Source organism: Heterodontus francisci, chromosome 38 (genome assembly GCF_036365525.1).
Source record: "Heterodontus francisci isolate sHetFra1 chromosome 38, sHetFra1.hap1, whole genome shotgun sequence".
NCBI lineage: Eukaryota > Metazoa > Chordata > Chondrichthyes > Heterodontiformes > Heterodontidae > Heterodontus > Heterodontus francisci.
In genome coordinates, this window is record NC_090408.1 from 27039006 (window position 1) to 27470280 (window position 431275).

At 41.5% G+C, this 431275-nt stretch overlaps 5 protein-coding genes across 17 annotated transcripts; 3 read left to right on the forward strand and 2 right to left on the reverse strand.

The window, feature by feature from the left end:
* Window positions 1–12124: 12124 nt before the first annotated feature.
* cops2 (COP9 signalosome subunit 2) lies at window positions 12125–47801 on the reverse strand. Of its 3 annotated transcripts, none has more exons than XM_068017938.1 (14): window positions 47591–47801; window positions 45604–45717; window positions 42767–42844; window positions 42318–42443; window positions 38185–38274; window positions 36081–36170; window positions 35122–35199; window positions 29237–29411; window positions 26620–26798; window positions 26484–26536; window positions 24499–24596; window positions 15969–16051; window positions 14480–14538; window positions 12125–14151 (listed from the first exon to the last, which is right to left on the reverse strand). In XM_068017938.1, the coding sequence occupies exons 1-14, from the start codon at window positions 47642–47644 to the stop codon at window positions 14007–14009; spliced, it is 1422 nt and encodes a 473-aa protein (XP_067874039.1). In that variant the 5' UTR covers window positions 47645–47801; the 3' UTR covers window positions 12125–14006. The 3 variants fall into 3 exon arrangements, with proteins under 3 accessions (XP_067874039.1, XP_067874040.1, XP_067874041.1); XM_068017939.1 differs by having other exon boundaries at window positions 38185–38271; window positions 47591–47800; XM_068017940.1 differs by lacking the exon at window positions 38185–38274.
* On the forward strand, window positions 47740–196905 carry galk2 (galactokinase 2). 5 transcript variants are annotated; one of them, XM_068017943.1, is made up of 11 exons: window positions 47740–48008; window positions 50007–50137; window positions 51922–52010; window positions 59160–59283; window positions 68808–68898; window positions 85559–85705; window positions 126622–126720; window positions 130139–130291; window positions 146331–146541; window positions 179556–179757; window positions 195181–196905. In XM_068017943.1, coding segments are annotated over exons 2-11 (1326 nt in total). In that variant the 5' UTR covers window positions 47740–48008; window positions 50007–50135; the 3' UTR covers window positions 195389–196905. The 5 variants fall into 5 exon arrangements, with proteins under 5 accessions (XP_067874044.1, XP_067874046.1, XP_067874045.1 ...); XM_068017945.1 differs by lacking the exon at window positions 50007–50137; XM_068017944.1 differs by lacking the exons at window positions 47740–48008; window positions 50007–50137 and adding an exon at window positions 48018–48227.
* LOC137352461 (protein FAM227B-like) lies at window positions 195089–416383 on the reverse strand. Of its 4 annotated transcripts, none has more exons than XM_068017936.1 (16): window positions 416334–416383; window positions 414929–415001; window positions 408607–408859; window positions 397858–397913; window positions 391013–391057; window positions 390290–390394; window positions 388937–389035; window positions 387852–387953; window positions 378455–378581; window positions 365417–365536; window positions 212838–212950; window positions 207807–207967; window positions 200758–200835; window positions 200145–200219; window positions 197063–197123; window positions 195089–195868 (listed from the first exon to the last, which is right to left on the reverse strand). In XM_068017936.1, exons 2-16 carry the CDS (start codon window positions 414977–414979, stop codon window positions 195701–195703), a joined length of 1614 nt encoding a protein of 537 aa, XP_067874037.1. In that variant the 5' UTR covers window positions 414980–415001; window positions 416334–416383; the 3' UTR covers window positions 195089–195700. The 4 variants fall into 4 exon arrangements, with proteins under 4 accessions (XP_067874037.1, XP_067874035.1, XP_067874036.1 ...); XM_068017934.1 differs by having other exon boundaries at window positions 416201–416370; XM_068017935.1 differs by having other exon boundaries at window positions 414929–415046; window positions 416201–416370.
* fgf7 (fibroblast growth factor 7) lies at window positions 249879–311413 on the forward strand. The gene is made up of 3 exons (XM_068017947.1): window positions 249879–250167; window positions 307713–307816; window positions 311219–311413. Exons 1-3 carry the CDS (start codon window positions 249879–249881, stop codon window positions 311411–311413), a joined length of 588 nt encoding a protein of 195 aa, XP_067874048.1.
* A 56-nt stretch (window positions 416384–416439) lies between the features above and the next one.
* On the forward strand, window positions 416440–428742 carry dtwd1 (DTW domain containing 1). 4 transcript variants are annotated; one of them, XM_068017620.1, is made up of 5 exons: window positions 416440–416559; window positions 420406–420707; window positions 425409–425552; window positions 425913–426237; window positions 428102–428742. In XM_068017620.1, the coding sequence occupies exons 2-5, from the start codon at window positions 420420–420422 to the stop codon at window positions 428332–428334; spliced, it is 990 nt and encodes a 329-aa protein (XP_067873721.1). In that variant the 5' UTR covers window positions 416440–416559; window positions 420406–420419; the 3' UTR covers window positions 428335–428742. The 4 variants fall into 4 exon arrangements, with proteins under 4 accessions (XP_067873721.1, XP_067873724.1, XP_067873723.1 ...); XM_068017623.1 differs by having other exon boundaries at window positions 416470–416532; XM_068017622.1 differs by lacking the exon at window positions 416440–416559 and adding an exon at window positions 416571–416797.
* Window positions 428743–431275: the final 2533 nt, after the last annotated feature.

Below are 431275 nucleotides of genomic sequence, written 5' to 3' on the forward strand. Positions count from 1 at the left end.
CTTGATTTCGGTCCCCGCTCCAAAGTCTGTTCCCTAGCTACTGAATACTAAATGCCTGCTACCCGAACCGAACCCGACGGGACCCAACGACCCGTCGGGTTCGGGTCGGGTTGGGCCCTTCTTCCAGGTCCGGCTTTCAGGCTGGGGTCTGGTCGGGCTGGGGCCAGGTCGGGCCGGGTTCGGTTCGGGCCGGACACATACGGTAAGTGCTCTGCCAGTAAGTGTTGAAATTAAAAAGCTTCCCTGAGCTGGGAGTCCGGGACAAAACTGAGTCTGCGCAGTAAGCGAGTGACGTCACTATGACGTCATCACGCATGCGCTGCAGCTTCGTGGAGCTTCCCAGTCAGAAGTTATGAAAAGGGATGGTCAGGTCGGGCTCGGGTCAGGTTGAGTCGGGGTCAGGCTCGGGTCGGGTCGGGTCGGGCTTGGGGCGAAATTGGAGGGACTCGGGCCGGGTCGGGCTCAGGCCCGCTGTGGATCAGTTGGGTTTGGATCGGGTTCTTTTTCCTGACCTGAGCAGGTCTTCTGGGCAACAGTCTGACATTAAACCAGCCTATTCACAACTATGGTGTCACATTTGACCTTGAGATAAGCTCATATTTGTGCCATCAGTAAGATCACCTATTTCCACCTCCATAACATTGCTCCACTTTGCCCCTTTCTCATCTCATCTGCTGCTCAAGCCCTCCTCATTCATGCCTTCGTTACCTCTAGACTTGACAATTCCAATGCACTTCTGACTGGTCTCCCACATTCTACACTCCATAAACTTGAGGTCATCCAAACTCTGCTGCCCATGGCTCAACTTGCACCAAGTCCTGTTCCCCTTTCACCCCTGTGCTCGCTGACCTACATTGACACCTAGTCAAGAAATGTCTTGATTTTAAAATTCTTATCCTTGTTTTCAAATCCCTCCATGGCCTCACCCCTCCCTATCTCTGTAATCTCCTCCAGACCCACAACCCTCCAAGATATCAGTGCTCCTCTAATTATGGCCTCTTGTGCATCTCTGATTTTAATCACTCCACTATTGGTGGCCACACCTTCGGTTACCTAGGCCCCAAGCTCTTGAATAACCTCCCTACACCTCTCCACCTCTCTTTCTTCCTTTAAGACACTCCTTAAAACCTACCTCTTTGACCAAGTTTTTTATCATCTGAACTACTGTCTTCTTTTGTAGCTTGGTGTCATACTTTGTTTTATAATGCTCCTGTGAAGTGCCTTGGGATGCTTTATTACAGTAGAGGAGCTATATGAATACAAGTTGAGGCTGTTGTTTTTGTTGTTGTAGCTATGCCAAATAGAACAGAAGATCCCAGGTTCAGTTTTTGTTCTGTGTTGTGTTAACTGATCTCAGCTGGAATGGCAGTCAGGGTGCTACACCTTAGTGAAAATGATCTCTCCTAATCACTATGGATACCAGCTGAGGACACAATCATGTTTGGCTGTGGAGCCTCCCTTGTCCATACTCAAACGTCTTGCCAGCTCTCACCATCAAGACTCACATATGAAGAAAATCCACTTGCGTAAAGGCATCAGATGCCTTTAAAACTGCACTTCAGCAGGAAAGTAGGGGACAAAGGAGAACTTTGGCAAAAAAATGTATGTCCCCTTTAACTTTCGTCTTCTAAAAGCATGCTTCTAAAAATGCTTCTAAAGCATCTAAACTAAAATACAATGGGCATTTTTATCCTAACAATTCTAATTAAACTTTATCGGAGCCAATGCTAATGTTTTATGCTAGTGAACACAACAAGCTTTGTTGCAAATGAGGGTATATGCCCAATTGTTCACAATGAATTTAAATAAGAACACACACATAATTGTTCATTATGGATGCACTTCCAAAATAGCTTCAGTGTTTTTTTGCATACCCAGTGGGGAATATTCAACAGTAAATATCTGAGTAGCACTCCTGATCTCCTTTTATCTCTAATAGTGTAAGAACTAAAAGCAAACTGTATTTCTTGCTGTGCAAATTTTATGATGCATCAAAATGTTAACATTATACTCTTTTATCAGCTGCTGACAGATAAGCTGTACAATTACTACTTTACCTATTGTTATTTCAGATTTCCAACATTTGTAGCTTTTGTCATTTTATCTTTGCTATTTGATTCATAACCTCTTCTCTTCCAGGAATGTTACCCCTGAAAAAATTTCTATTTCTGTCTCATTGTCATTATTTCTGTCTATTTCTTTGTCCCAATCACTGGCGTTGTCGTCACTTTCTATTGTGTTTGTCACAATGTATTTGCCAATGCACATTGCCAGCCATATTTCTTTTCCCAGCACCTGGCGACAGTTTTGACCCAGTGCCCATGAGTTCCAGCTGAAAATTCACCCTATGTTCTTTGGGTCTCCTCATAATTGGATAATGTATTTTGCTATCAGTGAGATCCAACCAGAAACCAGTATTTTCACTGTCTCTAACACTTTTTATGGAATACTGTGGTACACAGATGGCCAATTGTACTTAATGCAGTAAGAATATAAATTTGCAAGTTTTGTTAGAAGATGTTGTATCTGCCAGATGACTTAGGTATTGATAATCACTGATAGCTCTGTAACATTCAACACCTCTTTGATCAATGCTGTCACCAATTTATGTAACTAAGTCCCTCTAAGTTTAGTTGCACTCTTTATTTCAAATTCTTTCTGCAGCATCTTCACTTGAATCTGTTTTCCAGCTGCTAGCTCCTGTCTCCCAGCTCCTAGTTTCCCTTTTCACCATCCTTCATCTCGACTGTCACTTCAACAAACAACTTCTTATCTTCAATTAACTGAAGCAGCTGCTGGATGCCAGTCAATCCCCAGATCCACCTTATTTTTCTCCTGACTCCCAGTAAGTGTTTTCTGGGCCTTCACTATCATCTCTAACTCCCCCTTTCTGATTCTGAATGATCTATCTTCAGCAAGAGTACTATCTTCATTCCCCTACAACCTCACCTGAATGATTTCCAAGCTCAACATGGCACTGAGTTCTTCTGCTGCCTTCTCTTCCATGTTTTGTTTTTTTGGGGGAATCTCCTTTTGTGATTCTGAGCAGTTTTGGCTCCAGCCTTTCTGATCCTTCCTCTGGCCCCTTATTTTTTCATTAAATTGATAAGTTCAGCTGCAGCTGAATTTACTCACTCTAATATGTGTCCCCATAAATTTCCAACCATGGCATTGCCATCAAACCTACAATAGCAGCACTGTTGCGTGGTTCAAAAATCTTGACTTGACAACCAAAAATAGCAGTTACCTGAGATCAGCCAATTTTGTATGTCAGGACTTGGTCTAAATTGACTTCAAATAATTTGCACAATCATCTTTTAAATTCACAATCACAATTGCCTTGCCGTTTTGTGTCTGACACAAGTGGCAACATGGCACTGGAGGACGTTGGCGTGTCTGTACTGTCTCAAGTTGCCCAGCTGTGGATTGACACCATCACCTCCCCCCACCAAACAATCCTTTGGCCTTAGCTCTGTCTCTGCCAGATTATGTGACGTTTTAGCAGAACACCTCCAATCTGTGATAATGATGACTTTAATTCATCCTTCCATTCTCACACTGAAATTTCTGTTGCTGGTCTCCTGCATTGTATCAATCAAGTTAACTCAATCCTCAGGAATGGAAGGGCATTCCCAGAACTTTTAGGGACTGTTAGTTAAGAAATTGAGGACTGGCAGGTTATGATTTTCTGGCATTTCTACTGGAAGATCAGGAATTCCTCAGTCTGCAGCACAGAGCAGAACAAAGCAACTGTGTCATCTATGAACTGCAGGCGTACCAGCCGTGAGATTATCATCAAGGAACAGCAATGATTTCTTGGCCATATCCTTTGGGGCAGGAGATCAGCTGTCGCATTGGAGGCTCATCAAGTTGCAGTCCAGGGGTAAAAGTGATCATACGCCTGGCTACATTCATGCTGGTACAAAATAATTGAGCTCTGTATAAAACCAAAAAGTTACTTGATAAAGCTCATATCTCAGTAAAAGAATTATACCTTAAAATATGTGCATTTAAAGTAACTTCAGTTTTCAAAGTGTCTTTTTATCTTGTTTTTCAAAACTACAAATTTTCACACACATTTTTCATGCATTCATAAATTATTCTTTTGAGGATGTTTCGAGAGTTTATTTTACATTCATTTTTGTTTGGAGGATGGGACAGTCCACAAAACATCTAAAGGCACCCTTGCTTTTGTTCCTTACTCAACCCACTAGGAATTTGTCGGCACCGCTGGACATCCTGGTTTTCATTGATTGTCAAAACAAAATAATATCTCAAACTTGCAAAGATCTTTATTTGTTGTGAGCTGAATTGTTTAGTGGTGCCCTCCTTATAAAAGAGGCACTTGTCAGTAATTGAGGGTGTTTTGTGCAAAAGCCCCTTATTGATTGAAACAAAATAGGAAGCTATACAGATGAGAAGATCTCAGGTTTGATTTACAGTTCTGCTGAGTTAATTCAATGGCAACAGTTAAGAGTGCTGCTATTTGCTTCAGTGCCCTAGGGTAGGGAGGGAAAAAGCAACCCATATTCCCAGTCTTGATTGCTATCTTGGTTACCCCTGGTGAACTGTGCATTCATAGATATTGAGTGAGAACATGATTGACTGCTGCTGTAAGGCCCTCAGTAATTGAATACCCTGCCTATATTAATTACCTGACCTCACACATGAAGATGTTTAATCAGGTGGGTGAGGGGAATTGGTCATGGCGGAACAAGTCACAGTCAGCAGCTTCAGAAGAGGGAAATAAAAGCTGAAAGGAAAATGGCAGTCTAAATGGAATTAAGGGACAGAATATTACCCAGAATCTTTCAATAGTTGTAAACAAATTCTATTACAAATGTTGCACTGTCAATGAGAATGATTGAAATTTCTATACACATTAAATGTATTTGAAACCAATCTAACAATCTTCTCAGTTAGAAATCTAATTGATTAGAATTCAACCAATTGGAGATAATTTCCCAACATTTAGGTTGCAATCTAAGTGATATACTAAGAAAGGTTAAATTCTCAAAATAATAAATTTTCTTTGTTGATTGCAAGAATCCTAAATAGTATGTCACAATATCAATCCACAGCTACATTGCGACCTCCTTCAAGTGTCAATGCTTTATATTTGAGCTGCTCCTCTGAGTAATGTACTACTGCAATAGTTTGAAATATGTTTATATTATGTAATATATATTGCATGCTTGTAAGACACATTAATTAATGATGAGTTCTGAATTTGCATCAAGTAATGTGGAATAACTGGTAATTCCAGACTTCTAATAAGGGATACATACCACTGCCAGAGGTCATAGCTGAATGAAGAGTCCATTATGTCTTGCATAATGGGAGACTAATTATACCAAATGTTTCAACCCACTCACTGACATTGTATTGCATTGACTTCACACTGGATGGTAAATTTTCAATTTTAATGTACTGTAATGGTGTGAATCACCTTTTATGCCTGAAACCAGGTCCAGTGATGACTGCAGACATTACTGTTAATGTATTTGTGTGCATATGTATATGCATATGTGTGCATATGTACATGTAGATAGCTTGCTGAAAGCACAAAAAATGGGAAAATATGTGCAATCTATCCTTGGCACCCTTTTATTTCTCATCTACATGCTGTCCCTAGGCAACACCATCCGAAAACAAAGATTCAGTTTCCACCTGTACACTAACAACACCAAGCTCTACCTCACCACCATCTCTCTCGACTCCTCCATTGCCTCTAAATTGTCATACTGATTGTCCAGCATTCAGTACTGAATGAGCAGGAATTTCCTCCAATATATGTTGTGAAGATTGGAGCCATTGTCTTCGGTCATCACCACAAACTGCATCCTCGAGCCATCTCTCCATCCCTTTCCCTTGCAACTGTCTGAGGCTGAACCACACTGTTCACAACCTTGGTGTCATATCTGACCTTAAAATGAGCTTCCGACCACATATCCGTCCCAGCACTAAGAACCGCCTATTTTCGCCTCTGTAACATTGCCCAACTCAACCCCTACCTCAGCTCCTCTGCTGCTGAAACCCTCATCCATGCCTATGTTACTTCGAAACTTGACTATTCCAATGCACTTCTGGCTGGCCTCCCACATTTTACCTTCCATAGACACGTGATCATCCAAAACTCTGCTGCCTGTGTCCTAACTTGCACCACATCCTGTTCACCCAACACCCCTGTGCTTGCTGACCTACATTGGCTCCCAGTTAAGCAATGCCTCAATTTTAAAATTCTCATCCATTTTCAAATCCCTCCATAGCTTCACCCCTGCTTATTTCTGTAATTTCCTCCAGCAGCCTGAACCCCCGAGATATCTGCGCTTATGTAATTCTGGTCCCTTGAGCATCCCCAATTTTAATCACTCCACCATCAGTGGCTGTGCCTTCAGCTGCCAAGAGCCTAAGCTCTTTAATTCTCTGCCTAAGCCTCTCAAACTCTCTATATCACTTTTCTCCTTTAAGATACTCTTTAAAACCTACCTCCTTGACCAAGCTTTTGGTTATCTGCCCTCATTATGTCGCTTGGTGTCAAAACTTTGTATTACAACGTTCCTGTGAAGCGCCTTGGGACATCTTATTAAATTAAAGGCGCGATATAAATTCAATGTTGTTGAAGAGTGGTTTGAAAATATGACCCTCAGAACTTTCTTAATGTCAATGTCCCATAGGAATAAAGTAAGAACATTATAAAAGGGAAAACACATGTCACGGACCTGTAATTATTTTTTCTCCTCGGATTAAAAACAGTGTATGTGCCTTTAAGACTCTGTTAAAAACAGTGCACCTTTAAGGGAAAGTTCTGGAGAGACAGTGTGCCACAGATGCATTTTTCTTACCCTGGGCAACAGCAGGAGAGAGGTCACATGGTAATGTTTCCACTTGGCTGTGTGTGGAACTGGCAGAAACCAGCTGAAGCCAGTTAGTTTTGAGAGACTTTCCAGCATAATGTACTGAAGAGAAGAAAGCTATTTCCTCTCAGCAGAAATTCTACAAGGAGCTAAAAGCCAGGTTAATTCCCTGAATAAAGGAGAAAAGCCTTCTTTTTCAAGAAACGGTTTGTATTGCTGCGCTCATCGTTCAAAGAACTGTTTAATGCCTACTGCAGCCGAAGAGTTGAATGCCTATCTACTGAAGGACTATTTTCATCAAATTCACCTGAGGACTTCGAGTGGCCTTTGACTATTTCCACTTTAGAATACCTCATCCACCAGGAATGTAATCTAATAAAACTTACCTATTTTCTTTATTCTTAAGAGACAGCTAATTTTTAAAAAACTCCTCTTTTAAAACTGGTTAACTATCTTATTTTTGAGTGTGTGTGAGAATGGGGGAGTTAGATTAAAATAAGAAGTTATAAGGTCTTTAGACTTAGGTTTATCTTAATAGTGTTTAAGATTTTGTTTTTTAAAATCAATAGTTAATTTGTTGTCTAAAGATACCTGGTTTGGTCTGTTTCATTCTGGGGTTACTAGAGTGTTTAATTTGGCTGTTTTCCGATTGGGTGTGAAAGCTTAATAATATGCTGCGACCTGTGGAGTGACGGGCCTGAATTGACAGTGCGTTGCTCCCGCTGTGGTTGTAACACACAGCAAAAGGCAAAAGTTTTTTGTATTATAACAAAACTTTGGAAGAAGTAAGATTTGATACCCTTTTGAGCAAATTTCCTTCTAAATAAGTGATACTAAATGGTAAAACACAACATTCATTCCTGTTACACCATTTATACAAAGGCATCTTATATTGCTGTTGATTAAAATTGTGTGAATAAGTTAAGGTAATATTGCAAATATAAAGGAAAATATGACAAATATGTTTATTATGACAATACTTCCAGAAGAATAATAAAGATTGGCCGATCATTTGTACAAATGCATTGGTTGTTTGGTAGAGGGTGCAAGCCACAGCTGGGTAATTCAGAGAGGTTTTACCACAATCCTTTTACTCCTGGGACCGTGAGGTCAAGTCCAATTTTAATTTGGAGTGCATAAAATGTTGAATTTTGCTAAATTATATATATGCATCCTTGAAAGATGGAAAAAGCACAGGAACATTTGACCATGGAGAGTGTACTTTCTATCACTCATGTTAGTAATCCTTTAAATAACTTTTATTCAATTCCTGGTTCTCAAAACATTCTGGGTGTTAAGCCAGATAGCCCCTGACAACAGGCACAGAGATCATGATGTGCAATTAACCTGCACTGATTAGTGGAATCCAGGCAGCATGCCAACACTGTGCTGCCTGCTCTGTATAATGATTTCTGCATGCAACCAGCACTCCCCCTTGCTGTTCACTGGCTGCATGCATCAGCAGGGGACCCAACATAATTACTGCCTAGCACGATTTAGTTAGTCTGCATTACTTAAAGCTAATTTCATCTCGTGTTTTTGAACGACTCTAAATCATCACTTTGGCACAATTTCCTCAAATTTCCAGGCCTTCTGGGCTACTTGACTGACACATTTACAAGTGTAACATTTTCTTCATGCCCAAAAAATAGGCTTTCCCAAACATTGTTGTTATAGAGTCACGCCATGCAAGACAAAATCTTGGTCAACAAGCAGGTTTGAAGGACCATCTTAAAGGAGGAGAGATAGAGAGATGGATAGGTTAGGGTGGGAATTCCAGAGTTTAAGGCCAAAACAGCTGAAGGCACAACGGCTGATGGTGGAGCGATAAAAATCAGGTATGAGCAAGGGGCCAGAATTGGAGGAGTGTAGAGATCTCCAAGGGTTGTCGGGCTGCAGGAAGTTTCCCAGAGAATGGAGGGACAAGGCCAGGAAGCAAGTTGAAAACAAGGATGAGAATTTTAAAATTGAGGCATTGCTGAACCAGAAGCCAACGTAGGCCAGCAAACACAGCTTGAAAGCAGTTTGAATTTAGAGACCAAGGTTCCACAAATTGTGCGATAACAAAAAGGCTCATCCTAGTCACTGAGGAAAGGGTGGGTCATCAAGTGTTCTTTTAGGTTTTATGTTTATTCAGCTGCATTGTACTAGCATTGTGCTACTAATGTTGCTTTATGCCTTAAGGAATATACAAGTAGCCAAGAAAATGAAATCCTATTTTTTACAAAAAAATAGGGGGCGGGGGTGAAATTAATCTTTACCGATAGTGAAATGGGTTCATTGCAAATTGACAGCCCATTTTACACCCTGTCCATTGACTTCAATAGAAAATGGTGTAAAATAGGCGATTAATTCACAATTGCCCATTTTTTGTTACTGCAGAATGTTAATTTCACCCCCATGGCTTCTGAAAAGTTGGTTGGGGGATGGAAAGGAGGTAATATGAGGCATGAAACTTCAAAGTGGGGCTCAGCAAAAATAGTTTAGGAACCTCTGCCACAAGTAATAACTAATACTATTTGTGGCTTAAATTATTTCCCATCATTGGTTCATCAGCTCTTTCATCTTGATGCCTTCATAAAATGAATAACAGCTTTAACATTTTTTTTTCAATCCTGCAGTCTGTATCACACACTTTTGAAAAACACAATTGCTGTATTTTCTGCAGTCAGGATTGATTTGACTGCTTCAATCAAATCCTTTACCACATGCAACATTATTTTACTTCTAATATTTTTGAGTATTAGGACCAGGTCTAGAACATTCTCATTTCAGGCTCCCACTGTCTGCAAATACTTCAGATTAGTCATACAATAGGATTGGTTCAGGATAAGGCTGTACTTTGCCACCATATAACCTTCAACACAACTTCAAATGTGCAGCACCAAATTATTCGAAACTTCTGAATGAGTGTTTAAGGACAGTTTTGTGAACTGAACTGAAACTGGCCAAACTCATTTCATACAGAACCTTTACAGCGAGCAGAAAGGATTCCTGAATCTACATGTTCTCAGTTCTCTTATTCATTGTAGGCAAATAAATCCATCTTCATTGCTTTTAAGGGTTAGCTTTTCCCAATTCTTCCATGTCTTTTTACATGGCTGACCATGGGCTCACAAAGTACTTGGTTATCGATCTTGCATCTGAATGACAGATTACAAAAATATTGGTTTTCTTAGGCATGCTTGATTTCAATGGTCAGTGTTGTGTTCTTTCACATTTCATTTACTATTTATAGAAAAGAAAATAAGCTCTAAAATGATGAGTGATAATTGTGTAGATATAAATTTAATTAAAATTATCAATGAAACATGCATAAAAACATTTGCGAATTGGAGTAATTGAGTGTAAAACACTGAAGTTGATCTAAAATCTGATGAAATATTAGAGGCACTTCACATAAAATACGAAGAAGCAGTGCATCTCCATTTAAATTAAAGCTTGGCACTTGAAAGGAAGAGACTGCTGAAAGCTGATAAATCCTTTTTTTAAACCAATGCAGGCAATGTAAGGAAAGACTTAATTAGACTATGTATTCTAATACAATACTGCTATTTCATTCTTTATATTAGCTTTTAGTCTTTAAGTAGGTAAATATGATTCTTAAATTGTACTATCTTAAACTAATTACAAATGTACAGCAATTCTAAGATAGCAACTTTTCTCATTAAGCAAGTGGTTAACAGGACACATGGGCAAGAAAGAGTTTCTAACTACAGCAGCACAGTCAGGATAGGCAGAAAATATCTCCTTACCAAAAGAGAGAGAGATTTTATTTATTAGAAACGAGGCCTTGAAACTTTGCTTTAAAAAAGCACATGCCCTAGAAAGACCACAGCCTGGAACTGGAAAAGTGTGTGTGCTTTGTGTAGTCAAGAGAGGAGTTAGAAAGGTGTTTTGAAGGTGGAGTTATTTTTACTCATGTCACATTGCAGTAGATTTGTGGCTGCGTGGGCAGAACATAATCAAAATCAGTGAAAGAAAAATTTGCATTTATATAGCACCTTTCATGACCACAGAATATGCCAAAGCACTTTACAGCCAATGAAGTACTTTTGAAGTGTAGGCACTGTTGTAAACACAGCAGCCAATTTGCATACGGCAAGCTCCCACAAATAGCAATGTGATAATGACCAGATGATCTATTTTTGTGATGTTGATGGAGGGATAAATATTGGCCAGGGCACCAAGTTTAACACCCCAGTTTTGAATGATGCATATCAAAAACATCTTCTGATGTAACTATGCAATGGAGAAACGTAAAAATTGTTTGTAGCCAGGGCGAGAGTAATGTATAAAAAGTGGTAGTTCGCAATGAACATTTGGATATATCAAGCCCGAAATACTGAGCTCTGTTTTTTTTTTGTCATGTGTAATACACTTCAAAGATGGTTCTGACAAATCCATGATATTGCATGTACTGTATTCTTAATAAATCTATGAATGCTTGATCTCAAAGTTTCAAGAAACTTACTGATTGAGGAATAGAAAATATTTATTTATCATGTCTAACTGTAACAAGTTTATGCACATAAAACTGACAAAAGTATTATAAACTAAAGTTCCCTCTTTTCCTTCATTCTTGCTTGTATGGGTGAGAAATACAATTTACTTAAGAACAAAAAAATGACAAATCCTTGTTTCAAGTGCCATGCATTAAAACAGAAGCCCTGTGTAGTATTACATTACAATCAGATGCTTTCTGCCATTTTTCTTAGTAAGATTTTCCTAAAAAAATTTTCACTTTCCTTTCCCGGACAAAGCTGAAAGAACTACTTACTGTTGAATCAGCCATAAATTTACCCTGCAAGCTACCCAAAACCTATATTTTTTTGGTCATTTTTCAAAGCAGAAAATGGTGCACTATCAAAAAATGAGGCATTAGCAAAACAAATGTTACGCTTCTACACTAAAAAGGCTGGATTTATGGATTGTTCTAGACTAATCATATATGCTGCTCTGCCAAGATGTGGAACAAGGTGTAGGTCTTGAGGCTTTTCACTCAAAACTTGCCCATGAAATCATAGATAAGCACTCTGTTCAGAGAGAGTTGGGAGCAGAACTGAAGGCAGGATGAAACATTTCAGTCTTTCTTCTGGAGTAACTGATAGGTTGGCTGATCGTTTCCAGATTTGTAAGTTCTTGACTGCATGCCCATCTATTTCAAAGATGCCAGTTGCTGTAACTTTTTGCTTTGATTTTGCAAATTCTGGTTCTCACCTAAAAATAAGCAAAGCTTGCAAAAGGCAAAAAGGTAACAAAACCCATTCTTGTGACTTTGATTTAATGAAAATCAAGGTTTTAAAATAAAATTGTGGGAGATTAAATTCAGTTTCTTGTGGTCGAGTCCACAGCATACCACTACCCTGATACTTCGTGTAAAAAAAACTGTTATTTAGCTGGAATATTAATACAAAGCTAAACATTCAATATAAAATTATAAATTTTAATGTTGCTGAAAAGATTAGAAAAACTTTCAGCTTGGGCATATTCCTTTTTGTTGCAAACTATAAATTAAAACTTTTAAATACAAAATATAAACGTAGTGACCTACATCTGGAATGCTTAGATAGTTCCAGATCAGTACTCTGCTGTCTTTATAGAAAGTTCACTTTCAAGCATCTTCCGAAATACATTAAGTATAATAAATTCATTTGCAACTTTACCACATCATATATAAACTCTGAATTTATAATCATTTACATTTATCTTCTGTCAAATCATTAGAACAGGAATGCTAATTGCATAAACAAAATTAACAGCAGCATACATCATGCTTAGCACTGTTCAACATAAGAGTTAAACCTTGCTTTTGAAAAGGACCCCAAATTTTAAATTGGTCAAAGCATGCAATGGAAATAGAGAAATGTTCAGGAAAGGAATTAAAAATGAAAACTTCAAATGTGAATATAAAAAATTAAGCTCGTTTTTCATGCAAGACACACAACCAAGGAACAAATGGGCACGTTAAGATCAGTAAGAATTATTTTTTAACCTGACACCACAGGCAAGAATGTTAACTAGGAAACAGAAGAATTTAAGATCCGACCATGAAATTCGGGGGAAAATGTTGAGTACTGGAAGTTTGTGATAACTAGTTTATTTTTATGATTTATCAGTAATAAGACAAATTAAAAAAAGCCATACTCAAATTCCAAAATCAAAGTGCTGTATTTTGACTATTCACACAGGTAGCAACCTCAAGAATAATTGCAGTTAAATAGCTTCAGCCAATTAAAGCTTAGCAAAGGTTGAGCGTGTACTATGGCACACAACACCCATACGTTTGGCATTGTAAGAGTATAAACTATCAAATGATGTGCTTTCAGTTCTGTGCACTAGGCTAGTTAACATATTACATTGAAAGTAGTCAAAAATTGTAAACTTAAAAGCTTTTTTTCTGTTGAGAAACCAATTGAATTGCTGACTTGTCTGAATAAACACTATTTTTCAAAGTATGTGCAGCAGATCTACTGGGGCCAAAGAGGTGGAACATGTGCATGTTTTCATTTGAATTGTTGAGAAAGAACAAAAAACAAATGGAAGCACTCCAAAATTACAGCATTTCCAATTTTTGAGCTGTATTTTATTTTGCTGCTTCAAACCTAATGTGACAGTGTGCCACAGATGAAGGTTCCTGTCTAAAGTTTTACTACACTGCAGGTACAGAGAACTCATGGGCCACATAATTTGGAAGTTGACAAAACATTTTGCAGAATGACGCAACCATGCCAAATCGTACATGAAAGAATGAATCTTCAAAAACTGGTACACGTTTCAAATTATTGCAGATTTTGTTTAACATTTCAGTGAGAGGTTTTCTACTGCTAAAATATTTAGATGTCACCAAAGTGAAGAGTCTGTTTTTAAATTTTGACACAAACAGCTCTCTGACTGTCATTTCCCATATGATGGAGGGCACATTGTCAATATACCACAAATCCTGTAGCAGTTTGGTTTTCTTCAGATTAAAGCTGTGTCTTGGGACAAATGCAGCAACAGAACACAAACCAGTTGATCAAAAAGCACTTCTGCCATATCTCTGGTAGTTTTCAGGGCCAACCAACAGCAGTTCAGCCATTCTCAGTTTTTAAGGTTTACATCACTGCATATTTTCCTTATTGTATTATTGTAGAAGCCTAAATTGTATCAAGCCAATTTGCTGACAACTGCTTGGTTGAGTGTATTAAGCTGATTGGTCCATTTATCTAATGCAGAGTACCGAGCCCCGCCTCTTTTCTGATGATCCAATTCAAGCAGTTGGTTGACTTGATCGATCCGGCCATGAATAGTACTAGAAATAAAGTTTTACACTTTTTCAGTAGATTGAATTGAACATTTTCAAGATTACAGATAACTTATTTATTGATCGTTGTATGTAGAATGTTAAAATTGCAAGTTAATAAATAAATTAATTTGAACAATTATGCATCATTTAATGAACATGTTAATTTCCAGGCAATCAATGCTTAACATAGGTGTAAATAAAATGTTACCAATTTGAAAACAGAGAAAACATTATCACGTTCTTGCTGTAACTGATAGACTGCCATAGCAGTCTTTCACAACTTGCTCAAGAAAATTCAAATAAAATAGACATTATCTCCAAAAATAGTACTTACTTGTCCAATATGCACTGCACCAACAAGCTCTCTACATCAGCTACATCTATGTTCAACTCCTGGGGCAAAAACAGGATTGATAAAAGGGAATACGGGATTATAGAAAATGTTAAAACTTGCCAATGAAAATAAATTGGACATCACTAAAGATGCAATTCTCTGATCAATCAAGTGTAATTCATACATGAGCAAATGTAAAGCACACAAGGACTGTAGAATTCACTGAAAGCAGCAACGCTGGAAGTGAATAAAATAAGTGAAAAGTGTGAAGAGTCAAACAGGGCAATAAAGGTTGAGTGAATATGAGCAGATACTCATTCAACTCATTTTTTTATCCTGTTAATAGCCATGAGGACTCCAATTCAGAGAGCATGTAAACATTTTAACACCCTCTCCCAAAGCTGCTCTATGACCAGAGAATAAGGGATGATCCAAATACTTTCCAGTGCTGCCATTAATGCTGCTTCAAGATCAGCCGGCACATTCTAAATAGAAAGGGTGATCTTTGTAGTCTCGTCATCACTCAATTGTCCAGTTGGCCAATTACAAAATTAGACATCAAACTTCCAGTCTCCATATAGATGCTTTAACTTTGTTTAGCACCCATTTATTTTAAATTGACTAGCAAAAAATTTATACTGGTCTAATAAAAGGCCATAGTTCAACTACTTCTTACCAGGGATGATTAGCTCAAAGATTGAAATATGAATGATGGAATGCCAAATCTGAAAATATTCAACTCTGGAGGCCGAATTTTACCAGCCCCTTAACGCCGTGGGTCGTGGTGGGGAGGCCCATAAAATGCTAGCGGGAGCAGCCCGTCGCAACCCATGACGCCGAGATGGCCCCACCGGATATTAGTGGCAGGGGGGGGGGGGGGGCCTTCATTAAAATATTGAAATCAGATACATTAACATGCAAATGAACTTACTTTCTGCTGGCAGCCATCCCATGCCAATTTTACGCTCAACTGGCTGCAACTCGTGCGCCTTCGGAACTCTGTTGGAATTCCGAGGCGAGACACTGGTGGGGAGTGGGGGGAGGAATAAAATTATCAGGGTCAGGGGGGAGAAAAGAGTGGGAAAAACTATTCCTATTGGTTGTGGGCATGGTGGAAAGGGGTTGACAGTCAAAGATACTGAAGTTTGGGGTGGGTGGGGGCGGGAAGTTTGGAATCTTGAAGTGTTTTTCTTGAGGGCGGGGGGGGGGGGGTGGAATAGGCCAATTTATGTATTGAGGACTCAGTGGGGGGGTGGGAGAGGGGATTCAAAGTTAAATTAAACTTTAATTGACTTTATGACACTGCCACCTTTAAATATTTAAATTTCTCCTGAAGGGCTTGAAGCTTGTGCGACGACGCTGGACGCCATTGCTGGGGATGAGGCGGCCGCCCCACTACGTCATCGGGGGAAGCCGTTCCGCGCCCTCCATTTAAATGAGCCCCAGGTGAATTAAAGTGAACAATATTAACAGTAAAATGTGATCTCACCTTTGAAATAAATGGTATATGTATCCTAGTGTAAGGCTTTATTAATTTTATCAGGACTTGAGTTCTGATGTTCCTCAATAGCTCTGTGGAAAAAAAATCCATTATCACAGAACAGTCCCAAGTGTTAAAAGGAAGAAAACACATTAGCAATTGCACTTATTTGGGAAGTACAGTCTCACTATTAACAGCCAACAGGCTATTGGACATTGGCCTCTGAGCTCCATGTTACACTGTATAATGTTATAATTTATTATAGTTAACAAAATGGCTGCATTTTATCATATGCCTTTGTTCTGGATAATACATATTCTAGACTATATTTTCACACATTTAAGAGTAAGTTCTCTGCATGTATATGATTTTAATACAAAAATAAAATTTGGGTTTTACAAGACTGCTGGGCAAATAGATGGCAGATATAGTGGGCAAGTGCTGCAAAACAAGGAACCAAAAATAAAGTGTATACGTTAAATCCAGTAGTCATATGGTGCACTGATCAGAAAAGAAAAATTCCCCTTGCTAGCTCTGGGATGTTGAATAAAACAAGAAACTGCAAATGCTGGAAATCAGAAATAAAAACAGAAAATACTGGATGCACTCAGCAGGTCAGGCAACATTTGTGGAGAGAGGAAGGTAGGGTTAACAATTCAGATTTGATAACCCGTCGTTACTGCTGTATTTCCAGCATTTTTGGTTATTATTCCTGTGATATTGAGACTAATTTTAACACCCGCATTGCTGATCTGACTGAGCAAAAACTAGGACCAAACATTGGATCATCTTAGCCTATGAGGCTCAGTTCCATATAGAAGTGCATTAACTAATTTAGCTATAGGAGAATTAGAAAAGCTTAAATTTAAAACACAATGAAACATAAATTGTTCATGATGTGTGAACTTCTGTTTATTTCTCAAGTGCCTGGGCACTTAATTCCTGGTGTAATCAGCAAGAATTGTGATCATAAGTTCCATTTTTAAAAATTCTTTCATGGGATAGGAACATCGCTGGCAAGGCCAGGATTTGTTGGCCATCCCTAATTGCCCTTGAGAAGGTGGTGGTGAGCTACCTTCACGAACCGCTGCAGTCCATCCAGTGCGGGTACACACACAGCACTTTTTTTGGGGGGGGGGGCGGGTGTTTGAGAGCTCCAGGATTTTGACCCAGTGACAGTGAAGGAATGGCGATACATTTCTAAGTCAGGCTGGTGTGAGATTTGGAGAGGAGTTTGCAGATGGTGGCGTTCCCACGCATCTGCTATATGTGCTCTTCTAGGTGGAAGAGGTCATGGGTTTGGAAGGTGCTGTTGAAAGAGGCATAGTGAGTTCCTGCAGTGCATCTTGTAGATGGTACACACTGCTGCCACTGTGCATCGGTGGTAGAGGGAGTGAACGTTGAAGGTGGTGGATGGGGTGACGATCAAGCGGGCTGCTTTGTCCTGCATGGTGTTGAGCTTTTTGATTGTTGTTGGAGCCGCACTCATCCAGGCAAGTGGAGAGTATTCTATCACACTCCTGACCTGTGCCTTGTAAATGGTGGACAGACTTTGGGGAGTCAGGAGGTGAGTTATTTGCCGTAGAATTTCCAGCCTTTGATCTGTTCTTGTCATCACAGTATTTATGTGGCTGCTCCAGTTCAGTTTCTGGTCAATGGTAACCCCCAGGATGTTGATAGTGTGGAATTCAGCAATGGTAATGCCATTGAATGTCAAGGGAAGACGGTTAAATTCTCTCTTATTGGAGATCGTCATTGCCTGACACTTGTGTGGCGTGAATGTTACTTGTCAGTTATCAGCCCAAGCCTGAATATTGTCCAGGTCTTGCTGATCAGGGACTGCTTCAGTATGAGGAATTGTGAATGGTACTGACAATCATGAAGCAGCTGAAGATGGTTGGGCCTAGGACACAACCCCAAGGAACTCCTGCAGCAATGTCCTGAGACTAAGATGATTGGCTTCCAACAACCACAACCATCTTCCTTTGTGCTAGGTGTGACTCCAACCAGTGGAGAGTTTTTCCCTTGATTCCAACTAACTTCAGTTTGGCTAGGGCCACACTCAGTCAAATGCTGACTTGATATCCAGGCAATCACGTTCATTTCACCTCAAGTTCAGCTCGTGTCCATGTTTGGACCTGGGCTGTAATGAGGACAGGAACGGAGTGGCCCTGGTGGACCCAAACTGAGCATCGGTAAGCAAGTTGCGCTTGAAAGCACTGTTGATGACACCTTCCATCACTTTGCTGATAGCGGAGAGTAGACGGATGGGCAATAATTGGCTGGGTTGGATTTATCCTGCTTTTTGTGGCTGGGACATATCTGGGCAATTTTCCACATTGTTGGGTAAATGCCAGTGTTACAGCTGTACTACAACAGCTTGGCTCGGGGGTGCGGATAGCTCTGCTGCCCAAGTTTTCAGTACTATAGCCGGGATGTTGTCAGGATCCATAGCCTTTTCTGTATCCAGTGCCTTCAGCTGTTTCTTGATATCACGTGGAGTGAATCGGATTGGCTGAAGACTGGCATCTGTGATGCTGGGAACCTCAGGACGAGGCCGAGATGGATCATCCACTTGGTGCTGCTGGCTGAAGATGGGTGCAAATACTTCAGCCTTTTCTTTTGCACTGATGTGCTGGGCTCTCCCATCATTGAGGATTTGTGGAGCCTCCTCCTCCAGTTAGTTGTTTAATTGTCCACCACCATTCACGACTGGATGTGGCAGGACTGTAGAGCTTTGATCTGATCCGTTGGTTGTGGAATTGCTTAGCTCTGTCTATTGCATGCTATTTCCATTGTTTGGCATACAGTCGTCCCGCGTTGTAGCTTCACCGGGTTGGCACCTCATTTTTAGGTATGGCTGGTGCTGCTCCTGGCATGCTCTCCTGCACTCTTCACTGAACCTCATTCACTTGGGCATGAAGTGGAGACTGGCCCAGCTGCCATGGAACAATCTTCAATTTTGCAGTGCAATCATCAACTGCTTCTTTATAAGACTTGTACAGGAAACATAGTATTTTTCTTTGAAGGTAGGAAAGGGGCATCATCATTATGAAAGGATGTGCACCTCCCTTCCAAAAGTGTAGCAGCAAATGTGACCAAACAACGATGGAAAACGCCTTTACAGATGTGTGCCGATAACAGCCCTGAAGTAGGGTTTCAACCACTTAAAATGGCATGAAGCTTCAGAAAATCCATATTAGCCCCATCAAGTCCAAGGGACAGAGACTTGAGTAAAGCTGGCACACAATTATTTTACTCATATATCGCCAGATCTGTCTGGATCACATCAACTAATATTGGACCTTGTTTTCCTCTGCCAAAACCTCTTGTTTCTCATCTTATAAGGCAAAGATAATGCTTGGCTTATTTTCTGCAGTACCAACCATCTCCTTAGATCCTTCTCTGTTGCCCCCTCCAACAGTAAGTACAGGAGCTTATGGACCTCCTTGCCACCAAGATCGAGACCACCTGTTCAGCTGCCCCGCTGCATCGCCCCTTCCCCTTGCCCACGAATCCAAACCCCTGCGTGGTTAACCTCGACCTAACCCTGAACTAGTGCCTTTCTCTAGTATATCTCCCATTATCCCTGGTGTTATGGAATTTACCTTGTCCGAGAGACACGCTTTCTGCTCCTGACCCCATTCTCACTAAAAAGCTGACCACCTAACTTCCCTTTTTTGGCTCCCATGCAGGCTAACATTGCAAATGGCTCCCTCGTCCTTCCTTTCAAAACTGTGATCAAGGCCCCTCTCGACCCCTTTGTCCTTGAAAACCACCTTCCCATCTCCAATCTTCCTTTCCTTTCTAAAATTCTTGAATATGTTAATGCTTCCCAAATCCCCATCTTACTTGCAACTCCACGTTTCAATCTCTCCAATCACGTTTCTACCCCACCAGAACACTGTAATGGCCATGTTCAAAATCACCAAATTAAATCTTCTGTAACTGTGGTGTATCCTTTGTCCTTGCCCTTGACCTCTCTGCAGCCTCTGACATGGTCAATCACATTATCCTCCTCCAAAACCTTTCCTCCATTGTCCAGCTCAGTGAAACTGCTTGCGGTTAGTCCCACTCAAACCTGTCCAAGCCAATGCCAGAGCATCTTATGGTCCTGCAGACCTGGAGACACCCAAGGATCTATCCGTGGCCCCACCTATTCCTCTTCATGTACATGCACGCCCTTGGTGACATCATCAAGCTTCCACATGTACACTGATGGCACCTAGCTCTACTTTCCACCACCTTTCTCAACTCCTCCACTGCCTCCCTGTTTTCAGGTTGCTTGTTGACATCCAATGCTTGATGAATCTCAATTTTCTCCAGTTAGGATTGAAGACCTTGTCTTCTTCACCACTCACGCGCCCCCGAGCTCTGTTCCCTCCTATCAGTTCCAATCCTCTCCTCGGCCACGATCTCAGGTTACATAGAAACGTATGAACTAGGAGCAGGAGTAGGCCATTCGGCTCCTCATGCCTGCTCCGCCATTCCATACGATCATGGCAGTACTGTTGTGGATTCAATTCCACTTTCCTACCTATCCCCAACACCCTTTGCAAGAATCTGTCTACCTCTGCCTTAAAAACATTCAATGAACCTGCCTCCACTGCTCTCCAGGGAAGACAGTTCCACAGACTCATGACCCTCTGAGAGGAAAAATTCTCCTCATCTCTTTCCTAAATGGGAGACCCTTTATTTTTAAACTGTGTCCCCTAGTTTTAGTCTCTCACACAAGGGGAAACATCTTTTCCACATCCACCCTGTCAAGTCCCCTCAGGATCTTATATGTTTCAATCAGATCACCTCTCATCCTTCTAAACTTCAATGAATACAGACCGAACCTGTCTAACCTTTCCTAAGATAACCCTCTCATCTCAGGAATCAGTCGAGTGAACCTTCTCCGAACTGCTTCCATGCAATTATATCCTTTCTTAAGTCTTCTTTCTTCTTCTTTGGCCTCCTTGTCTTGAGAGACAATGGGTAAGCGCCTGGAGGTGGTCAGTGGTTTGTGAAGCAGCGCCTGGAGTGGCTATAAAGGCCAATTCTAGAGTGGCAGACTCTTCCACAGGTGCTGCAGATAAAATTGGTTGACAGGGCTGTTACGCAGTTGGCTCTCTCCTTGCGCTTGTCTTTTTTCCTGCCAACTGCTAAGTCTCTTCGACTCGCCACACTTCAGCCCCACCTTTATGGATGCCCGCCAGCTCTGGCAATCGCTGGCAACTGATTCCCACGACTTGTGATCAATGTTACAGGACTTCATGTCGCATTTGCAGACATCTTTAAAGTGGAGACAAGGACAGCCGGTGGGTCTGATACCAGTGACGAGCTCGCTGTACAATGTGTCCTTGGGGATCCTGCCCTCTTCCATGCGACTCACACGGCCAAGCCATCTCAAGCGCCGCTGGCTTAGTAGGGTGTATATGCTGGGGATGTTGGCCGCCTCGAGGACTTCAGTGTTGGAGATTCAGTCCTGCCACCTGATGCCAAGGATTCTCCGGAGGCAGCGAAGATGGAATGAATTGCGACGTCGCTCTTGGCTGACGCACGTTGTCCAGGCCTCGCTGCCGTAGAGCAAGGTACTGAGGACACAGGCTTGATACACTTGGACTTTTGTGTTCTGTGTCAGTGCGCCATTTTCCCACACTCTCTTGGCCGTCTGGACATAGCAGTGGAAGCCTTTCCCATGCGCTTGTTGATTTCTGCATCGAGACAGGTTATTGGTGATAGTTGAGCCTAGGTAGGTGAACTCTTGAACCACTTCCAGAGTGTGGTCGCCGATATTTATGGATGGGGCATTTCTGACGTCCTGTCCCATGATGTTCGTTTTCTTGAGGCTGATGGTTAGGCCAAATTCAGTGTAGGCAGCCGCAAACCTGTCGATGAGTCTCTGCAGACACTCTTCAGTGTGAGATGTTAATGCAGCATCGTCAGCAAAGAGGAGTTCCCTTTCTTAAGTAAGGAGAGCAAAACTGTACACAATACTCTAGATGGTCTCACCGATGTCATGTACAACCGTCGCAAAACATCTCTACTTTTATATTCCATTCCCCTTGCAATAAATGACAACATTGCACTTTTTGTGTTTCGTAAACTAGGACACCTCTGCATCTCAAAGTACTACAACCTCTCTCCATTTAAATAATATATTGCTTTTACATTCTTCTGGCCAAAGTGGACAAGTTCACACTTTCCCACATTATACTCCATCTGCCTAATCTTTGCCTACTCACTTAACCTATCTATATCCCTTGGTAGACTCCTTATGTCTTCTTCATAACTTACTCTCCTGCCTATCTTTCTGTCATCAGCAAATTTAGCAACCATACATTCTGTCCCTTCATCCGAGTCATTAATATAGATTGTAAATAGTTGAGGCCTCAGCACTGATCCCTTTGGCATTCTACTAGTTACAACTTGCCAACCTGAAAATGACCCATTTATGCCTACTCTCTGTTTCCTGTTAGCTGACCAATCCTTTATCTATGCAAATATGTTACCCCCTATGCCATGGCCTCTTATTTTGTTTAGTAACATTTGATGCGGAACCTTGTCAAATGCCTTCTGGAAATCCAAGTACACCACATCCACATGTTCCCCTTTATCCATGTTGCTTGTTACTTCCTCAAAGAACTCTAATAAATTAGTCAAACATGATTTATCTTTCACAAAACTATGTTGACTCTGCTTGATTGCACTGAGATTTTTAAAATGACCTGCCATAACCTCCTTAATAATAGATTGAACCAGACTTTTCACAACCTCTGTCCTTCTTGACTCTGATCTATGCTTTCAAGCCAATATTCTCTCATCACAAAGACTGCTTACTCCACCTTTATTTCATTGCTTGCCTCTGTGCATCTGCTGCTGAAACCTTCATCCATGCCTTTTTGTGCCAGCTGTGACTCATTTGGTAGCACTCTCACCTCTGAGTCAGAAGGTTCTGGGTTCAAGTCCCACTCCAGAACTTGAGCACAAAATTCAAGGCTGATCCTTGGTACTGCGTTCCAGTGCAGTACTGAGGGAGTGCCGCACTGTTGGAGGTGCCGTCTTTCAGCCAAGAGGTTAAACCAGAGTTCCGAAGAAGGGTCACTGACCCAAACCGTTAACTCTGCTTCTCTTTCCACCTGCTGAGTGGTTCCAGCATTTCTTGTTTTTATTTCAGATTTCCAGCATCCACAGTATTTTGCTTTTATTTAGGTTAAACCAAAAAGCCCTGCCTACTCTCTCAGATGGATATAAAAGATTCCATGGCACTATTTTGAAGAACAGGGAAATTATCCCCAATGTCCCAGTCAATATTTATCCCTCAATCAGCATCACAAAAACAGATTATCAGTGGATATTACATTGCTGTTTGTTGGAGCTTGTTGTGCGCAAATTGGCCTCCGGGTTCACAACACTTCAAAAATACTTCATTGGCTGCAAAGTGCTTTGAGACATCTGGTGGTTGTGAGAGACACTTTAGAAATGCAAGCCTTTCTTTTTTTTGATCTCCAGACTTGACTATTCCAATGCTTTCCTGTCCACCCCACGCAATAGCTCCTTCTTTGGCATAGTGTGGCTCTTAGTCTGATTCTGCTTCTGTGAAATGTCTTGGGATGTTTTCCGTGTTAAAAGGTGCTACATATATGCAAGTTGTTGTTAGTTTTGGTGCATAAAAACCCTATTAACTTATTTGAATGTCCTTAAGTTTAAGCAGATTCAAATCAGCCCACCCTGAAAAGGGAGGTGATTTGATTAAAATAAAATTTAATTAAAATACATTTGAAAAAGCTTAAATGCACTAGATGTGAATTTAAAAAAGGCCAAAAACTAGGATTACACGTCCTTAAAAACACAAAGTTACAGGGCCCCAACTGTAAAAGTCAAAGAATTCTGACACTAATAACAGAGAACTTTCCAAAAGTTTGGGAATGGTGGGAAGGGGGTAGTGGCAGGATGGAAATATGAAATGTGCAATTGCAAAGCTTTCTAAGCATTATACAAGGAGGGTGTAGTAAGTCATATGTGTCACCTCCCACCATGATGTCATGATTCACATTTTTCAAAGAATGTTTATCATACGGTTTTTCCAGAAGTAATCCAGTTTGGTCAAGGTGTGAAGGATAGCAGAAAGAACAATATACATTTTATACTGTATAAGAAGTCAAAAATCTATTAATACTGAAAGTGTTATTCCTAATCTTTACAGCTCTATTTGATCAGCATAAGATTTAAACAGTTACATTACTTATATTTGTATGTGTGCAAAACATATTAATTTGCAGGAATTTGCAGGAAAGAATGCCAATGAAATACTGGGAGAGAGATTTTTTTCTAAGTGTAGACTGCAGGACACTAAAGGGAGTCCTGTTTCCAGAAATGTCCTTAATATGTTAAATTCTTTGTAATAATGTGAAACAGTGCCATGACAGTCATTGTAGCATAAACATTTTGAAAAAGTAATGTTGGAAGCCAAACAGATCACTGCATAGATTTTTGAAATGCATGCACACAAAAACACTTTGCTTAATAAGTTAAATAGAGATTTGAGCCATACCTTCTATGTGTTCCCTTATGAAGGGATCATCCATGATGTTACTGTGATTGGTTTTCAGAATCTTCTCAAATTCAGTGATGTCATTATTTTGATAGGCACTAAGAAAACAGCATGCTTTAATTTCAGTTTCCCCTCTTCAGAACTTTGTTTTTCTACTAGAAGCAGATCCTTTACCCTGCCAGTCTGCAGTACAGCTATTAATACAGTGTATCCCATTTACCATGTTTGCAGCTTGCCTAGATAATTAACTGAACAAGACCATTTTCCCAAATCAAATGCATTAAGAGTAATCCATATTTTGTTTGTTATATAAATTAATTATGGCTGCAGTAAATATAAATTAGTCAGACTTTAAGGGTATCGTGCATCACTGCTCTATTTTCCTGATAAGAGATGTTGTAAATACTAGAATTTTAGCTCTTAAACAGTGCCTGAACCCAGTATTCATTCACATAAATCATTGATTAAAGAACTGATGAGTAGCTATGTTAATACAATTTTAAGGATTCAGAATAGCAGTCATTAGGCAGTGGTTATAATGGACTTTAATTAAGACAAGTCAAATCAGGTCACAAGGATCAGGCCACTACAAGTGGTTCACATTGCAAATCAACACACGCCATCGAAAACAGCAAATTTATCTTCAACTTCTAAATGACTATAATTAAACTGTTCTCCAGTGTTCATTAACAGGACTACTTAAATAACTTCATCAAACTGAAGGCAAGTACTCTCAAATTTATTTTTTGATAAATATCCAGATCTCAATCATGACTTTAAGCTCATTTAATCATATCTGCTTTTAGTTTTATTTAAAAGTCAGCCATAGTTCACTAAACTGAAACAGATGTAACTATATACTATTCAAAATGCCAGATTTTCTGAATTATAGTTTTAAGTAAAATTATAAAGTTTGCATTTTCTACTAAATATTCTGGCTTTTTTTTTTGCCAGAATCAATTTTTATACTGGAATCTTTATCGTCAAGTGCAAGTTAAATTTAAATTCCTATTTGAGGCCAAGCAGGTTACAACACATTTTCTTCACCTAGAACTCTAACTGCAGGCATGCAATTACACATTCTGGTATGCAAGATTTACTATCCTGTTTTTCATTTAATCAATAAATGATCATTTTCACAAAGCTTATGCAACATTCTATAGAAGATCCAGTTGATTAGAATTGTATCATTTTTAACTTGTTAGAGATTGGGCAGACTAAATGTTTTATCAGCTGCCAGTTACTAAGGAATGTCAAATGCTTTCTGAACAGCCTTCAGAACGTAATCGTCAAACCTCAACGCTATTCAAAAAGATTGCACGACAGAGCGATTCAGTAAAACACTGTCAGATATTCAAGTATTAGTGTATTATATCAATACAGGCCAATATATTAAACCTATGTCTCTTTGGCCTCAAACCACTAAAAGTCAATTTAGGAATGCTGTCAGGAAGTTTATCTTCGGGCAGAGAGTGGGCTTTTGGGTATGATAGGAGGCAAAAGCCCTGTAACCAATTAAGAAACAAATGGATGCAATGATTCGGAGAAAGGAACTAGGTCTTTCTAAATAGATGAGCCAAGATCAGCCAAATAGCCTTCCTTAATTATATCTACCTTGTGATTAGATGCTTCTTCAAGACATTTTCTCAGGCACTAGTTTATTCTTAATGTATTATTCAAGCTGGATAGGTTTTGCTTAATTGCAGCAATTTCATTTTCCTCCAACTCTTCCAAATGAAGTCTTCAACTGCAGACTTGGACAGCAACAATTTCCTCCAACTTAGTGCTTCCAACACAACAACAATGAAAGCACTAACTTACTAATCATTAGCTTTCTCTCAAATTAGGAGAAAAAGGAGCACATTCTAAACTATAAATCAGGCCTCGTATCTAAAATTATTCAATCTTGTTGTGGTTTGTAATTTACACACAGCACACAGGAAATAGAATATTATTTTCACACACTTCTCAACAGAGTGACTTACCTTACTAAATTTGTCATTGCAAGAATTTCTGGATCATTCTTGTAAGGTTTGGCCTAAACAGAATAGAATTAGTAAGGATTGTAATAAAATGCTGCAACAAAATTGAAGATAATTAAAATTTAATTTGTAACTTTACCTCCTGAGAGTCAAAAGGATTAATTCCTGACTTCATCAACATGTTAGCCAATACCAAATACTTCAGGCAAGTGGTACGTCTCGGGCTTCCTGATTCATCATAATTCTTGAATGCCTCAAAGAAATCAGTATGTGCCTTTTCAAACTCTCCTTCTCTTAAATGCATCTTACCTCCACATTCTGCAAAATATTAGAGACAGTTTTAATGCCAACAGATGAAAATGGGTTGCATTAATTCAGGTCCTACAGGTAAAAATCAATATGTAACTGAATGGTCTCTCACAGCAATTGCTCTGAAAATATGTGTGCTCTTGACATATTGCTCACTTTATTTGGATTTATGTAGGCTACATAAGTTCAAAGTTTTCAAGTAAAACACATCTTTTTTTTTTAAAAAGAGACTGATTCCCGGTTGGAATTTTGTTTTTAGGATCTGAAGATTAGATTTTCACAGCTCATCAGCATCTACCCAGTCAATGCCTCAGTTGTCACCTACTGCATGTTGTGCTTTGTTACAGTGACACTGAAATTCACACATGTTGTGATAACAAATCCCAACAATTCACATCAAATAAAATAAGCGCTGACACACAATCAGACACTGGAAAATCTCCAATTTGCCAATGAAGTTAAAAACTGAAATTAATAGGCCAATAGTGCAGCAAAATGAGATTCCAGTAAGAAGGAATATAATTAACTCTTGCACAACCAATGTCACTAGTTTTAGAGTGCATTGGTAGAAACCTTCGGAGCAGACTGCATGCACTCTTGGGTGGGGAATGGCAGTCTATTTATAAGAAGGCTGCATTTGCTGACAATACAACTACTAGGTGGCACACTACTTGCATGTGCACAAATGCAGCCTCATGCACTGAAATGTCACTGACTGCGTCGTTTTAGGCAGCTGCCAGGATTAAAGATGGCACTGCTCAATTTATCACAAAAAAGTAAATTCAATCGCTGCGACCTCCCCTCCACCCCCAACAATATCCCGCATCTCTTCCCCGACGCAGCCTCCCGCGCCCGTCTGCTCACTTGTGGCTGTGCTGCTGCCTTCCCTTAGCCGCACGCTCCCTGCTTCAACCCTCCCACCCCACCTGTCGACAATTTCAACCCCATCAGCGGCTCACTCCTCTCACTGCTTCAAACCCCAACCACGTCGTCCACACGCTCCGCTCACTGCTTCAAACCCCGACTCTGTCGTCCACTTGCTCCCTCTCACCGCTTCAAATCCCCCACCAACTCCCTCGTAGGCCACTCACTCCAGGCCTCGCCGCTTAATCCCTCCCCCCACCCCCACCCCATAAAGGGGGGGGGGGGGGGAAAAAAAGAGAGAGAGACAGAGAGGCAATATAGGGATAGGCAGGGGAGGGGGAAGGAGACTGCGAGCGAGAGACTGGGGGAGAGAGGAGGAAGTGGGAGAGAAGTGGGAGGGAGCGGGGGTGGGGGGGAATGAAGCAGCAAGGCCTGGAGCGAGTGGTTGATGATGGGGGGGGAGTGGGTGGTTTGAAGCGGTGAGAGGCTGATGGGGATAAAACGGCGAGCGGTAACAAGTGGATGGCGGAGTTGGGGTTTGAAGCGGTGAGCGAAGTGAGAAGCTAATGGGGATGAAGCAGCGAAGGGCAATGATGATGTTTTGACGTTTTCGTGTGCAGGTGCAAATTAGTCCTGGCAAGAACATAGGCTGTGCATGTGCAGCACCTTACTGACAGCAAGAAACTATTCTGTGCACGTGCGCAGCTGAGAGTGCTCTGACGACGTTGGGCGTGGGATGCGTTGTCAGGAGTCACTTTGTTATAACAAAATTAAAGACTAGTTATACTCCAGTCACCAGTCCAGAATGTTTTTTTCTGACCTAAAGTTAAAAATTTCAACATGCCTGGCAATGTGCAAATTACCTTTATCAAACAATGAATCCACTCTGATTGACCTCAGAACCTATGGAGGCCACTTGCCCACAGTCAATATGTGAGCACTGGCCTTAAAAGGGACCAGCCTGCCTAAGAGTTAAGCATCACAACCATGTTTTAGACTGCGTGTGATTATCATGCAAGATCATTAAAAAAAATATAGAAAACTTTTGAAAGTACCCATCTCATTGCGGAGAAAGCACAAAAAGATTACAACCGAACAATCTCTTTAAAAAAAAAGTACATATTCATTCATGCTCAGTATTTGGAAATCTGAAAATTTGCCTCAGCATTTCAATTTTAAGTGACCTCAGGCTTCTGCTTACCTACAGAAATTAGGCTCGCTGCCTTTAAAAAATAATAAGCAAATTTAGCAGCAGCACAGTACAAGCCACCTCATAATGTACAACTGTCCGTCATTATAAAACAACATATTATCTGGCTTAGCCTGAACAACACGACAGGAGATTTGCTGGTATATTAAATCTGGTTAAAAACTGAAATATATCCCAAAGATCTAGTAGTGTTATTAGTTTAAATGCTTTACTTATATTTCTCATATGTACATCTTGTACAGCATTTCACAAAACAGCAAAAGAAAACAAAGCCCATGTGTATATGTCCTGGAAATCACAGTTTAACATGTACTCAACATCCAAACAAAACAACAATGGTTAATTCCAATAACTTTGTTATTTCGATTCTCACCTCTGATGACTCCCATGATAAGTGGATGAGGGATGGCAGATTTGATGTGTAAAGACTGCTCATATAATGCTTTTAATTTCTTGTTGTTCTTTTGTGCAGTATACATCTGGATCTCTAGAGCATAAATTTCTAATAATTGTGTTCCTTTCTTCAAATCGTCCTCACCATCATCAGTCTATAAAATAACAAAAACAATCTTGGAAAATGTACAGTAAATTTACTGCGTAGAATTAATCAAATACAAAAGATTTAACCAATTATACAAAATAGGGCAACAATCCCACAATAGAACGAGCGTTTGCTAATAATGTGCATCATGCTCATTTTTATTTGTTAATTATTAGAAGATCTCCCTGGCATTACTCTCTGATATGCTGCTTATAGGAGAGGTCTATTGTATTGATAAGTGGAAGGTAAATATAAGATTAATTACAGCTTTGAAGGGTAAAATATGCAATTATGACAAAAAAGGGAATGTAGAAGAGAACCACAGAGTAATAGTATTTTGGTTCATTTGGGGGTAAAATGAAAATTTATTAAAAGATAATAAGTCAATGAATGCAGCGAGGTACATAGATGCTTTGGTAGCAAGTGTGCAGAAGTATACGGGTGAAGGGAGAGGAGTGTCTTGGTGTTAATGGTGTTTGGAAGGTAGACTAGAGATGTGGGAGGAATGGAGAAGTGTTGGGATGTGGAGGTATGGGGCCCAGGGTCCTTGGACATGCAGTGTTGGGAACTTATTTCCAGAAAATTTGAGTACAGATTCATAAAGCCATTGAAAAAAAGGATAAAAACATAGAGTTTTATAAATTGGGACAATAACAATTACAGAAAAGTAATCATGAATTTTTACCAATAACATACTGTAGTGCTGTGTGTAGTTTTGGGCATCCCATTATAGAATGGCAATTAAATCCATAAAGACTGTACAACATAGGTTCAATAGAATGATATCAGAGTGGAAATCTATAATTATCAGAAGAAACCTGGGACTATTTTGACTGGACCAGAGGAAGGTAACATTTAATTGAAGGTGTCGTGAAATTAGGGTTTTGATAAGTTAGATATAGAAATACTATTTCTGCTGAGTGGGGAGTGAGTGCCGAAGAGGTCATCAATTTAAAACTGTCATGCAGAATGGCTGGGAGATTTTTGTTTTTAAACATGGCAAGCTATTGCAGCATTGACTGCATTGTTACAGAGACTGATTCAGACATAAACCAATGTTTTAAAATAAAATTGGATAAATAATTGAAGCAGAGGAAGATACAGGGCCATTGGGGAGAGAGTAATGGAGTGGGATTAATTTTGGATTGTTGTTGCAAAGGGTGGCATAAACACAAGATGGTGATGAGGCTTCTGTTCTGCGAACTTTTACACTAAAAAGGAAACAGTGGACAAGAATAAATCAGTTTGATGTTATGGCAGTCTAAATACAACAGTGCTTTGCCTATTGCTAAAATGCTGCAAATTTACTGATGAAATATATTACAACTAACACAAAATTGAAAATGTTATACACCTTACAGACAGTGCAAGATGCAAGAAATCACAAATACATTTCTAATACTATTTGCATGCCATGTTACAAAATCTGGTTCAAGGTACAATTATGTTTTCAAAGTGATGAGTTGTCTACTTTGATTCTCAAACCCCAAAAGATCAGACTCTGAGGCAAGCCCCACTCCAAAGACCTGAGTACATTTTAATCCAGGCTGGCATTACTGTGCCATCCTTCAGATAAGACATTAAAATGAGGCTCTGGCTGTCCTCTCAGGCGAATGTAAAAGATCCGAAAGAACTATTCAAAGAACAGAAGTGGAGTTTTCCCAGTGTTCCTGCTAGCATTTACCCCTCAACCAAATCCTAAAACCAATGATCTGACTATCTATTTCACTTATGTTTGTGGGAGCTTGCTGTGTGTAAATTGGCTGATGTGTATATATGAACATAAGAAATTAGGAGCAGGAGAAGGCCACTTGGCCCGAGTCTGCTCCGCCATTCAATAAGATCATTTACCCATTTACATCCTTCCTTAAATAAGGAGACACAGTACCCCAGATGTGGGGCTGATTTTTATGAGCGGGCTGCATTTTGCAGCGGCGCACTACTCGCGCGTATGTGCCGTTGCTGAACCCCCGCGATATTTCGCGCGGGGGCTCATTTAAATAGAGGGGGCAGAGCAGCCGCCACCGATGATGTAGAGGGGGCGGCCGCTCCATCCCTGGCAACGGTGTCCGGCACCACCGTGCAGGCGCCGGCCCCATTTTTAAAGGGCTTCAAGCCCTTCATGTAAATTTAAATGTTTAAAAGGTCCCACCGCACAAATCTTTAAAATAAAATTTTATTCAAACTTTGCTCCCCTCTCCCACCCCCTCAATGAGTCCTCAATAAATAACATTACCTCTACCCCCGGAAAACCAATTTTTCAAATAATGAACTTTCCCTCAACCCCTTCCCACACACCCTTCCAGTTGTTGAAGAAAGAACTTGTTTGAAAAAACAATTGGAGTCTTTGACTAGAAAGAGACATTAGCATATCAACAGACAGTACTTCAAAGGACAAGGGGCTATTCCTTGCTCCAATTTAATCCACAATGGACTTTTGATTACCAGATGATGAAGGTGGAAAGGCGAGCATTCCAGGTTAACTGCTAAGATGGCCGAATATACAAACAGATGTGGTCAGACAAGTTTAGTCACATAACTAACTGACTTGGAGTTTTTTGAATTTGAACTTCCAACAGGGAATTTGAACTCAGAAAGCTGTTTGCTCCTGGACTGGAAAGAATTTCTCTCCTGTCTGCTCTCATCTCGCTCTCAACAGCTTCGGAAACAACTGAAGACATATGAACCCCAAGAGAGAAAAGTCTCTTACAGTGAAGAAGATTTAAGATCAATACTGGGCCCCAACGAAAAGCAAGACTACCTACAATCAAGGACCCTAGTGAGCTCGAAGCATAGTAAAAAATAAAACCTCTTCAGAGATTGCCTCAAACCTCTCCATTTTATTTTTCTTCTGCTCTTTTCTGTCCCTATTTGCATGCGTGTATCGCGTGTGCGTGCTAGCATGGGTGTGTCGTATATCTGTAGGCGTTGACTGAATTAGACTTGAAGTTTTAATAAATTTCACTTTTCTTCTTTAAACCTAAGAAAACCTGGTGTGCTCATTATAATTGGAAAGCTGTGAACAAGGATTCACCAAAGGGGGAGCTCAAAACACAGTGTGTTTAAAAATAAAACCCTGTTACAATAAGATCAAGTGAAGACAGTACAAGACCCCTAGACACCTTTCTCACCTGGTCGAAACAGAACATTAGTCATTTACTTCCCCCCCACCCAAGAGCTCTACTTTTTTTAAAAAATGGATTTGTGTGTCATTAGAAAGAATTTGAATTTAAATTATCTTGCATCATAGCTCTCAGGGTATCCCAAATACTTCACATATATTTAATTGATTTGAAGTGCAGTTACTACTGCTACACAGAAAAAAAAAACTTTTATTTCAAGCTGTTAACACTCTCTGGAAGAAGAAATATGGTACCTGAAAACTGTTAAGAAATGTGGGCAATTTGATTGGCTGGTTTTGTGTTAGTTGTTAGTCTGACGGTGATTTTAAAAAAAATTGGGAACCGGATTTCTCATTGGTACTTTTTCATTTTTTCACATTTAGTCAATTGGATATTTGATCGATAATTTAACTCGGTGTCAGTCTTGGCTCAGGGTAACAACTCTTTCCTCCATCAGGTCATGGATTCAGCTCCATTCCAAATACTTCAGCACACAGTATTTCACTGAGGTGTCAAGTCTAGATCAATGGAATGTTGCATTTTTGGAGCTGCTCTCTTTTGGATGAAATTTCAACTATACCCTGGTGAATAACAGCTAATGGCAATATTGGAAGAAAAAAAGGAGAGTTCTCCCATTGTCTAAACTAACATGCAAAATCTTCAACCAACAGCAGCAAAACAGATTATCTCATTACTGTTTTTGGGACTTTTCTGTGTGTAAACTGGCCTCCATGTTATATTGCAACAGTGACTACACTTTAAAGGTACTTAATTGGCTGTGAAGCGCTTCGGGGCATCCAGAGGTTGTAAAAAGCAATATATAAATACAAGTTATTTTTTGTTTTAATAGCTCAGTGCTTATTCAGACTACCTCTAAATTTTATGATACTTCTGAGGTGCAACATCTTTGAAACTCATAAAGCAACAGATAACATTAAAAGCAAAACTATTAATTAGGCAGATTGGTACATTTTGCATATTAAATTTGGCTACTGGGATGATATAGTTTGTTAGGTATGCGAATGATTCTTACCTGCTAATTTTTTTAAAACAGGAATTCCATGTGTCAAAGGAGTGGAAAACATTTAAGTTTAAAACCAGAAGCAGCATTCAGTTCAGAGGTGGTAAATTATATGTGACAAGCAGAAAGATAATACTAACAACTCCTTTCCTCACTTCTAGTGAAACAAGGGAATTAAAATAAATAAAAATGTTCTTATAGTGCATGAAGCGATAAATAACACATATTTTTGCCTGCATAACATCTACAACCATGTGCAGGTTCAAACCCAAGATTCTCAATTTGGCTTGTTCACAATATTGGATGTACTATGTCAAGAAAAACGATATGCCAAATAAGGAATTCATCGGTTGGAAACTTACATCAAACTTTTAATGGAAAAAATCCTGCAGTTAACTTGTAAAAAACTGGCAGCTAAGATGGCCACCGCAATTTGCATCTGAAATACCTTTTCACATTCCAAGGCCTAACCAGAGACAGGTGTCTGAGGAGCATGGACCCAGAACAATGGTTTGCTCTAAGTGAGTGAATTGCCTGAGACTGCTTCATTAGCACAGCCTTCAAGGCAATCCCAATACCTTGACTTTGAAAGAACAAACCCCTCTAAGTTTAAATATTGGCATCCTGGGGAACCAATTCTGAACTTTGAATCTCATTAGAAGGTTCCAGAGAATACACTGAGGCAGTCATGTGACCACCTGTCCATCTCTGTGAAAGCTGGGAGTTTCCTTGAACAAATGGCATCAAGCCTCACACTTTGCAGCACTCTTGTGTGCCTCCCTCTCTCTCTTCCCCCAGATAATGCCATAAGTTTGAAAACCGTCTGCGACTGTGGACCAGTCAAGCCTACAAATTGCTACAGACAGAGACCAGGGGAAAAAAAGAGAGCGACCTACAAGTCTGCCTCCAAGAAAGTGCTGAGCCAAGTGGGCCAGCCACAAAGTGCACTTTGACCAGCCTAAGACTTCAAGAATACAACTTCAGCCAGAAGATCACCAAATCATCCAACCTCACAGACTGTGTATTTAATTTCCATTTATTCTGGACTCTAATCCAACCACAGAATCTACTTTTCACTCTGTAATCTACTTGTGTGTGAGATTCTCATGTAAATGTGTGCGTGAATGTGCAGCGTATTTTAATTTTTTTTTAGACCTGGTTTAGATTGCAAAGTATAATAAACTCACTTCTTTCTTGTTTAAACTCAAGAAAACCTGTAGGATTGATTCTTTCACAACCACATTAAAGGTAAAGGTAAAACACTCACCGAGGTGGTAAGCATAATCACTGTTAAAAAGGATGCGGCCAAATAAGAGGAAGGGCAAGAGGGGAGCCTGTGACCACCTCCTCACCTGGCCGTAACAACTACCAAAAGAAGCCTAAGAGGGCAAGTCACCTGAAGTCAATATTGCATATCTTAGTGACCAGTCACTAGTTAACATTTCTGCACATGTACCAGGTCAAAAAGTCAGTGCTATCAAAACTCTGATAATTAATCCACATCTTTATTGTTCTCGAGATACTATTTTATTCTGGACATAAACACAATATTTTACCAAGTGAAATCAGACTACCTGACATGACTGGTGGAGTTGGCGTAATATTTTCTGTAGTTTCCCAAACTCTTCTCTTTCCAAATAGAGTTTGCCAAGCTGGAAACAAACACATTATATTCAAATCGGATATCACAAACAGTCGCTAGGCCCAGGGTATTAAACCGATTGGGGTTCAGAATGACACACAGGCTTGAATTTTACTAGTGTGTTGCAAATCATGGCAGTGCGCTTTGATCTCAGTGGTCCGCCCGCGCAGAGCGGTCGTCGTTGAGCCCCTGCAATATTTCTCGCAAGAGCTCATTTAAGTGGAGGGGGTGGAGCAGCTACCGCCGATGACATAGATTGCCACCACGCAGACACTGACGCCAGTTTTAAAGAAAGGGTTTCAAGCCCTTAGAAGACATTTGAATTTTTAAAAGCACAGTGTTTAACATTGTCATTAAAATATTAAATAAAAGCTGAAGGCCCTTTCCCACCCCCCTCCCCCAATGTTTGTTTTAGGGCCCATCACTCCAAAATTAACTTTATTCCCAACCTGCACTTCGCCCCCTGCAACGCGTTACTTTTGCCCTTCAACCCCTTGCCACCACCCCCACAGCCAATACAAAGTGTTTTCCCCGCTCCCCCCCCAATCCCACCTTGATAATTTCACTCCTCCCCCCCTCCCCACCAGTGTCTCACTTCCGAACGCCGAACAGAGTTCCAAAGCCACTGGAGACCCCGCTGGCGGCCGGAATATCGGCATGGGACGGCCGCCGGGACAAGGCAAGTTGATCTGCATTAATTTCAATTCATTTTAATATTAAAATGAAGGCCCCGCTGCTGCTGGTAAAATGTGGCAGGCCTTCATGGCGCAGGGGCTGTGGCAAGCCTCCCCTGGAAGAATTTTCCAGGCACCCCCCCCCAACCCCCGACTTCAGAGGGCTAGTAAAATTCAGCCCATAGAATTTTGACTATAACAGGAAGAGTGTAATTACCTTTGTGTTTGTCTTAAACCATAACCGATCATTCTTTGCATCTTTTAAAGCTTCAAGGGTAGTTTCGTAAAATTCTTGCAACAAATCCATCTGAAAAAGAAATGTTAAAAGAATTGCATTCCCCCCAACAATTGCACTGCATATTGTTTTTTAAGCATGGACCATGATCCAAATTAAAAGTGGGAGAGTTCAGATTTGGATCATGAGCTGAAATGCCAATGTTTGTAGCTGTAAGCACGGACCAATTGTTCACATTGGGTCTGTAAAAAGTGAGAAAAGGCCATTTCTTCATCAAACCCATTCAATCTTGTCCACTGGTGCTGCAGCTAGCTCTCACTTGTTGCTATGCTCAGATTCCCTCAGTCTTAAAACCACATCATCTATCACCATGTTGCCCAAGATTTAACCTTACACCCATTAATAGCCTTCAGTGAAGAATCTATTGTCATTCTTAAATTTAAAAAAAAATCCTACACTTAATGACAGCTTATTGTGCACTAGAAAAAGTTCCTCTCATCTGGAAAGAGCGCTAAAATCAATTGTTAAATTTTTAAAACCAATTTTTTATTAACTTCTGATTTTAAAAATTATAGACAGCGTCTACAGCAGTACAAAAATGTTTGTGGCCATTTTCAGACTGACTCAGTGACAAAATATTCAATTCCTAAGGCATTTTGTAAGGATCTACTGTTTACTCGAACATATATTGCATCATGAGAATATGATGTGCAATGCTAGAGGCAGAAAACACGTATTGTTGCATTTCAATTTACATAATCTGTTCCCATCAATAAGCACTACACACTATCCCCATGGAACTTACTGTCGAGTTTAATTTATGTGTTGACCATTCAGACAATTATCTTGCCTTTCTGATGGCAGGAAAAGTATGAAACTTCCTTTCCCCCACCATTTCTACACACAGAACACAAAGGGACTAGGTATAAAAACAAGAAATGCTGGAACCACTCAGCAGGTCTGGCAGCATCTGTGGAAAGAGAAGCAGAGTTAACATTTCGGGTCAGTGACCCTTCTTCGGAACTGACAAATATTAGAAAAGTCACAGGTTATAAGCAAGTGAGGTGGGGGTGGGGCAAGAGATAACAAAGGAGAAGGTGTAGATTGGACAAGGCCACATAGCTGACCGAAAGGTCATGGAGCAAAGGCAAACAATGTGTTAATGGTGTGTTGAAAGACAAAGCATTAGTACAGAAAAGGTGTTAACGGACTGAATATTGAACAGAAGCAAGTGCAAACATGAAAAAAAAGTGGGTAAGCAAACTGAACAAACTAAGATGAAATGAAATAAATGCAAAAAAAGGTTGTAAAAAATGTAAAAAAGAAAAAATAACTAAAAATGAAAGTAAAATGGGGGGCTGTCATGCTCTGAAATTATTGAACTCAATGTTCAGTCCGGCAGGCTGTAGTGTGCCTAATCGGTAGATGAGATGCTGTTCCTTGAGCTTGCATTGATGTTCACTGGAACACTGCAGCAATCCCAGGACAGAGATGTGAGCATGACAGCAGAGGGGAGTGTTGAAATGGCAAGCAACCGGAAGCTCAGGGTCCTGCTTGCGGACTGAGCTACACCTCCTTTGTTATCTCTTGCCCCACCCCCACCTCACTTGCTTATAACCTGTGACATTTTTAATATTTGTCAGTTCCGAAGAAGGGTCACTGACCCGAAACGTTAACTCTGCTTCTCTTTCCACAGATGCTGCCAGACCTGCTGAGTGGTTCCAGCATTTCTTGTTTTTATTTCAGATTTCCAGCATCTGCAGTATTTTGCTTTTATACAAAGGGACTAGGTGTCTGAATCATTAAGTGGTTTACATGGCTACACAAATCTTGGGAATTATGAAGGATTTACATAATCTTGAAACTGAAAAGTTCAATTGTGCTTACTCACTTGCTATTTCCACAAGTCCCAGATGTCTGCACCTATACACACAATGAGGCCAACTAAATGATTGATTGAAGATTAAAGTAGCTCTGATTTTACTTCACCCCTCCACCATCAGTAAGAAAAAGCAAACAGCAAGCACTGAAGTTAGATTCTGGTCCATATCTTTGTCTCCTAACATTATGCAAATCTTTTTCTGACCTTTGATTCAGCTTCCCCGCCAAAGCAAGCTTTCAGGTCCGTTTCTGCGATTCCCCCGCTGCTACCCTGCCTCTTCATCGACTTCTGCTGCTTGACCAAGGTAGATGTAACAGGTTCCGGAGAGGGCAGGTGAGGGAGAAAAAAAAAGGGAAGGGGTAGGAGGAGATAGAAATAAAAATGTGAAAAGGACAGAAAGATGTTAAAATGGGAAGAAAAAGTAATGTGACAAAAAGAGAAAAAGTTAAAGAAAGTAGGTTCAGAAAAGGGGAACATCACAAAAAACACAAGTTCAGAAATAAAAATGAAAAGTAAATAAAGCATAAAAAGTAGGCAAAACAAAACTGAAAGAAATAATAAGATTGGAAAAGTATTTTAAAGTCTCCTAAAATACTTCCCTTCACTATACTCTCCCTCCTATTCTTGTTTAGGAGAGAGAATGTATGAATGCTTCTGACATGTGATGAGAAATTATCAGTACTCTTGTCACAGCAAATTATGGCACTTGTAGCTTTTAGTGGGCAAGAATGCGGAAGCAAATGGAATAGTAGTGAACATGTATGCTTTCAAGGCCAGCAATGTCAAATAATCTCACAATCAATAGAATATAAATGTAGGTTAAAAGCTCTCTATTCTGACTCGACAATGAATGCCAAATGAAACCAGAGTAGCATTTCCTTGTCCTACATCATTGTAACCTGCTGTTAAACGTGAGTGGTGTACCAAGGAAAAGAACAGAATGTAGTGGGGGATATTCTGCAGTGAATAGAAGATGTGACTAAGGACATACTGAGGAACGTTGTGGATAAGCAATTATTTTGTTTTCCCACTGGCTATATAAAAAGCTCTGTTTTCAATTCCTTTTGAGTCACCATGAAGAGTAAATTTTCAAAAGACAGGCACCCAGCCCCTCACAGGTGTTCTGATATCTGGGGCCTCAAATACTGCCCATTAATATCGATGGTTAAAATAACTCAACTTACATTAATTTATTTTCAGAAAGAGGGAAGGGGTACTGAACTAGCAGAGTATTAACATTTTTAATTTTACTGTTACAGATCATTTGTACTGGGCTGTGTTATATTCATAATTTTGCCATGTAACTTAACTGATCTACTGTTTATGAAATATTAATAAATTTGATTTATTTACTAATCCAGCATCTATCACGGTTTCCATACTTTTTGTCTGTTTAGTTTCACAATGTATAGAAGAACACCAAGAAACCTTTTGCAAAATGACTGATCATGAGCTGGTGCGCTGTTTTGGAGATCTGAATTCTACTCATCTAGATTCAGTGGTAGGAAATGCAGCTTGAAGTAAGGAGGTGCGTCGGTTTAAGTCCCGCTCTAGGATTTGAGCAGATATTCCAGGTTGAAATTTCAGTGCAGTTTTGTGGGAGGTGGTGTTTTCTGATGAGACATTTAAAAGAGGCCCCATCTGTCCTTCCAGATCCCAGAGCACTATTCGAAGAACCGCAGAGGAGTTCTCCTGGTGTTCTGGCCAATATTTATCCCTCTATTAGCATCACTGTATTTCATTTCTGTTTGTGGGACCTTGCTGTAAGAAATTGGCTACTGCATTACACTACATTACTACAGTGACTACACTTCAAAATTTCTTAATTGACTGCAAAGCACTGTGAAAGACACTATATAAATGCAAGTTCTTTCTTTTCCTTATATAAAATTTGCCTGTTACATAGTGCATTACTTCTGTGGCATAATGGATTGCAAAAATGGAAATGCACCTCAAACTCATTACTGTCAGGATCCTTGAAATTACCATCTTCCAAGAAGTTAGTTTTGCTCTTTTGACCTTTAAGTGATAAGTATCATAGAAAAAGGACAAGTTTCAAAAAGCACTAGAACATTTATCATAGTGAAGAATTAAGTTTTAAAAGAGGCAGAAGATCACAGAAAAGTTGGCATTCCACTGACAAGCTGAAGTGCTTGATTATCCTAGATCCTCACATTTACCTTTACCACCGACAGAGTGCAGAAGAATAAAATAAACATAATTGGACACATATGAAGTTCACAAAAAGGAAAGCATACTAAAAGTAGGGACATATATGAACACTACATAAGTACATCTGATACATTTATGGTATTTTTATAATTTAAATTATCATTCGATTTTTAAAATGTGTGAAAATTGAATTTATATTCCTTGTCCTGTGACGATGGTAACTCATGCTCGCATACAGTTCCCCAGGCGGCAACAGTCATCCAGAACTTCACCCAAATAGCTTCTCTTTATGAGAACTGAGAAGGTAAACATTGGCAGGCTGTCAACAGTGAAAAACATCACAGCTGACCCTGACTAGACACGCACATCTTACAGCAGGCATCACTGGATGGCAATCAGGACCTGAAATCCAGAAATAAAATTCCTGACTCCATTCTTCTTGTTATGAAAATAAACTCAATCCCTTTAGTTATCTACTTATACTCAAGCATTCCTAAATTAAATCCAAAAATTTAATTCTTAAATTAGGATTAAACAGAGAAAAATCGAGAGGAAAACATAGTCACTTTCCATATTTGCAGAGAAGACACTTCATCTTCACTCTATCTTGATGGTTGATGGCGAACAAAGTTCCACGGGGGAGAAAATAAGTCAACTAATTTAGACATATACTTTTGAGTCAGGTGCAAGTGTTATTTTCTGATTAAAACCAAAGTTTTCTGATTACAAAATTTATTTTTGACTTGGAAAAATTATGTATTTGCTCGTATCTGATTTCACTATTTTTCCTAAATTTAGGAAAAATTACACAATGTAACAAAATAAAAGTTTTTGTAATGCATGTTATTGTTAGGTGGTGCAGAGGTCAAAATTTTATGTGAAGTATAATAATATTAGGGGGATGAAACAAGTCCATTCTACATCTTTGCATTTGCAAGTGCACAATACCATTCTCAAATAAACTGTTCTGTTGGGTTGCTTGTCTGACATCCAGCCTTGGTTGAGGCTCAAATGCCTTCAACTAAACACCGCTAAGACAGGAACTATCGTCTTTAGCAACTGCTTCAAACTCAATAAGCTTGCCACCAATTCCATCCACCTTCCCCCAGCCACCATCTCAGGCTAAATAACACTGTTCACAATCCTGGACCCGAATTTTCCATTCATTAGAAACAGCACTTACGCCCACCTCTGCATCAGCCCATCTGTTGCTGAAACTCTCATCCATACTTTTCTTAGCTCTGGTCTTGACTATTTTGATGCTCTCCTGGCTAGCCTCTCATCCTTCATCACATCAGCACATCCAAAACTTTACTCTGTGTACCCTATTCCGGACCAAGTCCCACTCAATTACTCTTGTACTTGCTGATCTCCATTGTCTCCCAGCTCTGAAAGCCTCCAATTTAAAATTCTCACCTTTGTGTTTAAATCCCTCACGGCCTGTCCCTTCCAATGTCTGTAATCTTCTCCAGTCCGACATTGAGAATCCTGCACTTCCTCCAAATCTAGCCTCTTGTGCATTACTGACTCCTTTCAAACAAACACTGGTTACCATACCTTCAACCATCTGTGCACTAAACTCTCCTCTCCATTTCCCTCTCCTTCTTTAAGACACACCTATTTGTAAAACTTTTACTAACTCTTCCTAATATAGCTTTCTTTGGCTTGGTGATTTCTTTTTGTTTGATTTTGCTTTTGTGAAGTGCCTTGGGATATTTTTTCTAGATCAAAGGTGCGTTTAGCTGCAAGCTGTTGAATTCTGGGTTTAATTCCTTTATTTGGTAGTTTAGATTGTGTTAATGATATATGGTGAATCCTGCAAGTTTGTTCGCCTTATCTCAAATAACTTCACATTATGGCCATTCTCAGTTTCTCATTGTCTAGTTATACTGAGTGATCCACAATTGACTTCCAGTCTTACAGACCCAATGTAAAAAGACGGTGAGTGCATTTGTGAATGTTTAAATTTTCATTCATTGCTTGAAAAGAGAATGGATTTAATTTTTAAGCAGCATCATATTTCAATTGTCGATTTTTCACAATTTCTCCCCCCTCCACAATTGTGGCAGAGCATGACTTCAATGAACTGTTATGAAATAGTAAATTAAATGTCACTACCCAATAGCAAATAGCAAAATTCCAGCAGATTAATTTTAAATGCATACCTGTTTAGAAGTGGATATATAATCAAGGATGGAGTTGATGGATTTTTCTGAATAATTCCTTGTGACTGCACTTCGGATGTATGTTAGCAGCTGCTTATATCTGTTCATCATTTCTGGATAGTTACCCTGTGGGACAAGCCTCAATTATCTTCCATTTGTGGCTTTTGTTGAATATTACTTTATACATCGAAATTATATGTAGTTTTTCAGTGTTCAGCAGTCAAACACATACAAGAAAATAAGTCATCTAAAGAACAATATTAACCTCAAAGGCTTGAGATTTTTTTTAAAAAAAACAAATGATAATTTAGTGATTGCATTGATTATTATTTTACCACCTTGATATTCAAAAAGAAATTATTCTGTTTGTAAATATATATACAATCACTATGATTACAATGAGTTTCTATTAAAGTTCTTTTAACATTACAAACTATGGGTGTTCTTACCAACTTAAAGTTGATTTTAATCATCTGTTTGAGTGCTTTAAATCCCCATTCTCCCTTTTCACCTTCCAGTTCCAATACCTGTGGGGAAAAAAGTTTTAAGTATTGCTATTTCAAACATTTGTCAAAGATAGCCATTTATTCCTTAAATTGTTATTCCTCGAGTCTTACAGTTCAAAATTACTTGAACCAGAAAAAATATCAGGTGTTTAAACGTATTTTTTTATGAAGCGATTTGTATCAGAGCTGTTTTCATCTCAAAAAAATGCAGAGCTCAAGGTTCAAAATGTTTAGTAGTAGCCTGCACACTGAAGTACAGGATTTGTAGCATGCAGTCATGGTGAACTAAGTGTTTACTTGTACAAAATGTTGAACATGCTATTTTATCTGTAACCTCTTTTCAGTGGGACTATGGGTTACATTATAGGTTTAGCTTTCTGTACTGATGCTGAACTGTTGTAATGTAAATCAAGCTTCATGGCCTGAACTGAAGTTGAAGTAAAGCAGTGAGACACACCCTCCACTTTTCTCCAGTTTTAGGTCAAACCCCAAGTCCAGATTCCAGCTGATTTTACACTATAACTGCTTAGCACCAACACAACACTTTTTCGTGTAAATGTATCTTATCATACCATGTCTCAACCTTGTCAATGATACATCCTAGACAACACTGCTGTTAACAGTGATTATTTTCCAATGAAAGATGAACATTTGGATATACCTCCTAAGCTAGGCAGATCTGGATAATGATTTGTGGGAATTTTGGCAAGCACTTGACTTTTACACTCCCATTTGTAATAAAGTGCAGTTTTAATAATTTGAAACAAACTACGTTTTAAGATGAAAAAGGTATTAAATCGAAGAAGGCAGCATTTCCTGTGCATGCAGACAAACATCAGCATAATCGGGAGGTTTATTTGAATTATCTATTCATTCACAGTAATATGATACCACAAAAGAACAAAGACATTTAAGAAAAAACGAAGTTATGAAATAACTTTTCTACACTTTTAATTGTACAAATTATACCACCCCAACCAGCCACAACACATTTACCACTGCTGGGGAGTCAAGCAAGCAGCTTGTCAGTTGAAATGCATCAAAGGGTTTGAAAACTTGAACACGAAGTAAGAGCTCCATCCAGAGCCATTTAAATCCAATTAGCTATTGTTTGACTTAACAATCTATAACAATGCATTTGAAAAAATTGCTGATGACAAGTAAAAATTCTCAATAAGATGAGTCTCATGAATGTTATGGAAGAGGGCAGGATTTAAGAAATCGTCAACAGAAGAAACTGCGATTCCATATCTTCATAAAAAAAACTTTCACTTGGTGATTTGTGAATAAAACTCTTTGATCCAAAGAGGATTAGAAACTAGTCTGAAAGACTAGCACCAGGCTAATATTCTGCACAAGAACAAGTTTCCTTGAATTAGACCACAACCAAATCTAGAACAAAGTTCAAACCAAATTTGAAGCTGGGTGATCATAAATTAAAAACCACAAATCTAGCCAAATTAACAAAAACAACAGCGAGGAAACAAGCAAACAAGGATAAGATGATAATCCTACTTAAATTACTAGATAATGGCTTGGATTTTGTGGTCAGCAGTGAATTCCCCTACTCCAACATGACTTTGAATCTGGTGCCACTTATAGGGGATCTGTGGCATCCAACAACAGTGAAGTCATCAAGCAGGGTGATCAGCCAATCAGACTGAAGAATTCTCACAGACACCAAAACAGAAAGTAAAAATCATGGATTATACTTTACTTTTTAATCATTTTACAGTAAGCAAAATAAAGATTGGGATAGTCACATGGGATTAAGGTAGAAGCTGAAATATCAAACATAAAAAACAAAAATTAAAGAATTAATTTTAATTGTTATTGTAAGGGAATGGAAAATTCATTTTTCAGGGCCAGAGAGGTTGTTCAGCAGTAATTATGATTTAGCATGCTGTTAAAAGCTGTCACACCTCATTCAATATTATTCATTCATGGGATGCGAGCATTGCTGGCAAGGCCAGCGTTTATTGCCCATCCCTAATTACCCTTGAGAAGGTCAAAGTGGGTAAAAGGTTGAAGTTCACATTGCTGGGTTGATTGCATCTGCAAAGACTGTGGAGGACCAGGGTATCAGTAAAAGCAATTTCTTGATTTCTGCATTTAACTGTGCCATGCGCGGATGCCAGAGGTTGCTGTCAGTTTTACCCAGCACTAACGGCAAGCGCTAACAGTTTGACTATTACAACCACAAATTCCGGACCAATATTTTGGACTGTGTTGTTGCCACCCGTTTTTTGTTAATTGGCATGAACCTGTTAAAATGTGTAAATTAAGAGTAGCAAAATATACATTTAGACTGATCCATTTCTCACTCCCTGCTCATATTTTGTTTCATAATGCTCCTATAAAGCACCTTGGGACTTTTTTTTTTACATTAAAAGTGTTATATAAATATAAGTTCTTGTTGCTGCTGTATTACTGCTCTCCAAAATGAGGCCAAAGTAGAAACTAACTCCAATTTCCACATATTTGACTGTATGATTCTTGGAGGAAAGCATCTAGTGAGGGAATCTCAAAGATATACTAAACACCACCAAATCGGGGAAGGAGATATGACTATCACGACAAGGATTGTGAAAGATTACAGGAGGACATGGATAGATAAGCAGAATGGCAGATTGGTGATTGATGCAGTTTCCCTCAGATTCCCTCAATAGGTACATAAAATAGCCACCCTCAGGTCAGATTTAAAAAAAAACTATTTATGAAAGATGCTCTTCTTTTCATATCATAACATGTATTCCAATAGATGAAATGTAATATAGAACCTTCTGGAAGCTGCTCAGTGCTGCTTTAGGATCATCTTCCTTCAACGCTTTGGAATTGTAGTACTGATTTTCCAAATCCACATTCGGCTCAGAGTTACTGTCTTCAGAATATTCCTGTTGGTTAAAACAAAAAACATTAATCCATAAAATTTAATCGAGTCACAGCCGTTGTGAAATAATCACTCACTCACTAATGGTCCTATATGTTTAGTGCTATACTCAAAAGTGCCCTACTGCAAAATGCAAAGTTATCATATATTTTTTCTGAGTATATGTACAAATTGCCGGTGCAAGTTGACTTCAAGGGTTCTAACGAGAAACAGGCATTGAATTGATGACACTAGCAGCTGAGAAAACAAGACGACAGAATCGCCCTGGATTAATGATTATATCTTTACTGATAATTCAGCTTCCTCACATTACCCACCCATTAAATTCCTTCTAGGTGATTGACAGCTGTGATCCCCACTGTTTATGTCATCAAATGAAAAATCAATCCAGATCAAAAAGCCCATTTAAAAACAGCAGTTAGTAGTGGGGGAGTTGGTCTAATTGGATTTTTCCTTAAAATGTGCAATGCAGACTTGATGGGCCAAATGGTCTCTTTCTACTATTCTATGATTCTACCAAAACAGAACTGCCTGGTTAACAGGTTTGCCTTTTAAAATGATCCCAGGTGATACATTTTCCTAAATATTGTAAACAAATGCTTCAGTAATTGTTCCTCACACCATTCAGAACACATAAATTAGTTTTGAACATAAAGACATGCCACACAACTAGAAATAGTTACCAACATTGTCACAGATTTTAGTAGAACTTAATAGTGGATGTATGAATTTTTTGTTCCATAGCTACCTGAATTGTGAAAATCATCCAATTACAGATTGTGTCCTTCTAAACTTGCTCTGTGTTTGGAGAGCATTTTGAGCTATGTAACACTCGGATGGAATATTAATGGTTATATGCCTGTCATTGTGGCTGTAGTGATGGAAGCAATTCAAGAAGGTTAACTAACAATTTTGCACAATCCTTAGTTCAACACATTTTTCCTAAAGCCTAATTACAATACTGGCTGGAGTTCAACTATATTCAGACCCACATTATTTTTATCTAGGACAAATAAAAAGAGATGGACTGAATCCTGACAACCAATATAATTCCTAAAACTGTTTCAAAGATCAATACTATGACTTCATTTAAACCAAAATTATGTCCATTCATTGTTAGGGGTAAGTGCTTTTTAACAGTGTGCAGTTAATTTTATTTGCAAAAGAATACCACACACTTACATACTTAAATATACAATTTACACATATACACAAACAAAAATTTACATAAATATAACCAAACATTTAACACTATATAAAGGGCAGAAATCTAGTTTCATTCCAACATTATCAATAGTAATTCGTAATTGTGACATTCATCAAGTGAATAATTGTATCAGTGTTCAGAGATTATTGCATTGCTTTAACAAACTATATTAAGTCAAATTATGAAGCTCTAAAACATCTCAATCTCGATTTTCGTACTAGGAACTACATAACTGGAAAAAAATATTACTTTCGGTAAATCTTTAATAGAGCTTGTGTAACAGATACAAAAGGATGACCTGTAAATGTTGGGTCTCGAGAGAGAATAGGCCCGATTTGTTTCGGCTTGACCCAGTGAACTAGGCCCACATCGCCAGATTACCATATATCTTGGATTTATCATCTAAAATACAAGCCGGAATGTAACTTTAAAATAAAAACGATTAATAAAACAAGTGGGGCTTCAGCCTGTACTAAAATCCAGACTACTAAGGCTGGGGAGCTAGAGATCGGTCATTCAGAGCAGCCAATGCCTCTGCTCCAAGAGGGAGACTCCGGCCTAAACCAAACAGAAAGCCAATAGACACAGCCACTAGAGCCTAGTGGAGAAAAGCAATTGTAAAACAAAAAGGCCAATTCCCTCTGAGAAATCGCGACATTAAAACCCATACCAAGTCATAGTCTTCCTCATCATCGCACATAAAGTCATCCTCCATGTCAGACATCTTGGAAGTAGTTTTTTTTGTTGTGTGTAGTACGAGTCCCACAATTCCGCGCAGTTTCCAATTTAAGCGGGGCGGGGAAACGATTGCGTGTGACACACTCCCCGGCAACGGAGCGGGGAAACGACTGCGTGTGACACACTCCCCGGCAACGGAGCGGGGAAACGACTGCGTGTGACACACTCCCCGGCAACGGAGCGGGGAAACGACTGCGTGTGACACACTCCCCGGCAACGGAGCGGGGAAACGACTGCGTGTGACACACTCCCCGGCAACGGAGCGGCCGGGGAAGTTATTGGGTGTGACAGGCTCCCCGGCAACGGAGCGGGCGGGGAAGTTATTGGGTGTGATAGTTAAGGGTGCAAAGGTATCGATTGGGAAGCAAATGCTGCGAATGGGACATAATCTGCTCGCTGAACTTATCACTTTGTGCAGTGGATGCGTTTGTTTCAAATGCACCCTCCCCTCTTATTTTTCCTATAGAGAGTTAGCCGGCAATATCCCCACCCCCACGCGAATGGGCGCGGGTCATTCCGGAGATGTTGGCAGGATATCCGCGATGAGCGGAACTGGGAGTCTGGAGCAGGTACAGCCGCCGAATACTCGGTGTCTGGTTTGTTTCCAGTGCAAAGAGGCAGCTGACGATCTAGGGAAAGGGCATTTGCTGTTGAGGGAGAATGGCTGATAGCGAGTTCCCGCCTCAAGAGCTCGTCCAGGTGGCAGAAAGTGAAAGGTAGCAGGCATTGACTGCACTCTTTAACCCTAGTTTTACAGAGAGATGGTCGGTGTTCAGTAACAAATCCGGAGGTTACGCGATGGATTGATAACTTAAGTTCTTTTTAAACGGAGTCACGAGGTGGAGCTGTTTTTCACTTCCTTTTGCTAATCTGAAACTGGAGCCCAGAATAAAAGTATCAAACTGACCTCCATTGTTGAGCCTTTCATAAGATGCTGCCTACAATCTGAGACACCATTCCTTTATAGGACATGATCTGTTGCCGCTTTTAAATCGACAGTAACAAGTTGTTAAAGTTGTACAGAAAAATATTTTAAGCGGTCATGATCGGGTTAGTTTTGATAGGTTTGACTTCAAATAAAATAATCACTTGGGATTTATTTGATGTCCACAGACACCAACTGCTCTTAACCAGTCACTTAAATGCACCATAGTTTTCAATCGTTCATGGAGTTTTTCTTATGCGAAAATTGAAGTATTTCAAGTGAACGCGCATGACTTGTCACGGGACAAGCCAAATACATTCATACTGTTTACAGTTCTGTCACGGTTCTTCCTCATAGAAAACGTCATAATAAAAACAAGAAATGCTGGAACCACTCGGGTCTGGCAGCATCTGTGAAAAGAGAAGCAGAGTTAACGTTTCGGGTCAGTGACCCTTCATCGGAACTGACCCGAAACGTTAACTCTGCTTCTCTTTCCACAGATGCTGCCAGACCTGCTGAGTGGTTACAGCATTTCTTGTTTTTATTTCAGATTTCCAGCATCCGCAGTATTTTGCTTTTATATTAACAGAAAACGTCTGCAGGGCGGATGGGTACTCAAGTAATGCAGAGTAGTTAGTACAGTCTTCACGCTATTTGTTGTTTTGTCGTGTTGCATTGTTTGCTGTACGCAAAGATAACCAGATGATTGGTACGAACGAAAGATAGATTGGTTTTATTTGAGAACTCGGAGTGCTGCAGATATATTACAATTATGTTGGAGAGCCCAGGAGGCACATCTAGCTTTGGGGTTCAACACCTCACAATTGTCATGGTCACATGCTACGTGAGATCATTTCCCTTTGTGATAATCATGCCCACTCTCTGTACATGTTCTTAAAGCAACATAACAGCCAGTAAGCGGCTTGTCAGTAAATATACACGAATTTGGCTTGATCAAGAAGTATGTCCTCTTGGAAGTATATGGTCAGCCTTAATTCAAAATAATGCCTTGTTGAGAATGGATTTTCTTTAGAATAGCTGCTTCTCTTGCCTATTCAATGCACCTAGTTATTGTGCAAAAAAGGGAAGAATACAATCCATGAATGATACTACATTCACCTCCCATTTTGTATTGCACTTGTTTTAATGTGCTAATCCCTATCATGTTGGGGGAGAAAGTGAACTGAGCCAGCGAGTAGTATGTCAAACTTTAAAGAAGTTGTATAACAATTTGGTCAGTGTCGTGGATGACAATACTTCAAGTTCAAAGTTATCTAAATACAAGAAAATATAAATATTTAGTCCAAAAAACAATCAAATATAAATATTTACAATAACAAACTACACTTTTATTACTACGTCATTAAAGACATACAGTGGAAGTGAGCAACAGTGGTTTAGTTGACTGTCTTTTCACCTCTAGAACTCAACCCAGATTAAATATGTTCCTAAGCGAGGGGCCATGTTTGGGCCTGAATTTACTGAACTGCATCCAGGGCTGTTGCCATTATTATACTGCAGAAATTCTAGAAGATGATGCCATCATGCTATTATGTAAGCCACACCATATTTTGATGGAAGTTTTGTGTTGCTCCATAGATAGACCCTTGGTGAAAAAGTTGAACATCTTTGCCCCTGTTAAAAGCAATGGTGAGATAGCAATTAAATAAAAACACTCCGGTACGGATGTTGCTGGCAAAGCCAGTATTCGTTGCCCATCCATAGATGCCCTTGAGACGGCGGTAGTGAGTTGCCTTCTTGAACCGCAGCAGTCCATATGGTGCTTTTTGGTAGGGAGTTCCTTGATTTCGACCCAGCAAGGAAGGAACAGCAAAATATGTCCAAATTGGGATGGAATGTAGACTTGTCGGGTCATTTCGAGGTGATGGTGTCCCATGCGCTTTCTGCCCTTGTTTTTCTGGATGATGGACGTGCTGTTGCAGAAGCCTTGGCAAATTGCAGGAAGTGCATCCTGTAGAAAGTACACAATGCAGCCATGGTGTGGTGGTGGAGGAGAGTGTGGATGTTTTGAGGTCAGCGTGAGTGCTATTGCTTTGTTGCTGACTGCAAAATCGAGTCCATTTGATAAAGAATGAAGGACAGTTTTAAAAATATTTCTTGAACCTCATTATAAAAGTTGCATCGTTAAGAGGTAAGATTTTGCTGTTTGATATGCAGGTTAAAGATCAGCTCCCTCTGCCATATGCAACTGTAGTATGTGAGGAGAACCTATTTGTTTACCTGTAACAGGCAAGGTTTATTCTCCAGGAACCAATCAAAAACATCTCACTGCCTTTTAGCATATCTCTCTAAAATGTCTTTCCAAATCCTTTCACACCTCCCATGTCCTGCAGCCCCTTGAAAAGCAATGTCACAAGGTCCGCTAGTATGTTATAAACATTTGAGATGTATACCTTGCATTTCAAGTGTGGCACTTTTAATTAAAAAGTCTAAAGAAAGAGAAAGCTTGCAATTCACTGCTGTTTTTTTTTAAGACTTAAAAGAAGCTGCCAAACTATGAAGAAACATCCCCTGCAATTAACCTCTGGTTTGAGAATCTGCCTATTTATAGCAATTTGAAGTTGTCTTGTAACAGTAAATATGTAAATAATTAAAATTACAGCACAGGAACAGGCCATTCAGCCCAACCAGTCTATGCCAGTGTTTGTGCTCCATTAGCCTCCTCCCACCCTACTTCATCTTACCCTGCAAAATCTAGCTATGTTATTTGCCTCAACTACACCATGTGGTAGCAAGTTTCACATTCCTGTCACTTTCTGGGTAAATAAGTTTCTCCTGATTCCTTATTGGATTTATAATAAATCTTACCACTTGCCACAATTAAATAGGGTTCCTATTTGAGTGAGAAATTACCTTGGTATTTTTCATCTGATTTTCACATCCCCAGAACAACACAGTGTGAAAGTTTGCTGCTTCAAGGATTCTCTCAATAATTTAGCGTCTTCATCTTCTTGGAGGATGCAACAAAACTTGCAGCTACCCCATTCAGTTGTTCTAGTAAATGCAGAAACCAAAACTAATAACCTTTATAAGAGAAAAACATTGCAAAGTTCTTCATGGGTATAGGTTTACAAATGCTGGATGCTGGGCTAAAGGAGGAGAGGTGACCAGAATTAGTTCGTGGAGCATTCCTTTGATTACAAGCTTTGTGTTTGGCACCATCTATTTACTGTGGTTTTGGTTTTTACTATTTGCTTATTTCATATTGATTCTTTTTTAAAGTTTGAAAATCCTCTTAAAATTCAGGTAGTTGATTTACTATGTCCTGTGTAATTGCAGGAACCATTTACACTTTACATTTGGTTTTGTTTCTTCAGGCTTATGAAACTAAAAGAGGCATTTATAACTAAATATGGTGCGCCACCTGCATTTTATGCACGAGCTCCTGGACGAGTCAATTTAATTGGTATGTTATTGAATTTAGAATGTACTGCAGACTCTTTCCTAAAAAGTCATTTCTTTAATATTTATTTGCAGTAGGATTACCTTTAGCCAATTTTGCCACTTGTTTTAAATTAAAACTGTAAATTTCAACTTCTGTGTTACATAACAATACACCAGTTACTCCCCTCTTTACAGACTGTCAATTAAATTTGAGGGACAGTTTTGCTACAGCTAAGCTATCATTAACACCAGTATATAGTGTTGTAACTACTATAAAGGACTTGAGTAATGGTGAACAAGCAGTTGAAACAGTGGGTAGAACTAAAGAGCACTAAAGGATGCAAGTCTCTGGAGGGAGTTTTCTTCCTTCTGACGATAGTGATGTAATGGGCTCCAGACCTCATTGCAACCTTGGTCCAAATATGAACACAGACTGATTTCTAGGTGAGGTGAGTGACTGCCCTTGACATCAAGGTAACATTTGATTGAGTGTGGTAAAACTGAAATAAACGGGGATGACACAAAACATTCTTCAGTGGTTGGAGTCATCTAGCACAAAGGAAGATGCCTGTGGTTGTTGGAGGCAAGTCATCTCAGCCCCATGACATTTCTGCGGTAGTTCCTCAGGGTAGTGTCCTTGGCCCAACTATCTTCGGTTGCTTCAACGATCTATCCCTCCATTGTAATGTCAGAAGTGGAGCTGTTTGCTGATAGTTGCACAGTATTCAGTTCCATTCCGATTTCCTCAGATATTGAAGCAGCCCATGCCTGCAGCAAGATCTCGATAACATCCAATTTCGGCTGATAAGCGGCAAGTAACATTTGTGCCACACAAGTGTCAGGTAGTGACTATCTTCAAAAAGAGAGAACCTAATTACCTCCCTTGACATTCAATGGCATTACCAATGCCAGTATCTACCACCATCAACATCCTGGCAATCACCATTGGCCAGAAACTCAACTGGACCAGATACATAAATGCTGTGCATATGAGAGCACGTCAGAGGCTGGATAGTCTATGGTGACTGGATCACTTCCTGACTCCTCAAAGGCTGCATACTACCTACAGGGCACAGATCAGGAGTCTGATGGAGGTACTCTCCACTTGCTTTTACAGGTGCTGCTGCAAAAACACTTGGAAAGCTTGACGCCACTTCCTGCACTACTGGCTTATCATGGCTGCAGTACAGCTTGCAGCAACTTGCCCAGGTTTCTTCCCAAACCCATGACCCCCACCAACTAGAAGGAGTAGGGGAGCAGGTGTGTGGGAACAGCATCACCTCCAGGTTCCCCTCTGAGTCTCTCACAATCCTGACTTGGGTCATATATCATCATTCCTTCATCATCACTGTCAAGACAGCATTGTGGGAGCACCTTGAGCAGCGATTCATCACCACCTCAGGCAACTAGGGATTAAATGCCACCCTTGCCAGCAATGCCCACTTCCTAAGAATTAATTTAATAAAAGACCACAGGAAGGATCCTTGATCTGTGATAAGTTAATTAATTGTGATGGAGAATGTTATAATGATCTGCAGATCCTTGTGCAAGGAAGGTGGGAGCGAATTAGCTTGGGTTCCTGATCCATAACCGCTTCCAGAAGTCACATACTTTCTGGAAGTGAGTATGTGTGGAGGCTGAGTGATGACAGAATTGAGCTGCATTGTGTTTGTCCCCATCATTGAAGAATGATGCGAGTCATTGGGCTCATCCTTGAGTGAGATACTGGTGGACCTTAGTCCCAGTTGCTGTTTTCTGAGAGGAGGGATAAGGGGAAAAGATTAGCGAGCAAGAAAACAAGCGTGAAGAGACTGTACTATGATATTTTTAACCATGGAAAAAAAATAAGGACTTCAAAACGAGATTTTATTGGATGTTGGATCCCAGCATTCTGTAATGTTATTAGAAACATAAATTTTTTTCAAATAAAAGCATTCCCCTTTGCCTTTTTGGCAAAGATTAATTGTTTTTTCCGGTTTTAAACTGAGTGCTGTAGATTACTGACTTGACAGCGGCACAGTGGTTAGCACCGCAGCCTCACAGCTCCACCCGGGTTCGGTTCTGGGTACTGCCTGTGCGGAGTTTGCAAGTTCTCCCTGTGACCGCGTGGGTTTTCGCCGGGTGCTCCGGTTTCCTCCCACAGCCAAAGACTTGCAGGTTGATAGGTAAATTGGCCATTGTAAATTGCCCCTAGTGTAGGTAGGTGGTAGGAGAGTTGAGGGATGGTGGGGATGTGGTAGGGGACATAGGATTAATGTAGGATTCGTATAAATGGGTAGTTGATGGTCAGCACAGACTTGGTGGGCCGAAGGGCCTGTTTCAGTGCTGTATCTCTCTATGACAGTTAAGCAAAGTGGCTTAACGATCAGAAGAGAGGATCATTAGTCTGACATTGCTTCAATTTCAAAAAACATGTGTGAACAGACAAGTTACTTTTTCAGTTGTGACTCGGCATTTAAGGAATAAATAGCTTTTAAATAATAACTCAAAGGGAAATGGGGAGAATGAGGAAAAGGAAAAACAAACACATGCTGGAGGAAATATGGGAAGAATGACCTGTGGTATGCTTAAAATAAAAGGAGATGGTTTCATTAAAAACGTGAAGCCTGCCCTTTCATCTGGGCTCAAGCAGCACCTTATTATGTCACCTCTTAATCTGCAGAAATCTCATGACCAAATGGAGGTAAGCAGACATCTTGTGCATACAGCATACAGTGAATATTAACATGAGGCAGTAGGACCCTTCTCTCTGGGACTGTTCAACCCTCTAGCTTTAACGTTGATTTAAATTTTCCCAGACCTCAACTATGACTTGCACTTTTTTTTCATGGCGCGCAGATGTTGTAGAAGAGGTGTGTTGGTTGGGGAGATGAGTTAGCACAGGAGGTGCGCATTCTCTGTCTGGACACTGTATTGGCAGAGGAATCCACAGCTTTGGTGTTGGCTTGCTTCTCTTTAGAGCACTGGATCCTGCTCCATTTTTCTTGCTTATCCTGTTTTCAGACCTGATATGCTCATGCTGCTTCAGGTATTTCTGCATAACATGTCTCCCTTTGTCTCTGATCTTATGTTTTTTCCTATTGCCTCATTTTAATATTAGCTATTTAATAATCTCCTGATTCTCTTCAGCACTTCACAGATCAATCTAACCATACTGCTTCTTTCATGTGCATTTTTGATTCATTTTCCCCCCTTGTTTAGTTTCTATTTAAAAGCTGTTCATTCTTTGAGTATTGATGAAAGATCACATACAAAACATTATCTTTTTTTTATATTCGTTTCATGTGATGTGAGTGTCGTTGTCCAGGCCAGCATTTAATGCCCATCCCTAATTGCCCATGAGAAGGTGGCGGTGAGCTGCCTTCTTGACCCGCTGCAGTCCACGTGGGGTAGGTACACCCACAGTGCTGTTGGGAAGAGAGTTCCAGGATTTTGACCCAGTGACAGTGAAGGAACGGTGATATAGTTCCAAGTCAGGATGGTGTGTGGCTTGGACGGGAACTTGCAGGTGGTGGTGTTCCCATGCATCTGCTGCCCTTGTCCTTCTAGGTGGTAGTGGTCGCGGGTTTAGAAGGTGCTGCCTGAGTAGCCTTGGAGCATTACTGCAGTGCATCTTGTAGATGGTACACACTGCTGCCACTGTGCTTGGTGGTGGAGGGAGTGAATGTTTGTGGACAGTCAAGCGGGTTACGTTGTCCTGGATGGTGTCAAGCTTCTTGAGTGTTGTTGAAGCTGCACCCATCCAGGCAAGTGGAGAGTATTCCATCACACTCCTGACTTCTGCCTTGTAGATGGTGGACAGGATTTGGGGAGTCAGGAGGTGAGTTACTCGCCTCAGGATTCCTAGCCTCTGACCTGCTCTTGTAGCCATGGTATTTATATGGCTACTCCAGTTCAGTTTCTGGTCAATGGTAACTCCCAGGATGTTGATAGTGGGGGATTCAGCAATTGTAATTCTGTTGTATGTCAAGGGGAGATGGTTAGATTCTCTCTTGTTTGAGATGGTCATTGCCTGGCACTTGTGTGGCGCGAATGTTACTTGCCACTTATCAGTCCAAGCCGTGGATATTCTCCAGGTCTTGCTGCATTTCTACATGGACTGCTTCAGTATCTGAGGAGTCGCGATTGGTGTTGAACATTGTGCAATCACCAGCAAACATCCCAACTTCTGACCTTATGATTGAAGGAAGGTCATTGATGAAGCAACTGAAAGAACTGTTCCTTCCACAGTTGCTGATGAGCCTCCTGAGTGCATGCCATTTTTTCTGTTCTTCAGAATTTTCAGTTCCAATTGTGTGTACTAATTTAGTTTCCTTAAACAGTCATCTAACTGCATCTTATGATGGAGTAACAGCAACAGAGCAGCCATGCGCATAGGGATGTCTTCACACTCAGCTGTATGCACAAGATGTCAGCTTACCTCCATTGTTCATGAGATTTCTGCAGGTTAAGAGATGACAAAACAAGGTGCTACTTGAGTCCAGATGAAAGGGCAGGCTTCAAGTTTTTAATTAAAACAAATTATTTAGAATTTTTAATAAGTGCAAGAAAAATAAGGCAACAAATTTGAAAGGGGAAATGACCTTGGAACCATACCTATTAGGTGGGAGTATATAGAAACAGCTCTAAATATTTCAAAACTTTGCTTTTGCCATCAATGCGAAGTTAAATGATGCAAGACCACCTACTGGAGTCTTGCTTAACCTGACATTAGCTTGAATTGGCAGGACTATACTTTACTGTTCGTGCCAGTGCGATCAGGCTTAGTTACTCCTCCAAGCCAATTCCCAGCATGTGCTGTTTAAAAGGAAATATTTTGAAAGATCCAGAGAGCCAAAGTAAACAAAAAGTTAATGAGAATTGTTGTAAATTGTTGATGTCAGTAGCTTTACTGACCAGTATATGTTTTCAGTAAATATATAACTTGTATGTGATATATCTAATTAAATGTAGTGAACACATGAATGGGGCGAGTGAAATACTGATAAAGAATCCACATCTGTATTGTTCCTTTCAGAACCTAAGGCTGTTCCAAAGAATTTTGCAGCCAATTAAATACTTTAAGTGTGCTCATTGTTTTAATGTAGGGGAAGCATGACAGTCAGTTTGCACACAGCACTGTCCTCCTACAAACAGCGAGAGAAATGATCAGATAAATGATTTTAGTGGTGCTGGTTGAGGGATAAACATTGCCCAGGATATCAGGAGAACTTCCATGCTTATCTTTGAAAAATGCCATGGGATCTTTTACGTCAACCTGAGCAGGTAGCTGCGACCTCAGTTTAAGGTGTCATCAGAATGACAGCACCTCCCAACAATGCAGCACTTCCCCATAACTGCACGGAAGTGTCAGCCTGGATTATGTGGTCAGGTCCTGGAATCAAGTTTGAACTCTGCAACTTTGAGGCAAGAATGCTACCATTGAGCCAAACCTGATAATGTTGCAAGCTGAATTGAACAAATTTGTTCAACACATTTAACATTAACTTTATAAGTAGGTATACTGTTGATTCTTTAAGGGATAAACTTTGAATTGTTTATGATTGTTATGAAGGCTGTAGTATAATACAAATTCTAAACAGCAAAATAAAGTCTGCGTCCCATTCCATTTATTGAAAAAGATGAGAATCAGATGGTCTCAAATAACTTTGAACAGCAACGGCAATTGAGATAGAATGATTTAAATACCATTATCTGAAGCATGTGGGACAATGCATATAAAGCCAATAGGGCCAATACTTAGAACTAGAAAAATAGGTATTCAATGTTGGAATGCTTTGATTATGATTCAAATGCTGTTGGTCAAAGTTGTAGAAGTAGAATTTCCTTTACTACTCCCACAATGATTAAGTGAATGGCCAATTGCACCCACTGCTGATTTATACACACACCAGAGATTGCAAATTTGACCCCTTGTTTGTGGTGTATTAAATGATCTCAGTCTAAATGGCATTGTGAGTCTGCAATTGGCATTAGCATTCCTATGCCAGGAAGATTTGGTTTGGGAGTTACATACCCAAAGAAGTGGGAGGAGTGGGGGGGGGGGGGTGGGTGGTCAAAGTCATAGATGGTTTTTAAAGTAGTTTTAAGAAGCAGCAGTGTAAATATGATACATAAGCTAAGTAGACAGAAAAGACATACGACCCGTAGCAGGTTGAACAGATTACTAATCCCAGATTATATGGTGGGGCAGATCGGTATTGGCAGACTCCCTGATGGATGAGGCAGGCGCGGTGTTGGTGGTTTCTTCTGTCTGTGGGGTCCTCAGTCTTCTTGAGTTAACCAAAGTGTTTGTCTGAACCAGAGATTCAGGATCTCTCCTGTCCACAGAAGACTGAATGCTTCCCTCCCACGAACCTGTTTATAAGCTTTATTTCTAGGGGCTGATATTTACCCTATCAATCACAAATTCAATTCCAAATGCCCAGTCACCAAGGGACAGGTACTCAACGTCGACCCCTGCCCTGCCCATCACTCTGGCTCCCCAAAGTCACCTTAAGCCCTATTTCGTGCTTGGTATCATTTGTAAACTTCTATCAGATGCTTGTCCAGAGATGGTAAGAGGCTCCATCTTAATAGCTTTAGGAATGTCTTGTTTCAGAGCCTGTGCTAGAGTCATGTCCTTGGCAGAGATAACAGGCCTATGCTGTCCTGGTTGTCTGTTATAGAATCTTTCTTAATAAGAGTGAAAGAGAACGATTTCTATAAGATGCAATTAGTTTCTTAAGATTTTATAAGGTTATTAGACAGTTATTTCTTACAGAAAGTACAAATCAGCATCCAATGACCGCTGTTGGAAAAGGTGTGTGTGTGTATGTAAAGACAGAATTAGGCTTTGCTTTAATAGCCTAATAACACTCACTGGATAGTACACTTAAAGAATGACTAGTTAGTCGGTGCCAGCAGGATGCTGATAGATATGTGGAACCTTTATACCCCATTGTGGATCAGTATTGTCAGGAAATGGAGAAAATTGAGGGAAGAAAATATTGCCTTTCAATATTATTCATTAACTAATGGAGTCCCATCAGTCTAAATGTCATATTCCAAGTTTTTTTTTGAATATGCGTGTGAAAGTATTTACTTTAGTAAGTATATAAAATTTGAAATGTACTTCACTAAATAGGCGTGCATGTATGAAATTAACTTTAATCGTTTATATCTTTTGCAGGTGAACACATTGATTACTGTGGCTATGCTGTGCTTCCAATGGCTTTAGAACAAGATATCTTGGCAGCTGTCACACCAATGCAAACAAAAATCATCCAGCTGGCAAACACTAACCCTGTATACCTGTAAGCAATTTAATTTGAAGTGGGAGTTAAAGAGAACTGTAGCAGCTTACATTCCACTTTCTTAATGGGCCGTTATGTTTACTGAGAAGTCTTGATGGTGCTAAATTCTAATTTCTGTGAAGTTATGTTTGAAGTTAACTTTCAGGATTTTTTTAGTTGTTTTAATTCTTTTAAAGTGCAGTCAGCCAGTGGGTGCACCACGAGTTGTAAGATCTTGGTTTGAATCTGTATTTTTCCCCACAAAGTGTATTGCTGATCAAAGCTATGTTATTGGAAAAAATTCTAAAAGGAGGCCAGGGACTTACTCATGGTGGGAGGAAGAACAATTGGAGACAGGCTAGCTTGGATTGCTGTTTTGGATCTCCAAGCAGCCAGTCAAGAGAGCAATTAATGGATGCCTAGGAATAGTTCACATGGCACCTATTAACTTGGAAATGGTATGTGGTATGGGAAAAACAAAGTTAAGAAATTCGATAATGTGATACTTTCAAAAAGCAGTCTTTGGGATGATCTGAAAAGGGTAGTTTATATAGTTTCTTGGTTAAGGAAAAAGTCAAACAGTGTTTTACATTAAATGTTTTGGTAAAATCTGAATGATATTTTAGCTAAGATATCACTAGATATATATTTACTTTTGTACCTTCTAATGCAACTTAACTGCCTTCTTTTGTTTAGAACAATTATGTATTTTAAAGCTTTTGTTTTTAAATGCAGTTTACTGTGCTTAGCCTGAGTTCCCACCTCCTGCTTTTGCTGTTTCCAGTAATAGCTGCTCATTTTGACAGTTATCTCACCTGATGTAGCACCTGGCCAGGTGTTAAGTGGCATAACTAACAAAATGGAGTATATCATTTCTGAATCAAATTAGTGTCCACGGACACCAATTTTCCTATAAATATGCAGTTTGATGAATTCCATCTACACCAGTAATTTACACATTGCACACTTACCTGCTGAACTGGATTTAGAGTTTCTGCAAAACAACTTAATTAAGAGTTGAGATCAATGAATTTACCTAATCCCCATGTGTTTAAGATTTGGCACACTTGAGGTGTAGGTTAAGAGTGCAAGATGTGAAATTCATAGAGATTAACATATACTGATTGGATTTTGAATGGGGACACCAGTCTGGATCAGAACACCAGGTATTGGTACACAAGGCATTAGGGAAAAACAGGGCAAGAAAATAAATTGGCAGGAGAGAATTCCACTTTGGGCATTGAATGGCTGCAACATGACTGAGTAAGGAGCACAAGTATATTGACACTCTTGAATGGAAGCCTACCATCTATAGGGCCGATTTGCGTCTTGCCTGGTTCAATACCAAAGCCAAAAATGGAACCATTTGAAAGCATATTGTGCACTAAGTTTGAATATGTTTGGTCACATTCAGGTTTTTAAAAAAAGGATAAAAATTGGCCCTTCTCAGATTAAGTATCTAACATTTCAGTTCAGGGAAGCAACTTTTCCTTTTGAAGCAGTGAAGTGTGCAGGAATGAAGAAAAAGAAAGACTAGCATTTATATTTATTTATATATATATATTGTGCCTTTCACAACCTCAGGATGTCCCAATGTGCTTTACAGTCAATGAGGTACTTTTTAAAGTGTAGTCACTATTGTAATGTAAGAAACACGGTAACCAGTTTTGCGCATAGCAACTCCCACAAACAGCAATTGATAACCAAATAAACTGTTATTAATGATTTTGATTGAGTGATAAATATTGACCAGAGCACCGCGGATAACTTCCCTGTTCTTAAGTGGTGTCATGGAATCTTTTACGTCCACCAGAGAGGGCAGACAGGGACTCAGTTTAATGGCTCATCTGAAAGATGGTGCCGATGACAGTTCAGCATCCCTCAGTAATGCACTGGAGTGTCAGCCTAGATTTTTGTGCGCAAGTCTCTGGAATGGGACTTCTGAAAATGGTGGGCAGGCGCGATTTGCTGTATTTACCAATTTAACTCCTGGGTTTTCGCAATTGCTGACTCAAGCAAGAGTGCTACCAACTGAGCCATGGCTGACACCTAGAGCAGTCTCTGGGTCATTGATAGTGGTGGTGGAGAATGATTTTCTGCACTTTCTGCATATTTTGAAGTTTGGCTTCTGCCTAAGTTCAAAGTTAAATAAAATAAAATGCCTGAGCCCAAGAGATTAAGAATATACACTGTCGCCTCAATTTTAACCCTGCCCACCCAGTGAGAATGATGTGGGTTAAAATGGTGGGCAGATGCGACTTGTTGTATAAATGTTGGGTTTTCACAATTACTGAGGTAGCCTGCGGGGGCTTCAAATATTTATATATCAGGGTCCGATGTTTAATTCCAATTGGATCTCAAAGCTATTTTAACTGTAAAATGCGCAAATATGCTTCGTCCTACAGCTTCCAACGAAAGCTTGCGGCAAGCAGGATCAGGGCTAGAAGAGGCCCAGGTAAATTTTTTTTTTAAGGTTACCTTGTGGGTCTGGAAGTGCAGAATACTCCTACAAGAAAACCTTGAGGGGAACCCTTTGCCTCAGGTTCTGTTACCACCCCTCCCCTCCATCCTTTCCCAATTGCAATGGTCAGAAATCCCCACACTTAACTTGCTGAGGGCCTTTTCCTTGGGTCCCTGATACTAGCCTCTAGCCATACGATTTCCCACTCTTGTCCACCGATTTCCATGTCAACTTCAAGCAGGAATTAGCAGCTGGACATTTTGCCTAACATCTGTCATAGGACAAATGCTAGAATCCATTATTAAGGAGGTTATAGCGGGACATTTAGAAAATCATAATGTGATCAGACAGAGTCAACATGGTTTTGTGAAAGAGATGTAGTGTTTGACCAATTTATTAGAGTTCTTTGAGGAAATAGCACACAATGTGGATAAGGGGAACCTGTAGATGTGTATTTGGATTTCCAAAAATTCAGTAAGGTGCCATATCAAAGGTTTCTACACAAAATAAGAGTTCATGGCGTAGGGAGTAACATATTAGCGTAGATAGAGGATTGATTAGCTAACAGTAAGTAGAGAGTAGGGATAAATGGGTCATTTTCGGGTTGGCAGGATGTGACTAGTGGAGTGCCACAGACAGCAGTCCTGGAGCCTCAACTATTTACAATCTACACTGTTGCAACCAAGGTGGGAGGAGTGCACTATCTTTCCTAGTTCCACGTCTCCACCGGTCACGACATATATGTTTACCCGGTTGCCGATACAGCCAATCTCTGCTCTTTATCCCAGAATAACTACTTCAACCAGGTTTCTTTAATAAACAAAAAAATTATCAGTTTATTATAAAACAAGACTTAACCAAGTAACGAAGCAAAGCATTAACACGCAGATTGAAATATGAAAGTTCCCTTTTTAAATTCCCCACACAAACACTGAAAAAATACAGAAATTCTCTCTGCAGAGGTCTGTTACAAAAAAAAAGAATACTTGGGCCAACTACTTGCTATTTCTTGAAGAGACAATATGGAAAGATGTTAGCTGTCCCATTTTGGTCTGGCATCCCAAATACGTGGCTGTCACTGGAATCTTTCTAGAACAGTTCTTTTCAGGCGACGTTGAGGATCAGTTTGGCAGGCTTTCCAGCAGAAATACCGCATCAGAAGTTTCTGGTAGGCTTTTCAGGAAGAATACAGCATCAGTTTCTCTATTTCTTACGCTTGATTCTCAGGAAGTTCTCAAAGAGATGGAAGAGAGTGATCTGATGATACTGCTCTCTTGGCTGGTTTTCTTCAACTGTCTTCAGAACAGTTCACACCCCAACACACTATCCAAAGCGAAACCAAAAACAATATCTTGAGTCAAGCCTCCTGACCCCTAGAAATCTTGACCTGTCACTTCTCTGTAAACGTCTTCCGCAGGTCACCAAGGTTTCTATTGTTTATTGCTTAAAGCACATGATTTCCAGCAAAGCTGTTTCTAAACAACATCAACATGGCCTTTCAATGAACTGTTAACAACAAAGCAAAGTCCAGCTTCTAGGAAATCTCCAGCCTTCCAATGACTCCATCTTCACAATTTAAATATAAGTCCTCAAAAACATATACTTAACAAAAAAATATGGAAGCACATTTGTAATAATATCAATGACTTGGGTGAGGGGACCGAATGTATGGTAGCTAAATTTGTAGATGACACAAAGATAGGTAGGAAGGTAAATTGTCAAGAGGACATAAAGAGTCTGCAGAGGGATATAGATGGGTTGTGAGTGGGCAAAAATTTGGCAGATGGAGTATAATGTGCATTTCTCCATTTTGGCAGGAAGAATGGAAAAGCAGAATATTATTTAAATGGAGAGAGACTCCAGTACTCTGTGCTACTGAGGGATCTGGGTGTCCTGGTACATGAATCACAAAAAGTTAGTATGCACGTACAGCAAGTGATTAGGAAGGCAAATGGAATGTTGTATATTGCAAGTGGAATAGAATATAAAAGTAGGAAAGTTTTGCTACAGTTGTGCAGGGCCTTAGTGAGACCACACTTGGAGTGCAGTGTACAATTTTGATCTCCTTACTTATGAAAGGATAAAATTGCATTAGAAGCAGTTCAGAGAAGATTCACTTTATGATTCCTGGGATGAAGGAGTTATCATCTTTTCTTTTAGGGCTATAGCAGATGATATTAGTTTAGAGATACAGCACTGAAACAGGCCCTTCGGCCCACCGAGTCTGTGCCGACCATCAACCACCCATTTATACTAATCATACACTAATTCCATATTCCTACCACATCCCCACCTGTCCCTATATTTCCCTACCACCTACCTATACTAGGGGCAATTTATAATGGCCAATTAACCTATCAACCTGCAAGTCTTTGGCATGTGGGAGGAAACCGGAGCACCCGGAGGAAACCCACGCAGACACAGGGAGAACTTGCAAACTCCACACAGGCAGTACCCAGAATTGAACCCGGGTCGCTGGAGCTGTGAGGCTGCAGTGCTAACCACTGCGCCACTGTGCCGCCTTCTTGTGAGGAAAGGTTGAATAGGTTGGGCTTATACCCATTGGAGTTTAGAAGAATGAGAGGGGATCTTATTGAAACATATAGGATCTTTAGGGATAAATAAGAAATGCTGGAAATACTCAGCAGGTCTGGCAGCATCTGTGGAGAGAGAAGCAGAGTTAACGTTTCAGGTCAGTGACCCTTCATCAGAACTGGCAAATGTTAGAAATGTTTTAAGCAAATAAAGCAGGGGTGGGGCAAGAGATAACAAAAGGCAAGATGTTGATAGGACAGAGGGTCACAGAGAATAGCTGACCAGAAGGTCATGGAGCAAAGGCAAATGGTGTGCTGAAAGACAAAGCGTTCGTGCAGAGAGGGTGTTAATTGACAGAAAAATGAACAGCCCTGGCCCAAAGCACAAACATGAAAAAAAACCTGAGAGTTTTAAGATCCTAAGATCTTGAGGGGACTTGACAGGGTGGTTGCCGGAAGGATGTTTCCACTAATGGGTGAGGTTAGAACTAGGCGACACAGTTTAAAAATAAGGGTTCTCCCAGTTAAGATGGAGGGATTTTAGTCTGTGGAATTCACTTCCTCAGAGAGCTGTAAGGGCTGGGTCATTGAATGTATTCAAGGCTGAGTTAGAGAGATTGTTGATCGACAAGGGAGCCAAGTGTTCTGTGGAGTTGAGATCACATTCAGATCAGCCATAATCTTATCAAATGGAGGAGCAGGCTCGAGGGGCCGAATGACCTACTAATTTGTATGTTCGCATTGTAACGGAAATCCCACATGCCATGTAGAAATATTAATTTCGTCATATGGAACTTTGCCTGAGACTTTTACTGGACATTATTACTAATAACTTTTAAAAAGCAGAACACAGCAGCCAAAGATGGCCATGCATGAATTTGCACATGAAAAGCCAAAGGCTGACTGGAGACAGAGGTGATTACCCAGTCTAGCCAGAACAATGGGGTGCTCTCTGATTAAATTACCTAGAATGGTTTTGTCAATGTTGATCGTCAAAAGCCATCGACACCCATTAACTTTGAAAGAGACAAACCGCCCCCCGACCACCAAGTATGTTTGAACAGCCTTGAATTTCAAATATCATTCCAGAAGGTGCTGTTTCAAACAAAGAGGTGGTTACATGACATGACTGCCTGTGTAACTCTGAGAGTTTGTGAATTGTGCCTCAGACAGTAACTGAACTCCAGGGAAGGAACAGCTCCTCTCTCTCCAGCAAAGTCCCAGGGAAGCCTTGTTGGCAGCTACTAAGCCTCAAGACTACAGATCCTTACAATCAACAGCCAGGGGATATGGATAAAGCCCCTCCTGCCTTGCGGAACCAGAGAAGCAAGCCTGAATTGTGCACATGGCCTAAACGAGGACTTCAAGACTTTAACTTTAACTAAAGACACTGAGACTCAGTATTTAAATTCCATTTACTTCAACCTCCCAACTCTCTGTTTTTCCTCTGTAATCTACTTCTGTGTGTGTGTGTGCCTCTCGTATGAATGTGAGTGTGGATGCGTCGCATATTTTAGTAACTTTAACCAGTTTAGAGTGATGAGATTAATAAACTTACATCTTACTTGTTTAAACTCAAGAAAACCTGTCTGATTGGTTCATTTGCAATTATATTGGAGGAACAGGAGCAAATGTTCTCTGAGGTGGTAAGTTAAATCACTGTGTTTAAAAGATAAACCCTGTTGCGGTCAAACCAGAGAAGGGGCAAAAAGGGAGACTGAGACCCCTTCCTCACCTGGTCGTAAGTATGTTTGTAGGTAAATGAGGCAGGGAGTAAAAATTGCTTGGTTTTCATGCTGGCACCTTCATGGCAGTTTATGTACTGCTCCAGTCCCTACAGGCTGCAATCCCACCCCCGCTTAAAATTGGGGTTTATGGTGCTTATTAAGAAAAGAACTTGCGTGTGATAGAGCGTCAGCTAACAATGTTTGATGTTGCTAACAGAATGTTTGATGTAAATAGTGGCAGAAAAGAGGTGCCGCTCAACCAGGGAAGTGTATAATCTGTGTAGGAAGAAAAGGTCAGATGATTTAAAATTAAGTCTTTTAAAGGGCAGGCTTCCCAGCTGGTGGTTTTCCTAGTTGGTGTCCTGTTAATGACGTGGAGTGTATTAATAAACAAAGGTTTCGTTTTTTGTATAGTGCTACCTGCTCCTTTAAAGTTTTGTATAACACTTGTTCTTAAACATTCTTGTAGATTGTTGGTTTTTATTTTTACAAAGGTGAGCATGAATAAATATTTTAAAGACAAAAATTTCTTCTTGTGTTTTTGTTTATAATAGATAAAATGGCATTGCTTATGGGTCTAAGACCTTGGAATGGTGTTTCCGATATTTATCTTGATTTTGCTGTAACCTAAATTGTGTACCATATACAAGATACACTGCAGCAACTTGCCAAGCCTCCTTCAACAGCACCTTCCAAACCTGTGACCTCTACCGCTGAGAAGGACAAGGACAGCAGATGCATGGGAACACCACCACCTGCAAGTTCCCCTCCAAGTCACACATCATTCTGACTTAGATCTGTATCGCTGTTCCTTCACTGTCGCTGAGCCAAAAATCTCGAACTCCCTTCCTAACAGCACTGTGGGTGTACCTAAACCAGATGGACTGCAGCGGTCAAGAAGGCTGCTCACCACCACTTCTCAAGGGCAATTAGAGATGGGCAACAAATGCTGCCCTTGCCAGCAACACCTACATCCCATGAAAGAATTTTAAAAAAACTTCAGTTTGCCCATTGATGTAATGTTTCAGGAAATTTGCAAAAACATCACATGATTTACACAAGTTAGACATATTAGAAAGATATATTTGTAATACTATTTACTTACCATTTTAAAATTTTGCTTCAAATGCAGATAGCTTTTTGTTCTCCCCTTCCCAAAGCCTTGGAATTCTAGTTATTTACATTATAAAATAAATGTTAGGGTGAATTTCCATTATTTGCTTAAGATTCAAATACTTTCTTTGCATCTCCTTACCAAGATTAGTCTTTTTCTCAGTTATTTGCAAAAAAGTAATTGAAATTATGTAAAATAGTTATTCTTTCATTATTCCCCTTGATAGAGGTGTAATTTTTTACTGAGGCTAGTATAGGTACATCATTGCCCAGGGACTCTTTCCTCACTCCTGAGTCTACAGTGACCAACACCTGAGCTGTTGGCCATCTTCTTTGGTATGGGTCTGATTGACTGACTCCAGCTGCAGTGTCTATAAGGTCAGTTTGCAATTATCTCAAATACCCTTCTCTGACCCTGGCAGAAACATCGGACACATTCTGCAAGATAATAAAACTATGTCAAGCAATGCCATTTGTTCAAGATTTTTACTCATCAGTTTAAATTGTATAAAATACTGGGGAAAAAAGTGTAATCTCTTTTGCCTACTTCTCATGCCTCAGTTATTTGTAAATCTGGCGCCTGCTTGTTACTCGGGGTACTCTAATTCCTTCAGAGCAAAGTGAAAACTACAGTGATCATGATGCTTCTCTATCATACAGACAGTTTAGGAGACATTTTTGATTGAAGACCCAGAATGCCATGGAAACTTCTTTTAGATATTCCTAATATGAAACAACCAATATCATGGCAAGTTTTCTTTTCTAGAATTGTGTATTTTTTTCATATTCTAAATGTTTAAAGCACTTAAGAAATATGTTGTGAAATGTGATCAGTAAGTTTTATAATACTTGCTCATTAGACATTGGTAGTTTTGGAAAAAAATTTAAGAAACCTCTGCTTATTTAAAAAAAAATGTTTTTCTGGTGAACATTGCTAGTCTATTATTTCTATCAAGTGGGGCCTTGATGTATCAGCTTGGTTCAACTGATAACACTTTCATCACTGACTCAGAAGAGTTGACTCTTATGAACGCGCACCCAATGAAGACTTAATTATATAGATAGTGTTCAAGCAATAAGTGGTGTAGCTTATTGGAGCGAAATGTACTGTGCCTTGCAGATTCTTCACATACTGGGTTCTGATCTTAGTCATGCTGTTGTAGAAGATTGTATCTCAATGTGGCACTTGGAGGTCTTCTGATTCCAGGTTATGGATATGGAGCTTTCATATTATATAGGAAGATTGGCCTGGGTGTGTATCTCCAGCCCACACTGGTAATTAGGAAGGTTTGTAATGTAAGGGGCCTTTAGGCAATAGGGAAGAGAGGGAACATAAAAATGGGTGGTACCTAGATGTCTGAGAAAGGAATCTAGTTTTCTAAACACTTAAAAAAAAACTATCCCTTGCAGAATTAAAATGGAATGTTTGCTTTATTTCTGCATTTTTTCAAAATCCATTGGGATATCAAAAGCTAAATAACCAGCTGTAAAATGTTTATATCCTGTCACAATCACCGGGGATCTATTTTAAAACATGTCATTGCTTTTAAATTAAGTTTAGAGCTCACTAAATGCCTTGGTGGATTTTCTTTTGGAGCTGGTATTATGGCAAGTTCATTGACAGCCTTTGCTGCAATGCAGTAGGTGGCAGCAGTCAGCTATTCTTTAGCACCTAGTTACTCCAACACTGGTCTTTATTTATTTCTGCAGGGACTATGCTGTTCACATAAACAACATCCACATTGACACAGCTAAACCTTTATGGCACTACTACTTTCTTTGTGGATTTAAAGGAATTCAGGTAAGGTAAAACAATTATTTTTCTGCATAAATATGAACCAGTACTGATGGAGTGCTGCACTGGCAAAAGTGCCATCTTTTGGATGAGGATTTAAACCAAGGTCACATCTGTACTCTCAGGTGGATGTAAATGGCACTATTTTGTTTAAGAGCAGGAGAGGTCTCCTGGTGCTCTGGCCAATATTTATCCCTCAACTGGCATCACTGAAACAGATTGGTCATTATCACAATTTTGGATGAGTTGAAGAGTGTGGGAAATGGGAGGCTGGCCAGAAGAGCACTGGAACAGTTGAATCTGGAGGTGACAAAAGGTTTGATGGTTTCAGCAGCAGATGTGGGGGTTCGTGGGGAAGGGAATGTGAACGTATATGGGATGTGAATCATTTGAAGAGTGGGCAGGCTCAGCAAAAAAAGAGTTTGTGTACCTCTGTTACATATTTCCATATGTATGCCGATAATACCCAGCTCTACCTCACCTCCACTTCTCTTGACCTTTCTACTGGTCTCTAAACTGTCAGACTACCTGTCCAACATCCAGTACTGGATGAGCAGAAGTTTCTTCCAACTAAATAATGTCAAGACAGAAGCCATTGACTCCAGTCCCCGTCACAAACTCTGCTCCCTTGCCACCAATTCCATCTCTCTCCCTGGCAAGAAACTGTTTGAAACCTTGGTGTTGTGTTTAATCTGGTATGAGTTTCCTACCACCTATCTGCACCATCAATAAGACTGCCTTTTTCACCTCTATAGCATCTCCTAACTCTGTCCTTGCTTCAGCTTATTTGCTGCGGATGTCCTCGTCCAAGCCTTTATTACCTCTAGACTTTTACTGTTTCAACACACTCCTGGCTGGCCTCCCTAGTTGTACTCTCTGCTAACTTTAGATAGTTCAAAACTCTGCTGCTTGTGTCCTAACTCCAATCTCACCCACCTCCCCTATGCTCGCTAACCTACATTGGCTCCCAATTAAGCAACATCTTGATTTTAAAATTCTCGTCCTTGTTTCAAGGCCTTGCCCCAACCTATCTGTGTTCTCCTTCAGCCTTACAGCCCTTGAGACCTCTACTTTTCCAATTTTAACTGCTCCACCGTTAATGGCTGTGCTTTCAGCTGTCAAGGATCTATGCTCTGGAATTCCTTTGCTAAATCTCTCTGCCTCTCTACCTTTCTTTTCTCCTTTAAGACACTTCTTAAAACCTACCTTTTTAACCAAGCTTTTGGTCACCTGGTCTAATATCGCCTTATATGGCTTGGTGTCAAATTTTGTTTGCTAACTCTTGTAAAACACCCCGGAAATTTTTGTTAAGTTAGAAGTGCTACATAAGTGCAAGTTGTTATTGTTATAAAGCATTTGATAAGATCTACTTAAGATTATTGCTGAAAAAAGAAACATGCTGTTGAAGCTTTTTGTCATGCATCAGGACTGACACAAGAATGCAAATTTCAAAGGGAGTAACAATTTATACAGCGTGAGAAAAAGGTGCTCATTGATTGGCAAGTCGACTCTTGTCGAGATGTTGCCATGGAGAATGCACAGGGAAGTATTGTTTCCCCACGCTTTGTTTAATTCAAAGAAGGTGCAACGTCTGGCCATGTTCCTTTTGCCTGCAGAAGACAGGTCCCTGCATATGCATATATGTAGCTTCTAGCAAGTGTAAGTGAGCCACATTACAAGCCTGACTGATAATCTTAAATTGCTTGTTAGTGTAATGCTTAGCACACACTAAAGGCCTGCTCCCCGACCCGAACCCGATGGGACCCGACGACATGTGTCGGGTTCAGGTCGGGTCACAGTTCGGGGTCCGGCACTCGGGGTTGGGTCGGGCCGGATTGGACACGCTCTTTCACCACCTCAGGTAAGTGATTTTAATGTTAATTTACTTTTTCGACTTTAAAGGTGGTTTTGCCATAGTTATTTTAAGCTTGTGCAGGTAAGGAACAAAGTGAAAAACGGAAGGTAGGTTAACTGATAGTTAGGTCGGGTCAGGTCGGACGTGGGAAAAAATGGAAGGACTCGGGCCGGGTCGGGGTCGGCTGGCGTTCTGTCGGACTTGGGTTGGGTCTCATTTGTAGACCCGAGCAGGCCTTTAGCACACACGGGATTGTTCAGTAAGTGATGTCCAATCACAGAATCACAGCTAACATTAGACTTTGTGTTCTGAGTTTTGCAAGTATGGGCTGGTTGAGTACGGTCAATACTCTGCCTATTGCAAACAACTGATAGGACGTGCTGTTTGATATGATTCACCAATATTTGGGAGATACGGCCTAAGTGACTGGCATCATAGCAGCACTGGAATTCATATGCCAGATTACTCTTTTGTCTGGTTAAGATGTTCTGCCCACCAATCAGAGTCGACTTGCCAGCCAATCAGCACCCTTTTCTCATGCATAAATTGTCGCTCCCTTTGAAATTTGGCATTCTTGCATCTGTCCTGATGAGTGAAAGCTGAAAAGCTTAGACAATATGTCTCTTTTTCTCAGCAAGACCCAAGTTCTGTACTACCAAGCGACTATCTACGTAAGAGTTGTCGGCTCGTGGAATTAGAGACAATGTGACCATGTAATTAGTTGGTAGAAGGCAAAGGATAGCAGCAAAAAGGAAAGATGTTCCAGAAGAGTCTGTGTCGGGGCTGCTCTTATTTGGCATTTGTACATAAATGCTCTGGACTTGGCATTGAGGGAACAATATTGAAATTTGCTGCTAACACCAAATTGGAAGATGTGGCAAATCATCACCTCTAGGAAGACATAGAAAGGTCAAGAGGATGGGGTGAAAGGTGGAAGACTCTGGTTAATATAGAGAAAATGTTAACTAATACATAATGGAAGTAGAAATATCAGAAGGAAGCATACCTCAAAGCATATGATTTTAAATGGAGCAGAGGGGCAGAGTGATACACAGGTCGTTAAAGGTGGCAGTGGAAATAGGTAAGGTCATTAAAAAGGCAAGCTAAATTTGGTTTTGTTTTGGCATGTAAGGAGGTAATGTTGAATTTGCACTATTTTAATTAGACTGCATTTGGAATACTGTGCATAGTTATGGGAACTTTTGAAAAGCAACAGGATAGGTGCAACATAGACTCATTATAAGTTCCTCAATATTAAGAAGTTACAATAGGGTAAATAGTGAGATTTTTTCCATTGTTCAGTGAGATTGTATAAAAAGAGCACCAATGTAAGATAATATTTAAAAGAAAGGTAGAGATTATTTGTTACAAATAATTGTTGAAGCAGAGTCTGAGTATTGTGTAAAGGGAATTACATAGTTGCTTGAAAGAGTTAGTTAACACAAAAGTGGGATTGAACTGGGTGATTTGTGGGGAGAAAATCACCTGATGGGCCAAATGGCCTGTTTCTGTTTGCTGTGATTCTATGGAAATAAGCTCATTAGCACCATTATGCCTTGAGCAATCACACTGTCTATACTTCATTGTCTGATTAAATTTAATAGTTATTTCCATAAACTAATCAGTTCAGAATCCATGACCACTATACTCGTGATTCATGAATTGCCTCATCATGGGGGTTTGATGGAAACATTTGTTTCACGACTAAACAAGAGCACGTTTGTTGTGAAGAAGTACAGGATGACTTCAATGTGCAGTGAAATGAGAAATCACGGCAATGAAAAATAAACTTTAAATATGTATGTTGAATGACTACTTGACAGTTGTCAGTACTGCAGAATTCTCTAACATATATTAAAGGCCACTGAAAATCCCAGGATTATGTTTTCCTTTGTTTATTTTAAATTGTTGTGATAATTTTTTAGGGTACCATTGTGCTGTTTCACACAATGTTCAAATGTTTGATTCCCTAATTTACTGAGATCTTGGCCTTGTATTTGTTTTGAGGGAGGAAAGATTTGCAAAAGTTATCCTCAAGATGGTCTGGTGAACAAATGATAGAGAAACGGTACAATGATTTTTAAAACATGCTGTCTTATCAGGAGTGAGTCTCCAAGCAAAAGAGTTGCCTAGGACATACATTGTCAAGAGGAGTGAGACCTGGGTTCCAGCCAAAGCTTACTTTGCACAGTTCAGCCAATTTGTGTTATAAAATCTGTAGGTAGTACTGTCAAGTGATGACAAACGTGTCATTAGACATTGTGATCAGTCTCTTCTGTGCATTGTGAACTTGCTGTCTATAGATGGCAAATGAATTAATACAAAGTGGTTCTTGATCTGATTTAAAACAAAATTTCAAGCATACATACTATAATATTTATTTCCATTTAAAAATGTGCACAGCAATAAACATTTGTCTTTTAAGTAGAATCACATTTGTATGCAGCATCATGTACATTTTTAGGAAAAAACCTCTGGATAGGAATATTCCTTTAAATAGAGTAGATTTTAAATTCTACAAACCTTTATACTCTCATTCAAGCCATTTAATTTCTAATTATAATTAGAAAGGTGGACTGATACACCGCACCAAACAACATGAAAAAAGGAAAGAAGGTACCAGCCCTTCGCTTTGCAAGCTGGAACGTCAGAACTATGTGTCCTGGCCTGTCGGAAGACCTTACACAAATCAACGATTCTCGGAAGACCGCCATCATTAACAACGAGCTCAGTAGACTCAATGTGGACATTGCAGCACTTCAGGAGACTCGCCTCCCCGCGAGTGGCTCTCTAGCAGAGCAAGACTACACCTTCTTCTGGCAGGGCAGGGATCCTGAAGAACCAAGACAGCATGGAGTGGGCTTCGCCATCAGAAACTCCTTGCTCAGCATGATAGAGCCTCCCTCAAATGGCTCGGAACGCATACTGTCCATCCGACTGCTCACCACCTCTGGTCCAGTACACCTACTCAGCATCTATGCTCCAACACTCTGTTCCGCACCTGAAGCTAAAGACCAGTTCTATGAACAACTCCATAACATCATTAGCAGCATCCCCAACACCGAACACCTATTCCTGCTGGGGGACTTTAATGCCAGGGTTGGGGCCGACCATGACTCATGGCCCTCCTGCCTTGGGCGCTATGGCGTTGGAAGGATGAATGAGAACGGGCAGAGACTGCTTGAGTTGTGTACCTATCATAACCTCTGCATCACCAACTCGTTCTTTCACACTAAACCCTGTCACCAGGTTTCATGGAGGCACCCAAGATCACGTCGTTGGCACCAGCTAGACCTCATTGTCACAAGGCGAGCCGCCTTAAACAGTGTTCAAATCACACGCAGCTTCCACAGTGCGGACTGCGACACCGACCACTCCCTGGTGTGCAGCAAGGTTAGACTCAGACCAAAGAAGTTGCATCATTCCAAGCAGAAGGGCCACCCGCGCATCAACACGAGCAGAATTTCTCACCCACAGCTGTTACAAAAATTTCTAAATTCACTTGTAACAGCCCTTCAAAACACTCCCACAGGGGATGCTGAGACCAAGTGGGCCCACATCAGAGACGCCATCTATGAGTCAGCTTTGACCACCTACGGCAAAAGTGCGAAGAGAAATGCAGACTGGTTTCAATCTCATAATGAAGAGCTGGAACCTGTCATAGCCGCTAAGCGCATTGCACTTTTGAACTACAAGAAAGCCCCCAGCGATTTAACATCCGCAGCACTTAAAGCAGCCAGAAGTACTGCAAAAAGAACGGCTAGGCGTTGCGCAAACGACTACTGGCAACACCTATGCAGTCATATTCAGCTGGCCTCAGACACCGGAAACATCAGAGGAATGTATGATGGCATGAAGAGAGCTCTTGGGCCAACCATCAAGAAGATCACCCCCCTCAAATCTAAATCGGGGGACATAATCACTGACCAACGCAAACAGATGGACCGCTGGGTTGAGCACTACCTAGAACTGTACTCCAGGGAGAATGCTGTCACTGAGACTGCCCTCAATGCAGCCCAGCCTCTACCAGTCATGGATGAGCTGGACATACAGCCAACCAAATCGGAACTCAGTGATGCCATTGATTCCCTAGCCAGCGGAAAAGCCCCTGGGAAGGACAGCATTACCCCTGAAATAATCAAGAGTGCCAAGCCTGCTATACTCTCAGCACTACATGAACTGCTATGCCTGTGCTGGGACGAGGGAGCAGTACCCCAGGACATGCGCGATGCCAACATCATCACCCTCTATAAAAACAAAGGTGACCGCGGTGACTGCAACAACTACCGTGGAATCTCCCTGCTCAGCATAGTGGGGAAAGTCTTTGCTCGAGTCGCTCTGAACAGGCTCCAGAAGCTGGCCGAGCGCGTCTACCCTGAGGCACAGTGTGGCTTTCGTGCAGAGAGATCGACTATTGACATGCTGTTCTCCCTTCGTCAGATACAGGAGAAATGCCGTGAACAGCAGATGCCCCTCTACATTGCTTTCATTGATCTCACCAAAGCCTTTGACCTCGTCAGCAGACGTGGTCTCTTCAGACTACTAGAAAAGATCGGATGTCCACCAAAGCTACTAAGTATCATCACCTCATTCCATGACAATATGAAAGGCACAATTCAACATGGTGGCTCCTCATCAGAGCCCTTTCCTATCCTGAGTGGTGTGAAACAGGGCTGTGTTCTCGCACCCACACTTTTTGGGATTTTCTTCTCCCTGCTGCTTTCACATGCGTTCAAATCCTCTGAAGAAGGAATTTTCCTCCACACAAGATCAGGGGGCAGGTTGTTCAACCTTGCCCGTCTAAGAGCGAAGTCCAAAGTACGGAAAGTCCTCATCAGAGAACTCCTCTTTGCTGACGATGCTGCTTTAACATCTCACACTGAAGAATGCCTGCAGAGTCTCATCGACAGGTTTGCGTCTGCCTGCAATGAATTTGGCCTAACCATCAGCCTCAAGAAAACGAACATCATGGGGCAGGATGTCAGAAATGCTCCATCCATCAATATTGGCGACCACGCTCTGGAAGTGGTTCAAGAGTTCACCTACCTAGGCTCAACTATCACCAGTAACCTGTCTCTAGATGCAGAAATCAACAAGCGCATGGGTAAGGCTTCCACTGCTATGTCCAGACTGGCCAAGAGAGTGTGGGAAAATGGCGCACTGACACGGAACACAAAAGTCCGAGTGTATCAGGCCTGTGTCCTCAGTACCTTGCTCTACGGCAGCGAGGCCTGGACAACGTATGCCAGCCAAGAGCGACGTCTCAATTCATTCCATCTTCGCTGCCTTCGGAGAATACTTGGCATCAGGTGGCAGGACTATATCTCCAACACAGAAGTCCTTGAAGCGGCCAACACCCCCAGCTTATACACACTACTGAGTCAGCGGCGCTTGAGATGGCTTGGCCATGTGAGCCGCATGGAAGATGGCAGGATCCCCAAAGACACATTGTACAGCGAGCTCGCCACTGGTATCAGACCCACCGGCCGTCCATGTCTCCGTTATAAAGACGTCTGCAAACGCGACATGAAATCGTGTGACATTGATCACAAGTCGTGGGAGTCAGTTGCCAGCATTCGCCAGAGCTGGCGGGCAGCCATAAAGACAGGGCTAAATTGTGGCGAGTCGAAGAGACTTAGTAGTTGGCAGGAAAAAAGACAGAGGCGCAAGGGGAGAGCCAACTGTGCAACAGCCCCAACAAACAAATTTCTCTGCAGCACCTGTGGAAGAGCCTGTCACTCCAGAATTGGCCTTTATAGCCACTCCAGGCGCTGCTTCACAAACCACTGACCACCTCCAGGCGCGTATCCATTGTCTCTCGAGATAAGGAGGCCCAAAAGAAAGAAAGAATAATTGCTTCAACTCCTGTTTACTTAAAGAATTACATGTGCTGCTAAAAATAAGATTTTTAAAATTCTTTATATTTCAAGTTTGTTAAAATGACTGTAATAAACGCAAGAATCCAGTGAAACTCAAAAGACAAAATGCAACCCATATCATTTAAGAGCCAATTCTGTACAATGATGACTTAATTCTATAGCATAGTTGTAGGGATAGGCAATTAAATTACATTCTACAGACAAACTAAATGCATCAAGTTATTTCTCTCCTTCATTTAGGAGATGACTATTCGAGTACTTGTGGTAAACAGTATCTGTTAGCACAATTGAAAGCATTACCAAAACTGTGGCTACATACAAGATGTTTAAATCTGCCTTCTTGGATCAATAGGTTGATTAGTTGTTTGGCATCCTTCCATCTATGAAAGATGATGGACATGCAGCTGCCAATCCATTTAGATGGCGTGTCTTCTCTTGGTGCACCTTTTTTGATGTCTGAAGGCCAATTCTTGAGAAGCAGGTTTTGCCACAAGTGCCGCATGTGAAGCTGCCAATTGATGCTGTGAGTTGTTTTCACTGTTGGCGCCAGTTGCCAAGCTGCTGCAGTCACTGGTTGTCGTCGTAGTGCACGACAGTCCACAGGATGTGTCACCATTTCCCTCCCTCGTCAGCTCGTGACTCCCAGGTGCAATAGTCAACGTTTAGGGCCTTCATGTTACGCTTGCAAGCATCTTTGAAGCGGAGCTTTGGACACCCCACTGGCCATCGAGCCCCAGCTACCTCACCATACAGAAGACCCTTGGGTATGCGACCGTTTTCTATCCTGCAGATGTGTCCGGTGGATCAGTAAGGATACTGGAAAAGGGGTGCTGATGATCAGAATGGGTCAACAAGGGTCATTCTCAGGGAAAGGTGAAGTCACATAACCCTGAATCCAACATCAAACCTGGTACTGCCAACTGAACACAAAGCAAACATACTCTGATTATTGTGGTGATATTCATTGAAGTAGCTTTGTGGATCACCTTGTGCAACTAGACAGGAATGGTGTGTCAAAGGCCAATTAAGTGACTCGTGCTTCAATCAAGTGGGATTTTAACAGACAATGAAGAGCGTATAATGTGACCACAATCTGTAATAGATTTCCATGGGCATTTCCACTAAGTATGGAAGAAACTATTGAATTCTCTGTAGTCTTTCCAACATCAGTTTGGAATTAAGCAATTCCACTCAAAAGTTAAACTTGTAAAAATATTTGTTCTTGGCACGTGGGCGACAAACTGCTCTGTCATGGATATTGTTGAGCATCATTAGTGTTGTGTGGCCACACCCATCCAGGCCAGTGGTGAGTATTCCATCGCATTCCTGACTCAAGCCCTGTAGATGGTGGAGAGGGAGTCGTACTGGTCCAGTTAAGTTTCTGATATGTGATGCCTCCCAGGGTGTTGATGGTGGGCTTCTCGGCAATAGTGGTGTTGAAGATGTTTAAGGGGAGATAACTGGGTGTTTTCATGACCCAGCATGTGATGTGAATAAGAGCTGCTACTAGTCTTCCTAAGCTTGGATTTTATCCAGGGCCTTCTGTATGTTGGCATCAGTTGCTTTATTATTGGAGGAGTTGTGAATGGAGCGAGACACTGTGGAATCATCAGACAGCCCCACTCTGAGAATGTCATTGAACAAGCAGCTGAAGCTCCCAGAGTGATGTCTGGTCTCTAACAATGACAGCCATTTTGCTTTGTATAGTGTATGACTCCAGCCACCGGCGGGTTTTCCTTTAATCTTCAATGACTTCAATTTTGCTAGGGTTCCTTTGTACAATAATTGGTTAAATGCTGCCTTAATGTTGAGGGCAGCTACACCAATCTCATTTCTGGCACGTGGCTCTTGTATCCATAGCTGGATAAAGGCTGTGATGAGGTCTGGTGCAGAGTGGTTCTGGTGTAACCTAAACATTGGTGAACAAGTTATTGATGAGTAGGTGTCACTTGATGGGACTATTGATAACTCCTATTACTGACCTAATGATTGAGAGATTGATAGTGGTTCTTAGTTGGGTTAGATTTGTTCTGTTTTTGTGCATAAGGCATACTTGGGTAGATGCCAGAGTACTGCAAGTTTAATTTTTGTTTTTACTATTCCCCAAACAGTTACAAGTGACCAATTTATATGTAGTGAGGCAAATGGTTCACACATTTCAGCAGGTAGATCCATGATTTTAATCTGTCAGATGCTCACTGAATTCATGGAAATAAAAGTGAAATAGTGTAACAAAATCATTGGTTAAAACGTGGCGCTGGAAAAATCTTTTGAGGAGATATTGTCATTGTAATGCAGGATAGGTTTGGAATTCTTTCAGTCCAGTAGCTGGGATTGCAATCACCTTATTCTGCTCAGAGGTCTGTCTCCCACTTTTGGTGGAATATCTAGAGTTGTGAATTCTTTCCAAATCCACATATTGATCTATCTCTAATGGGCAGAATGTTTTAATTTTAAAAAATGTGGGAACACTGGGATAGTGAACTTGTTCCAGCACAATCCCAGATTGTCCTAAAAAGAAATCCACTTCATTATAAGGCAGAGCCATGCAGTTCAGTGATAAAATAAGCAGTTCAATAACTGAGTACTTTGTTTATCCTGGGGAAGCTGAAGATATTGCAAGACTTCAGCCTTTCTAATCAAAGTGGATGAACTATCAGCCCAACTCCTCAGAAGTGGTCATAAGAATATGAATATGTATATGTATCTGGAAAAGAGACAATAGCAAGCACACTGAGTCTGCCCAGTATAACTGAGGTGTTCACACACACTTTCTGAGTCAACTAAGGGCGCTTTCTGATCTCACTTAACCCTAATAGTGTGGAAGTTAAGAAAAAGGATTGTATGCTAAAACAAAGGAGTGCCAACATTCTATTCCATCCTCAAAAACCCACTTGTCTTCCTATTTCCCCTCTCTGTAGAATCAAACCCAATGTCAACATGGTTGAACAAATTTCAGAGGAGAGCTCCAGGCTAAACACTAAACATATTTAGTCTTTCCCCATTTTTCAGAGCATTTTATTGAATTGTGAAAGCTAATCAGCTTCTGTATATTTTCCTTGGATCTGCTCGGAGTGTGTAGATGTCAGGTGCTGGACAATTATATTTGCGTGTCAAATTAACAGCTTTTGGGCATTGGAAGGGTGGTACATTGAGAGCTTGGTCGCTGCAAACTAGCAAATTGGTAGATAAAAGGTTCCTTTAAATTTGCCTTGACATCTTAATTTTACTACGTTGGGAGGATATAGTTACAATACATTTGATTCCTGCGGTGGTGTGGGGAACCCAAAAGATGGTAATGAATATATGTGTGGGGAAGCAGAGGCTCAAAGAAACATTGTTGATATCACCAAAAACTAGATAAAGGTCAACATGTACAATGACAAAAATGAATAGTTGAGACCTTACACTTTCATATGCTGCAGCAATCATACAGTGGCACTTTTAATGTTTAACATAACCTGGTCCTTGGAGCCTCTCGCTGTCATTCTTGACCCAGCTGCCTGAATTGTTTTAAGACCTGTATGGGCCTGTCAGTTTTTCAGAGCTTCTCCCACCCTTGGGGTAAGCATTTTTCTTCTTCTCGGCAACTGCTTAGCTGAGATTAGGATTTCATAATGGGGGAAATTGCAGGGTAAACCTCAAACTCCTCCCTAAGCTCTCATAGTGCAGAATATCAATACTTTTGTGCTGGGGGCCACACAGTGCAGGATTTTACAATGCAATGGCAGGTCCCAGAAGTAATTTTGAAATGTTACAGACTAAAATAAGCAATTTAAACAAAGAGTGTTAAAAGGTTCCAAGGGTATAGTCTGTTTATATTAATTTGAATTTCTAACTCCACTGGGATAAGAGTAAAGCAATACTTGGCAGACTTTATTTTCTTCTGAAACCAAAGCGCTTTGTTGCGTGATAGCTTCATGCAAGAGACGAATCCTGTGGATCAGCCCTACTTAGACATATAACTCAATCTTTTATTTTTCATATGGCTTTGGCTGCAGTTTGAGGACAAAACAACTGGCATCTATGTTTTAGCTCATAATTTGCTTGTAGTGATAGGGGAATTGCAGACATAACACTACTAATTTTTATTACAAAAAAGGTTGCTTTCATTCAGTTTAACATTTTACTTAAGTAATTAAAAACTTTATACTCCTTTCACTATGGTAAAGTTCTATAAAATACCCTCGTTCACTTACTGCTTAAAATTTCAAGCATTTCTTTTCTCCTCAACTTATTTTTGCCAAAAAGAAATAGTTCTAAGGGAATTTGTGTGCGTATGTATGTTGGCAAAGGGCAATATTTTTGGTCACTGGAGGCATTTTCGTGTTATTATTTGTGCAACTGTCCTGACCCAAGCAACGGATTTTAAGACTTAAATACCCAGTTTACTCTGGAGTAAAATATATTACTCATAATTATATTTTCCTCCCCAAGTATTGCAAGCTCCAGCCAGTTTAAGGAGGTTAGCTGAGTTATGGGAAAATAGCTCTGTCACGGAATCTTTGCTGTGAACGTGAAAAGTATAAAGTGCAGTATTTTGGATAGCCTGATTACATTGTAGAAAAATAGAAGCTATTGTAAGGATAGCTATATTTATTTTATGCATATCAACTAGAACAAATTGAAAGTATTTAATAGTACCTAATTGCAGAAGTATTATATTGAAGGGGAAAACCAAAAGAGGCCATTGCCTCACCTGCATCAATTAATTCAGGCAAGTGCATATCTAGATTTTTAGTTTGAGAAGAACTGTCTTGGAGAACATACACATAATGCATCCAATTTCTGAGACTACACATCACTCAATACAAGTATAGCTGTATGATTTGCGACAATAGGGTTGACCTATCTGTCAAAACATTTTGTCTCTTCAGATCTTATTAAAACCTTTAACTTCTTGGCATTCTTGACACCCTGCACTTGGAGCAAAATTGAGATGATAAGTGATTAATACGGGGAGAGGTTCATAAAATGCATTCAGGATTGTACTTTAGGGTATACACAGTACTGAAGCTTGTATGGGAATGAACTGAGGCAAATAAGTGACCTGAAGGTAGGAGGAAACTAAGAGACAGTGATCATAATTAAGTTTATAGTTACAGAAGAAAGATAAAAACAAAAGGAATAAAGCAAATCTCAGAGGTGACCATTGAGATACAAAGTAAACAATCTTAGAAAATAATAGTGGTACTCAACCTATTCCTGTTGTATTTACATGAAAGATGAAAGAACTAGAGACCAGTAGAGGATGTAGAGCAATTAACAAATATCAATATTAAAAATAAAACAATTAAAAAAGGTTAATTAAACTTAAATGTTGCTAAGTTACTAGGTTTGGATGTTCTATAAACTGAAATACTGAGGGATGTTAGTGATGAAATAGAGGTGCTACCTATAATTTTCTTAAATTCTTTCAAAATAGGGATTGTACCACAGACAGGAGAGTGGAGCATGTTACACCTTTGTTCATTAGAGGACATGAGTGAGCCAAATAACTGTTGACCAGTTAGCCTCATTAGTGGTAACATTAGTGAACACTTGAGAAAGGTATTGGCCAATTGGGTACTGTGAACACTGATTTGTTTGGGGCAAATTACGCTTGAGAATTTAATCAAATTTGAGAATATTGTTAAGCATGTAGCCTAAAGGAATGCAGTAGATGTGGTATATTTAAATTTCCATGAATTTTTCATAACATGCAAAGATTAATATCCTCAGTATTAAAGATAAAGTGGCAGCATGAATAAAGGGATTGTTTGACAGAGGGCAGAGTTGGAACAACTAAATGTTTCTTGGATTGGCAAGATGTAACTAGTGGCATGACTCAAAGATTTGTTGGAAACTTTTATTTCCACATACATAAATGATTGAGAAAGATGAACAGATAATTTCATCAAAATTTGTCAATACCAAGTGAAGGAACATGGAAACTGAGGGGAAGAATGCAAGAGATTGGCAGAGAAAACTCATGAATTCAGGAAGTGAGCAGGTATTTGGCAGTTGTGTTAAGTGGTGTGAATGTATATTTTGGAGGGTGGAGGACAAAAAGGATAGAAATACATTCTAAATGGTAAATTCCTCAAAAGAGCAGAGGAATTGAAAATTTTAGGCATGCAGACAAACAGATCTTTCAAAGTAGGATTGCGGGTTGATATAGTTTAAAAAAATGCAGACGGGATTCTTGGTTTTACGAGTGGGAACATTTAATGCAAAATGCAAGACGTGATGATCAACCTGTAAAACACATTGCTTAGGTCTCAATTTTGTGTGTTGTCTTGCCATTCTGTTTTACAAAAAGTATCAAAGCCATAAAAGGTGCAACATCAATTCACTTGGATGCTGTCAGGAATTGGGCGCACAGTTGTGATGAGAAACGCAAGCAATAAAACCAGCGCACCAACACTAGTATTCGTACTAAGTCAAAGATCATCAACAGCAGTTCCAACATTACTGTGAAGCCATTTATACATTTCAGTGATGCAAAATTTGTGATATATATTTGGAATTAGAACCCGACTTCGAAGAGAAGTGGTGTGAGACTGCATGGAGCAACTGTGTTTGATGCCTTCAGAGTATTACTCTAGAGTGATAACAATTCAAGGTTAAAAAGTGCTCAGGGGACAGACTGCATATGCATAATTTTACACAACACAGAGACTTCTTTTGGCTGTAATATTGTAGTTCCAGTTAGACAGTATAAAAGAGTCTGAGATCAGGAGATGCAGTATAAATAATGCAGCGTCATAGAAGTGTTTAAAATATGAAAGTACTACAAGCATAAAAACCAAGATTAGAATGATTTTGTTTGCAAAATAGTGTTAGAATATGAAATAACTTCTTTTGATCTCCTAGCCCCTTTGAACTACCTGTTCAAATCTCCCCTTGCTGCCTCTCTTTTCTCCCCTCCACCCCCATGTGCAATACTATGGCAGGTTGAGTAGTATTTTTATAGAAATGCATAATTCTTGACAGTTTTTTTGTAAAAAAGAAGTCAAATATCTCTATCTCCAAGTGATTCAGTAATTATAGGGACAGGGAGAAACCTTGGATTTGCCGACGGTGCCACCTGACCCTGAGAAATGCACGACCCGCTACACGCGGCAGTCCAAGAATCTTTGATAACCTGTTGACTTCATAAAATATCCTGCTCTGCACTTGCCTTCATCCTCTGTGGTTAGTTGGTTTAGTTTCAAAGAAAATATTTTTGGATTTGATGACTTGTTCCTTCAAAATAAACACTTTGGGCTTCTGTAAAATGTAGATTTGGACTTCTTGGTCTCTGTTTTGCGACCTTTACTGTCACCAGCATGCTATTTCACATTTGAGTATATAGATTATAATGTACTGAGGTGGAAGATTTAAATAACACCAACAAACTTTTGCTGGAGCAGAAGTGTTAAAATTAACATGTTCATCAGGTTTCAGAGATTACCCACTTGAAAAGCAAGTGCGTATTGCTGAAAACAGAGACATTGGCTGGGAATTCATGTTGGGTGGATGGGAACCGGCCACCGACTGAAAAGTCGGTGGCGAACCCGCTTCCGCCTTGCCTGGGAATCCAACCCGCATTTTATGGGTCCCTAGGCTTTAATTATTCCGAGGCGGGACTTCCACCTGCTTGAGGGAGGAAGTCCTGTCAGCCAATCAGCGGGCTGGCAGCTCTTAGTCCCAGCAACGCCACTGGGAGCAGTGGCCATTGCTGGGACTGCAGCCCAGCTGACCGCAGAGGAAGACAAGGAGCCAGGAGTCCAGGTAAGTTTTGGTTGCCCCGCTGGGGGTAATCGGTCGGGCCCCGGCGAAGCAAGGGTGGTCATTTGGGGGAAAGGGGGGGGGAGTGTTGGGTCTTGGGGAGGGTTGGGATAGCGGGGGCAGCCCTCTATCAGGCACCCTGTGCCTGATAAGCAGGCGCACCCCCCACCCCATCCCCGAGATGATCGGAAGCCGCCTGCTTTTCTCAGGCTCCAGGATGCCCGCTTGCCAAGTGTAAAATACACGTGGAGGCGGGCGAAGGCCCTTAAGTGACCATTAATTGGTCACTTAAGGGCCTTAATTGGCCTGGGGTGGGCAGGCCATTTTTTGCCCCCCCCTCCCCGCCCTACGTAAAGGGGGGCAGAGGTGGGAGCGGGTCAGGAAAGCCTCCTGGAACCTCCCGCTCCATTTTACGCCACACCCCCCACCACCATCCAGCTCGTTGGGGTGGCGTAAAATTCTGTCCATTTTGTCGAAGCTTTTCGTCTTGTGCTCATCAAAACAATTCGCAAGAATACCAATGTAAAGGAAAGTAACAAATTTATACTGTATGAAAAGAGGGTGCTGATTGGTTGGCAAGCGGACTCTGATTGGTAGAGGCATTGCCATGGAGAATGCACCAGTTTATGGTGACTGAAAGGTAACTGCCAAGCTTTGTTTGAAATTTAAACCAGGCAGCTTGACTGATTGGTCAAGACATTGCTCTGAGGAATGAACAATACTCAAGTTCTGTACGACCAAACGACTAGTTGAAAGTGACTTATAGTGGCTTGTATTTTGATATATTACTGGTGTATTATTCCACTGTAAGTTTGTTGGTCAGAGGATTTTTTTGCATTTAAAAGACTTTTGGCTAGAATTTTAAGTGTTGTCAACATTATCTGTAAAGAAATTTGATGAACTAGACCAAAACATACTTTAGTAACAACCATCTATAAATCCCATTTATTCTCTTCTCTTCTCTCTCCCTCACTTTTTGCTTGTTCTTCATGTCTCTCTCCTTTCTCAGTCTCCCTTTCTCTTTGCGATGCATAATTCTTTAATGCTATTTTCTTTGCAGTTGTAGATTGCTGGACTATTTTCTAAGAAGTACATATTTTAAACTCAATATGTGAAAGAGGTATTACTAATTTAACTACACAGATACATAAATTTATTTCACGAAATATTATTTTCTCAGGAACATTTCAATCTCCCTGTTTCCAGTGGAATAAACTGTATGGTTGATGGCACAATCCCAGCCAGCTCAGGACTCTCTAGCTCCAGTGCACTGGTTTGTTGTGCAGGTCTCATCACTACGATTGCCAATCAGAAGGTCCTATCAAAGGTACAATCATCTATATTGTTTTAAATAGCAGAAATGAGTGTCACTGCAAATGTAGCTTTTCAGTGAGCTGATTGGTCAGCAGCTACTGACATTTATATATTGTCTTTAACATAGTAAATATCTGAAGGCACTTCACAGAAAGCCGCAAGCAATAACAGAAGAGTTAATGGAGATGACTGTAAATTTACTCAAAAGGGACTTTTGAAATTGGGGAGAGAAATGTGGAGGGATATAGCCAAAGAGAACTGGAGAGAGTATGGCTTGGATGAAGTTTCTGTCTTTGGCAGAAAGAAGGATGATTGGAGACCAGCATTGGAATATTGAACGATATGGAACGATCGGTTGGGATGAGTTTGTCGAGGGTCTTGGTCCATGGGATTAGAGATAAATGGATTTAAACCATAGGTGCTGGTACCATTTCAGACTGTCTAACCTGATCTACCGTATGAGTATGCACAACATTTTAGACTGAGCCTCTCAGGACATTTCTTTCCCACAGAAGATAAACTATTTTTTGTTTCAAATGGATACCTCTTCCCCTATGGCTCAGTATATACTAAACTCTTCTGCATAACTGGTAGGAGAAATTAGATCGGCTAAGTAATACTGTGTATATCTTCCCCCCCCCAAAAAAAAGTTACAGTAGTAATTGCAATTGACCGCAGTGTGGTTATTTAAAAGGGGACGTCTGCTTGTTTTTCCAAAAGAACGGGAGAAAGAAATAATGTGAAACTAAGAAGAAAAAATAGGTATGGGGTAGATTTTCTTGGTTTTGTGCCTGGATGTACTGGATTACTTGGGTGCTGCAAATAAGGAAAATTTAGTGATGGAGGAGTGGGCATTGGTAATGAAGTTCATACAGTACGCAGGACCAAGAAAGTTCATTCCATGTGGACAAAAAAGAAATAAAATACATATATTTCATATCTTGTCCTCTTTTCGGGGAAATTAGTTAGATTTAGATTTAGAGATACAGCACTGAAACAGGCCCTTCGGCCCACCGAGTCTGTGCCGACCATTAACCACCCATTTATACTAATCCTACACTAATCCCATATTCCTACCATATCCTCACCTGTTCCTATATTCCCCTACCACCTACCTATACTAGGGGCAATTTATAATGGCCAATTTACCTATCAACCTGCAAGTCTTTGGCTTGTGGGAGGAAACCGGAGCACCCGGAGGAAACCCACGCAGACACAGGGAGAACTTGCAAACTCCACACAGGCAGTACCCAGACTTGAACCCGGGTCGCTGGAGCTGTGAGGCTGCGATGCTAACCACTGCGCCACTGTGCTGCCCCAATAATAATAATAATAGTTGTTAATTATTCACCAGTAAAGACCTTATTCTGTTGTATGAAGATGTTCATCTCTATATTGCAGTATCTCTTTGCACAATAGGTATCTGGATTTGCTATAAACTTCAGCCCATTGAAGGAGTTTAAACCAGAAAGCACCTGATCACTGAGTAAACCGCTCCAAACAGTGGAATGTTGTTGCTTTTGAGAAATGTATTAAATACAATGGCTGAATGTTTTTGGCCTGTACTGTCTGTGATTTTCTTTCTTTGTCTAGTGTTTGTTTCTCTCCTTCCTCATTGCTTATACCAATCACTTTACACTACAAAATGTGAGCTTGCTTATTGGATAGCATTCAGGAGGTTGTGGATTCAAACGCCACTCCAGGACTTCAGCTCAAACTCCCAGCTGAATCTTCAGTGCAGTACTGAGGGAATGCTGCATTGTCTTTGAATACAATGTTAAACTGATTTCCTACCTACCTGTTCAGACATCTTCCAATACCCCAGGCAGCATTCTTCGCACAGCTAACACTGCCAAAAATAGATAAACTGGTCATTTATCTCATTGCTGTTTGTGGGATCTTGCTGACTGCAATATGATTGCTACATTGACCTGTGTAAGTGACTGCATTTGGACGGTATGCATTTTCTGCACAAATTACTCCAACTTAATCTCAATAAAAAGACTGTAAAAATCCAACAACAGGATAATGAGTAATGAATAATATTGACAAGTTGACAGTTCATGGTTATTTTGTGGGTTGTGCCGTGCCTTTCGGAAATATTTCGATGGGATTTTCAAATCAATCTGCTGGAATCATGACAGTAATTAAATTAATTCCATGTTTTATTATCCATTTTTATCAATTTCTGCTTAAATGTATCCATCTGATTTTATATATAATATGGTTGTTTTCAATATCAAGAGTGAAAATTGGGAACCAAACACCAGAAGATCAGAATCTGGCTAAGATCAAACATTGGTTTCAAAAAATTTTTCTTACAGTTTGGCTTGAAATGTGAATACAAGAAGAACATTTTGCTATAGCAAATACATTTGAGAGTGAAGTTATTTAATTTTAATTTGCTGATGGTCTTACTCAGAATTTATTTCACTACTTGAAAATTATAGGTTAAGTTTTTCTTGATTATCCAGTTAAAGTATTTTACCTCCCTTTCCATAATAATTGAAGAGCATCTAGAGATAGTCAATTCATGTGCTAAATCTTGTTAAAGCTGTCAAATTTTATAAATGAAATAGTTACTGGGATAAAAGGCACTTTAGTAAAATGCAACAAACAGAAGGGAACATTTTATAAAATAAAACGATCAATATGAAGAGGAGAGCTCAGATTAATATAACTGAGGGATACAGTTGCGATTGTAAATGGTGGGAGCAAAAGCTGATTCCTGTTGCTTATATTGCAAATATTTTAAATGAAAAAAGTAAGTAGTTTAGAAGTTAACTGACTTTGCAGAGGATTTTGTATTTTTTCCTAAAGTTTAAAGCCCTCCCACAAATCTTTCGTGCTCAAAAATTCAATTTTAAAGTATTATATCTATAATCTGTATGTGTACTTCGAGAAAAACTATGTGGAAAAATATGGTAAGAATTATTGAGGCACAACTGTTAAGAGATTCTGGTATGTAGAAAAAAATCTGCAAATATAACAATATAGTTACTGCAGCTTCTGAATGTGTTGAAATCATGTTTGCTTACATCTCCATACCACAAAAATTTGCAACAAGGGATTGATTTTAAAATAATTTTTAATGCCCAATGTCTGCAATTCTGGGGAAAATTGGAAGCTCAAGCGAACATTAGAACATAAGAAATAGGAGCAGGAGTAGGCCATTCGGCCCCTCAAGCCTGCCCCGCCATTCAGTAAGATCATGGCTGATCTGCCCCAAATCTCAACTCCACTTTTGTGTCAGCTCCTCATAGCCCTCAACTCACCGATATTTCAAAATTATGTCTACCTCCTCTTTAAATACTTTAAGTGATCCAGCCTCCACAACTCTCTGCGGTAGAGAATTCCAGACATTCACTACCCTCTGAGAGAAGAAATTCCTTTGCATCTCGGTTTTAAATGAGTGTCCCCTTATTCTGTAACTATGTTCCCTAGTTCGAGATTCCTCACTAGTGGAAACATCTTCTCAACATCCTGTCAAGCCCCCTCAGAATCTTTACATTTTAATAATCAAGAGTCCATTATCAAAGATTTTATAGCGGAGCACTTAGAGAACAGTGGTAGAATCGGGCAGAGTCAGCATGGATTTACGAAAGGGAAATCATGCTTGACAAATCAACTAGAATTCTTCGAGGATGGAACTAGTAGAGCTGATGAGGGGGAGCCAGTGGATGTGGTTTATTTGGACTTCCAGAACGCTTTCAACAAAGTCCCACATAAGAGATTAGCATGTAAAATTAAAGAGCATGGGATTGGGCGTAGTGTATTGCGATGGATAGAAAATTGGTTGGGCGACAGGAAACAAAGAGTAGGGATAAATAGGTCTTTTTCGGAATGGCAGGCAGTGACTAGTGGGGTATCGGAGGGATCGGTGCTAGGACCCCAGCTATTCACAATATACATTAATGATTTAGATGAGGGAATTAAATGTAATATCTCCAAATTTGCAGATGACACAAAACTGGTTGGGAGGGTGAGTTGTGAGGAGGATGCAGAGAGGCTTCAGGGTGATTTGGACAAGTTGAGTGAGTGGGCTAATGCTGGCAGATGCAGTATAATGTGGATACATGTGAGATAGCAAAAACAGGAAGGCAGATTATTATCTGAACTGCTAGAAGCTGAGAGAGGGGAATATGCAGCGAGACCTGGGTGTTCTCATACACCAGTTGCTGAAGGTAAGCATGCAGGTGCAACAGGCGGTAAAAAAGGCAAATGATACGTTGGCCTTCATAGCGAGAGGATTAGAGTACAGAAGCAGGGATGTCTTGCTGCATTTATACAGGGCCTTGGTGAGGCCACACCTGGAATATTGTGTGCAGTTTTGGTCTCCTTATCTGAGGAAGGATGTTCTTGCTATAGAGGGAGTGAAGCGAAGGTTTACCAGACTGATCCCTGGGATGGTGGGACTGACGTATGAGGAGAGATTGATTCGGTTAGGATTATATTCGCTGGAGTTCAGAAGAGTGAGGGGGGATCTCATAGAAACCTATAAAATTCTAACAGGGTAGATGCAGGATGGATGTTCCCGATGGTGGGGGAATCGAGAACCAGGGGTCATAGTCTAAGGATATCGGGTAAACCTTTCAGGACTGAGATGAGGGGAAATTTCTTCACCCAGAGAGTGGTGAGCCTGTGGAATTAGCCACCACAGAAAGCAGTTGAGGCCAAAACATTGTATGTTTTCAAAAAGGAGTTAGATATAGCTCTTGGGTCTAAAGGGATCAAAGGGTATGGGGAGAATGCCGGAACAGGCTGCTGAGTTGGATGATCAGCCATGATCATAATGAATGGCGGAGCAGGCTCGAAGGGACCAAAACTGTACACAGTACTCCAGGTGCGTCCTCACCAACAACCTGTACAGTTGTAACAAGACTTTCCTATTTTTAAAGTCCAACTCCCTCGCAATAAAGGCCAAAATTCCATTTGCCTTCTGAATTACTTGCTGCACCTGCCTGCTAACTTTGTGTTTCATGCACAAGAACACCCAGATCCCTCTGTGCTGCACTTTTTTGGAGTCTCTCTCCATTTAAATGGTCTGTCTTTTGATTCTTCCTACCAAAGTGCATGGCCTCACACTTTCCTACATTAAACTCCATCTGCCAAGTTTTTGCTCACTCACTCAACTTGTCTATATCCCTTTGCATATTCCTTATGTCTTCATCACAACATGTCCTCCCACCTTTTTTTGTATCGTCAGCAAATTTGGATATATTACACTCTGCCCCCTCCTCCAGGTCATGAATATAGCTAGTAAATGCACAGTGGCGCAGTGGTTAGCACCGCAGCCTCACAGCTCCAGCGATCCGGGTTCAATTCTGGGTACTGCCTGTGTGGAGTTTGCAAGTTCTCCCTTTGTCTGCGTGGGTTTTCTCCGGGTGCTCCGGTTTCCTCCCACAGCCAAAAGACTTGTAGGTGATAGGTAAATTGGCCGTTGTAAATTGCCCCTAGTGTAGGGAGGTGATGGGGAATATGGGATTACTGCAGGGTTAGTATAAAATGGGTGGTTGTTGGTCGGCACAGACTCGGTGGGCCGAAGGGCCTGTTTCAGTGCTGTATCTCTAAACTAAAACTAAACTAAACTAAATAATTGAGACCCTAGGACTGATCCTTGTTGCACTCCACTGGTTATGTTATTTCCAACCTGAAAAAGACCGATTAATCCCGACTCGCTATCTTCAGTGAGTTTACCAATCCTCAATCCATGCTAATACATTACCCTCAATACCGTGAGCTCCAATCTTGTGCAATAATCTTTTATGTGGCACCGTATCGAATGCCTTCTGGAAATCCAAATACACTGCATCTACCGGTTCCCCTTTATCAACTCTGTTTGTTATATCCTCAAAGAACTGTAGCAAATTTATCAAACATGATTTCCCTTTCACAAAACCATGTTGTCTATGTTTGATTGCGTTAAGCTTTTCTAAATGATCTGCTATTTCTTCCTTAATAATGGACTCTAGCATTTTCCCAACAACTGATTTTAGGCTGACTGGCCTATAGTTTCCTGCTTATTGTCTCACTCCCTCCTTGAACAGGGGATCACAAAGGTGGTTTTCCAATCTGCTGGGACCCTCCTGTAATCTAGTGAGTTCTGGAATATTTCGACCAATGCCTCTACTATCTCTGCAGCCACTTCCTTTAAAACCCTTGGATGCAGGCCATCAGGTCCTGGCGACTTGTCTGCCTTTCGTCCCATTAGTTTGTCAAATACTTTGTACCTCGCGATAGAGACGGTTGCAAGACCTTTCCTCCCCTTAGCTCCTTGCTTATCTGATATCTGTGAAAACCGATGCAAAATATTGGTTTAAATTATCTGCCATTTCTCTGTTCCCCGTTATCAATTCTCCAGTCGCATCACCCAGGGTCCCATGCTCATTTTAACTACTCTCTTTTTATCTCCCCGTAGAAGCTCTTGCTGTTTGTTTTTATATTTCTTGCCAATTTACTTTCAAAATCAATTTTCTCCCTCTTTATTAGCTTTTTAGTCATCCGCTGGTGGTTCCTAAAAAAAATTCCCAATCCTCTGGTTTACCACTAGTTTTTGCCGCTTTGTATGCCTTAGTTTTTGATTGGCTACTCTCCATGACCACCTTTGTTAACCACGGATGGTTCATCCTTCTCATCAAGTCCTTCTTTTTGACCGGGATAAATTTTTGCTGAGTGTTTGAAATATCTGCTCATCCACTGACCTTCCCCTTAGTCTGTTTCCCAGCCTGCTTTAGACAACTCTTTCTTCATACCTCCATCATTGCCCTTGTTTAAGTTGAGGACACTGGTTTGAAACCCGAGTTGCTCGCCCTCAAACTGAATTTGAAATTCAACCATGTTGTGATCGCTACCCCCTAGAGGATCCTTAACTATGATATCTCTTATTAATCCTACCTCATTACACATTACTAGATCTAAAATAGCCTGTACCCGGGTAGGTTCTGCAACATATTGTTCTAAGTAACAATCTCTGATGCGCTCTACAAATTCGTCTTCCATGTTACCTCTGCCAATCTGACTTGTCCAGTCATTATGCAGATTAAGATCACCCATGACAATTGTAGCGCCCTTCTTACAAGCCTCCATTATTTCCCGTTTTATACTTTGTCCTACAGTGAGGCAACTCTTCGGGGGTCTATAGACGACTCCCACCCTTGACCTCTTCCCCTTGCTCATCGTTATTTCCACCCAAACTGATACCACATCACCATCTATTGCAACTATATCACAACTCACTACTGCACTGATAACATCCTTTATTAACAAAGCTACCCCATCTCCTTTTCGCCTATTTTTCCAGAACGTCGAATACCCTCGAATATTGAGTTCCCAGTCTTGGTCACCCTGCAGCCACGTTTCTGTAATAGCTATCAAGTCATATTCATTTATTTCTATTTGTGCCGTCAACTCACCTGTGTTGTTATAAATGCTGCGTGCATTCAGTTAAAGAGCCTTAAGCTTTGACTTTTTACCATTATTACTCATTCTGGTTCTAATTTTTGCTGCACTCTCCTGCTCATATTTTCTGCCCCTTCCTGTCACATTTTGATTACCATTCGCCTCTTCACTGCGCTGCACCTCTGCTCTCTCGTTTCTTTTTGCTTTTTTAAAGTTCCCTTCAATTGAACCCTCCCCCCAACTAGTTAGCTTAAAGTCCTATCTACAACCCTAGTTATACAATTCGCCAGGACACAGATCCCAGCATGGTTCAAATGAAGCCCGTCCCAACGGAACAGCTCTCTCCTTCCCCAGTACTCGTGCCAGTGCCCCATGAATCAGAACCCATTTCTCCCACACCAATCTTTGAGCCATGCGTTTACCTCTCTGATCTTATTTAGCCTACACCAATTTGCACGTGGCTCAGGTAGTAATCCGGAGATTATTACCTTTGAGGTTTTGCTTTTTAATTTAGCTCCGAGCTGCTCATAGTTCCTCAGCAGAACCTCTTTCCTCGTCCTACCTTTGCCGTTGGTAGCTGCGTGGACTACGACAACTGGATCCTTCCCCTCCCACTCCAAGTTCCTCTCCAGCCCAGAAGAAATGTCCTTAGCCTTGGCAACAGGTAGACAGCACAGCCTTCGGGACTCCCTGTCTTTTCTGCAGAGTACAGTATCTATTCTCCTAACTATGCTATCCCCTTTTTTTTTTTAGAGATACAGCACCCTTCGGCCCACCGAGTCTGTGCCGACCAACAACCACCCATTTTATACTAACCCTGCAGTAATCCCATATTCCCTATCACCTCCCTACACTAGGGGCAATTTACAACGGCCAATTTACCTATCACCTGCAAGTCTTTTGGATGTGGGAGGAAACCGGAGCACCCGGAGAAAACCCATGCAGACACAGGGAAAACTTGCAAACTCCGCACAGGCAGTACCCAGAATCGAACCCGGGTCCCTGGAGCTGTGAGGCTGCGGTGCTAACCACTGCGCCACTGTGCCGCCCTACTACATTTCTCTTTTCTTCCCTCACTTGAATGGCACTCTGAACCACAGTGCTGTGGTCAGTTCGCACATACTCCCTGCAGTCTGTGCCCTTGTCCACACAGGGAGCAAGAACCTCGTCCCTATTTGATAAGGGCACTGGCTGAGGCTCCTCCAAAGCTAAATTCTGGAACCCCATACCTACCTCACTCACAGCCACACCCTCCTGATCATGGTCCAAATTTGACGTAATTAATCTACGGAGCCTGACTGTCTCCTGAAACGCAGTGTCCTGGTAACTCTCCCCCTCTCTGATGTGTCGCAGTGTCCGCAGCTTGGACTCCACCTTATCAACTCTGAGCCGAAGGTTGTCGAGCAGCCAACACTTGCTATGGATGTGGCCACCGTGGATTGCACTGGCGGCCACCAGCTCCCACATACTAGATGTACAGTTTTCATTTTATCTTGTATATAAAGTGCTTTTAGACTAATATTAGGTAGGAAATTCAGATGGAGCTGCATTTAGTTTATACACTAATTTCAAAAGTACTATCGCTGACTTTTCATTTCATTTGATGAATTGACACTAAAATTGGCCTCAGCATTTCTGTGCTCAGGGGTGGATAACTCAGTCAGTGTTCCCAGTCCGCTCAGATATAGAGAAATTGACTGAGAGTCAGACTTGGAAAGAAATAATAAATGCAAAATACTGCAGATGCTGGAAATCTGAAATAAAAACAGAAAATGCTAGAATTACTCAGCATCTGTGGAGAGAGAAGCAGTTAACTTTTCAGGTCTGTGACCTTCAGAACTGGCAAAGGTTAGAAAAGAATTAGGTTTTAAGCAGGTGAAGGGGATGGGGGGCAGGTGGGTGGTGGTGGGGAAGAGAACAAAAGGGAAGGTGTGTGATAGGGCAGAGGGCAGCAGAGATTAAATAACAAAGCTGACCTGGGACAAAGACAAAGAGTATGTTAATGCTTGTGGTGAAAGACAAAGCATTAGTCCAGAGAGAGTGTTAATAGCAGAATAATGAGCAGCTCTGTCGACATGAAAAATAGGCACATGGTTAAAAATAAAATAAAATTAAAAATATAAAAAAAAGGCCAGTCATGCCAGTTATTGAACTCAATGTTCAGTCCACAAGGCTGTAGAATGCCGAATTGAAAGATCAGGTGCTGCTCCTCGAGCTTGTGTTGATGTTCACTGGAGCAGGCCAAAGATAGAAATGTTGGCATGAGAGCGGGGGTGGGGGGGGGGGGCGGGGCGGGTATTGAAATGGCAAACAACCAGAAGCTTGGGGGTCATGCTTTTGGACTGACTGGAGGTGCTCCGCAAAGCAGTCACCCAATCTGTGTTTGGTCTCTCCAATATAGAGACAACCACATTGTGAGCAGCAAATACAATATACTAAATTGAAGGAAATACAAGTAAATCGCTGCTTCACTGGAAGGAGTGTTTGGTGCCTTAGATGGTAAGGAGAGAGGAGGTAAAAGGGCAGGTATTACATATCCTGTGATTAAATAGGAAGGTGCCGTGGGAAGGGGACGAGATGTCAGGGGTGATGGAGGAGTGGACCAGGGTGTCGCGGGGGGAAATATCCCATCGGAATGCTGACGGGAGGGGAAGGTGTGTTTAGTGGTGGCATTAGGCTGGAGGTGGTGCAAATGGTGGAGGATGGTCCTTTGGATGTGGAGGCTAGTGGGGTGGAAAGTGAGGACAAGGGAAACCCTGTCGTGGTTCTGGGTGGGGGAGAAGGGGTGAGGGCAGAAGTGCGGGGAATGGGTCAGACACAGTTGAGGTCCCTCTCAACAACAGTGAGGGGGGATCCTCGGTTGAGGAAAAAGGAAGACATGTCAGAAGCGCTGTTGTGGAAGGTTGCATCATCAGTACAGATACGTCGGAAATGGAGAAACTGGGAGAATGGGATGGAGTCCTTACAGGAAACGGGGTGTGAAGAAGTGTAGTCAAGGTAGCCGCGGGAGTCGGTGAGCTTATCATCAATATTAGTAGACAGCCTATCCCCAGAGATGGAGATAGAAAGTTGAGGAAGGGAAGGGAAGTGTTGTAAATAGACCATGTCAAGGTGAGAGAAGGGTGGAAATTGGAAGCAAAGTTGATGAAGTTTTCCAGTTCAGGATCCATGTCTGTTTTGGGGATGTTTGTGGTGGGTCCTTATCGTAAGTAATGCATTGAAAGTTAATGATTTAAAAATAGTCGTAAGGCTTTTTTAAAATTTGTTTTGTGAGCGTCGCTGGCTAGGCCAGCATTTATTGCCCTTGAACTGAGTGGCTTACTCGGCATTTCAGAGTCAACCACAAATGGGGGTCCTGGAGACATATGTAAGTAAGGATGAGCAGATTTCCTTCCTTAAACCAGATGAGTTTTTACAACAATCGACAATGGTTTTATGGTTACGATTAGACTAGTTTTTAAATTCCAGATTTATTAGTTGAATTCAAATTTCACCATCTGCCGTGGTGGGATTCGAGCCCATGTCCCCAGAGCATTGGCTTGGGCTCCAGATTGCTAGTCCATGACATTGCCAGTATGCTACTGCCTCCCCTTTAGTTGACAAAAGCAGGATACCAAGTCAGTGTGTTTTCCCAATTGTTAAATATTTACTGTAAAGCAAACTTTCTCAGCACTTCAGCACTCAACTGAGGCTAATAGGCCGTGGAGATAATCTATAGAATGGAGGGAAATTGTTCAACCTACACCGCCTTCAATCCAAAACCAAAGTCACGCCAGCTTCAGTCATCGAGCTTCAGTATGCAGATGCGCTTGTGTGTGTGCTCTTGATCATTGTCAACTCCTTCTCCAAAGCATATGAGAAAGTGGGTCTTTCACTAAACACTCGGACAACTAAGTTCCTCTTCTCACCACAGCACAGCACCTCTCTCCATCTCCAAAGCATATGAGCAAATCGGTCTTTCACTAAACACTCGGAAAACGAAGGCCCTCTTCCAACAAGCTCCCACAGCACAACAGCTCTCCTCTTAATCAAGATCAGTGGCAAGATCCTGGAAATGTGGGCCATTTTCCATACCTTGGGATGAGGTTAATCATCGCCTCCAATGTACCAACTCAGCCTTTGGCTGACTGAGGAAGGAAGTATTTGAGGATCAGGATCTCAAACCCAAGACTAAAATCATGGTTTACGGGACAGCAGTGATCCCTGTGCTCCTGTATGCTTCGGAGACTTGGACAACCTACAGCAAGCACCTCAAAGCATTGGAAAAGTACCTATACAGAACTTCTTTCCTAGTTCTATCTATGTCGTTGGTACCCATGTGGACTATAACAACTGGATCCTCCCACTCCCTTTGCAGGTTCCTCTCCAGCCCTGAGCAGATGTTCCGAACCCTGGTACTGGGCAGACAACACAACCTTCTGGATTCTCGCTCTTGGCTGCAGAGAACTGTGTCTATCCACCTGACTGTACTGTCCCCTACTACCACTACATTCCTATTTACTCCCCCCCCACATGCTCATCCACCCTACAAGCCCTCGCTCTCACCCATACAAGTTGAAAGAACCTCAAACCTGTTGGGCATTTGCAAGGGCTGAGGCTCCTCCAATTCTGCCTTATCGATCCCCTTACCTGCTTGACACGCAGTCACACCCTCCTGTCCTTGACCACTGACCAAATCAGAAGACCCTATCCTAAGGGGTGTGACTGCCTTCTGGAAGGAAGTGTCCAGGTAACTTTCCCCCTCCCTGATGCATCGCATTGTCTGTAGCTCAGCCTCCAGCTCATTGACTCTGAGCTGAAGCCCCTCGAGCTGCAGATACTTACTGCAGTGTTTGCCACGGATCATACTTGCGTCCACCAGCTCCCACATACTGCAGCCGCAACACGTCACCTGCTCTGCCATCTTTATTATGTGTTAATTTATTTTTCTTAATTTATAATTAATAAACCCCACTACTACTTAGCTCCACTACTAATAAGTTTTACTTCTGCTGGTAAACCTTACTACTACTAATACTGCCTGGACTACAGGGGTTACGTTACAAGGAGAGATTATACAAATTAGGCCTGTTTTTGCTAGAATTTAGAAGGTTAAGGGGTGATCTGATCGAAGTCTTCAAAATATTAACAGGAAAAGACAGGCTAGATAAAGATAAACTATTTCCACCGGTTGGAGATTCTAAAACTAGAGGGCATAGTCTAAAAATTAGGACCAGACCGTTCAGGAGAGATGTTAGGAAGCACTTCTTCACGCAAAGGGTGGTAGAGTTTGGAACTCTCTCCCACAAGCAGCAGTTGAAGCTAAAACGGTTGTTAATTTTAAATCTGAGATAGATAGATAGATTTTTGTTAAGCAAAGATATTAAGCGATATGGGCCAAAGGCAGGTATATGAAGTTAGGCCGCGGATCAGCCATGATCTCATTGAATAACGGGATAGGCTCGAGGGGCCGAATGGCCTACTCGTGTTCGTCTCTTCCTATGTTCCTAATAAAACCTTACTAATAGATTATCTGAGTCTCAGAGATTCTTATTATTTCAATTAATGTTATTACTAATCCCAATTAAAATTCCTTAGCTTTGATAAGAGAAAAAGAGAAAATGTTCATGAAGCAATCATTTACCTGCTTTGAAGTAATGTCACACGTCAATTCCTCTTTACCCCCCCTCTGCACCGAATTCCCACGTGAACCAAATTCCCACCTTCACACTCTGACTATGTCACACTCCGGCGAAGTCTCCTCTCCACGCGCCCCTTACTCCCATATTTTATCAATAACGTATGAAGATACCAAGAAGAACTATTTACTGAAAACATGAGATCCTTTTGCCCATCACCATGACTGCCAGTGAGGAGTCCTGTTTGAGAATATGTTTGATTAGTTGCTGTCACAGATAAAGGAGGACTAATATTAATGTCCTGTAATTGATGAATTGGCTGATACAAATTATGTCTCAAAATTTGCATGATTCTCTCATGGTGAGCAATTCATTGGTCCGGATTTTGCGATGGTCATGATACCGAAACTGTCAACATTCACCATTATTACCTCACTGAAACTGACAGAAACTTCCGGAGTCCGCACCTGCACAGAATAATGCGGACATCTGGAAGTTGCTATCAGTGATTATACGCTTCTCTAGCAGATACGTTGTTGAGGTGTTCCCCTCCACTCTGCACCTGCAATCAATGGAAATAAATTGAACTGGCAAGAACTTCCACTCTTATGTTGTTAATCTTGCTGTAAAAACCCTTGATGAAGTTGTACCTTGTTGAATGAGAGTTTTCAACACTACTAACTTCATAATTACTGCTAAACACTTTCAATGGTCTTGAAAAGCTAATTTTATATTTCTGGAATGTCATTTCTCCATGATAAATTCCATTTAAAAACAATATTTTTTTAAGTTTATCTTTATCTTAGCTTCTGTCTTAATCCAATCATCATTTTTCTATCTAAAAATGTGAATTAAAAGCGAAGAATATTAAGTGCTTTTAACTTCCTGGTTTGCTGTGTGTGAATACTTCAATGTGATTGGCTGCCTACTTGCTTGCTGTTATCATTGCTGCTGCACGGCAAGACATCCCCTTGACTAAGAATGGTAACAGCACAGAAGGTGGCCATTCGGCCTATCATGTCCGTGCTGGCTCTCAGCAAGAGCAACTCACCTGATCCCACTCTTCTGCCTTTCCCCTGTAGCCTTGCAAATTTTTTTCTCTTCTGATGGTTATTCAGTTAGCGCTAGATTTAAACTGCAATTAGGAAAGGGGAAAACCACGTCAATGAGATCACTGGATCTTTGCAGGCACCTTTCTTTGAGATCAGGGGCAAAGGCCTTTGTTTCAGCGCTGAAAGCAAAATCCAGGCCATTGATTTTTGCTAGGCCTAATTCCAGTGCATAGCTGAACAAGAAGAAAGGACATTTTCAATGTTTGTTCCAGATCGGTGAGATACAACATTGCCATACTTGCTCTGTGCAAACTTTTATCTGCAGGTCCTTGTCTTCCTTCGCAAATGCATAGATGTAGAAAATGTTGATTTCTTGACATCATTTAAACTTCTGTTTTGAAATTCAATCGTTTCCCAAGGTGAATGTGAATAGGGTTCACTCGTCAAATTGGGAGATCAATCCCAAACTTATTTTCTGTCACGTATTTATATGAGCCATCCAGCACAGTGAGCTATGATGACCTGGAATGCACTGCCTGAATGGGTGGTGGAAGCAGATTCAAGAGTAACTTTCAAAAGGAAATTGGACAATTACTTGAAGGAAAATTTGAAGGGCTGTAGGGAAAAAGAGAAGGGAACTGTGACTAATTTTTTCAAAGTACAAGTAGGATTGAATGGCCTCCTTCTGTGCTATGCCATTCGATGATTCACATTTGTCACTCGAGGTTTGCTGCTAATGCAATCTCAAATGTCAAGTTTCTGTCTCCAGCATGGAAAAATGTACTCATTCTCCCTTGAATTTAGCTGATTTCCTCATGTATAACAACAGCTGTGCCCTCAATTGCTTGTGGGTTATATAATAAGGATTGGCACATTACTTGAAAGGATAAAGGGATAATAGGCATATGACTTATCTTTAGTGATGCAGGCATGCAGATGTGCGCAATGGCTTTTCTCTCTTCACCTGATCATTCAGATTGTCTCTGTGAGGTACTCCAAGGAAGTGACTTTAGTAGCACTGCTCTAAATCCATCACCTTGACATCGGAAGAGAAAATGGTGGTAATCAAAAGAGGTGTTATAGGATCATATGCTCATTTTGTGAGTTTCTTGGAAACAGCAAAAAAATCTGAAATATGCAGCTGCTGGAATGGAGAAACTTGCTGATGGTGTAATATGGTTTACAGACCTCAGAAAGGGAACAAGTTTCTATATTACAACAAAAACAAGAAATGCTGGATTCACTCAGCAGGTCTGGCAGCATCTGTGGAAAGAGAAGCAGAGTTAACGTTTCGGGTCAGTGACCCTTCTTCGGAACACTTCTATATTAGTTGGAGATTACATTTATTATGAAATTGTATGGACCATGGCTAAGATAAATTGCTGGCTATATCAAGATACTGTTTGGAAAGATATGAAGCAATAGTGTAAAAAAGAAGGTAAACTTAACTTACAATTACATATAGGACCTTTAATTTGGAAAAATAAAAAAAGGCCCAAGGGGCCCCTCAAAGTATAATCAGAAAAATGGACATTAAGCTAAAGAAGCAGATATTGGGTGGAGAGATAGAAGACATGGTCAAAAGGTAGGCTTTGAGGAGGGTCTTGAAGGAGGAGAGGGAGATGGACAAACATATGGGCCGGAATTTTACGCCACCCCAACGAGCTGGAAGGTGGTGGGGGGTGGGGGGAGGTGACTTAAAATGGAGTGAGAGGCTCCAGGAGGCCTTCCCGACCCGCTCCCGCCTCCCTTTACCTAGAGCTGGGGGGGGGGGGGTTTGGGGGGCATAAACGGGCCGCCCGCCCCTGGCCAATCAAGGCCCTTAAGTTGCCAATTAACGGCTATAAGGGCCTTCGCCTACCTCCACGTGGATTTTACGCATGGCAAATGGGCGTCCTGGAGCCGGGAAAGGCTGCCTGGTAAAAGCTGGTGGCCTCTCAGCATTTCGGGGCTGGGCCCTGATAATCGGGCACAGGGTGCCCAATTGAGGGCCGCCCCCGCTTCCCCAACCACCCCCAGGACCCAAGACGCCTCCCCCTTCCCACCCCAAATGACCACCCTTGCTTCACCAGGGCCAGTTCAATTACCCTGGCGAGGCAACCAAAACTCACCTTGGTTCTCGGCTCCCAGGCACCCTCTTTGGTCGGCTGGGCTGCAGTACCAGCAGTGGACACCTCTCCCAGTGGCGCTGCTGGGACTGAGCTGCCCGCCCGCTGATTGATTGGCAGCTCAATAGGGTGGGACTTCCTCCCTCAAGTGTGTGGAAGTCCCGCCTCGGAACAATTAAAGCCTGGGAACCCGTAAAATGCGGGACGGATCTCCAGGTGAGGTGGAAGCGGGTTTGCCACTGACTTTTACGTCGGTGGCCAGCTCTCATCCGCCCAATGTAAAATCCAGCCCATGAGCTTAGAAAGGAATTTTCGGAGATTGGAGCAAGGCAGTTGAAGGCATGGTTGACAAAGGAAGGGGAGTTGCACAACCTGTCAGGGTCAGAGGAACAGAGTTTGGGAACAGGTGGTAGGGTGGAGGGATTGTTGGGCTGGAGAAGGTTACAGAGATAGGGAGACACAAGGGCCACATAGGGATTTAAATATGAGGATGGAAATTTTAAACTTACAGTAAACTAACTCATTACAAGATGAAACCTGCTGGAAGCAATGCTTGTGTTATTTATAATTCCATGATTTCTCACTTATTTTGCTCCAACATATCTTTACCAGTATGAATTTCATTAAGAATTTCTTGAAGCAGTTTCAGAGGAACACTTGCAGCAGTGCTGCGATTGGATTTAATCTTAACCTCAAAATTTCATTATATATTGGTTAATTTCTTTCAGAATGATTTATTGTCAAAGATATGGAGTGAGTAATTTACAAATAAATGTACAATAATATTGCCACTGAGTTCCCCATATAAATAATATCTTCCTACATTCCCATTCAAGGGTATAGTTGCTGTTTTTTTGGGTTCTTCCAAGGAAGTGTGTTAAGTGAAAGGAGAAATTTGTTATACACCTCAGTTTAAAGAGGAGGGACTGAGTGACCAGGGGATATCATTTTATTCAAATGGTTTCTGATCCCATCTTCATTTAGAAAAAATTCCTAAAAAGGGAATGTTGTAGAAAGGTGATTACTTTGCCAATTATCTTGCAGGCATTATACCCTAGAGATTGACAAGTAGCCATAAATTTCAAAGAAGCACATTTCCACATTTTTCAATGAAAGCTGGAGTAATTTTCATTAGTTTCAAATAGTGGAGAAGTGTTGCCAGTCGAAATGATTACCTTCTGGCCAAACTTACATAGCACTTATTTAAATAAAAGTTAATTGGCTCTTGTACATTGATATAAGGTAAATGCACAAGTCACTTTGAGTGATCAGTCATAGGAAATGCAGGATTTATGATCAGATTTGTGTACTTATTTTGCTGTATTTCCCCAAAATTTTGACATCAGTTAAACAAAGTCAATTGACTTAATGACGTTAACTCAACACGGTATTTGAATATGATTGTTTTGACAATATGCACCATCCTTAATCATGGGTTGCAGAGTCATCTGTAGGACTGGTGGGCCATCAACAGTACAGTAGCACTGACTCTGCAACAATGCATTTCAATTGTGCTTATGTAATTCTAGTTATGTAGTATTTTGGGATGTCTTCCGGAGCTATAAAAAATATTTTTTTAAATGCATAACACCATGACAGTCCATTATGGAAAGATGCTGAAGGATGTTTGAGGGTTAGCAGTTTGATTTGGAGGTGGAATATTGGTGCTAGATGAACAGGGAAATGTTCCCAATATGGGCAATGTAATGGTGGATGCGCTTAGCAGGAAAGTATCCAGCTCTTTAATTGGACTCTCCACAGGGTAGAGATGTCCATTTGATAAATGTGGAATAATCAAGCCATCCAGTTCATCTCGAAAAAGCATACAATAATAAAGTTTAACGATAAAGTGTCAGTGAAACTAGCAAAGTTAAGACCGTATTTGTGGGAACAGAAGGAAGCAGCCTGGCGCAGCAGCTGAAGTAGGAGTCACCGGCGCAAGGCAGGGAGTCAGTGGCGGTGTAAGTAGGGAAAGTATCCAGTGTGGCACAATTCAGGTGCTAGATGCGGTACATAACTATAGGAAAAGAGCAGTGGGAGCAGTTCCCATAAGTAAGAAGTTAAGAGGGGCAGGTTGAAATGGCAGCAGCGTGGGAGAAGATAGGATGTTGGGTCTGTGGCATGCAGGTGGAGAGCTTTGCAGCTTGGAATTATGGGGTGGGGAGAGGTACCAGTGGAATGAAACAGCTTTAAGTAAAATAACCAGGCAGTTGCCAGAGTCTCAGCAGTTTGGAGGTGCAAGTTAGCAAAGGTTTTGGTGGCAGCAGCTTTGACAGTAGCGGAGGTGCGGGAGCGAACTTGCAGCTGGGAGGTCAATTTCAGTGTAAGTTAAAAGTTAATTCCCTTTTGTTTTCGGAGGACCAGGGGACTGCTGGGTAAGTAAAAACTATATATTTGGGTGGTGCCTGTACCTGAGACACTACACGTGTAGTGTCTCCCACCCACCCTCCTCCTCTAACCTAAAAAAAGGACTCTGGTGTGTTGATAAGGTAAGCTTTTTATTTAAAAAGTTCTGTCCGTTGGATTGCTAACCTAACAAGTTTTGACTTTTTTTTTTTGGTTTTTCAGTAGATTTGTTGGGAATTTAGAATAGTGGGAATGGAGGTTAAGGCAGTTGTATGTTCCCCCTGCAGAATGTGGGGGGTAAGGGTCGCCAAGAGTGTCCCTGCTGACTGCATCTGCGGGAAGTGCACCCAACTCCGGCTCCTCGAGAACCGCGTTAGGGAACTGGAGCTGGATGAACTTCGGATCATTCGGGAGGCGGAGGGGGTTATTGAGAGGAGTTATGGGGAGGTAGTCACACCTCGGGTAAAAGAAGTAGGTAGATGGGTTACCGTCAGGGGAAGGAGAGGGAACCAGCAGGCAGTGCAGGGATCCCCTGTGGCCGTTTCCCTCAACAACAGGTATACCGTTTTGGATACTGTTGCGGGGGACGACTTACCAGGGGTAAGCAATGGGGTACAGGTATCTGGCACAGAGTCTGTCACTGTTGCTCAGAAGGGAAGGGGGAAGAGGAGCAGAGCATTAGTCACTGGGGACTCCATAGTTAGGGGAACAGATAGGAGGTTCTGTGGGAACGAGAGAGACTCACGGTTGGTGTGTTGCCTCCCAGGTGCCAGGGTTTGTGATGTCTCGGATCGTGTTTTGGGGATCCTTAAGGGGGAGGGGGAGCAGCCCCAAGTCGTGGTCCAACGACATAGGTAGGAAGAGAGATGGGGATTTAAGACAGAAATTCAGGGAGCTAGGGTGGAAGCTTAGAGCGAGAACAAACAGTTGTTATCTCTGGGTTGTTGCCCGTGCCACGTGATAGCGAAGCGAAGAATAGGGAGAGAGAGGAGTTGAACACGTGGCTGCAGGGATGGTGCAGGAGGGAGGGTTTTGGTTTCCTGGATAATTGGGGCTCTTTCTGGGGTAGGTGGGACCTCTACAAACAGGATGGTCTTCACCTGAACCAGAGGGGTACCAATATCCTGGGGGGGAGAATTGCTAGTGCTCTTCGGGGGGGGGGTTTAAACTAATTCAGCAGGGGAATGGGAACCGAAATTGTAGTTCCAGTGTACAGGATGTTGAGAGTAGTGAGGTCAGGGATAAGGTTACAAGGATGCAAGAGGGCACTGGCAAGCAAGAACTTGGTTTAAAGTGTGTCTACTTCAACGCCAGGAGCATCCGGAATAAGGTGGGTGAGCTTGCAGCATGGGTTGGTACCTGGGATCTCGATGTAGTGGCCATTTCGGAGACATGGGTAGAGCAGGGGCAGGAATGGATGTTGCAGGTTCCAGGATTTAGATGTTTCAGTAAGAACAGAGAAGATGGTAAAAGAGGGGGGGTGTGGCATTATTAATCAAGGAGGGTATTACAGCGACAGAAAGGACGTTTGAGGACTCGTCTACTGAGGTAGTATGGGCCGAGGTTAGAAACAGGAGAGGAGAGGTCCCCCTGTTGGGAGTCTTCTATAGACCTCCGAATAGTTCCAGAGATGTAGAGGAAAGGATAGCGAAGATGATTCTCGACAGGGGCGAGAGTAACAGGGTAGTTGTTATGGGGGACTTTAACTTTCCAAATATTGACTGGAAATACTATAGTTCGAGTACTTTAGATGGGTCAGTTTTTGTCCAGTGTGTGCAGGAGGGTTTTCTGACACAGTATGTAGACAGGCCAACCAGGGGTGATGCCACACTGGATTTGGTACTGAGTAATGAACCCAGCCAGGTGTTAGATTTAGATGTAGGTGAGCACTTTGGTGATAGTGATCACAATTCGGTTAGGTTTACCTTAGCGATGGGCAGGGACAGGTATATACCCAAGGGCAAGAATTATAGCTGGGGGAAAGGAAATTATGATGCGATTAGGCAAGATTTAGGATGCATAGGATGGGGAAGGAAACTGCAGGGGATGGGAACAATCGAAATGTGGAGCTTATTCAAGGAGCAGCTACTGCGTGTCCTTGATAAGTATGTACCTGTGAGGCAGGGAGGAAGTTGTCGAGCGAGGGAGCCGTGGTTTACTAAAGAAGTTGAAGCGCTTGTCAAGAGGAAGAAGAAGGCTTATGTTAGGATGAGACGTGAAGGCTCAGTTAGGGCGCTTGAGAGTTACAAGCTAGCCAGGAAGGATCTAAAGGGAGAGCTAAGAAGAGCAAGGAGAGGACACGAGAAGTCATTGGCGGATAGGATCAGGGAAAACCCTAAGGCTTTCTATAGGTATATCAGGAATAAAAGAATGACTAGAGTTAGATTAGGGCCAATCAAGGATAGTAGTGGGAAGTTGTGTGTGGAATCAGAGGAGATAGGGGAAGCGTTAAATGAATATTTTTCGTCAGTATTTACAGTAGAGAAAGAAAATGTTGTCGAGAATACTGAGATTCAGACTACTAGGCTAGATGGGATTGAGGTTCACAAGGAGGAGGTGTTAGCAATTTTGGAAAGTGTGAAAATAGATAAGTCCCCTGGGCCAGATGGGATTTATCCTAGGATTCTCTGGGAAGCTAGGGAGGAGATTGCAGAGCCTTTGTCCTTGATCTTTATGTCGTCATTGTCGACAGGAATAGTGCCGGAAGACTGGAGGATAGCAAATGTTGTCCCCTTGTTCAAGAAGGGGAGTAGAGACAGCCCTGGTAATTATAGACCTGTGAGCCTTACTTCGGTTGTGGGTAAAATGTTGGAAAAGGTTATAAGAGACAGAATTTATAATCATCTTGAAAAGAATAAGTTCATTAGCGATAGTCAGCACGGTTTTGTGAAGGGTAGGTCGTGCCTCACAAACCTTATTGAGTTTTTCGAGAAGGTGACCAAACAGGTGGATGAGGGTAAAGCAGTGGATGTGGTGTATATGGATTTCAGTAAGGCGTTTGATAAGGTTCCCCACGGTAGGCTATTGCAGAAAATACGCAAGTATGGGGTTGAAGGTGATTTAGAGCTTTGGATCAGAAATTGGCTAGCTGAAAGAAGACAGAGGGTGGTGGTTGATGGCAAATGTTCATCCTGGAGTTTAGTTTCTATTGGTGTACCACAAGGATCTGTTTTGGGGCCACTGCTGTTTGTCATTTTTATAAATGACCTGGAAGAGGGTGTAGAAGGGTGGGTTAGTAAATTTGCGGATGACACTAAGGTCGGTGGAGTTGTGGATAGTGCCGAAGGATGTTGTAGGGTACAGAGGGACATAGATAGGCTGCAGAGCTGGGCTGAGAGATGGCAAATGGAGTTTAATGCGGAAAAGTGTGAGGTGATTCACTTTGGAAGGAGTAACAGGAATGCAGAGTACTGGGCTAATGGGAAGATTCTGGGTAGTGTAGATGAACAGAGAGATCTTGGTGTCCAGGTACATAAATCCCTGAAAGTTGCTACCCAGGTTAATAGGGCTGTTAAGAAGGCATATGGTGTGTTACCTTTTATTAGTAGGGGGATCGAGTTTCGGAGCCACGAGGTCATGCTGCAGCTGTACAAAACTCTGGTGAGACCGCACCTGGAGTATTGCGTGCAGTTCTGGTCACCGCATTATAGGAAGGATGTGGAAGCTTTGGAAAGGGTGCAAAGGAGATTTACTAGGATGTTGCCTGGTATGGAGGGAAGGTCTTACGAGGAAAGGCTGAGGGACTTGAGGTTGTTTTCGCTGGAGAGAAGGAGGAGGAGAGGTGACTTAATAGAGACATATAAGATAATCAATGGGTTAGATAGGGTGGATAGTGAGAGTCTTTTTCCTCGGATGGTGATGGCAAACACGAGGGGACATAGCTTTAAGTTGAGGGGTGATAGATATAGGACAGATGTTAGAGGTAGTTTCTTTACTCAGAGAGTAGTAGGGGCGTGGAACGCCCTGCCTGCAACAGTAGTAGACTCGCCAACTTTAAGGGCATTTAAGTGGTCATTGGATAGACATATGGATGAAAATGGAATAGTGTAGGTCAGATGGTTTCACAGGTTGGCGCAACATCGAGGGCCGAAGGGCCTGTACTGCGCTGTAATGTTCTAATTCTAGTAATGTTCTAATTCTAAAAAAAAAAGGTGGTGTTGGGGGACTCAAATGCTTGATATAATGGTGAAGGAGATGGTATAGCATTACCTATTCAAAGCAACCTAAGTAGGAATTGCTAAGTATCACGGGAGAGGAAGTAGGTTTAACAGCAAGAAGTGCTGCAGTCAGAAGGATTTTAATGGCGATATATGATCTATTATTACCTGCCAGGAGTGGCTTCTGTATTGCGCTCACCTTGCATTAATAGCTTGCGCACTCTGAAATGAATTTAAATTTGAATTCATGTAACTTCCTAATTTCAGCTATCCTTTTGTAGGAAGGTATTGAGCAAAGCCATGTGTTTCCAGACAACGAGGAAGAGAAAACCAGGAAGAATGATTAAGGTCATTCTCAGATATGTCCTTGATACTCATTTCAGAGCAGCATTGGAAGCCTATTGTCTTACCTCAGCATTCTGTATAGCATGGAGAGATTAGGAAACATCACATAGTATCCTTATTTATTGAAGTAACATAAAAAAAAGATTGTCTTACAGTACAACAGGTGAATAGCAAATAGGAAGGCTTGGGGAAAATCACCAGGTAATAAGCATAGCCAGTCAGCACTTTAAAGAAAAAATTATTCTCACCCTCCTTGCAGTTTGGCAGGAAAACATTCAGGAAGTTTAGCAAAGCAAGATTTAATTTGATTTTAAGCAGAGCAGATTGTGGCATTTAGCTCCATCTTGCATATATTTGCACTTTTTTGGTGAAGGGAATGTGATTCCTGTTGTAAACCTAAGGCAGTTTCTGCTGTGAATTCCAAACCCACAGCCTCAAATTGTTGGAGACACAAAGAAGACATTCACCTGAGGCAAGGAGATAGATGAAGGGATTTTGTAGCCTGGTAGATGAAAAATATTTGACATAAGAAGTTAAACTTATTGATTTGCATCTGTTATATAAGAGCTATATATATGCTTTCACTATGTCAGTGAAGGTCAGGAGAAAAAGTGTATACAGGAAAATATTACAGATTTGGTTCAAAACACATCTAATGTATGACATAGATGTGAGTTAAAGATGATGGAAGATTTTGTCAGCTGTTGCAGTAATAGGAATAATAGGCACCAATCCTGAGCAGGAATAAATGGATGTTCTTGGTATCTTAATTATTTTTGTTTAAGTAACAGATCTTATTGTTCCTTCATTGATTTGTAGATTTGATCTTATTTGCAGATTTAATACACCAACAGCAAAAGCTGTTCTAACTGGTACACACAATTTTTCATTTAAATTATCAGTATTGTGCAGTGGGCCATTCAGAGTAGGAGTTCCAGGCCCCATACTTGATTGATGTTTGTGCGTTGAGGGAGGCAGGATCTGGAAAAGAAGAGGGCAATTTAAAATCTTCTACCTACATCTCCGCACTGTGCTGCTCATTATCTAGATCAGATTTCTTCCTTTCTACCCCATGTCAGTGAAAAAGATAGCAATATCATTTTAAATTATGCATTGTGTAAACTTAATTTATGTCAGCACAGAAAAAGTATGAAATTGGGGCCCTTAGACTGAAAGCAACAAAAAAAGATTTTCATTCTTGGTACTGTTGAAAACATTTGACTAATTTTACTATGAATCATGTTATAAAGTGCAGATAAATCAATGAATAGATTGAACATTATGTTTTTTTAATTTGTTGAAGTTGTAAGGACTCAGAAATTGTCTTCTGAAATACTCTGGCAAACTTCCCCGCTCTTTTGGAATTCTGTTATTCACAAAGCAGTTTGTGTATGTCAGACTTGTTTATTCCAAAACACAAATGGGAAGTGGAGCACGTTGAAACCACACTTGTGGCAAATCTGCGTCAAACACTGAGCCATGCACAGTACAGACATGAGAGCAAAAAGTTAATAGAGTAGATAACATCGCTGCTTAATTCTGGTGGCTATGATGACAACCAGATAATGTCTGACAAACGTCCCAGCTCCTGATGAAAATAAGTGCCATTACCATACAAAACATATGTGAAATAGCAGCAAATTGGAACTTAGCATGCAAAGTTGAAGCAGATGTAACTTTAATTAGTCTCACATATAATAAGGACTTACTCTTTTTAGCATTACCCAGAAGAAGTTTTTTTGATTTATACTTGAATGGCACGCTATTTTGTTCCTTGTATAAGACCTATAGCAGGGCTTATACTAGACTCTGTTACAATTTTGAGTTTTCATTAAAGTTCCTTCTTTAATAATAAATAATTTGCAACAGCAGCTTTAATGTAACTTTTTTTAAGACTGGCAGATCTCATAGGTAGTTTGGGACATTTGTTTATACTGAACTGATGTCATTGCTTTGCTCCTCATTGAAGTCTTACAGTGGCCTTTTGAGAGCTTTGTTTATCCATTTGGGTGGGAGCTCTTGGGTCCTGCCATTGACCCAGTGAGGCTGAGGTCAGGCTGATTCCAATGGAGCTCTTTGTGCTCTCTGGATGGCAATAATTTCCTTGTTACTTGGAGAAACCAGAATTCAGTGCAATTTAAAAAGGGTTGGGGACTTCCTGTAGGAGGTGCTTTGTTCCCCTTCTCTGCCTTATTTCCTTTTTCCTGTGACTCTTCACTGCTCTTAATCTTTCCCTCTCTGTTTCTACCTGTCTTTCTTTGTATCTGTTCTTCCTATTTTCTTCGTGCCTTTTTAAAACTTTTTGCTACCTGTCTCCTGGGTCAAATCTGCAAGGGAGTAAATAAGGTGCATTTTGAGCTGGTTCTACATGACAATAGTGACTGCACTTCAAAAGTATGACTTTGTTGGCTGTAAAGCGTTCTGAGGTGTCTTGAGGTCGTAAAGGGGCTACATAAATGTAAGTTCTTTCTTTTTCAATTGGAGAGTTACAGGAATAGGAAAACACAATTAACTAGCTGACACAGAATGATGTGGAAGATTGGATGCATCAGCATTTCATCTCCTGCACTTGCATTCGTCTTTAGGACACTGGACCTGAGTTTACTGGGCCTTGAAGTGAAGTGGTGTGGTGCTATCAATTGTCATCAAGGGTATATCTGGCATTGAGGAAGTTGACTTTATGTTGTGGAAGAGACAGTCTCGTGATTGAGTGTGGGAATCGATAAGTTGGTGAATTACTAATTTTTTTGTATATTACTTTTGTGATTTACTTTCAGGAGTATTTAGCATGCTGAACATAAGGAATGGTCATGGCAGCTATATCTGAGATTTTTTTCTTTGCTGCAATGTGATTTGGATAGAAATCCTCAAGTGTTTTGTGGAAAATGATGTGGATTAGTGAACAAGGAAAATATGACGTAACCAGTTAAAAAGAAAAATGAGGAAGAAGAAAATTGACTTTTCAAAACATGCACAATATGGATGTTTCAGAACAGACACTGCAGTCACAACATTTACTATTGACACAAGGATTTTTACCATGTACATAGATTTATTTTCATGAAGTTTCATGAAGTTGTGCTGGTAATTTTCTCTCAGTAAATAATTAAAACTACCTGGTGTTATGGACAGGTAGGAAGTGGCGTGGCTGGTTTCTGCTGGTTGCCTCCCAAATGACCACAGATAGTGTTTTTGTTTAAACTAGGGTCTCGGCCCCTGTGTTTTGTTGGAAAAATAACAAACAATGACAGGTTTTCTTGTGAGTTTAAAACAGAAGAGTAAATATTTATTGAACAATAATCACCTGAAATGTTCGCAACACCACCCACACGCGCATTCACACTCTCATACGCACTAAAGCGAATATAGATAGAAAGTAAAGAGTAAGAGGCTTTAAGAGTTCAAGGTGTAAAAGTCTGCTGTTTTCAGGAAAAACCTATGGGATCCTCTTGGAAGGTAATTTTTTAAAGTTGCAGGCCTGTTTGCTGGTTGTTTTGCCCTTGCTGGGCTGAAGTGTTCTCGCAGTCAACACTTCAGTTTGAAGATGGTGTGGTATTTTCTATTTCAATTTCCACAGGTGGAGGAGTTGTTCAAAAGGCACTCTCTTATTCTCTGCTGCAGTTGGTTGCCAACTCGTCTCAACGGGGATCAACTTTCTTAGCTGGAATTGATCTCTCTCCCTCAGCCTTGTGCTGGAATTAAAAATTGCTTTCAATGTTCTCTCTGTGGCTGGAGATCTCAGATTGATCTTCTGATGACTTCCTTTGTTCTCCAAAAAGATTACCTTTAATGGTGAATTCATGAAGTGTTAGTTTTGCCCATGTGACTTTAGGTTTTCGGTTCCTGAGGGGCGATACGATAGCTTCTGATTTCAGCCATGAGGGATGTTCACACTTTATTGTGGTGATTATAGCTGGAGACATGGCAACTGTGAGTCCCTTTGTTTTAGCTCACGTGTATGTGTGGTGGGCTGTTTAATTTCAGTGCTGACGGGGTTAATGAGTTCAGTTCCAGCAGACATGAATGTGTATTTCAGTGCAGGAGAAGGTATGTGTCATGTGACTGTCCTACATCTTGTTGAAGGCAATTGTACCAGTCTTTTTAAATTGTTCTTTTTAAAAAATAATTTAATGGGTTGTTTTGTATTTCCATTGCTGCACTTCCTGTGAGCGTGACACTGGATTCATTGCAACTTGATTCATATTAACATTTGGAAGAAGTACACATTTATAAGCTGTCAGCATCTACAGCAGTGTTGAACTTTGTTCAATGAAACATTCTTAGTGTCTGCCAGCTCAAATTGTTAGAACAAAAATCTTCATTCCAATATATAAATAAAAATCTGCTTGCCCTGCTTCCCACTTCCAGCCCATACTCATTCCTTAGGCTTTTTAAAAAAAGTTACTGTATTTTTTTCGAACACTTGGAGAGGCAGGGATTAGTCAGGGATAGTCAGCATGGCTTTGTCAGGGGGAGATCGTGTCTAACTTAATTGAATTTTTTGAGGCGGTGAGTAGATGTGTAGATGAGGATAAAGCAGTTGATGTAGTCTACATGGACTTCATTAGGGCTTTTAATAAGGTCCCGCATGGGAGATTGGTTTAGAAGGTAAGAGCCCATGGGATCCAGGGCAATTTGGCAAATTGGATCCAAAATTGGCTTAGTGGCAGAGGGTGATGTCGAGGGTTGGTATTGCGAGTGGAAGCCTGTGACCAGTGGTGTACCGCAGTTTGTAGTGTACATTCATGATTTAGATGTGAATGTAGGAGGTATGATAAGTAAGTTTGCAGTTGACACGAAAATTGGTGGAGTCGTAAATAGTGAGGAGGAAAGCCTTAAATTACAGGATGATATAGATGGGCTGGTAAGATGGGCAGAGCAGTGGCAAATGGAATTTAATCCTGAGAAGTGTGAAGTGATGAAGGACCCTAGGAAGTACAGAAGGTCAGAGGGATCTTGGTCTACTTGTCCATAGATCACTGAAGGCAGCAGCACAGGTAGATAAGGTGGTTAGGAAGGCATATGGGATACCTGCCTTTATCAGCCGAGGCATAGAAAATAAGAGCAGGGAAGTTATGATGGAGCTGTATAAAACGCTAGTTAGGCCACAGCTGGAGTACTGTGTACAGTTCTGGGCACCACACTGTAGGAAGGATGTGATTGCACTGGAGAGGGTGCAGAGGAAATTCACCAGGATGTTGCCTGGGCTGGAGCATTTCAGCTATGAAGAGACTGAAAAGGCTAGGGTTGTTTTCCTTAGAACAGAGAAGGCTGAGAGGGGACATGATTGAGATATACAAAATTATGAGAGGCATTGATAGGTTAGATAGGAAGAAACTTTTTCCCTTAGCGGAGTGGTCAATAACCAGGGGGCATAAATTTAAGGTAAGGGGCAGGAGGTTTAGAGGGGATTTGAGGGAACATTTTTTCACCCAGAGGGTGGTTGGAATCTGGAACGCACTGCCTGAAGGGGTGGTGGAGGGAGGAACCCTCGCAACATTTAAGAAGCATTTAGATGAGCACTTGAAATGCCATAGCATACAAGACTACAGGCCAAGTGCTGGAAAATGGGATTAGAATAGTTTGGTGCTTGACGGCCGGCACGGCCACATTGGGCCGAAGGGCCTGTTTCTGTGTTGTTTAACTCTATGACTCTAATACTAGTAACTCTCAGTTTTCTATAATTTTTAAAAAAAGTTTCAAACACTTCTCTTACCTTATTTTCTCCTGGGTCCTACCAATCATTTTCTTTTGAAGGTAGGAGTAATTTTGGGTAAATTGGCCTCTGGTTGAAAAGCAGCTCGACGAGTTGTTTCATCAACCAGTCAAGGCCCTATAACTCTGAAGATTAGTATCATCATGTAACCGATATAATCAAGTCAGGGGAGACAGTGGCGTAGTGGTAATGTCACTGAATTAGTAATTCAGAGGCCCAGGCTTATGCCCTGGGAATATGGGTTCAAATCCCACCACAGCAGCTGGAGGAATTTAAATTTAATTCATAAAAATCTGGAATTGAATGCTAATCTTAGTAATGGTGTCATGAAACTATCATTGATTGTCATAAAAACCCATCTGGTTCACTAATGTTCTTTAGGGAAGGAAATCTGCTGTCCTTACCTGGTCTGGCCTCTGTGTGACTCCAGACCCACAGCAATGTGATTGACACTTAACTGCCCTCTGAAATGATCCAGCAAGACACTCGGTTGTCAAGGGCAATTAGGGATGGGCAACAAATGCTGGCCTTGGCAGTGACACCCATATCCCATGATAGAATATTAAAAAAAGTAAAACTTTGGTGCATTTTAAAGCAGAGAAACCTGTTCAAGTAGGGCGAATGATCTCATTGGCAGTGCAGTCAAGCCACAATAAGATGACTAGTCACTGATACAAGAAGGGTTAATTTTCTCCTTGTTTTGCTAATGTTGAACCTCCTCACATGATATTGTGTATTTCATTCCACAGCTTTTCACCAATAGAGCAAATATAAAACATTTCAGGCAAGCATTTATGCAAAATAAGCTACTGCTCTCCTGCCATTCATGTGCTTGTGCTTGTGCCATCATAATTAACTTAATCAGAGATACTTTGTGTTTTATTTGCAAAAATCACCTCTTGCTAACATAAATCCTCCTTGTTCTTCACATTAGATAAATGATTATTCCACAGATTGGTGTGTGAGGCCGTAATTCTCAGGATCTTTCAACCCTATTGCTCAGTACATAGGCAGATGTAGAATTTTGCTTGGCAATTTTTTTTTGATACCTCTACAATAGAAAATGGTAATATTTAGAGCAGCAAATGGTAATGGAGCCACAGTATTTTGTTACCTGGCTTTCCATATTACTCTTAATGATTACAGTACTGGAGCAACACATAGCTAACCCTGTTTTGATTTTGATGTTTTCTGCTGTTTTTATCATGAATGTTTAGTCTTAATGCCAGCAGGTTTTTATTCTGTTAATTTACTACAAACATGTAAGATAAGAATTTTCTGCACTCATGAGAATACTGTAATTTCCCCTAAGATTACCTCAGATCATTTTAACTATCTTTGGCAAGAGTTTTGTACATCAGCTATTGAGATAATTTAGTCAATTTCAAGCTAAATTGCTCTAGTTGATTATAGCTGCCTGTCTGACAGTAAAAAATCTCCAGTTTAATATGCCTGGGAAACCAGACTGTTTAAGCAGGGTCAAAACCTGATTTTTTAAAAAAACTGGCTTTCTTCTAGGGTAAAGCCTGAAATTATTTATCTGAAGTCATAAAGGGTGTTAGAGAATTCATAAAACTGGTTGTCAGAAGGCTTCTATTGTATTTTACCATCTAAGATCAAAATTAAACAATTGAATTGACATCCATGATCCATTTAGCAAAACTGCTTAATGTAGTATTGTACAGATATAAATATCCAGCTGCTTGTTGCAGGTGTAACCGGAAGGTGAATGTCTTTTGAGTTTCATATTTCTATGTTTATTTATGATCAGTTTGATCATACCAAATGATAAAACATTATCCACATTATGTGTGGCAACATATATTCAGACAATTTCTGTCCCAAAGAAGAATTAGTAATTTAGATTGCACTGGTTTAACAGATTAACCTGTAGTTAATCATGCAGGTGGTCACTGTATCGACTAATTTCACTATAGCCTCAATTCCCTCTTTAACTGGTTATGTGCTTCAGAGCCACGAACAAAATTAACCCCCCTTTTCATGGCAGCTGCAGCCCCTTTAAGAAATGCAGCTGTTCTGGATTTCTTCTCCCGCCACCCTCCTCAGCAAGTTCCTAATAGAGGCCCAGTCCAGGTTGGAGTTTGCACTGAACATTAAATGATCTTATCCAAAATATTTGATAGGGTTGGCCATTCCTAATTTGAATGAACGTAGAGCTGACTGACAGTGCACTTGTCACCTCAGTAATGGGATCAAATTGTACCCTATTATACCCTTTTCTCTTTATGAAACACTCTACTTCTGTGAGGTGACAAACACCTGAGTCTGGAAAGAACGTTTAGGATTTGTGGTAACTCTGGTTGGTGGATTTAAGAGGTCTGTAGCTTGAATCTTTAATTACAGGGTTGTGACGTCAATATTCTTAACTCTTACATTATTGCCAGACCTAGGAAAATTACTGTATCGACAGCCTAGACAATTTTGTAAGCTTTTAGTTCATGCAGTTAAGTACTAATATTGCAGTAATAAAGCTGATCCAATGTCAGAGCTAGCTTTGTTATAGCAGTATTAACTCAAACTAAAAAAAACCACCCAAATCACAATTTCATTTTAAAATCTATTTAATTACCCTCTCCTGACGGTATTAAAAGTTTCTGGACCATGATTCGGTTACATGCTGAATTTCACCTACAAAGCTATCTGGGAACCCCAGAAGTATAAGTTGAGCAAAAAATGTAAACATTTAAATTCTGACCACCCTTTTTCCCTTGGTCATTCTTTCTTAATCACATTTTTTGTTTGTATCTAACTTAACCGATATTTGGTGATCTTTTTTCCCCCATGAACATAACATAAGAAATAGGCCCCTCGAACCTGCTCCACCATTCAATAAGATCAAGACTGATCTGATTGTGGCCTAAGCTCCACTTTCCTACCTGTCCCCCGTAATCCTTGACTCCCCTGTCGATCAAAAATCAGTCTAGCTCAGCCTGCATTCCCAGCCTCTGACCTGCTCTTGTAGCCACAGTATTTATGTGGCTGCTCCAGTTCAGTTTCTGGTCAATGGTAAGCTTCAGGATGTTGATGATGGGAGATTCAGCGATGGTAATGCCGTTGAATGTCAAAGGGAGATGTTTAGATTCTCTCTTGGAGATCATTATTGCCTGGCACTTCTGTAGTGCAAATATTACTTACCATTTCAGCCCAAGCCTGAATGTTGTCCAGGTTTTGCTGCATATGGACATGGACTGCTTCAGTATCTGATTAGTTACAAATGGTACTGAACATCGTAAAACCATCAGCAAACATCCCCATTACTGACCTTATGATGGAGGGAAGGTCATTGATGAAGCTGAAAATCGTTGGGCCTAGAACACTACCCTGAGGAACTCCTGCAGTCCTGGGACTGAGATGATTGGCCTTCAGCAACCACAATCATCTTTCTTTGTGCTAGGTATGACTCCAACCAGTGGACAGTTTTCCCCCTGATTCCCATTGACCTCCATTTGGATAGGCCTTCTTGATGCCACATTTGGTCAAATACTGCCTTGATATAAAGGCACTGTCACCTCAACTTGCTCAACTTTTCCTCATAAGACAACCCCTTCATCTCAGGAAGCAACCTAGTGAACGTTCTCTGAACTGCCTCCACTGTAAGTACGTCCCTCCTTAAATAAGGAGACCAAAACTGTACAAAGTAGAGGCCTGCTTTAGGTCGGGAAAAAGAACCCGACTGAACCACAGCGGGCCCGAGTCCCTCCGATTTTGCCCTGAACCCGCCACACCATCCCTTTAGTTACCTTCCTGACACTGAACCTGCAAGAAGCTGCAGCGCATGCGTGATGACATCATAGTGACGTCACTCACTCACTGCGCAGACTCAGTTTCATCCCAGCCTCCCAGCTCAGGTAAGTTTTTTTTTTTTATTTTTAATACTTGCCAGCAGAGCACTGACTGTGTGTGTCTGGCTTGACCCGACCCGACTTGATCTGGACTCTGCCCGACCCAACCTGAGCCCGAAAGCCGGTCCCGGAAGATGGGCCCAACCCGAACCCGACACACGTCGTCAAGTCCTGTCGGGTTCGGGTCGGGTAGCAGGCCTCTAGTACACAGTACTCTGGGTGTGGTCTCAACAATGCTCTGTAGGAAAAAACTTTAAGAAAAATTTTTTGCCTAGTTTTATCCCACATTATGCTGTCAGACATGTTGGAAGTAGAAACAACATTTTTATTGGCTGGATATCAGTGTTAAAGGTATTCTTTCAGCCATTTGAGAGCTCACATATTGAAGATTAACATGGTCACATCTCTGATACAATCAAGTCAAAACAGGATGAGAATATGCTAATGAGTAAGCTCATCAGTGGGCTACAGTGCCTGATAACACAAGGGCAGTTATTCTCGTCTGTGAAACTAGAATGATTAAATGACTGTTTGTTAAACGGTTTTTGTTATTTGTCCTTCCTGTCTCGCTCTGTTTTTTCTATATATAGGTTTTTAAAAATTATTTGATCATGGGATCTGGTCATCGCTGGCATGACCAGCATTTATTACTCATTCCAAATTGCTCTTGAGCCACCACCTTGAACTACTGCAGTCTATATGATGTAGGTACAGCAACAGTGTTGTTAGGTAGGGACATCAATTCAAAAATGATGAAGGAACGGTGATGTATTTCCAAGTCAGGATGGTGTGTAACTTTGAGTGGAATTTGTGGGTGGTAATGTCCCATGTATCTGCTGCCCTTATCCTGCTAGGTGGTAGAGGATGCGGGTTTGGGAGATGCTGTTGAAGAAGCACATTGCTGCAGTGCATCTTGTAGATGATACACATTGCAGCCATGATGCACTTAAACTAAAAAGCGTTGGACCCTTGGGGCCTGCTCCATGAATGCAGTGTCGACATAGTGGAAGTTTTTTTTTCGTTTAGCCAGTGATACTTGATGAGAAACTCAATCCAGAGAAAGCCTGAGGTACAAATATCAGCAGGCTGTGGCTTTTATGTAGCCATCAGGTAGTGTGACTGAGTACATTAAAATTGTCCTATTGTTCCAACAACATGTTTGGCGCCTTAAAAATCATTGCTGATATCTTATCTTGAATCTCAAGATTGCATATGCATTAGATTTTCAAATTTTTTTGTAATTAATGTGAATCTGCCAAAATCTTGGAGAGAAAAAAATAAAACATGTTGAGAAATTAGATATAAAGCTAGATATAAAAAAGCCACACATTATTTCACAGTTCATAAGACTTGTATTTCACTTGAAAGAGTACGAGTAATTAAATTTTTTTTGTAGCTAAGTTAATTACATAATGGCTTCTAAAATGTTGCAGCTAAGTGGTACAGTAAAGTGAACCTTTCAAATTAAATGTATTATAGTTGTTTTCTATGTGTATACAAACTCTGATTTATATGTAGGTACTGATTTCTTAATCCTTAGTGTTCTTAAATACAAAATTGTATCACTTTTATTTTTTGTTTTAATTATTGTTCTACGTGTAGAGCTTTATAAAAACTATACATGCAAAACATTTACCCCAGCTTCAAAATATAAAACTGTGCTAATTATCCCCTTTAACTATACCTATTATAACTCATCAGCATTAGATTTATTTAGATCATGTGTATGGGAGCAGAATCATGTGGATAAATGTAGGATCTTGCAATGGTAGCAGTCAATTATAGTGCAACTAAATCCAAACAGTGGGTGGCCTTATTTTTTGGAAATTATCTAAGGAATCTACTGCAGTAGGAGAGCAGTTCATCTCCATGTAGTCAGTGGTTATTTTCACTGGGGAAACAGTCTTGACTGGGGCACAATAAAAACCACCACAGCGTACAAGGCTGCGGGCCAAGTGCTGGAAAATGGGTTTAGAGTAGTTAGGTGCTTGATGGCCGGCACAGACATGATGGGCCGAAGGGCCTGTTTCTGTGCTGTATAACTCTTTAGTAGATCAGCGTGATTGAAAACAACATAGAAATTCATTTCAAGGTACTTAGTTAGAATAGTCACAGTATTTCACATGAATCAAACAGACCCTTTGCAAATAATGGCCTGGACTTTGCGGTCAGTGGCAAAGCGATGACGCTCTCTGCTGACCTCAAAGAAAGCTTCCCACAAAGATCTAGTGATCTCTATGGTGTAGATTTCCCCATTTCTAATGTCAGTTTGAATCTGGTGCCAAGTCAAGGCAATAAGCAACAGTGATGCCATCAAACCAATCTTTTTCTTTGGCCTCCTTGTCTCGAGAGACAATGGATAAGCGCCTAGAGGTGGTCAGTGGTTTGTGGAGCAGCGCCTGGAGTGGCTATAAAGGCCAATTCTAGAGTGACAGACTCTTCCACAGGTGCTGCAGATAAAATTGGTTGTTGGGGCTGTTACACAGTTGGCTCTCTCCTTACACTTCTGTCTCTTTTCCTGCCAACTGCTAAGTCTCTTCGACGCACCTCTCTTTAGCTCCGCCTTTATAGCTGTCCGCCAGCTCTGGCGATCGCTTGCAACTGACTCCCACGACTTGTGGTCAATGTCGCAGGACTTCATGTCGTGTTTGTGACGTCTTTAAAGCAGAGACATGGACGGCCGGTGGGTCTAATACCAGTGACGAGCTTGCTGTACAATGCGTCCTTGGGGATCCTGCCATCTTCCATGCGGCTCACATGGCTAAGCTATCTCAAGCGCCACTGGCTCAATAGGGCATATATGCTGGGGATGTTGGCCACCTCGAGGACTTCTGCAATGGAGGTATGGTCCTGCCACCTGATGCCAAGGATTCTCTGGAGACAGCGAAGATGGAATGCGTTGAGACGTCGCTCTTGGCTGACATATGTTGTCCAGGCCTTGCTGCCGTAGAGCAAGATACTGAGGACGCAGGCTTGAAACACTCGGACTTTTGTGATCCGTGTCAGTGCGCCATTTTCCCACATCCTCTTGGCCAGTCTGGACATAGCAGCAGACACCTTTCCCTTGCACTTGTTGATTTCTGCATCGAGAGACAGAACTACTGGTGATAGTTGAGTTTAGGTAGGTGAACTCTTGAACCACTTCCAGAGCATGGTGGCCGATATTGATGAATGGAGCATTTCTGACATCCTGTCCCATGATTTTCGTTTTCTTGAGGCTGATGGTTAGGCCAAATTCGTTGCAGGCACACTGAAGTATTCTCATAGACAGCAAACCAGGAAGTAAGTGCACTGATTATCTTTCACTTTCAATTAAATTTTTAGAGACTGTAGACCCAATAAAAACACATAAGAACTTAATTAAAACAAAGGGGCTAGTAACACAACAATGAACAGTGTGTTGAAGCATAGGGAGGATGAGTAGAAAGGGGCACAGCACACAGATAGCCAAGGAATTGTAGAGAGTATAGAAAAGGCATTGAGGAGGATCCCAGAAACTGTCCTTGAATGAAGCAGATATGGTGAGTCGTCATGGACACCAGAGATGATTAAAATCGTAATCTACAATGGGAAACTGTGAAGTTTTAAACAGGTTCTCACTGAGCCAAATAAAGGAATTATCATTGTCATTATACCAGACCACTAATAGTAAGTAAGAGGGGCGGGTCTTAGAAACAAGACTTAACCCCTGACTGAAACTGAGCAAGGTACGAGAACCCCGGGGAAGAACACTCGAGAAGATACCCTGAGCCAGGGGCTCAGAGAACAGAAGAGCAGCCGCAAGTCCGAGACTGATCACCTCGTGTCTTGACGGGTAGTATACTGTGCAAGTAGTGAGAGCTTGTACTTTTGATGAGTTTTGATACTGTAGAAGTAGTGAGAGCTTGTATTTGATGATTTGGTGTGTGATTAAAATATTGATATACCTTTCACCAATCGGATTCCGCGGATTTTTTAAGAGTAGAGTGCGTGTTAGGCACAACAAGAGAACAAAGTAAATGATTGGAACATACACATGGAATTATGGTAGAAGCTGAATATCATAAACGTTCAAAAAATTGGAAAAATATATTAATTTTATCATAATGGCGAAATTTGCCATGCCCCAAATTTAGAATTAGTTTGCCAGGGTCAGAAAGGGTTTTCGAGAGTAATTGTAAACTTAGTATGCTGTTCATAACCCAGTTGCACCTCATTTGACAAGATGCAACTTTTTAAAGTGTTTTTACAGTGAGACTAACAGCATAAAAGGGCATGCTGTCATTAATATTGCAATTTTGTTATGACCGAGGCAGGAGGAGTGCACTGTTTATTATAGATCATAGAGTCATACAGCATTGAAACAGGCCCTTTGGCCCACCGAGTCTGTGCCGACCAACAACCACCCATTTATACTAACCCTACATTAATTCCATATTCCCTACCGCATTCCCACCACCTACCTACGCTAGGAACAATTTACAATGGCCAATTTACCTATCAATCTGCAAGTCTTTGGCTATGGAAGGAAACTGGAGCACCCGGCGCGAACCCACAAGGTCACAGGGAGAATTTGCAAACTCCACACAGGCAGTACCCAGAACCGAACCCGGGTTGCTGGAGCTGTGAAGCTGCAGTGATAACCACTGCGCCACTGTGCCACCCCTATTCTGGTCCCACTTCTCCACAGGGTCACGACATATATTTAAGTTTTCCCACTTACCGATACAGTCAATCATGTACTCTATTTTTCCCAGAATAAAAACAGAACGTGCTGGAAATACTCAGCAGGTCTGGCAACATTTGTGGAGAGAGAAGCAGAGTTAACATTTCAGGTCTGTGACCTTTCTTTAGAAGTGGCAAAGGTTAGAAATGTAATAGGTTTTAAGCAAGTAATGTGGGGGTAGGGGGGAAGAGAACATCAGGGAAGAAGTGTGATAGAACAGAGGGCTGGAGTGATTAGCTGACAAGGTGGTCATGGGGCAAAGGCAAATAAAATGTGCTAATGGTGTGCTGAAAGACAAAGCATTAGTGCAGAGAGAGTGTTAATAACAGAATAATGAACAGCTCGAGCCAAAAGCACAAACATGAAAAACCCAGTGTAAGGCAGGCACGTGGTTAAAAAAAAATGATAAAACAAAATACAATAAAATGATTTTTAAAAAAAGGCCAGTCATGCTCTGAAATTATTGAACTCTATGTTCAGTCTGGAAGGCAGTAGAGTGCCTAATTGGAAAATGATGTGCTGTTCCTTGAGCTTGCGTTGATGTTTACTGGAACACTGCAGCAGGCCAAAGACAGAAATGTGGGCATGAGAGCAGGGGTGCGTGTTGAAAAATTCTAACCAGGTTTCTTTAGCAAACAACAAAATTATCAGTTTATTAAAACAAGTCTTAACCAGTAATGAAGTAAAGCACAAACACACAGATTGAAATTTTAAAGTCCCCTTTTTACCTTAACCCTCATACTCACACAAACAGACACACACACATACACTGGTTAACTAGAAAAATAAAAGGGATTTTGGTTCAGAGCTCTGTTGCAGACAAAATAAAACACTTGGGCTGATTCCTTGCTCATTCCTGAAGAAAACAGCAGATGATATATATTGTGTTCCAAAAATGGCATGCAGTCTAACTTCCGAGTGCACGTAGACGGGTCACTGAGATCTTTTAGAACAGTTTTTTCAGGTGGCGTTGAGAACCAGTCTAGCAAGTTTTTCCTCAAAGACAGGAGACGCGATAAGTTGACACAGTGGACTTCTCAGGGTTTTTTTTTGAGTGGTGCTGGAATGCGAGCTGGGTTGTGATCTTCTCTCCTTCCTTAACATTTCTTCAGCAGCAGGCTAACTTTATCTCATTCCAGAAGGTAAAACACACTGACACTAAAACCAAACGTTTGTGAGTTTTCTGCCCTCTCAGGTGCGCGCTGCTGCTTCCGAGCTTGTCCTATCAAGAGGCACGTGACTGACTTCTCTGCCCACATCTTCCCGTTACCAGGGTTTCTGTTCTATTTTTAACTTGAGTCATCTGACAACCAGTAAACATTGTTGCCAAGCTAGTTCTTTCAGTCACCTCGTGAAAAAAAACTAGTCCAACATTTGTTCAGTTTGACGATGAATTGCTCAAAAAATATTTTCACAAAAAAAGCAGAATCATTAACATAACAATTTATATTTGATGGCAGTCTGCAGGGACTTCAAAGTGCACCCTATGAAGAAGCATGGAATCACTGACTGCAACCTCTGGATTTCTACTTTTAACTGCACTCATGCGATCTCAGAACTTGCTATCAGTTTCAGAGGAATAATGATGGGGAATGCTTGACAGTTTCACTGTCATTACTACTGCAAAATCTGGGCCAATAGGAATTTCTCACTCCTCGAAGTAAATAAGTGACTCCCTTCACCAGCTTTTCATCTGTGTTGTTAAGGTACCAGGTTCTGGCCGTTGCGTGTGAAATTTTTAATTATTATTTCATGGACTGGTTAAAATCATAATTGAACTCTATCTTTTACCTGTGTACATTCTTTTTGGAATGCATTACATGTTGATGAATTGATCAAAGAACACTTTGTTATGAGGATCACATTATGGTAATAAATGCTAACTAGTGCCAGAAAATGGCTGTGACTGCAGATTTAGATATATGTATATAATAAGAACCACCGACACAGTTCCTCAAGTTTAGCAGCCATGAAAGTTACCACAGAATTGAGGGTTTTCTGCAGAATTAGCCACCTGTGGAATTAAGGAAAGGAACATGGCTAATAGTTTCTGGTATAAACTATTTGTTAGATGAAGCAGAAAATCTCATGCTTTAAAGTCTAAGTGCCTTCCACAGAACTTTCATATCGTTCTAAATGGAGATAATTGATAGTGGGGAGAATTTCTTACTTGATGTAATTGTGAAAGAGCTTTGATAACAGAATGGAGCTTTTTACAGAAAATGGCTACCTCTAACCAGTTCTAAAGAATATAATGTGGCAACAAGCGCTCACTGCATTATAGCACCAGTGTACCTTGTGACATTTAGGGTACATGCAATGAAGTAGTTATTTCTGTTTGTCCATTTACCTTCTCTCTTCTGAGCTTCATCCCATATCCCCTTGTTGTTCTCAGGGCCATGGCTCAACTTGTCAATACTGTTAGGATTTTGAATACCTCAAGAAGTTCCTCTCCAAGTCTTCTTTTCTATCGTGTAAACTAACTCAGGTTTTGTAGTTCAGGTGTCTTGTGCACCTTTTCCTGTGCTATAATATCCTTGCTGTAATATGGTGGCTAGAATTGTATACAATGCCCCCAATGTGGATGAGTCAATGCACGGTGTCGGCTCAGTATCAGACCCTGTGATTTATGCTCTATTTCATGTGTTATACAACCCATGATCCTATTTGCTTTATTTACCACTACTTCTCATTGTACAGATGGTTTTGATGATCTATCCATCAATATCCTCAATTCCTTTTCCTGTGTTGTACCCTGTAGACTAAAACCATTTTGTTTATACTTCCAATGTTTGCTCTCCTTCTCTAGTCTTGGCACTTTGCACTTGTCAACATTGAATTTAATTTGTTATTTCTTAGCCCAAATTCCAAATCTCTCTTTGTTCCTTTACACCTGATTAACCTGCTTTTGATTATTTGTAGCTCCCTTCACCACTCCCCATCTTGATGTAATTGGCAGATTTTCACAGTACTGTCTCTATTCCCATTTCTAAATCATTGATTTCCAAGATATGCAAGTTTCCATTTGTTACAGGCTCTGGAGATTTCTAGTCTTTGAAGTAAGTATGTTTGTAACTCAGTTGTAAAACATTTTTTTTTAAAGTTTTGATGAAAGTGGACTGTGTCAATAATGAAGATGGACTTTTCCACCTTGGGCATCCATTTTCAGGGTCAAATGCTTCCGCACCAGTTACAGCACTGCAGGCTACAGATAACAGTCCCACTATTTGTGACACTGACATTTTTTGCAGTCCTTTTTGAGATTATCAGCAATTCAGAGCTGTGGGTCCAAACCTATTAGGAAGTGGATTGAAACCAAACACATTTCATAGAAGTTTGTGCATGTTGCAGTTTTCCACTTTGGTTAATTCATAATAAAAAACATTGTGGTGTTCTCTTACATTTAAAAAAAATAAACTATGGAAATTAGTCAACTTGTGGAAAAACCAGATACAGGACTTTAGTGGTTTACTGAAAAATAAGTAATCACTGAGCTGGGTCTGAATTGCATGCCTGACAATCTGTAGTTTATTATTTTATTAAACCAGTTATTATGCATCAATCCAGTTAGATGATTTATATGCCAAGTTTGTTTTATAATTCTTCACAATTTATTTACAGGTGGAGCTTGCAGAAATCTGTGCAAAGTGTGAGCGCTACATTGGCACTGAGGGTGGGGGTATGGACCAGTCCATTTCATTCTTAGCAGAAAAAGGAACGGTGCGTGATTTTTAAATGCATGTTTTGAACATTATCACTTGCTTGAAGTGGCTACAACTCTGTGTCTAATAATTATTTTCTTCCACATATTTGTTTCATCACGCATTCAGAAGAGGAAACTAAACATAATTTTTAAAAGCAGGAACTCAGTAGTACCAAGGTTTCCCCAAGTACTTTAAACTATCTCACACAATGGTTAAACAGGAATCATCAAAGAGGCATATTCACCTTTAAAAAGATAGCTTTCTAAATTTGAACCACAGATAATGAAATATCATAAATTGATGAAAAGAGCTATTGTATTTTCAAGGATTGGAATAGATCAAACTTGCAGGGCAATGTCTCATGCCTGAAATATGTCTGTTGTCATATTGACCACAGATGATATTCAGGAGTCCTGATCAGCCACCTTAAACAGGCATTGGGCATCTTGCACATGTTAATGAGGGGCCTAAGATCTGTTTAAGGACCCCTTCAAGAAATTGTGCAATGCTGAATGGAGCAGCCACTGTTGAGGTTTTACAGTATTTGCTGTGGCCTATCCAACAGCTGCCAATAAACAAGTCTGTATGTTGAATAAGAATTGTATCTTCGGTCCGCAACACATCTGAGGGCTGCTGTAGCCCCTGCTAGGCCACCCCCACTCTCCAAACAACCTACCAGCCAGCCAAAGTTGATATCCAAGTTGGAAAGTTGTCTCTGGAGATGCAACAGGTGCTGGCTGATCAGTAATGCTGAAATGAGGCCCAAGAACAAATTCAGGAGATCTTCAGGCCAGCCTCTTAGATGTGCATTGCTGTTGAGCTAATAATTTCCCTCTGTGCATCCTAAAATCCTCAAGGAAATTATGTAAGAATTGTACCTTGGGACTGGACTATGAAAAATGTTTTCACTACATTGAGAAGAGGATTGCGATATGAATCTGGCAAGTTAACAACTAATTACTCCAAGAATTATGGCAGGGAAATGACTGGGAGCATTATATGGCCTGCTAGATGTGCCCATCTAAAGAAAATAAAGCTCCATTTTCTGCTGGATTTCTTTGAGAAAGTAGCAGAACTAGTGAATTAGATCTACATAGTGGAAGCCATTTACTTGGATTTTCAGAAGGTATTTGATAAAGTTCTATATGTGAGACTTTCAAAGAAGGTTAATGCTCATGACGGTAATAATTGTTTAGCCAGTTGGGTTGAAACATGGCTTGACAGTATGAAGCAAAAGTGGTAATAAATGCTTTGGCTGGGGCAATGGTGACTAGATTTATGCAGGAGTCCATTTTAGGCCTAATACTGCTCACAGTATTTGTAACTGACTTGTAAATGAGCATTTGTAATATTAGAATATTTGTTGATGATTCTATAATGTGTCTCCAAATGACAAGCACAAGGGAGTTAAACACTCTATTGCCTTTTTTATGTTAAGGATGCACATCATAGACCAAAATGACCAAATACTCCATGATAAACATGCACTCTTCTAGTCTGTCAAGGAATTACATTTATTGAGGCTCCCCTGTCAGTGTTGAACAGTGGCGATGCTAGGATAGATAGTCTAGAGTTTTGCTTCATTACCTTTGAAGAGCAGGGAATATTTATGCAGAACTTGCCTGTGGAAGATTGAATACATGGATAAAGACCCATGATAGGGCAGGTTGCACATAGTCTTTGAACTATGTACATGAATTTCACACCACTTGACAATCTCTTCCTCTTGTTGAGCAAAATTGAATTTTACCACTACAAACTGTTTAAGAACTACATAAAAGTCCCCATTAGTTTGTATTAAATTGCAGTTTAACCACTTTTAGTTTTTAATTTGTCTTTTGTAGCTGGCAGAGATAAGTGGAGTACCATTATTGTATGAACAATCTTTATGCTGGAATGAGTAGTGTTATTCTGGTATAAACTGCAAAATTTACAGCAGTTTTTTAAAATTACAATTCTAGTATTAATAGTGATTGAGTGATATATCATGTTACCCTTAGTAGATGTACAATAGGGATATTCTCAGTAGGAATGCTACTGCTGTCACGCACAAGGCTTGGCAAGTTGTACAGCTCTTGGCAACAATACTAGCTGAAATATCCCAGTTCTGCAACCCTAGCAATCATGATTGTGTATTTCTTTCGCGTTTTTAATTGAGATTCAAGCAGTGCGTGATCTTCGAACGTACAATTTAAATCACATGGAGTGGAACATTGGGTCAATTGAAAATTCTACACTGTTTGTAGCAGTGCCTGGTTAATCATAATACATCTGTGCTTTGTTGGTGTTTTTACTCAGATGCAGAAGAACAGGGACATAGGGAAAAGATAAACTTATCTTTCCCAGTTCTGCCCAACATTTGACACACAAACATCCTTTTTATCCAGTGTTCTCCCTCTACTGAAAATGCTGACTCATGCTGTGGTCCCGATTCCTTCCAGTGCCTAACTCAAGTGTTTATTCTTTATGTGTGAGCCTAGGCAATTTGATTGTAGAGGGCATTACAGCTGAGTCCAATCCTACTCTCACTTCATATCCATGCATGTATAATTTCCAGGAGTGAGTGGGAATACTGCTGTAGCTCATGGATGCTGATGCCAGTTGTATTACCTGGAAGTATGTAGAAATTGTAATACACAAACAGGTTGTCTACCCAACTAATCCTCCAAACGAGCAATAATCCTAATCTCATGTCTATATCCCTTAATTCTCTTTTCCTTCAGCCACCTATCTAACATAGGAACATAGGAAATAGGAGCAGGAGTAGGCCATTCGAGCCATTCAGACAGATCCTGGCTGATCATCCACCTCAATGCCATTTTTCCCCACTATCCCCATATTCCTTAATGTCATTAGTATCCAGAAATCTATTGATATACTTAAATGATAACTTGGTCTCTGTTTCAATCACTGACATTTCACAACCTCACAATCCTCTGTGTAAAAAAGGTTTCTCCTGCTTTGTGTCTTAAATCACTTAATCTTGTATCTATGTCCTATCGTTATGGACCGACCCCTGAATAAATGAAAGCGGTTTGGTTTGATCTTCTCTGTCATATCCCTTCATCATTTTAAACACCTCTGTGAAATCACCCTATCATTTCTGATGTTTATAGAATGAAAACAACCTCGCTACCTTTTGCTACCACCCAGTTTGAGATCAGCTATCTGAGAGCTACCTAGTGGAAATTAATTTACTTACTTTGCACTCAAATTGCCAACTGAGTAAATAGGGGTTAAAACATCTTTAATTGAAAGAGATTATTACCATTACCAAGACAGCAATGAGTTGCAAGTATTTACATGAAGGTGTATGTAACCATGTCTTTACGTAATTAGGAACTCCATAACTTCAGATTTTTATGCTGGTTGCCCTAAATCTGTTTGTCAGACACTAGTTTCACCGGTATGATTTGCCATTTTATCTTTCATAGGCCAAGTTAATTGAATTCAACCCACTCCGAGCCACCAACGTAAAGCTTCCAAGGGGAGCTGTTTTTGTGATTGCAAACAGCTGCAGGGAAATGAATAAAGCTGCAACAGCTCATTTCAATATCAGAGTTGTGGAGTGTCGACTTGCAGCAAAGGTAAGCTCATTTTTTTCCTGACCGCGGGTACAAAATATACACCAGAGCATAATGCATGGTTACTGTAGTCGTATGGTGGATAACAATTATTCCTCAAATCTTTGTAAATTAAGAACATTGTACATGTAGTACCAACTTTATATGAATCTATTTGTTACATTTTTGTTTATAAAATAGGATTAAAATAATGAACATAAAGTTACATAATCACATTTCGTAAGACCAGATCATAATATCAGAAATCCTTAAGATCATCCACCTTCCTTCCTTCCTTCAGTAGTACACTAAAGGAATGTGTTGGTAATGGAGTTATCATTTGAGTGCAACATTAAAATGAGATATTTTTCCAGTGGATGATAAGGACACCATGACACTCAGTGGGGAAACAGGAAATTGTCCCAATGTCTTGATCAACATTCTTCCCTCAATCAATGCCACCAAAAAAACATAGATTAGCTGATCATTTATCTTATTACTGTGGTGAGGTGTTTTCCTACATCACAATGATTACATGTGTAATTCAGATGAGATAAGTTATGATATAAATGCAAATTCTTTTTTTAAACGTATCAGCAAATTGTATACCCATTAACTGTCACTAAAACAGTTTTCTGCCTCAGTTGCAAACATTTACATTACAGGTCTATGTGACCTTGTTTTTTGCATTCAGCTTATCCATAGGCTGGCTGATATTAATGTATGAATTCTCAGTGAAGGTGGATGGAAGTGTTTTTGACAAATTATGGAAACCATTTTGAAGGAGGAGAGATTCATCATCAGATGTGAAGAGGAGAGTGGGCAGGAGTGGTGGCTGGAGCAGGAGGTGGCAGTAGAAAGAGGAACCAGGTGAGAGGTGGAAAGGAATAGGTGGTTAGAGTAGCTGGGATGGTACATAATGGGAGGAAAAGGTAAGGGGTGGGGAGAGACTCTTGAGGATGGGAGAGACTCTAAGGATGGGAAGTGGTGGACTTTGGTGTTGGGGGATTGTAAAAAGGAACAGGACTGAGTCTCAAGCAGATCTGTCAATGAAGGCTGAGGGTGAGACTGAGTTAGAAGGATGAGATTGGGGCTGAAGTTGAGGCTTAGAATCCCATTCCACCCACAGCAAATTTTTAAAGTGGTTACAGCACAATAAACAAATGCTAGTGCTGTGGAAGTTTTGAAATGATTGCCAGTTGCAGTCTAGTGCTAAGAAGCATTGAAGTGAAGGGGAACCATATCTAGGTGAGGAACTGGGTAGGATGCTGGGCTAGAAGGGGTTGGAGGTTGGACTCTGACTGAAGATTGCAATTTGCACAACATTGAGCATGGACCAGCAGATGAATGGTGACATGAGGAAAACATTGGGCAGGGATACCTGCTGGGCATCAAGGCAGCACAGAACAAGATTAGTAATGAGGCTAGAAGGAGAGAAGCAGGAGCTACATCAGATGAGGACTATAGGAGGGATGATAAAGTACAAAAGTTGCAGAGCATGTATGGTGAGTGACAAGCTCATGGAGAACAGCCTGAGTTGTAAGGTTATGGAGAGAAAAGCAGAAGTGATGTTGGGCAGGGACCGTGGAGCAAAGGAGATATTTGGTGTGAGTGGGCAAAGGGATGTTGAGTACCAAGAGTGATAGACTCAAGAGCAGCAGCAGATGGGAGAGTAGTGAGGCAAGGCTGGAAGGAGACAAGAACAGCGGGGTAAGGATAGGAAGTACTGGGAGAGGGAGGGTGGCTGCAAGTTCTCTTCATCAGTGCCACCTTGTGGCCAAGACCTGTGACTACAGAATAGCAGGCACCAGCCCACTTACCAAAATTGCAGAATAAGTGTTGCCATACGATTATTACATTTTAAATGTTGGCATAAAAGCATGATCAAAAATAGCAAGTAAGGTTTGTGGACAGGAAATGTGTGCCATATGCATCTCTTCTTCTTAGGCAGTCCCTCGGGAACGAGGATGACTTTCTTCCACTCCAAAGATGTGGTCCTTAGGTGACTGAATCATACAATTCTGGATCCATGCACTCTGCCACATGTAGGGCAGGTGAGGCAACTGAATGGGATGTTCGAATTTCCGAACACACTTTCCGCTGTTTGCACTTGGTCACTGCTTGGGCATGTCGACGTTGTTCGAACTGACACCTTCACGATTGCTTCTTCTCCATTTTGGGCGGTCTTGGGCAAGAGATGCCCGCAAATCAGTGGCGATACCACATTTTTTCAGGGAGGCTTTGAGGACATCCTTGTCGCGTTTCCTCTGCCCTCCTGGTAGCCTCTTGCTATGACGGAGCTCGGAGTAGAAAGCTGGTTTTGGGAGTCTTGTGTCAGGCATGCGGACGATGTGGCCCACCCAACATAACAGACTAACCATGACCAGTGTCTTGATACTGTTGGGGATGTTGGCCTGAGAGAGGACAGTGATATTGGAGTGCCTGTCCCGCCGCTGATGTCCTGCATCACTGGTGATATCTCTCCAGGGATTTGAGATGTCTGCTGTACAGTGTCCATGTTTCCGACGCATACAGGAGGGCAGGTAACACTGCGGCCCTGTAAACCATGAGCTTGATGCCAGGTTTGAGGTCTCTGTCATCAAACACTCTTTTCTTCAGCCGACTGAAGGCTGTGCTGACACACTGGAGGCAATGCTGAGTTTCAACGACGATGTCTGCCTTTGCTGAGAGGAGGCTTCCAAGGTATGAGAAGTAATCCACATTGTCCAGTGATTCGTGGTGGATGTTGAGAGTCAGGGCAGTGTTTTCATGCTGGAGCAGGCTGGTAGAGGACCTTTCCGATCCTCCTCGGAGACTTCAATGCCAGAGTTGGGAGGGACACAAATCTTTGGAAAGGTGTGATTAGCAAGGAAGGTGTTGGAAGGGCTAGCACCAATGGAGTCCTTCTACTGACGAAATGCCTTGAAAATGGCCTGATCATAATGAAAACCCTATTTCGTCAGACAGATAAATACAAGACCTCATGGCAGCACCCTTGCTCCAGGCATTGGCATTTGCTTGACTATATCATCAGCTGAGTGAAAAACCACAAGGATGCTCGCATCACCCGTGCCATGATAGGAGCTGATGACTGCTGGACCGACCATCGCCTAATCGGAGCTACTATCTACATAAGCCCAGTCCAACAATGGAAGTGGCAGCAGAAGCACTGCCGTAGGAAAATCAATGAAAATCAGGGACTCTGTAAAGAAATACCTACTTAGGCAATGTCTTACAAGCAACTTAGCGACGCTCAACGAACAGGAACCACAGAATGTCCACAATGCCTGGTTTGCCCTCAAAGCTACCATAATCAGCACTTGCGACGATACTCTTGGTTTCTCGACCAGGAAACATCAGGACTGCTTTGAAGAGAACAACCAGGAGATCCAGGAGCTACTAAATCACAAGCGCCAGGCATTCCTGGACTGGCAGCATCACCAAAATTCAAGGGAAAAAAAACAGGTATACAGACAATTGAAGGTTGAAGTTCAACAAAAAACCCGTGACCTAAAGAACAGCTGGTGGGATGAAAGAGTGCAGGAAGGACAGCAATTCGCTCACAGCCACGACACGCGCAGGTTCTTCAGCGCAGTCAAGACCATTTACGACCCAAGTACCCAAGGACTTACCCCACTGAGAGCAAAGAATGGAGTGGCACTGATCAAGGACAGCGAGGCAGTCAGTGCTCGTTGGAAGGAACACTTTGAAGATCTCCTCAATCGCGACTCAGTCCTGGATAAGAGTGCCCTCGATCACATTCCACAGTATGCTACCTGCCACGACCTCAGCACAACCCCAGCCCAACATGAGATCAAAAAGGCCATCTGACAGCTAAAAAATAATAAGGCTGCCGGTGTAGACCGAATTCCCACCAAAATTCTAAAATATGGCGGAGAGGCACTCTTGACACAAATACATGGTCTCATCTCCCTCATCTGGAAGGAGGGGACCATGCCAGGGGATCTCCACGACGCCATAATTGTGACCATCTTCAAAAAAAGACAACAAGACCAACTGCGGTAACTACAGAGGGGTATCCCTGCTGTCTGCCTCAGAGAAGGTCATCACAAGAGTTCTTCTCAACCGCCTCCTTCCCGTGGCTGAAGAGCTCCGACCGGAATCGCAATGTGGATTCTGTCCATCAAGAGGCACAGTGGGCATGATCTTCACAGCAAGACATCTTCAAGAAAAATGTAGTGTGCAGCAACAACCTTTATACATGGCCTTCTTTGACCTCACAAAGGCCTTTGACTCTATCAACCGGGAGGAATTATGGAAGATCCTCCTCAAATTTGGCTGCCTGGGGAAATTCGTCACCATCCTCCACCTGCTGCACGATGACATGCAAGCTGTAATCCTTGCCAATGGATCTGTCACTGACCCAATCTGAGTGCAAACTGGCGTCAAGCAAGGCTGTGTCATCGCACCAACGCTCTTTTCCATCTTCCTCGCCGCAACATCATCTCCATGAAGCTCCTTGCCAGAATAGATCTACTCTACAGGATGAGTGGGAAACTATTTAACCTACGTCGCCTCCAGTCCAGAACCACGGTCACCCCAACCTCTGTCATCGAGCTGCAGTATGCTGATGATGCTTGCTTATGCGCACACTCAGAGGCCGAGCTTCAAACTCTCATCAGTGCATTCATGGAGGCTTATGAAAGAATGGGCCTTAAGCCATACACTTAGATACACACTAGCAGATGTACCATAGTGTTGCTCATTTAAGGCGTCGAGCACTATGTCATGCCAAGCATAATTTATTATTCTGCTGTTAAGCTGAAGCTATGTTCTTTTAAGGCTACAAGTCGAATTGCTAGCATTTAAACACTGGGTGAGATCAATGTTTCATTGTTCTTCAGGTTGCAATTGAGAAGCCTGGCTTTCTTTTTTTAAAGTATCATTGGCAAGGTCAGTCAAATAATAAACGTTCTGGCTCCTTTGTGTCAAATGAGTCTACCATTTTGCAAATTACTACCTTTATTTCTTTATACCTTTTTCCCCAAATGCACCACAGAAATTTCTTTCTGTTTGACATTTGTATGATGGTCAGAAAATCTACACCAATGTGAAGTTTTTATAACATTGTAGATGCCGACTATGAACACTGAATAGCTTTCTACTGCCAAGAAGAGGCTTATAATACTGTTTTGCTGTCATGTTATTTTAAAGATCACAATCAGTATTCTAACCCTTTAGTCTGTTTACCTTGATTGTACTGAGCCCTTAAGAGATGACAAAAGAAATGTTTATATTTGTAAAATAAATGATTCAATATATTGCACTGTACTTAAATAACTGCCAGTGAATTTAATGCTGTTAGTCAATCTCGGGGATCTCCTGACATTCATAAGCATATTATAATGCCAGAGAGCTCATTTGAATTAGTGCCCTGTGACAGCTTATTGGTAGCACGGCATTTGGTAGGATGTGGTGACCGGTGATTCCCAGTAAAAGGAGTTTTTAATCTTCGCAGTGCTGACAGAAAGTGACTAAATTAAATAGTTCCTCATGTGAAGGGAAGGAAAGTTAAAGAGCAAGTCATTCCAGGGCACTCATGAACCCCAACAGAAAAAACACTAGAGCCTATGAGCAGGTTAGGGGGTTGTGAGTATTGCAAGATTACCTAAAAGAAAGGAATTAAAAAAAATACATTTAAAAAACTATATATACATGCATAGCGAAGTTGCAAGAAAGCAAAGAACAGTGAAACTTTGAGAAACAATGCCAATATAGAAATAATATTTTACAGTCAGCACAAAACAAGAGCACTTGCAGCAGATCTCAAAGAAAGCTGCACTGAGTGATCTCACACTCTCTGTGATGCGAGCTTTGACACTCTCAAAGTGTTATTGATTGTAACGTAGTTTAATGGGGATTCATAGTGTCGAGCTGCAGTGCTGTCATCGAGGCAGCCAATCACATTAAAGAATTCACACAGACAGCAATCCAAAAAATGTAAAGCACTAATAATCAAATCTCTTTTTAAAGAATTTTCAAACAGTGGTATAAAGATTGGGGCATACACATGGGGTGAAGGTAGAAGCTGAAATATCATGAAAAAATTTATTTTTTAATTACTTAAATATCTGGTTTTAAAAATCTAGTGATTAATCAAAATTGAGGCATTTTGCAACATTCTACAAATATAAAATTGTTTTTTCAGGGCCAAACTGGTTGTTCAGCAGTATTTCTCACTCCGATCACTATTTAAACCCAGTTATACCTCATTGAACAAGGCTTAACTTTTTATGCAGTTTCTAACAGCAACATGAGAGTGGAAAAAGATAAGTTCTTGCCAGATGAATTGATTTTGCTTATTGTTGGCTTGTTTGGGGTAGGGGGCAGTCCACAGCGCAACCTCTGCTGAAGCAGTGAATCAAAAACCGCAACTTCAGGATTGTTGCGTTAATCTGCACTTGCACTAAATCCCAAAGTTGCGGTCAGATTCAGATGGGTAATGACGGTGAATGCTGACAATTCACTGTCAAAAACCTCTGCAAATTCTGGGCCATTGTTCCTGAGGGAATTTAGCTTCAGAGTTAATCTCACTGCATTATGTATTGTGAAACATAACAGTATATTCATTAATACCAATTGTAGACATGCAGGCCAGTTACTGGAATTGCAGTAAGTTTGTTGAGCTCTATTCTAAGCCACAGTAACTATTTAAAAAAGATTGGAGCAACTGGAAACAATCAGGGATGGAAAAAGACAAATTGAATAAAGTGTTTTGCTGAAAGTGGTAAACTATATTTTAAAATTATATAGGTGATGCAGGTGCAAAATATTTTTAAAATCGCTTTTATCATTTTTTTGTTTTCTTGTAAGATGAGGCTAAATTTTCTACTTGTGCTGGTTGCACGTGTACACTCTGAGCATGAGGTGGAGTTGATGACCGAGAAATTCATTTGGAGGTTTTGCATCTATTCTGTGCAGGATTGTGCTGCTCGTTTTCTTCTATCTGGGCTGCGATGTGTCAAAGGAGAGTTGCACTGCTGGTGTATGAACCTCATTAAGGATTTAAAAATCATGTTCATTAAGGCAGTTTTCCTATCATTTATTTTGCGTGGTCTATCCCGGAAAGGCATTAGGTCTGTTCAAAGAACAGTTTCAAGCTCACTTCCTAGCCCTGGAGAGTGAGTTTCTCAAAAGATTAGTTTAACTGGTTTCTGAGTGAGTTTGGGCCATACTTATTCTTGCTTTTTGGGGTGTTTTTGTTGCATTTAGATTGGTGTGTTGTTTTTACATTTATTATTTAAATGTTGAATTTTGTTTCCTTTTCCTTATTTCACCCCCTACCATTGAAAGAAGGGCTGAGTGAATGATCCTTCTCAGCCTCCTTCTGAGGCCCCCACCAGTCTTCAGGCAATTTGATGCCACATGACATCAAGCTGAGTGCACTGGACACAGCATAGGCTACGGGTTCTGACAATATCCCCACTTAGTGGTGAAGTCCTGTGCTCCGGAACTAGCCATAACCTTAGCTACAGTGCAACTGTAACACTGATGGCTACTCTACAATATCTTGTTTACTAAAAGCAAGACAAATCCAACCCTGCTAATTGCTGCTGTATCAGCCTACTCCTAATCATCAGCAATGGAAGGATTCACCCAACAGCATATCTAACATATAAACTTTGTCTAGGAAAGAGTTGGTTTTGCCTGTGTTAATGGAAGTTACTACAGATTTGAAAGTCTGTGCAACTGATTCCTTTAAAGCTGCTTCTGGTGATATCTCTCAGACGAGCAGTGCATTGCTCCATGCATCAGGTCACTAGTGCGTTGTTTGCCAGAGTTGATGACTTCTTGGATTTTTTGAAGAAATGGAAGCATTAATAGGAGACAGCTGTGCACCTTTTCTGCTGGCTGCATTCCCAAGAGTGCAAAGCCTTGGTAATGGGATCATGCAAGTTCCTTTCAACTATGTTATGACATTCTACTGAGTTTCATGACCATCAGGTAGATGGTTACAAGACATCCTAAAAACTGGCACATTGTATTTATCCTCTGGCAGTTGACAGTTCCATTATTACTCAATGGAATATCAAGGCTAGATAGATGGACCTCTACCTCAGAGGGCTGTGGAAGCAGTCATTGAGTATGTTTAAAGCAGAGATTGACAGATACCTAAATTCCAATGACATAAAGGGATATGGGGATAGTGTGGGAAAAAGGCATTGATGTGGATGATCAGGGGAGCATGGATGCCCTCTTGAGCTATGGCTCATGACTCAAGTTTGACATCCATGAGACAATATGAAGAAAATATAATGAGGCACTTGCCTCCACAGGAATAAAAATAGACAATAGGATAGGTTATCTAAGGCGAACCTTTTGTTACTGGTACAGGTTTTGGGATGTTTTATTGCACAGCCCTGAAAAAGTATCCAAAATGATAGTGGTGTACTGTATGCTACACAACAATTCTCTTTGTAATATAGCTTGCTGCCTAACCTAGTGATCTTTCTAAGTATTACCCTAGTGAGAAAGGGAAGTAGGATAGCTGGCTGCTAGATGTCAGTTACCCTCAGATGGTGGTGGTTCTTTCCTGCTTCTGCTGGGTCATAAGCTGATCCTGCAACACTGAAGCCATGACTAAAAGTATTGTGTGTGTCTTACGCTTCCTCCTTTCAGGGTCTACATTGGTCATCTAAGTGGGACAGATGGTTGTATGTATGTTGATTCACCCTGAAAATCGTCATCTTCAGCTGTCCAACACCTTCCTTTCTCCTGCTGCTGGACACCTCCTCAGAATGTATGGGAGAAAATCACAGGGCTGCAATGAAGTTGTTGAAGCCCTGTCAATGTACTGACCAGTCCATTTCCCAGCCTGGTGAATCAAAATCAGATACTCATCACCATTGGAATTTAATGTTTCTATAGCATTAATTTAGTACATTCCTGAGGGGTGGCCACATGGCAATTAGGACTACTGCAAATTGTGCTGGAGGTAGGAACATAGGAATAGGAGTAGACCATTCAGCCCATTGAGCCTGCTCCGCCATTCATTACGATCAAGGCTGATCATCTAAATATCGACTTTCCAAATATCGACTGGAAATACTATAGTTCGAGTACTTTAGATGGGTCAGTTTTTGTCCAGTGTGTGCAGGAGGGTTTTCTGACACAGTATGTAGACAGGCCAACCAGGGGCGATGCCACATTGGATTTGGTACTGGGAAATGAACCCGGCCAGGTGTTAGATTTAGATGTAGGTGAGCACTTTGGTGACAGTGATCACAATTCGGTTAGGTTTACCTTAGCGATGGGCAGGGACAGGTATATACCGCAGGGCAAGAATTATAACTGGGGGAAAGGAAATTATGATGCGATTAGGCAAGATTTAGGATGCGTAGGATGGGGAAGGAAACTGCAGGGGATGGGAACAATCGAAATGTGGAGCTTATTCAAGGAGCAGCTACTGCGTGTCCTTGATAAGTATGTACCTGTGAGGCAGGGAGGAAGTTGTCGTGCGAGGGAGCCGTGGTTTACTAAAGAAGTTGAAGCACTTGTCAAGAGGAAGAAGAAGGCTTATGTTAGGATGAGACGTGAAGGCTCAGTTAGGGCGCTTGAGAGCTACAAGCTAGCCAGGAAGGATCTAAAGGGAGAGCTAAGAAGAGCAAGGAGAGGACACGAGAAGTTATTGGTGGATCGGATCAGGGAAAACCCTAAGGCTTTCTATAGGTATATCAGGAATAAAAGAATGACTAGAGTTAGATTAGGGCCAATCAAGGATAGTAGTGGGAAGTTGTGTGTGGAATCAGAGGAGATAGGGGAAGTGTTAAATGAATATTTTGCGTCAGTATTTACAGTAGAGAAAGAAAATGTTGTCGAGAATACTGAGATTCAGACTACTAGGCTAGATGGGATTGAGGTTCACAAGGAGGAGGTGTTAGCAATTTTGGAAAGTGTGAAAATAGATAAGTCCCCTGGGCCAGATGGGATTTATCCTAGGATTCTCTGGGAAGCTAGGGAGGAGATTGCGGAGCCTTTGTCCTTGATCTTTATGTCGTCATTGTCGACAGGAATAGTGCCGGAAGACTGGAGGATTGCAAATGTTGTCCCCTTGTTCAAGAAGGGGAGTAGAGACAGCCCTGGTAATTATAGACCTGTGAGCCTTACTTCGGTTGTGGGTAAAATGTTGGAAAAGGTTATAAGAGACAGGATTTATAATCATCTTGAAAAGAATAAGTACATTAGAGATAGTCAGCACGGTTTTGTGACGGGTAGGTTGTGCCTCACAAACCTTATTGAGTTTTTCGAGAAGGTGACCAAACAGGTGGATGAGGGTAAAGCAGTGGATGTGGTGTATATGGATTTCAGTAAGGCGTTTGATAAGGTTCCCCACGGTAGGCTATTGCAGAAAATACGCAAGTATGGGGTTGAAGGTGATTTAGAGCTTTGGATCAGAAATTGGCTAGCTGAAAGAAGACAGAGGGTGGTGGTTGATGGCAAATGTTCATCCTGGAGTTTAGTTACTAGTGGTGTACCGCAAGGATCTGTTTTGGGGCCACTGCTGTTTGTCATTTTTATAAATGACCTGGAAGAGGGTGTAGAAGAGTGGGTTAGTAAATTTGCAGATGACACTAAGGTCGGTGGAGTTGTGGATAGTGCCGAAGGATGTTGTAGGGTACAGAGACACATAGATAGGCTGCAGAGCTGGGCTGAGAGATGGCAAATGGAGTTTAATGCGGAAAAGTGTGAGGTGATTCACTTTGGAAGGAGTAACAGGAATGCAGAGTACTGGGCTAATGGGAGGATTCTTGGTACTGTAGATGAACAGAGAGATCTTGGTGTCCAGGTGCATAAATCCCTGAAGGTTGCTAACCAGGTTAATAGGGCTGTTAAGAAGGCATATGGTGTGTTAGCTTTTATTAGTAGGGGGGTCGAGTTTCGGAGCCACGAGGTCATGCTGCAGCTGTACAAAACTCTGGTGAGACCGCACCTGGAGTATTGCGTGCAGTTCTGGTCACCGCATTATAGGAAGGATGTGGAAGCTATGGAAAGGGTGCAGAGGAGATTTACTAGGATGTTGCCTGGTATGGAGGGAAGGTCTTACGAGGAAAGGCTGAGGGACTTGAGGTTGTTTTCGTTGGAGAGAAGGAGGAGGAGAGGTGACTTAATAGAGACATATAAGATAATCAGAGGGTTAGATAGGGTGGATAGTGAGCGTCTTTTTCCTCGGATGGTGATGGCAAACACGAGGGGACATAGCTTCAAGTTGAGGGGTGATAGATATCGGACAGATGTGAGAGGTAGTTTCTTTACTCAGAGAGTAGTAGGGGCGTGGAACGCCCTGCCTGCAGCAGTCGTAGACTCGCCAACTTTAAGGGCATTTAAGTGGACATTGGATAGACATATGGATGAAAATGGAATAGTGCAGGTCAGATGGTTTCACAGGTCGGCGCAACATCGAGGGCCGAAGGGCCTGTACTGCGCTGTAATGTTCTAAATTCTAAATCTACTTCAGTGCCTTTTTCCCACACTATCCCCATATCCAGACTAAACAGAACATAGATGGCATGTTTGAAGGGGTGCTTTCAAAAGTCAAAGGTTACAGCAGGGTTGTCAGTATGAAATGTAAAAGCTTCATCAGTAGTATCTGGCACAACATTCTGGTCTTCCTCTACCTCTTCTGAGAAGTATTTTTGTATCAGGTTCAGGGAAGCTTTGTCCACCGGTTCATTTTCATGGGATTGGAGAACTTCAATTTTGTCCAGCCCTCCACGTTCTTCTATCATTATACAAAGCTTATCTGTTTCATTAACTTTTTCTGCAGTCAGGAATACATTTGTAATAGCATCTAAAATGACTTGGATTGTCTTGCAGTATGTCATTGGTATTTAGAAATCTGTTGATCTCTGCTTTAAACATACTCAATGACTGAGCTTCCACAGCCCTCCGTGGTAGAGAATTCCAAAGATTCACAACCCTCTAAGTAGAGAAATTTCTCCTCACCTCTGCCCTTATTTTGAAATTGTGTCCCCTGGTTCTAGATTCCCCAACCAGGGGAAGCATCTTACCTGCATCTTCCTTGTCTATTCCTTTAAGTATTTTGTAGGTTTCAATGAGATCACCTCTCATTCTTTGAAACTCTAGAGAATACAGGCCCAGTTTCCCCAATTTCTCTTCATAGGACAGTCCCGCTTTCCCAAAAAGAAGTCTGGTGAACCTTTGATGCACTTCCTCTATGGCAATAATATCCTTCCTAAGGTAAGAGGACCAAAACTGCACACAGTACTCCAGGTGTGGTCTTACCAAGGTTCTATACAATTGATGCAAGATTTCACTACTCCTGCACTCAAATCCTCTTGCGATGAAGGTTAACATACCAGCCTTCCTAATTGGTTGCTGCACCTGCATGTTAGCTTTCAGTGACTTATTGACAAGGACACCCAGGTCCCTTTGTACATCTACACTTCTAATCTCTTGACATTTAAGAAATACTCTGCACATCTGTTCCCCCTACCGAAGTGGATAACCTCAATTTTTTCCACATTATATCCCATCTGCCACATTTTTGCCCACTCACTAAGTCTGTCCAAATCCTTTGCATCTTCCTCACAACACACATTCCCACCTAGTTATGTGTCGTCTGCAAACTTGGAAATATTACATTTGGTACCCACATCCAAATCATTGATATATATATATTGTGAACAGCTAGGGCCCAAGTACTGATCCTTGTGGTACCCCAATAGTCACATCTGCCAATGTGAGAATAACCCATTTATTCCTACTCTCGGTTTTCTGCCTGTTTACCAATCCTTAATCCATGCCAATATATTACCTCTTATCCCATGTGCTTTAATTTTTCTAACCAACTTCCTGTTGGGACTTTATCAAAAGCCTTCTGAAAATCTAAGTATACTACGTCCAACGACTCCCCTTTATCAATTCTGTTAGTAACGTCCTCAAAAAACTCCAACAGGTTCGTCAAACATGATTTCCCATTCATAAATCCATGTTGACTATGCTCAATCAGACCATTATTATCCAAGTGTCCACTTATCCCACCCTTTAGAATAAATTCTAGCATTTTCCCTACTACTGATGTAAGGCTAATAGGTCCTTAGTTCCCTGTTTTCTCTCTCCCTACCTTCTTAAATAGTGGGGTGACACTTGCTGCCGTCCAATCTGCAGGATCAGTTCCAGAATCTATAGAATTTTGGAAGATGATCACCAATGCATCCACTATCTCCATAGCTGCTTCTTTCAACACACTGGGATGTAGCATATCAGGTCCTGAGGACTTATCAAACTTCAGCCCCATCAATTTCTCCAAGGCAACCTTCTTACTAATACTAATTTCCTTCAATTCCTCATTCTCCCTCGTCCCTTGGATCTCTAATTCTGGGAGATTTCTTGTATTTTCCTCAGTGAAGACAGATACAAAGTAATCATTTAGCTTCTCTGTCGTTTCTCTATTTCCCATTATAAATTCTCCTGACTCTGCCTGTAATGGGCCCACATTTGTCTTAACCAAACGTTTCCTTTTTACGTACCTATAGAAGCTTTTACAGTCCATTTTTATGTTTTTTGCTAGTTTACATTTATATTCTATTCTCCCTTTATCAGTTTCTTGGTCCTCCTTTGTTGTATTCTAAAATCCTCCCCATCCTCAAGTTTGCTGGCAACTTAAGGGGCCATTTCTTTTAATTTTATACAGTCCTTAACTTTCTTTGTTAGCCACAGCTGACTGCCTTTTCTTTTGGGGTTTTTGTGTCTTGAAGGAATGTACAGTTGCTGTAAACTACGTAATATTTCTTTAAAGACTCTCCATTGCCTCTGTACTCTTATACCTTTTAATGTATTTTTCCAATCTACCTCAGCCAATTTGCTCCTCATACCATACATTCAAGAGTGAATCAATTCCCTGAAGCATCAAATACCTCTGTACAGATGCAGCTAGTGGACTCCTCCATACTAGTAGAAACACTTTTGCAAGGTCCTTCATATTCTTTTTAAATGGCCTATGAATTGATGGTGCTCACAAACCATAAATGCTCAGTACGTAGACCCTGGATAGCAGTAATTCTGGAACTCTGCAATTGAGGGTAGCCTTGAGCTGGCCCTCCAGCCAACTCCTTGCTCCTCTGCTGCTTCTTGTATTTTGTCCTCCTCACTTGTATGGTGTTTCACCCAATGCTGCTTCGTCTATCTAACTTTTTTAAAAAGGGGGGCATGGAGTAAAAATTCTGTTTTAAATAACAATTCTAATTCTAAACCTCTACAAATCATTAGTTAAACCGTAGTTAGAAAGTTGTGCCCAGTTTTGAGTGCTTTACTGTAGAAAAGATATCAAAGCCATGGAGAGATGGTGCAGAAGTTGTTCACTAAGAGGATACAAGGAATAGAGGCCTAATTATATGGAAAAACTCTTGACTCTTAAGTAGTTTAGTTTAGTTTAAGTTTAGAGATACAGCACTGAAACAGGCCCTTCGGCCCACCGAGTCTGTGCCAACCATCAGCCACCCATTTATACTAATGCTACACTAATCCCATATTCCTACCACATTCCCACCTGTCCCTATATTTCCCTACCACCTACCTACACTAGGGGCAATTGCTAATGGCCAATTTACCTATCAACCTGCAAGTCTTTGGCATGTTGGAGGAAACCGCAGCACCCGGAGGAAACCCACGCAAACACAGGGAGAAGTTGCAAACTCCACACAGGCAGTACCGAGAATTGAACCCGGGTCACTGGAGCTGTGAAGCTGCGGTGCTAACCACTGCGCCACTGTAAGTAGAACAGAGCAAATTAAGAGGAGATCACATGGAGGTATTCAAAGTTATGAAGGCTTTTGGAAAAGTAAATAGGGAAATAGTGCATCCATTGGCCAATGAATCAGTAACTAGAGGACATAACTTTAGAATCAGCACCAAAAGAACAAAGGGAGAGACTTGAAGCAATAACTTATACAGAACGTTATTAGAACATGGAATGCCTTACCAGAAATAGTAATGGACATAGAATCCGTAATATATTTTAATTGGGAAATGGATAAATATTTGAAAAAGAAAACTTTTAATCTGTTTGGGCAACGTGAAAGGGAATGGACTTAAGTGGAAACTTTTTCATAGAGATGACATAGGTGTGATAGGCTGAATAACTTCCTTTTATGTTGTAAAGTTCTATGATTTCATAAATGAACTCAAGCATGGCTGTTTTTATATAACATTTAGATCTTTATATTTATTATGGAAATGTGGTCAAGTTAACAGCAGACCAACATGGCAGCTAAAAAGAATGAGGAGAATGAGGTGGTGAGATAGAATGGGGTAAGACTGGTGCTCAGGTGAGATACAGGCAAGTAGATCTTGTAGCCTGTGAAGTGGTGGAAGCATGTAAACATGCAACTTGTAATAGCGCAAGGCTTTCACTGACCCTGACAGGAAATGACCTATTGTGAATAAATGGCCAAGTATTTGACCACATAAGTGATTAAATTAGACATTCTTATGGAATTAAAAATTTAGTTCAGCTTGTCAAACCTTCAGAACAATTCCCAGTGTTTCACACAACACATCTTAATGGCATTAGTTTCTGTGGTAGTTCATGTAAAAACATCATTAGTTTTCATATTGGGCTGGAAACATAACCCTTAAAGCCATTCTGTGCTGAAAATTCTTTAAAGTTAAAAACTCAAAACAATGTTGTCTGGAGAGGGTATAGATGGATCAGTACATTTCTCAAGAAATATTTTGATTAAGAGTTCTTTTCTCTTGAATGTGATATCTGCATAACTCATGATTTTCTTATCCTGACATGCGGCACAAAAGTGGGCTGCAAGCTGAAGAAAAATGAAAACTTTGAAAGTTTTCAGGTATGCTGACTTCTGATGAATTATCAGCAAATCAGAAACTGTTCTGAATTTATTGGGTTTTTTTTTAGATCCCTCCGTGACTGAGATCACAGGGTTACTATAGCATCAAAGGTACTGCATAGTATTGTACTAGAAAATGGCCCAACTGAACTAATTGTCTTGTGAAGTTCTTTGTGATGTGGTGGGAGACCTGTAATGCTAAACATATGACTCCTTTTGGTATTTAGATACTAGCAAAAGCAAAGGGTTATGAGTGGCAGAAACTGTCAAAATTGGGAGACTTACAAACTGAGCTGGGAGTCAGTCTGGAGACAATGCTTTCAACTGTGGAGCAAATGCTGCATCCAGAACTTTACAGCAGGGAGGAAGTTTGTCAACATCTTGGGATCAGCCAAGAGGAGCTATGCAGTAGCATTCTCAGCCAGAACACACAGGATGGTGAGTCCCTAGTCGAAACTCTGACTAGTACAATTATAATTGCTTTATGCCTTCTTGAACTTTGTTCCTAGGCCCACAATTCTAGAGGCCATGGTAAGGTTTGGCTTAATAAATAGTGCTTTTGAGAAACAATGTGCAAAATTTACATTCTAGTTTTTTTGGGCAGTAGAGTCATGAGAAAAGATGTCACACCAATGCTGTTGTATTCCAGTTATTTCATAAGCATGAAAAATATACAACTCAATTTCTTTCAGCAAAAAAAAAGTGGTAAACCTGTCATGCCAAAAATAAAGTTTTTAACACAGCCTTTTCAAATGTAAACCTTTGGCTCTATTTGGTTTGATATTTTTTCGGTGTGCTTTATGCTGTGAGGACCATGCACTCATAGGCTGATAGCTCGGATATGTATAATTTTATTGTCACTTCTATGAATTGCTACTGTGGATTAGCATGGAACATAATTGTTTGGTTTAGTCTGGCTCGCAGAGATTTCTGAGTCTTTGGTAAGGTTGAACCGTAACTGTTTATTACATTTAAGGAACTATATACACTTCACTTAAACATGTCTAATTTTTCTCATGGTCATGATGCTGTGCTTCTTCTCCTCCTCAAGTCTTTTTCACATGTGGTCTCTTACATCATTACAGTGAGAAGTGTTACACTGTCCCCGTCATTAACCCTTTCAAAACCTTATACCACATCGCCCCCCCCACATACACATTCATTTTTATATTTACATAATACCCCATCTCCCCCAAGTCTCTGACATCACAGATTCAATCTGTCATGAGGCTTCATAACTTTCCCGATCGTGTTGGTGTCAGACACGGATGATCAGTAGTCTTTTTCTGAACTCTTGTTTCTTGACTTGGACGGCCTTCATTGAGGTTTGTAGCATCTGGTGCTTTCTGAATTTCAGGATCAACATCTGGTTTATCCAAATGTATGACTGATTGACATCGTTGATGAATAGAACTAAGATTTCTCCTGTTTCGTCTTATACTACCTTCTGAAGTATGTACTAAATAAGATCTCTGTTGATTTTCATCCCTCTGGACGATTACTCCTTCTCTGTCTTGGTCTCGTACCTTTTCTCCTCCCATCAATGGGTAGGTTCCTGGAACGATATCTCCTATTATAGTAATTAGTTTGTTGCTTTCAACAAGACTTTTCTCTGTCTTGAACTCTCTGATAATCCTGGACTTCTAGCCCTGGAAGTAATTTATTTGGGTAAGATAGGAAGTTGTGTTTTGATCTTTCTCCCCATCAACAGTTCTGACAGTGCTAATCCACATAGCAATGGAGTAAATGTGTAGTTTAGGAGTGCTGTTTGAAAATCTTCATTCTGCTGTAACAGCGCTTTGATAGTTTTGTCTCCTCTTTCAGCTTCACTATTAGATTGAGGATATCTAGGGGAACTTGTAAGACGTACAAATCCACAGTTCTTCGTAAAATGCGTAAAGTAGTTGTTTGCAAATTGAGGATCATTATCTGACACAATCTTGTCAGGAATGTCACGTGTTGCAAAGATTGTCTGTAAAGCTCAAATGACTGCATCAGTTGTCATTGTGTACTAATGTTTGTTATTGATTATTTTTCAAGGTGGATAGAAGACAATCGGGTAGGATTTCCCGTTAAATAAGAATAGATCCATCCCCAGATGTTCCCACAGACAGGTTGGAAATTGGGTTGAGATAAGGGGTTCCCTCTGGTCTGGTCCGTGCACTGTGCATACCTGGCAATTAGAAATCATTTCTTCTATATCTCTCAATATTCCCAGCCACCACACAGACGATTGAACCTGTGCTCTGCATTTCGTGCTACCCATGTGGCCCTGGTGTATTTTCTGAAGATATCTGCCTGGACTGAGACTAGAATCACCATATTTCGTCATATACCAGCAAATCATCCACAATAGTAACATGCTTTCTGTATTCAAAAAAAAATTTCATCACCAAAGCACTGGGACGCTGCTGTGGCCAACCTTGCCTGCAATATTGGCGGATACAGATGCATTTCTCATCTTGCATCTGAGCATGACAAATTTCTTAGAGTTTTTTGAGCTGGCCGGCCATTGTGATGTAGTAAACTGAGAATATGACTCACTCTAATTAATAAAGTTAACATCCTGTTGTGTAGGATGGTTAACAGTAGCTCTGGACAATGCATCTGCTGATGTTTGCAGCTTGCCCTGTACATATACCATTTCATACATGAATCTCATCAGCCTCAACTGGAATCTTTGGATTGTTGGAGGCATTCTAGCCAGTTCTTTTTCATCAAGTAAGGAAACTAGGGGTTTGTGGTCTGTTTCTTTGGCAACCTTTAAGCTGATATAATCTGAAGGCTTTTTGCAAGCCCACGTGACTCCGAGAGCTTCTTTCTCTATGACAGCATACCTCGTCCGTCTCTCTCAGACAATGATTGAGACATCCATCTGGCTGTTCTTGAAAAAGGACTGCCCCCAACCCTGTAGATGAGGCGTCTGCTGCAATTGTGGTCGGTAGTGAGGGATTATAATGCCCTTGCTACTAACGACGTGCCCGAGGAAACGAATAGACATTTTTGAAAATTCACACTTCTCATTATGTGTCAGGCTGCCTCCTTGTAGACGACTCAAAACTGTTCTAACCCTCAGGTCATGTTCTTCGACAGATTCACCATGGACTAAGAAGTCGTCCATATGGCATTCTTTAAGGCCCCGTAGAATGTTCGACATTGTTCTTTGGAATATTTCAGGAGCTGATGTTATACCGAATGGTAAACGATTAAAACAAAATCTTCCAAAGGGAGTGATAAATGTTGTCCATAATTTTGACTTCTCATCCAAAGGGACTTGCCAAAGCCACAAGTCACGTCAAGCTTTGTGAACATAATGCTTTTAGATAACTTTGCCAAGCTTTCATCTACTGAGGACAATGGATGAATTTCTCGTGCGTCAGCCTTGTTAAGTTGTGTTAAGTCTACACAAATGCGAAGAGTACTGTTAGGTTTGGGAACAGGAACCCATTACAGAGCACCACTCTGTTGGCTTTGTGACAGGAGAAATGACTCCCATCCTGGTCATCCCTTCTAGCTGAAGTTGGACTTGCTTTTTTAGTGGGTGTGGTATCTTCCTAGGCGTGAAAAGACATACAGGTTTAGCATCTTTCGTAACGTAATGCCATATTCGGTCTTAAGTCTTCCTAGATCAGTAAATAATTTTGGAAAGTTTATTTGAAAGTGACTCCTGGATTTTTGCTGCTTAATTTCTTCCACTTTCCTTATAAGCTGAAGGTCTATTCAAGCTCTTCTACTTAAAAGAGAAAATTCTTGATTCTGTAGAACATATAGTATTTCCAATATCTGCTTTTGCTTGTACTGGAGTGTTGCCTGTAGCTTTCCCTTTACTTTCCTCCTGGACTGTGTTGTAACTGAGTGTCTGTTGGTTGCAGGCAATGTGTTGAAAGCCACGGTTCATTGTCTGATTAAACTGTTACACTTGTTCCAGTGTCTAGTTTAAAGTTGGTGACGTCCATTGACACATATATTTGCAGTCAAGAATGCATGATTAGGGTCATTGATCTCACCAAGGAAGTTTTCTGATTTCTCTTCTGATGGAGATTGTTCACCTTCATTAATAGCTCTTTGCTTGAAGACTTTTTCTTTAGATCCTTTGAAAATAGAGGTTTTACTTTGGCACATCATCAAAAAATGGCCAACTTCCTTGCAGTGAAAGCATTCTGCTTTGTTTTCAGGATACTGTTTGCACCTTTTGGGTCTTTTTGGCACCACAGCGCTCGCAGGGTTTCCTGGCATCTTGTACCTTCCCCCAAAGTGTACTTTCTTTTCTGGTGCTTCTTTTATAGTCCTTTTTTAAGGAACTGTATGGTCATTGGAGATTTCCTGAACCAAGTTTTTCTTCACCTCTCAGGATTGCTCTGTTCAGCTTACAGGCTTCTGCTTGTCCTACCAGCTGCGTATTGCTTTTTCTGGGTGAGGTCTTCCTTAGACTGCAATAAATCTGATAGGGATTCATCAGCAATACCTACTACAATGCAGTCTTGAATTAATTCTGTTTTTAGGTCTCCATATTCGCATCTTTCAATTAGAGTCATACAGCACTGAAACAGGCCCTTCGGCCCACCAAGTCTGTGCCAACCATCAACCACCCATTTATACTAATCCTACATTAATCCCATATTCCCTACCACATCCCCTCCTGCATTAATCCCATATTCCCTACCATTCTCCTACCACCTACCTACACTAGGGACAATTTACAATGGCCAATTTACCTATCAACCTGCAAGTCTTTGGCAGTGGGAGGAAACCGGAGCACCCGGCAGAAACCCACGCGGTCACAGGGAGAACTTGCAAACTCCGCACAGGCAGTACCCAGAACTGAACCCGAGTCGCTGGAGCTGTGAGGCTGTGGTGCTAGCCACTGTGCCGCCCAGCATGTAAATTAGCATGTAAAGATCATTAATAAAAACATCTACTGGTTCACCTGGTTTCTGGACCCTTCTATTGAATTTAATCCTTTCTGGAATCTTTTTGTTCCTCAGGTTGAAGTACTTATCAAAGGCTTTTAAGACGTCATCAAATTTATCTGATGTCTCATTTATGCCTTGTCTTGCAATAACATCATTTGCTGTTGCAGTTCTGGAGTCGGTAAAGTGTTGACTTGTTCTTATTCAGACATGCTGCCTAATTGAGAAGCAATTCTGTACCTCAAAAATCTTTTTCTCCACTGACCAGTTTTGAGTTTGATTTGGTCCTTCCATGTGTTCAAACCTCTCTAGTAGCATAAATTTAAGAGCCGTGGCTTTTCTAAACTTTCTAAGTTTTCTCTTCATTTTAAATTTTCTTTCCCGTACTGGAAGTTTTCCCATGCATTTTGGAAATTTTCCCGCCCTTTTTAGCCTTGCGGTCGCTTCGTGTAATGACGCCGACCTCGGATCTGCCATTGCTAAGGATTTTCATTTTCCCGGTGCTGTCTGCCTAGTGCTGCGCTGTTAGAAGCAATTTTGTACCCTTGTTTAAGGGTTGTTCACCAGATCCTCGACCATTGCTTGGTACTCCGACTCGAAGCCTGAGATTGCTGGACTGGGATTTTCTTTTCCTCAGACCCACCATCGCTCTGTGGTGCAGCCTCAATGCCTCTGCAAGCTGACTTCCCGACTCTCTGCTTCGTCCACGGAGCAGCTCTAGAGCTCTTCATAGCCTCTTCTTGAGTTCTGCAATCTTGGCTCTTTTTTTTTCCAGATCTGTAGTTTTTCAAATTTTTCTGGGTGTTGTATGGCAAGAACCACCGCTGTTCACCATTGCCACCATATTGTATATTTGGTTTAGTCTGGCTCACAGAGATTTCTGAATCTTTGGTAAGGTTGAACCATAACTGTTTATTACATTTAAGAAACTATATATACTTAAACAAGTCTAACTCCTCTGATGGTCATGATGCTGCTGCTTCTTCTCCTTCCCAAGCCTCTTTCACATGTGATCTCTTGCATCATCACAGTGGGAAGTGTTACACTGTCCCAGACATTAACCTTTTCAAATCTTTATACTACAGTAACATAAGAGCAGGAGGAGGCCATTCAGCCTCTCAAGCCATTCAGTTAGATCATGGCTTATCTGTATCTTAACTCCATCTACCTGCCTTGTTTCCATAACTCTTAATACCATTGACACGCCAAATTCTATCAACCTCAGTTTTGAAATTTTCAATTAACCTAGCTTCAGCTGCTTCTGGCAGAAGCAAGGCCCAGATTTTCGCTACCCTTTGTGTGAAGAAATGCTTTCTGACATCATCCCTGAATGGCCTAGCTCTAATTTTAAAGTTATACCCCTGTGTTCTCGACTTCCCATCAGAAGTTTTTTCTCTTTATCTACCCTATCAAATCCCTTGTTTTGGGTTATTAAGTGTCATGATAGTCTAGATATATTTCTTGGCAAGTGACAGTGGATTATCATCGGTGATAATGTCACCCAAGTGTTGATTCATGCAACTAATTAATAAAAATCTGGAATTGAAAGCTAGTCTCAGTAATGGTGCCATGAAACTATCATCGATTGTTGTAAAAACCCATCTGGTTCATTAATGTCCTTTAGGGAAGGAAATCTGCTGCCTTTACCAGGTCTGGCCTACATGTGACTCCAGCCCACAGTAATGTGGTTAATTTTAACTGCCCTGTGAAATGGCCTGGCAAGCCAGTCAATTGTCAAGGGCAATTAGGGATGGGCAACAAATGTTCGCCTTGCCAGCGGCTCCTACATCCCATCAAAGGATAAAAAAAAATTTGCAGCACGAGTAAAAGTGGAAAATTTAAATGACCAATAGGCATTTTTTTTAGAGCTTAGCTGATGAGGAGATTGGGTAATTTGGCTGAGTGGTTTAATTTGAGGCCAAATGTGAGCATTCTGCCTCAAATGTCATTTGAAAATATAACTGAAGGACAGCATCTGTCTGAGAGCTTCTCGGCCATTAAAAAAGAACTCTGCGGTGCAGAAATAAAGCCAATTTATCTGTATCGCTACTTGAAAATTGGAGGGACGCTGATGAATTCTACCCACCAGTCTCGGGTTCCATTATCTTATCCCTTAAATGGTAAGCGGTTACTATCAAAATCAGTGTAGAAACATCATTCAAAGATCAAATGGTAGACGTATCACACGCAGCAGTTTCCAGGCCGTAGTTTTCGAGGCAATTTCTCTCCATGTTAACATGAATTACAGTTTCTAACATTGCAGATAAAGTAATAACAGTATAATTATTGGAGGCCATTCATCTCAGGCCCAGGATATCGCTGCAGCAGTTCCTCCGGATAGTTTTCTAGGCCCAACCATCTTCAGCTGCTTCATCAGTGACCTTACCTGCAAAATAAGGTCAGAAATGGGGATGTTCGCTGAAGATTGCACAGTGTTCAGTACCATTTGCAACTCCTGAGATATTGAAGCAGTCCATGCCCATGAGCAGCAAGACCTGGATAACATTCAGGCTTGGGCTGATAAGTGACATTCATGCCATACAAGTGCCAGGCAATAACCATCTCTAACAAGAGTGAATCTAACAAGCTTCCCTTGACATTCAATGGCGTTACCATCACTGAATCCCCCACCATCAATATCCGTTGACCAGAATCTTAACTAGTCCAGTTATTGAAATACTGTGGCTATAAGAACAGGTCAGAGGCTGGGAATTCTGTGGCGATTCACTCACCTCCCAAAGCCTGTCCACCATCTACAAGGCACACGTCAGGAGTGTGATGGAATATTCTCCACTTGCTTGGATGAGTGCAGCTCCAACAACATTCGGGAAACTTGACACCATCCAAGACAAAGCAGCCCGCTTGATCAGCATCCCCATCCACCATTTTAAACATTCACTCCCTCCACTACCAGTGCACAGTGGCAGCAATGTGTACCATCTACAAGATGCACTGCAGTAACTTACCAAGGCTCCTTCGACAGCACCTTCCAAACCCGTGACCTCTACTACCTAGAAGGACAAAGGCAGCAGCTGCATGGGAACACCAGCACCTGCAAGTTCCCCTCCAAGTCACTCACCATCTTGACTTGGAACTATATTGCTGCTCCTTCATTATTGCTGGGTCAAAATCCTGGAAATCCCTCTCTAATAGCACTGATGGTGTACCTACCTACCTGGACTGCAGGGGCCCACCACCACCTCTTTAAGGGCAGTTAGGGATGGGCAATAAATGCTGGTCCTGCAAGCCATGCTCCCATCCCGCGAACAAACAAAAATTGCTGTTGCTCAAATATTCTGCTGTTTGAGGGATAAATGAATGAAAGGATCATCTCTTGTATGCTAAATGTACATTCTGGGCAATAGAACAAAGCTGCAGGATTGGTTGAGCAATAATAGTGTCATTTTTCTTTTTGAATAAACAACTACGCAAAAAGGAAGTAAAATTTGATTGAAGGTTTTCATGGCGAGAGCGATAACGTTGAGTAAGACAATTTTACAGTTTTACATCATATGAATTTGCTCTTAAAGAGCAAAATTGAGTTCTTAGAATTGGCAGGCCTCAAAGTTTTGGGGTAAAATGTTGTATATTTGAAAACTCACATTCTCCTTTGAGTTTTAAGAGTCCTTCTCAGCTTTCAAAATTTGAATTATTTTTGTCATATGCTAGCTGCCAAATGAGGTAATTGCATTTCTCAAAGATACTGTAAAAATCTGAGGCATCAGTCCAATCGTAAACCTGTATTTGTACTCTCCTGAAGCCACTGGAAACCAAATTTTAGAATTGTTTAGTGAAAGTCTTGACGCATTCCTCCAGTCATTATTATTGGAGATATATATTTAGCATTTAATGATTCAATCCGTTCTTTTACAATCTTTAGTGTTAGAGGTTTGAGTTATGAAGAGAGATTTAGGCCTTGAAAGGAGCCACCTGAGAGGTGGTCAAGTGGAAGAATATGATTGTAAGCAGTATGGAAAAGCTAAATCCAGAAAACTACTTTAAATTTCCACAGGTTCAAACTAGTTAAAAGCCAATTGAGGACTGATATCAGGAAGTTCTTCACTTGTGATCAGTACATTGAAAGGACTCCCAATGATGGAGGCAAAAACCCTGGAATCATTTAAGACCAGTGGTTGCTGCAATGGGGGAACTTTAAGGCCCTTCTGGCTAGATGGCCTTCCTTGCCTGTAATTATCTCTGTACTGCTAATCTGAAATTTTATTCAAGCTGAAATCCTTACTACCTTTAACTGTAATGCATTTAAAAGTCCACCAGATGGCATTCATTTGGAACCTTCTTACAGATCTGTTGCATCTGTTTAAATAGCACCTTATCATGGCATTGAACACATCTCAAAGCTTCCCACAATAAATTACTTTCTGAAATGCAATGACTGCCAGCAGTGCCCAACCAACGGTAATTAGATAAATGACCAGTTCATTTCTTTTGTAGCCATCAATTAAGGATGAATGTTGGCCAGTATGCTTGGAGAACACTTTTTCTTTGAATAATATCATGTTGCATTTGCTTGCTGATGAGATGTAAGTAGTCATTTACTGTGCAACCATTTTTTTCATGGTTCCTTTTTATTTGACGTTCAAAATGTTTCTTAATGAAAAAAACATAGTTAGCACATTTTAAAAACCTCAAATAAATTAAGTACTAAGTGCTCTAAAATTTCTTGAAACAAAGAAAATTACTTGAATCGGTACAGCAATGACAATACATCAGATAATTCTTAGGGCCACAAGGAATTTCTAATTAAGGATAACAAATTGTTGCTTCTTAAAAACATACACACTTGGCATTAAAAGTTTTTAAATAACTGTTTTTCCTCAGTTTGTCAAACACTAGCAGCTCTCATTGCTAACGGGGACTCTATTCTGGAGCGTAGCAGGCACATTTTGCTGATATTTTGGAGTTGTGTTTAAACTTGCCTATTTAAATCCTCCCTATTGCAAAGTGATCCAAAATTAAATCATTTTAACTGTTTGTAAATTCCTGAGGTCACTTAAAGGTTAATTGTATCTCCTAAATTTCTGACTCTTGGTCAGAAGAGCCCACTAGTAGCTTTCTGGCAAAATGCCTTACTTGCTTTTTTTGTCCTAAAACAATGATTTGCATCTAGAGCCTGGACATTGACCAAGTGCAATACACAGGAATATATTGGACGCTATAATAATCTATACATGAGGTAGTCATTGCTAAGGGTAAGTGATATAATAAATTGATCATAGCAACTCTCTTGTGCATAATAAAATGGTGTCACATGGTTAGTCATTGGCTAAGAGAGAGTATTTTCCTGTTGTCTTTATAATGATGCATCAGACCAAACAATTCAAGCAGCTTTTTGAGTACCTCAGAATCGGAGGAGCCTCTTTCTTTAGAAAAATACAACTGGTTGAATTTTTGCTCTGGAGAAGTTTTGGATCGTCTCAATATCAAGTGCTCTCAGTTCCATTACAGCATAGGATGAAAGCCAATTAAAACTCACTCCACTCTGCTGAGCAAGTGCAACTTTAGAAAAGCACTCATTACTGTATTAATGTCACATTTTCATTTAACCGTTCTGTTGTCTCTCTCAGTAACTTTGACAGTTTAATGCTGAATTATAGGCACCTCGATGCTGGAACTGAAGAAATGTTCTTCTATCAAGTCCCTTTCAATTTCAATGACCCAGATCTTGCTCTCAGTATTGAAGGAATAGCTTTCGCCATTCATTCACTGACGACTACCCATAGAGCAGACATGTCAATGGAGATTTCCATTAATCCGGCAACTCTTCTGGTGTAGTGCCTATGAAAAGAGCAAGCAGCAGTGAGGCTCTTTAACCAATCAGATTGAAGCATCCTCACTGAGACACACAGAATAAAAACCAGGAAGTATAAAGCAGGAAATATAAATTACATTTAAATGATGTAGAGAAAACAAAATAAAAAAAGGAAATACAGATGGCCTTAAGGCAGAGAGATAAAAGAGACAAAGTAAAAAAAGGTTTTAAAAAAAATCTGCGACAATAGTTTCCTTCTGGGGGAATGAGGCTCCACACTTGTAAAATTAATTTTTCAGGGCCAGAGAGGTTGTTCATCAGTAATTATCACTTATTATGCCATTAAAAACTTATTTCTAAATCCAGCAGCTGTAACCTTTTCAGCTGTTTCTTAATGTGGGACTAGTGGGAAAGTACTCCAAGTTCATTACATTGCAGTCATTTTTTGGGGAGGAATGCAACAACACATCCTGTGGAGGAGCAGGCATCTCTGACAGCAACTTCTGGATTTCCGCATTTGACTGGCTAATAACGTTGCTGTTATTGCAGCAAAATACAGACCATTGTCACAAATGTTCCTTCTAACTTAGGTCCTTAGGGATATATTTGTGAGTTTTAGCAAAAGGGACTTGTTGCATTCCTATAGTATGTAATACAGACTCTTGACAGCTGCAACCTATTCCTCACAACAGAACTTATTTTTTTACTGTTGCTGCTTAGTCAACATCAGTCTTGTTATACATTTGCTGCATTTTCTCAAAAGAAATCAAGATTCAATCATGAGAAAGAAATACTTGGCCCATAAAATTTTTTTTCACAATGTGACCTAAATGAGTTAGATTCTTCTAAACAATAGTGAGAGCAGAAAAATAAAAATATTGGGAAAAAATTGTGAAGATTAAGAAAGGAAACATTTTATTAAACCTAATGCTTAAAAAGACAAATGGTGGAAAAAAGTAAGGCGAGAAAAGAACATTGTTAGTTCATCATCTCAGCCAGGCAGAGAAAAGGCAAAACAGCTTTTCCAAGGGAGGGAAGGAAAACCTCGGAACAAATAATCAGTTCAAAGTAGACAGATCAGGAACGGCAGTGACGAGAGCTGTGGTTGCATCAGATCTTGATGTCATTAGTTGTCAGGTCACAGGTTTGAATCCCCAATCCTTCACTTATCTGAGTTTCTGATTTTCCAGCCATGTTGCAACATGGAAGCGCTGAGCATAACCATGGCCACTGCTTGGAAGGCGGGTGGTATAATCAATTAACCTTCCTGTTGTTAACTCCCCAGTACAGTATAGCATGTTATTGCTTAAATAATTAATGACATTCCTTCAACAGAATCTCAGTCATTGTCTATAGGCGTCATTGTGCTTCACTCCAAACACATGATTTTGTTGTGACCCTACAATGTAACCAGCATTCTTTATTTAAATTGGCAAGTTTTACTCAGTAGTTCTACCTTTTAGTCCTGTGAAAAGCAGATTAAAAGGAGACAACCTCCATGTCTTAAAATGCTGTGATAATGGATAATGCAGGCTGTTAAATATGGACCATGAGTGTAGGATTAAAAGATGCAAACAGAAAATTAGTAACCCTCAAGTACGGGTAGGGATTAAAATTTTCTTTCTCCTCCCCCTTGGTATTTATAATCGACACCCACATAAAGTATTTGATGGGGAGTTGTTTTTTTAAAAAAGTGCTGATCAAAATCCTGTCAAAATAAGTGATTTTAATTTTGTATAGATCATTGGTATGGCCATATTTTGAATATTATATAGATATATATATAATATGGACTTGCATTTATATAGCGCCTTTCATGACCACAGGACGTCTGAGTTGATTTACATCCAATGAAGTACATTTGACGTGTAGTCACTGTTGTAACAGCAAGTTCCTACAAGCAGCAAAGTGATAATGACCAGATAATCTGCTTTTGTGATGTTGATTGAGGGATAAATATTGGGCCAGAGCATCGGGGATAACTCCCCTGCTCTTCTTCTTAATAGTGACGTGGGATCTTTTATGGCCACCTCAGAGGGCAGACAGGGCCTTGGTTTAATGTCTCATTTGATAGATGGCAGTCTCTCTGTACTGCACTGAAGTCTCAGCTTTCATTTCTGCGCTCAAGTCCTGGAGTTGGACTTGAATCCCCAACCTTCTGACTCAGAGGCAAGAGTGCTGCCAACTGAGCCACAGCTGACATGCATTCTCTGCTGTTTTCGGCATACTACCTACAAACTAACCTGCATGCATTGAAGAGGGTTCAGAGAAGAGCAACAAGGATGATAATGGAGCTGAGGACCACATGTTACAAGGAGAGACTTCTAAGGCTAAACTTGTTTTTATGGGAGAAAGGAAGATTGAGGGTAGACATGATTTGAGTCTTTATATTGCTGGGAGGCATATGTTTCCAATTTTCTCTCTTTCTGTCATGGCATTGGTAACATGCTACCCTGCACTTCTACTGGTGTCAGCACAGATTGTCTGTAGGCTATTTGAGTTATCTCAGCGAAATTATACTGGTGTAATTTGAAGTCCTCATGTCCACATCTTCCAGCAGGAGACACATCTTCCAGGCGGCACAGTGGCGCAGTGGTTAGCACCGCAGCCTCACAGCACCAGTGACCCGGGTTCAGTTCTGGGTACTGCCTGTGCGGAGTTTGCAAGTTCTCCCTGTGTCTGCGTGGGTTTCCGCCGGGTGCTCCGGTTTCCTCCCACAGCCAAAGACTTGCAGGTTGATAGGTAAACTGGCTATTGTAAATTTCCCCTAGTGTAGGTAGATGGTAGGAGAATTGAGGGAAGGTGGGGATGTGGTAGAGAATATGGGGTTAATGCAGGATTAGTATAAATGGGTGGTTGTTGGTCGGCACAGACTCGGTGGGCCGAAGGGCCTGTTTCGGTGCTGTATCTCTAAATAAATAAATAGAGACACTGGATTATGGTCAGAAATGGCTGATTCCATCCTCCACCCCAGGCTAGGAAATATGTAGTTTTTTGTAGTAACCTGTCAGAGATCCGCTAACTCACAACTGACTAATAGAATGAGTGACCTTTTTTTCTGTGTATAACAAATTGCACCAGGGAGTGCGCTTGTCCACTGAGTCTTGGAGCCATTGCCCTAGATTTACCTCATCGTGGGGTTTAAATCAGCTTTACTGCAGAAAATTCCTGTTTTTTTCTCTGATTTAGTATTGATGGCAACTCCCAGCACTATTCAAACTCTTTTTTTGGATACTTGCCTCTGGGATGGGACAGTGTGAGGGAGGGTGCGGGGTTGGTGTTTGGGGTGGAAAATACCTGTTGCTCCTGCTACAGCATAGCAGGGTTGGAACTTCTAGCAGAAGAATGTTTTTAAAAAGTTAATTTCTATATCCCCCATGTTGTTTACTGCAGTTGACAGCCTTGTAATAAATTGCATTGGGCCAGTTAACCCTTTCACTTTGCGACCCAACCGCCACCTCAGTAATAGTGGAGACCAGGAATGTAGTACAGTTTCTGATGTCCAACATTGCTAGGATGTTAAGGATAGTGCATTTGGAGACATTTTCCTATCGTTTCCCCATAATTTGCATATACTTGTCCAATTTACGCAGACACATTCAATATCTGCCATCACTTCTATCAGACAAATTCCAGAGTGGCAGTAGACTTTGTGGAGCCAGTGGAATAGTTCCCGGCACAACTCTCACTCCTATCTATGGTAATTTCAGAAGAAACTTTGGGCCATTATGCCATAATTTATATTTAAAGGAGAATCTAATTTCGATTGTATAATTAACAGATTATATAATGGCACCTGAATATTGAATTCAGAGACATAAATAGAATACCAAATACAAAATGCTGTCAAGTGTCACTTAGATTCAACAACCACCTGCTTTAAACAACTGGTTAGATTCAGGTTTGGATGAAAATTGTTTAAAAACTGAAGGTAACCATATGATTTAATGCTCTTGGAGGAGCTGAAACCCATGAGATTAATACTTTTAACATATTGCAGCTTGAAGGAAAATGTGCATACCGTTGAAAATAAAGTTACTTTATAATTTCATAAATCTATCTTTCAGCTAAGCTGTTTTATATGGATATGTCAGTGTTAGCTATAGTAAAATTGTATGGAATGTGGTGCCAAAAGACCCTCTAAAGACACGCACACAATATTAGGCATGCTTATTAGTGCACTGCTTGTAGAAATAATGTATTATCGAATTATGCACAAAAATGTATAAAGGGCACGTAGCCTTTGAATTCTCATCTGGAAAATTTGGACCAATTTGACAACTGTTCATAAATCAGTCATAAGACACATTTTGTATTATTTGCCTTTATACACACTGAGGAATAATGTGTCTTGAACTAAAATCTTGTTGAGGAAACTTTTTGTATGTTTTTGCATATAGCAAGTTTTTAAAAATTGCAGTCTTTTATAATCTTTGCAATATTAATCAGACTCAGCTTTTAGTGTTTAAGAAGCTTGAGTCTCATTCACTGATCTGATGCAATATTTAGGAAAGGTAGCAAATGTTTATACAGAGAGCTACATAAGCTAACTCACTCAGATGCTTATTTGTAGAAACAGCAAAAAGATCATATATCTAAACAAAGTAAATTAGATAATGTGGATCAGAACATTTCCTCTGTGTGCTGTGTAGTTAACTTCTTCGTAAAGAACGGTTTTTCTACATAGAGTATATCTTCCTCCATGCCTTTACTTCGATGTGAAGTGTTAAATGTGTCTGCGTCACTCTCATGTAGAGTGAAAATACCATCAGTTGATATTGCTAAGAGAGTAATATGTAATTGATCTAATGACACATTGTTTAGAATGGGAGAAAAATCTTGGATTTCTATTTACATTAAAGTCTACCTATAACAACTGATAAATATATTTCATAAGAGTTCCTTTTGTCTCATCTTTACCTTTGATTTACTCTCCACACCAAACATTTATAAACATTTCAGTGTGGCAGTCCCTTGATTTATATCAAAGACATATGCTTTTACAATTACTTTAATTACAGTTCACTATACCTAGTATGACTTGCAATACCTTATTTTGCACAGACAGAATAATGAAATCTATGGAAATAATGTAAATTCAAATAAGTAAAAAAGTTCAATGTGCATGAATTAATTTCAGTGCCATATTTTATTGACTAAGACTAATTCAGAGACTGCAAAGTCAAGTTTGTTTCTGCAGCAAGCTCTTAATCAAATGCCTGCCAAAGAGTGTGCAATTTCTGTTGATAGGGGCTTGTTCCTTCAGCAAAATTCACTTTCACTTTCCACCAGATGGTAGTACTCAGTTAGCAACTAGGTAGAGTGGAGACCAGTTACATTAATTCCCTTGTCAGGGAGAGATACTTTTGTAGAAACCTTTGGCAGTGGGGGTGAATTTGAATCAGGAACCCCGTGGTTGAGAAGCATATGTTTAACCATAGAACTGTACAGGCCTTCTAGTAGGGATCAACATTATTCATCCCAAAGTCCGTGCTTATTTTATTTTGTACATTAGTCTTCTAGGGCACATTTCTTTTTAATTACTGCCATTTGTTAGCTTTAATTATATCCCCTTCCCCAAATTCAATGCAAGTTTTCCTCTTGCCACACATCATGCTCTTTCCGGAAGTTTGACAGACAGGCTGCCCTCTGGGCTTTGCATGTGTTGCTACATTAGTCATCTTTAGGATCTAGTGTGACCCAGGTTGACATGCCTGCCATTCTTTTTTCTTTGCTTTGGAGAAGTGCTCTGTTTCCATGTGGCACCTCCCCAAGACAACCTGGCCAAGAATTGGGACTTGCTGTGTGGGGAGCCAGATATATGAACCTATATTCTGTGATTTTTATGACTAAGACACCTAACTTTGATGTCTCTTTGTTCCAAAGCACCCCATTTGGCTTTATGTGAGCTAACCTCCTCTGTGGTTATTCTGAATCCCTTGCATGGTCTTAAATCTATTCTGAAAAGTACAAAGAATATTATTTACTCAATGCCTGGGCTTGAGAAAAATGGTGAACTCTGGACTTGAGTAAGAAATCTTCTATTCCACCTTTTCAGAAAAATTCAAGAAAAAAAGAGTTACAAATAATATTCACGTTTTAACTTAAATGCTGCTTAAGAGAAGGATCCGGATGAAACTGACAAGCACAGCTGCCGATACTTCAATCTCCGATCCTGCTGTCTTCACAGTCCAGAGTGTCTGCAGCCACGGCATGCGGTAAGTCCATTGAGGTGAAGAAGGAGCTGCGGGACCCGAGAGAAGTCCTGTGAAAAGGTGCCCCGAACACCCAAAACATCCACGAACGGCCCCCCCGGCCGCAACTTCAAAGCGCCCGCGGGAGATGGCTCGGAGAGCATCTGCAGCGCACTGTCGGCAATGCTGCATGCTTTTATTTAAACCACTGCAAAAAAAAACCCTTAGCAAATGTAATCACCTCTAAGTCTGCCAAATGATGCTTCACCTCCCGAAGGACGTGGATGAGCTTTCCGGACGTCGATGGTGGGCACTGAGGAAATGGCTTATTACCTGCACCAGATTCCACCCCCCCCTCCCCCCCCTTTTACCCCCCTTCCACCCCCCCCCCCACCCCCGTCCCCTTCCCTGCTCCACCCTCTCAGCTCACCCCCTCACAACCCCGTCCCAGCCCGCCCCCCCCTCGCACCATCTTCACTCCGCACCCCCTTCCCCTGCACCCCCCCCACCCCCTCCCTCTACCCCTCCCCCTTGCATCCCCTCCTCCCACCGGCACCATCCTACACCTGTGTAGGGGCCCCAACAACCCCACTGCCTTGTGGGCGTCTCGGGAGAGACCAAGGCTAAGGGAGTAAACCCTAACAGAAAATCCGGAGCGGAACCCCGTAGGCGGTCATGTGTCACCTTTGGCATGTTTCCGGCAGTTCCTGCAGCCATACTGGTGCCAAACGTCGTGTCCTGCACTCCTTTGGACCCCACCAGAAAGGCCGAGAGGGGGGTTTTGACGACTGGGCAATTCTCAACCTCCATAAATTTGCCCAGGCATGCGCCATGGAGAGGTCACTCCATAGTTGCCTCACAGCGACTAAAACAACACGGAAGGCAGCAGTTACGGGTTATAAGTCCAGATAAATTGGCGTAGAAACTGGGCGCCACGGGTTGCCTTTGTCGGTGGGAGAGGTCATTGCACCTCACTGGACAGCTACCGCCCGCCTCAAACCGGGCAGCCCCCGGTCAATAAGGTTCTGTCCCGCCACAGTCTGCCTGCTTCAATGGGTGCTTGGAGCTCAGGGTCATTGCCCGAAAGGTGGACTGATACACCGCACCAAACAACATGAAAAAAGGAAAGAAGGTACCAGCCCTTCGCTTTGCAAGCTGGAACGTCAGAACTATGTGTCCTGGCCTGTCGGAAGACCTTACACAAATCAACGATTCTCGGAAGACCGCCATCATTAACAACAAGCTCAGTAGATTCAATGTGGACATTGCAGCACTTCAGGAGACTCGCCTCCCCGCGAGTGGCTCTCTAGCAGAGCAAGACTACACCTTCTTCTGGCAGGGCAGGGATCCTGAAGAACCAAGACAGCATGGAGTGGGCTTCGCCATCAGAAACTCCTTGCTCAGCATGATAGAGCCTCCCTCAAATGGCTCGGAACGCATACTGTCCATCCGACTGCTCACCACCTCTGGTCCAGTACACCTACTCAGCATCTATGCTCCAACACTCTGCTCCGCACCTGAAGCTAAAGACCAGTTCTATGAACAACTCCATAACATCATTAGCAGCATCCCCAACACCGAACACCTATTCCTGCTGGGGGACTTTAATGCCAGGGTTGGGGCCGACCATGACTCATGGCCCTCCTGCCTTGGGCGCTATGGCGTTGGAAGGATGAATGAGAACGGGCAGAGACTGCTTGAGTTGTGTACCTATCATAACCTCTGCATCACCAACTCGTTCTTTCACACTAAACCCTGTCACCAGGTTTCATGGAGGCACCCAAGATCACGTCGTTGGCACCAGCTAGACCTCATTGTCACAAGGCGAGCCGCCTTAAACAGTGTTCAAATCACACGCAGCTTCCACAGTGCGGACTGCGACACCGACCACTCCCTGGTGTGCAGCAAGGTTAGACTCAGACCAAAGAAGTTGCATCATTCCAAGCAGAAGGGCCATCCGCGCATCAACACGAGCAGAATTTCTCACCCACAGCTGTTACAAAAATTTCTAAATTCACTTGTAACAGCCCTTCAAAACACTCCCACAGGGGATGCTGAGACCAAGTGGGCCCACATCAGAGACGCCATCTATGAGTCAGCTTTGACCACCTACGGCAAAAGTGCGAAGAGAAATGCAGACTGGTTTCAATCTCATAATGAAGAGCTGGAACCTGTCATAGCCGCTAAGCGCATTGCACTTTTGAACTACAAGAAAGCCCCCAGCGATTTAACATCCGCAGCACTTAAAGCAGCCAGAAGTACTGCACAAAGAACAGCTAGGCGTTGCGCAAACGACTACTGGCAACACCTATGCAGTCATATTCAGCTGGCCTCAGACACCGGAAACATCAGAGGAATGTATGATGGCATGAAGAGAGCTCTTGGGCCAACCATCAAGAAGATCACCCCCCTCAAATCTAAATCGGGGGACATAATCACTGACCAACGCAAACAGATGGACCGCTGGGTTGAGCACTACCTAGAACTGTACTCCAGGGAGAATGCTGTCACTGATACTGCCCTCAATGCAGCCCAGCCTCTACCAGTCATGGATGAGCTGGACATACAGCCAACCAAATCGGAACTCAGTGATGCCATTGATTCCCTAGCCAGCGGAAAAGCCCCTGGGAAGGACAGCATTACCCCTGAAATAATCAAGAGTGCCAAGCCTGCTATACTCTCAGCACTACATGAACTGCTATGCCTGTGCTGGGACGAGGGAGCAGTACCCCAGGACATGCGCGATGCCAACATCATCACCCTCTATAAAAACAAAGGTGACCGCGGTGACTGCAACAACTACCGTGGAATCTCCCTGCTCAGCATAGTGGGGAAAGTCTTTGCTCGAGTCGCTCTGAACAGGCTCCAGAAGCTGGCCGAGCGCGTCTACCCTGAGGCACAGTGTGGCTTTCGTGCAGAGAGATCGACTATTGACATGCTGTTCTCCCTTCGTCAGATACAGGAGAAATGCCGTGAACAACAGATGCCCCTCTACATTGCTTTCATTGATCTCACCAAAGCCTTTGACCTCGTCAGCAGACGTAGTCTCTTCAGACTACTAGAAAAGATCGGATGTCCACCAAAGCTACTAAGTATCATCACCTCATTCCATGACAATATGAAAGGCACAATTCAACATGGTGGCTCCTCATCAGAGCCCTTTCCTATCCTGAGTGGTGTGAAACAGGGCTGTGTTCTCGCACCCACACTTTTTGGGATTTTCTTCTCCCTGCTGCTTTCACATGCGTTCAAATCCTCTGAAGAAGGAATTTTCCTCCACACAAGATCAGGGGGCAGGTTGTTCAACCTTGCCCGTCTAAGAGCGAAGTCCAAAGTACGGAAAGTCCTCATCAGAGAACTCCTCTTTGCTGACGATGCTGCTTTAACATCTCACACTGAAGAATGCCTGCAGAGTCTCATCGACAGGTTTGCGTCTGCCTGCAATGAATTTGGCCTAACCATCAGCCTCAAGAAAACGAACATCATGGGGCAGGATGTCAGAAATGCTCCATCCATCAATATTGGCGACCACGCTCTGGAAGTGGTTCAAGAGTTCACCTACCTAGGCTCAACTATCACCAGTAACCTGTCTCTAGATGCAGAAATCAACAAGCGCATGGGTAAGGCTTCCACTGCTATGTCCAGACTGGCCAAGAGAGTGTGGGAAAATGGCGCACTGACACGGAACACAAAAGTCCGAGTGTATCAGGCCTGTGTCCTCAGTACCTTGCTCTACGGCAGCGAGGCCTGGACAACGTATGCCAGCCAAGAGCGACGTCTCAATTCATTCCATCTTCGCTGCCTTCGGAGAATACTTGGCATCAGGTGGCAGGACTATATCTCCAACACAGAAGTCCTTGAAGCGGCCAACACCCCCAGCTTATACACACTACTGAGTCAGCGGCGCTTGAGATGGCTTGGCCATGTGAGCCGCATGGAAGATGGCAGGATCCCCAAAGACACATTGTACAGCGAGCTCGCCACTGGTATCAGACCCACCGGCCGTCCATGTCTCCGTTATAAAGACGTCTGCAAACGCGACATGAAATCGTGTGACATTGATCACAAGTCGTGGGAGTCAGTTGCCAGCATTCGCCAGAGCTGGCGGGCAGCCATAAAGACAGGGCTAAATTGTGGCGAGTCGAAGAGACTTAGTAGTTGGCAGGAAAAAAGACAGAGGCGCAAGGGGAGAGCCAACTGTGCAACAGCCCCACAAACAAATTTCTCTGCAGCACCTGTGGAAGAGCCTGTCACTCCAGAATTGGCCTTTATAGCCACTCCAGGCGCTGCTTCACAAACCACTGACCACCTCCAGGCGCGTATCCATTGTCTCTCGAGATAAGGAGGCCCAAAAGAAAGAAAGATTATTTATAGTGGATATGCTTTGTTTCTTCCAAATTTCAAAGCTTCTAATCATGTTAAACAGCCTGCTTGAACTTCTGAGTAATTTTTGACATGCAGCCAGTAATAGGAACACCATTCTGGGTAGTAATGCATAATGTGACGACAGCGCCAGAATCATAAAGTATTTTAAGGTGATCTGGCTATTACAGCCTTACTTTACCAAAGGGCAGTCTCTGAATCAGTCTCAGTCATTGGCAAGGATGCTGCATTAAAATTAAAACCAGCCATAGTTTACTTCATTCTTTGGTTTACTACTGTTCATTTGTGATTTACAAGTGTGTGAGATATGGAAATTTCTCACGCAACTCAGTTATGCCTTGAATGAGTGCGCTGTGTGAAATAAGCTTACCTCATAATAATAGCCTTGCGATTGAGAAATACACTTAAAGACAAACCATGAATATGTATTGCAGGATTCGTGCTAGTCCCTGGTCATTAAGTTTCCTTGTCTACTAACTAATTTGTAGTTATTTACAGAAAACTTGAAGATGGTTTGTTTTTGTAATTGCAATTTAAGTACTGCGATCATCATTGGTAAACTTTTTAATAATTTTAGAGAAATCATTCTTAAATTGCTAATTAAACACAAAAAAGTTTTAACTTATTGACTTTTTGGGTGTGTGTGTATATATAATATATATTCCTAGAAGAGAAAGTAGTTAAGTAGTAAATTGTAACAGCTGTAACTTTTTCTTCTAAATGCTGATGGTTTTACTCATTTATGTCAGCATGTAGTTCAGTGTCGTAAAGAGGAGTTTGGGACAAATTTGATAACCAAAGTGGTTTCCTTTTCTTTCTAATGACCCTTCAACAACATTATTTGTGTGTAATACCTCCATATCATAAACCTTGACCTCATAGCTGTCCTTTTGGTCTGCCAAAGTCACCATCACAGAACCTGTTGTGCAGAGTACATATCGTAGCTACATGAGTTGTCCTGACAGGGGAAAATCTTCTTTACATTTATGACATTAACTGTTCTGGTAAAAATACAAATATGTGTGCTACAATACAAAAGCTCAATTTTTTTTAATATCTATGTTCTTTTGTGCCTTGTTAAAGACTGATAAAGTTTTGGAAAACTTATTGATATATAAACTATTGTAAAGGTAGCTTAGTAATTTGTGTGCTTTGGGTCACAATGTTAACAGAATTAAAAAGCGCCTTATCCACCATAGGGGGTTAAATTGGATAGCACCCGGAAACAGGAGCAGACTCGCGATGCATGGTTATCCATTCAGTGTGATGCAGGTAGCATGCCAACTTTGTGCTCCCTGCTCATAATCATCATCGCAGCCTGCAGCCAGTATTAACCATACTGTTGAGTGGCTGCATATCTTAGCAGGTGGCTCAAAATCATGACAGGCTTAGCACAAGTACTATGAATGCTGGACTTGGTAACATGATTATGTTTCGAAAACTGATTTTTTAAAAAGAGAAGTTTAAGATGGAGTCAGAGAAGTGAGGTGAACGCACATCAACTCTGGTTAAAGACAAGACAGAAATCTTGGTTACCAGGGCAACAGAGTACAGATCATAAACGTTTTGAAAACATAGGACTGCAGGGGTATAGCACCTGAAGAACAATGGCTTTCACCCTTCCAAATTTTTGGATCGTAAACATTGATTCTGAGGATGCAAATGTACATAGCAGCTGCTAACACTTGGAAACAGTGAAAAGCCTGGGTGATTCTGCTAAAGCCAGACTTCTGGTCTTTGCATACTGAAAAAGGGCAATGAGCTATTGACTTTCGATTCCAGATAAATTTAACAGATTTTCTGAAAGCAGACAGGCTGTAAGGAAGGAAAACAGCGTTTGCAGCCTCAGAGTGGGCTCTAAGAGAGGAAGACAACCAGCAGTGGCAGCCTCAAGGGGGGGAGAGAGAGAGGGAACACCTGCTTTCAGGAAAAACTGATACAGCAAAAGGCTGCAAGGACTTGAACCTGTTTTGAAAGTTGAGATTTGCGGAGGAGTAAAAGACCAACAAAAATCACCAATTCACAGACGTCTGAAATCGAAAGTGTTTGGAGAAGTGAGAAAAGAGGACATTGACTTTGAGAAAGGTCTGGGAGATCCAACCCATTGCAGCCGGGAGGAGTTTGGGACTTTTAACCCCAAAGATTCCGCCATCAGAGAGGACTGTGTAACATATAAGTGTGGTGTGCGGTTTTCATGTATTTTAATAAGTGAAGAAAATAACTTTTCTTTGTAATTTGAGATATCAGCTACTTAGAAAGTACTATTTAGTTAATGGTATTATTTTTAGTTTAGTTGTTACAATGAAAGTGTAATTCTTTAAATTGATCTGGAGGTTCATATATTGTATTTTCATGTTAATGGTCTCACTGAGGTCGTAACACAACTTATAGCTAACTGGCGCTAGTTAAAGCTAGCTGCACTATGGGGTAGCATTATGTTAGGAGCATTAGGACAGGCAAAGGCACACTGAAGATAGGCACTAAGGAAATGCACAAGGGTTGATTAGTTTACATTTGTATGCAATGTGGCATGCTTTGATTTATTAATTTGGTTTGGAATGTTTGTTTTGTATTGACTTTCATTTGTGCATGGTGGCCAAGTGGACATTGTAATGATTGGTGACAGAGGGAAGGTAAGGGGTGGGATTTGATAAATGAGGAATTGGGGTTGCTTTTACTGATATCGCAGTTGGATGAGTTGTTCGTAGGCAGTCTGGTCAGAAAGGGGATGTCTAGGTTGCCTCTTCCTCCTCTTCATCTTCCTTCTGTTCCTCAGCTGCTCATCGTATAGCTGACTGTAAGGGCCACATGATGGAGAGGTTGTGCAACATGCAGCAGACCACCACAAAACTTGACATCTAATCTATCGAGTACTGCTAGGCTCCTATAGAGCAGTCCAGGCAGCAGAAGCATTGTTTCAGAATGCCAGTGGTCTGCTCTATCACATTTTGTGTGACAGCATGGCTTTCATTATATGCATGCTGCCCACGTGTATGGCTTGTGCACTGGAGTCATCAGCCATGTCAGCAGATAGCCTTTGCAGCCTAGTAACCACCCTTTGGTTTTCTGTGCTGGCTCAAACACAGATGGCACAGCGGGCTGCCATAGAATGGAGGTATCATGACTGCTGCTAGGTTACCAGGCATTGACCTGCATGATTCCCTGCCTATAGTCACACACCAGCTGGACTTTGAGGGAGTGGATCTCTCTGGGTTGCGGTACATCTTAGAGATGACAGGTAGCACCACAAAACTGTGTGTGGCAGTCAATGGCATCCTGCACCATAGGGAAGCCAGCAATCCCCGCAAAGCCGTGTACTCACTCCTCCTGCTTCTCTTTGGCAAAAGAGAATAAAATGTGGTCAGCTGTCTATGAATGGAGAGCCTCAATGACCTCCCTTATGTAACAGCAGACTGCAAACTGCGAGCTGTTGCAAATATCTCTCGCTCCAGCCTGAAGGAGCCTGGCGTATAAAAGTTCATGGCCACAGTCACCTTCACAGCCACTGACAATCTGGTCCTCAGTGTGCTATGAGGTTGCAGCTGTGGCTGTAGCAAATGCTGATTTCAATGAGGACAGCTTTACTGAAGTGGAGAGGCCTGGCACACGGTTCCTCACTGAGTTTCAGGTAGAGGAATTGCTCCCTGGGCAGATATGGCCTCCTGCTCACTTCTCTTCTCTCTTCCAGCAGCTTGCCCTGTTCTTTGTGCTCTCTGATCATTCTGTATGGCATGCTGTATTCCAAGAGGAATCCCTACTAGTGCATCCATGTCTGTGAACAACTAGTTTGTGCAGAAGCCTTGAAATCAGGACATTGTTCTTCAGCACCTGTCATGGCACTTCCTGAAGACTTAGCAACTTCTAAAGAACTCTAGAAAGCACCAAATGCTTTTATAATCATAGCAACAGCCCCGAGAAATCAATCAGCAACTAATCTATAAATAGTTGATCATGTCTTTAAATAGTGCTACTATGGGGGTGTGGGGGGGGGGGGGGGGGGGAGTGTGGTGTGGTGGTGGGGGGGGGGCGTGGTTCCTTCCTGCTGCTGAGCGATTGTTCAGCCATGCATGATTGAGAGAGGGTGTTGCTGGAGCTCCAAAATGGCTGCACTGGTGTCAAATTACTATTACATGCTGATTGACATCATGATCTGCCTACCCTGCATACTTTGGCAGATGCTCACTGCATGCATGCTAACATCCTCACCAATATTGTGTCTGGTACGTCTTGCACCCACGTGCACTCATAATGCCCAAAAGATGGGTGTTACAGATCTGAATTTTGCACCCATAGATCTTTGCAGCACAGATAAAGGCCATTTGGCCGATTATGCCTCTTTGAAAGAGCTGTTGGATTTAGCCCCACACCCCAGTTTCTTCCCATAATTGTTTAATTTGTCCTCTTCAAGGCTTTTAGGTTGCCTTTAACAAATCTGAGCTGGCTGTCCTTTATTAACCCATGCTTCTCCAAGTGAGAATTAATTTTGTCCTTGACGATGGTTTCCAGTAGTTTTTCATCACTGGCATTGGACTGACTGGCTTATAGTTACCAGGTTTATCTATTTTCTCTTTTCAGTTCTCCAGTCCCTAGGCACCACTCCCATATTCAAGGAGGATTGAAAGATTGTGGTCAGAGCTTCTGCTACCTCCACCCATACTTCTCTCAACAGTCTAGGATGTGTTCCATGTGAACCAGATGACTTGTTAACTTTGGGTGACGCCAACCTATTTAGCACCTCCTTTCTATTTTTATCCTATCCAATACCCCTGCTCTCTACTTTGCTTCCAGTCCACCTATTCCAGATCCCTTCTCAAATCACTGAAAGTGGCTTTTGCCCAGTTGCATATTTTCACCTTTGATTTCTCTTTCTGCCTTTCCGTAGCTACTTTAAACCTAATTATAATCGGCAATCCCTCATATCGAGGCTGATTATTCTTTGCGGATGCCTGGGTTGAAGTGAGATATCAATGTTGACTGTGGGTTCGCAGATGGCTCATGAGCCCTCTCTTAGCCTTGCTGCCTTTCCCACAGTGAGGACATCGGTTGTCAGCCAGTAGAGGTGTGGCGAATGGTTGGTTTGAGAAGCGGCCCTCTCTGTCTCTTTAACCGTTCTCTCTCAGTGGCTGCTCTTGTTGATTGGAAGGTTTTGATACCATTTTCAATGATGCATCGCCATTTTGGTCACGATTGGGCAGACCTTCGTGGATGCTTTAAGATTGCCTTTGAAGTGTTCCCTTTGTGAATAATAGATTTCAGTGATTGTCAGTCATCTTGGACATTGTTTGATGCTGTGACCATCCATTCCTGTAGTTTCTGATTGATTTGTTCTTGAAATTCCCAGAGCTTAGTGTCGTTTGACCAGCCAGAAACTTCGAACTTTCTTCATACTTGTCATGGCTGTTGGTTCATTTTGAGGCCACCTCAAGCGCCAATATCGACCGAATGAGCCGGTGGTCTGTCCAACATTCATCGGTCGTAACCATAGCACGTGTAATATGCATGTCTTTTCAGTCCCTGATCCTGACTATCACATAGTCTGTTATGTGCCAGTGCTTCAATTTCGGATGTTGCCAGGATGTCTTGGAGCACTTTTTGGCAGAAAAGGGTGTGTCACATACACCAGAAGTGCAATGATACAACAATCATGGACTAACTGAAGAGTTATGAAAAACGGACTTTATCTTTAAAAACTGAACCTTTATTTTAAAAGGTGAACAATGGTCCAAAATGGCTGCTGAAGAAAAAGGAATTGGCCCTTTTGTGTATTCAAACTGTCTGACAAAAACAAAGGACAAATTTCAACACTAAGCGGTGTCAATTGAACCCATCCTACACCTATCCTGAAACATTCCAGAATTGAATGTCTTCTTCTGAAACAAAGGGCATGTGAAGTAGCCATGTCCTGGGCCATTGTGCCATCACCATGGGGATGACTCCAGGGCATCTCCTAACAGGAGGTGAGAGAAGACAGCCAGAGAGGGGGAGAGAGAAAAGAAGCAACATCCTAACAGCTTGTGTTCTGGCCAAGCCAGAAAGCATGCCAACCCTGCTGCAGAATCCGGCATTTACATTATTCATCAGTGAGAGCTAGAAGTAACCCACCATCTTCAATCGAACCTTCAATCAAGAGAGAAATCTAGAGTCATCTCAGGGCTGCAACCATCAAGAACTTGATTTCCAAGAGAATTCAACAGGTTTATCATAACCTTCCTCCCCCCCCCCCCCCCCCACCAAAACTAAAATCACCTTCCTTTTTCCCTTCTCTATCTGTCTCTTTTGTGTGTGTGTGCGTGCACGCATGTGCAAATGCGTGAATAGATGCGGTTGCGACTATTTCAGGATAAGGCGCATTGATCAATAAACAATTGATTTTCTATTTTTAAAATCTACAAGAAAACCTGCTGCTGTCTGTTTATTTGAAAAATAAAACACCAAGGGGCTAAACTCTAATACCAATAGATTTGCTGCGGTCAGGTGAGGAGTTGAACAGTGGGCACCACCCACGCCAACCATGTGGTCATAACAGGTGTTAGTGACCATGATCATGCTCAGCGCACAGGGTAAGGAGATCAACACTATTGGAAATGGACTTCCAACTCCATGATTTCCAATGGTGTTCAGCCAAAGGCATGGTTGTCCTGCACCCTGGTCTTGAAATAACTGAGAAGTAAGATCTTTGACTGTGATGGTACAGCTACCAGAGTTCTGTCTAGGTTGGAGTAGGCTTCGTCCTCGGATTCCAATGTAGATGTCTAAGCACTGATGAGGCTGGCAGATTGATTGCCTTTGAACTTGAACTTGAGGTTGATTGTCATAAGACGCTCATTGCTCCCAACAGGGTTTTTGTGGAATCTCTTCATGAGTTTGTTTTTGATGGCAAAGCCAACTCCCTGAATTCTGCGTTTGTCCTGTGATTTCTCTTTCTCGAAGAACATAGAGCCACCTCCATGTTCTTTGATTTGTCCCTTATCCGCTCTACAGGTCTTGCTGAGGGCTATTCTGTCAAATGTCTAGATGTCGGAGCTCGTGGGCTACTATCGCAGTTCACCTCTCAGGTCGTTTTGAGTTGTTTTATTGAACTGATATTCCAAGATCCTGGCTGGAATTTTTCGCATGGTGGACAGGAGCCGTCCACCGACCAAAAAGTTGGTGGCGATCCCGCCTCCGCTGGGCCTGTGGATCCAGTCCGGATTTTACGGTCCCCAGGCCTTTAATTGATCTTAAGTGTAACTTCCGCCTCATTGAGGCAGGAAGTCCCACCTAATGGAGCTGCCAGCCAATCAGCAAGCCAGCAGCTCTTAGTCCCAGCAGCGCCACAGGGAACGGTGGCCATTGCTGGGACTGCAACCCAGCTTCCACATGAAGAGGAAGGACAGCCCCGGAAAAAGGTAGGCTTTTGGGTCCTTGCCGGGGGTGATCAGTCAGGCCCCGGTGAGCAAGTGGGGTCGATTTGGGGGGCAGGGGGCATGTTGGGCATTGGGGGTGGCCCTCTGTCAGGCACAGGGTGCCAGATCAGGAAGGACCCCTCCCCCCCCGACCCCTGCAGGCTGTCAGAAAGCCACCTACTTTTGCCACCTACTATTTATGTAATCATCATACTAGAACTTTGGCCTGTACGTTGCTTTCTGGAAAATTAGTAGGTTGGGACAGTATTGTGATCTCTGGTTACCAGGAACCCTTATTTTAAAGTTTTACTTAAACTTCTTGTTTCTCAGTCATTATACCTTAATATTAAAATAAATCAGTAATCATCCCAAATCTCAAATACAGTTTCTATAATTGAAAGATTTTGTGTCATTACCCTCTTATTTAAGCTCATAGCAAATCATGTATGAACAAAACACCTCCCAGCATGATTAACTGACTTTGGGGTTTGGCAGGGGGCACGGGATGGTGGTGTCGGTCTGTTAGCTTTTTCAGTCATTTCACCGTATTAGGCACTGAAAGTGATGAGTCTACTATTACACCCAAGTGCAATTACAAAGCATCTTACACAACCTCAGGACTTCCCTAACTGTTTTATAGCCAGTGAAATACCTAGGAGGGTAGTCACGTATAATGTAGCAGTACATTTGCCCACAGCAATGAGCTAATGTGATATTAGTTGAAGGATAAATATTGGCCACGACACCAGGGAGAACTTCCCAACTCCTCTTCACAATAGTGCCCTGGACCTTTTATGTCCAGATGAGAGGGCAGACAGCCCTCATCTGAAAGACGGCACCTCCAACAGCACAGCAATCCCTCAGACCTGCTCTGGAGTGTCAGGTATATTTTGTGCTGAGGTCCCTAGAGGGACTTGAACCCCAACCTTCTGACTCAGGTGAGAGTGCTATCACTGAACCAAGGTTGACACCTGATTTTATAATATGCTTAGTGGAGCGTTGAGACTGCTGGCCCTGTGTAGCAATCTTATGTAGCTGGCGACAGCCCAGATAAAACTGCTGCATTCATGAAGGCAAGCCACCTGTCTGCCAGTCCCACTGTTGCTTTGAGCTCTGTTTTTAATTGACTTTTTTTTACTGTGAAGGTATCCATTTTGATCTTCCAGTTCACCCTTCAAAAGCATGCGGGAGCAAGAATGGAGGTCCAGTATATGTCTTTCGGATGAGCTATTAAACTGAGGCCCAGTCTGTGCTTTCAAAGTTGGTGCAGAAGATCCCATGGCACTTTTTTGACGAAGAGGAGGGGAGTTATCCCTGGTGTCCTAGCCAATATTTATTGCTCAACCAACACCACTAAAAACAAATTATCTGGCCATTATCTCATTGCTGTTTGTGGGAGCTTCTCTTGTGCAAATTGGCTGCTGTGTTTCCTACGTTACATCAATGACTGTGCTTCAAAAGTACTTCATTGGCTGTTGGGGGCCTTGGGACATCCTAGGGTTGTGATAGGTGCCACATAAATGCAAGTTTTTCTTTTTTTATCTCGTGGATATTTGCTTCGCCAGACAGTTGATGAGTTTATACTCATATCTGATTTTATATGCGAGCTTTTCCTCATAAATCTGTGGTCCAAGCCACATGATTTAGTGAGTTTTTGAGATATTTTGTAATTTAAATGAACCATGATGATTTATCTTTCTACTGTTATTTTAAAAGGAATTTCAATCAGTTTTTCCTCAGAGTGGTGTTTAATGTGGAAGAGTACTGATTCATTAGCTGAGGGAGAGCAGTTGGTAATCAACAGGAGGTTTCTTTATCTATTTTTGATCTGAAGCTGTCTGGAATTAATGTTGAGGACTCCCTGGCCACTCCCCTCCCGTAATATCACTCCACCATTGCTGGCATACCTTCAGTTGCACGGCCCTAATTTTTGGACTTCTGTCTGTAAACCTTTCTGCTTCTCCTTCCTCCTTTAAGGTGCTAGTTGAAACCTAACTCTTTGACTAACCTTTTGGTCATCTGCTTTAATATTTCCTTATGTGGTTCATTGTCAAATTTTGTTTGATAATGTTCCTGTAAAGTGCATTGCGACGTTTACACTGTTAAAGGCACTATATAAGTACAATATGTTGTTCTTGTTGTACTCCACTGAGCCCCCACTTCCGGTCATAGCAGTGAAACAGGACACACCCAGGGATGGTGATGGAAGAGTCTGGGGCATTTGCTGTTTGCTATGATTCTGTGAGTATGACTCTGTCAGGTTAACGGTTGATTACTCAGTGGGACAGCTCTCTCAACTTTGGCACCAGTTCCCACATGTTAGTGAGGAGAACTTTGCAATGATGACTGGGCCTGGGTGTGTCTTCATATTACGATTGTTACATAGTTTTTAAACTTAATCATACTTGTGATCACTTGATCCTAGAGGTTCCATTGCTTCTGTATTATTCATGCTCTCCTTACCATTTGTAGAAACCAAGCCGAGATGTCCTTTATTGGGCCTTTGCACATTGGGTCAAAAACAATCTTGGACCATATTCACTAGTTTCAATTCACTTATCTCATTTCTATTTCGGAAACCCTAGTTAATACTAGGACATTAAAGTGACCTGTAATTATATTATCCACACATGCCGTTCTTATGTCATCGTATATGTTGACATCATCAGGGGGTCTGTAAAAGATCTTTACTGTAAATCCTAACTTTTGCCTGTTAATTCAAGACAGAATATTTCATTTCAATTCTTCCCCAGGGATATCAATTTTCTTTCCTGAACATATAAGACTATCCCACCTCTCCTGTTTTTTCTATCCTTCCCGAAAAGTCTGCCCCTCGTTATTGAATTCATACTGATCTTCTGGGTCAGCTATGTTTCTATTGCACCTATAGTATTATAATCTCTTGGTGCTACATTTCCCTGTAGCTCAGCCATGTTATTTTGAGTGCTTTTGGTATTTAATTGGGGTCCACATTTTTCTTACATTTTTTAGTCTCCTTAGCCTGGAAATGACTGTTGACAGTATCAGCACATGAATGATTAATGAACTTGTAGAACATTCCTCTGTCCCTTATTTTAGTGAGATGTGTATCTCACTTAAAATAAACTGGGTAACACCTGTATTAAAATAGCAGAGGAATGTCATACGAATATGTTAAATGCCCGTTCATTAATATCAACAACAGAATTTCTAGACATTTACATTTAGTTTATTTGCCAGGATTTACTTCCTCAAATCTGTTCTCAGGATACGGATGACACTTCCAAGGTAACATTTGTTGTCCATTCCAAGTTGTCGTGAAAGCATTTAGAGTCACCAAATATTGTAGGACGGCAATAAAAACAGACAATGCTGGAAATACTCAGCAGGTGTGGTAGCATCTGTACAGAGAGAAATGTTTCAGGTTGATGACCCTTCATCAGAATTGTGGGACTGGAGTCATGTGTTCAGGCTAAGCATGAGTGGCAGATTCCCTTCCCTGAAGACGTTATGGACCCGGTTTTTAATAAAAATCCAGTAGCTTTCATGGCATTTCTGATGCGAGCCCACTAATTACCAAATTACCAGGGAAAGGAAGAGCAGCATTATTAGAGGTGCTTTGGCTATAATCAGATAAGAAAGAATGGAAAGGTGAGAGCAGTCCCATCGAGGTATATATTCTTCTTTTGCATACTCAACGTCATAGTTATTTTCCTCAATTGTTTTGGGAGGGTCCACTATTCTCTGGAGTGGCTCGCCTCCACAGCAATTACTGGTATTCTCAGTCACGTATGCATCCGTGACATGTGACATTATACATTAATGACATGTAAATCTTCTGAAAATATTTGAGTAATGTGACCTCTCCCTGGCTGTGCATATTGATAGGATCATGAGCGGAGGTTGCCAATGGATGCATCCCGGAATGTTGGTCCCACAGAATTTCAGCTCCATGCTGTTTTTGCATGAGCCTCTCCTACTGAACCCAATATCAACCACATATCATCTTTGAAGCTTTGAAAGCCACCAATCCCTGTAAGCATATCACTTTCCTCTCCCCAGTTCCTTGATTAGCAAATGGTATTCATAATAGCCCTGTCTACATTCCAGAATTTGGATTAATACAAACATACACAAAAATCATTGCTTTTATTTCACATCTCACCTCCCTTTTAGAAGCTCTGAAAGTAGTTCACTGATTGATGGAAGTGTTACATAGAAACAAAACTGTTCTTTCCCTTAAGAGTTAAGTATTTCACAAATATTAAGTTGCAGTCTAACCAGAAAGCGTTCTTGACCCATTGTGGTACAATGGTTAGATACGACTGAATAGGTTTGTTATCAATGTGTTATCCAATCATTTTGCTCATGTCTCAGTGTAATATTGCATTGAGACTTGTATGAATGTCCTTTGGTTAGCTTCAGCCTCACAAGTGTTCCCCCATCATGGGCTTTTCTGAGATATTGAGGAATTCAGTTTAAGGCAGTAGATTCATATTCACCACAAACTGAGGTTTGACTCACGGAATGTATTATGAGAATCATATGGAAGGAGAATGATAATAAAGAGGCAACACATGTTAATGAATCATTTTTTTTTCATAATAGTAATGCAGAGCTGGAAGAGAACCCTGGTCAGTCTGAGTCACAATCAAGTTATAAAGGATTGCTTTGCTTTACTTTTATGGTCACCATATTTAACTTCAATTATCATTTGAACAACCAGTGATGTTTTCAATTGTTTGAAATCAAAGGGTATTTTTTGGGCATGTTCCTACTTACATGAATTTTTCCATGTTGTTTGTTAACAATATATTTCTATTCTACCCAGTGACATCATTTAAACTTTACCAGCGTGCTAAGCATGTTTACACTGAAGCCAGCCGAGTTCTACAATTCAAGAGAGTTTGTGACGAGGCACCTGCCAATGCATTACGACTGTTGGGAGAATTAATGAATCAAAGCCATGTCAGCTGTAGGGATATGTACGAGTGTAGCTGTCCGGAACTTGATCAGCTGGTGGACATCTGTATGTAAGTTTTCCAAGAAAAAAGATATTGATGGTTTAGTTGTATGTTAATTATACATTGGAATGATTTGTTTCACATTTTCCATATAATATAGATGACAAAATCAGAATTTTGTTTATATCCAACAATTAGCGAAACCACAAATAAAGGCTCATGCTATCTCAGTTTGTTGAAGAAGTAATTTAGGCACAAGATTCAGAGCATGATCTTAGAATATGTCTGTTTAATGTCAATGTGACCACAATACTTCAATTATGAAACCAGCATTAAAACCACTCTTGGAATAAAAAGACTGGTCAGAAAAAGAGTGCAGAGACATGTCGGCTCAGCTTGAAAGTAATAAGTTTATGTATTAGGGTTGTGTATCAATTTGCCTAGATTAGGTAAAAATTCACCAATTATTCTAAATATTATGAATATATCAGGGAGAACTTTTACTTTAGTATTGCTAATCTACGTGGGATATATTTGTACTAAAATACTTAAAGGGAAAGGAAAATATAGGGGAGTAGGTTTTGTTCCAAGTACTCCATCTCTACACACAAAAGTATAAGCCATTTTTTCAATGTTTTTAAAAACTTCCAGTTTAATCACTGCCATGAAGACCCTCAGAACTTCTTTACTTGCTAGGCCTACTGGGTGACATAAGTTACAGGGAAGCACTACATACAAACCAGAGTGGTTCTGTTGCAGATAGAGACGATCACTTAAGGCCAACCATTTTTGAGCCACCTGTTCCTGAGAAGCTACGCTACAGGCTGGAAATGCAGATGATAGCGAAATGTGCTTCCTATGATCTCTGTTCTTGCAGAACAGTAGTGGCGCAGTGGTTAGCACCGCAGCCTCACAGCTCCAGCGACCCGGGTTCAATTCTGGGTACTGCCTGTGTGGAGTTTGCAAGTTCTCCCTGTGTCTGCGTGGGTTTCCTCCGGGTGCTCCGGTTTCCTCCCACATGCCAAAGACTTGCATGTTGATAGGTAAATTGGTCATTGTAAATTGCCCCTAGTATAGGTAGGTGAAAGGGACAGGTGGGGATGTGGTAGGAAAAATGGAATTAGTGTAAGATTAGGATAAATGGGTGGTTGATGGTCGGCACAGACTCGGTGGGCCGAAGGGCCTGTTTCAGTGCTGTATCTCTAAACTAAAAAGTGACGCAGCTCAGGATTAATAATTAACTGTAAAGTGTCATAAATTGTGCACTGAACTTCCAGGGTACCCAATCTCATTCATATGGTGGAAGTATCTGTGAACTAGAGTTGTAATAATTACTATATCTATTTATAAATACGAAATTTAAGGAAAAGAAGTAAGTCTATGCAAGTAATTTCTAAGAACAAGGATCATTATAAATATTTTTCTGTTAACATTTCAGAGTTAGTTTACCCTCTCCAAAGGTTTACTCCTGCTGCTGTTGCCGAACTTGGCAGAGTCTTTTGTCAATTTAAAATACAAACAGTCCAACAAATGCTCCTTCAAGAATATATCTTGGGTTTCTGAGGATTCCTTTTATAGAGTACGTAATGCCAGTTTATGTGAAGGAATTCTAAGGCTTGACTCTGAATTCACAATGACATGAGGATCTGCAGCCCACAGTTCAGTTTTTCTTTCAAGTAGATTTTCAAACAAATCTTATCGACACTGCCCACAAGTAGCCATTTGGTAACATTCAATTCTAATTCATTCATTTGTTTCTCAGATGGAGCTCACATCATGCCATTCAGTGAATTATTAAATACAATTTGCCATATCTGACAGTTAGGATACCTCAAACAGAATCATATGAAATCCAAAATTATATGAATATCTTAATTCTTTTCTTTTCTTTTGGGCCTCCTTATCTCGAGAGACAATGGATACGCGCCTGGAGGTGGTTAGTGGTCTGTGAAGCAGCGCCTGGAGTGGCTATAAAGGCCAATTCTGGAGTGACAGGCTCTTCCACAGGTGCTGCAGAGAAATTTGTTTGTCGGGGCTGTTGCACAGTTGGCTCTCCCCTTGCGCCTCTGTCTTTTTTCCTGCCAACTACTAAGTCTCTTCGACTCGCCACAATTTAGCCCTGTCTTTATGGCTGCCCGCCAGCTCTGGCGAATGCTGGCAACTGACTCCCACGACTTGTGATCAATGTCACACGATTTCATGTCGCGTTTGCAGACGTCTTTATAGCGGAGACATGGACGGCCGGTGGGTCTGATGCCAGTGGCGAGCTCGCTGTACAATGTGTCTTTGGGGATCCTGCCATCTTCCATGCGGCTCACATGGCCAAGCCATCTCAAGCGCCGCTGACTCAGTAGTGTGTATAAGCTGGGGATGTTGGCCGCTTCAAGGACTTCTGTGTTGGAGATATAGTCCTGCCACCTGATGCCAAGTATTCTCCGAAGGCAGCGAAGATGGAATGAATTGAGACGTCGCTCTTGGCTGGCTTACGTTGTCCAGGCCTCGCTGCCGTAGAGCAAGGTACTGAGGACACAGGCCTGATACACTCGGACTTTTGTGTTCCGTGTCAGTGCGCCATTTTCCCACACACACTTGGCCAGTCTGGACATAGCAGTGGAACCCTTTCCCATGCGCTTGTTGATTTCTTCATCTAGAGACAGGTTACTGGTGATAGTTGAGCCTAGCTATGTGAACTCTTGAACCACTTCCAGAGCGTGGTCGCCAATATTGATGGAAGGAGCATTTCTGACGTCCTGCCCCATGATGTTCGTTTTCTTGAGGCTGGTGGTTAGGCCAAATTCATTGCAGGCAGCCGCAAACCTGTCGATGAGACTCTGCAGGCACTCTTCAGTGTGAGATGTTAAAGCAGCATCGTCAGCAAAGAGGAGTTCTCTGATGAGGACTTTCCGTACTTTGGACTTCGCTCTTAGACGGGCAAGGTTGAACAACCTGCCCCCTGATCTTGTGTGGAGGAAAATTCCTTCTTCAGAGGATTTGAACGCATGTGAAAGCAGCAGGGAGAAGAAAATCCCAAAAAGTGTGGGTGCGAGAACACAGCCCTGTTTCACACCACTCAGGATAGGAAAGGGCTCTGATGAGGAGCCACCATGTTGAATTGTGCCTTTCATATTGTCATGGAATGAGGTGATGATACTTAGTAGCTTTGGTGGACATCCGATCTTTTCTAGTAGTCTGAAGAGACCACGTCTGCTGACGAGGTCAAAGGCTTTGGTGAGATCAATGAAAGCAATGTAGAGGGGCATCTGTTGTTCACGGCATTTCTCCTGTATCTGACGAAGGGAGAACAGCATGTCAATGGTCGATCTCTCTGCACGAAAGCCACACTGTGCCTCAGGGTAGACGCGCTCGGCCAGCTTCTGGAGCCTGTTCAGAGCGACTCGAGCAAAGACTTTCCCCACTATGCTGAGCAGGGAGATTCCACGGTAGTTGTTGCAGTCACCGCGGTCACCTTTGTTTTTATAGAGGGTGATGATATTGGCATCGCGCATGTCCTGAGGTACTGCTCCCTCGCCCCAGCACAGGCATAGCAGTTCATGTAGTGCTGAGAGTATAGCAGGCTTGGCACTCTTGATTATTTCAGGGGTAATGCACTGTTGAACTACAAGAAAGCCCCCAGCGATTTAACATCCGCAGCACTTAAAGCAGCCAGAAGTACTGCACAAAGAACAGCTAGGCGTTGCGCAAACGACTACTGGCAACACCTATGCAGTCATATTCAGCTGGCCTCAGACACCGGAAACATCAGAGGAATGTATGATGGCATGAAGAGAGCTCTTGGGCCAACCATCAAGAAGATCGCCCCCCTCAAATCTAAATCAGGGGACATAATCACTGACCAACGCAAACAGATGGACCGCTGGGTTGAGCACTACCTAGAACTGTACTCCAGGGAGAATGCTGTCACTGAGACTGCCCTCAATGCAGCCCAGCCTCTACCAGTCATGGATGAGCTGGACATACAGCCAACCAAATCGGAACTCAGTGATGCCATTGATTCTCTAGCCAGCGGAAAAGCCCCTGGGAAGGACAGCATTACCCCTGAAATAATCAAGAATATCTTAAAATACAACTATATACTACCTAAACATCAGTTACACAACATAGACAGTCCACACTTTTACAAAATCTTTCTTTCTCTTGTAAGGTGTTGACTAGATATGAAACAACCAACAAAAACAAGAAATGCTGGATTCACTCAGCAGGTCTGGCAGCATCTGTAGAAAGAGAAGCAGAGTTAACGTTTCGGGTCAGTGACCCTTCTTCGGAACAACCAAACCTGATTTTCACAACTGATCAAAGACAACTGGCTAACAGTCAGACTGTCTGGTATTTTTTTAAAAAGTGCATAACATAAATTTGTCTATGTTAGATTATTAAACAATGTCTACAAAACCCAAATTGGACATATTTATAATTTGGTATTTTTATATGTTTTAAGGTCTGACAATTCAGGAGTATGTGTGGGGCTAGAACCATAGAAACGTTACAGCACAGAAGGAGGCTATTCAGCCCATCGTGTCTGTGCAGACTGAAAAAACTAGCTGTCTATTCTAATCCCACCTTCCAGCACCTGGTCCGTAGCCTTGCAGGTTACAGCACTTCAGATGCAGGTCCAGGTACCTTTTAAATGAGTTGAGGGTTTCTGCCTCCAGCACTGATCTGGGCAGTGAATTCCAGACACCCACCACCCTCTAGGTGAAAAAGTTTTTCCCTCATGTCCCCTCTAATCTTGCTACCAATCACCTTAAATCAGTGCCCCTTGGTAATTGACCTATCCACTAGGGGAAACAGGTCCTTTCTGTCTACTCTATCTGGGCAGCTCATAATGTTGTACATCTCAATTAAGTCACCCCTCAGCCTCCACTGTTCTAATGAAAACAACCCTAGCCGATCCAATCTTTCCTCATAGCTGCAATTTACAAGCCCTTGCAACATTTTTGTAAATCTCCTCTGTACTCTCTCCAGAGCAATTATGTCCTTCCTGTAATCTGACCAGAACTGTACGCAACACTCCAGCTGTAGCCTAACCAGCAAGACATCCCTGCTTTTGTATTCTATACCTCGGCCAATAAAGGAAAGCATTCTGTGTGACTTTTTCACCACTCTATCGACCTGTCCTGCCACTTTCAAGGATCTGTAGACATGCACTCCAAGGTCGCTCACTTCCTCTACCCCTCTCAATATCCTCCCGTTTATTGTGTATTCCCTTGCTTTGTTTGCCCTCCCCAAATGCATTACCTCACACTTCTCCAGATTGAATTCCATTTCACTTTTCCACCCAATCAACCAAACCATTGATATTATTCTGGAGTCTACAGCTATCCTCTTCACCGTCAACTACACGGCCAATTTTTGTATCATCAAATCTCCCAAACATGCCTCCCACATTTAAGTCCTCTTTTGCCATTCAGTGCTAATCTGACTGAATTCTAATATCAAACACCATAAATATCAGTAAATATCAATTTAACTTCAGAGGAAGGTTAACTTCTAATGAGCATAGTACCAGCAATTGCATCATTCAATCAGCCACAATGAAAAATGTTATTAACAGTTCTGCAAACATTATAGCACTGCAGAGACTGACATCTCTATGTAGAAGTTGAACTTTGTTTTTTTCCCAGCTTTTAGTTCAGTGTAGGAATACAGAAATGCTGAAGAAAATGGCATGGATATGAACACTAGACTTCCAGCATTTCCAGAGAAAAGACTCTCCTTGGACCAGTAGTTTTGTAAATTTTCAATTCTCATACCACAATCACATACACACCCATATTACAATAACATAACTACTCAGATGACTGGCATAGCTTTAGTACTGCAATATTAACTCTAAGGTAGAAAAATGAATACTTAAAATATTTTGATACTACAATAATTCTGCTCCCCTTGTGGACTTTTATTCTTTCATTCTTTTTTACCCATTCTCTCTGTTTTATGGTTAACTTTTTTAATTTAATTATCTCTTCATAATCTATCTTTACTATACTCTATTAAAATAAAATTCTTTACGTGTCTCCTTTTTTCTTTGCCCTTGCTCCTGTTCAACAACATGGAGTAACTCTTTTGAGAGGCTTTAATGAGCTAAAACAGGCTCCAAATGCTGATTTATAGACAGTCAAAAGTCAGAAGGATTAAGACTGACATGGTTACATTATAATTGTGATCAGTTCTGTCTTTCTGAAGCACGTCTTATGTATCATACTAAATAAGTACTTGACCTCAGTTTTCATAGAAGTGTGTGCTAATGGGAATGAACAAGAAGTGTACCAGAAGAAGAGGTGGAGCAATTGGAGAGGCCAATTGTTGATAACAAGTAATACTGAAAAAAAAAATGATGGAACTCAAATTGGAAAAGGCCCTGATGGCATACATTCTAGAGTACTCAGAAGAGTCAATGAGGAAATAGCAGAGACTCTGAATACAATCTTTCAAGCATCCTTCGATATGGAACGTGCCAGAGGACTGAAGGATTGCCAACATAACACCTCTGTTCAAGAGAGGAGAAAGGGTAAACCACACAACTACATACCCGTCACCCTAACATTGGTGGTCCCTAAGCTTCCAGAGGCCATAATTTGAGATAAAGCTAGTACTAGCTGAGAAGAACATAGGTTAATTAAGCATGGATGTATAAAAGCCAAGTTATGCCTTACAAATTTCATGAAGTTCTTTAAGGGAATAATTTTTTAAATTCATTCTTGGGATGTGAGCATCGCTGGCAAGGCCAGCATTTATTGCCCTTCCCTAATTGCCCTTGAGAAGGTGGTGTTGAGCTGCTTTCTTGAACCATTGGCGTCCATATGGTGTAGGTACACCCACAGTACTGTTAGGGAGAGAGTTCCGGGATTTTGACCCAGCAACAGTGAAGGAACAGCGCTATAGTTCCAAGTAAGGATGGGTGTGATGTGGAGAGGAACCTGCAGGTGATAGTGTTCCCATGTGTCTGCTGCCCTTGTCCTTCTAGGTGGTAGAAGTAGCTGGTCTGAAAGGTGTTGTCAAAGGAGACTTGGCAAGTTGCTGCAGTGCATCTTTTAGATGGTACACACTGCTGCCACTGTGTGCCGGAGGTGGACAGAGTGAATGTTTAAGATGGTGGATGAGGCGCCGATCAAGCAAGCTGCTTTGTGTTGGATGGTATCAGGCTTCTTGAGTATTGTTGGAGCTGCACTCATCCAGGCAAGTGGAGAGTATTCCATCACACTCCTGACTTGTGCCTTGTAGATGGGACACAGGCATTGGGAAGTCAGGAGATGAGTTAGTCGCCACATAATTCCCAGCCTTTGAGCTGCTCTTATAGTCACAGTATTTATATGGCTGGTCCAGTTAAGTTTCTGGTCAATGGTGAATCCCAGAATGTTGATGATGGGGGATTCAGCAATGGTATTGCTGTTGAACATTAAGGGGAGATGAAAACAGAAAGTGCTGGAAATACTCAGCAGGTCTGGCAGCATCTGTAGAGAGCAAAACAGAGTTAACGTTGATAGATCATCTCTCCACAGATGCTGCCAGGCCTGCTAAGTATTTCCAATATTTGTTTTTATTTCAGATTTCCAACATCTGCAGTATTTTGCTTTGGGTTAAGGGAAGATGGTTGGATTCTCTTGTTGGAGATGGTCATTGTCTGGCACTTGCATGTTATGAATGTTACCTGCCACTTATCAGCCCAAGCCTGAATGTTGCTGCATGCGGGCACAGACTGCTTCATTATCTAAGGAATTGAGAATGGTACTTCAAACATCATCAGTGAGTATCCCCACTTCTGACGTTATGCTGGAAGGGAGGTCATTGATGAAGCAGCTGAAAATGGTTGGGCCTAGGACACTATCCTGAGGAACTCCTGCAGCAATCCTCTGGGTGGGGCTAAGATGTTTGGCCTCCAACAACCACAACCATCTTTCTTTGTGCTAGGTATGACTCCAACCAGTGGATAGTTTTCCCCTGTACCCAACTTTTCAATTTTGCCAGGCTCCTTGGTGCCACTCGGTCAAATGCTGCTTTGATGTCAAGTGCAGTCACTCTCAACTCACCTCTAGAATTCATCTCTTTTGCCCATGTTAGGACCAAGGCTGTGAACCCAAACTGAGCATTGGTGAGCAGGTCATTGCTCAGTGAGTGGCGCTTGACAACATTGTCAAGAACGCCGTCCATCACTTTGATGATCAGGAGTAGCCTAATGAGATGGTAATTGGCCAGATTGGATTTGTCCTGCTTTTTGTGGGCAGAACATACCTATGCAGGGATACGGTGGCATAGTGGTAATGTCACTGGTCAAGTAATCCAGAGGCCCAGGCTAATGTCCTGGGGCCATGGGTTCAAATCCTACCATGGCAGCTGATGGAAGTTACGAATTAGGAGCAGAGGTAGGCCATTCGGCCCCTCAAACCTGCGAATAAATTCAATTAATTAATAAAAATCTGAAATTGAAAGCTAGTCTCAGTAATGGTGCAATGAAACTATCATTGATTGTCATAAAAACCCATCTGGTTCACTAATGTCCTTTAGGGAAGGAAATCTGCTGTCCTTACCTGGTCTGGCCTACATTGACTCCAGACCCACAGCAATATGGTTGACTCTTAAATGTCGTCTGAAATGGCCTAGCAAGCCACTCAGTTGTCAAGGGCAATTAAGGATGGGCAACAAATGCTGGCCTTGCCAGCGACACCACATGCCATGAAAGAACATTTTAAAAAAATCCATATTGTCAGGTAGATGCCTTTTTTGTAGTTGTACTGGAACTGCTTGGCTAAGGACATAAGTCTTCAGTACTATGGCCAGGATGTTGTCAGTGCCCATATCTTTTACTGTATCTAGTGCCTTCAGTCATTTCTTGATGTCATGTGGATTGAAGCGAATTGTCTGAAGACCAGCATCTATGATGGTGGGTCCCTCAGGAGGAGGCTGAGATGGATCATTCACTCAGTCCTTCTGGCTGAAGATGGTTGCAAATGCTTCAGCCTTATCTTTTGCATTGACATGTTGGGCTCCCCCATCATTGGGGATGTTTTTGGAGCCGCCGCCTCCGGTTATTTAATTGTCCACCATCATTCATGACTGCATATGGCAGGACTGCAGAGCTTTGAACTGATCCGTTGGTTGTGGGATTGCTTAGCCCTGTCTATAACATGCTGCTTCCACGTGCTGTAGCTTTGCCAGGTTGGCACCTCATTTTTAGATATATCTGGTGCTGCTCTTGACATGCTTTCCTACACTCCTCATTGAACAAGGGTTGGTCCCTTGGCTTGATGGTAATGGTAGAGTGAGGGATATCCTGGGCCATGAGGTTACAGATTGTGGTTGAATACAAATCTGAATGCCCACAGAGCCACATGGATGCCCAGTTTTGAGCTGCTAGATCTGTTGTGAGTCTATCCCACTTAGCATGGTGATCGTGCCACACAACATGACGGAGGGTGTCTTTAGTGTTAAGACGGGACTTTGTCTCCATAAGGATTGTGCGGTGGTCACTCCTACCAATACTGTCATGGACAGATGCACAGGTCTGTGACAGGTAGATTGGTGAGGATGAGGTCAAATAGGTTTTTCCCTCTTATTGGTTCTCTCACCACCTGTTGCAGGCCTGGTGTGGCAGGTATGTGGCAGGTATGCACTGATAAAGAAAATGGTGTGGCTGTTACGTTTATGGATTTTCAAAAGATTTTGTATAGGAGGCTTGTTGATAAAATGAAGACACGAGCTATTAAAGGGGCTGTGCAGCATGGTTAGGAAATTGGTTAAAGAACAGAAAGCTGGACAAAGTGGTTAATGCATGTTTTTTTAGATGTCAGGGATGTAAACAGTGGCGTTCCCCATGGGATCTGTCTTGGGACTATCAGTCTTAATATATAGAAATGATCTGGACTTGTGAATAGGCGGCACCTATTGCAGCTTGAACAATTACCACACGGAGATATGAGAAGCTATAAGTTTGAGGGTTTGGCATGAGTGAGCAGTAAATGTAGGAATACATTGACGGGCAACACTTTGTGCATGCAGTCTTAGACTGTTTATCTAATACATGGCACTGTCAGTACTCTTACCATTCTAGATTCCTTAAAGTGTGCTGTCTTCTGCTTCTGTCCCCAGATTCTACTTGTAGTGTGCACAGTATTGATCCTGGTCACCACCTGCTGCCAGAAATGTTACATTGTTGTCCTGCCAAACAAGGCAACCGTCCTTGCACATAATTTTTGCCCGATATCATAAAGGTTTGATGTTATATCACTCCGTCACTTGCTCACAGAATTCACTTCATGCCTCGCAATGTTTTTCACCTCATTTTTGACTCACACTTTTCGCCTATTCCCTCTTAACCTTGGCTGGTAGATATTTAAATTTATTTTGCAACTTTTTAAAGGCTGAAGTGATGTTTGTTCTCAAAAGTAGCCCTTAGGTGTACACATCCCTTTAAATTTGATTGATAGCCTGATTTTGTGCATCTTCCAGCAGGCTAGCTTCCTGTACAAAGCCAGGGATATACTGGCATCTACAAATAATGGGCTAAATCTTACAGCCCCCCCACACCCCCACCCCCGACATCGGGGTTCGTGGGTGGGGCCAGAAAATGCTTCCGGGAGAGGGCCGCCATGCACTCTGGCGCAGGGAGGGCCTGGCCCGATATTGCCTCATGACGGCCCCCCTGCCGCTCAGCGATGGGACCCCCAGTAATCTGTTTAAATAAATTAAAATCAATGAATTATACATAAGCCGCCACTGGCCAGCACTCCCGCGCCTTCGGATCCCCGCCTGGGGAAATGAAGCTGAACACTTGTAGGGAGGGGGGAGGAGGTACGTTTATCAGTGCGGGAGGGAGGGGAACGGCGTAGGGGATGGTGGGAAGGGTTTGAGGTGAAAGTTTATGCACTTGGGTTGGGGGGTGGGGGGAGAAGGTCAGGTGGACACGGTGTTTTGGGCGGGGAGAGGGCAAGTAATTAATTTTATGGTTATTGGGGGTAGGAGAGGGGCAAAATAAATGTATTTTTTTATTCACTGCATCTTTAAATATTTAAATTTAATGGTAGGGCTCAAAGCCCTTTAAGAATCGCGTCGGCGCCTGTGCATAGGCAGCTGACGCCATTGCCAGGGACAGACAGCCTGCCCCCTCCACATGATCGGGGGGCAAGGTGGGCGGCCCACCCCGGCTATTTAAATGAGCCGCCATGCTTAGGATTGTGGCGGCTCTGCAACGTACAGCCCTGTTTTCACGGCGGTGTACTTGTAAAATTCAGCCCAATGTTTCAAATGAACTGATCATTCAATATAACAGGCAGTTAGCTCACTGCTCTCTTGTCTAACTTTGCACCAGCCACATGCAGTTTGACAGGGCCACTGTGATTTGTACTTGGACACTTTCTATCATCCTCCTAAATTCTAGTATTGTTTCCAGGATTGTTTTTGGAATGCGCCAGCCAGTTCTAGCAAAGTTATAAAACTGTTTACAATTTTGCTATAAATAATAATCAGATGAAATTATCTCACTATGTTTACAATCTCAGTAGCACATCATAACCTGAGGAATTCTCAATTTTTGAATCAGTTACTCGTCCATATATTGAGTTTCTCATCTTCCTTCCTTGATATGAAAGGAATTGCAGTGTTCAAAATGTTTTTTCTTCAGATAAAAGTATTGTTTAGGAAAGAAGCACAAAATCAGCTCTGCCACTTTTTTTTAGAAAAAGTATCTTTGTCACATTCTCGCACACAGACATATGCACGTTCACACTCACACATAGAGACACAGGCAAAAATGTCGAGAAAAAAATGCAGTAAATAACAGCCATGGACAGGAAGAAGTATTGTTCCTCTTGTCTCATTTCTGAGCAATACTAATTTGGTATCACTACGTTAGAAAAACTGAGAAAATATAGGCTGCCAAAAGGAAAACGTTAAATTATGGGATGATGCAATTTACTCTTGGAGGGTCAGGTATCTGAAAACCTCTCCCATGGGCTTGAATGCCTGAAGATTATTACTTGACCCAAAGAATGAGGAACACTACACTTTTGAAAAGTAATCTACTTTTTTGAAGCTTTTGTTTCAAGGGACTCCAAAATCTAAAAAGTGGCATACCAGACATACATGTCATTCTATATTAAAAGCTTCCTCAGCTATCTGCCAGAGTCATTTGCTACATGATCTTGGTAAAAGACAGTTCTGTCCTTAGAAGACAGGTGAGATGGATTACTAATGGGACAAATGTATCTAAATTATTGGGTAGCTTTGTAAGTTACTAGTGTTAGATCTAAGCATAAGTATTTGTATGTGTATTTTTTGAAACAAAGAGTATCACCTAGATTATTGGAAAACATTGAAAACACTTTGAAGGGATTAAAGTAATGTTCCCACTGTTGGTGTAATCTCACTAGAATCTTGATCAAGATTTTTCATTCCATCATTGCTGCACTCCTAACCTTGACCAATTTCATAGGGTTAAACTAATCTAAACATTGCCAGCAGGATTCCTGCCTCTGTCCCGCAAGTCACCTTGGGTGGGAAGGGAGGAAAATCACTGACAGACCTTGGGCGCCTGCTGCGCGAAGCGCGCCTGGGGGCCTCCATACTTATCCCAAAATGGTTTTACTTTCTAAAATAAATCCCCCTCAATCCTGCCTTAGACTGTGCAGGCGACCCTTCTGGAATTAATCGTGTAGCTACGGTGAAAATTATAGCAAGTATGTCGGATGATGAATTCCTCTAATTTAAATGTGTCCACATAAATTGGAATGAAGAAAATAGGGTTGTGGGCACATTTGGCTCCCCGTTTGATTTCCCAGCAGTGCTGTGGTAACAGTCACTTCTATTGGAAGAGCCAACCCTGTTCCAGATGTTTTTTGCCAGTTATCCTGCAGCAGACAGTAGAATTCTGTCTTAGCCTATCTTGTGAAGTGGAAAATGTCCAGGCTCACCACCATGTGTGGTGCAACTTAAGTGTCACCACCAACAACCAAGAATAATGAAGAAAAATACTATTGGGGAACAGGAAAAAGCAAAAATGTCAGACTACCCAGTGGCAGGTAAAGGAACGAATATATGAAACAAAATTTAATTGAAAATGTGACACTAATGTCCCTTAGCTGGTCTGGCCTACATGTGACTCCAGACCCACAGCAATGTGGCTGTCTCTTAAATATCCTCTGAAATGGCCCAACAAGCCGTTCAGTTCAAGCGCAATTAAGAATGGGCAGTAAATGCTGGCCTAGCCAGCGACGCCCACATCCCACAAACAAATACAAAAAACATACAAATAACTGAAATGACATCTCTCTCTTTGTAAAGCCTACTTTAGCAGACCTGGTTCAAGGAAAACCCACGTTCCCATTTTATGTGGATGAGATAGATGGTGTGAGAAGCACTTCAATTGAACTAGGAAGATTCAGCATAGGACTGGTTTTATCAAATTATTCTATTTAAGGCCCACGTATGACTTTAGTGCAGCCTCGTATTCTCTGTCAAATTGCAGTGGAAAGTTGAGCATGGCGCAATCCAGGTACACAAGGACGCAGATCTTGTTTTATGACCTGAGCCTGCTACTAGAAAGGCTTCATGCCACCAGTGGAGCCATGGGAAACAGACTAATGTACCTTAATCTAAACTCAAAAAAGTACTCCTTACTGAACCAATGAAATAAATCATAATTTTCCACACTGGCTGTATTTTGTGAATGAGACTTCCATTTAATGGCTGTTGGAGCTCAATAGTTACTAGATTTAAACATCATGTTGGGCCCTTACAGACATCAGAGAAGAAACTTTCTTCCCATCAGTTTGGGCTGGAACTGAACCTGTGTCCTCAAGGTGAAGGAACATCAGACTAATCCCATTGTGTTATTCAATCCTTTTGGAATATAGGGATAGGGCAGGAAAGTGGAGTTGATGTATTAGCTCAGCCATGATCTTATTGAATGGCAGAGCAGACACAATGGGCTGTATGGCCTACTCTTGCTCCTATTTCTTGTTTTCTTAACTCTCTTGAACATGAAGCTGATGTTGAGCTCACTAAAGTTACAGTAAGCATATTCTGACATAGAGGAAACATTCTTTCTGGCATCTTCCTATACTTCCTCTGCCCTCAGTTCAGGATTTTGCTCCTCACTTTGCCATATTTAGATTTCTGTTGTCTAGTATGGTTTCATGTCTAGTGGACAAATGGTGGGATCCCCGTATGGTATCATTTGAGGCATGATAGAAATAGATTGCAAATGATCCATGGAATCTTTAATATCCTTATTTGGGATTCCAAAGCTACAGTTTGTAAAATTCCTAAAGTCTAAATTGTAATCAGTGATGCTTGCTTAAGATGAACTCCTTCAGTACAGCTACTGGATTTCCAGCAATGTCTGAATGAATGGAAAAATTGTCGGCAATACCATTCAGGTGCACATGGTTGTAAGCCCAATTTTCTGCCACCTCAGAATCCCCTGGATGTAATTTATTCCCCATCTTTCCTTGATGAAAGTTGGATGTCTGGACCATTTTTGAAATTAGTATTTGATTTTATATTGCAAAGGTGATCAAGAAAATGGCACTACACAAAGCTAGCACAGCCACAATCTGGTTCTTAAAGCACCTGTAATACTTAACTCAAAATATGTATTTTAATCGGTGAATTGGGTATAATAGGGGTTATACCAGCGTCTGACCTTGGGGAGCTGGAAGTAGAACTGCCTGCTCTCCTATCCTGGGGTAGCCTTTTATTACATGAAGAAGAGTTGAAGTCTTTTAATTTCGTGCCCCTTTTATCAATCTTTAATTGGTCTATTATTGTATATAAAGATCAGATGCAATGCTTTTAAACAGTTTTGGAACAAAATATGGAAGGTCTAGTAGCATGTATTTTGCTCTATAGATTATTTTGGCTTGCTCTAAGTTAGATGTATGGGCAACTCAGTAAAATAAACATTCAGCTCTGAGTCCATGATATGATCAGATGCTGCTGGTGGTTTTTAACACTAATCCTATTAATCTCATAAATGCTAGGTACTGGGTGGCACAATGGGTAAAATATAGCCCCTTTACCTTTGTGACCTGGATTCAAATTCATCCCAGATTGAAGGTATAAAAATCTCCTTTGAACTGCTGGTTGTAAGGGTCATATGTGAAATGAGTTTGGGCAGTCTTAATCCAATTCCAGTAGGCATGGGCAGTGCAGTACACTGTGTGCTACTGAGGTTGGGGTTGAGACAGAGTAAAGGAAGCTTTGTATTTGGTTGTGCTATAGCTGTTCTGGGAAAAGTTCCATTTCCTCACACTAGTATCCCTCATTTTGCTGAGCATAAAACTTTAAAGAAGGGGAAAAGATGTGCATCATGTGAAACCAGCATTTTAATGGTGTATAGTAAAGTGATTGCAATTAGACATGAAATTCTTACACATTTAGAATCCAGAGCATAGTTAGTGTTTATAGATAATTGTAACATGAAAAGTGAATGTTCATTTTCTGTCTAACAGCATTTACATTAATTATTCTCTTTTTCAGGCAGTCTGGTGCTGTTGGCTCACGTCTAACTGGCGCTGGATGGGGAGGCTGCACAGTGTCAATGGTGCCCACCGAAAAGTTGGATAGCTTCCTGACAAAGGTGCAAGAAGTCTATTACGAAGCTAATGTTCAAAGAGCAGCTTTGCAGACACAAAGGCTGTTTGCCACCCAGCCTGGAGGAGGAGCTGCAGTTTATCATGAGTCCTAAATAAAGTGCCAAGATTTGTAGGAATTAGGTGGTCTTTTCCCCAAAATAAACCAGTAAGCTGATCCACTTACTGCTTGTTGCTCTGAATAGTTAAGATACATTTTTCAAAGTTGTTCAAAAGAAACATTTATATTCTTGCAAGAAAGTAGAGCTGATCACAAAGCATTGTTTCCTCATATTCACCTTGTTTAATTTGTCCCAAGACAATTATTTGAGAATGCTCTTTTTTGTGACAAAAGACTGTATTTGTAACTTTTAATGTTTTACTAAAGGCTTTAACTAATTATACTCGGTAGCAATTGATGTGAAGATTCAAATCTGCGTAGATTTTGCTGGCATCCAAATATCTTCAGTTGTGTGTGTCTCTGTGTGTATCTCTGTCTCTGTGTGTGCCTCTGTCTCTGTGTGTGCCTCTGTCTCTGTGTGTGTCTCTGTTGATCTTGATTTTTGAAGCTCCTCATTGGATTCAGTTGTATTGTCCTAATGGAGATGAAAAGAATAGTGAAAGAACAAACTGTTAAACATATGTATACTATGCTAGATATTTTCCATGTTGTACCGTAAAACTAGAATATCTTGTTAGATAATATTTTTTCTACCCTGCATTAGGCAACAGGTGTGATCAGTACGGGATGGTTGATCTATTAATTAAATATACTATCCAGTAAGAATCTCCTGTTCAGACTGATTCAGTTATCACTGAAATCCAGGTGGCTAATTGGTGCACATCATAATGATCGTGATGAGCTTTGGGAGGTGGGTAGATTGGGATTGGTAGATTAATGCAGAGCCAAAAGAAAAAAGACTTGCATTTATAAAATGCCTTATAACCTCTTAGAAACATTTCTTTGAAGTAACAGTTGTTATTTAAGCAAAAGCACACAAGATCCTACAAACAGCAATGAGATGAATAACCAGTTTATTTGTTTTCAGTGATATTGACTGAGATAGGAATATTGTCAGCACACTGGGACAAATCATGTTCTTTAATACCTACCTGCCGAGGAAGCTAGGGACCTAAGTCTCATCGAAAGGATAGCATCTCCAACAATACAGCACTTCCTCATTACAGTCTAGTTTATAAATGCAAATCATGGAGTGGGTCTTGAATTACTGACCTGACTCTGAGGCGAGTTCATATTTATGAGTGTTGATTGGCTCTGATGCTTATGTGGATGTAAGAACACAGTAAGATGAATGTTTAAAGGATGTACAAGAATTTGTATTGTTAGTGCCTTGTGCTTAAGTGATCTCGTTCCTGGGTTCCAAAACTTGTTTACCTTACACACCTCGTTCAGTAATAAATAAAAGCATCAATAAATTATCAATGCATATATTGAATGAACTCAAAACTGCTTGGGAAGACAAATTTTTAAACATTCCATAACAGTAACTCATTTTGTAATAAAATTTTGAAAGTTATGCAATGTATTGAGTTTACCATCTATATTGCTGATTGAGAATTTTGTAACTTGAATTTCCTAGTCCTATAGAGATTAAACAAAAGTAAACCCTAATGCATCAAACACATGATTTTTTTTAAAGTTAAGAAACATAATTACAGAATGGTGCTAAATATATCAGTTTCATAGAATGAATAGTAATCATAAATAGCATCCATCAATGGAGGAGTTCAATTCATTCAATTCAAACTATCATATGATACAAACTTACCAACTCGCTGGGGATTAACTCAGTGTCATATGCTGTGCCACTGGAGAGCTTGTTTTTCAGCCTTATGTGATGTAGACAAAAAAAGGTTAGTTTCTTCCGTTGAGGGGAAAAGAACTTGAATTGAATAATGAATTGACACTTCTAACTTTAAGACTGTAACGCATTTTTTATACAACTATTTTAAAGGTAGAAATTTCTCAGATTTCATTTTCTCGACGCTGCTCTTAAAGGTGCTGATTTATGCTGCAGTATGGTTCCATAGGTACTGACAAACTAAGTGGTACCAATAAGACAATTTTCATATTCGAGTCTAGAGGGTGAGAGGATATTCAACTATGGATGGCATCACAGCAAGCCATAATCTATCCTCACCCAACATTCACTCAACCTGCACCTTTCAATGGAAGTTACTGAATAGTGTTCACCTACTTTTTTTGCTATAACAATTTTTCTGTTTCCTAACCTAGGGATGCTAATTGCATTCTCTCCAGAATTCTAACCTTTATGCAGTTTTTAAATTACATGTTTGATGCAAGGCCAGTGCTTGCAGAACACCAACATCAGAGTTTTTAGTCATACTCTTGTTGTGCTGGCAGCATTTTGCAAGCCAGTACTGTAAAGAACACCTATTGAGCATTAATGCATGGACGTTGTGAAGAGGCAAATATGGCTGCTGTAACCTTTCCCGTCTAAGAGCGAAGTCCAAAGTACGGAAAGTCCTCATCAGAGAACTCCTCTTTGCTGACGATGCTGCTTTAACATCTCACACTGAAGAGTGCCTGCAGAGTCTCATCGACAGGTTTGCGGCTGCCTGCAATGAATTTGGCCTAACCATCAGCCTCAAGAAAACGAACATCGTGGGGCAGGACGTCAGAAATGCTCCATCCATCAATATTGGCGACCACGCTCTGGAAGTGGTTCAAGAGTTCACCTACCTAGGCTCAACTATCACCAGTAACCTGTCTCTAGATGCAGAAATCAACAAGCGCATGGGTAAGGCTTCCACTGCTATGTCCAGACTGGCCAAGAGAGTGTGGGAAAATGGCGCACTGACACGGAACACAAAAGTCCGAGTGTATCAGGCCTGTGTCCTCAGTACCTTGCTCTACGGCAGCGAGGCCTGGACACCGTATGCCAGCCAAGAGCGACGTCTCAATTCATTCCATCTTCACTGCCTTCGGAGAATACTTGGCATCATGTGGCAGGACTATATCTCCAACACAGAAGTCCTTGAAGCGGCCAACACCCCCAGCTTATACACACTACTGAGTCAGCGGCGCTTGAGATGGCTTGGCCATGTGAGCCGCATGGAAGCTGGCAGGATCCCCAAAGACACATTGTACAGCGAGCTCGCCACTGGTATCAGACCCACCGGCCGTCCATGTCTCCGCTATAAAGACGTCTGCAAACGCGACATGAAATCGTGTGACATTGATCACAAGTCGTGGGAGTCAGTTGCCAGCATTCGCCAGAGCTGGCGGGCAGCCATAAAGACAGGGCTAAATAGTGGCGAGTCGAAGAGACTTAGTAGTTGGCAGGAAAAAAGACAGAGGCGCAAGGGGAGAGCCAACTGTGCAACAGCCCCGACAAACAAATTTCTCTGCAGCACCTGTGGAAGAGCCTGTCACTCCAGAATTGGCCTTTATAGCCACTCCAGGCGCTGCTTCACAGACCACTGACCACCTCCAGGTGCGTATCCATTGTCTCTCGAGATAAGGAGGCCCAAAAGAAAAGAAGAAAGAAAGTAAATATACCAAGGTCCTTCACTCTGTCTAAGTAGCTGAGGTTCTCAGAGCCAGGAATCATTCTTCTAGCTCTCCTCTAGACCTTTTCCAACGCTATGCTATCACCCACCATATGAGTGAGCAAAACTGGGCACAGTACTTCCGATAGAGTCTGACCAGCAATCTGTATAGTCACAAATGGTACTCGTTGATTTATACTGAATAGTTCTGTTAATACAACCTAAAATCTGTTAGCCTTAGCTACAGCTTCTTACAATGATCTTTGTACCATAACAACAAGATCTTTTTCTCTCTCAACCTTTTTCAGCATTGTTGCCTGCAAATGATAAGTTTATTCTGTGTTCGCCTACCAACAAGCATGGCAGTACATTTATCCAAATTAAATGTCATTTGCCATTGTGAGATCCACTCCCCAAGAACATTTAAATCTTTTTGCATTTGATTGTGCTCATCTACTATATTAGTCCTTGCACAGATTTTGATATCATCTCCAACCTTACTGACCATATCCTCAGCACCACTGACCAGGTCACAATAAAGACAGTGAACAGTAGCAGTCCTATGACCGATCCCTGGGGGGGTGTGGGGGGGGGGGGGGGTACGCTATTAGTAACGTGCCTCCTGGCTGGGCTGAACCATATCCATTAATTACAACTTTTTGGTCATGAGATTGGAGCCAATTCCTATTCCAATATATCAGATTCTTACAGAGACCACAATATTCTATCTAGTGAAGTAATCTAGTGTGAGCTACCTTATCAAAGGCTTTGTAAAGTCTGGACAGGCAATATCAACCAAACTTTCCTCATCCCTGCCTCAGCTTTGAAAGGAGGTATTTGAGATGTGATTTTAGAGATATATAGGATAGTAATCAGTATAAAAAAACATTAAAAGGGACACAGATTTAAACTCAAAAAAGGCAAATTTAAGATGGATATCCGCAAGTACATAATTATCTTATGATCTAGTGAACATACACAGAATCTACTTGTTTCTTTAAAAATTCCAGGGCTTTTGCCCCTATATGCTATCAACCATAAATTTCTGTACTGTATTTCACTTACTGTTATTGTGCCTTTGCAGTCATCATATTTAAAAAGGAACAGCACTGGTCACAGTATAACATGACATAGTTTTTAATGTGAATACGGTATTCCAAATGTTGTACTGACAAAACCTGGAGGCTACATCAGTAGCATTTCTCTTATCTCACTGTTAATATGTTCACAAAATCAGTGTCATAGTTTTGGTAACAGTCAGTAATTGCCATATCATTACTTCAGGCAATATAAAAATCTCATGCTCACAATAGCATTTTGTACAAAAGTATTACAAACCTGTCAATTTTTTTGTTAAACTGGATCTGGTCCCACCTTATTTTTGCAATTGCCCTTTGGGTTTGCTTATGTAAACTAAAGGGCACGGGAAAAGAAAAAAGAAAAAAGTGAGAATTATTTAGCAATCACTTCTATATGCACAACTGCATTGATTGCATATTATTTATTTCGAGATACAGCACTGAAACAGGCCCTTCGGCCCACCGAGTCTGTGCCAACCAACAACCACCAATTTATACTAACCCCATATTTACTACCACCTGCCTACAGTAGGGGCAATTTACAATGGCCAATTTACCTATCACCTGCAAGTCTTTGGCTGTGGGGGGAAACCGGAGCACCCGGCAGAAACCCACGCGGTCACAGGGAGAACTTGCAAACTCCACACAGGCAGTACCCAGAATTGAACCCAGGTCCCTGGAGCTGTGAGGCTGCGGTGCTAACCACTGTGCCGCCTTGTTATTGTTATGTGTGCATTGTTAGCACAACAGTATAATATAGATGTAAATTTGACTCTGAAATTAAAAACTTTGCTTAAGTATGTTTTAAAATAAGTATCAGTACAAGTGACAGTGTGACCTAATACCAAAGCAAGTGGAGACTTTTAACTTACTCGATATTTTTCTGGTGGCGCTCTTCGCTGAACTTCTGAGTTTCTTTGATAACATCTTGGTAGGTTGGAGCGAGTGGCGTGCATTGGTTTCAGTTAAAGTTAAAACGATAACTACTTTAGGACTATTTAGTGTCCTAAGATGGTAATTGCCTCATTATTGTTTTCTCATTAATCTTGCAATTACATGCTTAAAGATAGAGGACAAGTTAAGAAAACTGAGCCAAAAACAACATTAGAATTTTTTTTTAAATGGGGACCAAATCAGTTTTGTGCAACTCAAGATAATTTTGAAGCTCCTGGGACAGAGTGAACACAACAGTAGGCTTTGTTAAAGGTCAAGGCTTAGCATTGAAAGTTTAATCACCAGCAAATTAATTCAAAACTTAAAATCCAGACCCAAATTAGACTCTTGTGCTGCAGGCTTGCATTTGGCTACATACTGCTTTCTAGCAGGTTGATACCACCATGTTAGCCCACCCAGCAAATTGTGAATTAATGGTTCAGGTTGATGGAAAGGTAAAGCAAAATGGATATTCTTTAACTTTAGGACAAATTAATATGGCAACAAGATTACTGCTGAATATTTACTTACAATAATGAAGTTTTTTTTAACATTCTAATTTGGTTACTGAACTTCTGAACTGTGAACTGCCTTAGAATCATCATAGAAAGTTTAAGGCACAGAAAGAGGCCACTTGGCCCATCATGTCTGTGCCAGCTGAAAAATGATCCACTTATTCTAATCCCGCCTTCCAGCATTTGGTCCGTAGCCCTGCAGATTACAGCACTTGTGGTGCCTATCCAGACTCCTTTTGAATGAGTTGAGGGATTCTGCCTCAACTACCCTTTCAGGCAGTGAGTTTCAGACCATCACCACCCTCTCGGTGAAAAAGTTTTTCCTCATCTCCCCTCTAATTTTTCTACCCAATCACTTTAAATCTATGCCCCCTTGTCACTGAGCTCTCTGCTAAGGTGAATAGACCCTTCACCTCCACTCTATCCAGGCCCCTCAAAATTTTGCACATTTCAATCAGATCTCCCCTCAGCCTTCTCTGTTCCAAGGAGAACAACCCCAGCCTATCCAATCTTTCCTCATAGCTGCATTTTTCCAGTCCTGGCAACATCCTCATAAATCTCCTCTGTACCCTCTCTAGTGCAATTACATCCTTTCTGTAATGAGGTGACCAGAACTGCACACAGTACTCATGTTGTGGCCTAACTAATGAGTTATACAGTTCCAGCATAACCTCCCTGCTCTTATATTCTATACCTCGGCTAATAAAAGAAAGGATTCTATATACCCTCTTAACCACCTTATCAACCTGTCCTGCTACCTTCAGGGATCTGTGTACACTCACTCCAAGGTCCCTTACTCCCTCTACACTTCAGTATTTTTTCATTAATTGTGTATTCCTTTGCCTTGTTTGACCTCCCCAAATGTATCACCTCACACTTCTCCAAGTTGAATTCCATTTGCCACTTCTCTGCCCATCTGACCAGACCATCAATATCTTCCTGCAGCCTACAGCTGTCCTCCTTGCTTTCTACCACATGGCCAATTTTTGTGTCGTCCGCAAACTTCTTGATCATGTCCCCTACATTTACGTCCAAATCGTTAATGTACACCACAAAAAGCAGGGGACCCAGTACTGAGCCCTGCGGAACGCCACTGGAAACAGCCATCCAGTTGCTAAAACAGCCATCAACAATTACCCTTTGTTTCCCGCCACTGAGCCAATTTTGTATCTACGTTGCTGCATTTCCCTGGATCCCATGGAATTTTTTTTTAACCAGTCTGCCATGTGGGACCTTGTCAAAAGCCTTGCTAAAATCCATGTAGACCACATCAACTTATCTATCTTCCTTGTTACTTCAAAAAATTCGATCAAGTTGGTCAAACAAGATCTTCCCTTCACAAATCCTTGCTGACTATCCTTGATTAGCCAGTTTATCCTGTCTCTCAGAATAGATTCCAATAATTTGCCCACTACTGAGGTTAGTCTGTAATTATTCGGTCTATCCTTCACTTCCTTTTTAAACAGAGGTACAACGTTAGCAATTCTCCAATCCTCCGGCACCACACCTGTATTGTGAGGACTGGAAAATGATGGTCAGACCCTCTGCTATTTCCTCTCTTGCTTCTTTTAACAGCATAGGATACATTTAATTTGGCCCTGGTGATTTATCAACTTTCAAGGATGCTAATCCCATTAATACTTCCTTTCTCCCTATGTTTATCACATCCAATACTTCACATTCTTCCTCCTTAACTACAATAGCTGCATCGTCCCCCTCTTTTATGAAAATAGACGCAAAGCATTCATTAAGAACTATACCAATATCTTCCGCTCCTACACATAGGTTATCTTTTTGGTCTTTTTTGGGCCCTACTCTCTCCTTAGTTATCCTCTTACTCTTAATGTATATCTTTGGGTTCATCTTGATTTTGCTTTCCAATATTCTTTCATATACTCTCTTTGCTTTCCTAATTTCCTTTTTGATTTCACCCCTCCACTTTCCACTTTCTATACTCCTCTCGGCTTTCTGCAGCATTGAGTTCTCGGTGTCGGACGTAAGCTTTCCTTTTCTGCCTTATCTTACCCTGTAGGCTCCTTGACATCCATGGAGCTCTAGATTTGGCCGCCTCACCCTTTTTCTTTGTGGGAACATGTTTACCCTGAACCACTTGAATCTCCCCTTTGAATGTCTACCACTTTCCTGACCCTGATTTACCTTCAAGTAGCTGTTTCCAGTCCACTTCCGCTAAATCACTCCTCAGTTTAATAAAATTGGCCTTGCCCCAATTGAGAACTCCAACTCCTGTTCTATCTCTGTCCTTTTCCATAATTATGTTAAAACTGACTGAATTATGTACTACCTTAGTACAAATCTCCATTATCACACTGAGCCACTTTCACTTCTACCAATAGTTTTTGGAATGGAAGATTCATTTTTCATAGAAATACTCTGTTCGTAGTATTCTTCTAGAAATAGATTTTTTAATGTAAAGACTTTTTTAAACATGTTTTGTTAGTATTTCTCAACATTGTTGCATTATCCATGTAAAATACATGGATTTTACATTCTTTTTGTTTTTAATAAAGTAATCTAGATTCCATGTAGCTTATTTTAGTTTAATTCAGTGTCTTATTGAAGGTAGTAGGCTCTAAAATGGTTTTTGCTCATACCATACCAGTGTTAGGTAAAAGGATTAAAATTGGTTCCTGACAAGTCAGGAGTGTGATGGAATACTCTCGACTTGCCCGGATGGGTGCAGCTACAACAACAATCAAGAAGCTCCGCACCATTAGGACAAAGCAGCCCATTTGATTGGCACCCCATCCACAAACATTCACTCCCTTCACCACTGACACACAGTGGCAGCAGTGGGTACCATCTACAGGATGCACTGTAGCAACGCACCAAGACTCCTTCGACAGCACCTACCAGCTAGGAGGACAAGGACAGCAGTTACATGGGAATACCGCCACCTGCAAGTTCCCCTCCAAGCCACAAACCATCCTGACTTGGAACTATATCGCTGTTCCTTTACTGTCGCTGGGTCAAAATCCTGAAACTCCCTTCCTAATAGCACTGTGGGTGTACCTACCTCACATGGACTGCAGCAGTTCAAGAAGGCAGCTCACCACCACCTTCTCCAGTGCAATTAATAGTGGGCAATAAATGCTGGCTTAATCAGCGATGCCCATATCCCATGAACAAATAAAAAAAAAAGTTTCAATAGCTAGTAATCTTCTATCGCCACTATTTCATTATACAGTATCACAGTCCAGTATTATAAGGTGTTACCTCCCCACTTTGGGTTTTTTCCCCAGGATGCTCATTGAATTTTTATGTCAAAATTGAATATAGAAATGGGTTTTTATGAATCACAGAATTATTACAGCACAGAAAGAGGCCATTTGGTCCATTGTGTCAGCACTGGCTCTCTGAGTGAGCAATTCACTTAGTGTCATTCTCCTGCCTTCTCCCCGTAACCCTGCACATTCTTCCTTTTCAGATAATTATCTAATTCCCTTTTGAATGTCTCGATTGAACCTGCTTCCATCACACTCTCTGGCAGTACATTCCAGATCCTAACCACTCACTGTGAAAAGGTTTTTTTCTCATGTCGCCATTGCTTCTTTTGCCAATTAACCTTAAATCTGTGCCCTCTCGTTCTTGATCCTTTCACGAGTGGGAATAGTTTTTATCTATCTGCTCTGTCTAGCCCTCTCATGGTTTTGAATACCTCTATCAAATCTCCTCTCAACCTTCTCCAAGGAAAACAGTCCCAACCTATCTTCGTAAATGAAGTTCCTTGTCCCTGGAACCATTATCGTGAATTTTCTTTGCACTCTCTACAACGCCTTCACATCGTTCCTTAAATGCAGCACCCAGAACTAGATGCAATATTCCAGTTAAGGCTGATGCAGTGTTTTATACAAGTTTAGCATAACCTCCTTGCTCTTGTGCCCCTATTAGTAAAGCCTAGGATACTATATGCTTTATGAACTATTCTTTCAACCAGTCCTGCCACTTTTTAATGGCTTATGCACATATATACCTAGGTCCCTCTGCTGCTGCACCCCTCTTTAGAATTGTACCCTTTATTTTGTATTGTCCCTCCATGTTGCGCTGTTCTATAAATCTATAAAATGAACTACTTCACACATCTCCACATTGAACTTCATCTGCTTCTTGTCCGCCCATTCCATCAACTTGTCAATGGCCTTTTGAAGTTCCTGTTTCTGTAGTATTTCTGGTATGGCAAAGGAACAAAAAAAAATCAATGGCCACCAGAGTCTGAGAAAATGGCCTCAAGTTTCCTCCCTGGTTGCAACTTGGAAATTAGCCCTGAAAATGTGTCTGATGTTGAGGCCATTTTGCCTATTTCAAGTTACACCCACCTATCCAATTTCATTAGATAGAATACACCCAAACTGTGGCTAAAATGATGCACTTTTACATAAAATTTAGTTATACTCCAGCATCATATCATGCTAGGCATCAATTCAGGAGGTCAAGAGACCAAAACCAGTCTCTTGCTATGCGGGTTAGCATGCATGGACCAAGTTGGAGGTATTGAGTGGTGTTTTTTGCAGTTAGCATAGCTCTCACAGTTGGCAGCAAGACATGTTCTGGTGATATGACAAAGCACATACACTGTTTAGCCAATCAGAATGGGTGATGGACATTCTCTATTTGGAGCTAGCAAACAATCTATTCAGGAGACCAACTCAGTCTGATCACCTAAGGATACCAATGTGCCCCACATGAAAGGGAGGGGGTGCTGACCTACATAACCTAAACAATGGAAGGCAGCAACATACTGCTTCAACAATATGAAGTTACTCAACCAAGGATGCCCTGCTTGCCTATCCTCCCCACAGAGTCACAGCCAACAAGCTACTTCATACTTCATGTTTCTGCACATCTAAAAGATATTGCTGGAGGGAGCACCACAGACAAACCAATTTACAAACTTAAAATATATAAATTATAAAAAGATGGCAATCTGGACCAGTGACGTGATTCATTTTTTGAAATTAATTTCTAGACTACTTTCAAACAATCCCCTTAAAAGTCACATTTAATCTGCATAGCTGTCCTTACTGTATGGGACATGAAACTAAACTCCAAGATTAGCTATTGCATTTAAAGATGTTTAAAGATGAGTAAATTTTATTTGTAAAAGAAAAGTGCCAGAAGAAGTTTACAACTTAAATGAAACAGGATAGTAAAAGCCAAACACAGGATGTAGAACTACAATTTTTATTAAAAGAGAAAGTTTTGATAACTTTGACCTAGTAACTCACTTATGGAAGTACTCAGCGGTTTATTTTTCACTAAACCACTCTCTCCTCAAGGGTAGTCTTGAGGTCTCTTACAGGGGAATAAAACACTCTAGTGCATAGAATTTAGGACTGTAAAATTTAGATTATGGCTATGCTAGGGTTAAAGTTCATGTAACAAGCTAATAAGAGAAGCAGATATCCATGTTGTAAACTATCTGCTGGGAGTATTCTGCCATACAAAAGGAACGCGATGGCTATAAGGATAACAACAAAGATGATCTGAATGAAGACACTGCCTTGGGGAAACAAAGCTAAATCTTAAATTGATATGACTATCTGCCAAACCTGCCTGCTGGAAGCAATTATACATTTAGGAAGGATAGACCCAATTAAGATGATATTTAGTTCCGAATGTCATTAGCTCAATATGTAAATAATGATGCCCACATTGTACCAGGGGACAACAGATGTAATTTGGTGTAAGACAACATGACTACATTGTACTTTTGACATTTCCTCTAATGAGATATTACATAATGGTGTTACTAAAACTTATATGAAAATCTCTGAATGTGATAAAAGATTTAGTTGAAAATTATATAAAGTTACTCTGGAAAAACTTAAATTACTGAAAGAGAGTGTTATTTCTAAATACATTTATGAGAAATAACCTCAATCTGATGATTTTTTTTGTGTGCCTTGTGAGTGATTCTGCTTTTACAGTTTCAAGTCAGAGTCTCAAATGAAGTTATGTTGTTAAATTAGTCACACCACAAGACAGGAATTTACCAACTTCTAAGACCTTTATTATCTTCCCTGTCCCTTGTTAACCTCAGTGCCTGATGGAAATAGTTATGGACCCACTGTTATTACACAATTTATGAAAACTGTAAAAATATGCAGTCACTATATTATGTCCTTCAAGTATCTCAATATATATTTAAGTACTAAATTGCCATAGATATTTTAGTTTCTCACCTTTTAAATGTCCTTGCTTTAACAGACCCAAGTGACATAAGATAATTTTTCATGCGTTGAAAATGGTTATAATTTCATTAAGATTAGTTTTCCAGTGAGACTGTCAGGCTTAGTTCAAATGCACTACATTTACAGCTGTATAGTATGGAACACAAATATTTTTGTTAATATGCAAAGTTTATCATTCCGCCATGAATAGAGTACAAAATAATATTTTGTTAGAAAAATTTACTGACGTGTCACTGCACAAAAAAAATGACCATTAAAGGATATGGATCTTTGGAAATTTCAGTGCGCTTCAGTTTTGGTCCCATAGTGCCCAAACTTCTACCCACTATCTTTTTCATATTGAGAAAGTGAGCTACCAAAGGGCTTCGACCAGAAAGTCTGAAAAGTATATGCTGAAATTCAGGGCCTGGACCAGCATAACATGACTGTGAAAAGATAAAGTTCACTTTACAAATTGATTAAAAATGTAACATAGTATACCAATCAGAACTTTTTGTTTCTCTTCAACGAATTGGGTATTCCATGATTTTTTTCAGTTCAAATAGTTAATCAAAATATATGTGTGACCATACAAGTGAATTATGTACATATTCTTATCTAGTTTCCCTTTTAAAAAAATGTTGCCAAGATCCCCATTTAGGTCCTTGTGCATCAGGCTGAAGTACTGTAAATTCTGGTTCCCATGGCATAAGGGCACTATCCAAGACCAAATATCATCAGCATGAAAGGCTATTGAGAATGACTTGATAAGCTGGGGCCCTTCACCTCAGAAAGAGATGTGTCAAGAGGGGATCTTAAAAGGGATAAAGTAATAACACATTCAGGGCAGCATGACAAAAGTGCACATGTTCAAGATGATAAAGGGAAAACTTAGCACAGACATCAAAACAATTTTTTTAATTCTAGAAAATGATTAATAACTGGAAGAGTTTAGCAGGAGGCCAGAACACTGGACTCAATTAAGGAAAAGCTAGATGGTATAATGGAAAAGTGCTACTTTGGAATTCAGTATTCGGAAAAGCTGAGACAAAAATGACTCTCTCATCTGAACCTAACTTGTGATCTTGTAATTCACCATTTTCCAACTGAGAATGAGGGCATGGCTAAGGTCCTATATTCTCTTCTTACAATGTACTTGTACACTGATACAGTGTACCATCAGACTGCCCTTATAAAATAGCAATGTATACTGTGTCAATCATCTTTCATTAAAAAAGTATATTAAAATTCAAAAGTCCTGCTAATGGTGGCATAATGACTACACTTCAAAAGTACTTCATTGTAAACTGCTTTGGGACATACTGAAGTCATGAAAGGTGCTATATAATTGTAAGTCCTTCAAACAAAGTAGTAGGACAAGCATTTGCATTGACAATTTTCTAAGTTGAGTTCACAATCATACTTGCTGTGATGTCAGTGGAGCTCCAGAGCAGAAGGGAAAGTCACACCTGACACTCTGGTGTACCATTAGCAGTGGTTTGGAATTAATTTCCTGCTAGACCCCTTGACTGAGGAATGGTCTGTTATACAAGGAAAGAGTGAAAATGCAAAGAAAGTAAAAAGGAATACCTCCTCCCCCACTAAAAAAAAGCTGATGCCACACCACAGTAAATAAACAGTTATGAATTCACCTGGTAAATGTTCACTAAACAAAGGTAAGGTTGAGGTCTCTGTGCAGCCAGAAAGAATTGTGCATCAATCACTAATTCAGAACAAGCCGTTCAACTAAATCTGTAATTAGGCCCCTGCCTGAACAATCCTATATTACTAAGTATGAACATCATACTCTCCTGTACATTCAATTGTCTTTCAACTACCATTCCTCCCTTTCAACATATTGCCCACTACCTTACTATGCTTCTCAAAATAAAATTCAGGACTACTTTGAAATGAAGTGAAAACAATTAATTTTAACTGCTTATCCCTGTGGGAACACTCTCATTTGAGTCAAGATTGTGGATACAAGCCACACTCCAGGACTCAGCACATAATTTAGACTGATACATCAATGCAGTATTGAAAGAGTGCAACATTGTTCTGTCTTTCAGGCAAGATATTAAACCAATGCCTGTTCAGGTAGATTCAGAAGATCCCACAGCCATCTAGACGCATAAAAGCAGCTCTGGGGCTTATATGAATAGGAAAGACTTCCAGTCAGGACATCTCAAAAGTCAAATCATGCACAATACCCTGGTTGCAGCCACAATATCTTTATTATGTGCTAGTGGCATTATTTAAAACGACAGACTGGATAGATAACTACTAGTGTCCTTCCCTATCTCTGTAATCTCTAGTCGTACAACCCTCCGAGATCTGTGCATTCTTCAAACTCTGGCCTCTTGTGCATCTTTATTTCCTTTGCCACCCCCATCCCCACCCATTGGTGGCTGTGCCTATAGCTGTCTAGGCTCTGGAATTCCCTTCCCAAATTTCTTCATCTCTCTTTCCTCCTTAAAGACACTGCTTGAAATCTATCTCTGAACCAAGAAATTGTCCACCTCTCCTAATGTCCCCTGCTTTGGCTCAGTGTCAACTTTTGTCTGATTGCAACTCCTTGGGAGTGTATGTTAAGGAAGCTATATAATTGCAAGTTATTGTTGTAAATAGTAGGAGTCCCAGCACTGATCACTGAGGTACTCCATTCTACTTCTCACCACTCTAGTACCATTCCTCCAAAATGCACCCATTTCTCCTTTTCAGCCAGTTTCTTAACATTTCTGGGTTTTACCTATATAACAGCTGTCACTGCATAGAGTCATAATGGCACAGTAGGAGACCATTTGGCCCATCGAATCCATGGAGCAATATAGTAAGTCCTACTCCTCTGCTCTATCCCCACAGCCCTGCAAGTTTATTTCCCTCAAACGCCCATCAATTTCCTTTTGAAATCATTTATCATCTTCACTTCCACCACCCTCGTAGGCAGCGAGTTCCAGGTCATTACCGCTCGCTGCACAAAAAAGTTCTCACATTCCACATGTATATCTTGCCCAAAACAATTATGTGTCCCCTAGTCCTTGTATTGAGTTGTTGAGAACAGCTTTTCTTTGTCTACCTTGTCTAAACCTGTCATAATTTTGTACACCTCTATGAAATCTCCCCTCAACCTCCTTTGCTCCAGGGAAGACAATCCCTGCTTCTCCAACCTAACCTTGTAGCTAAAATCCACCATCTCTGAACCATTCTGGTAAATCTCCTCTGCATCCTCTCAAGGACCCTCCCATTGTTCATAAAGTGTGGTGACCAGAACTGGACGCAGTACCCTAGTTGTGCCCCAACCAGAGCTTTATAAAGGTTCAGCATAACTTCTCTGCTTTTGTACTCAATATCTCTATTTATGAAACCCAAGATTGCATTGCTTTGCTAACTACTTTCTCACTATGTTCTGCCACCTTTAAAGATCTATGTACATGAACCCCCAGGTCCCTCTGTCCCTGCACATACTTTAGAACTGTGCCATTAAGTCTATATCACCTCTCCCTATCCCTTCTGCCAAAATGCATCACTTCACACTTTTTTACATTAAATTCTATCTGCCACTTCTGCCCATTCTGCTGGTCTGTCTATGTTCTGTTGCAGTCGATTGGTATAATCCTCACTGTCTACCACACCTCCAAATTTGGTATCATCAGCATATTTTGAAATTTAACTCTGTTTCAATATCCAAGTCTTTTATACATATCAAAAAAAGCAGTGGTCCTAGCACTGACCTTTTGGGGAACACCGCTGTTTACCATTCTCCAGTCTGAAAAATCACCATTTACCACAACGCACTGTTTTCTGGCTTTAAGCTATTTTTTTATCCAAGCTAACACTGACCCTCATATTCCATGAGCCTCAATTTTGTTAACCAGCCTTTTATGTGATACTTTGTCAAACACTTTCTTGTCCATATAAGCAACATCCATTGCATTCCATTCATAAATCTTTTCTATTACTTCAACAAAAAAAATTAAATTAGATTAGTCAAACATGATCTATTTTTTCAAGAATTATTCATTGTATGCAAAGTGCTTTCAGATATTTTGATGATCTGACAGGCGCTATACAGAATCAAATCTTCCTTGATTACGCACAGTTTTGAATGTATGCAGCAACTTTACCAGGTCTAGATACACTAAATTGTAGGATTACCACAGTTCACTTGATGTGCCAACTTCTCAAAAAAGTCACTGGTTGATTATCCAGGACTCGGAAGCTATGTTGACTATTATTTACTATACTATTAACATTAACTATTAACATATACGTCCATGTCTCCGCTTTAAAGACGTCTGCAAACGCGACATGAAGTCCTGTGACATTGATCACAAGTCGTGGGAGTCAGTTGCCAGCGTTCGCCAGAGCTGGCGGGCAGCCATAAAGGCGGGGCTAAAGTGTGGCGAGTTGAAGAGACTTAGCAGTTGGCAGGAAAAAAGACAGAAGCGCAAGGAGAGAGCCAACTGTGTAACAGCCCAGACAAACAAATTTTTCTGCAGCACCTGTGGAAGAGCCTGTCACTCTAGAATTGGCCTTTATAGCCACTCCAGGCGCTGCTCCACACACCACTGATCACCTCCAGGCGCTTACCCATTGTCTCTCGAGATAAGGAGGCCAAACAAGACTATTAACATGCAGATGGTCCCCAAGATTGATCCTAACAATCAGTTGCTTTATTTTACCTGTTATTGATATATGAAAAACTTCTTGATCCTTTGCAATACTGAGTCCCAGATGAAACTTAACTATTCTACAGCTGATATCAGGAGAGACACACGCTGATAAGGTGATTAAGAGTGCAAAGTACTGTGATTCATTTCTACAGCAATAGAATACAAAGTCAGGAAGGTAATGGCAAATGTATATGTGATCTATCGAGAATTGTCAATGTAAATGTTTGTCCTAATACACTGTTATTGCATTATGCCACTGTTAGCAGGACTTTTGAATTTAAATATACCGTTTTCTATGAAAGTTGATTGGCACAATATGACTGTGATGTTGCTGTTTTTTTAAAATGCAGACTAATTTAGCAGTGGGATTGCCTGCACCCAATCTGCACAGGCATTGGTGCCACTGCTAAATTTGCAGGGTCAGTTTTTTTAGGTGCCTTTAAACAAGCTTAAGGCCACTTGAATATGTAAATGAGGGGCCTAAAGCTCATTCAGCATTTGGTCAGTCACATTATTTTTGATTTTCACTTGGACATTGGTGAGTGCAGCTACTCCACTGCCACTGCATTGCTGAACATCCCTCGCTGGCCCCAAAACTTTCAGTGCCCTCATGTTTTTAAAGAAAAATCTCTGATAAATGTACCTCTGTCTTAGCATAAACTGCAGCTGTGGTTTTTGGAGTTGATGCATCTTTCATATTTGGATTTCTTGCATCTTTTATTAGCTCAGCAAGGTCAAAGGCCAAATTCAACCCAGCTAGAAAACAGAAAAAGTTGATCAGTGCCTATAGTGATTCCTTAATTTGAAAGATTAGTTATTTCCTCTGTAAAACTACAAAATCAGAAATCACAAACTGTTTACAACATCTTTTTGCTGTTCTGTCTCTCTTGCTTTAATTCTGTTTACTCCAAAGAGAATTACTAAACAGATTTTAGATCTTCTACCACCCACACAGGTTTGGCACTTGGCATCTCTCCACCAGACTCTCAATTAATTTTACAGAATAAGTACTGCAATATAAATTTGTATGGTGGCCACAAGTGAAAATCATTCAATGAGTACATATCTGGGAAGAGAACCTATTAAGAAATATTTTTCCTAATCTTAACAGCTGCTCTTAATAGTAGAAGGTGGACAGTCATGATCATCAACAGCAAGAACAGGAAACAAACAATTTCCTATACAGAGATTTGATTTAATGATGACCAGGATGCATGGGAAGAGAGGTGAAGGGTAATAAAAATACAGAGATCTGTGTGTGCAGTTGAGTGGCTGACTTAAATGAGAGACAGAAAGGTTGATTAGGAGAGGTAGCAGGCATCAAGGAGACTGAAAGAAATGGCAAACTACTTTCCTCAATGCATCACTGAGAAATATAGCATCCAGTTTTTTTTTTGCACTGTCTCGATGGGCCGAATAAGCTCCTCTGTGCTATAACCATTCTCTGATTCTAGGTTAATCCCTGAGAAGAGTTGTTTTGTTTGTAATCTTGTGACATCAGATTTAGATTTGATTGTAATATTCTGAGTATATCTATGAATATACTACAATTGCATCTTAAAGCTGGGGCAAATTTTATGATTTGGGGATTCAGAATATTCTAATTAACTCTGTTATAAGACTTGTTACATGTGTTCATTTGCAGATCACCAGACATTAAATCCTGAATGCTATTTTAATTCTGAAATTGACACAATAAGCCTAGTATTCCAATAATGTCTATAGTGCACTAATGTCAGAATGATACAACATAGAAACAGACCATTTGGCATAGGAATCGTCTGTGCCGATGTTTTTTCCATTTGAGCCACCTATTCTAATCCCACTGGCTCACTCCCCATTCCCTTTAATATTTGAAAACCAGATTGAAGGGATTCAAACACAGAGTATAGATAGAGGCAGGCACAGAGTAAAGGCATAACAGCAAATTGGAAGATATTAGAAAGAAAAGGGAGGCTGGAGGGGTAGAGGTAATGCTTTTTGAAGAGAGGAATAATGACAGCACTCTGTGAGGAAGTGGAGTCTGAGAAAAGAAAGCTATGCACTATGCCAGGGAACATTGGGCCAGAGAGATAATTTTGTAGTAAAGAAGTGGGTTAGGAGGGAATCAAGTGTTCAAGAGAGAGGTCTCACAAAGGAAATGAGCTGCATGAGGCTGGAGGTTGGGGCAATTAAGGAATAGATACAAAATAAGATCAGAACACAGATATGGAGAAAGGGCGGCACAGTGGCGCAGTGGTTAGCACCGCAACCTCACAGCTCCAGGGACCCCGGGTTCAATTCTGGGTACTGTCTGTGTGGAGTTTGCAAGTTCTCCCTGTGTCTGCGTGGGTTTCCTCCGGGTGCTCCGGTTTCCTCCCACCGCCAAAGACTTGCAGGCAATAGGTTAATTGGCTGTTATCAATTGCCCCTAGTGTAGGTAGGTGGTAGGGCATATGGGATTACTGTAGGGTTAGTATAAATGGGTGGTTGTTGGTCGGCACAGACTCGGTGGGCCGAAGGGCCTGTTTCAGTGCTGTATCTCTAAAAAAAAACACAAAATAAAAAGATTGGGGCAGGAAAAAGGGGGCTAAAGACAAGATGACTCAGATGACTAAGTGGATTGTCTTCAAGACAAAATAATCTATAAAGAACTTGCACTTGACGTTGGAGGAAGATTATGCAGATAAAACAAAAATGTAATTTTACAAAAGCAAGTAGATTCTGCTATTATGTAGTAGGAATAGAAACAGATTCCACTGTATTAGATGTTATGTTTAGATTCACTGGATGCAGACATCCTTCCAGTGCATATGGGTGCTGGAAAGCCAAATTTAGCTAAAGGTTTAGAAGGGGTGATGGCCTCCTGAATGGCCTACTCCTGCTCCTAATTCGTATGTAAGTGTATTCTCCCAAGTTCATAAGATTCCACAACCTTTGTATATCGAACATATATTTGCCTTGAACACTTTGTAAAATAGGATAATTCCAAAGGCCCTTAGATTCAATAAATATTATCATTTATAATCTTAAGTGGCCTGTTAATGTCTGGCAGTGATCAACAGAATGCTGTTGGGAAGTTATTTCCTAAATCTTCTTCAGAGTACCCGGAGGCTGTTGGAATACACATCATCAACAAAAAATATTTCCACATAATTAAGAAATTACTCCACTAATGATCTTTGTCATTTTCTATTTATTCAATTCACACAGTTTCAGCTATGCAGCCTGGTAGATAGAAATGTAAAATATCATTTAGATAGTGTTAACTTGCTTTTTCCTAAATTCTTGAATTCCTAAACTTACATTGTTACATCGTTAGTTGACATAGTACACTTCAATCATAAATACTACAGAAATGTACTTACACATATATCTGGTGTGATTATTTTTATTTTAATATGACAAACAAATCTCAATGGCATATATAATATTTCCATTTTAAGTTAAAATATTATAATTATAACCAAGGCCATTTGGTGACCAACCTGTCAAGGGGTAGAAAGAAAAGTTGGCAAGATGAGAGGTTTCTTCCCATACTACTCAGGTATGTCTGGAGGTAGGCTAACCAAGCAGTTGGATTGCTGGTGTCACTAGAGATGCTTTTCAATTGATACTATCTTCTTTGACAGGAACAATGTGCAAGGAAGATAGTAGAAAAACGTATTAATAAAACAAAACCAAGAAAATGATTTATCAGAAGGTGGTAATTTAGAAAGTTTTGGCCAGAAAGGAAAAAGAGGATAGAGGAAATTTAAGAACATTTTAACTTTTTAAGGGAACTACAATCTTTTCTGCCATTACAAAAATGTTTGGAATGGATTTTGTAGCTCCAGCTGCCATTTCTTGATCTTTTAAGATTTTTGCCCTTGACAACCTATTGTTAATGGATTTCCAGTCTAAAACAGTAAAAAGCAAATACAAATATATAGAATTTAGGAACCAAGCAACAATTTCTAAACTTGCCATGATACACATGGGAAAAAATTCCCACACCCGATACTCAGAGGAAAATGTCCTATGAGGTTAATCACAAGGAACACAGTTGCAATGCAACTAGGAGTAACTAAGATGGCACTTTTAAAAGCAGCTCATTCTTGAAACAAAGATGATTCAAAATTAGATTGTAGTTACAGTTATGTTCAGCTACCAAACTCCAATTAGAGCAGCACACATCCTGAACAACTTTGTGGCTGTCTGAAGAATATCTTTACTATTTAACGATTTCCATTAGCACAATGACGGGGCAATAACAAACCTGGCGTGTGCTACAGATGCATATTAAATCATACAGGGAGACAACAGCTAAGTTCAAAAGAACTGTGAAATTTAATATCAGAAAATGTACTTCACGTGTACATTCTTGCTGAATTAAGGATATACTGGAAGACTGATAGAATCAACCCTTGGTCTTGTCCTTCAGTCATGCAGCCTGTCCTCAATTTGATCAGACAGTTTATACATACATCATTATTACTTAATTATGGGCGTGCAGACTGACTCAGATTGAGGTCAACAGAAATCATGGAAAAACCCACCAAATCTAATTTCAAAAGCAAGTCAGAAAACAACAGAAGAAGTGGCACCATATGTAAGATGAACATACATGGCATATTACATCACTTCTATGAAAAAAGTGTGATTTGCACAAAATTTCTGGATTACAAGGGGTTGTCACATCTGTTTTCTGCCATTCCTATTAAATCTGAGCTAGATCTAAGCTTTTGGATTTAAAGGCTTGGTTCTGATTAAATATGTCTGATCAAGGCTAAATTCTGATAGGCATGGTTCCTAGTTTTGGTCTTTTACATGATTATAAAGCCATAAAAAAGCTTCAGAACATTTTGCAAGTTGACCCCTTTTCTAAAAAACCACAGACTTAAAAAAAAAACATGTGCAAAAGATTTCTAATTAGATGCCAGCTCACTCTTGGCTTCACACGGAATCCATTTGAAAATTAATTTGGAGTCCACTCAATGTTATTGCATTGTCTTAGTCAATACTAGTTGATATTACACAGTAAAATATGACAAGTATTAAAAAATGATCTGGAAAGTAATGGGTCCCGCTTCATTGAACTTGTCATATTACTAGCTGCTTTAGCATGTTCTCGTGTCTAACTTCTACTTCTCAAATGTGAGTCTAGCACTAATATGAATAGAGAATTGACTGACACCCAAGAGCAGATGGTCTGGTCATTATCACACTGCTGTTTGTGGCAGCTTGCTGTGCACAAATTGCACGCAATTGTTTCTTACAATTGTGACTATACTTCAAAAGTGCTCCATCAACTGCAAAGCACTTTGAATGGTGCTATATAAATGCAATATTCCTTTCTTTCTTATAGGCTACAGTTAACTCCAATTTATTTATTGTAATTTATCCTCTGCAGGTAAGACAGTGGGCAGGTAGCCACCTTGGCTGACCAAAAGGAGGCAGCAGGAAATGACCATCTGATTTTCACTCTCCTCTTTCAGGAGACATTACAACCTCCAACCAGCTCAGCCCAGTTCTGATTGAAGTTCCAACCACATACTTCCTTGTGCAAAGAGACAGTGCTCCAGCAGTCAACAATACAAGCTCGCTCCAGATATTATTATGAGGTTGGACTGAATTAACAGTCCCAAAAAGTATGTGCCATTTATCTTGCATACAGTTACATGTGTAGCCGTTTGCTGTTCAAAAGTATTCAAGTGAACTTGAAATGTTAGATGTCAGGAGATGGTTCTTTTCCCAGCTAATACTGGACCTCTGGGACAGGTTACTGGCCCATGTGGTGGATGGAGATTCACTGAATTCCTTCAAGCTAGAGCTGGACCTGTTTCTGGTTGGGGCAGAGATCACCTTTTACAAAAGGATGCAGGGAATTCAAGGCCAGTATGATCTCCTGGACTAGGGTGGTCTAAGAGGAATATCCCAGATTCTTCCCCCCAAATCGGCCTGGGTTATCTTCTGTTTTGTTTTACTCCTCTCAGGAGATCACATGGTTTTTGGATGGGGGTGGGGTATATATTGTGATGCACAAGGTTTCAACAATTGTATGGGTCAGGCTGGATGGACCAGAGGATCTTTTCCTGTTGTGTCATTGTTAGTATGTTTGTAAATATACATCAATTAAATTCAGGCTCAAATTAAAATCAAGGAACTGCTTACTAGCCAATGATGTGCAACAAAGACAAACCTTTCATTATTGCAATGTATTAGTGAATTGGTATATTAGCATGAATATTGCTGCTTCATCATAAGGTATCCTTCATCTCACTCAAAAGCTTACATATGATTCATGAGGACCCACCCCAATGGGGCACTCAGTATAATGGGGCGGCATTAATGGAGAACTATACCTTTAGAAGGCAGTGGGACTAAGCTGTTACTTGAAACACAAAGAGAAGGCACTTTCCTGCTTCTGAAAAGAACTACTTTGGGTGTACAAAAGGTCTTGTGCTGTGGCACTTGTGCAACACTTTTGTGTAAACTCTGGGATAGTTATTTCTCTTTTTGGTTCTGTTTATACTGTTATGCCAATGTGTTTTGTTGAATGATAATTTTCTTTAATCTACTGACTGGAGATCTGAATTTATATTTTTTTTAAAGACATTTTTAAAAAGACAAGCTTCCAGCAAAGTCATCCTTTTGGCTTAAGATGATCACCTAGTTTGCCACACTGTATCTTGCATTGCAAAGGACTGTGAGGAGAGAGACAAAATGTCTGCTCAGTCTCCATCAAGAACCAAGATCCACAAAGTTTAAAGGGGCGGCACAGTGGCGCAGTGGTTAGCACCGCAGCCTCACAGCTCCAGCGACCCGGGTTCAATTCTGGGTACTGCCTGTGTGGAGTTTGCAAGTTCTCCCTGTGTCTGCGTGGGTTTTCCCCGGGTGCTCCGGTTTCCTCCCACAAGCCAAAAGACTTGCAGGTTGGTAGGTAAATTGGCCATTATAAATTGCCCCTAGTATAGGTAGGTGGTAGGGAAATATAGGGACAGGTGGGGATGTGATAGGAATATGGGATTAGTGTAGGATTAGTATAAATGGGTGGTTGATGGTCGGCACAGACTCGGTGGGCCGAAGGGCCTGTTTCAGTGCTGTATCTCTAAACTAAACTAAACTACCTTTTCTCTCAGCAAGCAGAGAAATACTACCAACTGTTATGTTTGAATCACTGAGTGACTGTCGTGAGACAAGCCCCTCCCCATGGTTTTAAGCTGGTGTTTCTCTGCAGCAGGAGAAGCAACTGGTCTCTGACATGAGCAGACCCCAAGTAGGGGTCCCTCTCTCTCTGCATTCCAGCTTGAAAGCTTTCAAATCCTGCTTGTTGACTCACCACCTTTGCATACTCTGGCTACAATCAGAAACCCCATTGAAGGAAATCATCCACATCATTATCTCCAAGAGACTCACTGAACCAGTCATCTACCTCTTCAAACTAAAAGCCTCAGGACCACCAAATTCAGCTAGAAGCCAGCAGAATCATCAACCGCCACAGACTGTATACTCCTTTTCTTATGGACTCTAACTCAACCAATCTACCTTTCCCCACTCTGTAACCTATTTGTGTGTGTGTAAGAGTGAAAGTTGGCGCGTGTTTATTATTTTATTAGTTTGGTTTAGGTACAATAAAGTTAAACTCTTTCTTTGTTAACTCAAGAAATCCTGTCCAATTGGTTCTTGTTATGATCGTAGCAAGTAAGTAATCAAACACCTACTGAATTGGCCAGTACATCCAGTTTAAGAATGAATTAAACCTGTTGTGGTCTAACAAGGAGAGGGAAAAGAGGGAAGCCCTTCAAACCCTCCTCATCTTGACCATAACAATACCAAGTAAGAGCTTGTAACTGGACTCAAGGATCTTCACTTCATCAAAGGATACTTCTGAGACCAAATTATGGATAGCCTGGTCCCACTGCCCATTCAGGCCCTCAAAAAGTGTAATTCTCCATCAAGACTATCTCAGATCCCCTCAGGATAGTATGGCCACAGAGAAAAATTGCACTCTAGGGAGAAATCTTATGTCCCTCACAGAGAAGTACATGTAGCATACAGCTACAGCCTCCTAGGCCCTTATCATTTGGAATATAATTTGCTGTTTGACAGAGTCCAGCAGTTAAGTCAACTACAGTTCTAAGATATGGTTGAGAAGTGACTGAAATGCAATTATAAAATCTTTACTAGTTTGCAGAAGAATTTTGATACCCTTAGTCTGTACATTACTGATCCAGCCTCTCTTGTGAAGTTACATACCAGTCATCCAAACAGAACATGTTCTTGTATATTATTAAATGACCTGTTAGAATTAATTTTTAAAAAATCCTTTCCTCTCACAAATAAAATCAGTGAGGGTAAATTATGTCAATAATGCAAGGAAAAGAACTCAACATGACCAGAAAAATGGGCCATTCTTCCTACAGTTTTGAATGAGAAAGTCAACAACTTACATTTTTAGAGGAGGATAGCTGTAGACTGCAGGAAGCTATCAATGGACTTGTCATATGGGCAGAAAAGTAGCAAATGGAATTTAACCTAGAGAAGTGTGAGGTGATGCTTTTGGGGAGGTCGAACAAGGCAAAGGAATACACAATGAATGGGAGGATACTGACAGGTATGCATACAAGGCTATGGGCCAAGTCCTGGAAAATGGGATTATAATAGATAGGTGCTTGATGGCCGGCATGGTCACGATGTGCCGAAGGGCCTGTTCTGTGCTGTACAACTCTATGACTCTATGTGTAGAGGAATTGAGGGACCTTGGAGTGAATGTCCACAGATCCCTGAAGGTAGCAGGACAGGTCGATAAGGTGGTTAAGAAGGCATATGGAATCCTTTCCTTTATTAGCCAAGGCATAGAATATAAGAGTAGGGAGGTTATACTGGAACTATATAAAACATTGGTTAGGCCACAACTTAAGTACTGTGTGCAGTTCTAGTCACCTCATTACAGAAAGGATGTAATTGCACTAGAGAGGGTACAGAGGAGATTTACGAGGATGTTGCCAGAACTGTAAAAAGGATGTTGCCAGAACTGGAAAATTGCGGCGATGAGGAAAGATTGGATAGGCTGGGGTTGTTCTCCTTGGAACAGAGGAGGCTGAGGGGAGATTTGATTGAAATATACAAAATTGTGAGGAACCTGGATAGAGTGGATGGAAAGGGCCCATTTACCTTAGCAAAGAGGTCTGTGACTAGGAGGCATAGATTTAAAGTGGTAGAACGATTAGAGGAGAGATGAGGAAGGTTTCTTTCACCCAGAGGATGGTGGGAATCTGGAACTCACTGCCTGAAAGGGTGGTAGAGGCAGAAAACCTCATTTCATTTAAAAGGTGCCTGGATGTGCACCTGAAGTGCCATAATCTGCAGGGCTACAGACCAAATGCTGGAAAGTGGGATTAGGCTAGGTGGCTTTTTTCAGAAAGCGCAGACACGGTGGGCCAAGTGGCCTCATTCAATGTCATAAACTTACTATGATTCAACGGGCTATTCTCATGTCGGTTACTATTTTCCTACACTTAAGATTCAGAGGAAATCTTTCCCCATAGCTTGTGTAATATTTATAAATCAAGTGTCTTTAAACTAATACTTAATCATATTTTTTTGTAGGCCTGACAATAAAAAAAGATAATCATAACTTCATCAACAATGGGATTATGACAATAACATAGTGGCCTTTTTTGTGAGACCTGTTCTCCAAGATATTTGAAGAACTACAGTGTAACAATATTCTAGTTTGTAATGGCAGACAAAAAGTAAATGAGTCAGTAACAATAATACAAGACTAACTTATAATTTAGAATATACAAAACAGTTTAATCTAAAAGTTGGAAGCCTTTAAAACATTTCTTTTTTTTTGAAGAAGTAAAATGTTAGCAAGATTTTAAAATCCAAAATAAACATAACATATAATTTTCTATAGGTTCTAGTTCTAAAGAGAAACCCCCATCCCTTTCCAGACCCCCAAGAAAAGAAGCTGATTAGAAACCTGTACTACCTGCACATATTGCTCTTCAAAGCATCATCTGAGATTTGCTTTAATCTAAACCTTTAGACATATAATTCACCTGAAGCAAAACAAAGTCATTTTTTTTGTCAGCGTCGTTGGCTAGGGCAGCATTTATTGTCCATTCCTAATTGCCCTTGAAAAGGTAGCAATGAGCCGCCTTCTTGAACCGCTGCAGTCCATGTGGTGTAGGCACTCTACAGTGCTGTTAGGAAGGGCATTCCAGGATTTTGACCCAGCTATAGTGAAGGAATGGCGATAAGGTTCCAGGTCAAGATGGTGTGTGGCTTGGAGGGGAACTTACAGGTGGTGGTGTTCCCATGCGTCTGCTGCCCTTGTCCTTCTAGGTGGTAGAGGTCGCGGGTTTGGCAGGTGCTGTCGAAGGAGCCTTGGTGAGTTGCTGCAGTGCATCTTGTAGAGGGAGTGAACGTTGAAGGTGGTGAACAGGGTGTCAATCAAATGGGCTACTTTGTCCGGGATGGTGTTGAGCTTCTTGAGTGTTGTTGGAGCTGCACTCATCCAGGCAAGTGGAAAGTATTCCATCACACTCCTGACTTGTGTCTTGCAAATGGAGGACAGGCTTTGGGGAGTCAGGAGATGAGTTACTCGCCGCAGAATTCCCAGCTCTTGTAACCACAGTACTTATATGGCTGGTCTGGTTCAGTTTCTGGTCAATGGTAACCCCAGGATGTTGATAGTGGGCAATTCAGTGATGGTAATGCCATTGAATGTCAATGGGAGATGGTTAGATTCTCTCTTGTTGGAGATGGTCATTGCCTGGCACTTGTGTGGCCGAATGTAACTTGCCACTTATCAGCCCAAGGCTGAATGCTGTCCAAGTCTTGCTGCATATGCTTCAAAATCTGAGGAGTCGCGAATGGTGCTGAACATTGCACAATCAGCTAACATCCCCACCTCTAACCTTATGATGGAGGGAAACAGCTGAAATGGTTGGGCCTGGGACACTACCCTGAGGAACTCCTCAAGTGATGTCCTAGGACTGAGATGATTGACTTCCAACAACCACAACCATCTTTGTGCTAGGTATGACTCCATCCAATGGAGAGTTTTCCCCCTGATTCCCATTGACTCCAGTTTTGCTAGGGCTCCTTGGGTAAATGCTGCCTTGATATCGAGGACAGTCACTCTCACATCACCTCACCTCACCTCTTGAGTTCAGCTCTTTTGTCCATGTTTGGACCAAGGCTGTAATGACGTCAGGAGCTGAGTGGCCCTGGCGAAACACAAACTGTGTGTCAGTGAGCAATTATTTTTTTTATTCTCTCATGGGATGTGGGCATCATTGGTAAGGCCAGCAATTGTTGCCCATCCCTAATTGCTCTTGACAACTGAGTCTCTTGCTAGGCCATTTCCAAGGGCAGTTAAGAGTCAACCATAGAGCTGTGGGTCTGGAGTCACATGTAGGCCAGACCAGGTAAGGATGGCAGATTTCCTTCCCAAAAAGGACATGAGTGAACCGGATGAGTTTTTAAGATAATCGATGATAGTTTCATGGCACCATTACTGAGACTAGCTTTCAATTCCAGATTTTTATTAATTAATTGAATTTAAATTCCACCAGCTGATGTGGTGGGATTTGAACCAGTGTCCCCAGGGTTATTAGCCTGGGCTTCCAGACTACCAGTCCAGTGACATTACCATTACGCCACCATCGCTGAGTAAATGCGGCTTGACAGTACTGTCGACGACCCCTTCCATCACTTTGCTGATGATTGGGAGTAGACTGATGGGCGGTAATTGGCCGGGTTGGATTTGTCCTGCTTTTTGTGTGCAGGACATATCTGGACAATTTTCCACATTGTCAGGTAGATGCCAGTGTTGTAGTTGTACTGGAATATCTTGACTAGGGGTCTGGCCAGTTTTGGACTGCAGGTATTCGGTACTATTGCCGGAATGTTGTCAGGGCCAGGTTTATAGACTTTGCAATATCCAGTGCCTTCAGCCATTTCTTGATATCAAGTGGAGTGAATCGAATTGGCTCTATAACTTTGATGGATCACATACATATAACAGTTGTACTTCTCTGCCACTTCTGCCACCATTATCATGTTGTTATAACCAGGGATAAAAGATGAAACGAACATCTGCAAGCATTTACAGTTTTAAAATATCTTCCTTTTACAAGGTAAGAAAGATTAAGAAGAACACAACCCTAAAAGATCCAGGGGAAGATTATTGCTGTTTGTTACTTCAAGCAATATTGTAATATATGTTCTTTGTACATACATTAACAATTTTTCTACAGATAGTTATGAGCAGAATACTCCCCTCCCTAGAGACAACAAATTATATTGATGGATTGATGTATTATTCATTCATGTTGTACATCTGGATTTACCCAATGGGTTATGTGCATCTGTGTGTAGAATTGAGAGGGGAGTTTGGTGTGGTGTCACTACTATCTTTGTATTTGAACACTGACAATTAGTTTTACATATTTGTTTATACATTGTTTGCTTTCTGGTCAATTATCTGAACCTGCATTTTAAAGGTCTGGCATGGCAGGTGCATTGAAATTCACTTCTCCAGTTGGGTCAGTTGCCTGTGAAGGGGTGACAGGCACCAGCAGTTTGTCACAAATATTTAGATGAGGCTCGAAGACCAATTTCTCGCCTAATGGGGCATGCTTGTGTAGTGGTTATGGAACCTGGACTAGCAATCCAGAGGCGTTAATGTCAAATTCCAAATCAATTTCAATAAATCTGGCTAGTTGTCATCTAGTACAAGAAATAATGACTTTGAAAGCTTTTAGTTTATTCAAAACAACACCAATACATTCATTAAAGCCCTTCAGGGAAGCTAATGTACCAAGCCTAACTGTTTTGGCTACATATGACTCCTGTCCACACTATGTGGTTGTCCTGTAATGTCCTCAGAAGCGAATTAGCAAGACACTTTGTTGTATAAACAGTCAATAAGAAGCCCCATGAGCAACTTCTCAGGGCAATGTAATGGACATTAAATATGCCTTGCCAGGGTCACCCCCATTGCAAATAAAAATATTCCATCACTCCATTCTAGTTACAAGTGAATAATGTAAACCCACATTCACAACTGGACAATTAGAGTAGATTATAATTGATTTCTTCTGTGTAAATATAAATGGGAGCTAAATTGGATAGCCCCAAAAATGGGTGCAGCCCATTCTTTGCAATGCAGACAGCAGGCCAACTTTGTGTTGCCTGCTTATTTGAATGACTCAGTGTCCAGCCAATGCTAACCACACTGTTAACTGGCTGGGTGCATTAGGTGGGGCCAATATTGTGAGTTGTTGGCTTAAAGCTAGGCTGCACCTCAAAGGGAGGTGCAATATAGCAGGAGCAGATGCTGGCAATCATGCAGGAAGTGAATCTGACCTGGGAAACATTGAATATTGGCAGAACATGGGAGGGAGCGGGCACCCAATGTTTTCAGACGCTGCATTGGAGGCCTTGATGGAGGAAGTGGAGAGGAGGAGGGATGCCATGTATCTGCAAGGAGCCAGCAGGCCCTCCAGACACATGTTCAGAAAGCAGTGGGAGCTCAATGCCAGGGGTTAAGCCCTGAAGACCCAGATGCTGTGCTGCAAGAAGTTCAATGATCTCCCCCAAGTGGTCAAGGTCAGAGAATGCATCTTTAAATGCCATATCCTACCAACTGCATGACTAGCCTCAGTCACAGCTCAATTCACCACACCCCAATCATTCAGCTACCAACAATCTCTACCAATAGGATTCACAGCTAAAACGCAAAGGCTCCCCACACCCTCATACACTTAGAATTGCTGCAAGCTTCACACCCACATCTTGCACACACTTCCAGCTATTCAACCATAACAGCCACATCATCCAAACAGATTGCATAATACTCACTAACACACTTTACTCTCCCTTGCAGGGCAAGGTGGCACATAACCAGAGACATCAGGAGCTAAGTGGAGAGTGACAGTTGCACCTATGAGTTCTAACTCTCATGGAGCAGGTGGTGCTGACTATTACTGGGACTTCCATTGCTGAGATGGCGGTCAGTGGTGGGGCTGAAACTATCAAAGATGATGCTATCCTCACACCTAATCCTGTTTCTCAAATCTGACCTCCCCCTCATCCCACACACTTCTGATTTACAAGCTGCATATGATGAAAGAGCATTCCACTCCTCCCCACACCACAACCTTCCTCTTTCCGATACCCAAGAAGTATAACTTGACCAGACAGTGGAGAAACAGCAAGAACACAACGATGATGAAGATACACAGTTTCACACTTGCAGCCACCAGCTGAGATACTGAGATGTGCATAATTTAGAAGATAGCAAAGTGGCAGGGATTGGCACATGAAGAGATACAGGGCACATGTGGCCTGCAGCCAGGGCAGGGGGCAAGGATAGCACAGGTGACAGCTTTTCAGCAGGTAAGATCGCACACTAGTTCTACTGTGGAGGACTCAGATGAGCACTTCACTGGGCAGCATGAAGAAGAAGGCTGGTGGATGCGCACAATGAAATACTTGGTGCATTGGGAATCCTGTCAGAAAGCTTGCATTGAAAAGGAGCAGGGAGGAGTCTAGCACCAAATTGGTACAGGATTATGCGCAAAGCTTGGAACCCATCCTTTCCAGCATGGAAGTGGTGGTCAACTCCATTTGCACAACTGTGGTCCCAACCATGATGCAGGGTCTGACGAAGCAGCACAAACAAAAGCCACCAACGTCTGAGTGCTGTAGTGGAAGCTCAAATTGCTCTCGTGTAATGTCAGCCTGCTGCCATGCCAATGCAGACTGCTGCTATCATGGCTGTGGGTTTCAGTGTTCAAAGAACTTGCAGGGTGTCATAGCAATCCAGCAAATTGTCCTCCAATAGATTACTAGGATTGCTGGGGTGCTGCCCCGGAGGAAGTCGCAGTAACTCCATAGAACAAGAACCTACTGTCCTCTGTCAGGAAGACCAGCATTCGTCCTTCCACTCCTGGCACTCCAACAGTGGCCCTGCTATTGCCTGTCAGCCAGCCAGCCCAAACTGCTGCTGCCCACATCAAGATAATACAATCCATAATGGGGCCTTCTAGGCCCAGAGCTGTTCAAGGTCATCCTGCAAGGCCATCTGCAGACTCCCCAACTGAAAGTCAGCAGCTTTCCACCAGCCAAGTTGCAGCCACTGGGAAAGCACTGTGTAAGAGCATTAGGACAGGCAAAGGTACGAAGGAAATGCACAAGGGTGATTAGTTGACTTTTGTATGAAATATGGAATGGTTTGATTTATCAATTTGGTTTTGAATGTTTATTTAGTGATGGCTTTTGTTTTTGCATTGTGGCCAGCGGATGCAGTGTTGGTTAGTGACAGAGGGAAGGGAAGGTAAGGTGTGGGACTGTTGGTGAATGGGGATTGGGGTTGTAGTTACTAGTATCACACTCGGATGGGATCTTCGCGGACATCCAGGGCAGAAAGGGGTTGTCTAGGTTGCCTCTTCCCTGCCTCTTCCTCTTCTCCCTTCTCTTCCTTTTCCTTTTCCTTTACCTCCTCCTCCTCCTCATGCCCCAGCTCCATCCCTTCAGTTGCGAACTGTATAACTGATGGCAAGGACTGTCCCTTCATGAGTGCGAGGTTGTGCAGCATGCAGCAGACCACCACGAATCTGACACCCACTCTGCCGAGTACTGCAGAGTGATCCAGGCAGTGGAACCAGGATTTCAACAGGCCAGTAGTCTGCTCTATCGCATTTTGTGTGGCAGCTTGGTTTTCAATACATGCACGTTGCATACGTTTGTAAGTTATACAACGGGGTCACCAGCCGTGTTGTCAGTGGATAGCCCTCATCATCCAGTAGCCAATCTTTGGTTTACGTGGTGGCTCAAGTGCTGCTAATGCAGCAGACTGCTGTAGAATGAAGGCATCATGACTGCTGCCAGGATACTGGGAATTGACCTGCATGATTCGCTGCCTATGGTTACACACCAGCTGGATGCTAATGGAGTGGAATCCTTTTCACTTCTGGTACATGGCAGAGTTGACATACAGTGTCCACAAAGTGATGAGCATGCAATCAATAACACCCTGTACCATGGGGAAGCCTGGAATCTTAGCAAAACCACATGCTTGCTCTGCCTTTCATCGAATAGAAAGCATCAGTGGCCTCCCTTATACAACAGTGGACGGCAAACTGCGTGAGGTTACATATAACTCCAGCTCCAGACTGGATGGAGCCAGATGCATTAAAGTTCATCACCACGGTCCTTGCCATGCTCTGAAGTTGCAGTTGTGTCTGCAGCAAGTGGCAGATATCAGTGAGGATATCCCTACTGAAGATATTTCACACATTGTTCCTCACTGAATTCCAGGTAGGTGACTTGTTTCTTGCACACCCTGGGTGGATATGGCTGCTGAGATGCCTCTCTCCCTCCTTTTCCATCTTCCTCTTCCAGCAGTTTGCTCTGCTCTGTATGGCCTCTATACATTCTCTAATTCATGCTATATCCCAAGGGGAACGCCTACTAGTGCACCCATATCTGGGAACAACTGGTTTGTGCAGAAGCCTTGAAATCAGCAAAAGATTGTTCAGCACCTGCCACACCACTCCCTGTAGACTTTTGCAACTTGAGACAACTATAGAAGGCACCAGAGACTTGTAGAATTCAAACAACTGCCAGAAGAAATCAACTAGCAACTAACCTGCAAGTAGTTGATGATCCCTTTAAATAGCGCTGCTGGTGTATCAGTATTCCCCCATGTTGAACAGCACTTGGAGGAAGCACTGAGGGTGGCACGGGTGCAGAATGTGGGTGGGGGACTTCAATGTCTATCACCAAGAGTGGCTCAATAGCACCACTACTGACCGAGTCCTAAAGGACATAGCTGCTAGACTGGGTATGCGGCAGGTGGTGAGGGAACCAACAGAGGAAAAAATATACTTTACCTCGTCCTCACCAATCTGCCTGCCACAGATGCATCTGTCCATGACAGTATTGGTAGGAGTGACCACTGCACAGTCCTTGTACAGACAAAATCTCGTCTTCACATTGAGGATACCCTCCATTGTGTTGTGTGCCACTACCGCCATGCTAAATGGGATAGATTTCAACAGATCTAGCAATGCAAAACTGGGCATCCATGAGGCGCTGTGGGCCATCAGCAGCAGCAGAATTGTACTCAACCACAATCTGTAACCTCATACCCCGGCAAATCCCCCACTCTACCATTACCATCAAGCCGGGGTACCCAACCCTGGTTCAATGAAGAGTGCAGGAGGGCGTGCCAGGAGCAGCACCTCAAAATGAGGTGTCAACCTGGTGAAGCTACAACCCAGGACTATCTGCGTGCCAAACAGTGTAAGCAGCGTACAATAGACAGAGCTAAGCGATCCCATAATCAACGAATCAGTTCTAAGCTCTGCAGTCCTGCCACATCCAGCCGTGAATGGTGGTGGACAATTAAATAACTAACTGGAGGAGGTGGCTCCACAAATATCCCCATCCTCAATGATGGGGGGAGCCCAGGACATCAGTGCAAAAGATAAGGCTGAAGCATTTGCAACAACCTTCAGCCATAAATGCCGAGTTGATGATCCATCTTGGCCTCCTCCTGAAGTCTCCAGCATCACAGATGCCAGTCTTCAGCCAATTAGATTCACTCTGCGTGATATCAAGAAATGTCTGAAGGCACTGGATACTGCAGAGGCTTTGGGCCCTGACATCATTCCGGCAATAGTACTGAAGATCTGTGCTCCCGAACTTGCCACGCCATTAGCCAAGCTGTTCCAGTACAGCTACAATACCAGCATCTACCCGGCAATGTGGAAAATTTCCCAGGTATGCCCTGTACACAAAAAGCAGGACAATTCCAACCCAGCCAATTAGCGTCCCATCAGTCGACTCTCAATCATCAGTAAAGTGATGGAAGGTGTCGTCGACAGTGCTATCAAACGGCACTTGCTTTGCAATAACCTGCTCACCCATGCTCAGTTTGGGTTCTGCCAGGGCCACTCAGCTCCAGAACTCATTACAGCCTTGGTTCAAACATGGTTAAAAGAGCTGAACTCAAGAGGTGAGGTGAGAGTGACTGCCCGAGAGTGACTGCCCCTGACATCAAGGCAGCATTTGACCAGGAATGGCATCAAGGAGCCCTAGTAAAACTGGGGTCAATGGGAATTGGGGGAAAACTCTCTGCTGGTTGGAGTCTTACCTAGAGCAAAGGAAGATGGTTGTGGTTGTTGGAGGTCAATCATCTCAGCTCCAAGACATCACTGCAGGAGATCATCAGAGTAGTGTCCTAGGCCCAACCATCTTCAGCTGCTTCATCAATGACCTTCCTTCAATCATAAGGTCAGAAGTGGGGATATTCGCTGATGATTGCACAATGTTCAGGATCATTCACGACCCCTCAGATACTGAAGCAGTCTGCGTAGAAATGCAGCATGACCCAGACAATATCCAGCCTTGGGCTGATAAGTGGCAAGTTACATTCGCGCCACACAAATGCCAGGCAATGACCATATCCAACAAGAGAGAATCTAACCATCTCCCCTTGACATTCAATGGCATTACGAGTACTGAATTCCCCCACTATCAACATCCTGGGGGTTACCATTGACCAGAAACTGAACTGTAGTAGTCACATAAATACTGTGGCTACAAGAGCAGGTCAGAGGTTGGAATCCTGCGGTGAGTAATTCACCTCCTGACTTCCCAAAGCCTGTCCACCATCTACAAGGCACAAGTCAGGAGTGTGATGGAATACTCTCCACTTGCCTGGATGGGTGCAGCTCCAACAACACTCAAGAAGCCTGACACCATCCAGGACAAAGCAGCCCACTTGATTGGCACTCCATCCACAAACATTCATTCCCTCCACCACCGACGCACAGTGGCAGCAGTGTGTACCATCTACAAGATGCACTGCAGCAATGCACCAAGGCTCCTGAGACAGCACCTTCCAAACCCGCAACCTCTACCAACTAGAAGGACAAGGGCAGCAGATGCATGGGAACACCACCATCTGCAAGTTCCCTTGGAACTATATCGCCACTCCTTCACTGTTGCTGGGTCAAAATCCTGGAACTCCCTTCCTAACAGCACTGTGGATGTATCTACCCCACATGGTCTGCAGTGAACAAAGAACAAAGAACAAAGATAATTACAGCACAGGAACAGGCCCTTCGGCCCTCCAAGCCTGCGCCGATCCAGATCCTCTCTCTAAACATGTCGCCTATTTTCTAAGGTTCTGTATCTCTTTTCTTCCTGCCCATTCATGTATCTATCTAGATACATCTTAAAAGACTCCATCGTGCCCGCATCTACCACCTCCGCTGGCAATGCGTTCCAGGTGCCCACCACCCTCTGCGTAAAGAACTTTCCACGCATATCCCCCCTAAACTTTTCCCCTTTCACTTTGAACTCGTGTCCTCTAGTAATTGAAACCCCCACTCTGGGAAAAAGCCTCTTGCTATCCACCCTGTCTATACCTCTCATGATTTTGTACACCTCAATCAGGTCCCCCCTCAACCTCCGTCTTTCTAATGAAAATAATCCTAATCTGCTCAACCTCTCTTCATAGCTAGCGCCCTCCATACCAGGCAACATCCTGGTGAACCTCCTCTGCACCCTCTCCAAAGCATCCACATCCTTTTGATAATGTGGCGACCAGAACTGTACGCAGTATTCCAAATGTGGCCGAACCAAAGTCCTATACAACTGTAACATGACCTGCCAACTCTTGTACTCAATGCCCCGTCCGATGAAGGAAAGCATGCCGTATGCCTTCTTGACCACTCTATTTACCTGCGTTGCCACCTTCAGGGAACAGTGGACCTGAACACCCAAATCTCTCTGGACATCAATTTTCCCCAGGACTTTTCCATTTACTGTATAGTTCACTCTTGAATTGGATCTTCCAAAATGCATCACCTCGCATTTGCCCTGATTGAACTCCATCTGCCATTTCTCTGCCCAACTCTCCAATCTATCTATATTCTGCTGTATTCTCTGACAGTCCCCTTCACTATCTGCTACTCCACCAATCTTAGTGTCGTCTGCAAATTTGCTAATCAGTCCACCTATACTTTCCTCCAAATCATTAATGTATATCACAAACAACAGTGGTCCCAGCACGGATCCCTGTGGAACACCACTGGTCACACGTCTCCATTTTGAGAAACTCCCTTCTACTGCTACTCTCTGTCTCCTGTTGCCCAGCCAGTTCTTTATCCATCTAGCTAGTACACCTTGGACCCCAAGCGCCTTCACTTTCTCCATCAGCCTGCCATGGGGAACCTTATCAAACGCCTTACTGAAGTGGTTCAAGAAGGCGGCTCACCATCACCTTCTCAAGGGCAATTAGGGTTCAGCAATAACTGCTGGCCTAGCCAGCGACACCCACAACCCAGGAACGGATAAAATAAAACTCCAGGCCACGGTCGGTTTACAGAATCTCAAAAAGTTTGCATTGTATCATTAGGTCATAGATCTTCAAACTATGAAGTCTGTCTTGAGCCCAGCATATTGCACAGGCAATATTGCATTTCTACGCGGACATTTCAGTATCTGAGGAGTCGTGAATGATGCTGAACATTGTGCAATCATTAGCACAGGCTGCTCCTACCATTGAAAACAAGAGCAGCAATGTTGTGGGGCTTCATCATCTTCAAATTCCTCTTCAAGTCAAATACTATCCTGACTTAAACATGCATTGTCCATCCTGCAAAATCACGCGGTCAGAATCCTGGAATTCCCAATTTATCACCATTGTACGCACATCATCATCACAAGGACTAAGGAGTTTCAAGGAGAAGGTGCACACTCTACTTTCTCAGGGCAACCAGAGATTGGTTGGTAATAAATACAGCCTTGTTCACATCCCAAGACCAAATTAAAAAAAAACTATTTCAAATAAATGGGTTAATTTCGTGCTTTAAAATAGTGGACAGAGAAAAGTTAACTGCTATTATCACCCGAATCATTTCTGACCTATATTGCTCTTTTGATTCAAGCTCTAGTACCAGAAATAAGAACCAAAGCACATTAAAAAGAATTAAAATGTACAAAAACGTGGTTTGCTGGAATGGAGGTTCTCTTATGTGGACCTGACAAAGTACCTGCAGACTGGGGTTTACAATCTTTTCTCATCTCGTCACTCCTCACATTTCCCCATTGACATTGACCATCCTAATATAGATGCTGTGGGCTCTCTTCCTGGTTAATGTATGGTAACAAAGTGACCTCTTCCATGAGCAGGCAAGCAAACTGAAAACTGCTTTCCAAATTACAGAACACAAACGGACACTAGAACTCATCAAACTCAGGCCAGTGGTCAGCATCATACATCATAGAAGCACTCTGTAATAAATCTTAAATAAAAAACATTGTGTACACTACTTCCCTAAGCTAAAACCAAAACCAGCAGTTTGAAATTTTAGGTCAGGTGAATGCAGTGACTGCAGCATTGGAACATAAGCATGTGAATAGCTAAACTCAGATCTCAAGAGATGACTGCTGGTTTATCCTTTATAAAACAGGAAATTAATGAATTTTTTGTTAAGATGTTCCCCTAAGCTATCTGACAAAGGAAGGTAGAAGATTGCCAAGATGCTTTGTGAACCACATTTTTTCTCATTTGAAAATATAAGAAAAAATGTGTTGCTCTGTCCTTGCGCTCACACATAAACATATGGAACTTATCTTAAACTGGGATTTTGGAGTTGTAGGTAGTCCAAAATTGACAAGGTCTCATAGGAAATAGGATCTTGTAATTGACCCTGAAAGCATGGACAGCTTTCTTCCATTAAGCATTGTAAGCTTTATTGGTAGAAAGGTTTCTAGAGGTCCTATGAATAACAGCTTCAACTACTGAAGGTGCAAAGTCTTGTACTAACAGTCTTGCCTATTCATATGTCAAGCTTTCAGATAGACGCTGTTCAAAGAAGGAATTAAAATCTGCCTCTCCAATTGGGAGAAAATCGCCCTCTAGTGAAAAAGTATTAACTCTATGGAATATTTCTCCCTATATATACAAAAATACGAAAACGTCAGACAAGCAAAGCCCTGCTGGTCAATCCAGCTTGCCCCATGTAGTCGTGATGCCTTATGCATGAGGATTAAGACATCCACCTTACATGAGATTTGTGAGTCAATTTTTTTGGACAGCATGTTCTACAGATTGAGTATATTAATCTTTGCAGATTATTTTGTTGAAGTTTTGACAACTATCATCTATGATATCTAGCTGCTGATGTGTTATTGAGTCTACAATCACCAATAAATGTTTCAGGCAGGCATCTTGAGCATTGGGAAGTTGCCGGCTCTCAATTTGGCTGAAGGGTCAATAACTAGAGGACACAGATTTAAGGTAATTGGCAAAAGAACCAGAGACAAAATGAGGGAAAACAATTTTGCAATGAGTGATTAGGATTTGGAATGATCTGCCTCATAAGGTGACAGATTCAATGGCAGCTTTCAAAAGGGAATTGGATAAGTACTTGAAGGAGAAAAAATTGCAGGGATATGGAGAAACAGCAGAGGAGTGGGACTAACTGGAATGCTCTTCAAGACAGCAATACAGACTTGATGGGCCAAATGGCCTCCTTCTGTGCTGTATTATTCTATGATTCTATAATTTAACATTGCTGGTTGGTCGTGGTCAGACATCGTGGGGCATATGCTAGGCAATGTCCAACAAGAGAGGGTCTAATCACCTCCCCTTGACATTCAATAGCAATACCATTGTCAAATCTTCCACCATCAACATCCTGGGGTTACCACTGAGGAGCCACATAAATACTGTGACAGGTCAGAGGCTGGATATTCTGCAGCGAGCGACTCACCTCCTGACTGTCCAAATCCTTTCCATCATCTACAAGCACAAGTCAGGAAGATCATGGAGTACTCTCCACTTGCCTAAATTAGTGTAGTTCCCAACAACACTCAAGAAGCTCAACCTCAAAATACTTTAATATATATATGTATTGTCCTGCAATAGCTAATCTAAAATGGCAAAAGACTTTAAAAGAAATTACAGGGTATTTTTCTGGAAATCTGGCATTGACAGTATTTATAATTCCTGAAATTATGAATAGAGTCAGTTTAATTTATTTTTCCCAGAGTCCCAATGGTCTGTTTGGCAATCCTGCTTTTGGCATGAGAATTACAATAGTCATGATTTTTTTCCAAAGACGCTAGCAATATTCATGATTATAAATTAGCTGTGTCAATTTCTTACACATATTCTTTAAAAACCTGTGTAGAGGTTGGGGTAATAGTCACACACGGTTTAAAATAGAAAACTTGCATGCTCTTCAAACATATAACATATAAACATCTAATTGCATTTTCATCATTTAATTTGGTAGCCCTCTTCATTTCTGTTGAACTGCTTTCGTGGTCCAATTAGTACAAACATTCTCACAGTCCACTATCTGCCAGGGGAGAACTTATAGCTGGCAAACCAGATATTGCCTCTTTCAGTTTAAGTGAGGACTTCCATGGTATTTAAGGTCAGTCTCAGATTCCTCTAAACCATATTACAGAACAAGACAAAGAATTTCTGTGTTATCAAGAATAAGATTGCATCTGATGAACACAGTTAAGACAATGGAATTTGGGCAGAGTAGCACTTCCAAAACTGAGTTGATGATTTCCAATTTATGACTTCAGTTCCAGTGAGTTAACTTCCAAAAAGTCTTAAAATTATCTGCAGTAAGTCCATTTTTAAACTTTATCTGAACTCTTTAAATTGAGAAAATTTCCCTTTTCCTGACTTAATAACCAGAAAATGAGATGAGACACCAACAAGTCAAATTCGTATTTATAAAATGTATACATCTTTCAACAAAAGCAGCACCAATTTTTGCATGCCTTATCCTACTTTTGAGCTTTTGGAAATCAGGAACAGAAATCTAAGCTAAATTGATTGCTGAGCCAAACTGGATTACCGGTTTGAACATATTGCAAAATTGTGCAATTTAAGGTGAAATTGAGTTATTTTCGTACCTTGCCATCTTCTCGATGAAGAAGTAGAGCTTTAGCAATTAATTTAGGGTTGATTGGCTTCTGCTAATTTAGATCAAACTGATCAGAGACAGCTTATTATATTTTATTTCATGTAAATCACCAAACCCTAAATTCTCAATGCAGTAAAAGACTGTAGCTAATGTTAAATGCATAACAGCTGTTCATCAGGGCTTTACAAGGTATTGTATTTCAATAACACTGCAGATCCCTCATCATGTTAATTAGATAATTTATATTTATTCATAATTGAAAATGATGTCCTTGACCTATTACTGGGTTTTATCAAATGCCTGACAGTTTGGTAACGCAAACAAAAAGATATTTAAAACCTTAATATGACACTGGAAAGGACATACTGTGCGAATGTTATCTTTAAAATGTGACCTACATTGGATAACGAAAATAAATGTCTTAGTTTTAAATATTGTAAAGCACATATAATGGATTATTTTGTAATTCTTAGCAATTATCAGAGAATAAAAATACATAAGTAAAATTTCATTAAAAGTATTTTTCACTTTTATGTCTTGATACATTAACATTATACAGTGTACCAAGTAATGTGGCATAGGTCTCTGAATACCAATAATTGCAAGCTTCTTTAAAGCATAAGGTCTGATACCTTGACCTTGGAATTTATCCAGTTTTAAATCAAAGGGCTATACAAACCGTTTACATTGGTAAGAATACATTATTAAATGCCAAATTCTACACTTGGCTTAGTTTTTTAATTAGGAATATAAAGAGATATTGATAATTTACAGACATTTTATAATATTCCTGTTTGAATCAACCTTTGTTCAGTCACTTAGGGTTTAAGAACTGAGTTCATCATTGAAATATATCATCAAAGCACCAGTCTGAGGTTCTGTGCCAAAATGGTCCCACAAATATCTATCTCCCTGGTGAGTTTAGACAGGTTACAATTAAAAGAATCTAAATTGTTTACTTAGATGAAAAGCCTAGCAAATAGACAAGCTAATGACAGACATTTTAGCTGTCTAGGACACAGTGCTTTATTCTTGCCCAAAAAGTTATAGTGCTCTTGCAGAGAGATATTTTTCAACTAACAAAGAGCCTGCCACAGATGTCATGCTTGACTTCGTTTTTGATAAGTAAATAGCACGAATAGTGAAAACTACAGTTGATTTTTAATAGTACTCCAGGCAGGTAAAAAATATTATACAAGATAGTTAGGATTTTTTAATGAAACACACTATCTAGGAGGAGATATAATCCACCTGTTGCAGGATTTACCAAAAAGTAAATCTTCAAGAGCGACGTCTCAATTCATTCCATCTTCGCTGCCTCCGGAGAATCCTTGGCATCAGGTGGCAGGACCGTATCTCCAACACAGAAGTCCTCAAGGCAGCCAACATCCCCAGCATATACACCCTACTAAGCCAGCGGCGCCTGAGATAGCTTGGCCATGTGAGCCGCATGGAAGATGGCAGGATCCCCAAGGACACATTGTACAGCGATCTCGTCACTGGTACCAGACCCACCGGCCGTCCATGTCTCCGCTTTAAAGACATCTGCAAACGCGACATGAAGTCCTGTGACATTGATCACAAGTCGTTGGAGTCAGTTGCCAGCGATCGCCAGAGCTGGCGGGCAACTATAAAGGCGGGGCTAAAGCATGGCGGGTCGAAGAGACTTAGCAGTTGGCAGGAAAAAAGACAGAAGCGCAAGGAGAGAGCCAACTGTGTAACAGCCCCGACAACCAATCTTATCTGCAGCACCTGTGAAAGGGTCTGTCACTCTAGAATTGGCCTTTATAGCCACTCCAGGCGCTGCTTCACAAACCACTGACCACCTCCAGGCGCTTACCCATTGTCTCTCGAGACAATGAGGCCAAAGAAGAAAAAATCTTCAAAGCAAATTATAATTGAACTGAGTGGCTATGCCATTTATTGCATCGGTGAAATTAAGTCACTAAACCTATCAGTTAGATATTTTTCAGACTGGGATACTTTTCAGATGGAGGGATGATATATTTAAACAAACTAACATGACAGATTACAGTTATTTTAATTAAAATGCAGATAAATAAGAGAGATTTTAGCCAATTACAGTTTGTGTGTATAAATCTTCAAAATAGCTCAATAAGGTTCTGAAAAGCAAATGCAAAGAACTGCTTAAAATTCCTTTTAAATGTTCAAATTACAGCTTTCATTTTTTGCCTAATTATGTATCATGGTCTTAAATGTTTAAGCTGTCACTTCAAGATTCAACATTATTTCAAAGATAGAGGAAGATACATGCTTAATGCTCCAATGGCAAGGAAAATGCACTTGTTGTGTATACTTGGAAACTACAATGGAATCTTGCATTGGAATTATTACATCAAGAGTTTAGATTCAACCACAAAAGCATGTATTTTAGTTACTTTAGTGGTTGTAAGGTAGCGTGCTACTTTGTAATGAGCTAAACAGATTTATTCAGAGCTTAGGTATTTTAGAACAACAAGCAGTGCACTTACAGAACAATAATTTTATTGATTGAAGCATTTTAAAATGTGCAAATAATTTCTGCTGTTTCTGTGCTCGTCAATAACTAATTTACCGTACAAACAGGAGGTTGTGGAAAATTAATAGGGTTTGCTCACACAAGGGGGTCATTGTGCCTTCAGGCTCTAAAATTCCTCTGCTACTGTAAACTTTAATCACTTAGAATTTAGCTATTTCTCCCTATGAAGTCTTTGATATGCCAACACATGACATACTTAAAAACTAATATTTAAAGTAATATATATGACACTGACCAGAAGATCTAAAAGAAAGAAAAGACAATTTAAAAATCCAGCTAAGAATCCAATTGTTCAGATTATTGATAAAAAATTTAAAATTCAATAAGCTATATTATCACTCTTTCTTAATCTAATCTTTCTTTCCCTTTCTTTATTTCATTTCTGTACAAGCTTTGGCATTGAATTAACTATTCTAACTTACACTTTCAGGTTCAGACTCTCACGCCTCCGTAAGGATTTTTCAAACTGATTGGTTAAGGAGATACAATTGCTTGCCCTTTTCACACAGGTTCCAGATCCCATGTAGAGGGCGTTGTGCTGAAGAGGCCTTCTAATCACAGCAAGCTCCAGTGCAAAAGCCTGTAGGGAAGTGTAAGTGCAATGAACAATTGGCGCCGTTCTTTCACCACTGAATTGCAAAATCTGGGCCCTTATTTACCGTTAGATACAAAAATGCACAGCACTTTGGAAAGAGAGTAGAGCTGATTGGAGCCTAGGAGTTTATATGCAGTACAGGCTGAGATGTTGGGAGACACAAAACTGAGAAGCTATACTGCTACCATTGGTAGGAGGGTGTAATTATACATGCTAAGTTTACATAGGCAATTTGCTTTATATATGAGGGCAAAGAATTTAATAATAGGAAAAGGTGACAGCCAAAAATAAAGCTTTGTAAAGAAGAAATTAGCACAAACATCAGATTTATAACATATTATACAGGTATAAAATAATACTTTTGTATTTGACAACGTTTGTGTTTTGTATTATCTTTTAATTACAAATCAAAATATCAGCTCTGTTAGCCTGTAAACCTTCGCTTTGTGCATTAATAGCTGGCACTTCAAAAAGAATTTGCTGGCTTAGTAGAAAGATCGATTAAAACTAGTAAATAGATCACTACTATGGAGTATTTGTTAGACAAGCAGCTTTGCCTCTCTCCAAGAGGAGTACAGAAAAGGTACAGATTCCAAATCTTTAGAGCCACGAAGGTCCATTCTTGGGAACTGCTTTTAGGCCACTGCAACAGTACATTTCTCAAAAGGCAAATATATTATCTTAAAGCTGCCAAGTCCCACATATAGCAAAAGAGCAAAATACTGTAGATGCTGGAACTCTGAAATGAGATCAGAAAGTGCCAGAAATACTCGGCAGGTCTGGCAGCATCTGTTCGGCAATTTCTGTTCCCACATATAGCATAGTGGTTATGTTACTGGACTAGTAATGCAGAAACATTAGTTAAATTCCACCACCACAGCTGGGGAATTTAAATTCAGTTAATTAAATAAATCTGGAATAAAAAGCTGGTATCAGTAATGGTGATGATGCAATACTGGATTGTCATACTAAACCCATCTCGTTCACTAATGTTCTTTAGAGAAGGAAATCTGCCATCCATGCCATAGCAATGTGATTGACTGTTAACTGTCCCCTGAATTGGCCTAGCAAGCCATTCAGTTGTCAAGAAGGTGACTCACCACCACTTACATGGAGAAATTAGGGATGGACAGTAAATTGCTGACCTTGCCAGCAATGCCCACATCCCATGAATGAAAAAAACACCATTAATATTCTCTTAAACTTTATTGAAATTTAATGAAAATTTTAAAAATAATTTTAAAAATAAGATATGCATTTCCCCCCAAAAAAACAGTGAATTCTTACCCTCCTGCATTAGAAATGCTTTGAGTGGAGCATAGAGGTTGAATCTCAAAATTGCATTCCTAGTCCCAAATATTCTTCATGACATACTGGATCATAGGTGAATTTTAACACTGCTGTAAAAATGAAGATTAAAAGCTTCTTCCTTGCACTTTTGTGACATGCATACATCTCTGAAATATCTGCTCATCTAACCGTCTCATCTAAGTTAGTCGTATGGAACTTGGAGCTACCATTGAACATGATAATTGTAGTTGTGAACCAGTAGAAAAGGTCTTATTCACCACTTAAACAAACTTAACAAATTTAAACATCCAGAAAATTAACTCAATGAGGAAGAAGAAGATACTAAACCAAATGAGGAAGAAAAGGTCATTAAATCAATGAGAAGGAAGAAAACTGATAACATTTAGAGATCAATGTTGACAAACACTGATGACAGACTCTACAGACAGGGACTGGAGGTATACTCCATCAGATGCTGAACCCAAACAGCTTGAGAAAAATTCCTGAAGGAGTTGTCAAACCTTTTTTCTTTAGTGTATTCTGGAATCAGTTGGAGATTTGACTCTAAAGTTATGCTGGCATGCGTGTTGATCTGCAATTGACACTACTTGACACTGAAAGGAAAGTCATAGGCATAAATTGATGGGAAGTCACATCATTAGAATGTTGCATTAACAGTGCTCACCTTCATTAATTTGTAAAAAAATACAGGTATTTACAGAGTAGAAGAGATATACCATGGGTACTGATTCTCCACAAATTTGCATCACTAAAGCTAATAAAAGTCCATTCTCGTTATGAATCTTCTCATTAAACTTAATGGCAATAGTGAAATTGGTCTCGATTTTTACATTATGATGAATTATTCCCATTGTAACCATTTAGGGTTGGTAATTAATGTCATAGCGGACCCTTTTATGACAGAATTTATCGTGCTGACATGACACTTAAGCTAAGGAGGCCCAGAAAGGAAACAATGAAGCTGCAGATTTTCACTTCAGCTGGTAGTGAATTGTTCCTAGAAGTTTTTTAAACATTTAAACACTGTCGCTGGGTCAGAATCCTGGAACTCCCTTCCTAATAGCACTGTGGGTGTACCTACCCCACATGGACTGCAGCAGTTCAAGAAGGCAGTTCACCACCTCCTTCTCATGGACAATTAGGAATGGGCAATAAATGCTGGCCTGGCCAGCAACGCCCACATCCCATGAAACGAATTAAAAAAAAAATTATCTGTCTTGGCAGTAATTTTGTGCCAGTCTTGCCATCCACACTCCTGTTAGCAACACAAGACAATAAGTTTAAGGATACAAATCTATTTCGACACTCAGAAGGAGAGTCACTCATTTAAAAGTAATTACATAAATTTTTTTCCAGAAAATAACATTTTGAAATATAGCATTTTAAGCAATTTGAGACATTACATATGGTAGCATGCTTGAGAAGAAAAAGGTGACTTTGGAACTATGCTTCCCCAAAGCTCTTGAACACTGGAGTGTTCCTCATGCCTGGATCTGTTGTAGACTAATTGAGAGAGATTGATTGCTATGATTAGTCAATAACTCCATCCATCTAACGGAATGGTATAAGGCAAACAAGATGGACCTTGGTCTTTTATCATCGAGAAATTCTATATTCCTATGAAAGCAGTGCAATGGCATAATCATTGGGTATTCCACTGTTTCTGGTAAAGATGGTGGCTGGTTCTTTAGTTCATTGGTCAAGAACGTTTGTACATTTCACCCTGCCATTTGCTCATTAATTTCTCAAGGACCAATACAATACCAATTCGCAAACACATCTGGGTTACAATGTCCTCTTCTTCTTATTCTTTTAATTTTTTTCTCATTTTTCTTTTGTCCATTTTTTCCTCTCACTTATTCCACTCTTTATTCCTCTTTCTGTTTCTATATATTTTGTTCGACTGTAATTCACCTTATTTCCTTCTCCATCATTCACTCTGGTTTCTTCTCTATCCTTTTCTTTCATTGGTTAAGGAGATAAGCAATTGAGCATGGCATTCATAAGGTCGCAGACTTGAAATTAGCTTTGCTGTGCCATTATCCCATCGATGTCCAGCATTTTGCAGTGTAAATATAGTGTAATGTCATGGTGAGCAGAAAAGATGAGTTAATCTTATCTACCATGAAACCTGCCATTGCAACAATTTCTGGCCCAATGTTAAGTATAGCCTTACATTTGTCTCCACAGACTAGTACTTTTGACCCTTACTTAATACTTTTCCCTCTTTTGTTTCCTACTCTGCTGACTTTTGGCTTTGTATTTCCAATACTGTATTGCTTAGTGTTCTTTTTTGCCATTACTTTCACCTTTATTTTTTGAACTTTGTTATTAGAATTTCAACTTTTATTAACTCCTCTACCTTTTTATCCCTTTGTTCTTCAGCTCAGTTCTATTGTTCTTGTAACTTAGTTGCACTTCTCTTCTGTATGTTCAAGCATATGACTGGAAGCACTGGTCATGTTATTAAGAGACAAACACCAACCTGAAAAGCAGTGAATGTTTTGAAAAATTGAGCATGCATGCATCACAGAAGGATTATATATGTTCAGTGACACCCAAAAAACAGCATAAAAAAGCTTAAATCAATAACAGAATTTGCGGGATGGATGCAAAACAGAAGGCTGACACTATAAGACAAGGAAGGCATTTGATGGAAATAAAGAACAGGAGAACAAAAGGGCAGCTAGGAGAATCAAATTTTACAGGAGCATGTAAAATGGTAAAGGGAAGAATTGAAATGAGCAATCAATTAAAAATTGTCCTGATGGTAATGTTAAATTATATAGATATATTGGTATGAATGTCAATTAGCTTACATTGATAGAAAGGTCTATCCAAACAGGTTCTGGATGTTAGTCATGTTTGCCTAAATATTTTCATACATAGTAGGGCCCTACAAAATTCACGGTCAAATTTTACAAATTTCATGGTCACAACATCTTAAGAATCATGAATTTCACGATTTCACGTATTTAAATCGTAAATTTATCGGTGTCGCAACAAACCATTAAAATGATCTAATTAGAACCAAAAAAAAGACAAGGGCGGGGGTTTCTGGTTTCAAATGGCATTTATTGTATACTCAAAAACTATTGTAAAAAGCTGACTATAAACAGGTTCATTCTTTACTCACTGAAGTCAGTGGTTGAATGTGAGCATGGAGCAACCTGCAACTGTCTCTTTCTTCATTCCCTGTCTCTGTTTGTTGGAATTGTCAGACAGTGCCACGCCAACCTTGCAAGGTGGGAGATTCTGCATTTCACAGAGTTCCAAAACTGCAGCATAGGCAAAGTACAATCTGCTTCTTTTGCAATGCTTTTATAAGCAGGAATTTCCAGTTCTTGTCAAAGCCAGGAATCGCATCAAATGAATTTAAATTCACCATCAACAGTTGCATTTGTGTAGGGTCAATGATATGCACAGCTTTCAGGAACACTGCAGATGGTTGTTGAAACCTCTGAGCTGCTTTTTCTTCACCACTTGACTCTTCCCCGTAGCAGTAATATTGTTTGAGTTTCTTTGCCATGCAAGAGCATAGGCATTTAATTCAGTGTAGAGTGTTGTTCATTTGACCATGCTTCAGCCCAGAACAGTACATGCATTACTTTATTGTAAGCTTTGTAGATTATGACATGTCGAGATTCAAACCAAGTGATTAAATCCATCAGTTGTGTAGCATTCTTGGCAACAAACTGAACCTTCTCATTAAGCTGAGCATCATTTAGAAGCTTTACAATGTCTGCTAAAACTTGTATTTTTTGTGTCAGTGTGAGCTCTTCTGAGATGAAGTCTGAGTAGTATTTCAGGTGAGCTGCATGATTCTGTACTCCCCAAAACCAATAATTTTAATGTGTAATTACTGGCTCTGGAGGAAGGGCAATGTTTTGTTCCCCAATTTCAACAATTTCAGCTGCATTTGCAATGCGTTGCCTGTATCAAAATTTGCGGCTAGGGCAATGTTTGAAGATCTTTTTAATGTAGCTGACCAGTTTGTCAACTTTACCAAACTCATGTTTCCACATCTCACTGACAAGAGAAATTATATGTGCCTCACATGTAATATGGATAGCATTAGGCATTACATCATGGAGCACAGATTTGAAAGATTTTGTCATGTAAGTTGCATTTTCACAAATGAAAGCAGACACTTTGTTTAAATCTGCACCATATTTTGAAACGGTTTTGATTATCGCTTAGGAAACTGTGGTGTAGTTAACAGCTTCTAAGTGGATTGTTGTCCACAACAAGCACAGTTGTTAGTTTTCCTGACAGTACATCTTTGGCCTTACCAGACATAAAATCAAACAAAACATGCAGAACATAGTTGACTTGCTTATCAGTGGACTCATCACAAATAATTGCAAACATGCGTTATAATCTGAGACTTCATCTCCTCACAATGTTTAGCAAAAACCTTCAGTAGGTAGTCCTGTCATAGCTTATTTGCACTTGGCAAGCAACAACCATTTTGCACATTACATTGAATGAATACCTGCAGCTTTGGGTGATCAAGTTTTTCCAATGGTATGTTGTGCTTGCAAAAGCATCCACAAGTTCCATTGTAACCAACTGACGATTTTCGGAGCTCTCTGTTGACTTCCGAAAAAGAGACAAAATCATTGCTTGTTTTTTGTGTGTTTCTTTTCCAGCAGTGCAGTGTCGGATGCTCTCTTTCTGCTGTAATGGCTTTTGGACTCTAAGTGGTGCTGAACCGTTGCCTGCCATGTGTGATCCAATGAAACATTGAGGCTTGTACAAAGCAATATTCCACCATCAGCAAGCAGAATTTGGCTTCTAAATTCTTTCACTAGATGTGTTTCAGTAATGGTTGTGACCGTTTTTGATTTGCTCATTCTGGTATTCTTACTTATTGCTAATACTTGAGACTGCTTTTCTCAAAATGAATAAAACGTGCGACGTTTGCAAAATGGCTGCTTTCATGCAAGGCCCGAGATCTCACGGTCCGTGATGCATTTTTCATGGCCGTGAATTTGGTAGGGTCCTATACATAAGTATTGTTAAATTGAATTTAGTCGATACCTTACCGTAAATGGCACAGAAAGAGCTATGTAGGATATTTCTGAATCATTACAATAAACTAAAAAAGGCATATCTGGTTAGTAGCAACTGAACAAATTTGTTAATGAATTATCCTTAAACACATATAGGAATGATGTTACAAAAACAATAAATCTGCTTTCTATCTTCAGTTATCAAGGTTCTTCCTATTTAATTCCTCTAGATCAGCCATTGGTGACCTTGATATTTGCCGGTGTATAGGAGAAATTTAGGGCAATTTCACAGGAAAAGAGACTTCTCAAATATATTCAAAATTGCATATTTGCTGATGCAAGTGATCTTTGTTGCATATGGATGGTGCCATTTAGAGTACAAAAGTGAAAGGCTAAGTGATGCCTCTAGGATATTAGACATTGCTTCATCTCCTTTTCAGAAATATTTAAGTATTGTGATTTTAAACATTGCATACTTCAGCATTAAACTTAAACAGAGCCGATTTGTACTGTGTCCAGCATTCAGAACCATCTCGATGTCTGGTACTGATGCTTCCCTCTCTAACTAGAGCAGTGATCCCTTTCTCTTTCTTTAATCCTCTTGAGTAATGATCAGTTGGAAAACTGCCTAGTTGGCTGCTTCGAACACTGGTGCAGGGCTTCTCATCTTAGTTTAGGATAATAGATTCCTTCATCCTATTGTTTAATATACATCTACTTTCCCAATACAATCTTTGATTGTGACTGTAACAACAGTGTCGATGAAAGATTTAAGTCCCTAAGAACAATTTAGGCCAATACGTAAAATCCAATTACACTCCTTTGTGATGATTTGAGCCGCATTAATTCATGACTTTCTGTGTTTCTTGGACTTGGTCACAAGGAGGTTGCTGCCTCACTCATTGTGAGCTTTATCATTACTTCAATCCACCCAAACCTCTAAAATTCCCTAAATTTATGGCGCATTAGGATAATATGTGGTTTTAATCCACAGGAAGATATGGGTTCTAACCTGTCAGCAACAGGAAAATAATGTCCATAATTCCTGATGATTTTGAAGCCAGGGCTTGACATATTCTCAAGAGAAACATACTTCTGAATAATAAGGCAGAACTCAATCTTGTTGTGCACTATTGTGGTACAGCATAATAGAATTTAAATGCTATGCACTATGAAGTGGTTAAGGATCTGGCATCATGCCTATATTTTCCTATATGGTCACATTGACTGTAGCTAAGTATGAACGTCAGTCATGGCTGGAATTAAAGCTTGAGCCCCTAAGCAGTAGTCCAATATTCAACTATTTATACTACTAAACTAATAATGGGTTAAAGGGCACTTACAATCTTTCAAGAGGTTTTGGGAATCCAAAGCCAGCTCATAATAAAGGTTATGTTACAGATTGCTAACTGTCCTTCTACTTAATCCTCCTGTTAATTACAATTAGATTTCAATATTATAAAACGTTAAATCTTTTGAGTCATTACAACAATAGTTATATGGTATTTACAACCTGAGGTTTGGAGGTGCCACGTTCACATAAAAGAAAAATAATGGGTGGAGTGTGAAGCTGTCAAAGGAAATAAAACTACGTGCTATATTAGAAATTAAACAAAGAGTCTCTGAAACTATAACACCAGAGTGTTAGAAGGTCGATCAGGAGCCATGAATTTTATTCCCAGTCCTAACTAAAAACAAATGACACTCAGATTTCCCCTAGAGGGCATATTTGCTGAGTTGGGTTGTCCAAAGAAAGGAGGTAAAATGTGATGGAAAGGGGTTGCTTACCACATTGCTCAGTACTACTTTCTAGTAGGTCATGATGGTATCCCTGGAGATGTTTATGGGCTGGTGCATGTCAACATCTCAGTTCAAAGCTCGTCCCCAGGGGGAGAAATAGGAAAATAAATTAATAGGGAAAGTTTTGCATGCGTCATGTAATGAAATATAATGGAGATAAAAACATTGCACTACTCTGTTGGAAACTCTCTCCTATATTTTTTCATAACTACATAAAACAGGTACTTTCATTATTAGGCACAATATGTGTGCCACTCTTTTTCCAATTATTCATAATTTAGTCTGTTTTAAAAAACAATGTATTAATGAGATTAAATGTACAAAATGAAGAGAAGACTTCATTCTATAAGTACGATTGGTGATTTTATACATTTCACATTTATAAAATAACACTTATTAGGAGTAACTTGCCATGTTTTAGAAGTAATCTATAGATACTTTTGATCTTACCAGGAGCCATATATCCATCAAATGAACAGAATATTTCAATGCAATGAATAGTTCCAGGCATTCCTCCTTTGTATGAAAGCCTATAACTTATTTATGCCTGCAGCATTTGAGTTATGGGTCTTCACATTCATAAAAGAATGCCTTAACTTACTGTTAGCATGGAGGTAGTCTCTGTTATCAAAATTTCAGATTCTTGGTGGTCACTCAAAATAATTATAGAACTTTCTCCCAATTTACAGGATCAATCCGAGCGGTCTGGTTTAAATGTTGCAATAAAGGTTTTGAACTCAGAAAAAGTAAGCAAAACATTTTCCACAATTCATCAGCTTGCAAATTTGAAAAACTTCTCCACTGAAATTTGTCATTATATATTATACAAACTAGTTTCGTAGTGCTGGTTACAAGAAATAGCCAGGTGGTATAATTTTCTCAGCCTCTGTTTCACATGACAGAGCAAGACATTTCAAAATTAATGTGGCAAGGCAAACATTAATTGGTCAATTGAAGATTTTTAATTGTTTTAACAGAAGTTAAATTTTATGCTTTTCAACATATTGTAATCCTTAGTGTTGAGAAAATATATATTTCCCAAAAGCACTCTGTGTATGAAGGAAGACTTGTATTTCTATATAGATTCATTATTGAATCTTGTTAGTTCCCCAGATGGGAATATATCTGGAGGAACAGATACACTTTTTTACCATGATTGGAGCAGATCTGAATTACTGAGCAGAGAATAAAGAATCGTGATATCATGTGGAAATAAGAAAGCCCTCTGAGTTCATAGCTCCCTCTGATGACATTGTGGACATCTGACAAAGGGAACCTCACTTTTTCTTTGTTCGTGTATCCAACTGACAGCTGACTGGCTAAGATCTAATTACTTCCAAGTGAGGTCAGAGAAAGGCATTTATCGAACAGAACTGCACAACAACAGGCTCACGATGCCCAGAAAATCCCTCTCGTGTTAACACTTGATTTATGGAAACAATTATGATTCTGTTGAAATCTTCCTGGACTGGGAAATAGTCCACAACGTCGCACAAGCTGATGATGTGAGTGGAAAAAGCAATGGATTTCTTTTATGCACAGTTTGTCTTCAACAAAAACAGAAGTAAGTTTTATATACAAAATTGTCTGTTATTATGTTATTTATACAAAAGTATTTTGCCATAAGAATTTTTTGAATTATGTTGGCTCGGATTAAACATGTGTAGTTGACATTGAGCTAGATCTGAATGTTTCCAGCCGGTCTAGACATCGCTACAAGAATTCTGTGTGGGAAACATGGGAAGTTCCATGGAAAACATTTGGTTCACCACATAAAATGTGCTGTGATTACTAATGAATGAATGCATATAAGATGACAAGTGTACAGAAGCTTAGGGAATTGGTTATGCAATAGAGTTTAGCAGAGTAGTTAAATCAGCAGTAGAGTACTAGCATGGAACACACACCATGCTACAAACATCACACTTTTTAATCACACAGTTAAACACTGAAACTGCAACATACAGCAGTCATTGGTAAAGCAAACTACCTACTGTACTTTTTAGCTTTACATTTTTAAACTAGAAACTGGCAACCTACTCGAACTTTTTTTTTTAAACTTTGGAATACACCTCCAAGCTTGTTGCTATGGTTGTAATTTATTTGTAACAGCTGACTGTAATGGCTTGTTAAAGTTAAGTGATACTTTGCTTGCAGCTTTATTATCGTCAAAACTCTCTGTACAAAAGGAAGATTCCAATAGCGAGGAAGATCAAGACATTCAAGACCACTGCAAACTGATTTGTTTATAGTGGAAATTGACAGTGCATCAGTTCTCTGAAGAAACCCTGGCTCAACACCATAAACTTTCTCAGGACAGCTTACACAGATTCTAAACTGCTAGTGCCACAAATAAAAAGAGACCCAAGGTCACAGAGACCAGGCAGAAGCTGAGACCCCAAACTAGCAGCATCCGTCTGATTCGTACTTTAAATTGCAGTATGTTGTTCATGAGAACCCAGAGCAGTGCACTATAATGCGCAAATGGATGCAAACATGGATCCTGCCAACTCTGCTGTACAGACTATACTTTCATTGTATCCTTCTAGCAGGGAGTGTGTCTTTTGCTTGCAATGACATGACTCCAGACCAACTAGCTGCAAGTGTGAACTGTTCCTCCAGTCCTGAGCGGCACACCAGAAGTTATGACTACATGGAAGGTGGAGATGTAAGAATAAGGAAACTTTTCTGTCGAACACAGTTTTATCTGAGGATTGATAAAAAGGGCAAAATCAAAGGCACAGCTAATCCCAACTGCAATTACTGTAAGTAACACTTTAATTAGCTTGGAATGTTACATATTAATGGCTTTAGCAAACAAAATGAGTGCATAATTTCAAGTTTACTCGGTCTTATACAGCAAACTGAGAATCTATCTAAAATCATTTATGTATGCTTGAGACATCTGGAGCTCGTTTTTTAAATGTGTAGCTCTTAGTGATATGTAACCAGCATATTTTAGTTCTGCTAATGTATTAGTTGACAGCTGGTAAACGTTTGCAAAAATTATCCCTTTTATTCAAACTGACAAGGAACAGAGATATCAGATAACACTTTAGACCAAAGTAAAAATCATTAGTCTTATCTGTTTTTCATGTAAGTTGACATTTGAAAAGTAGATTACTGGGAAAGTGGGACTCTGTGACATTTCCTTTTACTTCAGCCTATACAGCTTTGAATGCTAGATCTCCTTAGCGGGAAACTTAAAACGATTTGTACACCAATGCATTGTACCTATGTAACTTCAAAAGAGTATGTCATAAACTTATTTGACACCCTGAATACATTCCATTTAAAATAATTTTATTTTACTCAAGTTAAATCAGAGTTCAGAGGTGGCTGTACCAACTGGGAATAAGCCTTAAAGAACTTCATATTTATTTCTAAACATTATTCTGACATTATTTATGGATGGTTAGCAATGTCTGATTTCTGAGGTGGTCACAAAGGTTCCAGGTCTCAACCGCATCAAAAATACTTTAATTAAAAAAATGAGTGATTGTAGGGATTTCTTTTCCATTTAATTTTACAGTGTTTTAAAACTATGTCATGCAAGACTAACAACCATTGCTACTACAATATATGCAGTACTACCCATTCAGCAGCAAGGAGGAGATGTGGTTATATGAAAACGTAGTTATGTCTCTAAGGGCTGTAGATTTTACAAGGGCTAACAAGCATAATGTAGCAGCTCAAGAGTTCCCATACAGTAACTCATGGCACAGGAGCATGTTGTAATTGCCAAAACAGCACTGCATCTAATACATCTAATACATACTTAAAGAGAAACAAAATGATAAACAATGTGATGTTAAATGAAATGTTGCATGTTTTTTCTATTAACCCTTGAATTTGTGTTAAGAAACTACACTAATAGTAATATGCAATGCTAACAGAAAAGAAACAAGATGGGATAGTGAAAAAATAAAGCAAAACTGGCCCACAAACTGACAATGCTGATCTAAGAAGATGAAATATAAAAGGAAATAAAATAACAACTCAAGTTCCCCATGTCCATATCAAAATATAAAAAAATATAAAATAAGAACTAATGGTTGATAAAATAACTGACTTTTTTTTTAAAAAAAGGGAATTTGAACCTAAGCTGTGACAGACTTTTATCAATTGGTGACTCCTGCACTTCTGTCCCATGAAATTACAGATTATACCAGTTTTTATATTTTTATAACCCTTTTCCTTACTACTCTCGTATCCCCCAGCCAACTTCTTGCATCTGGCCACTCTTGCCAGTCAGGCGGTTGGTTAAATCCATGAACACTCCATAGACATCATCAATTCCTATCCAATTCACTAGGAGACATGCTCGAGTACAGCAGGTTAGTGAACCTTTCTTCCTCAGCACATTGTTTCCTCTGCACATAGGACTAAAACACAAAAAGTCAAACCTGAAAAGAATTGAACATTTTCAATTTGTATCTCTTACTTGAAAGTCCAACAAACGTCAGCCGAGAATAGTTTGCTCTGTCCAAGTTATGTTTAGTGGCATAATTAATTTTTTATTTTGTTCTGTGCCAATGACAAAAGTAACGGAGTTAAATTTGCTAAAATTGATGGTTTAGCACCAGTATTGAAACCAGCTGAAATAAAATAGTGCAGCGTTATAAACACTGTGCACAGGTTGCAATATAACTGTAACTGCTATCTCATCAACAATTCTGTGGTTACAAATATCATCAGCAGTTAGAAACTGGTGAACAATCCATGTATGTGGTTTAATTATGCATTTGCTCTGATTTTCCAGCATTCAAAATTGATGAAATGAGGCATTGTACCCCTTTCACACAAACTGCAAGTATCCTCTCCCTCTTGGCCTATTAGATGAAGCCATCATTTAGTGTGGCAATATGCTATGAGACCAGGAGGTCCTAGGCTAGATCAATGGTCTGTGTTAAGTGAACTGATCTCAGCCATATCAATGATAGGGAATTAGTTTCAGTGCTTATGCTAAGCAGGAAGAAAATCAGCCAGAGTTTCTCCTTCTGATTGCTATCCTATGACTTCTTCTGGAAAGGAGATATTTCTGGCATTATATGAGGACAGATTGTCTTTGATGGTGGTTACATTAGGGCCCAATTTTAATTCTATGTAAGTGATACTCTCTGAACATGCATGAAAGATGGTCACCGCGGCAAGGAATTGAAGGGCTTATTGTGTCCATATAACTATACCCTGGAAGGAGTCTGTGCCATTAAGTGGGGGGAGCAGTCGGGGTGGGGAAGACATAGAAAATTGGCAAAAACCTTTTTTCAAATTTGCACTGCTTAGTGCAGTATAACTGGCAGCTAAAAGGTTAATAGTACTGTCGTTACTAGGCCCCCTGAAATTAGTTCTATTTTCAGTGCAGTGAGATATCCATCAAGCAACAGACATGTCAGCAATGTGTGCAAGATATAATCATATCAAATGATCAAACTTACAAATCTAAATTCACCAGTGCAGGTGTCTTTAATTTAGAAAACTAAATATTATTTGTCTGTGTTTCTGTATTTAAAGAGGTACATTTGCTAAATATGTTCAACACTGCAGCATACTTTAAAAGGAGCATGTATGTAGTGAACATCACAACCGTGGTCCCTATTCAGGTTTGCAGGCCTTCATATAAATGATGCTCTGCACATTAGGTGAATAACATCAGGACATGGCAGCAATAAGTAAGAATTGTACTGGCTTACCAATACATGAGTCATAGGTTTCCCATAGGCTAATTTGCTCTCCAGTAACCTTGTGTAGCAAGGAATCGTTAACACTGTATTTGAACTTCTGCATATAGTAGAGTTCCAGGTGTTTCAGTGAGAAACCCAGGAACAGGAGAGGCAGTTTATGATATTTCCTGGTGGCATTTAGTGTTAGATTGATACAGAAGGCTAAAGTGCTGCGGTAGCTTCTCGTGTTCCTGGCATAAGCATAAAGATCTGGCTTAAGTGCCAGAAATTTCTGTGCTGCTGCTCCAGTCATAACCTAACCAATGACGAACAACCTGATTAAATCGCTCCAATATGAAGTAGGTCATCCTCATCAAGTCAACTGCTCAGTTTAGTCCTGGATTATACTGATTTCAGAAACAAGAGAGGTGACTTTTCTCAGCCTGCCAAATGGAGTTTCATAGAATGATACAGCACAGAAGGAGACCATTTGGCCCATCATGCCTGTGCTGGAACTTTGGTAGAGCTATCCAATTAATCCCACTCCCCTGCTCTTTCCCCATAGCCCTGCAATTTTTACCCCTTCAAGTATTTATCCAATTCTCTTTTGCATGTTACTATTGAATCTGCTTCCACCACCTTTTCAGGCAGTACATTCCAGATCATAATAAATTTTCTGTGTAAAAAAAATGCTTCCTCATGTCGTCTCTGGTTCTTTTGCCAACCACCTTAAATCTGTGCCCTCTGGTTACCAACCCTTTTACCACTGGAAAAAGTTTTTTTTAATTTACTCTATCAACAACTCGATCAAATCTCCTCTGCTTTAAGTACAGCAATCCCAGCGACTCTAGTCTCACCACATAACTGAAGTCCCTAATCCCTGGTACCATTCTAGTAAATCTCTTCTGCATCCTCTCTAAGGCCTTGACATCCTTTCTAAAGTGTGGTGCCCAGAACTGAATACAATATTCCAGCTGAGGCCTAACCAGTGTTTTATGAAGGTTTAGCATAACTTCCTCGCTTTTATACTTTTTTCCCTCTGTTAATGAAGCCAACGATCCCATAGCTTTTTAATAGGTTTCGGTACACTATGCAGATTAGGCTTGGAGAATATTGAAAATACCAACAGTGATGAGTAAGCCTTTTTTGGCAGAGTCATATCCTTTAAACAGCTCAAGTAGTCATAAATTATTCTTCTTTGCCCCAAAATGGGTAAGATGTGCTTATCAAATCAAGATGCTAATTATTTTTCTACTTGAAGGAAACTTGTAGTACTTATAAAGTGGAGGTAGGCAGGCAACAGCATAGACCATTAGAATGGTTACAGCACAGAAGAAGGCCATTCGGCCCATCGTTTCCATGCCAACTCTTTGCAAGAACGAGTCACCTAATTCCACTCCCTTGCCTTTTCCCCGTAGTCCTGCAAATTCTTTCTCTTCAGATTATTATCCAATTCTCTTGTGACAACCTCGATTGAATCGGCCTCCACTACAGTTTCGGGCAGAGCATTCAAATTCTAACCACTCGCTGTGTAAAAAAGCTTTTCCTCGTGTCGCTGTTGCTCTTTTGCCAATCACTTTAAATTGGTGCCCTCTGGTTCTCAACCCTTCTGCCAACGGATTCAGTTTCACCCTATCTACTCTGTCCAGACTCCTCATGATTTTGGACACCTCTATCAAATCTCTTACGCTTCTCTTCTCCAAGGAGAACAGACCCAATGTCTCCAATTTATTCCCACTACTGAACCACAGAAAAGTTACAGCACAAAAGGAGGCCTATCGTGTCTGCACCAGCTGAAAATCTAGCCGCCCAATCTAATCCCACCTTCCAGCACCTGGTCTGTCGCCTTGCAGGTTACAGCACTTTAGGTGTAAGTCCAGGTACCTTTTAAATGAGTTGAGGGTTTCTGGCTCCACCACTGATCTGGGCAGTAAATTTCAGACACCCACCAACCTCTGGGCGGAAAAGTTTTTCCCTCATGTCCCCTCTAATCCTTCTACCAATCACCTTAAATCTGTGCCCCCTGGTAATTGACCTCTCTGCTAGGGGAAACAAGTCCTTCCTGTCTACTCTATCTAGGCCCCTCATAATTTTGTACACCTCAATTAAGTCACCCCTCAGCCTCCTTTGTGCTAAGGAAAACAATCCTAGCCGATCCATTCTTTCCTCATGAAGTTCCTCATCCCTGGAACCATTTTCGTGAATCTTTTCTGCACCTCTCTAGTGCCTCTAATGTGATGCAATATAGGTTAAATAAGTTAGAGAGAGAGAGAAACCCATGCTGATTCCACTCATATAGCTCTTGATTATTGCCCAGTTACTGATTCAAGGGTGGTACTGGTTGCCTCTCAGTGGGGAATGGTCGCTAACATAGAGGGAATCTACAGAGATGTGTACATTCAGGACCATTACATAAGTACTAATTTACCTATGATGTCTTGATTTTACTAAATGATTTACTGCGGCAGGAACACTGAAATTTACAACAATGAGCCCAGGCTAAATTAACATGCTTACCAAAATAGCTATAATGAACATTCCAAGAAGTTTTGAAGTGGAAATGGGGGAAAAGAGCTGATTAAAGTACATGCACAAAATATTCTCAGTATTCAATGTAAAATATAAGAAAGGAAAACAGACTTGCATTTATATAGCGTATTTCACAACCTCAGGACATCCCAATGTGTTTACAACCAATTAAGTACTTTTGAAATGTAGTCAATGTTAAAATGTAGGGAATATAGCAGCCAACTTGCACACAGCAAAGTTTCACAAACAGCAATATGATGGAGAACAGATAATCTGTTTTAGTGATGTGGTTTAAGGATAACGATTATCCAGGACACCAGGGAGAACGCCCATGCTTTTCTTCAAAATAGTGCCATGGGACTCTTTTACATTCATGAGGGAGGGCAGGAGAGGCCTTGGTTTAATGTCTCATCCAAAAGATGGCACCCTTGACAATGCTACACTCCTTCAGTACTGCATTAGTTTCAAGCTAGATTCTGTCTTGAGTGGGACTTAAGCCTGCAACCATCTGACTCAGAGGTGAGAGTGCAACCACTAAGCTATGGCTGACATAAACAAAGGCAAGCCTTTGGTGGCAGCTCAGGTATTCACCCAATTTTGTATTTAATTTGGCACATTCATTTTAAGATTACAGACTTTTATCCTGGATTAATGCTGCCTTTGATGGCTAGTGTGATAGATAATTGTAAATAATGTTCCAGTTTGCAAAGTTTTCTGAGTTGAATAAATATTACGTTCTATCCAAACAAAATTACATTTTGCAATTGAATACTGATTTCTGGCACTTTTTAAAAAACTTGAAAGGATACTAACAACCTCCAGTTTCCATTAACAGTAAAAACCTATACTTCCCTAATTGCCTTTATCATATTATTTACTCTGATGTTTATATTCATGCAAATGAAAATTTTAATGTCAGTAAAAGAATGAGTAACTACCTGGTAACTTTCTCAAATCAAAATGGAAATGTAAAAGATTCCTTTTATCTGCCTCATTTGATGTGATTGATCAGATTTCCAGGCTGCTGTTGGTTGCATCTGCGGCTGCTCTTATACAACTGTTATTGGGTACCTCTTCCCTTGTGGTATTCTATGTATATTTTTTTCTGCAAAATGGTTTTCATTCAAACAATTTAAAATGATCAGAATGATCATTAAAAAAACAAAAATGAGTAGTTTTCAAGCGTGAAGGTTTTGGAAATCTCATAGGTTGAACTTGCTCTGTTTAATATTGGAGTATGACCACTTAAGAACAAAGAACAAAGAACAAAGAGAACAAAGAAAATTACAGCACAGGAACAGGCCCTTCGGCCCTCCAAGCCTGCGCCGATCCAGATCCTCTAGCTAAACATGTCGCCTATTTTCTAAGGGTCTGTATCTCTTTGCTTCCTGCCCATTCATGTATCTGTCTAGATACATCTTAAAAGACGCTATCGTGCCCGCGTCTACCACCTCTGCTGGCAACGCATTCCAGGCACCCACCACCCTCTGCGTAATATTTAAAATAACATTTAAAATAAAAGGATTAACAGGTAGAGTAAAATAATGGATAATTGAATTTCCTACAACTGCATTAATATAACACCACACAGTCTCTCTGCATTCCTGTTCTAGAGAAGGCTTTCATGTATAAAGGTATCTCAGGACATGATTATATAAAGCACAAATGATGATGCCCAGTACATTGAGCTCCTGACCTTTCAGTACTGTTATGTGGACACAATGAGCAGAGTCTGACACCTCCTCACAGCTTCATACCTTCATAGAGAAACTAAAGTTTGACAGACAGGATGAGCAGCAATAATAAACTGGCCACATTCAAGACTGCTTCAGACATTATTATTGTCCACATTGAACTCCTCCAACTAAACAAGGCTTAGAGATAAAACTTAGTAAAAGTTGCTATAGATATGCAAGTCCAACACACTGGAAACAGACAGCCTGAAATGAATGCATTCACCCATACTGTTCTTTTGTAGAAACTGCGTTAGCTTTTACTTTACTAGCTATGCATTAATCAGTGGTTTGAAATGCACTGCCGGAAAGGGCGGTGGAAGCAGATCCAATGGTAACTTTCAAAGGGAATTTAGATATATACTTGAAAAAGAAAAGGCAGTGGGAAAAGAGTAGGGAGAGTGCTCCTTCAAAGAGCCAGCATGGGCATGATGGGCCAAATGTCCTCCTTCAGTGCAGTGTGAGCCTATGGAATGGATTTTCGATGCAATCTGGTGATGAGTACGGGTGCAGGTGCGGATTGAATATCATGTTCCCGGAAAATGTCTCGGGATCCTGAAAGGGATGCTGGGAGGTGGGGAATGGAAAAGACGCATGCCTCCAATTGGCTGTTGAGCTCAAAGGGGAGCTCATTAAAAGGCTTGTCAGGAGAAGTTTGTAATTTTCAATAGGAGGGCACGGGGAAACTGCAATTTGTTGGACACGGCAGGGTGCAGCTGTCGTGAACATGTTGGGGAACCATGAAGGCTATTGGAAGGGCTGTTGAACATATTTCAGAAGCGCAGAATAAAGCTCAGATGCTCAAATAGTGACCCAGACTAGCCATCACTGAAGCTGGAAGACTTGCATTTGTCGGTGGTGAGTGGTAGGAATCTGGAGAGGGACGTGAGGCCGCTGGCATCTCCTGGGCAGCTGGGGAACCCCTGATGAACGAACAAGCACCAACTGATGGAATTGAGATGGGAAGAGACTCCTCTGACATTGGACAGAGCAACCAGGATGAGCTTTAGTAGATGCATCCCCCTGGAGAGGTGGAGGCCGGAGGAACACAGCAGGGGACTGCAAAGGGAAGAAGACACTACCCAAGATATTGGGTGTACCACCCAAGAGTCAGCTACCTGCAAATGACAGAGTGCCAGTGCCTTAGGAGGCTGTGCCTTTCTAGGTAGTTGGTCTTGGACATTTGTGCTCTGATCCACAATGACCTCAGACCTCAAGGCCCCCATGGCAGTCAAGGTCACTGTGGCACTGAATTTCTAGGCATCTGGGTTGTTTCAGGGATTAGCTGTGGACCTGGGTGGCATCTTGCAGTCAGCAGCTCATCACGCCATCAGGCAGGTCATGGATGTCCTATTCAGGAGGGCTGGAGACTACATCAATTTTGACGCAGGTGGGCCTGTGCAGGCACAGAGGGCACTGGGCTTTGCTGCTATTAATGGATTCCCTCAGGTCCAGGGGGACCTGCATTGCATCTATGTAGCCATCAAAGCACTTACAGACCAGTCAGCCAGATTTCTGAACAGAAAGGGCCACCACTCATTGAATGTCCAGCTGGTCTGTGACAACATGAAGCAAATCCTGCAGGTCTGCGCTCAGTTCCTGGGTAGCTGCCATGATTCCTTTATCTTTCGAGAGTCCCAGTTGCCGTACCTCTTCAGGCCCACATCCGGACTCTGTGGGTGGCTGCTGGAAAATAAGGGTTATCCCTTAAAGAGATGGATCCTGGCATTACCCAGACATGAATGGAGAGAGGTGTTACAACCAGAGCCATCTACTAACACATACCTGCATCAAACAGGCCATTGGCATCTTGAAGATACCCTTCCATTGCCTTAACTGGTCAGGTGGTGCCCTCCGTATGAGTCAGCCAGAGTATTTTGTATCGTGATGGAGTGCTGTGCCCTGAGCGACATGACAAAAAGAGACCTGGAGCTGAATGAAGAGGGGGACCTGGCACGTCTCTCCACTCAAAGGAGGACTGGGAGGAGGAAGAAGAGGAGAAAGAGGATGACGAAGGGATCGCTCCAGAGGTGGCTGGTGCCCAGGCATTGGAGGAAGCCTGCCAATGCCATCCCAAACCTCATGGCAAACAGCAGGTTGGTATGGCCGCAAGGGCGATGCTGATTCAGCAGTGTTTCACCTGATCGCCTCCAAACCCTTATGACAGATGACTCCATAACTCACCTTCCAGCATACAGAGCAATCATGCCGCAGTGACCCATATCTGAGGAGTCCCATTGCCGCCCTTGACCATGGAGAATGAGGTTTCCATCGCCAACATTCTCCACCATCACAAAGTATGGAAATACAGCAATCCCAGGACCCCCTGAGATTCCATCCCCTTTTGACATGAAGAATCAATAGCACACATATCAGATTGATAACGTAAACAATTAATATTAAAATGTAAACAAAACAGCAGACAAATGTAGAATACAACACCTAGGTGACTCATTAAGTGAAATTAACAGCGTGGACTCTTTCTTTCGCTACCACTTCTACAGGGTGCTTCTGCTGTGGCAGAGGATGAGATGGAGGCAGCATGCCCCCTTTATCTCTGCCTCCTGCTGAGATGCCAGGGGATTCCGTTCTCGTCTTGGGCTATCTTCCACAGGCTGCCAGGCCTGTGTCATTGCAGGACAGCCTCTGTCACAGGGCCTTGCTGCACAGGTGGTTCCAGAGTCAGAGGGAGTGTGGGGTCGAAGGTTGCTGTCGGTTCCCTCTGAGGGGTGGCCCCCTCATCTGCCCCTTCGACTGCCTCAGCACTTTCCTGGTACTCTTGAAGGCTGATTGAGGCCATTGACTGGGACACAGCTGGCATCCACTCTGAGCATCTCAGCACCATCAATGACACGGAACTATCAGTACTACAGAGAGTCTCTCTTTTTCTGTGCAAATCATTATGCTGCTCATACATCCACTCAGAGTGATGCTGCATACGGCTCTCCAAGAGGTTGCCAATCTCTTAATGAAGGAGCTCATGCACTCGAAACCCAGAGTCACGATGGAGTTCATGTACTCCATTACCTGCCCATGGCTTCTCAAGGCCTCCGGTATCTCCAACAAATGGGAACTTATCTGCTTCTGATTGCCAAGACCCTCCTTTTTTTGACACCCGAGAGCCAGCATCTTCGCCCAGCAGAGCATTGCTATGTCTGATCTCTGTCCTCTCAGGGGACTGCCGACAGCTGACTCTGCCTCACATTCCTCCTCCTGCTCACGCGTGATGAGAGATTCACCCAGTGCCCCCTATTCTAAGCTAGTTTGTGGCCCATCTGAAGGGAGTGTGTGTCTGCACTGGTCGATGTTGCTGAGGAATGATGTGATGGTGCTGGATCCCGCAGCTCTCCCCCTCTGAGGAGGACAACAACGTTTGTGCTTCATTACTGCGTTCCCCCTCAGATACTGGCCTGCAGGAGATACAAGAAGTTGGTTATGAGAACTCAGCCTACTGTTACAAAGGTTTTATTTTTTGTACTCAGAACTTACAATTCTATGTGTTTTTAAAAATTGAGAAAAGGATTTTTTTTTTGCTCAGTGAAAGACACCTGTAAATAATTGGAATTCCTGTAATGTTTTGAAAAGAAGTTCAGAACAAGAGTTGAACTTTATGGGTGTTTTGAAAGGAAGTTGAACTGGAAAAGGACAGGAAAGCCAGCAATTTCAAGGAAACCAGGGATTTGATCTTTCTTCAGAGCAGCTTTTGAACCGAGGGAGACACTGTCTCTGGACATGTGACCATGTTCAGGCAGTTTCTTTTTTCACCCTGGACCCTTTAAAAAGCTTGTGAATTGGACAAAGGGTAGGCATTTGAAATATTACTTTGAATTGCCTGGAGCAAGGGAGAAAAGACACAGAAAAGTGTGACCTCTCTCTGTAAAGGAGACTTGCATCTCTTGAAAAGGAATCCTGCATTTGAAAGATGGCAGATTTCAGTTACCGCCAGTCTCTAAAGACTTCCTGCTGCCTCCTGTGTTCTAAGAAATCCTGAAAACTGAAGAATTCTTCTACTGCTAGACTGCTGCTTCAAAACGCAAGCAGACCTGTTGCTACAACCCTGATGGAAGACCTGTGTGATGCCTGCTTCAGTTAAATTTCCGTGAATGCCGACCCACCACAGAGTGTTCATCAACCTCGCCTGGATAGACTTCCAGTGGCATCTGATTATTCGACTCTGGGACACTTCACCGTACCGAAAACATCCTGCCAGAACGTGAACCTCAATTAGTTTTTTATTATTCTTTCTATTCCTAAGAAACAGCTGGAAAAAAAGTTCCTTTTTCCCCAGTTAACTGGTTTCTTTTTGAATGTATGTGTGTGTGCATGAGGGTTAAGAAATTAAGGAGTCTTTTCATATATATAGATTTATCTTATTTAGAAGTTAATACCTATTATTTCTTTTCTAATACATAGTTAATGCTGTTGTTGTTTAAAGAAACATTTTTTGGTGTGCTTTATTCTGGGGGAAAAATACAGTGTTTAATTTGGCTATTCTTTGGTAGGTGGGAAACATTATTTGATATGCTATGACTTGTGGAGTAGTGGGACTGAATTAACAGTGCATTATTCCTGCCTTGGTCGTAACACTAGTCATCATGTGCCCCCACCACAACCAGGATGAGGAGAGAATGATTCATGAGTAGGATGCCCTCCTTCACCTATTCACATCAACTGGTGCGCTCCTCCTCCTTCTGAATATCGCCCCATATGTGAGGGTGGCTGCTGTCTCAGTGATACAACTGACCACTTGATCTAACAATGTCAGGGAGACCTATGGACATTCTGTGAGTTCAGTTCATCTGCATGTTACTGTATACACAACTGGTCACTAGTCAGCCGGGTGCCACATGCTACTCACCTTTCCAGTACTTATGAGGACGTTGAATCTCTTCCTGGATTGGACCCACGTTCTTCGGGTCACTCCTCTGCCGCTGACCTCACTTGCCACCTCCATCTATGCCTTTCTGTTTCCTTCAGTGGGTTCCTTGTCCCAGATGGTGGGTACAAGATGTCTCTCCTCTCACTGACAGCCTCCGTTAATGCCTGGAGGGAGGTGTATGAGAATCGTGGGGCCATCTGTGGATGCCTGCCTATTCCATTGCTTCTCTTAGAAGACCCTGCTGTTCCATTTCTTCAGCGAATGGCAAGCTCAGCCATGGCTGCTGCTCGCCTTTTCAAAGGGCACGTGTTGACTGAGTGCTGCCTCTATGCCAGTCCCGATGCTGCTATTGGGCGCCACACTCACCCTTGGCCAATTACTTCTTTTGCATTTGAAAACAGCATTGCTTCAGCAGCACTGACGTGGAGTAGAGTCAGGACACGGAAATGATCTGAGCATTGAGTTCCTGACCCCAGAACAAAAATCCAGCCGTATATGCTGAAATATACTACTCTTTCTAGGGCTGGGCTTTTATTTCCAAAAGTGATTCAACATTTAGGAAAACACTGCATTTCTATACAGCAATGCCTTTCACATTCTCAGGACATTCCAAAAAGCTTCACTGTCATTGAAGTACTTTGTAAGTGTAGTCACTGCATTGTAGACAAATGTAACAGCCAACTTGCACTCAGCAAGGTGCCCAAATAGCAATAATAAAGACAAATGACCACATAGTCGGTTTTGATGCTATTAGTACCTCAAAAGTTGTATCAAAAGCGCAGCTCACAACTGTTTTGAAGCTTGCAAGTATATGTCCATGTGAATTTATTGTAAAATTCACCTGGAGGATACTAATTTGCACATTTGTTAGAAACTTTATATGATGGATACTAATAATACATCTATTTGAATATCAACAATTGCATTTTTAATACTTTTTATTAGCTGGTGAAACACAATTCAAGGCCTTCGGATGGAAAAATTGTACTTTTAGACCTAGAAAAAATAAATTCAAGATCGTTATTTACCAGATAGACACCAGAACATTCAGGGAGGCCTTCATAGGGTTCAAAGTGTTAAATCTGTAATTTATATTGCAGGACAAAATATTCTTGCAACAAGACAGTAATCACAAATATGATGCAAAGGTACTGAAGACACTGAAACATGAGCCATCCTTCTCCTCTTCTTCAGAGCCAATCTGGATTCCCTGATAAATTACATGTTCTAATTCCCAATTGTAGCGTCATTAGTTTACTCAAAATTGTGATTTTCCCTCTTTAATTCATGCTATCGACAATAACACAAATATAAACCGTGCTTCTGCTGCAAGTTCATTGTTTTCTGAATCGGGAGGTTGGGGGGTCAAGCCTCATTTCCAGATGTGAGCATATTTAGGCTAACATTCCAGTAAAGAAAGTGTTGATATTGGTGGTATCATCCTTTGAATGGTCCTTAAACCAAGGCCATGCTTGTCTGTGCAGGTGGACGTTTAAGAATCCATGGCACTATTCAAATAAGGGTATGCAGCTCTTCCAGTGTCCTGGAAAAATTCTTTCCTCAACCAACACCATCAAAAACAAATTAACTGCTCATTCACCTTACTGCAATTTGTGGGATCTTGCTAAGTGCAAAGTGGCTGCCGGGTTGTCCATGTCGCATTCACTACATTTCAAAATAATTAATTGTAGGTGAAAACATGATAAAGTGCTATGAATGCAAGTCTTTTTTCTCTCAAAGTCTAGGCTATTCAATTTTCTGAACACTTAATGGAATATTCACATTTTTGAGAAGAAAGGCCCATACAAAGAAGCAGAAAGTAATACATAAAAGAAAAGACCTTAACACAAACTTTGAGGTTCCATAGATATAAATTTGCCTTAAACAGTATGTTGCTTTACTCATGCTTAGTTGTTATACAAATACTGCAGGGCATTATAGATGTCACATTGTAATCTTCATGTATTTGTTATATTTTTCCACACTTTCCCTTTCATGCTGAATCCCAATGCAATCTTACTTTCTTCATCTTAGATTACCATTCTCAGTGCAATCTGCTAACAGAAGCTGTGGTTTCTTAAGCAAAGATTTATCCTGACAGTTTTGCCTCCACTAGAGATAATGACATTCTATCTGAGTGAAATGTCCCCATGAAGGCAAGCAGGTTCAAATGTCTAGCAAAATGAGCCAAGCTTTTGATCCTGTGGTTGGGAGTCATTAGAATTACATTACTAATCTTTCAAATAATTGGAAGGGTAAATTGAGCAATCCTGCTCTTCCAGTCGGTCTCAAAGGGAGTATAGATTGGAGAAAGGGTTGCAAAACTATATTAGTGATTCTCCCATCTACTATCACCCTAAAAGCCTGGCTCCCAGCTGGGAGTGTGGGAGCTTTCAATTCACCCTGTGATTGTTTTATATTACCTCAATTCAATCGCTTCTTAGAGTAAAGTGACCATATTGTATTTGAAGTGAGCTCTGAAAGAAGGCAAAGAGGTTATCTTTCTGTTGACAATGAGTAATAGCAGGACTTCCACAAATGTGAATGCCCATAACTAACAAGTACCTTAGGTTACATGCCATTCATAAAGCAGGACAGAACAAAATACCTTCTATACCATAGGCAATTACTCAACAGTTTTATCAAAGAGAAGTGTGTTGCTAAATGTTCTTAATCCATTTATGCTAAGGATTTGTGGAAAATACATTAATTTTTCAACTTGTCAACAAAAATGACACTGTTCCCATAAGAAGCTCATTCATTATTCACTGTTTCTTGTAACATTACATATTACAACCTGGATAATTCTGCATAGCTGCAATAATAGTGCCATCGATTAGCTTCTCAGAATGACACACTGTCCTTACCAATGAATTGGCTAAATAAATGTCAATATCCTGAAGGGCAGTTAATGATAGACTGCCTTTCTAAACTGCAGCATCTAACATAATTTAGACTGAATAAAATCACAATGATAGCTCCCCATTGTACCAGCTGAATAAGGCAGTGAACAGCTCAGCTGAATAGACCAGGAAGGTCCCCAAGTATGCTTCAATATCACTGATTAGGAAGGGGAAATAAGCAAGGCCTCCTGTTCTTGATCATTATTCAGGAGCCCCTACTGGAAATGCATTAGTGTGGATATCAAGTGAGCACAAGTTAAGGCTGAGTTGTGTTTCTCCTACAGTCAACTAGCCTGCTGATACATGCTATTTAACCTCACACAAAAAAAAAGGTCATTTAATCAAGGTTAATGTGTTTCAGAAAGGAGCAATTGAGGGAAGAAACATTGACTGAAAAAGGATTTTAATTAATTGATGTAGGATACTATATTCTGATATTTCTAAGCCTTATCCCAGCCAGGCTAAAAGTCACATCTAATCTAGGTTCTGAGAAAGTTCTAGGATTAATATCTTTGATATAAGAATAGACATAAATAGCATTGCACATTTTATGGTTCAATGAACCTGCTCAAAAAATAAGCAGCAGGGCACATGTCATTGAGGAGATGGAATTTTTTGAAACTGCTAACATGAAATTCAATTTGGTGCTGTAGGAAGTGGAAAGAGCCAACTCATAAAATGTAAGATTGTGACCTTGCCTGTCTCCACCCCTACCTCAGCCCATCTGCTGCTGAAACCCTCATTCATGCATATCCAGACTTGATTATTCCATTGCTCGAATGGCTGACCAACCTCAGTAAACTTCAGCTCATCCTTAGGTATGCCGCCCATATTCTATTCCGCACCAAGTCCTGCTCAGCCATCACCTCTGTGCTCACTGACCCACATTGGTTCCTGGTCCCCCAAATGATTCAAATTTAAAAATCTTATTCTTGTGTTTTAAATCCCTTCATGGCCTCAACTCTCTCTAACGCTGCAGCCTGCTTCAGCCCTACCACTCCCCCCACCCCCCAAACTCTCCATTCCTCTGGCTCTAGCCTCATGTGCATTCTTGCTTCTCTTTGCAACACCATTAATGTCTGTGCCTCCAGTCTTTAGCTTTGTACCTATTTTATCCTTACATATCTATGAAATGCCGAAGCAATTTTCTACACTAAGGGCAATATGTAAATGAAAGTTGTTGCTTGAGATGAACACAAGGAGAATAAGTTAAATTATTAATGAGTTGTGAAGGATAGGGTGTCGATTCCTTTGAATAGAGATGTAAAGCGGCAAGGAATATAAAAAATATTGTGTAGAAAGATTGCTTCTTTACAATATACCTTAACATGGACTCTACCCAAAGTCAAACAAAATAACAGAATATTCATCCATTCTCACATGTCCAGTATTATACATTAATCTATTGCCCTCTACGGACTACACATCTTCCCCCACTACTAGACCCTCAACTATTTAGCAACACTCAATTCATATCTCTTTAACCACCAATCCTATTCTTTATATATATATATCCCAGTTCCTCTCTTAATCACTTAGGTGACAACTGCTTTTACTGATTCACAGATCCACTCATACTCCAGATTTGTCAGTATTAATGGTCTCTTCCCATAGTTTTATCCCCCTGTTTTATAAATGCGAATAAAGAAAATTTTTGAAAATATCTACTGATGAAATCAAATTACCAGTGGGAAGAAGCCTAGACTGTCAAGACTGAAAATGCCAACTGACAAATTCATCAGCTTTGCATTATGCTCCAAATACTTACTTCGTACTTTTATCAACTTTTCATTTGTGCTTAATGTGTTTTTTACAATGCACAAAATAATTAACAGGATTTTTCCTTCTGTTTGTCAAGTGGTACTTGAAGACAACTGATCTGGTGTATGAATGCAGCAAACTCTAACACTGTGGGTACTTCCTTTAAAATACATTTCTAGAATTCTGATAACATAAAGTGATTAAAACAAGATAGAATAAGTACAGCACGTAATTAGGAAAGCTAATAAAATGTTATCGTTTATCGCGAGGGGAATTGAATACAAAAGTAGGGAGGTTATGCTTCAGCTATACAGGGCATTGGTGAGACCACATCTGGAGTATTGTGTACAGTACTGGTCTCATTATTTAAGGAAGGATGTAGATGTGTTGTAGGCAGTACAGAGAAGGTTTACTAGACTAATAACTGGAATGGGTGGGCTGTCTTACGAGGAAAGATTGGACAGGCTAGGCTTGTATCCGGTGGAATTTAGAAGAGTAAGAGGTGACTTGATTGAAATATATAAGATCCTGAGGGGTCTTGACAGGATGTGGAAAGAATGTTTCCCCTTGTGGGAGAATCTAGAACTAGGGGTCACTGTTTACAAATAAGGGGTCACCCATTTAAAACAGAGATGAGGAGAAATTTTTTCTCTCAGAGGGTAATGAGTCTTTGGAATTCTCTTCCTCAAAAGGCAGTGGAAGCAGAGTCTTTGAATATTTTTAAGGCAGAGGTAGATAGATTCTTGATAAGCAAGGGGTTGGAAGGTTATCAGGAGTAGGTGGAAATGTGAAGTAATCAGTTCAGCCATGAGTTTATTGAATGGCTCGAGGGGTCGAGTGGCCGACTCCTGCTCCTAATTCGTATGTTCGTATGAATATAAAAATTGTTAATCTCTTACACTTACACCAATTGTCATCAAATGAACATGTTAATGACCTCTATCAGGGGTACATTAGATGCATAGTGCATTAGTTTAACCTTTATTTTGTCATAAATAAAGACAGTGGGCTTTTTCGAGTGCTCATTTCCTGAGTTCACACTGCTGGAGAAGAGTCTCGGCCCACAGCCCCAGATAATCACAGGCAGTGCAAACTCAGAAATTCCACTTTCACTATATTATTCACGTTATGTTATGCAGTATATTTGTCACATAAACTCCTTCCTAAATATAATTAAAGGGCAATTTACAGTTATTGCTAAATATCAGGCTATGAAATTAATAGCATTCTACTGGTGATCATGCTAGAAAGCCACTTTTCATTTACAGGTATCAACTGAGGATAGAGGCATCTGAAAATCTGCATTAAAATTGGGCAGACAGAAATTTGTGTGAATACATTAATTTTGTGCTTAAAATAGGAACACAGGCTTACAAACATTTTCTTTGTTATATTAAAGTTAATTATCCCAAATAACGTGAGAAATTAAATGCAATTTCAAACAAGACGTGGGTTCACGCTCCTAGCTTCACATGGGAAGTATCAGAAAATTAACTTCCTTTTGTCACTTATGAAGTTCAAGTTCTGCTCATTCAGTTTCCTCCCTGATTTTACTAATTCAAAATCTAATTTTAAGGGAAACACTGGGCTGGATTTTACCAGCCCTTTGGGGACAGGCTGGAGGTGGGAAAGGTTGGCAAGATAACATGGGAAGGTGGCAGGTGGTATGCCCCTTGTCTTCCGGCTGCCATGCCATCTTGCCAGGAGTGGGAAAGGTGGTGGATGGCCCTCCCACCCAGAGGCTAATTGAGCCATTTAAGTGGTCAATTAAGGGCCTCTTCCTGCCTCCACTGGCATTTAACCATCTAACACGTGGGGAGACCACCAAGTAAATCCTGGCAGCACCCGGCAGGCTTGGGGGGGGGGTGGGTGGGGTGGGGGGAGGTGGCTCTGCTTGGCACACGGAGGGTGCCCCCCGGCAGCTATTGTTGTTTCTGTGGCAACAGTGCCACCTGCCTTCACCAACACATCCCCAACATCCACCCCTCCCCACCCTTGCCAGGGCCTGCCTGACTGACTGGCACCCCCAGACCCTACTCACCTGGTGGTGAGGGCATACGGCCAATGATGTGCCCTTCTCCTCCAGATGCAGGCCCACCAGTGGCCATTGCTCCCTGTGGCATTACTGATCCTGCTGAGCTGCTGGTCCTCTGATTGGCTGGCAGCTCTTGGGGGCAGGTGGCCACCTTAATAGGGACGGCTGCCCTGGCGACAAGGTTGCCGCTGACAAGATATGGCCCCAGATCCTGCTGGCCACCGAAGCAGGTTCACCGCCCCCACTTTTGGACCTGGCAGTGGGACCCTTCTGCCAGTATTAAATTCAGCCCATTGGCTTCAACACTTCTACCAGCAGTGTGAACACAAGAAATGGATTCTCCAGTTTGTATTCTGTTCTGGGGGAAGCACACACATTTTTGTAGCTGAATTTTGCAATCAGCATAGTACTCCAATTTGTTAATTTTGACAGCCGTCAGCCTAGGTGCTCCTCACCCATTTACAGGCCTATCTGAATGAGGCATCAGGCAAGTCTTGGGTGTCATTGGGGTGGTGAGGTGCCCTCCTGATTTTCAACTGCTGGCTGTTTTTCAGGCACAAAACAGAAAAATGTGAGTTGAATTTCTCCCTAAGATTCCCAATCATTATGCTGGAGAGTTCATGCTCAGCTGTGATTTCTTCTCCCTCTTCCCGATGTTGAGTACCATGCCAAAGCATTATGTTTATGCTCATGTAGAATGGCCTGGATGGGTGCAGCTCCAACAACACTCAAGAAGCTCGACACCATCCAGGACAAAGCAGCCCACTTGATTGGCACCCCATCTACAAACATTCACTCCGTCCACCACCGATGCACAGTGGCAGCAGTGTGTGCCATCTACAAGATGCACTGCAGCAACGCACCAAGGCTCCTTAGACAGCACCTTCCAAACCAGCGACCTCTACCAACTAGAAGGACAAGGGCATCAAATGCATGGGAACACCACCACCTGCAAGTTCCCCTCCAAGTCACACACCATTCTGACTTGGAACTATATCGCTGTTCCTTCACTGTCGTTGGGTCAAAATCCTGGCACTCCTTTCCTAACAGCACTGTGGGTATACCTACTCCACATGGACTGCAGCAGTTCAAGAAGGCAGCTCACCACCACCTTCTCAAGGGCAATTAGGGACGGGCAATAAATGCTGGCCTGGTCAGCGCCGCCCACATCCCATGAATGAATAAAAAAAAATGTAGAATGACCACCTGGGTAAAGTATTGGAGCCCTGACTACTATGAGTAAATTTGAGTAAAAGTTGAAGGATTCTTGTCCAATCTTATTTTACTCGGTCTTTTAATTATTAAATCAATTTTTCGGAAGTCCTCTGCTTGTATGTCACAGTTCACATCAAAAAACTGAATAATCTAGATTTAACTGTTAACTGGAAAAAGTTAACACAAGGTGACTGGAAGCAACAGATTTTGATTTAGAAACTATTGATGTTATTTCTTCAGGATTTCCACTGATCTTCATCTGAAATCCGGTGGATGATTCGGAAATTCCGTTTCGGAAATTCCGTTTCGGAAATTCTACCCTCACTGCTTAGCATTTTCCTTCACCCTCCTTCACAGAGGATATGGCCCAGTCCACACAAAACTAAATTCCAGCTGCAAATTTTATTTTCAGTAAGCTCACAAATGATTCACACTGTAATGATTAGGAACATAGCATGCCAGTTGCACATTAATTCTCTCACATTCCTCAGGTCATGATTAGGAGACTCCCTAGTTACAGAGTTATTTGTAAATTCAGTTAATGCTTTTTATTGTTGTTTAGAGCATATGTGTATGGTAAAACAAAATCACGTGTTTCTTATATTTACCCCAATTTTCTTTTCTTGCTGGGCCAGACATCTCCCATGGCCAAGGAGCTTGGCAGATATCCCATATCAAGCCTCTTCCAATGCCCCTTCTTGAGCCAGCCACCAGAAAGCATGTGAACACAGTGCAGTGGGAAGGTACGGGGCCTCCACTGGGAGCTTACCACAGTGCTCCACCACACGACATCATAATGCCTGCTTTTAATAACTTACTCTGACATAAATCACAATCATAATCACATTTTCAAGGCTACTGATGAATATTTCATGTTGCTGTTTGCAAGTTTCTACTCAAATAAACATATCTATAATCTAAATAGTATTAGCAATTAACTCCTGTCGCTTTTTTAATTATGTACTTTTTTGGGATAATAGGTGACTAACAGCAAGATACAATATAGTAAAAGAAACCCACAACCTTCTGAGACAGAGGCAAGTGTGTTACCACGGAGCCAAGATGGATGGTGTAGTACTGAGAGACTACTGCATTGTCACAACTGCCACTTTTTCAGACGGGATGCTAAACCAAAGACCTGCTTAGCAGGAATTAAAAGATCCCAATGGCACTATACAAAGAAAAGCAAAGAGTTCTCCTGTGTCTTGGCCACCATACCTTCTTTATTCAATACAATGATATGGGTAGTTATACATTTGATCTAAGTGGGAGCTTGCTATGCACAAATTCTGTATAATGTTTGAATACTTATCAACTGCAGTTCAAAATGAATCCATTTAGTATTATGAAAGGTACTACACAAATACGGGTTATTGCTTTCAGATGTTTTTTCAGAACCATAAGATTCACTTTTCGCCATATTGTCCTTTCAGATGTTTTTTTGTTCTTTATAACACACTCCAGGGAATGTTTACATGTTCTTGGCAGTATTTTTTTCTTTGCCATCACAGAGTGACATTTTTAAAACATATTGCAGATCGCACCATAATAATTCTAGAACCTTTATGGTAGACATTTTTCTAAAAGAAAATTTTATTATGCCATTGTTTTCTACCTGAATATAATGGGAAATAATTGAACTTAGGAGCCTACATTTGATCTTTTTTGTGCATTTCTCATTGCATTTCTTTCAACCATCTGCCTAACTTTTCTAAAGAGGTGATGTGGGATTGAATTTCTTCAGAACTGGTCCCGCTCAGTCATCATTATTTCATTGGAAATGCAGCTGAAAACTTGATCATGTGATTAAATGGAGTTTCCGCACACTTCTGTTGAAGTTACTCTGGTGGCGCAGAGCTGGCGGCCAGCCATAAAGGCGGGGCTAAAGTGTGGTGAGTCGAAGAGACTTAGCAGTTGGCAGGAAAAAAGACAAAAGCGCAAGAGAGAGCCAACTGTGTAAAAGCCCCGACCACCTCCAGGCGCTTACCCATTGTCCCCCGAGACAAGGAGGCCAAAGAAGAAAAGAAGGTGGCACAGGAGCAACCTTGAAAGAAAAACAAAACACTTGCCATTTAATCTACTTCAATCACAAGCTGCAGCATCGCATTCCACAGGTACCCACATCCAACCACCCAGAAACTGCCCTTTACTCTCGGTTTCCTCTTTCCTAACCGAGATTTTAATCCAATTTTCTATTCTAATTCCGTAGCCCTTAATCTTCTCCAATAGATTTCTTGTCAAGGGCTTTCTGAAAGTCCACGCACATCATTTTCAACTGCATTTCCCACATCCCCCATATCTATCACCTCCTCCAAGAGCTCTTTCCACTTAAAACTAATTTAGTAGGTTAACATCAGTCCCATCATTCCTCAACTAACTCTGAAAACCTTATGGTCTCCTCTACATTGGGGAGACCAAGCGCAGACTGGGTGACCGCTTTGCGGAACATCTCCGCTCAGTCCGCAAGCAGGACCCTGAGCTTCCGGTTGCTTGCCATTTCAACACTCCCCCCTGCTCTCATGCTCACATCTCTGTCCTGGGATTGCTGCAGTGTTCCAGTGAACATCAACACAAGCTCGAGGAACAGCATCTCATCTACCGATTAGGCACACCACAGCCTGCCGGACTGAACATTGAGTTCAATAATTTCAGAGCATGACAGCCCCCCATTTTACTTTCATTTTTAGTTATTTTTTCTTCCTTTTTTTTACATTCTTTTTTACATTTTTTACAATCTTTTTTTGCATTTATTTCATTTCATCTTAGTTTGTTCAGTTTGCTTACCCATTGTTTTTTTCAGGTTTTTTTTCAGGTTTGCACTCGCTGTTGTTCAATATTCAGTGTATTCACACCTAATCTGTACTAATGCTTTGTCTTTCAACACACCATTAACATATTGTTTGCCTTTGCTCCGTGACCTTTTGGTCAACTATGTGGCCTGGTCCAATCTGCACCTTCTCCTTTGTTATCTCTTGCCCCACCCCCACCTCACTTGCTTATAATCTGTGACTTTTCTAATATTTGTCAGTTCCGAAGAAGGGTCACTGACCCGAAACGTTAACTCTGCTTCTCTTTCCACAGATGCTGCCAGACCTGCTGAGTGATTCCAGCATTTCTTGTTTTTGTTTCAGATTTCCAGCATCCGCAGTATTTTGCTTTTATTATGACAAAAGGATCTGCTTTCTTTTTTTTTAAACATACCTACATTTTTTCAGTTTGACTGTGAAAACCTTGACCTTATCACATTTCTCCAGGAGTTCAGACTTAACTTCTCATATACCAGAAGGAAGATTCTCCAAATTGGGCTCAGAAGTTTCCAATTTGCTATTAAAATAGGTGATGCTGTCAGACACGGATTTTAACTCTTTCACTGTTGTTTCTTGGAACTTGGTCTTTAGTATGCAGAAGTTTAATCACTTTCTGAACCAGGGTGAATGAAGCATCTAACAAGGATATGAGAAATCTAATGCCCACTGATGCCCCTGTACAATTTCCCAAGTTTCCTTGTGCTGGCAACAATCAATAGGTCAACTTCCTGATACCTATGTCCTTGTTAAGGTTATTTCCACCTGCATCAATAACAAATCTTCAGACTCATCTTGTTTTTTTTATACAATCAAGGTTTATTCTGCATTCCAGCCTACAGCTGTTTTATTTAAAGCTGATATTTTAGGTACAAGCTATGGCAGGGCAAACTGGTTTATACACGGGTTAAAATAAATGGAGAAGACTAAAGAAGCAAACTTGCAGGTGTCTTTAGGAGCTCAGCAATCTTGCTATATCCTGTTAAGCAATAGTGTGACACTATCAGAGGAGGTGACTGTGCTGCACTCACAAATATAATTTGTCTATGTTTATGCCAATGCTAATACTTAGTACAAGGCAAAATTAGAGATTTACACATTTATCTCGTGATAATTGAGTGATGATTCAGTAGGCAAACCTGAGTTTTGAAGCTAAGGGAAAATAAGGTTTTATGACTTTTATATGAATACTGTACATAAAAATAAAGAAAGGAAATCAAAGCAAAACACTAAGGGAACATTTTAGTTCTTATCAATATTAATAGAAGTGCAGAACAGTCACAAATTAGATTCTTTTGCCAGAGGCTGTCCTAAATAGCTAGATAAATTTGTTCAAGCTGAAGGAAAACCTCATAAAAGTGCTCTAAACAGCAAAAGTTCTAAAAAGAAACATTTGCACTCCATATGTAAGTTCTGGGATCTCCTGACAATCTGTAAACATCTGGCGTCGCAGTTACGTAAAATATTAATAAAGTACACGTTCGGCAGCGCCTGTGGAAATAATCCATCCTTTGCTTGAAAGTTTTAGTTACCAGCAAGTTTCCAAGGGTCTAACAGTCTGTGCTAATAAGGAGCAGCAAATATGATTGCAAAATATTGTTTGCGCGACAGCTAAGTTAGCTATTTCTGACCATCTCTACAGATCGCTACAAACGTAGCCAGAAGACACAGAAATAGTTTGTTAGTTACAAATAATCATAAAAAAGGAAACAATTAAAGGACAAATTTGGAAAACAAGTTTAGTGAAGATCTAAACCACTAAGTCAGTTCATCACTATTTGTGAGATAAAGACCATATGTAGACAAAATGTGGAGGCAGGAATTTGCCAGAAACAATTACTAGATGGATGATTTCAGTTATGTATCTTATTGAATTAACATTAACTCTTTAAAGGAGAATGCTAACCTCAATGCTGTAATAAATCTCTTAATGGAAAAAGTTTTCTACAGTCTAACTGTTCTGGTGTATTTGATCTAGAAGCCTTTGGCCCATTGAAGTGCTTTGCTTAGGTGTTGAGAATCTAGACCAATAATATTAAATTATCTACTGTAGGTATTAGAAATTCTTTCAAAGTTCAATCTCTACATGAAACAGAAATTGTCCTCATACCAGGAAGGAAAAACATCATGCCCTGACCAAGCATCTAGTATTGTGCTACTCTTCTATATATAAGGACTTATTCTGGGGCACATCTTTAGATCTCTACCTAGAAGAAGCAGCATTGTAACAGCTGATTGCAAAAGTACTGAAGCATAACTGTGAAGAGGAATCTCCAAGCATTGCCAAATCAGAAAGAGGAAGGAAGGGAGACCAATACAGAGCCTAAATTTCTTTCAAAAGAACAAGTTTATACCTACTTTTCTCATTCATTCACTTCCACATGTATTTATCATTCCTGAACTATTAACTCAAATCAGTAATGTTCAGTTAAATCATGTAGGCTGCACCAGGATGCTGCCTTGCCTCTACAGGAACCAGGGACAATCTAATTTGGTATTTCTGTTTTATGATAAATTTATCTAAACTCTTGTCCTAAAAAGAAACAGATAATTGTGTGAACTGATGGGACTCATGTGTCCTGCTTATATAAACATATAAAAGGCTAGGGTGAAATGCACATCAACTAGGTGATGCCTGTTTCTGTTTGCAGCTCATCAGCTCAATGGTAATGAGGTCCGAGTTCCAATATCGGGTGTACCTTGGGCCTCACCTTTCAGGCTCAGGGATTGATCTCTGCACATGCCTAATAATGGGTGGGTCTGAATGTCTAGGTCACTCTTTGCACATGAGAGCTTGGGTTTGATTTTAAAGTTGCTATGCAATTGAATTGCTTAATTATCAGGTATTTGGTTAAGTCGTGCCAACTGTAACAAAAAAAAATCTTAAGCAACTATAATGCTTGTGTAAGAAGCTGAGAAGTATAATAACAAAAATGAGTAAAAATAAGTGATTACTGGCAAAAATGGCTCTAAATTATTTAATAGGAAGGTAGAGAAGAAAAGGACCGGATTAATATCTTCCAGAAATATAAATCTCATAACTTCAATCCTGCAAAATGGGTTGTGTAAAACTGAAGTTACATTGCAATTGCTTGTTAATGTTGTAATTATTTTCCCACAAATGATCTGCCATCATGAAGGATTACTGCTAACCTATCTGTCTGGTAGATTAGACCCAACAAAGACAGTTTACAGTGGAATCGGGGTGTCTTCAGACAATCTTTGAAGTTTATACTCCCTACTCAGACGTTTCCTGCCAGTACTGCATTTTCCCAACTCAGATGCCTCTTTCAGGACTGGAAATATTATGAAACAACACTTTTACCAAGAGTGTAGAAAATATTTTAAAATTCTGTCTAATTTCCACTCCCCCAAGGAGACTCTCAACTCTGACCTCCAGTTCAGGAGACATCAGCTATTAGGCTCTGTAGAAATATTACTCATCGGTATACTTTCTTTGGGTGTCAGCTGTGAGTCAATCGATAGCACTCATGACTCCTCCAAGGTCTCAAGCACAAAATGCAGGCTGACACTTAAGTGCAGTACTGAGCCAGTGCTGCACTGCAAGTGATGCTGTCTTTTAGATGAGACATTTCCCAAGACCCAGTCTTCCCTCACAGGTGGACGTAAAAGATCCTATGGCACTATTCAAAAAAGAGCAAGGGAGTTTTTCCCCAGTGCCCCGCCACTTGTGGTGTTTCTCAGGACTGGAGTGAGGTTTAGTCAAGTTTAGTAAGACATATGAGGCAAAGACGGAGACAGGAGCAGCAAGCTGTTGAACATAATGGAGTCTTCTTTATTCACAGCCTCTACTGTACACAATGGATAATGCAATTGCAATTTCAAAACAATCTCAAAACACTCCACCACTATTTATCCCTCAGCAGATTAACTGGTCATTATCACATTGCTGTTTGTAGAACCATGCTGTGTGCAAATTAGCTACTGTGTTTTTACATAACAACAGGGACAACACTTCAAGAGTACTTCATTGGATTTAAAGAGCTTTGGGACTTTCTGAGGTCATGAAAGGTGCTATATAAATGCAAGTCTTTCTCTCGAGTACTTAATTTATATAGAAGACTATCACTACTATTATCTTTATTTTTATTAAGGTAAACCACCAGCAAGAATCCATTTAAAAAAACCATGAAGATTTTAAACTCTAAAGGATATTGAAAATGTAAAATATTTTGGATTGGTATATATGAGTTTTCAGATGATTTAAAATGTCATTTGGAGCACAGAGCAGGTTAGAAACACCTTGGGGGTGAAAATTGCTTTAGGCTTGTTTTTCGGAGTGCTCCCCCCAACAAGCTGTGAGGATAGGCTGTAAAGCGTGAGAGAAACAGCTGTGAAGAGAGGCTGAAAAGCCCAGGAGAAGCGGCTGTGAGGAGAGGCTGTAAACCATGGGAGAAGCAGCTGTGAAGCAGTAACAGGTGGGAAGATAAATATACAACATCGATTTTAAAAGCCCTCTGGAAGGATGACGATGCAATTCCTAATTTTAAACATATATAAAGCATGGTGCCCTTTCAGAAAGAATTCTAAAGTGAAGCAGACAGACACTGGTCTTGGTCTGAGTACTGTATCGAAGAGCTCTATTGGAGAGCTCTATGGAGCAAAAACTATGGAGTTCATAAAAATGTCACTCAAATTTGCTTTGCTCAGACTGTGAAAATTAATCCCGACTTAAGTTTCTCTGATCCAGGGATGTATCAAGAAAGAGCAATAATTTTATTGTGGTCAGCGCCGGGCCTTCCTGAGATTAAGGACCCCAATGACGGAAGTCCCGCTTGCTGAGAGTTGCCGGCCAATCAGAGGTCGGCAGCCCTTTTACTGAGCAGCGCCACCCCAAAGGCAGTGGCTGCTGCTGGTACAGCACCCACCAGAGGCGAGGGACCCAGGCCACAGGTGAGTCAGGGCGGGAGGGGTTTCGCAAGATGGGGGTTGCAGGAAAGGTGGGTATGGGGGGGTCAGCAGCATGGGCAGGGGTGACTCTCAGCAGACCCCCCCCTTCCTGATGCCTCAATCGGGCACTAAGTGCCTTTTAACGAAGGTACCTCCCCCACCCCCCCCCCCCCCCCCCGCCCCAGAGCAGGCAAGTAAACCACATGGGTTTGCTTGGCATGCTCCCCGAGTGGCAATAGGCCCACCCGCCACTGGGCTAATACCGGCGGTGGACCATGGGTCTTCCCACCGTGGACCTAATTGGGGTGGAGGCAGGAAGGTGGCAAGGCAACCCCCTGCCACCATCTGGCCTGATTACATGCTCTCCCCACCTCCAAACTCACTGCGGGGGACAGCATAAAATTTCACCAACTCTAACTATGTTACCAGGTTCAAGGAGAGTGAAGTAACCAATTCTACATCACCTATGTAAAAGTAAGGCTATCCAAATGGTAAAGACACATAATATGGAATGTTATCGGTTTCAAATATCTTTTCAAAAAGATGACTTCTTGAAGCACCACTTCTTTGATTTCTGAACAAAAAGAAGTTTTCCAACAGACAACTTAGCCACCATCAAGTTGCACATTTATTTGTGAATATTTTAAAGAACATCATTTCCCATATGGGAAGCTCAGTATATAAAATATCCAAAGTAATATGTATTTGTTAAATCGCCTCAAGAATAACCATTCTCTGTAATATGAAAGAGCTGGTTCTTGTTACATGGGATAACTATCAAATTACATTTTACCAGAAGGAGGAAAGTAAAATGCAGTCTCAGTAAAGGCGGATAAAGGATCTTGCCACTTTTCCTGCATGTATTTTTAGGGACAATTGAACAAAAAAAGAGAAATAGGCATGGAAGGAAATGAATGAAATGAAAATATTGCCTTTGTGTTTTGGAAGTCAATCTCAACACATTGGTTGAAATGAGAAAAAATAAATTGAGTGTTGCAGGGATATTGTAGATGAATCATAAAGCTTGTCTGGACAACCATTATATTACATATTACAAGTGATCAGATTTTGTAGAGCAGGGTAAGAGTCTTGCATGAAAACATTTACTCTCACATCATTGCTGGAGTAAACGCTCACAATGGGATAGTGGTGTGTGACAGGAACAGAAAGCAGAGCAACATCACAGTTGTCATGTTACACTAACAATTGGTAATGGCCTCATTTAGATGGCTTATTCTCTGAGTAATACCTACTTATATTTTGTATTCACTGATGTCCTGATCATTTGAAAGCACTCAAAAACAAACCAGTTGGCACGTCTGACCACTATTTGATCTGTATCCAAAAAACTGTCATCAATATCTGAAAGGACTACCACATGAAAGCCACTGGAACAGTTTCAACCAGCTCAATCTGTAGACTAGCATTTCATTGATCAGTCAAAAGATTCTGATGAAGCAGATTATATTCAGTGCTGCTGAGTGTCATATTCAACCAAGCACTTAAACACTGGCATCGGTTCACAGGCTTGATTTAATGAAGATGTGTCACAGAATTAGCCATTATTTTTTAAATGCTTCACTAATCGGGCAATGGGTACAAAGAGAGAGAGGGCAGCCTATTTTCACATTATGTCCCAAGATGAAAAGACCATCATCAGCTCACCCAGTATACAAATCCAAGATCATGATAGTCAGGCTGGATATAAGGACTAGTGGAAATTGTTGAAATCTGTTTCTCGTTTTCGAAATCTTCCAGAGGATGGGTTGCAGCTCACAAGCTGGATAATATGGTGTTGTCAAAAACTATCAACTGTTGAAATGTCATCAATGGAAAAATATCAAATGTTCTATTCATCATTTATGATATATTTAGTGAGATGCTATATTTCTCAACTTTCTCAGCAGGATTACTAAATTTCAGGATTCTTCATTTTAGTATAGAAAAGGTCTTGGTATATTAAAAGTTAAATCCAGTTCAAGGGATTAAAATTAGTACAGCCAGAAGATGGGTGTTGGGTGGGGGTGTGGTTGAGTGAGGATATATGCATTAACGCTAGATGCACCAGTTTGTGGAATGTTGCTACTCACCCATTACTTCAAACCAAGACAATATGAGTCCACTTTTCAAAATATTGTAGAAGTGTAAGTGAGGACATGTGTGAAAGAGATGATGTCCAGTTCAAATCACAATCGCGTACTCTTGTTATGACCCTCCCCTGGGCTACATTATTTTATATATTATATAATATATACGTTATCAGTTATAAAGCTGTATCAGTTAATTCTAGAACACCAGAGGTCACTTACAGGACTCATCAGTGTCACTGAATAGAGAAAATTTCTATGGCAGACCTGAAATTTGTAGTGTCTTGCACAGAAGGAGCCATGATGAAATAACCAATAAAATAGAAGAATTATGAATTAAAAAGTCATCTGTTAAACAAAATCACAAGAACATGGACACTTGTACCACAGTCAAAATCAAGTCGTGGTCACGTGACCCCTCCTGTACCGGAAATCAACAAACCTGTCTGCTAAGATAAAACTCATTAACCTCATCTGAAATAGCTCTGCGGGGAACCCCTTTGAAACTGAAAGGAGTACTATTGCATATTGATGATCCCTATCGATATAAATGACCCAACAAAGGGTTCTAGAGACAGACTGAATTACAGCCCAAAACCAAAATGAATAGAAGTAGCACCATGTTAACAGAATGGTCCCCATTCAGACATCAATCGATAGCCATGGATGTCATATCTGGCCCAGTGTGTGGTCACACCAGGGGACAGGGCCATGTATCTCCTAACATAAACTCTAATGTGATGGATATTTACCTTAAAAAGGTAGCACTCTGGAGAGAGAGGGCAATCAAGCCAAAACCTCAGAAAGCCAGTCCAGCCAGAGGCTTTGCAAGCAATCCAGCTAAGCAAGAAGAACCCTGCTGAACAACAGCTGGAACAGAGACATCTCAAAGTGACTTTGAGACTCTCCCTCTGTGATGGTAACAAAATTCACACCACCAGCTTTGTGCTGAGTTGTAACCACTAGAACTCTAAAACACCTCAACAAGTTCAAGACTATAAACACCCAGCCCTGCACTTTTAAAAAAGACTGCAAACCACGCACCTCACTTTAGGCTTAAAACTACATCCTACCCTTTTCTCTCCATCTATCTATTCTTGTGTATGTGTGTGTGGTGGATGTGTATGTGGGTGAGGTTGCAACCATTTTGGGAATTGTGTAAAAATAAAGTGTTATCTTTTTTTAAACCACGAGAAAACCTGTAATTTGTCTGTTTATTTGACCCCAAAAGAAACATTCAGGGACTAATGTACCATTTTTAACAGTGGGAACCACCCACAACCCTGTCCACCTGTCCGTAATTGTAACATGAATGTTATGAAAAATAGCATTGATGTCTTTGTTGATGACACAATCCTCTACTTGGTGGTAACTTGTTCCATCTGAAAGAGAAATTAATCACTACACGTGGATATAGACTGAATTGTACAAGGATCGGTCAAACAGTGCTTTATATTTAGTGCTGCGAAGATGGATGGCAATATTTCCCACTACAAAAGATATGAGTACTAAGTTGCTCAATGAAAAGGTGGCTCATGTGTGTTTGCCACTGGATAAGGAGATTTTAATTATTAGGCAGCCAGTTGGTGGAGTGTGTCATCAGGCTTATTCATAATGTTCCCTCAACTGTCTCCACAGGTGACTGGAAACTATGAATGAGTGATGCCTGGAAGAGCAATTACCACATCTACACTTTCCACTGTCATCCAGCACCAATACAAATAGCAGTAATGCACAGAAGGATTCACCAAATATGTAGTGACATTGCAAGATTATGTCAGGTTAGGAAAAGGTAGACAAAGAAAAACTGTTCCAATTAAACTGTTGGTATAAGGACTGGGCAACACAGATTTAAGGTTTTGGGCAAGACATGCAGAGGGGATGTGAGGAAGAACATTTTTATGCAACAAGAGGTAATGACCTTGAATTCGCTGTCTACAAGGGTGGTGGAGGCAGAGACAATCAGTGATTTCAAAGGAAATTGTATGGACACTTGAAGGAAATTAACTTGCAGAGCTACGGGGATAGAGCAAGGAAATGGGACTAATTGGATAGCTCTATGGTAAGCTGACATGGACTCGATGGGCCAAATGGCCTCTTCTGTGCCGTAAATGACTCTTTGACTCTGTATACCCAGTGTAGATCCTACCACTTTCGGGAAAGGGGAATGACAAGAGGCATGCTTTAGAGAGCCACATCCCCTATCTGTGTGCAGCCTCACTTCTATGCCAAGGAAAGCAGATCTTGGTGAAGCAGCTTTTAAAGAGGTGATAGGACAATATCTGGCAGGTGCTAAAGTGATATTTGTTGCCTTTGAAGATTGATCTGTTGTTGTCCTGATCACAGAGTGCTCAAAAATCCAAGAGGTTGGCTTTGACGCTTGTGGAAAACCTGCAGGGAACAATGAGAGAGGAATTTACAGAAATTGTTGCTGTCAAAGAGGCTTTGCTCACTGAGATAATTTGTGATGTGAGGAGAGACCCACTAGCATTGCTGTGTAGTGAGGAATGTGCCAGTTGATACTCAGGTTAAATCTATGCACGTGGCTGCATAGCAGGAAATCATAGTGCTTGGGCCAACATCTTAGGAGTTTTCTGGTGTTGGTGCTAGCCCTTTGAGGTACTTAGTTGCAAAAGGCAGAGATCTTTTTACATCTCATAATATTACTGAGGGCTGTTTATGCTCACCACTTCTCCTTCTTTCCTGTAGGAAAGCATATTAAGGGAGGTAGTGTCAGGAAAAGTGAATGATCATAGAAGCATGGTAATGCAGGTTTAATCAATAAAAACAGTGCACTGATATGCTTCAAAGATCTGTTCACTTTGTGGCACCTTAGCACTTTTTGTGTTTCTTATAAATTCAGACATCCAAGCAATTACTGGCACACATTTCATTTGTGGGTATGCAGACCGAAAGGCACATAGCTTAGTAGTACTGGAGATGCTGTTAAGGATATTTGGACAGCTATGGAGCCAGAAACAGTTACAGCTTTTTTCAATAAGTATCCTTGTTTGCCCATATATATCGTATTATTTGTACAATGGGATCATGAGTCATGTTAGAATTACTGAAGTCATATCATCAAATAGCCAACCATCCTTCCTTTTCCTTCAAACAGTTCTATAGTTTTGGGCTGCCTTAGAATGTAAGAATTATGGGGGTGTTTTCCCTGGCTACTTTAGGCACTAAAGAACCTCCGAGGTGGCCAAGATGGGGGTTTTAAGATGAAACGCTGGTATAGCCTGTATTTTGTGCAAGACACCATCTTGGTAAAGATGTTGAAGCTTACACTTGGAACGGCCGCCCTGAGGATTGTTAAGCAGTTGATTGCCACTTAAATTGCTTGCGAGTGTTCTTTAAGGAAGCTGAATGGCATTTTGGTGGCTAACACTTGACATAACGTCCTCTCCTAACAGCAACCAGCTGATTCAGGGTAAACCAGTTGTTGCAGAGGATTTTGAATGCAGCCTAAAGGTATATCACCGTTTACTGTTCACTTGATGGAGGTTTGAAGAGGACTTTTGAAATACAATGAGAGACTTTCTGGGATACTTTGTCAAGACTTCATCCACACTCAAAATCAACATTTATTCTGGAAATTCTCTGAGGACTTCACCCAAAAAGAGTAACTGCTGTTTACTCTACCTTATTAGACATCTTACAGGAGTCACCAGAAGTGGGGGGGGGGGGGGGGGGGGGGGGAGGTGGAGTGCTTGGTCATTGGCATCTTTCTAGGGGTCTCTCTTGGTTTTCAGGAGGAATGGAATGAGGATATGAGGGCAGGCAGAACAGCACCAGCTTAGAGAGGGACAGGAGAGATATGAAGGCAAGGTGGACTCCTTCCTGCTGCGAGTAGAGCACATTTCTCTTCCTCTGGATCTCCTGCACCAGGACCTCCAGTGCTGCATCTAAAAACCTGTGTGTCCGCTACGTGGTTCATGAGCTATCTTGAAACATGCTGCTGTGTGTCAGCCAACACGCTCCCTACCTTCAATGGAAGTGAGTGATTGCAGCCCACATAAACTGCTGTGCGAAATATATGTCTAATCAGTGGTGGATTGATGAAACCTGCAGGGTGTCTGCTTTAGCATCTCCAGGCATGTTCAAATTATGGTAATCAACAATTAGGACCAAAATTGTACACTAAAACCAGACTTTCAAACAGGTGTGTCTTATTAGCACAGCACCCATTTAGTGCCTGTATTCATGCTTACACCAAAATAACCCCTATATGTTCTCTAGAGAACCATGTGTTGGTGTACATGGCATCTTCTTGATGGTCACATATCATTTTTATGAATAATATACCTTCCCATTTGGGAATACAATATCAGTTGGTCAAAGCTAAGGTAGCTTTCTTAATGCAGTCAGTCATGCATTGTCCATTATGAAAACTGGCAATTCTAAAAATACTCAGCTGCCTGTCAACTGAATGCTGCTGGTCTGCTAAACTCATTGATCTTGTGTGTATGATTAAAGAAGCCATCAATGATATTACTAATAAAACAATGAACTTATCTCCTGAGCACCTGCTAGAAATTATCTGTGGTATAGATGTTGAGGGACGTTTTGATCATAGGATGTGCTGTGAAAATGACTGACTGGTTTTACAAATCTTGATTCACCAGATAACTCAATCATAACCAGCCCTGTGTTCTGCTGTTCCATGAAGTTAAGGTAGATGTTGTTGTCATGCCAGAGATTCATCATGGGGTAATTTATGTTCTGTCTGGTTAGTTTTCTCTGAAATCTGCGCACATGGGTTGCTATTCATTGTTGCTGTTAACACAATACAAGATAGCCTGGAAAGAACAGTTGATTTTTTTTTTTACAGACCAATAGAGCTGCTGAGGAAAGACATTCACTCGAGAGACATTATAAAGTCTAAAGAAATCTAGCCAGGTTATGAGTCCTCGACAAGTTTATGGTTGGAGGAGAGCCATACAAGTGTCCAGTGTTTATGCCAAACAATTATGCAAGGAAGGAAACAACTGTTGCAGGAAGATGACATTCTGTCATCACTTAAAAGCTTGTCCGTTGCATGCAGGAGTTCAAAAAGAAAGTTAACATTCCCTGTTGAACCCAGGTTATTGAATCCTGCATCAGGCTAGGGGAAATCAGTTGGCCATTGGTACCCCAATATTATTTCTTTCAAACTCTTGGTAACCACTAGCATTAAACTGTTGAGACATCTGTCATCCAGCTGTTTGTCACCTGATACACAAAACAAAAATACTGCCATCTGTTATTCAGTTTGTAATATACAGACGATAAGCAATTTCCTCGGAACAGAATGGAACAAATCGTTACTTCATCCTCTTTTCTGATCACGATACTGTCCCATTGTAAGTGCATTGTAAGTCTTGGCCAGCCTCCCATGTTCTACCCTCCATAAACTTGACATAATCCAAAACTCTGCTGCCTGTGTCCTAACTTGCACCGTCCCGTTCACCCATCACTCCTATGCTTGCGGACCTACATTGGTTCCCGGTTTGCAACACATTGATTTTAAAAGTCTCATCCTCATTTCCAAACTATGGTCTCACCCCTCCCCATTTCTGTAATCTCCTCCAGCCTCACAACCCTCCAAGATATCTATGCTCCTCTAACTCTGGCTTTTGAGCATCGCCAATTTTCATAATTTTTTTACTTCATTCATGGGTTGTGGGTATTTCTGGATAGGCCAGCATTTTTTGCCCATCCCTAATTGCCCTTGAGAATGTGGCGGTGAGCTGCCTTTTTGAACCGCTGCAGTTCTTGGGGTGTAGGTACACCAACAATGCTGTTAGGAAGGAAGTTCCAGGATTTTGACCCAGCGACAGTGAAGGAACAGCGATATAGTTCCAAGTCAGGATGGTGTGTGGCTTGGAGGGGAACTTGCAGGTGATGGTGTTCCCATGCATCTGCTGCCCTTGTCCTTCTAGGTGGTAGAGATTGTGGGTTTGGAAGATGTTGCCAAAGGAGCCTTGGTGAGTTGCAGCAGTGCATCTTGTAGATGGTACATCCTGCTGCTACTGTGCACCGGTGGTGAAGGGACTGAATGTTGAAGGTGGTGGATGGGGTGACAATAAAGTGGGCTGCTTTGTCCTGGATGGTGTCAAACTTCCTGAGTGTTGTTGGAGCTGCACCCATCCAGGCAAGTGAAGAGTATTCCATCACACCCCTGACGTGCATTGTAGATGGTGGATAGGCATTGGGGAGACAGGAGGTGAGCGACTAGCCACAGAATTCCCAGCTGCTGACCTGCTCTTGTAGCCACAGCATTTGTGGTTGGATCAGTTCAGTTTCTGGTCAACGGTAACCCTCAGGATGTTGATAGTGGGGGATTCAGTGATGTTAATGCCATTGAACATCAAGGGGCGATGGTTAGATTCTCTCTTGTTTGAGATGGTCATTGCCTGGCACTTGTGTGGTGCAAGTGTTATTGCCACTTATCAGCTCAAGCCTGGATGTTGTCCAGGTCTTGCTGCATCTGGACACCGGCTGCTTCAGTATCTGAAGAGTCGCGAATGGTGCTGAACATTGTGCAAATACACCAATCACTAAAAGGTGCACCACAGGTTAGAAAGACATAAAGAAAGCAAACCAAGCTTTATTTCTAGAAGAATAGAATTGAAAAGTAGGGAAGTTACACTAAACCTATATCTGACTTTATGATGGAGGGAAGGTTATTGATGAAGCAGCTAAAGATGGTTGGGCATAGTACACTACCCTGAGGACTCCTGCAGCGGTGTCCTGGGACTGAGATGATTGAACTCCAACAACCACAACCATCTTCCTTTGTGCTAGGTATGACTCCAAACAGCAAAGAGATCCCCCCCCGCCCCCGCCCCCCATATCCTATTGACTCCAGTTTTGCTAGAGCTGCTCGATGTCAAGGGCAGTCAGTCTCACCTCACCTCTGGAGTTCAGCTCTTTTGTTCACGTTTGGACCAAGGATTTGTCCTGCTTTTTGTGGACAGGACATCCCTGAGCAATTTTCCACATTGCTGGGTAGATGCCAGTGTTGTAGCTGTACTGGAACATTTTGGCTAAGGGCACAGCCAGTTCTGGAGCACAAGTCTTCAGTACTATTGCCAGAGCCTTTGCAGTATCCAGTGCCATCAACCTTTTCTTGATATCACGTGGAGTGAATTAGATTGTCTGAAGATTAGCATCTCTGATGCTGGGGACCTCAGGAGGAGGCCGAGACAGCTCATCCACTCAGCACATCTGGCTGAAGATGGATGCAAATGCTTCAGCCTTGTCTTTTGCACTGATATGCTGGGATCCCCCCATAATTGAGGATGGGAATATTTGTCAAGCCTCCTCCTCCTGTCAGTTGTTTGATTGCCCACCATCATTCATGACTGGATGTGGCAGGACTGCAGAGCTTAGATCCGGTCCGCTTTTTGTGGCATCACTGAGCCTTGTCTATCGCCTGCTGCTTCTGCTATTTGGCATGCAAGTAGTACTACTGGTGGCTGCCAAGGCCCTGAGCTCTGGAATTCCCTCCCTAAACCCTCTACTTCTCTTTCTTCCTTTGAGACACTCCTTAAGACCTATCTCTTGGACTAAGCTTTTGGTCATCTGCTCTAATATCTCCTAATTTGGCACAGTGTCAAATTTTGCTTTATAATGCTCCTGTGAAGCACCTTGGGACACTATATAAATACAAGTTGTTGTTATTGTTATAGCATAAAAACTTTTCAATTATCATTTATGTCACTGAGCTTTGGGTTAACAGGCATTAAGGTAAATTTAAATCAAAAATGTCAAATAACACAATAAAAAAAGAGTTTCTTTTTAATTAGAAGTCTCCCAAGTAACTCTCAGCATTACCATAATCACTTTGGGGGCTCCTAAAACTTCAGAAAGTTTCAGGAATATAGGAATTTCTAGATGAATATAGACAAAGGTCCATTCTTTTACCATCCTGGTAATCATGTGATACAATAATAGTGGAGTTATTGATTTATCATCGCAATCAATCTCTTATCAATTAGTCTATAACAGATATGATGGGCTGAATTTTATAAGCCCATTTCAGCGGCGGGCAAAAAAATGGCGGCCCAACGCCAAAGAGCCACAACTATTCCAAACCCGGAGGCTCATTTAAATAGCTGGGGTGGGCTGCCCCTCCCATCATGTGAAGGGGGCGGGCTGTCCGTCCCCGCAATGGCATCAGCTGCCTGTGCGCAGGTGTTAATGCCATTTTTAAAGGGCTGTCAGTCTTACCGTGAAATTTAAATATTTAAAATTAAATGGAATTTTAAAAATAAGTACATCTCGTTTGCCCATCTCCCACCCCCCCCCAAATAAAAATGTAATTAATTATTTTCCCTTTCCCCCCAACACTTCCCTTTATCATCTGACCTTCCCCCTTAAACTGCACAAACTTTCACCTACAATCCTTCCCACCATCCTCTACACCCGTGACACTAATTTGACTCCATTCCCTCCCTCCTGCACTGATAAACTTACCTCCCCCACCACCCCCACCACACAAGTGTTCCACCTCGTTTCCCTGAACGGGGATCCGAAGGTGCGGTAGTGCCAGCTGCTGGGGTAAAGATTGTGGCGGGACATCAGGAGGCGACATGAAATGAATTAATTCAGATATTTTAATTTATTTAAATGTTTACTTTGAGGTCCATCGCCGTGCGGTGGTGGGGGCCACCACGAGGCCTTAACACTGCCGGTAATATCGGGCCAGGCCCTCCGGCGTCGAGGTCCGTGGCGGGCCTTATCCGAGGCCATCTTCAGGCCCCCCCCACCACGGATCCAGACGTTGAGGGCTTCTTAAAATCTAGCCCTATGTGAGAAAAGCCCCAGTGGTAGAGAACTCTGGGAACCAGAGGTTCAACGTCATCTGTTCCTCCCAGGCATGCTACACTTACCACTGGTCATGTGTGAAATTACTCATATGGTAGTGTTATTACCAGGTGAGAAGGGGTCTAGGGGTTCCCTCTCAGCCTTTGCCTGGTTTAACCGTAACTGGGTTTAATTTCAAAACACCATGATTTTAGCTCCCCCTCAGTGAATCCTTGTTCACTGCTCCAATTGTAAGGCAAAGAAATCAGACAGGTTTCCTTGGATTTAAACAACAAATGTAGAAGTTTATTAATCTTAAACTCTAATCCGGTTAACGACTATGAATATGCGACGCGACCAAGCTAGCATGCATACGCGATAAACACACACGCAGATAGAGACAGAAAAAGTAGAAAGAATAAAGGGGAACCGTTTGAGGCAATATTTGTCAGTTATTTACTGTCCTTTGAGTTCAATGTGGAGTCTTTGGTTGCCGGTAAATCCTGCTGTTCGTTGGGGCCCAGTTCACGCTTCAACTTGTTTCGATGTAGGAGTCTTTTCTCTCTTGAGGTTTATATAGAAACAGAAAATAGGAGCAGGAGTAGGCCATTCAGCCCTTCGGGCCTGCTCCACCATTCAAAAAAGATCATGGCTGATCGTCTAAGTCAGTACCCTGTTCCCGCTTTCTTCCCATATCCCTTGATCCCTTTGGCATTAATATATCTATCTCCTTCTTTAATATATTTAATGACTTGGCCTCCACTGCCTTCTGCGATAGAGAATTCCACAGGTTCACCATCCTCTGAGTGAAGAAATTTCTCCTCATCTCGGTTTTAAATGGCATACCCCGTGTCCTGAGATTGGGACCCCTGGTTCTGGACTTCCCAGCCATCGTGTCGTCCGTGGGTCCGGTGGCTTGGGAGAAAGCGAGAGAGAGACCGCCAGGTGAGAGGCTTGCTTGTTCCAGGTTCAGTTGCAAAACTGCCTTCTGAATTCAAACTGTCCTGTGGTTAGTTCAAAAAAATCTGGACCAGCCAGTTGGTCATGTGACCAGCTGGTTTAACCATTCCTGGCTTTGTGGATTGTTTCATCTCAGCAGGCCCTGGAATGCACTTCCTTACATCTTCAATGTCTGGTGATCAAAATCCATTTGGGTTAATTGGAGTAGGGAATAGTCCTTTGTCTCCACAAGCAGTGTCTCTTAGTATGCAAATATCCTTCCAGCCCAATGTCTGGTGATCTTCAAACAGGTCATTTCTTCACTCCAGCAACAGTTTAAAATTATGTTCTTATGACAAAATTAATATGCCTCATTATTGGCAGGTGGGGGTCTGCATGACAGTAGTTGTATATTTTACAATTGCACAGTGCATCTCATTAAAAGTGGATTACATTCAAAATGTAACCAGAATATCTTTTCACTATTTCTTCATAAAAAGTACTACTTTATTGTGATAAATGCCTAAACTTTATAACTGTACATTATTCTAATAAAAAACACAGGATTTAATTACATAATATATATTAAGTTATTAATTTTTCAGTTATTTTGTTGTCTACCAATAATTTTGCATATGACTGACAAAGGAGAAAATATTTTTAAAAGTGTGCTGTTTTTATAAAAGAACATTATCCTAAATTCAAGAAAATTGCATTCTGATATATAAGTCGGCAATTTTCTAACTTGTAGGTATGCATGTTGGAAGTTTGTTTTAATTAACATTTTAGTTTTAAAAGGTTCTTGCTAGCTTGCCCTGTAGCACTTTATTAAATTGATTTTTACTGGCATGGTGTCCAGAACTGCTCACTCTCAGTAGAAATATGCCCTGGAATTTGCTGGAACTTTTTGGCATAAAGAAAGAAAGAAAGACTTGCATTTATATAGTGCCCTTCATGATTTCAGGACATCTCAAAGTGCCTTACAGGCAATTAAATACCTTTGAAGTGTAATCGCTATTGTAATGTAGTAATCGCAGCAGCCAATTTGTGCAAGAAAGCTCTCACAAACAGCTATGTGATAATGATTAAATAACCAGGTAATAGCAGAGTTGCATTGTTTTATTTCCAAGGAAATTTGCGCATAGCTGATTTATGCTGGGTTTTTTTTTCAGAAATATCACAATGTGCAAAGTTCCTCAATAGTTTGCATCACTTCCAAAATTCCCTGCCACTCATTTGCATAAACATGCAAAAGAACAGCTCCCAAGTGTTTCCTACAATAACACCAGTAATGTGCCAGTGTAGTTACGTCCAAAAATTTCAGCACAGCAGGACTCAAAATCACTTCATATCGGCATACATGGAGAAATAATTTCATTTCTCAGGTCTGAAGCTTTAATTTCTTTAGGAAAGATGCACTTTTATAACAGCTGATGCTTTCTTCTTAAAAAAAATACCATTTTTATTTCCTTCATATAAATGACTTTAACTGTTAAGTAGAAACTGCAGCATCTGCCTTAGAGATTCAAATACCTTTTCAAGTTCCCCTTCAGTGCATGTTATGACTTATGTTATGACTACGGCGGGAGCAATGCACTGTCAATTCAGTCCTGTCACTCCACAGGTCACAGCATATTATTAAAGTTTTCCCATCCAACCGGAAAACAGCCAAATTAAATACTCTAGTAATCGCCAGAATAAAACAGACCAAACCAGGTATCTTTAGATAACAACAAATTAACTATTTATTAAAAAACTAAATCTTAAACACTATTAAGATAAACCTATGTCTAAAGACCTTATAACTTCTGATTATAACCTAATTTCCCCATTCACACACATATACTGAAAAATCCTGGTTAACTGGTTTCAAAAGTTGCATTTTTAAAAATTAGCTGTTTCTTAAGAATAAATAAATAAGTAAATCTTTGTGGGTTATGTTCCTGATGGAAGAGGTATTCTAATGTGAAAATAATCAAAGGCTACTCGAAGTCGCCACGTGGATTTGTTGAAATTGTCTGTTCTTAATAGGCATTCAAAACACTTCGGCTGCAGCAGACATCAACCACTAGCAAATTCCAGAAAATACAATCAGTCAAGAGAGATTCAATCTTGAAGCAAATACTTCTTGGCTTGGAAGTAAAGAAAAAGAGTTTTATTACCTTCAGCAATACAAATGGTCTCTTGAAAAAATAAGGCTTTTCTTTTTCCTTAGGCAATCAACTTGGCCCTTAACTCCCGGTAGAATCTTTGCTGAGAGAAAATAGACAGCTCTTCAGTAGCACACCTCGCTGGAGAGTCTCTCAAAACAAACTGCTTTAGACAGGTTTTTGCCAGTTTTACACACAGTCGAATCAAAACATTATACCATGTGACCTCTCTCTCCTGCTGTAGCTGAGGGTAACAAGTGCAGTGTGTTTCAGAAATCCAAAACTTCTCCTTGTCTTAAAGGTGCACTGTTTTTAAGTGTCTTAAAGGCACAATGTTTTAATCCGTGGAGAAAAATAACACAAGTTTAGTTTAGTTTAGTTTAGAGATACAGCACTGAAACAGGCCCTTCGGCCCACCGAGTCTGTGCCGACCAACAACCACCCATTTATACTAATCCTACACTAATTCCATATTCCTACCACATCCCCACCTACCTACACTAGGGGCAATTTATAATGGCCAATTAACCTATCAACCTGCAAGTCTTTGGCATGTGGGAGGAAACCAGAGCACCCGGAGGAAACCCACGCAGACACAGGGAGAACTTGCAAACTCCACACAGGCAGTACCCAGAATTGAACCCGGGTCGCTGGAGCTGTGAGGCTGCGGTGCTAACCACTGCGCCACTGTGCCGCCCTCTGACACTTATTGTGACACTTATTAAATGAATATTTAACATGAATACATAAGTTGTAAGATCCAGAGTGTTCTTCATAAAACTATGCTCGTGCACATGTGTAATTTCTAAAGAACATTGCTCATAAAGTTTAATTCTACCATTTATGTTTTGTATGTACTAAAGCACAACTGCAGAATTCTTAGAATCACTTATTTCTTTGTTGGGTGCATCTCTTTCCTCATGGGTGCAGCACAGCTGTTGGGCAGCCAGCTGGTGTTCAATGAGAATATCTTCCCTAGAATCCACTGCATGGTTCTCAAATCATAGGGTTGAATCTTATGGTCCCACTGCCGGGAGCAGCAACCGCCAGAAAAAATGGCGGCTAGCACGTATGTGCCACATGCCGCAACAACCTCAGGCCTGGCAGCCCATTATCATATGCAGGGCGGCCCTCCCCCACCATCCCCTGACTAATCATGTGGCAGGGGTGGCCTCAGCGGCACTGTGAACAGCGTCAACTGTTTCGGCGCAGGCACTGGTGCCATTTTTAAAGGGCTACCAGCCCTGCAGAGTTGTCCTCCTCTCAACTACACTACCAATACAGAGTTGAGGTGGGTGTGACAAAGAGTACATTGGCAATGGCTTCAAATGCATTATAAAACTGTAAGCAATTGGATTACATAGGATATATGGCACAGAAACAGGCCATTTGGCACAACCAGTTAATTTATGCTCCATTCGAAACTCCTCCCATCTTGCCTCGTCTAAATCTATCATCGTAACCCTTTATGCCCTTCTCCCTCAATATGCTCGAGAGCTTCCCCTTAAATGCATCTATACTATTTGCTTTAACCACTCCCTGTGGTAGTGACTTCCACATTCTTACCATTCTTTGGGTAAAGACATTTCTTGTGAATTCCCTATTGGATTTCTTGGTGATTGATGGCCTTTAGTTATGCTCTTCCCCACAAGTGGAAACATTCTGTATCCACTCTATCAATATAATTTTAAAGACATCTATGAGGCCACCGCTCAGCCTTTTTTCAAGAGAAGATACCCAGCATGTTCATCCCTTCCTGAAACGTACACTCACGCATTTTTGGTATCAGACTTGCAAATCTTCTGTCTGCCCTCTCCAGTGCCTCTATATCCTTTTTATAATATGCGAACAAAACTGCACACAGTGATCTAACCAAGCTGCAATACAGGTTCAGCATAACTTCCCTACTTTTCAATGTTATTCTTCTAGAAATAAAGCCTTGGTTTGCTTTCTTTATATCGTGCTAACCTGTGGTGCCCCTTTTAGTGATTGATGTATTTGTACTCTGAGATCCCTTTGTTCCTCTACCCCGTCTAAACTCGCACCTTCCAAGTAATGTGACCTTCCTATTCTTCCAATCAAAATATACTACCTCACATTTACATATGTTGAACTTCATTCAACCAATTAGTTTACCCATTCTGCAAGTTTATTAATGTCCTCCTGTAAATTGTTGCAGCACTCCTCATTATTATTCCCCTCCCCGCACGCACCCCCCCCCCCCCCACCACCACCTCGCAATTTGGTGTCATCCGCAAATTTAGAAATTGTGTTTTAGATTCCAAATTCCATATGATTAATTGCCACCAGCTGGATCTCCAAGCTGCCATGAGAAGTGAAGCTTCCTCACATCTGTTGATTGGTTAACCTGCCTAAAGGACAGGAAAATTAACCAAACCAGACAATAAAAAATCCAGAGTTGCACAAGCAATGATTCAATTAGTATGTCAGGTGAAGAGGCAAAGTTGTTTGGAGCAATCAGTTAGTGTATGATATATTAGCCATTAATGTATCAACTTTGTATCCAAGAATAGGATTGTGTTAATTCACTGCATAAGGATGACCGTGTTAGGATTCAATCCCTGGATCTCTGACCAGAGTCTGGCAACTAAGGTACATGGTAGAGGGTCCTGTCAATCATGGTGGAGGGGAATCCTCGGTTGAGGAAAAAGGAAAACATTTGGAAACACTGGCATGGAAGGTAGCATCGTTAGAAAAGAGCAACTGGGTGAATGGAATACAGTACTTACAGGAAGCAGGGTGGGAAATCGTGGGCATATAGTAGATATTGGTCAACATCCCCAGAAATGGAGATAAAGAAGTCGAGGAATTGAAGGGAAGAGTTGGAGATGGACCATGTGAAGGTAAGGGAAGGGTGAAAATTGGAAGCAAAATTGATGAAATGTTTAATTTCAGGCGACAGCAAGAAACAGCGCCAATATACTGGTAAAAGAGGTGAGGGAGGGAACCTGAGTTGGACTGGAACAAAGAATGTTCCATATAATTCATGAAAATGCAGGCATAGCTAGGACCCATACAGGTCCCCAGAGCAACACCTTTCATTTGGAGGAAGTGAGTGGAGTCAAAGAAGAAGTTGTTCAATGTAAGAACGTTCAGCTAGGAGAATGACAGTGGTGGTGGATGGGCACTGGTAGAGCCTCTATTCAAAGAAGAATCAGAAAGCCTTCAGGCTGTCCTGGATGCAGGATGGTGAGGGATTGGAGGTATACATAGTGAAAAGGAGTTGTTTGAGGGCAGGAAACAGGAGACTGTTAAAGTGCGGAGAGCATTGGAAGAGTTGCAGATATAGATGGGAAGAGACTGGACAAGGGGAGGAAAAAGAGTTGAGATAGAACAAAATCAGTTCTGTACGGCAAGAACAGGCTAAAATGATGGGTCTACCAGGGCAGCCCTGTTTGTGGATCTTGGGGGACTATGAGGTTGGAGGCCGTGGACGGAAGATTTTCAGAGGAGATGATGTCAGTGACAGCCTGGAAAATGATGGCTTGATGTTTCATGGTGGGATAATGGTCCAGAGGGAGGTAGAAAAAGGTGTCAGAGAGTTGAAGTTCAGCATCTGCAAGATAGAGTTCAGTTCACCAAACAACAATAGTGGCATTCTTGTCAGCAGATTTAATGACTTGACCGATATTTTTAAAACATGTTCTTCTAATTAATTTTCCTTTAAATCACTGTAGACCAACTTCAAGTGTAAAGAAAAATGTTAAAAACAATTTACTTGGATCCCTGTGAAAATTCAGTCTTTTTACAATAATTAGTTTGCAACAATCTGGTGACAGTGAGCCTAGTAAGATTTCAATACGTGATCAACAATATCATTCTATACCTAGTATTGTTAAAAAAGCAAGTCTATTATATGTCCTGTTAGATGACAATTTTGGTCACATTGAAGTCCTAGTTCAAACATATATTTTATCCAGTTCTCCAATGTTTTCTCCCACCTGTTTCATTCATAATCTTCAAAATATTGTGGCCCATGTCCTCACTCACACTAAGGCCTGCATCCTCATCAGTCTTGTCCTCCCAAGCTCTGTAATGGCTTTCTGTGCCCCATGGCACAATCTTACAATTCTTGTCCTCACTTTCAAATTTTTCCAAGGTGCCATCCCTCCGTCCTTCCAACACCAGCCTACTTCTCATTTTCTTCCCTCTCCACTCTGTCATCAGCAGTCTTGGACTCTTTCCATCAGCATCACCACCTTGCTACCACCCCTGCTGTCATCAAGGCCATTGTCTTTGACTGTTTTTCCTCCTCCGGATTATCTTCCACTTCCTTTCCCCTTACTCAGTGTCCACCAATTATCCACTGTCCTGTAAAGTGCTCCAGGTCATCTCTGAAAGTAATCAGCACTATAGAATTATAAGTTGTTATTTACAGATCTGAAGTGCCAAGGGCAGTGTTCTTTTTGTGTTGCAAAGTACACAGTGAGGAATAATGGAATTTGCAATTTCACCACTCAAAAGTTCAAGCATATATTTTGTATACCGCCTCCTCTACAGAACATATTCATTCCTTCAAGCTAACAAAGGGATATACCAACTGCCACGAGCATTTAAGTAATTCCCAATAAACTAAAAGATAACCCTAAACACCTGTATAAGGAAAGCTGTGTAATTTGTTTTTTTCAAATTTGAATCCTAATCAGTTGATTTTTAGGATGTATTTTTGACCTTCATTTTTTCTGGGAGTATTAATAGTTTGAGAATCACTTACTTGTATAATGTCACATTTTTCAATCTTCACACTTCAGAGAATGCACCGAATGTGGGCATTTGAAGTAATTGACCAAACATCACAGGGAGGATTTTTACTCCCCATCAGGGTTGGGAACGGAGGTGGGTGGGCACTAAGAATAGCTCCATCTTGCCCTAGGGTCATTTTCCTGGAGGTGGGATGGGGGTGGGGGGGAGGAGGGGGTGGTGGTGTCAGGGCCAATTGAGTTCGTTAGCAGCCACTTAAGACCTATTAAAGGAGACCAACTGGGATTTTCCATTTGGCCTCCAGGTCACCACAGGGAGCGCGGGACAATTTAGCTGCCTGAAGCCAGGCTCCGAGTGGCAGACCGGGGTTGGGCAGGGAGCAGCACTCGAGGCAGGCTTAGAGGCCCTCCCTGCCTGCATGGTGCAGCAGCAGTGGCAGGCCACCGTGTGGAGGGACTCCCCACACCCCCACCCACCACCAAATGGTGGCCCGGCTACAAAGACCATTTTTTATTTTAAAATATGAAAATGTTGGAGAGAGGCCTACTCCATTGTGGGGCATCCACTCCCTCACTTAACTACTATGGCATCCTGCTGCTGCTTTCAAGCTGGAAGGTCTGTGATTGGCCCTCAAGCTTTGAGACCCCGCCTGTCATCTTTAAATGTCACCCTCTGAACACTAATTGTCCAACTCAGGGAAAATCACAAGTGAGTGACTGTTTCTTACATAGTGCGGACTTCTGATCCCCACGTGAGCCTGACAGTGGGGGTTCAGAAGCCTGCAGTAAAAATCCTGCCCCATATATTTGTTCAGTAAAATTATGAGTCCTGGTTTATTTGTGTATTCTGAAGGATCCAGAATACACTTCCAGTTTATTGGCAAGTACTTAAAAATTATGTTGTATTGTCATGCTAGGCCCCCATCTGCCAAGAATGAGGCACATTAATTTTGTCATGAACATTGATTTTAAACTGTTACTGGAGTGAAGAAAGGACTTGTTAAACAGATCAGCCATGGCTGGAAAAGACATTTGCATCTTAACAAACAGAGTTTGGAAGGACAAAGCAGCCATTCCCTGACACATTCAACCCACAATGGACTTTTGATCACCAGACGTTGAAGGTGAGGGAGATCGCATTCCAGGTTGACTGCTAAGATGGCTGAATACACAAACGGACATGGTCAAACCAGCCAGTCATATGACTAACCTGTTGGGCAGGTGTTTTTTGAATTTGTACAAACAGTTTGGGCAGAAAGCAGAATGCTCCTGGACTGAGAAGATCTTTCTTGGCTGGCTTGCCACAGCTTCTCCTGTCTGCCTGCTCCCATCTCTTTCTCACAAGCCTCTGAATCCACTGAAAACACATGAACCCCAAGAGAGAAAAGTCTCTTACAGTGGACAAGGTTTAAGAAGAGTACTGGGCCCCAACGCAAAGCAAGATCTACCTATCAAGGACTCTACAGTGATCTCGAAGAACTGTAACAAAAACTCTTCAGATATTGCCTCAAACTTTTCCACTTTATTTTTCTTCTGCTCTTTTCTGTCTCTATTTGCATGTGTGTATCATGTAGGCATGCTAGCGTAGGCACGTCGTGTATCCATAGGTGTTAACTGAATTAGAGTTTAAATTTAATAAATTTTAACTTTTCTTCTTTAAACCTAAGAAAGCCTGTTTGTGCTGGTTTGCCTTTGCCTTATAATTGGAAAGCAGTGAACAAGGATTCACCAAGGGGGAGCTAAAAACATGGTGTGTTTAAAATTAAACCCTGTTACGGTAAGACCAGGTGAAGGCTGAAAGTGACCCCTAGACACCTTTCTCACCTGGTCGTAACATGTATTAATACATAATACAAATTATATATTTCTTACATAATTAAAAGAATTGAACTAGAAGAACAAATGATCCTTGCTTTACAATTAACCTTCACTACCATTTTAATTGGTTTAGTATTTTTCTGATCATTGAAACATGAAACTTAGGTTTTGTCTTTAAATGTATTATTCTAATAGTAGTAAAACATTTCTGGTATTTCATAGCAGATATCCCACGCTCTTAAAAGTCCTGACTACAAATGCATATTATTACTATATTAACTTTTCCTTGGATTTTACAGCTGCTAGTTGACTGGAAACAGTCCATAACATCTGAAACTGAAGTTTAACAAGCCAGTAAATAAGGAAATGATTTGCTTTATTCAAGCATATGGAGACCAAAATTGGTATAAACCTTTTGCGTAGTAAGCTGCCTTATCATGTACTGCATTACATTTCTAAATTCTGATGCCTATTGCAATTGTCATGGAGAACTGCAGGCAATGAGTTTTTGAGCCAATGTTGCAGGCAAATAAGAAGGGTCATTAATAATTTTAGTACAGTGAGCTTCCATAAGGGCATTTTATGCTGATACAGTATTCCAAATTTAGTACAAGATCAGGCAAAAACTTAAAATAGTCTATTTTTGATCACAGTTTAATAGTCACACATTGGTCATCAACCACATTTTGTTAGGCATCTTTCTTAAACTTCTGGTAACATTGTTTTCTGTACATGATCATTAAGACTATATTGGAATATTCTAATTATGACATAATATAATGACCTAGTTGAATTTGTGGAGGTTCAATAGAAATTAAAGACTATGGTGTGAGTTTCTTTAAACTCTAGAGCCAGCTGGATACACCACAATGATCTCTTCTACATTTATTGTTTAGAGGATGGAAGAGAGAATTATCTTGTGCTGTTGTCTGGCAAAATGAAAGAGATGGTTACAGATGGTGAGAAAACACACAGAGACCAGAGCAAAAGTATGGTAGCAGTCAGAAGGGAGATCGAGGATTCTATTAATAATCTTCTACAGGGGGTGTATGGACAACAGTCCAGTCACACTGTCTTAAGGCTATGAAACTTGAAGCACAGAGATTCAGTTAACTAAACTTGAAAGCTAATTTAGAAAGTGAAATCTTAATGAGGCCTTCATTAAAGACTTAGCAATCTACCCAGCGTGTTGCTGACAGGGATATAGTGATTATCCTATCAATAACACAATACAAAAGAAGTTCATTATTATTTCTGTAATGAAGGAAGCATTCTACAATTATTTTGGAACTAGATAGTTAATCTTTGTAAACATATGATGGTAGTGATATTCCCACAATAAATAAATAATTTCTCACAATTTGCTCATTTTGAATAACTGAGTCTTACAAAAATGAATTAAAACTCTAAACATTGTGTACTTAGATTTCCAAATGGCATTTGATAAAGTTCTACACAAAAGGCTACTAGTTATATTCAAAACTGTGAGGATTTGGGCAAAATTTAGAAATGGATGAGAGATTGGTTGAAGGGTTGAAAACAATAGTACCATTAAAGAATTCATGCAAGGATAAGGGTTACTTGATAGGATGCCCCAGCGCTCTGTGCTGGGACAACTACTGTTTCTAATTTACATCAATGATTTGGATTTAGAAACTCAATGTAAATTGGTCAAATTTGCAGACAATATCAAAGTGAATGGTGCAATAGAATTGGAGGAGGCAACTCAGAAATTACAAAATCAGTTGGTTAAAATATGTGGGTGAAACAATGGTAGATAACATTTGATACAAACAAATGTAAAATGCTGTACAAAGAAAGGAAAAAAATTGAAAGAGACCTACAAATCTTGGAAGCCTCAACCTGTGCAAAGCAACAAAATTGACAAAATGTTAAACTGATGAAGATGAAATCATAATCAAACTGTACAGAGGTCTGGTTAGACCCCATCTGTGGCAAGTTCTGGTTGCTGAGAGATACAGGAGATATGCAGGTCCTGGAGGCAGAGAAGAACCACAAGGCTGACACTAAGGCCGCAATTTTACGCCCCCCCCCCCCCCCCCGCAAAGAGCAGACTGGTGGCTGGGAGGGTGTTGGGGGGTGGGGAGGGGAGCATAAAATGGAGTGGGAGGCTGAGGGGCTCTCCCCGACCCACTCCCGCCTCCATTTTAAACAGGGCAGCGAGAAACAGCACGCCCACCCAGGCCAATCAAGGCCACTTGAGGGCCTCTGCCCCCCACCACAGTGATTTTACCGTTGGCAGGCGGGCGGCCCAGGATTTAGAAAAGCCGCCTGGTAGAAGTAGCGGCCTTCTGATGGCCTGGGGGGGGGGCCCCCGACGGAAGGTCGCTCCCGATGCCCCAACTACCGCCAATGCCCAACACCACCCCCACCCCCCCCCCAATTGACCCCACTTGCCTCACCTGGGCCTGACCAATCAAGCCTGGCGAAGCCCCTCTTTTCCAGAGCCATCCTTCCTCTTCATCTTGGAGCTGGGTTGCAGTGACCACTGCTCCTGGTAGTGCTGCTGGGACTAAGAGCTGCTGGCCTACTGATTGTCTGGCAGCTCCATTAGGTGGGACTTCCTACCTCAATGAGGTGGAAGTCCCGCCTAAGACCAATTAAGGGCCTGGGGAGTGTAAAATCTGGTGTGGATGCCCAGGCCCGGTGGAGGCGGGATCATCATTGATTTTTCAGTCAGTGGACGGCTCCCGTCTGGCAAGTGTTAAATTCCAGCCTAAATTGCAGGGGTCTGAGTTTATAAGGAAAGATATGAAAGACTTCACATTTTAAACCTAGAAAAGAAGCAACTGAAAGCCGATCATATAGAGGATAGTAAGTGGTATGAGAAAGGTTAATCTGGAATATCACTTCAAATTAAACTATGATCAGCTATCGCCCCTGTGCTAGCTGACCTAATTTGGTTCCCAGTCAAGCAATGTCTTGATTTTAAAATTCTCATCCTTGTTTTCAAATTCCTCCATGGCCTCGCCCCTCCCTATCTCTGTAGTCTCCTCCAGCCCCATAAGCCTGCAAGATATCTGCGGTCCTCTAATTCTGGCCTCTTGTGCATCCCTGATTTTAATCACTTCATCAATCATGGCGGCACCTCCAGTTGCCTAGGCCCCAAGCTCTGGAATACCCTCCCTACACCTCTCCACCTCGTTTTCCTTCTTTAAGACACTACTAAAAAATAAATCAAGCTTTTGGACATCTGACTTCATATCTCCATTTGTAGCTCGGTGTCATACCAGGGATTGGCAGCGTGTTCGTACATGGACACCAGTGTACGTAGTAAAAAATTTTGAGGTCTGTGACTGGTAATTTCAGGGATGAGAAATTTCCCATTGGCTTCTTCTTTCCGAGCAGACAGATCTTGAAAAAAAATTGCAACTGTCAGTTTCACAGCTGACAGGTGCTGAGAGCAGGTCGAACAGTAGCTTCCAAACTGTGGACAGATTCATGGTTTTCCGGCAGGTTCTGTTTCTTTTAAAGCCCGCTGGAAAACCACGAATCTGTCCAATGTTCGGAAGCTGTTATTCGACCTGCTCTCAGCACCTGTCAGCTGTGAAACTGACAGTTGCAATTTTTTTTTCAAGTTGGCTAACCAGGACACTGCTCTGCTGACAGTTCCCACCCTCTGCAACAGTCGGGGGTGCGGGAACAGAGGGACAGAGAGAAAGAGGGAGGGACACAGAGAGGGACAAGAGAGAGGGGGGAGATGGATAGAGAGAGAGAGATACACACAGTGGGCAGAAAGAGAGAGAGGGGGGAGAAAGAGACAGACAGAGGGGGAAGAATAAGAGAGGGAAGAAAGAGAGGGGAGAAAGAGAGAGCGGGGGAGAGTGGAGAGAGAGAGAGAGAGAGACAGAGGGGGAACAAAGAGAGGGGGATAGAGAGACAGAGGGGGATAGTGGGGGGACAGAGAGTGGGGGGACAGAGAAGGAGGGAGGATGGGTGGGACAGAGAGAGGGGGGGATGACACAGAGATGGGGGGAACGATGCAGAAAGGGGGAACACAGAGAGGGGGGACACAGAGCGGGAGGGGGAGAGAGAGAGACAGAGGGAAAGAAACACAAACACACACACACATAGAGGAGGGAGAGAGATCAAGATCACTCCTGACAGATGGACATCTATCCGAAATACTCCGCATCACTACAAGAAGTGTGTGGGCAGACATTGACTACTTGTGCAAGCAAAAAATGCTAGGTATCTCACTAAATCAATGTCCAACACAGTGATGAGAAAGATAGTCAATAAATTAGTCTTCTCATTTAAAGCTTCTGCACAAAAATGCAAATTTGTTGTTGTTTTGATTAATACTAAGATAAATGATTAATGCCTTTGTCTTTCCAAAATTGTCTCACTGGCCCCCTATGTAAGACAAAAATTGTAATGTGCCCCCCCCCACTCACCACCATGAGAAAAGGTTGGACACCCCTGCTCCAAACCTTTAACCTAGCAGCTAGGTTATTTTAAAACATGAGTTTAAGGCTTGGGATTATGTTAGCTCATTTTAAAACAGCAAGGGTCGCTTAGGGAATGTCTTGATTTCTATGCTCTGACACACATTACTTTCACTTAGGCCACAAGCTCAGCGACATGTTGAAAGTTGCCATACTTTTACTTTTATGTAAATGTCGCAATTCCGCTGCTATCCATTTGGAATCACATTGTGCCAGAACTTGTATTGATGGGGAAACAGGCAAGAAAATCCAAGGAAGTCAGCACTGTAAGTTCCTCATGAATACACGAGTACATTGTAATGGGGGTCTGTGATAGTGGCAAAAATAGGATGCTGCTGACCCACATACAATAGTTACTAAATATAATGTAATGGATAGCTTTAATAAACTTTAAACTATGACCTGTCTATGATTCTCAACAAAATCCATGCTGAATTTACAGTTTTATAAATTGTTGGAGAAGACATAGTAAAAATGTATTATGTTTCAATTACATGTTAGAAACAGTCATTAACTAATTTTTCTTTGCTGCGAATTGGATTAAAGGACAAGTTTTACTAGTATGTCAAAGATCAGTAACTGCAATGTGCATAATTTACTATCCAGTTTGAGGGCAGATAACCTGAGTGGCCAATGTCATTTGAAAGTTGTCTGTATCATAGAATCATAGAAGGTGTATGGCACAGAAAGAGGTTACTTGGCTCATCATGCCTAAGCTGGCCGAGAAACAATCCACCCATTCTAATCCCACTTTCCAGCATTTGGTCCGTAGCTCTGCAGATTACGGCACTTAAGGTGCAAATCCAGACTTTTTTTGAATGAGTTGAGGGTTTCTGCCTCAACAACCCTTTCAGACAGTGAATTTCAGACCCCCACCACCCTCTGGGTGAAAAAACATTTCCTCATCTCCCCTGTAATCGTTCTACCAAGCACTTTAAATCTATGTCCCTTAGTCACTGACCTCTCTGCTAAGGTAAACAGGCCCTTCACCTCCACTGTATCCAGGCTCCTCAAAATTTTGTATATTTCAATCAGATCTCCCCTCAGCCTTCTCTATTCCAAGGAGAACAACCCCAGCCTATCCAATCTTTCCTCGTAGCTGCATTTTTCCAGTCCCGGCAACATCCTCGTAAATCTCCTCTGTACCCTCTCTAGTGCAATTACATCATTTCTGTAATGAGTTGACCAGAACTGCACACAGTACTCAAGTTGTGGCTTAACCAATGATTTATACAGTTCCAGCATGATCTCCCTGCTCTTGTATTCTGTACCTCAGCTAATAAAGAAAAGGATTCCATATGCCTTCTTAACCCCCTTATCGACCTGTCCTGCTACCTTCAGGGATCTGTGGACATTTACTCCAAGGTCCCTCACTTCCTCTACACCTCTCAGTATTTTCCCATTAATCGTGTATTCATAGAAACATATAATTACATTACTTAAAAATGCACCTTTGCTAACAGGTAAGAGATTTGGCTTGGACATAAATTGTTTAGTTTGGAGTGCAATCTTACAGATACTTTTTTAAAATTTTATTTTAGAGATACAGCACTGAAACAGGCCCTTCGGCCCACCGAGTATCAACCACCCATTTATACTAATCCTACATTAATCCCATATTCCTACCACATTCCCATCTTCCCTCAATTCCCCTACCACCTACCTATACTAGGGGCAATTTACAATGGCCAATTTACCTATCAACCTGCAAGTCTTTGGCTGTGGGAGAAAACCGGAGCACCCGGCCGAAACCCACGCAGTCACAGGGAGAACTTGCAAACTCCACACAGGCAGTACCCAGAGTCGAACCCGGGTCGCTGGAGCTGTGAGGCTGCGGTGCTAACCACTGCGCCACTGTGCCTAAACATTTTGAAAATGAATAATACACGCAGTAGCAACCGCTTAACTTATTGCAGAAAAGTTTTTTGTTAATACTTGTTATAGCTGAATCAGAATCGACAGTGATAGACTGAGATATAGACAGAAGTGAACTTAAGAGAATCGCTTTCTTGGTGGAACTGAAGGGTGCTCTTTATTTGTAATTGTATCTATCTAATTTTGTCACTAACTTTGCTGAGCAAATGACATTTTGTCCATGGTTTTTTCTGTTGTTTCTGTACTTTAGAATCCAGGACCTAGTTTAACAGCCTGTCAAGATGAATAAACTAGTCTTGGCTATCTCCTGTTAATCTCTCTGTTCCTTCCTGTCCCACTCTGCTTTTTTGTTTACATGACTCTTCTAAAGTACCATCTACTCCATCCTATAAAATTGTCCTGATTTGGAGATCACTGCCCTTTTGTTAGCTGCCCTGTCTTCAGACACATATTACAAGCAGGTGGAGAAGTTGCACAAACATTGACCATCTCGGGTTAAATTGTCTTGTGAGGACAGTAGTGTGAGAAATGGTCCATCTTCTTATTTCTCATTTTTTCTACTGCCTCACCTCAATAACCATAATAACAATCCTCTCCTTGAGTTTCATGGTTTATTGGATGACTTTGCATTCCTGACACAGTGTGAATCCACAGAGGTCATCCGATAAGGTCCATCTACCGCCCCGTGACATGGTGTAGCTAGCTCTATTCTGTCAACAAAAGTAATTTGCATTGGCATTACATACTATTTTGCTTGCTAGCTAGCTAATAGAGTTGTGATGCTCTCCATTGAGGTTTGCATGCTTAGCTACTTTATAGGGAGAAATGCATTTTACATCGGACTGTGCTTTGATGGCATTAGATTGGATAAATACACTTTATATGCAGAATTAATTGGCCTATGTCCCAGGCTGAGTTAATAATTTTGTTAAATCTCCATGGTGCAACATGTCAGTGCCTATCCCTGTGTCATATTTTGTATAATAATGCTCCGATGAAGCACTGGGACATTTTATTACGTTAAAGACATATACATATAAGTTATTGTTGTATGATAACAGAACAAGGGGATTCAGGCTTAAACATGAAAAAGCAAATTCTTGACTCTACATGAAGGTAAGTTTAAAAACTAAAAATTTGGTTCATGGCTTCCATTGGTCCCTTTAAGGTTAGGCCACAGAAGCACTGACCAATAAACTGAACGGAGAATGCCCGGCACATGCTCCATTCGGTTTCTGACCAGTTTTGGAGTGTGGTCGTCAACAGGAATTAGGCCCCTCGTTAGCATATGCAAGGGGCCTAACAACAAGAGGCTGTATAAGATCGCTGCCAGGATCTCTGAATATCATCCAGACCAATATAGCATTGGACGTATTTCAGATACCCTTGGAGTGCTGGATATAGCCCCAAACTATTAAACCCTTTTGTCCCTATTTTTTATTCCAAGAAACAGGTGAAACAGAGAAAGACTCTGAAAAGAAAGACTGAAAAAAATCAATCAGTCATTTTATGCAGGACATGGATTGGCAATGCATTGTATTAGACATGGATTTGAATCAAATGCAGATTAGTAGGTTGAATTTTCTCTCTCTTTCAAGCATGTTTAAAACAGACAGCTGTCCATAATTTGGCAATCTCATTACAAAAGGTGACAAAGGTGAATGGTCATGTAAATGGAACATTTGCACAGGTGCACAAAAGGTCCTTTTCTGAAGTTGGGTTAAGGTATGTGGAAGAGTAGAAGGGATGTGAGCTCTTCCATTAGCCCATACCATATCTAGTCTGGGAGAATTTGATTCTAACACTAGCTGCCATAGTTGAAAAAATCTTCCCGTTTCCAACACCATTGACATGAAGTTGATAATCGTGTTAAGAATAGCATGCTAAAATTTTACCAAAAGAATTTGACAGTTACGATCTCAGTAATAATAAAAAATAGAAAAGCACTGAACAAAATCAAACTTAATCACTTATGATTATAGTAGTTGATACGGAATAATATTAACTCAAGGGTTACTAAAATTTAACACCTTACCCATTGATCCTTTAACAGTAATGATATTACATATTTTAAGTATGACAAGCTGCAGTATATATAAAATGCAGCCCACATAGCCAGAGTGCTGTTTTTAATTCATATTCATATCCTGATTTATAAAAAAAATCTGCATTGATTCTACAGTAGAATTTACACTCATACTGGACTCAAATGAATTATGAGAAATGTCAAATTAATATTCTAATGTCATTTTAAATAATGAAACTTTTGAAGTAATCTTGTTTTCAGTTAATTAAGAGTGTATCATTAAAAAAATTTAAAACCCACATTTCAGCCCATAGGCTGACCTATAGATCATTTATTTCATAGTTTGCAAAGTGTATTCTTTAAATGAATGCACTGGATTACATTTTAATAGCAATCACAACACATCCTTCACAATCACAACTCAAATTATTCCACTAATTTATTTCTGTAATTCACAATATGTATTTTCTGAGTAAGATGAATCACAATATTTACAACATGGGTGTGTTTCATCTAGGGTACCAACATTTTAGTTTTTTTAAAAAGTGCGGTTGCCTGCACCATGTCCATAACACATCATTATTTCTGGTTATACTAGGTGAAGCTGCTACATTTCCATGGAACTTTATGTGACACGGTCAGGTCAGAGGTGTCTACAGATCATAAGATATGCTTATTAGCGTTCTTCGAGAACAAAATGTAGAAGGCTTATGGTTCAAACTATATTTTATCGACCATACTACAAATATATAGTCCAGAAACAAATGTGGATATATAGGCCATAATTATGTTTTGCTCTGGAAATAAAAAATCTGCCACACATATGTGGAATTGTGTCTGTTGATGGTTTTTTAAGATATCTTAGCCACGTAATAACTTTCAACCAAAACCTACAAGCTGACACTGATTAACAGTAACTAGAATTGTCTTTTTTCAATAATTAATAATTTAAAGTGATATGTGTGAATTGGTTAAAGATGGCATTGTAATCTGTTACAGGTGTTCTGGAAATCAGAACTGTGGCCGTTGGAGTGGTTGCGATCAGAGGTGTAGAAAGCGACTATTTCTTAGCAATGAGCAAATCTGGAAAATTATATAGCAAGGTAAGCCCTTACACAGAACATCGTGCTTATTTAGTTTCAGATATACAACATGTTAATGATTCTTCGGCATTAAATTTCTTGGAATTCCTAAAGATAGTATTATTAGGGACAAACTGGAAAGCATCCAAGTTTACTGATAATACAAAGTTAGGTGGGAAAGTAAGCTGTGTGGATAATGCAAAGAGGCTGCAAAGAGATATAGAAAGGTTAAGTTAGTGGGCAAGAACATGGGCAGATGGAATATAATGTGTGCAAGTGTTAATTATACACTTTGAAAGGAAAAATTCAGAAAAGCGGAATTTTTTTAAATGGTGAGAGACTGGGAAATGTTGGTTTAGTTTAGTTTAGTTTAGAGATACAGCACTGAAACAGGCCCTTCGGCCCACCGAATCTGTGCCGACCATCAACCACCCATTTATACTAATCCTACATTAATTCCAAAATCCTACCACATCCCAATGTCCCTATATTTCCCTACCACCTACCTATACTAGGGGCAATTTATAATGGCCAATTTACCTATCAACCTGCAAGTCTTTGGCATGTGGGAGGAAACCGGAGCACCCAGAGAAAACCCACGCAGACACAGGGAGAACTTGCAAACTCCACACAGGCAGTACCCAGAATTGAACCCGGGTCGCTGGAGCTGTGAGGCTGCGGTGCTAACCACTGCGCCACTGTGCCGTATTCAGATGGAACACACTCCTTGTACACGAATCACAAAAGGTTAACATGCAGGTACTGCAAACAATTAGGAGAGCAAATTGTATGTTAGCCTTTATTACAAAGGGATTGGCAAATAAGTGTAAAGAATTCTTGTTACAATTATATAGGGCCTTGGTGAGATCATGGGCTGAACTTTTGGGCCCCGCCAACAGTGGGAACTGAGGTGGATGGGGCCCGAAAATTACGAGGCCAACGCGGGTTTGGGGCCTGGCAAGGCCACCCCTCTCCCTGCCCCCATTAGGAAGGCAGGCAATTAGACCAGTTTTCTGACGCGACAGGGACAGATCAACTGCCTGGAGGCAGCGCCCAGCAGCAGGCTGGCTTGCCTGTGCTCCAGGTAGGCCTACAGGCACTCCCTGCCTGCCTGGGTGGGGATACAGCTACAAACTGTCCTGTAGAGGGGCTCCCTCCCACCCGGGGCTCCCTCCCACCCCCTCCCACCAAAATGTGGTGGACTGACTGCTTTTTGTATTTTTTTTATTAAAGTTTTTAAAAATTGACTGAAAGGGTGCCTTCTTGCTGAAGCACTCTCCCAGTTACTTGCTTTGTACTGCAGCTGGGGTGCTTCTCTAAAGCTGGATGGCCTCTTCAGCTGTTTTACCAGTAAAACTGGTCAGAGTACACAGAGTACACTCCGACCAGTTCTGTCTTAAAATGGCAATTGGAGTTCTATGCATATCATAGGTCCCCAATTTGGATATTTAAAGAGGCCTATTGGCAGAAACAGGTGGCTGTTTTGGCCACACATTGGTAGGCCCTTGTAATAATGAGGGCAGCAAGAGCTTTGGTGTTAACTGGTGGTAAGTTAATTGACTTCCTTTTGAGGCTGTTATCCTCAAAAGGGGCAATTTTCATAAATTTAAATCAGTGACTGTTAGCCTTAGAATTCCTTACGCTTTGAATGACACTTCACACCATGCACCAAGGAGAAAGATAAAACCTGCCTATTAATTGAAGAACCATTTAGGATGTCTGTCTCTTTTAATTTTTTCCAACCAGAATCACATTACCTTTTTCCAGATTTCCATTCCATATATGAGGCATTTCTTTTGCGTTCCAGCATGAACATCTTTAATTAATTTTGACCGGAGGAGACAAGACACAATGCAGCTAATTGAGAATGGTACAGGAATCCAAATGTTTTTGTACACATAAACAACTTAACAGATGCTGACTAGGTTATTGATAATAATCTTTACATAATTCAGTAAAGAGGTAAGTATGCCAACATAGGTTTTAGACAACAAATTCAAAATGAGGAATCCAGTCACTAAGGAAGAAGATGGGAAATTTAGTTTGTGGTTAACTAATTAGAGGGAGAAATTCATTCGCATAGTGCCGCTACCAGTGGTACTATGAAGATCTACATTGATTCCCCAGGGGCAAGCAGTGCTGCGGCCACTACATGTTCTTCATTGATATCACTGAAGAACACCACAAGGGCTGTGCATGTAGCGACCTGCAGCACTGCTTGCCCCAGGGAATTGACACAAGTCTGCGCAGCTAAGTGAACAAATTTCTCCCCCTTAATCTTTTGATCAAAGAATACTAAAATCTAATAAATCTATTATTTTTCTCATTTATTGCCCTGTTACTTATATCAAGAGTAATATTCAGAAAATTGTGTGTGATTTAAGAGGAAACAGATCATGTGTTCTGAAGATCTAGTGCAAAGGCAAGTATAGTCCTGAAACACTTCAATCTCTCTTAGCAACCAAACTAAACAATGTTTGGTGAAAGTATGAGGATTACACTGTGTATCTGGTCCACAGATGTCTTTCTGGTATAACATGCTTCAAACTGTTGTTTAGTGCTGTTGCGCAGTGACCCTGATCTTGGCTCGGGGAGCTGTTCAATGTTTGAAAAAAAAGTCATCAAACACAGGTTGCTTCTGTGTATACAAACCATCTAGTAAGTTCTTTTACTTTTTTACATCATGGCAACCATTTGATTAATTTCATTCTGGACTTATACACAGCAGGGAAGAAAGACAGTATTACAATTGCTTTTGCTAGTTGGAAAAATAGAGATTACAATTGCAACGATTGTGTACGTTGTCTAAACAATGCACTAACCTCATGGTGGGGGTGACCAAAGCATGTAAACTCCTCCTTTCATTCATATCTAATCATCATGAGAGGCCTATGGTTTCCTTGTGGTGCGTGGAGGAATATTACTGCTCCTCCTGGACCCACAAAGGAAAGGAAAACCCTTAACTTTTTCCAGCATCTTAAGGTGCTGAACCTCTTCTATCCCAGGTTGGCCTGTGGGAAAGTTGTACAGGCTTCCCCACATGGAACCGAGTTAAAATTTCAGTTGGATCCCAATTACATCATTGGGACCTGCCATGCATATGTAAAGAAAGATCCCACTAGCTTTGGGTGGGTGTCCTTGCGGGTTGCTCAGGAGAGCAGGTTGAAACAGCGGGATCCTGCCAGCTTCAAGGCAGGTGAGTAAATCAGGGGATTTTAACTGCCTACCTGCCAGATTTCCAATACACAGGTAGGGTCAAAATCACCCCCAGAATTTAGCTGGAGATACTTGTATTATCAAAGTAATGGAAAAAATACATGATTGAAGGATAACTTGTGAATATTTATCATCAATTGTAAATAATGCCAGCTAATTTTTCTGCAATAATAAGTTACACTTTTTTTTTTTACAATGTTTTCACAGAAAACCTGCAATGAAGACTGCAATTTTAGAGAGCTTATAGAGGAAAATAATTACAATACGTACGCTTCAGCAAAGTGGACACATAATGGGCAGCAAATGTTTGTTGCCTTGAACCAGAAAGGAGTAACCATTAGAGGCAAAAGGACAAAGAAAGAAAGTAAATCATCTCATTTCCTTCCTATGGCGGTATCGTAATGAAGCAGACACTATAAAGAACATTAGTTCCACTAATAAAAGATGTTCCATCTCTGCACATGTATCACTGAAACCCTAACCACACAAGCTAAAATACTACTGACATCTGGAACAAGCTGGGCTTGCGCTTTGCTATAAAAACATACCTATAATTTTGCACGACTGTATTCTATGCAACCCAATGTCACAACAGATGTAAAAGGTGAAGTGTGTAAATTTATTCCTAAACTTCTATCTAAGAAACATTTTAATGAAAGTAGTATGACTGATCATCTAATCAAATGTGTAAAGAGATGCAAGTAGCTTGTAAATAGAATCTTTTCTTCATATTTTGGAGTATAATGGTACTTCATGCTTAAATAGTACTATACATGTTTTCTAGATAATCGTTGTTACATTACGACACCTTGCATTCAAACTGATACATTCATTCCTTGAGAAAGCACTGTGGACTATTGTTGAATTAAATATCATATAATATATGAATCTAGTGATGAATGTGTAGCTTTCCATACAGCATTTCATTTTTGTAATTCAGTATTTTTAAAGAGAAAAACTGTAGTTACATGTAGTATTTTTGATTTTCACAAAAATGGAGTGTTTAAATATCTCGTGAGCAATCACTGATTTTGCCATGTTGTAAATGACTTGTGAAAATAATGATTCTACAGTATCAGCAGTGCTGTTCAGCTCAATAAAAGTTAATGCTTTGTACAAGGATTTTACAAGATCATTTTATTTTAAACTTGTGAAATATATGGATCAGAACACTAGTATTAGATTCTCTACATAAAGGAACTACAGAGCCATTTGACATTTGGAAAACAAAATACAACATGTTTTAAATTAAAACAACTGGCTTGGATTTAAAATAAAATGCAATTGTTCTTTGTGGTATATGAATGAGCATTCAAACCATTGTTCAACCTAGTTTGATCTCACAGACTATTTTCTTTTTTCATTTTTGTTAAGGTCTTACAGCATTTCTTTAGGTAAGAGCAGAAGGAATCAATTCCCACTAGGCAATGATCTGCTCATAAGACCGGGAATCTGATCCTGGTGAACCATGATAAACTGCTGCCTATCTATGGGTTTATCAAGTTTCCAACAAAAATAATACTTGTTCAAAAGGTTTAAACACACTAATTCCTTCTGAAAGATGTGAGCTACATAGCACCTTCAACACACACTGCTGAATGGCAAGTCTAATCCTACAAGTAATGAAAGTATCTGTTCACATACACTCATGATTGAGATGGTGATCAGAGAGAGCAATGCGCTCTTTAAGGGGGTGCATTGCATTCCATCCCGTCTGACACATGCTGAATACTGAGTTGCATTGGAAAGCTGCCATACTGCAGAGGCATCTGCTTGCCTAGGCTAGCTCTCAGGATCTCTTGTGTCTCCCACAGGTGAAGACTTTGACCCAAGGAAACCTTCTCCCTCCCCACCACCGGCCCAAGAGGACCATCAAACCTCTGACGAAGCACTATCACTCCTTACAAGTGCACCATCCACCACCACAGATACACTCACTTTGATGGGTCCTCCCACAAGTTTAGATAAGGGTGGCACTGGGTGAGCAACACGACACACAAGAGGAGATGCCAGAGGCAGAGACAGCTGTGAGCAGTTCCCTTCAGAGGAGAGAGGAAAAACAAAGCCCTGCTCAGTTGAGCGCAGATGCAAGGCCTCAGGTGTCACTAGAAAAGGAGGCGCTACCTAGACCAGCAGCAGCAGATGTGCTCCCACGTCAAAGTTCCCTGAGACAGTGTGGGGTCATTGGCTGAAAATGGAGGAGTCCATTCAGCTCATGTGTGCCACAATGACTCAGGGCTCTGAGCGCATGAGCTCCACCATTGACAGAATGGCCAACCTCATGGATAGCCATATGCAGCAGCACTTGGAGTGCATACAAGAACTGTGCACTGACGTCCACAGGATACATACCACACTATGTAGCCTGGAGTGGTCAGCGGTGATGGCGGCACATAGATGTTTGGAGGGATGCTAGTTGCGTCCCAGTTGGTGCTCCGCTCCAGCTAGAGGGCCAGCCAAGGGCTGAGGATGTCACTGAGGAGGCTGAGGTGCCACCGCTCATGGAGCATCATTATCATCTACGGCCTCCTTCACCACTCTGACAGAGGGAGTATCTGTGCAGCAGGGCCAAGTGACGGAGAGTGCCTCTGCAATGATGCAGGGGCAGCAGCTTCTGAAGAGGCCCCCATGGGCACCTCCAAGCCGAGGACAACTGCCACGTGTATCTGAACCGTAAGCCGAGACAAGTGAGTAGGCTCCTCCGAGGTCACAAGGGGAGCACGCATAGAAGTGGCCGAGAGTGGAGGTCACCATGTCGCGAGGAGCAGCACTCAGTGGGTCACTGGGTTGTCTTCTTCCTGTAACGGTGCATTCTTTTCCTTTCTGAGCAGCATGTAAATAATGAAACTTGAAGCCACCCTTGTGAGACTCCTTTTGCTGATGGTGAGAAAAGAGGTATGAGGTGGTGAAGGAGATCAAGGGTTCCTCAACAGTGACAGCAAAATGTTTGGGCAGATGTTCATCTTTCATTGGTGGTAAGAGTTTACATGTTCCAGGCTGCATCCTCAGTGGAAGTGGAAGCACAGGCAGCTTGCAGTGAGTTCCATACCAGGCCGCACATCCTAGGTCAGAGGGGCTCAGTTGAAATGTTCCTGAATAAGAAGATCACTGACATTCATGGCATCCTGATGAGACCTTTGAGACCCGTGCTGTGCCCAGCCACTTCCCTGTACAGCCAGAACACACCAGTGTTCTGCATGCTCCCCCTCTGCCTTCTCTTCCTCCTCCTCTGATGAGCTGTATCCTTCCAGGTCTTCACCGTCCTCCAGGTCACACCTCTCTGGAAGGCCATTTTATGGAGAGCACAGCAGACCATCACAATGAGTCTGACCCTTGCAGCAGTGGAGCAGGGCCCCACCCGATCAATCCAGGCACCAGAACAGCATCTTCAGAAGCTTAATGTGGTGGTCTGGTGAGCAGATGGCTTTGGTTGTATTATCTCCGTGCCCCTGTCTGGAGCTGTCTTAGAGGGGTGGGTAGCCATCTCCTCAAGGGATATCTGATGTCCCCTAGAATCCATCCACAGAATTTGGGGGTTGGAGTGAAGATCTGCAACAGCCTGGACTGGTAGAGGATGAAGGAGTCGTGGCAGCTGCCAGGAAAGCAAGTACGCACACTAAGGAAGCTGTTGTTGTGGTTGCAGACCAGCTGAATGTTGAAGGAGTGAAAGCCCTCCCTGTTGATGAATCTGATTGGGCGATCGCTGGGTGCCTTAATGGCGACAGGGTGCAATTGATGATGCCCTGCACCTGGGGAAGTCCAGTGATGGTGGCGAAATCCAATGCCCTCTGTGCCTGGGAGGCCCCATTTGTCTGGAATGGAAGGATCTATCCAGCTCCGACAAATAGGACATCAGTGACCTGCGACATGCATTGGTGTGCTGTCACAAAGGTCCACACCTGATCCTTGGAAGGAGCCAGAAGTGAAGATGTTCAAGGCCACAGTGACTTGAATGGTTACTGGCAGGGAATGGCGAGCTGGTTACTGGCAGGGAATGGCGAGCACTGCTATGAGGTATGAAGTCTTCAGTGACGAGGGCACAGTTGTCTGTGACCATCTGCCTGGAGAGTAGCACACTCCTGAGGCACTGGTTCTCGGTCATCTCCAGGTAGCTCCGTCTATGCCAGTAGATCCTATGCTGAGGGTACGGCTTCCGTGTCCTTCCTGCCACTTGTCCCTCTCTCCCCTGCCCTCCTGATGCCTGGCACACTGCACTTCCTATGGAGAATGTTGCTCCTCATTGCCACTGGGTCTAAAATCTGTGCCCCCATTTCCAGCTGTTGTCTTCCTTGTGCTCAGGTGGCCTCCTAATTGTTCTTGGCAGCCTTTCCCTCTGCTCTTATGCCCCCATAATGCAGGAGGGTGATGACTCCCTGCAGTGCCCAATCACTGTCCCTTCAACCTGTGCTGACCCGATGTCACCTGCCTCCCAATGGCTGAGTCACCCTCTGTGCTATTCACCCTTTCATGGGCCCAGCTAATTCCCTGGGTTGGCCATGACTGCCTTCCCACTCTGTGCCCATCTCCATTCAGCTGCTCTGCCCCAGAAAACACTTGCAGCCCGTGTGTCCCTGTGAAAATCATAATATCCCCCTTTATGAGCTCTTACTGAGTCTTCAACCTACTTAATTGGCCTTAATCATGGATCGGACAGACTCAAGGGCCTGCCCTCCACCCGCCCTGGTGAAAATGGCTGGCGCCAGGAACAGCGGCTGGAAATCAGTAGGCTGGCCGGCGCCGGTATTTTCGACCGCCACCCGCCTCCATTCTGCCCTGGCGGGACCTGAACATTCAGCCCCTTGATTCTGACCCAACCTGGCTATATAACTACCTTTCTTTGTCCCAGTATCTCTCAGTCATTAATAGCTCCTTTGCACAGTAGCATCCCATCACCCTTTCAATAGTGCAAATATCAGTTGCCTCCAAAAGTCAGTCCTTGACCTCTTGGTTCTCCAGTCACATTATGACAGGGGATGGGAGCTGGCCCCCTCATTTGATTAGGAGTTAGATGCCTAATACACTGTACAATCTACTTTTTTGCTGGCTCCCAAAGCCTTTGAACTGTCTCACTTGAATTGGCATGGTTGTTGGATTCAAGCCTCTGCAAGCAAAGACACAGGAGCAGATTCAGTCCATTCATTGCCTGCTAGCTCACTGAATGCTTTCATGTCTAGTTAGCACCATATAGTATGTTTTGTATAATTATCCCTGATCTTACTATTTTTAGTTGGGGCAATGATACCCTGTAGTGGTGTCTTCTGTTTAAGCAATGACAGCTGATAATTTAACAGATGCGTGATTAACCTCATTAACTAATGATAATTGCCAAAAGAGACCTTGGACACTTAATAAACTGAGCAATCAACGAAAATGAACAAAGCCAGCTCAGTGTTTCTAGTATTTTCTGTTTTTGTTTCAGATTTCCAGCATCTGCAGTATTGATATTGTGCTCTTTGTTCAAGAAAATAGAACAGTTGAATGCAAGTAAAAGGACATTGTGCCTAAGCTGTATGGTGTTCTGGTCAGATAGCACTGCATTCAATTCTGGGTTGTCAGGACACCAGGAAGACATTCAAGTGTTGGAGACAGTGCAGAGAAGAGCCACAGGGTGACCCCAGATATCAAGAATTTGTGTTATGAGGGACGTGTTGGAGAAACTTGACCTTTCTAACCTGGAAAGGAGGAATCTGAGAAGTGATGTTGTAGATGTACATAAGATGTAATGGAATGGTAAACCCAGATTATTACTTTAAGTCAAATAGCAAGAGTGTGACCAGACTGGTATCTGGAACTTTATACAAAGAATAATCACAAATATGGATACATTTTCAGGAAGAATAGCAGTGACAAAACCTCTCAAATCTTTTAAGAAACAACTGGATGCTGAAATGGGGGGTGGGGTTTGGTGGGGGGGGGGACTTTAAGATCTGTCGGAATGGATGAATTAAGATGGGCCCAATTTCCTTCTTCACCAGTACCAGTCTTGTGATCTTTACAAACTTGTGCGCATACTGGCTGTTGCATTTCCTGCATTACAACAATAACTACACTTCAAAATAAATGTATCTCATTGGCTGCAAAGCACTTTGAGACATCTGTGGTTGTGAAAGTTGCTATATAAATGCAAGTCTTTCTTTTTTCACAGACAGAGTGACACCTAGGGTGGAAAAGCTCTGCAGATTGTAATACGTGGTATAACTCTGCAAAGGTTTCCAATAAAAAGTACAGCCTTTGGTCCTGGGATAATTGGAGGTAGACTGCTTAGGTCTGTCGTCTGTACATTCCGGTGAGTGGGTGCGATATGCTTATGGTTACACCTGAGAAGCCTAACTCTTCTCTGATACCCCTTTTTCCTTCCTGTAAAATATAAGGGGGGGATGGGGATGTCAGCTCCACAGCCACATGCACTAAGGTAAGTGAACAAGTAGTAGAAACACGACAAAAAAGGCATGAAAACAATATAGACCCTTTTCTGTTTCTTCACATCACATCTCCTTTGCCTGACCCCATCAGCCCTTTTATTATCTGATCACTCCTATCACAGACCTTTCCTTTTGTTCTTTCCTCCCTTCCACCCAAATTTCCACATCTCTGTATGTGCCTGAAGCCTGTTTCATCTCTAACCTGTGCCAGTTCTAATTAAAGGTCCATGACATGGAACGTTAACTTTGTTTCTCTATCTACCTGACCTGGTGAGTATTTCCAGTATTTTCTGTTTTTATTTAATAAAGTAAAATGATTTATTTAAGAAATAAGGTTTCTCTAAAGTCTTCCACTATAACTTCTAAGCTCTTTAAATCCATTTCTACCTTTTAGATCGTAATATTGGATGTCTGTCTTGTACAGTTTTGATTAAGTCTCGGTGAAATTGAGACAGCAATGAAAGAAAATGGGGCGTATGACATTACTATGCTATTTCCACATCATTTAAATCCTTGCCAATTTAAATTGAGCATGTCTCCAGCAGAAGTGATGACGATGAATCAGGCAGGCAAAAAATAGGTGGGAATTCTTGCTGAATAGATATCTGTCCCATTTCCGATACTTCATGCCTAAAATCGGGCAATATAACTCAAAAACTCCAACCTCAAATGCTTTAGTCGCTTGTAAAATTTCACAGCATCATTGTTACCAACCTCAGAAACAGCATGAGAAACAAGTTCCACTTCTGTCCAATTAAGTTCACAAAAGAAAAGGTCAATGATTAATAACTGGGACTGCCAAAGTCAGGAACTCTAGTTTCCATACGAAGCTCTAGAAACTCCTCCTACCACCTGAAACTGCTGCCAAAACTACAGTTCATGAACTTTTACAAATGTGGCTGATTCTCGATTAGAATGCCTCCAGCTTAGAACTATGCTGCTCCACTGAAAGGGATGCCTGTTACTGCACAAATTAGCCCAAATAACCAAAATGCTATTTCCTTAAGCTCTCTCTGACCATCTGTTACACACAGCATCGACATAGTGAGTCAAAGTCCCATTGCTTCCTTCTCTGATTCAAAAATATCTTCAGGATTCCCCAAAATAACACCATGCTACTGCACTGACAATGATCATTGCTACGACAAAGGAATCCCCAACTGCTCCAGATGCCAGTCTGCATGTAATCCTTCCCAATCTTGCCCCCAATTGTTAATATATTCCAGCAGGGTTAAACATGCACATGAACATCTGTTCTCTGGAACCATTTCAGAATTCATCAGGAAAATTATTATAAGGAACTCTACCTCAACTACAGTCTAGTTACTAGTAATATGCAGTCAGCAAATTAAGAACATAATATAATAGGAACATGAGTAGGCCATTCGGCCCTTCGAGCCTACTGTGTTATTCAATACGATCATGGCTGATCTTCTCCCAACTCCACCTTCCTGCACTATCCCCATATTCCTTAATTCAATTAGTATCCAAATATCTATTCATCTCAGTCTTGAATATATTTGACAACTGAGCATCCACAGCCCTCTGGGGATAGAGAATTCCAAAGATCCACAACCCTTTAAGAAAAGAAATTTCTCCTTATCCCAGTTCTAAAAGGCCAATCCCTTATTCTGAGACTGTGATCCCTAGTTCTAGACTCCGCAGCCAGGGGAAACATCCTAGCATCAACTCTATCAAGCACTTTAAGAACTTTATATAAGCCCGTCGCCAAAGAAAAGCAGGCCGCACGCCAAAGAGCTGCCACGATTCCAAGCACGACGGCTCATTTAAATAGCCGGGCTTGGCTGCAAGCACCACCTCCCCCCCCACCCCGATCACGTGGAGGGGGCGAGCTATCCGTTCCCGGTTATGGCATAAGCTGCCTGTGCTCAAGCGCTGACGCCATTTTTAAAGGGCTGTTAGCCCTACCAGCAAATTTAAATATTTAAAGAGAGATTTAATGAAATTAAATAGATACATCTCTTTTGCCCCTCTCCCATCCCCCCAATAACAATTAAATTAATTATTTGCCCTTCCCCCAAAATACTTAACTTTACCATTTGACCTCCCTCCCCCACCCAAACTGCATAAACTTTAAACTACAACCTTTCCCACCATCCCCTACACCCATGACGTTAACCTGACCCCATTTCCCAACCACTGAGAAACTTGCCTCCTCCCCCCTCCCCACTAGTGTTGCGCCTCGTTTCCCCGGACGGCGATCCGAAGGCACAGGAGTGCTGGCCACCAGGCCGAAGATCACAGTGGGACATCAGGGTGCGATATATATTGATTTAAATTAATTGTTTTAATTGATTTAAATATTCAAATTATAGTCCCATCACCCAGTGGTGGGAAGGCCACCCACAGTACCTTGCCACTGCTGGGAAGATCGGCCAGACCCTGCTGGCCTTGAGGTCTGTGGCAGGACTTATCTGGGGCCATCTTCAGGCCCCTCCGCCACTTCAAGGGCTCCTTAAAATCCAGCCCTATGTTTCAATGAGATCACCTCTCATTCTTCTAAATTCTAGGAAATATCGAACTTAGTCTATGTAATCTCTCCCCTCAGGAAAATTCCCTCGTCCCAGAAATCAGTCCAGTTCACTTTTGTCGCACTCCCTCCAGGGCAAGTATAACCTTCCTTAGGTAAGGAGACCAAAATGGTCTCACCAAGGCCCTATACATTGTGGCAAGTGTGAGGAAGGGGTGTTAGGCTCCTCTCTCAGCCCTTTCCTGGTTTGGCCATAACAGGGTTTAACTTTTAAAACACAGTGCTTTTTTAGCTACCCCTCAGTGAGTCCTTGCTCACTGCTCTCGAATTGTAATTGTAAATGAATCAACCAGACAGGTTTTCTTAGGTTTAAACAAGAAAGGTGTAGGTTTATTAACCTTAAACTCTAACTCAGTTAAAACTACTAAAAATACGTGACGCAACCATGCTAGCATGCATACATGATAAACACACACACAAATAGACAGAGGAGGAGAAAGAATTAAAGGAGGAAGATTTGAACGAGTAGATGGAATTCGGTTACTGGTTTTGGGTTGGATAAAGACGATTGAAGTTAAGTCTTGCAGTTCTCATTGGGGCCCAGAGCACACTTTAACTTAAATAAAAGCAAAATACTGCGGATGCTGGAAATCTGAAATAAAAACAAGAAATGCTGGAACCACTCAGCAGGTCTGGCAGCATCTGTGAAAAGAGAAGCAGAGTTAACGTTTCGGGTCAGTGACCCTTCTTCGGAACTGACAAATATTACAAAGTCACAGGTTATAAGCAAGTGAGGTGGGGGTGGGGCAAGAGATAACAAAGGAGGTCTAGATTGGACAAGGCCACATAGCTGACCAAAAGGTCACGGAGCAAAGGCAAACAATATGTTAATGGTGTGTTGAAAGACAAAGCATTAGTACAGATTAGGTATTAATACACTGAATATTGAACAGCAGCAAGTGCAAACCTGAAAAAAAACAGTGGGTAAGCAAACTGAACAAACTAAGATGAAATGAAATAAATGCAAAAAAAAAAAAGATGGCACACTTTAACTTGTTTCACTGGTACCAGAAGGCTGCAGGGGTCTTCTGTCTTGAGGCTTAAGTTACTTCCGTGGATCCCTGTAACTTTGCATGAGAGAGAGAGACAGAGAGAGAGAGATACCTTGCTTCTCTTTGGTCTTCAAAAGCAGTCTGACTCAAAACTTTACTGTGAGCACAATTCAGTTATTTCCCAGGTTGGCCAGCAGGTTAGTGACTAGCTCTTTGTTTGAAATGGCAATGCCTGTGAAGTTTGTTGATTCTTCAAAGCTTACCAGACACACTCAGTTGCAGGGGGGGGGGGGGGGGGGAGCAGTGGAATGCTGGCTCTTACACAGATAATGACTCTCAATGTCTTTTGATCATCCCTATTGACAAAACCCATCTGGCTAATTGAATCAGGGAGCACTCCCATTGTCTCTCTAGGAAACTGTCTCTCAGAATGCAAATGTGCAACCATGTTTTCAGCCACTGCTCTATGGTCTCTTTTAAACAAGTTATGTTCAAGGTTCAGTAACAGTTCAAATAGTGTTCCATATGACGAAATTAATGTTTACATTTGGCAGCCGTGGCTTCCGTCACACAAAACATCTTCAATCTTATACTCCACTCCCTTTGTAATAAACTCTAACATAACATTTTCTTTCCTAATGCTTGTTGTGCCTGCATGTTAACTTTCTGTGATTCATGTAGGAGGTCACACAGGTTCCTCTGAATATCAACATTTCCCAGTCTCTCATCATTTAAAAACTATTCTGCTTTTCTATTTTGCCTTCCAAAGTGGATAAATTCACAGTGCCCCACATTATATTCCATCTGTCACATGTTCTTGCCCACTCACTTACCTTTCTATATTCCTTTGCAGCTTGTTTGTATCCCTCTCGCAGCTTACCTTCCCACCTAGCTTTGCATTGTCAGCAAACCTGGGTACATTACACTTGGTCCCCTCATTTAAGCCATTGATATAAATTGTAAATAGCTGAGAACCAAACACGGATCCTTGAGCTACCCCACTAGTTTCAGCCTGCCAACCCGAAAATGATCAGTTTATTCCGACTCTCTGTCTTCCATCCATTAACCGTCCATGCTAATATATTACCCCCAATCCCATGAGCCCTAATTTTGTGTAATGACCTCTGTTTTGCTTATGTGCAAGATATTATATCCATCTGAAAATACAACTGCATTCCAATAAATTTAATTCAGGCAAGAGGGTGGCATTAAGCAGGCCACTATGTATTTAAAATGGAAGCAATATTTAAAGTGGAAACAATATATATGTCTGAGACAGTGCAGTGAGCGGTTCATCCTCTGTTTCTATGGCAGCAGCAAAGGTTATAGCTGTGGCCTCCTGTTAATTCCTGTATGGCCAGATTTATCACCAATATCTGGAACGCTTGGAAAAATATGTATAAAAAGAATAAAACAAACACAACATAACATTGGCATGAGAACTGATTTGCTGATTGGTCCAGGAGGTTAACACAAGGACTGGGCTTTACTGACTGGAGCATGACTTGAACAGAGCGTGAAGGGGTCTTACAATGGGAATTTATTCTTCCTGCCAAAGTGAACAACTTGACATTTTCCCACATTATACTCCATCTGCCAGATTTTTACCCACTCACTCAACCTATCTATATCGATCTGCAACCTCCTTATGTCCTCTTCACAACATACTTTCCTACCTATCTTTGTGTCATCTGCAAATTTAGCTACCAAGCCATTGCTCCCCTCATCTAAGTCATTGATATAAATTATAAAAAGAACTGAAGTGGCAAGGAGGAACATATGTTCTGACAACACTGGGGTTTTGGTGTTGGGCAGCATGGGGTGTGAGGTGCAACAGGATAATGAGATCAGACAACCCCAGTGAACCAGTTCAGGGATGGATGGTTTAAAATTGGAGCAATGGAAGAGCTGCTGAGGCACCATTAGAAGTAGCTGTAGCTATAGTCGTGAAAGGTACTGCAATGGTGCCATTAGTTTTTTAAAAAATTGATTCATGGAATGTTGGCGTCGCTGGTTTGTTAGCAAATATTGCACATCCCTGCTTGTCCTTAAAATGATGGTGAGCTGCCTTCTTGAACTACTGCAGTCCATGGTATGCTCAGGACAAAGCCCCCAATCAAAATGGATGATTCGGATTGTGGTGGGAGCAACGCACTGTCAATTCAGTCCTGCTGCTCCACAGGTCGCATAACATTTTTTCTTTAAGATTTCCAAATCAAAGAAAGCAGCAGCCAAATTGAGTAATCTAGTAACACCTGAATGAGGTGAAGTAAACCAGATATATTTAAAGAGCAACAAATTAACTGTTTATTAAAAAGAACTAAAATTTTAAACCTTACTAAGATAAACCAATATCTAAAGACCTCATAACTTATTTAAAGAATCTAACTCCTGCATTCACATACATATACCCAAAATGACGGTAGTTTGGTGTTTAATTAGCTGCCCAAAAATTAGAAATAACAATAAAGTCTTTGCAGATTTACATTCCTGATGAAGTGGAATCTTCCAATGTGGAACTGTCCAAGGTTGCTTGAAGTCCTCGCGGCCGTCCGATGGGAAAAAAAAAACAAGTTCCTCAACCATAGGAAACCCAGCAGTTGGGGCGGCACAGTGGCGCTGGGGTTAGCACCGCAGCCTCACAGCTCCAGGGACCCGGGTTCAATTCTGGGTACTGCCTGTGTGGAGTTTGCAAGTTCTCCCTGTGACTGCGTGGGTTTTCGCCGGGTGCTCCAGTTTCCTCCCACCACCAAAGACTTGCAGTTGATAGGTAAATTAGCCATTGTAAATTGCCCCTAGTGTAGGTAGGGAATATGGGATTATTGCAGGGTTAGTATAAATGGGTGGTTCTTGGTCGGCACAGACTCGGTGGGCCGAAGGGCCTGTTTCAGTGCTGTTTCTCTATATAAGACTGAGGGAATTTGGACTGGAAGGAGTTAGGGGCAGCTTCCTTCATATTTTTATATTTATATTCACCTTATTTCAACACCATCTCTTTAGAAGTTATTGTGCTTTGCAGTGCTTGTGGATTTTTGCTTTACCCTCCTTTTCTGGTTCTTATTTGACAAGAACACTACTAGCTTCACAATTGTTACCCTAGGAACTTGAAGGTAGAACAACTCTAGTGTAACGTATGCTGCATGCACACTTTTAAGGTACTTTTGTACAGGGAGAGAACTGAACTGAGGTATATTGGGCCAAATTTTAAATTTGTGCAAGTGGATGGGTTTTGAATGAGTTAAAATCTCACCCATTGACTCCTTCACAATTGTAAAATATCTAGAGGTTGTGTATATTAAGCAAGAAATTTCCAGTCTGAAGAAGCAGGTGACAGATCTATCATATTTCAGAGAATGCAATGACTACCTTAACCAGAATAAAAATTGCCCCTAGTGTAGGTAGGTGGTAGGAGAATTGAGAGAAGGTGGGGATGTGAGAGGGAAAATGGGATTAAATGTAGGATTAGTATAAATGGGTGGTTGATGGTCAGCGCGGACTCGGTGCGCCGAAGGGTCTGTTTCAGTGCTGTATCTCTCTATGACTATGACAGATAGGCCTGAGGCACAAATTAAGTGACTGGCTTTTGTTTAACCCATCTACTCAGCCAACAGGTTTGCAGCATGACAGATCTGATACCAATAACTGCATGCCAGAAGAAGCTAGACCCAGAACCCCAACCAAATTACCCCAAAAAAGATACCAACTCAAAAAAACGGTAGCACAAGTGGGAAGAAGGCTAATGCTAAGACTGACAGACAGGTACAAGCATGCTCTTGTCATCAGAGAATCCAATGTTTGACACATGGACAGCATGTTATGTAAAGGTAATACACTATCCAATGCAGTTCAAAGTGCAAAGGTAAAAGATCTCAAGGACAGAGTGGACAACCTTACAAAAAGTGAGAAAACTGGAAATTGTTGCACTTCACATAGGTGCAAATGATATCATGAATAGGAAGTTGTACGCTTTACATGAGAAGTACAAAGACCTGGTCAATGCAATTAATAAAGGAGGAAGGGTGTGAATCTCAAGGCTACTGCTAGCAATGAGAAGTTTTTTTAAAGAGTACTCGTACATTTTATAGCCAAGGGGCAAGGATGCAAGGAAAAAGTAAGATCAACTAAACTGACAGACAGATCTCTAAAATAGTAGAATTTCAGTCCTATGCTCCATTAGAGACCTTGACATTGGGCTAAATTTCATGCAGAAGGCGGGACCCAATGCAGGGCCTGAAAGGCAAGGGGAACATCGCCTCGGTGGTTTTAGGGACCCCGGCTGCATTTCACAGCGCTTAGCTACCCAGCACTGGGGTCCCCATTCCTTTAAGGATGGGGGTCCCATCTTCAAGAGCTGCCAGCCAATCAGAGGGCTGGGAGCCCTCCATGGGCTACAGATTGCCCAAGCACAAGGGCCCCCTGAGCCCTCAGGGAGGCTGCCTGGTTCTTATGGACGGCCTCCCCATGTGGCGGGGCTCCCACCAGCCGCTGGTAAAATACTGGTGGTGGCGGAAAGAGGCCCTTAAGTGACCATTAATTGGCCACTAAGGGGTCACTGTTGGCTTCTGGGTGGAAAGGCCATCCTCGATCTTCCCTGCCACTGACAAAATTGAATTCCACCATCCCCCCGGGCTGATGAATCAGTATTTCTCCATGTTGAACATCAATTGGAAGAAGCATTGAGGGTAGCAAGGGCACAGGATGTACTCTAGGTGGGGGACTTCAATGTCTATCACTAAAAGTGTCTTGGCGAGCTTGCTGAGTCTTAAAGGACATAGCTGCTAGACTGGGTCTGCAGCAGGTGGTGAGGGAACCAACAAGTGGGAAAAACATACTTGACCTCGTCCTCACCAATCTATATTTCGCAGATGCATCTGTCCATGACAGTACTGGTCGGAGTGACAACCGCACAGTTCTTGTGGAGACTAAGTCCTGTCTTCACATTGAGGTACCCACCATCATGTTTAGTGGCACTACCACCGTGCTAAAGGGGATAGATTTTGAACAGATCTAACAACTCAAAACTGGGCATCCATGAGGTGCTGTGGGCCATCAGCAGCAGCAGAATTGTATTCAACCACAATCTATAACCTCATGGCCCAACATATTCCCCACTTCCCAACTCTACCATTACCATCAAACGGGGCACCAACCCTGGTTCAATGAAGTGTAGAAGGGATTCCAGGAGCAGCACCACACATACCTAAAAATGAGGTTTCAGCCTGGTGAGGCTACAACACAGGACAACTTGCACGCTAAACAGCGGAAACAGCATGCAATAGACAGGGGTAAGGGATCCCACAACCAACAGATCAGATCAAAGATCTGCAGTCCTGCCACATCCAGTCGTGAATGGTGGTGGACAATTAAACACTGATAGGTGGAGGAAGGGGAGCCCAGCACATCAGTACAAAAGATAAGGCTGAAGCATTTGCATCCATCTTCAGCCAGAAGTGCCGAGTGGATGATTCATCTCGGCCTCCTCCTCCTGAGGTCTCTAGCATCACAGATGTCAGTCTTCAGCCAATCTGATTCACTCCACGTGATATCAAGAAAAGACTGAAGGCACTGGATACTGCAAAGGCTGTGGGTCCTGACAACATTCCGGCAATAGTACTGAAGACTTGTGCTCCAGAACTAACCGCGCCCCGAGCCAAGCTGTTCAAGTACTGCTACAACACTGGCATCTACCCGGCAATGCGGAAAATTGCCCAGGTATGTCCTGTGCAGAAAAAGCAGGACAAATCCAACCCGGCCAATTACCACCCTATCAGTCTACTCCTGATCATAGGAAAGTGATGGAAGGGGCTGTCGACAGTGCTATCAAGTGGCACTTGCTCAGCAATAATCTGCTCACTGACGCTCAGTTTGAGTTCCACCAAGGCTACTTAGCTCCTGACCTCATTACAGCCTTGGTCCAAACAGGGCGGCACAGTGGCGCAGTGGTTAGCACCGCAGCCTCACAGCTCCAGCGACCCGGGTTCAATTCTGGGTACTGCCTGTGCGGAGTTTGCGAGTTCTCCCTGTGACCGTGTGGGTTTCCACCGGGTGCTCCAGTTTCCTCCCACAGCCAAAGACTTGCAGGTTGATAGGTAAATTGGCCATTATAAATTGCCCCTCGTGTCGGTAGGTGGTAAGAGAATGGTGGGGATGTGGTAGGGAATATGGGGTTAATGTAGGATTAGTATAAATGGATGGTTGTTGGTCGGCACAGACTCGGTGAGCCGAAGGGCCTGTTTCAGTGCTGTATCTCTAAATAAAATAAATGAACAAAACAGCTGAACTCCAGAGGTGAGGTGAGAGTGACTGCCCTTGACATTAAGGCAACATTTGATCGAGTATGGCATCAAGTAAAACTGGAGGCAACGGGTATCGGGGGAAAACTCTCCGCTGGTTGGAATCATACCTAGCACAAAGGAAGATGGTGTGGTTGTTGGAGGTCAATCATTTCAGTCCCAGAACATCACTGCAGGAGTTCCTCAGGGCAGTGTCCTAGGCTCAACCATCATCAGCTGCTTTATCAATGGCCTTCCCTCCATCATAAGGTCAGAAGTGAGGATGCTCGCTGATCATTGCGCCATTCTCGACTCCTCAGATACTGAAGCAGCCCATATACAAATGCAGCAAGACCTGGACAACATCCAGGCTTGGGCTGATAAGTGGCAACTAACATTCGCGCCACACAAGTGCCAGGCAATGACCATCTCAAACAACAGAGAATCTAACCATCTCCCATTGACATTCAATAGCATTACCAACGCTGAACCCCCCCACTAACAACAACCTGGGGGCACCATTGACCAGAAACTGAACTGAACCAGTCACATAAATGTTATGACTACAAGAGCAGGTCAAAGGCTGGGAATTCAGTGGCAATTAATTCACCTCCTGTCTCCCCAATGCCTGTCCACCATCTACAAGGCACAAGTCAGGTGTGTGATGGAATAATCTCCACTTGCCTGGATGGTTGCAGCTACAACAGTCAAGAAGGTCTACACCATCCAGGACAAAGCAATCCGCTTCATTGGCACCCCATCCACCACCTTAAACATTCACTCCCTCCACCATGGACGCACAGTGGCAGCAGTACCATCTACAGGATGCACTGCTGCAACTCACCAAGGCTCCTTTGACAGCACCTTCTAAACCCACAACCTCTACCACCCAGAAGGACAAGGGCAGCAGATGCATGGGAATACCACCACCTGCAAGTTCCCCTCCAAGCCACACACCATCCTGACTTGGAACTATATCGCCATTCCTTCATGGTCAATGGGACAAAATCCTGGAACTCCCTTCCTCACAGCACTGTTGGTTCTGCAGTGGTTCAAGAAGGCAGCTCACCATCACCTTCTCAAGGGCAATTAGGGATTGGCAATAAATGCTGGTTTAGCCAGCGACGCCCACATCCCAGATACGAATAGAAAAGGCAACGGGCACGCCACACCCCGCATTCCCTCGCTATTTTATAGCCCCTCCCCCACCCTGCCCATCATAGAGATATACAGCACGGAAACAAACCCTTCGGCCCAACCTGTCCATGCCGGCCATCAAGCATCTATCTATTCTAATTCTATTTTCCAGCATTTCAAGTGCTCATCTAAATGCTTCTTAAATGTTGTGAGGGTTCCTGCCTCTACTACCCCTTCAGGCAGTGTGTTCCAGATTCCAACCACCCTCTGGGTGAAAAAACCTTTCCTCAAATCCCCTCTCAACCTCCTGCCCTTTACCTTAAATCTATGCCCCCAGGTTATTGACACCTCCACTAAGGGAAAAAGTTTCTTCCTATCTACCCTATCTATGCCCCTCATAATTTTGTATACCTCAATCAGGTCCACCCTCAGCCTTCTCCCAAGGGGGCTGATATAATTCAGCCCATCATACGTATTTCAGAAATGTGGCTTGATGTAGATGACTGAGCAAAATGCCACCTCAAAAGTTATAAGTGACAGAAGGGAGGAAGTGTAGCCCTATTTCTTGAAGATAACCTAATTGTTCTGCTAAGAGGTGATATTGTCACCTCAACGACAAGAAATTCTATCTGGGTATAATTAATTCAAGTTGGCAGCTCTAATTTATTTTTTGTACTGCTTATACACTTCCCGGACAACAACCTTTTGGAAACAAGGATCTTTGGTCAGAAATTGTTATAGCATCTAGATCAGACCATGTTTGTGTTATAGGGGACTTCAACTTACCTTGTATAAAATGGACTGATAGTTTAGTTTAGTTTAGTTCAGAGATACAGCACTGAAACAGGCCCTTCGGCCCACCGAGTCTGTGCCGACCATCAACCACCCATTTATACTAATCCTACACTAATTCCATATTCCTACCACATCCCCACCTGTCCCTATATTTCCCTACCACCTACCTATACTAGGGGCAATTTATAATGGCCAATTAACCTATCAACCTGCAAGTCTTTGGCATGTGGGAGGAAACCGGAGCACCCGGAGGAAACCCACGCAGATACAGGGAGAACTTGCAAACTCCACACAGGCAGTACCCAGAATTGAACCCGGGTCGCTGGAGCTGTGAGGCTGCGGTGCTAACCACTGCGCCACTGTGCGAATCCACAAGTGTTGTAGGTAAATCAGCTGAAACATTTATGGATACATAATGATTGATTTTTAACACTACATTTTAGTGAAATGACTAGGGATTCTCAAATTCTTGACCTAGTTTTTAGTATTGACCCGACAGCTGTATCACAACTCCAGGAAGGGAAACACCTGGGTAGCAATGATCATAGCATCATTAGATTTAATCTTATAAGCCAATCAAAGGCTACTAAAATAGGCTACTGTCTTCAGGAGGTCTACTTTTAATGAACTGGCTTAAGACTTGGAAGAAGTTAATTGGACAACCTTATTGAGTAGGGAAATAGATGTATTTTAAAACTTTTTTAACATTCTCAAGCAAAAAGAAGCCCTGTATGTCCCAAAGGTTATTAAAAGGGGACATGACAAAACAAAACTAAAATGGTTAACCAGAAAAGCATAAATGAGGCTGCAACAAAAATACTTCAACAGACTAAAAGAAAACAACTCACAAGAAAATAGAAATGTATATAACACACTGTAGATAGAAAAATTGGGAATATTATGGTAAAAGAGGAAGACATCTTTGATAGAATGAAGAATCTAAATTGGATCGGGCTGTGGGTCTGGATGACATTCACCAGAGTGTGATTAAGGAACTGGAACTTGTGATTTGTAAAGTCTTTGTCCTTAACTTCACAGCTTGCTGGAGTCTGGAATCATTCCCTTGGATTGGAAAGATGCTTATGTGGTGCAGATTTTCTAAAAATGATTAGAAGTCCGATCCATAAGCCTGACATCAATCGTAGGTAAGATGCTTGAAGGGATTGAATGAGATGCTTTCTATGACCACCTGGATAGGGACAGTGTCATCAGAGACACTCAACACAGCTTCTGGAAAGGGAGGTTGTTTCGAAATAATCTAATAGAATTTTTCCTCTCCCAGATTACATGACTGATGGTGGGCAGCTGGGTAATTGTGCTTGTAGGTTTGGGTGCCTATTTGTCACGATTCTACGGGGACGGTTTGATGGGCCAGCTGTTCTTTTCCTGTTGATCTATTTTGCATGTTCATATAAGATAGGGCTTCATGTATTGAACAGAATAGTTCACCAATATTATAACTTAAAAAGAATAAAAATAGTAGTTTTCTGGGCAAATGTAGATTCAATGAAGAATGCTACTTGATGTAAATCTTATCAGACAGAAATGGATGTTGAGGAATAGTTCCTCGGACTGTACTTTTAGTAGAACTTGGCACCTGGCCAATATAAAACTACACCCTTGGTTCATGTGCTAATATCTCATAGCATACTTTCATAGCCGATGTATTGAAATACTGCAGCGCAGGTTTATTAGAAGCCCGTATGATACAAATGCTTTTACCACCTGTGAAACAGCTTCCAAGATTATTTCTGCTAAGCAGTCCTAATGTAGCAACTGTCTATGTAAGTATAAGCAGTCCTTGTCTATCTCTGGAAGTCATTTTGTTAATTTGCATACAGACACTAGGCTGAAAGGTTATATCTTGTACTGCAAGTATTTGTCTGCTACTTTAGTAACTAAAGTAAAGAGAAAGGTAAGGTCTACAATTTTTTTATCGCGTAAGTAGTGTTTTTTAGGGAATCAAGGTCCCTAGTGTAAATAATCTCTAATTTTTGAGTAATTTAAGGGGGTAAATTAAGGATAAGTCATGACAGGGCAACTTGGCCCAGCTCAGCTGGGGACACTGTGGAGCATCTGCAAGGCTGAGATCATCGTGGATAGCATGGACAGGGAGGTGATCACACTGCAGGTAAAGACTGCTCAGGCAGAAAGGGAATGGGTGACCACCAGGCAGAGTAGAAGAACTAGGGAGGTAGTGCAGGAGTCGCCTGGGTCCATCTCCCTCTCTAACAGATTTTCCCCTTTGAATACTGTTGGGGGAGATAGCTTCTCAGGGGAATGCAGCAAGAGTCAAGTCTGTGGCATCACAGGTAGCTCAGCATCACAGGAGGGGAGGAAAAAGAGCGGGAGAGCTATAGTGACAGGGGATTCTACTGGAAGGGGTACAGATAGACATTACTGTGGCCACAAACGTGACTCCAGGATGGTATGTTGCCTCCCTGGTGCTAGGGTCAAGGATGTCACGGAGCGGCTACAGGACATTCTGACAGGGGAGGGTGAACAGTCAGAGGTCGTGGTTCACATTGGTACCAACGACATGGGTAGAAAGAGGGATGAGGTCCTGCAACAAGAATTTAGGAAGCTGGGTAGCAGATTAAAAAGCAGGACCTCAAAGGTTGTAATCTCTGGATTACAACCGGTGCCACGTGCTTGTGAGTATAGGAATAGGAGGATAGAGCAGATGAATGCTTGGCTGAAGAGAAGGTGCCGGAGTGTGGGCTTTAGTTTCCTGGATCACTGGGTCTGTTTCTGGCGAAGGTGGGACCTATACAAGTGAGACAGGTTGCACCTGAACCGATCGGGACCAGCTTCCTTGCAGGGAGGTTTGCTAGTGCTGTTGCGGGGCGTTTAAACTAATTTGGCAGGGAGTGGAGGTACAGTGAAGGTACAGTAGGGGGTGATGCACAGCCAAACATAGAAGAGAAACTAAGTCAGTTTGGAAGACAGAGCAAATTTAGACCCTATTCAGGCAAAAGCGAATAATGCAAGGCTGGATTGCATCTATTTTAACACAAGGAATCTTACAAGTAAAGCAGATCAATTGAGGGCTTTGAGTAACACATGGGAATATGATAATATTGCGATTACAGAGACACAGTTGAGGGAAGGGCAGGACTGGCAGCTTAATATTCCAGGGCATAGAATCTTCAGGCGTGACGGGGGGTGGGAGGTGTAAAAGAGGAGGTGGCATTTCACTATTGATCAAGGTGTCAATTACTGCAGTACAGAGGGATGATATCATAGAAGGTTCCTCAAATGAGGCCATATGGGTAGAACTTTAAAAAAAGGGGGCAATCACTTGGCTGGGAGTGTGTTACAGCCTCCAAACAGTCAGGGAGATAGAGGAGCAGACATGTAGGCAAATCTCAGAAAGGTGTAAAAATAATAGGGTAATAATAGTAAGGGATTTCAACTTCCCCAATATTAACTGGGATAGTCTTAGTGCAAAAGGCTTAAAGGGGGCAGAATTCTTAAAGTGCATCCAGGAGAGCTTTTTGAGCCAGCACGTAGAAACTCCTACAAGAAAAGGGGTGGTACTGGACCTAATCTTAGGGAGTGAAGTCGGACAAATGGTAGAAGTGTCAGTGGGGGAGCATTTCGGGGATAGTGACCATAACTCTGTAAGATTTAAGATAGTTATGGAAAAGGACAAAGATGGACTGGAAATAAAGGTACTGAATTGGGGGGGAAGGCCAATTTCAATATGATAAAACAGGATCTGGCTAAAGTGGACTGGGAGCAGCTACTTGTAGGAAAGTCTACATCAGACCAGTGGGAGTCATTCAAAAAGGAAATAGTGAGAGTTCAGGGCCAACATGTTCCCATAATGGTGAAGGTAAGACTAATAAGTCCAAGGAACTCTGGATGTCAAGGGATATAGAGGATTGGATAAGGGAAAAAATGGAGGCTTATGGCAGATTCAGAGGGCTGAAAACAGCGGAGGCCCTAGAGGAGTACAGAAAGTATAGGGGGGTACTTAAAAAAGTAATTAAGAGAGCAAAGAGGGGGCATGAAAAAACACTGGAGGGCAAGATAAAGGAAAATCCCAAAGCGTTTTATAAGTATATTAAGGGCAAGAGAATAATCAGGGAAAGAGTAGGGCCCATTAGGATCAAAGTGGCAATCTGTGCATGGAGCCGGAGGATGTAGGTAAGATTTTAAATGATTATTTTTCATCTGTGTTCACTGTGGAGAAGGACGATGTAGGTGTAGAGATCAGGGAGAGGGATTGTGATATACTCGAACAAATTAGCATTGAACGGGAGGAGATATCAGCAGTTTTAGCAGGCTTAAAAGTGGATAAATCCCCAGGCCCAGATGAGATGCATCCTAGGCTGCTATGTGAGGCAAGGGAGGAGATTGCAGGGGCTCTGACACAAATTTTCAAATCCTGTCTGGCCACAGGAGAAGTGACAGAGGACTGGAGGACAGCGAATATGGTACCATTATTCAAGAAGGGTAGTTGGGATAAACCAGATAATTATAGGCCAGTGAGACTAACATCAATGGTAGGGAAACTATTGGAAAAAATTCTGAGGGACAGGATTAATCACCATTTGGAGAAGCAGGGATTAATCAAGGATAGTCAGCAAGGATAGTCAGAGGGCGATCATGTCTAACGTTTGATTGAATTTTTTCAAGGAGATGACTAGGTGTGTAGATGAGGGTAAAGCAGTTGATGTAGTCTACATGGATATCAGTAAGGCTTTTGATAAGGTCCCGCATGGGAGATTGGTCAAGAAGGTAAGAGCTCGTGGGATCCAGGGCAATTTGGCAAATTGGATCCAAAATTGGCTTAGTAACAGGAGGCAGAGGATGATGGTCGAGGATTGTTTTTGTGATTGGAAGCCTGTGAACAGTGGTGTACTGCATAGATCGGTGCTGGGACCCTTGCTGTAGTGTACATTAATGATTTAGACGTGAATATAAGAGGTATGATTGGTAAGTTAGCAGAAAATTGGTGGCGTTGTAAATAGTGAGGAGGATAGCCTTAGAATACAGGACGATATAGATGGGCTGGTAAGATAGGCAGAGCAGTGGCAAATGGAATTTAATCCTGAGAAGTATGATGTGAAGCATTTTGGGAGGACTAACAAGGCAAGGGAATATACAATGAATGGTAGGACCCTAGGAAGTACAGAGGGTCAGAGGGACCTTGGTGTACTTGTCCATAGATCACTGAAGGCAGCAGCACAGGTAGATAAGGTGGTTAGGAAGGCATATGGGATACTCGCCTTTATTAGCCGAGGCATTAGAGCAGGGAGGTTATGATGGAGCTGTATAAAATGCTAGTTAGGCCACAGCTGGAGTACTGTGTACAGTTCTGGTTGCCACACTATAGGAAGGATGTGATTGCACTGGAGAGGGTGCAGAGGAGATTCCCCAGGATGTTGCCTGGGCTGGAGCATTTCAGCTATGAAGCCACACTGGATATGCTAGGGTTGTTTTCCTTAGAGCAGAGAAGGCTGAGGGGGAACTTGGTTGAGGTATACAAAATTAAGAGGGGCATAGATAGGGTAGATAGGAAGAAACTTTTTCCCTTAGTGGAGGTGTCAATAACCAGGGGGCATAGATTTAAGGCTAGGGGCAGGAGGTTTAGAGGGGATTTGAGGAAAAATGTTTTCACCCAGAGGGTGGTTGGAATCTGGAACACACTGTCTGAAGGGGTGGTAGAGGCCGGAACCCTCACAACATTTAAGAAGTATTTAAATGAGCACTTGAAACGCCATTGCAAACAAGGCTACGGGCGAAGTGCTGGAAGATGGGATTAGAATAGATGAACTTGATGGCCGGTGCAAACTTGGTGGTCCGAAGGGCCTGTTTCTATGCTGTATAACTCTATGACTATGATTTTAAAACATAAAAAACCTTCCATGGCTCCCTTTGATGAATATATGGAAATTAGCATCCCTGAAGTTTGTTGTTGTCCGTTCAATTTCTAGGGCATACCACTTGGAGAATCTGCATTGCAAAACGTTCCCTTACTGTGGATATTAGAATAACATATCTTTCGCTGTGCTACAAATAGTCTCGGAAGCCAGCATAGAAGATTGTATTTAATCTAGCCCTTTCTTACATAAGTGCCAAAGAAGGTGGTGCTTACCTCAAAGTAGTGTGCTTTAGAGGAAAACCTATCAGAACTAATAGTTCCTGCATCAGCAACTGGTATATTTTGAACAGTTGCAACACAAATCAGCTTTTAAACCTTTGCTTACTTTTTGCACATTATGCAACTGATTGTATTGCGATGAGATCAGTGGTGGGTGAAAAAAAAATCAATTTCCTATGACAGCATCATGTCTAATCCAGTTGCTGCTAGTAGTTATTGTTGCCCATTGGTATTGATTCTACCAGTAACATGAACTTTCCCACCAAAATTAGTTCTAAATTAATTGCTTTGCACAATATTATTTGTGACATTCAGATTTGGCATGAACATTTTTTTTTACAAAACCAATATGCAATGTTCTGGAGGAAAGAGGTCCTTGTACAATTATCCAGCTGATCCCTTGTGGATACTCATTCCAGTCATTAAAATCTTCCAATAAAACAGTACAGAAAATTTGTAAATGCTACATTTATTTTGTAGCATACATAATTTAATTAATTGAGCTTTTGGGAATTCATCAAGTATATTTTCAAATAGCATATCAATAAAATTCTTGGTTTTATATTTTCTGAGTCTGCTAGTACTTATGCAGACAACAGAGTTCATGAGGACTTACTGAGAGTCATTTTAAAGGTTATAATGCCACTTGTTGCATTCATGTCTGGTGGAGCCTCAATTGTATACTACATCTGATTTTTGTAAATTCCTCGTCAGGAACTATTTGAAATAGCTGTGCTTGCTTACTCCGCATTGCATGCTGTAATGAGTGATGAAACATGATCATTTTTTGTAAAGAATAACTGTACACAAAGGATTAATCCCTCCCCTTTCTCCCAAGTATGGTCATTTTGAATCCCGCCGCACCCTCCCCCCCACCCCCCCAACTGGTTGATATATTACCTTGATAGGCTGAATATGCATTTTTTTAATCTATAAAAGTCTGCACAGTAAATCTCCTTTAAATAGAAGTCCATGCTAAAGGCTTTCAGTGTAATGCTACACCTATCAAATGCAAACATGTAGCAGAACTGTTGGCAGAGGGCCTAGCAGATGGAATTATTGGTGAAATTAGACCTTGTATTAGATGATGCAGCTCACATCTGGATCAAAATAAAGCACCAGAGATAAAGCCAAACACAGGAGCATAAACTTTCAAAGTTACCTGATATAAACACTGTCCAAATGAACGTGTTGCCACAGCGCCAAGTCACGCTAAGCATTTCTTAGCACGAAACCTTAAGATTCAGTCTTGCTGCAGCTGGCAATATGCTACTTTTATTATCAAACAAAATGAAAAACCTGTGCACTGAAAATGCTAAGTACACATTTGTAGGGTTTTACAGCTTTTCAGGAAAAAATATTAATGAATTACAAAGCTACCACTGAAGTGGCGTGCAACAACATGAGGCATATGGTAGTAATATTTCTACGTGTTTTATTTTAGAGTGCTGGGGGAATACCACATTTATAGTATAATGAAATAGGAGATGCCCTTGCGAGTATCAACACTGACATTTTTCCAATCAAATGAACATGGGGTCAGGTCCATAATTACACTATACAGAGATAAATTTCATTGGTACTCACCCAGCTGATAAACAAAGTATCTAACTATGTGTTTGTTCAGGAGGTGTAATTACATGGTTTCCCAGACCTTAACTTCCCCAGATTGGCCTAGGCTTTTTTTGTCTCTCCCAGGAGATTATATAGTTTTGGGTGGGGTGGAGAGTGGCAGCACAATTGTGTGGCACAGGCTGAATGGACCAGAGGGTCTTTACCCATCCATCATTGTTTGTTTGCTGATGGAGTCATATTTCTTTTTATTCATTCTGGGGATATGGATGTCATTAGCAAGGCTGACGTTTATTGCCCATCCCCAGTTGCCCTTGAGAAGTGGGTGATGAACCTTCTTCTTAAACCACTGCAGTCTATGTGGTGAAGGTACTCCCACAGTGTTGTTAGGTAAAGAGTTCCAGGATTTTGACCCAGCGACAATGAAAGAACAGCGAGATATACCCAAGCCAGAACGATGGATGACTTAGAGAGGAACTTGGAAGTGGCAGTGTTCCCATGCACCAACTGTTCTTGCATTCTAGGTGCCAGAGGTTGTGGGTTTGGGAGGTGCTGTTTAAGGACCCTTGGTGATTTGCTGTAGTGCATCTTGTCACTGCAAGTTCAACATGGGTAATGTTGCAAAAAGTTAAGCTTGGGTAATTGCACAAAACAGTGAAAGAATGTGGACTGACTCGCCAATGAGAAATCTCAGAACCTTCTGGATATAAGAGACATAGGGCTGGATGTTAAGTTACTGACGTGCTGGGAGTGGCGGGGGGATCCGATAACATGCTGGAGACCCGGAAGTAAGTACAGTGTGCTTGTCAGTAATTTTTTTTAAACCCAGCCACTGCATTAACTTATTATTTCTGGATTTCCTGACTAATAAGGTTGAACAGCAGTGATGACGATCCACAGGAATCCATTTCAACTCCAGTACTTAAAGGAATATTGCACACCTGAAATTTGATGGAATATGGAGTTGGGAGCAGAAAATAAGTGACAGAATGGAGCGAATGTGCTCAAAGGCTGCACCTCGCTTTTGTGACACCTCCCTGGATGTGATGCCTGGGGCCGTAAGGGCCCTCAGGAACATAATGTTTCCTACTGACGGGAGAAAGAGGTCTCCCAGTGAAATCAGGAAAGCATGACAGGAGGTAGCGGAGGAGGTCAGCAGCAGAAGTGTGATGCCACACTCCCACATTCAATGCTGAAAGCAGTTTAATGACCTTGGCAGGGCAGGAAAGGTGAATACAGTGCCACATTCAAATACATCCTGATTTATGTGTCATACTAACCCGCTCACTCTGCTTTCTCGAGCCTACTCCAGCACATCACTCCTGCCAACAACTTACCTTGCTGGGACGCCCTCCTTCTCTGTCAACGCACTTGCTTGCATCCCCATCTGTACATCCACCACTGACACCCTCATCTTTAGGCAATGTCATGCCTCTCCCTCATAGTCGCCCTCAACAAATGCTCTCCATCCATTTGTTCAACACATGCTATTACTCTTATTCATAGGCCTCTTCTTTCCCCAATGCAGAAGAGAGCACAGTACAAGAGAGGCACAAAACTGGAGGTGGCCCTCCAGCCATCCCATAACTGACAACTGCAGAGGAAGAAGGGCTGGACAGCAGCAGAGTCTTTGCATGCTTGGTCGTTGGAGATGGGGGCGCCCCAGCTATCCGGTGATGGAATTAAATAGCATACAGCCACATTGAAAAAACATGCACACATGTTGACTCAATGGCAGCAGTGGGTGAAATATGATCATGTGCGTAATGATCACTTAAAACCTTTTTACCATGACAGTTCTAATCCATGGCTTTAATCTCCCACAGGACCTTCAAGCGTCACACCGGAGGGTGTGTAGGAGGATGACGACGAGTCCTAAGAGGTAGTCACTCACTCTGAGGGTGAACCATCACAGGACTTATGCAGACCATGAACCAGCTCGGATACTCACACTTCAGTGGAACCAGCAAGGAAGATAGTTAAGTTTTCAACTGGTGGTTCACACATCACAAGTAAGCAAGAGTAGATGGTGCACACAGAGAAAAGCACTGGCAAGTCTGTGTCGGAGACTGTGAAAAAGAAAGAAAAAGAAAGACTTGCATTTATATAGTGCCTTTCAAAACTTTCGAAAAGCACTTTGGAACAATGAAATACTTTGCAAATGTAGTCACTGTTGTAACGTAGGAAACACAGCAGCCAAGTGCACACAGCAAACTCCCACAATCTCTTGGCATTTCTTCGCGGGTGAAGATTTTAGGAAGGTTGTAGTCATCGGTTGCAGGCCCACTGGTGGCTAGTCAGGCCCATCCATGACCAGCAGATTCTCCCACATCGGGTACAAGTGAAGGTGTAGTTGCTGCTGGGGGCAAATGGATCTATCCTTCTCCTCCTTTTCACTTTCATGCTGGGTCTTCTCTCAGTCTCAATGATGTCTGTAGCCCTCCTGATGTAGCACTTCCAGGCATCACGATCTATGGCCTGCGCTTCCCAGTGGCAATGGTCGATGTAGCACACAGAGGGACTTCTTCAGGGAATCCTTAAAACGTTTGCATTGGGCCCCTCTGTTCCTTTTACCCATGGTCAGCTCGCCATACAACACGATCTTGGGCAGGCGTCCATCCGGGCAACGTGACTCGCCCAATGCAGTTGGCTTTGCAGGAGGATGGCCTCGATGCTGGTGATGTTGTCTGTTTCCAGGGTTTTAATGTTTGTGATGCAGTCCTGCCAATGGATCTTGAGAATGCTGCGGAGACAGCGCTGATGGAAGCGTTCTAGAGGTGAAAAATGACAGCAGTATAGGGCCCATGGCTCGGCGCCATGCAGAAGAGTGGTGAGGACTATGGTTTTGTACACTTTGAGTTTGGTCTGTGCTCTGAGGCTGTGGTTGCTCCACACACGTTTGTAGAGGCTGCTTTAAAGTACTGTTTGCTTTTGAGAGCCTATTGACCATTTCCTTGTCTATGGTGGTATCAGACGAGATGACACGCCCCAAATAAGTAAATTGCTTGATGGCGTCATGCTAGACCCCCACCTGCCAAGAATGAGGCACATTAATTTTGTCATGACCGTTGATTTTTAACTGTTGCTGGAGCGAGGAAATGACTTGTTAAAGAGACCAGTCAATGCTGGAACACTGGAACTGGAACAGACCAGTGCTAGAAAACACATTTGCATATTAACAGACAGGATCTGGAAGGACAAAGGACCATTCCCTGACACATTCAACCCACAATGATCACCAGACAGTGAGGGGGTGGGGAAGCGCATTCTAGGGCCTGCTGGGGTGATGCAATCCACAGGGGCCAGGACTGGTTAGAGCAGCTGGTCACATGACTAACTGGCTGTTGCAGGGCTTTCTTTTGAACTGGTCACAAAGAGTTGGAATTCAAAAAGACTGTTTGCTCCTGGACTGAGAAGATCTCTCCTGTCTGCTCCCAACTCTTTCTCACAAGCCTCTAAATCCACTGAAGACACATGAACCCCAAGAGAAAAAAGTCTCCTACAGTGAACAAGGTTTAAGAAGAATACTGGGACCCAATGAAAAGCAAGATCCACCTACAATCGAGGACTGTACAGTAAGCTCGAAGAACCGTCACAAAAACTCTTCAGATATTGCCTCAAATTTTTCCATGTTATTTTTCTTCTGCTCTTTTCTGTCAATATCTGCATGTGTGTATCGCGTATGCATGCTAGCATGGGTGCGGCGTGTATTCTTAGGCATTAACTAAATTAGAGTTTAAGCTTAGGTTTAATAAATTTCAACTTTTCTTCTTTAAACCTGAGAAGACCTGTTGTTGCTGGTTTCTTTGCCTTATAATTGGAAAGCGGTGAACAAGGATTCACCAAGGGGGAACTAAAAACACGGGGAATTTAAAATTAAACCCTGTTACGGTAAGACCAGGGGAAGGCAGAGAGGAAGCCGAGACACCTGTCTCACCAAGTAGTAACAACAGCATTCAGCTCGGTTCCCTCAATGTTTGGTGGTCATACAGTCATACAGCACAGAAACAGGCCCATCGTGTCTGTGCCGGCCATCAAGCACTTACTATTCTAATCCCATTTTCCAGCACTTGGCCCGTAACCTTGTATGTTATGGCATTTCATGTGCTCATCTAAATACTTCTTAAATGTTATGATGGTTCCTGCCTCTACTACCTCTTCAGGCAGTGTGTTCCAGATTCCAACCACCCTCTGGGTGAAAAAATGTTTCCTCAAATCTCAGCTAAACCTCCTGCCCCTAGCCTTAAATCTATGTCCCCTGGCTATTGACCCTTCCGCTAAGGGAAAAGGTTTCTTTCTATCTACCCTATCAATGCCTCTCATAATTTTGTACACCTCAATCATGTCCCCCCTCAGCCTTCTCTGCTCAAAGGAAAACAAAGTCTCTCTTCATAGCTGAAACACTTCAGCCCAGGCAACATCCTGGTGAATCTCCTCTGCACCCACTCCAGTGCAATCACATCCTTCCTATAGTGTGGTTCCCAGAACTGTACACAGTACTTCAGCTGTGGCCTAACTAGCATTTTATACAGCTCCCATCATAACCTCCCTGCTCTTATATTCTATGCCTCGGCTAATAAAAGCAAGTATCCCATATGCCTTCCTAACCACCTTATCTACTTGTGCTGCTGCCTTCAGTGATCTATGGATAAGTACACCAAGGTCCCTCTGACCCTCTGTACTTCCTAGGATCCTACCATCCATCGTATATTCCCTTGCCTTGTTAGTGCTCCCAAAATGCATCACCTCACACTTCTCAGGATTAAATTCCATTTGCCACTGCTCCGCCCATCTTACCTGCCCATCTATATCGTCCTGTATTCTAAGGCTTTCCTCCTCACTACTTATGACACCACCAATATTCGTGTCATCCGCGAACTTATTGATCATACCTCCTATATTCACGTCTAAATCATTAATGTACACTACAAACTGCAAGAGTCCCAGCACCGATCCCTGCGGTACACCACTGGTCACAGGCTTCCACTTGCAGAAACAACCCTTGACCATCACCCTCTGCCTCCTGCCACTAAGCCAATTTTGGATCCAATTTGCCAAATTGCCCTGGATCCCACGGGCTCTTACCTTCTCAACCAATCTCCCATGCGGGACGTTATCAAAAGCCTTACTGAAGTCCATGTAGACTACATCAGCTGCTTTATCCTCATCTATACATTTAGTCACCTTCTCGAAAAATTCAATCAAGTTAATTAGACACGAACTCCCCCTGACAAAGCCATGCTGACTATCCCTGATTAATCCCTGCCTCTCCAAGTGGAGATTAATCCTGTCCCTCAGAATTTTTTCCAACAGTTTCCCAACCACTGATGTTAGACTCACCGGCCTGTAATTACCTGGTTTATCCTTGCTACCCTTCTTGAATAATGCTGTCCTGCAGTCCTCTGGTACCTCTCCTGTGGCCAGAGAGGTCTATATTCTTCTTGGGTGCAGGCTGATGCAGGACTTCAGTTTTTTTTTTACTGATTTTTAGTCCAAAGACTTGTGCCGCCTAGGAAAAATGTGTTGTTATACATTGCAGGTCTGTCTGACTTACTGTGGGCCAGGAGAGCACAGTCTTCGGCGAAAAGAAGTTCATGGATGAGTTTTTCTTGTGTCTTTGTGCGAGCCTGAAGACACCCGAGGTTGAAAATGCCTCCCTCAGTCCGGAAGCATACGTAAATTCCCTCCTTAAGGTCTTCCGTTGCCTGCTGCAGCGTCATGCTGAAAAAGATGGTGAATAGGGTCGGGGCCAGCACATATCCCTGCTTCATGCCATTGGAGATACGGAAGGGACTTGCAAGGTTGCTGGTTTGCTTGACTTGTCCATATTGATTTTCATGAAACTGCATCACCATGTCCAAGAAGCTGGTTGGGCATCCAAGTTTTTCAATGATTTTCCAATGTGACAATGACTGGATAGTCTATTTTTGTGATGTTGCTTGAGGGATAAATATTGACTAGAAGACCAGGGATAACTTCCGTGCTCTATTTCAAATTAGTACCATGGATTCTTTTACGTCCATGAGGGGGCAGACAGGTCCTTGGTTTAATGTCTCATCCGAAAGACAACACCTCCAATGGTGTAGCCTCCAGTTTAAACTTCACAGAAGGTTCACGCAACCGATTCCTGGGATGAAAGGTTATCCTATGAGGAAAGGTTGAGCAGGTTGGGCCTAAACGCATTGGACTATAGAAGAATGAGAGATGATCTTACTGAAACATATAAGATCTTGAGGGGACTTGAAAGAGTGATGCTGAGAGGCTGTTTCCCCTTGTGGGGAGTCTAGAACTAGGGGACACAGTTTAAAAATTAGGGGTCTCCCATTTAAGACTGAGATGAGGAGAATTTCTTTTCCTCTCAAAGGGTCGTTAGTCTGTGGAATTCTCTTCCCCAGAGAGCAGTAGAGGATGGGTCATTGAATATATTCAAGGTTGAGCTAGAAAGATTATTGATTGACAAGGGCGTCAATGGTTCTGGGGGGCAGACAGGAAAGTGGAGTTGAGGCCACAATCAGATCAGCCATGATCTTATCGAATGGCGGAGCAGGCTCGAGGAGCCGAATAGCCTACTCTTGTTCCTAGTTTTTGTGTGTGTCAGCCTTGATTTTTGTGCTCAAGCCCAGGAGTGGGACTTGAACCCACAACCTTCTGACTCAGAGATAAGTCTGCTACCAACTGAACCACAGCTGACCCCTTGGGGTTCTTGGTTGCTTGTAGCACTGCTCTGTGTAAGGGGTAAGATAGGGAGTGGGGAGGTGGTGGGTAGCCTTTGCATGTACCTGTTACATGGGTGGACTGGTGGAACCTAAGTGAACCTACCAATAATGAGGGCAACCCAGGCAAAAATGTGTGCTGCTGCCAGTGCATTGGCCACAAAATATTCTGCCACCTCCTCCTTGGAATTGTCTAAAGAGGCTCTGTACTCTACACCTAGTTCCTCCCGCAGGTCGAAACCTCACTGCTGTGCATTGTTGCCAAAGCCACAACCATTCTGGAGACCCTGGCTGCTGCATATTGAAGGGTGTCTCCAGATCTGTCCAGGAACCTGAAGCGTACCTTCAGCGTGTCAATGGCTTGCTCAATGAAATATCTGGTTGTCATATTGCTTTCACTGTATTGCTTCTTGGCCTAATTGATTGGGTTTCTCATGGGTGAGATCAGCCACGTTTTAAATGGGCATCCCTTGTCTCCAAGCAGCCAGCCAATAAGACAGCATCAAAGTGTGAAAAAAATCAGGGAGGGTGAACTGCCACAAGACAAAAGCATCATGGCAGCTGTCTGGGAATCTTGCACACATCTGCATCAACATCTTTCTGTAGTTGCACACCAGCTGCATATCAATGGAGTAGAAACCTTTGCAGTTAATGAATTCTCCTGAGTGATCTGGGATGCCTGAATTACCATATACGTGCATTTGATGACATCCTGCACCTATGGGAAGATAGCTAGAGCCATGAATGCAAGCGCTCGCTCAGTTTGACATCATCGGTGGCAAAGTTGACATAATTGCCTGCCCTGGAAAACAAACTTGTCGTATGCATTTGTGGGCTGCTGACTGTGAGATCCTGCAGATTGCTGGAAGGAGCCAAAGGCAAAGACATCGAGGGCCATGGATGACTTTGACAGACATTGGAAAACTGTGGCCACCAGGTCCACTTGGCACTGGTCTTGTTTTAGCAAGCTGCAAATATCTATCATCACCTGATGTGAAACCCTGAGCCTTCTGGGACACTGGTGTTCTGACATGTCGAGGAAGTTTAGCTGCTGCCTCTACATCCTGTGTTGCGGATATGGCCTCCTGTGAGCTACACCTCTGTCCATCCCCTCACTCCTGTGGAGGGCAGGTCTGTGAGGAACAGGCTGTTGCTGCACCTGCTGGTGCTCTTCATGCTACTGGTGCTGTTGATGCTGCTGCTCATCTTGGGTCTCATTTGATGTCCAAAGTAAATCAGTGTAAGCAGCACCCAGAGGTTGGGAGTTCTGCAGCAAATAACTCACTTCCTGCCTCCCCAGAGCCTGTCCACCATCTACAAGGCACAAGTCAGAAGTGTGATGCAATACTCCCCACTTGCCTGGATGAGTGTCGCTCCAACCACACTCAAGAAGCTCGACACCATCCAGGACAAAGCAGCCTGCTTGATCAGCACCCCATCCACCACTATAAACATTCACTCCCTCCACCAGTGGCATACAATGGTAGCAGCGTGTACCATATACAAGATATACTGCAGCAACTTGCCAAGACTCCTTCAATAGCACTTTCCTGACCTGCGACCTCTACCACTTAGAAGAACAAGGACAGCAGACACATGGAAACACCACTACCTGCAAGTTCCCCTCCAAGTCACACACCATCTTGACTTGGAAATATATTGCAGTTCCTTCATCATTGCTGGGTCAAAATCCTGGAACTCCCTCCCTGACAATACGTACCTACACCACATGAATTTTAAGAAGCAGCAGTTCAAGAAGGCAGCTCACCACCACCTTCTCAAGGGCAGTTAGGATGGGCAACAATACTGGCCTTCCCATCAACCCTCACATCCCATGAATGAATGAAAAAAAATCATGCTGTGATAGATCACAGCTCTAAAGTGGAGATCAGTTGTGCAAATTTGTCGAAGTCACTTCTAAAATTGTGAAAGTTACCTCTCAGCACAGGTACTGTGAACAAACCCTCTCACATAATTAGGAAAGAAAGCAGTTGTGAAGATTCATAATTTATTGGCATATTTCCCTCTCTTTTTTTTCAGCTCCCTCAATTGCTGCTGCGTTCTCGTTTTGCTATCACTGGTGAGTTCCAGGAAGCCCAGGAAACCAGTGCACCCATGATTAGATTCCTAAAGCGATATTAATATCGCTGTATATGAGCAATTAATCTCCTGAGGGGCTGATTCCTATGCAGCCTAAGTTGGTGCAGTTAAATGCGGATGACAGCAGATCGGAGCTGGCTTCCTAACCGGCTGTCAATTTCAGTGCTTTAACCCCCGCCTGCTCCCAAACCCCTGCAAGTTAAAATTCATCTCATGGTCCCAGTTAATCAAGGTTTAGGAAAGTGTGCATCAGAAAGGGACAATGTGTAGCAGCCTCATTTATATTCTGCAAATTTTTAGGACTGATAAACAAAATATACATTAAGCATGACAATGAATCTGACAGGCAAAACTGATCAAGAAATGAGAAACAAGCAAGAAATATAAAGGCAATCTCCAAGAAGTAGTAGGTTTAAAAAGAAAAAAAGTATTTGATAGCAAAAGCAATAGGAAGAATGTTAAAAATGCAAATTAGTGCATAACTGAATGACAGCTGGACTGCAAAAATAGGGTAGAGGAACATATTCCACTTTCACAATGTATGTAGCAAAGACCTGACATTCCAATGAAACTTCAGCATAATCAATTCGAAATTCAGATAGCAGCACCCACCGTTTGGGTGCCGGTTGAGGTCCAGAATGGAGTCCAAGATGTGCACAGACTTCTCGGTTGAGTTGCGCTGGATGCCATTTGGTGTGGGTGTTAACATGTAAGTAGTGAACATTGGCTGGAAGTATGCCATTTTGGAGCTCAATGCTCCAGCTAATGCCCTCTCTTAAATGTGCACAACAAAACACAAATTGTGCAGCAGGAAGGACCCCCCACCAGTGCTATTTAAAGGGATCATCAACTACTTAGAGGTTAGTCACTGGTTAATTTCTTCTGGCTGTTAGTTCAATTCTACAAGTGTTTGGTGCCTTCTATATTTGTTTAAAGTTGCACAAATTTACAGGGAGTGGTGTGGCAGGTGCTGAGGGACTTATTGTTGACTTTAAGGTTTCTGCACAAACTAGTTGCTCTCAGACATGACTGCACTCATAGGCATTCCCCTTAGAATACAGCATGACTTGGAAACTTAGCAGAGGGCACACATAGCAGGATAAGTTGCTGGAAGAGGGAGAAGGGGGAGAAGGCTTTCAACAAGAGGTCATATCGGCACAGGGTATTCAGGGAACAATTCTCCTACCTGAACCTCAGGAAGCTGGAAGTCTGCTGACTTTCAATGGAGGACACTGCAGATTGCCTCGGAGGTCAACCTCGAAAATCTCTGGGACTAGAAGACCTGGCTTCAGACTGTACCATCTCGGCATGGGTGGCAGCAGTCTGGGCTCCTGACAGGCAATGGCAAGAGCACTAGCGGGGTGGAAGCATCAATGCTGCCATCCTGAGAGGGCAACAGGATGGTGCCTCATGGAACCACTGCCACTCCACTGGGCCGGCACCTCAGCAATCCTAGTAATGTATTAGACTGCTATGACACTTGTTATGAACATTGGACTTTGTAACATGATTGTGTTTTATCAATCATGATTTTGAAAAGTTTACAATGGAGTCTGGAAGGTCCGGTGACCTTACATCCACTCTGCTAAAGGACAAGACAGAAACCTTGGTTACCAGGAAAACAGAGAACATAGATCAAAGACTCTTTGGGTCCATAAACAAAGAGTCAGTGATTCTGAAGATGCAAATGTACCAGGCAGCTGTTAACACCTAGGAACAATGGAAGACCCATGTGACTCTGTGAAATCAGACTTCGAGACTTTGCAAATTGGAAAAGGGACAATAAGCTGTTGACTTTTGAGTCCAGATAAATTTAACAGATTTGCTGAAGGCAGACAGGCTGCAAGAAGGAAACCCAGTGGTTGCAGCCTCAGAGCAGGCTGTAAAGAAGACAACCAGCGGTAGCGGCCTCGAGAGAAAGAGAGAGACAGGGAACACCTGCTCTCGGAAGTCTGATACAGTGAAAAGCTACGAAGACTGTTTTGAAAACTGAAGCTTGTGGAGAAGTTGACGGCCAGCAGGATCACAGCAATCGCCTTATTCATGGTTGTCCAGATCGAAAGTGCTCGGAGAAGTGAGCAAAGAGGACATTAGTTGTTGGAAAAGTCTGGGAGATCCAACCCATTGTAACTGGGAGGAGTTTGAGATTTTTCACCGCAAAGATTTTGCCATCAAAGAGGACTGTGTAATGTATCTGTGGTGTGAAGTTTTCAAGTATTTTTATAAGTAAAGAAAACACCTTTCTTTGTAATTTGGGGTATCAGCTACCTACAAAGTGCTGTTTAGTTAATGGGGATTTCTTTTAGTTGTTATAATAAAAGTCTTAAAATGTGATATCTTGTCAAATAATTCTTTAAATTGGTCTGGGGATTCATATCTCGTATTTTTCACATTAGCGATCTCACTGAGGTCGTAACACACTATGGAAGTTCATTTGAACACTGATATCCAGAAATATGCTGGCAAGAATCTGAGTTTCCACTGCAGCACTCAGACATTTGGTGGCTGCTGCTGTGCTTCAATGGAATCTGAGACATCATCATCAGTCACTGCATCATGATTGGTACCACAAGTTGATGGAGTTGACCACCATTTCCATGCAGGAAAAGACAGGCTCCAAGCTCTGCGCAAAACCCTATGCCAAGCTGGTATCAAGTTCCTCATGCTCCTTGACATTGAACACAGACTTTCTGGCAGGCTTCCCAATGCACCAAGCATATTGGTGTGTACACCTGTCAACTTTTTTCTGTGGCCATCAAAGTCCTCAGCTGAGTCTTCTGCAGCAGAACTCATGTGCGACCTCAAATTATGGCAACCTGGCACCTGCACTATCCTTGGCCCCCATCCTGCCTGCAGCACACTTGTGCCCAATGTCTGTCACATGCAGATCCTGCCTCTCTGCTATCCTCCAAGATACACACAGTATCAATATCTGAGTGTGTAATGAAGTGATGGTGTGTCTTCATCATCACTGTCTTCCTGCTCTTTCACCACAGCCTAAGCAGGCTGCAGCTCTTGGCATCTGAATTGAAAAAGGGACAAGGATTGGGGTTGTGATGAGGGGAGAGGAGAAAGTAAGCAGCGGATGTCAGGAGAGAGTTAGGGATGAGGGAAAGTGGGATGTGAGAAGGAGAACTAGGATGAGGATTCCATCATCTTCAATGGATTCAGCTCCACAGGTGGCCACAGTCTCAGCAACAGCCCTTCCCATAATGGCCAGGATCATTTCTCATGGGGGTTAGACCCCTCTGGTTTGTTCCTGTTGCTGCTGGCTATGTGCCACCTTCTGAAAAAAAGAGGGAAGTGAATCAGTGATTGTCATGCAATCTATTTGGCTGATGTGGTTGAATAGCTGGCAGTATGTGCAAGCTATGAGATGTGAGTGTGAGGCATGCAATAGTGATGTGTGTGAAGGTGAGGTGAAGCATATGAATGTTGTCTATGAGTCCTGATTGATAGAGATTGTTGATAGGTGAGTGATGGGATTATGGTAAATCGAGCAGTGACTGGTGCTAGTGGAGCAGTTGGTAGGATACGGCATTTGAGGATGCACTCACTGACCTTGATCACTTGTGTAAGGTCATTAAACTTCTTGCGTCACTGAATCCAGCACCTTGGGACTAAACCCCTGGCACTGACCTCCATGGCTATCGTTCCCACTCCCTTCTCATTATGTGTTTGTAGGGCCTCCTACACCCACAAGATACAGGGCATCTCTCCCTGATTTTTACCTCCTCTGCCAAGTCCTCCAGTGCAGCATCTGAAAACCTGAGTGCCCACTGTCTCCCATGGCCAGCCATTCTTCATTCTTTCCCAGGTCAGATTCTCAGAACAACTCCTAATACCTGTTCCAGCCACAATGCACCTCCTCTTTCAGAGGTGCAGGCTAACTTTAGATAGTGCAAGTTACTATATGTATTGGTCCTCCTGCCAATGCATGCAGCCAATGAACAGCCCAGTTAGTGCTCCAAGCACACATAAATCATTATAACGAGCAAGCAGTATTAAGTCGGTGTACTGCCAGCATTACAGTGAAAGAGCGCAGGTTAATTGTGCACTGTGATCCTCACGCCATTTTCTGAGGCTATCCAATTTAACCTCTGGACAGCCATAGTAGGGAGTCAGGCACAAGCACTATTCACATTTCTTCACCCCCCCCCCCTCCCCCCACACCTCCCAACCCACCCATGGAGCTTGATTCTCCTCTTTGGAGTGAAGTAGCAGTGGACAGGATTTCCACTCAATCCTCTGACTCCAATCTGATCCCAACATATTTCACTGGGTCAAGAGTCACTGCTCAAGCAGGGAAATTTTGCACTTGAGAATCAACTGGCTATGCTCGGCATCATATATGGGGAGGAACATTTTCTGGAAGAGGTGGTCACCCCACAAAGAGAGAAATAGTAAAGCAGAGAAGGTAAATGAGAGACTTCCGGCAATGAAAGGAGGAGGAAACCAGTACAGTAAAACTCTAAAGGTTTGAACTTGTTCAATAGCCATACAATTTACAGGCATCTATGGTGAGGGCAAAAACAGAGGAACCGGGAAGGTTCAATATCATGGCTCTATGCAGCGAGGAATTAACTATTTGGAAAAAACTATTTGGAAAAGGGAGATACTAGCTCTGAGAACAGTTATGTGGTAGCTATGGGAGGGATCTATAATTAACAGTTAGATAACCTGTTTTAAAGCGTGACTGGGTATCCTAAATGACATGCTGCCTTCAGACACCTGAGATAGGACATTACAGAATGGGTGGACAAATTCCTGAAAAGGGAGGGAAACCAGACAGCTGTGTTTAACATCAGAAACCTTAGACTGAATGTTCCCCCATGGTGACACAGTTGGAGGTAGAGGGTCTGGGAAAATAGGGAGGAGCCGCATTGGAATGGCTCCCCAATGCATTCCCACATCCTGGATCTAATTAGTCCAAATAAGGCCACCTTATTCTTAGGGGCCATTTTGCGTCAGCAGCAGTATTTTACCAATGTTAGAGCTGCCCACTCACCGTGTGCAGAGGCTGCCTGCTCAATCGAGCGAGAGGCTCCATGCCCCAATGAAGGGGGGCCACAGGGATGAAAGACTGCAGCCCCATCCGTGAATAGGCCTGCCGAGGGGTTTCCCTGACCCGATGGCCACATTGGCTTGGAGCCTTTTAATTTATAACTTCTGTAGCACTGACAGGCAGAGAGAGAGTGAGAGAAATGGTTGACAGTGAGACAGACAGGTGGGTTAGAATACATAATACTGATAATGAGAAAAAATTACCAAGAAATAAGACAGAAGTTATTCAATTTGGTCGAAAATCAAGATTTTAGGGGAAAAAAGTCTAACACTAACTTGCCTAGTAACAATTAGTGACAAGTGGGCAAAATATTTATAGAAAGGAATAATGGTATGATTAGGTAAATTAAGGCAACATGAAAATGGGTGAGAGAAAAAGTGTAATAGAAAAAGTTGGCTTGTGAGCGTATTTTAAATTACTGGACACTGTAAAGTGGAGCAGATAGCGTGCATAAATGCTCTGAAATTGTTCCAGTAGTGTTGCCGTAGACCTGCAAACGATCTGGTGGAAATGGCATATATTTGGCATAATTAATAGCTAAAACACATCTGCATGACAGTGAGATAGTAAAGGCAGTGGAAAAACCCTAACATTTCAAAGAACATTTTAGCTAGTGGCAAACATGATTACATTTTCTGCAAAGTAAAGCTTTTTAAAAGATAACTTCCATAATCTATTTTTGCAAAGTAACAAAATGTAACATGATTCTAAATTCTATGTTTATAGTATTTATTTAAAGGGATTTTACATAGAAATGACATGATGTATCATCTAAAACGGTACTTTGTGCAATATAATTAATTGTTACAAGAACATTACTTGAATAATAATTCAGGAGAAATGAAGAGACCACAGGTATGTGATCAAGTTATGTTGCAATCTTTTCCTTTCTAAATTTGCAATTTTATCTTTATAGGGCACACCATCGCAGACTACCAAAGGCAGCAAAAACAAAAAAGACAGCTTCCTTTATACCATCAAAACCTTGACATGAGAAATCCACAGTTAAAAGAGCTGAAAGTCATACGCTCAATTTGATTGTTAGACTTGGCTGCATCATCAATCAAATCCAGATGTGGCTGTCTGATTTCAGGTTTCATGACTAAGTTCACAATTGTAATCCAACAAGCACTGCTGGAACACACTGTAAAATCTGCCACAAGCAAAGGATCCGTGACACGAAGGAGCAATTTTAAACAGGGAAAACACATATACCATAAATCAAAATCGATCACAGCTCCACTTCACATCCTGTCGTGCAAAGTTGATTCAACAAACTGTTTGCATCACTGCATCTAGTAGTAGTCTATTAAACTAACTTTTTTCCCCAACTGGATCAAGCTAGCTTGTTTGTATAGCAGCCAAGTTTAGTTAGTGGACCACACTGCCTAAAACCCAATATAAATGAATAACAGATAAAAATGTACCTAGAGCAAAATAATATAATACAGAATAATTTAAAAAGGGCATAAGTAACTCTCCAAAGAGCCATAGAGGAGAATGCATAAGTTATTGACCACATAAGACATGTGTGATGACAAGTACAGCCAAGCTCCTTCAGCACCAGAAAGAGGCCATGAACGACACAATGGTCAAAATGCAAAAGCAAGCCAGGGAAGTTATTCATTATAATTTTCATGAATATATTTATTTTATTTTCACTTTTGTTCCAGACTGAATTACCTTAGTTCTCATATCAGAAATTGAAAACAAATAGAAAAACTCCACACCTCACAAAATAAGCCTTAGATTTCCAAAAACAACAAAGTCCAAACACAAAACACAAGGAATTCATTACAAAAAAGAGATCAATGATAACTAAGGTATATAGAAATAATCCAAGTCATTATTTACCTTGTGAAGTACTGATAACATGGGAATCAAAGAGAGGGGAGGGAGTGACAAGGTTAGGACAAGTCTGATGGAATAGGGAAAATAATTAGAACCTTGAAAGAGAAAAAAATCAAATCATTGTAATTATAAATATGAGATCTTGAAGTATATTTTCTGTTGATCGTAACGGATGTATTAAACATTCTTTGTGTTTTTAACATAACTGACGCTGCATAGGAAATTATCCATATTGTTTTATTGGGAGCATCCTTTGAACCTGTTTGTAATATTGTTAGCACCTGAAACCTGCCCAATCCACAGACAGCAATGGTAATGGCGGTTTCACCAGGGGACTAATCAGGAAAAATACAGCAAAGCTGTTGAACGGGAAACAAAAATGAAATGCTATGCTTGATTGGATTGGAAACATGGGTGCACTCTGGCCCCTGGTGTATCTTGCACTGTTTTCACCCCACCATTGGCAACTGAGCCTTGCACCATCTAGGTCCGCTGCTCTGGAATTCTCTCCCTAAACCTCTTTTTCTTGCTGGCTCACTCCATTCCATTAAGATCTTCCTTGAAACCTACCTCTTTGGCCAAGCTTTTACTCACTCCTCCTGATATCTCCCTTTTTGGTCCAAAGTACATTTTTGTCTGATTACAGTTGTGACGATCTTGGCACTTTTTTCTATGTTAAAGACTGTATAAATTCAAATCATTGTTATCATTGAACTGCCATTTGCATTTCCTGTGGTCTCTATTATTTAAAAGGTAGATGTGTTTTCTGGGCTGAGGGGCAACCCACAAAAATTGCCAGTAGTGGTAGATTTTGGGAAGATGTGGGGAATTTGAAAAGAATCATGCATTGTATGTAATTAATTCTAAAGCCCACTTGTCTGCCTTCAGCATAATAAGAAGTAACATTTGCAAAGTACTACACCAACCACACATACTGACAATAAGCTCTTTTGCCAAATACTGGGTATTTAACAATTTCTAAAATATGCCATTAGAAAGCCAATAAAAGGCTTTAATTGTTATACTGTGAAGATGAATCTCACATAGCCTAAGAGTAATGCATGCCTGAGCTGTGGTCTTTTCCTTCATTCAATTCACTGGAGATGTTTGGTTCTGAATGGCAAAAGTTGAAACTTACAATTTAACAGCATACATGTCTGTACTCTCCAGATTAGGAATAACTGATCAAGAGAAATTATTGTCAATTCATCATAACTTTGAAAACTGACATTTATAATGTCAAACAAACTGTACATAAATATGGAGAGAATGCACCTTTGGGTGAATTTTTAAATTTGGATATTTAAGTGGTGAGATCACAAAGTAGTAGGTTTAATGCTTGCAGTATTGTGCTGGACTTCTTGTCTTGAGAGACAATGGTGAAGCGCCTGGAGGTGGTCAGTGGTTTGTGGAGCACTAGGCTCACAGGTTTTTGTGACATTAGCTTTATTAACTATTTATAAGTACAGATTGCGTCTACTTGCAGGAGTCCACTGTTAGGGAAGGACAGGAAGTAGCACATAGTTGCAACTGCTATTTAAAGCGGCTACTTCATTGCTACTGTGCAAAGAAGGAATCATGGTTAGGTAAAAGGTTAGAACATCTCTATTTTTAATTGGGCCTTAGGAAATGCTGATGAAACCTATACAGTAAAGGAGGGCTGTCTTCCTTGGGATCCAAGTGCATCTTCCTCACATAAGAAATGTATAGGAATAAACGATCGAGAGGAATTATTGTCAATTCACGACAATTTTGAAAACTGACATTTATAACTTCAAGCCACTATGTGTAAATATGAAGAGAATGCATATTTGGATGAATTTTCAAATTTGAATGCTTAAGTGGTGAGATCACAAAGTAGTAAGCTTAACACTTGCATTACTATGCTGGACTAAGATCACAGTGAATGAAGGGAGCATAGCTTGAGGGTTAGGGCTAATTCTATGACCCAACTCCTTTCAAGTGAGTGGGAAAAGTGTGAAAACCATTAATAGCTGTTTTTTACCCTGTTATACCTTGACTCAAGCTGCATGCTAAGCCATCATAAAACAGCTCTTTCCAAGCTTTACAAACAAGCTCATGCCACTGCTGGTACTGTTGTCACGTGGCCATTTGGAAAGGTGTCATTACAAATCAAGCTGAATCGACATCATGCCTGATCACACTCGAGCTGGTAGACAAGATGGCCACTAGACTGCCACTAACCTAGGTGCTCTTCAAACTTCCATTACTTCAGCAATATTTGGAAGAAAAAGTGGTGTCTAACAGAAGGGAGTAATTAAAACTAAAAGTGGTCCTCTTCATTTTAGACCCTTCAGTTAATATAGACTGCATATGCTGGGGTCTAAAAACATAGAGGGAGTGAACCATGCTGTAGCTGGAACAGTCTCCAAATCCCAAGGCAAGAACCATCCTTCTCTTATTACTCTTCTTCTCACTCGCATGCACACATTGCAGAAAACTAGCATGGCACATTTTAGCGATGTTTCAAAGGGTGTATTCTAATATATTTTCTTGTTCTGTTTTTATTGACATGTCGAAAGCAAAAGCTGCAGGCACTAGTGCTACTTACAAACCCAGTGCCTCAAAATTATTCAGCATCACTAAATCCATCTGTAGCAAGCACCAGCAGAGGTACAGCCAGCCAGAGGAATTAGGCAGTCAGTTTGAGGTAGATATACCAAGTGAATAACAAAGCATGTGTAAACAGGAGCAGGTGATGGAAATGGAGGAGAGGAAGGTACATATGTTAGTAAGAGTGTCAGCTTCAGTGACCTGGCACCACAGGGCCTGCATTTAAATAAAGGATATGGATGTCATCTGAGTACCAATGCTGAATTACCATGGCTAATCCAGCCATTACAGGCTGGCCTGGACCAAATGATTGAGCCAAGAGTTTCTCAGTTTCCTCATGTTTGCCTTATCCAGTTCTGACTCTACCAAGTCCAGGGATAGGGCTCCTTTGATGGCAAAGGTGGTCAGCATGCAGAAGACCACGATGACCTTGACGATCCCAATGGAGCTATATTGTAAAACATTCCCAATTTACCCAAGCATCTAAAGTGCTGTTTCATTAAGTCAATAGAGAGTTTAATATTGTTCCTGGGACTAACTGTATATGTGCTTTGGTGCTATTCATGAACTAACAACAACATAAGAAAAACTCTCTCCTCCTCACCCGCCTCTCTCTTGCTTCAGTCTCTCTTAGCATAATATGCATTCTAAAGTTTATAGAATAAAAAGTACTATTGGTGTGTAATCAGTCATATCAGAACACTGTCATTTTTCAGAGAGATACAAAAACACAGAGGAAAACAGAATATAAATTTTACCTCAATAAATATATTGAAGTTTACTATCTTTTTCAAATTAATTTGAAGAAAGGTTACTAAGCAAGAACTACTAGAAGCTAAAAAAGAAATTCCATCAGTATAGCTGATTGAATAGCATCAGTGCATCTAGGGGAATTACAAGCAATGAAGTATTTTTGAAGTGTAATAGTGCAGGAAATGCTGCAGCCAATTTGTGCACAGCAAGGTCCCAAAAAAAAAATGCAATATTTTACATCCATCCAAGAGGGTGAGTAGTTCCAAAAGACACCACCTCCAACAGTTCAGCCTTCCCTTATTACTGGATTGTCAGCCTTTGTGGTCAAGTCTCTGGAGTAGGATATGAACCCACAACCTTCTGACTCAGAGGTGAGAGTGTTACCAGTGAGCCAAGACCATCAGCAAGATGAACAGAACATAATTAAAAGCAGTCAACCTGGATTTTAAAACAATAATTCTACCTTACAAACATTATAAAATTCATTGAGAAGGTTAAATGCCATTTTGTTGCATAAAAACTTGGGGAAACTGGATAAACAAGGAATTTCTGAGCATTTTGTGTGGTATTTTTGTTTTTCTTGCTCAAGGTTGACTAAGTCAGCAAAATCAAATATAGGGCACTAAGTACACTAAAACAGGAACTTAAAGGCAGGAACTGACTTTAATGGGCAAAACTGTTGTGGGTGTCTGACACTAAAAAGGGCCAAAAAAGGAGTGAACTTGGTAGCACAGATTGCCTGATAGTCCAAACGAGACAGATCCTGCTCCCAATATTGCCAGATTCTGGCAACCTCCCAATGCTCACAGGATCTAGATCTCCCTAATTTTCCCAGACCACCTTCCCCAGGATGTCCTATGCCCCCCTCTTCTGCTATGAGATCCTGAAACCCCCTCCTTGACCTCTCTCCCAATGCACATTGACCCCAAGACCATCCCCAGTGTAAACCAAGTCCTCTCTTCCAGTCCTTCCTGATCCTAGGACCATTTCTCCATAATGCTGGCCAATCCTAGGAGTCTTCTCCCAGTAAATCAGAGGGATCTTTGGCTAATCTTGAAAAAGCAAGAAACCTCCTCTAGATTTTCTTCAAACTTGTGGCCCTTCCCTTCCTGATCCCAGACATCAGGACTCCTCACATACTGTGCCACATTGCGTAATGTAAGTCAACTCCAGAACATAAGGGACATAGGACCTGCTTACAGGATCACTTGATACCACAGAACCCAAGGAGGTATCGATACAGACCCCAAATTTGTAACATATTGCAAGGTCCCATCCTGAACTGTGCAAGTCCAGTTGCCTTTTGCTGTACTTGCACATCCCAGAGCAAGGACCAGTGCTGATAATACTGTTTGGCATATTCCTACTCTTAAAAAACCTATGGCTTACTTTTAGCAATGTCATGGAACATCTGCTAATATATTAATTGTGCATGAACATTTCTACAATATGATTTGATTATCATATTGAAACTATGGGCTAGATATTATGCTGGGGTGGGGCACCTGATGCTGGGCCGAAAAGGCGGGGGGAACCTTAAGGGCCACTTAAGGGGCTCAAGTGGCCTCTGAGCAGGAAGGCTGTTGTCGGCTTATCCTGCCCCCAGGAAAATTGCTGGGCGATGGTCCCTCCATCCTGCCACCTCCCATCACCACCCTTCACGATTCTCCGTGCCCCTGCACCCCACCCCACCTCAGGGGGGCCAGTAAATTTCCCGGCCTATATCTGGGATCAATTAATCAAGTTTAGATATTTTGCTTCAATATGAATGCTAGCAACAAAACATCACTTTTCCAGGAAATTCACTGGTGATTTTTTTTTTGCAGAATGACTGAAGCAGGATATCTTATAACAGAAAGAAAGACTTGCATTTATACAGTGCTTTTCACGACCATCGGACATATCAAAGCGCTTTACAGACAATGAAGTACTTTTATAGGGACAACAAAAGTATTTGAATACTTTATTTAATCTTTATCCAACATATCAATAAAATAAATACTTCAATGAGGCATAATAGATTAACTTTGGTTCACAACCAAAGATGCTTTTCAATGTAATTTCTTTACACTTACAGCAGATATGAAGCAGTGCCATCACCTGTTAATATTAATGTTTACAGTGATAGTTTTGGGGAAGGAAATGAAGAATAGCAAAAATGTTCTGAAAGTATGGCACCTATCACAAGCTATTAGAGAATAAATAGGACAGTTTTAGTAGCTTTGTGAATATACAAAATTGGCAGGCAGCAAAAGACCATTTGGCCTATTAAGCCTGTTCTACAGAACCACGACATTTAGAGCATGACAATTAGGCACCTATGCCCACCAGCATACTGATCCACCTGCCCACCATCAGTCATGTAACCTCCTGGGGGAAGCAAAAAACAAGGCCAATTGGGGAGAAAAAATTCTGGGAAATTCCTTTCCCTTCGGTGTCCTTACTGTGCTTCATTTAAGTGCTTTAGTGACATCTACTGGTACAGAAAACTTCCCCTTTTGTCATTATTGATAATTTAATTTAGTTTAGTTTTAGTTTAGAGATACAGCACTGAAACAGGCCCTTCGGCCCACCGAGTCTGCGCCGACCATCGATCGCCCATTTATACTAATCCTACACTAATTCCATATTCCTACCACATCCCCACCTGTCCCTATATTTCCCTACCACCTACCTATACTAGGGGCAATTGCTAATGGCCAATTTACCTATCAACCTGCAAGTCTTTGGCATGTGGGAGGAAACCGGAGCACCGGAGGAAACCCACGCAGACACAGGGAGAACTTGCAAACTCCACACAGGCAGTACCCAGAATTGAACCCGGGTCGCTGGAGCTGTGAGGCTGCGGTGCTAACCACTGCGCCACTGTGCTGCCCAAATTATGCTACAATATTTATCATTTAGTTTGGCTGTTTGATAATTCCACAATACACCATTTCATGCCACAAAACATTTAACTGACTTGTTTATACTTCTGGTGCTGATACCCATACCTGTTTTAGAATGGCACAAGCTGGCAGCTCTGCTTATGCTAAAGTTCTTTATCACTCTATACCTGGGCAAAGTAAAGCTGTGGTTTAATATAGGCAAAGCTTCTCTCAAAACACTATCAAATTTTTAAAATTAGCCAAAGATCCGTCTGAAACATTGGCCTTTCTTTTAGATGACTCTATTTTGAGGGTAGCAACATTTATTACAATTTATTTGTTTATTTGTTTGTTTAAACATCTTGACAGTTTGCAGAAAATGCTACCTGCTGAATAGGTAGTCATAGCTGTTCAGATTAAAGACTTATTTACAGAGATATAATTTTAATTAGATGTATATAGGATCAATCTAATTTTATCAACGTATTTACCTATCTATTATTTATGACACTGTCATTTCAAAAACAGAGAATTAACAATTTCAGAATTTTAAAAATATTTTATCTGAATCATATTGTGTTTGCAGTTTAGAGCATAATTTTAAAAAGCAGAGAGGAATGCTTGGAATCAATTTGAACACAACATTACTAAACAGCTGAATAAATGCCTAAAAAGGAACTTTACTGAGATTTATCAAAACAGAACCTTACATTAAACAGATTACATCTCTGTTTGTAGCATTCTTATTATATTTTGCTGCCCTTTTCGAGTGACTTTAAAATCACCATTGTGACCACAAAAAAGTCTTAGAAATCCAGGAATGAAACAAATGTAAGTTGACTGTAATTATCTCTAGATATCTAAAAGCAGTTTCTTTGGTACTGCCCAGATTTTATATATCTTCCAGTTTCAATACTATGGTGCTAACTTCAATGATACTGAAAATCTGATCACCACATTAAAAAATGAAGTCATCAATCTATCCTACACATACCCACAAAAATGTTGGACAAAAGACTTCATTTTATTTTTTTCAATAATTATTATGCCAACAGAAGTATTATTTTACCTGAAGTATGTTGTTACAATTGCAAATTATTATTGTAATTTCCTGAAAGAAATGTATTACTAGCAACAACACTGCCATGGAAAAATAGGCTAACATTAGATTGGAATTCAATCTGCTGGTTTATCAAAGTGAGTACCCAATGTAGTCTGAATGTCTGCCACTATGATGAACACATTGGAGCTGGCACATTTTTGGTTTATGAAAGCTTATGTCCATCCTGTGGATATGTTTTTCATCATTTTGTGGTGGCATTAGAAGTAAATCATGAGCAAAACAATCTAGGATTTCATTCCTTTTGTAAGGATGGAGCAATAGACTTGTTTTTAAGAGCATGATTTGTACAATTTTTATTCATATTATGTTATTTTGAGTAGAAACTGCATTATTTTATTCTACAGTTGAATGAAAAAAGAAACAAATACTGTTGCGGTAAATCGAACACTTAAACTTTAAAGGAAAGTGAACATTTAGATATTCTTGCCAATCTTAGACAAAGTTGTTGAACTGCTTTCATCTTATAATAATGTAAAGAGAGAAATACCTTCTTTGTCATTTCTTTTTGTAAGCTCCAAATTTCCTCACAAACAACAACACTGTAAACCATTAAGTTGCTTTACAGCATGGGACAATTGACAGGCTACCCTTGCTACAAGAACGGAGCTGCTTTTTCAAATGCTATGAGGATTTTATGAGAGTCTTCTTCACCCACATCCTAAAGATTTAAAGATGTTAACATTTCCCCATTAACACCAGCCAAAGTAAATTAATTTATTTTCTTTACCAAAAAATTGAACCATTTTGGCCTTTAAGCTGTTGAGACAACTGCAGGTTAAAATGCCATACTGGCCAAAGGAATAAAGGCAATGAACTGTGGACTGTACGGACACAGAGAAATAGATTCCAATGATTTGTGGCCCAGAATATTGAATCATATAATGTTACAGCACAGAAACGGGCTATTTGGTTGATCAATTCTCCGCCAGTATTTACAGTTATCTTCAATTTCTGCCCTTTCATTACTTCTTATCAATCAATGGAAATAATCTATCACCATTTACCCAATAAAAAAACCCTTCATGTTCCTGAAGACGTCTATTAGGACATCCCTTATATTTTAGTGAAAAGTCCAAACTTCTTAATGCTTGCTTCATAACCATAACCACAAATCCCGAATAAGATTCTAGTAAATCTACACTGCACCTTTCCTTTGTTCTATCCTTAACCTGTATTTTATGTCAGCAGATATCTTGCCTGATTGGTGACAATGCAACACACAATTTATTTAAAGATACTATAATCAGATATACCACTGATAATAATGAATGTGATTTTCTGAGAAAAATAATTAAAATAAAAAATAGCATTTCCATACATGAAAGCATTAACTGTAAAACACACAGCATGTCTCAGTGAAAATTGATATTCATGTTAATGCTATGCCCATGAATATTTACACATAAAAATATTCTCTGGTACATAGAGCTACATAAAACGAAGGTTTATGCGTAATGCCGGCTGTCACCCCAAAAGTAGTACTGAAGTAGTGCTGCATTGCCAGAGACGATTGAGGTAGAAATTGGACCTTACTGTATCGGTTTGTGGGGTTAAAACAGATGTAACAAGGGACAGTTTTGAGGACAAACATCCCCCGCCCAAAGCATATCTGAAAGACATCTGACCCGATATGAGGGCTGACCATTTTCAGGCAGGCCATTTTCAGATGTACCTGTCAGCTCTCAAACAGACATTAGGCTACTTACAACAATAACTTGAAGGGTCTTGTTCTGAAGAAGGGTCACTGACCTGAAACGTTAACTCTGCTTCTCTCTCCACAGATGCTGCCAGACCTGCTGAGTATTTCCAGCATTTCTTGCTTTTATTTCAGATTTCCAGCATCCACAGTATTTTGCTTTTATTAAAACAATAACTTGCAGTGATATAGCACCTTTAATGTAGTAAAACATCCGAGGAGTATTATCAAACAAAATTTGACACTGAGCAACATAAGGAGATATTAGAACAGGTGAAGGTCACAGACGTAGATCTTGAACTTAGCAAAGGGCAAAGAGAGGCAGAGAGATTTAGGGAGAGAATTCCAGAGCTTACGGCAAAGGCACCTGAAGGCAAGGCCACCAATGGTAGAGCGATTAAAATTGTGGATATGAAAGAGGCTAGAATTGGAGAAGTGTAGAGCTCTCAAGGGTTACAGGGCTGGAAGAGGTAACAGAAATAGGGAGAGGTGAGAAAAGAAAACTTGCATTTATCTGGAGCTTTTCATGACCACAGCCAAAGTACGTTTGAAGAATAGTCACTCTTGTAATGTAGGAAATGCGACAGCCAATTTGCAGACAGCAAGCTCCCAGAAACAGCAATGTGATCATGACCAGATAACCTGTTTTTGTGATGCTGACTGAGGGATAAGTATTGGCCAGGATACCAGGGAAAACTCTCCTGATCGTCTTTGAAATAGTGCCATGGGATCTTTTATGCCTACCTAACAGGGCAGACGGGGCCCTTAGTTTAATGTCTCATCTGAAAGATGGCACCTCCAATAGTGCAGCATTCCCTCAGTACTGCACTTGAGTGTCAGCCTTGATTTTTATGCTCAAGTCCTGTAGTGGGACTTGAACCTGGAACCTTGTGACTCAGAGGCGTGAATGCTACCAACAAAATTTACAAATAACAATATTCTCTGGTACAGAAAACTAGACAAATGCTAACTGAGATTTGTGTGTGATACCTTGGGATAAAGGAGCCAATGTTTTCAAAAAACTTGCCAAGGATGAAAATTTTAAAATTGAGACTGGATCAGGAACTAATGCAGATCAGTGAGCACAGGGATGATGGGTGTATAGAATTTGTATAATCATATGACAGATGAGAAGCGATTTTATTGACCTTCAGGGATAGTGGAGAGAACTTGTGCCTGGAGTCGGAGGAGGTAGGGGAGGTCCTAAATGAATACTTTGCTTCAGTATTCACTAGTGAGAGGGACCTGGTCGTTGGTGAGGACAGCATGGAACAGGCTGATATGCTCGAACAGGTTGAGGTTAAGAGGGAGGATGTGCTGGAAATTTTGAATGATATGAGGACAGATAAGCCCCCAGGGCCAGACGGGATATACCCAAGGATATTACGGGAAGCGAGGGAAGAGATTGCCGCGCCTTTGGCGATGATCTTTGTGTCCTCACTGTCCACTGGAGTAGTACCAGATGATTGGAGGGTGGCAAATGTTGTTCCCTTGTTCAAGAAAGGGAATAGGGATAACCCTGGGAATTATAGACCAGTCAGTCTTACGTCGGTAGTGGGCAAATTATTGGAGAGGATTCTGAGAGACAGGATTTATGATTATTTGGAAAAGCATGGTTTGATTAGAGACAGTCAGCATGGCTTTGTAAGGGGCAGGTCATGCCTCACAAGCCTTATTGAATTCTTTGAAGATGTGACAAAACACATTGATGAAGGAAGAGCAGTGGATGTGGTGTATATGGATTTTAGCAAGGCGTTTGATAAGGTTCCCCATGGTAGGCTCATTCAGAAAGTAAGGAGGCATGGGATACAGGGAAAGTTGGCTGTCTGGATACAAAATTGGCTGGCCCATAGAAGACAGAGGGTGGTAGTAGATGGAAAGTATTCAGCATGGAGCTCGGTGACCAGTGGTGTTCCGCAGGGATCTGTTCTGGGACCGCTGCTCTTTGTGATTTTTATAAATGACTTGGATGAGGAAGTGGAAGGCTGGGTTAGCAAGTTTGCCGATGACACGAAGATTGCTGGAGTTGTGGACAGTGTGGAAGGCTGTTGTAGGTTGCAACGGGACATTGACAGGATGCAGAGCTGGGCTGAGAGTGGCAGATGGAGTTCAACCTGGAAAAGTGTGAAGTGATCCATTTTGGAAGGGCGAATTTGAATGCAGAATACTGGCTTAAAAAGATAGGATTCTTGGTAGTGTGGAGGAACAGAGGGATCTTGGGGTCCATGTCCATAGATCGCTCAAAATTGCCACCCAAGTTGATAGGGTTGTTAAGAAGGCGTATGGTGTGTTGGCTTTCATTAACAGGGGGATTGAGTTTAAGAGCCGTGAGATTATGCTGCAGCTCTATAAGGCCCTGGTTCGACCACACTTGGAATATTGTGTTCAGTTCTGGTCGCCTCATTATAGGAAGGATGTGGAAGCTTTAGAGAGGGTGCAGAGGAGATTTACCAGGATGCTGCCTGGACTGGAGGGCATGTCTTACGAAGAAAGATTGAGGGAGCTAGGGCTTTTCTCATTGGAGCGAAGAAGGATGAGAGGTGACTTGATAGAGGGGTACAAGATGATGAGAGGCATAGATAGAGTGGATAGCCAGAGACTTTTTCCCAGGGAGGAAAGGGCCATCACCAGGGGGCATAATTTTAAGGTGATTGGAGGAAGGTTTCGGGGAGATGTCAGAGGTAGGTTCTTTACACAGAGAGTGATGGGTGCATGGAATGCGCTGCCAGCGGTGGTAGTAGAAGCAGATACATTAGGGACATTTAAGCGACTCTTGGATAGGTACATGGATGATAGTACAATGAAGGGTAGGTAGGTAGTTTGATCTTCGAGTAGATTAAAGGTTCGGCACAACATCGTGGGCCGAAGGGCCTGAACTGTGCTGTACTGTTCTATGTTCTTATTTTGTGAGGATGCAAAACGTTACTTAAGAAAATTAGCAAGAAATGATTGCTGGTGGGTGATACCAGCAGCCAAATATTTAATACACCATATGACATTTCTCTGGCTATTATTTTAATAGAGTCATTAACCCATTTAAAATAAAACAATGGACAGAAGAATGCCATAAAACATGTTAGGCATTCAGCCTCTAATATTGCAGAAAATAATTTCTAGGCTTTAACGGCTTGGAGCAAAGGATACAGAGCAGCTCCCTACATCAGGGGTTGAAAGAATAATTGTTTGAGTGTGTGTCTAGATACCAGATTCTGCACAAATTAGAATGTTTTCAAGTAAGTAATATGCTCCAGTACACAGCACAAGAATATTTGCCTGACTCAGCTGTATGTCGAATCATGGTATTATGTTTCTTGTCAAGCTTGATTTCAATAATTTCTCCTACTCAGTCAGTCTACCTTGCTGGTGCAGTACACAGCACTAACCACCATTATCAGGGACACACTCCCACACTTCTGTTGCTTCCTGACCTTTGGATCCCCCCCATGCAATACTCTAAGGGAATCAAGGGATATGGGGTTCAGGCAGGAAAGTGGACTTGAGGTCGAAGATCAGCCAGGATCTTATTGAATGGCAGAGCAAGTTGCAGGGGTCATATGGCCTAGATTTTCTCCTATTCCCTATGTTCTTGATTTCAAGATGGCCCACTAATTTTCTGTGTCTCGACAAACCTCTCTAGTTTTATCTAACTGTATCTAGTGGTCCACCTGAACATGGTTATGAAAAGGGAGTCAGGGTCTACCTCGACAGTCAGACTCCCTCACCCATTCTTTTCATGCAATATATAGAATGACATGGAATGAGGTGACTGTCGGCAGTGAAATAGCATATATCGGAAGAATGATAACCTACCTGATTGGAGTTCTATTGAGGACAGAATTTTTTCTTTTCTGTCAGGACCTCTCTTGCTGATTGGCTTCTTTAGCCATTCCAGATTCCATTTTCTCCAAGAAAATGGTTCTGGCCTTAGACCTATAAATTAGAATAAAAGAGAACAGTGGGAACAGTAAGAAGGAAAAAAACAGCTCTTGTACTTGTTTTTTGTAAAAAAAAATTAAGCATTTAATAATAATTTGTTACCATTATAATAAAACTATAGATACTGTTAATAAGCCATAAAAAAATTTGATTGTATATCTTAAAGTGAGTTGGACACACACACAAATGGGTGTTGTGTGCAGCTTAATGTTGGTTTTGGGCCAGCACATGGATGTACTGGACAACAAGTACAAAACCAAGAAGAGACTCCATACACATTTGTAATTCATCCAATGGTCATATGTATTTTGCATTATAGAGAAGTAAAGGATGGCTGGAAGCCCCAACAAATACCAAATTGAGTACACAGAAATTAGAAACAATGGGAAATAAAAGTACAAAACTTTGCATGTTTTGTTTACATGTTAAGATCTGGAGTCATGCTGAATTTCAATAATGTGTGATGTTTTTATAAGTTAATTTACTTCTTCCATACACACATACTACTTGTATCTTGGGTATCATTAACTGACAAACTATCATATCTGAATACTGCTGACCCATTATGTTCAAGATTTCACATGAAGTTGGGTATGAAGTCTATATATGCCTCTTGCAAATGGTAATGAAGTGAAATACCACTTTTATGCAATTAACGCACACAATAAAAATCAATTTCCTACTATAAACAATGACTATGGATGCTCTGCTATCCATGACAGTAAGTGCATTCTGATCATAAACCTCTGGATTTATAATCGGACTGCAACTCATAGCACAAAGGCCAAAATTTAAAACAGAGGGCTGGATTTTGTGCTGCAGGCAGGGCTCCTGGCGCCGAGATGAAAAGGCGGGGCAACCCCTCCTCTGCCTTTTCAGGCGCCGCCTGTCCCACCCCCACCCCACCCCAGAGCAATCCTCGGTCTTTTTAAATCAAAAAAAAATCAAAGTTTCAGGAAGCAAGATTACCATCCCTTTAAAGATGGGGATCCCACCTCCATGAGCTGCCAGCCAATATGGGCCCAGTCCCAGTGCTGGAACACCGGACAAGAGGTAGGTGAGGCGGGGTCACTGGGGCCAGTCCAGAAGGACCAGTCAAGGGGGTGCTGGGGGTGGTCTTGCAGTCCAGGGGGAGGAGGGGTCCCAGGGGGTGAATTGGTTCCCAGTGAGGGTCCTCCACGGGCCACAAATCCTCCACTGAGGAGGGACCACCCCCCCCCCCAAAGCCACTGGTAAGATCCCAGCGACAGCAAGAAGAGGCCCTTAATTGACCATTAATTGGCCACTTAAGGGCGTAAATTGGCCTCTGGGTGGGAACGCTGTTGTCGGACTATCCCGCCGCTGGGAAGATCACTTGGCGATGGGGGGGCAATGGGCCCTCTGCCCGCCAGCCCCCAAACCCATTGTGATACTCTGTGCCCCCCGCCTCCAATCCCGCTTCATGGGACCACACAAAATCAAGCCAGAATATATTTTTAAAGGGCGGTGACATTAAAATTCTGCTGGCATTTCCGTTCAAAATAATTTACAAGACAATTAGCAGTGATATAACATATCAACTCATTCATGTCTCAGTTCACATTTATACACATTCTGTGGCAGTTAAAGCACTTTAAAAAAAATCTATTGGCTCTTGTGTGTTTATGAACAATGTTAATGTTTCTAGATTTAAACACATGATGTCTGCAATGGTCTTAACCCCTGGTTCCAAAAATACTTAGTTCCTAATCTTTGGTGCACGATAGAAACAGGCGATGAATGTTAGTCAGAAATTTGTTTACAATAAATGAAAATATGTGGAAGTCCTCATGCAGCCTGGAGCAATCAGATCATGAGAACAATTTAAAACATCAAAAAAAAAAGCAGACTAAAATTCATCCTTCCCAGTTTTTCTTTTGTTCTTGAAGGTGATGGCTTATGCTGAAGTACTTTAAATATCACAAAAGAGCAGCAAATCAGAGACAGAAGTTGGGTCTTATGGTATAACCAGTGTAGTCCAGAGCAAAAGCGTCTTCTCGATGTTGAGAAGTCCAGGAATTTGAAGCCAAATTTGAAAGACAATCTTTCGATCTAGATTTTCCAGATCTTTTCCACAGCGCATAGATCAAAAAAAAAGCAGATTATAGATGGAAGCGGAGTCTTACATTTTTTCAATGTAGTCCAGTGCAGAAAAGTAATCTAAGGGAATCAAGCGATATGGGGATCAGGCAGGAAAGTGGAGATGAGGTCGAAGATCAGCCAGGAACTTATTGAATGGCGGAGCAGGTTGCAGGGGTCATATGGGCTACTTTTTCTCCTAATTCCTATGTTCTTGATTTCAAGATAGCCCACTAATTTTTCTGTGTCTCGACAAACCACTCTAGTTTTATCTGACTGTATCCATTGCTCCACCTGAACATGGTTATGAAAAGGGAGTAATTCTGGAGTCTACAGCTATCCTCTTCACTATCAACTACATGGCCAATTTTTCTGTCATCTGCAAATTTCCCAATCATGCTTCCCCACATTTAAGTCCAAATCATTAATATATACCACAAACAGCTAGGGACCCAACACTGAGCCCTCTGCAACGCCACTGGAAATCGCTTTCCATTCATAAAAACATCCGTCGATCATTACCCTTTGTTTCCTGTCACTAAGTCAATTTTGGATCCAACTCGCCACATCCCCCTGAATCCCATGGGCTTTTTCTTTTCTTACCAGTCTGTCTTGCGAGACCTCGTCAAATGCCTTACTAAAATCTATGTAGACAACATCCACCGCTCTACCTTCATCAATCCTCCCTAACTCTTTTTGCAAAAAATTCAATTAAGATAGTAAGATACAACCTTCCCTTAACAAATCCATGCTGACTATCCCTGATTAATCCGTGCCTTTCTAAGTGACAGTTTATCCTATCCCTCAGAATAGATTCTAACAATTTACCCAGCACTGAGGTCAGACTGACCAGCCTATAATTATTTGGCCTATCCCTCACACCCTTTTCAAACAATAGCAGAACATTCACAGACCTCCAATCCTCTGGTACCTCGCCTGTATCTAGTGAGGATTTGAAAATGATCCTCAGATCATCCATTATTTCCTCCCTGGCTTCCTTTAACAGCCTGGGATACAATTCATCCAGCCCTGGTGATTTATCCACTTTCAAGGATGGCAGACCCTCTAGTACTTCTCTCATTATGCTCATCATATCTAATACTTCACACTCCTCTTTAACTACAATATCTGCATAAACCCTTTCCTTTGTGAAGACAGAGGAAAAGTACTCATTAAGAACCCTGTCCACATCTTCTGCATCCACGCATAAGTTACCTTGTACATCTCTGATAGGCCCTACCCTTTCCTTAGTTATCCTTTTGCTCTTAATGTACTGATAAAACATCTTTGGATTTTCCTTGATTTTACCTGCCAATATTTTTTCATGTCTTCTCTTTGCTTTCCTAATTTCCTCTTATACTTCACCCCTGCACTTTCTATACTCCACAAGGCTTTCAAAAGTGTTAAGTTTTTTGTGTCTGTCAGAAGCTTTCTTTTTCTGCTTTATTTTACCCTGTATGCTTCTAGATTTGGCAGTACCACCCTTTTTCTTTGTGAGGACATGTCTACACCGTGCCCGTAGAATCTCACTTCTGAATGCCTCCCACTGGTTTGCCACTGATTTTCCTTCAAGTAGCTGTATCCAGTCTTCACTCCTGTTCTATTTCTGTCCCTTTCCATAATAATGCCAAAACTAACTGTATTATGGTCACTGTCTCCAAAATGGTCACCCACTGCCACTTCATCCACTTGCCCAGCTTCATTTCCTAAGATTAAATCTAGAATTGCAACCCCTCTCGTTGGGCTTGTTACATGCTGGCTAAAAAAAGTTCTCTTGAATACCGTTCAAGAATTTTGTGCTCTCTGTGCCCTTCACACTATTTCTTTCCCAGTTGATGTTAGGATAGTTGAAATCCCCAACTATTATTGCCCTATTGTTTTTGCACTCAGAAATATGCCTACATATTTGTTCTTCTATCTCCCTCTCACTATTTGGGGGTCTATAGTACATTCCTAGTAGTGTGGCTGCCCCTTTTTTATTTCTGAACTCAACGCATATGGCCTCATTTGATGATTCATTTAGCATATTCGTTACAGCTGTAATTGATTCTTTAACCAATAATGCTACACCCCCACCTTTTTTATCCCCCTCTCTATCCTGCCTGAAAACTCTATATCCGGGGATGTTGAGCTGCCATTTTTGCCCCTCTTTAAGCCCAGTTTCCGTTATAGCGTCACGGGGTGGGCAAGATCAATGATAACGCACAGCGCCTTCTTAAGCTTTGTGCCCTGAATGAACTCGGCATCACCAACACCTTCTTGCAGGGCAGACATCGCCACAAGGTATCATTGCATCACAAAAGGTCTGGACATTGGCACCGACTAGACCTAGTCATCACGAGGAGGTGCCATCTGCTCAGTGTTCATCACACCCTGACCACTCTCTTATCAGCAGCAGAGTGAAGGTGCACCCCAGAAAGTTCCACAGCTCCAAGCATCAGCATCCCTTGCATAAGCAATGATGCCAAATACCAGCACTTTGCACTGTCGCTCGAATGCTTGCCACCAGCTAAAGCCTTAATGGGAAGCACCAATGCTGGCATCAATGAAGCTCGGAAGTCACTGAGCTCAATCATTCATGAAGCAGCAGAAGCATCATTTGGTAAAGGCAAAACCCTCAATGAGAGTTGGTTTGAGACCTATTCAGCCGAGATGATATCCGTCACTGATGCAAAAAACAAAGTCTACATGAATCACAACATAAACCAACAGCTAAGACACTGCACAACCTGAAAGTAGCCAAGACATCCATGCAAAGGACAGGGAGATACTGGGAAAACAAACTAGATGAACTTATGTCAAGAAATCCAAATTGCATGTGACAAAGGAAATCTACGAGCTATATACAAAGGGATCAACCAGGAGCTTGACCCTGCCATCACCAAATTTTTTCCCCTGAAGTCAGCAGATGGTGAAGTACTCAGACAGAAGTAAACAGATGTCCTGCTGGGCTGAGTCGGACATTTCCCAGTCTGCATTTGACGCTGTCCCACAACTTCCTGTCATGGATGAGTCAGATGAAGAACCTACATCACTGGAGCTCGAGAAGGCCATAAATCATCTGGCGAACAGAAGGACACCCGGCAAGGATGGAATCCCAGCCGAACTGCTCAAGCATGGAAAGTTCCATCAGTTGTCACCCCTTTATGACCTTCTCCTTCTCTACTGGAAAGTAGGTTCTGTTCCACAGGAAATGTGTGACGTTAAAATCATCACACTATACAAAAACAAAGACGACAGAGGAGACTGCAACAACTACAGGTGCATCTCACTCCTTTGCGTCATAGGGAAGGCCTTTGCTAGGGTCATACTTGCAGACTGAGTGTACCCAGATGCAGAGTGCTGTTTCCGTGCCAGCAGATCTACTGTGGACATGATCTTCTCTATACATCAGCTACAAGAGAAGTGTAGGGAACAAAGTATACATCTACCTTACTTTCACAGATCTGACTAAGGCATTTGACACCAACAGCAAAGCAGAGCTCTACAAGATTTTGGGAAAGATTGCCACTGAAACTCCTCAGTCGCATCTGCTCCTTCCATGACAACATGCACTGCATGGTACAGTTTGATAGTTCCACTTTCAATAGTTTCAGAGTGAAGAATGAAGTGAAACAGGGTTGTGTCCTAGCCCCCACTCAGCATCGTCTTTTCCATATTCCTGACCTTCGCCTTCCCTGCAGATATGGAAGGAGTCTACTTGCACACTAGGTCAGAAGACAAGCTCTACAATCTATCAAGGCTGAAAGTGAAGACAAAAACACATTGTATCCTGATTAAAGAATTTCTCTACGCTGATGATGCTGTGCTAGTTGCTCACACGGAAACTCAGCTACAAAGATTCATAGACTGTCTCTCCCATGCCTGTAACTTGTTCTCCTTGACTATAAGCGTTAGGAAAACCATGCTCATGGGACAAGGTGTTGCATCTCTGCCCCTGATCACACTTAATAAAACCCCACTGGAAGTGGTTAGCAAATTCTGCTACCTTGGGTCCACAGTGACAGACAATCTGTCCCTTGATGCCGAGCTCAATAAACGCATGGGGAAAGCAGCTACCACCTTTGGCCATCTCGAAAAACATGCATGGGATAACACCAAGCTGACCCTTAGGACAAAGCTGATAGTTTATAAGGCCTGTGTTCACAGTAACTTGCTGTATGGCTGTGAAACATGGGTGACTTACAGCTACCAGGAAAAGAAGCTCAACAATTTCCATCTTTGCTGTCTACGGCACATAATGGTATATCCTGGCAGGACAAAAATCACAAATGCGGCAGTCCTCTCAAAGGCAAAGCTCCCAAGTGTGTGTTGGCACGAATTAAACAGAGGCGGCTTCAGTGGATCGGACATGTCCACAGGATGGAAGGCGGTCGCCTACCCAAGGACCTCCTGTATGGTGAGGGAGCCGGGGCCAGACGACCAGTGGGGTTCCCAATGCTGTGTTTCAGGATGCTTGCAAGCGTGACATGAAGGCCCAAAATGTCAATTATTGCACCTGGGAGTCACTAGCTGGTGATAGAGGGAAATGGCGACACATCTGTGGACAGGCGTGCACTTCCATGATGACCAGTGGCTACAGCGGACAGGCGTGCACTTCCATGATGACCAGTGGCTACAGCAGCTTAGTAACAGGCGCCAATGCTGAAAACAACTACTCTCAGTGTCACTTGGCAGATTCACGTGTGGTACTTGTGGCAGATCTTGCCTCTCAAGGATTGGCTTTCACAACCATCAGAAAAGGCGCACCAAGAGAAGACACCCCACCTAAATGGATTGTTTGCTGAGTGCCCATCATCATTTATAAATGGAAGGATGCCAACCACCATGCTGAAATACAGTTCCACAGGTGCCTGCAGACCTCGATACCTCAGCCAAGTTGTCATTCTTCATGTATGTCAACAGGCTAACTGACATACACACACACATACACACACACTCTCTCTTCTAGCATAAGCGCATCGCTTGGCTGGTTTTTTTCCATACTATCCTAAGAGTGCTAAGCTTAAATGTAGTGACTTTATGAACCTCGATGTCTTCAAGTAACTCAGTGCAGACCTGGATGAAACTTGGGTCATTCACAGTCCCGATAGTTCCATGGCAACTGAGGTGGTGAAGTTATCCACCAAGCCATTAGGCAGGCTAAATCTAATGCAAACTAGCTCCTAATAATTGATTAAATTGGTATTACTACCAACCCAATAAATTATCACAGTATTAAATCCATATATGTGGCATAGCAATAATATCACTAAAAAAGCCTGGCTTGCCTCATCCATCCAGAATGACCTGTAAGTCCCCCCATTGCAGCACTCAATTGCTTCTTAAATGATTTTGGAGTTTTTACTTTCACTACTTTACCTGGAAGCCCATTCCAAAAACTGATCACAAATTGTGTGGGGAAAAAAGTTCCAATATCAGTACTAATTTTGTCTTTTACCAATTTAAACTTATGACCCATTGTCTTGCTTTCATATTTTAATTTACTGTAATTTAGCAGATTTATCTTTTTCAAATGGTTTGCAATTTTATATACCTCTCTAAAATCACACTTAGATGTCTCTTTTTACAGGCAATAAGTCCAAGTTTCTCTAGTTCTTCTTCCTAACTCTAATACTGGAAAACATTCCAGTTCTACATTCTATTGACTTTTGACTGCTGCTGGGCATTTTGAGCATTGAGTCTACTGAGACACCAAGATGTTTTCAACTTCATCCTTAGCAATTTCAATAGAATTCATGGAGTATGGGTGTTCCCATTTTTCCATTGTACAATACTTTATATTTGCCTATATTAAACTTCATCTGTCATTGAGTCCTCATTTACATAATTTATCCAGTTTATTCTGTAATATCTCATCTGCCTCGTTCAGTGGCATTTGTTTGGTATAGACTACAAATTTGACCAACTTGCAATGGATATCTAATTCCAGCTCATTGATCTCAATTAGTAAAAGTATTGAATCCAATACCAATCCCTGAGACAACTATTTAGTATTTCCCTTGCACCCCCCGCCCCCCTGCCCCCGCAAACCGCCACCTAATAATGTTGTTCCATAGAAATTACTGACTAGTCGCTGGTGTTATTACTGCGACACAATTTTAGCCACATGCAAGTGCATGTAAAGGCACAGGGGGAACTTTCCCAGGCAAGGGAAGATGGATTTGGGTGCAATCAGGGAGTTAAATCCCCTGAAATTGATGTTAGGTCAAGATCCCAATATAATCCCACCCTCTTCTGGGTTTCTGCCCATTCCCCCCTTAGATCTGTCGGGTAAGTAATTAAAGTAGTTAAGAAGCCAGTTAAGAACACTGTTAACCCTCAATTCTGGATTTTCCAGCCAGGGCACCAGTTTTCTGACCTACCAGCAACTTGCCAGGCAAGGTGAGTGCACAGTGGGAAGAGCTTCTTCAGTGAAACTGACAAGCTGAGAAGGCTTTGATCAGTGAAACTGAAGAGTTCCAGCAGCAGCCAGGTCAGAGGCTTCCTGTCTCAGACAGTCCTATCACTGCTTGACAGGTGATTGCCAACTTTTGGAAGACATTTCACCTGTCTAACACTTCAGCTGCACTTTCCTGCTGCCAGCCTTCACCACAACATGAGTGCAGCTTATGCAGCTCCATCTTGCAACTGTGATGTGAGGCAAGAACAGAAGCAGCATCACTGTCATCAGCACCACCAGCAGCAGGAGCAGCACCAGCAGCAGCAGGAGCAGCACCAGCTGCCTTCTCCTCACTTGCATGCCCCTCCACAGGGCAAAGGTGATGGACACCAAGATCTGGCTGGTAGGAGATAAAACTCTCAACACCTGGTCTACGGGCAGAGGATCAGCTCTCTTGCCGTGTCCAAGCAACAGCGCCTCGAGGCTTAGGCTCTCGAGGCAGATCACTGCTGACATCCGCAGCCTCCTGGAGCAAGACATCCTTCCAGTGGAGCAGGTGGGAATGCATCGCCAGTATCCGTTAGGGTGCCTGCCACTGGTGGGTCACACTGCCCCGGGTCTCTGCCTCTCGGCAAGTTGTATGCTTCCCTCTCCTGTAAGGAGTGAAAGCAAAGAGGTGTGAGTGCTTGTAAGTAGTGAGTATTGTGGACACGAGGAAAGGACAACATTTGTGGAGGATGACTAGGAGGCTTGGGTGCAAGAAGGCAATAAGACGACGGTGACTATGCATATTGGCTACTCAGATGGGGATGTGAGGTGTCTGGAGAGAGGAATGAGTGGAGCTGCAGGGGGTGTCTGAGAAGTGCCTGTGTAGGCGAATGCTGTGAAAGTCAGACTGTGGGGATTGGCACCTTAAGCCTTCATACCCTCCTGAGGTCCTGGATCCTCTTGGTGCACTGTCTCCAGGCAGGAGGCACCACACTTCTACAGCTGATTTCCTTGGTCACTTCCATCCACGCCTGTCAGGTTGGAGAGGCTGTCCTCTTTCTCCTGTCTTTGGGAGAGTTCACCTCATTGTAGCCCCTCAGGTCCTGCAGCAGGACCTCTAGATAAGAGTGAGAGACCCAGAGAGTAGCCTACCAGGTTTCCTCTACATTCCTGTGGCTGCTGCAGCCTCAAAAATCCAAGTGCTGGTGAGTCCTTGTAACCCATGCCATGGTCTCTTTAATGAGAGATCCTTCCTTTGTTAGCTCCAGCACATCATCCTGCCCAACCTCCCTGATTGGTCGGGGAACATGGAGGCAGGATGCTAATTCTGTGGCTCTGGGAAAAAGCCTATTCTAAGCCCAATTAGTCACTCGGGTTCCTGACCCGCAGAGGGTCATGCCATTCTGGCAGGGACTTAATGCCCAAGATTCTGCCCAATACGACTATTTAATTAACAAACATCTACCAACATTCAGTATGAAACTTTGCAGTATTTCTTCTTCACCAGAGTTTGGAATTCTGACATAAATTTATCAGATGCAGCACAACTTAGGACAGCTTCCAGGTGTTTGTCCCAGCAGCTGTGAGTGGTACTTTTATTTCATCGGAGTGATTGCTGAGAATGCTGACTTCCACAATAAGACACAGCAGACCTGCCCCCTGCTCTCCATGCAAAATATACGGATGCTGCTTGCCCTTTGTCAAGACATGCCCTGTTGGAGCTGCTCATTATTGGTTGAGCTTGATTTATTTTTGTTAGACTGGAGTAGTCAAGCAGATTGATCGAGCTGACCAAGATGACAGCTACCCTTTCCATACAATGGAGCTGGTGTTTCCATAGTGCTGAAGTCCAGTATTTTTACCCATGTGACACACCATTTTAGCAGATCAATAAACAGTTATGGAGGAAGTAAGGCATACACTGTTAAAATTCAAATAGCCATGCTGAAGGATAGAACACAGGAACCTAGTCTTTATACACTTGCAAGATTTTATTTGCAGACACATGTTACATATCGTGCATCTCCAACCAACAACCACACTTTCAGCCTGAACCTATATATAGTGACACAGGTGTGACCCCAATTAAAGCCCATCACCTGAATACTATTAACCCTAACTGATATACAATAAACATACACAATGTTCAGAAAACACTTGCACATTCTGCTTTTTGTCTTACCATTTTGCTTGCAAACATACAAAAAGAAAGTACACACGCATAGGATGTGCGGCATTTAGAAGTGCCTTAAATTATTGATTGAGCTAACTGTTCTAATTAAAGTTACAGACAATCCAGGATAGTCCTATACAAATAAATGTTACTTCAATGTTCAATCTTTATCTTTGACTAAACGTGATTAAATAGTTAAGTTATTTTTCACATATTTTCTTCTGGCTGCTAATATAGGCAAATAGGTCAATGCAAGTATGAAAAAGGAAAATCTGACATGTAACTTGCACTGGCTTTTTCATTCACCTTGGAAACCAGAACAAAACATATTTTAGTGTGTTACATTTTGTTATAAATGCAAAATAATCTTAAAGAAACAAAATCGAAAAGAAAGAAAACTAGTGATTTCTGTTAGTTCTGATGACAGCTCATTGACCTGAAACGTTGGCTGGAATTTTACATTCAGGCGATGGCCACGCCCACTGGCTCAAAAGGTCAGGGGCGAGCCTGCCTCCACCGGACCTGGAAGTCACGCTGCAATTCTGCGTAGCCCAAGCCATTAATTGGCCTCATTCAGGACCTCACCGCCCCCCAACAAGGGAGGAGGTCCCGCCTCTAAGAGCTGCTGGCCAATCACAGGGCCACCTGGAGCTGCAGCCACTTCTGGGACTTCACCCAGCAAGAAGAGGACGATGGATGTCTCCCTTCATAAAGGTAAGGGGGTTCAGGCCTCGCCGGGGACAATCAGCTGGGCCCAGGTGAGTGGGCTGGGGATTTGAGTCTAGGGTGTGGGTTGGGGGGGGCGGGGGCTTTGTTTTAGCTGCGGCGGCCCATGCTGCTGGGAGCAGCGGGGCCCTCCCTGGGGCACAGGGTGCCTGAGCAGGAGGGTCCCCCCACAGCACACAAGGAGGACACCTGGTAAAACTGGGCAGCCTCCTCAAGTCCTGAAGTGCCTGTCCGTCACTGGTAAGATACCAGTGGCAGCAGGAGGAGGCAAAACAGGGTCTGCAAAAAAAAAACCCAACCTGAGCCTGACACATCCGATCCGAGCTCGACCTGGCCCAAGTCCTTCCGTTTTTCACTTTCTTGCTGATCTGCACAAGCTTAAACTAACTGTAACAAAACCACCTTTCTGGTCCAAAAATTAAATTAACATTGGAGCCACTTATCTGTGATAGCGTGTCTGACCAGAGCCCAAATGCCGGACCCGGAAGTGCAACCCGACCTGACCCATGTTGCCGGGTCTCATCGGGTTCGGGTCGGGTAGCTAGCCTTTAATGGGACTTAATTAGCCACATAAGGGCTTCAATTGGCCTGGGGTGGGTGGGCCATTTGTCACCTCCCCTGCTGCTGCTGGTAAAATAACAGCAGGGCGGTTAGGCAACAGGAACATTCCCCCCCCCCAACCGCCACCCCCACCCCCCCCCCACCGCCTCCCACGCAATTTTACACACACCCCCAACCCCCGCCCAGCCCACTCCCCAGGGAGGTGGAGGGATGGCGTAAAATTCCAGCCATTAGCTCTGTTTCTCTCTTCACACGTGCTGCCAACCCACTGAATGTTTCCAGTATTTTCTGTTTTTATGTCAAATTTCCCACATCCGCAGTATTTTACAATTGTGGTGTTGTAATAATTTCCTGAAATTCTTTCGCATTTGAAAATGAACCATGATTTTACAAATAGCTATGAATCTACAGAAAAATAATTACACTCTAACTGACTTCAAGAACTCTTTTCAAGGAATTAGCATTTAACCAACCTCAATATCTGCTTATAATAAAAAGGAAAATACTGCAGATGCTGGAAATCTGAAATAAAACAAGAAATGCTGGAAATACTCAGCAGGTCTGGCAGCAGAGAATATTCTCTGACCCTGTCCTATCAACACCTTATCTTTGGTTATCTCTTGCCCCACCCCCACTTTATTTGCTTAAAACCTATTACATTTCTAATATTTGCCAGTTCTGATGAAGGGTCACTGACCTGAAATGTTAACTCTGCTTCTCTCTCCACAGATGCTGCCAGACCTGCTGAGTATTTCCAGCATTTGTTTTTATCTCAATATCTGCTTAACTTACAGTAACTCCACCTAGTAGTAAATTCCACTGCTCCATCTTAGCAGCTGCATGTTACAAGGTCTAATGCTCCTGACCTTATTAACAGCAAATGCTGCAGCTTATTGTGAGCAACATCATGGGACATCTATTATATATAAATTCATAAATAATAATACAAATTGCAGACAAGTATTAACAGTGAAGGAATTCATACCTGTCATCCAAAATGAGATGAGTTCAGTTAGCTCATTCTTAAATTCATCCCCAAATTGGTTATGTGATTCTGGGTAAGACTTGTAGAAAACTACAAAGATAGCTTGAGCTATGCAATCAGGATATACCTAATAATTAAAAAAATCAGATATGTTGATAGAATAATGTAGATTTTCAGGCCACCTGGCTTAATCACACATGTGCTGAACAGAGACCTGAACATTGGGAGAGGTGCTAGACCTGATTTTTGCCCGACTCCTGCTCACAATTTTTTGTTCAGCTGCATTGCATGTGCTGCAGCCTTACATGCATTTCATGTTATAGCCGCTGAATGCATATAAAATATATTAACACTTGATACAATATTCCATATTTTGCTTTTTCTCCTTACAAAGTTCATTTTGAATGGAAGCTCCCTGTGTAAAGCAGCTCGTAAAGGGAACAGGCTTAGCTTGAACAATATAACCGTGGTTTTATTTTGTCGTTGCAATGTTCACAGTAGCTTTTAATTGTGGTGTTATTTTTAGCAATTTTTTTCCCAATATTTCTAAATAATTCACTGACTCATGTATTTTAGATGTATTAGGATGACAATTTTTATTTATCCATTATGGTATGTTTTAAATGTCCCATAAAAGTTCATTCTTGCCCATTAGGTCATCAGAAAGTGTATTGTAAAGGAATCGTTTGCAGGACATCACATGAACAGGAACAAATGAAAAAAAGAGGCCACATGAAAAAGAGTTTTTCCACTATGAATTTTCACAGGAGCTCAAGGAGCCACAAGGTAATTGGGTGCAACCTGCCTAATCCCAAGGTTGGCAGCAAGTGCACAGAAAATTAATGTTGGGGGTATTTCATGTTGGAAATTGTATAAGATAAAAGAATATATAGCAGAAAATTCTGGAGATATTTAAGTCATACTGGCTTCACCTATCATTAAGCCAACCTAGAGACTAGGCATACCTATCTGTCAATAACCAAAACCAATAGTATCCACAGGCTCTGGGTCAACAGGAGGCCTTGCCAAGCTTCGCTGGCTGCCACAATGACACCTGCTGTCCACTTGTAGTATCGACCATAAACTGAATGTGCTTAACATTTATGCCTTATTACAGGCACTGTGTACTGTTAACCTAGGAAGAGAGCACCCTAAAATTTCAGAAGGACAACCTCTTCCTCAGATCTATGTCATGCAGTCTAATATCCACTTTGTCAGCCACAAAACAAGGGCTTGAGTTTTGTGCACTTCATTGCTTACCCATTTGGGTTCCCTTTCTTGGTACTTCTTTCTACCATTCCTTTCTTCTGCTTTATTAAGAGGGGTCAAGAGGTTGAAATGCTTTCTGAACCTTTGTAAAGAATTTTTGCCACGCTATATGACCACTTCCTTTTAAGCGGCCACTTGCCTTTAAATTTCACCTACAGCATGACTTTCCAGTTTCCCCCTCCCATATGCTCATTCCTGTGAAAGGCATTCCTTGCACTGGGAACTCGAAGTAGTAACGAAAATTAGCTGGCCCAGGAAATTTGTGTACAGTCAGCAAACTACACTTTTGGCTGGATCTGCACTAAAACTTCACCATTTCAAATTAAACCTCACCAAGCACCACACTGACTCTTGAAATTAATATTAGAAATCATTGACAGTATTGCTTAGCTTTAGTTTCACATAATTTTTAATCAGTATATTACAAAGCAGAATTCTACCCAATATAATCCACAAATCTGAGTAGCATTCACATTTCTTTGTGACAAATGTTAATGATTTATCAAAAATCACAGATTAGCAGGATGTGGGAGAGCTGTCCCAGAGACTATTCAAGCAACAGTCTGACCTAGTCATATTCACCAAAACATAACTTACAGCCACTGTCCCAGACTCCCCCATCACCATCCCAGGGTATGTCCTATGCCACCAGAAAGACAAACCCACCAGAGGTGGTGACACAGTGGTCAAGAGAAAGTGGCCCTGGAAGTCCTCAACATTGACTCCAGACCCCATGAAGTCTCGTGGCATCAGGTCAAACAGTGACAAGGAAACCTCCTGCTGATTATCGCTGACTCTCAGCTGATGAATCAGTGCTCCTCCATGTTAAACATCGCTTGGAAGAGGGTTAAGGGCACAAAATATACTCTGGGTGAGGAACTTTAATGTCCATCACCAAGAGTGGCTCAGTAGCACCACAAGTGACTGAGCTGGCCGAGTCCTGATGACATATCTACCAGACTGGGCCTGCAGCAGGTGGTGAGAGAACCAACAAGAGGGAAAAAACTACTTGCCCTTGTCCTCACCAGTCTACTTGCTGCAGATGCATCTGTCCATGACAGTATTGGTAGGAGTGACCACTGCATAGTCTTTGTGGAGATGAAGTCTCATCTTCACACCCTTCATCGTGTTGTTTGGCACTATCACTGTGCTAAATGGGATAGAGTCAGAAATGATCTAGCAGCTCAAAACCGGGCATCCATGAGGCACTGTAGGGCATCAGCAGCAGATAATTGTATTTAACCATAATCTGTAACCTCATGGCCCAGCACAACAAGCCAGGGAACCAAACTTGGTTCAATAAGGAGCACAAGAGAGCATGCCACGGACAATTAAATAATTAACAGGAGGAGGAGGAGGCTCCAAAAACATTCCCATCCTCAATGATGGCAGAGCCCAGCATGTCAGTACAAAAGAAACACCTAAAGAATTTGCAACCATCTTCAGCCAGAAGTGCAGAGTGGTTGATCCATCTCGACCTCCTTCTAAGATCCTCACCATCACAGATGTCTTCAGACAATTGAATTCACTCCATATGATATTGTTACAAAAGGTTTTTTTGTACTAAAATCTTAGACTTCTGTGTGTTTTAAAAAACTGAAAAAAGGATTTTCAGTAGACTTGGACACCTGCAAATAGCTGGAATTTTTGGATGTTGACTTTGTATGCAAGAATAGGGGAAGCAAGCAGTTTCAAGGAAATAGCAAGGGGTTTTGATCTCTTATGAGTGACAGAGGAAACGCACTGTCTGGCCATGTGATCGGCTCAGGATAGTTTTTTTCACTTTGGACATTTTTAAAAACCAGTGAGTTGGACAAAGAGCGGGCATTTGAAATCTTGCTTTAACCTGTCTGCAGCAAGACATTTAGACTCAGAAAAGTCTCTGTGAAGGAATCCTACATCTCTCGAGAAGCAATCCTGCATTTGAAAGGTGGCACATCCTATTGCCTCCAGTTTCTGAAGAATTCCTGCATCCAGAGTGGTTCCTGTTGTCTCTTGTGTTTTGGGAGTTCCTGAAATCTCAAGAAAGCTTCTATTGCTAGACTGCTGTTTTTAAAAACCCAAGCAGACCAGTTGCTGCGCCCCTGCTGAAAGACCCTTGTGACGCCTGCTGCAGACAAATTGCCTTGAATACCTACCCATCAAAGACTGTTCATCCACCTCGCCTGGAGAGACCTTGCGTGGCATCCGACTTTTTCCCCGGTTAACCGTTTTTTTTTTGGAATATTTATGTGTGTGCATGAGGGCTGAGGAACTGTATGTGTGTATATATAGATATATATATACACACACAGTTCCTCAGCCCTCATGCACACACATAAATATTCCAAAAAAAAATGGTTAACCGGGGAAAAAGGATTTTTGGTTCACAGCTGTTTCTTAGAAGTAGAAGGAATAATAAAAATGACTGCGTTTATCACGTTCTGGTAGGATGTTTTCGGTATGGTGAGATGTCCCAGGGCCAAATAGTCGGATGCCACGCAAGGTATATATATATATATATATATATATTAGATTTATCTCATTAGCAGTTAAGACTTATTATTTCTTTTCTAATGAATAGTTAATGTTGTTGTTTAAAGAAATCTGATTTGGTGTGCTTTATTCTGGGGAAAAATAAAATGTTTAATTTGGCTATTCTTTGGTGGGTGGGAAACTTTATTTGATATGCTATGACCTGTGGAGTAGTGGGACAGAATTAACAGTGCATTACTCACGCCTTGGTCGTAACAATATCAAGAAATGGGTAATGGTAGTGGATACAGCAAAGGCTATGAGCCCTGACAACATCCCAGCTAGTACTGAAGACTTGTGCTCCAGAACTAGCTGCACCCTTAGCCAAGCTGTTCCAGTACAGCTACAACCTACTCAACACTGTGGAAAATTGCCCAGGTATGCCCTGTCCACAAAAAGCAGTACAAATACAATCCGGCCAATTACCGTCCATTCAGTATACTCTCAATCGTCAGCAGAAAGGTGTTAACAACTGTGCTATCAAGTGGTAATTACACAGTAACAACCTCCTCACCAATGCTAAGTTTGGGTTCTGCCAGGACCACTCAGCTCCAGACCTCATTACAACCTTTGACCAAACATGGATGAAAGAGCTCAATTCCAGATGTGGGGTGAGAGTGACAGCCCTCGACATCAAGGCAGCATTTGAGCAGGTGTGACACCAAGGAGCCGTAACAAAACTGAAGTCAATGGGAATCAGGAAGCAAACTCTCCACTGGTTGGAGTCATACATAACACAAAGGAACATGCTTGTAGTTGTTGGAAGCCAAGCACCTCAGCCCCGGACATTGCTGCAGGAGTTCCTCAGGATAATATTCTAGGCCCAAGCATCTTCAGCTGCTTCATCAATGACCTTCCCTCCAACATCAGGTCAGAAGTGGGGATGTTCACTGATGATTGCATAATGGTCAGCACCATTCACAACTCCTCAGATACTGAAGCAGTCTGTGCCAGCATGCAGCAAGACCTGAACAACATTCAAGCTTGGGATGATAAGTGGCATGTAACATTTGTGCCACACAAGTGCTCAGCAATGACCATCTTCAACAAGAGAGAATCTAGTCATCTCCCCTTGACATTCAATGGCATTACCATCGCTGAATTCCCCCACCATCAGCATCCTGGGGGGTTACTGTTAAATAGAAACTTAACTAGACCAACCATATAAATACTGTGGTTACAAGAGCAGGTCAGAGGCTGAGAGATTTGCAGCAGGTAACTCACTTCATGACTCCCCAAAGCCTGTCCATCATCTACAAGGCACAAATCAGGAGTATGATGAAATACTCTCCACTTGCCTGAATGACAACACTCAAGAAGCTTGACACCATCCAAGATTAAGCAGTGCGCTTGATCAGCACCCCATCTACTAACTTAAACATTCACTCCCCCCACCACCGGCGCAGTGGCAGTAGTGTGTACCATCTACAAGATGCACCGCAGCAATTTGCCAAGGCTTCTTCAACAGCATCTTCCAAACTCAGGACCTCTATCACCCAGAAGAACAAGGGCAGCAGATGGGTACAACACCAGTTGCAAGTTCCTCTCCACGTCACACATCATCCTGACTTAGAACTATATCGCTGTTCCTTCACTGTCGCTGGGTCAAAATCCTGGAACTCCCTCCCGAACAGCACTGTGGGTGTACCTACACTAGATAGACGGCAGTGGTTCAAGAAGGAGGCTCAGCACTACCTTGTCGAGGGCAATTAGGGATGGGCAATAAATGTAGGCCTTGCCAGCGACACACACATCCGAGGAACCAAACAACATCTCCTGGAGTCTGCAGAACAGTGAGTTCCATATCTTCATAGAGTCATAGAGTCATACAGCACAGAAACAGGCCCTTCGGCCCATCATGTCTGTGCCAACCATCAAACACCTAACTATTCTAATCCCATTTTCCAGCACTTGGCCCATAGCCTTGTATGTCATGGTATTTCAAGTGCTCATCTAGATACTTCTTAAATGTTGTGAGAGTTCCTCCTCTACCACCCCTTCAGGCAGTGCGTTCCAGATTCCAATCACCCTCTGGGTGAAAATTTTTTTCCTCAAATCCCCTCTAAACCTCCTGCCCTTTACCATAAATCGGTGCCCCTTGGTTATTGACACCTCCGCTAAGGGAAAAAGTTTCTTCCTATCTAATCTATCAATGCCCCTCATAATTTTGTATACCTCAATCATGTCTCCCCTCAGCCTTCTCTACTCCAAGGAAAACAACCCTAGCCTTTTCAGTCTCTCTTCATAGCTGAAATGCTCTAACCCAGGCAACATCCTGGTGAATCTCCTCTGCACCCTCTCCAGTGCAATCACATCCTTCCTATAGTGTGATGCCCAGAACTGTACACAGTACTCCAGCTGTGGCCTAACTAGCGTTTTATACAGCTCCATCATAACCTCCCTGCTCTTATATTCTATGCTTCGGCTAATAAAGGCAAGTATCCCATATACCTTCCTAACCACCTTATCTACCTGTGCTGATGCCTTCAGTGATCTGCGAACTAGTAAACCAAGGCCCCTCTGACCTTCTGTACATCCTAGGGTCCTACCATCCATTGTATATTCCCTTGCCTTGTTAGTCCTCCCAAAATGCATCACCTCACACTTCTCAGGATTAAATTCCATTTGCCACTGCTCCACCCATCTTACCAGCCCATCTATATCGTCCTATAATCTAAGGCTTTCCTCCTCACTATTTACGATACCACCAATTTTCATGTCATCTGCAAACTCACTGATCATACCTCCTATATGCACGTCTAAATCATTAATGTATACTACAAATAGCAAGGGTCCCAGCACCGATCCCTGTGGTACACCACTGGTCACAGGCTTCCACTCGCAGAAACAACCCTTGACCATCACCCTCTGCCTCCTGCCACTAAACCAATTTTGGATCCAATTTGCCAAATTGCCTTGGATCCCATGGGCTCTTACCTTCTTAACCAATCTCCCATGTGGGACCTTATCAAAAGCATGTTTGGTATTGTATCTCAGCTAGGAAGATACCAAAAGCAAACAAGTGCACTTTCTACTCAGGAATTTGATAAAATCTACAGTTATTCTGCATTTTCCACCAACAGTGTTGCAGTGGAAGTTAACTATAGCATGGCACAGCTAAGAAGGAGAAAACTTGCAGCATAGCAAAGAGAAACACAGGGCTTCAAAAGTGATTTTACAAAAACATGTTCATATTCTTTGGTACATAGATAGTTCTAAAATTATTTGGTGTGAGCTGCAGGTAAATTTTGATTTTTGTCATACTTATATGGAAAGATAGAACAGGATAACAAGAAAACCCCTCCCCAACCTCCAAAAAGATGTTAGATGTAGCATGATATCAAGTAACATTTGATGGAATGTATTGAGAATCATTCATCTGGTCTTAATCAAACAGTCATTTTGTATTTGGCCACAAATTTAGTATTAGTATTTTGTTTGAGTGTTTGGGATTTTTGGTATCCAAATGACAAGGAAAAAGAATGTTTTTCACTCACTCCTTTCTTTGCTGCATTAACATTCACTCTGACTCACAGTATTTCCTTTCCTTGATCCATCCAACTTATGATTAAATGTCACAAATGTGAACTGGAAGAGTTGTAAGTTCAATTATTTTTTATTTCATTCTGATAAGTACATTTTATGGATAATCATCACAGTCACTAAATCATACTGAGATTAAAATAATAGATTGATTCTGTGTGTTCAGCTTACACATAGCAAAGTTGTGTTTCTGCACTGACACCCAGGAGACTAAGCTATCAACCATACAACCAGAAAAACAAAATGCAGAGGTGACAGTTAGCTATATATTTGGAAGCTGTTGAAGGGATATAAATTGAAAAAAAGTCTCTTTGTTGCTGAGCTTCTGTTATTTGTAATTAGGATAGGAGTGTTGATATGAGGTGTGATTTGAGGGTTGAGTCTGTTCTTTTGTCAAACATTTATAGCAATGCTGTCCATTAACAGTCCTGCAAAATCCTGCACCATCTCTATTTTTATCCTTTCACTGTTTATTTAGTCCTTAAGTCTTGGGGTTAATCAGAGAAAATCCTGCAAAAGCAGAAAGTAGCACAGAACAATACAACACCAATATGTATCATTGTAGATTGGCAAGACATTATTATGTCTCCTTGTTGTTTTCTGGTTCCCATATGTTGGAAATAATCACACCTTAGACTTGAAAAGGCTGGAGCTCTTTGTTTAATCAAACTTCCATGCTACCTGATTTGGACAGCCCCTTGTTAGTTTCCTGTTACACGTCACATGATTCTCTAGTGCAGCCGTGAATGTGGTCCCCCAGAACACTTATACATTACAATTAGTTCCTAGCACTTTACAGATAGCATAACAGTATATTAACAGACATGAAGCCATGCACATCTTAGTGGTTAGATGAAAAACAGCACTGGCATAGGCCTGCAAACAGAACATTCATAGCCAAGTGAGGTTATAGAATACATAAAATTTACAGCTCAGAAACACAGTCCCAACTGGTCTATGCCAGTGTTTAATCGCCTGTTGAGCTTCTTCCCATGCTATTTCATCTAACCCCATCAGCATATCCTCTTTCTCCCTCATGTACTTATCTAGCTTCCCCTTAAATGCATTATGCTATTTGCTTCAGCTACTCAATGCAGTAGCAAGTTCACATTCTAACCATTCACTGGGTAAAGAAGTTTCTCCTGAATTCTTTGTCAGATTTATTCGGAACCATCTTAAACTTATGACCCCAGTGTTGGACAAGTGAAAACATCTTCTCCACATCTAATTAGTCTAGATTCTAAAGACTCTAGTAAGGGCACATCACAAATGCATGAATCGTAAAGGTCAGGAACCATAAAATTTGAAGGACTCTGAATCTGCGCACATCTGAACAGTGCACGCCTACTGGAAAACCAATGCAAGGCCTGTAAATTAGGTGGAGGGTTCTCGTGGGCGCATCCCAGCACTCAGACTAGAATGTCAGACCTGCAGATTTTTGGGCCCAAGCTGACCTCAAGAAAAACAGGATGTGGCATAGAGTTTAAATTATTCACCAGTTTATTTCATGCACAAGAAACAGTCATAATTAGGATTAATTTCTGGTGAATGAAATAAATGCATCATTTGTTTTTGAAACACAAAATATTAATATTCTATTTTTAAGACAATTTTTCCACAGAGAGAAATTGAAATTTTATGTTGTTAGTGTAGCTGGGAATTTCAAGTAAAACAGATTTAATTTGACTTATGATCTTGGGTGAATTTCTTGACATTCATCAAATTATGCCTTTCAACCTTTAGTTTCCACCAACAGACATCTCATCTGCAATACGACATTTATCAGTACTGTCAGCCTAGATTATTACCCTTCAATCCTGGAGTGGGACTCTGAGTCAGAGCCAATTAGTGCTACCAACTGAGCCAAGTTGACAAACATTCTCCTATCCGAAGCATTCCCCACAAACTGATAGAAACAGTGCAGGAGCACTATGTCTTAGTGGTAAGTAGGAGTTGAAGAAGAGCATTTAATTTTTAAAAAAGGTATCAGCATTAGTGGCAAAATGTCTATAGTGAATTAAAAAATACAATATCATAACCTCTATACAAATATATAAGTTGGTGACATTACCTCCAAGAGCTTATCTCGCAACTCAGAAGGGGAAATCATGAGAAGTGTCACAAAACTATCAGCAATTCTGGTAAACAGGTGATCTTGATCTTCTTGGGAAGGCTTGTAATGATCAAGAATAAATTTGTTAAAATCACAATTTTATTAAGGAATTCAGTTCTATATACCAAATACAACTGAAAAATAGATTAAAGGCAACAGGGACCATGACAAAATATGTTGTAATGAGAATCATAGAGAATAAATACAAGATTTTCGAAACTTACAAAAAATTGGATAAGCAAGAAGATTGGGTAAATTATAAAAGACAAGCAAATACAGGTTAAAAGTATTAAACAAGTCAAGAGAAACACTGAACATAAGATTTCTGAGAAGCAGCTCTTTGATAGATTACCCATTACCCAGTTCCAGCTGACCTACATTTGTTCCTGGTGCCCCAAAACATCACATTTAAAATTCTCATCCTTATGTTTACATCCCTATGACTCCCGAGAACTCTATGCTCCTCTGATTCTAGTCTCTTGTGCATCTCCCTCTCCTCTTGCCTCATCATGGGCAATTGTCACCTCAGCCATCTAGGCCCTATGGTCTGTAATCCCCTCCCTAAACCGCTACTCTTCTCTATCCTCCAAGATCCTCCTTGAGCAAGGTTTTGGTCACCCCTTCTAATATTTCTTGTTTAGGTGTGGCATCCATTTTTGTCTGTGGAACACTTTTCATTGTTAACTGCGCTATGTAAATACAAGTCATTGTTGATGATGATGGCTTAATGAGTTTATCTAGTAAATAGCTGAGTGGTACAGATCAGAAAGTTTTAAATTTGAACTCTAATCTATATTAGCTCTTGATGGTGAATGGAGAAATAGGGGCGCATTTTCATCTTCAGCACTTCTGGATTACCACATCAAAAGCACCTATTAAGAATTTGGGGAGCATGACCCATGAAGTTCCATCCATTATGGATGCATTATGCACCAATTCCATCCTGGCAAAGCTCTTTGGTGAAAGTGCTAACGATGAAAAAATACCCTGATGTGTTACAAAACATTACAAATAAAACACCCAGACAAATATTTCAACTATACCTCAAACTTGAAAAGGAAAAACCACCAAAAAGCATCTTGAAGAATGGCAGCAGATGCATCTGAGAGAATCAGCTTCTTTAAGGTATTCTGAAATCCAAACTGTTAAGAAGTTTATGTTGATTTGTTATTAGTTATGTATTATAAGCTCATTACTCAAAACAATTTGTAAGTGCATGATAGGAGACATTGTTGTACCAACCACTACCTCACATGGCAAGTTTCATCTTCATAACCTTGCCTGAGGATGGGCTCCCTACTGAGAGGGTAGGAGAAATCAGACAGCAAATCAGCCTCTGGCATTGAACAAACAGCAAAATACAACAGATGCTGGAAATCTGAAACAAAAACATAAAATGCTCGACACACTCAGCAGATCAGGCAACATCAAGGCTACTGGGGTCAGCTCTGCATTGCCAGTTTTTCATGTTTCCCTTTCACCTGCCTAACCCATCCCTTTAGCTATTCATATACTCTCTGTGACATACTTGCCATATTTCTCCCTTTGTGCCTCCTATTGTCTCATTCTTATTTTCCTTCTGTCATTGAAATACATTACAGGTGATTTGATTTTTTTCCTTGTGTTTATGTACTTTTCTTTCCCCTTCCACTGCCCCTTGTTTAGTTCTTTTATAAACTCTATAGTATCTTCCAATTCTGACAAAGGAAGCAAGCCTAAAGCATTAACTTGCTTATTCCCTACACAGATGCTATCTCACCCGCTAAGTATGTCCAGCATTTTTGTCTTAGCTTCATCCTGTGGCATTCTTGTACATTTTCTACTGTATAGAGTAGCATTGGCCCAGAAACAAATCACCAACTATCAAAATTTAGTCTGTCCCCAATTCTACCTAGTTTAGTTTACAATATTGTTATCTACCACAAAATAAATGTTGATACTATTTTTATGAAACTTAATTAAAAGCAAAATTGCAAATCATCTTTTGTAACACATATGGTGAAAGAGATGGACAGAACAGAGTGAAATTTGACATCCATATACATATTGAAGTTAAGATAAGAAATTTAGTTCGCTTTAAAATAGATACAAATTATTTGTGATGATGTAATCAAATTGTCACATTGTTATTTCCTATATTTTATCTAAAGCACCTGTGAACCTATTGCTTAGAAGAGCTTTGTCCTTTGCCACATCCTCAAACAATCCATTTCTCAAACCTTTAAATTTACCACAACAAATTCGGAAGGCACAGTAGTTGTTGGTATGCTAGAATGTTTCAAATTTCAGAAAAAAACAGACTATGAAAAACTCTAAAAAAAATCCAGGATGTATCCTAAGTAAATAGAACAGTTACTGAACAAAAATTGAATCAAATTTTAATAATAATGACTTACATTAAAATTCTGGGCCCTCCTAATCCAGTTCAGCAGTTGTATTGCCTCAATCTGTTGAGGAAGTTCAGTAAACTCCAGTGGTTTGAAGCCTGGGAAATGTTGAGACTAAATAAAAACAATATTGAAATTAAATCAGAAAGGAGATTGTGACTATTTTTATAGAGGAGGGCAGTATTTTTGTGGTAAACTACACCCACCCATTTCCCCCATGGAAAAAGGCAAGGGAAATGTTTTATATATTTCCTACCTGAAAAATAATATTTTAGCGATTGCAGTAGGTGTTTTGTGCTACATGAACAGAAAAGTGCCAATTCAACAACATACCCAGCAGATCGTTCAGCTGTAAGACATTGCCCTTCCCATTGCTGTGCACAAAAAATAAGCACATCATTACTGGAAACCAAAAATGCAACCCTTGGAGTTTGTTGCACAGGCATTGCACGCCTATTGTGTCAAAAGCCAGCATAGATTGTCAGCCCCTCTGTGTTTTGTTAAATGAAATGGGCTTAATAGAGAGAATTTTTTTTCTTATTGCACACATTTGCAAATTTCAAAACATAATTTCCTAATCAAAATGGTATCTGTATCCCACCAAGAGTAGTCTGTAATATCTACCAAACTTCTGCCTCAAGCCTAGTTTCTTCGTAGTTAATTTTTAAATTTACTTCAGTTAAGAAATGTTTAGCTGCCTTGTGAAGTTCAGTAAAACATTGAAAATCCTACCTCAACAGTCCAGTCCTCGCGTGCAAAGAAAGGTTCTTCAGAAAGCTGTTAAAAAGAAAACAATTTTAATAACACTTAATTGTGCAAAACTCATAATATCTATAAATGCTTGTGTTGAAAAAATATTTAATGTTAAACTTTCAACAAATCAAAATCAATCTTTTTGAAAATAAAAATAATCTGGGCCGACAATATTCTCCATTTAAGAAATAGGAGAAATTCCCACTTTCTTCTTAAGGCCCACTAATGAAATCATGGAAATGTGTGGCTTTGGAAGATGCATTTCCTGAGAATACAAATTATAGAATTTGTTTTTGATCAGACATCATGTGGATAAATTATATGAAAGATTACAGGCTTGAAACTATCACAAAATTAACATATATATGAATCCTGCTCATACTCTACAAAATCAGAATTTATTGCATTTCATGATCCCTTGGCAATTTAAAAATAAACATTTATTAGGGTCTGGAGTGTTGTTTTAAGCAACAAGGCATTGTGTAAAATTATATAATGATTTACGGCATAAATATAGCAATAACGGGCCTGATTTTAACTCAGTCAAAAACACTTACATAAGAGTTAAAATGGTGCCCAATATGCTAATACTGAAGCAATAATATTACAACTCAATCTATTACACGAAAAGAGATCGAAAATTGGCAACTGCTGCCTTTTTTTGAAACTCATGCCTGATTTGCTCTCTTGTCCTCATACTATTCACTTCTGTCATTAATGTGTAAATACTTCTAAATCCTTCCCTTTGCCAAAATCACCACTGCCAGATCTGACCTGGAATAAAATACTAATTTTTCAATTTAACCGTACAGCTGCAACTGCTACATGAGTTACTAATTAGTAACTTTAACAAGGTCTTAACAAGCACAAAGCTGAATTTTTAATAATTTTTGCCAATTTTTTGATGAATATTTGGAGGAGTGATCTTTAGATCAGATAAGCACCAATAAGTAGTACAGGAGTGCTTTCTGCTGACATTACATCCCTTCTCCCTCACAGCTATTACTTTGCTAAAATTCGCAAAGTAAAGAAAATTTAACCCCCAGCAACCACGGCTAGTAATTTCTTTGGTGTTTCTCCCGTTCTGGCGGCGTAGCATTGGCAGTGATCCCGCTTACACGCATAACTTACGGCAGCTAGAGCGGGTGACTGCTGGAGGAAATTCCCAGCCTGGAGGAAAAAACATAAGCTGCTCCCATGATTTGAATTCATTCAGGAATAACAGCCACAACGAACAGGGAGGTCCCAGGTTGAACCTCCATTCTGTCCCGAGTTTGTTGATTTTAGCAGGAATGCCTTCCGGAATGCTACAAAAGACTTCAGTGTCTCTTGGTTAGAAAGAAGGAAATCAACCAAGCTTCCTGCTCCTGATTGTCTTTAACCAACAATTTATGCTAGAAGTTGGCAGGTATGGGTGCCATGTGAGAGCTAGATTAAATTTGGCCGTGATGCCTCCGTCAGTCAATTTGTCTGAATAACGGCAAGCTGGGTGGTGTACCAGAGGTGGCTTAAGACCCATCGAACTATACCCCAACAAGCAGTCAATGCCTTCAGGAGAAGCGAGGAAGGGAGAAATTGCAAAAAACATATATTGAGTTTCAATCTTGTGGTCATAAAATCTCAGGATTAACGCAGAATCCAAATTGCTTAACAAAATTACTGTCTTGTTACTCTCTTTTAGCCATCTATTAACCTGCATTTATTTAAGTAAATAATTAAATGCGCTGAATAATTATTTTTTAGGGTTTAATGGTATTGTCTAAACCTAAACAGCTTCTTAAGCATTGTATCCAAATACTTCTGCCCATCCAAAATTTGAGTAAAATCATCTTAACACAAATCCACTTGTTAATAAATAAATGACTAACAGTATCAATTCATATTTAGCACCTTCAACAATGTTCCCAACCTTCTTGAATAAAAAAAACAACTTCATGATTTCGACAAGGTGCAATGGCTTACTTGGTCAAAAGTTCTGACAATTCAGAACCCCTTTGAAACAGAAGGAACTAGCATTTATATAGCGCCTATATGACTTTGGGGATCCCAGAGTGCTTTGCAGTCAATTAAGTACTTTTTGAAGTATAGTGTCACTGTTACAATATAGGGAACCACAGCAGATAATTTGTACAGTCAGGTCCCGTTAACAGCTATGAGATAAATAACTGGATGCTCTTTTTAAAAATGTTGATTGAGGAATAAATATTGGCCAGAAGATGAGAAGAATATCCCCGCTTTTCTTTGAATAATGCCATGGGATCTTTTACATCTACATGAGAGGATAGTTAGGGGCTCAGTTTCACCTGAAAGAGACACCTCTGACATTGCAGTACTTCCTCTTTCTGTTCTCAAATCTCTGGAGTGGAACTTGAACCCGCGATCTTCTGACTCAAAGCCGAGAGTGCTAGCACTGAGCCAAAAAAATCAATGAAGAGCGGAGATATTCTTCTAAATCATCAATGTTGCAGACCAATTTACCAATCATCACCCTGAAGAGGGAGTCACCCTCATGTCAGACATTTTCCTCTGAATAACATCCCTCAAAAGGATCTGGATTAAGCAGTTGATGAATAACTCTTATAAGCAACATTGGCCTTGGATGTCTGAAATATCAATGTGGTTGACACAATGCAAGCTATGCTGTTTAGATCATTCTATCCATTGAAGGCAGATGTTCATCATATAACTGATGAAAAAACTCAAGTGGCTTGGAATTACAGAAATTGGAAGACATTATTTGGAAGCTGGTTATGAAATTACGTGCTCATATATCCAGGGTTTGGTGCTTATCATGATTAGCTGTAAAGAGGGAAGCAGCAGTCCATGATGCTCTGCACTCCCTAAGGAAGCAGAATCATTGTTCCATAGAGTATGGTGTGTGCCCAAGTTGTGGTCAGGAGGATAGTGGAAATTCAGTCATGCATATTGTTGTAAAGATCAGGTGAGGAGGGGGTCGAAAGGCTCCCCTCTTGTCCCTCTCCTTGTTTGACCACAACAGGGTTTATCTCTTTTAAAAAGTGGATATGCTTACCAATTCAGTGTTCAACTCTTTAAGTGCTATGATCATAAAAGAACCAATCGGACAGGTTTTCTTGAGTTTAAACAAGAGGTTAGCTTTATTGTACTTAAAAACTAAACCTGATCCAAGTAAAATAATAAACTATGCTCCAACTTACACACACACACAAGAATCACACACACAAATAGGTTACAGAGTGGGGAAGAATAGATTGGTTGGATTAGCAAATAAAATAAAAAGAGTATACAGTCTGTGGAGTTTGGTAACTCAGTTGTCTTCTGGCTGAACTCAGTGATCTTGAGGGTTCCAGCTTGCAGATGTGGCCTACTGGTTCAGGGTTTTCTTAGAGACAGTGATGCAGATGGTTTTCTTCATGGGGTCTCTGTCTGCAGCAATGATAGGCTTGGATGGTTATAGCCAGCAGGCAGGGTTCGAACTTGCAAGGTGGCCTGGAGAGAGAGAGGGAGAAAGAGAGAGAGGCCCCACTTGGGTCCTTTACTAGTCAGTCTTAGGCGCTTGTCTACCTACAAACAGAAAAAGCAGCTAGTTTCACACAGATCGTGGGTTTGTCACATGATGGCTCTGTGTAGTCTCTCTCTTGCAACTTAAATTAGACCATGTCTAAGAATTCCATTGTTTCAGTGATTACTCTTTGAGTGGTCTATCTCCACAAGTGTTAATGTTATAAGATTGCCTTTATTGTCTTGTTAATGAAGGCCGGGCAGGTAGCCCATTCAAAATTCTCAGGCCATTGTTGTGGTTGGAGATGTCCAGACCTCCGTCTCCACAACGATACATTGGAATGTACGGTATTTTGATGTAAATTGTGGTGGCCATTTTGGTTGCTAGCAGTCATCTTTTATCAGTTCCCTTTTCTCCTTTTTCTTAAAGTTTAATTCAGGTTTCCAACCAATGGATTAAAAAAAAATCATTTAGCATAGCACGTGTTCATGACATTGTGCTACTCACCATAACACTTGTGAGAGAATCCTGTTACCTGCTGTTTAGTGAGGACTCAAACTCACACTCCACAGTTGTTTAATAATCAGCTACTTTCTACCCTCTTTCAAGGGTGGGCAGGCAAGGCAGCATGATCTCGATGAGGCCAAACTGGATCCAAGATGGCAACTTTGATGACAGAAGATTGCAAATGAATCAACCCTCAGTGGGAGAGAGGGATATACAATACTCCAAGCCACTGTTGATGATTGACCAGGCAGCCTGCCTCATTAATGGGACCTGAAGGGGTTGACCAGTTCCCCTTTCAGCTCCAGATAACCGTGCAAGACAATGTCTTAATGGGTGGAGTAGCAGAACAGGCAATAAAATCCTTACTCTGACTTCAATGTTTTCTTCTGATTTTTTAATACTCTCTTCGTATTCTCTTCAACTATTGTTACCCTCCATCTTCTTTCTTGTGGCATGTCAGTTATCTGTTTTTCCAGGTGAAACCTGCTGCTTCAGATCAGGAATGCAGCTGGATTCAGTAATACCTGGTACTTTGTGCCATGCCATTTACCTGAAAAAGCACCTAGTACCATTAATTTAAAAATAGCCAGACTTGGTAGAGTGGAGGGATGACAAGAAAAGGATAGAAAAACTTATGTGAGTAGTTTATAGTGATGTACAACATAGTAAGACCACAGGAATCCAGTACAATTCAACAATAGAAATTAGATATAAAGGTTTCATTCTTAAACAAGAATCATCTGTGATGGCATGGAATAAATGCAACTGGACTGCTTTGTACTGAGAAATAAAGACCTGAAATACTTTTTTTTCATTGACCAAATTGAGCATCATAGCACCAAATGACCAAGATAGCTAGGATCACAGGAATCTGAAATGCCATGCCACATTCTTCACAGCCAGAATAGAATGTGGCTTCCATATTTAAATTAATTGGTCTTCCTCCAAATAATTGATTATTTAGTTTACTGCGATCAAACATTTATCACTGTTAAACCAACACTGTCATGTTTTGTCATTGTCATGAGGATTGGAGGACTGCTAAAAACATACCTCTGTTTAAAAAGGGAGCGAGGGATAGACCGAATACTTACAGGCCAGTCAGTCTAACCTCAGTAGTGGGAAAATTATTGGAATCAATTCTGAGACAGGATAAACTATTACTCAGAAAGATACAGATTAATCAAGGATTGTCAGCATGGACTTGTGAAAGGAAGATCTTGTCTGACCAACTTGATCAAATTTTTTGAAGAAGTAACAAGGAAGATAGATGAGGGTAGTGCAGTTGATGTGGTCTACATGGAATTTTAGCAAGGCTTTTGACAAGGTCCCACATGGCAGACTGGTTAAAAAAATTTTTAAAACCCATGGGGTCCAGGGAAATGCAGCAAGGTGGGTACAAAATTGGCTCAGTGGCAAGAAACAAAGAGTAATTGTTGGCGGGTGCTTTTGTGACTGGAGCACTGTTTCCAGTGCCGTTCCACAGGGCTCGGCACGGTCCCCTGCTTTTTGTTGTATATATTTAACGATTTGGATGTAAATGTAGGGGGCATGATTAAAAAGTTTGCAGATGACACAAAGATTGGCCATGTGGTAGATAGCGAGGAGGACAGCTGTAGGCTGCAGGAAGATGTTGATGGTCCGGTCAGATGGGCAGAAAAGTGGCAAATGGAATTCAACCAGAGAAGTGTGAGGTGATGCATTTGGGGAGGTCAAACAAGGCAAAGGAATACACAATAAATGGGAAAATACTGAGAGGTGTAGAAGAGGTGAGGGACCTTGGAGTAAATGTCCACAGATCCCTGAAGGTAGCAGTACAGGTCGATAAGGTGGTTAAGAAGGCATATGGAATCCTTTCCCTTATTAGCCAAGGTATAGAGTATAAGAGCAGGGAAGTTATGCTGGAACTGTATAACTCATTGGTTAGACCACTACTTGAGTACTGTGTGCAATTCTGGTCACCTCATTACAGAAAGGATAGAATTGCACTAGAGAGGGTACAGAGGAGATTTACAAGGATGTTGCCAGGACAGGAAAATTGCAGCTATGAGGAAAGACTGGATAGGCTGGGGTTGTTTTCATTGGAACAGAGAAGGCTGAGGGGAGATCTGATGGAAATGTACAAACTTTTGAGGAGCCTGGATAGAGTGGAGGTGAAGGGCCTATTTACCTTAGCAGAGAGGTCAATGACTAGTGGGCATGGATTTAAAGTGATTGGTAGAAAGATTAGAGGGGAAATGAGGAAAGGTTTTTTCACCCAGAGGGTGATGGGGGTCTGGAACTCACTGCCTGAAAGGGTAGTTGAGGCAGAAACCCTCAACTCATTCAAAAAAAGTCTGGATATGCACCTCAAGTGCCATAATCTGCTGTGCTACAGACTAAATGCTGGAAGGTGGGATTAGAATGGGTGGAACGTTTTTCGGCTGGCACAGACATGATGGGCCAAGTGGCCTCTTTCTGTGCCATAAACTTTCTATGATTTCTATGTGTGGAGTGGTATAAACATTACTGTGAAGTAACTCACATGTCTAGATATCAGATTTTTTTGTGATGTTAATTGGGCAATAAAATTAGTACCACTGGGAATTTCCTCATGGAGTCTTCTGCTCTGATGCTGTAACTTCGGAAGAAGTTTAGCTGAAACACCGTTTACTGCACAAAGTTTCCACCAAAGTTATGGCAGCTGACAGGAGCAGCCCCAAGGAAATTCACCCCAGCACTCCAAATATCTGCTCCTGGCTTTTGTTCATGCAGCTATATATTAATGATAAACATTACACCTGACTGGCAAGTCATTTTACTATTGTTACATAAAATACCCCTGCAATGTTTTTACCTTTCTGCTGGGATGTGTTAGTAATGCATCAGAATCCTTAATTTGTGTAAGAAAAGCTGGAACAAAAAAAAAATGTGATTTAAAAAATAATGTTAAAATAAACACACCTTCACAAAGTATGAAATATCTTGACAAGATTCAGAAAGAAGTCTTGTATTTATATGGCACCTAATCACGTTTTCAGCACATCTAATAAATTACTTTTTGACATGTAGTCACTGTCGTTATGTAGGAAATGCAACAGCCAATTTGTACACAGGAAGATTCCATTAAGAGCAAATGAAATGAATGGCCAGTTTATCTGTTTTTAGTGGCACAGGTTGAAGGATGATTGTTGTCCAGGACACCAGGAGAAGTTCCTGCACTTCTCTGAATTGTACCATGTAATATTTTACGTCCATCTGAATAGGAAAATGGGCATTAATTTGTCTTAACTGAAGACGGCACATCAAATGAAGCAGGAGTTCTTCAATGTTGCACTTAAGTGTTGGTCCAGGTTATGTGTTCAGTTTCTGGATAGGGCTTGAATCTACAACTTCTGAGGCATGAATGCTAACAACTGTGCAAAACTGACATTTAAGGATAAATTCACTAATTACACACTCCCAGCAAGGAGCCATTCTTGGAGGGTGTGTGGATCAAATATAGGGCTGCACCAAAGTAGCACTGCTTTTTCAACGCACACTCCACTGAGCAAAGCTTCTTGTTGTGAGAAAATAATTTATATTTATTATTGTAGTTCACAAGTCTTGCTATTGAGAACATTTGTGCCCTTTTAGTTTTAATTGAAATGTTTGCCACTTTAAGTTTACTCCTTACCAAATTTAACTACGGTCTGCAACGTGTTTCTTTGAAGCCCTACACATACCATCCATTCACTAAATAGCTCATCTCTCATTATACTTCACACCTAAACTACAAAATCTTTCCCGAAAATGTATATATGTCATATAACCCACACTGGCTTACAGTGTTTTTCCCTCTTCTCCATCCCACAACCAGCCCATGGTGGATACAATTCCTACCGCAGACATCAAATACAATTCCTGGTATGACTGTCTGAAGTTCATAATCAACTGTCACATTCCAGAGATGTTGGATGATCCCAACTATATTTCCATAATTCCAACCTAGAAAACTGCCAAAGCTGACTATGATACCTATATTCATCATTCTCTGGAAAGAAGCACTTCCTGACTTCAGTCCTGAAGTTTGTACCATTGTTTCCTTGTTCTGCTTTAACTTAAAGTAGGATTAACTTTTTCTATTCTACTTAGTACCTTATGTAGCTCTCCAAGGCCCATGCTCATTTGCCTCCTTCTAATAACTGGATATGACAAGTGTTCAACTTACTGCCTCTCCTAGATCTCATTCAACCTTCCCTCTTGCCAGTTCAACAGTATTCATTAAGTATGCCCCCTAAACCACTATTCAGACTCTCAAATTTCTACAAATAAACTTCATTCCCCACGTAAGGAAACTTGAAATTGAGCTTTTAATTTCTATGATTTTTAAAAATCTTAACATGCAAGTAAAATGTTTAACTATATTGTTTCAAGTTAATTTCTGCATAACCTTACTAGCATTATGACAATATGTAAAATTATGAATTTCTTCCAGTGGTGGCAATGGTATACAAATATGAGTGTATGTGGGGTACAAATGGTTTAATGGCCTAGCGTTCTTACTCACTACTCTTGGATCATCCCATTGGTCAAAGATAATTCCAGGTTCATTTTCTCTACTACCAACTGCCTCAGTAAACCTCTCTCCCCTCCTTCTTCTGCCCTCACTTCAACAAGGCAGGAGTTCATGGATTTCTTCAGCACTAAGAGAGAAATAAATCTGCTCAGGTACTTCTGTTTCTTTGCCCCCTCTTCACCAAGCCAAACCTCCCACTAGTCCCACCTCCACTCGAGCCCTGAACTCCATTCTTGCTTTAGTTTCTCTCCCAGTTCTCTCTAAACTTATCTCATCTTTTTACGCAATGCCATTTCCACTAAACTTCCCTAGCTGGCCACTGTTCTAATTGATATTTTAAACAGCTCCCTCTCCTTCAGACACTGTCCCTCTCCCTTTCAAAACTGATGTCATTACACATTTTCTTCAAAAAACCTATCTTTGATCCCTCTGTCTTTGTTAACAACCATCCCATTTCAGACACCCTTCTTCACCCCATGTTCCTTGAACATGTTGTCTCCCAGATCTACGCCCATCTCCCTCACAAATCCATGTTGGAATCTTCAATCCAGTTTCTGCCTCTCTCACAACACCAAAATGGCCCTAACCCAAGTGGCAAACAACATTCTCTGTGACTTTGACCACAGTGCATTGCCCTCCTAGCCCTCCTCAACTTCTCTATAGCCTTCAATACAGTAGCTCATCATTAAACAAAAGCAGCCCTCCTCCACTTTCCTGCTTGTTGGCTATCTGATCATTGTCAAAGCATCTCTCGCAATAGCTTCTCTTCCCACTCCCACAACGTCTGGAGTTCTCAAAGGACCTATCTTGGGCTTCCTCTTCTAAGTTATGCCCATTGGTGACATAATTCACATATATGGGGTCAGGTGGCACATATACAATGATCACCTTTACAACTTTGCCTGTCTCCTCAGCCCATATGCTGCTGAAACTCTCTGTTACGACCAGGTGAGAAGGGGTCTAGGGGTTCCCTCTCAGCCCACCGTATGTGGGTTTAATTTTAAAACACCATATTTTTAGCTCCCCCTTAGTGAATCCTTTTCACTGCTTCAATTGTAAGGCTAATAAATCAAACAGGTTTCCTTAGATTTAAACAGAAAGGTAGAAGTTTATTAACCTTAAACTATAATCCGGTTAACGACTACGAATATGCGACGCAATGCGATAAACACACACACAGATAGAGACAGAAAAAGTAGAAGGAATAAAGGGGGAAAGTTTGAGGCAATATCTGGTAGTTACAGTCCTTTAAGTTCGATGTGGATTCTTTGGTTGCCGGTATGTCTTGAAATTTGTTGGGGCCCAGTTTACACTTCAACTTGTTCCAATATAGGAGTCTTTTCTCTCTTGAGGTTTACGTGTCTTCCGTGGGTCCGGTGGCTTGGGAGAAAGCAAGAAAGAGAGAGGCTGCCTTCTTCCAGCTTCAGTTGCACAGCGCCTTCTGTTCCTTTCTGTGTGGCACAATTCAGAAAACCCCAGGTTGCCCAACAGGTTAGTCATGTGTTACGATTGACCGCTCCTGTCAAAGCCCCCAATCAAAATACACGATTCTGATTATGGTGGGACCAACGCACTGTTAATTCAATCCCATCGTTCCATAGGTATCATTTAAAAACTTTCCAAATTAAAGAAAGACCCACCAAATTGTACCATCTATTAACCCTCAAATGAGGCTAACCAAACCAGGTATCTTTAAAGCAGCAAATTAACACTTTAATTAAAAGAACTAAATTCTTAAACACTATGAACATTTAAAAATAGAAAAATTAGAGTCCTTGCAAATTTACAGTCCAATGTTGTTCGAAGTCCTCACAGAATGTCAACAATTAACAACTTGCAAACACTTTCAATAGAATCAATCTGACTTTAGAGTTTTTGAGGGATAAAAGATTGTCACAGTCTAACTTCCCTTTCTTCAATTTAAATTACCAGAGATCTCTGTCTTGGCTTGCCTTTTTAGAATTTCGAGAGATAATAATTAAACAGACAAAAATCCTATTTCCTTCAGTTTAAATGGTTGAGAGCTCTTTTCAGTGTTGACACCACAGCTGTCTGTGTCTTCTGTTAGAACAAACTGTCTTCCACTAATCACCCAGTTCAAAATTTGAATTGAAAAAAATGTATCGCATCAGGCTCACTCCCAGTGGCTGTTTCCATGCTATCGAGAATGCACCCTCTGAATCGCAGTCTCCGAATGGCTGTTTCTAAGGCAACGAAAATGCACCTTCCTATAACTCCTAAGGCTTGCCGGTCTTAAACCAATACGGATACCTTGCAAGCCTTAAAAAGGCAAACTGCATATTCCGTTAAAAAAAAAAACTACAGGACCATGACACCTCCGTGCCTAGCAGAATGAAACGCCATTCCTGAAATGCATTTCATTACAATGCGTAAAAATAAAAAAATTTTAAAAACGCTAACAGTTTCCTTTCCACGCATTTACAGATATACACATTTCTAAAAAAAAATGTTTAGACTACAGCAACAAGTTCCACCAGAACATTTCAGCTTTAAATTTTCAAAAAGTCCCTATTGTCCATCACCTCAGCCAGGTGAGCTGCACAGCTTGGAGCACTGACCACTACTGGGTTCACTATTCTCTCAGAAGTTTCTCGAATACCCCTTAATCTATGTGGCATCACTTGACACTGGGAAACCCTGTCTGGTGTAACAGAAGTTGATTTTTTCTTACCCTGGGGTGTCAAAGGAATTTGACAGTATCCTTCCAACACATCTGTCTCTTTAAGACACCTTGTGTTGCCCACTCTGTCCTTACAGTCCTTTAAATGAGAATTCGGGTAGGAATCTACCTTCACAGGTAGATTCTAGACTTTTCTAGAGTCTATGCAAGTTTGAGCCGTCCCACCAGGTTTAGTCATCAAGACCATCTGCGAATTCCAGTTGTCCTGACTAGGCTCATCTAAGCTACCCTTCGGCATGAATTGTACCTCAGCTTCCACTTGGGCCTGTCTGTCTGGGCCTAAGAGACAAGGATGTTGTTTTAAAGGAAAGGCTTCCCCTATACCCACATCATGTGTGGCTAAGCCTGGCTTATCCCTACAAATTTCTTGAAACATTGTGAAAACCCTGGTTAGGACTACACGCTGTTTTGCCTCTAAGTGTAAAAGCCTATTGTTTAATTTTCCTAGCCATTCTGCTTTCGCTAATGGGATAGTTGGAGGTTCAATCTGAGAATTTCCTAGGCCTACTTCTGCCTCATCCTCACTATCCTTTTCCTTCTCCACAGTCCCGATTACCTGACATACCTGTACTGGCTTATCCTCTTCCCTGTGGTAATATGGTTTGAGCAAATTAATATGACACAACTGGTTCTTCATCTGGCGAACAGGGGTGTCAATCAAGTAATCTACCTTACCCACTCTTTTGATCACCCTGTGTGGGCCACTGAACCGTGCTTTCACTGGTTCTCCCTGTGATGGTAGCAACACTAATATCTCATCCCCTGGTTTTATGATAGGTTGTGGTTTTCCCACCATTTGACAGGTGTGGCATGTCCTACAAAATTGTCTCACATCCTTTGTAAGACCTGGCCAGTAATAATGTTTGCTTATGTGTGATTTGGTCTTCCGAATTCCCCTATGTCCTGAAAAAGGAATGTCGTGTGCTAACCTTAATAATCCTTGTCGATATTTAGGTGGTACCACTATCTGTTCAACAACTGTCCAGTCCTCGTCAGCAGGTCTTTGAGGCAGTCTCCATTTCCTCCTCAAAACCCGTTTGCCATATAATAGCCTTCCGGAACTCCTTTCACCTCAGCTTCTGACAGAGCCTTCTGTGCTATTTGGTAGATCTCAGGATCAGCTTGCTGTGCTGCAATGATAGACGATCTGTTAAATATCTCATCTGGATTATCTAAATCCCCAAATAAGGTTTCAGATGCCTGATTATCTACTGCAGCTGCCCCTTTTACCTCCGACAATGGATCCTGTTTAGCCATTGCTCGGGTAACTAGACACGCAGGAAATATTCCTGAAACTTGCTCCTGTAATTGCTCCGTTTCCTTAATTTCACATGGTTCCTCTGTAACCATAGGAGAAACTGATATTTTTGATCCTGCCAAATCATTTCCTAGGAGTAGATCAATTCCCTTGACTGGTAAACTGTGGACAACATCTACAGTTACTATCCCAGATATTAAGTCACTCTCTAGGCGTACTTTATACAAAGGTGCGGGTATACACACCCCGCCAATTCCATTTACTAAAACGTAAGTGTTCAAGGTGCTTTCTGGTGGAAACCTCATATCTTTCCCCAGCAAGAATGTTTGGGTCGCTCCTGTATCGCTGAGTATAATGATAGGTTTTCCTGCCTCACTTACAGGATATGAAGTTACTCTCCCCTTTGACAAAAAATCATTATAACTCTCAGGTATTTTATTCTTAACCTCTACACTCCTCTTAGTTTTAGTATTTCACATTCACAGCTCTCGTTAAAGCTATAGCCTGGTCTGCTATACTCTCAGAGTCTTTTCCTCAGCACTAACTTTGCATACCCCAACAAGCCCTATGGGTTTACCTCGCAATTTCCAGCACTCTGAACGAAGATGACCTGTTTTGTTGCAATGATAACACTTTGGCTTGCGAACCTCACTTCAATAAATAAATATACCCTCAGCACCTTCCTTTCTGACCGGAGGTGGTGATCCTGGGGCATTCCCAGCTGTTCCTTCTTGTCCCTGGCTACCTGCCTTCCTTTCACTCTCCAACTTTCTATCCTTCTCGGGTTTATGGGGGTGACGGACAAAATAGGTTGGCTTATTCACAAGCTCAAAATCATCAGCAATCTCTGCTGCTTGCCTAGCTTACAAAACTTTCAGGTTATCTATATGAGTTCTCACTACTGAAGGAATGGAGTTTTTAAACTCTTCTAAGAGAATCAATTCTCGAAGGTTCTCAGATGTGATTTCTATCTTTAATGCCTGTATCCAACGGTCAAAATTCATTTGCTTCACCCTCTCAAATTCTAAATATGTCTGCCCAGTCAATCTCTGTAAGTTCCTAAACTTCTGACAGTAAGCTTCAGGGACTAACTCATACACAGAGAGAATAGCCTTTTTTGCCATCTCATAATCTGCAGAAGCCTCTTCAGAAAGCATGGCATAAACTTCATGAGCTCTGCCTACCAGCCTGCCCTGAATAAGCAATGTCCAGCCTTCTTTCGGCCATTTCATCTGTTTGGCTATTTTTTCAAAAGATATGAAAAATGGCTCTACGTCCCTTTGCTCGAACTTAGGAAGAGCCTGTATAAATTTAAACAACTTCTCGTTGGGTCCTGATCTAAATTCAGATTCTTCCTGACCTGAATTTTCCCTGGATTTAAGACTACCCCTTTGTCTTAGTTCCATCGCTTTTAATTTAAATTACCTCTCTCCTCTTTCACACTCTCTGAAGTTCAAGTTTTCTTAATTCTTTTGTCTGTTGAAGCTCCAGTTTTTTCATTTTTAACTGAATCCTAGCCAATTCCACTGCATCACTCTCGGACCTACTACCTTCTTGTCTTTCGTATTCGCTTTCTTGTTCCTCGTATTGCCCTTCATCTGCATTACCCTCATCATCATCATCTTCTACTAATTCCAGATGTTTGGTTATTATGTCAATTATCACTGCTTTTTTGGCACCTGATTTCAATTCCAACCCCAATTTCGCTGCCAATTCTTTTAATTTGTTCTTAATTAAAGTTATCAAACCACTCAGGGAAACATTCTGCTTTCCCAAAAACTCTGCTACAACCATTACTGCCATAACAATGGTATAGACTGTATCTTATTATACAAGAGACATGATTCTTTTAATTTCTTTGTAATTGGTGTCAGATTTAGATCCCAACAATCAAGTTTCCAATTGATAAGATCCCAGACTCGAGAGCAATTAATCTGATGCCAAATGCAAGACCCCAATCCCAGAGACGAGTGAATACTATGATTCCAAATGTACCCTCCAGATTAGTCTGTTTCTGATCCCAGACGCGAGCCACCGAATTAAATATGATTCAACTGCGAGCGAGCTCCCAATTAAGATATGATTCAAATCCAGAAACCCAATTAATATGTGATTCAAATCCCCAATTAATACGTTATTCATGTCGCGGACGAGCCCCCAATAAATATGTTACGACCGACCGCTCCTATCAAAGCCCCCAATCAAAATATACGATTCTGATAGTGCGTTGGTCTCACCACAGTCAATTCAATCCTGTCGTTCCACAGATTGGCTAACATATCATTTTAAAACTTTCCAAATTAAAGAAAGACCCACCAAATTGTACCATCTATTAGCCTCTGAATGAGGCTAACCAAACCAGGTGTCTTTAAAGCAGCAAATTAACTCTTAAATTAAAAGAACTAAATTCTTAAACACGATGAACATTTAAAAATAGAAAAATTAGAATCCTTGCAAATTTACAGTCCAATGTTGTTCGAAGCCCTCACAGAATGTCAACAATTAACGACTTGCAAACACTTTCAATAGAATCAAATCTGACTTCAGAGTTTTTGAGGGATAAAAGATTGTCACAGTCTAACTTCCCTTTCTTCAATTTAAATTACCAGAGATCTCTGTCTTGGCTTGCCTTTTTAGAATTGAGAGAGATAATAATTAAACAGACAAAAATCCTATTTCCTTCAGTTTAAATGGTTGAGATCTCTTTTCAGTGCTGACACCACAGCTGTCTGTGTCTTCTGTTGGAACAAACTGTCTTCCACTAATCACCCAGTTCAAAATTGAGTTGAAACAAATGTATCGCATCAGGCTCACTCCCAGTGGCTGTTTCCATGGTATTGAGAATGCACCCTTTGAATCGCAGTCTCCAAATGGCTGTTTCTATGGCAACGAAAATGCACCTTCTTATAAGTCCTAAGACTTGCCGGCTCTTAGAGCAATACGGATCCCTTGCAAGCCTTAAAAAGGCAAACCGCATATTCCGAAAAAAAAACTACCGGACCATGACACATGTGACTAGCTCCTTATTTGGAACAGTCTCTCCGCGTGGTTTGTGGATTGTATTACCTTAGCAGTCTCTGGAATGCGCTTCCTTACACCTTCAGTGTCTGGTGATCAAAATCCATTTGGGTTAATTGGAGCAGGGAATGGTCCTTTGTTTCCACAAGCACAATCTGTTAGTATGCAAATATCCTTCCAGCCATGTGTCTGGTGATTTTTTTTTAACGTCCTTTTTTCACTCCAGCAACAGTTTAAAATCAATGTTCATATGACAAAATTAATATGCCTCATTCTTGGCAGGTGGCAGTCTGCATGACACTCATGCATGTCGTTGTCACCTCAAAACTTGATTACTCCAATGTTTTCCTGGTCACCTCCCATCTTTCATCATTTATAAACTTCAGCACATCCACAACTCTGCTCCTTGTATCCCATTCTTCTCCAAATTCTGTTTAATCGTTATTTGCATTTTGGCTAATCTACATTGGCTCCTCCTGCACCATGCATGACATTTAAAATTCTCCTCCTATGCTTAAAACCCTCCTTGATATTGCATCTCCTCATCTGTCACCTCTACCAGCTCATGTACGCTGATGAAACCTACCTCTACTGTCTGTCTTGACCCCGCCACTACCTTTGTATTGTCACATCTAGTCTGGGTTGAGCTGCAACTGCCTCCAATTAAACATTGGGAATATGGATACTATCGTCTTTGTCCCCTCCACCACAAAAATCACTCCCTTGTCACTGACTGACATTGCCTCAGATTAAACCAGACTGTTCCTCTGAACACAGCTTATGAACACTTCCTTTGCTCTATTGTAAGTGGCTGTGTCTTCAGCCACCTATGTCCCACCCTCTGGAATTCCTTCCCTAAAGGCCTCAACCACTCCAATTCCCTTCCCTTCCCTCCTAAACCTTACCCCTCTGACCAATGTTTTGGTTCTCCCTCCTATAGTCTATCCTTCTTTTGCTCAGTGTCCCTTTTTTAACTCATGCCTCTGTGAAGCATCTTGGGATGATTTTTCCACATTAAGGGTGTTCTATAAATACAAGTTACTGATGAAAGGTCATCGAGCTGAAACGTTGGCTGGATTTTCTGTTTGGGATTGGGACCCCAACGTCGGGATTAATTCCGGGTCCCGACCCCGAATGGCATGGTCATGGCATGTCCACCACAATTTTTGGCGAGCTGGGCAATTAGTAGCCAGGGAGTGCACTTGCTGTCCAATTAAGGATGGCAATCAGGCTCTTGAGGCTGGAGGGCCTATAGGAGGCCCTCCAGCGATGACAGAATGTCAGCCCCACCGTCCAATGCTGATGCCTGAAATGAGAGAGAGAGAGAATGCCTCACACAATTAAAGGTGCCCTCTGAAGACCAGGTAAAAAATTTCATTCAAAAATGGCCACAGCTGCCAGGCTGTGACTGTGAAGTGGAGGGAATCCGTCCTCTGAACAGCCAGTAGTCACCACTGTGGTCTGACAGTCATGGCAGGTGCCGGGGTGGTGGCGGTGGGGGGGAATCCCTAGCAGGATGAAGCGCTGTCACTTGCTCCCATCTCCTGCTTGGAGGCCGCCTCCTCTCACTGGTCCTTTTTTGTTTGGAGTGTGGGTCCCACCTGCCAAATGGAAAATTCCAGCCTTAATAGGCCCCATAATTACCGCAGTAGGCTACCTGCCGCTTGCAGGCAGGTAGCCATTACGCCCCGATCCAGCCTTCTTGAAAATGCCTCGGGAGTGGGATGGTGCTGGCAAACCAGCACACCAGCCAGTGGCATGAAATTCCAGGTCCATCCGGCTCCAGTCCCAGCACCACACCACATGGACTGCAACAGTTCAAGAAGGCAGCTCACCACCACCTTCTCAATAGCAATTAGGGATAGGCAACATGCTGGCCTTGCCAGCGATGGCCATATCCCATGAAATAATTTTTTTAAAACCCTATCAGCCTTCAAAAATCCTGCCCACTCTGTTTCTCTCTCCACAGATGCTGCCTGACCTGCTGAGTATTTCCAGTAATTTCCATTATTATAAATACAAGCTGCTGTTGTTGTAAAAATAATACTGAAATAGGCATAAACGAATTTACTCTGTGATGGTATATAGAAACGGTGGTCTTTGATCTTAGATTCCCTGGGTTCATCCGACAGGATCTTTGAGGAATATTTTTCCAATCGGGATGCAAACTGATCGATTTTTTGCTTTATGTTAACGAGAATCTCCATCTGGAAGGGTGCACGTTCACGAACATATTGTGCTGTTGATTCATATGAACTAAATATGGCAGGCTGAATATTCGTTTGAAATTCAATTTCATCAGGGAGTAACTCTGGCCAATCTGTCTGCAACATAAATAGATTCAGGTCACAAAATAAAACATGTAGTTAGAGTAAATATTTTCCATTGAATAATTTAATAATTTTTATATAAAGCATCATGTTAAATCAGAAATAAGTTGTTTTTCATTTTTGTCAAACTTTGACTATGAAAATCTTTTCCAAATTATTAAACTATTTATAATTATTAAAATTTGGTGTTTTCCTGTAGCGCAGTTCTCAATAGTAATTCCATGATCTTTCCAATTCTTCAGGCTACTTTTAACACCCTCAAATGATAATTATGATCATTTGGCCCTCACGAGGATGTTGCCAGGACCGGAAAAATGCAGCTATGAGGAAAGATTGGATAGGCTGGGGTTGTTCTCCTTGGAACAGAGAAGGCTGAGGGGAGATCTGATTGAAATGTACAAAAATCTTGAGGAGTCAGGATAGAGTGGTGGTGATGGGTCTATTCACCTTAGCAGAAAGGTCAGTGACGAGGGAGCATAGATTTAAAGTGATTGGTGGAAAAATTAGAGGGGAGATGAGGAAAACTTTTTCACCCAGAGGGTGATGGGGGTCTGGAACTCACTGCCGAAAGGGGAACTGAGGCAGACACCCTCAACCCATTCAAAAAGAGTCTGAATATGCACCTCAAGTGCCGTAATCTGCAGGGCTAAGGACCAAATGCTGGAAGGTGGGATTAGAATAGGTGGATCGTTTTTCAGCCGGCACAGACACGATGGGCCAAGTGGCCTCTTTCTGTGCCTTAAACTTTCTATGATTCTAAATGGTCGTGATTCTTTTGAGCAATCTCAAGAGCCAATAGTCATTACATTGTTATTCCATTTGTGTTACTTTCTAGCATTCTCAAGTGGAGTGCAGGCCCTATGTTTGAATTACAGGGCTGTTAATCTACATTAGCTCAGTTCGCTAGACAGTTCGAGTGTGAGGCAGAAAGACACCAACAACATGGGTTCAAACCCCTTATCGGCTGTGGTAGTTCATGGAGGCCTGCCTCCTCACCTTGCCCCACGTTTGAAGCTAAGTATCACCAACTGTTTCTCTCTACTGGAGAAAGATGTCCATGGGACTATGGCAAGAACAATCTACACGGGTAAAGGTTGGCAGGCAGGAGCAGAATTTCAGCTCCAGCCACTGCCACTGGAAACTCCAGCTTTGACTAGTTTGAACTATCCTGTTCACCAGCTACGCTAATTTGCCACACTGCTGTTCAAGAGCCAGATATCTACTGAAAATGCTTGTACCTGGGAATATTGTAACAGGACACTACTTTATTAGAACATGCCACTGAATGGAAATGGGATGCACAGAACAAACTAGTTTATTTATAAAAGCAAAACACTGCAGATGCTGGAAATCTGAAACAAAAACAAAAAGTGCTGGAAATACTCATTAGGTCTGGCAGCATCTGTGGAGAGAGAAGCAAAGTTAACGTTTCAGGTCTGCGACCTTTCATCAAAACTGGCAAAGGTTAGAAAAGAATTAGGTTTTAAGGCAGGCACATAGTTCAAAAATAAAATATTAAAAAAAGGTCAGTCATGCTCTGAAGTTACTGAACTCAATGTTCAGTTCGCAAGGCTGTAGAGTGCCTAATCGAAAAATCAGGTGCTGCTCCTCCATGCCGGAAGTGGCGGAAATGGCAGAGGATGATCCTTTGGATGTGGAGGTTGGTGGGGTGGAAAGTGAGGACAAGGGGAACCCTGTCGCAGTTCTGGGAGGGAGGGGAAGGCGTGAGGGCAGAAGTGCGGGAAATGGGCCAGACACGGTTGAAGGCCCTGTCAACCACAGTGGGAGCGAACCCTCAGTGGAGGAAAAGGAAGACATAACAGAGGCACTGTTGTGGAAGGTTGCATCGTTAGAGCAGATGCGTCGGAGACAGAGAAACTGAGAGAATGGAATGGAGTCCTTACAGGATGCAGGGTGTGAAGAAGTGTAGTCGAGGTAGCTGTGGGAGTCGGTGGGCATATAATGAATATTAGTGGACAGCCTATCCCCAGAGATGGAGACAGAGAAGTCGAGGAAGAGTAAAGGTGAGAGAAGGGTGGAAATTGGAAGCAAAGTTGATAAAGTTTTCCAGTTTTGGGCGGGAGCAGGAAACATCACCGATACAGTCATCAACATACCGGAAAAAGAGTTGGGGGAGGGGACCTAAGTAGTATTGGAACAAGGAATGTTTGATAAGTCAAAGGCATTGCTATGGGTACCCGCACGGGTCTTAGTTATGCCTGTCTTTTTGTGGGATATGTCGCACATTCCCCACACTTCTGCCTTCATGCCTTCCCCTCCCTCCCAGAACTGCAAAAGGGTTCCCCTTGTCCTCACTTTCCACCCCACCAGCCTTCACATCCAGAGGATCATCCTCCACCATTTCCACCACCTCCAGCATGATGCCACCTCCAAACACATCTTCCCCTCCCCTCCTGTCAGCATTCCGAAGGGATCGTTGCCTCTACGACACCCTGGTCCACTCCTCCATTTCCCCCGACACCTCGTCCCCTTCCCACACCACCTTCCTATGCAATCGCAGGAGGGGTAATACCTGCCCTTTTACTTCCTCTCTCCTCACCATCCAAGGCCCCAAACACTCCTTTCAGGTGAAGCAGCGATTTACTTGTACTTCTTTCAATTTAGTATCCTGTATTCGCTGCTCACAATGTGGTCTCCCCTACAATGGGGAGACCAAACGCAGATTGGGTGACCGCTTTGCTGAACACTGCCGCTCAGTCTGAAAACATGACCCCCAAGCTTCCGATTGCTTTCCATTTCAACACTCCCCCCCCCCCCCCCCACCCCCCTGCTTTCATGCCAATATTTCTGTCTTTGGCCTGCTCCAGTGTTCCAGTGAACATCAATGCACACTCGAGGAGCAGCAACTGATCTTTCAATTAGGCACTCTACAGCCTTGCGGACTGAACACTGAGTTCAATAACTTCAGAGCATGACTGGCCTTTTTTTAACATTTAATTTTTTAACTATGTGCCTGCTTTTCATGTAGTCAGAGCTGCTCATTATTCTGCTATTAACAGTCTCTCTGGACTAATGTTTTGACTTTCACCACAAGCATTAACACACGCTTTGCCTTTATCCCAGGACAGCCTTGTTATTTAATCTCTCCTGCCCCATCTAACACCTTCCCCTTTGTTCTCTCCCCCACCCCCTCTCCTTCACTTGCTTAAAACCTAAAATCTTTTCTAACCTTTGCCAGTTCTGATGAAAGGTCACAGACCTGAAACATTAACTTTGTTTCTCTCTCCACAGATGCTGCCAGACCTGCTGAGTATTTCCAGCACTTTTTGTTTCTGTTGCAGTTTATTTATGCCTGACTCGGTCCCTGCCTCAGCTCCTCTGCTGCTGAAACACTCATCCATGCCTTTGTTACCTCTAGACTTGACTATTCCAACGAACTCCTGGCCAGCCTCCCACATTCTAACCTCAGGTCTCTAAACATCATAGGCCACATGCTCATAGCTTAGTCTCCAATCTCTTGGACCAAGGGCAACACATGGAAATTCTACTAGTTTTAGATTATAGGGAAAGTGGAATTAACTGGTAGTCTTCTTCATTACTTCTTGATGCGTTCTTGATCTCTAGGAGGCTCTGGGGAAGCCACCAAGCAGAAGCAAGGTGCTTCACCACAAGAAAGAAACATAGAAGGCAAGTCAGTCTATCTAACTCTCTGGCAGCAACATTGAACGGAGCTGTCAGAAGCCTAGCAACAGATCCTTATCCACTCTCTCTATCAAACAGTTGTGTTTAGAACCCAAGAGAGAGGAAGAAAAAACTAAGTAGAAAGATAAAGTTTATGTCATACCAATATGCTGCCACTAAATGTCACAACACACAAATTCACATAACATCCTTCCCTTTGCTTTTAAGTGCTAGAATATACAGTGTATATGTTGTATTACTTCTTGTCAGTAAAAGAATAATGGATAATTATGCAAGGTCATGGGAAAATGCCAGAAGTGGAGTGCAGGCCCTATTTAAATCCAGATTGAATTTCAGTTAATGAGTAAACTGATGGCCATTCACATTCTCTGTATTTTGTTTTTTTGAGGGCCCATGTTAAGTAAAAGATTCCACACATAAGCTTTCAACAGATGCATCATAAAAAGAAAGAACTGTAAATATGTAACTGAGAAAAGGGTACTGTATTTTCTCTGCAAATCTTAGGAAGAATTGGACTATCATCCTATTCATGCATAACGTGACACTCCTGTCTAAGGCTGACATGTACTGTCTGATTGCTGTACCCAAAACATGTTAAGATAATTTTCATCAACAAAGTCGCATTCTCTCCCTCCAAAACTGCCAGAGGAAGCTTCATTCAATTCTATTAAATGTTTTTTTTAGGGATCTAGGGCACCAGAGAAGAGACGTTGTAGTGCTGCATAAGATGATGATGTTTGTAAGCCAGTGGACGTCACTTAATGAACAACTCACAAAAATTAAGTTACTTTGATCAATGCAGGAAAACGTATACACTAATTCATTCAAGCAAACAGCCAGAAGCTTGACAAAAATTTTAGAGTCAAAGTTTAAAGAGTGATTGGCATACAGGAACCACAGCATATAAGATATGTGCCTATATTAATAATTAAAGAGTTCATTGTTTCCCTCCACAGCTCCAAGATGGACTCTTTAGTACTTACATTGCTAATAATAACAAGAAATAAAGGCTAGGCTTTTTATAAAAGTCTGAAGGCAGCTATCTAACCTACAGGTTTTGTTTCTTTCTACTGAATCAAATATATGCCAATAGTTCAATATAAGCAAATTTTAGGAAGTTAGGAGAGTCCAGTCAAGTCATATATTTGGCCTCTAAACTTGGTAATAATACATTAAGATAAGCATTGATTTTAAAAGTAGAGACTAGTAACTCTGACATGTACAGGGCACTGATAAGCTGATGAAGTAACTGTTTAATTGCTGGGGTTGCTGGATCAACTTTATTTTCTGTGAGCACATCATCAGGATTACAGTTTCATCTGGCATTTGTGTAGTGCAAAGACCAAAAGCCAACCTTGGTACCTTAACACAGTGATAAGCATTGTTGGCAACCTTCAAAAAGTGTCAAAAGAACATTGAAACACTGGCAAGAACTCAGACAAGAATGAGAATGAATGACATTCTGCATACCCGGAAATTTTCAAACAAGAAACGTAATTCAAGCTCAGCTAATGCATTTTTCATCAATATACTTTATAATAGCTAAGAAAGAGATATACGAGTACAAATTCATGATAAATTCTTTTGAAAAAGATAAAAGAAATTCTGATTTTGGTGCCAAATTGGAGCGCATAACAAATTATAAGAAAGAATACAGCAGATGACAGGAAGTCAAAGACAGGTTTGGGGAGTGGGTAGGTATGTCACAAATTCAGTTTGGCAAAGATAAATATGAAATAGTACATTAAAAAGAGTAGAAATGTATACAAAATAGTAAAAGTGTCAATGGAGCGGAAGAGATCTATGGTGCAGATGCAGAATAAATGCAGCTTTGAAGGGGGGAATGATGCCTGTTCAAAGAGAGCTGGTTGCAGTGTTGGTGAGCATTGGAGCAAGGGGGTAGGGAAGTAACTGAACAGTCAGGAGTTGGATGAAGAGGGGACCAAGGGTGAAAACTGTAGGAATTGAACCTGGTGAGGGCTGAGGCAGATGAGATTATAGAATCAGGCAGGAAATTATCACTGCATCTGGCTATTGAACAAGAAAAAAATATTAAATGGTACTGGTAAAGAGTAGGAAAATGGATCATTGAATATATTCAAGGCTGAGTTAGACAGAATTTTGATTTACAAGTGAGTCAAGGGTGATGGGGAGGCAGACAGGAAAGTGGAGTGGAACTAAGGCCACGATCAGATAAGCCATGAGCTTATTGAGTGGCAAACAGGCTTGAGGAATCAAATGGCCTACTCATGCTTCTATTTCTCAAGTTCTTATGAATGGATAGCTAGGATATGAAGCTAACAGTGAAACCGATATAATAGGTAAATTGCTTAAACTTCTCAGATTCCACAGTATAATTGGAATAGGAAAGTATTATGAGTAAGCAACAAAGTCACTTACCAGATCTTGACACTGCAAAAATTCTTCATAGGTTTTAGGTAGATTTTCCATTTTGTATATTTACAAAGTGCAGCTGTAAAATGTTGCTGTTTTATTAAAGGAGTTAAAACATCTAGTGCTGTAGCAAATAAGAAAAACTTAAAATCTTTCACATTAAATTAGTTATAAATTTGATTGAATTAAGATGGTTTTCAGTTTTTCAGAGGTAAGAACAAAATGAAACTTATCATAACATCTATTACATGAATGGCACTCTTTAACCATGAGTTATATAGATCCCTACTTAGATTATGTGTAAATTTCTCCCCATATTTGAAAATGGATCAAGCAAAGATATATGGATCAGATAAGATCACAACACTACAGAGCACACTGCTTACAGGACTAGAAAATGCAAGGTTTAATGAAGGTAAATGAAAACATCCCTTCCCCAAGCTTCACCAAATACTGTCACAATGGATTATGAGGATAAGCATCAGCAGATTTCCTCAACATCCCCACTCCATTTCTGCTTTACTTAAGTCATTCTTTTCCTATTGATTTGCCTTTTATATTTTTTAACTTTTTGATTTTTAAAAAAATTTTCACTACTGTACATTCCTTATGTTGCTTTCTTTTAAAATAAATTGGATAGCATAACAACAGGATGAGGCACCAACTTAAGTCTAGTTGTTTCTCAGTACCTGAGACTTGGAGAATTATTACTGTGATGTAAACAGGATCTCAGTTGTTTCCCAGAGCCTAATGCAAGCAACTCACCAAGGCTCCTTCGACAGCACCTTACAAACCCACAACCTCTACCACCTAGAAGGACAAGGGCAGCAGACGCATGGGAACACCACCACCTGCCAGTTGCCCTCCAACCCACACACCATCCTGACTTGGAACTATATCGCCGTTCCTTCACTGTCGCTGGGTCAAGATCTTGGAACACCCTCCCTAATCGCACTGTGGGTGTACCTACACCACACGGACTGCAGCGGTTCAAGAAGGCAGCTCACCACCACCTTCTCAAGGGCAATTAAGGATGGGCAATAAATGCTGTGCTGGCCAGCGTCGCCCACATCCCAGGAACGAATAAATAAAAGCTACAACTGAGTAATCTGATTGATTTAAGTTTTCATCTGAATTTCAGCATACAAGAAACGTGTCAGGATATTTTGATCAAAAAAAAATTATACCAACTATAAAAACATTTTTAAAAATGCAGCTGTTCATTTTTGGCTATAATTTACCAAAATAGTTATATTAAACCAAATGAACAAATCTCACTTCAAATAAGTAAAACTGGATAGTCCACATGCCCTATAAACTACTTTCAGGAATCCTTTTTTAAAATCGTTACGGTCAGCTGCAAATGATATCCATGTTCACAGTCGAAGAAGTGTAGAACTGATAAACTCACAAAGCCAAACACCAGCTGCCAGTTTACTGCCGCTCTGTTGCTAGGCAGCCCTAACGACAGCCACTTCCGGTGCTGAGGGTGCAGCGCGTTCCCTGACCGCCCCAAATATTCCTGGAAACAATGGTTCCTCCCCCAGTGAAGGGATTGCGTGCGTGGACTGAGCCGGAACTGTAACCCGTTCAGCTTTCCTGCAGCTGGTGTAAGATCCTGTGTGGCGAAAACTGCGGTAAAAAAACACACTAAAATTATCGTAGCTTTATTCGTAATAAAGCGTGTTTTCAGTCCACAGCTAGAAAAAAAGCCTGAGAGAGAAGGCCGAAGTTTGGCGCATGTGCTGTGGGAGCAGATTCGCGTTTGGTTTATTTTTATTTACTTTCACTGCAGTGAAGACACTTTTCACATAGACTACAGTCGACACTGTATCATGTAAGAAAGCTTGGTTTTCAAACTGTGCTGCAATCCAGGTTAGAATTCACTGCAATCCTGGTATAGTGTAAAATGGTTTCTTTCTTTCTTTTTTTCTTTTGGGCCTCCTTATCTCGAGAGACAATGGATACGCGCCTGGAGGTGGTCAGTGGTTTGTGAAGCAGCGCCTGGAGTGGCTATAAAGGCCAATTCTGGAGTGACAGGCTCTTCCACAGGTGCTGCAGAGAAATTTGTTTGTTGGGGCTGTTGCACAGTTGGCTCTCCCCTTGCGCCTCTGTCTTTTTTCCTGCCAACTACTAAGTCTCTTCGACTCGCCACAATTTAGCCCTGTCTTTATGGCTGCCCGCCAGCTCTGGCGAATGCTGGCAACTGACTCCCACGACTTGTGATCAATGTCACACGATTTCATGTCGCGTTTGCAGACGTCTTTATAACGGAGACATGGACGGCCGGTGGGTCTGATACCAGTGGCGAGCTCGCTGTACAATGTGTCTTTGGGGATCCTGCCATCTTCCATGCGGCTCACATGGCCAAGCCATCTCAAGCGCCGCTGACTCAGTAGTGTGTATAAGCTGGGGATGTTGGCCGCTTCAAGGACTTCTGTGTTGGAGATATAGTCCTGATGCCAAGTATTCTCCGAAGGCAGCGAAGATGGAATGAATTGAGACGTCGCTCTTGGCTGGCATACGTTGTCCAGGCCTCGCTGCCGTAGAGCAAGGTACTGAGGACACAGGCCTGATACACTCGGACTTTTGTGTTCCGTGTCAGTGCGCCATTTTCCCACACTCTCTTGGCCAGTCTGAACATAGCAGTGGAAGCCTTACCCATGCGCTTGTTGATTTCTGCATCTAGAGACAGGTTACTGGTGATAGTTGAGCCTAGGTAGGTGAACTCTTGAACCACTTCCAGAGCGTGGTCGCCAATATTGATGGATGGAGCATTTCTGACATCCTGCCCCATGATGTTCGTTTTCTTGAGGCTGATGGTTAGGCCAAATTCATTGCAGGCAGACGCAAACCTGTCGATGAGACTCTGCAGGCATTCTTCAGTGTGAGATGTTAAAGCAGCATCGTCAGCAAAGAGGAGTTCTCTGATGAGGACTTTCCGTACTTTGGACTTCGCTCTTAGACGGGCAAGGTTGAACAACCTGCCCCCTGATCTTGTGTGGAGGAAAATTCCTTCTTCAGAGGATTTGAACGCATGTGAAAGCAGCAGGGAGAAGAAAATCCCAAAAAGTGTGGGTGCGAGAACACAGCCCTGTTTCACACCACTCAGGATAGGAAAGGGCTCTGATGAGGAGCCACCATGTTGAATTGTGCCTTTCATATTGTCATGGAATGAGGTGATGATACTTAGTAGCTTTGGTGGACATCCGATCTTTTCTAGTAGTCTGAAGAGACCACGTCTGCTGACGAGGTCAAAGGCTTTGGTGAGATCAATGAAAGCAATGTAGAGGGGCATCTGTTGTTCACGGCATTTCTCCTGTATCTGACGAAGGGAGAACAGCATGTCAATAGTCGATCTCTCTGCACGAAAGCCACACTGTGCCTCAGGGTAGACGCGCTCGGCCAGCTTCTGGAGCCTGTTCAGAGCGACTCGGGCAAAGACTTTCCCCACTATGCTGAGCAGGGAGATTCCACGGTAGTTGTTGCAGTCACCGCGGTCACCTTTGTTTTTATAGAGGGTGATGATGTTGGCATCGCGCATGTCCTGGGGTACTGCTCCCTTGTCCCAGCACAGGCATAGCAGTTCATGTAGTGCTGAGAGTATAGCAGGCTTGGCACTCTTGATTATTTCAGGGGTAATGCTGTCCTTCCCAGGGGCTTTTCCGCTGGCTAGGGAATCAATGGCATCACTGAGTTCCGATTTGGTTGGCTGTATGTCCAGCTCATCCATGACTGGTAGAGGCTGGGCTGCATTGAGGGCAGTCTCAGTGACAGCATTCTCCCTGGAGTACAGTTCTAGGTAGTGCTCAACCCAGCGGTCCATCTGTTTGCGTTGGTCAGTGATTATGTCCCCCGATTTAGATTTGAGGGGTGTGATCTTCTTGATGGTTGGCCCAAGAGCTCTCTTCATACCATCATACATTCCTCTGATGTTTCCGGTGTCTGAGGCCAGCTGAATATGACTGCATAGGTGTTGCCAGTAGTCGTTTGCGCAACGCCTAGCTGTTCTTTGTGCAGTACTTCTGGCTGCTTTAAGTGCTGCGGATGTTAAATCGCTGGGGGCTTTCTTGTAGTTCAAAAGTGCAATGCGCTTAGCGGCTATGACAGGTTCCAGCTCTTCATTATGAGATTGAAACCAGTCTGCATTTCTCTTCGCACTTTTGCCGTAGGTGGTCAAAGCTGACTCATAGATGGCGTCTCTGATGTAAAATGATGTAAAATGGTTATAGTCATGCCAAGGTATTGAGCATGTGTTGTTTAAAATAAACAGCAATGTTTCTTATTTTTCCATATATATTTAAATTTTCCACCCATCTGTAGAGTTTTTATGTGAGACACTTGAATACACAAATTTTAAGCTTGTTCCTCCTGTACAGTTAAACATACAGTGCAGCTTTAAAATCAATCCAGCATTGGACTGGGAGCTTATGTAGGTATGTGAAGACAAGGTGATGAGTGAGTGCAAAAATGCAGGATAGGATAGGATATGAGCACAGAGTTTTGGATTATTTAAGAGAGGATGTAGAATGGGAGTCTGGCGAGGAGAGCATTGGAATAGTTGAGTCCGGAGGTGACAAAGGCATGGATGAGGGCTTCAGCAGCAATGGGCTGAGGGAGGGAGGGATGGAGCTGGGTAATCTTATGAAGGTGGAAGTAGGCTCTGTATGCGATGAAGAGGATGTGGAATCAGAAGCTCAACTTGGTGTGGGATAGCATGCCAAAGTTGCAAACCGTCTAGTTTAACCTGAGATGGACGAGGAAAGGGATGGAATCAGTGGCAAAGGTGCGGAGTTTGTGGTGGGGAGTTAAAGACAATGACTTCGATCTTCCCTATGTTTAACTGGAGGAAATTGTGCTTCATCCAAGGCTGGGTGTCAGATGAGCAGTCTTACAATATGGGGGCAGTGGAGAGGGTCAGGTGATGGTAGCCGTCGTCGGTATTTATGCAAAAGCTGACGCCATGTATCTAGACAATGTGGCATGTGGATGGGTAAGAGGATAGGTCAATAATGGATCCTTGGAGAATTCCAAAGGTAAAGGTGGAGGGACAGAAGTCTAACTCATTTCTGGAGAAGCTTACATAAATTACCACAATTGAATTTCATATATATTTTGAGAAGTTAACACATGGACTGGGTAGCAGGCGCAGGATTTCCTGAGGTGCGTACTGTTAGCTGTCAGGGGTCTTTGACCCAGTTTCGTTTATGAGTAGGCTGTTCTGACATTTCTAAAGTGTAAACTTTTTTCCATTCTGTGTCCATTGATATTGAGGCATTAATTATTGAGATTAAAGTTTTTGTTGAACTCAAGCCCTGTTGCCAATTTTTGTCCCTATTGTTTTTGAGTTCCACAAAAAGTGCCAACCTTGGATTTGTCTTCGGAGGTTTTTAAATGAAGAGTGAAATACTCAGGAATACTGTTCTTAAGATTGAAATTAACTAGCACATGACCCAATCGTATGTTTTTTTTCTTAATTCCAGAAGTAAATCTCAGGATGTCAGTAAGCTTGGAAAATACTGAGGGAGTTGAAGATGCGCTTCGCACTGATGCAAATAATTGTGAAAGTTCTGAAAGACTGTACACTCAATCAAGTGAAGCTGACAAGCAAGAAGTTTCTGATTCTTTTAAGGATTTGAAACTAGCTTCCCAGAAAATACTAGAAACACTCCAACAAAATGGTAGATCTAAATGTCCAAAATGCCAGAGCTCAAGGATGTTTTACTGTTACTCGTGTTGCCTTCTGGTAGATGGTGTGAATTCTGATGAGATACCTCAGGTCAAGGTCAGTAACTAAAGTTTTATCATTAGTTGGAGATGTGTAATACAGAACTTGTTGTACCATTTCAAATGTTCATAACCTTGATGGGCATTTTAATTTTCCTTCAGTTAACCACACAATCCTGGTATTTCACCTGAATGTAAAAGGCTAATAGTTTTTATGGTTCTAATACAGTAAATGAAAAGCAATTGTGAACTTTTCCCCCCCACCCTTTTAACTAGCCTTTTTATGCTGGCACTGAGAAGACTTGAGTTACTGTAAAATGGCAGTGTTCTTTCTCTTTCATTCAAGTAGAAATATAACCATAATGACTACAAAGTGATCATACTCTCATTCTTGAAGAATTTCTCCTTCTCATCAATCATAAATATATTGTTACAGTCAAGTGAGGAGGGGTCCTTGTTTGACCACAGCAGGTTCAATTCTTTCTTAAAAGTGGATGTACTAGCCAATTCAGTAGGTGTTTGATTGGTTCTTGTTATGATCATAGCAAGTAAGTAATTGGACAGGTTTTCTTGAGTTTACCAAAGAAAGAGGTTAACTTTATTGTACTAAACTGAACTAATAAAATAATAAACAACATGCCAGCTTTCACTCTCTCTCACGCTCTGGAGGTTTACGCACACACAAACAGGTTACAGAGTGGGGAAAGGTAGATTGGTTGAGTTAGAGTCTATAGAAAAATAAAGGTATACAGTCTGTGGGGTTTGGTGATGTGGCTGGCTTCTAGCTGAATTCAGTGGACCTGAGGCTTTTAGTTTGAAGAGGTAGATGACTGGTTTGGCGGGTTTCTTGGAGATAGCGATGCAGATGATTTCCTCCAACGGTGTTTCTGGTTGTAGCCAGAATATGCAAAGGTGGTCAGTCAGCAAGCAGGATTTGAAAGCTTTCAAGCTGGAATGGAGAGAGAGAGAGGGACTCCCACTTAGGGTCTGCTCATGTCAGAGTCCAGTTGCTTCTCTGCTGCAGACAAAAAACAGCAGCTTAAAACCACAGATGGGGAGGGGCTTGTCACATCATAGTCACTTAGTGATTCAAACACAACAGTTAGGAGTATTTCTCTGCTTGCTAAGAGAACAGGTAGTTCCTTTAAACTTCCTGGATCTTGGTTCTTACTGGGAAATGCTGTCATTTCGTCTCTCTCCTCACAAGCATTGCAGTGTAGGATACAGTGTTGCAAATTAGGTGATCATCTTAAGCTGAAAGGATGACTTTGCTGGCAGCTTGTCTTTTTAAAATGTCTTTTGGAAAAAAAATACAAGTTCAGCTCTCCAGCCAGTGGACCAAAGAAAATTATCATTCAACAAAACACATTGGTGTAACAATATAAATAACAGTATGTATATTCACACTGTCTTAGAACCACAGAACAATTACAGCATGGAAGGAGGCCATTCAGCCCGTCGTGTCTGTGCTGGCCGAAAAAACTAGCCGCCCAATCTAATCCCATCTTCTGGCACCAGGTCCATAGCCTTGCAGGTTACAGCACTTCAGGTGCGTGTCCAGGTATCTTTTAAAGGAATTGAGGATTTCTGCCCCCACCACTGTTGCTGGCAGTGAATTCCAGACACCCACCACATTGTGGGTGAAAAGGTTTTTCCTCATGCCCCCTCTTATCCTTCTACCAATCACCTTAAATCTGTGCCCCCTGGTAATTGAACTCTCCACTAGCAGAAACAGGTCCTTCCTGTCCACTCTATCTAGGCCCCTCATAATTTTGTACACCTCAATTAAATCACCCCTCAGCCTCCTCTGTTCTAAGGAAAACAACCCTAGCCTATCCAATCCTTCCTCATAGCTGCAACTTTAAGCCCTGGCAGCATTCTTGTAAATTTTCTCTGTACTCTCTCCAGAGCAATTATGTCCTTCCTGTAAAGTGGTGCCCAGAACTGTACGCAATACTCCAGCTGTGGGCGAACCAGTGTTTTATACAGTTCCAGCATTATAGCCCTGCTTTTGTATTCTATACCTGGGCCAATAAAGGAAAGCATTCCATATGCCTTCTTCACCACTCTACCTGTCCTACCACCTTCAGGGACCTGTGGACATGCACTGCAAGGTCTCTCACTTCCTCTACCACTCTCAATATCCTCCTTTTTATTGTGCATTCCCTCACTTTATTTGCCCTCCCCAAATGCATTACCTCACACCTCTCTAGATTGAATTCCATTTGCCAGTTTTCCGCCCACTCAACCAAACCATTGAGATCATTCTGGAGTCTACGGCTATCCTCTTCACTATCAACTAGATGGCTAATTTTAGTGTCATCGGCAAATTTCCCAATCATGCCTCTCACATTTGAGTCCAAATCATTAATATATACCACAAACAGCAAGGGACCCAACACTGAGCCTTGTGGAATGCCACTGGAAACTGATTTCCATTCACAAAAACATCTGTTGACCACTACCCTTTGTTTCCTGTCACTGAGCCAATTTTGGATCCAACCTGTCAGATTCCCCTGTATCCCATGGGCTTACATTTTACTGACCAGTCTGCCATGCGGGACCTTGTCAAATGCCTTACTAAAATCCATGTAGACCACATCCACTGCACTATCCTCATCAATCCTCCTTGTTACTTCCTCAAAAAAATCAATTAAGTTAGTAAGACATGACCTTCCCCTAACAAATCCCTGCTGACTATCTTTGATTAATCCCTGCATTTCTAAGTGGCAGTTTATCCTGTCCCTCAGAATTGATTCTAACAATTTACCCACCACTAAGGTCAGACTGATCAGCCTATAATTATTTGGCCTATCCCTCACACCCTTTTTAAATAATGGCACAATGTTCACAGACCTCCAGTCGTCTGGTACCTCACCTGTATCTAGTGAGGATTTGAAGATGATCCTCAGCGCATCCGCTATTTCCTCCCTGGCTTCCTTTAACAACCTGGCATACAATCCATCCAGCCCTGGCAATTTATCCACTTTCAAGGATGTCAGCCCCTCTAGTACTTCGTCGTTCATTATGCTTATTGTCAAGCTTGGCCCCCACCTGCCAAGAATAAGGCACATTTATTTTGTCATGAACATTGATTTTAAACTGTTACTGGAGTGAGGGGAGGACTTATTGAACAGATCGGCTGTGACTGGAAGGGACGTTTGCATATTGGCAGATGGTGTTTGGAAGGACAAAGCAGCCATTCCCTGACGTTCAGCTCACAATGGACTTTTGATCACCAGACATTGAAGGTGGGGGAGCTCACATTCCAGATTGACTGCTAAGATGACCGAATACACAAATGGACATGGTTAAACCAGCTAATCACATGACTAATCTGCTGGGCAACCTGAACTTTTTGAATTTGTACTAACAGTTTGGGGAGAAAGCGGTTTACTCCTGGACTGAGAAGATCTCTTCTGCCTGCTCCCATCTCTGTCTCACAGGCCTCTGAATCCACTAAAGACTCATGAACCCTAAGAGAGAAAAGTCTCCTATAGCGAACAAGGTTTAAGAAGAATTCTGGGCCCCAACAAAAAGCAAGATCTACCTACAATCAAGGATTCTACAGTGAGCTCGAAGAACCGTAACAACAGCTCTTCAGATATTGCCTCAAACTTTTCCACTTTATTTTTCTTCTGCTCTTTTCTGTCTCTATTTGCATGTGTGTATCACGCAGGCATGCTAGCGTGGGCGCATCGTGTATCCGTAGGCGTCAACCGAATTAGAGTTTAAGTTTAATAAATTTCAACTTTTCTTCTTCTTTGGACCTCTTTCTCACCGGTTCGTATCCGATATTTCACACTCCTCCTCTTTAACTACAATGTCTGCATCAAACCTCTCCTTTGTGAAGACAGAGACAAAAACTCATTAAAAACCATGCCCACATCTTCTGCGTCCACGCATAAGTTTTTTAATACATCTCTGATAGGCCCTACGCTTTCCTTTGTTATCCTCTTGCTCTTAATGTACTGATAAAACATCTTTGGATTTTCCTTGATCTTACCTGCCAATAATTTTTCATGCCCTCTCTTTTTGCTTTTCTAATTCCCTTTTTTACTTCACCCCTGCACTTTCTATACTCCTCTAGGCTTTCTAAAGTATTAAGATTTTTATGATCGTCATTGATGATTCTGAATAAACCTTTTCATGTGATCATGACCCACCACTACCTGGTTGGAAAAATATATTTCCAACACTGCAAAAGCGGGAAGTCTGTGATTCATCATGAATTTGAATATATTGTTTTTTCCCCTGGACTTTCCTGAAAGCAGTGACTTATGCTTTGTATGCATGGTTGCAGATAGACCTTTGGTAATTTGCCTATTCACAGTTGAACCAGATCAGGTGCATTCACGATGCATGCACACAAGGTGTTTCTGATGGGCATCATTCATTCTTCATCCAGCACCACCTAAAACAAGCCTAGTACACATGACTTCAATCTTACATTAGACGGTTGGCTCTTAATGCCCCCTGAAGTGGCCTTACAATTGTAAATCATTACCTTCTCAGCAGCTGGGGATACAGATTTACCCACATCCCATGAGCACATTTTTAAAAGAATTATCTTTTGCTGTTTCATGGGATTTGCACTGTGCAAATTGGCTGCTGTGTTTGTTTGCAAAACAACGGAAACTACACTTTCAGGCATCTTAAGAACATTAAAAAGACTGTATAAGTGTAAGTTTGTTCTTATCAATTATATTGTGTCTATCCATTTCTACCTTGTAGGTTACAATGTATTTTCCATTTCCAGCTCCCCCTGAAGATTGATATTATCAAACATCCCAATGAAACTGATGGCAAAAGTACTGCTGTACATGCAAAACTGTTGGCCCGAGATGACGTTAATATTTACACGTACCCTTGCATGCCTGAGTATGAGGAGGAAAAACATGAGGTAAGTCATCAGAAAACACGCTTTCCTTATCGAAGACCACATGATACCTTTAATTGTTTACCTGTCTGGTTTTAGCTTGCTACCACATAACATTTATTTAAGTGACTTATTTTGAATCCCCCTATTAGTGACATTCTGCAGCAAAATAGTAAGAGATGTGTTGGGTCTGTTTATGGTAAGATAGCATAGTCTTGGCTCACATCACACTTTCCCCAGCTTTAGAAAGTTGCATGATAGAAGCATCTAGAGAACTGAACGTTTTTTAAAGAATCATTTTGTTTTATCATTTTGGTGTTGCTTTGTAATCTTTGTGTGCCATTTTAATCCATCTTTATTTGATACTTAACGTTCCTGTTTTAGGTTGTAGTGGTGTTCCCTGGTCCAAAGTCAGTTTCTCTTGAAGACCTTCCGAAGTACTTATCTAACATTACCAATAAAAAATCCGTTTGTACAAAACTTTCCAAGAATATCCACAGACGTGATGAGAGCGTTACATGGGAAGGACCAGAACTTAAACGTGCAAAACATGACCATAAAGACCAACGCAGTTTGGATGCTGAAAATCCAACAGAAGAGCAGGATGCTGGAGAGGTGAAGACAAAAGTGACCCCATTAAAAAGAGTGATATTTATTGACAGCACCTGGAATCAGACGAACAAAATAATTACTGATGAACGTCTTCAAGGTACCGTGTAACTTAAGTTAACCACACAATCCTGGCATTTCACCTGAATGTAAAATGCTAATAGTTTTTATGGTTCTGATACAGTAAATGAAAAGGAACTGTAAACTCACCCACCTTTTAACGAGTTAATTTGTAAACTGACATTCAGAAGACTTGAGTTACAGTAAAATGGCAGTGTTCTCTCTCTTCCATTCAAGTAAAAATATAGCCAAAAAGATTAATGACTATTAACTGGTGGAGAATGCTTGTTTGTTTTAAAGATGTTTCTGCCCTGCCACATGCCGAATCACTAAAAGTTCTGATTTTTACTGACAAATATTTGATTAGATAAAATCATTGTCACAAGCTTTTTTTAAACTAGTCAGCTCAGTATCTTTCACAGCTGCTTTAATGTATCTTCAGATGAGTTGCACGTAAATTATTTTATTGTCCTCTCTCATGCCCTTTACTCTCTTACCCTTATTGATTGCTGCTTTGTATATGCCTCCACCATCCCACTCCATGTGTATCCTGGTCATAGAACTGTGTTTCACTTGCTTTCATGCTCTGTAACGCTTTTCATGCCTTCAAGATCTTTAGGGTATTTGATTTTGTGCTTCTGAGCTTCCCTGCTTAAAATAGAGTGGCTGTGCAAATGGGACTGCGCAGGAGCAGCTAATGTTGAACTCAATAACTTGGATTTTATAAAATAATTTCAATGTAAAAAATAATAGTCCCCAGGCACGTCACAAAAAGGTATAATGAAAATGGGTGTGGAGCATAGTGCACCATAATCACAGAAGATGTAGTTTGTGGCTTTGGTTAACATTTTCTTGTCATGAAGCCTTTGCTAACATGATTGCTGTATACTTGGTCCCATATTCATACTGCACAAAGAGCGAGAAGAGCAAAGCTTTGTTTTGAAAATGGCTGTCAGTTGCTCAGTTGTTTCCAGGATTGATGTCATGATCATCTAATTACTATCTTAGTTAGTCCTATGACCTTGGTTCATGTTGTTTCTTTAATTATATTTAAATGTCTTTGGTCTTTATAGAAATTTACATAGAATTGGTACAGAAACAAGCGATTCAGTCCATGCCAGTGATATGCTCCACTTGAGCCTCCTCCCATCCTTCCTCATCCAACTCAATCAGCCTAACTCACTAATCCCTTCTCCTTCATATGTTTATCTAGCTTCCTCTTAAATGCATCTATGCTATTCACCTCAACTACTCCCCATGATAGCGAGTTCCAATTCTCACCATTCTGAGGAAAGAAGTTTCTTTTGAATTGCCTATTTGATTTCTTAGTGACTATCTTACATTGATGACCCTTTGTTTTGCTCTTCCCCACCAGTGGAACTACTCTCCCTCTGTCTGCTCTATCAAAACCTTTCATAATTTTAATGGTCATCCCTAAGCCTTTTCTTTTCAAGAGAAAAGTGACCCAGCCTTAACATTAACATGATAGGAAAAACTAGATCTGATCTGAGAATACTGTTGTTTAAAGTCAAGTAAAGTTGACCATAGGTTTCCCGCTGCTGATCGTCATCCAAAGAACCCAGTTAAAAGTGTGCGTGAATAATGAGGGTGGACAAAAATCAGGCTTGGCCTTGATGTCTGATACCACGCTAACACTCCCTGTGTAGGTTTGTATATGAAAAGTAGCCACTCCTGGTAATTGAGCTGACAACTTCAGAACAGAAAGGAAAGGGAAAAATTTATAGCATTGATAAAGTGGGACTACCCAGGCTTATAATTTACATGCAATAAACAATTATTTTAAAAGAATGAGTTGTGCTGATTTATATGTGTAATGTATTCATAATAAAATCACATACTTAGTCTTGACTTCTCATAACTTAACTTTACCCTTCCCTTTGCAGAATTACTTCATGTCGAACTAAGAACACAAAAGACACGTTTCTGGCGTTGCCAGAAAGGAAAGCCAGACACATACCTCGCTACAATTGAGGCCATTTACTATTTTCTAGTTGATTATCATAGATTGCTTTTAAAAGAGAACTACAACGGGGAATATGACAATCTGTTTTTTTTCTATTCATTCATGTACAGATTAATCAACAAAGCTAAACATGCGGCTGGAAAACTGAACTGAACTGGAAATTCACTGGTGATACTTCTACAGTTTGACTTTTCATGGAGATAATAAAATTTGTAGGCTAGTACTATATATAAGATTATAGTGAATTTTGTCTTTTGATATCTAGTTATACCGATGATTAAAACTTGTACAGTTTGTTTAAATATTTATTGGTTTCTGAACCTTTATCAAAGACATTTAGAAAGTATTTCTTTCAGTGCTAGATATTTAAAAATGAAAATCAATTGTATCAATATTTTCAGTTATAATCTGTCAAGGTCTTCTTTAAGGAGGTACACTATACTGTATGTTTTTCAAAAAAGGTCTTTTTCCCTAAAGCACAAAGTAACATGGAATGTAAATGACATCATTTGAGTTCTTTGTTTTAATTTTCTGCCAAATTAAAAACACCCTTGTTTGTAATATCTTGGCTTTTTAAAAGTAGCTAGCAGAACTTGTTTATAGAAATGGTGTTTGAAGTCTATAGGATTAAAAAATGCTGTTAATGAAGTAAAAATAGTTGATGCCAACAGCCTGAGAAAAAGGATCAGCAGTAATCATTAATCATTCCAGGGCCTTTATACAAGGCAAGAACAGACAGTATGATTAAGCTGAAGAAAGACACGTGGTCGAGAAGGCCAATTTTTGTCCACCTTGGCTGCTGAGCCTGGACATTTTGTCTTCACACTAATTGTTTTTGTAAGAATGAAGCTTCTGAGCATCAAGATTGATGCAGTCATTGTTCATGATTCCAAGCAACAGGTGGCAACTTGCGTCAGATTGTGTGACCACTGCAAGTACCTGCTACTGCAGTAACGACAGTTCTTGAATCAACAGCTAAAGGCATTCAAGGAACTTTCTCCGTTCCCAGGGTCTAAATAACCTCATATGGGATGGTATAATACAGCAGGTTATGTCATCAATTTTGCAAAACTCATTCCAGTAAATCAATGTTACTGAAGCAGCATAGCCCGAGTTTCCACTCCCAAAAGCTGAAGGGTTGATAAGCAAAGTGCAGCTATACCCCTGTAAGTGGAGGCAAAATTTATAGAATCATCTCTCAAACATAGTTGTGCATCTTCTGGCAGCTGGCTTAAAGCATTATTGGTATAGACCAAGGAGCAGGCAATCCACCCACTTTGCTTTCAACTTCAGGTCACCAGTATCCTGGAAGAACAATGCAAAAATGTTGGAATTTCAAACCTGCAAAAACATTTCAAAATTGTGTTAAATCCAAGGACTAAATGACTAAAGTTTATCTTACAATTCCTTTTACAAAACAGATGAAAGTGAAGCAGCAATGGAAAATCAGCCTGGATGTTGTTCAGGCCTTCTGCATGGGAGCTTTATTATCTGTATGATTTGCTGCCAAAGAAGGAACTCACATTTATAGAATCAGAGAAGGGTTATAGCACAGAGGAGGCCATTTGGCCTGTTGTCTGTGCTGGCTGTCTGCAAGAGCAACTCTACTCATCCCACCTATCCCTCCTTTTCCCCACAGTCCTGCAAATATTTTCTCTTCAAGTAATTATCCAATTCCCTTTTGAAAGCTACGATTGAATCTCCCTCCACCACACACTCAGACAGTACATTCCAGATCCTAATCACAAGCTGCATAAAAAAGTGTTTCCTCATGTCACTGTAGGTTCTTTTGCAATTCACCTTAAATTGGTGTCCACTGGTTCTTAACCCTTCCACCAATGAGAACAGTTTCTTCCTATCTACTCTGTCCAAACCCCACAAGATTTTGATCACCTCTTTCAAGTCTCCTCTCAACCTCTTCTCTAAAGAGAACAGCCCCAGCTTCTCCAATCTATCCTTGTAACTGAAGTCCCTGGAACTATTCTTGTAAATCTTTCCTCCAACCTTTATTATGCCTTCACATTCTTCCTAAAGTGTGGTGCCCAGAATTGGACACAATACTCCAGTTGAGGCCAAACCAGTCTATTATAAATATTCACTTCAACCTCCTTGCTTTTGTACTCTATGCCTCTATTTAGAAAGCGGAGGATCCCGTGTATTAAACTCTTTCTCAATCTGCCCTGCCACCTTAAACGATTTGTGAATATATATAGCATCTTTCACAACCTCATGACATCCTAAAGCACTTTACAGGCAATGAAATACTTTTCAAAGTGTAATCACTGTTCTAATGTAGCAAATATGGCAATTTGCGCACAAGGTGCCACAAGCAGCGATAAAATAAATTAATAATCTTACTGATGTTGGTCAAGGGATAAATATTGACACTGGGAGAACTTCACTGCTCATCTAATAGTGTGGGGCCTCAGTTTTACTTTCATCTGAAAAATGCGCTTCTGATAGTACAGCATTCCCTGAGTACTGCAGCAAACTGCCAGCCTAAGATCAAAGAACAGTATAGCACAGAAACAGGCCATTTGGCCCACCAAGCCTGCGCCAATCTGGATGCCTGCCGAAACTAAAACCTTCTGCATTTCTGGGGACCGTATCCCTCTATTCCCATACGATTCATGTACTTTTCAAGATGCCTCTTAAACGTCGCTATCGTACCTGCTTCCACCACCTCCCCCGGCAGCAAGTTCCAGGCACTCACCACCCTCTGTGTAAAGAAAATACATAGATTATGCATTCAAGTCTCTGGCTAGTGGCTTGAACTCAGAATCTTCTGATCAGAGGCAAGTGTGCTACCACTAAGCCAAGGCTGCAATAAGTGAATTGAAGAATTGGTTGAGAAAGAAATCAAAAATTCGTAATGAAATCTAAACTGTTGGCAGATCTCCTTCTCTGGAACCCTCTATGTCTTCCTTTCCTAGGATTTCAAGAGTTTGTGGCCTAAATAGGGGATCTTCCTCCTGCAAGAGTCCTTTCTACTTTTATCAGCTGTTTCCTCCAGAAATAAAAATTAAGAAAAATAAGAATAATCAAGATGACATGATGTAATATCCAAGTGTTAGTATAACAGACCATGAAATGT

Bases quoted from the DNA above. Each gene is read 5' to 3' on its own strand.
- cops2 (XM_068017938.1), bottom strand. From the start codon at position 47,644: ATGTCTGACATGGAGGATGACTTTATGTGCGATGATGAGGAAGACTAT. The intron at 35,200-36,080 runs GTAATTACACTC...GTTTGTTTCCAG, and splicing joins GGTTTAAGACAAACACAAAG to CTTGGCAAACTCTATTTGGA. The intron at 14,539-15,968 runs GTGAGATCACAT...TTTTTGCCCCAG, and splicing joins ATATACCATTTATTTCAAAG to GAGTTGAACATAGATGTAGC.
- galk2 (XM_068017941.1), top strand. From the start codon at position 48,319: ATGGCTGATAGCGAGTTCCCGCCTCAAGAGCTCGTCCAGGTGGCAGAA. The intron at 48,375-51,921 runs GTAGCAGGCATT...TTGTTTCTTCAG, and splicing joins CAGGTGGCAGAAAGTGAAAG to GCTTATGAAACTAAAAGAGG. The intron at 130,292-146,330 runs GTAAGCTCATTT...TTTGGTATTTAG, and splicing joins AGTGTCGACTTGCAGCAAAG to ATACTAGCAAAAGCAAAGGG.
- fgf7 (XM_068017947.1), top strand. From the start codon at position 249,879: ATGCGCAAATGGATGCAAACATGGATCCTGCCAACTCTGCTGTACAGA. The intron at 250,168-307,712 runs GTAAGTAACACT...AATCTGTTACAG, and splicing joins TAATCCCAACTGCAATTACT to GTGTTCTGGAAATCAGAACT. The intron at 307,817-311,218 runs GTAAGCCCTTAC...ATGTTTTCACAG, and splicing joins CTGGAAAATTATATAGCAAG to AAAACCTGCAATGAAGACTG.
- LOC137352461 (XM_068017936.1), bottom strand. From the start codon at position 414,979: ATGGAAAATCTACCTAAAACCTATGAAGAATTTTTGCAGTGTCAAGAT. The intron at 408,860-414,928 runs GTAAGTGACTTT...TTTATGTTGCAG, and splicing joins TTTTGCAGTGTCAAGATCTG to ACAGATTGGCCAGAGTTACT. The intron at 200,836-207,806 runs ATATCCTTTAAT...AAACCAATGCAC, and splicing joins ACTGAAATTTCCAAAGATCC to GCCACTCGCTCCAACCTACC.
- dtwd1 (XM_068017620.1), top strand. From the start codon at position 420,420: ATGTCAGTAAGCTTGGAAAATACTGAGGGAGTTGAAGATGCGCTTCGC. The intron at 420,708-425,408 runs GTCAGTAACTAA...TTCCATTTCCAG, and splicing joins ATGAGATACCTCAGGTCAAG to CTCCCCCTGAAGATTGATAT. The intron at 426,238-428,101 runs GTACCGTGTAAC...TTCCCTTTGCAG, and splicing joins TACTGATGAACGTCTTCAAG to AATTACTTCATGTCGAACTA.